The following is a 511,795-nucleotide window of genomic DNA, read 5'->3' on the forward strand; positions in this document are numbered from 1 at the left end:
CTGATTGGTCACATGGACTTCCACTGAAGCCACTGAGGCAGTTTTCTGTTCCTGTTATGGTGTCTTCTCATTACAGCATCTTCCTGGAAAATGCCAAGTTTCGTGTTTCTTTTCTACCCATTGCAACACAAGCTGCTTCCCAGCAGTAAAAGGGAGGGGAACAAGGGCAAGAGGAAAACTTGTTTCACTGTTTTCCAGCTAAATTCCACTCCCTTCATGAAACTTTTTCAGACTATTCCTGTTAACGGGTCCTTGGGCTGCATTCCTCTCCTGCTTTCTAGCTTCTCTGACCTTCTAGAATATTGCTTGTCTCCGCCAGCCATTCACATAATGCCTTGTTTGTTTCATCACTTATTGACATGTGAATGCTGCCTTGTCTCCTTAACCTGATCAAGAATTTCTAGAGGGCTGGGACTGTATTTTAAGATATTTTTATAACTTCCTCCAGGTTAGATATTTTTATATCTTCCTCCAAGTTAGAACATCGTATTATGTGCCTTCTCTGATCACCCTATTTAACACTCCAAATGAATCACTCTTACCCCCCATCTAAAATATAATTTATTTATTTAGTTTAATATTTGGCCCCCATAGAAGCTTAGTCTAGAAAACAAGGATTTTGCCTGCTTTGATTACTGGTTTTTCCCCCAGCATTTAGAACAGTGCCTGCCATACAGTAAGTATTCAGTAAATGTGTGTTGATTAATGGATTAATTAAGGAATGAATAATATGAAAAATTATGAACTGATACACCAATATTTATGGGAAGATTATCTTTTTCCATTTCAACTCTTCAATGAGTATTTTATGTATTGCTTTTTATGAATTTCAGAAGAATTTCTTTAGGCTCTCAAACCACTTTCATTTCTTCACTCTTAGCTCAGGAAATCCTAAGATAAAGAATAACCACCAGTACTTAATTGAGCTTTCACTATACGCCAGCATCTATTTATTTTCTCATTTAATTAACACTCCTCTCCTTCATTGATACTGTTAAAACCATCATTTTACTGATGAGGATCTAAGTCCTCTAGAAGGTAAATAACTTACCTGATTCTCATAACTAGTAAGTGGTGAAGCCAGGACTTGAACCTAGGCCATCCTGGTTGATGATGATCACTCTGTTTCCTGCCCTAACAGAATCCAGGCTTCTAGGATGATCCTTGAGCTTCCTCCCCTAAGATCTTCAGGTCTGGCCAGCCCCGTTAAGCCCTCCAGGGCTAGGGGCTGCCCAGGAGGGGTTGAAAGTCATGACTACTACCCAGAGAGCTAACGTAGGGTAAATCTATGGTAGGAAAAGCAACTGTAAAACAACAACAGTTCCTGATCACCCAGGTTCCTTCATTAGATGCTGATGGATAATATTAGCTGAACCATGAACATTAACCCAAATGGAAATGACTACAGATAAAACAGGTTTCAGGCAGAGAGAGGAATTAAGTTCTGGTCCTCTTCAATTTGAAATATTTGTTCAATATTCAAAGATAGATGTGTAAACAGTAGGATACACAAGTTTGAAGTTCAAGCAAAAGGACTAGAGATAGAAATTTGTGAGTCAACAATATCATGGAACCTTGTCTAAAGCAAACACCAGGGCAGCCCCGGTGGTGCAGCAGTTTAGCGCCAACTGCAGCCCGGGGTTTGATCCTGGGGACCCTGGATCGAGTCCCACATTGGGCTCCCTGCATGGAGCCTGCTTCTCCCTCTGCCTGTGTCTCTGCCTCTCTGTCTCTCTGTGTCTCTATGAATAAATAAATAAAATAAAACAAACACCACAGGGCTACCAAAAGAGCTTTTTAGCTGTCAGAGTCCCAGTCTGAAGATTGTGTCAAATATTTGATGATTGTCATGTACAGTTTTCATTGTTCCCTGCGTTGCTGCAGCTACTACATTATGAAGCTCAAATTTGCCATATTTTCCTTCTCACTGGGTTCACAGTGGGATCCAATGAGTGTGTGTGTGTGTGTGTGTGTGTGTGTATGTGATCATTTGGAATTGTTCAGTGACTGAAATGGTTCATCTTAGAGATTGCCTCTAGGACTCCCTTTTCCTTGGACTTTCTTTTTTTTTTTGAGATTTTATTTATTTATTCTTGAGAGATACAGAGAGAGAGGCAGAGACACAGGCAGAGAGAAAGGCAGAGAGAGAGAAAGAAGCAGGCTTTATGCAGGGAGTCTAATGTGGGACTCGATTCCGGGTCTCCAGGATCACGCCCTGGGCCGAAGGCAGGCGCCAAGCCGCTGAGCCACCCAGGTGTCCCTTCCTTGGACTTTCATGGCTGACCAAGGCACTTGTAAATGGACACATTCTTTTTGGCTATGTTAAAACCATAATTCAGGTCTGGGATCCAACTCATCTCTTTCAGTGGCTTTGTAGATTTCTGATCTGAGGCACAGACACCAATATCATAATGTGGTTTAAGGATCCTCTGGTTTCCTTTCCTTTAATATTCTGGGCATAGCACACACCACCTTCACTAACTACCCATTCAATATGCATCCCATCCCTGCCCCGGCTGTACAGGCAGAAATGACAGAGAGGGAAGGAGAAGGGGGCTCAAGAAGTATGACCAGAGCACAAAGCTGTCAGCATGGGGTATCTGAAAAGTACTGACCAAGAGAGAAATAAAAAGATTTCTCAGCAACACTGAGAACCTGACTGAGGTTGGAAATCGTAAATTTGTTCTGGAACTAGCAGTCTGGCTGTGGGATTTTTCTCTAGCTCAATTCCCACAGAGAAAATGAATAGTGGGCCACTTCTGGGGTTGGGAAATGGCCTAACATGTGCATAGGGAGAGCAAGTGGTAGGCCACTGATGAGAATGTAGCCAGTGGGTCCCAGGCTACAGAAGCGAAGGAGGAAGGCAACAGAAAAACTGACACCCAGAGTGTCCCAGCTCAGATAGGTGGTGGGTGAACTCTCAAAGATCTCAAGTGGACAGAGCATGGGGAAAACCTACGGAAGACAAGACTAGGACAAAGAAGACTAATGCAGCTGGATACTCCCATGACAGGTCTGACTCAGTAACCTCAACTGCCACATCCTCTTCCTCAAGCAAGACAGAGGGAATCCTACACAATCCCTCAGAGTCAATACCATATCCTGCCCCTCAGAGATCCCCAGATATCAGGGCTACATGAAACTTCAGTTTCCTAGAAACAATAGCCTGTCCGGGAGAATCTCTCCAGTTTCACCTTTTATTAAAATGACACTGGAGCACCTCAGAGCATCAAAGACATAGCTGAAGAATTAAGTCTCATGAAAGCAGGAATCACAAAAGTTTGGTCCTTAAGGACTAGAACCAGGGACTCAGACATCATCAGGACCCTCACTCTCTCTTTAGCTTCCTTCTCTTTTTTTGTTCTATATATTAACTTCTTTCTCTCTTAAAGAAACTTAAGAATTTAGACTCTAAAACCAGCTACCTGGCATTCTAATCCTAGCTCTGCTGTCCTGTTTACAGCTAAATGACCTGGAGCAAGTTATTTGTCCTCTCTGTGCCAAGGGAAAACTAGGCATCCTGCCCACTACTCTCTACCCACACTCTCTCCTGGCCCCTTCCCATTAGCTCTGGAATAAGCTCAGGTCACTCCTAATCTGCAGACAACTATATTCTCCTAGACTCTCCATTCCTTAGGTCCTCACTTCCCTTCCCAGCTCACTGACTCCATTTGCCCCCTCTCATTCTCAGCTTTCTGTTCTCTAGCTTCCATTCTCACTTCTCTCCAGCTGCCAAATGCCCAGGCCTCTGCTGCCTTAGACATCATTGTTATTCCCACTTTAAACTCTCTCCTTCCTGGGTTTCCATAGTAACACTCTCCTCAGTAATTCCCCAGCAGCTCCAATGTCTCCTTCTCCATGTCCTTTGAATGTTCCTCCCTCTTCATCCACCCTTCTTTGAACAATCCATCTCCCTCCCCTCCAGGTACTACTCTCTTCACCTCGAAGCCTCCCTAGGTGGTCTTATCTACTGTTATGAGGTTTTGATCACCTCTACACAATCTAATGATTCTCAAATCTATATCCATTAGCTTAGTCTTCTCTTCTGAATGTGAGGTTATCCATCCATCCAACAGCCCATGCAGCATCTTCCCTTGGAGCCTCTTGAAACATTGAAAACTCAGCTCTTAAGGAGACAGCTCTTAAGGAGAATAATGGAGAACAGCTGAAGACATTAGGGGGTGTCTGATCCACAGGAACAACTCAGATGGATTATGGTGGTAAACTGGGCCATAGTGGTCAACTGGGAAAGGAACTGGAGATATTCTGTATGGACCCCAAAGGCCAAATGCAGAATAATGATTAGAAGATTGGAGAAGGGGATGCCTGGGTGGTTCAGCAGTTGAGCATTTGTCTTTGGCTCAGGGTGTGATCCCGGAGTTCCGGGATCGAGTCCCACATCGGGGTCCCTGCATGGAGCCTGCTTCTCCCTCTGTCTGTGTCTCTGCCTCTCTCTGTGTGTGTCTCTCATGAATAAATGAATAAAATCTTAAAGAAGAAGAAGAAGAAGATTGGAGAATACAGGTCTCAGCTGAACACTTTGGAAGTCAGAGTGATAGGTGGACTCAGTTGCCTTAGAAGGTTGTGAGACCTTAGTTATTTAGAGCATTCAAACACCAGATTTTAAATTTCTTCCGACTACAGAATTCTATGAGAAAGCAAAACTGAGCTTATGAAGATTTAACCATGTTCAATAAAACCTGGTAACACTGGTACTCATGCCAACTGGGCGTTGGTTTACTGGCTAGAGTCCCTAATCACGTGAAATGGAAATAACAGCAAAGACAGTTTAGAATAACTGAAGGGACAGAAGAAATTGAATAAACTCCAAGTGGGAAATGATTGATAGTCCAAGAAAACTCACTGCAATGTGACTTTCTTGGAGGTTTTTGTACTTATATTTTTATGCAACTAGTTAGTAGATGCGGATTTTTGCATTACTCATACTGCATAGGGATCTTTGCGTTAAAGTCCTGTTTCAACAAACCTAACCAGGTACTGTTTGAGGCAAGAACCCTGAATCTGGGTGGAACATAATGGCCCGATGACCAGTCTGGGGAGCACTTTTGTGCCTGAGTCTACAGATCTGTCTTTTGCATAAAGGACAGAAGACTTGAATTATTGTAGGAAAAATAATGGTTCCCACTTACAGGCAACTCCATGTACCTTCCCATAAGATAACCCAGCTCTAGGACATCTCCCTCCCTGTCCAACCCTGAGCCACCCCATCCCATAACATTTATTGTACTTGTGCTTTCTTGCTTACTGTGTTCCCACAACCTCTGTCTCCCTAGAGATGCAGATGGGAGTCAAGCCAAGGAAGAGAAGGGGATGACTGGAAGCTGGCATCTTCCATTTGCATGCACTCTTGCCCTGGATCCTGCAAATCCTCAAGGTGATAGATATGAAAGAGAAGGAGGTTCAGTCTCTGGCCCTAAGGAACTTCGGGAATGTAGAAAACCAGATTTTAAAGTAGGACTTTGAACTAAAGATTGTTTCTTTTTTCTCTTTTAAGCCTAGAGCCATCCTTCAATATGCTCCTCTACAGTCCCTCTGCATGACCTGCATCTCCCCAACAGGAGGGAACAAAGTTCTGCTCCCTCAAAATTCTTCCCAGCTCAGCAAGACCTCAATCTTCCATCTGAGTCCCACCCTAAGAGAGGAGGGAGCAGTAAGAGAGTGCTATGTCCCTGCTCTGTGCCTCAGTTTCTATGTCTGTCAAGTGGAAATCATAATAATTACCTCTCCTGTCCCACAGAATCCCTGTGAAGATAAAATTAGAATTGACTACCTGATTGCTCAACATCCAAGGTTATTCCGAGCAATAGCTTCTCAAAGAGAAGTTCAGGGAAGAGCTAATTTGGGGTGAGAGTCACTGATACTCTGGACTATATATCATGCACTGGGTGTGCCAAGTTTTTAAGTCTAAGCTGATTCCCCATGTTACCAGCTTGCCTCAGAACTAATGCCCCTCAGTTGATGCCAACTGGTATTTACTCAAAAGATAAAACATAATTTAATATTAGTCCAAGCAGAATATAATCCAGGAAGACAGATTTCCAATAAGGAGTAACTCTAACTATGGGAAAATTGGCACACTTGTAGTCTACTGATGGGATTGAAAAATGAAAACAGCTCGGTAGAAGGCAATTTAGCAACATCTATCAAAACTCCATGGGCAGTTATCCCTTTATCTCACAAATGTACTTCTGTGAATTTATCCCACAGATACACTTAAATTCCTACAAATAATGTAAGTACAAGGTTAGTTATGGCAGCACAGGTTGTAAAAGTGAAAGACTAGAAATCATCCATGAATAGGGACTAGTTAAACATACCATGGGACATCCTTACATACAATATCTTAGAATAGAACACAGACATTTTCCAAGCATTGATGTGAAGAGATTTCCTCTACAGACTATGTCAGAAAGGGTAGGAAATAAGAATGTGTTTTAATACTTTTAGATTTGCTTGTATTTTCACAAAGAGACTCTAGAAGGATCATGTAGGAAACTAATAAGAGAAGTAGGAAGGAGGCTTTTCTATGTACAACTTTTTATATTGTTACTTGATCCTGGCTGGGCCCCTGGCGGCCCTGAATTTCCTCAGCTGAAAGACAAGAAGGGGTGGCCCTGTCTGCAGTCAGGCCTTCCAGCCCCACTCTTCTATAAACAAGAGCCTTTCCCGGATCATGCCCTGTTTTACATCACTGCTACCTTCTGTGCCCTTTCGTTTGTACGGACAACTGCAAGTTGACTGGGCATGTTTGGCACCACTTTCCAGAGAATTCCCAGACTCTTAAAATCCATATTTACTAACTTCTCATTCTTGCATTATATTTGTCAATTGCCCTCTACCTCTATCTTAGGTTTTATTCAAAGGCCTTTATTTTTTTTTAAGATTTTATTTATTCATGAGATACAGAGAGAGAGAGAGAGAGAGAAAGAGAGAGAGAGAGGCAGAGACACAGGCAGAGGGAGAAGCGGGCTCCATGCAGGGAGCCCAACGTGGGACTCTATCCTGGGACTCCAGGATCATGCCCTGGACTGAAGGCGGCTCTAAACCACTGAGCCACCCAGGCTGCCCTATTCAAAGGCTTTTAAATTTACACTTTAACCTGGATGAATCCTTTTACAAAGCAATTTGGCCATATAAAAGGTAAATCATAAAAGTTTAATATAGCATCGTGTTTCTGGGTAATTACCTTCTATGTGACAAAGTCCAGTTCTTGTTCATTTATTTGGAGTTACTTCAGTTAAGCATTGTAGGAATGAGGGGGCAGGATAACAGAAGCCCACAGGCCTGGGATATGGAAGCTGAGATGAGCTGGGTTGCTCTGTTGCATCACAAGTCAGAGGACAAGAGGGGCCAGAGAAGGCAGTGGCCATGCCTGGAACTTTTCCATGCTACACTGGACCACTGGATCAAAGCCCCGCTGAGCATTGAGGGTTTTCCAGGGAGATAGACGCTCTGCATGAGAGGATGCAGAGAGGGGTGGGCTGAAGGCTAAAAGGGGCTAGAGGAGCTCTATAAGTGTAAGGCACCAGCTAGAGGTTGGGTCTGAGCACAGCTACAGAGGTGGTGGCTCAACTGCCACCACTGGCCCAGTGCCTGATGCTAGTGTAAAGAGTGTCGCTGAGATGCCCAGAGAACCCTCACCCTCTCCCTTCCCCTCTGTCCCTCCCCCCACCGACCCCCATTTGCCCTCCTCTCTCTCTTTCTTTCTCTCAAATAAATACATAGATAGATAGATAGATGATAGATAATCTTCAGGAAAAAATTTTTGTCCAAAACCTAAACATTTATGAATTTAAAAAAATCCATACCATCATCCAAGCATGAATCTTTCCATTTCTCAAGTGTTTACTTGTAGGCCCTAATCGTAAGAACTTACTTTTCCAGAAGTGGACTAGTTGTATAGCCAAACTTCTGCAGTTTTTCATTTAACACTACTTTATAAGTCTGTGGTCTCAAAGTCTTCATTAATGGTCAGATAATACTCTATTGCAAAAACACACTGTGGTTTAGTTTTCCATTTCCCTATTATCATGGAGCTCCCTGTACATTTAGCTTCCCTATCCTTAAAATTTTTCCTTATAATAAATTCTGAAGGGATCCCTGGGTGGCGCAGCGGTTTGGCGCCTGCCTTTGGCCCGGGGCGCGATCCTGGAGACCTGGGATCGAATCCCACGTCGGCCTCCCTGCGTGGAGCCTGCTTCTCCCTCTGCCTGTGTCTCTGCCTCTCTGTCTCTCTCTGTGTATCATGAATATATAAATAAAATCTTTAAAAAATAATAATAATAATAAATTCTGAACAGAGATAAGTAGGTTAAAGGATATGAATGCATTGGATATCTTCATTACTTTCTTACTTTTCTTCCTCTCCTGACTTTATCCTGTCTCCTGCCATGGAGTTAACTAGTAGAATCAGGAAGATTATGTCATTGTGTCTGTCCGTGTCTCTTGGTCAGTATTTGGGGTGGAGGTATTGTTTTCTCACATATTTGAAGAAGCTTTTTTAAACTTGAGTTTAAGTTACCATGACTACTGTTTTTGTTTGAGAAGTAATGCTTGCTCATTGTAAAACTTAGAATGTCTTATAAATTTGTGTATAATCTATCACCCTGACACATTTAATCTTATTTTCTTCTTTACTTAAATTCTTTTAAAATTTTTTCATTATTATCTATTAATCATTCTCTTCATCATTTTTTCTGTAGCTTCAATTCTTATAAAGTTATTCTCCATAATAGAACTGAATATTCTTTGAATATTCTGAATATTCTTCGTTTTTCCAGGACTTGATTTAGATGTTTAATACGCTGTTAGACCTGGAGTTTACTTTAGTGTGTGGTGTGAGGGCCCTGGGAAGGAGCAGAAGCCAGTCTTGATTGACTGTATTTATTTTATAACTACTTTATAATGTACACAGTCCCATTTCTGGGAAGTCAGTTCAGCAAATTATCTGGTGGGAGTAGTTATTTTTAGATTAACCAATCAGCTTATACATTGCTTTCCAAGACTGGGCTTCGATTTGTCCAGGTTTGAGTTCTGATTTACCCTTCTATATTCCCTACAGCAATTAGCCTCATGCCTTCCATGTGGCAGATGTTAATTCAACCTGATTTGACGTCAGAATGAAACTAGCAGCACAAAGTTGTTGTCTAAAAGAATAATCCAGAAACTGAAGGGTACCATTTTAACCATCAGGACCTATCCCCACCAGTCAATCTTTCCCAGGTTATTATTGGGGTAGAATGGAAATGCCAGCAAAGATGGGCAGGGGTGTGGCTAATAGGGCAGGGTTGTGGAGCAGACACACACTCGACCTCGAATTCCGAATTCCGCATCTACCACTTCCTAGCTGGGGTCCTTGAGCAAACTGAGGTCTGTACAAAAGAGCTCCTGCTGTGACTAAAATAAGGATTATTTTATTTTAATATTTTAATATTAATTATTTAATATCAATTAATAATTAATAATATTAAATGTATTATATTTATATAATGTATATTTATATATTATAAATAATATTAAAATAATATTAAATATAAATAAATATAAAATAATAATAATTAATTAATTATTATTTTTTGTGTCTTATTAAAATAAGACACCACAGAGGGCATGGTGCTTGGCCTGGGAAGGGGCTCAATTTGTGGAAGATAATCATCTTCCCTGCTTCCAATATGTTCTGGAAGACCCAAATGCAAAACCCTGGAGGTTGAAGGATGTGCCTGGCAATGAGAAAGCCTGGGTAACAAGAAGGAAGCATGAAAGGATCCAACCACCACTCCACCCCCACCCCTGCCATGGACATACACAGACGTGCAAGAGTCCCAAGCCCAACTAGTTTTGCTACAGATGTTTTACCAGACAGGGTAATAGATCATTGCCAAGTTATCAAAACTCTGGTTATCTGAGTCAGAGTTTATCTACCTAGTTATCTATCTCTAAAAGGCTTCCCCATTCATTCTCACACACACAGCAGTCCTGTTTCTGAGAATTCTTTTAAAGCATACCCACATATCTATGAAATCACATAGTCATGAGGTTACACACTGCAGCAGAAGACTAGAAAACCTCCCCGTGGCAGTGATAGGGAACTGGTTGAATAAACTGTGGCTCAGGCGTACCACAGAACACTCTGTACCTATGAAAAACAATGAGGAAATGCCCTGAGAACTATAGGGGAAAATTTCCAGGATGTATTGTTCATAAAGGAGCAGGTTGAGCACAGGGCATGAAGCATATACTACCTCTTCCACAAGATTTCCAAAAACCTCAATGTTCCCTTCCAAGTTTGCAAAATCACTGACACAGGCAGACCCAGCATTAGAACATTAGCAAGCTAAAGGAGAAAAAATATGCCATCATCTTAATGGATGCTAGAGGGGTATTTGACCAAATTCAACAGCCATCCTGATTCTCTTAGAAGAAAAATATAAAACCCTGTTAGTGCATAAGATATAGAAGGAGAGGGATCCCTGGGTGGCGCAGCGGTTTGGCGCCTGCCTTTGGCCCAGGGCGCGATCCTGGAGACCCGGGATCGAATCCCACATCGGGCTCCCGGTGCATGGAGCCTGCTTCTCCCTCTGCCTGTGTCTCTGCCTCTCTCTCTCTCTCTCTCTCTCTCTCTCTCTCTCTCTCTCTGTGACTATCATAAATAAATAAAAATTAAAAAAAAGATATAGAAGGAGACTCCATTAATACTATGAACAAACCAAGAGGAAGCATGAAAAACAACAGTGAAACCTAAAGACCCCGCTACTAAAAGTAGGTTCAAGTCAAGAATGAGCTGTATCTGGGCTTGTTCTGGAAGTTCTAGCCGATGTGCTGAAACAAGAAAAAGAGGGAAGAAACAATATCACTATTCTCAGCTGATATGATGTTAAGCAACAGGAGACTAGATAAAATAAAAAATATCAGTCAAAAGAATCCTCTGTAGCTACCAAAGATGATAGCATAGAACCACATCTATTATTATGGAAGTTCCAAGATACAGTACCAAAGAGAATGAAGCAGGTTAGAAAACAGAATTAGATCATGATTCTATTTAAAAAATAAATGTGCATAAGCCTATGTTGGATGTGTACATAGAAAAAAGCCTGAAAGGATATTCTCCAAAATATAGAGATTGTATCTCTGGCTTATAGAGTTTTAGGTGATTCTTGTATTTCTTATAGAAATCACTTTTCAGTGTTTTCAGTATTTTCAGTATTTTCTGAATGTTTTATAATATTTATATGACAAAAAAAAAGCCAGGAATTTTTTTTTCCTACAAACACATGTACATGAGAGTGCATGCAAACTCATTTCAAGATGAGCTGTGTTTCTCCAAAAGTGGTCAGTGTTTGTGACTTAGGGCAATTCCCAACTCACCCTCATCTCTCAGAAAAAAACAGACTGATCTGCCCTGCCTGGTCCCTTCCTCTCTGAAGGGAAGCCCCAGATCTGTGGGTTCCAGAAAAGCCTGGAATGGCCTGATTCTCCAGATGACCATGGCTGACCTGGCATCACCACCTACAGCCAGTTCTAGTCCTATCTTAGCTGTTGGCAAAGATTCCCAGCCCCCTGCAGGCTACTCATCTTGCCCAAAGAGGGCTCTTCCTTGCAGACATCCAGTAGAAACTTTTGCCTCCCTGGTGGGTGATTTAGAAATCATTCTGGCAGCCTCAAGCCTCCAAATGCCAGGCTTCTCTGCCCCACTACTGAGCTGAAGGTTATGCACTGAGTATGTCAGATCCAGTAATCTCATCCCCTGGAGACCTTAAATGTCTCTCACTTGTTCTCCATCCCATGGGCCCCCATCTTGTTCTTCACACAGCTGTTAGGTCCATTCTGCTACCTCGTTCCTGCTGGCCATAATTTTGTGTCTGAACCCTGCATCTACCATCACTCACCTTCTAGAAAACAAGGCAACACATTGCCTGGCATAGGCATCTGCTGCTGCTGCTGCTATATGTGGTGCTATATGTGGTGCATCTGGTTCTCATATTGCTTCTCCACTCTGTACCCTGGAGGTTCTAAGAAGGCCCTGACTGGGAAGAGGACTAGGTTTACCACCTCCCTGTTTCAACTTGAGTCATAATCTAGCAGGCCCTCCCTGGAGCCTCTTCTGTCTCATACTCAACTCACACCCCACCAACTTCCCTCCTGGCCCAGAACCCATCGCACCTACAGAGGACAGTCAGGCCAGTTCCATAAGGCTGGACATTCTTGCCCTAGCCTGGAGCATTCTCTTCCAATTGCTACAGTATTGGAGTGAGTGACCAAGTCCCGAGGGGACTCAGTAGACTGAGATCAAGGCTGGCCTTAATTATATTGGGACTTTAAAAGAGATTGGCATAGTCCTTCCCCATCTCTTCAGAGCCAGCTCCCTATCAGTATCACCTTTCATAATCCAGGTACAAACCAGGATGTAAATATACAAATACAAATGCCTTCAAATAGATTGGCTTTGAACCTGATCAACTTTCCCTTATATTCATTTCTGCCTAACTTGGTTATTTGATTTCAACTCTACAACATATGAAGAAAAGCAGACTAGAAAAGGGAAAAGTGGCAGGAATCAGGAAGTGACAGCCTGAGAAAGATCACATCCTATGATTGGGAAAGTGTGAGACCTCAGAAGAAGCAGCACACGGCCCTATGCCCCTGACACCACCAGAGAGGACAATGGTGATGTTTACAATGCTACCCCAAGGTATGCCCAAGCCTGGTTTATACTCAGCATGCTCCTCAAGGATGCCTAGATGTTTGCAAAGAGCCTCCAGGCTTCTGCAGGCTGCCTGCCTTGCCCAAAGTTGAGAGAGCTCCCCTTTGTACAACCACACTGCACAAGCAGCATGGGTTGATTCTCATCATTTGAATGGCAGTTCTTAGAAAGTGGATCCAAATGTATTTTTACGGTTGATACATTCATATACAAATATAAAGCACAAATAGTGTTGTCTTGCTATATATGGGCCAATTTCTAGAACTAGCCAATGAAGGGGAGAGAGAGCTGAACCAATGAACTGTTAATGACTTAATTTCCTGGTTAACTTCACTTTCCTCATCTGTAAAATGCAGTATATAATAGCTGCCTGAGTATTTCAAATTACTGTGGAGATAGGCTGGCTACATGAAAGGAACAAGGAGTGTGCTTTACTGTAGTAATTCCTCTTATCTAGACTGAGTCATGGATTAAAATTACAAGAGGAAGAAAAATTACAGGTACATAGTACTCAAAGGGTAGAGATTAGGTATATCTCGCAGACATAATTGATTTAGAATTGGGTGCCAGTCAGAGGCCTTCCTGCCAACAGTAGCAAGGTCCCATTCTCTGGGAAAGAGCGACACCTACTGCACTCTAACTGTGCTGCAACTGACCTGGACGACCAGGAGGCTTCCAAACTTCAGGACGTGGGTACAATTTTAACCAGGCGTGAGACACCACCGCAAAAATAAAAATTAAACAGTCATACAGTATTGGCCCTTGAAAAAAATCCCAATTTTCTTTCATTTAAAAATAACTTCTGCTATTTTTCATAGTCAAATATAATGCATATTCAGTGTAAAAGATGCAAAGAAAATGAAGATCCTCCAATAGCACCACTCTCAAAACCTAATCAACTTAGTTCAGAACCACTACCAATGCCATCCATATTGTTTTCTCTTCAGTCTTCTCTTTTTTCTTCTTCCTGTTCTCTCTCCATCCATGCATATTGTAAAAATGAAAAACGAAGAACAAAATCACCCCTCTGAGGGATAACCAGTTGCTAACAGTTTAGTGTGTATTATTGCATATATTTTTATGACAATGGAAATTATCTATTACAAACCACAGGGGCTATCCCGGTTGTCATTCCAACCAAAGACCACCAAGAACACACCTACACTTGAGCTTCTCAGTCTGTAGTACAAGAGAACACACACCATAGGAACTATGGGCGTTTCAGTTCAATAAGAGGCTGTTAGAATTTATAGGACTTCGGTTTGAGCTAGGTAATTTGCAGGAAGGTTTAAGGAAGCTGGGCTCTGCTCTGGATAGGATGTTGCCAGGAAGCAGGGTAATTCTATGATGGGCTACCTTAATAAATGTCATCCAGAAGAAGAGACAACCAGTGCGAGGCTAAACCTGGTGAAGAATTGATAAAGGAGCAGCAGTCCCTACTATGAACCAGCACAGGTGGATGCTTGGTTTGGACAATGTTCCTGTTTTGTCTGTGTACAGACGTGATTACAGAGGGGCCTTGTTTTTATCTGCTCCAGCACATCACAAAATGGCCTTATCCACTGTTGCTGTGCTGTGACACAGAACTTTATAGCCTCATGGTGATGCCAGGCCAGCTCCCAGATGTTGGGGGCTGCTCTTCCCTCTCTTAGGGTTTCTTTTTTTCACCTAACAACATTGTAGACATTTCTTCCAAGTCAATATTATGTCTTATTTAACCAAATTTCTCTCGTTAAATAGATTTTTCTAATATTCTAGGCTTACAATACTAAAATGAAATCCTTTAGAAATACATCCTTGAACACTTACACTATTTTTTCCTTAAAATAAATTCCTAGATGTGTAATTACTGGGTCAAACAATATATACACTTTAAAGTTTTTAATAGATATCACTAGAATCCATAGAGCACGTACAACTTTCATTTCCAACAGTGGGCTAGGAGAATACCCAATTCCCTGCCCTCAAATCCTCATCAGTACAAAGCAATTATTATCAATTTTTTTTAATCTTGTCAGTTTCAAAGACGAAGAACATTTTGTTTTTAAAAGTTCTATTGTGTAAAATTGGATATATGACAAAGACCAAATGAGGCTTATGCGTCTCACTAGACTCTGCTACATCAGACTGTCAGTAGCTTCAGGGCAGTCCAGTTAGGGGGCGCAAAAACCTTTTGTTGGTGTCTCGTCTGTTTCTCAAGCTACCACTTAAGAAGAGATGTATACAGAAAGGAGTGTCCTTGGGTTCCTCCAGATTTGGGACACACTTTGACAGCCATGTTTTTCAAAGTGTGTTGCTCTCTGCTCGCTTGTCTGCCTCTCCACTGAATTAGGAGCTTTGAGAGGGCAGGGACTATGTAATCTTTGCTTTCTTTTCAAATTTTTTATTGTCGTAAAATACACATAAAACTTACCATCTTTAAGTGATATAAAGTACGTTCATATTGTTGTGCAACCATTAGCATCATCCATCTCCAGAAATCTTTTCACCTTGTAAAACTGAAACTCTGTCCCCATTAAACAATCATGAACCCCCATCCTCCTCACCTCCAGCCCCCAATCTACTCTAGGTAACTCATAGAACTACTCATGTAAGTACTCTAGGTAACTCATAGAAGTGGAATCAAATGGTATTTGTCTTTTTATCACTGGCTTATTTCACTTCTCATCATTTTCCTCAAGATCCATGCATGTTGTAGCATGTGTCAGAATTCCTTAAAGTACTGTAAGAAATAAACATGCTGGTTTAAGCCACTAAGAGTACCTGGTTGTTTGCTATTACATCATAACAAAGCCTGTCCTGACTAGTACAGCTGTAAATGCCCAAAAGAATAAGAACTTATCTAGCAAAGCTCCTAATGGCAGTTTGTCATAAACCTTTGTAGAAGTAGCATGTGGACATCCTGGTTTCTCAACTACTACCCCATAGGTTCATGTGCCCTTCTTTCGAGAACGTTTACCCAGGAATTACAAGGTGACCACAATTTGTGATGATGCTATAGTATTGCAACAAAACCACAAATTACCCAAATCCACTATATCTAAGAGGTGATGGGTTTTGAGTCTGATAAAAGATTAATTTGGTGGCTATCTATGAGGAGAAGCTTCAAGAGGGAGAATGGTTCCTGCAAATGGTTGGAGGAGGGTCCACCTTCTTCACTTCAGACCCCTAGAGCTCACTCTTTCCACCCCGTCCACAGTCCCTTCTGCTTTCTCATTCTATAGGCCAGTTCATAATGCCAGCTCTCTGCCCTCAGCCAATTTTAGAAATGCTATTAGTTAGAGTGGGCATGAATTCTTCTCCACAGACCTACAGGTACAAAAATAATTTTTTACTTTATTTCTATAAATCAAATTAACTGCTTCTCAGCTCCCAGTCACTTCTGGGGAGAAATATTCTATTTCAGCCATCTTGGGGTGGTGATCCTTCTCTCTAGAACTGAACATGAATTCAGGGAACTTAATGTGGCTCCAAGCAAAGGGCAGTAGAGTCTCTGGTTCCTATGATCAGTGATGAGAAGTTCATCATTTGAGCTGACAGACATAAAAGGTAGGCAGCTCCATCCTACACTAAACATGGGGACACTTGCCCATAACCTCAAGGTCATGTTGGATGACCTTGTTGGATGTCTCCAACATCCACACAATTTGTTTCCAGAGCTTGTGGAGAAGCTGCATGGAAGCAGAGGGCAGATATGTGTCACTAAAGGAATAAAACAGTCATCCCCATCCTCACCTCAGGGAAGGGCCATTCCTGCCTCCTTGCTTCTTCAGGGGGAAAGAATAGGAACTTACCTATCACACACAATGACATGTCTTAAAAGGAGAATGCTGAGAATGGGTGCCAAGTCTTGGCATTCTTGGTCTTGCCAGGAAGAGAATTCCAGCAAATCCATCTGAGGCTGATTAGAACCCCTTAGCTAAATAAATTTTTAAAAGGGGGGGGGGAATCCCTGGGTGGCGCAGCGGTTTAGCGCCTGCCTTTGGCCCAGGGCGCAATCCTGGAGACTCGGGATCGAATCCCACGTCGGGCTCCCGGTGCATGGAGCCTGCTTCTCCCTCTGCCTATGTCTCTGCCTCTCTCTCTTTGTGTGACTATCATAAATAAATTAAAAAAAAAAAGAACCCCTTAGCTGACAGCTATGAAGTATGCCTCCCAGGGCCTCAGGCCTGGACTTTCTACAAAAGTTCTCTGCCTAAACCTCTACCAGAGATGTCTAATCAGCCTCCTCAATTCTTAACTGTCGGAGTGTGCCTGGTGTGAACCCAGTCCTGGGAGGATTTTATTCCAAGCCTCCTCAACTCAAAGTCCTTGCTTGAACTTGACAGTGAGATGTGGGTCTTTGGGTCCAGTATCAGTTCCTGCTCCAACCATGGCTCCAGTTGCAAGTAATGAAAACCCTTCGCTGGTGGTCTGCCAAGCCTCAGAGTTTACAAGAGGGATGCCAACTCTGACATAAATGAGGATTACCACACACACCAGGGGGCAGGTCCAGGATTCACCTGTAGCTCTAAACCCCAGGCCCACTATGTCTAGGGAAAACCTTAGTCCCCTGGCTAGGAGTCTTTGAAAAAGAGAGGCAGAGAGTTCCTGGCTTACACTAATTTCTTCACAGAGGCTAGAACAGCCCCCTGAAAACTGATCTCTTATCTGCACCCTTCCAAACATCCTTGGCCTCACTCGGGGAGCTAGATCATTCTGTCATTTGCCCTTCCCTACCTCAGCCAGGACCTGGTGTTTTATATCAATCCAGCTGGGCCACTCTGGAACCGCTAGTGTTATCTACTGGCTACACAAATTGCCATGTCACAGAGAGGCCTGTCCCCAGACCCCACCAAGGGTCTACATTTTAAAATTGCAGGACTATTTCTTGTTATTCTTATTGCTAGCTTCTCCTTCAGTTGGTGAGGGTGATTTAAAAAAAAAAAATTCCAGCCTTGCCTCTGCTAAAATTGAAAAGGGCACTCTTATCCCCAGACCCTTGAGACATGACCTGTGTGCAGTGAACCAAGAACCTTCAGTTGTCGCCATGACTGCCCTCCTCTGACAGGGACACAGTAGCCAGGAGGGTGGGGACCTAGCAGCAGATACTGAAAGAATCCCTTTCCTGCCATTGCTGAGCCATCAGTGAACTTGTGGGACTGCTGGGGAAAGGGAGGGTGCCTGAGAAAGGAAGTGAGTCAGCCTCCTGCTGGGTTAGGGCCAGTGGTACACTGGAGCTCCTTTGGCTTGTAAGAGTCAACAGTGAGCATCCCTCAGTAAGGTCATGTGGGTAGCCACAGAGCACTGGTTAGGGGCAAGCTGAGAGTCACAATTTATGGACCAGGGACCACAACCAAAAGCAGAGGAGGATTTAAGAGTGAGGGCCAGAAAGTGCGCAGTGTTTGGAGCCAGGGGATAAACACAAACACAAGGTCCAAACCCTCCCTCTCCCCATGGCTGCTTATAATGTGTGAACCCAGAGAGATCTCTGGCCACTGGAATCCTCACAATTCTTGCTGCATGGACCCTGCACCTTTCTTTAGCTCCCTTAGCCACAAACAGATCCTCTCCCTTCCCACATACCCCCTCAGGTAAAAGATCATGCAGTTATTCCCACCATTTCTTTGGGAGTTGGCTTCCCATTCCTGTACTATCACTCATTCTTGGGGCTTGAACATTACACTAATGGGTGGATCTGTTATCTTTGTGCCTATCTCCCTCTTCGTTTTTTTCCTACATATCTCATTTTCCTCCAACCAGAGCCACTGTCCAAGGACCAAATGCTGCAAAGCCACTGTGATCTGGTCCCTCTCCTCAAAGAGACCCCAGGCCCTTCTGACATCTCCTTACCTCTCTTCCTCCCCCCAAATGGAACCCATAACCTCAAGAGAATAAAGTGAGGATAAACACAAGCACACAAAGACTTCCTCCATTCTTCTATAGAACTAGTATGATCACTAAGCTCAGGAACACTTGAGGATTGTAAAAACCACAGGTCCTGCCTCCCAAAACTGGATACTGGCAGCCAAGATCTGGCCAGAGATGACACAGGACAGGATCTCTGTGTGAGGCAATGATCCTCCTCCCACAGAACGGGGCTTACACTGATTGCATGTGTCATGGTTACCATCTGGCTAAGCTATAGAATGATGGCCTCCTAGGTCAATTTTTACAATAACAACATCTACTGGTATAGATAGTGCTTTATTGTTTACATGTTTCCCCATTTCATCCTTGCAGCAACCCTGAGGTAGGTATTATTATCCCCCAATGATGTAAACCGATGTTCCTCCATTAGATTACTTGCTAAAAATCATAACACTCATTAATGGCAAAACCGATGTTCCTCCATTAGATTACTTGCTAAAAATCATAACACTCATTAATGGCAAAACCACTGATAATCCTAAACCCAAGGGGACTCTTTTGAATAGTTCACAGGTTGCTGCCAAGGAAAGTAGAGCTGAAAACTTCAACTGGGAAGGGCTGGATCATTCACTGGAGCTCAAGGGGGTCCCCCAGCAGGGATGAATGAGGCACATACTCGGGCCAAGACCAGAACAGAGCAGAAGCCTAGAGCATCTGGGAGCTGTAAAGCAGGAAGAGGTCTCTATGTTTGGCAGAAGTCGACAATATCTTCAGATACACGCCGAGTCCAGCTTCCAGAGACCGGAGATACAAGGGGGCTTCCGGCGGCTGCAAGTCCAGGGGCTGACCCCAGGGAAGGGACAGCGGGGTGGGAAGAACTGCCACTGAGTGGCTCCCCCTCAGCTTAGCCACTGTGGTGACCTGGAGGCAGGGTCCTTCTACTTTGTTAAGGCCTTGAGAATCTGATGAAAGCCATACCCACCCACCCCCACATCCCATAAAAATAGATTCACGTGTACAGACAATATTTTGCATACGATTTCAGGGAGTCCATGGACCCCAGCTGGAGAACTTCTGACTTAGGGCAAGGGTGTCAACCTGAGTAAAGTCACTGATACAAACCTATTTTTATGCAATTTCTATTTCCTAGGACCGTTCCCTTTTTGTTGTCCCTTAATACTTAAGAATGTTACAAAGTTTTTTTAATGGGAGCCAAAGAAGGGAGTCCAGCCTTTAACTCCAGTCAGAGAAAGGAACAGCTGTGTGTGGCAGTGGTGGCAGCCAGGAGACAAAAACAAAGAGAATGATGGGATCACATGTATCGCTGTCCTTGCCACCCAGAAGGTCACTTTGAGAGTTTTTCCTCTACTCAAGAGAAGGGTTGTGGAAGGTGATGGGGATGGGGTGGTGGTTTGTTTCCTTTTAGAAAGGAAAGGCATTCTTTCACTGGCTACAGGGTCTGGCAAGGCCTCCATTCCAACCTTCTCGCACCTGGTCCCACCTTGAGTACACCTGAGCAATGCCCCAGTGGTTCATGCACGTGGCCAGGCCTCCTATGAACACCTGTGTATTTACACACACTTTCATGGAAGAAGGAAAACTGGGGTTGGGGATATCTCAGGGCAGAGATTTCATGTTGCAACATGGGGATCATGCACTCCCCACAGAGAATCAGGTAAACTAAGAGAATGAATGAAAGGACTTAATGCACACTAGCCCCCCACCACCTTTAGTGCTCTTCCTTCCAGCCAGGCCCCACCAGAAGGCAAAGTCAGAGCTATGTCCTGTTCCCCAACCCCAAACTAATGGGCCCAAGATAGGGGGCCAAGGCTGAATGGGTCACACCGGTTCAGAGGGCAGAGGTGGGGAAAGTCCTGATTCACTGCAGCTAGCAGCTCTGATCTCTCATGGGAATCAGGCAATCAAGCACAGGCTTGGCCCCGAACCCAGCCAGGTCCAGAGAGGGCAGACTGAAGTGTAAGTGATTATGCAAAGACCAAAGAGAGCTCAGAGACCATGACCATCTTCCAGGCCCAGTACCCCCAGCACCTCAATGGTCATTCCCCTCCAGGGGTTACTAGCAGTCATTTGCCCTAGATGGATGTTTCATCACATGTGGCTAGAGGAGCCCCAGTAAGCCTAATGTGGGCTGGGCTTGGGCAAGGATCAAGTAGGAAGGGTGGAGGGAAGCCCCCAAAGCCACTGCCCCTCTTGGCCAGGGCCAGGGGCAGCCGCTCATCTTCAGGAGAAGGAGAGGGAGGGTCCTGGCTATAGCTCGTGGTCCCAGATGGTGGGGCCCCAAGGTCCAAGCCCACCTTGTCTCTAGCCAGAAGTTCTCTCTGTCGCCGTCTCTGCTGACGCCGACCAATCAGAAGGAGAGTCAGGGATGCTGCAAGAACCCCCAGGACAAAGCCAGCCAGTCCAGCCCCCACTGTGTGGGCCTGACTTGCGGGGCCCCGCTGGCTGCCCCACACCAAGCTATAAGCAGCCACCACACGGGCTGCCCCACCCTCCTGACATTCGCAGGCATAAGCACCCATGGCTCCTGGGGTCACCACCACCTCTAGCCCATCCCGCCGGGGGGTAAGTGCAGTCACTCCACCGGGCTGGTGCCAGACACAGGATGCCCATGCTGAACTTGGGGAACATGGTAAGACCACATGTGCAGCTGTAGCCACAGGAACTTCAAACACTACTGGGTGTTCTGCAGAAAGAGAGCAGAGGCATGAAAAGTGGTAATGCTACCAGCTGGAATATAATGCAGTGAAATATGGCATGGTACCAGATACAAGAAGGGGCCATGGGGACAAAGAAAAAAGAGGATTCCCAAAGACAGTAAGACCATGGGTCACCCGCTGCCATATCTTCCAATTTTTAAAGTGGGTACAAAATGGACAACATTCTAGCCCCTTTCACCCACTTCACCCACATTCCCCTAAACCATACAGACCTCCAGGCTCTCTGGGACACAAAGAAGAGACATCTGCTGATTCTATGTCTTGGACCAGCCTGTAGAGAAGAGAACACGCGGTAAATCCAGTGTCAACAGCCCCTTCTGCCTTCTTCAGTACCAATGAACACTCAGTACTGTAGTGGAATTACATCTCCCACTGTCTCACAAATCATTCCTGAAACTATCAATCAACATTCTCTTTACCAATGAAATTTCCCCCAATATCCCTTTTACTCCTCATGACACTTGCCATGTCAAATTCCACACATATTTCCAGCAAACTACAGAGAATTAAATTTGCAGTAGGTCTGCTGGAAAGGTGGTTGGGGCGTACTTTTAAAAAAATGTATACAGGGATGCCTTGATGGCTCAGTCTGCCTTCCGCTCAGGGCATGATCATGGGGTCCTGGGATGGAGTCCTGAGTTGGGCTCCCTGCAGGAAGCCTGCTTCTCCCTCTTCCTCTGCCTATGTGTCTGCCTCTCTCTGTGTGTCTCTCATGAATAAATAAAAACTTTTTAAAAATAAAAAAAATAAAATTTAAAAATAAAATTTAAAAATGCATACACATGTTCCAAGAAATGCATCTGGGTATCCACAACCACAAGATTTCTCTTGGGCAGGGGGGGACACTACAGTTAACCTTTTTTGCTGTTAAGAGGAAAAACTTCTTTTCTATAAAAGTTTATCAAAATTCTGTGAGGGTCAGGAGAGGACTTTTTGTTTCATAAAAGCTGCTCATCTCTATGTAGGAACTTTCTCCAATAACAGTCAATGCCTATTAGCCTCTAACGGATCTGTTTCAAACACCACAATCCTGGTACTTCCAAGGATGTGCATGAACTATGTCTGACACAGGGACAGCAGGATGGAACCACTCACTCTGAACTCCCAAAGGGAGACCTCTACCGAGCTATCGATGGAAACCAAGTTTTATCTGAACACACAAAAGCCTCAATCAAAGACAGACTCCATTTGAGTGTGAACTCCTTCAGCATGAATTAGGGCTCCTAAAATGAGTTCCAAGACTGGTATGAATACATTACAGTCTTCTGGGTAAAACCAAGGTCGCTTAGTCTAGCTGAGAGTGGAGAACTTAGGAAGGCCATATGTGCAGACATAGCCACAGGAACTCCATAGTCAGTCTTTCTCACTTGTATGAGTCGAGATGTGGAGGAGAGAGTACAGAGAAGTAACAATTTGGTGGGGTACATGGGTGGCTCAATCAGTTGGGTGTCTGACTCTTAATATTGGCTCCGGGCATGATCTCAGGGTCTTGGGATGAGCCTCACCTCGCCTCAGGCTCTACACTCAGTGGGGAGTCTACTTCTCTCCTTTTTCCTCTCCCTTTGCCCCTCCCCCTGCTTGCATGGGAGCACTCTTGCTCTCTCTCCCTCAAATTAATTAATTAATTTTAAAAAATACTAACTTGGTAATTTCTTGTATTACCAGGAAATATACTAGCATATACATATAACCCACACCCTGATATATATATATCTTAAGGGGATCCTGAGGTTCAAGTACACAATATACAATGAAATCCTTATTTTAATGGATATCAAAACAATAAAGCACTTGCTTCGTCCTAGACATCTAAGTTATACTTGTCTTGGACATCTAAAAGTTATACCCAAGAGAAACTACTAGATCAAAGTTCTTAATGAAAAGCTGATTCCCAAAACAAGTACTTTTACTTCTAAAATATTATGATAGCCTTATGGTTCAGTAATATATACAAATATACTATAAATTAACAGGGCTCAACATAGGAAATCTCAAAGTCAGTTTGAAAAAAGTACTTTCCGGGGATCCCTGGGTGGCGCAGCGGTTTAGCGCCTGCCTTTGGCCCAGGGCGCGATCCTGGAGACCCGGGATCGAGTCCCACATCGGGCTCCCGGTGCATGGAGCCTGCTTCTCCCTCTGCCTGTGTCTCTGCCTCTTTCTCTCTGTGTCTATCGTACATAAATAAATAAAAACTTAAAAAAAATTTAAAAAAAAAAATAAAAAAAAAGAAAAAAGTACTTTCCAAGCCATCAATTTAAAATGGTTCATTAAGGAATCTCACATAAAACTTAAAAGACTTAAAAAACACATCAATCAACTTCAATTGATGGACATTATTTGGAGCCTAACTTAAGCAACCACCTTATAGTATACTTAATTGAGAAAACTGGAACACTGACTGGATGTTTCAGGACATTAAGTTTATGGTAAGATAATGATACTATGGTTTTGTTTTATTTTTAATTCCTTCTGTGTTAAAAATATATACTGCCGGATTTATAGATAAAGTGATGTTTGAGATTTACTATAAAATAATTGGGAGTGAGAGAGGGTATTGGTGAAGCAAGATTGGCCAGGAGTTGATAGCTGGTGAAGGTGAGCAACAGATGACAGGAATTCATTGTATTCTACTTTTGAATGTTTGAAATTCCTTATAATAAACTGTTTTTTAAAAGAGTCCTTATCTGGGGGCGGGGTGGAGGGCATCTGGGTGGCTCAGTCAGTTAAGTGTCTGCCTTTGGCTCAGTCTTGATCTCAGGGTCCTGGGATTGAGTCCTGTGGCAGGCTCTATGCTCTGTGGGGAGTCTGCTTGTCCTTCTGCCCCTCCCTCCTCTCATGCTCCCCCTCTTCAATAAAAAATAAAATCTTTTTAAAAATTTAAGAAGAAAAAAAGTCCTTACCTGATAGATATACATATCAAAATATTTCAGATGAGTATTATGTCAAGGATTTGCTTCAATGTGACATACAATTTTAAGCTAGCTGCTGAGGGGAAGAGAAATGGCAAGATCCCCCAATGGTCAAAAGGAGACCAATTAAGACATTGCCAGAGTAATCCAGGCAAGAAGTGATGATGGCGTGGACTAGGGTGACAGTGGCAGGGATGGGAAGAAGTGGCTATAGACTGAGCATAGGACAAATGGACCTAGAGTCCGTACACATTGCAATATAGCACGGGCAAGTCTCGCTTGGATGGAGAGCCCATTTTTGTTTTTTTGTTGTTCTGTTTAAATTCAATTTGCCAACATATAGTATAATCCAAAGCTCATCTCATCATGTGAGGGCCTTTTTTTTTTTTTTGTGATGAGAAATACCATAGGAAGAGCACATGAAGGAAAGCAGAAATGACAGTGCATGCTAAGACTGGTTAGAGCAGCTGGAGCTGCTTGTGAAGACTCCCAAGGGAGGTGGGCGGTGAAATACAGAAGTCCGTAGCTCAACTAAAGACACATAGGTGGTGGTGACTGGCACTCAGGTGGTTCATTGAAGTAATGGGAACAAGATCTAGACAGTGCGTGGAAGTGTTAAGAGAGGGACTGAACCCTGAGGACTATCCACATTTAGAAGCATGATGGGAAATGAATCGTAAAGGAGACAGACCGTGGGGGAGGCTGGAAATCCAGGAGGACGCAGAGTCACAGACAGCAAGAGGCAAGAGTACTGCAAAGAAGCTAAGAGAAAGCAGTCAACTGTGCAAATGCTTCCAAGAGCTCTTATAAAATAAAAACCGAGAAGTGTATAGCAAGCTAATGGTGAGACATACGGTCAGAGCAGGTCCCACAGAGAGGCAAAGAGCATCAGTGAGGCAGCATCACATGGATAGACACACAAGTCAGTATGAACTGACAGATGGACACCCAAGTGACACAAGCAGAATACACACAAACACACACAGAGGCAGGGCATCGTTAACAGATGAGAAACATTTTTTTTAGGTAGCTCCACACAGGGCCGCCTGGGTGGCTCTAAGCATCCGACTCTTGATTTGGGCTCAGGTCGGGATCTCAGGGTGGTGAGATGGAGCCCTGCATCAGCTCTGCGCTGAGTGTGGAGCCTGCTTGAGATTCTCTCTCTCCCTCTGCCCTTTCCTCCCATCCCACCTCCCACTCACATGCATGCTCTTTCAAAAAATAAGATAAGATAAAAAATATAAGATAAAAATAAAGTAGGCTCCATGTCCAACATGGGGCTTGAATGCATGACCCTGAGATCAAGGGCTTCATGCTCTATTGAATGGGCCAGCCAGGGACCTCAACAGACGACATACAGACACAAACATGAGGATGGGTCAATGCCCTGGAACAGCAGGTAAGAGACCAATGCAGTAGCACTTACCTGCCATGCTCCCCAGCATGGGCCACACATGCATCCAGCTGGAAGCTCCAGGCACAGACAGGGTCTTGGGCCAGAATGCACTCTGAGCAGCTCTGGAGACGGCCACAGTTGGTTGTGTTCACTTGTGTCACCTCCGTACGGGAGCCCACCAGGAGCCAGTTCTATAGAAAGAGTGAGGAAGAATGTGCTGCATCTCCCAGATCTCAGGGTAACAAACTGGCTCTGGACTCAGATGTACCCCCAGCAGACCCCCCCAAATCTATAACTCACTTGATACAATTTCATACTCTCAACTGGCTGTGGCTCTGGAAATAAGGCCAGATCCTCCAGGACACTGAGCTGGGCTCCAATGCGCACTGCTCGGTGGAGGTGTCCATCCTCTAGGAAGCAGACAAGTGGCAAGACATAACAATTTAACTGTGCCTGGGACTTTGACACCTGTATATATGGGAGCTTCTCTGTGACAGGAGCATGCGTACACTGAATGGGCAACTTGCTTGACCATTAAACATACCTGTCCCCAGGTACAGCACATCATACTCTTTCCCTGAGAGGCTGGTCACCCTGTGGGCCACAACTCTGAGATAGGCTGTATCCGTAGTGACGAGCAGGGGATGGTCATCGGTTGGAAACACTGGCCTGTCCATGAGGGGGTGGTCCCGGATAAAGGTAAGCACACGATCGGGCAGGGAGAGCGATGAGCCAAACTGCTGGAGCTTCATGTTGTTGGTGATGCACTAGAGGAAGCACAGGATGGGTGACAGTTTCCCAGGGGCCAGCAAGTATCCGTGATGCTTAGCTGGGCCCTTTCATTCATGCAGCAATTCAGGTGTGAAGTAAAGAGGTCCCTCACTCCCTCACCTCTCCAGGTCTGGGCTGGGGTACATCATTATCCATGACAGGCAGTCCCCTGTTGCAGTCATGTTTCAGCTCTCTGAAGGGACCATTCAGCACAGTCCGAATGTCTTGTGGTCGGAAGGCACAGACAGCAGAGATAGCTGCTCCCTCCCTGTAAGAGTCACAGGTTGGAGCCAGGTACTTGGGAGGGAACTATGGAGAAGCAACTCATCCCCATCAGATGAGATGACCCATGAGAAATACAAAGGGAGCCACACTGCCTGCTCCAGGAAGAGACCACCCATTCTGGAGCAGACAGCACAGACACTGCATCCGTCCCCATGTATCCCTCACCCTGTAACTCCCCTCCACACCAGGGCCCCCTCACCACTGGGAGGAAAAGATGCCATAAAAGATGGGGGTCTCCGATCTGTGCTCAGGCCGAAGAATGGCCACATCCTGCAGGATACTGGAGGCCCGGCCATGCTCAGGCCCTGGACATAGCAGGTCAGCCTTCAGAAAAGTCGTCCATCTGTGCTGGAGGGTCTTCCGGCCCCCGAGGTCCCCCTGGGGTGACAAGCGCATGGAAGTTCTCTTTAGAAGACCAACATTGTGGGAGGCATGTGGACACCAATATTGATTTCCTCCTGTCTTCAGGGCAGACACAGACAGATGGGAAAACAGATGCACAGAAAGGCAAGGATGGAGATACAGAGCACTGCAAGGGGTAATGAGAGATGGGGCTGGATGGGGTCACAGTAACAATGATGGGGACCAAGGTCATTGAGCACTTATAAAATATTCCCCTACATGCTTCCCATAAGTCACCTCATTTAGTCCTCAAAACAACCCTTCTAGCCAGAGGTCATTTAATAACCTCATCTTACAGAGGAGGTTCAAAGATGCTAAAGAACCCACCCAGAGTCACAGAGGCAGAACAGGTGGAGGCAGGGCTTGAACCAGGAACTAGCTCTCAACAGCTCTTGCTGTTAACCCCCACACTAGTCCACCTCCTGGGGACAGTGTATCTATGGGAGTATAAGGGTATCTATGGGAGTGCAAGGCCAGAGCCCTTCCCCCACACTCCCCAAGCTCCCAGAAAAGAATTCAAGGCAGAGGAAAAAAGGAGACAGAGGAGATACAAAGACAGAGGCCCAGAGAGGAAAAGACAGGACAAGGGAGCAGAAGATGACAGGCAGACAGTTGGGACAGTGGTCTCACCGCACACACACGGGCCACCCGTGGGACTTTAATGCGTTCATATGAGTCAAATGCTCGGGAGGTCTCCGTAAAGAAGAAGTAGATCTCATCATCTCCGTCTTCGTCCCCCCACTCAGCTGGGCTCAAGGCCATGGCAGCAGCAAAGGCTGGGGCTGGGGAGACCAGTGGCCTCAGATACCCCAGACACAGTCTGGGGCCACCCGGTCACGGCAGGCTCTATCCCCCAGAGCACCCCTCTCCCTCTCCCCACCGTTAAGCCAGGACGGCAAGGTCTCTGTCCGAATCCAGTCCTCTGTGCGACCCACAGCCCGGGAGATAATCGGCTCCGTCCCCAGGTAGTTTTTCACAGTGGCAGCATAGAGGACCCCCCCTGCAGGGCGACAGGGAAAAGATGGGCTGTTAGAGATGGCTGAGAGAAGCAAAAGGGGATGCAGGCAGAGCAGGGGATAAAGCAGGGGCAGGAACCCTCAGGAGCTGGGGGCCCACCACATGGCACCCAACAGGCAGGTGGCATCTCACTAACATCAACATAGACGTAGAGTGCTCCAGAATAGAAAAGGCTACCGGTGTTAAGGGAAAACTGTCAGAATATTAACATGCAGGAAGGAAGGATAAGGTCGGCCCTTGTGAAAATTAGGGGGTTTTTTGTTTTTGTTTTTGTTTTTTGTTTTGCCTGTTGGCTTGCTTGTTGTTGCTGTCATTGTTTTAGGGCCACCTCTCCCCCATCATGTGCTAATTATACTGTGACTCCCTAGGAAGGGGGTTTGCTTTGCAGCAGGCCCCAATCTTAATTCTGCTCTCCCACTCTGGTATTTGTGTGAAGGAACCTGTGTTCTTTCTGATTAGGGGGCAGGCACTGCTCTGGAAGAAGTCACAGTTTAAGGCACACCAGCATCAGTTGGGGGAAATGATCAAAACACAAGATTCCTGGGCCCAGGGCCCAGTGATTCTCACTTGGTAGAGTTAGGGGATGGCCCAAGGATGAAGTTTCAAACCAGCAGTGAGAGTTACCCTTACATGGGTGATTCTCGGGACCTCGCTTTGAGGAACAGTAGCCTGGGGAATTAAAGAATGCTTCACACCAGCCAGAGGAAGCAATGAGGAGTCGGATCCTCCCTGTTAGGACAGTGCAAGGGACAGAGGTGCTCTACGGATGGTAGGGACTGGAGAAGAGAGGATCACAGGCACTCAGAAGGGGAGAAATGTAAGACAACTAGAGCCACCCTGTGACACAGCCAAGGGGTCAGACACAACTAGGAGAAAATTACTCAGGGAGCAGTAAAAAGGTCCTGTGCACCCTGGAGGAGTTTTGAGTGTCACAGGTACCCTGGGGAGAACAGAGTGGCATTCCTTCACCACATACTAGGTCCAAGCCACTGTGCCATGTGCTAATAAGCATATCATTGCCTCCAAGAGCTCCCACATGAGTCTGGAAGACAAAAGTATGTTCAGACACCAGGAGGCATGGATGAAGAGATGTGTAGGGAAGCACAGAGGAGAATCCAGCCACATCTAACCAGGGAACAGCATCCAAGAGGTAACATCTGAGCTGGATCTGAGGAATGAGCAATTTGCCAGATGGATGTACTTCAGGGAGGACGACAAGCAGGTGGGGAAGAGGGGAGCCGTGTTCAAGGATGTGGGGTGCTCCCCATGGCTGCAGCTCTCAGGGGGCAGCGGGTGTTGCTGGGCTAGTGAGCAGAGATGAAGCTGGAGGTGAAGAGATGGGCACCCAGTCATGAAGGGTCTGCTCTGCCATGCCAGGGAATGTGGACTTTCTCTTACAGATAAGAGTAAAACCGCAGATTTTCTTGATGAAGAGAATGACATCACCAGTTTTGAGTTTTCAGGAGCTAATGCTAGTTCAAAGGCTATTCACAGAATCCAGGCAAGATTGGAGGGGCTGGAACTAAGGTAGCAGCAGAGGAAATAAAAGGGAAATGGAGAGAAGGGAAAGGGAAAGGGAAAGGGGAAGGGGAAGGGGAAGGGGAAGGGGAAGGGGAAGGGGAAGGGGAAGGGGAAGGGAAGGGAAGGGAAGGGAAGGGAAGGAAAGGAAAGGAAAGGAAAGGAAAGGAAAGGAAAGGAAAGGAAAGGAAAGGAAAGGAAAGGAAAGGAAAGGAAAGGAAAGGAAAGGAAAGGAAAGGAAGCAAGCTAGATTGGGGGGCTATTTCTGAGGCAGAATTGATTAACAAGATTTGAAAATCAACCGAACATGAGATGTGAAAGAATGGAATGAAATAGTGTCTTTAAGGTCTCCAGTTTATAAGATCGATGACAGCAGAGGGTGATATTAGGAGCAAAGTCAGGAAATGATAGGAGAAGGCCCCTAAAGGAGGTAATTGGGACTCTAGATGTGGAATGTGCTACAGCTGATGTCCCTTCAGGATATCTGGTTGGAGACCCTGGAAGGCAATCAGACAGAAGGGTCCAGGCAACAGGGCCAGTCCGGCAACCTAGGAGTCAGGGTTCAGCCATGCCATGAACATGAGAGCCAGGAAGAAAGAGGAAGTGAGAAAAGATCTCTGGGAATACCATCATTTAAGGGGAGAGGCTACTAAAGACAACTAGTTAAATCAAATCAGAGAGACTAGAGGAGCAAGAGACTGGTGTGCTGGAAGCTGGTGCTTGGGAAGCCCAGCCAAAGCCACGGGGACTCACACCCCTTGAAGGAAGTACTGAGAAGGCCACTCTGGTGGGGAGTACAACCATCCTGGGGTCACAGATGCCTGAGTAAAAGTGCACGTCTCAGGTACTAGAAGAATAATCACTATTTTCATACAAAGCAAAAAAGGGTCAAAAAGCCTCTGAGGGCAGCAGCAGAGGGTTAGGACGGGGAGGGGAGACTCTTCTATCATTGGAGATTGTGAAAAAAATTCAAGTGTTCTGAAACTTGGAAGGCCTGGCTTTGGACCCTAAATACTTACAAGTAGTATGATCTTGGGCAAATTAGCTCCAGGTACCTCAAACAGAATGGAGATGATGTCGCCCTCCACTCAGAGCGGTGTTAAGGGTTAAATGTAATACAAACATAGAGTCCACATAAGGCCTAGTGCATGGGTGGCACCCAGCGCATGTAAGTTCAGGTTACACACACACACACAAAGACGCACCCCAAGGAGAAGGAACAGCAGCCACCATGCTCATGAGGACAGGAGGACACAGGATCACCACATGTCCTAGATTCTCCAGGACAGTCTCAATTGTAAATTGATGCTGCATTGCTCATATAATAAAATATCCCTGTATGTGAAATCATTGGCAAGGTGGATCCCATAACAGGTTGATTCAGTAAACATTAAAACACACATTTGCTTTGGCAAAAGATAATGGGCAAAAGAGAGTGAGGCCTACAGTGCTGAATTCAGTGAGCAAGGTGGTAAGAAAAAAAAAAACACCTGGTATAATATAACCCCATTTTTAAAAAATATGTATATGTCTGCCAAACGTAAGACAGATTGGAAGGAGCTACTACTCTACAGTGTTAATATTTATTTCTGATTAATAGAATTACAATGATTTTTATTTCCTCCTTTCTACTTTTTTGTACTCACTGAATGTTTGTTGTAGTTACCATCTTTTTACTTTTATTATCCCCCAAATTAAGATATTTTTCATTTTGGAAATACTGGGGAGGAAAAAAAAAGGACTGAAAGCCACAAAAGATGAAGCATCACAACCAAAGAAAAGTCACAATGATGTGTGGGAGTAGATCTCTCTTTGCTCAAGGTCAAGGCCTGTGACATAGGCCTCCCAGACGTGTCAGCAACCCAACACTGACAGCCTAGGACACTGCCATGGCACTGAATATATCACTACACCCTGGGGTTTCAATTTTTCACTCTGATACCAAAATGGCCACTTCTAAAGAAGATTTACAATAGGAATAATCATTCATTAGCTTAAAAGAAAAGGAATTTTAAACATGCCCTAGCCTTCCTTTCTCCACAACCTTTTCTTCAAAGTCAGAGCTTTGCAGGATAGATAGCTCCTAGCCCAATATTCTTCATCTCCTTATCTAAGGATTAGGCCAGCTGGATACTTGGGTTTTTTATACATAACAGCCTACTATGAAGATATAATTAGGTAGTTGGAGATGTAGTTTTTATTCTACCCTTCCCTCTGTTGGTCACATAGGATTACTAACTGTTGTTTCAGTGTGTGAATGCTAGTCTTGGGGCAAACACACTGAATTTAAGAGGTAGGCTTGACCCCAAAATGCTGGCAGCACCTTATCTGGAACATTTGCAGTGCTTCTTGGCAGATGCAGTAATCGCAAGATGCAATGAGATCAGATATAATAAAACATAGTACAGATTCCCAAAGAGAAAAAGCAAATACTCCCTCCTTCTGCTCTTCTCCATAAAAGTCCTATTCATTATAGGATGTGATAAGCAGAACCAAAGGATGACCGACTGCTGTCTCCAGCTGTGGTACTTGGGAGGGTAACAGTACTCAGAGGAGGGGACGTTGGTGGTGGAACAGGTTTGGGGGAGGTGAGTGAGGATGAACTCAATTTGGGACATGTTTATTTTGAGATCTCTTTGGGACATCTATGTCTGGAAGGCAGTTGCATATGTGGTCTGTAGCTCCAGATAATGTCTGGGAGGTATCAGGATGCAGTGGAAACAGAATCAGGGAGGCTGGTTGAAATCACAACCACATAGGATGAGAAGAGAACAGGACCTTGAGAGGGGGCCCAAGGAACCCCAATGTTGAAAGGATGAGTAGAAGACTAAGACCTTCTGGGATCCCTGGGTGGCTCAGCGGTTTAGCACCTTCCAGGGCGTGATCCTGGAGTTCCAGGATCGAGTCCCACATCGGGCTCCCTCCGTGGAGCCTGCTTCTCCCTCTGCCTGTGTCTCTGCCTCTCTCTGTGTGTGTCTCTCATGAATGAATAAACAAAATCTTAAAAAAAAAAAAAAAGACAACTAAGACCTTCCAAAGGAGACAGACAGAATTGCCAGTGTTCTTAGGCTATTGTGAACATTACTGTCAAAATATTTGCATTTTTCCAGGTTAGAATAAAAACAGACACTGAGAAAATTTTAATTTTATCTATGTGCAACATAAATGTCATATTTGAAAACAAGATTTCTGAGGCTTTTTCCTAAATAAATGCAAGTACCAATAAACACATGGAAAGCTGTTTGACCTCATTAATTGAGATGCAAGCAAAAATATATAATATTGGGCTCTGGAGGTGGTCACTGTCTATTTATTAACTATATTACTTAGGACTGACAAAGGGTGCAATGAAAGAGAGCCTCTGGTCAATACTGGCAAGACTAACTGGAGGGCAATTTGGCGAAATCCACCAAGTACCATAAAAACGTTTACACCCTTTGGCCCAGCGATTCTACTGTCTGGATTGACTCATACGCAATTAATTAGATTTGTGTAAAGGATTTGCATAAACATTTATGTGAAAGGATTTCTTCTGTGGCAGTATTTATGAAAGCAATAATTTATTTTACATTTTGAGTGTATAATTATATGGAAATAGGACTGTGCTACATTCAAGTGATGGAAGAGTATGGAATCACTAAAAATCATGTTTTGAATAATTAATTCTGAGAAAATTTCAGTATATAATATTAAGTGAAATATTCATGATAATTCCAATATGCATGATAATATCACACAGACACAGAAGACAAGACTCAAAAATAAAAACACTGGCTACCTGGTGATTACTGAATTACAATAAGCTTTTCACTTCCTTCATTATATATTTCTATATTTTCTCAATTATCCACAATGCACACTAATTTTTATAATTTAAAACTAGAAATGCTCCTGCTATTACATTCTAATATTATTTTCATTACTAAAAGTTCTTCTTTTTATTTCAACATACCTCTATTATCCTTACGGACATTTTTACAGATCCTAACGGAATTTAGGTCCTAGTTCTTACATAATGTTGTCACTCTTTTCTATGCTGCTATTTTCAAAACAAAGGGGCAGCAGAGTAATCAACATTGAAAACACCAGTGAAACAAAAAAAAAAAAAAAAGAAAGAAAGAAAACACCAGTGAATACTGGCACTTATGTCAAGTGTAAAGAAATTTAAATTATAGCCCTATAAAGTACGAACCTCAGAGGAAAACGTGTAATATTGGTATTGACTATGATTTGGATCGAAGAAACACGGAGAAGCTAGCCATTCTAATCTGTTAGAAAGTGACTTATCATTTCCATCAATTATCAGCTGAAAGGCAACTTGAATTTTATTATCCGAAAAAAAAAACTTGAAACCCTTTTTCCTTTTTGAAAATGTTCTTTGTCATACGATGATCTTATTTATGAAATTTGTGTTCTTAAACCACATGCTAATGTGAATTCACTTGCTGACTGGACCACAGAGAGATTACATCAGAAGGTTGAATGTAAAGATTACTGCTTGAAACAAAGAAAGTGTGTTAATTAATTACCTTAGACTGATATAATTGAGAAGTCATTTTGTTGATAAAAAGTTATAGAGAATCAAGAGACAACTGCTAAAACTGATAAATCTTTCTTAATGACCCAACAACTGGCTCAGAGTTTTGCCAAAGACCTTTGATAAAAAGCCAAGAAAACTACTGACTAAACTGTTTTATGCAAACATATATGACTATAAACAAGATCTTGTCAATTTCAATTGCCGATGGATGATAAAAGGACAAATTATGTATTTACTAGATTTAGACTTATGTTCATTTTCAAAAATTTTGTCATTTTATTACTTTTCAGAAAAGGGGTGTCATTCACTCTATGACTAAGAATGATTTAATTTGTATAGCTAGCTTTTAAGACGTTTCCTATAAAGCCATGCATAAGAAAAAAAAATTTCACTGTTAGAGCTTGTGTCCCAAATTCTGTTTTTCATAAAATGTAGTCCAAAAGAATGGGTAAAAATTAATTTTATGATAAAGCTCAGAACAAATGTCAGTAAAGAAAGGGAAAGCAATACAATGAATGCTACTAAGTCAACTGATTAGTTAATTGGGGAAAATTAATTTAGATCTCCATCTCATGCCATGCATCAAAGTAAGTTCCAAACAGATCAAAGAGTTAAACATTTGGGGGGAAATTTTAAGCTTTTTTTTTTAATTTTCATTTATTTATGATAGTCACAGAGAGAGAGAGAGAAAGCGAGAGAGGCAGAGACATAGGCAGAGGGAGAAGCAGACTCCATGCACCGGGAGCCCGACGTGGGATTCGATCCCGGGTCTCCAGGATCGCGCCCTGGGCCAAAGGCAAGCGCCAAACCGCTGCACCACCCAGGGATCCCTGGGGGGAAATTTTATAAGAAAAATTTTTATCTGCTTTATAACTAAAAAAGGATTTAGTTTAAAAACAAATGTAACCACAAAGGAAAAGATATAGATTGAAACACATAGCCTACCTGATAACTGGCCGAAGAATATGAGAAGATTTACCAAAAAAGAAATAAAAATAAGTACAAAAAATATGGAGAATGTTTAATTCCACTAATATTCACAGAAATGCAAATTAGGGGTGCCTGGGTGGCTCGGTTGGTTAAGTGTCTGCCTTTGGCTCAGGTCATGATCCCAGGGTCCTGGGCTCCCTGCTCAGCGGGGAGTCTGCTTCTCCCTCTTCCTCTGCCCTTGCCCCCAGCTTGTTCTTTCTCTCTCTCTTGCTCTTGCTCTTAAATAAATAAGATCTTTCCATTTTTAGCCTCAAGTTAGCAAAGATCTTTTAAAATGACAATATCATTCTAGTAAAATTTATTTGAGAAGAAAACAAAACACTCTCATTCCAGCTGATTTAGAGTGTAAACTGGAACACTCTTTCTAAAAACTCAATTAGCGACAAATAATGAGCCATAAAAATGTTCACACCCTTTTAAATAGTAATCTATTTCCAGGAATCTTGACACAATCTAAAATCAGAATAAAAATTAATGCACAAAAACATTCATTACAGTGTGATGGGGACTACCAAAAACTTTGAGGTAAATTAAATTTGGAAATCAAATAAACATATCAGTGATTTGGGATTGCTTAATTAAATTATAGTATGCTCACAGGATGGGTAGCAACAGGTTGTTAAAATTTTTCTTCACAAAAAAATTTTAAATCATACAGAAAATGCCTATGATATAAAGTTACATGACAAAATTCAAAACTAAACCCATGTGGCATGACATTTAAAAGTTTTACAATCTATGCACACATAAAATTTCTATTAACCTGTTTTTGTATACTATTGTGAGAAAATGGCAGGATTCTCACTGAATTTGAAGGGTGTGCATGAGGTGGTCTGACCTAGAATATAGGCTACATAGCATACAAAAAATTCACTTTGTGGCCACTAAAGAATTACATAGTCATTCTCCAAAAAAAGATGTAGACATCAACAGTGACTGAACCCTGCACACTTGAACTATATACAGCTTGGTCAAAGGAAGTAACAGCAGGAATTTATTTAAGTCATTACTGATGATGGATTCCTCTGAGCAACAAAGAGCTGCCCAGCAAAATTTATGTGCCTGAATATAAATGCAAATGCACACACACATATAATTAAAAAGCTAGAAAGAAATATCCTGCAATATTGGCAGTTGTTGTCTGATACTCTAGAGCTGTGCAAAGATGGCAGACGTCAGACACTAAAATTCCTCCCTTCTGTCAAACTAGTCACATTATTCAAGGGCTCAAGAGCCACGTGTAGCTAGCAGCTATCGTTTTAGACAGCACAGACATAGCACATTTCTACTGTCCTGCAAAGTACTTTGGACAATGCTATTCTACAGGCTTCTTAGGTTCTTCTTTATACTTCTCCCAAATCTATTACAATATGCACTGTAGTAGATTCCTCTTATAAACAGGGGTTGGGGGGGGAGCACCATGAGAAAAGAAAATGAGGTTAACAGAGCAAACACTCACATTCACAGTGCAGAGGATACGTACTAGAGAGAAAACCAGGGGCAGAATCTGGGAAAAAGCAAGAGGACACAGGCACAGTGGGGAGAAAAGAAAAGGCTAGAAAGAGACATGGGAATGATAGACATTGCAAGGAAAGGAAAGAAAGGACACAGAAATTCTAACAGCAGTGGGGGGGGGGGAGGCAATTACAGCAAGGAGCCACAGGGCTGGGCTCTCCCCACTCACCAGCCATTACAGCTGCTGACCGCTGAGCTGGCTCAAAAGGACATTTCCCCCGGCCATTCTCAAGTCTTTCAACCTGCTGGAAACTGGACACATCCTATAGACCAGAAGGGGGCAATTGGTTTAGGGTCACAGAAAGGCTCATGGTGAGAATTACAAAGATGGTCAGATGAAGGAAAAGCCCAATTTCCATTCATCTCCCACTCACCCACTACCAACCCAAGCTCCCAGTCTGTTATTCCTGATTCCCCCATCCATTCCAGCATTTCCCCTCTCTGCCATCCCCCTTTACATCAGTTTATTCCTCCATTCCCCTGGTACCAATACCCACATGCTCTGGTGACAAAACACCACAGATGGCCCTAGAAGACACTAAGAGGCCGAGAGGCAGATCCTTCCTCTGAAATGCTAGGGTTTGCAACTGACTGGGGACCATGTGACAGGACAAGGACAATGAAGGGAAGAAAGCAGGTCTGCTGAGGACTAGAGCTCTTAGGAAGGATAAAGAAGAGTGCAGGACGATATGAGACCATCTCAAGTCCCGGGGCTGAGAGAGAAGGGCCATCCTCCCCCTACTCCTACCCCAAGGACAAAAGACAGGACCAGAGTCAAGGATACATAGAAAGGAAGAAGGGAATCTGCAGTCAATGAAGACCTGAAAGTCAAGACAGAATTCACTGATTTGGCAAGTAACTGCCTTCTTCATTCAGGGACTATAGCAGACCCAATCTGGACACGAGGCAAGAGATGTAGGAGTTCACCAGGGCCAGCCAGGAGTTATCTTACCTGAGCATCCAGCATGAAGACAGCCTTCAAGATAACATCTAAAAACGAAAACCAGGGTTGACTTCAACCGGAAACTGGCAGGGAAGTTAAGTCTGGCTGGTCAGGAATCAAAGTTATGGCTTAGAAGAACCAGACACAATACCTCTAGTTCACTAGGGAAGGTATGTAGTGTTGCTGGAGCCTGATTACATCAATGGTAGTTGGAATAGCAACATAGATCTATATCCCCTGAGTATAAAAATACTGCAGGCCCATTCTGATGGCTCATCTATTGACTATAGTTAGTAAATAAGGTTTTGTTTTACCAAAAGAGCCTTGCATAAGTCCCATTAAAATTAGATGTGATCTGAGGTTCCCAAAAAGGGAACACTGGGTCAATACAGTCTTCTGGAATGAAAGGCCCCACAAAGGCACAAGCATCTCATCTGTGGCAGTGGGAGCAGTCTAGCTTGAGAAAAGAGATGGATGACAGCTCAGCAAGAGGGTACCAAGATGTCTGGGTACTGTGGACAAAGGTTAATAATACATGCTACGGTGGCTCTTCTTACCTCTCATCTCAACTACAGCAGTAACTGCCTTCTCTCCATACTGCCTAGCCTTGCTCCTAGTTTACTCTCATATCCACAGCAGATTAATATTCCTACAATATCAGTCACTGCGTTGATAAATTTTTAAGAAAATGACAAAATGACTCACCATTGCCTAGAATATAAACCCATTAGCCCAAATTACTTCCTAATACTGCTCAAAATGAATACTTTCCTCTGACCAAACCCAGATGGCCTATTATTTCCAAAAAACAAATCACACTTTCCCATCCCTGTGCCTAAGACTACATTTCAGCTAGGACTCTTTTCTCAGTGCTCATCCTCCTAACCTTTATGCAGCATCTGATATTTTTTACTTACTCCCTCCTTCAAATATCCCGTCTTGATTCTCTTAGAAGTCTACCCTCCTCCCCCTAACAGTTGCTTCTCTATCTCCTTTGGTTGCTTCTATTTTCCTTTCTAGCCCCTAACTGTGTAAGGATCAATCCTTAGTCCTTGTCACATATACTTAAATGACCTCACTCATTCTTATACTTTCAGCTAGACTTTCTATGCAAATTATTCCCCAAATTCTTGAAAGTCTGATGCCTTCCAATCTTTGGTCCATGTCTGCACTTGGCTGCTGGGCTTCCTCACAGAGATGGCCTATCAGCCCCTTAAAACTCAGTATGTCAAAATGAGTCCTCATCTAGTTTCCTCAAATGGCACCATTGTATTATCTAAGTTTATAATATTTAAGCAAGTTAAGCATTAACTAGACAGGTTATGATTACTGTCTTGTCAAAATAACATTTAATTAGGGTCTGAAGGGGGGCAAGGCCACTCCACTACAGCCTCAGTCTGAATGTTGAGAGTCTTCATTGTATCATCAGTTGTAGCAAAGGCAAATCCCTCCAGCTGAAAGACAGAGTTAGGCAGGAAGGCTCTCACTGAGTTGTAGGAGTGGAATCTCCACATCCTTTGGCTTTGGCCAAATAGGGTACAAGACAGATAAAGGACCACCTGGGGAAGGTCCTTTATCTGTCTTGTACTCTTCTTGGCCAAAGAGGGGGGAAAAAAAGAAAAGTAAAGATAGTTCCTGTTACATGAAACAGGACAAATGTCACAGGACATTGAAACCACATAAGGTCTTTCTGTGCTGCATGCTGGGCTAGAGGGACAGGGTAGTGGAGCAGAATCAGACATAGCTAGATTTAAATCTTGGCTCTGCCTCTGCCAGCTATCTATTATTAGACATGGTACCTAAGTTTTTGGAGCTTCCATTTCCTTGCTTATAAAATGGATATAAATAATACTTAATATCACAGTATGATGCTTAGAGCTAAATTCAATCTTGAATGTCAAGTATTTAGTACCACACCTGGGACAGAGTATACCTTCAACTGGGAAGTCTTGTCATTGCTATTGTTAAGTCTAGCATTTTTCTCTGTTAATTGCTAGAATTCCCTCAACAAAGCAAACTAAAATATTCTCCTCCAATGTCCAATGAGCTATCACTGAATGGTAGCACTCCACATTGTCAGAGCTGGTAGGTCCAGTGCTTGAATTTTGTTTTGTAAAAACCTCCATTTCTCTGAGCCATCAACTCTGAGTGAGTTGTTGTGTCTGGATCAGCTAGTCAAAGCTCTTACATAATAGTTATATATGGTGTCAAAGTCAGCAGTCTGAGACATGAGAGGTTTGACACTAAAGCTAAAGCAAGAACTTGCTTAAGCATACAGGAGTTGCCAGGCAGCAGGATAAAACAGTAAAGGTACAAGAGAGCATTCAGGAAGTCTAGAGGGGAGTCTTAATATAATGGCTTGAAGAGTTAACACAGCTGATTTTGGGGTAAGAGGGCTGTGCCCTATAGTCTCCTACAAACAAGCCTTGACCAAAGGATGGTTCTTTGCACAGAAGTAGACCCCTGGCTTCATTCTGGTTGCTGATTTCTCTCAGAAGTGGATGACCATCCAAGTCACACCAATCCTGACAGGATACACAGAATATTTTATGCCCAGATATTTAGAATCTAGCAGCCATTAGGGTCCCCTTAGAGAGCCAAGGAAGAATAGAAGGCCCTAGGAGACTAACTTGAAGTGATCATGTTGTCTACAAGCCATGGCACTGGCATTCACACCCATGGGTTCCCCACGGAACCATTTTCCCTGTAGGAAAAAGACCTACAGGGCAATGGCAGTTCCACCACTACTTTCCAAGCTTTGTGAGAACTCTAAGGAAACTATACCCTCAACATCACTTGATAGGATATAGAGATTTTCAATACCACCCCAAACTGGAAACCTTCCGAAGATGAGGAAGCTATCCACACCCTGGTGGAGAGTCTTCTATCCACATTGTGAAAAGGACTCGACAAAACCCCAACCAACCCCAGGGGCAGCTGGAGGGACTGACCAGGGCAATTAAGCATATACAATTATAGCATTCAAAACCAGATATATGAGGATGGTCTTCAACAAGGAGAACTTTAGACATAGACACACTGATGAGATCCAGGTGGCAAGGACTACTACAGTTTGCAGAAGGATCAAGTCAAAATCTACAGTTAAGGATCAGAGCCAGGACAGGGAGTCATTGCAGTCCTCCTATTGTTCCTTGGAGCAGAAAGGGAAGCCGCTGAATACGAAGAACATGGGAGGCTTTTAACTCATCCTAGGTTCTTGTCACAAGCATGTGCTGGCAGAGGACCAATCACTGGCTATTGGATTGCTGATGGAAAAAGCTGAGGGTTCAAAATCATTAAGACCTTCCTGAGATGCTACCAGCCCCATTAACTCTAGACACCATGATAAACCTAAACATGACTAGGAACATATATGTCCCAAGCCTGCCTGAGTGTGACAGTGGAGATGCCCAGGGCTCCAGCAGCAATGAACAGGACCTAGAAGAAAAGGTGACTGACAAGAGTGCCCACTTCGAAGGCCAAATATGGGGCTGGCAAGTACTATACCGGTAGGCAGTGACCTCAAAAGCCATGACAGCAGAACGTAACAGCCCATACAGAATGAAGTTGGCAGGAGAGGTGGGAGAAGGGGGTAAGAGACAGTCACACACCATGGGAAGAAGAAGCAGGCATGGATTGTGCTGATTAAGAAATGGACCTCAGCTCCCTGGACAAAACATACACAGAGCAAAGGAAACATGAGTTACTGACCTCTAAAGTCTCTCCTGGATTTATCCTCTCTTGAGTCTAGCTAGCATCCCTAATTCCCTTCACCATCCCTCTTCTCTCTTTACTCTGTATACCTCACCTTCTACAGACAACCTCCCTCCTCTCCTCCCTTTCCTACCCCCCTTCCATGGCAGACAAAGGCTCCACCCTGTGAGGACATCCCTCACCCCCAATGTTTATCATGCACAAGTGTTGCCTTAAGCATGCCTCCCATCATGGTCACTCACAGAAAACCCTTCCCATCCTCCCACCCCGTCACTCACAATAACCCCGCACTTCGGATCAAAAGCGAAGGTGCCACAAGTGAGGAGGTGAGAGGCATTGGCAATGGCGAGAATCTGGACAAAATTGTGACATTCGTCCTGGGGGTCAGAGATGATTAGAGAGAATCAGAAGCAGCAGGTACGAGGAAAGGTAGGGTAGTGTCAGGACAGTTAGATGCAGCTCTGGATCAGAGATGACAGGTGATGCCATGGTGTTAGAGTCCCTGCCTGGGCCCACTGGGATGGGAGCACTGCAGGGGACAGACACAGACTTAGAGCTGGAACTAGGTCTCAACTGACACTCAGGACAGGGACGAGATTCACACCTACCTCCTTCTTGCCTTTCTTCCTACAGTTCTGTCTGTGGGCCTCAGGCACCATCCAGTCAATCTGAGAAAGGAGGAGTTAACTGTTTCCCCCAGATTCTTCCCAAATTCCTTCCAAGTCAGGGTAGGTAAAACAGTTCCACAACCTCCATCAATTTGAGAACTTCAGAGCTCCTCCCAGCCTCACCCGACCATCACCACTGGTCAGAGCACTATTTTTTGAACAGAGCACTATTTTTCGAACCGGAGGTCTCCACCCATTAACCAGTAATGAAATAAATTGCTTTTATTTTTAATGAAATAGAATATATCAGAATATATCACATATAGGAGAACAGATACTGTTTGAAGAAAGGGTTCTTTCAATATATACTTCTACTAGGTCAAAATGTGTATTTCTAACTAAGGGGTGGTCAAAAAAGTTTAAAAGCTACTGCCCTAAAGAAATGACCTCCTCCCCAACATGAGCCTCCCTCATGGCCTCCCCAGTCACCATGACCACCCCTTCGATCACCCTTAGCAAATATAATGAAGTTAATATTCTTCATCTGTTCATCTTCACCAACACTCCCCCTCCTACCACCACCACTGGTACATATTTGGTTATTATGAACACCCCCACCACCATCAATCCCATAAAACCATGTATCTAATCCCATGCTGTGGGGTCTGGGGTCCTCCCCACTTTCATCTCTCACCCTGCGAGGTCTCTCCCCTGAGAAGGGCAGGGATAAAGCGAAGACTGTGTCCCGAGTGCCGACATAGAGTGTATGGGAAGCAGGATCCACAAGGAGGACAGAGTAATTGTACGTCTGAGGGACGCTGAACCGGGTGAGATAGGAGTCAGCCTCTGGCAGGAAGAGAGGGTGAGAGAGGAGAGTGATACCAGCCATTGCTTCATAAGGGCTGGGTCCATAAGGGCAAAGCCCAAGGGCTCAATTTCTGTTTTCTCCCAAGTGCCATTTATTTAGCAGCCATGAGGGGGAAAAACAGAGCTTTGACAGGCCAACCACCTAACCTCCACAAAGTGAGAGAACTGATGAGGCCAGAATACTTAGCACACAGGGCAGTCAAATATGCTTTTTCTGTAAAAATAGAACACTTTATTAAAATATCAGCATAAATATTAAGTCTGTAATCTCTATTCATGGCAACATGATACATAACTTGAAAATACTATAGAAGGTACAAGTACTTTCTAAATTTCCTTTTTTTAAATCCCTACTTACTAGTAACTTCTTTTCACTTAGAAAACACTTTAGGAGACTATCTCCTATCTCTCCCACTGCTCTTGTCCTTCCCAATCCCACCCTATTTCCACCCAAAGAGGTAAAGAGTAGGCAAGAGTATGTGCTTTGTAAATGGATCAGCCCAAGTTTAAATGTGGCTATTTCACTTACCAGCTGTATGATCTTGAATAAGTTACTTGCCCTGAGCATCACTTTCCTCATCTTGTAAACACCACCAACCAGGCTTGTTGACAGAATAAAATGAGGTAACATAGGAGGAAGCAACTGACATGGACTATGTGTTCCACAAACGGTTCCTTTCATCCCTACTTAGACTTGTGCTTCATTTGGGCCAAATCTAAACCTCATAGCATCATTCAGAACTCTATTTAAAGATTATAACAAATAAGTTAGCCTGTATTTACCTTCTTAGCTCACTCTGGGGCCCCTACCCCTGCACCAACACAGCTCTACTCTACCTACTTTATCTGCTCAGCTACCGTCAAGTCAGACAGAATGGCTATGAGCCATTCATTCCTAGATGTGCTGATATACAGAGCCCCTCCCACCCCATCATCCCACACCCATGTTCATGTCTATGCTGTGCCTGCCTATTCTCTCATGCTCATCATAAGCCCTAAACACCCAACCACTCTTTATATCCCCAACTCTGTTTCACCTTGCTATCTGGACTTCTCTGCATTTCTGGTTATCAACCCAGCCAGCAACCTCAGTTCTCTTTTGTGGCTATTGCTTCAGCACAAACAAACCCCAGTCTCTGACCACAACTTTGTCTTCTTAATTCATAGCAACCCAATATGTCACTAGTCTGAAGTTTAGCCTCTACATTACTATTACCCACTTGTGAGATTTTGCCAACAGGCTGTCCTCTCAGCTTCACTAGTTTTCTCTGCACAAGGCACTAACACTGTCCACTAAGAAGAAAAGGTCTGTGGCCATGCCCGTGTCCACCTCAGCAGAGAGCCTATTAAGTGTGAATCACTCCAATAACCATTTTTAACCTTGTGGCATCCCCTGGCTTCTTCCACATCTTTTAAAAGGACCAAATCTCCTTTTTCCTTTTTTTCTCCCCCTTCGGAATACTTTAAAAATCATTTAAACAGAATTTTAAGTCAATTCACTGAACAGTTTCCCAACATCCAATGTAGGGAACGGGTAGAGAGAGCAGGGAATGCCAGGGGTTACGATGGATCATGGATCAAGAGAATGGGAGTTGCTGTCAGCTGTGAGAGGCCTGGGAAGTGTGTTAGAGACAGGAGGGCTGCCAGCAGGGCAAAAGGCTTGCAGGGAGGTATAAATGAGGATAAGGAGGGACCGGATTTGAGAAGTGGGCAGATGCAAATGCTGAGATGGAGAAGGATGGATGGCTGGACTAGAATGAAAGACCAATGAGTTTGGAAGAAGAATGGGCGTCAAGCTGGCATGAGGGACACAGGTATATGTTCGGGAAGGGGGAACTCCGAAATGGACGACCTCAGGAAGCCCCTACCCCATCATAGGCCTCAGTGGCCGCGTCTGCACGGTGAGGGGCTTGACCCTTCCGCGGTCAAGGGGCAGCCGGAGCCGCCCGGGCGTGTCTCGGGAGCCGAAGCGCGACGCGGGGGAGCGATGCGGCGGAGCCGCACCGCGTAGGGGGTTCTGCCCCGGCCCCGGCGGGGCGGGGGCGGGACTCGGTGCGCTGCGCCGAGGGGCCCCAGAGCGCCTGCCGGGGTCCGTAGGAGGGCAGCTGGGTACCGGCATCTGCAGGCGGGGCCTGGGCGCCGCAAGAAGGGCTGAGGGCGAGGGCGCCCACGCCTTACCGGAGATAGGAAGCGAGGTCCTGGGCACCGAGCGGGGGACGCGGCCGGATGCCGGGCCGCTCAGCACCGCCAGCAGCAGCAGCGGGAAGGGCGAGGCCGGAGGCGGCTGGGAGCCCGGGAGGGGCGGTGTGGCAGAAGCCAGCATCTTTGGCTCCGCCGGGCCGCTGGGTGGGGCGCGCCCTGCCACGTCCGCTCCGGGCCGCGGCGCTGCCCGCCACGGTCCCACTCGGATCTCCTCGGCCCGGTTCGGCCTGCGTCGGCCAGACCAGAACGGAGCCCGGCTCCGCCCCTTCAAGAAGGGACTACTGGTCGGGCCGATTTCCTCCTCCAGCCAATCGGGGTTGGGTGGAGGCGGAGCTAAGGAGCGGATAAGCCCAACCCAGGTACGGGCGGAGCTAGACCTAGGTAGGTGTAGGTGGGAGTTACATTTCCGAACCGGGCGGACGGTGTGGCTCCAGGTCTTCCAGTGGCGGGTTCGGTCCCCTCCAAAAGCTCGAACGGCCGTACTAAGGGAAAATATGTCATGGATACACACCAAATTTCTCAAAAGTATTATTTTAGCAAGCATCTAACAAACTGAAAATAGATAATTGCAATGCAAAGTGATTTATGTTTGCTGTAATAACGTGAAATAAATGCTCAGATTTAGGTTTTGCCTGAGCAAAACAGGAAGTTTTCAAAGAAGTGACGCGTGAACTGAATATCCAAGGATGAGTACGCCTTCCAGAGTGAGGGGCAAAGACTACCTATGGATATATCCTTTTGGAAATCCTACAGACAAGATGAACACAGGGCCTGAAAATAACTCACAATGTTCCCCCATCCCAATCCCTTACCTGCTCCTTCTTCAAGTATTTCGTACTCCAATTCATAGCCTTGCTGGTAGTCTTTCCATTCTCCTCTTTCATCCCCCATGTTTGGTTATCTAGGCTGCATAACAAATGTAGCAAATTAACATCAAAATTTAGTGGTTTTTAAAAAACAATAAACATTCATTATCTCTCACAGTTTCCTTGTGTCAGGAATTCTGCTTAGCTGAGTTGTCTAGTTCCCAGTGTCTCAGGAGCTTTTGGTCCTGATATTGAATAGGGCTGCCGTCATCTGAATGTTTGACTAGGGCCGGACAATCCATTTCCAGGACGGCTTAATTCCATGCCTGGCAAGTTGATAGTGGCTATTGGCAGTAAATCTCAGTTCCTTTCTACATGGACTTTTCCATGGGGTTGTTGGAATGTCCTCAGAATATAGAGTTACTGTTTCAGAGCAAGGTGAAAGCACCTTTTTTTCACCAAAAAAGCAAGGTGAAAGTCACAATACCTTTTATAATCTAGCCTCAGAAGTAAACTATAATAATTTCCGCCATATTCTGTCCCTCTCACAGGCCAACCCTCATGCACTGTGGGTAGGGACTACACAAGAGTGGAATAAAAAGATTACAGGAGGCCATCCTGGAGGCTGGCTATAACGTTCACATGTAAGCAGTCATCATGACCTGTTAATTCTGCCTCATAAATAACTTAAATTTGTCCTTTTCTTTCCATTATTGTCATAGTTCATGACTTTATTATTGCTCACCTAGACTATGCAATAGTCTCATTAAAAAAAAAAAAAAAAAAACCTGCCTCTAACCTCTCCCTTTCCAGATTGCCATCAGAGTAATCTATCTAAAGTGCACACTGTGGTTTATTCATTCAACAGCTATTGAGGACCTACTATGTGGTAGGCATTTTTTTAAGTACCAGAGATAAGAAAATAATTTAATACATAGTTTCTGGGCTTTGGCAGCACATATACTAAAATAGTAACAATACAGAGAAGATTAGCATGGCCCCTGTGCAGAGACACACAAAACATGGTTCCTGAATTCAAATTGCTTAGTCTAGAAAGGAAAATAGACATTTGAGATTGATACATCAAGTCTTCTCTCTGAAACATTTTTCCTAACACACCAGCCTCAACACAATAGGGCCTCCTCTGAGCTAATTCCTCTGGCACCCATACATGCCTCTCCCTAACTGCTTGTCAGCAATCCAACTTAGACCTTAGTCTCTTCTCCGAACATAGTTTAGATATTGATTTTTTTTGTCTCTTGATTTTTTCAAAAATCTTTTTCAAATTTTTTGACAGCAACATGCAAGTTCTTTTTTATATTGCCACCTAGTCATACTTAAATACATTTGTAATATATTAGTGAAGTAAACTTTCACAAAGTCATATACTATATTTCTTTTAATTCAGAAGCTAAACCCCAGTATTTTCTATTGCATTTTATTCTATCTCATTTTTAAAATGTTTGTTGTGACCACTAAATTGATTTTACTATTAATGGGTTGAGATCCCTACTTTGAAAAAAAATCATTGCTCTAAGCTGTCTCACTCATACTAATTTAATTAATATCTATTTCTTAAATCTACATATCCAGTTCATATTTTTCTCTTCAGGTACTGACACATACATCTAACTGCCTATGGAACATCTCCACTCAGTATCCTACAGGCACTTTGCTTTCAACATGTCCAAAACCAAATTGTCATCCTTACTCCTACACTAGCCTGGGTAACTGGTAGAACCAACGTTTCTTATATCTGTATATAGCACCATTATCTTTCCAGCTATCCAAGCCAGAATATTTGTATTCATTCTTCAATAAATATTCATCGAATGCCTACTATGTTCTAGGCTCTGTTGTTCTGGCTTCCTCCTAATCAATCTAATTATTTACCAATACCTATTAATTTTAACTCCTAAATGTCTCCATCACATCTCTTCAACCCCCTACTAACACCTAACTCAAGCCACCATCATCTCTTGCCTGGGCTACTTCTTACTCCAGTCTTGCTTCCATCACTAGCCACCACCACCCCAACTCCAATCCCTAATCCATTCCTCTCAGGGCAGATAGAATGTTCTCTCCAGTACACAAATCAGATCACTCCTCTGCTTCAAATACTTCAGTCCAGCTCGCCACCATACCTTCATTATGGGATGAAATCCAAAATCCTTAATATAGTCCACAAGACCTTACATATTCTGGCTCCTTGTCTACCTCTTCCATGTACTGTGCTCTGGACTAGCTGAGCTTCTTCATTTCCTCAGAATTCCCTCTGCATAGAATGTTCTCCATTTCCCTTGCTTGGCTAACTCCTATTCACTCTATTGATTAAGCTCATAATGATAATCTCTTTCTCTAGGAAGCATGCCCATATATATATGCAGGTTGCTTTCTTGGCAGTTTGTGATCCTCAGAGTTTAGTAGGGTCTTGAGGAAATTATGTCATAGTTCCCCACATCTAGCACAATCTGTGGCACATTATCCAATAAATGCTACTCCAGATGGATAAAACGATTTATAGAGAAAAAAGAGAAACTTACTGTAGCTGGGAGCAATAGGGATGTGCAAATGGGATATAATTTGCAATTAGAGTGAGGATAGTGTTGGTGTTGAGCCTGCTAAGATAGGTGGGGTCAGTTATAACAGACCTTGTAACCAAATCAAAACAAGAAAGAGAAACAAAAACAAAACAATGTGTAAGCAAAGAATGACATGATCAAATATATTTTTACAAGAATAATTCTAACATGAGTGTATAGGATAAACTGGAGATTAGAGGCAGGGAGACAAATTTGAAGTATGTAAGAAAGAAGATATGTTGACAAGCTACACTTTATATTAAAATACAAGAAGTCTCTTGACCAGATTACACCCAGGAGCCTGGGCTACTTCTTCTTCTTTTCTTTTTTTTTTTTAAGATTTATTTATTTATTTATTTATTTATTTATTTATTTATTCATGAGAAACAGAGAGAGAGAGAGAGAGACAGGCAGAGGAAGAAGCAGACTTCATACAGGAAGCCCGACGTGGGGACTCGATTCCGGGTCTCCAGGTTCAGTCCCTGGGCTGAAGGTGGCTCTAAACCGCTGAGCCACCCGGGCTGCTTCTGATTTTACTCTGAGGAGCAGTTGAAGGAAGCAAAATTGGTTGAGTAGGACTAAAACATCGGCAGGTGGCTCTTTTCCTATTGGTTCTAATTTGTCCTGAATCACTTATTGGTAAACTGATTTCCTCTCCGCCAATCTGCACAGCAGGCAATGAACTGGGTGAGGGATGGGGACAGACGACAATAATAAAGAGGGAGAGGGCAGCCCAGGTGGCTCGGGGGTCTAGCGCCGCCTCCCCCCCCCCCCCCCCCCCCCCCGGGCCTGATCCTGGAGACCCGGGATCGAGTCCCACGTGGGGCTCCCTGCATGGAGCCTGCTTCTCCCTCTGCCTGTGTCTCTGCCTCTCTCTCTGTGTGTGTCTCTCACGAATAAATCAAATAAATAAATAAATAAATAAATAAATAAATAAATAAATAAATAAATAAATAAATAAATAAAAAGAGGGAGAGAGGAGAAAGTGCTTGTCCACTTCTGGTTTGGTATTAGCATTATCTTTTCCTCTCTTTTGGGCTAATTCAGATAATTCCCCTTCATCCAGAGTTGGAGACCTGACCAGCCGACTGGTAAGGACCAGGACATGCCTATGTCAACTGGATTTTGTCAAAGGGAGTATAGGAATCAACAGCTAGCAAATGGGAATGAGCGTGAGTAGAGAGGGGCAAACCCTCTTGGAAGGTAGAGGTTGGAAAACGGGTTTCTTGAAAAGTAGACTAAACTCTAACTTCCATGAGGGCATGTGTGTCCACTGTACCCCAGTCATAGCACAGTGCCTGGCACATAGTGTGCCCTCAACAAATATTTATTGAATAAAAGAGTGACCCGACTCAACAAGTGAATGAATGATGTGGAAGAGAAAGGTTAAAGCTAAGGACACAATGGAGGTGCCGCTGGAAAGTCGGGGGGAGGGGCGTTACAGGAATGTGTGATTGGGGATGGGAGTAGGCTACCGAGGAAGTGTCAAGGTTAGCCCAACAGTCTCCACAGAGACCCAAAACCCTACCTCGGGGCCAAAGTGGGGCCATTTCCCCCCCCCGCGCCTGGGGTCTTGGAGACTGCGGTGCTGAGGCAGACGCTGAGGTGGCCCGGAGGCTGCGCGCGCAGGGAGCAGCCCTGCGCAGACGACCTCCGTCTGACCCCGCGCTTTCCTCGGCGCAGGCGCACTCCGATAGCCAGGAGGCCCAGGTAATGGGGGCTTTGCCTTCCCAACGAAGGAGTAACAACCTCACTTTTCCCTGCCTGGGGGCAGGAGGAGGGCTGATGGCCTTAGCGGGAGGACAGCCCGGAGCGGGTGGAGAGCGCCGCGAAGGGTGGGCTTGAGCCGAGCTGGGGCGGCCCTCAGGTAGGTGTTGGTGGTCCGGGCCGAGGCAGCGCCGACGCACACCAGTCCTCAGCCACCGCCGGCCCGAGCGGCTTCTCCTTGCGAGTGTCTGAAGGGCCGCGACGCCGCGTCCCCTCGGTGGGCGCTCCCAGGCCTCGCGGCTGGGCCGCCAACCCGCCAGGCTGGGGAGGCGCGGAGCCGAGGCCGCTCGACCACGCTTTGGGGGGAAGTGGGCGGAAACCAAGACCATGTTCGAACTTCTTGTAAAGTCAAGAAAACAGTGACTCTTTAAGGCCAAAGAACATGTTTTTGTTTTTGTTTTTGTTTTTGTTTTAACTTAGAAAAGTGAACGTTTTAGGGCCCACGAGAACCTATTAGTTAATTAATTTTTATTATTTTTTTAATGAAGTACCTCACGAAGGCAGAAGTGCTTAGGATCCAAGAAAAAAATTTTTTAAGATTTTATTTATTTATTCATAAGAGAGAGGCAGAGACACAGACAGAGGGAGAAGCAGGCTCCATGCAGGGGGCCCGATGTGGGACTCGATCCCGGGTCTACAGGATTCCACCCTGGGCCAAAGGTGGCGCTAAACCGCTGAGCCACCCAGGGATCCCCAGGATCCAAGATATTTTTAGTGTGACCCTGCAAGAGGGAGAACCCATTGAATCGTTTATCACATACAGTATCCTAGGAGCTTTATATAAAGGCTATAGGAAAGCTTTTGTGAGGGCCTATAAAGGGCCCTAACCTATTAAGACCTAAAGTCTGAGACCTAAAGGACAAGTCCGGTTAAGAAGAGTAATGATGTAAAAGAACTTCCAGCAGCTGCAAGGAGCCACAGTGAGAGGCCCATGGGCTTATGGACCTGAAAGGTGCCTCAGGACCAGGATAGGGTGGAAGGGGGGCAGAGGATGGCATGGCATGAGGTTGGAGACTTGGGAAGGAGGTACGTGCAGCACTTCGGTGCCAGAAAAAGTATTTTGTTCTAGATGTAATTGGAAGCCATTGAAGGGTTTTTGGTAAGGGAGTAACTTGATGGCTTTTGGTGGTTCAAGGCCCAGTTCCAGGTTTAACCAATTTGCAGGGAGACACCAATAAGTGGGTGCTTGAGTAAAAATGAAAAGTTATAGGTTGAAAGATAGCCAGATTCTGCTTAGTATTATGCCCAGATACATCAGCTGCATTAATTGATCATGTTTGAAAGTAGAGGGAAGAGAGCTGCCTCTTACCTCATTTGAGGTACGGTCTTGAAATTGGGCTCAAGTGTGGAATCTAAAAATGACTTGTGCAAGCTGAAACCGTTCAAAGTGATCTTAACCATCAATGGGGAAAAGTTACATTTGTCTCAGAACCTTTCAAAACTGTCAAAATGTTTAAATATGTCATATTATCAGCTATAAGTGGGAAATAAAAAAATAGTAAACTAGTACCTGTTGAGCATTCTATAATGTAAAATGTTAGAAACATTGGATATCAGAATATTCTATTTCTTTGTAAAAAAAATTATCAAAAATAGTTTGAACAGTGCTTGTGCTTGTGTTCTTCTCATGGGATGACTTATGATGGAGCAAGCATCCTTTCTATGCCTTAACTGTCATACTCCTTTCTAATTTTGGATCAGCTTCCAACAGAAGCTGGAGAGGGGGACTAAAAGCACTTTCTACATTAAATAAGACCTCTGTCTGGGGCCCTGTCTGTGTGAATCCATGTGTTGATCTCAAATTCAGCATTACATTGATCTCATCCACTTAATTTAAAAGTAGAGTTAAAAGATATGATATGTGCTTTCTTGCTGAAGACATTAGTCATTGATTTGGATTTCTAGTTCAAGAGTACTTTTAATAGGTTAGCATATTCATTTGCTTATTTGTTCAGCTGTACCCAACACATAATTGGAACTCAATAAAATATTGTTGAATGAACAAATGCTGAGTTCCACTAACCAAAAAGGAAAGTTTGAAGGGAAATAACTTCACAGATTAATTTTGATGAACACATTTATCTGTGTACTCAGATCACTCACTTTCCAAGATCCCAAATTCCAAAGGGTTTCTGAAAATTATCATAAATAATATAATATTTCTCTTGGACCTGGGGAAATGAAATAAGTTTTTCTTTTCCCTGCATTATTTAGCTAACAGACAATTATATAGCGTTATTTTAGTTCCCAGAGATGATTTCTTAATCTAAAAAATATTTTCTTTGGGGCACCTGGGTGGCTCATTTGGTTAAGTATCTGCCTTTGGCTCAGGTCATGATCCCAGGGTCCTGGGATAGAGCCTTGAATAGAGCTCCCTGCTCAGCAGGGAGTCTGCTTCTTCCTCTCCCTCTGCCCCTCCCTCCTCTCCCTCTGTCCCTCTCCCTGCTTGTGCTTTCTGTCTCTCAAATAAATAAAACCTTTAAAAGTAAATAAATAAATAATATTTCCTTTTATGCTTATCCTAATGTTCTTTTTTGAAGTATTTTTATTATTAAATATAACATATATAGAGAACATTTCATAAAATATGAACATACAACTTGATAATTATAAAGTGAGCACCCAGGTAACCACAATAAAGGTCAAGAAATAGAACATTGCCAATACCCAAAAACTCCTCTTCTGTCCCTTCTCATCATGATGCTCCCCTTCTTTTTAGAGAAAATCACTACCCTAATTTTATGATAGTCATTTTCTTGATTTTTAAAAATAGTTTAATCATTATGTACATAATATAACTACTTGTGCTTATTTTTAAAATCTGTGTAGGTGAAATTGTACTATATGTATCCTTTGTGTCTTGCTTATGTTTCTTAGAGTCATCCATGTTGTTGTATATAACTATTTCATTTTTATTGCTAAATGTATAAATATTCCAGAATTTATCTACTCTAATGTTGATTGACATTTGTGTTGTTTGCAATTTACAGTGATTGTGAACAAGATTGGTATGAATAGTCTTTTGCTGGTATGATCTGACTTTGTTCATATATCCTGGTGCATGTCATTATTCACAGCTTATATGATTATGGACAAAAATTCCAAAAGGATTTACATATAAATCATTATAATTAGTAAGAGAGTACAGTAAGCTTGTTAAATACAAAATCAGTATACAAAAATCAGTTTTATTTCTATGTATTAGCAACAAACTAAAAATGAAATTTAAAAAGATTTAATGTAAATTAACATTAAAAAATAAGTTCTCTAAGTATAAAGTTTAACAAAAGATGAGACCTTTTGGGGAAAATTATAAAACTGTAAATTCTTTTAGATTTTCCATATATACAATCATATCATTTACAAACAATAACAGTTTTCTTTCTTCCACTGCAATGCATTATATTTATTTATCTTGCCTTAATGTTGCCTTCACCTCTGTGTTGAATAGAAGTGATGAGAACAGTCTTCTTGTCTTGGATGGAAAGTCTTGAACATCACAATTAAGAATGATATTTGCTCTTAGGATGCCTGGGTGGCTCGGTCAGTTAAGCATATGACTCCTGACTTCTGCCCAGGTCCCGATATCAGGGTTGTGAGATCAAGCCTTGACGTTGGACTCTGCACTGGTTGTGGAGCCTGCTTAAGATTCTCAGGACTCCCGGGTGGCTCAGCAGTTTAGAGCCTGCTTTCAGCCCAGGGTGTGATCCTGGACTCCCGGGATCAGGTCCCACATCGGGCTCCATACATGGAGCCTGCTTCTTCCTCTGCCTATGTCTCTGCCTCTCTCTCTCTCTCTCTCTCTCTCTCTCTCTCTCTCTCTGTGTGTGTGTGTGTGTGTGTCTCATGAATAAATAAATCTTTAAAAAAAATTATCTCTTCTTCTGCCCCTCCTCCCCTCTAAAAAAAGATATTTGTTCTAGATTTTTGTAAACATTTTTTATGAGATTATTTCTTTAAAAATTTTTTTAATTTACTTGAGAGAGAGCAAGAGCTAGAGAGAGTACAGAGGGAGATGGAAAAGCAGATTCCCCGCTGAGCCAAGAGCCTGATGCAGGGCTTGATCCCAGGACCCTGAGATTATGACCTGAGCCGAAAGCAGACACTTAATCACCTGAGCCACCCAGGTCCCCCAAGATTGTTTCTATTATCTGTTCCTAGTTTAAGCGTCTGTCATGCCTGAATGTTGAATTTTAGCAAAAGCTTCTGAATCTAATGAGATGATCATATCATTTTTCTCATTTAATCTTTTAATGCGATGAATTACAGTTGACTGTCTAACTTTATATCACTGTTTTATTCTTGTGATAAACCCAACTTGGTCATGATGTATTACTTGTTTCATATATTGCTGTTTCCTACTCACTTATATTTTGTTCAGGATTTTTACATCTAGATTTGTGGATGAGATTGCCCCATAATTTTCTCTTATAATAAATATTCTTATCTGATTTTGGTATCATAGTTTATGTTAACCTAGTAAAACTAATAGAGCAGTAATTCCTTTTCTATTTTCTGAAAGACTTTATTTAGGATTGAAATTCTTGGTCTTTGAGAATTTGATGGAACTCATCAATGGAATCATCCAGCCCTGTAGTTTACTTTGTGGGAAGATATTTGACTACTAATTAAATTTATTTAATAGCTACAGACTATTTTGGTTTTTTAATTTTCTTTTTTATCTAGTATTGGTTAGATATATTCTAGCGATTTGTCCACTTTATCAAATTTATTGGCATAAAGTTGTTAGTTATAGCCTTCCACAATCCTTCCCATGTTTGAGCATTTATAAGGATCTACAGATGTTCTCATTCCTAATATCGGTTCTGTGTTCTCATTTTTCTCATTTCTGAATCTGAGCCCTGAAATAAGTGTGAATAGCCAGAAAGAAAGAAAACATGGTATTAAAGACAGAGAAAACAGTACAGCAAACACACTGAAGTAAATGGTATATTTGGTTTTATTTCAGTGAAAAACTTGAGGTGGAGAATAACCTCCAATAAGACTGAATATCAAGTCATAAAGGGTCTTGAATAGGTCTTGTGGGAGAAAACTTGGTCATATTTTTATTTTTAAGAATTACTACGTACCAAATAAATACTGTGCTAAACACTCGTAGATAAAATTGACAAAACAAGTTTTCCAGCCTTGGGAAGCTCACAGTGTAGTGAGAGAGACAGTCATAGAAACAAATTATAAGGGATCCCTGGGTGGCGCAGCGGTTTGGCGCTTGCCATTGGCCCAGGGCGCAATCCTGGAGACCTGGGATCGAATCCCACGTCGGGCTCCCGGTGCATGGAGCCTGCTTCTCCCTCTGCCTGTGTCTCTGCCTCTCTCTCTTTCTCTCTGTGACTATCATAAATAAATAAATAAAAAATTTTTAAAGAAATTTAAAAAAAAGAAACAAATTCTAAAATGTAGTAAAATAAATGCTGGTAAAGTTTATGAGGGCAGATAGCTTACTTTGAGACTGAAATTTGGCCTTTCTGTCTCTTTTTTAGTTCCACTCAGCATCTGTAAGCAGTCTCAGCCTTGCATTACAGGTAAACATCTAGATTCCTTGGGAGCTGTTAAGATGGGATAGCCTAGGAATTTGAGTTAGTACCCAGTCTGACTCCTTTCTGGACTTAGTGCTCTAGTCCTGTGTTCATCATTTAAACCAAGCATAATTTCGTTTTTTTTTTTAAATTTAGTTTTATGAAACCCAGTGATTTCTCTTTCCTTCCCTGTAGGTATAGAGAATATCCAGGTAGTGGCTTCAGTTCCACTTCTGGTCTGTTACCATGTATCATGGAAGAAGTAGTGGTAAAGGACCCTCTAATCCCACGCAGCTTTACCAGCAACCTCCAAGGCTTCTCATTGTGCAAATTGCTCTACCTTCCTGGGCTGACATCCGCTCCAACCTCTGTGAGGCTCTGCAGAACTTTTTCTCTCTAGCCTGCAGCTTGATGGGCCCCAGCCGCATGTCCCTCTTCAGCTTATATGTGGTGCAAAATCAGCATGAGTGTATCCTTCCCTTTGTGGTGAGTGTATCTATATTTGATCATTTTATCCTGAAAGCAAATAATGAGGTTTCTGGAGCAGTGATCTCAATTATTATTAACTGTGTCCATTCCTACACCCAGTACTCCACAGGCAACACAAAGAAAGCCAGATGTCATCCTGCACGTAGAGGCCGCTTATAGACAACAGGCTTGAGCAATGGAGGGTTGATGAGGGCAGAAGGGCCCACAGCCTCTCCCTGGCAGAATACAGACAGGCCCATCAGACAACCCACCTCAGAATATCCATAAGCCCTAACTGACCAATGCGCTACTTAGAACCAGGCACAGTTACCAAAAAGGAAAATTCCATACGTCCCCATAACTCCTCACCTTGCTGCACTAAGTACAGCTCCACTCACTACCTCCTTGCAGTTAGTCTCTCCTTTGCTGTCTTACCCACTGTTCCTTGCAGATGGATTCAGTAAACTTCTGTCTTCTTTGTTCTGCGTCACACCAGTTTCTCCTGGATCATTGCCCCACATTTGGGGTCCCCGATCCCATCAAGAGAGACACAACAGTTTATAATGCAGAAGAGGAACTCTCAAATTATTAATCTGAGAGTATAAATAGGTCACATCTTGCCCCACTTCACCCCTGGGCTGGAGAGAAACCTTGACTTTTACAATCCTTTGGAATGTAAGCAACTGACCCTTTTCATCCCTCTTTGAAATGCAAATACAGGGAAACAATCTAAATGCCTTTAGAGGTCTCTGGCTAGTAAATTACCCTTTAATTTCCAAGGTTAATGTCCTTTAAGGGAGGTTCCAGCTTTCTTTGCTCAGAAAGCCAAACTGTTAAGACAAATGAAAATATTTTCTCTACAGTTCCCCTTATGACTCGAGTGAAAGAACCCCTGAGATTTCAGAAGGCAAATACTGGGCCAGGGGCAGTGCTTCTATAAAGCCTTCTCACACATAGACAACTGTCTCTCCTCCTCCTCAAAGAAATGCAAATCTTCACTTTCTCCTCTATATAAAGTTCAGAATTACAGGGATGGGAAAGATTTCAGAGGTTCTAGTGTATTCCTTTCTTTCCAGAAAAGGCCTAGTGGAAAAATCAGGACTTTTATCCCTACCTGGTGGGAATAAGACCTCTTTCTCCTAGACTCTATGGGAACAACAGAGCCTGAACTCCCACCCACCTACCCAACATTAACAGGGTATCTCTGTCCCTCCCTACAGAGATGGTGTCTGAGGAGACAGAGTAGAGGCCATGTGGGAGCTGCAGTGAGGTGTGTGTCTCTCTCAATCAGATGGGAGTCCCCAAATGTGGAGCAAACTGATGGGGTGGAAGTGGGCATGGGGGCGGTGGTGGTGGTGAAAGGTTTATCAGAGGCAGAACAAAGGAGATAGAAATTTATTGAATGCATCCATAAGAGAGGGCAGGGCAGGACAGCAAAGGAGAAACTGTCTGTAAGGAGGCAGTGAGTGGAACTGTATTTAAAGCAGGGAGGTGAGGTATGGGGATGAACGTATGAAATTTTCCCTAGGTGTCTGTACCAAGTTGTAAGTAGCCTGTTGGCTAGTTAGGGCCTATAGACATTTTGAGGTGGATCTCTTGATAGAGCTGTCTGTATTCAGCCAAGGGCTTGGGGTCACTCTGGGCCCTTTTGCCTTGCTGTACATTCCATTGTTCAAACCTGTTGCCCAAAAGTGACCTCTACCTGAGGTACCTTTTTACCTCCAAGGCAGGGTGACATCAGTGAAGGCCTAGTGGAAAGCCAGGACTTCTTTTTTTTTTTTTTATATATATATATATATATATATATATATAAAGAGAGAGAGAGGCAGAGACACAGGAGAAGGGAGAAGCAGGCTCCATGCCAGGAGCCCGACACGGGACTCGATCTCAGGACTCTAGGATCTTGCCCTGGGCCAAAGGCAGGCACTAAACCGCTAAGCCACCCAGGGATCCCCAAAAGCCAGGACTTCTATGCCCGTCTGACAGTAATGAAGCTTCCCTATCCTAGGGTGTCATGTAGAAAGCCTGAACTTCCACTCCCACTCAGAAGTAACAAGGCACTCTCTCTTCTGGGCTATAATCAGAAGCCAGAGTCACACCTAACCTGCCAGTAATTACATGGAAACCTCACTTTCCCTATTAACACAGTACCAGGGGAAGCCTGCTAAGGCAGAAGATTTAAACAAGATCCAGAGTCTTATAATACCCAAAATGTCCAGAATACAATAAAAAGTCACTTGTTATATCAAGTACCAGGAAAATCTGAACTTGAATGAGAAGACAAGGGACACCAACACTGAGATGATACAGATAATCAAATTATCTGAAAAAGACTTTGAAGCAACCATTATAAAAATGCTTCAACAAGCAATTATGAACATGCTTGGAACAAATGGCAAAACAGAAAGTCTCACCAAAGAAAAAGAACTGTAAAGAAGAACCAAATAGATGTTTTAGAACTAAAAAATACAATAACCGAAATTTTAAAAACAAAAATCTTCAAAGGATAGGCTCACCAGCAGAATGGAGAGAACAGAGAAAAGAATCAGTGAACATGAAGATAAAATAGAAATTACCCAATCTGAGTAACAGAAAGAAAATAGACTTTAAAAAATGAACAAAGCCACAGGGACTTGTGAGACTATAACAGAAGATCTAACCTTTGTGTCATCAAAGTTCAAGAGAAAAGGGGAAGAAGGATAGGGCTGAAAAAAATATTCAAAGAAATAACCACTGAAAATTTCCCAATTTTGGCAAAAGTTATAAACTCAAAGATTCAAGTGGCTAGTGAGCCCCAAACAGGATAAATCCAAAGAAATCTGCTCTGTGATACATCATATTCAGACTTCTAAAAACTAAAGACAGACGCGTGGGTGACTCAGTGATTGAGCTTCTGCCTTCGGCTCAGGGCCTGATCTTGGGCATTCTGGATGGACTCCGGAGTACCACATTGGGCTCCCTGCAGGGAGCCTGCTTCTCCCTCTGCCTGTGTCTCTGCCTCTCCCTGTCTCTCATAAATAAATGAAATCTTTTTAAAAAAAATATACAGCCTTACTGATATTAAATAAAAACAAATGAACAAAACAAAAAAACTAAAGGCAAACTCTTGAAAGCAGAGTACTGCCATCTTATTTATAAGGAAAAAGCAATCAAGCAACAATAGCTTTTTTTCACCAGAAATCATGGAAGCCAGAGGAAGTGTCACATGTTTTGCATTCTTCAAATGCTATGAGAAGGGCAGCCTGGATGGCTCAGCAGTTTAGTGCTGCCTTCAGCCTAGGGTGTGATCCTGGAGACGTGGGATTGAGTCCCACATCGGGCTCCTTACTCGGAGCCGGCTTCTCCCTCTGCCTGTATCTGTGCCTCTCTCTCTCTATGTATCTCTCATGAATAAATAAATAAAATCTTTTTTAAAAAAATACTAGGAGAAAAGAACTGTTAACCCAGATCTCTATCTAGTGAAAATATCCTTAAGGAATGAATCAGAAATAAAGGTATTGTTAGATAAAGGAAAAGTAAGAGAATTTGTCATTGGCAAACCTTAACAGAATAGCTAAAGGAAGTTCTCGAAACAGAAAGGAAATTATAAAAGAAAGAAAGAATCTTGGAATATCCAGAAGGAAGAAAGAACAATGGAAAGAATAAAATATAAATAAATATAATAGACTTTCTATTCAGAGCAAAACTTGTAACATTATCTGATGTAGCTGTTAATGTATATAGAGGAAATATTTAAAATAATTGCATTAAAAACAGGGAGGGCAGCCCGGGTGGCTCAGTGGTTTAGCGCTGCCTTCGGCCCAGGGTATGATCCTGGAGACCTGAGATCGAGTCCCACGTCAGGATCCCTACAGGGAACCTGCTTCTCCCTCTGCCTGTGTCTCTGCCTCCCTCTCTCTCTCTCTCTCTCTCTCTCTCTCTCTCTCTCTCTGTGTGTGTGTTTCTCATGAACGAATAAAATCTTTAAAAATAAATAAATACAGAGAAAAGTAAACATTCTACATAAAATATATATATAATGTAACACTTAGAGCAACCACTTAAAAATACCTTAACCACTATAGATAAAACATAATTCTAAAAAATTCTTCAAAAAATGTAAGTAACCATCAGTAAGATAGGTAAAAGAAAAAAGAAACAAAAACTGAGAGAGTAACAGAAAACAATAAGTAAATTGGGAGGCTAACATACCAATAATTAAATGAAAATTGTCTAAATACATCAGTTTAAAGAAATAGGATGGCAGAGTGGGGGAAAGCAACCCAGCTGTATCCTATCTATAAAAAAAAACTAACTTCAAACACAATAGAAGTAGGTTGGAAAGTATAAGAATGGAAAAAGATGTACCCTGATACATTAACCAAAACAAAGCGGAAGTGGCTGTATTAATATACCAGATAAAGTAGACTTCAGAGGAAAGAATATCAGATACAGAAAGGAATAATAAACAATGATAAAAGAGTCAAACCAAGAAGAAGACATACCAATCTTACATGTGTACACACTAAACAAAAGAGCTGCAAAGTATGTGAAGCAAAAACTGATAGAACTGAAAGAAGAAATAGACAAATCCATAATTATAGTTGGAGACTTCACATGTCCTCTTGACAACTGGTAAAACAACTGGAAAGAAAATCTACAAGGGTATAGAAAAGTATTAGCCAATAGGATCTAGTCAACATTTATAGTATGTTCCATTCAGCAAGAGCAAAATACACTCTTTTCAAGCACTCACAGAACACTTATCAAAATAGACCATATCCTGGGCCATAAAAGAAACTTTAACCAATTTGAAAGAATTGAAGTCATACACAGTTTGTTCTCTGACCACAATAGATTCAAACTAGAAATAAGTAACAGACATATAATCATAAAATCTCCGAACATTTGGAAACTGAACAACACATTTCTAGATAACTTACGGATCAAAGAAGAAATGGCAAGAGAAATTTTCAAAATATATTTAATTACATGAACATTTAATACTTCACGTTCAAAATTTATGGAATCCTGCTAAAGCGGTGCTGAGAGGGACATATTTAGCGGTAAATGCTTACATTAGAAATGGAAAAGTTTCAAATCAGTAATATAAGATCCCACCTTAGGAAACTAGAAAAGGAGGAACAAAATAAACCCAGAGCAAGCTGAAGGTAGGAAATAATAAAGAGCGTAAATGAATGAAACTGAAAACAAAAAAAGAAAATTGGTGAAACAAAAAGCTGATTCTTTAATATGATCAATAACATGGACAAACCACTAGCAAGATGTGAATCTTCAGGTGTGATAATATGGTATGAAACTCAATGCAAACATTGTAGGAAGGTCAGCTTCTTGGTTTTAAAATTGTGCTATAATTATATAAGATGTAACCACTGGAAGAAACTGACTGAAGGGTATACAGGACCTCTCTGTACAATTTTGCAACTTTCTGTGGATCTATATTTATTTCAAAATAAAAAGCTAAAGAAAAACAAAAGTGATTTTACACACTCACTAGAATGGCTACAATGAAAAAGGCACTACTGACAGGGAGTACCAAGTGTTGGTGACAATGAGAAGAAACTATAACCCCTATTCATTGCTAACAGGAAGGTAAAATGATACAACCACTGTGGAAAATAGTTTTGTCAGATTCTTAAGAAGTTAAACACACACCGTCCATGTAACCCAACAATTCAACTCCCAGGAGTATAACCAAAAGAAATGAAAACACGTCCATACAAACACATTTACATGAATGTTCATGGGAGCATTATTCATAATAATTGCAAACTGGAAACAGTTAAAGTTAACTGGTTTTGGTTTGTCTATTAACTGGTGAATGGATAAACAAAATGTTAATTCTCACTGTATATAATCCAGTGATTATATATACCTTACTAGTACACCGAGAACACAATGAAAATGATAGTGATATATACAGCCATGTGGCAGGTATGTTCCTCTGTTGTGCCATTTTCCTTGTGAATGTCTGTCCCATAATCACATTTGGCTTTTTCTATCTTCTTTCAGGCAGTAGGGCTAGAGAAAAGTAGAGAATGATCTAGAAAGGCAAATGGAAGATATCCGGCATAGGAGGCTTTTTGAAAGATGAGCTCATGTACCAAAAGGTTAAATGATTTTTTTTCCTCTTTCTCATGTGACTGTGTTATATGCCTCAGGCACTCCTCAGTACATTTAGTGCTAGGCAAATCCCATGATCCTTTAATCATTCCATTAGAGAAGGCAGACATTTCTAGACTAAAAACCACTAACTCAGGAAAATTTGCAAGCCAAAAATCCTTCCAAAAAAATAGTAAGTTCAACCTTGGTTAAAAGCTCAAGAAAATTACTTGGAACAATGTCATTATCTTATGTATAGAACAACCTGATCATTGTCTAAAGAAAGTGTTATCTTAAATCCACTGCCTCTAACCTAAATAAGTATCTAACATTTCCATCTGCAAAGTTACCTCAAAATACAACGGTGAAAGATAGCAGGTGGGAAATCTTGCCCAAGATGAATACCTCAATATAGCTCTTCATATTTAATTTCTGAGTATTTAATTTCTGAGTATAATCCTGAGCTTTTCATAAGGAATAATGACAGAGGAATCATAATTAAAATATTAGAATTCCTTTTATATCCATTGTGGCCTTAATATAAATAAATCTGAGCAAAATGATTAATCTCCTCTCAAAGCAAAATTTCAGAAGAATTTCCGTACAGTGAATATCTTACCAATTATTTTACCTTTTCATGAGAACAAAGGAATTATTTAAATCATATATGACCTACAATGGAATTTTAGGACTAATAATAGTCTAATTTGGCTGTGACATTTACTTCCTCATCTTTAATAGCTGACATTCAAATGAAATTATTTAAAAGTGACAATAGAGATATGTCACATTAAACAGTATAAAAGTAAACTCCAATAAAAATAATATAATAAACTATAATTGAGTGCTAAAGGAGAGGGAAGGGAAGAGTAAGAAAAGGAAATTTATAAATTTTGTCATTGTTTATAATGAAGATTTTTGTTATTCATTAAAGGGAGTAAAGAAGTAACTTAAGGTAATTATATAAACATGTAGTTATAAACACTATAATCTTTCTGATTATGACAGTAAAAGGTTGTATAGCGCAAAAAGTTATGCAGTATAGTGATTTTTCAAAAGCTATGAAAATAGTTCTACCTTCTGCTCAGGTTGTGATTCTGGGTTCTGGGATGAGCCCCCTGTCAGGCTCCCTGCTCAGCAGGGAGTCTGCTTCTTCCTCTCCCTCTGCCCCTCCCCCTGCTCCTGTGCTCACTTGCTCCCTCTCTCAAGTAAATAAATAAAATATTTAAAAAAAAAAAAAAACAACTATGAGGGGCACCTGGATGGCTCAGTCGGTTAAGCATTTGCCTTCAGCTCAGGCATCATCCTGGGACCCTGGGATTGAGCCCTGTATCAGGTTCCCTGCTTGGCGGGGGGCCTCCTTCTCCCTCTCTCTCCTCCTGCCACTCCCCCTACTTGTACTCTATCAAATAAATAAAATATTTTTTAAAAAAGCATGAAAATAGGGCAGCCCGGGTGGCTTGGCGGTTTGGCGCTGCCTTCGGCCTGGGATCTGGAGACCCGGGATCGAGACCCATGTTGGGCTCCCTGCATGGAGCCTGCTTCTCCCTCTTCCTGTGTCTCTGCCTCTCTCTCTCTCCCTCTCTGTGTATCTCATGGATAAATAAATAAAATCTTAAAAAAAAAAACACATGAAAATAGAGTATATGTTAGTATAAAAAGAAATATATGTCATATCAATAAACATAAGTGTGCTAAATTCACCTATTAAAAACTCTGCTGTATTCAAAAGATACAGCTGCAAAAAAGTTATTCAGAAAGGTTGACAATAAAAGAAAGGGCAAAAGCATACTAGGCAAATGAACACTCCACCCAGAAGAGCATGATCTTAATATCAGATAAGTCTGAATTTGGAGCAAAAAGCACTAAATGTTACTAAGAATGTCACTTTAATGCTAGGCACAAAGCAGAGGAGAGTAGAGAATATGGACGCATATGGATGATATTCAGCACAGAAGGTTTACTGGAGGGGGAGCCTATAGAAAATATGTCAGTTTTGAGTGCCTGTGTACCAGATAACATACATCAACATCTTTTTAAAGATTTTTATTTATTGATTCATGAGAGACACAGAGAGAGGCAGAGACATAGACAGTGGAAGGAGAAGCAGGCTCCATGCAGGAGCTCGATGTGGGACTCAATCCCGGAACTCCAGGATCACATACTGCGCCGAAGTTAGATGCTCAACCACTGAGCCACCCAGGTGTCCCAGCATCTACATTTTTAAGACAAATGTGATCGTATATGTATGTGTGAAATCTCTACCCTCCTTAAGTGTTCATGGAATATTCACAAAAGTCAGCCATCTATTAAGCCACAGATAAACCCAAAACTTTAATGAATTCTAGAAGTACAGGTAGTTTATTATGTATTTTCTGAACACACTGCAATAAAACTAGAAATAAATGAGAAAACCAGAGAACAAAAAGTATCTACCTAATGGAAATTTTTAACTGTTAAATAAATTTGCAGTCCAAGAGGAAATCCAAGCTAAAATTGCAATATGTGTAGAAAATAATAATAAAATACTACATATCAGAATCTATGGGTTATAAAAAAGACAATGCTATTGCTTCTCGGTCTTTTGGCTAAGATCAAGTGTAATAAAAAAGACAATACTAAAAGGAAAATTCATATCTTTAAACTATATTAATGTATTTTATATTAGTAAACAAGAAAAACTAAAAATAAATGAAGCATGCAACTTAACAAAAGACAAACCTAAGGTAAGCTGAAGGAAGGAAATAATAAAGATAAAAACAAAAAGTAATATGAAAATTAAAAATGGTGGAACAAATTAATAAATGCAAGTTTCTTCCTTGCAGGGAAAGTAGGAGATAGATAAACTGCTAGTAAATTTAGTTTGAGGAAAAGGGCAGAGGAAGAAAGTGCCTATACACAAATAAGAGAAGGGGAAAATAACCACAGATACACTTGGGTGAAATGCATAATTATTCATGAAAATTTAATTACCAAAATTAAATCCAGAAGTGATAGAAAAATCTAAACTCACCATTTCCCACAAAACAAAGTTGTCAAAGAGCTACCTTCCCCCCAAATAAATTACTGAGACCAAGTGATTTTACAGGAGAATAATACTAAATTTATAAAGAACAGATCATTACTATGTTTTTTAACTGTTTCATACCACAGGGAAAAAAACTCCTTTTTATGAAGATAACACAATATTGGTACTAAAACCCAACAAATATTGGGGATCCCTGGGTGACACAGTGGTTTAGCGCCTGCCTTTGGCCCAGGGTGCGGTCCTGGAGACCCGGGATCGAATCCCACGTCAGGCTCCCGGTGCATGAAGCCTGCTTCTCCCTCTGCCTGTGTCTCTACCTCTCTCTCTCTCTCTCTCTGTGTGACTATCATAAATAAAAAAATAAAAAATAAATCTATAAAACCCAACAAATATTACACAAAAAAAGAAAAACTACAGCAACCTCACTTACGAATATCTATTCAAAATCCCAAATAAAATACTGGCAATACAATCTAGCTTATATATATTTTTTAAAGATTATTTGAGAGGGAGAGCAGGGGCAAGGAAGTGGATGGAGAAGAGAATCTCAAGCAGACTCGCTGCTGAGTGCAGAGCCCAACAGAAGGATCCATCCCACCACCCTGAGATCATGACCTTAGCTGAAATCAAGTGTCTTAAATCAGAGGCTTAACTGAGCCACCAAGGTGCCCCAAGCTTATATTTAAAAAGATCAGGGGATCCCTGGGTGGCGCAGCAGTTTGGCGCCTGCCTTTTTGCCCAGGGCGCGATCCTGGCAACCTGGGATCGAATCCCATGTTGGGCTCCCCGTGCATGGAGCCCGCTTCTCCCTCTGCCTGTGTCTCTGCCTCTCTCTCTCTCTCTCTCTCTCTCTCTCTCTCTGTGTGACTATCATAAATAAATAAATAATTTTAAAAAAAAGATCATATGCCAGGAATTTTTTAAATGGTGCAGTAATGAAGTTTACTGTATTAATACATCTAAGAAAAATACATGATCATGTTTCATCTCCATAAATACTGAAAAAAATTTAATAAAATGCAACATCTAGTCTTATTTTTAAAAAACAGTAAAATAGGTATGGGTAACTATGCCTAAGCACAATATATGTTTATGACAGCTCAAGAATCAAAACATACTTCATGAAAAGACACTAAATATGTTCCTGTGTTATCACTATTATTTAAAAATATTCTGGAGATTTTCACTGCTGCATTTACACAAGGGAAATACATTAGAATATAAAACTAGGAAAGGAGGAGATAAAATGATTGTTATCTGCAGCTTAATGATGTCCAAGAGAATAAAACTAGAAAATTATTTCAAACAGTGAAAGAACTCATTCTGGTACAAGAACTAATACAGATACTAATACCCTTCATATATCCCAAACAAGAAGTTAGAAGTTAAAGTGGCAGAAAAGATCACATACAATAACCAAAATTATCAGATAAATACTTAGGATTAAAATTAGTAATATATGTGTAAGAGTTACATGAATTAAAATCCTATGGAGAAACATTAAAGAAGATTTGCACAAATTAAAAGTCATTAGTTTTAGGGAAGATTCAGGCCGGAAAGATATCCATTATCTCTAAATTAATCTATAAATATAATGGGATTCCCAATAAAATTTCCAACAGGAAAACTGGATATCCGGATAACAAAGTTCAAATTAGAAGCAAAACCCAAAACAAAACAAGCAAAAAATAGCTAGGAACTATTCTTCTCAAATACTAAACATATTCCAAGTGTGATACTGGAGATTGAAAAGATAGGGCAATAGAGGGCAGCTCGGGTAGCTTAGCGGTTCAGTGCCGCTTTCAGCCCAGGGTGTGATCTTGAAGACCTGGGATCAAGTCCCACGTCAGGCTCCCTGCATGGAGCTGCTTCTCCCTCTGCCTGTGTCTCTGCCCCTGTGTCTGTGTGTGTGTGTGTGTGTGTGTGTGTGTGTGTGTCTCATGAGTAAATAAATAAAATCTTTAAAAAAATAAACAAGGAAAGTTCACACGGAGAGTTTTAACATATTTTAACATGTTAAACTATGATAATAAAGCAACTATAATATATGAGAACTTTTTATGGTACCTTAGGGCTGAGGGAGTAATCTCAAGGAAAAACAAACTTGAAAAGTAGACTCCTTTCCCAAGGTTGGAGTTCAGGACTAGTTGGAGAAAGTATAGTTACAGCTCACTGGATGCAGAGAAGTTCACTGGTTTTCCCAAGCCAGAGATGGAAAGCAGGATGCACTCTTCCAGGTGAAAGTGAGCTATAATCAGTGACTGGTGCATAAGTGTGTAGAGTGGAGATACCAATGTGGACAGGATGCTTGGAGCAGACAGGGTCCATGTGGAAAGAGCAGCATCATTGGGAGGGCCACAAGAGACAAACCTCTGAGGTGAGCAGAGGAAGTGAGGCATTAGTGCAGGAAGGAGGCCTGAAGTTTGCAGTGTCTGTGCCAAGATGATTGCTGAAAGGTGATCACCAAGTCAGTGCTCAGAGGTTGCCAGGGTCTTAGCTTAGGCTGCTGTAATAAAATACTATAGACTAGATGGCTTAAACAGTACACATTTATCTTCTCAAAGTCTGGGAGACTATAAGTTCAAAATCAAGGTGTGAGCATGGCCAGGTTCTAGTGAGAGCCCTCTTCTGGCTTACAGACAGTAGATTTCTTGCTGTGTGCTGAGATGGCCTTTCTCGGTACAAGCATGTGAAGAGAGAGAGCAAGCTCTGGTGTCCTTCCTCTTCTTAGAAGGTCACTAATCCCATCATGGAGACTATCCTCATGACCTCATCTAAATCTAATTACCTCTCAAGGCCTCACATAAATGCTACCACATTAGGAGATAGGGCTTAAGTATATGAATTTTAAGGGAACATAAACATTCATTCTGTAACATCAAGGGCCTGCTAGTTTGGGGTACTCTCTGTTAGTGTGGAGCACCATCAGATGTTCTCACACCTCACTGCTTTCAGGAGAAAAGCACGTTCCTCCTGCAGTGTTCCTCCAGTGCTCTCTACTTAAATACTTAACATCATGGTCCATGTAAAGGAAAAATGTTTAAAGGGATTTTGTCCGTTATTGCAGAGATATATTGAAGGGTGACTTGGATCTAAGAGGCAATAAATTGATAACTTGGTCACAGAACATGGGGGAAAATATCAGAGTAAGAAAGGCTTTTCTAACTATAATGCAAAACCCAAACTTCAAAAAATAAAAGATTAATAAATTCAGTTGTATAAAAATAGAAAATAATGTGCTTGGCAAAAGAAAAATACTATATAATCAATAAGGTAAAGACCAATAATCCAATAGGAAGTGAGAAATGATATACATAGATCTCAGAAAAAGTATAAATGAACCTTTAACATATCAAAATATGTTCAATTTCACTTATAAAAGAAATGAAAAAAAAACTTAAAACTACATTGAGATGCTATTATTTTTCACCTGTATGATTGCCAAAGATTTTTTTTTAAGTCTAATACAGTTCATGAGGTTTTAAAGAAACAGGCACACTTACATGCCATCTATGAGTGTTAGAGGAGAACACATCTATGGCATTAACATAATTTCTATGGTGGGCAATTGGGTGACAGTATCACAATTTACATACCCTTTGATCCAGCTGATCTGCTTTTAGGAACTTATCCTACAGCTATATTTTCATTGTGGAAAGATGACTTAAATATTATCATTTCAGCACTGTTTGCAGTAGAAAACATTGGAAGCAATCCCCAATAGGGAATTGGTAAATAAAATTATGTTCTGTCCATTAATGGAATACTCTGTCACTATAAAAATTAAGACACTTTTTATTTATTAAATGAAAGGATTGCTCAAGTACACTATGCAATAAAATCAACAGACAAAAGAGTATCATAGTATCTTTTATTTGGGTAAGATGAAAAAAATTATCTTTTATATTTTCTTTCATGTAAAGAAAAAAATCTCTGGGAAGTTACCCAACAAGCTACCAATATTGATTGCTTACAGGAAACCACTAGTTAGTTGCAGGATGAATGGAAATGTGATTTTTTTCCTTTTTCTTTTTTAAGATTTTATTTATTTATTCATTAGAGACACAGAGACAGGCAGAGACATAGGCAGAGGGAGAATCAGAATCCCTGCAGGGAGCCTGATGTGGGATTCGGTCCCAGGACACCAAGATCACAACTTGAGCCAAAAGTGGATGCTCAACCACTACGCCATCCAGGTGCCCCTGATTTTTTTCCACATATAATTTTATAATCTTTAAATTTTGAATCATGTGCATGTATTATATATTGAAAATAATAAAAATGAAATACTGAAAAAAAGTTTGTGGTGATAAAATGCAATCTGTATATGGAGATTCTATGTAGATTTTTAATTTTTGTTCTTACTGATAAAAATATTTTTGAAAAGCAGTGACCTAAACTATGTTCTAATTTTTTCATCTGGTTTCCAATAAGATATCAATCTGAGTTGTCCTACTAAACTGCCTAGAGCAAGGAGAACACACTGGTACTAGATCTAGGTAGAGAACATCCTCTAGGCATATTTGTACTAGGAGTCTACACAAAAAGCTGAAAGAAATGCAGTGAGAGTCCATCAGTCCTTACCTATTCATCCCAACTTCCACCTCTCTGTGCAAAGTCCATCTAACTGAATCAGGGTCTCCACTCTACACCTTGAAACCCATCCCAAGATATCTAAGACAGAGAACTTGAGTTTGTGGTGTAATGGATAGGAACTCCAAACAATGTTGTAGGCAACTTCAGTATCTGATTCACTGGGCAGTATTTCAACTCAGCAACTTCCTAAAGCACATTTGAATCTTCCACATTGGAAATCCCAAACTTTCCATCCAGGGAAGGAGGAGGAAAAGTTACGACATTTGACTGCTCAGATTGCACATTACAGATAATGGCACAACTCCAGCTGAGAGACACCAAGCCTCATATTCCTACCACCCATTTTCTCCCTCTTTATCTAACAGCTTCCTATAGGTTCCTGACCCCATCTTTTGGATTTGGAACTCAAGTCTGAACTACTTACACTATTACTGTATGAAATGTTGCCTAGGCAATTCATGAGGGAAAAAGCTAGGAATATAAGATTTTCTGTAGCATTCATCAGTCATCAACCTTTGATATATGGAAATTGTTTTCCGGCCAAGCTATATGAGCTCTTCACATTCTAGGCAATTAATGTTTCTGCAAAGTCTGCATTTTAACATCACTTCCAGAATCAAAGTGAATACCTGACAGATCAGATTCCATTTTCCAGGGATATAACACATAGTTATGTTTTAGCCTACTTTCTGTTTAACTTGTTTCTGCATGATGTAATCTTTTAGTTCAATTGGGCACATGGCCTCTTGCTATAAGAGGTTATCAACCAGAAGTGTTCTCAAGCAATAAGTCACTTTATTATTTGATAAATGTAAGAAAGAACCAGCTTAATTTCTAATATTTCCAAAACTATTGAATTTGGCAGAATTTTCCAGTACTCAAATAGGCAGGATTTTCAAACCTTGTTAGATCATTTCCTAAAGGTTATTGTAACCTCCTGGCAGAGACATCAGCAGGTCATCCTATTTTTTTTTATTTTAATTAGAGGAGATAAGCTTTTTGTTTCAGTTTTCATAATAGAAATGCATTTTCTGATTTTAAAAATTATGGTTTCATTTTAGAAAACTTAAATGCAGAATAGTCTTTTGGGGCACCTGAATGACTCAGTCAGTTAGGCATCTGCCTTTACCTCCGGTCATGGTCTCAGGGTTCTGGGATTGAGCCCCATGTCTAGCTCACTGCTTAGCAGGAAGTCTGTTTCTCCTTTTCCCTCTGCCCCTCCCCCTGCTCACTCTCTCTCTCGCTCTCTCTCTCAAATAAAATCTTAAAAAAAAAAAAAAACAAAAAAGAAAGAAAAGTCTTTAGGTTATTGCAAAGTTGACTCTTGGAAACACACTTTTACTGTTGGTTCCTCCCAAAACAGTACCAAAAAGAAAGGTGAGGAATTTTTTTTAATAACATTGAATCAGTTAAGATTAGTTTCAGCTATGAATAATAGAAACCCCAAAATAAAAGTAGCTTAAATAAGATATAAGTTTCTCTCTCAAGTAATTTTAGGCAATCAAGGCCTAGTGTGACAACTCCATAATTAATAAGGAACCATGCTTCTCCTGGCTTGTTCTCTACCATCTTACTACCATCTGCAACACAGCTACTATCTTGTAGGCCAAGTTGACCATTCTTACACTTGTGTTCCAGGAAGCAAGAAAGAGGAAAAGGAGAGCAAAGGGAAGAGGAATAGTAAAGATGAGAGCAGAAATAAATGATATAGAAACTAGGAAAACAATAGAACAGATCCAGGAACTAGTTCCCTGAGAAAATAAAATTGAGAAAACCCTAGCCAGACTTAATCAAAAAGAAAAGAAAAAGGAGGGATCCCTGGGTGGCGCAGCAGTTTGGCGCCTGCCTTTGGCCCAGGGCACAATCCTGGAGACCCGGGATCGAATCCCACATCAGGCTCCCGGTGCATGGAGCCTGCTTCTCCCTCTGCCTATGTCTCTGCCTCACTCTTTCTCTCTGTGTGACTATCATAAATAAATAAAAATTTAAAGAAAATTAAAGAAAAGAAAAAGGACCCAGATAAAATCACAAATGAGAGAGGAAAAATAACCAATACCAAAGATATAAACAATTATAAGAGAATATTATGAAAAATTGTATGCCAGAAAATCGGATAACCTGGCAGAAATGGATAAATTCCCAGACACATATCAACTACCAAAACTGAAACAGGAAGAAATAGAAAACTTGAACAGATCAATAACCAGCAAATAAATGGAAACAGTAACCAAAAATCTCCAAACAAACAAAAGTCCAGGGCCAGATGGCTTCCCAGGGGAATTCTACCAAACATTTAAAGATGAGTTAATACCTATTCTTCTCAAACTGTTCCAAAAAATAAAAATGGAAGGAAAACTTCCAAATTCATCCTATGAGGCCAGCATTATTCTGATACCAAAACCAGGCAAAGACTCAAAAATATAACTGCAGATCAATATATCTGATGAACATGGATGCAAAAATTTTTGATAAAATACTAGCAAATAGAATCCAACTATTCGTTGAAAGAATCATTCACCACAATCAAGTGAGATTTATTCCTGGCCTGCAGGGGTGGTTCAATATTCACAAATCAATCTGTGTGACACACTATGTTAAAAAAGGAAAGGTTAAGAACCATATGATCCTTTCAGTAGATGCAGAAAAGGCATTTGAGGGATCCCTGGGTGGCGCAGCGGTTTGGCGCCTGCCTTTGGCCCAGGGCGTGATCCTGGAGACCCGGGATCGAATCCCACATTGGGCTCCCGGTACATGGAGCCTGCTTCTCTCTCTGCCTCTCTCTCTCTGTGACTATCCTAAGTAAATAAAAATTATAAAAAAAAAAGAAAAGGCATTTGACAAAGTACAACATCCATTCATGATTAAAAAAAAAAAAGTAGGATTAGAGGGAACAAACCTCAATATAATAAAGGCCATATATGAAAAACCTACAGCTAGTATCTTCAATGGGGAAAAACTGAGATCTGTTCCCTTATGGTCAGGAACAAGACAGGAATGTTCACTCTTACTGCTGGTATTTAACATGGTACTGGAAGTCCTGGCCTCAGCAATCAGATAACAGAAAGAAAAGGCATCCAAATTGAGAAGAAAGAAGTCAAGCTCTCATTATTTGCAGATAACAGGATACTCTTTGCAGAAAATCCAAGATTCCACCAAAAAACTGCTGGAACTGATACACAAATTCAGTAAAGTCTCAGGATACAAAATCAACATACAGATTGCATTTCTATACACCAATAATGAAACAGCAAAAAGAGAAATCAAGGAATCGATCCCATTTACAATTGCACCAAAACCTGTAAGATACCTAAGAATAACCTAACCAAAGAGGTAAAAAATCTGTACTCTGAAAACTTTAGAACACTGAAGAAAGTAATTGAAGATGACACAAAGAAATGGAATGATATTCCATGCTCATGGATTGGAAGAACAAAAAAATTTTTTTAAGATTTTACTTATTAGAGAGAGCATAAGTGAGGTGAAGGGCAGAGGAAGAAGCAGACTTCGCTGAGTGGAGTCCAATGTGGGGCCCAATCCCAGGACTCCAGGATCATGACCTGAGCCAAAAGCAGATGCTTAACAGACTGAACCATTCAGGCACCCTAAGAGAACAAATATTGTTAAAATTATATTGGGATGCCTGGGTGACTCAGTGATTGAGTGTCTACCTTTGGTTCAGGGTGTGATCATGGGGTCCAGGATCGAGTCCCACATTGGGCTCCTTGCAGGGAGCCTAATTCTCCCTCTATGTCTCTGTCTCTCTCTCTCTCTCTCTCTCTCTCTCTCTCTCTCTCTCTCATAAATAAAATATTTTTAAAATAATAAAAATTTAAAAAATATCTATATTACCCAAAGCAATCTACACATTTAATGCAATCCCTTACCAAATACCACCAGCATTTTTCACAGAGCTAGAACAAACCATCTTAAAATTTGTATGGAACAACAAAAGACCCTAAATAGCCAAAGCAATCTTGAAAAGCAAATTTGGAGGTATCACAATTCTGGACTTCAAGTTATATTAGAAAGCTATAGTGGTTAAGACAGTATGGTACTGGCACAGAAACAGACACATAGATCAATGGAGCAGAATGGAAAACCCAGAAATGAACTCAGAAATATATGGGCAATTAATCTTCAACAAAGCAGGAAAGAATATCCAATGGAAAAAGTCTCTTCAACAAATAGTTTTGGGAAAACTAGACAGCAACATGCAAAAGAATGAAACCGGACCACTTTCTTATACCATACACAAAAATAAATTCAAAATGAATGAAAGACCTAAATGTGAGACAAGAATCCATCAAAATCCTAGAGGAGGTGGGATGCCTGGGTGGCTCAGTAGTTGAGCAACTGCCTTTGGCTCAGGGCATGTGGTCCTGAGATTGAGTCCTGTGTCAGGCTCCCTACAGGGAGCCTGCTTCTCCTCTGCTTATATCTCTGCCTCTCTCTGTATGTGAATAAATAAATAAAATCCTTTTTTTAAAAAATGGGCAGGGGGATCCTTGGGTGGCTCAGCGGTTTAGCGCCTGCCTTTGGCCCAGGGCGCGATCTTGGAGTCCCAGGATCAAGTCCCGCGTCGGGCTCCCGGCATGGAGCCTGCTTCTCCCTCTGCCTCTCTCTCTCTCTCTCTCTCTCTCTCTCTCTCTCTCTCTCTCTCTCTCTCATGAATAAATAAATAAATCTTTAAAAAAATATTTAAAAATAAAATAAAATAAAAAATAAAGGGCAGAGACATTTTTCCAAAGAAGACATACAGATAATAACAGACACATGAACATCATTCATCATCAGAGAAATACAAATCAAAATTACAATGAGATATCACCTCACACCAGTCAGAATGGGTAAAATTAACACAAGAAATGACAGGTTTTGGGGATCCCTGGGTGGCGCAGCGGTTTAGCGCCTGCCTTTGGCCCAGGGCACAATCCTGGAGACCCGGGATCGAGGCCCACGTCGGGCTCCCGGTGCATGGAGCCTGCTTCTCCCTCTGCCTGTGTCTCTGCCTCTCTCTCACTCTCACTGTGTGCCTATCGTAAATAAATTAAAAAAAAAAAAAAGAAATGACAGGTTTTGGTGAGGACGTGGATAAAGGTAAACCCTATTGCACTGTTGGTCAGAATGCAAACTTGTGTAGCCACTCTGGAAAACAGTATGGAGGTTCCTCAAAAAGTTAAAAATAAGTTAAAATAATTTTTAAAAGTTAAAATAATAAGTAACCAAAGATCCAGCAATTGCACTACTAGGTATTTACCCAAAGGATACAAAAATACAGATTCAAAGGGATACATGTACCCTGATGATTATAGCATCATTATCAATAGCCAAATTATGAAAAGAGCCCAAATGTCCATCAACTGATGAATGAATAAAGAAGATGTAGTATATATATCAATGGAATTAGTAGCCATAAAAAAAAAGAACAGAATCTTGCCATTTGCAACAATATGGATGGAGCTAGGGAGTTATGCTAAGCAAAATAAGTCAGAAAAAGAAGAATACCATATGATTTCACTCATGTGGAATTTAAGAAACAAAACATCTGAACATGGGGGAGGGGAGAAGCAAACCAAAAAACAGACTCTTAACTATAGGGAACAAACTGAGGGTTGCTGGAGGGTAGGTCAGTGGGGTGGTGGGTTGAAAGAGTGATGGGAATTAAGGAAGGCACTTGTGCTGAGCACTGGGTATTGTATATAAATGATAAATCACTAAATTCTAATCTTGAAACTAATATTACACTGTACATTAACTAACTGGAATTTAAGTAAAAACTTGAAATAAATGAGTAAATGAATGTATGAATGAATATATCATTCTTCAGATTCTTTTAGGGAGTGCGTGAAAAGAAATTTTTGAAGGCCTTTGGTCTCATTTTTTTCTCATTTCTTTTTTGAATAGGTTTCTTATCTTCCTATCTAAATTATAAATTCTCTTTGCATAAGAATTACATTCTATTTTTTGTGTTTTTTTCCAGAAACTCAGGGAGAGGAGCATGTTAGTAAAGTAAGCAGCTATAGAGTTGAGTGAGGCAGGGGTTGACTTAAGCAGTCTTTGTACCCTGGCAGTATTGTCACTCATGCTCATGAATTTTATGTGCATTTTGTAAATATTGCTCAGTTCTACTCTTTGTCACCCCAAATATAATTCTTCCCCACCCAACCCCCATCTGCTATTGATGCTTGGAATTCAAATAGTGTCACATATTTTCATTCCAAAATTATTCAAAATGTATACATCCTCAGGAGAGGTAACATTGATCTAAGAATCAGGTTATATTAGATTACTTCCTGATAGCAACTTTTATAAAGGGAGGTGAGGTAGAACTAGGGGTTTATGTATTGGCTCCCTGAGCTGACTGCAGACTAAGTCAAGCACCTCTTCTTTACTGAAGTGATCCTGAGGAGCAGACTGGGTAAGACCTTAGTTCTGAAATGATCAACCACATAAAAATCCTCATTTCTGGGAAGTAAAGAGGTTCCCAGTGCCTAGACTGACTAAGAAATTAAAGACAATATTTAAGAGTGACCCTTCTAAGCCTCCAATTTGCAGACCATCCCATAGTAAAACTCAGCAATCACAACTGGACTTTCCTTTAGGTGAGTGATGAGCTCAAACACTTCTTTTCTATTTCTGGTAACTCCATATAATCAAAGTCCTTTGCGAATTTTCTTTCCTCTGGTATAGGGAAATTTTTAGTGCAGTGCCAAGAGCATAATAGATGTGAATCAAATAGATTTTTGGGAAGGGAAGGGACCCCTGAGGAGTAATTGATAATGAAGTTAGGCTGCCAGTTAATATGGAACCTCAGTCACTAAAGATCTTTGGTTCATTTTTCTCTGCAGCAAGTGAAAGGGAATTTTGCAAGGCTGCACGCCTGCATCTCAGAACTCCGCATGTTGCAGAGAGAAGGCTGTTTCAGACCACATGGCACTTCTCTGCAGCTGGCAGTACAGGATGGGCTCCAGCAGTTCAAACAGTACAGCAGACACGTGACCACAGGTACATCTCTGAGCTATACTTCTCTGGAGGTAAGAGATATTGGCCATAGGACTCTAAGCCCATCTCAGCCCATCTAGATGCTTCATTATTTATCATCCTTATATTGTTCTTTGTTTCATACACTTTGATGGTAATTTTCAAGGCTAGATTGCCATCTCCCTGCAGGCAAGATATATGTTCCCTTTTTTCTATAGCCTGTGCAATTCTTAATACAGAGCTAGACATTGAGGGGGATGCTAAAAATATGGGCTGAAATGAATTATAATGAAAACTGAAATCAAAATAAAATCTGAATATGCCATCTGCTTCTGGATTTTTGGAACTTGTAAAGCAGTTAAACAGCAGTTAAACCGCCTGTATTAGTGTCTATATTTATATTTCCTGGGCACCATTAAGAATTTACAGTTGTTCTTAATCAAATTGAGTAGCTCTTCTTGGACTTAGCAAATGTGCAAATTTAAAGATTGCTATCTGGTACAGACTAAGACAATCTTTAAAAATACAAGTAATCATGCCTGGGGGGTACCCCAGGTGGCTCAGCAGTTTAGCGCCACCTTCAGCGGGATCAAGACCCACATGGGGCTCCCTGCATGGAGCCTGCTTCTCCCTCTGCCTGTGTCTCTGCCTCTCTTTGTGTGTCTCTTGTGAATAAATAAATAAAATCTTTAGAAAAAAAAAAGGTCATGCCTGGGTACTTCACTACGTGCATGAGTGACTGTGAGTTAAAACACATTCAGTCTCTGGAAACCTCAGGCATCAAACAGATGCATTTTAAAAAATAATTGTGCTTTTATCTGTGTCCCTCTTTATTAATCAAAAATGTCCAAGGACAGGGGTGCTTGGGTGGCTCAGTGGGTTAAGCATCTGGTTTTTGATTTCAGCTCGGGTCATGATCTCAGGATTATAAAATTGAGCCCTGGATTGGGTGTCGCACTGGTGGTAGAGCCTGTTTAAGATTCTCTCTTTCTCCCTCTGCACCCGCCACCCCACCATAAACACATGCACATGCACACACACACACTCTCTCTCTCTCTCTTTCTAAAAAAAAAAAAAATCCAAGCACCAAAAAGAAATGTCCAAGTACATAAGAGAATTGCATAAATTTAATATTTGCCTTCCAGATTTTCAAATTTGAGACAAAACTGTTAATGAAAACATATAATGTATTTATTCATTAATAAATGAAATAAAATTTATTGGTGAAATAAAATATTCAGATTATACACAAACACCTTAATATTCTTTTAGGTTAGATATATTGGTCAAAGGGGAATACATTTTAGAGTTAAGAGAGCAAAAGAAACAGCTCACTTGTATACAGGTTGAATAAGGAGAGAAAGAAGCATAGAGGCTTTGATATTTAGTACACACTTAGTGGAATTTAAAGATTTTATTTCCTTTGTCACCTTGTAAAATAAAAGCATTCTGAGCATGAGAGATGCTACCAGTGCTTCAAACAATCTTAAAAAACTAAAACACAGGGATGACTTCTCATTGGTCACTTTCTGGGGTAGGCCTCACCTGTTTGGAAGGGTCCTGTGATGATTTGTCCCATCAAACCTCTCCCACCAGAATCTGTCAAATGAAATTTGGTTGTAAGTTACCATGACATCTTCTTTTTTGCCTTAAAGACAGGAGTCACTGCCACAGACTTCTGCTATATCTATCCTCCAGACGTAAACTGCTGTTTTTCATTCTGTACATTTCACACATTGATTCTTGGATTTATTTCCAGATTACTGTTCTGACTTCTCAGCCTGGAAAAAAGGTGGTGAGACAATTGGAGGAAGGACTGAAAGATACAGACCTAGTCAGGGTCAGGAGACTTCAGGTGGTTGAGATCACAAAGGGAGTCCTAGAGTATATGGACTCAGGATCCCCTGTTGAAGAGCCTAGCAGCGACGGTAAGAATTAAAGGAAGCGATAAAAAGAATTCTCATGACTAGTCAGAAAGACTATTTTCCATGGTCTTTTTTGTTCTTCAATCAAATGAAACCAACAGATTTCACAACAGTTCAGACAGGTGTTTCTAGGTGTATATATAGGCCTAACATATATTAAGTATATATTTACTATTTTAATGGTATCATGATATACATAATATTCTATAACCTTTGTGTGTTGGACAGCTGTGTTAATATCTATAGATCAGTCTTATTTTTGGCTACATGATTTTTTTTACTGTGTAGTTGAACCATAGTTTGTTTAATCATTTATTAATGAACAATTTGGTGTATTACACTTTGCTATTATAACCAATGCTGAATAAATAGACATATGTAGGGCTGGCTTCATGGACTTATGACCAGTACAGTCACATGGGGCCCTGCATTCAGAAACACCCTATGCTTGGGACCTAATGCCCTTTGGTTGCTCTCTTGAGATTCTTAATAATTTTATCTTTGAATTTATGTTTTATAAGTGAAGTGTGATGGAACAATAGAGTGTGTGCCAGGGGATTAGAGTCTCAACTCACACATGCCCTGCCTCTTGCATCCTTCCCACCTCCCCATAACGTTGCCAGCCTCCCAACTATGGTGTCCCCAACCGTACCCCAACCCAGCAACCACTGGTGCCCAGGTCCCTGCCAATAAATCCTACATAAATCACTAAAAATTCTAAATTTCCTAGAACAAAAAAAAAATAAAAATAAAATAAAATAATAAATTTCCTAGAACAGAAAATATCCAAACTGAGTCTTAAGGGACATGTAGAAATTAGTCATCTAGAGGAAGAAGAAAAGGACATTCAAAAGGCATGAGAAAGCAAAATAATCAGCTTTCAGGGAAGTGCCCATAGTTCCCTATGACTAGAGCCAGTCAGGCAGAAGCAGGGAGTAAGTCTGTAAGGGTAGGCAAAGATTAGATCAAGAAAGACCATATATGCCATTCTAAGACATTTAGATTTCATTCTAAGGCAATGGAAATTTATGAAAAGATTTTGATCAGAAGTCAAGGAGAAATGCCCAAATTTTGGAGTTTAAGAAACTTTTAACCAGTTTTAATTTATCCAACACTCAAGTGTTATTCACCCTTCAGCAGCCCTTTCCAGATGTATTGGCCTCCTCCAAGGTTGTGCACATGGGAAGAGCCACTCTTCTAATACCATTATCTCTTCCTGGTCACATTTGAATAACCTGCTAATTAGGTTGGAGAGTTGAAAGCTAAGGGTGTGTTTCCCCTCAAATCCTGACACATGTGGATCTTTCTAGCATCATGAGGCCACTGATATTGTTCTGGTCCAGGAGGGAGGGTAACCAGCCTTAGTTGTGTGTTTATGATCTCTCACCCACTTGGCACACTCTGCTTTTCTCAAGCCAGTCTCCTCACTGAATGTCTTTCTTTCTCTCTCCATCTTCACGTACGGAATTCACTGAATTCCCTCTTCTTTCCTCTGTGTTCCTTCCCTTATCCTCTTCCAGCCAAATCCTCCCCATCCCTTAAGGTCTAATTCATGTTCATAATTACTGTGTTGATTTTCCTCTCCTTAGAACAATGATATCACCTGTGGTCTATACCAAACAATTTAGAACAATTTAGCATGTATGCCGTGGAAAATTGTTCACCATTGTTTTATTGTGTGATAATTTTGTCTTCTCATCTAATCTGTAAACTACTTGATATCTTTTCTCTCTGCATTAAATTCTACATGCCTTGGGATTAGGAATTTGTCTTACTCATTTCTGTGTCTCAGTATGTAGCATATCCTAGATTACAGGAGATATTTGTTGAATGAATTGATGACAGTGATACCTGTGGAGGCAGTTCTTGGTCTTCCCAGCATCTCCTGAATCCCCATTCCCTAGTAACACCCCTATATTCCTGGTCACAGAGTGGGCCATGACCCAGTGAGGCCATCATAGTTCCTTGGGCCTCCAGAGTCCTCCCAAGTAGGTTTTCAAACCGAATCTCTGAGAGAGAAGCTCTTTTTCTTTCTCTTTGGCCATGGGTATATCAGGCATGGACTATGTCCTTTTCTCCCTTCAGTGACTATATCCACTAAGAACTTAATGTATCTCTAGTAGCACAGAGCTCAGAGTACTCTGAGGCCACCTGATGCCTTTATTTAGAATAGTTAGTGGCTAGAGCTGTATAGAAGAGCTTTTACATTCAGGAAGGCAGCTTTCTACCTTGTGTCACTGCTAATGATTCTTCCAGTAACTTCCTATTTCCTTATAAATAATACATCATCCCATATATTGCTTGTGATTCCTCTTTGTGGGTTAAGTAAATGTATGGCTCATAGCTTGAAATCTTCCCAGTTTGCCTGTACTTTCCTCATAATTATTTTATTCCATGATGTTTGCCTCATCTTGGTGTCTTTATGAAGAGATTAGTAAAAGCAACTTCTCTCATTCTCAAAAAGATGAGTGCTCCAGAATCAGGTTGTCTGAGTCTAAACCCCACTTCTATCACTTACTAGCCGTGCAACTTTGGGCAAGGTACTTATTCTGGTCTAAGCCTTAATTCCTGCCCTATGCAGTAGTTGTGGGGATTAAATGAGATTGTGTCTGTTAATTAGTACATAATAAATGTTTAGTAAAAGTCAGCTAATCATGGGGAATCTGAGTGGCTCAGTCAGTTACGTGTCTGCCTTTGGCTCAGGTTATGATCCAGGAGTCCTGGGATTGAGCCCCAGGTTGGGCTAGAGGGGAGTCTGCTTCTCCCTCTCCCTCCTCTCTCTCTCTCTCTCTCTCTCTCTCAAATAAATAAAATATTTTTAAGTCAGCTAATCCTGTTAATATTTCTGAAAATTTTTGTATATGGGTGGTCTAATATTGATGAGATTTGTTTTTTAATGGCCAGGTCCCAAGTGGACTCTAAGTTACCTGAGGCTGTCTAATGAATCTTTGTATCACTCACATATATCATTCAGCATGACACATAGTAGATTTTCAATAAATGTTTCTTGAAAAAAATAACTGAATGTTTGGGAAAAACCAAATTATTTGGGAGAGGTAATGGTCACCTTGTCTTACATCAACTCAGATAGTAGGTTCATATGTCAGACACTCATAGCTTCCCTTTGTAGCCCAAGAATACCATGAATTAATTCAAGCACTTCTTAGTCTATCTATAATTTTAACTCTGGTAACCATGATCATCAATTAAATAATTTTTTTTTTTTTTTTACTTCTAGGCCAGTTACAGGGAAATGTTGATGCAGATTACTTTTTTTTTAAGAGCAAAAACTCTTTATCTGCATCTTATTTTAAATACAGTGCAGGAGTCAGTAGTGCTTATAAACAGTAGAGAGTTCTCTTCTATGGAATCAGAAAAATAGCAAAATAAGGCACAGTCTGTTATTGTTACAGATTTGCGTTAGGCAGTAGTGTTCTTTCTGGAAGGCACAAACTGGAAATCTGATTACCTAAATTTAAGAATGTGGTTCTGAAGATGTCCTATGACAGGGATAGCTAACTTGGAACAAATTCCCTTAACTGGAATTAATGGCAATTAATGAGACAACATCACTTCTAGGTTAACAACACTCGGGAACTTAAGAGATCCTCATCACCAGCCACACAGCAGTCTCGGAAGGCACTGGGCTAGGTATGGGCTGGGCAGCTGCACTTCAAGTTTGGAGTGCTTACAAAAACAAAGGCACATTTCCTAGAAATTGAACTTTACAGTAACAAACAGAAAATAATCAGTTTAGATAGAACAGTAGGCAAGCTTGAGAATATAGCAGGTTCTAAGTCAAATGTCTTGAAGAGATTTCTTGAACAGCAGGCTGGGGCCACACTGGTTGTTCACGGGGAAACATTCCACACGATGATGATGATGATGATGATGACCACGACGACAATCCCTATCATCCACATCTTGCAATTCTTCCACCAATATTTTCTCTTCAACTTGGCAGCACTTGTTTCAAATTGGGATGCTCCTGCCTGTAGCGCGTCTGCACGATCATCTAACTCTGAGAGTTTCTGATCTCTTTCCAACACCTTATCCACATTGACTCTCATGATGTCCACCACCTCATCTACTTGATTTTGTGTCTGCTGAAGTCTTCGGTTGCTGCCAGAGGCAGCACTTGACCCTAGGGTTGCACCTGAAAACATTTTGGCGGCGGCGGGCGACAGTCAGCCGAGCGGCGCAGCGGGACCGAAGGCCGGGTGATGCAGATTATTTTTAAAAAGTAACTATGAGAGAATGTCCTTCAGTCAAATTCTGCCTCCTTTAGTGCAGTCCTGTGCAGTGAGAAGTAATTATAAAGATGATGAGAGACTGCAAGATCCAGAATCATCAAAATAAAAACAAACTTAGAAATGAAGAAGGTAGACTCACATTTTAGGAAGTTTTTTAACAAAATCTAAAATGAAAAGATTATGAGTTCTAAGACTCCACCCCAAGATTGCTAGAACTCATACAGCAATTCGGCAGTGTGGCAGGATACAAAATCAATGCCCAGAAATCAGTGGCATTTCTATATACTAACAATGAGACTGAAGAAAGAGAAATTAAGGAATCAATCCCATTTACAATTGCACCCAAAAGCATAAGATACCTAGGAATAAACCTAACCAAAGAGGTAAAGGATCTATACCCTAAAAACTACAGAACACTTCTGAAAGAAATTGAGGAAGACACAAAGAGATTGGAAAAGTATTCCATGCTCATGGATTGGAAGAATTAATATTGTGAAAATGTCCATGCTACCCAGGGCAATTTACACATTTAATGCAATCCCTATCAAAATACCATGGACTTTCTTCAGAGAGTTGGAACAAATCATCTTAAGATTTGTGTGGAATCAGAAAAGACCCCGACTAGCCAGGGGAATATTAAAAAAGAAAACCATAGCTGGGGGCATCACAATGCCAGATTTCAGGTTGGAATACAAAGCTGTGGTCATCAAGACAGTGTGGTACTGGCACAAAAACAGACACATAGTTCTGTGGAACAGAATCGAGAATCCAGAAGTGGACTCTCAACTTTATGATCAACTAATATTCGATAAAGGAGGAGGAAAGACTATCCACTGCAAAAAAGACAGTCTCTTCAATAAATGGTGCTGGGAAAATTGGACACCCACATGCAGAAGAATGAAACTGGACCATTCTCTTACACCATACACAAAGATGAACTCAAAATGGATGAAAGATCTAAATGTGAGATAAGATTCCATCAAAATCCTAGAGGAGAACACAGGCAACGCCCTTTTTGAACTTGGCCACAGTAACTTCTTGCAAGATACATCCACGAAGGCAAGAGAAATAAAATGACAAATTAACTTTAAATCACATTCATATCAGTAAAGTTTTTCTATAAATATTCAGACTGTATTGCCTATTATATATTTTCTTTTTTTCTAAAGATATTATTTATTTATTCATGAGAGACACACAGAGAGAGAGAGAGGCAGAGGGAGAAGCAGGCTCCATGCAGGGAGCCCGATGCGGAACTCGATCCCAGGACTCGATCCCGGGACTCCAGGCCCACTCCCCGAGCCAAAGGCGGCACTAAACCACTGAGTCACCCAGGGATCCCCTGTATTTTCTCTCAACTGCATAAATGGTACTTCCTTTCATATGTTCCTGCTTGTTCTAACTGGTGCGTTTTTTATTTTAAAATTTAGCTGAAAGATCCAGTCTAGCTCTCTTTGTAGTAGCTTTTGTCTGGTCATTTTAACATTTTTTTTATTACAAGTTGTACAAATTGAAACATTGCAGAAGTATAATATAGACAGTTCAAAATGACCCAAAATTCTGCCCTCCAGAGATATCCACCATCAACAGCAAGGGCACTTTCTGCTGAATCATTTTCCTTAACTATACATGGACATGGACACACATGTAACATTATTATTGTTATCAGTACTTTCACAAAAATGTAACTATAAAGTACTCACTGTTATGTCTGCATTTTTATTTTTTCATTTAGCTAATTATCCTATTTAGCATATTCACACATAGAGATCTAATCTACTCCTTTTAACAGCTGTGAGGCATTTTACTGTATAAATTCATCACTATTTATTCAACCGTCCAGTTGGATTTTTACATTTTACTGAAGAACTATGTGACCTTGAACAGCTTATTTAAACTTTTTATTCCATAATTTTTTCATTTACAAAATAGGAGTAATAAGAGGGTCATAGGGTTTTTATGAGAATTAAATACACCTTGCATGTAAAGCGCTTAGAACAGAGCCTAGCACGTGTGAGCAGTAAATAAATGTTACCTGTTGATACTGATAGTAATAGAACCGTTTTATATATACCTTTTTACTGAGAACATTTCAAGTTCTAATAATTTTGTTATTGAAAAAGAAGATACGACCATAAAATAATTTTTTAATTTAAAACCATTCATAATCTTACCACCCAATTATACTGAGTTTTGCACATTGTTTCTCATTGTTTTGCACATTATATTTAGGTTACATAGTTATAATTCATATATGTGGTATTTTGTTTTCATGTAACATAATATTATAAAACTTTTCCCACAGATTTTGTAGCCTTACTTTCCATTATTTATCCATTTTGTTCCTCTTCTGCTCTTAAAAGAGGACTAGGAAGTTAGTCTATGAAATAGAGATAGGAGGTATAACTCCCACAGAGGAAGCTGGGAGGCTTCTTTACCTTTATATGCCCTCTTACATATATTATGCCAACTCTGCTCATTAGAGCAGATCACTAATGCTGAATCTTGATCATAAATTTAGGGTCTAGGCGAGCCTGCCAATTCTAGCAGCCAAAGTTAACCCCATAAAAGAGCCATTGATGGAGGGAATAATGCTAATAATGCTGTTGGCTTTACTCATTTGTAAGTTTTGAGCCTCAAGGAAAAGATACATGAAATAAAAGCCACAGTCTCTTAATCTACTCTAACTTTTGTTTATGGATCATAATAATAGCAACATTTATTAAACACTGTCCAAATACTTTCTTTCTGTTCTAGTTTCCACAGGGGTGCCTGGGTGGCTCAGTAGGTTAAGCATCTGACTCAGTATCAATCAGTTCAGATCATGATCTCAGGTTTGTGAGATCAAGCCTGGGCTCAAGCACTGGACCTGGAGCCTGCTTGAGATTTTCTCTCTCCCTCCTGCCTCTCCCCTTTATCTAAAATAAACAAATAAATAAATAGATTTAAAAAAAATAAGTGATTTTCATTTATTACCTTATTAATCCTCATGCATCTAGATGAAGAAACTAAGGCATAGTTCTTTATCCAAATTAACTTTCCCAAGGTTTCTCAGAGATAGAACAAGGATTCAAGTCTAAGCAGTTTGATTCCAGATTTCACATACTGAAATGCCCATTCTCTTTACTGCCTTTGTTGAAAAGGGCAATAGAAATAATCCACAATTCAAACATTGGTTCTTTGAAAAAACTGATAAATGGAGAATCCTCTGGTGAAACTACTGAAGGAAAAAGACACAAGAAACTATGTTAGGGTTGGGAAAAGGGACCATAACTGCAGATAGAACTATGAATTCAAACATTTAGAAAAAATGGACACATTCCTTAAAAGATATCAAATTTGACTCAAATAAAAAATCTAAATGTTTCCCGTAATGTACCAATCTTAGGTGGCTTTTCAGCTGAGTTCTATCAAGCTTCCAAGGAAGAAATCAGTCCAATCTTATACAAACTCTTCCAGAAGTGGAAGGAAGGAAGGGAAGGAAGGGAAGGAAGGAAGGAAGGAAGGAAGGAAGGAAGGAAGGAAGGAAGGAAGGAAGGAAAAAACAAATGAATACTCCCCTCCAGAGTCTCAAAAGACACCATAGGAAAGTGATAAGACCAATCATAACTATATATCTAATTCAAATGACCAATAAAGAGCTGGTATCCAGAATAAACAACTTCTTTAAAAAATCCAATTTTGAAACGAGCAAAAGATCTGAATGGTTATTTCACAGAAGAGGAAATTTAGTGACAAATTAATAGAAGAAAATTTATCACCCTCATTAGTAAGCAGGGAAATACAAATTGAAATAATGATATACCATTTTATGCCCACTAGTTAGCAAAAAAATAAGACGTCTCACTGTAGTGTTGATAATAGCAGAGCATTAGAAACTCTTATACACTGATAGCATGTAAACTGATACACAACTTGTCATTTTGTTGTAAAGTAACATTCACAATATCCTATAATCCAGCAATTCCATTCCTAGGAGAATATCCCTGGAAAAACTTCTACAAATATGTACCTAGAAACACATTTTGAATGTGAATATTGACATTATTCAAAAAGCCAAAAAATTAGAAACCACTTAAATGTCCATTAAATGAAACATGAATAAATAAGCTGAATATACAGCTGTTCGTTGAGTTTATCTTTGATAACCACATTAAAGTCATTTCCCTGTGGTGTTAAGACTGAATTAGAACCACTGTTGTATTTATTACCTAAAGAGTTTCAACACAGAGACATCTGCTTATTTCATTAATAGAAGCCATGGTCTCAGAAAATGTTCGTTCTTCCTTATTCTAAACTGAATTAAAGAATTTTTTTAAGCTCTCAACAGAAAATCTAAAGTTATTTGAAAATTGAGATTTTAAAAAATTTCCTCACCAACATTACAAAGGAATAATTTATATGCTGTACATTGCACCCATTCAAAGTATAAATTCAATGAGTTTTGACAGTTGTATATGCCCACAAATCACCACCACAATCAAAATACAGAACATTTCTATCATCTCTAAAAGATTTCCTTTGCCCATTTACACTCCTTCCCTCCCTCATTCCCTAGCATATGCCACTGATGTGCCTTTTGATTAATTTGCATTTTATATAAATGGAATCATACAATACATACTTCTTTTGTGTCTGACTTGCTTCTTTTAGATTTTGAGATTAAACCATGTTGTTTACACCAGTAGTTTCTTATTATTGCTGATTGGTAATATATTGTATGAATATGCCACATTTTGTTTAACCATTCTCCTGTTAATGGATGTTTCCATTGTTTCCAGTTTTTGACTGTTGTGATGAAAACTGCTGCAAATATCCATAAACAAATTTTTGTATGACATGTTTTTATTTTTCTTCGGTCTTACTGTGTTTATGGTTCATCTTTTTTCATCCGTTTGTTTCAAACTATTTGTGTCTTTATACTAAAGTGTATCTCTTATGACAGCATGTAATTGGGTCTTGCTTTTTATCCATTCTGCTAATCTCTGCCTTTTATTTGGAGTATATAGTCCATTAACATTTACCATAAGTATTGATATGGTTGGATTTAGGTATACCATTTTATTTTTTGTCTTCTCTGGTTTTTGTTTACCTTTTCCCTGCTTTCCCATTTTTTTAGATTATTGAAAATTTTTAGAATTCCGTTTTAATTTATATTTTGTCATTTAGCTATATTTCCTTGCATTACTTTCTAGTGGCTTCTCTAGAGATTGTTACAGGTCCTTAATTTTTCACAGTCTACTCAGAGTCAGTATAGTACCACTTCATGTAAAACATAGAAGCCCCAAGATTACAAAATTTTAAGGCACCTAGCTGGCTTAATCAGTGGAACATAAGACTCTTGATCTTAGGATTGTGAGTTTGAGCCCTATGTTGGATGTAGAGGCCACTTAAAAAAAATAAAATAAGGGCACCTGGGTGGTTCAGTAAGTTAAACATGTGCCTTTGGCTCGGGTCATGATCCCGGGGCCCTAGGATGGAGTCCTGCATTGGGCTCCCTGCCTAGCTGGGAATCAGCTTCTCCCTCTACCCTCCTCCCTGCTTGTGATCTCTCTCTCATGCCCATGCTCTCTCTCTCAAATAAATAAATAAAATCTTTTTTAAAAATTAAAATAAAACAAGATTATAATATTTTACATAAAATGTAGAAACCTTATAGAGATTAAAAGATATTTTTAAACTTTTCTGCAACCTGCTTAGAATATAGTACCACTTCATGTAAAATATAGAAACTTTGCAGCCATGTAGGTCCATTTATCCCCTTCATACACACACACACTGTCTTTTATGTTGAGTTTCCATGTGTATTACATCTACAGTATAAATTACACATGACAGTATTATAAATTTTGCTTTAAACAATCATGTGTATTTTAAAGAAACTAAGAGAAAAATAGTCTTTTCATTTCCAGTGCTCTTCATTCATTCCTGAAGGTCCAAGTTTCCTTTGGATATTATGTCCTTCAGCTCAAAGAATTTTTGTATTTCTTGTAGCTAGTTCTGATGGTGACAAATTCTCTTAATTGTTATTTATCTGAAAATGCATATTTCACCTTCATTCTTGAAGAGTATGTTTCTTATATATAAAATTTTAGGTTGACAGAATTTTTTTTTCTTTCAGCATGGTAAAAATGTTTTTCCACTATCTTTTGCACTTCCATGGTTTCTGGTTAAAAATCACAGTTTTTGAATCATTTTCTCCTGTATATAAAGGATCATTTGGCAACTTTTATGAATTTTGCTTTTATGTTTGTTTTTCAGCAGCTTTACAATGATGTGACTAGGCACAGATTTCTTACTTAGGTTTCACTGAGCTTCTTGGATTTATAACCATTCTGTACCCAATTTCAATGTGTGGGGCATTTTCCCACAACAAGCAGTTCTCCTACACCAGCTGGATGTCCTAAAACTTAACTCAATTCTGGCACTATCCAGAGATAGCATCAGATCCACAAATTAAGGGCTCAGTCCCACAGAAAAATCTCACACATGTTCACATGCATCCAAGAACACACCAGATACCAATCACAAGTCCCTATGTCACCTGTGCTTCTGACTGATCAGCTATAGATCAGAAGTTCCAATGACCATCCCCTTGGATTTGATAAATTTGTTAGAGAGGCTTACAGAACTCAGAGAAACATTTTATTTACTAGGTTACCATTTTATTATAGAAAGATAGAATTCAGGAACAGCCCAATAAAAGAAATGAATAGGACACAGTGTGTGAACAGAGGATCAGAGCTTTCATGCCCTCTCCCAGCATGCCAATCTCCCCAAATCTTTATGTGTTCATCAACTCAGAAGCTCTCTGAACCACATCTTTTTAGGGGTTTTATGGGGAATTCATTACATGGGCTCAATTTATTAAATCATTGGCCATTAACTATTTTATTTTATTTAAATTCAATTAACATATAATGTATTATTGCTTTCAGGTGTGGAGGTCAGTGATTCATCAGTCGTATATAATAATGCAGTGCTCATTACATCACGTGCCCTCCTTAATGTCCATCACCCAGTTACCCCATCTCCCAACCCCTCCCCTCTAGTGACCCTCAGTTTGTTTCCCATGATTAAGAGTCTCTTATGGTTTGTCTCCCTCTCTGATTTCATCTTGTTTTATTTTTCCTTCCCTTCCCCTATGTTCATCTGTTTTGTTTCTTAAATTACACATGTAAGTAAGATCATATGATAATTGTCTTTCTCTGATTGATTTATTTCACTTATCATAATATCCTCTAGTTCCATCCACATTATTGCAAATGGCTAGATTTCTTTTTTTGATGGCTAAATAGTATTCCATTGTACCACATCTTCTCTCTCCATTCATTTTTCGATGTACATCTGGTCTCTTTCCATAGTTTGGCTATTGTGGACATTGCTTCTATAAACATTGGGGTACAGATGCCCCTTCAGATCACTACATTTGTATCTTTGGGGTAAATACCCAGTAGTGCAATTGCTGGGTCATAGAGTAACTTTATTTTCAATATTTTTTAGGAATCTCCACAGTTTTCCAGAGTGGCTATACCAGGTTACATTTCCACCAACAGTGTAAGAGGGTTCCCCTTTCTCCACATCCCTGATGCCAACTGATAACAGGGGCATTTTTTCATGTGTCTGTTGGCCATTTGTATGTCTTCTTTAGAGAAATGTCTGTTCATGTCTTCTGCCCATTCTTGTTTGGATTATTTGTTCTTTGGGTGTTGAGTTGGTAAGTTCTATATAGTTTGAGTTGGTAAGAACTTTATAGTTCTTTATCTGACAAGACATTTGCAAATATCTTCTCCCATTCTGCTGGTTGTCTTTTGCTTTTGTTGACTGTTTCCTTTGCTGTGCAAAAGCTTTTTACTTGATGAAGTCCTAATAGTTCATTTTTGCCTGTTTCCCTTGCTTTTGGAGATGTGTTTAGCAAGAAGTTGCTGGGGCCAAGGTAGAGGTTGCTGCCTGTGTTCTCTAGGATTTTGATAGATTCCTCCTGTCTCACGTTTAGGTCTTTCATCCATTTTGAGTATTTTTTGTATGGTGTGAGGAAATGGTCCAGTTTCATTTCTTCTGCATGTGGCTGTCCAATTGCCATTGGCAATTGATTCAGCTTCTGGGTGATTCCTTTCTCCTCCCCAGAGGCCACAGTGTAACCTGAAGGTTGATTGACTCCTCTGGCAACTGACTCTATCCTTAGGTACTTTCCAAAAGTTGCCTCATTAACATGACAAAAGATAACCTTTATTGCTCTTATCACGGAAATTCCAAAGGTTTTATGAGCTCTGCCAGAAACAGGACAAAGACCAAATATTTATTTCTTCTTATAAGCTACAATATCACAACCTATAAATTTATATACTTGCTTCAATTTGGGAAATTTCCTGCCATCATCTCCTCCAATAATTTTTCCATCTCATTCCCTTCTGTCTCTTTTTCTGGGACTCCAAATTATCCTGCATGTTAAACCTTTTAAAATTGTTTTACAGTTTTCTAAGTTTCTGTGGTTGGTTTTGTTTTGTTCAAACTTTTTTCTTTCTCTTTTGTAGATTAAATTATCCCCATTGACCTATTTTTAAGTTCATTGCCTCTCATCTCTCATCTCCATTCTATTAAGCCCATGCAGTGAATTTTCTTGTTCAGATACTGTATTTCTCAGTTCTAAAATTTCCACATTATTCTTTTTTAATATTTTCTATTTCCCTGATATTTCTTTTCATTCATTATGAACCTATTTTCTACTCCTCATTGAGCATAATTATAGTTTATGTGTATAATTATATAATTATACTGCTTTAAAATCTTTGTCTGGTAAGTCTGATACCTTTATCATCTTGGTGTTTGCATCTGTTGATTGTATTTTCTTTTGAAACTGGATCACATTTTCTGACTGTATGCCAAAAACACTTGGGTTGTATTTTGTGAATGTTGTTATAGGGACTCTGGATTCTACTCTATTACCCTGAAAAATGTTTTGGTAGACAGCTAACTTTTTAGATCCAAACTGCAACATGTCATGGCCTGCAGTAGTCAGGGACTCAGATCTCAGTTGCATTCTTTAAGCCTAAACTATGAGCTACTTTCAATTTGTCTCATACATGACTAGTGCAAGGGTCAGCAAGGTGCCTGCATTGAGTTTTAAACATATAATTTAGGGTTCTCAGTCTCCCTCCTTTCTTGAATTTCTTCCTCACTTTCTGGAGGCTGTCTTTGCCCCTAGCTCCTTCCCCTGGTAAGGCCAGTGAAAGATGAAAGCCTTTCTATTGAATCAAGTTCACACTGTTACAACTGAGGCCACCATCAGGGGAACTCATTCTTTACTGATCACTTACTCCCATGTTTCTGTTCCTCTCTGAAGTCTACCTTTGTTCAGTCTCCACAGGCCTGAAGTAGCTGTTTTATTTTTTTTACATATATTATCTCAAGTTTATAAATATTATTTATAAGAAAATTAGAACCCAACCAGACTGGAAGGCCCCCTTCACTGTTGATCAGTTTGATTCTTTCTTTTTACTTCCTTTTCTATATTATATTCACTTCAGTAAGCTCAAGTGCCTTATCATTTCTGTCTTTACGAGACTATGACTTAAAATTCTTTGATTAAATCCCAACTCTTCGGGGATCCCTGGGTGGCGCAGCAGTTTGGCACCTGCCTTTGGCCCAGGGCGCGATCCTGGAGACCCGGGATCGAATCCCACGTCAGGCTCCCAGTGCATGGAGCCTGTTTCTCCCTCTGCCTGTGTCTCTGCCTCTCTCTCTCTCTCTCTGTGACTATCATAAATAAAAAAAAAAAAATCCCAACTCTTCTTTCTTCCTCCTTTCTCCTTTTCATCCCCTAACACTTACAGATACACACATCCCTGCGTTACTTGGCAAATGATCTTTGTTACTCCCACCAACCTTGGATAATCTGGCTACTTTCCCATCTGAAATCAACCCCATGATATACCTAACCACTGGAACACTAGTTAGCACAATACAGGGACTGATTTGGGACAGAAATAGACACAAGTACAGATATAAATTTAGTATAGGATAAAGGCAGCCTCTCAAATTACAAAGGCAAAGATGGACTTGTTCCAAAAGTGGTGCTGGGGCAACTGGTTACCATCTAGAAAGTATTCCAAGTGGACCAGGGACCTAAATGTAAAGAATAATATTTTAAAGAGTAGTAAAAGAAAATGTGGTGAATTTCTTTATAATCTTAGGATAGGGAAAGTTCTCTACCTGTGATTCAAAATCCACATGCAGTAATTTATTTAACTACATAAAATAAAAATATAGCAAAATAAAAATATGGCATGGCAAAAGACACCATAAATAAAATCAAAAGACAACTAAAAAACTATGAGAAAGTATTTGCAATTTATATCTTAGGGGCAGTGGGGATGTGGAGAGGAAGGGCTAATATCTCTAATATAAAAAGGACACTTAAAAACTTCAGGGAAGGACACCTGGATGGCTCAGTCAAAGGTCTGCCTTCGGCTCAGGTCCGGATCCCAGCGTCCTGGGATTGAGCCCTGCATCAGGCTCCCTGCTCAGTGGAGAGCCTTCTTCTTCCTCTCCTTCTGCCCCTTGCCCTCACACCCCCACCTCGTGCTCACACTCTCTCTCTCTCTCTCTCTCTCCCTCTCTTGCTTTCTCAAGATATCTCAAATAAATAAATAAAATCTCTTAAATAAATAAATAATAATAAAAATTAAAAGGGGAGAAAGACCAAAAACCCTACAGAAAAAATGGACAAAAGACATGAATGGATAATTCAAAAGATATTTTTTTTTGTTTTTTTTTTTAATATTTATTTATGATAGTCACAGACAGAAAGAGAGAGAGAGGCAGAGACACAGGCAGAGGGAGAAGCAGGCCCCATGCACCGGGAGCCTGATGTGGGATTCGATCCCGGGTCTCCAGGATCGCGCCCTGGGCCAAAGGCAGGCGCCAAACCGCTGCGCCACCCAGGGATCCCGAAGGCACTAAATAAATAATTATTTGAATGACAAATAAAATGAATGAAAGGATGAATGAATGAATGAATGACATCACTACTCTTCCTGAGAAGAGTTCTGGGAAATAAAGTCTCTCTATTCTCATTACAGTTCTAGTGATGTTTTGCCTCTCTTGAAGATTAGAACCCTAGGAAGATGGTCATGACTTGGTCAGTCTTGCACTCACTTCTCAAAGAGAGTCTGCACCACCATAATCATCACTGCCCTGCTACCTCCTTTCAAGGCTCTTCTCCTTTTTCCTAGGATCCAAGCCTTAGTGAGGCACATGAGCTCAGAAAGACAAGCCAGGCTGAAGGCTGCCCCCAACATTGTGAGCTGTTGGGGATTATCCTCAAGTCATCACTGATTTGAAGACAGTAGTTAGATGACTCTGCACAGTTGTTCCTGAGCAAACTTTGTCCACTCTGATTACTTATCCTAGGTATTAACATCCTGTATTCCTGTATTCAGAAGCTGGACAACACTGATTGCAAACTGGCCCAGGGAGACTAAGATAATTAGCCTCCCTGGGCTAATTATAATTGTGATTCCGTAGTTTTGCAGTGGCTCTTGGCCTTTTTGTAATCACAGCATTCTAGAGACTCTGATAAAAGCTAAGGGCCTGTCCCTCCTCCTCTACTCTATTAGAAAATACATATACACATACAGATGGAATTGTATACAATTTCAAGAGGTTACCAGGACCCCTAGAGCCCATCTTGCTCGAGGACAGGCCATATGAGGGCCATTTGGAAAGGAACAGGCCTGGCCTATAGGTCAGGGCCTTTGTAGGACTGGGGAGGATCTACAGGACTGAGCTAGAGCATCATTTTCCTAGATCTCTAGTTTAGATAGTCTATGTGTGTTGAAGTGTTACATTCTCCTATATTAAACACATTTCCATTTTGTAACCTTGTTTTAGGGTTGAATTCTGAGAAGGACTGCTTTAGGCATTACTTTGTTTTCAATCATTTGGCTCTCTTAGTTTTTCCTATTACTGTGGCTCATCCATAAGAGCTCAGTAAAAGATGTCACTATTTGTGGCCACAGGAGGGCAGAGCAAGTCTAAACACTGAATGCAAATGCTGGCTTTAGCTTGGCTGCAGTGAACCAGTCCTTCCTTGCCCTCGCCACCCAAACACTAAGAGCCACACTCACTCCGGTAACCTTCCTATTTCATATGGTCAGTGGCACCTATCTTATTCTGTGCCCAGTGCCCTGCTTGCCAGTCAAGGTAGGAGCTGCTCTTCAACATCTGAGAAGTGACAAATATATTCCCCATTCCCCAAGTTTGTCATATTTTGTTATATTTGTGAGGAACTCAGTTCTATACCTTAGTGTTCTTACATATGTTAGTGGTAGGGAGAAAGCAGTTGCCAAGAGAAGTGATGAGGAGGAAATGTTAAGAAAAGGAAAGCACATTCTTATCCTATAAGGGTAAATCATTTTGTTGATGAGAGAAAAGGAAGAAAGTGCCATTTGTTGGACCTACACATGCCATACATAATCATCTCACTTCTTATGCCTCACTACAACTATGAAATAGGTTGTACTATTCCCACTTTGTCCAGAGTCACATAACCAGTAACTTTCAAGTTGTGATTCAAACCCTGCTCTAGTAATCTCACTGCTTTTCATAAACTCACGGAAAGAGAAGAAAATCCTTCTGAAGAAACAGATTAGCAAGTGTAGTTAGTATTGCCCAAATGAAGCCCACAGATACCCAAGAGGTGCTGATTAAACCCAAATAACGGAGGATATAATTAAGCATAACTTCTGGGTCAGAGTCAGTTTGGAGTTGAGTTTGGAGGGAGGAGTAAGCCATGGATTGACAGAGTAATAAAAGCACTAAGGAAGGAAGGAAGGAAGTCATGTGGCAAGGAGACTAATTTAGTTGAAGCAGAAGAGTTACAGGAAAAAGTAAGGAGAGCTGAGGAGGGGGAGCAATTGTTGAACGCAACAGGCATTTGCTAAGCTTCAACTCTAAGCTAGCTACTGAGCTAGGGGATTTGAATGGGCATATAGGATCTCAACAGGCAGGGTTGTGGAAGAACCCTATGAGCCATTACAGAAGGGAAGAGTGGGGTGTTTAAGGAATAATGACTAGAACCAACTGAACAGGATGAGTGAGGGGAATAAAGAAAATGACCAAGGAAGGCAGTATGTGCTCTTTAGTAAAGGAGGGAACTGATGAAACCATGTTTTAAAAAAATTAACTGGTAATAGTACCTAAGAAGTACTAGAAGGGGGCGGCTGGGTGGCTCAGTGGTTGAGCATCTGCCTTTGGTTCAGGTCATGATCCTGAGGTCCTGGGATCAAGTCCCATATCAGGCTCCCCACAAGGAGCCTGCTTCTCCCTCTGCCTGTGTCTCTGCCTCTCTCTGTGTGTCTTTCTGATATAAATAAAATCTTAAAAAAAAAAAGTACTAGAGGAGGAATGGAGTTGATAGGACAGCATGATCCAAGCATAAGGAAAGGAATGCCTGAACCAGTGACAGAGAAAAATGAATTAAAAAGTTCTCTCTCTAGTGTGTTCTGGTTTCCACATTAGTCTTTAGTTTGGACAATGTTACTGTCCCTGAGAAGCTGCTGACTTCCTTCTGAGCTTGCAAAACTGTGGACTCAAATCTGAAGCACTGAGTTTCTATGGAAATTACCTGAAAATTTTTGCAAAGGATAAAGCTCTGTGGCTCTCCCAAGAAACTGTAGGTTAAGAAGTTGGAAAAAATTTCAGGAACATTGATGGGGTTTCTACAGGGAAGGCTGGCATTTTCCTTCATAAAGGCATGTTTCAGGCATGGTTCTTCAGCTTTGCAGGATCAGAAAGTTTATTTTCTCAGTAGCATCTCAGAGATAGACTCACCCTACCAAGCTCAAGACCACAGTATAAGCTGGAATGTCTTAGACGAGAACCATAACTACCATAATACCAAGAACAGCAGAGACTTGATAAACACATCCTGCCTTCAGGACATGCCATTAAGCCAGCATGCCCTCTCCTCTGAGCTACACTTGGATGAGTGCAGCCTCTGCATTCTCCTGTTGCTACCCTTATCTGTGCTCCATTTCTGGCCAACCCACTTCCCTGCTAATGGACACATTCATTTTTTGTATAAAGCCAGTCCCATCCATAGGCTATAGCCAAATCTTGCTCTGGTCAGTAAGCCATTCCCTTTTATTAAGATTACTGTTTTTCAGTGACCTTACCACTCTGTGTTGATATTGTAGTTTAACTATCTGAGGAAAGTCCTATTTTTCTATTTCCAAGGTTTTGGTAGGAGATCACTTTGCTGTGATCTCCTTATACTGCCATGCTAGGAGTTTCTAATCTACCCTTTCCCTGGGGAAAAAGAAAAGAAACACTTAGTTCTCTTCTGCAAAAGTCTGTTGTTTGAACTCTAAACCATATTATCCTCTCCACTTCCAGAGATCCTTCACTCAATTCCATTTCTTTCGTTCTTTATCTGCCTTCTTATGCTTTAAGGATGATTTTGCCTCACTGAAGTTCTCTGGATTCAGTTCTTTCCTTACTTGTTACTCAAACTGAAGTCCAGGCCTCAGTCTCAGAAAAATTAAATTACTTCTCCTTTTGCCTGTGACAAAACAAAATTCACATTATTAAAAAGATACTTTCTCTTTGCTCATGAAGACATTTCTTGGGCAGTGACTTTATATTTATCAGTACCTAAAGCATAATGTGGCAGATGACAGTTTGAGGAGGAATGGTCAATAATGTAGCTTTATAAACTCCTTAAAGGAGGGATCCCTGGGTGGCGCAGCGGTTTAGCCCAGGGCGCGATCCTGGAGACCCGGGATCGAATCCCACGTCAGGCTCCTGGGGCATGGAGCCTGCTTCTCCATCTGCCTGTGTCTCTGCCTCTCTCTCTGTCTCTCTGTGACTATCGTAAATAAAAAAAAAAAAACTCCTTAAAGGAAAAGAATATCATATAATCTTTGTACCTTCTGCAATATTTCATTTTTTATATAGTACATAATAAAATTGCTGCTTGATGGAATGAATGAAATACTTTGCTAACGAATCCTCAGTATGTTCATGGAAGATGTCAGAGTTTTAATCATACTGGCCAAAGAGAAATGCGTTTAGAGCCCCTTTTCATCCACAGAATAAGTCATTAAATATGACATGAAGTCATCTGAGTCTCACCACACCTCTCCTATGTGGGTACCAACACGCTGGACTGAAGCCCTTTGTTCCCTGTGGAGAGACTGCCACCTCTGCTGCCTTGTCCTCAGGAATGTCGTTCTAGAAATAAACCAGCCTTCTCCCTGGGGTCTATGAGTCATACACAGAAGTTAATTCATCAATTTTCTTAGGCTCTTTGTAAAAGTATTTCAGAGAGTCCCTCATGGTAAGGCAAAAAAAAAAAAAAAAAATCAGGTTCCTCTTCGGTTTCTTTCCAGCTCTTGGCTCATTTCCTCTCTCTGGGCTTCCTCTACTACCTTATATTTGGCTTTTACTGATAACCTTTACCTGCAGACCCAGACCGCAGTTCCTGAGCAAGTGTTGCCTAAAGTAGGAAGTAGACCAGCAAAACCTCATCCCCTCCACATACCCAGTTCCATTCACTCAGATTTGGAAACAAATCACAGACTATTCCTGTCTTCCTGGCTGCTAATCACACTTGTGAGTTACAGCATGCCAATGACAAATTTGTAGACTCTGTGTCCAAGGTAAAGCCCAGGGATGCACCATTTTTTTCTTTTACTTTTTTAAAAAATTTGTTTTTTTATAGCAGAAGTAATAATTGAATACACTTTTACTGTGAAACAAGAACTGAAGAAGCAGCGCCTGGATGGCTCAGTCGGTTAAGCATTTGCCTTTGACTTGGGTCACAGTCTTGGGGTCCTGGGATCAAGCCCGCATTGGGCTCCATGCTCAGCTTCTCCCTCTCCCTCTGCTGTTCCCCTTGCTTGTGCTCTCTCACTCTCTCAAATAAATGAATAAAGTCTTTAAAAATAAATAAGAGCTGAAGAAGCTAAAGCTCCCCCTTGTTAACAAAATATTTAACTTGCATTGCTGTATTATTTTTGGGCTACTTTTGTATTCCAGAGTGTTTTTAAAATACAATAAAATTCAAACAAAAGAAGTATGAATAATAAAAAAGAAACATATTTCAGAACTCTGTCCTGTTTCCACTCCTGCCCACCATTAACAGTTTGATGGTAGCCTTCCAGACCTTTGTAAAAGGCATTTACATACATATATATGTACTTAGGCCAAGGGTTTCATTTTTATTTATTTTATTTTTATGTAAATGGTTCATAATATACATCTGTTCTATAGCTTTCTTTTTAAAAAAAATATTTTATTTATTTATTCATGAGAGACACACAGAGAGAGAGAGGTAGAGACACAGGCAGAGGGAGGAGAAGCAGGCTCCATGCAGGGAGCCCGATGCGGGACTCAATCCCAGGAATCCAGGATCAGGCCCTGAGCCAAAGGCAGACAATCAAACCCTGAGCCACCCAGGCTTCCCTACAATTTTCTTTATTCATTATCCATTTACTGTCTCTTAACTTTCCCTGCCAGTATATTTTTTATTTTGTTTGTTAACAGCTTCGTAATTCTCCAAAGGTTGAGTGTGCTATAATTTATTTAAACATTCTCCTATTGATGGATATTTGAATTGCTTCCTGTTTGAGGTTTTGATTATTTGTTATTACAATAATGCTGTACTGAACATCTTTGCATATGTGTCCATGTGTACTATCTAAGAATGCCTCTAAGCGAGTTATCTAAGGATAGAATTGATAGGTCAAAAGATAGATGCATTTAAATGTTTACATTTTTCAAGGTGTACAATTAAAGAATTAAAAATTTTACCAACTAATTCCTTTCTTCTGCAGAGAGTTCTATCCTGGGAACTGACATTGACCTTCAGACTATAGACAATGATGTTGTCAGCATGGAGATTTTCTTTAAAGCCTGGCTACATTACAGTGGAACGGACCAAGAACATATCCATCTTCTTCTTCCTTCACGGTGTTTCAGCAACATTTCCAGTGCCAAAGATGATTCAAGTACACACCCTCAAAAGACACATTATATAGGCTATGATTATCCTAGTCTCAGATTAAGACTCTAGATTTGTGAGTCATCAGAATACACTGTAGTTGAGGTTTAGGGACTGGAGGAGGCTGTGCAGTATAAGCACAAGGAGTAAGAAAAGAATTTCTAAAAAGTAACCACAGTAAGAAACTGAACCTAATTAAGCCCAGACTGCAAGGGCCAGTTAGTTTGGGAGCAAAGACTTAGATACCTCAATAATTGGGGAGCACCTAAACTAAAGAAGAGCACAGTGAATCATATGTTTTACTCAAGTTTTTCATTTTGAATTGTAGTATATTGTTGACATAATAACTTGAGGCATGCTGGTATTTAAACAATATCAAGAGGGCCTGTGAGAAAGTAAAGAACCAAGATTAAATGAGGACTTCTGGATAGGAAGACACCAAATTGAGGTAAACTAAAGCAACTACAGAGGCAGGCCCCACAGAGGACAACTAGTAGCCCAGCTAGTAGAGGTGGGAGTTCAATGAGAAAAACAGGGTACAGATTCCCACCCCCAAAGGGGAGGACACATGGTGGTCCTTTCTGCAGATAGCCATCAGATCCTTACCTTCTGACCCTTCTCCATACCCCCATTTCAACCTAAGGCCTGGGATGCCTTTAATGACTTACCTTGATTTCAACCTGTCTTTCACTGGTGTGTAAATCTTCTTCCCTGGACCTTCTTTCCATTCCTTTTGTTCAAGGCTGATGGTGCTGATTCTTCCCTACCCATCTTCTGGAATCCACTCCATATCTATTTTTCCCCCACGCAGTATGTTACCTCCTTTCCTGCATTATCCTATTTCATCTCCCCCCACCACCGTGAAACAGGTACTATTACCATATGTCATTGAATCTGAGATGCTATCAGTTATGAGATACACCATTACTTTATGTACCACTAAGGAAGAAAAAGACTACCAATTAAACATGACTCGGTGCTTTCTATCACTAAGAAATATTGTTTTATCCTTACTGAGAAGTTAAAGTGGTAATTGTTAGGAGTGTGTGCCTGGCCAATGACAATTGTAAGACATATGTAGAGATGTTAGTATGTGTGTGTGGTGGGGGGAGGGGGGAATGTGTCTTAGAATCAATTAAACATATCTCCTTGTTTTACAGATGAGAAAACTGAGACTTAGAGAAATTAAACATTTCCCTAGGACTCCACAGAAAAATTAATAGCAGAATCTGAGGCTAGGCAACTCCAGAGCCCATTAATTCTTAAGATTAGAAATCCATATTTTGGACATTTGATTATAGTAAGCCCAGAAAATGTTCATCAAACCCAGGTCTATCTGCCTCCAGAACCTGGACCCTTACCTACTACACAACCTGCCTCATGCTGGGCATTTATAAACAAAGATGCTGCCTCATGCTGAGCACTTCTCTCATATGGAAGGCTGGGGTTCTCAAAGGCCAGGAACTCCTGCAACCAGCCTTTTTTCAGCTGTTACACAGCACTTGCTCATGGAGTAGTGGAGAACTTCTCTACCTTCCCCCTTCCTCTTTCCATGGCACCAGGGTCAGCCCAGAATGTTTATCTCCATCTGCAGTTATTTTTTTGGAAATTTGCAGGTCTTCAGGGCGTATGGTGGAACTTAGATCCAGACTCATCAGCTCTTCTACTAGGGAGGCCTACACTGGAGTCCAGATGCTCGGGCGCAATTGGAGTGAGATCTGGGGAAAGTAGCCCTTCTCCAGGGTGCATGTGACCCATCTGAGAGTTTATACAACTACAATAAAGACCATACTGTAGTTGTCCATTGTTTAAAAAAAAAAACTGATACATGACTACACTGTATTTCTGGAAATAACGGCTCACTATAAAAAAGGAAACAAAACAATAGAGAACCCTGAGCTTTCCTACTCTAGAATCTTTTGAGGACTGCTCCTCAGATGTTCACTCTGACTCCTTACAAGGTTCTCCACCCACTCCACCTGCTTCTGTAACTGCCCAGGGCCCTTCAGCCTGCTCTTCAGTGCTTCCCTCAGAGGCCTCCTGACAGAGAGCACAGTCAGCTTCAGATGAGTGTCTTTTCTTGTTTCATGGGTTTGGAGTCTGCCACCTCAGCATCTGGGTTCAGGGTGGCGAGAAGCACACCTGATTTTAGATTCTAGTCCTGCTAAGACAGCTTTCGCAGCCTTGGCACACTGTCGAGACTTCAGTTCCAGTAGTTCTCAGCCATGGCTACAGTAAGAATCACACAAGGGACTTTTAAAAATACACCAGGATCTGGCTTCCATCTCCAAAGATCCCAATTTCACTAGTGTGCAGTAGGGCCCAAACATCAGTATCTTTTAAAATATAAAAAGATAAAATTTCCTTAATAAAGAGGTGATTCTTATTGCAACCAGCATGGAGAATCTCAGCCAGATGAACACAGCTCTCCAGCCCTAAAGCCCAGAGATCTAACAATGGAGAAGTCAGGCACCAAGGAAAGGAGGAGAGTTGAGTCCTAGGCCGAGTCACTCCTACTGACTTCCTGGGCTCCAAGACATAGCAGCTAAGACTGTCTCACCCAAAGTTAATGTCTATGTCTAGTTGCTGGGCCAGCTGGATCTGACATCTATTCTGCCATCATATTTATTCTTCTATATTTTTTCTGCTTTCGTTTTTACTTCATGTTCGTTAACAGTATTCAAACCTGTATGTATACCATTTTTATTGAAAAAAAATTGTAGTATCAAGGCTTCAAAAGCCTAGTGCAATAGAACATTGCACACTGTGGCATGTGAATGTACCCACCTCCCAGAGCAGAATCTTAATACAGAAAAACATAATACCTTGATGAATAATTCATACCTAGGTGAAGCCCCCTCAGAATGGTTGTCTGTTGCCACAGTGATGCTCTAGAAGATTCTACATTCAGGTTTCTTTGGGGAATTAAAAAATAAACCATTTCAGGAACTTATTCCTCCCCCTCCCCTGAATGTCCCTACAAGAGCCCACAGAGAAACAATAGCTGTCAGCTGACTCCCTGACTTCTGCTTTCCTACTCTTCCTTCATCTGACCTATAGTCTTGCCAAAGCTTAGCCACAGGGAAGCAGCAGAGGCAAGATTTCCATCTGTGATTGCAAAGGGCTCTGCATATTATAGTGTTAGTTGCCTCCTCCACAGAGGGCCCATATTCCTCTCAGACTGGATCACAAGCCAGATCTCTCACTAAGAGGCTACTGTTCAGCCAGCCCAGATATAAGACAAGTAAAAATCATATCAGACCCAGAAAACAAGTTAGATATAGTATTGAGCAACACTGTAGGTCCAGACCTGCTCTGTCTTTCCAGACCAGTCATACTTTCCCCTTTCCATTCCCTGCCTCCTCCCAAGCCTTACTTGCCTGGTGGATGTGGAATGGGTAGCAGATGTTGTCTCTTACTCACATAGCCTGAGGTAACTTGTGACAAACAATCCCTCCTCCAATGCCATTTTTATTGTAGTGTGCCTGAAATGTGATCTCCAAGAGCGACTCCTCAGCCCGTCCCTACTCCCTGGCACAGCTGATGGCTCCTTGAGAATGGATGACCCCAAAGGAGACTTCAGCACACTCTACCAGATGGCCTCCCAGTCATCAGCCTCTTGTTACAAGCTCCGGGTGATCAAGTATGGGACAAGGGAACTTCCCCAATCTGTGCAAATGCTTGTTCTTACTGGTTCCAGCTAGGAAGTCCAGAGGTAGAGGGCATCTCCAAGTGCCAGGCAGTGGGAGTTAGTTCCAAAGCAGAAACTGCAGGTATGGCAATGAAAGAGCAATATCAGGCTACTCCACATGTGGAGACAAATGGGCATATGGTGGAAGATGTGCCTCAGTAGGACATTCTGAAACCTGGATGAAGATTTGGAAATCCAGAAAGTCTCTGAACACAAAGAAAAACAAGATCAGCAGTGTTAATGCATTCCACAACTGTGTACTGAATACCTTGCCGTGTTTAGGCATCAGGACAGAGATCTGACCTTCAAGGAACAAGGGGATAGATAGGATCTACTCCTGCCTTGCCATTTTTCTAAATACTAGAATTCTGCTTCCAGAGGGACCAGTTCTTGGGTAGAATTAGCAGTGATGGCAAAGACCACCACTTTTACTGCTTCCTAGTTCCTATCAGAGTACCTGTGCACAAGTATATGAGTAAGCTTGACTATGGATGCACTGGGGAACTTTCTTAAATTTTTCCTGTTTTTTTTTCTTTCGGAGAGGAGAGTGAGCGGGTAGTGGGGGAGACAGAGGGAGAGGGAGAGAATGGATCTTAAACAGGCTCCATGCCCAGTGTGGAGCCCAATGCAGGGCTCAATTTCATGACCGTGAGCTCATGACCAAGCCAAAATCAAGAGTCAGACACCTAACCGACCGAGCCACCCAGGCACCCAATTCACCCTTTCTTAAATGCATCTCTCTCATCAGCACCTTGCCACAGGATAGCCAGGACTGGGATGCAGATGGTTAGCATACTGTCATGTTACATGGTTATTGTAGCAGGGGTATTCTGGAAGTGTCCTCAGAGAAGTCACTTAAAATGGAGTGAGCTCAGGAGAAGAAACATCCATCAGAGTCTAGATGGCTCTTCATGGTGATGCTTCATTCATTGATTAACAGATTTTGAGAATCTGCTATGTGCCAGATACCTTGCTAGGTGCTGGCCATGCTAAGGTGAATAATTCAGTCTCTAACCCAAAGGATTTCACAGTAAACTGACATAAACTGAATTTAAGCTGATCTGGTGTCAGGGTTCTAGATATCACTGAGGAGATTTTTGCTGCATTGTCTCTTGCCAGGGCTCTAAATTCCAGTGGAATCTGCGAGTCATTGACATATGGACTGCCCTTCATCCTTAGACCCACAAGCTGTTGGCAGCTGGACTGGGATGAGCTGGAGACAAATCAGCAGCATTTCCATGCTTTGTGTCACAGCCTGCTGGTGAGTATCCATGTCCCCAGGTGAGGAAGAAGAGTGTTAAGGCCTTAACCACAGAAAAGTAGCTAGCTTCATCCTGCTCTGATCCCAAACCTGTCCCAATTCTCAAGAGGACAGGAAAAAACTAGAAATATTCTGAAATGTGTATTAAATATGACTTGCCTTCGTTGGTTTCATGCCATAGAGAATACTTCCTGAACTCAGTTATATGACACTAAACTTGAAAATCCCTAATTTTGTACATTTAAACAGAAATAGGGTATTTTCCATAAGTGGCTATATATTAACACTTCTCTTTCTAACACCGGGCTGGGCATTATGGTTTACTTAAATGAAGGACACCTAGACTGTTCCAGACATCTTGCTAAACTGTAGTCAATGGTAACATGATAGATGTTATCCATGACCTCAAGAGACTTATACTGTTATTAAAAGAGACAGAATTTTATATATACGTAATATATCATTTATAATTTTATATATATAGATATAAATTACATAATTATGAAATGTAATTATATATATATCAATACTTATTGTGGGAAGTTTATGAAGAAGAGGCTGCTGCCAGAAAGCCTCTCTGTGAAAGTGACATTTAGACTGAGACCTGCCAGTTTATGGGAGTGGGAATTAGCCAGGTGAAGGGTGACAGAAAGATCATGCCTAGAAAAGGCATGTGCAAATACCCCAAACAAAGCAGGAAAGAGCTGAGAGAAGAATCAAGAACAGAAAGACCACTGTGACTAAAACAAAGAAAGCAAGGGAGGAGAGCCTAAAGGTGGGCTGGAGAAGTGAGCAGGGGTAAATCATGCGAAACTTTGTAGGCCAAGTTAAGGACCTTAGACTTTAAGTACAAGAAATCATGAGAGACAATTTGAATTTTTAAAAGATTACTTACACCAAACATTGGAAATAACTGGCAGAAGCAAGAATGAGAACAATAAAATTAGGTGGGAGGGTTATTGCTATAGTCTGGGCAAGAGATGTTGATGACTTGGACTAGAATGTTGGAAGTCAAGAAAAGTACACCAGTTAAAGAAATATTTTAGGAGTGCCCAGGTGGCTCAGTCAGTTAAGCATCAGATTCTTGGTTTCAGCTCAGATTGTGGTCTCAGGGTCATGAATGGAGCCCTGAGTCGGGCTCCCCGCTCAGCAGGCAGTCTACTTGAGATTCTTTCCCCCTCTCTTCCTTCCTTCTCTGCTCCTTCCTCTGTTTGTATTCTCATTCTCTCTCTCTCTCTCTCTCTCTCTCTCTCTCTCTGTTCCTCTCTCTCAAATAAACAAACAAATAAATAAATAATATTTAATTTAAAAAAGACATTCTTTTTTTTTTAAAGATTTTATTTATTTATTCATGAGAGACACAGAGAGAAAGGCAGAGATATAGGCAGAGGGAAAACAGGCTCCATGCAGAAGCCCGACATGGGACTCCATCCCAGGTCGCCAGGATCAGGCTCTGGGCCCAAGGCAGGCACTAAGCTGCTGAGCCACCCAGGGATCCCCCCCAAAAAAGACATACTTTAAAGAGAGAGTCAGACTTGGTGAAGGATTGGTTGTAGGGAGTGAGGAAGATGAAGGTATCAACTGCTTGGTTTCTGATTGGAGTAACTAAGTGGATGCCCATTTCCTAAAGTGGAAAAAAATAACTTAGAAACACTTAGAAAAGAGCAGGAAACACTTACAAAGCAAGATAAAACAACTGTAAATATAATCGAGGACAGGTCTGTGAGTGGAAATAGGAGAACAGTTTAACCTAGTAGCATATGGGTGATCAGACCAGCACAGCAATACATCTCTTTCACTATCAGAAGGCTTCTTTTTTCCTGTTTCAAAACCCACTCCCTTTTAGGCCCACCCACAGAGTTCCTGTTTCCTATCTGAAGAACACCCATCCCCTGTCTTTGCAGAGCAGAGACAACAGATACATCCCACAGCTCAGTTGACTATTTACTCCACCTCATTCTTCAGGATCGCAGAAATGCTACATCACTCGGGAGGAATTTCCCTTGAGTGGCCTCCCTACATTCTTATAGTACATGATACTTTAAACAGACATTTGCATCTTAATATGCTGCTAGAAGGAGTGTAAATTTTCTGGAAAGTGAAAGCTATTTCAATACTTTATTTTGCTGGGAGTGTATGTAGCACAGGAACATAAGCAACAAAGGGAATAAAAAAATATATATCAGCATGCTTATCTCAGTGTTATTTACAATAGTCAAAAATTCAAATAACCTAAATGTCCTAAATAGAGAAATGGCTAAATCAAAATAAAGGAAAGGTTATGGGAACGATAATTCAGCCAAACAATGAAGTATTATGCAGCCATTAAAAATAAAAATGGGAAAGAGTATTCTATTTCCTTCTAGCCTACATATATAAATCAGACTCTTCCTCTGAATTGGTGTTTGAGCATCTAATATTTATTTAATTGTTTAACAAATATTTATTAAAATAGTGAAAGGGAATAAAGGGGAAAGGAGAGAAAATGGGAAATATCAGAGAGGGAGACAGAACATGAGAGACTCCTAACTCTGGGAAACGAACAAGGGGTGGTGGAAAGGGAGCTGGGTGGGGGTGACTGGGTGACGGGCACTGAGGAGGGCACTTGATGGGATGAGCACTGGGTGTTATGCTATATGTTGGCAAATTGAACTCCAATAAAAAATAATAATAATAAAATATATTTATTGAGCACTACATGCCAGGTACCATTCTAAGGGCCAAAGAGGATCTTCTGTATCACTCCTCTATCATGGAAACGTACAAGTATGTGGTTGACCCATCACTAATAGATGCCCATGTTTTGGAGCACCTACTAAGTGCTACTCATTTAAGCAAGGGCTTTGCATAGTTTACCTCATTTAATCCTTACAATAATTCTGTGAGATATGGACTGTTGTCACCATTTTTATACATGTAAAAGACTGAAGTCTAAAAAGATCATGTGACTTAGCAAAAGTCACACAACTACCAAAGTGGCCAAGACAGAATTTGAACCTAGTCCACTGACTGCAAAGCCTATGCTTTTAACTTCCTTGCTAAATTCCGTACTCTGGATTTAGCCAGATAAACATAGCCTGCACCCCTGGGGCTGTTTCTCCCTTTACTTAACACCCCAGCCTTCTGTACTTGAATTCACTTAAAGTGAGGGGGTACTTGTAATAGCCTTTCAACCATCTTGTGTTACTGTTGTTCTACATCTCCGAGCAGCAAAAATCCTGAAAGGCAGTGTATTATAGAGGGGAGAATTCCCCACAATCCTCTTCTGATGCATTCAACAAATCTCTTTCCAATGCTTGCTATGTGACAAGAACCTTATTAAAGCTTGAACCTTTCTGATCCTATATTTACAAGTTTTCAACACTTCTCTAACTCCTTGGTTTTCTAGTCTTTCTTGAATCTTTTTCATATGTTCTTTTAAAATCTGATGTCCTCAGCTCCCTGTGTATCTCTCATCTTCTGTTTCTTGCTGTGATGTTCCCCAACCCCACAGCTAACTTCTCATTCTGACTTCTGTCTTTCTGTTAATAGCAGCACCGCCACTCTCTGCTCAGTCAGGCTTGAAACCTCAGTGACCTCCAGCCTTCTCGCCCTTCACACCCCCTTCATCACTAAGTCATATCAGTTTTCTCCTCATGAGTTGTAACTGTCCTTTCCTTCCTGTTCCTACTGTTTATTGTCACCAAGACTTCTTCACTACACTCCTAGCTAGTCTCCCTACCTCCAGTCTCTCCCTCGTCTAACTTACGCTGTTTGTTAGGCCAGATTAATCTTCATGAGGCACTCCCCTGACTGCCACATGTTTTTCGGTCATGCCAGTACCCAGCGACATAAGCTTTGCCTATGCTGTCCCCATAGCATCTGCTGCATGTTTTCTCCTCTCTCTTCTTACCCTCACTGTCCTCCTTCAGAGTCTGTTTCCCTCTTCCCTGTAGTGTTGTAGTCATCCCTTGTCTCCATGCCTTTAGTGCTGCCCTTCCCAGTCCATCTGATACTGCCACCAGATTTATCTTCTGGAAACACAGCACTGATCCTGCCACTCTTCAGCTTAAAGATGGCTTGTGGCTTGCTATTGATTATACTCTAAAGTCCATATTCCTTAGCCAAGTATTCAAACTCCAGTCTACCTCCCCTCATCACCTTTCATGCACCATCGAGTCCAACCAAATTAATATACAAACTTTAAGTTGCCACATCTTTGAGCCCTTGTTCTTATTGCCCCTTCTCCTCTCTCTGTATGTTCAAACCCTGCCCTGTCCTGAAAGACTCAGCTCAAATGGTGCTTCTGCAATGAGGTCTTTCTGGATCCCTTTATTTATCATAAGACCTTTGTGTGCTCTATTTTCTTTTTTAGGGAAAAGCATATTTCTTCTACCTTTTTAAATATATGGTCTTATGACTTGGGTTAAAGTCTATAAGTCAAGTCTGACCACGCAGACTCCAGGATAACACAATTGCCTTTTCCTGGCATTTCTACCACTTTCCCATTTTACCAACTAATTTCTCAGCCTTAGTCAAATTTAGGTTCAGTGTAGAAATTCTCCCTTTGTTACCTCTCTTTCTGGGGAGTCAAAGCAAGGCAGCTTTCTATTGTGGTAAAATGTAGTTTGGTGGGTTTTTGTTTTGTTTTGTTATTAGAGATTTCATTTACTTGAGAGAGCATATGAACAGAGGGGAGAGGGAGAAACAGGCTCCCTACTCAGCTCAATCCTAGACCCTAAGATCATGATCTGAGCCAAAGGCAGATGCTTAACTGACTCAGCCACCCAGGCATCCCAAAATGTAGTTTGTATTGTCCATGAAGCATGGACTTTGGAATCAGATGGCCCTAGGTTCCTGACAGCTTCATTATTTGCCAACTGTGTGAATTCATGTGAAATATTTAACCTCTCTATGCAATAGTATATTCATTTACTTGAAACCATAACAAACCTAGTAGCCCCATTTGGCTAATCTCTGCATAAGCGGTATACAAAGAAGCACTATCTTGAGGCCAAAAAGTGATTTTTAACATTTATTTGTACTTTCAAAGAATACCAAAGAGGAAATAGTTCATTACCCACGACATTTCTTAAATATTCTTCCCCTACTCCTCAATTATATCTAACCAGAAGCTATTCCAAGAGCCTTTCACACATATGCACACTTTAAAAAAAACTAAAACTCTGCCTACATCACCAGCCCCTGTTCCTCTACCTTCTCCCTCCCTCTCTCTCAGCTAATACATATTCTCTAAATTGGCAGCCCCTACTCTGCCTCCCCCTGAGGTCCTGTCTCTCTCTCTCTTCCTATTTAAAATATCCATGGGGATCCCTGGGTGGCGCAGGGGTTTGGCGCCTGCCTTTGGCCCGGGGCGGGATCCTGGAGACCCGGTATTGAATCCCCCTGCACGGAGCCTGCTTCTCCCTCTGCCTGTGTCTCTGCCTCTTTCTCTGTGTGTGTGTGACTATCATGAATAAATAAATAAAATCTTTAAAAAAATAAAATAAAATATCCAGGAATAGGGGCACTTGGGTGGCTCAGTGGTTGAACACCTACCTTTGGCTCAGATTGTGACCCCGGGGTCCTGGGATCAAGTCCCACATTGGGCTCCTTACAGGGAGCCTACTTCTCTCTCTACTTGTGTCTCTGCCTCTCTCTGTGTCTCTCATGAATAAGTAAAATATTTTAATTAATTAATTAATTAATTAATTAATTAAATATCCAGGAATAGGGGCGCCTGGGTGGCTCAGTCAGTAAAGTGTCTGCCTTCAGCTTGGATCATGATCCTGGGGTCCTGGGATCCAGCCCTGAGTCAGGGTCCTCCATGCTCAGCTAGGAATATACTTCTCCCTCTCCTTCTCCCTCTGAGTTCTTTCTCTCTTCCCACCCCCCGCCCCGACACAATAAATAAATAAAATCTTTAAAATATCCAGGAATAGAATTCACAAGACTTGTCCTTTTGTGAGTAGAAATAGAGTGGGGGAGAATGAAAAAAGGGGAGAATGAGCATGACAGACACACATTAGTAACTCTTGTCCCTGTCACATGTTAAATAGACAACAAGATATAACTCATATAGTTTTTAAGATGATTAAATAATATTGCATGTTAAAACACCCAGCATATGTCTGGCCTATGATTTGCATGTGGTTGTAGGTTAGTAGTTCTCTGATTTACATTTGTTTCTTTTTTTTAATAGACTCTAATTCTCTGAAGATATTCTCCATTTTTTCACCTATTTCCTTGAACATACTAATCATAGCTATTTTAAAGTTCTTGTATGCTGCTTCTAATACCTGCATCACCTGTGGCTTTGTTTTAGCTCTTTTTTTCTTCTGATTTTCAGACATGTGATCCTATCTTTTGGTGCACCTGGTACTATTCTAATGAGAGATGCTCAGTGTGTCTAAATAAATTGCAGAGGCTCCAGTTGGTATTTCTCTAGAGAGGGTCCATTCTGACCTGCACTGGGCAGACAGACTAGTGACAAATCATCCTATCTACTCAGGAGCTATATTAAGTCCAGGCTGGACTATAGTCCTGCTAAGGCTCAATCTACCCCTGGTTTGCTCCTGGCCTTCCAGGATTTTCCACTGAAACCTGGTATATTATGTGCATCCCCTTCCCTTGGACAAGCCCAATTCTAATCATTCTATCCCAAGTCTGTTAAAATACTCTGCTTCTAAAGGCTTTTTCCTTGGGTGTTTTTGCCTCCTGCTCTATGCAGCCCCAGTATTTGGTAAATGTGCTAGTGAAAAATTGGTTTGAGCACCCACCCCACCCCTGCCTGGTCTCCACCAAAAGAATCTGCTGGTTTCTTAGTTCCCTTGCAAGTACTTCAGCATGTGAAAATCCTAGATTCTCACCTCTGACCAGCTCTCCCTCCAACTCAGAATAAACATGTGCCCTCAGGGTAAAAGCAGTTGCAGTAATTTCCCCATCTGCCTTGATTCTCCCCTCTCCAGAAACTTAGCTACCATTCATTTTCATTGTCTCAGCACCTCCTCACTGCCTTCAGACAAATGATTTCTGTGTAGTCCAGCTTTTCTAGTTGTTCTAGGCAGGAGAACAAGACTGCCTCTGGCCATTCCATCCCAGAAGGAGATGTTTATTGAATGTTCATTCATCCCTCACTTCACATGTCTTATTCAGCTAGACAGCCTGTATTACACTTTCTGGTTTACTCTTAGCCAGTTGGCTGGCTCTACCAAATTCTCATATTTAGGTTCCTGGGTTTCCTTATAACTATAAGCACAGCTCAGTTCATTCAATGCTGTCTCTTCCTCTGCCTCTTCTTTTAGAGTAGTTTTTTTTTTCAATTTGTTTTATTTACAATGACAACTTTTAAAAGATCATTAAACTAAAGTTAACCAGACAGTAAACTAGGCAGAAATCACTTTCCAAAGAGAGGGAAAGCCCAAAATGCCACCTTCTACAGAGAACCCACAGTTCAGTTTATTGAGAGCAAAGAAAAAAGAAACTTTGATCATACTAGAAGAAACTCAGCCATAACTTTGGAATCTGTACTTAACTACACATTGCAAGGAATACAGTATTCTACTAAAACAACTGATTTGGTGCTGCATTTGTCTACTCTTTGTCTAATATTAACAATTATAAACAGAGCAGTGCAACTAGTATTTGGAACAATCCTTACAGTGTTACAGTGTCGGGCATAACATCTCACTTCTCTTCACACCACTGGTTCTCTTTGCAAACCTCAGCTTCCTCTTCTTCAGTAAAGTCATTTTTGATATTGAAGGTCTCGTGGATCTCCTCAGGAGTTTTTCCCTTGATCATATTGGCAACAGTCTTGCATGTAACATCAAGCAAACCTTTGATGTCTAAGTAGTTCACAGCCAAAATAAGTTCAAAAAGTGTTCCTTGGTCAACTTTCAGGAATTCTTGGTCCCAAACAAGGATATCATCTGTACACTTTTCTTTGTTCTCATCATCCTCAGGAGGGGCATCATCCTTATGGTGGGTGCACCACTGAATGACCTTTCTTAATATTGCTGCATTAACATTTGGTAGAGGAACCGGGTCATCATCTCCTTCATAATCCATTCCCAAATCTTCCAACATGGTTTTGATAGTCACAGACTGTTTGGCAGTTTCAACATCAACTTCAAATATCTCTCCATCAGAACTCTGCAACTTAATTGAAGGCATGGTGCTCACTCTCAAGCAGACTGCAGGCAGGAGGCTGACAAGAGCAGAGCAGCCTCGCCGACCAGAAGAGAAAGGTGGAGAACAAGGCCACTACCTAGAGTAATTCTTTTGAACAAAGTCCATACTGCCATAAATAAATTCTAGTCATTAGTGCCAGTCCACCAGGTCTCATCAACTATAAATGTTGTGTAACCTTTCTAATTACACTCCATGCACACTCTAAACTTTAGTCAACTGCAACCTTAAGTATTATTCCATCCCCCAATTTTCTTTTTTTTTTCATCCCCCAATTTTCTTAAGAATTGACTCACCATCCTCCTAATAGATTATTTTGTTCCATTTGAGTATTTTATTTCTTTTTCCTCAGAAGAATATCACTTCATCAGATAAGCAAGGTTCTTCATAAACCCATTCCCCAGCCCTTCCTGAAAGATATGTGCCATCCATTCATTCCCATAAATTTCACTCTTAGGTCAATTCAGACCACAAGAGAGCAATCTGTCTGTATTTTCTGGAACTTTTATAGATCTAAGAATTATAAATAATTTTTAATTTCACAAAATTTAATAAACATCTAATAATTATGCAATATACTTTAACTTAAAAAAATTAAGACTTCATGGTGCCTATTGTGTGCAGAAGCAGTTCTAAACACTTCACAAATATTAATTTATATAATGTCCATAACTATCCTTTGAGGTAGGACTCACTGTATCTATTTTACAAATGAAGATATTGAGGCCCAGAGAGGTTAAGTAGTTTTCCAAGATCACATAGCTAGTAAATGGTAGAGCCAGGTTGGAATCCAGAAAAGCTAACTCCAAGACCCAAACTCTTAACTACTCTATAGCCATATGAAATTCATTATCATATTAATTGAAGGAGTCCTCTGAAATACATTCACTACTCAATAAGGATCCACAAGATAGTTTCTCAAACACTTTTATCAGGAAAAGCGTGCTAGGCTCCCTCCTAGCAAAAGTGAGTGGTTTGCATTTCTCTGAGCTTACCTAATCTTGGCTTTGTTATTGCCCTACCCTTATTTTTCCTTTACCCAATCCCTTGGGTATTTTATCTTTTTTTGTATTGTTGCATTTTTCTAAACTGGCATAACTGCTTTGTGGAATGTGGTAGGGAATAAATATATTTATAAATAAATAAAATTATTTTTCTAAGTATTTATGAATCTATCCATCACCAGGAAAACATAATTTCAATTACCAAATCCTACTGTGTAGTCCCAGTTATGTAGCTAATGACTCACTTTCCACATCCTCATTTCTCTTACAAAGTCATGTCTGTATGAACTAGAAAAAGAAATGGGAATACCACCTAGGTCTTTCAATTTCCTACTTAAAATGTCAGAGTCTCTGGAGATGCATTCCAGAGCTTTACAGGCCATGTCTGCCCTAATTGGCCACAGAAGTGACAGAATTCAAGCCAAAATATGTCCAGCAGGAGTCTAACTACACAGGCAATGATCTGGTTGAGCTGGAAATGGGTGGAGAAATGGAAAGTCCTTGGTTACATTAGGCAAAGAGTCAAGAACAAGAATCCAAGCTGAGAGTGGGGTGATAGCAGGTCAGGAGGCATTAAAAAAAAAAAAATCAGAATGAAGTTAGAGTGTTGAGCCTGCAAGGGAAACAGATGCTGGAACAAACAGCAGGCCTAGCATGGGATCAGTGGGCTTCTTGGGACCCAGCTTTGTCTGTTTCTCTTGCTTAATCCTTTACCATGCCCCTTCCATCCTTTACTCCAGCCACATTAATAAATTGCTAAATGTCCCCCAAATATACCAAACTGTTCCACACCTCCATATTTTTTTCATGCTGCTCCCTTCTTTTTGCCTCTATCTACCTAACAAATATCTACCCATTTTTTCCAGATTCTGCTTAAATACCTTCACTAGGAAGCTATTCTGTTCCTGCCCCCACCACAGCCTGCTCCCACTCATCTTTTTTGCCCCTTACCCACCCATGTATCTGATTCTCACATCTATCTTTACTTTCACAGCAGTGATTTTTTTTTAATTTTTATTTATGATAGTCACACACACACACACAGAGAGGCAAAGACACAGGCAGAGGGAGAAGCAGGCTCCATGCACCGGGAGCCCGACGTGGGATTCGATCTCGGGTTTCCAGGATCGCGCCCTGGGCCAAAGGCAGGCGCCAAACCACTGCGCCACCCAGGGATCCCCACAGCAGTGATTAAGGGTATGAAGCTGTACCTTACCATTCTAATGTGAGAAATATCATATTATTTTTTTTTCTAACTCAAATTCAGAAAATAGTAATCCCCAGGAACTAGGATGTCGACACACCCAGTATCTTTATGAGTGCCTCTCCCTGGCTCACACCCAGAATCCTAGGGCCCTAATAGTCCAGAAAATGTGGGAAATGGCCCTTTGGTCTTCAGTATACCTCCAGTATAATGTTGAATAGAAGTGGAAAGAGCAGACATCTTTGTCTTGTTCCTGACCTCAGGGGCAAAGCATCCAGTGTCTTATCACTACTTATGGAGCCTTTGTGAGGTTAAGTTCCACTCTGTTTCTAATTTGTTCATGGAAGGGTTTTGGATTTTATCAGATGCTTTTTCTGTATCCATTGAGATGATTATGTACTTTTTATCCTTTATTCTAGAAACAGGTGTATTACATTGGATTACTAAACCAACCTTGCATTCCTGGGATAAATCCCACGTGGTTGTGATATGTACAATTGGTCCTTGAACAATGTAGGGTGTTAGGGGTACCAACTTCCCATTGCAATAAAAAATCCACATATGACTTTTGACTTCCCGAAAACTTTAATTGCTGAATTTGGTCCTAGGACATCATATTGATGACAGACCAAAGAAGTACTGGTTTGGTGAGATTCAAGCTTTTACCTGCTATAATAAATTCCCATCTTCCCTTCTGGCAAAGCCTACACTAGTGCCATTAAACTTGTCCTTTCTAATTCTGTCTCCACATTAGCTATATCCTTTTCCTTTCCTTTGCTACCTGTAAAGGATCCCTTTAGCTGCAACTAAGAGAAAACAAATCCAATTCTAACTTGAGTAATTAAAAGTTATTTTTCTGGGAATCCCTGGGTGGCTCAGCGGTTTAGCCCCTGCCTTCAGCCCAGGGCATGATCCTGGAGCCGCAGGATCGAGTCCCACATTGGGCTCCCTGCATGGAGCCTGCTTCTCCTTCTGCCTGTGTCTCTGCTTCTCTCTTTCTCTCTCTCTGTCTCTCATGAATAAATAAATAACATCTTTTTTTAAAAAAAGGTTTATTTTTCTGATATAACAAGAAGTGTGGGGACAGGGACACCTAGGTGACTCAGTGGTTGAGTCTGCCTTCGGCTCAGGGTATGATCCTGGGGTAACGGGATCTAGTCCCACATCGGGCTCCCTGCATGGAGCCTGCTTCTCCCTCTGCCTGTGTCTCTGCCTCTCTCTCTCTCTCTCTCTCTCTCTCTCTCTCTCATGAATAAATAAAATCTTTTTTTTTAAAAAGAGTATGGGGACAGACAATTCTGAGACTGATACAGTTCATCAGTGATACCATCAAAGACCCTGGATTTTTGCATTTTTCCACTGCAGCATCCATGGCAATGGGCTTCATCCTTATGCCTGTTCCTCATGTGGCTATTGTGCCTTAAGACTAAGTCTTGTCCTAGGGAGAAAGGAGTAAAGAGACAAAAAGCGTGCCAGCATATTACAAAACTTTTCCAGAAGTCTCACACAGCAACTTCTGCTTATGTCTCATTATTTAAATCTAGGTCACGTGTCACCCTAGACCAATCACTGAAAGACTGAAAATGTGTAGAGAGAAGGGAAAAGGGAGAGGGGTAAGAGAGTTGTGGGCAGTCACCCAATAGCAGTTACCACACCTACTTTCACAGTCTTAGAAATTAGAAGTTAGGGCAGAGATGAGGGAGAATGAGTTTGGAGTATGGCATGCCCTTCAGCTCTTGCCCCTGTCCGTATCTGTTCTAAACAGAATGAGTCCCCACCTCCTAAAATCTAAGCTCCCTAGCACCTTTATGGCAAACACAACAAACACAGACACATTTTCACCTGCTTTCTAATAAATTCAGCATCTAACTCATTCTCCTTTCTTTAGAATTAGCAAAGGGGCACCTGGCTGGCTCAGTCAGTAAAGCATGTGACTCTTGATCTCAGGGTTGTGAGTTTAAGCCCCATGCTAGATGTAGAGATTATATAAAAATTATATATAAATTATTTTAAAAATTCTTTTAAAAATAGAATTAGCAAAAGTATTATATTTTGTCATCTGCCATCATTAAGCATTGTTCAATTTGAGGACCACAATAGTTTCTGGGACATCCCTGTCTTTTCTCAGCCTTGCATACCTGCCCTGGCAGTTAACCATTTCCATCACATGTACAACTGCCTATACCTACAAGTCAACCCATGACCTGGGTAATATGTTCAAGCTTGGGTCCTGGACGTCAGGTCTCTAGTGCCATTAACCACTATCTAGGAAGAGGTTAGAATTTCAGAGTCCAAAATAAGGGCCCTAAAGCTCAACTTCCCTATCTCTCGCTTTTCCCAAATGCTCCTGGGAATTACAGATAAATTAATATCTTTATCAAACTCTAATAAGTGCATTTGCCTGTCTTCCTTCCAGAGCCTTCTGCTAACCTCTCTGTAAATCAGCCCAGAGTTCTAAAGCATTATGTAAAATCCTCTCAACTCCATCTCTTGTCAGTCCTCTGATAGTCCACACATCAGGAGTTACTTTTGAGGGGCCTCATTCAATCCTGCATACTATTTCTCTAATAGAATCTTAGCTATTGGCTCAAAATCTAGAGGCTCAAATTCTAGGGATCATAATTTTTCTTTGTGCAACATTCAGAGTTTCTTAGTAGCCCCACAATGTAGCAATCATAAACTTATTCCATAACACTGAGGTGTAAGAAATATGTTGCTTTAAAAAAAAAGTCTAAGAAATATCCATTGCCATAGTTTTAACCCTCCAGTGACTTGCCACAGTGGCAAGATATTCTTTTCCCTGTGGAGTTGTAGAAGGGTAACCAACCACCCCCATTTGCCCAGGATTGGAGGGGTAGGACTTTCAGTGCTAAAAATGGGCAAACCAGAACAGTTGGTCATCCTAAATATTGAACTGACATTAATTTGTATACATTCCCTTTACTATATTATAAGCTCTCAAAGGGCAAGGAACATGTCTAATGAATTTCTATATTCTCATGCCTAGTGCTTGGGACATAACAGGCACTCAGAACATTCTTAATAAACTAATTTGCAAACAATACATAAACTAGCATAAAACATAGAAGAGAAAATGATTGTAGTAATCCAAGCCTGATCCACATCAGAAGTTACTTGAGCCAGTTGAAATGGAATGCCTTACCACTGGCTCCTCATCCCTTCCAGTGAACATCCCTTCCAGGCTTAAAGAGGCTATGTCTTCAGAGGAGGGGCACCCACACAAAAACACACAACATGATTTCTACCTCATCTGTTTACAATTTAATGGATTTGAAAAGGGTCAAGTAGACTTTCCATCGCATTTTGGACCTGTTTTTCAAGAAGACAGCACATGACTAGATATAAGCAAAATGTTAAGAAAGCAGAAACTTCAGAAGGTACCTACCAGGTGCTGCCCAGCCAACCAGACCTCCTCAGAGGTCTGTGCTGCACAAAATGATGACACTGCTTGTAAGTGTCAGCACTTCCACACCACCTCCAGCCTAGCACATTCCCCCTGGGGTATTACAGCAAGGTTTTGTGTGCTTTACCATGTCACTTTCCACTTGTCTTCCACAAGACACTGATATTCCTCTGTCCCCTAAGATCTTTTTTCCCTGTTTGCCTTTCCTCTCATTATTTATTCCAAGTTTCCATATAAGTTAGAAGTGGGTAGAGCTAGTGTGCTTTCTTTCATCTTCTGTAGCGGGGAGGCTGTTATATTTGTGCCAGGTGTTAAGTGATGATCACCTCCAGCAAGAGGGCACAATTACAGATCTTTGTAACAGTTCTGACTCTGTACTTCTTGGAGTTTTATGGTTTTCCTTGAAAAACCACCACAGCAAATTGCCTTATTCCCATGCCTGATTTAAAAGGCACACCTATGAGATCTGCTGATAGGTCTGCAGTATATCTTCTCCTTACCCATGGCACAATGCAGAGTCACCCCTCTGTTCTGAGGTAGCTTTCACTCAGAGTCACTACCCCCAGAATCCCGTGACCAGCTGAGTTGATCTCAAGGGCTCTGTTTCCAATGCACCTCCATATACCTAAGATTTTTTTTTCTCCCTGTTATCCCCTCCTCCCCTCGCTTGGCAGGTGACTTTGACCACCTTCTTAAACCCTTTCTGGGTATTCCAGGGATATTCGCTAACCAGCCCAGTTGTGCAACACAATCAGATTCCTTCACCCTCAAAATAAGACCTGAATTTTCACAACACAAGTCTCTGTTTCAAAACTCTGTTTTTAAGAATTATAATTCATGGGACACCTGGGTGGCTCAGCGGTTTAGCGCCTGCCTTTGGGCGTGATCCTAGAATCCCAGGATCGAGTTGCATATCGGGCAGGTTCCCTGCATAGTCTCCTTCTCCCTTTGCCTGTGTCTCTCTCTGCCCCTCTCATGAATAAATAAATAAGATCTTTAAAAACGTGGATGGAACTGGAGGGTATTATGCTGAGTGAAGTAAGTCAATCGGAGAAGGACAAACAGTGTATGTTCTCATTCATTTGGGGAATATAAATAATAGTGAAAGGGAATATAAGGGAAGGGATAAGAAGTGGGTAGGAAATATCAGAAAGGGAGACAGAACATAAAGACTCCTAACTCTGGGAAACGAACTAGGGGTGGTGGAAGGGGAGGAGGGCAGGGGGTGGGGATGAGTGGGTGATGGGCACTGAGGGGGACACTTGACGGGATGAGCACTGGGTGTTTTTCTGTATGTTGGTAAATTGAACACCAATAAAAAATTTATTTAAAAAAATCTTTAAAAAATTATAATTCAGGGGATCCCTGGGTGGTGCAGCGGTTTAGCGCCTGCCTTTGGCCCAGGGCACGATCCTGGAGACCCGGGATCGAATCCCACGTCGGGCTCCCGGTGCATGGAGCCTGCTTCTCCCTCTGCCTATGTCTCTGTCTCTCTCTCTCTACCTGTGTGACTATCATAAATAAATAAAAACTTAAAAAAAATTCTCTTTAAAAAATTATAATTCATAAAATTCTACATTTACCACCGAGTAATGTGTTAGCCATCTCTGGGATGAACACCTACTTCAGGTTAAAGGGCATCTCATAACCTGTCTCTGTGTTGTTAATTCTTTTGTGTACAATTCCAACTTGGGAGGAAGGGCGGTACCCTGGGGCACTAGCAACTCAGGCAGGAAGTCCCTCTCTCTCAGGCCAGAGTGAAATGGTATGGGCCTTCCTGCTACTCTTGGAGAAACTTGGGGAAGCTTTGATGGGGGTCGATCTTGAAAACATGCCAAAGATTGAAGGTGAACCACCTTTTATATATGTCCTTGTTTCAGAAAAGAGAGTGGCTGCTATTGGCCAAAGGGGAGCCCCTGAGTGGAGGACATAGCCAGAGAGAGCCTACCAGCACCTTCTATGTGATTGTGCCATCGCGCTCACCCACCCTACTGGTGAAGGCAGTGGCCACACGGGAACTGCTACTGCCGAGCCCTTTCCCCCTGCTGCCCGAGGACCCACCGGATGACAGCCTTAAGATTGTGGAGGCAAGTGGAACTCAGATCATATGGGACAGATAGAGGGAGAGAAGACTTGGGAGTTGGAGAAAGAGCTGAGGAAGAGGAACAGCAAGTCTGTGGAGGAGAGGACTGGGGAGCAGAAGTGGTCATGCCAAGAAGGTGGTAGAGAATAATGTGATGTGTGTGTGACAGTGTGCAGTGTGTTTCCACGAGTCTTTCTGTGCACTGTGTGTGTGCAGATGTGTGTACTTGTTTGTGTGCATCTTTTTTTTTTTTTTTTTTTTTTTTTTAAGAATAGTTAGCTAGTGTCGGTGCCCAGGAAGGGAAGGGCTTCCAAATGACACTCCCAGGCAACAGCGGAACTGCGCTGCCCAGCCAATCCCCCACCCCCACTCCCACCGGCCCCTCCCCACCCCACTCCCCTTCATCCTCCTCTCTTCCTCTGATCTGAATTCTGAATTTCCTCTGCCAGCCTTCCCAGGCTGAGGGCAGGAGGAGGGACTCTGGGCAGGGAGAACTGGAACCACATCACTGCTGGATCACTGGGTTACGTGCAGAGAGGACAGAGCCTAGGATTGTGTTCTTGCCTTGGTGGCTGCTGGCATACAAAAAGAGGTGGGCACGAGTGGCCATGGCTCGCTCAGTGTCTCACTTCAGGGCCAGGGGTTCCTGGCACAGGATGTTGTGGCCGGAAAACCTGACTGCTCAGGAATGCTGTGCTTGTGTGTCCTCCGGCTATGCTCACCTCACAAGCCAGGCAGGGAACTCAGTGTACTTGAGGCAGACTGTGAGCACCCCCAGGCCTCCGACACCCCCTCCCTCACAGTTGTGCACACTGGATCTCTTGTAACCTCACGGCACTCCAGCCCCTCTCAGAATCCCATGACACACTTCTCTGGTCCAGATTATTCCTCTTCCTTAACCATTCCAGATTGTACGTACTTGCTGCACTCTGGGCTGGAACTGTACATCCTCACAAACACTCAGACCTGGGGTCCAGGACACCCAAGAGGACCCACAACTATTTCAGTTTTCAGTGAAGTGCTGGGTCTTCACACCTGCTCCAGCCTCTCACACCTCAACATCTCTGCCTGACATCTTGTGTTCTGTGACCTCAAGTTCCCTGGGTAAGGCTCCTCTTCTCTCTTCCTCAGAGCATGCTGGACAGCCTGGAGCTAGAGCCCACCTACAACCCCTTGCAAGTTCGGAGCCACCTGTACTCACACCTGAGCAGCACCTTTACCAAGCCTCAGGGCCGGCTCCACCCAAGCTGGGAGAGCCAGGCCCTGAGAAAGGTACAGCTCCTTCCCTCCTCCCCTTCTCCCCATTACAGGCAGAATCCAGGAGAGGGCCCTGCTCCCAGGCCCCCAACTCTCCCCTCCCCCATCCATTCCCCCCACCAAGGACCATGGGAGTAGCCCTCCTCCCTGGAACCAACCCCCAGGATTCCCCCACCCCACCCCCACCCCTGGGGGGAAAGCCAACAGGGAAGAAGAAAAAGAACAGCCATTTGCCCTAGACAAAGCAAATTACAACCCCTGCCAGGTAGGGAAGCTTTTCTGCCTGGGCAGTGGATATTTACATATGGTAATGTTTAGGTATCTTAAGTGTAGCACTCAGGATAACTCATTAGTCATTTAACAGACCACTGTCCCACTAAGCAAACTGATAGCAGGAAGACCACAGCTTCTGTTCAAAGAAAAGGCTAAATGGAAGGTAGAAAAAGAAATGTTCAAAAGGAAGGCAATTAGCATTTACTGAACACCAGCCATTTGCCAGGTTTTGTGACAAGTGCTTTCACTGAATCTTTACAGCATCCCTTCAAGTTAAGTGTTACGCTTATTGTATAGATGAGGAAAAGGTGGCTGAACAAGGCTAGTCAACTGGAGTCAGGGCTTTAGCAACAAGGGTTAAAGAGAGAAAAGGAATCGAGAGTGGAGTTATTTTTATGAAATTCATATTCTATAGTATTTCCCTTTGTCATTAATCTTTTCCTAATTTCTCAGTAACAGAGCCTCTAGAAACTCTTGCTTTGCCTTAGCTGCAGTTACAAGAGAAAAGATCTAATAGCCTAGAGATGGGAGCGGAGCCTAGCATAAGTTAGCTGGTAAGCAAGCTGACACTCAGCCAGGAGAGTCCAGGAAATCCACTGCCCTGGGCCTTGAGGCTGTCACTCAAGGGATGGGACATGTGAAGGAGTTAGGCCAGGAGGCCCACAGGGAACAGGACAGGAGACCAGGAACTGTGTCTGAGCTTCAGAGAAGTCTGCTCACTTTCTCTGCAGGCCGGGCAGTTGCAGACAAGCCGAGTTCGAGTCACAGTAGCCCCCTTGCCTATGATCCCAACTCCCAGCAGAGCCCCCAAGATGCCAGCAGCCAGCAAGCCTTCCTCAGAAGCCTTCTTCTGGCCTTCCAAGGAGGGAGTGGCAGAGGAGGAGGAGGAGGAGTACCTCTCCGGGCTCTAGGTCCCCAGCACCAGAGCCCAGCTGCCCTGCTCAACCATATCCATACTAAGGCTCACACGACGAATAGCTTTTTGTGGTCAGACTGGCCTTCTGTCCACTTGAGCCTCTGTGACCTCCAGGTGACTGGGAAACAGAGCCTTTCCCTCCTGTCTTCTGTGCCGCTACTGCCCCACTGCTCAGGCCTGGAAGAGACACACCTGAACTTTTTCCTTTTCCAGGCAGGAGCTCATTTTCATTTTCTTTTGGATCATTTGATACCACTAACACAGATGAAGATTAAATACCCAGTAGGTCTCTACCATTGTTAGGAGCATTCCTAACCCCAAATTTCTCCTTGTAATTCCCTGTAAGCAGGTAGATGAGGTTAGGTCACCTTGGGGAAACCAGACCTCAGGAGACAAGGACCAGATTTTCAGAGCTCATGAAAAATAAGTATGACCAAAATCTAAGCCTCCAAAGCCTGTGCTCCTCCCAGTATACCCACCACATGGCAGTTCCCTTCAACCCTCAAACAAAAAAGTGGTTGATGGTTAGTACCTACAGGTAAAGTGTGTGTGTGCTGGGGAAAGTGGTGTCATATGGCTGAGAAAAAGACCTATTGCCTTCCTGTTCCCCTCTGTCCATGCCTGTCTACCTTTCTGTTGGCCTTCTCCATCCATGGAATAACTACCATGTATAAAATGCTTAATCTTGTGCTTCAGACTGCATTAAGTACTTGAGAAACTTAACTCCTTTCACACAAATAGCCCTGTGAAGTAGAGTCTGTTGTTGGGTTTTTCCTATTTTACAGAGGGGCACCGAGGGCAAATGAGAGTTGCAGATGTTTTAGAGCTCGCCCAGCATCACAGAGACAGGCTCAAGCCCAAGTGAGCCTGACTGGACCACCGAGGCTCTCAACAATCACACTGCTCAGCTCACCTCCCTGAGACTCCTTCCTCTTTATGTGGCCCCCAGTACATTCTCCTGACCCCTCCACACCTACCCAGCACACCCTGCCACCATGTCCCATCTGTGACTCTTCACACACATAGACCTTTTAAACCCAAGCTGACTTTAATGAGAATAAACTTCTTAAAATCTGTCTCTGGCAAAGAACAAAACAGGGGTGACAATCCAGGCACAATCCAGCATCACCCTGTAGCCTCCATTCAGCCCCCTCAAACTGTACCAACCCAGACAAAGCCCCCATTGTCATAGACCTGGTCCAGCAGCTGTCCATTCCTTTGGGGAGGATGACTTGGGGGTGCTGGTCTCTCTCAGGCCCCATCCTTCACCTCTGCCATCTGTCCCACTTCCAGGACTTCTTGAGATTGATCATCCTTCCCCTGACTCCCCTGATCCCTCTGGTCCCCTGGGCTGGCTTACACGGGACCCTCCAGCCCTCTAGTTCCTGCAGGTTCTAATATGTTTCTTTGATCCCCAGTGCCACCTCCCTGTGGGGGTCCTATCAGCAACCCCCGCCTCACCCTACCTCTCACGTGGAGCCTTCTGCCTGGACTCCAGTCCTGTTAGCCCCTGCTCTAGACAGCTCACAGTCCCAGCTTCCTGAGGCACTGCTCTTCTGGACCTGGCTGTACAAGGCAGTGTCTGCGCTGTGGCCCTTGCTGCCATTGCCCATTGCAGCTCCAGGTTCAGAGAGGGCTAAGCCCCGGGGCTTGGGACCTGGGAGAGGCTTTGTGCTCCGAGGAGGTGGCACCGCGTAGTCATCAGTGGCAGGGTTGTAGGGGAGCTCATAACCCTCCTCCTTCACCCGAGCCTGGCACCACCATGCATCCTTGGGCTCCTGAGGCAGATCATAAAGGCCCCGGAGAGCAGCTGGGGCCAGGCCCTCAGGTTCGTCATAGATGGGGTCCTCTTTGGGGTCCGTCAGCTTGGCCTTCAGCAACTGCTGCTGCACATGCTGGTACAAGTCCCAATAAAGAGGTTTCTTCAACTGTACTCCCTCCCCTGCCTGAGCAGCAGTACTGTCCAAGGGGTCTGAGTACAGGGAATCCTGGGAAGGGCCTGGAGGAATGCGCAGAGAGTCTAAGGGTTCAGCATACAGGGCGGGAGGGCTGCCCAGGAGCTCCTGAGGGCCAGGCGGGGATGCCAGCGTCCCCTCTGCCACTTCTCCTTCGTGGGAGTCGGCTTTCAGACTCTCCTGCCCTTGACCTTCCTTTCCCTGGACCTTCTGCCGATGAATAGCAGTCTCAACTGCCTGAAAGATGTCATTCCCCTGTGCTGTCTGGAAGGTAAAGGTTCCAGGGCCTGAAGGGCAGCGGCGACCAGCCTCAAAAGAGAACATGACCTGAAGAAGGTGTGGAGGAAAACACATTACCAGGAGCCAGGAGAGGAGATGAGTCACAGGGCCTGTCCTAGTTACAGAGGATCTACAAAGAAAAAACTATTTGGGGGGGAGGGAGGTGGGGGCACAGGCAGAGGTCACAGGCTAGGCAAGGAAGGGTTACCCGGAGGACAGAACTCGCCATCTTCTTGTCCTGCCCCACCCCACCCACCCATCCCACAGTTATCCCGACCTGGGATGCCCATTCTCCCTGACAGCCCCCTGCACCTTGTCCCGGCCATAGCGGCGCAACAGAGTGTAAGGCCAGAAAAGGAGTGGCTCCAGTATCTGAGTCTGCGCCCCGATGGTCAGGAGAGTCAGCTTCTCAGCCTCCACTCTCAGCACATAGGAGCCATGCAGGCCACAGCGCTCAGCGGCTTCTGTCCTCTGCACTGTTACCCAGAACTGGGATCCTGGAAAGAATACACAATTAGATGGGCACCCAAGAGACTGCTGGGTGAGAGCGCTGGGGAGGTGGGGACGGGTTGTCCAAGCACTCACTTGGAAACCAGCTTCAGGGGCTTCCTATTCCCCATGGGTCCCTGACCCTTTAACCACTCTCTTCTCAAGGGCACCCGTCCTTTCCACCCCATCCCTCCGCAGGCTTCTCAGGCATCTACCTTCCCAGGTGGGACTATACAGCGAGTTCTCCAGCATCTCCAGGGCAGAAAGCTTGGGTGGGTTTTCCGCAGGCGCCAGAGCCCAGCTGCCTTTCTGGGGTAAAGAGAGGGAGTATCGAGGTCCCTGCAATTCCCTCACCGCTGTTCCCGGGGTCCGAGCCAGCCGCGGCGCTCGGCTCCTGTAACCGCCCCCACCCCGCGTCGCCTCTTGGGTCCACGGCGTTTCGCCCCAGCCCCCTCACCGGAAAGGCGTTTCGGCACAGGGTCTGCACCCAGGCGGCGCTGGACGGCGCGTCGGCCGCCAGCAGGTGGGAGCGCTGCGCGGTGTCCAGGCGAAAAGCCGCGGCGCCAGGCTCGGGGGGGCTGTCCACGGCCACAGGGACCACGCTCACACACTCCGCCAGGCGGATCACCTTGCAGTCCAGGCGGCGCGAGCCCCCTCGGCCCCCTCCATTGTTCGACCCCTTGTGGTCAAAAAACTCGAGGCGCGCCACGCCGTGGGGACTGGCAGGATAGAGCACAGCCCAGGTCTTCCTCCACCTCTGGGAAGAGAGAGCGAGAGACGCTGGCGAGGGAGCGGGCGAGCACCGGCGGCCCGGCCCCGACGGGACAGGAGAGACCCGCGCAGGCCGACTGCAGGTCTGCAGCTTTCCCACCGGGGCGCAGTTTCCCGAGAAGGAAGCCGCTCCGTCCGCCCAGAACCGGGGGCGGGGGTACCCCGAGGCCAGCGGACGCTTCTCCCGGGTGGGAAATCAACTCCGCGGGAACGTCACGGGGTCTACAGCTCCCGCCCCGCGCTCCAACCCGCTGCCGCCCCCCGCGGGCTCCACAGCCCCCTCCTAGGTCTGCAGGCGCGCGGCGACCCCTGCCCCGGGCTACCTTGGTACCGAAACGCTGACTTTGCAAAAACAGCGGCCCTTCCATCACGGCCCCGTCCATGGCCCCCGGCGGTTCCTTCCGCGCTTCCTGGCCCCGCGGGCTAGAGGCGGGGCGGGGCGGGGCGGGGCCGGGCCTCCCGGGGCGTTCCGCCCCTCCCCCGGCCTCAGCCGACCGCCGAGGGGGAGCGAGCAGAGCAGCACCATGGAAGGCGCGGGGGTCCGTAGACAGGTTGGGCCGCGCACCACCTTCAGACCCCTGCCCACGGCCCCGAGGCCCGCACAAGTGGCTCCGCCAAGGGAAACCTCGAGGCTTCGGCCAGGGGGCTCTGGCGCCCAGGCTTACGGGCTGGGTAGGATGTCATATGCTCAACGTGACATCAGAGTGAAGGCCGTGACGTCACCCCGAAAATACCAGTGGGCACCCTGGGGCACCGAAGGGCCCAGGCGGGCCTTCTTCGCCTCAGTTCGCCTGACCGGATCCGCCCCCAGCCCGGCTGGAGTCCGGCTGTTTACACTCCGCGGAGCCCGGGACGTGGGGGAAGGGCTGGGGACTGGGGACTGGGGACTGGAAGGCTTCCCGGAGCCGGGAGCTGAGCCGCGGCCTCCCGCCGCCCCAGGGGCCGCCGCCCGGGCCGGTCCGCGGCCCCGTGGCCTCTTGCGTGTCCAGCTCCGTGACCGCAGCCGCCCGGCCTCCAGCCCGCGGGAAAAGAAAGCTTCATTGAGCAGGCAGGGAGGAGGGGCGGGGGCGGGGGCGGGGGGAGGTGGAGCGGCCGCGGCCAGCTCCACGGGGGAGGGGAGGACCAAAAGGAGAAGAGGAGGGAACTGGCCGGGGAGGAATCGTGGAGGAAGGCGGAATGTGGGAGGGCTCAAGGAGACGTGGGAGGGACAAAAGGAGAGGGGGGAGGAAGGGGGGGTCCAGTCTCCCCTGGCCGAGCACTTTTTTTGGGAAGTCCTAGGACTGATCTCCAGGACCTGGAGTCTTCTCCCAGCACCTAGGGCCCCGCTCAGCCAAAGGTAGGGGGAGTCACGCTGCTGCGGCAGAAAGGGGAGTTTCGGATGGCGAGGATGGTGAAGGGACCACGGAAAAGGGGTGATGCAGGATGGGGTCGAAGGGAAACCAACCAACAGAGGGCTTTTAGCATTGTTAGAGTGAGACACAGTAGAGTGGAGAGAGGAGGCAGATATTTGGCAGGTGGGGGGGCTGCAGGGTGTTCCAAATAGGGCTGCTGCCAGGGCCCTAAGGCTAGAGGCTCCTCTGTGAGGCCCTACCCCTGGGCCCCCAAGCCAACATGTCCCCAGAACAAAGCTGTCCTGTTGTGTTGTTTGTCTGAGTTGGGGAAAGCATGTTCCAGGGGCCCCTTGCTGGAGAGGGGCTGTTCTCAGCCCCAGACAGAGGGAAGGCCTTGGCTGAGGAGCTCATTGGCACCCTGGCCTCCGGTTGCCCTGAGACAACACTGTTGGCAGGAGGTCTGGACAACCCCACCCCGCTCTCCCTCCCAGCTTGAGGCCTGGCCCTCCTGGGCCCCTTGACCCTGCAGGGTATGTGAGAGCCTGTGTGCTGGTAGGGTGTGCAGGGGGTTCTCCATGCATCCTGGTCTCTGCCCTCTGCGGTGGAATCTACCCACACAGGACTCTGAGCTTGACTTCCCATCAGGGAACCGAAGATCTGAGGGTCTCCTAAGCCCCCTCGCCTGCTTCTCTCCACAACCAGTAGCTATCTGCCCTCTGACTGGCTGAATGGAGTCGTCTGGGTCCCTCCCACAACCCCTCCTTGGCTCCAGCCAGTCCCTCTCCTCACCTGTTGCCTGCGTCTGACCATTGCTCTGTGCCACTGGCCATGTCACGGTCACCTTCTGTCCATCTTCCACACTGTCGCTCTCTGCCATCTCTATCTGTTCAGTCCTCTTTTGTTCCCACAGTAGTTTCCTTTCCTCTCACATCCTGTCTGGGTCTCCCTCTTGCCCAGTCTTCATCTCTTTCTCTCAACCATTCTCTGCTTCTTGGTCTCTAATCACTGTCTTTTGATTTCTGGGTCCCTTAGACTAGTGGGTGGGGTAATGGAGGTGATGGGGAAGGGCCTTGTAAGACAGAACCAACTGCTGGTGAGGGAGAGCTGCTCTATCTCTGTGTCTGTGCCTCTCTCTCCTCCCTGCCCTGCTTTCCAGTCTGAGCTCTCGGACTCTGTGTTTCTGCTCTTATGTAGTTTGTATTTCTTTCTCACTTAGTTCCTGGGTCCCTGTCTTTCTCTCACACTGTCTCTGTCTCTGTCCTTTGGTGTCTCTTCCCCTTTTGATCTCTCTGTGGGACCCACGCCTGGCTTGATCTCGGTTTCTCTTACACACTCTCTCTCTGGGGCACCCAGGCCTTCCCTGCCATGCGACCTGTCAGTATCCGGCAGTGGAGCCCATGGGGGCTGCTGCTGTGCCTGCTGTGCAGCTCCTGCCTGGGATCTCCATCCCCAACCACTGCCCCCGAGAAGAGGGCTGGGAGCCAGGGGCTGCGGTTCCGGCTGGCCGGCTTCCCTAGGAAGCCCTTCGAGGGCCGCGTGGAGATCCAGCGAGCTGGCGAGTGGGGCACCATCTGTGATGACGACTTCACGCTTCAGGCTGCCCATGTCCTCTGCCGGGAGCTGGGCTTCACAGAGGCCACAGGCTGGACCCACAGTGCCAAATATGGCCCTGGAACAGGTGAGCAACACTCCATGCATCCTGTACCAGGATGGTACAGGCGCAGGGACCCAGGGCACCCAAAACAGCTAGTGTCAAGTAAACCCGTGGTTGACAGACCAACAAACACCATCCCTTCTCAGACCTGCATGACCTTAGACTGGTCGGTGCCTTCTCTGAACTTCAGATGCCCTATATGCAAAATGACTAGATGACCTCTAAGTTCCTTTCTTTTGCAAACGTTGTCTGTGGCAGCACAGACAGGGCGGGCCCATGGGAGAAATCAAGGCATGTAGCCACCAAGACACATGCAAGGACAGCCCTGATGCAGGGGAGCCCTGTACAAGCACAGTTGGCTTGATGTAAAGCTGGGAGCAGATAAATGAGGTCTAGATATCCCAAAACAGAAGGGATCATGGACACCACAGCTGACAAAATCAGTTTATAGGCAAGACCTGAAACAAACAAGCTGGAACTAAGAACAAGTATAAACTCTAAAGATGAGAATGAATGTGGATAGTAGGGGCTTAGGAGGAATTCTGAGACCTGAAAGCGCGTACATTATATGGGCTCACAGTAGGGCCGATGGACAGAAGCTGGTGCAGTCTGCCGTTCATTCCCCCCTTCTCACTGGCTGGACCACTTCTGGAATAGAATGTCACTTGTAGGTGCCACATTTAAAGAGAGACAGTAGAAAACGGAAATACTTTCAGAGGAGAGCTGCCCAGATGTGACAAGCTGGAAGCCAAGTTTCAAGAGGGAATAGCTGAAGAAACCAGGGACATTTGGTATGAAAGAAAAAGGCGTGGGATAGCATTTACCTGAAGGTTGTCCTCAAACATGAGGACAGTCATTTGACTGAGGGATTTTTCTGGATGGCATGAAAGGACAGAATCAGACCTGGTGGGGGATAGTCATAGTCACAAGGACTTTGTGATGATGGACTTTGTGATGGTTCCAGTGGCTTGGTGGGGCAGGGAGTAGGCATCCCAGCAGAAGCTGGGTAAGTCCTGTCAGGACATACATGATGCGTCCCTATAAGTGGCTGGGACAGATGAGTTACATTGGATAGAATCCCAGGGCCATTGGATGGAACTGGGTCCATCCAACTCTGAGAAGTCAGTGATACTCATCTCAGTATGGTCCAGGCAGAGAGAAAAACCAAGGGGCAATGTGGTAGTGCAGACAGAGCGGGCCCATGGGAGAAATGGGGGCTGAGGTGAAAAGATCTTAGATTTTGAAGTCTCACAAGTGGCTGAAACCCCTAAGCCCCATGTATTGGCTGTGTGGTCTTAGGCAACTTACTTAACTTCTCTGAACGCCAATTTCTTTATGTAAAATAGTGGCAGCTCTAAGAATAATCATATATATATATACACATACACATGGCAGATTGCCTAACACACAGCAGGTACTTGATTAATTGTAGCTATCAATGACCGGGTCAGGACTGATGAGAAATTCAGTGTTGACTCTTGATTTTTTATTCACCCTCCCCACTTGTTGAGGATCCTCCAGATCAACACTGACCCGCCATCAATCCTGTGCTCCCTTTCCTCCCAAGGTGTTCCCTCTCTTTCACAGCCATTATCCTACCAGAAAAATGGAATCGTCGTGGCCAGGTGTGAGGTGTCTAGGCTCACTCTCCCCAGCAGCCCCATCATTTGCCCCCCACCTCCTTTGTCCTGCCTCCTCAAGCCTCTCCACCCACCCACCCCCATCTCTCCCTCTACAGGCCGCATCTGGCTGGACAACCTGAGCTGCAGTGGGACGGAGCAGAGTGTGAGTGAATGTGCCTCCCGGGGCTGGGGGAACAGCGACTGTACCCACGATGAGGACGCAGGAGTCATCTGCAAGGACCAGCGCCTCCCTGGCTTCTCAGATTCTAACGTCATTGAGGTCTGCCGTTCACACACACACACACACACACACACACACACACACACCCCACACACCCATGATGGCGAGAGAGGGCTGTAGGATGGTTATATGTGGTTAGAGGGGATACTGGAAGGTAGGGCATGGCATATGCCCTGAAGGCTAATTTGGGGTGATGGGAGGCTTTGGGGGTGGGGGCAAACCATAGAGCTCCTGGATATATTAGAGCCCACGTTTGTCTTAGCATGAACATTCCAGTTACTAAAGCTGGCATGAGTCTCCCCAGCTTCATCCCGGGTCCCCAGGGCATCCCTTGCTTCAGATGTCCCTGCTTCCCTGGAACATCTCCCTTCCCAATCTCTCCCACTGCTCCCATGCCTCCTCCTCTGTGAACTGCTCCCGCAGGCTCCGGTGGGCCTCGGGCGCGCCTTCCCCAGCTTCCTCAGCACCCTGCACCGCCTGTCCGAGCGCTAGCCGCCCTTCCCCTGCCGGGTGGCGGAGGCTCAGCTCCCCGCAGGAGCAGGCACGCCTCTCCGCCCCGCGGCAGCCCCTCCTCGCCGCGGGCTCTACAGCAAGCACACTAGCTGGGCTCCGTGGGGGCGGGAGGACATGAAAAGGGCGCCCTGACACTCCTTCCTCCGCTTGTGGCTGCATCCCAGGTAGAACAGCACCTGCAGGTGGAAGAGGTGCGACTCCGACCGGCCGTGGGGCGGGGCAGGCGGCCGCTGCCCGTGACCGAGGGACTGGTGGAAGTAAGGCTTCCCGACGGCTGGTCCCAAGTGTGTGACAACGGCTGGAGCGCCCAGAACAGCCACGTGGTCTGCGGGATGCTGGGCTTCCCCGGCGAGAAGAGGGTCAACACGGCCTTCTACAGGTGAAGGGACGTGGGCGCTGCGTGGAGTGGACTGGCATTGCGGGGTGGCGCCTCGACCTCCGGGGGGTCTCTGCAATTGTGGGGAATACGGAGGCCCCTTCGAATCCGGAAAGTTGAGAAATCTAGCGGGACCACGGAGGGCTCCCCAGGGCGAGCCTCAACTGGGGCCCGCAAGGCTTCCTGCTCTCTCCCGGCCGCAGCCTGGGCGGGGCGAGCGGCGCCGGACGCGGGTCGGTGCCAGTGACGCCAGCGGTCGGCAGGCAGAGTCTCGGCGCCCCGGGGCGCGCGCCCAGGCCGGCGAGGCCACGCCCAGCGGCCGGCCGGCCCGCGGGCGGTTAGGGTTGCGGCGCGGGCGCGGCCCCCGGGACCCGCCGTCCGAACTCGGGGAGCGCGCGGCCGCGCCCTGCGGAGGCGGTGCCTGGCGCGCGTGTCCTAGCCAGGGGCGACTCCCCGAGGCCCTGCCCTGGACCGGTCCAGGCCGCCCTCGAGCGTGTCTGTGGGCTCGGGAGCCCTTGCCCTGGGCAAGTTTTCCAGAATATCCTTTGGCCCAGGCGCGCCCAGCCCTCCTGGGGGGCACACGGTGTGCGCGCGGCTTCCCGAGTGACCAGTCACGGAGCACACCGGTGAACGGCTCTGTGCTTACAGGGCCTCGCCACCCTGGAGCATCTAATGTGGTCCTTTGGAGGAGTTTAGAAATCTTTACAGTCTCTCTGTAATCTATTTTGCAGGCTAAAATGCGTTTTTTTTTTTTTTTCCAGCCCTTCCTTAGTTGAGTTTTGCACAGAGACCTCTCTTGACATCTAGGTGACCTTCCATTGGGCACACAACTTCAGATATGGTCTGATCAGGGCAGGGTACAGTAGAAATGCTCAACTTTAGGTGGAACACGCCGAGACCTTGTATTGACTTTCTGTTGAGGAAACATCTCACTTTTCTTACTGAACTGGTAATCCTCTAAAACCAATTCAGATCTCCCCTTCTCCTTGATACTAACAGAAAAGCCTATTTGAACCTAAATCTATGTTGACTTTACCCTATTAAATTAGTTTGATACATCATTTAAAAACCATTAAAAGCCACAATGCACCCATGAGATTATCTTGAATCCTAACATTATTTCCCATTTGTCATCCCTCCCAGCTTCTTCTGGAGGTTATATACATGACAGCTTTGCCTTCCAGCTTCATCATAGTGACTGTTAAAATTGTTGACATGTTCAAAACCAAAGTCTAACTCTTCCTTACTCATCAAGTCTTCACTCATTAGTTGTGAAATGTTTTTTCCACTAACTGGGAACAAACTGAACACTACAATGATGTAGCCAACATTTCACTATTTTATCTATAGTAAAATCATGGAAGATTTTGTTAGTCTCCCTTAAAGCCCAGATATATTATATTCATGGCCATTCTCCAACCTTCCAATTAGGAATCTTATCAAAAAAGGAAATCATGGTGGTTTGAGCTAATTTTTTACTGAAATCCTTCCAGATCTCTAAGGATCTCCATATATTTTCCTTACTGTTCACAAACTTTCCATTTAATAACTTATTCTAGAATGTTATTCTTTAAAGAATCCTTTTTCTTTTTGAAAGGTCAATACATTACCAACCTCTAGTCTTCTCCATACTTGCTCAAATTTTCCTTGCCTTGGCTCTCAGACACATCTGAAAGTTCTTTCAGCCCAAAGGAATATACTTTATCTGGTCTAGAGGCTCAAATTGTTTTAAAACAGCTGTGTGCTGTGCTCCTTTACTATTATCTGTCTTGGAGCTGTATTTCTTTCTCTGTGCTGTTCTTTACCTTCCCCAGCCCAAACATCAGGTTCTGAAAGACCAGCACAATTTAAAACACAGGGGTTTTAAGTGAAGAGGATAGCATGAACAAAGGTGAAGAGATCCATTCATTCAGGATTTATTTATTGAGTGTCTAGGGTGTGCCAGGGACTTTTGTTAACACTAAGGATTCAACTGTAGACAAAACAGACAAAAATCCCTGATCTCATGGACTAGGGAAGAATTGGAAAATAGTAAAATTTTAAAATGCAGGGATGACAAAGAGTGTAATCAATACAAATAAAGCAGAGAAGAAGTTAGGAAGTCGAAGTGGGATTGCAGTTTTAAATAGAGCAGTCAGAGAAGGCCTCTATGAAAAAGCATCATTTCAGGTAAGATTTAAAAGGGTGAGGGCACAAACTGTGTAGAAATTTAGACAAGCATTTACAGGAAGAGGAATCATAAATGAAAAGATCCTACGGAGTGGGGGAGGGTTGGAGGCCACTGGGGCTACAGCTGAGCGAACAAGAGAGAGAGAGAGAAAGAGAGAGAGAGAACAATAGAAAGGTGATATAGGAGGAGTTTTGAAAGAATGGGGAGCCCAATCGCATAGGACCATTTGGGAGACTGGCTTGTTCTCTGTGTGAGATAAGGTTTTGAACAGAGATATGACATCTGACTTCCATTTTTAAAGTATTATTTTGGCTGCTTTAAGAATAGACTGTAAGGGATGCAGTAGAGTCAAAGAGGCAGAGAAATTAGTTAGGAGGTTATGGTCTCCTGAAAGCCAAGTAAAGAAAGTGAGAGGTGATGATGACCAATGAGAGTGGTGAAAAAGGATCAAATTCTGGTTGAAGGTAGAGCAACAGGATTTGCAGGTGGATTTAATGTGTAAGAGGAGAGGAATTAAGGTTCATTCCAATGTTTTGAGTCTGAGCTAAGCATGGTGTTGGCCTTATCTGATAAGGAAGACAGTGCGTGGGGACTCGGGGGAGAGGCATTGTACATTAAATTTTTGTTTTGGACCTGTTAAATGTGAGATTCTCTAAGACATTGAAATGGTGAACCTGAGTAGGTAGCTGGGTATGTGACTCTAGAGTTCAGATGAATTAAAAGTCCTGAAACTGGACAATGTCACCAAGGGAATCAGCATAGACAGGAAAAAAAGAGGTCCAAGGACTGAACCGAGAGCTTAAATGTTACGAGATCAGGAAGATAAAGTGAAGGTACAAACAGTGAAGTGGGGCAGAAAGAAAACCAGCTGAGTGTGGTGGCCTGCAAGCCAAGTTAAGGGCTTCAGGGAGGAGAGGAAGGGAGCAAGTGATCACCTGACTCAGTGCTGCTGGTGGGTGTAAAAGCACAAGGACTGAGAAACGAATGCTAGTTTTAACAAAATGGGAGTCATTGCTGACCTGGACAGAGACAACAGTAACTAGGATATTTCTCAAAAGACAGTTGACTAGAGTAGAAGGTTTTGCTGAAAAATAATGGAAGATCTGAATACATAAAAGCCAGAAAACAGAATGCTTTTTGTGCCAGATTAGAGAGTTTGATCTTTATCTTATGGCAAAATTAAAAATAAAAGTAATTGTATGGGCCACTGATAAAATAAGGCCAGTGTTGTTAAAGTTTACCTAATAGTAGTGAACTGGAAGGAGGAGGTTCTAGATGCAGTAAGGCTAGTTAGAATTTTGTTATAAAAGTAAGGTTGATTCAGACGGTGACAACCAAGAGGGAGGGGAATGAGAGCTGTAGGATGACTGGTAAAGGAAAATAAGAGAAGACTTTCAGGAAATGACCCTGAAGCTGCTGGAGAGGAAGATGGTGTCTGCCATCAGGTATTTCTGGGCGTTAAGTTCACATGAACTAGCTTTCCAAGTGAGCTGTCCTTGGCAAGTTTGAGACCCAGCAATTTTCCCTAGGTATGTATGGTCTGAAATAATTTTGAAAGATCAGGAGTATTTGTGTAGATATTGGAATCTGCTTCTGAGTCTGGGATATGAAGACTGGAGATGTATGAAGAAGAGAGATCATTCGTAGGGAGGAAAGGGGTTACAGGAGTCCTGGGACAATCTATGTTGGGGATATGATCTAGATTTCCTTTCACAGGTCACATCAGACAGAGGGAGCCTTCTCATAGATAATGCCATCATAAAGGGTAAGCAAGGCCATTACGAAGAACACCTTCCTTAGAGAAAGAATATACATCTGCTAGCTTTTAAAGGCAGCTGGTAAGATTTAGGGAATGAGAAAATCAGAAAATCATGCATTTATCATTTTTCAACTTGGTTTTATAGTTCTGCCCTAGAACATGTGAAAGTGATAGCATTTTAGAAGAGGAAAAGAATGTAAAGATAAATGAATCATTTACTGTCCTTCTGCAGGCAAAGGAATTGAGGTTCTAAGAGCTTAAGTGCTGAAAGCTATTTATTAAACTGCTATTTGCAAAGCACTGTGCAAAGTGCTGAGAACAAAGAGGTGATGAGAGATCACGGAAGACCTCACAGACTACATTAAGGATTTGGGTCTTTATAATAAAAGCACTGGGAAACAACTGAGTGTTTTTTGAGAGGAGGGCTGTGAGAGGCCATGATGAGATTTCTGGCTCCAAAAGATCACTCTGACGGCATTTCAGTGAATGGTTTGGAGAAGAACAAGAGTGAATGGACTAGACAGGTGGTTAGGAAGTACCATTGACATGACTTGGTTACAGACCAACCCTGAGAGCCGAGAAGTATCAAGGTGGACTCCTAGGGTTCTGGAGTGGGTTTTACTGAATTATGGGTTGACTTTATTGGACCTACATTACATTTTAGAAAACTTTGAGACATCTAAGTAGAAACATCAAGAAGGCAATGGAATGTACAAGGTTAGGTATAAAAGAGAAGATATAAAGAGAGGCTATGGAATTAGTAGAATGCCTCAGACAGGGCTCCAAAAATGTAAGTGACGAGCCAGAGGAGGAGCCTGTGAAGACCAAGAGAGAGCAACCAGAATTAGGAATCAAACCAGACTAGTAGTGTTAGGGCCCCCATGCAAGGAGAGCAGAAGAGAACAGCAAGGTCAGATGCTACCAAAAGTAAATAAGATGAAGGCTGAAACTGTCCACTAGATTTATTATCACAGAGTGATGGGGAAAACCAGAAAAGAGCAGGCTAAGGAATGAATGGGAAGAGAGGAGAGGATGTAGAAGAGGAGTGTTTACAAGTCTTGACAGTGTTTTCTATGAAGTGGGGGTTTATGGGGTGGAAAGTGTGTGGGGGAGGGAGAGATCTGAACATATTTAACACGATTCGGTTGAGGAGAAATTGTATGCGACTTCTCAACTGAGGAGGAAAAAAGATCCTAAGGGATGGAATTCAGAAACATTGGGGGCAGTGGCCTTAAAGAATAGAGATGGCTGGAATGAAAAGAGGACATGCAGATATGGGGAGGTTTCTCTGTTTGATGGTTGAAGAAACAAATGACAGGGGGAAACAGGCACATTTGTGAGTGAAGGAATGTAAGTAAAGTATCAGCAGTGTAAAGCAAGGTATCAATACTGGTCCTAAATGAGTACCAGATCCTTAATATAATCTATACCACACCTTATAATATACATAACTATGTATGCTGTATGATATTTAATATTAAAAACCTTATAAATATCTAAGAGAAGTACTTCTAAATCATCTAGAAATTTCTAAATTTAGGAACACCTGGGTGGCTCAGTGGTTGAGCATCTGCCTTTGGCTCAGGTTGCGATCCTGGGGTCCTAGGATCCAGTCCAAGTCCCGCATTGGGCTCCCCGCAGGGAGCCTGCTTTTCCCTCTGCCTATATCTCTGCCTCTCTCTGTGTGTCTCTCATGAATAAACAAAATCTTTAGAAAAAAGATATTTCTAAATTCCTAGATAATACATTTTTTCTGAGTACTAGTTGGAGGGCCAAGATAATCTCAAAAGAAAACACAAAATCTATTTCATTTTAGACAGGTCCATGAAAAAGACATTTGGAGAAAAAGTTTCACATTATTCTTGTATGATGAAAGGTTCTAAATTCTTAGTCCTATCTCAGGAAAAGAACCTGAGAGTTAGTATACACTCTTTCCTAGGAATGTTGGACATACTGGATATTTAGACAAAAAGACCAACTAAATACATCCTCAGGAAGAAGCCAGGGCAGGAAATACCAAGCAACTCAAAGCCCTGTTTCAAATCTATATATTGACATCCTAGTACATGTGCCCACAGCATACTGTGTCCAGATAGGACTCCGCAAGAGAAAACAGCAGAGTAAGAGCACGTTTAAGATGATAACAGGGAGTCCCATAAACTTGGAAGGACAGGAAAGACCTGCGTTCATCTGTACATAGTGGGACAGGACAGAGAGGGGGCAAAATTAAAGTCTTTGAAATCAAAGGGAGAATGAGAGGAGAAACAGACCTGGTTTCCAGACACTTGACCTAAGGCAACCTCTTGAAGAATAAAATAGGTTAAATATTTAGGCCAATTAAAAAGAGAGTTTTAGGGCAGCCCGGGTGGCTCAGCGGTTTAGCGCCGCCTTCAGCCCAGGACCTGATCCTGGAGACCCGGGATCAAGTCCCACATCGGGCTCCCTGCATGGAGCCTGCTTCTCCCTCTGCCTGTGTCTCTGCCTCTCTTTCTCTGTGTCTCTCGTGAATAAATAAATAAAATCTAAAAAAAAAAAAAAACTATTAAAAATTTAAAAAAAATAAAAAGAAAGTTTTAGTACTTAGTTGTCTGGGAGCTGAGCTCGCTTTGTGAATGACTAAAGCATATGGGATTTAATCAAAGTAGGAAGGATGCTGTCATCCTAACCCGCCTGGCCTCATGCTCCCCTGTCAAACCAAGTTAATGTCCTTGGACATCCAGCCTTGGTCCTTGTCCTGCTCCACAGGCCTCAGACCTGGAAATGCCGGAAGTCAGAGAGTGTCTAAGAATAAAAGACAGCCTCCCTATAATCCGGCCAGTTCTCTCTCCTTGCCCTGTCAGTCTGCCAATCTTAACAATCCTAACACCCTCCTACTTACACCCTCCTCATGGCCCTCCCCTGAGGTTTAGATCAACCCTGATATTGACCCTCATCCTCATTACCCATCTGTCCCAGCCTAAATTCTGTGGGTGCGGGTATAGGGACTCTATCAGCCTGAGTCCATGTGCTTCACTGATGTTCATCAGCCTGGTCATGTGCATGGGAGGCCAAACAGCTGTGAAGGGTAGAACCTTGAAAGTGTCTCATGTTATAACATCCTGATGATTTTCCAACTTTGCTGTTGGAAAAGAAATTTACCCTTATCCCCAGCTGCCTAGCCTTTCCCTTGGTTCTAGGCTGATCTTGACTCTGCTGTTGTCTTATCCTCACAGAAAGTTGAGGAAGAGAGCAGCCAAAGCCTCGGCCCGACGCCCCAAACCCCTTGGAAGGTAATGGGGCAAGAGCCCCGGGACCTCCTGCCTGCCTCTGTGGCCCCAGGAGGTGGATGGATGGAAGGCAACCTATCCATGTCCATCCCAGAACCCAAACTGATGAATTAGGGATGCAACTGCAAAATGGCCATTCCGGGAGGGGAGGCAGGCATGGGGACATGCAAGCTTTGATCTTAGGTTTCACAAGGGAGGAAATAATGTAGGAATGGCTGAGGAGAAGCCTCCTCATGCTTCTACTTCCCCCAAATAGCTTGGACTCCAGCCTTAGCCACCTGCATGCTTCCCACCCACCTTCCCTAATTCACCCACATTCCCATTCTCTCTCCTCCCTTTACCTCTTATCCCCTCTCCCCTCACCACTCCCCCACCCTGCCCCACCCCTGGACTGACTAGATTTCTCATCACTGGTTGAACCCAGAGAGCAACATGGGTTCCTAAAATGGAGTTCAGTGGTGTGCAGCAGTCAGTGTACATGGAAAATCTGGCCCCCTTCTCTTTACTCCTTCCCACACTCTGCATTAAGGGGTCCTTCCCGGAAATAGGAAAAACAAAACAAAACCCTCTAAGTTTCCTGGGCCATGTACCTAACCACTACCTCCACTAACTTCTTTCTCCTTTTTTCAGACCAATCACCAAGCTTAAAGTCAAACCCAAACCCCGAGTGAGCAGGGGATCAATCAAGAGGTAAATGAAGCTCAGGCTGGGTGTGAGGAGATGAAGAGCGCAGTGATGACGAGTCAGGGCAGTAGGCTGTGGTCAGGGAGGGGTCCAGGAGGCCCCCACCAAGATGTAGCTCTTACAAACCACCTTCCAGATGATTCACTGAAGCATAAAGTGATGCTGGCCCTTACATTGGTTTCTGAGGAATTATGCTCATCACAGGATTTTTGCAAATCTTGAGAGAAGCTCATCCATGTGTTTATTAATCGTCCCCTGGTGAATTCTAGCAGATACTCTGGCACTTTTGTCCTGATGCCACACTTGCCCCTCCCTCAAGAAGTTAAGTTTGCCTAAGGGATCAATGTTCCCAGCTTACCTTTATTTGATTAGTTTTTAAAAAATAGGTGCTACCAGCTTAGAGTTAAGACTTGGGGTCCCCTCTGGAAATTTTGCCAGGGATTGGCTCAGATTATAGTCCCTATGTAACTGGCTCAGTTGACACAATTAGGCTCCCAGTTCCATAATTTTCTCGTGGGTTCTTTCAGAATTCAAGAGAGTATATATAAAGCTTCCAACCCCAGTGATTATCTCTCACTAGGCTTCCAAAGACCATTTGCACATGAGAAGTCTCCCTGATAACTTCTTCAGCAGTAACCGAAGCCACAGAGAATTCATCCCTTTCTTCCATCCCCCCCCTCCATCTTCTGCACATTCTAAGATCACCCAGTGGTCCCTTACCCAGCTCCTCCTTTTGGTGGCTTCAAAGAAGCTCGGAATCTGGGGGTGTTCTTGTGCTGCCTTCTAGCTAACGGTCATCTGTGCCAACATGGCCATGTTCTGGCCTTCCCTGAACCCCAAATTCAAGTGCACACTGCTGTTTTTACTGTGTTCCTTGTGGGGAAAGGGGAGGCGGAAGTTTAGAAGAGCGCTATCTTTTTCTTGTGATGGCCTCTTTGACTTTTATTTTTAGCCAAACAGGACTTTGGGAGAGTACCTGATCTGTTTGAGCTTCAGAATCCACTCATCCTGAGCCTCCAAAGGTATTCTGTAAAGTCTCCAGGCTTCCTCTGTCTGTTGTGTTTATAAACTTTTCCTCCTCTCTGTGTCTTCTAGCCAATGACTTCAAATCGTCAGATCCCTTCCTTCCTCTGACATTAAGTGATGGGCATGTTACTACAATAATTCTTTGCCACGCCAACCTCATAGGCCCACTCCACCAACACCAGCCCTCCTCTCTGGACACTGCTGTCATCATGTGCCTCACTGTCCTCCCTTATCCCACTAGCGTCGATAAACAAGTCCCCTCGTTTTCACAAGGCATCTCTCCCAAGTGTCTCCTAGTGTTACCATCTCTAGTCCCATTTTCATGCTCAGAGGCTACAAAACATTCTTTCTGTTATGTTTCAGTCACAGAAGTACAGACTACTTATTAAAGCTTAGCTTGAGTCTGGAGAGCTCTCTACCATTCTACTGGGCCTATTCATTCTCCTTCTCTGGTCACGTGGTCTCTAACTTTTGTCTGTCTCGCATTTATACATCTTCGTTCCCACATGTGCCAGCCCCAGTCCTTTCCTGTGTCCAACCTTCTGGTATATTCTTCACATAACCACCCATCATATTCTGGCCTGGAAAACCCTCCGGCCTCTGAGAAGCCATTTAGATCCCAGACTTACTCACTCCTCTGCATCCTGACCCATTCAGTTATCTCAGCAACAGCACAGAAGGCCGTGCTCACTCTGGCTCTCCAGGCTTTCCACTGGTGGCAGCCGCTCCCTCCTGCCTGTCTCTTCCAGCTGGGCAGTCCTGGCTTCCTGCTGTCTTTGCACAGCAGCCCCAACCTCAGCCTCCATTAGGGCCAGCAGCCTGAATCCATTTGGAGCAAGCTTTCTGTCAGGCAAGTCAAGGCTAGCTGTCCTAAAGCCAGAGGGGTCTTCAGCTGCAGGTCCCCAAGGACCATCCTGTTTGGATAATCTGGACTTTTTCAGTCTGGAAACTTGCCATTCCCTTCGTCTCTATGGAGGGAAATGCAGCAGAGGGGAAGAAGAAGGGATGAAATGGTCATGAAAGGTTGGGGGATGGCAGAGGCATGGAAGGGAGGAGGGTTGTGGGCAGAGAGGTAGGAGCATTGTTTTACCCTACTGCACCCCACTCCTGTCCCCCCAGGCTGCTGGCCCAGAGGCAGCAACACTCCTTTGGTCTGCATGGGGTGGCGTGTGTGGGCACCGAGGCCCACCTCTCCCTCTGCTCCCTGGAGTTCTATCGTGCCAATGACACCACCAGGTGCCCTGGGGGGGCCCCTGCGGTGGTGAGCTGTGTGCCAGGCCCTCTCTACGCAGTGTCCAGTGACCAGAAGAAGCAACAACAGTCAAAGCCTCAGGGGGAGGTGTGTGAGACAGCGACCATAACCTTCCCCACCCCAGGTGGAGAACCCCATAGCCTAGCCACTCCCTGACTAAGCACAGCCCTGACCTGTGAGGGCAGAGGAACCTCTCTCCAGGGGGTGGGCCACAGACCTGAGACCACCCCCTCCCTCCTTTGTCCCCTAGGTCTGCTTAGCCCTTTCTGTGTTGACATCTCCATTCACTGCTTTTGGGCAAATCTCTCTCCTTTATAGACCCGAGTGCGTCTAAAGGGTGGGGCCCACCCTGGAGAGGGCCGGGTGGAAGTCCTGAAGGCCAGCACGTGGGGCACAGTCTGTGACCGCAAGTGGGACCTGCAGGCAGCCAGCGTGGTGTGTCGGGAGCTGGGCTTCGGGAGTGCTCGAGAGGCTCTGAGTGGTGCCCGCATGGGGCAGGGTGAGGGGGATGAAGATGGGAGGAAGAGGGAAGAAGCTATACACTCTCCTGGGGGGGTACATTCCTGGGGAAGGAGACCCCAAGGCAGACAATAAAGGTCCAGTTATAACCTCCTGATCTTTGGCCTCTGACCCTAGGCATGGGTGCCATCCACTTAAGTGAAGTTCAATGCTCTGGACAGGAACCCTCCCTCTGGAAATGCCCCCACAAGAACATCACAGCTGAGGACTGCTCCCATAGCCAGGATGCTGGAGTCCGATGCAACCTGCCCTACACTGGGGTAGAGACCAAGGTCAGTTACCTTTCTGGTTTAGTTCAGGGATCTTTTTTTTTTTTTTTTTTGGATTTTTTTTTTTAAGATTTTATTTATTTATTCATGAGTATACACAGAGAGGAGAGAGAGAGAGGCAGAGACACAGGCAGAGGGAGAAGCAGGCTTCACACAGGGAGCCTGATGTGAGACTCGATCCAGGGTCTCCAGGATCACACCCCGGGCTGCAGGCAGCGCTAAACCACTGAGCCACCGGGGCTGCCCTAGTTCAGGGATCTTACATCCTCTCCAGTCCTGGCCATGATCTGCAGTCTGACAGCTTCCCAGATCTACTGTCCCAGGCCCCTGCCATCCTGCAGTTCCCACCTGATGTGCCTACTTGTCAGCCTCTGAATCCTCCTTCAGCCACAAGCCTGCTACAGACTCCCACTGCTCCTTCCCAAAAGCTTACCCAGGACTTCCCTTCTGTGTCACTACAGATCCGACTCAGTGGGGGCCGCAGCCCACACGAGGGGCGAGTGGAGGTGCAAATAGGGGGACTCGGGCCTCTTCGTTGGGGCCTCATTTGTGGGGATGACTGGGGGACACTGGAGGCTATGGTGGTCTGCAGGCAACTTGGACTGGGCTATGCCAACCATGGCCTACAGGTGAGTGAGAGGGGAACCAAGGCCATTGCCTCCAATACCTGTGTTTGGGGCAGAGGACTGTGGAAATGAGTCCATTGGCCCAAAAGGCTAGTGGTGGGGCCTCAGAAACATCAACTTATGTTCCCAGGAGACCTGGTACTGGGACTCAGGGAATACCACAGAAGTGGTGATGAGTGGAGTGCGCTGCACAGGGTCTGAACTGTCCCTGGACCAATGTGCTCATCATGGCACCCATGTTGCCTGCAAGAGAACAGGAACCCGCTTCACTGCTGGAGTCATCTGTTCTGAGAGTGAGTGAAGCCAGGGAAGGGAGGCTCTGGACCACCGCCTTGGAGGGAAAAAGAGAGCTGTAAGCTGGAGGGGTACTCCTTTCCTGTGACAACTAGCCTCTCCCCCTCTGCAGGGGGAGGAGGAGCACCCCCATCCAGCCCCACCCCTCAGCAGTGACTTCCCACACTCTGCTTCCTTCCTTGGGGCAGCTGCGTCAGACCTACTGCTGCACTCGGCCTTGGTACAGGAGACTGCCTACATCGAGGACCGGCCCCTGCACATGCTGTACTGTGCCGCAGAAGAAAACTGTCTGGCCCGCTCGGCCCGCTCAGCCAACTGGCCTTATGGCCACAGGCGTCTCCTCCGATTCTCCTCTCAGATCCACAACCTGGGACGAGCTGACTTCAGGCCCAAGGCTGGGCGCCACTCCTGGGTGTGGCATGAGTGTCACGGGTGAGAGGGTCAAGTAGAAGGGCAAGATCGCTGGAGATGGGGCAAAGCCTGCTGGGGGTAGGGAAGGAAACAGGGGTTCCCTTGTCCCCACAGGCATTACCACAGTATGGACATCTTCACTCACTATGATATCTTGACTCCCAATGGCACCAAGGTGGCTGAGGGCCACAAAGCTAGTTTCTGTCTGGAAGACACTGAATGTCAGGAGGGTGAGTTGGGCTTCAAAAGGACTCCGGTATCTCCGTCCCACCAGTCTTGCCTCACACTGACATGTGCCAATCCCTCTCAGATGTCTCCAAGAGGTATGAGTGTGCCAACTTTGGAGAGCAAGGCATTACCGTGGGTTGCTGGGACCTCTACCGGCATGACATCGACTGCCAGTGGATTGACATCACAGATGTGAAGCCAGGAAACTACATTCTGCAGGTGCTGGGAGACTGACATCCAGCTAGCAAGTGGGAGGAAGGTTTGTTAAGGGCACCTCTGGATCTGAGGAGTACAACTGGTCACATTGCCTTTCTCCCACTCACAGGTGGTCATCAACCCCAATTTTGAAGTAGCAGAAAGTGACTTCACCAACAACGCAATGAAGTGTAACTGCAAATATGACGGGCACCGCATCTGGGTGCACAACTGCCACATTGGTGTGTGGGGGAGGGCAGCCCAGAGAGACCAGGGTGGGAGGAAAAGGCCTTCATTCGCTCACTCTCTTCCTCCTACATTGGTTCTGTGTCCTCCCACCTGCCTCTGCATCTCCCAGCCCCTCAGCTTCTCACCACCCTTCCCCACAATGGGTCTGCTCCCCCACCTAACCCGCCTATTCACCTCGCAGGTGACGCCTTCAGTGAAGAGGCCAACAGGAGGTTTGAGCGCTACCCTGGCCAGACCAGCAACCAGATCATCTGAGGCACTGCCACCCTCTTCTGCAAACCACCACTGGCCCCTGAGGGCAGGAGTCTGAGGCTGCCATTACCTCAGGAGCTTACCAAGGGACCCCTGACATCGGTGGGCCGGCTACTCATCCAGTGCACACTATGGATGTGGAACTGTCAGGTCGAGGTTATCGCCCTCCTTCTCAGGCCAGCTGCCAAGCATGGGGAATTTCTGCTCCCGGGCCCAGCACCGAGCCAAGCACACTGCAAAGAGCAGCACCCAATGAACTGCCAAGGACAGACAACAGCAGCTGGTTTTCTTGAATAGGGAGGTCAGAATGGTCAGCTCCAGTATCTCCCCTCAGTTCAGGGGGATACAGCTTTACCTCTAGCCTTTTTGTGGGGGGAAAGATTGGTACCCCCTCCCCCCTTATTTTTGATTATAACATGATGCTAGGTATAATTTTATTTTATATAAAAAGCATTTTTATGATTCCTCAGAGCCCAGGGATTGGTGCTGGTGGTTGGAGGGACCTGCCCCCCACTGGTTCATTTAATCCTCTGTCCAGGTACCCTCAGAGCCTAGGCCAGGAAAGCAAGGTGGAAATCAGAGCAAGAGCCTCATACTCCTGCTGACCCACTCATTCTGTGACTTCAGGGGTCACATATAAGGTCAATGTTTCTGGTCCTCGCCGGATGCGCACTGCCAGCTGCGATTGGGTCCGAACAGCTTCGTAAATATCTTCAGCGTTTTGTACCAGCTGCTCCCCAATGGCCAAGATCACATCACCTGGCCGTAGACCAGCCCTATGGTGAAAGACAGACAGAAAGAGAAAGGAGGGGATAGACAGCCCAGTTCAAGGGCACATGCATACGTCACCCATCCCCACCTCACAATGCAGTCTCTCCCTCACCGATGTGCAGGGGAGTCCAGGATGACCTTATGGATGAGTACACCATGCTGAACATCAGGAAAGCTTGGTTCTCGAAGCTGTAGTTCAGCAAGGATGCTAAAAGGACACAGATCACTCTGTTAACAGCACCAAGGCACTCTCCCCATCTTGGGTTCACCTCAAATCTCTCATCAACACACTGACAACTGCATGGACAAGGGCATGCACTAGATACTCCGGATACAAAGGCAATTCACTTTCTGCCTTTTCAAAGTTAGGAAGTGGGACATGTATATAAAAGGTAACTCATTCCGAGTGATACATCATATTAAATTAATAGCACTAATGTCATTCTAGAATTCTAAGAGAAACTTTGAGAGAGTAGAACATAAGCTGAGCATAAAATGGTTCTGGTATTTAACTATATAAAACAAGAGCAATATAAATAAAACCATAGGAGTAGGAAATCCAGGTTAGCTGGAACAGAATATATTCTTGTAAGAAGCCAGATCTAAAAGGTTAAATTGGAGACATATGGAAAATGGCCTCTAAACACCGGGCTAATGGATTGAAGTTTTTAAACCAAAGCAGTAACAGGATGAAATCAATCTGGTAGCAGGCGTACAAGAGGGATTGGAGTGAGAAAGTCAAGATCATGAGAATAGCTGTTCTGATAGCTCCTAGTGTGGGCAACTTATCTTAGATAAAGATAAAACTGAGAACAAAGCCCAACAGAAGTGCCACTTGCCCACCACTGAATATACTGGTGGTCCTACAGGTCACTACCCCCAAAGCTCGTACCTGGGAGTCAGGGTCAGCATCATCACTCCAATGTAGCGGCGCTGGGACCCACTGATTCCAAACCAGGAATCTGTGATAGAGGGACAAATGAGCCCCACCCAGTTACATCCTTCCTTCCCCTCCCTTTCCTCCCAGTAGACAACCCCTCTCCAGCAAAGCACAAATGAATGCCCTTCCCACCACTCAAAGTAATTTCTTCCCCGCTAAGCCAGGCTCACTCTTCTTTTCCCCACGATGCAGAAACTCTCGAAGGCGATCAGAAGGGATGGCAAAGGAGATTCCAGCTGTGACCTTCATAGTATTCACTCCAATCACCTCCCCATCCTGCAGGAACAGAGCCCACTAATCCCTAGCCCTGAACAAGAGTAGCAGGGAGAATGAGGGAACTGGGGAGACCTGGTTGGATTTTGGGAGATAGCCAACAGGAGGCTGCTTAGAAACTTGACCAAACATCGTTGAATTAGAGGAAGCACACCCATTCTCACACTGACCTGGGGCAGGGATTCTTGGAAAGAAGGATGTCCCACTCACCAGGTTAACCAGAGGACCTCCAGAGTTTCCAAACTGCAGGACAAGGAGAAAATATGGAAGAGATCCAGGAACTCTATGCCTGGAGGCATGACCAGGATGTAGGCACTTTTTCCAAATTCTCTCCTTTCCCAGCCCAACCTGAGTAGTCACATATTTGCAGCCCAACCTCTGTATACAGGCTCATCCGCCATCTATCACAGTTGGTGCCTGTACCACACAGCCTTTCCCCCAACCCCCAACCTAGTTTGTCATTTCTCTTATATCAGAACGCACATCAATAGCTGCATCAGTCTGGATGTATTCCACATTGGTTTGGGGGAGGCCCAGGTCTCTGGCTGGACGCTGAGCAGAGCTGACAATGCCAGAAGTGATCGTGTTCTGCAGTGCAAAGGGACTTCCCATGGCAACAACAAACTCCCCTTGCCGGACATCAGCTGAGCGTCCCAGGGGTAGTGTGGGGAGAGGCTCCTGAGAGAGAATGGGTGTAAGAGACCTGTCATCTGAAGATGTGAGCAAATTCACAGCCCCAACCAGACCCAGCCTGCTCAGCCCCCACCTTAGTCTGAATCCTTAGCGTCGCAATGTCTGCCACAGGATCCACAGCTGTGACCACGGCCTCATATGTGTCGCCGCTGAGCAGCCTCACACGGACCCGGCGCCGATCTGCCACCACATGAGCGTTGGTTACGATGAGCCCGTCGGCAGCCACCACGAATCCTGAGCCATTCGAGATAGGGACTTCGCGGCCAGAGAAAGGGTGCCTGGAGGGGGTGGGGGTGAGAAGCAAGGATGCAGGGAGGCTCACACCCCGGCTCCTCCGCCCTCTAGCCCGCGGCTTGGTGCCTCCTGCCTTCCCCACCGTTACCGGCCCAAGATCTCGATATAAACCACGGCAGGTGCTGTCTTCTCCACCACGTCTGCGATGAAGTTGTACTGGCTCCGGGGAGAGCTGGGCGGCGAGCCAAGGACCGAGGCGAGGACCGCTGGGGGACCCCGCCCCCCGCCCCACAATAACAACAGCACTGCCCCCCCAGCGCCCAGCGCCACCGCCAGCCATATACGCGGACGGGTTCCAGGGGTCCCTGAGCCCTCCTGGGTCCTGGGATCTGGGGTCCCTACAGCCAGCCATGCTCGGGAATCCGAAGTCCTCGACGTCAGACACGTCCGTGGTTCAGGGACCCCCACAGACCACCGGGCCCGGAGGCTGGGGGTCCCATAAGTCACTCGGGCCCGAGGGTCAGGAATTCCTGACGTCAGCAAGGCCCGGAGGTCAGGGGTCAGCAGGGGTCCCTTCCCCGAGTGAACCCCCCCCAAAGCCCGCCATCCCCGGAGGTTCCAGGCTGCACCCCGCCCCGCCCTCAGTGCAGCCATCAGCTCCGCCTCGACTGCCTCCTCGCCCGCCCTACACAGAGGCGGCGCCCTGGACGCGAGGTGGCGGATGGAGGGACGCGGGGCACGCCGGTACCTGAAGTCCTCCAGAAGTGCATGCCGGGACCCAGGATTCCGGGAGGCCGACTCCGCCCCCGCCCCATGAATGCCGGGAATTGTGGTCCCCGCGGGACGCGAGTTCCTAGGTGGCCCAAGGGCCCGCGAGGCATGCTGGGACCGCTAGCCCTTCCGGGGCGCTTCAAGATTTCGAGTGCCCGCACCCTGGGCGGATGCCCGAAGACTCCGCCTTCCCAGGAGCCCCTGCGGCCGGGCGCGAAGATGGCGGCGGCGTCCGGAGAGCTCTAAAGCACCCGCGATGGATCCTTCCCCGGCGCTGGGGCCGGAGCGGCTCTTTGACTCTCACCGGTAAGAGCCCTGGCGGAAAGAGGCCGGCTCCCGCGTCCACTCGGCCTCCGGCGCCCGATCACCCCGCCTTTCGCCCCCAGGCTCCCGGGTGACGGCTTCCTGCTCCTCGCGCTGCTGCTCTATGCTCCCGTCGGGTTCTGCCTCCTTGTCCTGCGCCTCTTTCTTGGGATCCACGTCTTCCTGGTCAGCTGCGCTCTACCGGACAGTGTCCTTCGCAGGTAACGACCTGGGGGTCCCGGGAAGGTCTGGGCTGGGCCCGGCCGGAGGCCGTGGAGTCACCACCGCCCGCGTCCCCAGGTTCGTGGTGCGGACCATGTGTGCGGTGCTGGGGCTCGTGGCCCGGCAGGAGAACTCCGGACTCCGGGATCACCGCGTCAGGGTCCTCATTTCCAACCACGTGACACCTTTCGACCATAACATAGTCAACTTGCTCACCAGCTGTAGCACCGTGAGTGGGGGACAAAGCCGAGAGCTCTACGGGGCGGTTCCCTGGGGCCCAGCTGGAGGCTCCCCTTAGCCCGCCCGGGTTTCCCTTGGGGACCACGAAATACTGAGGCTTACCCCTAATCCCGCTTCTGTACCATAGATGTCAGTTTTTCTCACTTCCCAATATTCTTTTCTTGCTTTCTCTCTTCTCGATTCCCAGCCTCTACTCAATAGTCCCCCAAGTTTTGTGTGCTGGTCTCGGGGCTTCATGGAGATGGATGGGCGGGGGGAGTTGGTGGAGTCACTCAAGAGATTCTGTGCTTCCACGAGGCTTCCCCCCACCCCTCTGCTGCTATTCCCTGAGGAAGAGGCCACCAATGGCCGGGAGGGGCTCCTGCGCTTCAGGTGGGTGAGCACAGGTATCGGTCTCCAGCTGGGTAGGTGGTCAGGCTTGGGGGCCCTTGATTTTTCACAATTTTCAGCCCTACTTTCTCCGTCCTAGTTGATATCTTTTCTGTTTGCTCTTAGTTCTTTACCCCTTATATCTCTTTATTCTTTATTTACCTCCTCGTGCAGTTTAACAGTTTTCTGTTCTGAGTCAGGTGCTGACAGGCTGGCTAGAATCCCATCCTACTGTCTCTTCCGTCTTCCAGTTCCTGGCCATTTTCTATTCAGGATGTGGTACAACCTCTTACCCTGCGAGTCCAGAGACCCCTAGTCTCTGTGGTGAGTGTGTGTTGAACAGGGAATCTCTGGGGCTTGGAGGGTAAGTTTCTCACTGCTGGCCTAGGCTTAGACCTCACTTCATGCCCTCCCTCTAGACGGTGTCCGATGCCTCCTGGGTCTCAGAACTGCTGTGGTCACTCTTCGTCCCTTTCACGGTGTATCAAGTAAGGTATTAACTGCCTTTACTTTTTGGTGCCTGGGAGGAACTCACCTCAGGGTCAGGGAAGTTGCCTCTTCCCTGTTCATTTGTAGATCTTTTAGTATCACGGTTCTATAACAGAAGCTATACAAAGTGTTTACTATCTCCCCACTGTGATCACAACTGTTCCATGAATAAGTATCAAAGTGGGGGAGAGGGTGAAAGCCTCTAACCCAGGCACACTCAACATGGTCCTGGAATTTCTTTTTTTTCAGGTGGCTCCCGCCTGTTCATCGCCAGCTTGGAGAGGGGAATGAGGAGTTTGCTGTCCGTGTACAACAGGTGGTAGGGTACACAGGCAGGGTGAGGTGGGTTTTTTCCTTAAGGGTAGGAGGAGGAAGTCTTGAGACCTTGACAGTTCCAACCTTCTAATTCTCCCTAGCTGGTGGCCAAAGAATTAGGCCAGACAGGGACACGACTCACTCCAGCAGACAAAGCAGAGCACATGAAACGACAAAGACACCCCAGGTTGCGCCCTCAGTCAGGTATGTGGTCTCTGTACACAAAGTTTTTTGGGTTTTCTCAGCCTATTGTGATTCCCTTCCTATTCCTGTGCTAGTCAGCTTCTCCTTCCTCCCAGTTCTCCACTCACCATGTTTCGGATTTCTTTTTTGCAGCCCAGTCTTCTTTCCCTCCCTCCCCTGGCCCTTCTCCTGATGTGCAGCTGGCAGCTCTGGCTCAGAGAGTCAAGGAGGTTTTACCCCATGTGCCACTGGGCGTCATCCAGAGAGACCTGGGTATGGGAAAGGGTAGCCTCACACAGGAGACAGGCACAGAGAGGAAAAGTGGGTGGTGAGGGGAGAAGGTGAGCAGGGAAACAGACTCCGTTCTTCTCTCTTCCCTTTTCCCCAGCCAGAACTGGCTGTGTAGACTTGACCATCACTAATCTGCTTGAGGGAGCTGTAGCGTTCATGCCTGAAGATATCACTGAAGGGACCCAGTCCCTTCCCACAGTCTCCGCCCCCAAGGTGAGACAGAGGAAATGGTTAGGTCTAGGACTAGTGCTGGGATGGGCAGTCTGCATACTCCCTATTCTTGATGTCTCTTTTTTGATCCTGAGACCCTAGCACAGTGCCTCTCTTGCAAAGTAGGCATTCGATGCGTGTTTAATGATGATGACTTCGCAAGCCCTCTGACATTGTGATCACCTCAGTTCCCCAGCTCTGGCCCGGTGACCCCTCAGCCCACAGCCCTCACATTTGCCAAGTCCTCTTGGGCCCGGCAGGAGAGCCTACAGGAGCGAAAGCAGGCACTCTATGAATATGCAAGAAGGTGAGGGGCCTAGAGGACAGTGGGTAGGAAGGGGCAGGCTGGAGAAGAGAGCTAATTAAAGGGCTAATAGGGCAAAGCCCATACACCGTCTTCTTCCTATGTCTCACAGGAGATTCAGAGAGAGACAGGCCCAGGAGGCTGACTGAGCACAGGATGGCACCCAGAGCCGCAGGACGGAGACTGGGGGCAGCCCTCACCCCACTTACAACTGGCTGGAAGGGTGGGTGGTAAAAAGGGAGGGATGGGGCTCCCCCCAAAATCACATTAAATTCAGGGTTTTCACTCAAGGTCTCTGTTCCCTCTCTGGGTCTCAAAAACCCACCGAGCAGGTTCCTTTTCCCTTGGATGGGGGGAACAGGGTTGGGAGCCTCCTTGTGGGTTTGTGAGAAGTGGTTGAAATCATGCCTTCGTGTCAAGAGATAAGTGATATCATGGAAGTGTAACTGAACCGAAGACCAGCGGCACCAGTGTTCAGCCCAGCTTTGTTGAAGAAACAGCTGCAAAACTACAAGTCCCAAAATGCCTTTCACTAACAAGCGCTATGTACTTTGTGTGTAGAGTACACATGCTCCTTGGGATGTCTGGAACCTGTTTTCCATAGGCTTCTGGCCGATTAAATAAGGTGGAGCGAATGGCCCCACCCCCAAACCAGTCTTGAGAATTCCTGTTTCAGCCAAGGCCCGTAGTGGAGGGGTGGAGCCGGAATTTACCTTTGTACTTTTCTTGGGTCTGGGTGTGTCTGGGTCCGTGGTGACTGGCTGGATAGGTCTGGACCTGGCTGCCATCCTGACACGTCTCAGAGCTGCAAGCAGGTTTGACTCCAGGATCCGTGTGGCCCTGCTCTCAGGTTCCTGCTGCTTTCCTCGTAGTCTTTATCTTTTTATCCTTTTCCCCTCGGGACCTTTCCATGGGTTACCGTAATTCCTGCTGCCCCAGATGCCCCCTGTGTTAGCCATTGGATTTTTACTACCTGACTACAGGTTAATAGTCCACTTTTGATAGTCCCTTACCTTCAGATTCATGTCTCCACTGTTTCCTGCAGCCAAGAAATGCTGGGAAGGATGGACCCCAGCGCATTACCACCTGAGGGTACAAGTTAGGGATTGAGGGTGGGAAGTTGGTGTCAGTCATTTAATACGAGGCCTTAATCACTGCCCTGCCTTCTGTAGGTACTGCCAGTCAGCTACCATGGCCTCTCAGCTTCTTGGGCTGGCAGAGGAGTCTGGCCCAAGCCCCGGGGAGTCTGAATTGGCTGTGAACCCCTTTGATGGGCTCCCCTTCTCTTCCCGCTACTACAAGCTGCTTGAACAGCGCCGAGCCTTACCCATCTGGGCTGCTCGCTTTATCTTCTTGGAGCAATTGGAGAGTAGCCCCAGTGGAGTGGTGCTGGTGTCTGGAGAGCCTGGTTCTGGCAAGAGCACCCAGGTGGGGGAGATTCTGGGAGTAGACAAAGGGAGGGACCAGAGAACTGGTCCTTCCAAGGGCAAGGTGGGGATTGGGCTGCATGGGGTTATAGGGGAGTGGTCAAAGGGTGACCGGTTAGACTGACCCCAGGGTGGCTGGTGAAGGACCAGGGGACTCCCCACATGAGAATGGCCACAGCTCCCCCTGCACTTCTGACTGAAGTCCTGCATCTCGCTGACTGTCCTTTCCTATTCCTATCCCAGATTCCTCAGTGGTGTGCAGAGTTTGCACTGGCCAGGGGGTTCAAGGAAGGCCGAGTAACTGTCACTCAGCCCTACCCTCTGGCAGCCCTGAGCCTGGCCGTGCGGGTTGCTGATGAGATGGACCTAACCCTGGGTCAAGAGGTTGGATATAGCATTCCCCAGGAGGACTGCACTGGGCCAGACACCCTGCTCAGGTGAGGCCTCTTGCAGGCCTGACCCAAGTCTAATTTCCCTTACCCAATAGAAAACAAGCCCAGTCCTCTGACATCTCACCAAACCCTCCCTCAGCCCAGCTTTAGATCACACATGACACAGGCTGAATTAAGCCCTTAAACCCAGCCAGGGACCTTAGATAGTCCACCCCACCCTCATCATGAGTCTCACTTTCCCAGCTGGAGTATAGCTTGTGAAAAAGTGTCATCATTAAGGTCGTGGGTCTCAATATGGGTTCACAGTCTTTTTCTGACCCCAAATCAGAAAAATCTAAAATCTAGGCCCTATGAGAAGATGTTCCCCTGGACTTCTAGAGATGTTCAGTGTCCACACTGACTCCTCTACCCACTGCCAATGTCAACAGGTTTTGCTGGGACAGGCTGCTTCTACAGGAGGTGGCCTCAACCCGGGGCACTGGAGCCTGGGGTGTGCTGGTCCTGGATGAGGCTCAAGAGCGGTCAGTGGCCTCAGATCTGCTCCAGGGGCTACTGCGAAATGCCAAGCTGGGAAATCTTCCAGGAGACTCCAGAGTGGTTGTGGTTACTGACCCTGCCCTTGAACCTAAGCTCCAAGCCTTCTGGGGCAATCCAACTATCGTGCATGTACCCAGAGGGCCTGGCGCATGTCCCACTCCTGTATACAGGGACATTGTCCCTACTGATCGAGTGGAAGCTGCCTGCCAAGCTGTGCTTGAATTGTGTGCGAAGGAGGCTCCAGGAGATGTGCTAGTATACCTGCCCAGTGAGGAGGTAAAAATGGGCTGCAGAAGGAGGTTCTCATGTATTCCACCTTCCTTTCCTGGGGGAGTTGGAGCAATGCTTGTTCAGAACATTGGAGTTGTAGTATTTACTATGCTGGAATCCTTAGGAAAAACTCAAAGATTTCAGGGTAAAGAGGTCTACCCTTTTTTGAATCCATCTAATGCAGAGACTGTGGCTCAGTCAATTCCTGAAATTATAATAACTTTATGGGAGTATGTGCATTTTTTCAGAGTGAAAAGCCCTAGCTCTCATCAGTTTTTCAAAGGGGTTTGTCACCAAAAAAAGGTGAGAATTGCCATAATGCCCCACCCCTCTCTTCAGGAAATTTTGCAGTGCTGTGAATCCTTGTCCAGAGAGGTGGAGCCCTTGGCTCTCAGAGGGCCTCCACCACGAGTGCTGCCCCTTCACCCAGGACATGGTCCAGCTGTTCAGGCTGCATACGAGGACATAGACTTGGGTGCCCGAAAGGTCGTGGTCACTCACTGGCTGGCTGACTTCTCCTTCTCCCTCCCTTCTATCCGACATGTCATTGACTCAGGACTGGAGCTTCGAAGTGTGAGTGAGAGAGATGGGGGGGATAAGTGGGCTAAAGATAGAAGTGGCCCACTCTGATCTGTCTTGGCCTTGGTTGGGGGGTGGTGACAGGTGTACAATCCTCAGATCCGAGCAGAATCCCAAGTGTTGAGACCAATCAGCAGGTGTCAGGGAGAGGCAAGAAGACTACGGGCAAGAGGAATCCCACCAGGTAAGAGCATTTGGCCTTACTGAGATCAAACAGGAAGAGTCACCACACGCAAACCCTAAGAAATCTACAAGATCTTTCTCAGCTCTTTCTCCCCTCAGGGTCCTGCATCTGCCTATATCCTGAGTCCTTCCTAGAACTAGAGGCACCCCCACTGCCCCCACCCAGGGTATGTGAAGAGAATCTGAGCACCATGGTGTTACTTTTAAAGAGGAGACAGATTGCAGAGCCAGGGGAGTGTCACTTCTTGGACCGCCCTGGTGAGCCCCTGTCCTGCCCAAGTCCTGCCTCCTGACCTCCAGTCTCTGAGACTTCCTGTCCTAGCAGCTCTATTTCCTGTCCTAGCAGCTCTATTTCCTCACCAGCTCCAGAAGCACTGATGCAGGCCCTGGAAGACTTAGACTATCTGGCAGCTCTGGATGATGATGGGAACCTGTCAGACCTGGGAGTCATCCTATCAGAGTTCCCCCTGCCCCCTGAGTTGGCCAAAGCCCTGCTGGCCTCCTGCGAGTTTGACTGTGTGGATGAGATGCTCACCCTTGCCGCCATGCTCACTGGTATTAATCACTCCTCTCTCTGTATCTACATGTGGCTACTTCAGTCCTTCCCAGCCCTTTCAGGTGTTCTGGCCTCCAAAGGCTAGCTCTTTCCCTAAAGAGCCCTTACAGTTCCCCAAAAAACAGCTTTACGCTGTTACCCCTCTCCTGTCCTGATAGCCTTTTCCCAACGCCGGTTCTTGCCTCCAACATGCCCAAATCTCTCCTGTTATTACTAAAGCTCTACAGCCCTCTCCCTCCACCCCTCTACTCCCCTACAGCTCGACAGAATCACCTCTATCCCAGTCTGTCCAGTGTGTTCCCACCCACTCCTTACCAGCCTCGGGCCCGCAACAACACTGACAAATCTCCCAGCTCCGTAGTGACCTCCCCCCACCATTATGCCCACCCTGACCGACTGACCTACCGGACCAATAGACCCAAGGCTGAACCTGCTGAACACTTCTGAGTCCTTATTCTTTATGACCTTCTGACACTTGAAAATGCCAACCACTCCCACCTTGAAACCATCCCCTCCCTAAACCTCTCTGACTCCCTCCTCCAGGTTTTCATCCCACTTCCCTGGCTGTTCTTCTGTTCTCTTCATCTCTCGCCTGGCACTGTGTCCTCCACTCATCCACTGTAAATCAGACCTCTGAGTTCCATCCTTGCCCCTTTTGACTTCTCATTCCTTGAACTTTCTGAGCAAATTCATGCACACCCACCCATAGCCTCAAGTACCATCTTTACACTTAAAATTTCCAAGCCTTGTATCCCTTGCCAATACCATTCTTCTGAATCTTAGATTTATATATCTGATTCCTGATGGACATTATCAGAATTGTCTTCAGGACCCCAGTCCAGAACAGAACTCAAGCACTTGCTTAAACTATTTCCTTACCACCATCACAAAATCATACAATCGTCTCTGCAGCTCCACTACCATCATTCTAGACTGATCTTTCTCCAGGTTCTTTCTTTTATCTCCTAAATGTTTTTTTAATTCATCTGTTTGTTTCCATACTTGCTCTCCATGCCAACGTTAGACCCTCACCACCACTCACCCTGGATTCCTTTAGCCTCCTAACTTGTCAAGTAAGCTTCTTTAAACATTTGGACTCTCTTTCTTCAACAGCTATCCTTTATCTTCTAGACAGAATGTGAACTCCTTGGCACAACACATCCAGCCTTACTACATGCTTGCAGTTCTCCAAACAGGCTATGCTACTAATTTTTGTTCCTTGCCATGTCCACAGTTCAGATTCTCCCTGCCCCTTCTCTACTGAGAAGTAATTCCTAATAAAACTTCAAATATTGGCCCACACACCTGTTGTGCTGATCAAGTTTGCTTATGTCTCCCACCAGACTCTAAGCTACTTGAGGGCAGAGACTATCTTTCATTTATTTATCTTCAAAGTCTAATAAAGTGCAAAGCACCTAGAAGTTATCCATGGCTTTTGAATAAATTTCCCAGAGTGACACTTCCTGCCTTTTCACCCTCTCTTCTGTACTGCTATCATTTCTCATTCCCCAAAATGACCTTCCTCTCTTCTGCTTCCAGCTGCTCCTGGATTTACCCATCCTCCACTCTCTGCAGAAGAAGCTGCCTTGCGTCGGGCCCTGGAACACGCAGATGGCGACCACAGTTCTCTGATTCAGGTGTATGAAGCCTTTATACAGAGTGAGTAACCCACTCTGCATCTTCTTATAAAATCCCAGATTTTCAAAGAGGGGAAATAGTGTGCAACCAGCTGGCAGATCTCTATGCCCAGGAGGAGTCCCTTTGGCTAAGGACTGAGTTCTCTTGGAGGTCTCTCTGTAGCTGCAGCTGTTCCCTTTCCTCTTTTAGGTGGAGCAGAAGAGGCTTGGTGCCAGGCTCGGGGGTTAAACTGGGCAGCACTGTGCCAAGCCCAGAAACTTCGAGGCGAACTCCTAGAACTCATGCAACAAATTGAGCTTCCCTTGTCCCAGCCAGCCTTTGGCTCTGAGCAGAATCGCAGAGACCTTCAGAAAGCACTGGTGTCAGGATACTTCCTTAAGGTTAGGGGAAAGAGTTGGGGTGAAGGTCATAAAAGGAGCAGAAAGCAGAAGGATCAAAAATTGATATGCCACCTCTGAAATTATGGTCCAAGGTGATCCTTCAAAGGATTTTTTTAGAACCAGAAGAAACTTTTCCTTTGAGGTGTTGGGGTGCAGGCCAAATGATAGGGGTTCTAACCTAGAGATGATTCTTTACTTTTAATACTCACACCACCCTTCCTAATTCTTTCTCAGATCCCTTTTTCTCTTTTCTACTATCTTTCTCTTCTCCTTTACTTACTCTTTCACTATATTTTTCAATGAGGTGGCCCGAGACACAGATGGAACTGGAAATTACCTGCTCCTGACACATAAGCATGTGGCCCAGCTCTCCCCGTACTGCTGCTACCGAAGCCGCAGGTCTCCGGCCAGATCTCCGCCCTGGGTGCTTTACCACAGTTTCTCCATTTCCAAAGACAACTGCCTTTCCATTGTTTCTGAGATTCAACCACAGATGTGAGTTCCCTGACACCCCCTCTTAGACTGCCCATTCCTCCTCTTGGGGCTATAATTATAGATGGGGAGTTAGAGAGCCTTGAGGAGAAGAGGATTATCTTAGTGCTTTGTAGTGACAAGTGATTTGAGGGGACAGGTTTTGTGGAAGGGATGGGAAGAAGTTTAAAAATCTGCATTAGGCTCCCTGGGTGGCACAGCGGTTTAGCGCCTGCCTTTGGCCCAGGGCGCGATCCCGGAGACCCGGGATTGAATCCCACGTCGGGCTCCCCGTGCATGGAGCCTGCTTCTCCCTCTGCCTGTGTCTCTGCCTCTCTCTCTCTCTCTCTGTGTGACTATCATAAAAATTTTTAAAAAAATTTAAAAATCTGCATTATAAGAGAGGATGCAGAAATCATCTAACTGTGACTCTCTCTGTCAGGCTGGTAGAGTTGGCCCCTCCCTACTTCCTGAGTAACTTGCCTCCCAGTGAGAGCAGAGACCTCTTGAATGAGCTGAGAGAAGAAATGACAGATTCTTCAATAGAGAGTGAATCACCCTCCACCCAAGAGTTTGGAGATGCCTGTGTCCTGCAGTGACCTGCCTAAGGAATGGAACTGAGCTCATCTCAAGGCATTAGATCCTCCCTCAGGCTAGCACCAAGGCAGCCAGCCAGATTTAGAAGGCCAAAGGTTAGGATCCAATGTAAATCCTGGAACCTGAGTCTCAAGAAATGGTGGACTGAAAATAGAGGAAATTGGATAAGCCACAGGATACATAAGGTTGTACCCTTTCCTTAGCCTTGTTCTATTTATTAGAGAATGACTGATATGCCCCCTAAACCCCCAGCTCATACCAAACCCGACTCTGTGTGCTTCGTTTTGATTTATAAAAGGTCTTTCCCTATGGTGCCAAATTTGAGTTTGGTTCTGCAGCAGCATATACAACATCCAGGAATTAGACATGACACAGTATCTACCAGCTCCTCTAGCAAAACGCTCTTGCCTGGTTCCCATCTGTGGTCGAGCCTTTGCAGTATGACTAACCTAGGTGACACTAACCCAGAAAAATGTGTAGTTTGACTATAGTTGGTCTCTGACCCTGCCCAAAGATCACTTCCCTCTATCTTACTCCCGCCAACGGAGGAGGAAGAATGAGAATGCTATAAGAAATCAGACAAAATCTTCCCTTTTTTCCCCCACATACAACTTAGATCCACTCCTTAAACCTCAAGGCTATTGCAGCCATCCCCAAACTCTCAACTTTCCACCAACAAGCTTCCCAGCAGCCCCTGGCCCACCAGCATGCTGAAGCTTTTCTAATAACCTTGGGGACATCATGCTTTCCTTTCTTTCCAGCTGGGTACTCCTTTCCCTTTTCTTCCTTTAAAATACTAATTTTGGGGGCACCTGGGTGGCTCAGCAGCTGAGTGTCTGCCTTCAGGTCCTGTAGTGATCCCAGGGTCCTGTGGTGGAGTCCCACATCAGGCTGATCCTGAAGACCCAGGATCCAGTCCCATGTCGGGCTCCCTACATGGAGCCTGCTTCTTCCTCTGCCTGTGTCTCTGCCTGTGTGTGTGTGTGTGTGTGTCTCATGAGTAAATAAATAAAATCTTAAAAGAAAAAAAAAAGAAATTGGTGGAAAGAAAGATTTAATCCTTAGAATGCTGCTTTCCTTCTCAGAGTTTCTTTCCTTGGAGAGTCTATCTGTTCTCATCATTCCATCTACACTTTTTTTTTAAAGATTTTATCTATTTATTTATTCATAGAGACACAGAGAGAAAGAAAGGCAGAGACACAGACAGAGGGAAAAGCAGGCTCCATGCCAGGAGCCCCATACGGGACCTGATACGGGATTTGATACGGGACTCCAGGATCACACCCTGGACCAAAGGCAGGCACCAAACCGCTGAGCCACCCAGGGATGCCCTCTATCTCCACTTCTATACAGATGTCAACCAACCTCCCCCGAAAGCACTTTTCCAAAATGTATTCTCTTTAGATCTAGCATTCAGTTTTGCCTGTAGTGATCTTGCCCCGATCTTTCAATTTTCCCTTCATTATCCACAACACCATTGATCTCCTGATCCTCTACATTTCCAACCTTGGAATTATCTTTGATTCTTCTTAAATATTCCTAGTTATTTGCCATATTCTGCTAGCCCTAACTCCATTGGGCCCATTAATTTTATCCACTGTTTCCCCCTTTCCCCTCTCTGTCCCCAGGGGAGACCAGAGCCAGATTAGTGTTCCTAGATTCTCTCTTTCATCAGGCGTATAAATATCCGTCTTGCCTGCCGCCCAAGTGCGTTGTGCGACTCAAGGAGTTAGCGGGTTGAACACACACGTCAACATGAGGTTGAAAGTCAGAAAGGTGTCCTTAGCGATTATTTTACAATTGAAGAAAGAGATGCCCAGTGTGGATAACTCTCTGGTTCCTGTCACAGTCAGACTCTTGCCCTCCAGCACCTCTTCCATTATTCCGCTCTCACTGGTGTCTTCCTTCCGTCCCACGTTTGGTGCAGACCCCGGCAGCGGGAGCTGCCGCCATCCCATCCCAGCACCACCTTTAGCCCGCTCTGTGGGTCCAGAACCCCGGCTCCAACCCACCCTCCGAAGAATCCAGAGTCCTCAGGAGAGCAGCTCCCATTGGCCAGTCCGCCCCCTCCCCTCACCTCATTGGCTACCATACTGCTAGTCCCGCCTCCTCGGCTCCGCAGGTTCCAGCCGCCGTGCGACCGCAGTTTAGTGGGAAATGGCGGGAAAGGCCACGTCTAAAGGCGCGGCGCAACCTCGCAACGCCAGCCTGGGGGCCCGCGGTGGCCGAGAAACCCTCGACGACAGCCTCAAAGCCGGCTCCTCCTCACAAGCGCTACCACGGAACCGCGGCGTGGTCAGCCGCGCGCTCCGTGGTCCTGGGCCCGGCGCTGCGCGTGGCGCCTCGGTCCGCTAAAGAGCTCTCGGCCGGTCGGGCAGCAGCCGCTCACACCACCGAGGCGAGCCCGGACACGGAAGCCACCTTGTTGTCCTCGGCCCAGGGCTGCAGGTTCTGCAGCGCGAAGAGCGACGAGTTGTGCAGGCAGAGCGGGTCTGGGGGCAGCGGCGGCCGCAGAGGCCGCGGTAGCGCATCCTGCTGCAGGTGCAGGAGCAGCCGGCCCGCGCGGTGCCGCTCCGCCTCGCGCTCCTCGGCCGTCTGGCGCCTGGGCGAGCGGAGACTCGGGGTCAGCGAGGCCGGCCCTCGCCCGGCCCTCGCCCGCCCCGCGCCTCGTCGTCCCCCGCCCGGCCCGCCGTTCCTCGCCCGCCCGCCCGCGCCGCGCCGCGCCACCCCTCGACGCCGTCCGCGAACCCTCGCGCGCCCCGAGCCTCACCGCCACTTGGTGCGCCGGTTCTGGAACCAAGTCTTGACTTGAGCGTCGGTCATGCGCAGGGCCTTGGCCAGCGCTGCCCTCTCGGCGGAGGCCAAGTACTTCTGGCGCAGGAAGCGCCGCTCCAGCTCCAGCACCTGCGAGCGGGAGAAGGACGTGCGCGGCTTCTTCCGCTTCGGGGGGGTCCGGTTTTGGTAGGGGTGGCCTATGCGGCGTGTCCCGGAGAAGGGCGAGAGGGCGGCTAAAGGAAGAAAGAACAGGGCAGGGCTTTCAGGGCGGCCCTTTTAGGTGCCCCAAGCTCGGCCCGGCCCCGCATCGGCAAAGGCCTCCCGACAAGAAAGGGCCTCGGAAGATATGGCCCAACCCCTTGGGTGAGGAAGAGACGGCCCCCGGAACTTCACCCTGCCCTACCCGCAATGTGGACAGTAGACTGCAAAGGAGGGCGCGGACCTCGACGGCAGCTCTCTCCCCATTGCCTCTCTCAGCATCAGGACCAAGAGATGCATGTTGGGGGAGCATCCCCTGGGATGATCCCGGCGGGGAGCGTACGGGGAACTTGAGTTGGAGCAGAAGGATCAACATGAGGAAAAGGGGTCAATGTGGGGCAGGACGCTGGAGGGTCGGGCAACCTCACCCGTGAGTCGGTCCTTGGCAAAGCGGCGGCCGCTGTCCATCCAAGGGAAGGTGAGTCCCGCTAGGCCCCCGGCTCCGCCCAAGCCCGAGGGTCCAGGCACCGCTGGCGCGCCTCCCGCGGGAGGCGGCACCGGCATCGGGCGATGCGCCGGGACGCGGATCACGCCGCCGGGGCCCATGCCGGAGCTGCCAGGTAGCGGGGCCAGCGAACCCGCGGGACCGTAGCTTGAGGTTCCGTGAAATCCACCCGAGAACGCCGCACTCTCCCCATGGCCCTGGCCTGGGCGACCCGGGCCTAGGCCGCTCCCGGGGGGTTCCGGGCAGCTCAGGATCTGATCGATGCCAAAGCTGATTGGCTCGTGGTGCGGGAGGTTGTGCGAGGCCAGGACCGCCGGCTCCATGGGTCCGGGACTAAGGAGGACCACTGGAGGTTTGGCGGTTGGGAAGGGCGCCCCAGGCAACTCTGGGAGCCCAGTAGCGGAGCGCTCGGGGCGGCGGCCTCAGGGGCCCGCGGAGCTGGCCGCTGCGGGTCGCCGGGGCCCCCGGGACAGCTTCATCCCTGTGCACGGGGAGTAGCCGCGCCCGTGCCGGCCTCTGCCGGACGTCGGCGCAGGGACTCGCATCCCGGGGGAGCGCGACCGGCGGGGACCCCAGGAGCGCCCTTGCTGTCGCTGAGGCGCAGATGGACGCTGGGCTGCCGGGGCCTCTGCCCGAGTCCGAGGTGGAGAGGGTTGGCCGGCTGGGGATGGGGCAGTGACTGACAGATCAGCACTGGGTGGGCAGTGGGGGGTGGGGGTAGGGCAGGGGCGGGGCCGGACCCGTTAAAGGGAAAGAGACGCCTGTTTGCGCCAAACGCGGGGACGACTGGCGGGCGGGGACGGTGGGGGTAAGGGGGGAGGTGGCAAGGGTGTTAGAAACCGGGCTCCGCACGGGAGGGGCCAGAGCCTGGGCCGCTGCGCGCTGAGTCAGGCGAGATGCGCACAGCAACTCCATCCTCGCCGGCCTCCGCCTTTGGGCTTCCTCGGCCTCACCGGCTTCCTCACAGGTGCCTCCTCCCAGAGCCCCCACTTTTCGCCTCGCGATGGGTCCTGCCTGCCGACTCCCAGATTCGTTGTGGCCCCTGCCTGAGTGTCCTCGAAGACCAAATCTCGTTGTGGCTTCCTGGCTGCGATGGGAAGCGGTTGGGAACGGCGCCGGCGAGCTGGAGGCCCGGGAAGAGGACAGGTGTGGGAAGGGGGTAGCAGGGCGCGTCTGGTGGGCTAGGGCGGGGAACAAACGGCTCTGGGCCGACTCTGGGCCGGCGGTCCTGGTGCACCTCCCGGCCTCTCCCCGGGGTCCCTACCTCCTCCTTCCGGGAACGCCAGTACTTGTATTTCTTAGAATTTTGATTTTCTGAAATCGGTGTGAACGCGGAGCCCTGGCTCAACCCAGACTAAGACTAAGACTAAGGCGGATGAGAGCTCGGGGCTGGCGTTGCGCTCCCCACGGGGGGCCACCAGCGCGGGACTCTGCGCCTCCACTCTACGCCTCGAAAGTCAGTTCTCACACATTTCCCCCCTCAACGGCGGGAGGACAAAATCGCCTCCGGCGACACGTGGGTCCTCAATGAAGCCTCCGGCGGTCTCAGCCGCCTCATTTTCCCGCAGACGCTTCTCACCACCCAAACCCCAGAAACTGTGCCTGGAGTGTGTCAGGGATGGGAGGTGGGGCAAGACTGGAGGCGCTCTATGACCCTGTGACCTCCGGCCGGGGACCCTGGAGCTGGGAGTGTGTGAACTCCGCGTCCTTCGCGGGATGGGACCCGGACCCGGCGGGCCCCTGCGCCTTAGACCCGCCCCCGCCGCCGCCCGGCCCGGTGCAGGCCGCCATAATCGGGTTAGCTGGGTCGGAATTACATTACCTTCCCCGGCCCGCCCCGGCCCCGGGGGGGCCCTGGCGCCTCGGAGCCGGTGAGACTGGGCGCAGGGAGGGGGGTGTTCCTACCATTCTGAGGCGGGTGGGCACGGATGAGCCGCTCAGCCTGTCTTGGACACGTGGTAGCCAAAGGACCCCGCCCTGCTGTGCCAGCCCTCGCCCCTAGACCCCAGCCCACTCTGGTGCTCAGCTCCAGTCTGCCTGATACCCGTGTAAACCGAAATGCCTTCTAAGTCTAGTAGATGGGTCTTCCTGGGAGCACCGGGTCTTCCAGATGAATCTCCAGGATCTCCTGGGAAAGACTCTGCCTCTCCTTCCTCCCCAGCAGATGGGCGGCAGCCCTGCGCCTCGGGCAGGGTGAGGGGTCTTTTCTCTCCAGGGAACTAGGAATGATATTTGGGCATCTGGGCAGGAAGATAAAGAAAAGAAATGGACTCTCCCCACTAAAGGCGCCAGGCCCTCCCTCAGTATTCTCAGAGGCCTCAATCTGAAGAGGGTGAACCATGGAGGAGGGAGGCAGCTGGCATCAATGATATGTGACATCCCCCCCCCAATTTCATGTCCATTTTTCCACTATCCAATTTCTCCAGCCCTTTCCCCACCCTGCTGACAGTCCCTCTGAAAGGGGAGCAGGAGGCCTCCCGCCAATTTGGCAGCTGTGTTGTTATCTTTGGAGGGAAAGTCAGACATTATCACCTCCCCTAGCCCTTCCCAGAAGCCTAAGCACCCTTTCTCAGCAGAGAAAGGTGGGGGTGCTGGGGACATGAAACTTCTGCCGTTCAGGGAAAACCTCCAGAGGCAGTTTGGGCTGGACCCCTGAATGAGAACAGAGAGCCTAGGGAGAGGGCAAAGTAAATAAAGACTCTGAAGGGGACTGGCCTGTGGGTTAGGAATCTGTCAGTTCTTTTCCCCACTCTAGTGAGTGGGCCTCTGAGGAAAGGGTGGGCACTAGTGTGTCTCCAATTGGGCTGAATACGTCCTTCTTAAATGAATCAGTGAGGGAGGAAGAGGCAGCATCATGCAGACCTATATACCTGCTGACTGTTCATCCTGCCTTTTGAGATCAGCATAGATGGCACTGCCACCCAGAGATTGCCCAGCTGACCCTTGGAGGAGAATGGTCACAAACCCAGTAATGTATACACATCTACTGGGGAATCAAAAAAAAAAAATAGTGCCCTACTTCAAGAACAGAGGGTATGGAATTCCGTCAGCCACAGCCCTAGGAATTCCTCTGGTCTCTACCTCTCTGATGCCATACACGTTCCTTTGCATCTGTCTCACCATGTCCTGTGTGCATATGGTCCCCAACTCTTCAACATTTCAGAACTTCAAGCTTGCAGCTTCACAGAAAGAGGCATATTCCCAGCCTGTGCTCCTGTGCTGTCCCTTCCTTCCTGCATTTTGTGCAGTATCTTTCCCACACACAGTCCCCATTCCTCTCATTAGCTTAGTACTTCCTATCCCCAACTGTCTTAGGTCTCTTTTACCTGGATGAAAATCTTTGCCTGACTCTTCAAGAGAGATTATGCTTTTCCTTTCCCTGGTACTCTGCACAACCACTGCCTCTACTTCCTGAATATTTATTCTTTTAATTTTAAAGTAATATCTAGGGACCTCTGGGTGGCTCAGCGGTTAAGCCTCTGCATTCAGCCCAGGGAGTAATCCTGGAGTCCCGGGATCAAGTCCCACATTGGGCTCCCTGCATGGAGCCTGCTTTTCTCTCTGCCTATGTCTCTGCCTCTGTGTGTGTGTGTCTCTCATGAATAAATAAATAAAATCTTTTTTTTTAAAAAAAAAGTAATATCAGGGATCCCTGGGTGGCTCAGCAGTTGAGCGCCTGCTTTTAGCCCAGGGCGTGATTCTGGAGTCCTGGGATTGAGTCCCATGGTCGGGCTCCCTGCATGGAGCCTGCTTCTCCCTCTGCCTGTGTCTCTACCTCTCTCTCTCTCTCTCTCTCTCTCTCTCATTTTCTCTCTGTGTCCCTCATGAATAAATAAATAAAATGTTTTTTTAAAAGTAATATCTACACCCAGTGTGGGGCTCAAACTCACAACCCCAAGATTAAGAGTAGCAGGCTCTACCAACTGAGCCAGCCAGGCGTCCCTCATCATTTATTCTTTTAACCCACTACAACTTGGCTTCACTATACTCTTTTTCAAAGAGCTCCAGTGTCCATTATTGAAGACTTCTATGACATGTTTTGCTTTGTTGATCACCAACTATTTCTTGAACTATCCCTGTTGGTTTCTTTCATAGTCAATGGTTATATTTTTTCTCTACTGACTTTGCTTTTTCCACTGGAGACTGAGCATTCTCAGTGCCCTGACTTTAGCTTTCCCTGTCCGTTCAAGGTTTTAGCCGTTCTAATAGTCCCATCTATTATAGCCACTCAGAAAACTCTGAGACCTCCATCCTTGGCTCTGACACTTGTGTTCCAGAGTCTTCTGTCCTAACCTTCTGGCCAGCTCCACCCACCTTTGCTGCAGTCACCTTAAAGTCCAACACGTTGGAGGACATGCTCCTCTCCCAAGCTCCTCGTTCATTTCCTCCTATGCTTTTCTTTGAAATGTTTCATATGCAGCCCTTTCTTTCCATTTCCACTGATAATACCCAATCTAGGCCAACACTACCACCTACATTCATTTGTTTGTTCATCCAGAAAATTTTGATTGAACATCTACCATGCACTAGGCACTGGAGATAGAGCTGCAGACACAACAGAAAAAAAAAATCCTTGCTATAGAAAGCTTATATTCTAGTGGGGGAGACAGGTAAAACACAAGACAATATATACTAAATAATAACAAATGCTATGAAGGAAAAAAAAAAAAGGTGACCACAGAAGGCCTCCCAGAGTAAAGACCTGGAGGAAGAAAGGAGCCATTTGGATATCTGAGCATTTCAATTGGTGATAATGCAAGTATATCTTGGTGTTATACCGTAACCAATGGTATGGGTTCCAGCATGGCTGGAAAGACTAAGTGACTTGGAGAACCACACAAAACCTTGAAATATTGTAAGGATTTGGGCTTTTATTCTGAAAAGGGAAGCTACTGGAAGGTTAAGGAAAAGATGCCTGATCTTAAAATTTTATGCTTCTTAGGGTAAAACATACAATAAACTGTACGTAATTGGAGTATATAAAAGTGTATGTGTACACGCATGAAGCCATCACAATCAAGATAATAAACACATCCATCAACTCAAAAAACTTTCCTTATATCCTTTTTTATTCATATGGAAACGTGGAAGCAAGGAAAGCAGACAAGAAGCCACTGCAATCAATCATCCAGAGGACAGATGATGGTATCTTGGACCAGGGAGGTAAGCAGTGGCTGTAGTGAGAAGGGGTTGATTAAAAAAAATCACTAACCGGGATCCCTGGGTGGCGCAGCGGTTTGGCGCCTGCCTTTGGCCCAGGGCGCGATCCTGGAGACCCAGGATCGAGTCCCACATTGGGCTCCCGGTGCATGGAGCCTGCTTCTCCCTCTGCCTGTGTCTCTGCCTTTCTCTCTCTCTGTGACTATCATAAATAATAAAAAAAAAATTTTAAGAAAAATCACTAACCTCATAACTTCTTGCTGCTTATCCCCCCAACAACTCAAAGACAAATGAGCAAAAAATGTTTCTTTCATAGGGTAACGTTCTCCCTTCAAAGAAGTCAGCTAGCTCCGGATTGCCCTCAGGCTAGAGTCCCGGCTCCATTAGGCCCTGCTTTTATCACTACTCTCAAATCCACACCTTGGCCCTTTTCCTGTTCCTCTGGTCATTCCCCTCCACTCTGCCTTTCTTTTTTCTTTTTTTTGTTTTAAGATTTTATTTATTTATTCATGATAGTCAGAGAGAGAGAGAGGCAGAGACACAGGCAGAGGGAGAAGCAGGCTCCATGCACCGGGAGCCCGACGTGGGATTCCATCCGGGGTCTCCAGGATCGCGCCCCCGGCCAAAGGCAGGCGCCAAACCGCTGCGCCACCCAGGGATCCCTGCCGTTCGTTTCTATGTCCACCACTCTTCTTATCCACCCATCCCACCTTCCATTCTCTAAATTGTGCCCACACAAAGTCCCACTTCGTCCAGAAAGCCTTTGGTGGTCTCCGTTGGGATCTGTCCTTCGAGTCTCCCACTGTACTTGATGTTAATACTTCACAGTAAACTTATCCTTGGTTTTTAATCGCACTGGAAGTACCTAGGGGTAGCGGTGTACAAGGTCTAGAGCTCCTGAGACCTTCTCAAGTACGGGGAGGGCCTATGCTACTGCAGGCACTGGCTGCTTCGGCGTGGCTCCGTGCGGCGGTGTCTCAGTCCTCCTCCCCTCCTCCTTCGGCATCTGCTCTGCATTAGTCTGTCCCAGGCCTCCGCAGGCGCCGATGATTGAATCATCATCATTAACTAGGGTCTGCCCCCCCCAAGCCCCGGCGGCAGGGGAGGATGGGAGGGGGGGCCGAATAAGATCACTACCAAGTCCCTGGGGGTCCCTCCCTCCCCGCCACCCTCTCCGAGACTCCGCAAAGCCCCGAGAAACTCCCGCCGCGGAGCGGGGAGAAGGCCTGCCATCTGGATGAAGCTCCGTATCGCGAACGCGTCAGCCGACGAGGGCGACATTACGAGGAAAGGACCCGGGAGGGGCTTCTTCAGCGGGGTCGTGGTCACCGGAGATCGACGACCCAGAGTCGCAGCGGGCGGAGACCGCTGGGCCCTTTGGGGTAGAAGGGGGCAGTCTTCCGCAGGCGCCAAAAGTTAGTCCTGCGGTAGGGTAGGGTCTATTGTGATGATTACTACAAGACGTCAATGAGATAGGACACTCTCTCCACAACCCCCCTCTCTAATTACGGATTGAGGAGGGGGAGGGGCCAGTGGGACTCAGGTGAGCACACGGGGAGAAAGGCACGTGGGCGGGGCCTTACAAAGGGTCAGCGAATCCGAAAAGACCTAAGCCCTCGTTACTGGGCGACAAGTCCCGCCCCGCAGGCGGCACCGGAAGTGGCAGGCCGGGATCAGCCTTTAAGATGGCGTCTCCTCAGGGGGGCCAGATTGCGATCGCGATGAGGCTTCGGAACCAGCTCCAGTCAGTGTACAAGATGGACCCACTACGGAACGAGGTGCAGGGGCGGCAGGGTTACTGCTGTGGTCGGCTAGCGGTGCGAACTGGGGCCGGAGAGAGGACGGGCGGTGGCTGGCCCGCCGCCCAGTGCGCCTGCGCAGAGACAGGGTGCCCAATGCGCCTGCGCGATTGCGGTCGGGTTGCCAAACTCCGAGCTAGGACGCTTGCGCATTGTGCCGCCCACGTCGTGTAGTCTCCCCTGGGAAAGGAAGGTCTGGGTAGTCGGTGTGAAGGGAGCCCCAGCTGTGTGCGGAGCCCCCTGCTGGGCGGAGGGGAAGTTCCAGCTCCGGGGAGCAGATCCCCTGTGGATCGCGCTGGGTGCGAGGCTTGCCGTGGGGTATGATGAAAGGCATCTCCCCAGCTGGGAAGGCGTATGATTTGGGATTGGAGGGGGTAATCGCTGACGGAGAGTGGGTCCGCAGGAGGAGGTCCGAGTAAAGATCAAAGACCTGAATGAGCACATCGTCTGCTGCCTGTGCGCTGGCTACTTCGTGGATGCTACCACCATCACAGAGTGTCTTCATACTTGTGAGTGCCCTGGACCCTGGCTGGTTCTTCCAGGCCCTAGTCCTCACCAACCTGGTTGCCAGACTGTTGGCTGCCTGCTCCAACCATCCAGGCACCCCACTCAGCCCATGAACCTGATTTCCAGAGGGCCTAAGAGTCTGCTTTTTTTTTTTTTTTCCCCTGCAGTCTGCAAGAGTTGTATTGTGAAGTACCTCCAAACCAGTAAGTACTGCCCCATGTGCAACATCAAGATCCACGAGACACAGCCACTGCTCAACCTCAAACTAGACCGGGTCATGCAGGATATCGTGTACAAGCTAGTGCCTGGCTTACAAGACAGTGAGTGACCAACCCAACTCTGAGGGGCCTCTAGAGGACTGATGCTGGGTGGCAACCTGAGGTGACAAGGGCTTTGGTGGGAATCGTGTGGGTAAAGAGGTTGACAGTCACCAGGGCCAAGTATGAGGGAGGGCTAATACTTCATTTCCCACTCGTTCCCTTCTAGGTGAAGAGAAACGGATTCGAGAATTCTACCAGTCCCGAGGCTTGGACCGGGTCACCCAACCCAGTGGGGAAGGTATGTCCGTCCCTTGGCAGCAGGAGGGTAAGGTAAAGCCCCTCGAGCATTCCTTTTGCCCACTTTTGCTCTCTGGGGAGAAAGGAATATGGGATCTGTGCCACTTTTCCTCACTACTCTTTCTTAGAGCCAGCCCTGAGCAACCTCGGCCTCCCTTTCAGCAGCTTCGACCACTCTAAAGCCCACTACTACCGCTATGATGAGCAGCTGAGCCTTTGCCTGGAGCGGCTGAGGTAAGAGGCAGGTCATGAGCTGTCAGAGTCACATGAGTCACATGAGTCACAGTGTCAGTGACTCAGAGCCAGGGTGGGGCTTGGTGAGAGAGTGAGAAGTGAGGGAGCATCTGTTCCCTTGAAGAGAGTATACCTTAGCTCCGGGTGGGGGATGGGAGAAGATCAGACTCACTAACCTGTGTCTGTTTCCCCCAGTTCTGGCAAAGACAAGAATAAAAGCATCCTGCAGGTGAGAGGGGCTGAGGGGAGGGCCTCTCTAAGGAGACTCACCTCCCTGTGGCCCTTCCCTCACACACCCTTGTCCACTTCCCTTCCCTCCCTATCCCCAGAACAAATATGTCCGATGTTCTGTTAGAGCCGAAGTTCGTCATCTCCGGAGGGTCCTATGTCACCGCTTAATGCTAAATCCCCAGCATGTGAGTATTCCCACGGGAGGTTTTTGGGGGAACAGGGGGGCTCAAAGGGAGGGACAGAGTCTGTAGCGGACCAAGGTAGCTCTTGACCCGCATGAAAGAGGAGTTCCTAAAGCCATGCCTTCATCTCCCTCCTAGGTACAGCTCCTTTTTGACAATGAAGTTCTCCCAGATCACATGACCATGAAGCAGATATGGCTCTCCCGCTGGTTCGGCAAGGTAAGCCAGGGCCACAGTGGTCCCCAGGGCAGTGATGGGCTGAGGGGGCACCTGAGGTAAGAACACTTCCACTGACTGCTTCTTCTGCTTGTTCTCTCCTTAGCCATCCCCTTTGCTTTTACAATACAGTGTGAAAGAGAAGAGGAGGTAGGGGCCAAGCCCCCACCACATCCCTGTCCCCTTCCCTCCCCAGATATTTATGTGAAATTAACTGCGGCTTTATTTTTTGAAATAAAAACTCTAAAAAAGCATCTGTTTTCTTCCTGCCTGCCTGCCTTCCACATACTCATGCTTTGTTCTGTGTTCTGCTTCCCTCAGAAATCCTCTGAGTTTCATCATGAAGGAGGGCCTCTCTATGTCCGTGGTCCCTCAGTGAATTGCCAAAGGAGAGGGGTAGAGGACCCTACACATGTAAAACTCAGAAGGTGAGCTAAGTGGAACCAGGTTACCCATACCAACTCTTTTTTTTTTTTTTTTTTTTTTTTTTTTTTTGGTGAAGGGAAGGCTTTTTGCAGGGGAGATCTCACTGTACTTGAGTGTTGTAGCATAGGACTACAGGCTTGAGTGGAGGTGTCCTAATTTAGGAGTGGTGAGGGTAGGCCTAGGGTTGGATAGTGGCCACTGCGGGACTGAAGGAAAGTGATATTTTAAAGAAAATTTCAAAGAATTGCACTGTGGGAGGAATCTAAAGCACAAAAACAATTGAGGGGTGGGACACAGGGAGCACAAGGGTGTTGAGTTGGAGATACTGGATTCAGTAGGCTTTCAGGTCCCTGGAAAAGGTGAAGCCAGGGTGAGAAGAGGGAACTAGTGTCCAGGAGAGTAAAAGTAGCTTCAAGTAGCAAGAGGGAAGCAGGTGGACTGTTAATTCCCTTGATTATTAATTCAGCAAACATTCCGTGTCTGTAGGAGCCCAGCCATGAGCCTTGGGCTCTGGAAATAAACTCGCCAGTCTCCCTGTTGTATGGCTTCTCAGTAGGATATTCAGAAGCTTGCCCAACTGGGACAGTGACAGATGGAGGAGGAAGCAAGGAGTTCCTGAAGGAAATTAAGGGGCTGTGGCTGAATCTGGGACAAGAGGGATGGAGAAGGCAGCATAAATGTTGCCAAAACTCAAGTTTGTGATTTATTTATTTATTTACATAAGATCTATTTATTTATTCACGAGAGAGAGAGACAGAGGCAGAGGGAGAAGCAGGCTCCATGCAGGCAACCCGATGTGGGACTCGATCCCGTGACTCCAGGATCATGCCCTGGGCCAAAGGCAGACATTCAACCGCTGAGCCACCCAGGCGTCCCTACTAGAACTCAGGTTTAAAGCCTACGTCTTATACTATAAGTCTGACTCCATGAATTCCAAGGGGTCATTGTGCCTGGTGAGGGCTGAAAGCATGGAGCTTCCGGGGATAGAGACGTGATGGCAGAAGACCTAGGGGAGGAGGACTGTGAAGATGATGTGAGCTGCCTAAGAGAGCCTGAGAGGGGCCAGGGGTGTGGGGGGGGCGCGGTTTGAGGGGCCTGAGCATGGTAACCAGTGTGCCCTGGACCTGGCCTTCCCTCCACACAGATGAAGCTTGGAGACAATGAGAAAAGCACAATGTGGGGAGACTGCAGAGAGCAGGGAGCAGCCCTCAGGTGATGGACAGGCAGTGAGGACCAGGGTGGGGACACTACAGAACAGTCAGCCTGGCCGAATCCAGGATTCCCAGGGTCCCATGTGTGGGCCTCAGAATGAAGTGGGCCTCTCCCCCACCCCGTATTCGGCTGTTCTCTCAAGGCCCAAGTGTCATTTCCTCCAGGAAACCCACTCTCCAGGAAGCCAGAACCCAAGCTTTTCCCACCTCTTTGTGCCTGCCTCTACACCAGTATATATCTTGATGTTTGGGATTAATTTTATCTATCTCAGGGCCCCCCCCCATCTCTTCTGGGACTCCATCACCCACTCAGGCTTGCCATGTGAGGCTGTTCTGAAGGGGTTAGTGCCTGAAAGGGCATTTTTAAGGAATGATGTGTGAGCTGAGGGGGAAATAGAGTAGAAATGCTCCTGAGGGCCTTTAGGGTCCCCAAGGAGCTGCAGGAGTTAGGGAGTAGTCTGATTGCGGCTTGGGAGCAGCTTGGCATCAAGAGGTCCAAGTCAGAAGATAAGGCTGACCTGGGGACCAGGCCTCAGGATGAGGCTTTTAACGGTGCATGGCTTGAGGCCAAGGACCAGCAGAAGGTGCTCAGGCCTGGATCTGGGGTGCAGCGGTGGCCTCCCTTCACCCCCAGCTCAGCAGAATCTTCTTTTCGTCTGTCAGCAGCGGGGGCAGAGGCAGCTATGGTGCGTCTCCATCTCTGTTTCCTGAGGTGGCTGATGCAGGCCAGCTGCGCTGAGCTGAGCACTGCTTTTCCTCTGTTTATGGGTTCGTTGCCACTCTGCCTGGCCTGCACTGCGCAGACCCTCTCCCCCACCGTCACTCAGGTTACTATCTGCTATCTGCACCACGGGGGAGAATCAAGCCCAGGGTTCTCTTTGAGCTGTGTGACTCAGAATGCACAGGTCGCATTCAAAGAGGCAGCCATGGGGCAGTCCCAGGGTGCAGCTGGGCTGGCCTTCCCTGGGGCGCCCTGGGGCGCCCTTGACTTCACAGCACTTCCGGGTAGAGGCATCAGTCCTCACCCACTGGGTCAAGCTGGCCCTTGCCCCTGCTGTCCTTTCTCATTTAGCCCTTTTCCACACTCCACCCTCACCTGGGGGGAGGTAGCACTGATGAGATTTGCACCCGCCTTTGGCACAGGGGAGACCAGTTCCTCTCAGCCTTGCCAGTCTCTGCCAACATCAGGGGTGGGCAAAAGGAAGGAAAAGGGACTTCAATGGCAGTGGGGCAGTAGTGGGTCTTGGGGTGTGTGTGTGTGGTGTGTGTGTGTGTGTGTGTGTGTTTGTGACAAGGATGGGGGTCTGAGTATCCTGCTGCTCCCCCAGCATGGCACACACGCAACTGCAGCAGGCGCACCGAGTTCTTTGTTGAGCTGGCAGGGGCTCACAGGGCGGCCCTAGAAGAAAGGAAACTAAAATGTTAAGTGTCTGAGTCGGTTCACTCCATAACAAAGTTTTATGAAAGAGAAAACAACCTCAGAAGTGGCCAAGACGGGCGGCTGCCCCGCCCCGCACCCTGCTGCCTGGAGTTTCCTCCCTAAACTCCACTCCCCTCCCCCTGGCTAACGGACCTCCCTGATGGTGGGGAGGGCTGGCTGAGCACCTCTCTGTGACTCTCCACCTGAGGGGGTTCTTTGGAGGATCCCCAGTTGCCCCTCCACACTCACAGAATTCAAAGGAATGCACAGGGAGGGAAACTCGAAACTAAAGGTGGTTTATTGAGCATATCTCCATGCCAGCAGTCTGGTGGGCCTGGGTCAAGGAACCTACCAGATGGAAAGCTGAGGCAGTCAAGGTGGTGGAAAAGTGTGGTATCAAGGAATGACAGAGAAAGTGGGGGCCGCAAGAAAGGGGAAATCTGAAAGGGTGAGGAGCAGAAGTGTGAGAAGGCATCCTTAAATTGGAATGGAGGCGTCTTCCTGGGGGAGTGAAAGTTGGAATGTGGGGAGCTCCACAACCGGGAGGAGCGGAAGACCCTGGATGTCTGAAAGGATTGTGAGGGGAATTGAGGAGGTGGGAGATGAGGATGGGTTGCTTGGGAATGCTGAGAGAGAAAAAACGCTCACCCGCGGGGAGGGGGTGGAGAGGTGAGTATCTAGGAATCACTCTGAAATGCCCAGGACAAGAAGGGTTGGACCCTGGGGTGGGAGGTATGGGTGGGAGAGCCTACAAGGCAGCTGAGCACTGCAAACCACTCCCTCACCCCACCCGCCCCCAAGCCCAGATCCCAGGTTTCATCTCTTAATCTCCCTCATTAATCATTCACCTTTCTCCTACCCCCATCGGTGGATCTGGTTTCTTCCCAGCTCAGGTTCCAGAGACTTTGCTGGGAGAAGTCCCCTCCTGTGGCCCCACCGTTGTCTGGACACGTCCCTGGCTCCCTGGCCACTGGGCTGATCTTAGTGGGCTCTGCTGTGGCCTCCTCCCTTTACTACTCTCTCCTTCCCTTTTGTCCCCCAAATGGGGGTCACCCAACCCTTTTGTCCAACCCCATTACCTGAGCCTGGTTACTGGGGGGAGAAGATAGGCGGGAGAGAGAGAAGGGCAGGAAGGCAAAGGCCCCTCAGGAGAGAGGGCGCTCCCCACAAACACACTAGGAATTGAAAGCAGAGGAAGAGATGACCTAAAAGCTTTTTAGAAGATGCATGAGTGAAGGTCGCGTAAGTAAAGGTCTGAGGTGTCTAACAAGCCTGGGACCTGAGTTCCGCAGTTCCTGCAGCCTTCTGGGACCCTCTTTAAATGGAGATTAAATCACCAGGATGGTTCTGAGGACTGAGGCCTCCAGCAGAGAGGATCACTCTTGGCCCCCCTCCACCTCCCGCCATTAATAACCAATTTACAAGATCCTGAGGCAGCTCAGCTTTCTGCTGTGGTGTGGCTCTGCTCTCTGCCCCAGCGGTGGCCTACTGGGCTAGAGTGTGTTGTTCAGGCTGCCAGGAGGGTACTCTGCGAGTGTCTGGGTGTGTCAGGGGGAGGGTAGAGGGCTGACCAACAAGGAGTCCTTGTGTTTCTTCATCTTTGTTTGGTGGGCCAGGCCAGTGCCTCAGGCCACATGAGGTTCCCTCACCCTCACTATCAAAGTGCCTTCTTCTCCTTGTTAAGGAGTCTTTGGCCCGGGTGCCTTCCATCTCCCGGACTCTAGGGTGCCTCTATTGCAGGCTCCACTTGCCCCAGGGAACAGGCACAGAGGCTCACTGCACGAATGGTGGGAGGTGCAGAGATCTACCGAGGTGAGTGACATGACACAGTCTAGGAGGGATGGCTTCTTGGCACTATTGGAAAAAAAAAAAATAGAAGAATCCTGTGGAGGTGAGTTCCTTAGGAATGGTGAACTCAAGAGTGGTGGGACTTCACTGCCTCGGGGCTGTGAATCCCCTAGCTGTTGGGGTGTTTGTGTGAACAGAACTCTTGCCTTGTTGGGCCTCCACTGATGAAGCAGCACTCCCAGAGCTGCCTTCTTCCTACAAAGGAGTGTTGCAGGGTGCTCACCCAGGTGTGAGCACTCAGGACTAGAGTAGGTGTAGAAGAAAAGCAAAAGGACACAGATAAAATAGGAATGAATATCCCAGACCTTACAGTTTGTCGCTGAGTTGGCAGGGGTTTCTGTCTCATGATCTGGCTGGGTCCATGAAGTCTGCGCTTCAAGTCACTTTTCTCTGGGGAGGACCAGTGGCCCTTCCCCTTGCTGCTCCTACATGGTGGTTTCTGGGCTTCTCAGGCTGGAGAACCCTTATTTGAAGGACAGGAGCTTAACAAGGAGGCAAAGATGGACTGTGACTGTGGAGGCCAGTCTTCCCTGGCAAAGACCCAGCCCAGGCAGGAGCGCTAATTTGCTGTGTCCTCTCTCCTGAGGTCCAGGTGTCCTCCGTTTCTTCATGTGTTTTGACTTTCTCAGGGCCTCTGAGCCTTGGTGGACCTGTCTGGGTCCAGAGAGCAGGAGGAGTCCACTCACCTGCCTTTGCTTCCACATCGCATCCTCATTACCCCGGGGTTGCAGACGCTCTGCCAGGTCCTTCCAAGTCTCGAGTTCCCCCAGCCCCCTCGCGCCGCACTAATAACTTCCAGCCGCCCGGACCTCTTTAAGAGCGTTCCGCAGGGGTGGGGCGGGGACGCGGGGGCTAGGTCGGGAGACTGAGGTCCTTCCTAGGAGGGATCGGAGATCCTAGAACAGTCAGCTCTGATTCTCCCTCCTTGGGATTTTGCAAATCCCCATCCGCTGGGGCCAGGGGAAGCAATTTTATTGCCGGCTAGTTTATGAGCCAGAGCAGCGGCTTGACGGGGAGTCAGTGGCACGCAGAATCTCGGGGGCCGTCCAGGGAGAGTCCAGCCAGGATGTGCACCGGAGCAGGTCGGCAGCCCGCTACAGCAGGTTGTTTCGGGACTCTCCGAGCCTCCCCACCCTGTAGAAATACTGCTGCTGTGACATCTACCGGCTCCACCGGCCCCGAGCGGGGGGGGGGGGGGGGGGGGTTGGGGGCTCAGGAGGAGGGGCACCCGGGGCTCGGGCCCAGCGCGGGGGGCGGGTCCGAGGCGGGGGGCCCAGATCGGGAGCCGCGCGCTGGGGCCCAGGCAGCTGCGGAGCCGAGCGCAGCCGGCGGCGGGACCGCCACAGCCCGACCGGCCATGAGCTCGGGACCCGAGCCCCGGCCACCCCGGACACTATTCAGCATCGCAGACATCCTGGGCCCGCGCATGGTCGCCCGAGGACCTTCTACGTCTCAGCTTCCAGAGTGGAACCCTGGGCCCCCGTCGCCTCTGTGTGCGCTGGAGGAGCTGACTAGTAAAACTTTCCGCGGACTTGACGGGCACGCACCGGAGTCCTCTGAAGGTATAGCGCCGGCAAGGTCGCGCACTTGGACTTGGCCTTCTCCCCATCTCTCTCCTCCAGGTCCCGGTCTCGAACCTTCGTTCACCCTGGCTGCCACCCTAATCTGCCCCCTGCCCTCAACCCACGTGCTGGGACTTGCGTCTCCGCTCCTCCCCTCCCCTCCATTAGTTCCCAGGCTTCGTGGCCGCTCCTGGAGACCGCCAACGCCGAGGGGCAGGGCCGGTCTGTCGAAAGCTGAGTGACCCGGGCGTCGGTTCGCTGTAGGCGGGGCAATCACGGCAGAGAGACCTGTGAGAAGGGGACAAAAGGCCTGAGCCGGAGGCTGTAAACGAGTGAGCTAGGGCAAGGGCGGTGCAGAAAGGTCTGGGAGGCGAGGCCCGGGCCTCTCCGGTGACCTCGCGCCGCTCCACGCCGCTCTCTTCCGGAGAGGGCACAGGAGCAGAAGGTCCCTGGGGCGGCAAGGGTGGGGGAACTACAGACTTCGCCCCTCCTTACCCTTTGATCCCCTATACCTCCGTTTGGGGCTCGAGGAGGAGGTGCCGGGTCATTAAAGAAGTGTAAACCGAGAGTGCCCATCACGACCCAGACCCATGAGTCTTGAGAACGGTATGGTCCAGGTCCTATTGCACTCATCATGCCCCTCTTTTGACCACGGTCGGGCCCGCCTAGGGTGCCGGCCCCAGCCTACAGGCAGCTTCCCTGGGGCTCCGGAAGGCCTCAAAGGTTCCGCTCCAGATGGCCTGACCCTGCGCCAGCTCTTCTCTGGCCTGTCTCGCTCTGCTCCCATTCCCTGACCTCCGCAGGATGCCCTCAAGCCTGCTGCCTTCCATACCCAAGTGGCCCGTTCCACTTTATGTCCCCCACTCCCACCTCCGCCTGACACCCGGTTGGGTAAGGGACCACGGCTCTGGGTCGCGTCCACCTTCTCCCTCCACCTCCCCCGCCCGGGCTTGAGCACCCACCCCTAGGCTGTCCTCCGGGCCGAAGCCTGATTCCCGCCCTATCCCCGCAGGCCGCTCCGCCCCCGGTGCGCTGGGCCCTGGCCGCGCCGGCCGCAGACGGCGAAAGTCACGCACGGCGTTCACGGCGCAGCAGGTGCTGGAGCTGGAGCGACGCTTCCTCTTCCAGAAGTACCTGGCGCCTTCCGAGCGCGACGGGCTGGCGGCGAGGCTCGGTTTGGCCAACGCACAGGTTGTCACATGGTTCCAGAACCGGCGCGCCAAGCTCAAGCGCGACGTGGAGGAGATGCGCGCAGACGTGGCCTCGCTGAGCGCGCTGTCCCCCGACGTCCAGGGCCGCCTCGCGCTGCCCCGGGGCGCCCCAGCCCCCGGCCGGCCTGACCCCGGGCCCCACCTGGCAGAAGAGGAGATTGAGGTGGACGCCTGAAGGCAGAGCCGCCGCCGGCCGCGGACTCTGGGGCCCCGCCTCCGAGCCCCGCGCCCTGTCCGGGTTCCGGGGTGGAGGGAGGGTGTGGAGCGTCCGCCTCCTCTGGCTCACAGTCCAGACGCTAACTTTAACCAATTGTTGAGAATAAAATTGAGACTCAGTCGTCTGAGGCCTCAATCCCCGGTGCCCGGCGCCCGCAGCAGGAAGAGCAAAATCTGCTGAACATCTTGCAGATTCCGCGTTTGGCCGAGCGCTTTAAACGCAAGGTCTCCTTTAACCCGCATAGCAACTCTATAAGGTAGGTGATGTGGTTATGCCCATTTCACAAAGGAAGAACCACTAGGTAGGGATTTGGATCTACGCCAGCCTTCAAAGCCGGTGCTTGTCAGCCCAGACAGTGCTCTGCAAACTTTGAGCTGAGGGGTAAGAGATGGGACTCTACTAGCTGTGGGTGATCCACCCCTACTCACCGCCGTAGGCGGCAGGACTCCACCAGGCCTTTGATCCCCCCTCACCTTGGGGACCTGGCTCCTAACCGCTAGGCAGCCCCAGAGTGACAATGATGTGCCTAATTCTACCCTTTCCCCACCCTTCCCGCCCTGATGAGGTTGCTTGTTAGTGAGGTCTCTACCCTCCTCCTGCCTCCTCTGAAAGAACCCTATACTGAGACACAGCCTGAGTGAAACCGGCAGGGAGAAAGGGCACAACCCTACTGTCCAGGACCTCTGCCCTGCACTTGGGTAGGAAATGTCCCCACCAGGATGGTGGCCGTGACAGGATGGGGAGGCCCAGCCCAGCCAGCTGAGGTGAAGCTTAGTGCAGCAGAGGCAGTTTTGTAGTGGCATGGGGCCTGCCACCACTGGTGGACATTTCCGAGATTAATTTATTCCACAGGTAATTATTTACCGTCTGGCAGTCTGGTGGGGAGGGAAGAGGCCTACCACTGTGCAGGGCCATCCCTGCTGATCTTCAGAAGACCATGCTTAGGCTCTTTCCTGATTCCTCCCTCTCCGTGTCCATCCTTCCTTGCTCCCTCAGACCTTTCCATGCTTCTGCCCAGATGCCACAATCTCATTCTCAAGAATGCTCTGAGAGTAGCACTTCCAGGATTCAAAGGGAGTCAGCTAGGGCCTCAGTTCCAGGTGGAGGTCCTAGGAGAGGATTTTTCAGGGAGAGTAAACAAGGCTGGAAGGCAGAAGGGAACCTGGCAGTTAGTAGCTACCACTTATTGAGCACAATTCAAGTGTTTTGCATGGATTAACCTTCACAGTTATCCCAGGAGATCATGAGGCTTTCTAAGTGTAAAGAGACTGAGTCAGAAACTCAAGAAGACTTGGTCATGTCATGAAGCTTGTAAATGGTGGGGATGGCACTAACCTGCTTGCTTGCCTGCCTCAGGGACTCATTCTTTTGGCCACTACGGTTCTGTCCCTGTAACTCTAACTGGGCTTGAGAGAAGAAAATGGTTTATAAAGAAAGCAGGGGAGAAAGGGCCAAAGGTAGGAATTTAGGCATTGTACTGTACATTGACTGTGGTCCTTGGAGGTTTTAGAGGGGAGAGCCATGCCAGCAGCGTTAGAGCAGGCCAGTCTGGCTGCAAGTGTAAGGTGGACTGGGGACTGCAGGGACCTGAGAAAGGATTGTATCTCTGGGCGCTGCAGAAAGTCAGAGCTGAGAGAATCCAGGGCCAGACTTGGCAGGTGGGGGAGGCTGTAACAAAAGAGGAATCTGTGTGATTATCCCGGTGACTGAAAATTTCATCAATCAGTGACAACCTCACGAACCTGAGCAACCAGAAGAAAAATGGCATCATGGACTGAAATAAGGACTACTGGCCTAGGGCTAAGACTTTGTCAGCCATCATACGAAAAGTATTCTTTGCACCTGTGTTGTCCTTTGTATACATATAGACGACACACACGCACCCTGGTTCTGGTTTAGGGCCCCTTCTCATTTCCTTCATCCCCTTCCTAAGGCTGCCTCTCTGGAACCTTTAGAGTGACAGACTCATTCCTGCTGGCCAAGGACTTTCCCAGGTTCAGCACTGAAAATCTCACACTCCAGGAAATCCCTCAGTCCCAGGAAAACCGGGATGATTGGTCACTGTGCATTTCAACCCTAGGGACTCAGAACTCAGGCTGCTGGGTTGGAACCCTACCAGTCAGCAGTGTGTAGGGGGCAAAATGGGGACAAGATGTCAGGAGTCCTGTGGCTCTCAGAGAAGATTCAAGTCCAGGATAGGTCACAAGCTACTGGGGAGGGGACATTTCTCTGAGTGGCTGGAAGAGCAAGGAGCCAACTTAGTCTGAAAGCAAAGTAGTGATGGGTGCCCATTCTTTGAGGAACCCTAGTGGAGTCCCCAAAGTAGGGAAGTACCTCCTTGCTGCCTAGAACAAGAAGGCCACATGAACAGGCCTCTAATGGAGTCACCATAATATAATCATCCCCCAAACAAACACAACCACCTCTCCCCAACTAGGCATGAACAAAGAATTCCCAGAGCAAAGAATTCTTGTTAGGAAGGTATATTGAGGCAAATTAATTGGCTCTAGGCCATACTCCCCCTCTACTTGAGGCCTCCTAAATTCTAGCCCAGTGCTTCCACTTCTCATAATCAAGCCGGAGGTGAACAAAACTCAAATCTCTCCCACCAATAGCCTCCAGATCCTAAAACAAGTGGTTGGGCATTAGGATCACCTGGAGGGATTCACGAAACAAATTGCTGGGCCCCTGATTTAGAAGGTCTAGGGTAGGGCCTGACAATGTGCATTTGCAACAATTTCCCAGGTTGCTGCAGATCCAATGCCTATGCTTGGAGAGCTGCAGCCCCAGGGTCTGTATTTTGTGAAATAAGCAACAACTTAACTCATCTCTTCTCACTGTAGGAATCATAAATATGTAGCACCCTTGCAGACAAAATCCAGTTTATTTAGCATCCATAATGTACCAGGCACTTGGTAGGTATTTCCTCACACTCTTTCAGTAATCACAACAGCCCTGAGAAGTAGAACTGCCCCATTTTACAGTGGAGGGACCTGAGGCACAGATGTTATGAGACCTGCTCAAGATGACCCAACCAGCAATGGCAGATTTCAGTCTGCTACACAGTATCTAAGGAGCCTGCTCCATAAAAGGAATTTGGGAAAGCCCTATGTAAAGGAGGTGTTTCAACACCTCCTATACAGGTGTGAATGGTGTTGTCAAGACCTTAAGGCAGAAAGGATCATTTTATCCTGATGAACGATTCCTCTAGGCGAAGCATTCTGGGAGACCTAAAAGTCCTCTGCAGATCCACATTTCAATGAGCTGGGAGAGTCCCAGGCAGGGGTAGAGAGGAAGCTGCCAGGATCTTAGAGAACCCAAAAGACCGTGATTATTACACAGGCAGTAGGGAATGACAGCCTTCTTTGGGGGGGGCAGTGACCCTTGGTGGAAATGCTCATTACAATGCCCAGTCCTGGGGGCGGCCGGGGTGGCTGGGTGGTTTAGCGCCGCCTTGGCCCAGGGTGTGACCCTGGAGACCCAGGATCAAGTCCCACGCTGGGCTCCCTGCATGGAGCCTGCTTCTCCCTCTGCCTGTGTCTCTGCCTCTTTCTCTGTGTCTCTTGTGGATAAATAAGTAAAATATTTAAAAAACAAAACAAACAAAAACAATGCCCAGTGCTGGAGTGAAGAAAGAGCATGGCCACAGTAGTAGCAGCCTGGGTGCCTGCTGAGGTCCCATCAGCAGAAGAGCCAGCAGTGGGGAGGTGGAGATTTGTGAACCCTGCCTATTCCAGGCAGGAGCTGGTAAGGGACTTCCCAAATGCAAACCCCAGTGAATCTTCTAGTAGTTGGAGGAAGTGAGGCTACTGGACAAAGGAGAGGTCAGAATATGCACCAAATGACAGGAAATGAGGCATGCAGGGCTCAGGCTACAAGAAACCAGGTGAGAGCTGGGTTCAGGAAAGTGAAGGGGGTGGGGGGACTCAGGCCTCACTCATCCCCTAACCCCATTCCTGAGCAGAGTTCTGGCTGGTGAATGAATCCCTCAGGGCCAAGACGCAGAGCGAACTCAGAGCAAACCCGTATGCTTCCTGCTGGGTCTGTTGGGAGTCTGAAGACCTGAACTTTCGTGCAGTGCCCTCCTGAGCCTTGGTGGATTTTCTTTCTCCTTACTGCCCCCAGAGGAAGCCATCTGCTTCAGAATCAAAGAAAGGTTGTTTCAGTGGACATGGGGCTCCTTTCTTTCATCAGGTCTCCGTGGCAAGAGGAGTGACCACCGGGGGAATCTTTAATTATGGTTTTAGACTACAAGGTCTCAAGATATGCAGGGAGCTATGGGATACACACATAGCCCTGTCCTATGAGGTACTGATCCTCCATCATCTGGCCTGAGGTAGATGCTGGGGCCACGGTCTTGATACCAGAGCCCTTTGAGGGGCCCTGGAGATGGAGAGTCTGGGGGATGGGCGAGTTGGAGTGGCTCGGGTGACAAGGGAGATGACGCCAGGGTGCAGACAGGACAGAGGCTCTTGGAGCAGCGCTTGGAGGGCGGCTGACAGGCAGGAGGTTTGAGACACTGGGCCCAGCACGGCAAAATGGTTGCGGGAAGCCAGGTGGTTCCCGGATTCCTCTTTGCCGATCCTGCTGTGGAGAGAGAAGGAGCCGCACTTATTTCTCCTTCTCGGCAGCACAGGCAGCACAGCTCACGCCCCTCATCCCACCTGTTCCTGCCCTCACTACCGGCCTGAGGTGGAAGGGAGCAGAGCTCACTGTGGAAACTGCAGCCAGTTTTCCTGCTGCCCCCGTGGTCTGCCAATGGGCCCAGCTCCCTTACCAGAGCGAGGTGCAGAAGGCAAGAGTGGAGCTCCCGGGCTGCGTCAGGCTGGCAGCCACCTCTCAGAGTCTCCTGGAACACAGCAGCTGCCTCCTCAAAACGCTTTTGTCCCAGAGGGATTAGAAAGAGGAAAGTGTAGGAGGTATCAAGGGGATGAGGGAAATTAAAACTGCCCCCTCCTCAAACCCACATCAGCTCCTAGTGCTGCTAACACTGTGACACTGTGATACTAGGAGCTTTACTACAAAATGGCAATATAGACCCAAACCCTATACCACACTACCCAAATTCTGCTTCCAGTCTCAGACCCAATACCTGCAGTCCCATCAAGGCCTTGCCCAGGCGGAAGAGGCCCCGGGGCCAGCCAGGTCGCAGGGTAAGGGCTACCTGGGCATCGGCCAGGGCCCATGTTGGCTGACCCAGCCGCTCATGGCAGAAAGAACGGTTTCCAAACAACCTGATAAAGACAAAGTAGCCAAAAGTCTGGATCTTCAACACTTTGCCTTGCCCTGACCTCCCAGCACAGTGGCCAAGCCCCTACTCACCGATGATCCCGGGGGTTGAGCTTCAGAGCCTGGGTGAAGAGAACCACAGCCTTGTGGTAGAAACCATTTTGGGCAAAGCTGGTACCCAACACTAGGGAAGAGAGAAGGTGGGGGGGCTCAGATGGGCCTATTCCAGGGAGAGTAGGGTGAGGAGGGAGGGTGAGGGAGGGAGGGCAGGGTGGGGAGGTGTGGAGAGAGTCTCACTTGCCAGCTCCTGGCTCTGCTGTAAGGCAGCTGCCAGCAGTCCCGGACATGCCTAGGGATGGGGAGCAAAGTCAAACAGGACTCTGAACAAAGGAGAAGGATTTGGGGAGGCTGAGACAATGAATATTGCAGTCAGCCTTATCCAACTTATGTAATTCTTATGACAGTTCTGCAAGATGGTACCAGCCCTACCTTCCTGCAGAAGAAACGACCCAGGGTCAGGATGTCCGTGATGGAGCCTGACCCCAGATCTCTTAATCCTAGAGCCAGAAAACTCCTTCTACTGGTCACCTCACCTCTGCCTTAGGACTCTGCCTGGGGCTCTCTTCTATCCGAGAGCTCCCTTCCTCCTGGCGCATCTTCTGATGGGGGCCCCGGGTTTTGCCTCGAGGTTCCGGGTTCAGTCCCTTCTCTCTGCGGGCACCAGGAGGCCAATCCTCCTTGCGCCCAACCTTGCGCAAAGCCAGAGACACAAAAGTGCTAGACAGATCCAGTGAGTCCTGCGAACAAAAAGGAAAGTCAGGAGGGGGTGGGGATAAAGTATGTTCTGCAGGAGGGGGAGGGAAGGTGGACAGAGACCAAGAAGTGAAGGAAGCAGGGTGGGGCGCTCTCACCTCTTCCTCATCACACTGTCCCTGAGCAAGGTTCCTGGGGCTGGATGGAGGGCTCCCATCCCCATTTGGGGTGGCCTCAACCTGGAGGGAAGGCAGGTGGGGATCACCTTGAGCTGCCTGCCTTCTCAGCTCCCACCCTCCAGCACTTAGTGTTCTTCATATCTGCCTGTAGACACTCACTTTGGGCTCCCCGCCCTCCTGCTCCAAGCGCTCCTGTCGCTTGCGATCCTTTTGACGCTGCAATGATAACGGCAATGATGCTGATGACATATTTTGAACACTATATGTAAACATACAAACAATTTGTATCTTGAAGCCAATTCTTTATGCGTACAATACAGACTATACATCGTGTACCACGTTAAGAGCTTTGCGTACACTATCTCAAATAAACCCCTAAAACTCCATGAGGTAGATTTTGTTATTATCCTTATGCTGCAGGTGAAAAAGCAGACAGGAGAGTCACCAGGCAGAGGTCTCACAGTAAGAAAGAGCCAGATTCCAACCCAGGCAGCATAGTATGACTCCAGAACCACCATACCATATGGCTTCCACAAGACCCTCTCTGTCCAAGCTCTGAGCCCCTTGGCCCCCTCTGGCAAGAGGGTCCACAATGGGCCACCTTGAGTTCTCTCCTGTGCTCACAAAGCATCCCTCTCCTAGATATCTCTGGGTTCCCATCCTTCTGCCCTCCAGCTACCTTCTTTTTGAGTCGTTTCTTCTCTGCTTTCTGTTTCATGCGCTCCTCTTCAGCCACCAGCTCCTCAGCCAGATGGTTCGCTTCCTGGAGAAGGAAAACCAGATGACAGAGAGGCAGAGAATAAGAAAGCCAAAGAGAGGCCAGAAGTATGGAAAGACCCTGAAAGGCTGGGCCCAGCTGAGGGGACAATACAGATGTATTACATGGAATATGGCAGTTGTAAGAGCACTGGGAGAGCTGGAAGCCCCTTGCTGGCAGTCTCACCTCTTCAGTCAGCAGGAGCTTCTGGGGCATGGCCACCTGCAGGAGGCTGTCTGAACTGGCAGAGGAAGAGGGGCTAGGAGCACAGGGCTCAGGCCCTTGGGGAGGATACAGAAAGGACTTCTGGAGACTACAGTAGGTCCCCAGTCCCTTGGCCCCCTTGGTCCTTTCACTCTGTCCAGGCATTTTCCCCTCATCACAGAAATGGTCTAGGAGGTAATCTGTCAGGAGGGATAAGGAGAAGGGAAAGAAAAAGGAACATGAGAGAAAGGAGCATCTAAGGGCTAGCCTTCCCCAGAGCCCGATCTCAGAGCCCAGCCTCCATCCTTGGGCCCAGCCCCCGGCACCCCCCACCATGGTGCCACAGCTGTAGCCGCCCGCTGCTCCTATCCACATGGATCTGGTGCAGGTGCTGGGGATCACTCTCCACAAGCCGTCGAAGAAAATCCACTGTGTCCTGGAAGGGGGAAGGGAAGGGAGGCTGATGTTGGGGGTAGTTCTAGGGGCTTGGCTGGGTTGATCCCTCCACCATGGCAACCACAAACCAGCCACCTAGCCTGGAGAATCTTACAGGTTGATTTCTCTCCACTCAGTGTCCTTAAGACACACTGCTTTGGCTTTCCTGGTATATTACCTCCTTCACTACTCTCCTGCTTCCCAAGGGTTGTGTGTGGCCTTCAGCCCAGCCTTTTCCATCATATAAGATCTTCCTTTGACCTGCCACCAAGTCAGCTACACTGATGTCCCTGAAAGAGCCCTCTTACCTGTTCTTCCAGCTATGTCTCCCACCATATCCTTCATTATGAGCAACCCCACATAACCCACACTGGAACTACCTCATGCCTAAATGTATACAGCAGTTCCTGGTTGGCCTCTCCCCTGTATTCCATCTGTTTCCCCCTCAAACCAAGCTCTCAACAGATACATCCCTACTCAGGAACGTCCAGTAATCCCCCACTGCCAGGGCCATAGGCAAAACTGAGTCTAGCTCCTCAGCTTGGGATTTGAAGTCTTCCAAAAAACCCCCTGGCTGACCTTCCCAATCTTCCTTTGTAATTTGCTCCTGCCTGGCTGCCATCATCCCTCTGCTATCAGGTTCCTTCCAGTGTTGGGATCTTCCCCCCAACTGTCCCCGAATCCCTCCTGGCTCCGAGCTTCTCCCCACACTTTGTCTCACCTTCAAAGTCCAATTCCACCTTCCCTCAAACCTCTTTATCTCCGATGATCTCTGCCCTCACTCACAAGCTGTACTCACATAGTCTGTGTCATATAATTTAGAACCTTATTATTCACTGCTTTTTATTGCTCTCTCAATTGGTGAGAAGCATAGAACTGGAAAGAGCACTTTGCTATTCACATCTTAGTTCTGGCTTTGCCACTGCCTGGCTGTTTGACTTTGGACAAGTCATTTAACCTCTCTGAACCTTGGCTTCATCATTCACAAAATGAGATGAGACTCTTCAAATCTTTCCCTGTCATTCTGTGATTCTTATAAGAATCATTTCCTCAGTGTCAGCTTTGGAGGAGGACAGGAGTCATCTTGTCCCCGTGTGGCATCTTCGGGCCTGAACAGGGCACCATACCTGACTAGGTGGTGGCCCACTGACTGAGAAACTTAGAAGCTACATGAAACGGCAGAGTGCTAAACTAATACATGGGAAGGACTTCAGATCACTGAGGGATAGTCAACTTTCTAAACAGTTTCAGAGCCAGAATATCCTTCAGGAGACAGTCCTGACTCAACAGCATCTTCATTTACACTGCTGTGTGCTTCCATCAAGTCTTACTCTCAAATTCAATTTCCTGGTGGGTTTAATTCAACTTCCTAACTGGCCCAGTCTAGCCATTTCTAAAAATAAACAAAAAAGGGATTACCTTGACCTTCTACCTCTCCCCAGAGCACAGTCTGTGCTATTCTCTTAATTCACCACATGGCCCAACACAATCTGGCTCCTCAGTACTCCATGAATCATCTCCTACCCTCTGGTCCTATCTCTAACTACAGTGGTGAGTGGTCTCCTCTGAAGTTCCTACACACATCAAGTGTGCTCCCATCTCAAGGCTTTTGTCTGTGTTACTTCCTCTCCCTGGAATGCTCTTTCCCCCATGAATGACTCACCCCTTCAGATCTCTGCTTAAACCTTCTCCAAGAGGCCATTTCTGACTATTACCTTTATTTTATTTTTTATTTTATTTTTTAAAAATTTATTTATGATAGTCACACATACACACAGAGAGAGAGAGAGAGAGGCAGAGACACAGGCAGAGGGAGAAGCAGGCTCCATGCACCGGGAGCCCGACGTGGGATTCGATCCCGGGTCTCCAGGATCTCGCCCTGGGCCAAAGGCAGGCGCCAAACCGCTGCGCCACCCAGGGATCCCTTCCCTTTATTTTTCATAAACATTTTATTTATTTGAGAGAGAGTGACGAGAGAACAAGTGGTGGGAGAGGCAGAGGGAGGTGCAGATTTCCTACTGAACAGGGAGCCTGATGTGGGGCTCTGGGATCATGACCTGAGCTGAAAGCAGATGCTTAACCAACTGAGCCACTGGGGCGCCCTATTCCCTTGAAAAAAAAGAAACTCAATTCCACTCAGCACTCCCCATTTTTGTTATACTTTCCCTTGTACTTTTCATATTTGGTATACTATATTTGTTTACTTGTTGACTGGCTGCCTCCACTAGATGCTTCTAATTCATTGACTAAAAGGATTTTTGCGGGATGCCCGGGTGGCTCAGTGGTTAAACGTCTGCCTTTGGCTCAGGGCCTGATCCAGGATTCCTGGGATTGAGTCCCATGTCAGGCTCTTTGCACGGACCCTGCTTCTCCCTCTGCCTGTGTCTCTGCCTCTCTTTCTGTGTCTCTTATGAATAAATAAATAAAAATCTTTAAAAAAATAAATAAAAGGATTTTTGTGTTGGTTTACTGCTGTCTTCCAAGTGCCTAAAAACAGTGCCTGGTACATTGTTGGTGCTCAGTAAGAGTGTTGAATGAGCAAAAGCAGAGAGACTGGTGAGGATACCATTCTATTAGAGATGCAGCCAAGAGCTGGGTCTGAAGAACCCTGTGTGATCCAATGAGTTTGGGCTTTGACTTGTCAGTGATGGGAGTGGGACTGATCTGGGGAGTGAAGCACTCAAGTGAAATAGCACTGGGGAAGGAGATGATTCTAGGGGTGGAGTGTTTAGTTAGCAAGCCACAGTGACTCTTCAGGCCAGAAAGAATGAATTCTTGAACTAAGCCAGTGGCAGCAGGGGCAGTAATAGAAATGAGGGGCTTGAGTCAAGGGACATTTCTGAAGTGGATTTTAGTGACTGACTCAATGTGTGAGGTAAGGGAAAGGGAGGATCATATACAATGATTTTTAGAATTCTGCATTAAGCAACTGGATGTCAGTTTGTGTTATCAGACAAAATTTAGATTAGAGAAAAACATCCAACTTGCAAAGATGATGAATTAACTTCTGGACTTGGTGAGTTTGAGGTTTTGGAGATACCCAGGAAGCAGCTGGAAATACACCTTCTCAGTGCTTCCAAATCTGATCGCCTTCCTCCTTCAATACACCATCACCTAGCTGAGGACATCCAAGCCCTTGTGCCAGACAAAAAGCATTTCAAGCCACTTGCTGCCTTCTTTCCCACTTCATCCCCCCGCCCCCACTTCATTTCTAACAGTTCCAACCAAACCACTCAAATCTGACTTCAGTGTTCTCTAAACTTTTCCTTGCCTTGGCGACTTTGCTCACACTGTTCCCTCTGTTCGTAATATCTTGCCCTATGCAGCTCCCGCCCACTCCGCAATCCTCGCCTCGGAGACCCTCGTCCGCCCAATCCTGCCCACGTCCACCACCCTCCATTTGCCAGGCGCCCCTCCGCGGAGCCCTGGGAGTCCAGGGTGGCGCCCAGCCGTGGCGGGGCTCAGCACAGCTGACTGGAAAGAGGCGTGGCCGAGATAAACAGGGCTAGGGGGAGCGAGGAGTCCTTTTTACCTCGGCGCCATAGTCCTCAGGGCGGAATTCCTTGCACAGTTTGGGGACAGCAGCGGCCCCCAGCGGGCAGCCAGGCAGCAGAGGACAGTCTGTAACAGTAAAGGAAGGCGGCGACGCGTCAAGGGACTCGGGCAGCAGGGGCCGGAGCCTTCCGCCCACCGCGTGAAGCGCAAGACCCTACTGAAGACAGACCCACGTGGGGCTGTCCCTACCCTCCTGGACCCCCTCCCGTCTTGCCACACCTGCTTACCTAGCTTTATCCGCCCCACTGTCTTCGGAACCGGCGCCATCTCCTATCAACAGTGACCCGAAAGTGAAAGACGGCCGGCTGTCCGACACCGCCGACGGGCGGCGTAGGACGGGGAAGGCCGCCATCTTTGTTAGGGGCAGAGCCTCCGATTACGGAGCGCGAGAGAGGCCACGTCGGTCCCGGCGGCGCGCCGGCTAGAGATGACGGCTCCCGGGACCAGGCGGAGTCCCGCCGGCCGCGGGCGTTGGGCGGGGCGGGCAAGTAGGAATCGTTAGGTTCGTTCGGGCGCCCCATGGCCCAGGCGTCTCGCTCCGGTGGCCTTCTGCCTCCGCTCGCTACGGTGCCGCCGTTGAGGGCGCAACCCGGAGGCGCTGTGGAGGAGCGGGGGCAGAGAAGGCAGGCGGGGCCTCTTCGCGGGGACTCTCGTGGCTGGCAGGGGCTGCCGGTTGCCGGGAGCATTCCCGGCCAGGACCCGCGGCCCGGCGGAGCTCCAGGAGGGCAGCCGTGGTGGGCGGCGCCGGCGGACGCGGGAGAGCACCACGAGGCGGGCGCCGCGGGCTGGTGGCGGGAGGCTGCAGACGGCCGCCCAAGCCCTCCCGCGCTGCAGCGTCTCCGGGCCGTGTTGCTGCGGCTGCTTCGCGAGCGGGAGCAGCTCCTCCAAGCCCGCGACTGCGCCCGCCACCTACAGGCGGCTGTGCGCCTCCTGAGGATCCTGAGCCCCAGCGCGCCGGCCCCCGGGCCCTTGCCTCAGCTGTGCCGCGACCTGCTCCTGCACCCTTCCCGAGGGGCCGTCCTGCGAATCGGCCCGCTGGAGACTCGCCTGCCGCTACTCCTGGCGCGGCCCGCCGGACTGGCCGCCCAGTGCCTGGATGCTGCCATCCAGATGCAGCTTCGGGCTCTGGGTCGGGAGCCAGCCAGCCCCGGCTGGTCGTCCCAACTTGCCGACGTGCTGCTGGCGCTTCCCGCCTACCACCAGCTGCAGGGAAAAGCCTTGAGCCCCGTCCCAGGGGCTGCGCGCCCTTTCCCGCCTTCCCGTGTGCTCCGCCTCCTGACGGGGGAGCGGGGTTGCCAGGTGGCAGGGCAGCTAGATGAGGCGCTCAAGGGATCAGGCTTGCGGGATCAGCTCCGCAGTCGGTGCCAAGAGGAGCGGGAGCTGCTGCCCGGGCTGCTGAGGCTGCTGGGGGGCGTGACGGATCCAGACAACAGCAGACTGGGGCTTGGAGGGGCTGGAGCCCTGTGGAGCCAGTACTGGACCCTGCTGTGGGCAGCTTGTGCTCAGAGTCTGGACCTAAGTCTAGGACCCTGGAGGGACCGCAGGACAGTGGTACAACAGCTGAGTCAGGCACTGGGTCAGGGTGAGTGATGGGCCTGGGTGGGCATTTGGGCAGTCTGGGGTCTCATTCTTCTCCCTAGCCACCTCATTCCCCGGCCAGCCAGACTGCAAAAGCAGGCCCTTTAGAATGAACACTACAACCCCCACTCCTTACGCCCCTCCCCAACGCCCCTCCCCACCTGACAGGCTAAAGCTTCTGGGATTTCTAGGCCAGTCTTGTTTTCTACTCAAGTCTTGAGTCTTGGTGGGAGCCTCTCCTCTTCCGCTGTCATTGAGTGGGCAGTGGTTCTGGAAAAGAGAGGCCCTTCTTTTCAGGCTCCAGAGCCATTTCTCCCACTAGCATCCCTGCCTCAGGAGTGTGAGAAGGAGTTGGCTTCTTTGTGTCGCAGCCTATTTCATCAGTCTCTTATCTGGAGCTGGGACCAAGGTGAGAAGGAAGGGGCATTGGGAATGACACAGCCCCAGATTGCCCCTTCCGCATCAAACCGTATCCCTCATCCTCAGGCTTCTGCCAGGCCTTGGGATCTGCTAGTGAAGATCAGAGCAGCCCTACCTCATCCTCTCATACCGCTGAACTTTTGCAACAGCTCTTTCCTCCTCTCTTGGATGCCCTTCGAGAACCCAGGTCAGGGCTGCTCTTCTGTCAGCCTCCAGGTGAGACAAGGTGCTGGGGATGGAGGAAACAGAACAGTTGAAGATGTCCCCTTCATGCCTTTACTCTGTCCTGAAGCCTGCCTCCTCCCAGAGGGGTTCTGGATCTCTCAGATACTCCATCCTCCTCTCCCCAGGTCCTGCACTGTTTGCTCTGGGGCTCTGTACCCTGCAGACCACCTTGGTCTGGTTTTTGGGCAGAACTCAGCAGCATCTGGCAGCATGGGCCCCAGGTTCCTTCCTGCTTCTGATCCAGAAGAACTTACCTGTGAGTAGTTAGGGAGTGGGAAGGGGAGCAGCCTGGGCTGGGCTCAAATCTCACTTCCTGTTTCTGCCAAAGCCTCTATTGCAGGAGGCAGCAGCTCTGTCTAGACTGGCCTCAGAGGAAAGTTTGGCCCTTGAACTGGAGCAGCAGCTGGCCCTAGAGATCCAGAAGCTAACTGCACAGATCCAGGTGAGAAGTGCAGGAGTCCTGACAGTGGCAGTTTAAGAGTCAGTTCTGTGCCCAGCTTTGGGGTTGGGGTGGTGGTGGTGAAACATCCCAGTGACTTGGAATGTCCTTGGAGTCTGCTGAATTTATCTTTTCTTGCTCTGTTCATTTTTTGTTCTCTCTTTCACTTGTTGTTATGGAAAACTTCAAACATATACAAAAGTAGAAAAGCATAATGGATCTCCATATTTCTACCCCGAGGCTTTAACAATTATCAACTCATGGTCAATTTTGTTTCATGTTTATGTCAGGCTCTCATTTTGTGATGTTAACAGCCACTGATCATTACTGCCTAGATCCATTATTTCTTAAGATTTTTTTTATTTATTCATGAGGGGCACAGAGGGAGAGAGGCAGAGACATAGGCAGAGGGAGAAGCAGGCTCCATGGAGGGATCCCGATGTGAGGCTCCATGGAGGGATCCCGCTGTGGGACTCCATCCTAGGACTCTGGGATCATGCCCTGACCCAAAGGCAGATGCCCAACCGTTGAGCCACCTAGGCATCCCCAGATCCATTATTTCATTAGGGGGTGCAAAGTGACGATATTCCAATTCTATCATTTCTTCTTCATTTATTAGTTGACTTACTCCTATAAAGTGAAATTTGTCCTCATTAATTTTTTAATTTTTTAAATTTTTTTATTGCAGTTCAATTTGCCAACATATAGCATAACACCCAGTGCTCATTCTGCCAAGTGCCCCGCTCAGTGCCCATCACCCAGTAACCCCAACCCCCCACCCACTTCCCCTTCCCCTACCCCTTGTTCATTTCCCAGAGTTAGGTGTCTCTCATGTTTTGTCATCCTCACTGATATTTTCACTCACTTTCTCTCCTTTCCCTTTATTCCCTTTCACTAATTTTTATATTCCCCAAATGAATGAGACCATATAATGTTTGTCCTTTTCCAATTGACTTATTTCACTCAGCACAATACCCTCCAGGTCCCTCCACGTCGAAGCAAATAGTGGGTATTTGTCATTTCTAATGGCTGAGTAATATTCCATTGTATACATAAACCACATCTTCTTTATCCATTCATCTTTCGATGGACACCGAGGCTCCTTCCACAGTTTGGCTATTGTTTGTCCTCATTAGTTACTTGGTTACTCTGAAGTATATTTTGTAGAAAAAAGGTAAGATAAACGATTGAATCTTTCCTTTTACTTACTAGCTTTTTTAAAGCTTTTATTTATTTATTTGGGAGAGAGAGTGGGAGAGCACTTAGAAGCAGGTGGAGGGGCAGAGGGAGAGCACTTACGCACAGGGGGAGGAGCAGAGGAAGGTGCCAGGCAGACTCCCTGCTAAGCACATGGGTGGGGGTGGGGTGGCTGGATCCCAGGACCTAAGATCATAACTTAGCTGAAGTCAGCCATTTAACTACTGAGCTACCCAGACACTCCTTTTATTTACTAGTTTTGAGATGATGTCCCTTCTCTTTTCTAAATATATCACTTATATTTTTATTAAAGTAATACACGTCCATAGTTTAAAAGAGAAATAGGATATTATTTTAGAAGGCTTCTGATGAAAAAAACCCAGCACTTTAATTGCCCCCACCCCACTTCTGGTTCCTGTTCCACAGTGGTAACCTTCATCCACTTGTCTGCCTTCTCATATTTTTCTTCTAAACTTATGAATAAAATTATTAAACTTCTGTTTTAATTTTTCCCCATATTGCAGAGTATCTGTTCCTCCTATGGAAGATGTTTCTCTGTCTTTTTGTTTTCTCTTCCTGCCCAAGTTCCCCTCTGCCCTGAATAGGGACAAGACTATGGAGTTCAGACTTTGTCCCCCTGCTCCTTTTCTCTCTGCATTCCTACTTACTCACACTGCCTTGGTGCTATGCACTGAACTATCCCTCCTAACAGTTTAGCCCTAACATACCATCTACATCTGCCTGTTCTACCTCAATTTATTGCTACCTTCTTCAACTCAACATACCCCAGAGCAGGCTCCTCATGAGGATGTTGGACAATGATGGCCATGGAAACTCTGAAGAAGGAAGACTGTGGCAGGCATATTGTTACAGAAGCTCCGTACAGGGTCTGTGGCTGGAGCTGGTGGTTAGGCAGCCTCAGAGGAATGGCAAGGGTTACTGGAGGTGGTCAGTTCATAGTTCCTTGAGGGAGTAGTGGGGAGATGACCTGACCAAAGCAGAAGCTCCCTGTGTGTATGTGTGTGCATGTGTGCATGAGTGTGTGCACATACACACACATACTTCTGTTTAGGGTTCGGTGGGGGACTGTGGTGGAGAAGTTAGGTTGGCATAATATTGTGAAGGGCACTAAACACCAGCCCACAGAATCTGGGCTTTGTCTCATGAGTAATAGCCATGGGAAGAGCAGGAGGGGAACAGTGGAGACTATGATAGAGTCTGATACAGCTACAGTGGTCAGGTTGGGAGGTGAGGAGACCTAAGAACAGAGATAGGGAAAGTGTGCTTACCATGTGAACTGATCATCGTGCAAAGGACTCTTCATGCCTTGTTTCTCTGCCTGGTAATTGCAGTGTTGGGAGTCTGCTCTGGGCATTCTACTGCATAGGGCACTGGCATGGAAAAGAAGAATCAGATGTGATTTCTTCCCAGCTGGACTGTAACATCCCAGACAGAAAAATCATTTCATAGTGTGACCTTGTGTCTTCTGAGAGTGTTGAGTGCAGGGAGATTCCTAACAAATATCAGTTGACAAAAGGGTAATTTCCTTGGCATAAATAAGGAGTTTTGGTTTTCAGGAGAAGAGAGGTAGAATTTAGATTTAGGATAGGCTGTAGTCAGGATATGTACCAGGAGCTACATGAGCTCTACTTCTCCCAGTCCAGCCCCCAGGCCCCTTTCTCTAATCAGGCTAATAGGCATCTAATCACGTTTTCTTTACAGAGCTGCCACCACATTACCCATTTCTTAGGGTTCCTTTCCAAGATGGACTGTAGAGACCCCTCTTTTTTGCTCTCTCATTACAAAAAGATAACCTATCAAAGCACAGAAGCCAAACCAGCACCTAGGCCGTTTCTTGCTTTACTATTACTCTGGGTAAATGGAAGTAGGGTGTAAAAAAATTTCAGCGCAAGGACATTGCAAAGGTTCCTGAATCTCAGAAAGTTACAGTCATCACTCCTGGTCTGCATATAGTTCCTGCTTTCCTTTCATAGATGATGGAAGATCGTACAATTCCCCCTTTCTTTCTTCAGCTTCTGCCTGTCTGTAGATCATGCAGACCCCTCTCTCTACCATTTGCTTTGGAACATTCGTAGTATTGAGGATGTCTCCCTCTTTTTTTCCTATTAATGTTCCTATAGAGTAAAATTAACCTGGAGGATTTTTAGACAACCAAGTTGAGGAGAACAGGGTAATCCTATGACAATTGTCTATTTTAGGTTATAGACAATCTTTTATAATCTATAAAAGATTATAGACCTGGGTCCAGGCCTTTAGTAAAACCCAATAAAAGGGCATCTCTCTTCAGAACTGTCCAAGCCCATCGAATTATGCATACACACTTCTGTTCTGGGGCTTTATGGAAGCAAGATTAAACACCTCAGATTTATTCATTCATTCATTCATTCATTCATTCATTCGAGACACACAGAGAGAGGCAGAGACACAGGCAGAGGGAGAAGCAGGCTCCGTGCACGGAACCTGATGTGGGACTAGATCCTGGGGCTCCAGGATCACGCCCTGAGCCAAAGACAGATGCTCAACTGCTGAGCCACCCAGGCATCCTGAACACCTCAGATTTAGAAGAGCATCGTAATTTGGCAAGTCCCTAGCAGATAAGCCCTTTTTACTTTCTCCATATCTCCACAGCTCCTGCCTGAAGAATCACTAAGTCTCTTTTTTCAAACATGTCATAAACAAGCCACACAGGGCTTTGAACTCTACATGCCACGGGGTCGGTACTGGCGGCATCGGCTCTCTCCTGGTAACTCCTCTTCCTAGCATTCCCTTTCACAGTTCCCATGGGTAACAGTCTCCTGACCCTTCCAAATCCTAGCTCCACTCCTCTGTCTCCATCCTTGCCCTCACCTTCTGTGCCCCCACAAATCCTACCATTTTCCCCCAAGCACTCTGTTAGGGCCTCAAAGGATCTCCTATAGCCTCATATCCTGTCCTTTCTCTTCTCTCACTCCAGAACTGCCCAGCATTCCTAGTGAGTATGCTGGGTTGGTGGTTCGTACTGTACTGGAGCCTGTGTTGCAAGGATTGCAGGGATTGCCACCCCAAGCCCAGGCCCCTGCCCTTGGCCAGGCACTGACAGCCATCCTGGGTGCCTGGCTTGACCACATCCTCACACATGGGATCCGGTTCAGGTGAGGAGAAAAGGAGGCAATGGCAGAGGGCTGAACGGAACTGGAAAAAGGGAGGGGATAGGTGGGGGCAGAGCAGTTAGAGGCAAGTGGCCACATTGTACCTTGGCCTTCTTTCAGCCTGCAGGGGGCGCTGCAGCTCAGACAAGACTTCGGAGTGGTCCGGGAGTTGCTGGAGGAGGAGCAGTGGGGCCTGTCCCCTGAACTTCGCCAGACTCTGCTCATGCTCAACATCTTCCAGAGGGTGGATGGGGCCCTGCTGTGTCTATTCCAGCAGCCCTTGCCCAAGCCTGAAGCCCAAAGGAGGCCTCCCTGTTGCTGTGAGTCACTCTTCCCCCAACTCTAGGTTCTCTTTGCTCTGCCCCTTGCTACTTTTGTGCCCTACTTCCCATCCTCATCACTGTCCTCCTGTAGTTGTCAATAGTGGTCATACCTCCTCCTCCGCACTGCCTGTCTTCCATTCCTGCCTTACCAGGTACATGCAGTGAGATCCAGACCATGGAATTGCCCAGCAGCAGCCTCAACAGCCTGGAAAGTTTGGAGCCCCCTCTTCGGCTTGGAGCACCCTCAGCCCAGACAGCTCAGCTACTAAGCACACTATGGGGTGGGGGACCTAGCCCAGAGGCTTACCTGGTGGGAAATCAGCAGGCCTGGCTTGCCCTGAGGCAGCACCAGCGCCGCCGTTGGCACTTGCCTTTTCCTTCCTGCCTGGGGACCAGTCCTGAATCCTAAGGATCCTGGGACCAGGAGCCAGAAAGAGCTATCCAGAAGCCCAGACATTTAGAACTGCCTATTAAGCCTACAATTGGGAGCTTGGAGGAAAGGATACCTGAGAAACCACAAGCTACATAGAGCCTGGACCTAGAAGTGAAGAATCCGAGATCCCTCCAGTGCCTGCAATCCAGAGTAAAGGGCCATACCTAGAGGTCAGCATCCATGGGAGGCTCAGGTCTAGTTCTCTGACAGTGAACACCTCTCAGGGCTAGGCCCTGGGAGAAGAACCATCAGATTGGAGCCCAGGGGGAAGGGAGAGAAAAAAAGCAATACAAAACAGTGAGCCTGGGATACCACTTCCTTTTAAGTCCCAGGAACCAGGTTGACCATAAAGTTCTTCAGGAACCAGAGGTGGAACAGGCATTTCTGCACTTGGATCAGTCCGGAGAGATGTATTACCCTGTACTCCCCGACTCGTAACTCAGTCACTTAAAGATGCTGGGCTAAAGGGACCTTAACGTTTAAACTTTGGTTACTCAGAGTTCAACGTGTCTAATCTTCAGTTACCTGAGCAGGGTTTACCCGCTGGCAGCTGTATAACCCCTGCCAGGGTAGCGTCCTCACGGAAGGGGCCAGCGCTGAAGATGGTGCTAACCTAGATCTGGTACAGCAGCGTACGCAAGGGGTAAAGGCCGCCCAAGGCGGACGTGTTTTCCGAACCAGGCGCGACGGCTTCTGCACTATGTATTGTTCTCTCCGTGGTACCAGAGGACTATTAATGATAGGTATTTACCGACCGCTTACTTTGGGGCCCTTCATACCCCGTATAGAAACCACCTCCCTCCCTGCTGGCCTTTCTACTCCTCTCCCCGGGCGGCGGAGGGAGGGCAAGCACCACGGAACGCTAGCGCCGGAGTCGGAGGGCGGGAGAACCGGAGGGCCAGAGAGCAGCACGCCGCAGCGGCCCGGTCAGGGAGGAGAGCGATGTGGGAAGAGACGCTTCCGCCCGAGCGAGGCCTTCCGGGGCGGAGGTCACCATGGCGGCATCCTTGGCTCGGCTCGGCCTCCGGTCTGTGAAGCAGGTTCGGGTTCAATTCTGCCCCTTCGAGAAGAATGTGGAATCCACGAGGTACAAGGCGGAAGGACTGGGGACGGGAAGGGGACGCGTCTTCCTCCCGCCGGGGGTCTAGCCCCCTCGGCCGGGCGCTCAAGCAGTTTTCGCACCGCAGGACCTTCCTCCAGGCGGTGAGCAGCGAGAAGGTCCGTTCTACCAACCTTAACTGCTCGGTGATTGCGGACGTGAGGCACGACGGCTCCGAGCCCTGCGTGGACGTGCTGTTCGGTGGGCTCGGGTAGGGAGGCGGGCGGGAGGGGTGCCAGGAAGCCCGCGCGCCCTCAGCCCCGGCCCCGCCGTCCTCCCGGTGCCTGACTCGCTTGTTTCTTCTCCAGGAGACGGGCATCGCCTGATTATGCGCGGCGCCCACCTCACCGCCCAGGAAATGCTCACAGCCTTTGCCTCCCACATCCAGGCGAGGGCTACCGCGGGGAGCGGGGACAAGCCCGGACCTGGTACCGGGCGCTGACAGCGCAGAAGAGCCCAACAAGCAGATTTTAGCTTTGGATTGCTAGGATAACTACCTAAAAAGAGCTCGAGAGACTTCATCACCAAGATCACCATCTGCAGAGGAAAAGAGCGCCAAAAAAACAAAACAAAACAGCGAGAGCGAGCCCTGTGATTACTAATCTAACCCAACGTTTCTGGAACGAGACACGGATCAGATAGGGGTCTGGACAAACCTGAATTTATTTCTATTACCATCACTCCCTGCTTAACCGTTTTGAATTTGGCTTTTCCCATCACTCACTCAAGGTACCTCTTACTTTTATCAGCCAAATCCAGTGCTGTTTTTCTTCGTCCTCATCTTACCATCTCAGTAGCGCCTGCCACTTTTAATTCACTCCATTGTGGAACTTCTCTTCCTCTTGGGTCTTTTTTTTTTTTTTTTCCTAAACCATAAAAGTGTACTATTCTCATCCTTCATTTTCTTTTCTATTCCTGGGGAATATTCCATACTCTTCTCTTTTCTATTCTCTGTCATAATTCAAACTACTCTTGGGTTAAATCCTACATCTCTGTTTAGCTCTAATCCCAACTGCTGTTATATTATGTACTACGGATTTCCTCCAAATCCCACAACACTGTCCAAAATAAAATTGTTAATCTTACATACACATATACTTGCCTCTTCTCCTGACGTTCCCATTTCTTTTAAAGGCACTTCATTCACTCAGCCTTCGAGGTGGGAAACCAGAGCATTATCTCTGGTTCTGCCCTCTCCTTTCCCTGCATATCCAGTCAGTAAGTTCAGAATATTCTGTCTTAAAAGCTTCCAAAATGTTTTCTCTGTTCCCATTCACTTTCCTGTATCATTGTATTTTCCCACCCAGTCTCCTTTTTTGCTGAACATTTTTCCTCTGCTAAATTTTATCTTTTTTTTTTTTTAATTTTTTATTTATTTATGATAGGCACACAGTGAGAGAGAGAGAGAGGCAGAGACACAGGCAGAGGGAGAAGCAGGCTCTATGTACCGGGAGCCCGACGTGGGATTCGATCCGGGGTCTCCAGGATCAGGCCCCGGGCCAAAGGCAGGCGCCAAACCGCTGCGCCACCCAGGGATCCCTAAATTTTATCTTTTAAAGCACATCACTGTATTTATGTCACACTACTACTTGCTTCACACTATACCTAATATGTTTTTCTTACCAGGTTACCACCCATTGGTATGGATCATCAAATTAATTTAGGGGGATAAACCAGCCTTTAAAAAACAAAGTAAAATAGAATAAAAAGTATCAGAGTGCGTGGCACAGGGAATGAGAAGTATTCTTTTTAGAAATTTAAGTTTTCAGGGATCCCTGGGTGGCGCAGCGGTTTGGCGCCTGCCTTTGGCCCAGGGCGCGATCCTGGAGACCCGGGATCGAATCCCACGTCAGGCTCCCGGTGCATGGAGCCTGCTTCTCCCTCTGCCTGTGTCTCTGCCTCTCTCTCTCTCTCTCTGTGTGACTACCATAAATTAAAAAAAAAAAAAAAAAAAAAAAAAAGAAATTTAAGTTTTCAGCTTATAATCATGAATATATATATAATAGAAAATATGTATATATGTGTGTATCTGTGTATACTTGGTTGCAGTGTAGTATTATTTCTTACCAAGACAGGGTTGTAGAAAAAAGATGGAGGTCTACTGGTTTAGACAACTTCAGAGTGCTCAGCTAGGCAATCAAGGATCTCTCAACACTGGCTACTGTATCTTCTGTCAGATACATTTTTCATGATTTTGCTACAGCATTACTATATTGCTGCTCTGCTTAAAAAGGGTGCTATCTTCAAGAGTGGTTTTATTCCCATCCCACCCCCTTTAAAAAAGAAACTACCAAAAAACACCCTACCAGGAGGCAGTATGGTATAGTAAAGAGCCAAGAGCCAGAATTCCTGAGGTTGAAATCCTAACTTTGCCCCTAAGTAGCTCTGTGACCGTGGAACAATTAAGTCTCTCAGTGCCTGTTTCCTCATTAGTAAAATGGGAATAATAGTACCTATCTCTTAAAACTGCTGAGGATTACATGAGTTGGAATCTGTAAGGTGCCTAGGACATTACTAGGAGCATAAGTGTTACCTAAGAGGCCTTATGCTATAGATGAAAGGATACTTGCAACCTGGATTTTAGTTTACCATCTCGATGGTTAACTGGCTATTTTTTGTGGCCAGATTTTACCACTCTCTTTATCTGCAAAAATGTTGATGGTTCAAACGTTGCTGTAAATGTAGACTGAATGCTGGCACTGTGAACTTGAGTTTGGGGCCATTTTCTCTGTGTCCTCAGCACTTTGCAGAGTGCCTGATACCTAGCGTGCAATAAACATTTGTTGAGTTTACAAATATTTACTACCTACCTTTTACCTGTAACTGTGATTGCTCCTGGCATACAACGATGAATAATGAAACCCAGGTATAAGTGCTACAATAGAGATGTGAACTAGATGCAATGGTAGCAGAAAGATAAAGACAGGATTGACCATTGGGATTGGTCAGGTGATTAGTGAAAGAGCAAAAAGTCTACCAGTGAAGGAGGGGCCAGATATCAGATTATAGCAAAATAGAAAGTGGACAGGCAACATGCAGTATTGGCTTTATATAATGAGTTTGGACGGGAAGTGTGGTAATAGCTAGAGTAGCATAATAGTGTTGAGTAGGGTTTTTTAAAGGAGGATAGGGACTTGTACTTTATAAAAATAACTTTTGTGCCAAGCTGTTGGTGAGAAATAATTAACTGAATCTAAGATGTTTTTCTGAGCCACCATCAAGTGTAATGTAAATTCTTCTAGATCCACCTGAGGTCCAGATGTTGCCTCCTTCCCACAGCTTTCCCTGACCTGGATATAATTGATCCTTCCCCTAAGCTTCTTTGCTTGGGTTGTAGAAAAGGAGAGAAAATGCATTCTTAAAATGCGTGCACCACCTTATGGCCTTTTAGGGTTCATCTAGATAAGGAATCCTAGGCTGAGATCTGACTTGTCTAAAGTCAGAGGGTTGCTTAAAGACACTTGGAACAGATCTCAGGCTTCCTCTTGGGTCCACTCTGGCACACTCCACTTAACTAGGAAAGAAGGCATGGGCGTGGGCAAAATGATCCAGATACACTTGGGCTCCAAGCTAGCCATTTTCTGGCTCTGGCCTGGGCCAAGTTGAATTTTCTAGGCCAGTTTTCAACTACTTGATTGGGGCGATTGACTGTAAAATACTCGGGATGGCGTGTCACGTTCTTAATACATAGTCATTTGAAAAACAGAACAAGCCAATGTGAGATTACTTTACTAGCCTGAGAAATCCGCGAGGGTGCCAAAGAAACGTTAACCCAGGAGACAGCCTTTTGCCACGCAGGTGGCGGCGGTTCCGTACTCGGAGACATAATCTGACGTGGCGGGGCGGGACTTCCGACAGGAGGCGGAAGCGGAGCGGGAGGCACCGGCCGGCGGGTGAGGCCAGGCAGGACCCTGCAACACATACCTCGGTGCTAGGATGGCTCGGGGCGAGCGGCGGCGCCGCGGAGCTCCTGTAGACGGAGCGCGGACAGCTGAAAGGGCGGCTCGGGGCGGCCCGGCACGACGGGGCGGTGAGGCCCGTGGCTTTGCCTGGAGAGCGGCTTTGGGCGTCGTGGTCCTGTCTCTGGCCCTGGGCTTGTCAGGATGCTGGCTGCTGGAGTGGCACCGTGCACGGCGGGCGGTCACACTGCACTCTGCGCCCCCATCACTGCCTCCCGACTCTTCAAGCCCCGCGGTGGCCCCGGACCTCTTCTGGGGCACCTACCGCCCTCACGTCTACTTCGGCATGAAGACCCGCAGCCCGAAGCCCCTTCTCACCGGTAACTGGGCCTCGGGGAGGGAGGGCAGGCAGGCGAACTCTTAATCTGGGCGCCCCAGCTTCACGCCAGAGCAAGAGTGGGGAGGGGCGTGGTTCAGGAGAGTTATGAGGAGGGTTGACCCTGAAGTTCTCGGAGACCCAGAGGGACAGATCCCCTGCCCTCTCATTGACTTACGTGGCCGTTCTACCCCCAGGACTGATGTGGGCACAGCAAGGCGCCACCCCAGGGACCCCTAAGCTCAGGCACACGTGTGAGCAGGGGGACGGCGTGGGTCCCTATGGCTGGGAGTTCCACGACGGTCTCTCCTTCGGGCGGCAACACATCCAGGATGGGGCCTTAAGGCTCACCACTGAGTTCGTCAAGAGGCCTGGGGGTCAGCACGGAGGGGACTGGAGCTGGAGAGTGACTGTAGAGCCTCAGGTCAGGGCCTCAGGACACCCTTCCCCCCCTAGCCCAGACTCCCTCCACCCTTTCTTTGCTGCTAGCAAACCGCAGTATGATGAGGCAGTTAATGGCAGGGGCTGAGTCTGGCTGCCTGGTCTGAATCTGGCTGCCTGCCTTAAACACTCGTGTATATGACCATCTCTGTTTATTATCATAAGCCATGGTTTCCTAGTCTGCAAGATGGAGATACAAATAGCACTTAAGTCATAGGATTGTAAGAATGAAAGAAAATGATGTGTAGAGTTCTTAGGATAGTACATGACACAAAAGCACTCTGTTAATTCCCAGAGAACCCTACATGCAAAGCTCTGTACCTCATCTCACTGACCCTCAACACTATAGATGTATGTTTACCATGTTGCTCCTGCATGGTGCCCCTTTCAGTAAGGCTGAATTTTCAGGAGAGACTGCTAATCTAATGCTGTGTTTTTCTGTCCTCCTTGGTCACCCAGGCCTCAGGTACCTCTGCCCTCCCTTTGGTGTCCCTGTTCTTCTATGTGGTGACAGATGGCAAGGAGGTCCTAGTGCCAGAGGTTGGGGCCAAAGGGCAGTTGAAATTCATCAGTGGGCACTCCAGTGAACTTGGTGACTTCCGCTTTACACTTATGGCGCCAACCAATCCAGGGGATCTTGCCCCCAAGTATAGCAGGTAACTGGGGGAAGAGAGTGTGGGGTGATGGTTGGGGTAGTATGGATGCTGATGTAGCCTGATTTCTATCTCCCCCACTCTACCCTCTTTCTACCAGTTATTTCCCTTCTCACTAGGCTCCATGTCCCCTACATTGTCAAACCCTTCCATCCCGACTCCTGGTCTCCTCTTACTTCTCTTTATAATGCTCACCATCCTCTCCTGAGTAATGTTTCCTATTTATCTTCTTCCCTTCAAGCTACAATGTCTTCTGGTCCTCCAACCCAGGACTTCCCTTGCTGACAGAGATGGTGAAGAGTCGCCTAAATAGCTGGTTTCAGCACCGGCCCCCAGGGGCTTCCCCTGAACGATACCTCGGCTTGCCAGGATCTCTGAAATGGGAGGACAAAGGCCCAAGTGGGCAAGGACAGGGACAAGGGCAATTCTTGATACAACAGGTGACACTGAAAACCCCCTTTTCTGTGGAGTTGGTGTTTGAATCAGGCAGTGCCCGGGCAGGCAGAAGCCAAGCCCTGGAGCAGCTGGCAGGCAGCCTACTGACCCAAGCCCTGGAGAGCCATGCTGAAGCCTTTAGAGAACACTTTGAGAAGACTTTTCAACTGAAGGAGAAGGGCCTGAGCCTTGAGGAGCAGGCTTTGGGTCAGGTTGCCCTCAGTGGCCTCCTTGGTGGGATTGGCTACTTTTACGGACAAGGTCTGGTGTTGGCAGACATGGGGGTTGAGGGGTCTGAGCAGAAGGTGGACCCAGCTCTCTTTCCACCTGTCCCTCTTTTCACAGCAGTGCCCTCCCGGTCATTCTTCCCACGAGGCTTCCTTTGGGATGAGGGCTTTCACCAGTTGGTGGTCCAGAGGTGGGATCCCCGCCTTACCCGGGAGGTCCTAGGCCACTGGCTGGGGTTGCTCAATGCTGATGGCTGGATTGGACGGGAGCAGGTGCTAGGGGATGAGGCTCGAGCCCGGGTGCCCCCAGAATTCCTGGTGCAGAAGGCAGCCCACGCCAACCCCCCAACCCTGCTTTTGCCTGTAGCCCACATGCTAGAGGTTGGTGACCCTGCAGACTTTGCCTTCCTCCGCAGGGCCTTCCCCCGTCTGTGTGCCTGGTTCTCCTGGCTCCATAAGAGCCAGGCAGGCCCAGTGCCACTATCTTACCGCTGGCGGGGCCGGGACCCAGTCTTGCCAACCTTATTGAACCCTAAGACGCTGCCTTCGGGGCTGGATGACTATCCCCGGGCTTCACACCCTTCAGTCAGTGAGCGGCACTTGGACCTGCGATGCTGGATGGCACTGGGTGCCCGTGTGCTGCTGCGGCTGGCAGAGCAGCTAGGAGAGGCTGAGGCAGCTGCGGAGCTGGGTCCACTGGCTGCATCACTGGAGGCAGAAGAGAACCTGGATGAGCTGCACTGGGCCCCAGAGCTAGGAGTCTTTGCAGACTTTGGGAACCACACAAAAGCGGTGCAGCTGAAGCCTCGGCCCCCTCAGGGGTTGGTGCGGGTAGTGGGCCGGCCCCACCCTCGCTTACAGTATGTGGATGCCTTGGGCTATGTCAGTCTTTTTCCCCTGCTCCTGAGGCTGCTGGACCCTAATTCCCCCCGCCTTGGGCCTCTGCTGGATGTTCTAGCTGACAGCCACCATCTCTGGAGCCCGTTTGGCTTGCGCTCCCTTGCAGCCTCCAGCCCCTTTTATGGCCAGCGCAATTCAGAGCATGATCCTCCCTACTGGCGGGGTGCTGTGTGGCTCAATATCAACTACTTGGCCTTAGGGGCCCTCTACCACTATGGTCATCTGGAGGGTCCCCACCAGGCCCAGGCTGCCAAGCTCCACCGTGAGCTTCGTACCAATGTGGTGGGCAATGTCTGGCGGCAGTATCAGGCCACAGGTTTCCTTTGGGAACAGTATAGTGACCGGGATGGGCGGGGAATGGGGTGCCGCCCTTTCCAAGGCTGGACCAGCCTTGTCCTACTGGCCATGGCTGAAGACTACTAAAGAGGGAGGATGAGAGGGGTGCCAGGCCCCCAGTCTGGATTAGAGGAACAAGGTCTCTAGCTTCTACCCCCCCAGCCCTCAGATACTAGTGCTTCAAATCCTTCTCAGCTCATCTCAGGTGTCTCCTTCCTGTCATCCCACATAGCCCGGGGGTGAATGTAAATTCAGAGTCTATTTTTTCTAAATAAATTGGAAAACCATGCCAGACTCTATTCTTTTGCCAGCTCTGCCTCACCAAGAAGTTCCAGCTTAGTCCAGACCTTAGGGCTGCCTCCTGTTTTTCAGAGGAGGGTGGGAAAAGTGGCATTACATGTCCCCTCCAAATCCAGTTAGGTCAAGTTGAGCAATGCAGCAAGCTGAGCACTAGTCCATTGAGCACCAGTCCACCCAAATTCACAAGCAGCTGGTTCACATCTCTTTAATGAGATCAAAGGCTCCTGTGTGTTTTTTGGGGGTAGAGCTAGCACAGTCCCCCAAACACTGCCATTCTTTTCAAGACTCCACCCCTTTCAGGCAGATTAGAAGTGGCAGGGAGAGGCCAAAGAGAACTTGGGCCCAGGGCAGTTTCTGGTGGGCAAGTAATCCACCCACCCTCCCAAAACTGTTTATGGGATGTCCCCTTCACTGGAAGCTAGCTCCACAGGGGAGGCCTGGGGTACAGGATTGAGGGGCAGCACACAAGGGTCCTCCAGATCTGGTGGGGTGGCACCAGCCCTAGCCTCCTTGACTGGCTTGCCCTCGCTAGAGTCAGGACAAGGGCAGAGCTCAATACCTGAGTCACCAGTCAGGCGGCGATAGCGGCAGGAAGGGGGTGTGGGGGTAGGGCTCATCCCAGCCCCTGGCTCACCCTCCTGATGAGGGGGTGCACTCTGGTGGGAGGAACCACCTTCCACATTTGTTCCCTCGCAGGGGGCAGGGCAGCTAGAAGCAGAGGAGCGGCAGGTGCGTTCACTGGAAGCAGTCAAGGGGCAGCCTGAGGCTGCAGTGTAAGGAGGTGGTGGTGTGCCCGGCCGGTGAACCACATCCTCATAGGCTGGGGGTTTGAAGGTGCTGAGGAGGCCTGCGGGAAAGAATGGCATGGTTGGTGGGGCACCCAGAGGTGGGGTAGTGGTATCTCTAGTATTAGGAAAAGTTTGCTTTGAAATTTCTGAAAAGGGAATGTGTGGATGATTCCAGGTTCTGGGTTGGGAGAGGCTGCTGGCAGTGTGCCCAGAGCCTCCAGCCACTCACGAAGGTCAAGCAGCGAACCGGTGGGGACAGGGCCAACTCCATGGCATGCCCCATGGTAGGCTAACAAGTTGATCTCACGCTGCCGCTGCTGTTGCTGCAGCCGGAGCTTAGCTCGTCGATGACGGAAGGCGCAACAGCAGCTAAAGAGGATGAGGACAGTCCAGAGCAGCCAGAACCCTGCAAGGGGTGAGGAGGGAGGGTCTTAGCTACCTCCCAGGCACAGAAAGGTCCATGAAGGCAGGAATTTTGAGGCCCAAGGGAGGGTGGGCAGAAGGACCCAAGAACAGCCCCCTTGGAGACTCACACCAGAGCTCATAGTAGTAGGTGCAGCAGCCCGTCTCCCCGCAGCAGTGACCACTCTCACAGAGGTAGGGCTGGTTGTTCACTCCTGGGCACAGCTCTCGAAGCTGGGAGCAAGGAGGCACTTAGAACCAAGGGAGATTCCAACTCCAGCCCCAGGCATTGTCCACCCCCACCCCACTGCATGCAAGGGCACAGTCCCACTCGCTGAGCCAAGTTGAGCTCAGAGAGATTTGTGGGGAGGGAAAGAGTGATGGTGAGAGGAGTGTTGGAACATCTGAAGGGCTGTTGATGTGGAAGAGGATTTGGAACATTAAGAATCTGTCTAGAGAACAAGATGGAAGGTGTGGACATACAAAGAGACAGATTTCAGTTCTGCATATGGAGACTTCTCTCACACTCAGGCTGGTTCCCCAGGGTGTTTTCTGTTAAGGGAGTGTTTGGGCAGAAGCCAGAGGGCAATCTGAGCTATCTCAAAGTCTTAAACAATGGGTAAAGGGTTTAAGGTAATTACCAATGCTAAAATGCTTTCATTACCCGCCCCCCACCCAATACCTCCCCACCCCCAAGCCAGATCTTTCCACCCGAGGGTCTCAGGCTTCCTAGGGTAGAGGAAGGGCCATATGAGTCCCAGAGCAGTGCTCCCAACCAGATGGGATTGCTGTGGATGATAAAGGATGGCATCCAGGGCGCGAGTCTGGGTTCCAGCTCTTCTCCAAATTGCTCCCTCAAGAGAAGACGCTGCCGGACTCTGTTGTGACAATAGGCACACAGAAAAACATCACAAATAACTGTTGTAAGACAGAGGGAGCTTCCCTGGGCCTCACTATGTCTTTGGTCACTGGAGAGCCACTGCAAGCTTCCACTGCAGCCATGGGATGGGAGTCTAAGGAGTTGCAGGCAAAGTCAACTGCATCTACGTTACAAAGTTTAGACAAAGAGTAGAAGGGACATATTTAGGAACTTCACAGTATCTTTGGCTACGTGAGTTCCTCCCCAACCCCCCAAAAGGTAGGGACAAGGAGAGGGGATAGAGAAATAAATGGCTGTCGTGATAGGCTTTTGGAGCAGTTGGGATACCTGCTGTTGCGGCACGCGAAGTGCCCCCCAGGCCTCCTCGCTGCCGTTCCCGCTGCTGGCCTGAGCCATGCCTCCACCTACAGCCCCTTGTAGACCACAGCCTCCTCTATCGCCAGGCGCCCCGCCCCTGCCACCTCTGCCGCCACCGCCATGGCCCCTGCCCGGCCCATCTTCGCTGCCGCCACCATCACTCCGCGGCTGGAGCTTCCATCCGCGGCGAGCTCTGCCAACTAGGACCCAGATTGCTCGGCCCTACCAATCGGCAACGCCCGCCGGCGGACGGGCCAATAGGAACGGACCGGAGTGCTCTCCCGGCGACCAATCCACAGCCGCGCCTCCGCCACTCGCCCAGACAACAAGAGCTCACACAGACAAAGAGTGGGGCAAGGTTCGACCCTGCCCCTGACTGACAGGGACAACAGCCAATACGGACAACAGAACGGGCTCCGCGTTATCAGCCAATGAACGGCCGTCCAGGAAAGCAAATTTTCCACTGATTGGCTTGAGCGTTATTTCCGAGGATGACGACGGAGGCCCAACCAAGCCAGGTGACCCCACTGGAAGAGGCGAGGCGAGGCGAGGCGAGGCGGGGCGGGGCGGGGCGGGGCGAGGCGAGGCGGCGTCCCTAAAAGTCCGCCCAAGTCTTCTCGGTGCCTGGAGGCCATATTCCCCGGGGTTGACGCAATCTCCCGAGGGGGCAAAATGTGTGTACGGGGCATTGGCCTGCCCATAGCCCATTTCCCCAGCTCTGTACAAGTCGAGGCACCGGATTAAATTTAATAGGGTGGGGAAACGAATGGAAACCCGGCAGGGGAGAGGGCGCAGAGTCCGGGTTGGGTAAGGACCTTAAGTAGCCAAAAGGGGGGACCCGGGGCCCTCGGGCCCTCCAAGCCGCATCTGCAGGTTGATGCGGTAGCACTGAAGGCTGCAGAGCGCCTGGCCGGTGCGCGAGCAGGCGTAGCGGCGTGGGTGCGGGCAGCCGGGGACGGAGCACCGAGGGGGAGGGCCAGATGGGGACGGCCGCTGACACACTGGCGCGGGGGCGGGGATGCCTGGTGGGAAGGAAAGGGTGGAACCCTGGGCCCCGCTGCTGTAGCGCACCATCGGGGCCGGGGCCGCCGTCCGCCCTCCCCGTCGCTCGCCCCGCGCTGCCCCTCGGCCTCCCCGCCCGCTGGGCGCCGCGGTCTTGGTGAGGCGCTCGATAGTCTGGTTCTTGTGCTCCTCCGCCCGCCGAGCCGCCTGCAGCCGTCTCTTTCGCGCCCTCTCCTCCCGCTTCAGCAGCATCTCCTCGGTGAGGGCCGGGGCCGGGCAGCCCCCAGCCACAGGTAGCGGCAACATCGGGGAAGGCTGACTCCGCGCCTTCTGGAGTAGAGCTCGCTGGGGAGAGACAGACCGAGTGGTGTCAGGGAGGCGAGGTCGGCCCAAGCGGGGGAAGGGAAGTGGGGGTCTGGGAAGCAAGGTGTTGTGGAGCGCTGGCCTTGAGAGAAGGGGTGGAATTAGCACCCCTCTCCAGGTGCCTTACTGCTGCCTCCTCCCAGATCTCCAGACTGTCATCTTTAGGTCCCTGACTCTAAAGAAGAAAAGCATTAACGTTTCCTACCTGCCCTGAGTACCAAAACTCTGTTTACCAACTCTCCAGAGGTTTTTTTGCTGTTTTGTTTTGTTTTGTTTTAAATCTTTTCATCTCAGTGAATAGCATCAATTAGATAACTGGTCAAGCCCCAAACTCAGGGTTACCCTTGATTCTTCTTTTCTCCCTGCTCCCTGACTCCCAACAAGTATCTATGTCCAAAATATATCGAGAATCCATCCGATTTCCTCCATTTCCACAACTTCACCTTGGTTTGATCCATGACCATCTCACCTGACCCCTTCAACAGCTTCCTGGCAGGTCTTGCTTTTCTACTCCTTATCTCCACTGAGAAGCCAAAGTAATCTACTGAAATATGAATCAAATCTATCATTTCCTGCATATACCCCTTTCATGCTTTAGTCACACTTTTCTCCTTGACCACTACTGGCCATGTTTCACTCTCAAGGTCTTTACAGCTGCTGGTCTCTGCCTGAAAAGCTCCAGTATTGTCAATGTAATCTCATCAGAGAGGTCTTCCCTGACTTCCCTACCTAATGTTGTCTCTTACCACCACTTTCTATTTCATTACCCTATTTCTGTTATAAACTGTGCTTTTCAAAATTATTTACTTACCCCTCTCCCTCCAACACACACACACACAAGAACAGCAGCTCCATGAGAACAGAAACCTCTTTTTTTCACCAATGATATCCCCATTGCCCAGCAACATTCTTGGGACATAGGAGGTTCTCAATATATATTCAACTAGTGAACAAAGAATGAACTGACTTACCTGTCGAGCAGTGAGCAACCGTTCATTGATTTCCTTCTTGAGATCTCCATTGTCATCTAGCTCCCCCTTCTCCAAGGCATCCAGCCACCTCTGTTCCTCCTCTTCCTCTTGACCCCCTAAGCCCCCTGACAAGTCCCGAAGTGGGGAGGGGGACAGATTACTGTCTTCATCTGGAAAGTAAAGTTAGAGAGCTAAAAGTAAAATTGTTCAAGTGGAGAACCCTAATTTGGCCAAGTTAATACTGAGACACTCAAAAGTCTCACGCTCCTCAGAACCAACCCTCTTCCTTTAACCAGGTATAATGAGAAACCCAGTTTCCCCACCTCCAGATCCTTCTCACCCAGCCAGGCACGGTACTGCTCAAGGGGGACTCCTTCCATAGGTTCCTCTTCATTGTCCACAACCATAAGGGGAGAGGGTGAACGAGGACCCTCAGGGATCACAGTGAAAGTAGGAACACTGCAGAGAAGCAAAGCTGTGTAAGTTGAACAGTTCTGTCCTCCTGCTTGGCAGCTACAACTAGCATTCCCCTATACCCTCTTGGGTCTGCCCTGAAGTCAGTACCCATACTCTGTCTACCGGAAAGCCCAGCCAGTTCCTCCTACTACCTCTGCCTGCTCCTAAAGTTCCCCAAGTAAAACTTTGGCTTTCTTGGCCTCACCTCTTGGTGCCCAGGATCTGCCCACCCAGTTTAATTTTGAGTTTAAGCTGGGGCTTGGCAGGTGACGGCTGCGTCGGCCCAGCCTCTTCTTCCTGGTGGTGTTTCTTCTTGTGTTTTTTCTTGTGCTTCTTGTGCTTTTTCTTGTGCACTCCATGGCTGTGGGCACCCGCCAGACTCAATTCCAGCGCTTCCCCTGCGTAAGGAGAGCCTGTCAACGGTGTACGACAAGAGCGGGGCAGCGAGAGCCCTGAAGAACCCCATCCCCCCAGGGGCCTCACTTGTCCAGCGGTACACGCAGTTACCATAACAACACCCCGCCTTTCTCCTTCCCACCTGTGGCGAAATACCCAGGAGGCTCGGAAGAGCAAAAAAAAAACGGGGGCTCCTTTTCTACGAACGTCCACCTTGCTTTATCCACCCGCGCTTACCCGGTTCAGGGGCTTCCATAGCCCCGGAGGTGCTCCCGCGCCGCCACAGCTTACTCATAGGGTCTTGCAAGGAAAAGGGGACTGGAAATGGTAGGGACACATGCTGACATGCCTTTTCCGCCCCGCGGAAGAACCGACTCCAGCCAAACAACAGGCTACTTCCGGTGCATCGCAACCATGCTTGTGCGGGGCACGCGCTGTGGCTAAAAATCCTCCCTGAGAAACAATGAGGGTTCTGATAAAGGTTCCGGGCCCTCTGAGGCCGGGACTGCTCAAAGGGGCGCTAGGCTTTCCGCTCGCTCCACCTCTGCACGCTCGATTCCAGAACCCAACGCGGGCGATTCAGTTATGATTGCTCTCAAACGTGGTGAGCACATACTCCGGGCCAAATTCAGGGTTTAAGCAACGAGGCTACAAAGATGAATATGAACACTTTCCCCTGCTTTTGAGGAGCTCACAGTGCCCTGGAGGAGTACCGGAGAAACTACACTGCGAGCAAAATGGCAGTAGGGCTTCATAGTGCAAGTGCCCTAGGAGCAAAGCAAACGATATTTAAGCCTAATTTCTCATCAGTAGAGAAATGGATAAATGAATTATGGTGAATTTATACAATCTGGAACTCTCTATTGGTAACAAAAGTTAGCATCAGAAACAATCTAAGTGTCCTTCTAATGAAATACCAAAATAATTTGGTGCGTGGATTTGGTATATCCATACAACTGCAGCTATGCTGCTCTTCAAAGGAATGCTACCCGAACTAGTGACATCAATTCTGATGGGTGACTGGGGAACAAAGGTGAAGGGAGACTTTCTTTTTCTTTTTTAAGATTTTATTTACTTATTCATGAGAAACAGAGAGACAGAGATTTTAAAAAAATATTTATTTATTTGACACAGAGAGAGAGAGAGAGAGAGAGAGAGCACAAGCAGGTGCAGTGGCAGAGGGAGAAGAAGCAGGCTCTCTGCTAAGCAGGGAGCCTGACGCAGGCTCTATACCAAGACCCTGGGATCATGACCTGAGCGGAAGGAGGCAACACTCAACCGACTGAGCCACCCAGGTGCCCCTTCTTCCTGCCTTTTAAAATAATCTTATTCTTAATTTTTTTTTGAGAGAGAGAGAGAAAGCACGCATGAGAGAGAGAGAGAGAGAGAGAGGAAAGGTGAGTTTCAATATGATGTGATCCCATTTTAAAAATGTGATATGCTTCTATATACACAGGAAAAAATTGAGGAATATATACTACACCTTAATGTGGTTATCTTTAGAGCTGGGGTTGGGGAGGGGTCCTTGGCTGGATCAGTCTTTGGAGCATGTCACTTGATCTTGGGGTCCTGAGTTTGAACCCCATGTTGGGTGTGGATCCTACTTTAAGAAAATGAAGAAGTTGGGGTTGGAGAACTTCCATTGTCTAGGTCTATAATGCATTTTCTTAATACATTATATTATAGAATATAATGCATATTCTTAATGCAGTCAGTATATATCACATTTATAATTAGAAAAATATACCACCTAAATACATATTTAAATATGTACAAGATGTATGTCTAAGTAAGGTAGCATCAGTGAACAAAGAACTGATTCAAGAGACATTTCAGTGACAAAATTAAAAGGAACCAATGAAATTATATATGGGAATTCAGGAAGAAGTCAATGTTGTATAATGATTAAGATTAACAGAATGGACTTTGGAATCAGACAAGCCTATTATAATAAACCCAGTTCCACTATTAGCTGTATTATCTTGAACTCAAAAGTTATTTAAGCTCTCTGAACCCTAGATTTCAGCCTTATAAGATGGAATGAAGGAGGATCTACTTTAGAGGGTTCTTTCAAGGAAAAAAGCAAATCAAGAATGCAAAGCACCTAATATCTGAGAAACAGTGGATGTTCAGTAAGCAAATGACAACAATAATAAATGACTTCTGCATTTCTAGCCCAAGTATTTAGAGGGAGCATGGTGTTTAAGGTAAGAAAGAGAACTCAGGAAGAGAAGCAAGTAAGAGAATCGGTGTTGCCCATGGTGAATTTGAAGTGCCTGAGGTATTGCCCAGATAGAGATGGAATACTGCCAGGAGAAGCCAGTGCAAAAGGTGTGAGTGGGAATATAACAGCATAGTAACAGAGGTACCCCCAAAGGTATTGGGGAGAGATGAGACATTCCAGAATGAACAAACAGATGAAGAGGAAAGGATCAGGAACAGACTTGAGTGAGCACCTGTCCTGGACAGGTAGGCAGAGCAGCCAGGCAGAGTTGACAATAGAAGTCAGGAGAGGTAAGAAAGGCACCCCAGGGCAGACAGTATCAGTAGACCAAGGCTACATCAGTTGTGTATTGTCCTGCAGAGGACTGGCTGAACTTCTAGGAGAGGATGCTTTCTAGTAGGGTGTGAAGGCAATAGTGTTGTATCATCAGGAGTTCAAGTGAGAGATCACCTGCAGTTAGTGTTTGTCAAACACATTATAGTCTGTAACCTGTTTGCATTGCCCTCTGTCCCTTGATCCCCATGGCAGCTCCATAAGAGAGATACTATTCCCTAATAAAGAAACTGAGGCTCAGAGCAGTTAAATGATTTGGCCAAAGTCACATTGTTAGGGAGTGGTAGAGCCAGCCTCCAACAGAGGCTTCCCAACACCAGCCCCAGAGGTGTTTCCTCAACATCCTGATGCCCAGCAGGGAGGAAGTGGCGACAGCCAGTAGCCCCTGGCTGCATTATTTTGTTTTGGTTTGGTTTTGCTTTGTTTAGAGTAGAAGAGATTTGAGCATGTTTGTAGGCTAAAAGGAAAAGCTTTACTCTTCTGAAAGAGTTCTTAGCCTTATTTTTTAAATATAATGTATTTCAAAATAATTGCAAACATACAGAAAAGTTCCAGGAAGAATACAAAGTTTCTTACTTCCTAAAATCAGATTCTCCAATTGTTAACGGTTCCTATTACCCCTCCCCCTCATTATCCTTATTCTTTTTTGGATCAATCCGAGAAACAGTTGCAGACATGAAGTCACTTTACCCCTAAATATATCACTATGTATTTCCTCAAAACAAATACTTTCTTCTATAACCTTTGTGCAACCCTCCCAATCTGGAAATTAACATTGACAGAGCATGACCATCCAATTCCCAGGCCCCCTACAGGTCTCTCCAGCAGCCTAATGTCTCCTTTTCCTTTCTAGTCCAGGATCCAGATCCAGAATCATGCAGTTCATTTCCATGGTATGTCTCTCTCTCTCTCTCTCTCTCTCTCTTTTTTTTTCATGGTATGTCTCTTTGATGTGCTTTAATATGGAACATTTACTCACCCTTTCCCTAGCTGTCATGACAATGACAGTTTTAAGAATTACAGGTCTTGGGGGCACCTGGCTGGCTCAGTCGGTGGAGCATGCTACTCTTGATCTCAGGATTGGAAGTACGAGCTCTATGTTGGGTGTAGAGATTACTTAAAAATAAAATCTTAAAAAAAAAAAAAAGTATAGGTCTTCAATCCTTAGGATGTCCCTCAACCTGGATCCATCTGATGTTTCCTCACGTCTTGACTCATAATTGTTGGCAGGAATACTACACACACACACACACAAAAAAAAAAAAAAAAAAAAAAAAAAAAAAAAAACAACGATGCTGTGTTCTCCTTGGTGTATCACACACCAGGAGGCACATGGTGTCAGCCTGTCTCACCACTGATGATGCTAATGTTTATCACCTGGTCAGGGTGGTGTCTGCCAGGTTTCTCCACTCTAAAGTCACCATTTTCACTTTTGTAATTAATTAGCTATTTTCTGGGGAAATACTCTGAAACTACTCTGATATTCTCTCCCCATCAAACTTCCACCCACCTGGCTTAGTATCCATTGATGAATACTGTATGAATCAACAGTGCTGTAATAATTGCCAAATGTAATCCTTCTACTTCCATTATTCTATCTACATGTATTAGATGGCATGCTACTGTGAAAGGAGGTTTCCCTTCTTACATTCCTTTACAGATGTATTTATTGATATCATTATGGTTTCCTATTTCAGTCAATGGGTTATAGTCCATTATTATCATTATTTATGTTGATGCTGAACTATGTCCCAGGTTTGGTCAGTGAGCATTTCTTTAAGATGATTTCTGTTCACATGTCTCCACCATGCTTTGAGCACTTTTTTACTTCGTAGCACTTCAAAATGTTTTGGGCTCATCTTGTACTTTGCTTTGATAAGGGGTAGGAACCAAGAAAGGCCAGGAAGTAGGAACATGTGGCTGCCATTACACAAAGGCTACACCAGTCACACAGGGGCTACACCAGTCACACCACAATAACTTGCTGATGAGGATTTCCCTGTTGGCACAGCTACCTGCCCCTCGTGGACTGCAGGTGCAATGGTTGTATCACGAACTCTCCCTAGGTCTTGTTTTCACTTGTTTAAGATTCAAAGTCCAGTTGGGAGCATTGCAGTGACTTGGCTTACCCCTGGGCTGTGAAGAAGTGGTAGACAGGATGAATGACCTAGAAGGTCATAAAGAGGATGTAGCCTCAGCCAACCAATATTACCTACAGTAGGGAAACATACAGAAACAGGAAGATGATTTGAACACTGGGTGGCCAAAAACCCCTTCTCCAAATATCCACTTCATAGTTGGAAAGATAGCAATACAGACATAAGCAAAGGAAAACATTGGAAGGATTTTGCACCAAACCAGCAGTATGCTGGTAAATTTTTAACAAAAGCTCCCCAGGGGAAAAGAAAAAAAAAAAAAAACAGCCCTGATTTACAGTGTTCACCTGTTTCTGTTGTCTACTCCCACCATGCCCAATTTCAAATACGACATGATGGAACCCAGGAATTAGGAAGAGACATGCCATAGCTTACTGTTACATAGCCTTTCCACTATACAGACCCTATCGATGCAAATAACCTCAAGAGATAATAGGAAAACGCAGTGAAATAATTGGAAAGTGATGAGTTTGAGTATCACCTTTGCTTTAGTATAATTTGTGAGTTTTTTTTTTTAAAGATTTTATTTATTTATTCATGAAAGACAGAAAGAGAGACGCAGAGATATAGGCAGAGGGAGAAGCAGGCTCCCCATAAGAAGCCTGACACAGGACTTGATACCGTATCCCAGGATCACACCCTGAGCCAAAGGCAGACCCTTAACCGCTGAGCCACCCGGGCATCCCTAATTTGTGAGTTTTTAGATTTAATTTTTAACTAAAGCTGCGTTTATTATTTATTTATTTATTTATTTAAATTCACTTAATTAACTTATAATGTATTATTGGTTTCAGAGGTAGAGATCAGTGATTCATCAGTCTTATATAATCACCCAGTGAAATAATCACCCAGTTAAGCTGTGCTTAACACCTGGAATGCACAGATCTGGGAAATTCAACAGTTGTCTCTTATGAGCCCATGTGGGGCTTCCGTCTACCACAGTACCAAATGTCTCAGTTTTTCTTTGATGGTGGGGAAGGCATGGCTTTATTCTTATTTTTTACTTCATATTATTTTTAAATGGTACAATTAGGAGTGTTTTTTTAAAAAACTGTATGTGTGTTTTCAAATAGGAATTGAATTTAAAAAATAAAAAAATCCATGGAACTATTGACCTTGTTTCTCCACTCTCGTCATGAACAGTGTCAGCTGGCTTCCCTGACCTCAGTCACAACCTTCTCCAAGTGATTTATGCAAAAGCCTGCCAGACTATGATCTCTAAAATACAACTATATTGTGCCGCTTCTTTTGCAAAATCTTCAGTCACATGGACTCCAAATTCTCAGGCAGGATTTGAACACTATTTCCTTTCCAAACATCTTCCATTCTTCTGCCTCTTGTCAGGAGCTTTCACACCCTTCACAAGAGCCTATGGGCCACTGGGTGGGGGTGAGACAGCTGAGGGCCTGGTAAGAGGATAGTGCTTGAGGCTCCAGACCTTCCATCACAGCAGCTGATTCTATTTCACATATTCCAGGTACGATTGCAGTTGGGGAAAACAAAATCCACATTCTGTTGCTAAAAAAAAAAAAAAAAAAAAGTTTTTGAAATGAACCCTTTTAGTCCAAACAGCACAACTCATCCCAGTCAGGTGCTCTGGAATCTGAATGTTTCCTTGAGGCATTTCCTGTGTTCATTTACTCCACTGATGGTTGACTGAGTACTTCCTATGTACCAGACACTGGGCATAAAGCAGTGGACAAGACAGACTGTTCCTCCCTGGGGAGCTTACAGTGAACTGACAATAGATATTTGAAGAATTAAATAATTCCAGGGCGCCTGGCTGGCTCAGTCAGTAGAGCCTGTGACTCTTGATCTTGGGGTTGTGAGTTTGAGCCCCATTTTGGTGGTAGAGTTTACTAAAAAAGAGAGAGAAAGAAAATAAAAGAAACAATGCCTTTCCCCTTTCTCCTCCTCACCCATCCTTTGAGGTTTATCTCAGAGGCCACAGATTTTATAAAATCTTTTGATCTGCCTTTCGTACAGACCAGAACAACTCTTTTCTCCGTATACATTTTGTATGTCAAGGCTGTTTGCTGTTCTTCCTGCCCAGTGTCCATTCCCTTAGTGGTAGTACGCAAACAGTCTCTTGGGGAAAACACCTCTCCCTTCACTCCTCTCCCAGTTCAGTAAGTTCCTGTTGGTCTCCAGGAGTGGGCAAGTGACCCAGGCCTGGTTGACTGGCACACAGAGTCTCCCCCAGCCATAGTGATTGGTCCAGGATAGGCCATCCCTCTGGCTACAAAAGTTGGATAAAAGATCCCAAATGGCCCATAGTGAATCCAAGACATGTGTAGGAGGTTCAGGGAAAAAATGCTGATATTAAGCCTGAAAAGATACACACCCAGAATTTTTGGCAATGATGTTGTGCTGTGGAGGGTGAAGCCAACATGGAGCCAAGTGGAACTAAATGAAGGGAGGAGATGGCTCCTGTGACACTGAATGCCAGGGTCTAGCCACATCTAAAGCCCGACTTCTGAACATATTAGTTCCTTAAGACAATAAATTTCCCCTTCTGCTATAGTAATTTAAGACATCTCTAAAGCTAAAAGCTAGTATTTCTCGGGCTGCAGCCATCTGCAATGAAGGAACTTCACTCCCTCTCAAGTTCTCTCCAGTAAGTTCTTGAGTCCCCAGAAGACTCCCCAGTGTGGTCAGCAAGTTGATTCTCTGCCATTTTCTTCTCTCTCATTAGGCTCTGTATTGGTGAGGAGAGCCCCCTTTCTGCACACACAGAGAGTGGTACTTCCTGTCTTGGCCATCCAGCAAGGCAGCTGAAAAATAGTCAATATTGAGGTCAAGGATCAACTCTCACCCTCTTAAGGCTTGAGTCCAGGGAGCTGAGGTCACCTGTGCCCCATTCAAGGGCACGAGGAGCTGCATCTGCTTCTTTATCTTCATAGCTCTGCATCTGCTTCTTTATCTTCATAGCTCTGCATCTGCTTCTTTATCTTCATAGCTCCACTTATAGGGCCCTTGTTTTATTTCAGGCGTTATGCTGGGCATTTTACACCCATTCTCATATGTAATCCTCACAGCAACCTGAGGAATGGAGATGGTCACCATATCCCCATTGAACAGATGAGAAAACTGAAGCTCAGAAAGTTCAATGACTGGGTCAAGGCTCCACGGTTACTATGTGACAACAGGATTCCAAGACGTGCTTAAAGCACTGCCCATGAATTTGGTGGATGGACAAGTTAACAGGAGGGGGACGAAGAAGGGACATTTGGGACTATAGGACGTTGAAACGATCACTTCGGAAGCTGCTCCGGGGTACAACTGGGCGCGGTCCCAGGTGGCGGAGCCGGAACCGCCGTGTGCCAGGCGGCGATCCCTGCGGCCACGGGATTTTCCGCGCAGGGACCGGGGCTTGCCAGGTGGGGGCGGCTGGTGGGGCGGGGCTTCCCCGGGCCCACCCCTCGCCCAGGTGAGGCGGGAGACCGGCGCGACCGGATGATGCGCCCCCGCAGTGCTCCAGGGGTGTAGGGTGCCTGGCTGTCGGGTTGTCGGGCCGGGCCTGCTTGGCGCCCCGGGACTGGCCCGGCCGGCTGGGCCTTCGGTGGGGGTGGAGGAGGAGGGTGCCGCGCCCTGCCCGGCCCAGGTGTCGTCTCCGGGGGTGGAGTTTGGGAACCGGGCTGCGGGAGAGTCTCGGCCAGACCGGCTGGCTGGCGGGCGTCGAGGGACGCGGGAGCGGAGGGACCAGGCACAGGCAGCGGCTCAGGAAACGGAGCGAGCAGGTGAGGGCGCGGGGCCGTCGGCATGTTCTCGCGAAACCACCGGAGCCGGGTCACCGTGGCCAGGGGCTCCGCCCTGGAGATGGAGTTCAAACGCGGCCGCTTCCGACTCAGCCTCTTCAGCGACCCGCCGGAGGTGAGACCCGCGCCCCTGCCTTCCGCGTCCCCAGGCCCGCAGTCCCGGCCGCCCGCCCCCGCCCCCGCCCCCGCAGGCGCCCACGCCGGGGCGCGCAGAAGCAGCGGTGCAGGGGGCGGCCCGCCCCGTCGCTGCCGACTTCAGGAGGGAGGCGCGGACCGTCTGAAAGTTAACCGGACCCGTGCCACCGCAGACACTCCCTGACCAGTTGGCATGACTTGCCTCTGCCCGGAAAAACTCCGGGTTGGCTTCAGTTTAAGGGTCCGTGGGCTTGATTCCCCAAATATGCCCGGCCCCGGCCCCTCCTGAGCATCCCCGGCAAACGGCGGTGGGCAGGTAGGCGCGCCCCAAGCCTCTCGGGCTAGGTTTGGGCGCTCGCTTCATCCCCGGCCGCCAGCCCCATCCCACAACCTGTCTCCACCGCCTGGGACAGCCTTCATCACCAACTCGACTTCTAGGCCACGTCTGACCACTTCGCCGAAGCCTCCCCAATGGCTCGTCTGTGCCCCTGAGGGCTGGGAGAGTGTGGGGGGGCGGGGGGGCTTTTGATGATTTGGGTTATTTACCACACGAAACTGTAGTGCAGCCTCTGGTCTGACAACTTCCTCCCGCGGCGCCCCGCTCAAGCCCTGGCGCGGGTCCGAGCCCTACCTGTTACCCGAGCTGCTGAAAGGCCTGGGCCTGAGCTAGGAGTGAGAGGGCGAGCAGCGACCGCAAAGAGGCTGTCCCCGAGGTCAGGTCTCCTTCCCTGTTGGGTCTGGAAAGGGTTAAGTGAGGGGGCCTCCCCCCGCCCACCCCGTCCCTCCGGGCTGGGATTCCAGGCCTGGCTTCTGCCCTTTCCCCCCAGCCTGCGCAGAACAAAGGCCCTTTCACAGCCACGTCCCAGTGTCCCGGGCCTTTTCTGACTCCGAAGCTAGTGGACCTGGGGGAGAGGGGCTTAGTCGGGGCCCTTACGGGCCACCCCGCGTGGGGCCAGCGTGGGGAAGGGAGCCGCGAGGCCCGGGGACCGGGAGGAGGGGCCTGTGGGCTGGGGCCGCCCCCGGGATAAGTCGGGCCTTCGGGGCCGGGCCGGAGCGGAGGAACCGGGGCGGAGTCGCAGGGCCCGCCGGCCGCCGAGGGGAGTGTGACTCTGTGGGCCCGGGTTGGAGGGGGGGGGCGGGGGTGGCGAAGCTGCAGCTGACTGGGAATCGGGGCTGGTTTCCTGTCTGGAAGGGAAGGGGCCCGCATAGGGGAGCGGGGGCAGCAGCAGACAGGCACACCCCAGCCTTTCTCCCTCCCACCGCTCCCTTCTGCTGGAAAAGCGAGGTAATTGTGAACCCAGGGTGGGGCGGGCTGGATACGGGCCCCAAGTTGTAAGAGGTGGCCCTGGGGGTTGGGCTGAATTTACCCCTTTGTCCCGCTCCCTGGGCTCACTCTCCCCCCTGGTCCCCACCTACACCCCTCTTTCTGAGAGTGAGAACCCCTCCGAAAGCGCCGACCTCCTGCCAAACCCCACAACTCTGTAAAACCTGCAAGAGGCGGCCCCTCCCTGCCCCCTTCCAGCTGTGCCTGCCCCTCACGCCCTACCGGCACACAGATTCTCTGTCCTCCAGGCCAGGGGTGTGGGCGGGGGCTGGGGAGGGGCCAGAGTCGGAATGAAAGGGCCTTTTTCTTCCACAGCTGGGAGAACAGCTGCCACCAAAGCAAGACTGGACACTCTGTGCCCAGAGCCCCCTCTGCAGCTGGCCTCCCTTCCTGGGACCCTGCTCCTTCTCACCTCGCTTTCCTTTCCTCCCATGCCCGGCTCCCACCAGGGCCCCGGAACAGTGGTAGGCAAGGAAGGTTTGTCACAGCAGCCAGAGGGGTGTAACAAGAGTGCAGAGGGACAGGGGCACCTCTGTCCTCTGCCCACCTCTGTCAAGACCAGGGGAGCAGCGGGAGGAGGAACTGTGGAGCAGCGAGGTGCCTGTCCAGCACCCCCCCTTCTGGAGGGGTCCACAAGGGAAGGGGCTCTGGGGGCACAAAGATGCAGGACAGATTGCACATCCTGGAGGACCTGAATATGCTCTACATTCGGCAGATGGCACTCAGCCTGGAGGTAACGCCCCCAACCCCAGAGTGTACCTCCTCTGCATGCAACCCAGCCTCAGTTCATGCCCTGTGCATCCCTGCCTCAGCTGAGGAGGGGGAGGGAGGGGGCTGCTCCACACCAGTAGAGGGACAGGTGGTTCAGTATGCTTTGCGCTAAATGCCCTGTGTGGATCTACGCTCAATTCTGCCAATCAGAGCATTGTGTTGTCAAAAGGGTCTTTACACCTATTTCTGAAAGCTCTGTGGCTGGGTGTGGATGTGTGTTTTGGGCCCAAGAGGTACTTTTAGGTGTGGGAAGAGAGGACTTCACTGTAAGAGAGGTTTGCAGGAAGGATGTGGCTTTGCTAGAAAAGGGGAATGGGACTCTGTGACAGGATGGAAGGATCTGATGGTCCTGGAGATGGCAGGGAGCTGTTTATTCATCCATTTATTTATTTATTTTAAGATTTTATTTATTTACTCATGGGAGACACAGAGAGGCAGAGACATAGGCAGAGGGAGAAGTAGGGTCCCCGTGGGGAGCCTGATGCAGAACTCAATCCCGGGATCACGCCCTGAGCCAAAGGCAGATGCTCAACTACTGAGCCACCTGGGTGCTCCTCATCTATTTACTCTTAAACACTTTCACTGGACAGCCTCCATATGCCAGGCTCCTTTCCAGACCATGGGATACCTCAGTGAACCAGACAGGAAAGGCCCGTTCAACTGGGGGTCACCATAAACACAAAAACACAGAAATCATCTCATAGGGAAATATGATAAGAACAGGTATCTAATATGCACTGGGTCAGGAAGGCAGGATTCAGCGTGGAGGTCAAAGAAGGTCACTGGGATGAGATCATTAGCTGAGACCAGAAAGATATGAAGATATGTGAAGACTGGAGGAAGGGCTTTCCAGCTGGAGGGCACAGCAAGGGCAGAGACTCTTGAGGGAAGATGTGTCCCAGTGCCAGTGTGGCTGGAGCATAGGCGTTGGGGCAGAGATCATGAGCAGAGTTCAGATTAAGGCCCCACAAAGGCCTTTTACTGTAGGTGTGATGTTGGCCCATGCAAGGCTTTTAAGCAGGGGCCTGACTCCTCTAGTGTTTTAACATACTGGCTTTTGTGGGGAATAGGCTAGGCAGGGGTGGGGCGGGGGTAGGAGAGTTGACCTGAGAAATGCCAGAAGACCACCAGATGGGAAGTTGTTACAGCCTTAGGGGACTGAGCCTGGTGATGTGGGTGAAAGTGCTCTTGGTGGAAACAGAGAAGGGTGGGTTTCAAATGATGGTGGGAGATCTGGCCTGGCTTGGTAATGGATTGGATGAGTGGACTGGACACAGATGGATTTGCCTCCTGGCAAAGAGGGAGCTCTGGGATGATTCCCAGGTGCATGGTTAAGCAGCTGGGTATTGTGGCCATTTACTGAGATGGGGGAGGTGAAGGAAGCTATGGAAGTGACCACCTGGACAAGGCAAGAGTTTGCTGCTGAGGAAGGTCAGAGGCAGGACTGTAAAGAGTCTAGAACAGGAATGGCAGTTAATTACAGGTGTTGCTCCTCTTAGTGCTGGCCCCCACTCCCTGCACCATAGCAGACACTGCTCATCAATCAGGGCCCCCCTGACCAGAAAGCCCAGAGGTGGTCTCACAATCTTTCTCAGCACATCTTTGGCACAAATTGTGAGGGCTGTTTCCTTCACAGGGGTGCCAGGCAGAGGCAGGAGTCCCAGCCTGGTTTTGGACTCCATCAGGAGGAGACACCTTTATCTAAATTTACCTGGAGGGGGATCCCTGGGTGGTGCAGCGGTTTAGCGCCTGCCTTTGGCCCAGGGCGCGATCCTAGAGACCCGGGATTGAATCCCACGTCGGGCTCCCGGTACATGGAGCCTGCTTCTCCCTCTGCCTGTGTCTCTGCCTCTCTCTCTCTGTGACTATCATAAATAATTTAAAAATATAATAAATAAATAAATAAATAAATAAATAAATAAATAAATAAATAATAAATTTACCTGGAGGGGGTTACCTTTTTCTAATATCCAGAAAGGTGCTCAATCAGCCTGTTGGGACTCTTGATACTAGCTATTGTCCTCTATTTGCACACGGGATAAAACCTAACTCCTTTGCACTGTCCATGTTACCAGTTACATGTGGCTACTTAAATGTATAATTTAGTTAATTAAAATGAAATAAACATTTCCTTGGTTGCTCTAGTCACATTTCAAGATTGCTACATAACATTTTTCTCATTGCAGGAGATATTATTGAACAGAGCTAGGTATTTATTTTTTTGTTTTGTAAATATTTTATTTATTTATTCATGAGAGACACACAGAGAGGCAGAGACAGAGACATAGGCAGAGGGAGGAGCAGTCTCCATGCAGGGAGCCCAATGCGGGACTCGATCCCATGACCCTGGGATCATGCCCTGAGCCAAAGGCAGACGCTTGGCAGTTGGGTTGAATGTCTGCCTTTGGGGTCCTGGAATAGAGTCCTGCATCAGGCTCCCTTCATGGAGCCTGCTTCTCCCTCTGCCTATGTCTCTGCCTCTCTGTGTGTGTGTCTCTCATGAATAAATAAATAAATTCTTTAAAAAAAATTTTTAATTTTGCATCCTCTCTGCTCTCTTGTGCCCCCTCCCCCTGCCCCATGTAGTCTTTCTTCATGAGAGGTCTTTCTAAGTTCTGGGACAGAGGACGGGGCTTAGATTTCACTTTGGTCATTCTCCTTCAGCTAAGGCTGAGGGTGCTGTGTTCTTTCTCCACCAAACTCAGCATTCCCATCCCCCCCCCCCACTCCCCACTCAAAAGAGAGATCTCTTGATATTTCAGAGATTGGCAAGAGAGGGGGTTGTGGCAGAGTAAATCCACAAAGACTTTGTGGAGGAAGCAACTTAAACTGCAAGTGAAGGGAAGGTAGGAGTGAGAGAAAGGTTGTTTTTAAATATGCTGGGCCAAGGTAGGGAATTAGACTTTCTCACTTAATTCTCAAACAATACTATGAAGGAGGTGGGACACTCCCCAGTTTACAAATAGTCACCAGAGGCTAAGTTCTCACAGCTATTCAAATTCCCAAACCAGGATTTAGATTTAGCCCCAGTGGAGATTCTGAAGGGAACAGAGGTGATGAGAAGCAGGGCAGTAAGTCAGGGACAGAAAAAAATAGGAAGGAGGGACAGGAAAAGATGTCCACAGAGGGCCTAATGTGTGCTGGACTTCTGCCCATGACTCATCCTCCTTCAGCCCCTTGGGCCTTGACCCAGGTCCTGCTGAAATCCAACTTTGGGCTCTTTCCCAAGAGAGCCTGGTGAAAACGCTGCTTCCTTGGGGAGAAAGGATGTGTGAGTGGGGAGAGGGGGACAAGAAGCTTTCCCTGGGGTGACAAGATGGGGACAAAGCACAGGGATGTAGAAACAGCACCAAGATTCCTGAGATGCTCTGCCCAAGGGGTGGGAGCCAGGATTTCTAGGGCCCTCTCCTCCTTGAAGCTTTGGGAGAGTGGATTTGGGGCCAGAGTGGGTGAGGGGCGGTAGCAGGGGTGTCAGGCTCATTCAGGCCGAATCCAGACTTTTCTACTGCCCCAGTTTTTCCAATTTACATACTATCCTTCCTCCCCCATGCTCCTGGGCAAAGGGTCACCTTGGAGGGCAACAGCAGCGCAGAAGGAGCCTCTGGCCTCTGCAGCTCTAGCAGCACCAAGGCCAAAACCCTTTCCAGGCCGATGTGGGAGCTCCAGGCGGCAATGTTGCACATGGCTGGGTGGCTGGGTCTCCTCTCATGGTTGCGCTGCCCCCAGCTGGAGCGGGAGCCCAGAGCCTAGCCCCGCCAGGCACAGGGAGGGACCGCCTGCACCCGGGAGCCGGGAGCCGGGAGCCCCTCGACTGCTCTCGCGGCAGTTGGGAGCTGATGTCACTAGCGCCCAGAGCGCCACGGGCGGGGACACTTGCAACTCCCGGACCCAGCGCGCTGCCAGCGTTGGTACCTCAAGAGCAATGGACAGGGCTAGGGAAAGATCTGTGAGTGCTGGGGCCCGGAGAGAGACTAGCCAGGAGGGGGCTTAGGCACGCTTCTGTCCCCACCGTCCCCACCTTCTCTCCTCTGTGGTGTTTGTGGCAGAAACTGGATGCAGAACGGGATGGGGGTTGGCAAGCAGGAAAGCTTAGCAAAGGTGGAATCCTGATGTAGACAGACATAGAGTGGCTGGGGGGGGGCGGTTTGCTGTGGGAGCTATGTAGTCTGGGAGGGCTTCCTAGAGGGGGGGCATTAGGACCTGGATGGCCTATTTTTGAAGGGTTAGGAAGGGAAACTGTGGGAGAGGGGTAAAGAAAGTCAGTCCTAGCCCAGTGGTGGCCCAGGAAATAAATTGTGAATGGAGAATGTGCAGGGAGGCTGGAAAAAGCTTTTGAAAGCAGGAATATGGGATGTTCAGATCTTGGAGACTTGAAGGCTGGAGTCACCAGGGACAGAAGCAAGTGCACAATGTGAGAGCTGGTGTGAGGGAGAAGACGGGTTTTGGGTGATCACATTCACTCCCCTCTTCCAGCTTGGTGCCATCACTTGGCTTCCTCTCAGATTAATCTTATACTGTAATGCAGCTTGTCTTCCACCTTCTTTCTGAAGCCTTCCCCATCATGTTAGCCAGAAGCAAAAAGGGTCTGTCTCCTGGAGTGTGTTTATGCCATGACATGGCACTTATGATACAGCCATTGATGTCTGCATCTCTCACTGTCCAGCTGGATTTTAAATCCCTTGAGCAGCACAGAGGTGCTCCAGAGTTTGTTGGGTGAATGCTATTTTCTGCCAAAGTGGCATCATTTAAAAAGCATTCTCACCATTCATGTATACTGTGTGCTGGGCATTGTGCTAGGTGCTTTTTACATTCCTGACTTACTGAATGAATCCTCACAACCCTGGGATGTGGGGGCTATTTCCAACTGCATTTTATAGATGATGAATCCAAGTCTTAGGAAGGTTGAGCTCATTTTAAATCAGTTCTTTCCAGCTTCTCAAGACTGACAGGACTAACGCAGACCCGGGTTTGTCTTATGTCAAACTGATGCTCTTCCCCTCCACTGTCTGCCAAGACCTCCAGGGCTCTTTCTGAGTAAATGTTCCTCAGAATCCTGGTGCCTCTCTCAGTGCCTAAACCACCGCCCCATCCTTATGCACAGCCTATTTAGCCCCTCACTCCTGACCTGCTTTACCTGCCTTCCCATCCCTAATCCTTGCCACTGTCCTCAACCTCCCAAGATCAGAGAGCCAGTAGGTGGTGGATCCCCTAATTTGGAGTGTGTACAGGGTTCTGAGAAGCATGGGTGAATGCTATAGGTGGTATGCTCCTTCTCCATAGATCTCTTGCCAGCTAGATGTCCCCCCCATCATATGAGTCTTTGGAGTAAACTAGGATGGTCTTTACTATCTTGTTCATTTTCTTTAGTTGGTAGTTCTCAGCCCTGCCTACACCTCAGAAGCACTTGGGGAATTTTCAAAAAACCACCCACGTTCCACTCTTAGAGATTCTTACTCTGCAAGTCTGAAGTAGAGCCTGGTAATGTGTGTGTGTGTCTGTGTGTGTTTAACTGAAAAGATTTAATATTTTAAAAAGGTAACACAAGAGGTGCCTGAGTGGCTCAGTTGGTTAAGCGTCTGACTTTTGATTCTGCCTCGGGTCATGCTCTCAGGGTTGTAAGATTAATCTTACATTTTACAGATTAAGATTAAGCTCCACATCAGTCCTGTTGGGCATGAGCCTGCTTGAGATTCTCCCCTTCTTCCTCATAAAACAAAACAAAATCACAATTTCCAATTGTACAGTAGTAAAGAAGGATATATATTTTTTTAAAAAAGTAGCATAAATCTATTTTCCATTCCTGGCACCCAGGCCCATATATATATATATATATATATATATCACTTGATTTTCTGACCGACCTAGTACTATATATATATATATATATATATATATATATATATATATATATGAGAGTAGAACAGTATTACAGCATGCTACGATTTGTACACTATATATATATTTTTTTTTTTTTTGAGGGAGAGTAAGTATGCATGCATGTGTAAGCATGAGCAGGGGGAGGGGCAAAGGGAGAAGGATAATCCTAAGCAGACTCCTTGGGGAGTGCAGAGCCTGATTCGGGGCTCGGTCTCAGAACCCTGAGATCATGACCTGAGCCGGAATCAAGATTTGGATGCTTAACTGAATGAAACACCCAGGCACCCCTCATTTCATATATTTTGAAGATTATTTCATATCTGCATATATATGTCTACCTCACTCTTTAATGTTTGCAATATTCCATATTCCATGGAAATGCTGGAACTTGTTTAACCAATGCTTGAGTGAACTTTTAATGTTGGTGTTTTAAAACAATGTTGCAATGAATATGGCTTTGCTCACATGTTTAACTGTATTTGTGGGATAAACTCCTAGATATTTAATAGCTGGACCAGAGGATATGTGAATTTCTAGTTTTCATAGATTTTTCCAAATTGTGCTCCAAAGAGGCTGAAGGAATTTAAGCTCCTACCATCAACTGCACGAGGACAAAGCTTCTCTGGTTATTGGGCAGCTGAGGTTGAGTTGCCTGAAATATAAGTTTCTTGTCAGTTTCTCCTGGGCCACAGCCCACTGGGGACTGGAGGGTGCTTCAGCCTGTCCCCAACTGACATTTCCTTCTTATCCTTTTCCCCACTCTGTCTAGGACACAGAGTTGCAGAGAAAGCTAGACCATGAGATCCGGATGAGGGAAGGGGCCTGCAAGCTGCTGGCGGCCTGCTCCCAGCGAGAACAGGCCCTAGAGGCCACCAAGAGCCTGCTGGTGTGCAATAGCCGCATCCTTAGCTACATGGGCGAGCTGCAGCGGCGGAAAGAAGCACAGGTGCTGGAGAAGACAGGCCGGCGGTGAGCAAGGGGGACACAAGGCCTTATGGCGGGTAGTGGTGCAGGGTGTGTATGTTCTTTGTATGGGTCACCCTGAAGGTGAATTCCCCGTGAAGCCCTGTCAAATGCCTGGGAGACCCATTGGCATTTTATTACCACAGTGTGCTGCCCACAGGTGCACTAGTGAGTAGCTAGGACTGGACTCAGGAGAGCCAGGTATCTGGTAAAAGGCTGTGAGGCTGAGGGGTTATAATATAAAAGTGCTAATTTGCTACACTCAGCTTGTGATCTGATGAGGCTGCCTGGCTGGCTTCTGGAAAGCTAATCTTCTAAAAGTCAGTTCACCAGATGGCCAATTTACCACCAACTGACAATAGTGTACCTGAGGCTCACTTCACACATGAGCAGTGCTTGAGAGAGGAAATAATTAAAAATATTTAAGGGAATGCCTACCCATTCACATAAATTAGATTATGTATTTTAAAAGGGGTCAGCTTCTGGATATGAAACACCAGCTACACTGACATTTGATGCTGCCAATCTGACAGCTGCAGGGAAATGGTTGAGGTGATGCTCTGGTGAAACTAAAATGTTGGAGAGAATGAATACCAGGCAAGTTGATCATTCTGAGAATTGGCCACTTTTGGTAAACTGGTCATTTCGAAAACTGGCTTCTGGCAAAACAAGCCTGCTTGGCCCCACAAAGCTGGATGGAAAGAAGGTTCTAGCTACTCACTGGTATGATCCCCTCCCAGCTGAGCCATGAAGGCTGCCACCAGAAGTTGCCAGGAGCCCTCCAGAGCTCACTCATGAAGCCCCCAGGGGACGATAGATAAGCAACTCTGTGGCTTCCCCGTAAAGCAAATGGGCAGGCAGACAAGGGGCAGTTCCTAATGTGAATTTGCTGTCTCCCAAGAGGCAGCCATCATCAAGCTTTACCCTGTCCAAGTCCCCGCACAGCCTAGGCAGTGTGATTTGAGATACACCCCAAATCACTGACAACTAAATGCATTGCCAAAAGTGTTGCATCATTTTTAAGGCCCTACTAAGTTGCTAATGGCTAAACTGGCTGTCACCTTAGGAGAGATGCATGCTCAGTGAGTCCTGCTGGTGGGTGGGGAGGGGGGAAAGGCCCCGGTGTGGGGGCTGAGGAACTTGGCTACTGGGAAGGCTCAACCTATCTGGGGATGGTAGAGGAGAAATCAGAACTGAGGGGGAGGAAGAGAGAGGTGTGTGGCAAATGGAATATATATTTTTTACTTAGCTTCTTGATTTTCTGACTGACCTAGTACCCTCCTATATCAAAGAAGTGATAGGATGGTGAAGAACAGCCTTTCCTATTGTTAGAAAGAATGCCTGCAAACTCCTCCAAGCCTGGGGTTTAATGGAGAAGAGCCCTTGAAAAGGAGTCTCTCTGTAGGCACCTGTTCCCTCAAGCCTTGCTGTGTGCCTGGCAGGAGTCTGGGGGAGATGGTCAGAGAGGGTGCTTGGTGGGGGAGGGGGCTGGAGTTTGTGCTGCATGTGAGCTAATGTGCCTCTAGTGTCTCCAAGCCCAGCGGACCCCTGGGTCCAATTGACCGCTCTAACTGCCCTCCAGCCCTGCTGTCAGCCTGGCTGGGGACCTGGGGGGCTAGGTCCTGGGCTGGAGGCATCCTAGAGCCCCTGGGAACCAGACTGGTGGGGGAGAAACAAGGTCTAAAGGTCAGGCCAGGATGCTGTGATTTGCCCACAGGCCTTCTGACAGTGGGCCGCCTGCTGAACGCTCGCCTTGCCGAGGCCGGGTCTGCATCTCTGGTAAGAAGCATTCCGCCCTCACCCCCTCAAGCTGCTGGCACTCCTTGCCCCATCACAAGATCTCCTGCCCTGTCTCAACATCTCTTCCTGCCCCTCTGCCCCTCAGACCTCCGGATTCCACTCATGTGGAAGGACACAGAATATTTCAAGAACAAAGGCGGTGAGTTCCACACATGCTGGAACAGAGAGGCTGGAGGTTCTTGTGGGGCACTGCCCTGAGGTTGGAGGTTCTTGTGAGGCACGGTCTTTACCAGCTTGGGCCTCTGTCCCCAGACTTGCACCGCTGGGCTGTGTTCCTGCTGCTGCAGCTAGGGGAACACATTCAGGACACAGAAATGATCCTGGTGGACAGAACCCTTACAGACATCTCCTTTCAGAACAACGTGATCTTGTGAGTACCTTGTCCCTGTGGCTCCCTCCATTTTCCTCTCTGCTCCAATCCTTGGATGCCAGCTGCAGGGAAGGAAGGTGGGCCTCACCTGGCGCGGAGCTGTCCTGTGCTTGCATCCATTGCAGCTGTCCTGTGCTTGGACCACATCCATCCTCCACCCCTGCCCACCCTCTCACGCCTCCCTGGGCTTCCCCAGGACCATCGTCCTCTCTTCCTCCCACACTCCTATAGCACCGAGGCAGGGCCAGACTTTGAACTGCGACTGGAGCTGTATGGGGCCTGCATGGAAGAGGAGGGGGCCCTGGCTGGAGCCCCCAAGAGGCTTGCCACCAAACTCAGCAGCTCCCTAGGCCGCTCCTCAGGGAGGCGTGTCCGGGCATCGCTGGAGAGTGCTGGAGGTTCAGGAAGCAGTCCCATTTTGCTTCCCACCCCAGCTGTGGGGTAAGGTCCTACACCCCCCCACTGCCCTTAGCTGCATATATCCTGGCCAAGGGGGAATGGGCTCTGAGCTGTGCTGAGCATGCAGAACCTATTTTGCATTGCTACCACAGTGCACAGACCTACATGATCAAGCAGTAGCCCACACAGCTGGGAAGCACTCTGGCCTATGCCCTGGAGCTGGGCCCAAGTCAACTGAGAAGACCAGTGGGAATGCAGGGAGAGCTAAGCTCCGGGGTTTTCAGTTTTTTTGCAGTGGCAAATGCATCTTATGTGGAGAGAACAGAGTGCTCTGGTTGGACCAAAGTAGCCCCGGTCCTGCAGGGTTGCCTACTGGTGCCTGGAAGCACCGATGGAAACACTGGGTCTCTGAGCAGCAGTTTCAGAAGCTCTAGGGCAGTGATTTTGCTGCCTTTGGAGACAGCTATAGGTCAAATTCTGGCTGTACCACTTACCAGCTATAAAATACGAGCAAATTTCTTAACTTCTCCAAGCCTCAAGCTGTCTCATCTGTGAAGGAAACAATGCCACCAACATCCCAAGGTTGTTGTGGGAATACAGTGGGATAACATATCTAAAGTACAGGACGTGACACTTAGCAGGAGCTCGGTAAATGTTCTCAGCCTTGTGGGGGAGGCAAGCTAGTTTTCTGGGGGACAGCCTGAACAATGGGGGCAGATTTGCTCTGCCCTCAGAGCTTCTGCTGCCTGAGACAGCCATCACTGGGCTGAGGCCCATTTCTGTATCTGTCCTACAGTGGTCCTCGTTACCACCTGTTGGCTCACACCACACTCACCCTGGCAGCAGTGCAGGATGGGTTCCGCACGCACGACCTTACCCTCGCCAGCCATGGTGAGTATGTGTTGTTGAGGGCAGGGGACGCCAGACAGTGAGAATAGGGGCTACTGGATAGTCCCCTCTTGTTCCCCACCCTTACCCTGCACTTTCTGTCCCCCAGAGGAGAATCCCGCCTGGCTTCCCCTTTATGGTAGCGTGTGTTGTCGCCTGGTGGCTCAGCCTTTCTGCATGACTCAGCCTACCGCAAATGGTACCCTCAGGGTACAGGTGAGGGGCCCTGAGGTGTAGAAGGGAACATGGAGAAGGCAGAGGAGAGTTGGATCATCTGGGCACCGAAGGACTACAGAGAATTCAAGATCTGGGCGGAGGAAGGAGGGTTATGGCAAGAAGACAGGAGGATCAGACATGAGGGTGGGCAGAAAGGAGCAGATGCTCAATGGGGGAATGGGAAGAAGGGTGTTGGAGGGTGTGATTCCCCCAGGAAACCTTGAGTCATTTACGCAGCAAGCTGGGGAGCTGCAGGACTGGGCGCGAGTGCATGGAGTCCTGAAAGGCACAAACCTCTTCTGTTACCGGCAACCTGAAGACGCAGACACTGGGGAAGAGCCGTTGTTTACTATTGCCATCAACAAGGTGATGGGTCCCTTGGTGGTGAAACTACCAGGTGCCCAGGCCCAGGAGCATCTTCTTCAGGCCCCAGGAGGGTGGGTGCAGAGATGGAAGTCTAGCCTGCTGCTGCTCCTAACAGCACCACACCCAGCTTCAGGGCCAGGAATGTTCTCGCTGGCATCACTGGAAAAGGCTCTCCTACTCACCAGCGACAGCCCCACCAAGTCCCCGAGGGTCCCATGGCCAGTTTAGGATTTTCATCCCCTTTCTGTCCTTTCCCTCAGATTGCAGTCTGCACCTTCTCCCTTTCCTGGCTTTCTCTCCCAACCCAAATCCAGTGATCCCTCTTGATTTCTGACCTCTTCTGCTGGCTCTCCTGCCAACTTTTATGGAAGTACTGAGGGCCATTAGGCCTCAGCACTCCTGCTCATCTCTGTGCCTTCCCTGTCTCACTTAATCCCTCTGTTCCTGTCTCCTTCTGCTCCTCTTTCCTGAAGACGCTCTGTTTCATCCCAGTCCTTTCCTGCCATTCCTTCCTGCTCTGCTCAGTAGGAGGCAAATGAGAGACCCAACAAGCTCCTCCTTCTAAGGCAGGGATGACCAAACCTGCTTCAGGTCACTGCTGACTTCTGTGATCAGGATGAAGGTGGAAGCAGAGCCCTTTTTTCTCCTGCAGGAGACTCGAGTGCGGGCAGGGGAGCTGGAGCAGGCTGCAGGCCGGCCCTTCACCCTGAGCATCAGTAACCGGTATGGGGAGGACGAGGTGACACACACCCTTCAGACAGAGAGTCGGGGAGCCCTGCACAGCTGGATGGAAGCTCTGTGGCAGCTTTTCTTTGACATGAGTAAGAGGAGGGGGATGGTCTGAACCTTTGTGAGGGATGGGGTTTATTTTTAGCAAAGGCCTCTGTTTTCAGAAAGCATGGAAGGGAAATGTTGCAGGGGAGAGGAGGGCCTGGCCCTCTCGGTCTTCCTCCTCCCTCCCCAATCATTGCTCTCCCTTCAGGCCAGTGGAAGCAGTGCTGTGATGAGATCATGAAGATTGAAACCCCTGTTCCCCGGAAACCATCCCAAGTACTGGCCAAGCAGGGATCCTTGTACCATGAGATGGGTGAGTGAAAGAACACTTCAGGAACCTGATGGGAAGTGGGGTGGGGGCTTCAAGGTAGCCCAGATAATGGAAACAGAGAGAAAGCAATAGGCTGAGGCAGAGCTCTGGGGACCCAAGGCCCACTCAGTCCTGTTGCATTGGTTTCTCTTCTCCAGCTCTTCTTAGAGCTATCGCCACCACAGTTCCAGACAAACCCCCAAAGAGCCAGATTCATTTCATGGGTTTCTTTCCTAATTTCTTCTTCTCTGTTTCCCTTTCTGCATGCGGATTCCTGTCTCTTCCTCTGACCCTTCACTTGCCTGGCACTGCTTTCATTTTCCTCCTTTTCTTAATTTTTTTCATTCACTTCTGCCCACCCCTTCATCTCCATCCCCCTGCATCCCGGATCCTGTAGTCTTATCAGAGACTGTGGCCCCAGGGGGCCCAGGTGAGGGGCTTCTCCTGCAGGATAATACGATCTCAGCTGAGATCCGGGCTTTGCTTTCCTCCTATTACAGTGACAGGTGATGATCAGGGCTGGGTAGGCCTGGGGCCTAAGCTCTGACTAGCCCCCTCCCCTCAACCCCTTCCTGGTGTCACAGCTATTGAGCCGCTGGATGACATCGCAGCGGTGACAGACATCTTGGCCCAGCGGGAGGGCACAAGGCTGGAGACACCCCCACCCTGGCTAGCAATGTTTACAGAACAGCCTGCCCTGCCTAGCCCCTGCTCACCTGCCTCAGTGGCCCCAGCCCCAGCTCGGACCTACCCCATGCCCTGGGGGCGACCCCGAACATTCTCCCTGGACGCTGTCCCCCCAGACCACTCCCCTAGGGCTTCCCACGCGGTTGCCCCTCTCCCCCAGCAGCGATCCCCAAGGTCCAGAGGCCTCTTCAGCAAAGGCCCACCCCGCACTTGGCTCCAGTCACCAGTATGAGACAGAAAGGTGCTTGCAACAGGATCTGGCCAGAGGAAGAGAGGACCTACATGCAGTTGGGCTCTGGATGCGGCGCTGTCAGTAGCAGGTTGGCCAGCTTGGCCTCCCCTTCCTCTGCTGGACTGGGGGAGCAGAAGCCCCTCTTCAGCTGTGGTTGCCAAGGTGCTGAGGGGCTCATTCCGACTGGCTGGGACCCCCCCTTAAACCCTTCCTGGGAGAAAACTGGAACCAATCCTGCCCTACCTCCCTGCACTAACCAGCTTTGAGGATGGCACTGAAGAGCCTTGGGAGTCACCTCCCTTGTGACTCTCACAACAACCATTAAAAGTTATTTAACGGCAGCCCTCACCTGGTTCTTGAGGACAGACTGCCTCTTTGCTTGGTCTGGACCTGCCCCATACCCTCATCCCTGGAGCTGAGCTGACTGATCGTCGCCTGTGATACTGAGTAAACAGACAAGGGCTGGGTGGAGGGTTCCTTTATAAATACGGCAGGGAGAAAGGAGGGCTGCTCTTCTCACGCGCTGCTGAATCTCAGGATCTCAGCAAGGTCATAGCCAGTCACAGCAAAGGAGCTGCCTGAGGGGTCACAGAATCGGGCACCACAGACCTGGGTGTCAGGTACACACTCACCATGACAGTGTTCCACCTGGGGGAGAAGAGGGCTGCTCAGGGCCTGCTGCCTTATGCTTGGACCCCACTTTCCACTCCTCCCACAACACACACCTCAGTGTGGCCACTCTCCGGGCTTCTGCTCAGCTTCCAGATGTGTATAAAGGTGTCCTCGGCTGCAGAGAGAAGCTATAAAAAAAAAAAAGGTTGTAGGAAAAGTGGGCACTAGCACATGCTGACAGGGGACTAGCATTGGCTGTAGTGCCTGGTCCGGGTATCCAGGGACAGGGCTAGACTGAGGAGCAGACAAGCCTGTGCAGTTCCTCTCAACATCCCTGTACCAGGAACACGGGGATGGAGGGATGGAGAAGGAGACTGACCTTGCCCACCTCGGGAGCCAAGTCCAGGGCACAGATGGCCCGGGCATGGGCGCTGATCTGGACGTGCAGAGTTCCTGTACTGGCCTCATACAGACGCACTTGCCCATCCCCGTAGCCTGCTGCGACCATCCCGTGCCATAGCTGCACAGAAGGGCACGGGACCCTGCAAGGGTGATAATCCACTTAAATTTGCTCTGACCACTCAGGAAGGTATCAGCCCCCTTCCACCTCACCTACCCAAATCCTGGAATTCGGGTCATTAATTTGAATTCGGGCCCTGACTGCCAGACACATAGCAAGCCTGAGTCATCTGCTGTCACCATGTCAGCCACGCAGTCCTGAGAAGAAAAGTAAGATCAGTCCTTCCCTTCCTCCCCTGCTGGGTGCTGTATACAGGCCAGAAGGGAAAGGGAGGCCTCACTTGCATCTTTGCCTCTCCAAGGAAAGGGCAAAATGTGGAGCCCTCACCAGCTGGATATGGGGTTTCCTCAGGATGCATACAATGCCTCCCTTGCATTCCTTTTTTAAAGATGTTATTTATTTGAGAGGAGAGAGAGAGGAGAGAGACAAAGAGATCACCAGCAAGGGGGCGGGGAGAGGAAGAAGTAGGCTCTCCTCTGAGCAGGAAGCCCGATGTGGGGCTCGATCCCAGGACCCCAAGATCACAACACAAGCTGAAGGCTGTTACTTAACTGACTAAGCCACTCAGGGTCCCCCCGCCCCCGTGCCCACCCGCCTTGCATTCCTTAGTCTGACTCTCACTGACCTGACAAACCATGTGTGAGGAGTGGGGTATATCATTGTCCTCACTGGATGGATGAGGAAGCTGAGAACATAGTGTTATGATCTTTTGGAGGTCTTGCAGTGAGCTGGTCACAGTCATGACTAGTCTAGGCCTCTTGACAACCCCCAACCCCAGGTAAACAACATAGCTCATGGGCTCAGCTCTGGGTCAGGTGCAGTGGAGAATATGAATTAGAACATACATACCCTGTTCTCAACAGGTTTGTAATCCAATTAGGGAGACAAGAGTTGTCTTTGAGGGTAGTAATAATTCAGGGTCCAGCCAAAGGAGATTAGTGGGAGCAGGAATAGGGGGATGGCTTCCTGAAGAGAGTGGCACTAGAGGTGGGCCTAAATAAGTAGGGCATGCCCAAGTCCAGAAAAGGAAGCTGCACATGTCAGAGTTAGAAAGCATCTTAGACACCATCTGTCCCAACTCCTCAATTCACACCAGTACTGAAAAGGAGTCGTGAACTATTAAATGCCACATAAATGGAATGTAGGGCTTCATCACTGGACTTGAGGTTGCTGAAGCCTGGGAAAGAGCTGCAATATGCCCAAAGTGATCCAGCTGCTTAGTGTTGGAATCAAGACTTAAACCCAGGTCTGCTATCTGCCAAAGTGGGAGAGCTCTCAGGCTCACTGGAATTGGTAGGGGGAATCCACTCACCTGTCCCTGGGCAGGCTCAGTTGCAATGTCTGTGACTGATGTCTGGTGTCCAGCCAGCTCTTCACTCAGTACAATGTTGGGACCCTTGGCTGGGATGTCAAATACCAGTATCCGGCCTGACCATGTTCCTGTAGAAAACAGTGCCCACTGATGACTTCCTGATCCTCCAACCACCACACACAGCACTCTCTCCATCCTTCCTCCCTTCATAACAAACCCACCACTCACTGCTCCAACAGCTCTGCTCCTCCATTGACTGCTGTTATTCTAGCCTGTCCTGCCCCTCTGAAGCCCTCTTTTGCTTTTTTGGAGTCTCTGTAAGAGTCCCCTTCACTCCTACCCTTCCCTCTAACCCTAAAAATTCCCCTCAAACCTTCAGCATCCTCCTAGCCACAGCCCACACCCTTCTACCTCAGGACCTCCCCAATGCCCTCCCTTTGGCCCCCTCACCCACACAGATGAAGTGGCCACTGGAAGCAATTCCTCGGGCAAACACACCCTGTACTGAGTATGAAAGGTGAATACTATTAGAAATAGCACCTCCTCCAGCCCCACCAAACACTCCCTACCCTCACCCCAACTCAGTCCTGCAGGTACCTGGAGACACGTCTCCAGAGTCCAGGGCGTGCCAATAAACCATGACAGAGCCATCTGACTCGTACATCTGGAAGACAAGAGCAAGGATGGGAGCACAATCCAGCTGACCTTTGCTGAGCTATGCTGAATACTTCACATACTCACATTAGCTTTAGCCCATTTCATCCTCAAACGACTCTGGGAGGCAGGCACTACTTTTATTCCCATTTTACAGAGGACACTGAAGCTCTGAGAAGTTAACTGCCTGAGGTCAGACAGCTAGTAAAGAGGCAGGTAGTGGAGATGGCACGTGGGAATTGGAAAAGATGGAAAGAACGAAAATGAGAAATAAGAGTAGGGTAAACATGTGAAGAATTTGTGTTTAGAAGCAAGTGGGGGGGATCCCTGGGTGGCGCAGCGGTTTGGCGCCTGCCTTTGGCCCAGGGCGCGATCCTGGAGACCCGGGATCGAATCCCACGTCGGGCTCCCGGTGCATGGAGCCTGCTTCTCCCTCTGCCTATGTCTCTGCCTCTCTCTCTCTCTCTGTGACTATCATAAATAAATAAATAAATAAATAAATAAATAAATAAATAAATAAAATTAAAAAAAAAAAAAAAAAAGAAGCAAGTGGGGTAGGGTCTAGGGTCCTGGGGGAAAAGTTGAGAAAACTCTAGTCGGGGAGGGTAGGAAGCTCTTCTTACCTGTATTCCTCGATGTGAGGTGAGTACCAGCAACACCCGGAAAGGGAGGACACACCAATGGACCTAAAGGGAAGTGGCCCAGGGTAGGAAAAAGTGGTCAGAGTGGAGGATAGGACTCAAAAGACTGGGAAATTAAAAAAAAAAAAAAAAAAAAAAAGACTGGGAAATTAGAGGGTTGGGAAAGGCAGATTCCTTGAGACTTGTAGAGGAAGGACACAGATGAGGACTGGGTTCAGTAACACCACTCTCAACGCCACGCCTTACCTGGGTGATAAGTGGAGGGCTCACTCCAGCTCCTTCCTTAGCGTGGAGCTGGCGCTGGGCCAACGGCACACCCTCAGGAGCAGCGCTGAGAAGCTGGGCGCTGGGTCCATGGACCACCCCAAAATGTGTGAGGTTGCGGGCGGGTACGTGCAGCACACTGAGGTTGTTGCACAGGGCTGCAGCCGAACCTCGCAGCGGAATAGAGCGCTCCCGGCGGAACATCCTAGCGGAGACGGGGCCGAATCGCAGGCGCGCAGGAAACAGACGACAGCGGTGATTCCTGCAGGAGGAATGGGGGGGGGGTGCTGTCACGAGGCACTGAAGGAGACCACCGAGGGTGGGTCAGGAGGTGATGGGGACCCCGAGGACGGCGATGCGGAGTCTGGCGTGGGGAGGTCTTGGGTAGCAGGAAAGGGGAGCCTCAGGGCTGAGTCATGGGGCGGTGGGGGAATCCCAGAGTGGGGATGGCGATGGCACAGGACCCGGGGGCGCCAAGCGCCCGAGCGAAGGCGGCCTGAGGCAGGGCAGCCCTCGGACCCTCCCTCTCTCAGCTGGCTCCCCGAAGCCCCCGGCCGGGGCCAGAGGTCACAGCCGCAGCCTCGGGATCACTTGCCTGAGTCCCGGGATCGTTCGGTCGCTGCGAATCCGCCGCCACCATAGAGACGACGCACGTACGCACGGCCATTGGGCGGGGCCAAGCGACCCAAACCTGCGGAGCGCGGCGCGGTTGCCAGAGCAACTGTGGGCGGGGCGAGCCTCTGGAGGCCGGGCCTGCAGCTCCGTGCTGGGCGCCGTTGCTAGGGCGACGCTTAGGCGGCAGCGGCGGCGCGGCGGCGGCGGCGGCGGCGGCGGCGGCGCGGCGAAGCTGCCGAATCCCCGGGGTTGGTGCGACAGCTGCGGCCATGGCTCACGAAGGCTCGGTTAGCTTCAGCTGGGCTCGGGGTGCGCCGGAGCTGGGATCTGCCTTTATTTTTTATTTTATTTTTTTAAATATTTTTTATTATTTATTCATGATAGTCAGAGAGAGAGGAGAGAGAGGCAGAGACACAGGCAGAGGGAGAAGCGGGCTCCATGCCGGGGGCCCGACGCGGGACTCTATCCTGGGACTCCGGGATCGTGCCCTGGGCCAAAGGCAGGTGCTAAACCGCTGAGCCACCCAAGGATCCCCTGGGATCTGCCTTTAAAGTCGGTGTGGGGGAACCGTGGGCCGGGCCCATGCCAGCCGTGGCTCGCCCACCATACGGGCGTTCCTGATGACCGAGGAGGAAGCCACGTGGGTCTCAGGTAGAAAATCTACACCTGCACCACGCACACTAACACACTTGGTCACACTCCGAACCTGAGGCAAAAAGTCAGATGTGTGGTGCAGAGCGCAAGAGCAGGAACTGACGACTTTGGAAGCAGCTAATGCGAGTAATAAGTGCCTCAATTTTGAGGTACCCATTCAAATAGATAAACCAGACACTTTGGTCAGGCACTGGGGAGAGGTGTTGCTGAATAAACTTCATTTCAAGGATTTTAAGAGAAGGAAATGGATTTAAAAAACCACTCTGGGGCATCTGGGTGGCTCAGTGGATCCTTTGGCTCGGATCATGATCCTGGGGTCCTGGGATCGATTTCCGTCCGGGTTCCATATCAGGCACCCCACAGGGGTCCTGCTTCTCCCTCTGCCTTTGTCTCTGCCTCTCTCTGTGCCTCTCATGAATAAATAAACAAAGTCTTTAAAAAGAAAAAAAAAAACTGTGAGGCTGCACTTGAAAGTCAAATTGTTTAAGAGCCAAGAAATTTCTTTAAAAGATTGATTCATGAGAGTCCACGTGAGAAGGAGGTGGGGAAAGGGCAAAGGAAGAAGAAGAGAGAAAATCTCAAGCAGTCTTCCGGATGACTGGGAGCTCCACGACTGTGAGATCATGACCTGAGCCAAAATCAAGAGCGGAGGCTTAACCTACTGAGCCACCCAAGTGCTGCAAAAGCCAAGATATTTTTAAATAAAACATATTTGAGGAGATTTTATGCAATAGTATCTCTGGCCTCTCTGGTCAGGCCAGCGTCTAGGTACAATCACTATCACTGTTGGCTCATGAGAGGCTAGGAGAGTAAGTCTAAGGAACCCACTATCCTCTCCCAGCACTACCTGCCCTGTTCTGGCCAAGCCTGGGCTGGGCTGTGGGCTACTCCCTGGGTTTGTCACTAGGGCTGTTTTCATTACAGAGAAGAGAAATGAGACTTAAGGGGTTTTGAGTTCAGTGTAAGGTTTAAGAAACATCAGATTTGGGGAAGAATGAATTTGGGGTCTATCTGGTATGAAGCAATAAGGTTGGGGTTAAGAAGGTAAAGATTTGGGAAGATTACATTTAGAAGTAAATTTTGGAAGGAGCCAGGTTCAGGGAAACTTGTAGGAGAGTGAGGAGGCTCCCAAGAATCTGCTAGTAGATTTCCAATGTCCCTAAAATGAATTTATAGAACTACTTTTTTTCTTTTTATGTGGATTTTTCTTGATTATAAAAGGATACAGACTCATTGTTGAGAACTTGTAAATTAGAGAAGAGCACAAGAAAGAAACATGTCCACTGTTAAAATTTTGGTGTTTTCCTTTTCTTTAACACATACATCTGAGATGATACTTGATATGTAATTTTGTATCCTGTTTCTTTCATTTGTCATTACATCATTAAGTATTTTCCTATGCTATTACAAATCCTTCCTAAAGATTATCTTTAATCATTGCATAATATTTCCTGATAAAGAGGGCACACAATAAGCTATATATTCTCTTTTTGTTAGATATATGTTTTCTTTTTTTTTTTTTTAAGATTTTATTTATTCATGAGAGACACAGAGAGAGAGGCAGAGACATGGGCAGAGGGAGAAGCCGGTTCCCTGAAGGAGCCTGACTCAGGACTTGATCCCAGTACCCCAGAATCGCACCCTGAACTGAAGGCAAATAAATGCTCAACCACCGAGCCACCCAGGCACCCCTGGACTTACGTTTTCAGTATTCTGCTATTGTAAATGACAGCACAGGAAATATGTTGGAGAATATATTTTTTATTTTCTTTTTTAAATTATTTTTTTTCATGAGAGACAGAGAAGGCAGAGACATAGGCAGAAGGAGAAGCAAACTCCCTGTGGGAAGCCCGATGCAGGACTCGATCCCAGGACCCCAGGATCACACCCTGAGCCAAAGGCGGAAGCTCAACCACTGAGCCACCTGGGTGCTCCTATATTTTTTTATTTTCATTTTAGGATATGCCTTTGGATGTGTTCATAAAACTGGAATTGATATTTTTGAACGTTGGACATCTTTTCAAATGTTTATCATTTATATCATCAGTCTTTTACATTTGTGAAATGTTATGTCCTTTGCTTATTATCCTTGGGGTATTATGATTATTTATTATTTTATTATTATGATTTTTAATATACTTGGGGATATTTATTGCATTTTTTTTTGTTTTGGAAAGCAGGGTAAAGTCAGACATACCTGTGTATGAATTATGACTCCACTACTTCCTTGCTGTGTGATCTGGAAAAATTCTGTAAAATGAGGACAAAATAGCATGTAGTCTAAAAATGTAGGACTTGAGTCAATGTTTGTAACTGATACACTTAAGTGCCAGTGAATGGTAACTACTGTCCACTTGTAATTAGGAGTGTTTTAAAAATAAGTATAGGAAAATTTTGCCTATGTGTACACACCTCTCTAGCTATTTCTTTATGATTTCTTACATAATTTTTAACGCTTAGGCAGTTTTTTCTCACAGATTGTCATATGACAATCCGACCTACTTTTTTCCTACATTTTATTTTTTTGTTTATATTTTTGTGGGGTTTGTGTGTGTGTGTGTGTGTGTGTGTATCCTTTAATACATCTGGAATTCATTTATTTTTAAATATTTTATGTACTTATTTACTTGAGAGAGACAGAGAGCAGAAGCTGCGGGGAGAGGGAGAGGGAAAGGGAGAAGCATACTCCCTGCCCCTGAGCAGGGAGCCCAATGTGGGGCTTGATCCCAGGACCCTGAGATCATGACTGTAGCTGAGGGGTAGACACTTAACCGACTGGCCACTCAGGTGTCCCTGGAATTTATTTAGATGTATATTGTAAAATGAGGATCTAAGCTGATTTGGGGGAGAGAAGGAGACTCTAAAAGAGCCCTAACCACTTATTGACTCTCTTAATTTCTTTGAACTCTCAAGAACTTTGAACCTTTTGAACTAGTGCCAATAGCAGGGTGTACTCTGTAATCTCAAACAAGCGATGGTTATCTTGTGTCTTTTCAGTGTTTTTGATTTGTTTTTGTTTTTTTTTTTTAAATGGGTTTAGGGAGCTGTTATGAAAAATAAATTAGCTAGGTCAAGGGCACCTGGGTGGCTAATTTGGTTAAGCCTCCCACCCTTGGTTTCAGCTCAGGTCATGATCTCCAAGTCGGGAGATCAAGCCCCATGTCAGGTTCCCTGCTCAGTGAGAATCTGCTTGAAAGAATCTCTCCCTCTGCCCCTCCCCACTCTCTCTCAAATGAATAGTCTTTTATTATTATTATTATTATTATTATTATTATTATTATTATTATTCATGAGAGACACAGAGAGAGAGAGAGAGGCAGAGACACAGGCAGAGGGAGAAGCAGGCTCCATGCAGGCAGCCTGAAGCGGGACTAGATCCCGGGTCTCCAGGATCATGCCCTGGGCTGAAGGCAGCGCTAAACCGCTGAGCCACCCAGGCTGCCCAATAATCTTTTTTTTTTTTTTTAAGATTTTAAAATTTATTCATTTGAGAGCAAGAAGGAGACAGAGCACAAGCAGGGGGAGAGGTAGAGGGAAAGGGGGAGGGAGAACAGACTCCCCACCAAGCAGGGAGCCCTATGTGGGGCTCCATCCCAGAGCCTGCAGATCATGACCTGAACCTGAGGCAGATGCTTAATCAGCTGAGCCACCCAGGTGCCCCAAATAAATAAATGTTAAAAAATAAATTAACTAGGTCAAACATCTAAAATGCATCTGACATGGTAGGCTCTTAGTACATTGTTCTTTTCAAAAGGCTTTTCCTTCTTACTTCATAGCTTGAGAAAGCTTCCTCCTAGCCTACATAGCTGCTTCTCCATTCCACTTCTCTGTTTCCTGCCCTGATTGTCCTGTTCTTTCATCACAGAGGCAGGAGAGACAGATCCGGGACCGTGGGGCGACCCGATCCAAGGCAGAAAAGGTGCGGCCTCCTACAGTGCAGGTGCCACAGGTGGACATCGTACCTGGGCGGCTCACGGAGGCTGAATGGTTGGCGCTCATGGCTCTCCAGGAGGGAGAGGATGTTGTAGGGGACATCTTGGCTGATCTGCTGGCCCGAGTCATGGACTCTGCCTTCAAAGTCTACTTGACCCAGCAGGTGGGCCTGGATCCGGGTTCTCCAGACCCATCTCCACCCACCCTTCTGGTCCACATTGGACTGAGACCCCCTCTCACCTCTGCAGTGCATTCCATTCACCATTAGTCAGGCCCGGGAGGCCATGCTGCAGATCACTGAGTGGCGCTTCCTGGCCAGGGATGAGGGGGAATCAGCCGTGGTGGAGGACCCCATGTGGCACGAGGACGAGGAGCCCTTGGCATGCACTACGGATGCCTGGGCTCAGGGATCGGTGCCTGTGCTGCATGCACCCACCTCCATGGGGCTGGAGGAGACCTTCCAAGGCGAAGTAAGTGCAGCCCCCAGCTCCCTCTGACCCCCACTCCCCTACCCTGAGCCCTGCCTGTGTCTTCTTTCTCCTCAGGCTCCCTGGACTCCTTTACCCTTAGTTCCTCTCTCCCCTTTATGACATCTCACTACTCACTCTCCACCCCTATCCTCCATGCATTTCCCTAGGACCAAGGGAGCGTGGACCAGATCTCCTTAGGAAGACCATGGATGGAGAGAGGCTCTCAGAAGCAGATGGAATCTTGGGAGCCTTCTCCAGAGCTGGGAGTCACTTCTGGCCCCCCGCCTACCCCAGAGCTGTTTCAGGAGACAGGGTCCGGGAGTCTTTTAGGGGACTCAGCTGTCCAGTCCAGAGACCACCAGGCTTTGGTGGAGTCCTTGAATGTAAGCCGCCAACCATTGGTGGAGATGGCTCCTGATGACAGTCCCCACGCTTCTCTGGAGCTGTCTCAGGTAGCCAGCACCCAGGTCTTGGCCCAGAGGGCACAGCCCCGCAGCTCGCAGTTGTCACTGGAGGGCCTCTATTATTGCACGTCCCAGCCACACGTAGCTGGGGACAGGCTGAAGCTCAAGAAGGAGGACGTGCCCCACATCGACTCGGGCGTGTCGGTGGCCAGCCTCTCCGCCGGTGTCCCCACAACGCTCGGCCCCTCTGCCCAATTAGAGCCACTGCAGCCTCGGTTCCCGGATGTTCCCCTGAGCAAGCTTCCCTACAGGATGGGCCGCAAGGCTGGGGCTCGTCTGGACCCCATGCGCCTGCCATGCCATTGGGTGCGCCCGTTGGCCGAGGTTCTGGTTCCAGACTCGGAGGCACGATCCCTGGAAGCCTACCGTGGGCGCCAGAGGGGTGCGAGGACCGAAGCTCCCGAGGCTCCTGCCAGGCCTCTAACACCAGGACCCCGTATTGGTGTCTCCCCGAAAATTTTCTTCTCTTTCCCACCTAGCGCTCCTTTCCGTGCCTTGGGCCCGGGCCCTGGCCTCCAATCCCCCCCTTTTAGCTTAGGCCTACCATCGCCAGGCTTTGGGTCAAAGTTGCCCTTTCCCAGACCTGGCCTTGGCTTTCTTGCCTCGCATCCAGCCCTCCCTGATCTGGCCCAGAGCCCCAGCCCCAAACTGTGGCCGGGTGCCAAATGGCCCTGTGGCTGGGAGGGGGAGGCTGAGTTGCTGAGGGACATGTGGGCCGGCCGCAGCCGCTTAGATCCGCAGGGCCTGGATCCCGGGGACCAGGAGGGTCAGGGTCCTCACAGGTGGCCACATTCGGCACCCCAAGTCCTTGAGGCCACGTCGCAGGTGATGTGGAAGCCCATGTTGCTGCCAGACGCGATGAAACTGGCTCCTGGTGTGAGCATGTGGAACCCAAACACCCAGGTGCTCCTCAGATCTGCAGTACCCCAGCAGGAGGACAAAGAAAGTGGCACGTCTCCTCCCGTTGAGCAGCACCCCATCCCGACAGGTGCCCCAAAGCCTCAGGTGACCATGAGACAACTAATGAAGAACCCAACCCCCAAAGTGTGGTCATTCCTCCCCAAGCACCTGCCCTATTCTGGGCTGTGAAGCTCAGGCAGTACTTTCTGCTTGCCAGAATAAACACCTGAATTGCCTTAAGAGTTGGTCTGATGTCTCTGTCAGTTTCTTCCAAGGATACTTACTCAGGAGCAGTTGTCCTGCAGTCCTAGAAGAATACAGAACACTGGTCCCAAGGAATAACCCCATTTCCACCCTTAGGAGACCCTGCATTAGGGTAGCTGTTGCTCCCCAGCAGAGGCGTTCTGGAGAACCGCCCCCCACTCCACAAAGGAGTAGACAAAAAGGCTGCAAGTGGGGTCTGCTTCAGTTAGAATCAGAGTCTCCTTGCAGTAGAGGAGTAAGGGGATGTCCCTGCTTAAGAACACGTTGATTAAAGACAAAATTTGATATCCTGCTTCTCCAATTCCTGGAGTTTATCAATTCACCTTAGGGCGCAAATCCAAGTTTCACTTGGAGACAACTATGAGCCTACACAGGGCTCAGGGAAGCACTGACTTTGAGCCAGAGATAGCAGTGAGGCAATCAAGTGTCCAAGGCATGCAATTTAAGGTGGAATTCCCTCCCAAGCTCAAATAGGGTGCTTCAAAAAATCTGAGAGTGAGTAGCCTCTTTAAAATTTGTGTCCCTAGGCACCACACCAGCCTGATTGCTAATCTCCACTTAGCTTTGGCTAGCTCCTCCCTAACTTACCTGCACTGTAGCCCAGCTCTTCTGGTGGCAGACCAGCAAGTCTTTGCTATGTTGCAGTGGTCTCTACTTGGCACCCTGGTCTGGAGCCCTGGCTCTGTTCTGCTTATTCTAGTCCTGCTTAGACTAAGTGTGCGGCTCTGGCATGAATCTTATCTTTGGGACCTCCGACAGTGCTCCACAGACCTAACTGGGAAGACAGCAGTCGTGACTGGAGCCAATAGTGGTGAGTGCTCTTCCCATCTTGCTACCTCAATAGGTACCTCAGTCTCTAACAGAGCCAGTGGAGAGGGTGGGGATGAGGACCGGCACCTCTAGTCATTCCCCAGACTAGTGTACTCAAGCTGCCCTCCTACAGGCATCGGAAAGGCTGTATGCCAGGAACTAGCTCGTCGTGGGGCCCGTGTGATCCTCGCCTGCCGTAACTGGGAGCGTGGACAGAAAGCCCTTGCCGAGATCCAAGTAGCCTCAAAGGGGACCTGCCTCCTGCTTGGCCAGGTGGACTTGAGCTCTATGGCCTCCATCCGGAGCTTTGCCCGGTGGCTTCTGCAGGAGTACCCCGAGATACATCTGCTGGTTAACAATGCTGCAATCTCTGGTATGTTTCCCCCAGACATGTCTCAGGGTCCTCCTTTCTGGTTCAGGGACCCTAAAACAGGCATCCACCAAACCTAACCTGTGCATCCTGCTGAAAACCTTGAATTCATACATGACCCTAAAAAGCCTGTTTTAAGTCATTGCCTCCATCCTTGTACATTCATGTTCCTGTGAAGTTTCTACTGAATACCAGTATATCTCCCAGAGCTTGTCTCCTTCCATTACCCATTACCTATGTTCTCATCTCCTCCCAGGATTCCCCAAGACACTTACCCCAGAGGGCCTTGATCTCACCTTTGCCACCAACTATGTTGGGCCCTTTCTGCTTACAAATCTACTCCAAGGTAAGGGAGAACGGGTGCTTCCCTTCTGTGCCACTCTTTGCTTCTCCATTCCCTGGCATTTTTCGTGGCTGTCTCCATGGCCACTTCCTTTCTCTTGACCCCAGCTTTTCACTGAGTGATAACCCAGTATGCTCCCCCTCCCACACACACAGCAGGGAAACCCACCTGACACAAATCAGGATTAGGAGGCTGGAAATGAAACCAGTCCAAAATATAATCAGCAGGGAGATTTATGATCACACCTCTCCTCCCCCCAGCTCTGAGTTCTAGCTAGACCAGAAGAGTCAGTCATCACAACGAAAGCTTAAGGGTGGCACCAGACCACTAGGAACACAGACACCAAGAAGGCCTACTTCCTGTTCTCAAATAGCTTAAGATCCACTAGGAACCTAGACAGAACACTTCTCTCTGTCTTAGGCCGGAGTCCTTTGACTTTCTGATTTTTAAATCTTTTCTGATTAAGGAAGTCTGGGTTCTTCCTGGGGAGGCTGGAGAGGCAGAGTGAGCGGCAGGCACTGTTTTCCTAACATGTTCTCCTGGATTGTGTAATAGACTCTTTAAAATAAAATCAATTGTTTGGGTTAGGTAATATGTGTCCAAAACACAAAACTGGAACTGTACAAAAGGGATTATATTTAAAAAAAGTCTCCTCTTCTTGAAAATCAGCTACTCATTCTCCTCTCGGGAGACAATTCGTGTTGCTGGGATCTCATGTGTTCTTTATTTTATTTATTTATTTTTAACGATTTTATTTATTTAATTCATGAGAGACACAGAGAGAGGCAGAAACATAGAGGGAGAAGCGGTCTCCTCACAGGGAGCTGGATGTGGGACTCAATCCCCAGATCTGGGATCATGCCCTGAGCCAAAGGCAAATGCTCAACTGTTGAGCCACCCAGGTGTCCCATCTCATGTGCTCTTTAGCTGCTGATTAAATTAGTCCAACTGGAGGGTGACCAGAGTGAGGCAAAACTCTGCAAGTAGTAATGTTTCTTCCCCCTTCCTCAAATTGTAATGCCCTGTCTGCACCTTGCCTAGTCATATTTTCTTAAACTGTCTTCTCTCCTCCCCTTCTCTAATCTATTCTTCCTCCTGCCACTTCTAGAAACCACATTTCACCATATCACTTGCTTTACATCCTTGGAAGGTACTCTATCCTTTAGAGGAGAGACTCTAAGCCCCTTTTCTCCATTTATAGACTCCCTGCAGACTGAGAGCCTCACCTTTTGCCCTTGCTAAATCCACAGGCTCCTTTCCAGGAGACTATGTGTGGCCATGATAAGACTTTGGACCATGCTTTTTCCCCCTCTGGCTGTGCTTTTGCACACATGCTTGCCTCTATATGGGCTATTCTTTCCCACTCATTTAGTGACTGGCTGACTTTAGTTCATCTGCCAAGACTCAGCACAGATATCACCTGTGCTGTGGGTCCTGCCCTTGGCCTCCCCAAGCGGCCTCCCCAAGCAGCCTCCCATTTCCAGGGCTCCCTTAGCACTTGTACACATTCCTGCTCCCACATTGACATTGTTCTATGAGGTTCGGGCTTCAACTAGGCTGTGAGCCCCTTTGAGCTTTATTTATGTCACTCTGCCTGCAAGTCTGGGGTCTGTTCTCTTTAAAAATAATTTTCTTCCCAGCACACTTTGGCTAAATACCACCTGTTCAATTTTTCATTTGTGATTTTTAAAGGTTTTATTTATTATTCATGAGAGGCAGAGACATAGGCAGAGATATAGGTAGAGGGAGAAGCAGGTTCCCTGTGGGGAGCTCTATTCGGGACTGGTTCCCGGACCCTGGGATTACACCCTGAGCCCCAGGCAGATGCTCTCAACCGCTGAGCCACCCAGGCGTCCCTCATTTGTGATTCTTAATTTAAATGTAGGGCTCAAAATAGTTTTGGCGTTTTGAACACTGTAAACTCATGACAATCACTATTTTTCATATTTTATATAATTCAGACTTTTTAAACTATATATAGTAGGATACTTCTTTTTTTAAGACGTTAAGTGTACTATTGATTGTAATTTTTTGTTACTTTGGAAGATAGCTGATTTAACATTTTATTTATTTGAGAGAGAGGGAGAACAAGAGAGTAAGAGAGAGCATGAGCAGGCAGGATGGGTAGAGGGAGAAGCAGACTCCCCACTGAGCAGGGAGCCTGATGCTATACGAGATATTCAGGACTCATTCCTAGGACCCTGGGATCATGTGACCTGAGTCGAAGGGAGACCCTTAACAAACTGAAACACCCAGGTGCTGGATAGCTGGATTAAAAAAAAAAAATAAAAACACTTTTTCAAGTATCTCTACACACATTTCTTTCTCCCCTCAATCTAGCACCCTTATGTCCTTAGCATCTGTCTTGGGGTCTGCCATAGTCCAGAGATCTAATGAACATTTGTGTGACAAATACACAAAAGACAACTTTCACAGTGTCTCCAACCTCTGCTTTTCTCTTTTAGCCGCCAGTGAGGTAAAACATAAACAGGGATGGGATCCCTGGGTGGCGCAGCGGTTTGGCGCCTGCCTTTGGCCCGGGGCGCGATCCTGGAGACCCGGGATCGAATCCCACGTTGGGTTCCCTACATGGAGCCTGCTTCTCCCTCTGCCTGTGTCTCTGCCTCTTTGTCTCTCTCTGTGTGACTATCATGAATAAATAAATAAAATCTTAAAAAAAAAAACATAAACAGGGATCAATTAAAGTAGCTCCACCTGACAAGTGGAAGAAGAACAAGGCAAAAATCCACACACTACCATAAAAGAAGAGGAAAAATGTTAGGAAAGTAGCTAAGTCTCTGTTGAAGTCTCTGTTCACATGAAGCTGTCTTGTGCCTAGCCCAGAGAACATGGGTGGGGGGGCCCACTGACCCTATCCTGAAAGCCCTGGATGGTCTCTGCTCTCTTGGAGTCTCCTGGAGAGGCACGCTGGGGAGTGGGCATGGGTATTCACTCTAGAGCTTGGATTGAAGGATTGTGGTTCTCTTTCCACCCAGGGGCCCTACAACAGGCAGGGTCAGCTCGGGTAGTGAATGTGTCTTCCTTTCGGCATGCACATGGGTATGTTGATGAGAAACATCTGACAGGGGCTGGCAAACCTTTGACCTTAACCCAGAGCTATGACTGCAGCAAACTGCTCTTGACCTCCTTCACTGGGGAGCTTGCCCGGAGACTTCAAGGGACAGGTAATTGCCTCTGACACCCCCTACTCCTTCATTCCCAGTACCGCTGCCCTTCACATCTCATCCCAACATGTCCTGGCCTAAACACTCCCAGTGTCCCCCAAGCCAACTGTTAATTCCCTCCACTTATCATCTGTGAAGCTGATATCTCCCTCACATCTCCTTTTTAATCTTTCCAACTCTCTTCACATCTCCTTTTTAATCTTTCCAACTCTCTTGTCATTCACAACATTCCTCTCCTCTCAGTAGTCTCCAATACCAACACCATCCATTGTGTTCCTCCTAAAGTTCACCCAGCATTCTCAAATGCTTATGTCTCCGTACTGGTTTGAATACCAATTTATGTAAGTTCCAAGGGACTGACTTTCCTGGCACCACCCCCAAGTGTCTGGTTGCCCAACAGACCTGGTAGGATCCTCCCATCATTGCACACTGGAGAACCCCCACTAAGCCCCTTTTTACCAATATCCTCCTCTTATTTCACTTTGCACTATACTTGTGTCTCATCCTTTCAGGTGTGACTGTGAACTCTGTTGACCCAGGTGTGGTATACACAAAGATCATGAAGCCTTACCCTTGGTTGTACCGCTTCCTTTTCTGGCTCTTCAGCTTCTTCTGTAAGGTGGGTAGAGGAGGAGCAAGTGTGGCAGGGTGATGCTTCTGGGTGTCCCCAGCAGGGTAAAGTCAGCTGGGCGTGACTCTCTCTTCCCCTCTACAGGATGTCAAACAAGGTGCAATCCCAGTCCTCTACCTGAGCTTGGCAAAGGAGCTGGATGGTGTTTCTGGAAAATATTTTAGCAGTTCCTGTATGATAACTCTCCCCACTGAAGCTGCTCAGGATCCTCAAGTGGCCCAAAGCCTCTGGAATGCCTCAGTCCAGCTAACGAACCTAGACAAGATGGACTGATCCTCTGTGACCCCTACCCTAATTTACCATCCTCTCTGATTCCCAGCCCTTTCTCTGATCATGCCTTTTGTTTACTAGCTTCAAGCATCAATCATCTTGTCTGGTATAACAAACACTTCCTCTTCCTGTTGGTTCACTGGCATGAGAGCTCAGATTTTCCGGAGGATAGTTTTAGCTCCTACTTTACTGCCAGTTCTCTGATGGAACTCTTTATCCCTTGGCTACTAGGATCTCCAAACCTACAGAGTTCCACGCTGTGATGACAGGGAGAAAATTCCTTCCAGTGGGAATTAGGGGTACCAGTAAGAAGGGAGACCTCCACCTGTACCTGTTGGTTTCTGCATGTGTGCTTCCTGGTTTGGGGCGAGACAGCACCACAGAGTGCTCTCTTGATTAAAGCATATACCACATCACATAGGATAGCATTCAGACCTCACAGGGTGTGGTCTCCCAACTGATACTGTGCTTGAGCCTGCAGATGATCATTCCACCTTCCCATCAAATCAGCTGCTCCTGGGGGATGAGCCAAGCAATAAGATCAGTGAATTCCAGTTCTGGGAGCCCATCGTTTTTCTCCCAAGGTCTTTGTTCATCTATATATATGTTGGGATCAGCTTTTCAAATTTCACACACACATGAACCCTTCTCTGGTTCCATGACATCTACTTGTGAGGATTGACATTTTTATGATATTGAGTTTTCCTAACCTCAAACAAGGTTGCTCCTATCTAACTCTTTTTAATATCTTTGCAGAATTTTTATGATTTTATCTGTAAATATCTTATACTAGTTTTACTATATTTAATTCAGGTACCTTCATTTTGATGCTATTATAAGTGGTGCTTTAACCTTCGTGTGCTGATTGTTTATTAAATGACTATTATAAGTTATCTAATTTTAATGAATTATCTGTAGGTACTTTTGGTTTTTCTACATAGAAAAATCACACTAAGAAAAATAACAGTTTTAATTCTTCCTTTTCCACTATTCTTTTATTTCTTTTTCTAGAAGACCTTTATAGATTTTCTAGTACCTTGCATTTCTGAAATAAACCCAACAAACCACCTTGCATTTTTGGTCACATTATTGTGTAGACATTGCTAAATTGAGCATACTCATGTTTTTGTTTAGCACTTTGTACTGTGTTCATAAATGAGATTGGTCTGTCCTTTTTTTATAAGTTTTGTTTTTATTTAAGCCATCTGTACACCCTGTGCAGGGCTCCAACTCATCTCCCCAAGATGAAGAGTCCCACCCTCTTCTGACTGGGTGAGCCAGGCGCCCCTGGCCTGTGCTTTTCTTTACCCATATTGCCATTGTCCCATTCCACTGTCATGGATTTATTCAATTTACAAAATGCATTGGGGATTTGTGTTCGTCCAGGGGCATAATCTGAGAAGGAAATGTGAAGTTGGGATTGAATGTTCAAGAAACTTGTTAGGGGAAATGGCTGCGAGAGAAAACGGGGAGGAATCTGGAAGAAGCTGAGAGGGCCACTAGACTGTGATCCTAGTCTGACCCTGAGTGGGTGAGGGAAAGAAGGCTGGTTGGGAGCCTCTTAGAGTGTAGTGGAAGGATTTTTTTCCATTTTAAACTCTCTCTCTTATTTTGAAAGTATATAATCTATTTCTGTTTCTCTAGTGTTATCTAAAAAATATATCTATTTTTTAGTAAAAAAATTTCTACCTGCATATTTGACTTAACAGTCTCTCTCTCTCTCTCTCTCTCTCTCTCTCTCTCTCCCTCTTTTTTTAAAGATTTGGTTTATTTTAGAGAGAGAGCTTGCAGCCAGATGTGGGGTGGAGGGACAGAGGCAGAATCTCAAGGTGACTCCTCACTGGGTGCAGAGCCCAGGAGAGGCTCAGAGGCTCCACTCACAACCCTGAGACCATGACCTGAGCTGAAACCAAGAGTCGGGCCGCTTAACCCACTGAGACACCCAGGTCTCTTTAATCAATATCTTTATACTTTCAAACAATACATAGACATTAGAATTCTTCAACATTTATTATTCTCTTTGAATTTATATGCTTCTGTAACCTGGTATTTTGATGATATTGCTGTTTTGTTAATTGTACAAATATATTGTTATTATTTTCAATAGTTCATATTTGTGTAGATTTACCCCTATGTTTAACATTTTTTTTTGCTTGCTCTTCTTTCTTGCGTCTCACATCTTCCACCTGGGATTATTTTCCTTTTGCTGAAGTACATCCTTTTAAATTCCTGTAATGAGCATTTAAGGTACACAGAATTTTACTAAAATAGTTCCCAATATTTCTACCCTCTGTGTACACATTCTCTATTATCTCCTCCCCTCGAGTGTGAGCAGAACTCATGTGATGGAATTTCACTCCTGTGATTACCTTACCTACTGACAAATGGGATTTGCTGATGTAATTAAATTCTGTAATCATCTGACTTTAAATTCATCAAAGAGGAGATTATTTGGGGTGGACTTGACCTAATCAGGTGAGCCCTTTAAAAGTGTTTAGTTCGGGACACCTTGGTGGTTCAGCAGTTGAGCGTCAGCCTTCGGCTCAGGGGCTCAGGTCATGATCCTGGGGTCCTGGGATCGAGTCCCACATTGGGCTCCCTGTGGGGAGACCGCTTCTCCCTTTGCCTATGTCTCCGCCTCTCTCTGTGTGTCTCTCATGAATAAATAAATACAATCTTTAAAAAATAAAAAGTGTTCAGGTTTTCCCAGAGTCAGAAATATCCTCCTGTTCACCATGAGGAAATAAACTGCCACACTGTGAGGAGGACCACCTGGCCTCCAGGAGCTGGAGCTTCAGTTCTCCAGCCATAGGGAACGGGTTTCTTCTAATACCTGGTAAGTCTGGGAGAGGACCTGGAGCCCAGATGAGACTGCAGCTCTGGTGACACCCCGAGCAAATGACCCAGCTAATCTGTACCCAGACTCCTGATGCACAGAAACTGTAAGACAATACATGGGTTCTTTCAAGCATGGAGTGTAGTAATTGGTTATGAAGCAATAGAAAACTCATATGGAATCTAATGATAATAAACCTCAGTTTTATTGGCTTGAAAATATCTTTAAGGGATCCCTGGATGGCTCAGCGGTTTAGTGCCTGCCTTCTGCTCAGGGTGTGATCCTGGTGTCCCGGGATCGAGTCCCACATCGGGCTTCCTGCATAGAGCCTGCTTCTCTCTCTGTGTATCTCTCATGAATAAATAAAGAAATAAAATATCTTTATTTCACCATTTTTGAGGGATCATCTTGCTGGTGAAGGAATTATAGGCTGGCAGGTATTGTCTTTTATTCCATTGGAGATTATTCCTTCATCTTCTGGCTTTCATTTTTGCTATGAGAGATCAGATGTTAAACAGTGCTTTGTAGGGAATCTGCCTTTTCTCCCTTGTTCCCTTTATGATGTTATCCTTGTCATTCCTTTCCTGCAGTTTCACTACTGTTAATCCAGATGTGTTTTTGTTTTTTTAAAAAAGATTTTATTTATTTATTTATTCATGAGAGAGACAGACATAGGCAGAGGGAAAAGCAGGCTCCATACAGGGAGCCCGATGTGGAACTCGATCCTGGGACTCCAGGGTCATGCCCTGAGCCAAAGACAGACACTCAATGGCTGAGCCACCCAGGCGTCCCTCTTTGTGTTTATTCCGGTGGAAATTCCTTGGGTTTCCTGAATCTGAGGCTCTGTGTCTCCTGTATTTTTATTATTTATTTATCTTTGTTTATTTATTTATTTATTTTATTTATTTATTTATTTATTTGATAGATTTGACATGCTACATTTTGTAAATTAAAGGTATAGGGTGTGTTACTTTGATACCTTTATATATTGTAATATGAATGCCATAGAAGCAATGTTTATCACATCACGCTATTACAGTACAATATTATCTATATCCATCGTACTGTGCATCAGACCTCTATGGCTTATTTACTACTTGTTACAGGTTTATACCCTTAAACACCATTAATCTTATCCTTTCCATCCCCCTTCTCCCAATAATCACCATTTTACTTTGTGTTTTTTCATAGGTTTGACTGTTTTAGATTGCACATATAAGTAGTATCTTACAATATTTGTCATTCTTTGTCTGACTTATCTCAATGAGTATAATGTGCTCAAGGTCTATCCATGTTGTCCCAAATGGCAAGAGATCCTTTTTCTCATGGCTGAATAATATACACACACACACATGTATATGTATACTTGTATGTGTATATATATGTGTGTATATATGCTTTCTCTATATCTTTATCTATATCCGTTTTTATCCACTCATCCATTGATGGGTGTTTGGGTGTTTCCATATTATTTTGGCTATTGTAAATAATGTTGAGATAAGCATGGGTGTGCACGTGTCCTGTTGAAAACCTGTTTTCATTTCCTTTGCGTATATACCCAGAGATAGAATTGCTGGATCATACAGTAGACCCATTTTTAATTTTTTGAGTAAAGTCCATATTGTTTTCATAGTGGTTGGACTAATTTACATTTCCACCAACAGTGTATACGGTTCCATTTTCACCAGCCTTACCAGCACCTGTTGTCTCTTAATGATAGCCATTTTAACAGGTGTAAAGTGATACCTCACCGTGGTTTTTATTTGCATTTCACTAATTATTAGTGACGTTGATCATCTTTTCATGTGCCTATTGGTCATTTTGATGGTCCTCTCTGGAAGGTCTATTTAGTTCTTCTGCCCTCTTCAATCAGATTGTTTTTGTTGTTAGATTGTGTTAATTCTTCATTTTGGATATTAATCCTTTATCTGATATACGGTTTGCAAACTTTTTCTCCCATTCTGTAGGCTGTCACTTTGTTCATTGTTTCTTTTGCTGTGCAGAAGCTTTTGAGTTTGACGTAGTTCTGTTTGTTGATTTTAACTTTTGAGTTTTGCATTTGGCGTCATGTCCAAAAAATCATTGCCAAGATCAACACTGATAAGCTTCTTCTGTATTTCTCCTTAGAGCAAGAAAGTATGAATGGAGGAGGAGGGGTGGGGGGAGAAGCAGACTCCCCGCTAAGCAGGGGGGCTCTATCCCAGGACTCATGACATGAGCTGAAAGTACACACAACCAACTAAGCTACCCAGGTATTTCCTTTTAAACACAGCCTCTCTCTATTATCTTTCTTCTCTCTTTATGGAATTACAGTTAGACAAAGGTTAGACCTTCTCATTTATCCTTCATGCCTCTTGATCTTTCTCCCATATTTTCCTTCTTGTGTTAAAGCTGCATTTTGGTTCGTTTTTATTTTTGTATTATTTTATTTTATTTAAGATTTTACTTTTTTTAGAAAACATAAGTGTGAGCATGGGTGGGGAAGAGAGAGGAGTGGAGGAGGAGGAAGCAGGAGGGGGAAAGAATCTCAAGCAGACTCTGGTGCTGAGTGCAGAGCCAAATGAAGGGCTTGATCTCATCACCCTGGGATCATGATGAGAATTACAACCAAGAATTGGATGCTTAACCAACTGAGTCACCCAGGTGCTCCTGATTTATCTTTTTTAGATATATTTTCCAGTTTACTAATTTTCCCTTCAACTATGGTTAAATATTTTGTTTATTCCACCCAATAACTTTATATTACAATTATTATAGTTTTATTACTGTATTTTATAATTATTTTCTTTGCCGATCTACCTAGTCAATTTTTTAAACTGTATTTGACAGAAACAGAAGGTGCAAGTATGAGTGGGAGGCGGGTAGAGGGATTTAGAATCCTCAAGCCGACTCCCTTCTGAGCAGGGAGCCCAACTTGGGCCTGGATTCCATGACCCATGAGATCATGACCTGAGCTGAAACCAAGAGTTGGCCGCCCAATGGACTGAGCCCCCCAGGTGCCTCTACCTGGTCAATTTTTATAATCTCTTTTTCCCTATGTTTTAAATCTCCCTTTATGTTTTTAAAAACATATTAAACATCTTCCTTTTGTATACTATTACTGAAAATTCCCATGTCAATAATCTTTGCAGGCTTGAACAGTTTGTGGTACTTTGTTTCTTTGTGTGTTTGGTAACTTTGTATACTCATGGTTCTTGGAATTGTAGCTATAGGAATTATTGGGGGCCTGGGATTAAAGTGCACACTTAGGGGCACGTGGGTGGCTCAGTGGTTGAGCATCTGCCTTCCGCTCAGGTTGTGATCCCAGGGTCCTGGGATCGAGTCCTACATCGGGTTCCCCGCAGGAAGTCTGCTTCTTCTTCTGCCTGTGTCTCTACCTCTCTCTCTATATCATGAATAAATAAAAAATAAATAAAAATAAAAATTAAAAATTAAAGTGCACATTTAGTTTGGCCAAGTACCCAGGTGTACTATACTAACTCAGAACCATTTTATTTTATTTTATTTTTTTAAAATTTATGATAGTCACAGAGAGAGAGAGAGAGAGAGAGGCAGAGACACAGGCAGAGGGAGAAGCAGGCTCCATGCACCGGGAGCCCGACGTGGGATTCGATTCCGGGTCTCCAGGATCGCGCCCTGGGCCAAAGGCAGGCGCTAAACCGCTGCGCCACCCAGGGATCCCATCAGGACCATTTTAAAATAAATTTTGTCTTGGAAATTTTTGGCCATTCGTGTGATATACATTCTGGTCCCAAACTTACGTGAATACAGTCTTATTATTTTGAATTACTAGAGAGGATTTTTACTCCATCAACACCTAGAACTAAGGATGAGAAAATTTTATCTTTACTGTTTCCTTCTGTGGGGCAATTTTTTTTTTTTTTTTGAGGTTTACTGTCCTGGGTGTTACTCTTTGATTCTCCTGGCTTTATGTGCGTGTGTGCGCGCGCGCGCGGAGTAGGGCGGGTGGGGGGGCGGTTAGTTTTCTATTCCAATCTTCTCTGCTCAACCCAGATTTGGTCTTCAGGCCCTTTAAACCCCAGTTCCAAGCCATTAAGGGTTTGTTAAGCCAACACTAGCTCCAGTGATCATTGGTGCCTTTTGGGATTTATTATTTCACAGCATGTCTAGCTTCTGAGGAATGCCCTTATTTTCCCACCAGTTCATTTAGGCAATAAGGACAGGTGCATGTGCCTGGGTATGCGCCCTCCTGTGTGAATTGTTGCATTCCAGAATTTTTAGTTGCACTGTATTAGGTGGAATTTCCATGATATTTAGTCCTCTATTGCCAGAAATTGAAGCACCCATTTATTTCTTCCCTCTCTTCTTTCCTTCCTTTCTTTCCTTCTTTCGAGTTTGGATAGCCAATTATTCCAGCACCATTTGTTGAATAGTGTGTCACTCTCTCACTCAGAGGCAGGACTCTAGCTCAAAAAAATGTACACTTAAAATTTTTTTCAAAAGAGACCAATATGTACTAATATAGACAACCTCCAAGAGATAGTGTCCACTGGAGATAAAAACAAGGTTCAGAACAGTGTGTATAGGAAGCTGCTGTTTGCATCTAAGTTTTTGGAGCCTGACTCTGGAATAGCAAAACAAATGAACAGAACACTGGCATTGAGATGCTTTAGGTAGAGATCTTGGGGGATGCAATGAGTGGGATATATATATATATATATATATATATATATATATATAATATTTATTTATATATATTTTATATATTTATGTTTTATATTTATATTTATATATATATATATATAATATGTGGATATTCACAATAGCTAAAAGCTAGAAACAACCCAAATGGTCATTGATGGGAGAATGGATGAACAAAATGTAACATACACACAAAAGGCAATATGATTCAGGCTTAAAAAGGAAGGAAATGCTGACATATGCTACAACATGAATGGAACTTGAAAATATAAGCCAGGCACAAAACAACAAATATTATATGATTCCTCTTATATAAAGTATGTAGTCGAATTCATAAAAACAGGTAGTAGAATACTTATTACCAGGGTCTGGGGGAGGGGAGAAAAAGGAATTCATGTTTATTGGGTATAAGAGTTTCAGAAAGGAAAGACGAGAAAGTTCTAGAGATAGATAGTGGTAATGGTTGTTCTGGGGAGGAAAACTTCCCTTATTCTCCAAAATCCTTCTTGCTGGTCTAAGAATTGAATTGACATGAGACAGATTCACAGGAGAAAATCAAATTAAATTCCATACATATGAGAAGTCCACACAGACATGAGATTCCAAAGCAGTCAGGCAAACCGAAGTATGTGTGTCATCTTGAACTAAGGAGAAGGGGGCAGAAGTGTAATTTACAGGCAGATGAAGAGTAAACGTTTGGTAAACAGTTGCTGGGACATCCAGAAACAAGGGACACAGAGGGAACTTTGATCAAACAGGCCTTGCTAGGTTCCTTCCTTTTTCTTCCTTCTTTTCTTTCTTTTCTTTTCTTTTTTCTTTTCTTTTCTTTCTTTTCTTTTTCTTTTCTTTCTTTCTCCTTTCTTTCTTTCTTTCTTTCTTTCTTTCTTTCTTTCTTTCTTTCTTTCTTTCTTTCTTTCTTTCTTTCTTTCTTTCTTTCTTTCTTTCTTTCTTTCTTTCTTTTTTAGATTTTATTTATTCATGAGAGGCACAGAGAGGTAGGCAGAGGGAGAAGTGGGCTCCGTGCAGGGAGCTGATGCAAGACTCATCTCAGGACCCTGGGATCATGACCTGAGCCTAAGGCAGATGCTCAACCACTGAGCCACCCAAGTGCCGGTTCTTCCCTTTTCACCACCCCTAGTTCATAGTATAATGTGGTTATCTATGATGAGAGCTCTCTTCCTGAAGCAGGTCCTCCATCTAAATTCTTCTATACAGTTAGGTTAGAGGTCAAAATTTCTTCCTCTTTTGGTCCTTGATTGTTCTTAGCTTGAAATAATCTGCATGTCAAAGTGGCACATTTTGGGGCAGACTGACCTTGTCCCTACAGTTGCAGAATAATGTAAGTGTACTTAGTTCCACTGAACTGTATGCTTAAAGATGGTTAAAATGAGAAGTTTTTTTTAAAGATTTTATTTATTTATTCATGAGAGAGAGAGAGAGAGAGAGAGAGAGAGAGAGAGAGGGAGAGAGAGAGAGGCACAGACACAGGCAGAGAGAGAAGCAGGCTCCATGCCAGGAGCCTGACATGGGACTTGATCCTGGGACTCCAGGATCACGCCCTGGGCCAAAGGCAGGCACTAAACCACTTAGCCACCCAGGGATCCCCAAAATGAGAAGTTTTATTCATGTGTTACCACAACAAAAAGTATGTGCATGTAGTACTTTCAGGTTTATTTATTTATTTATGCTTGAGAGACACACACACACACACAGGCAGGGATACAGGTAGAGGGAGAAGCAGGCTCCATGCAGGGAGCCCGATGCGGGCAGGACCCCATCCCAAACCCCGGGATCACCCCCTGAGGCGAAGGCAGATGCTCAACCGCTGAGCCACCCAGGCGTCCCACCAGATTTATTTTTATATGCCGCTTCTCTTCAACTGAAGGAGATGGAGGCCATTTCTACTAAAATTACAGATGCATTTATTATTTGACCTAGATGTATCCTACCTGTATATACCTGCTCACATATGGAGTGTCATACCTACAAGATGATTCATTGTAGCCTTGATTGCAGCAACGAAAGATTGGAAACAAAGTGCCCCACTAGAAGAGGCTGGCTCATAAATTATGTATATCCAGGCAATATGCCCCTGAAAAAAAAAGTAAGGGGTGGCACCTGGGTGGGTCATTTGGTTAAGCATCTAACTTCTGATTTCTGCTCAGGTCATGATCTCAGGGTTATGGGATTGACCCCAGCATGGAGCCTGCTTGAGATTTCCTCTCTCCCTCTGCCTCCTCCACTCGTCCCATACCCCCATCATGTGCGCGCTCTCTCTCTCTAAGAAAAAAAAAAAAAAAAGGAATACTTACTGATTTAGAAAGCTATCCAGGAGGATATATTAAGTGAAGAAACTAAGATGCAAGTGTATATAGCATGCCTCTTTTTGCATAAGATATGAGAGGAGTAAGACTATATATTCATATTTGCTTGCATTTGCATAAAAAGTTGAGAGGATAAACAAGAAACTAAAAATAAAGATTAGCTGTAGTGGGCAGAGGGAAGGAGTGGATGGAAACAAAGTTTGAAAGAACGTTTTTCGGTGTATACTTTTTATATTGTTTTGATTTTTGAATTATGCAAATGCATTATCCGTTCAATATATTAGAAATATTTCTAAGATGGAATCGGGGTGGGGGGGACGGGGGCCATTTACACCTCCACCCCCACCTTTACCTCACCATCAATTTTATGGACTTCTCAGGTTGTTTTCAATCTTAGATTAACTGAAATAAACATTACAATGGTTATTATTCAGGCTCTTTATATGGATTCATTTTATTTTCCCTAACAACCCAGTAATATAGGTATCATTAACATTCCCATTTTACAAATGAGGAAACAGGGCCGTGGAAGGGTTGAGTAACCCACCGGAGATCCGACACAGCCTGGAAGTCTCAGGTTAGAATTCAAACCCCTCATCTATCAAATCCTGGCTCTCCCAACAACCTTGTACAAGTACCTTTGAACGCTTGCCCTATTATTTCGTTTCTGTTAGAAGTGGGTACATTCTACCAAGTGGGCCAAGGAGTTTGTCTTTTTCATGTTTTCTTTTTCAATTAAAAAAGCCAAAATGCCATTACGTACATTTGTGTTATTTTACACTCCCATCGTAAGGGCATGAGAATGCTTGCATCCCCCTATGTATAGCACCGAGTAGCAGCAAAATCTAAGTTTTTCCTCAAGCTAACATAACGAGATATGGGTTATCTCTAATATCTCATAACGAGATATCACTAATGTTGTAATTCGCAGCTTAGCGCTCGAAGGCTAAATGGGTGACCCCGCACACCCGTTTGCCCAGAGCAGTCCTCCAGTCCCGGAGCGCTGCCTCCCTCGGCCGGCAGGGGGCGCAGGCCTGGAGGCGCCCCTCTCCCGTGGTCCTAATTGGCTTCTCAGGCGCAGTGCGCACGCGCGGATTTCGCTGCAGGCGTCCAGCTTTGTGCCTGACCGAGGTCTCCTCGGCTGAAGTCGGAGCGCAGTTCTTAACCCGGGCTGGTCTTCGGGGGGGAGTAGCGTGTTCCCTGGAGCCCGAGCGCCACTGGGCCTCTGGGGCGAGAGGGCGTGGGGCGGGCCTCAAGGGGTCGGGCGGCGCGTCGGGCAGCCCCCGCGGGCGGGGCGCAACCGGCAGGAGCTTGGGCGTCGGTCGCTAGCGGTGGGGCCGGAGCCGGGCGCGGAGCCCCTGACAGGACAGGTACGGAGGCGGCCGCCCGGCCCACCGTGTCCTCCGCCGCCGCCCGCGTGTTCGCCTGGTTCCCGGCGGAGCTGGGCTGGGGCGCGGCGTGGAGCCGGGTGTGCGGGGCGGGGCGGGGCGGGGCGGGCGGGGCGGGGGGGCCGCGGCGGGGGGGCCGCGGCGGGGGGCGACCGCCGGAGTCTGGGCCTGTCCCGCCCACCTGCGCGCCTCAGCCCGGCGCGCCTCAGCCCGGCCCTGTTCTCCTGGGGGCGGAGTGGTTGCGCCTCCGGATTCCTCGGCAGCGGCGAGGGGCTGCCTCCTTGCCGGGGAGCGCCTGAGGCACCCCTGGACCCCTTCCGAGCCACAGGTTTCCTGTGGGCACGTGGCTGAGAAGTTTGTGTCAAACGAAAAACAGACAAGAACCCCTGCCCACCCCACGCCCACCCCCAAATCATAGAGGATTCAAGCGTGGGGGCCTGGATGTAGGTTTGGTGCGTCCGTGACTCCCACTCCCGGGGGCAGCCTTAACTGGCAGAATGACCCTTGAGAAGTCCTCTTGCACATTCCTCCGATCCTTAGGCAGGACCGCGGGTAAATCACACAGATGAGAACGCCGCGGTTTTTAAAGAGCAAGGTTTAGAAGCTTCCCCTCAGGTATTGCGGCGATGAAAACGGCAAACCCATATTGACCCCTTGCTAGTCCAGTGCGCTTGAGGTCCCGAGAGCCAAACAGCTGTGAGATGGAGCCTCACGTCCTTTGCTTGCTGTACTGCCGAAGCCTGAGCTGCGGGGATGTGAAAGGACATTGATTGCCGTAACTTTTTTTTTTTCCCCCTTAAGGCATTTCGTGCTCCAGTATGTTTAGAGACTTCATGGTTTTCTCTTCTGCAGAATGCTTCAGAGCCTTCATTATGCCAAAGATATTTACCATGAGTCTCACGCTGAAAGTATGGTGTGCAGAGTTTCCCAGATTTGGATGGGAAATGCTGCTTTTTGGGGGGTGCTGACTCAATTTTAACATTTGAAATAGCTTGGGAAATGCAATTTCAGAATTAGAAAACCAAGGTTGGGAAGGGACAGTGTAGGTCCGTGTTTTTCGAATTTTAATGGCACATACACTTGCTGGTTTTGTTTAAAAAACAGACAAGCAGATTCCAATTGGTTCTGCATTTCTAACAAGCTACTCCTCAGACCACACTTTGAACAGCAAGGGGGTAGATCACTGGATTGAGATTTGGAGACCATGGTCTTCTTCCTGCACTCTAATACAAACTTTGCTGCCTTGAGTGAGCCACTTCCCCTGTCCAGGCCTGTAAAATAGGAGTCTGGACTAGAAGAGCCCTAAGATTACCCTTAGATCTAAAATGCTGCGATTCAAGTTCAGTTACCCTTGTGGTAGTTGAAGTCCAACTAAAATGTCCTTTCTAAATAGCCACTTTGGGCTGGAACATTTCTAATAATGGGGAATTTACAACATTTCATCTTGAGACAGCTTAATAAAGAAGTTTTTCAGTTTGCTGAACTACGTCTCTGCAGCTTCCATCCTATCCTGTTGGTCCTGGGTTCTCTTTTACAATTGAACAGTATAGTCTCCCTTCAAAAGGTGACTCTTAAAGTATTAGACGATAGCTGCTCCCACTAAGTGTTCTCTGCTGAATTATCCTTAATTCTTCCATGACATTTCAAATCCCTCTCAAGTTTAGTTTTTCTGCATGGAGCGTAGTGGGGCTTTGGCTGGCCTTTGAAGGATGGGTGGGGCTTGCAAAACTAGGGAAGGCATCCTAACCAGCTGACAGTGGTGCAGAGATGACACTGCATATGTCAGAGCCAAGACTGTTTGATTAAAGTAAGAAATGGTACGTCAGCAAAAGATTTGGGGCAGGTGAGTGTATGGGAGAAACAATTTTTAGAGTGTGTCATTGTCTTACTGTGGTATATAATGTGGTTGGAAATGGAGAGAGAGGAAGGGAGCCAGATATGCCTCATGTATCAGGAATAGAGAACTTAGGTCAATGATAATAAGAATGCCTTTTATATATGTATAAAATTTTACAGATTGCAGAAGGCATGATCTCATCTAAGAATCCTGTGGAGTAGGCAGAGCACCTGTTACCCTGTTTTATAGATGAGGCGCCAAAGAGGGAAAATAGTTTGCCTCATGTCTCAAAGCTATTACAGGGCCAACTAAAGAGATGACAGTGGTAATTGAGACAAGAAGGATGCGGGAGGCAATACTAAGAATTGGTAAGTCAGGCCTGACTGACATGAGGATACAGAGGAGAAGAACTCATTAGGGAGGATTCAGAAGACTTGGGAGAATCGTAATACTGTTGACAACTGCCACTGTAGGTTTTACTCTACCATCTCTGTCATTGCTGGTGGCTGCCTGGAGTTCTGGATTGGGGGGGTATTGTAGTAGAGGATTCCCAGGTTGCCTGGCCTGTCTGTAGCTACTGGTGGTACTGTGGAGACTTGGGTTGTCTGCCTCAAACCAAGGGAAATGAGAACTGAATCCTTAGTGTCCCCTTGAGGAGGTAAGTGCTAAGCAGTTGACTGATTCAAATCTGTCTTAGGGCCCTTGCCATTCTGGAGACTCTGGATTAGTACATTTTTTCTTTTGAAGTTCAGGCTAGTACCAGTAGCATTTGGCTGATGGACAAATTGAGTGTCCCCAAGCTCCCACATATTCTCTGAGGGCTTCACTTAAGCAAAGACTAGGCCTTTGTCACCTCCTAAACCCCACTCAAGCCATTTTCTCAGATCTGCACTTGCCCTAGAGGTCTCTTTATGGTCCTTTTACCATAGAAGCATATGAGATTGAGAATTAGTGTCATTACTGAATTCTGCAGGACGTGGGGCTGCCTATACATTTTTAGTTTCTTAGGCTCCTATTGGGAGAGGAAAGAGCTACATCTCCTGGGATTCGTGTGTGCATGACTGCTAATTTCCTCATAGTGGGGACCTTTAAGGGTGGAGCTGCCCTCAGAAAGTTGTCAGAGCCAGCTTATATCTCTAGAGCCTGGTGTTGGTGCAGGCTTGTATTTAACATTGAATGTTTTCTGTGTTCGGTGGTTAGGATACTGAAATGAATAAAAATTCTCTTTCCTGAAGGAGTTCATGATGGAATAAGGGAGACTATTTTAATAAAAATGTGGTGTCATAATAGAGATATGTCCAAAGTGATGTGTGAAGGCACAGGAGGGAATGACTAGCTCCACATGGGGACATTGGGAATCTTCAGGAAAGAGGTTAGTTGAGCTGAGTCTTGATAAAGAGAAAAGAGAATGGCTTTGGTGATTTTTGCGACATTATAGAGGCATAAGGGGGACTGTAAGTAGATCCATGTAGCTGGAATATAAGAATTTTGGAATCAAAGGAGAGGTGATTGATGAGACTAGATAATCATAATGAGGCCAGGTTTTTAATGACCCGTAGTGCTGTGCTAAGATTCCATTCTGGGGGCAGAGAGGTGATGTGATTTTATTTTGGGGCGCTAACTGTGGAAGTAGACTGAAAGGGGAGAATTTAGATCAGGAAGTATTATCATGTAATAACATAGGCATAAGGATTAGGTCAGTGGGGATAGAAAGGAGATGAAGCCCAGTGAGACTGTAGAGACAGTCAACCTGATGTAATGATTAACTGGTTGTTGAGAACAAGCAAGGGAGTTGTTAAGGATGATTTCATCTTCTGTTTTGGGTTGGTGATGGTGCCAGTAGTAGAGAGGGAATATAGAAAAGGCATATTTTTTGAGGGGGAAGAACCAAGTGTGTTTTGAGTTATATTGAACTTGGCCAAGGGTCTATGGCACTTAGCAGACAGGTAGAAGTGTGGGTCTGAGGTCCCGAAGAGAGTCTGTGCCTGGGCAGTAGGTGTACCTGGGGGCTGGTGCTGTGGGAATGGATGAACTCGGCCATTTATATAGGAGGCTGAAGATTATAGATGAGTCAAGAAGGATTGGTGTGCAAGACATGAGACAATGTTGGGTCAAGAAGATTAGTGTGCAAGGCAAGAGAGAATGCCTGGAACTAGAGGGAAAAAGCTCCAGGAAGAGGATTAGTAGGTTTAGTTGCTGCTACAGGGAAGTCAAGTAGGATGAGCTTGGAAAATGCACCTTGAGACTGGACAGTTAGGAGATTGTGGTCACCAGTGCTCTTTTACTTTTGTAGTGTGAGCAGCAGCTGCTGCTTTTTTGTTTTTTTAAGATTAAAAAAAAATTATTTGAGAGAGAGAGAGCCCAAGGAATACACAAGCAGCGAGAGTGACAGAGGGAGAGGGAAAAGCAGACTCCTTGCTGAGCGAGGAGCTCTATGCAGGGGCTTGATCCCAGGACTCTGGGATCATGACCTGATTGAGCCACCCAGGTGCCCCAGTGTGAGCACCTTCTAAGGAGTGGTAGGGACAGAAGCGAGGTTAAGCCAGATTGAGGAGTAGATGGGAAAGGATGATAGAGCAGGTGTACTCACTTTGGGTAGTCTGATAGGGAAGGAAGGACGAAAAATGGTAGCATCTTGTGGAGGAAGTAGCAGAGACCAGAGACAGTTTTTCCTAGAACAGAAGTCTTGAGCATGGGTTACCTGATAATGTGTAAGAGCTAGTAGAGAGGGTGCAGTTGAAGTCACAAGAGACAAAGATTATTGTTTAATCAGGTCCTCGGAGGGTGGAGGGGTTGGCCCTGAAAAGAAAGGGACATCATTTTCTTTGAAAGAGGAATGACAGAAGAAAGAAAGAATGTAGGAAGAAAGAGGCAGTGATGGTTGCAGATATATCTAAATTTGCAAAGGCATTCTTATTAGGTTCAGTTTTCTTTCTCTTCGACCTTATCTGCTGAGGGGAGGTGGTGCTGGTATGTGTGCAGATGGGAATAGGGACTTAAAGTAGTAAGGAAAGGGACAGAGATCAGACCTGAGATTCTCTCCAAGAGTGTTGAGTACCCTCAGAACTTAAACCTCACACCATAGACCCCTCCTTCCTCTTTCTCTTGATAATAATGACTGATGTTTATTGAGTCCTTCATACCAGGCACTCTTCTGAGTGCTTTTCAGGCATTTTCACAACTCTGTTAGAAAGTTATTGTTACTGTCTCTTTTACACAAGAGGTAATGGAAGCGTGGAGGATGACTTAGTAGTGTTTGTGTTTGATGAGTCTCTTACCTCTGCAGAAATGGCATTCCTTCCTCTGAGGCATCAGAGGAGGCAGAGATTGAATCTCAGCTCCCAGTTTCTGGACCCTGAGAGGCTGGAGTCCAGGGCTGCTAAGAAGCAGGTCTTACCCAGCCAGTGTGTGGGCATGCTCGTGGCATGGGTGGGCAGGGCAGTGGGCTCATTATGGCTGCTGGCCTTTTACAACTACTTAGGGAACTCTGAAATCCTTGAATGAGACTAGCATCCTGGCAAGAAAGGCAAGTGACTGATAGTGCTCTGTCAGATATTGCAGGCTGAGACTGTGTCACCTGAGACAGAAAGAGAATTATCCCCATTGAACCAGAAAAAGAATTTTTTCTGCCAAATATGGAAGTAGGCAGATTTGTAACTTTACATAATAGCATAGACTATCAACACTCACCTTTTGTGTTTTCTCCTTTAGTGTGATGGAATTTGCAGGTAAGGTGCACTTGAGTGAAGGGGGAGAATGGTGAGATAGCATGGATGGAAGAGAAGCAGGCTTACCTTTTGCTGCTGCAGCTACTTGAGCATCATTTCTGTGTCCTTCTTGTGGTTGCTATGGATACGCCTTTGCGTGGTGACTTGAGGAAATTGATTTCCATTATGATCAAACGATGACGTGGATTTAAAAAGAGAAAGGACAGAATGCTCTGCTTCTGGGGAGTGGCCGGTGAGCTGCCCAAAAGGCAGAGTCCAAGCACAGCCAAGGTTGCTGTGGCTTTGTTGGCTGCCTTGGCTTTTGCTGAAGTTGTGAAATGGTGCATCTCTCTCTTTAGAGCGCAGGCTCAGGGTTTCCTGTCTGCAGGGTCCTAGTGCCAGAGAACTGCTGGTTGATTCATGGGGAACCAGCAGGAACTTCAAACAGGCTATCAAGTAGGGGACTCCTGCTAGCACTGGGAAGGTTGCAGTTCTTGAGTATGGGGCTGGGGGCTGCACTCACATGCCTGTTGCCTTCCTGCAGAAGTTCCTTTATTGAGGATAAAGTGAGACGTATTGTATAGATTTCGTTCCTGGCTCTCCAAGATCTGAGCCTTTGGAGGTGGGCTGGGCCATAAGTGGATTCTTGGGGGGAAGGGGTTGCTTGAGAGGAGGTCAAGTGGCATTCAGATTGAGAGTGGGCTGCAGGATATTATCTGGGGATAATAAGGAGCTGGAAAGGTAAAGAAAGTCCGTTTAGGATTTAGGTCCTATCTGTGTGAGATCTAGAAGGCAGATACCAGAGTAGGACTTTGGAGCAATGGGCTCTGTACGTGTCTTCTTTCTGAGTTCCTATGTGTATCTGAAATCTAGCCTTCCACACTTCTAGTTCCACAGCCTCTGTTCCCCACTCCATGAGTAGACAGCTCTTTTTTCCTGATTCCTGAGGGACTTACATCCTCACCTATCCCTTCCTTGCTAGTGCTTTCAGAGATGTACAGTTCTGTCATAGTCTGAAGAAAATCTGAGTCTTGCTAATTACTGTTGTGTTTCTTTTATGTTTGTAACCAAACTTCTCTATACCTAGTACCTGATACAATTTAGTTGAAGTTGTGTGGATCCTGCTCTCAGACTGCCTGGGATTTAAACTAGTTCCTCTATGAGAGAGATGAAGGAAATCAGATAGCTGGGTAAGTCCAGGATCAAGGTTAGGTGAGATGAGGCAAGAGGAGGTCAAGGGCTCAAAGGATGCTGGGGTGCTAGTAAAAGCAATGGTGTAGGCTGGGCGCCAAGGAGACTTTTGCTTCTTACTTGTTCTTACTTGTCCCTTCTTTTTTTTTTTTATGGTGAAAAAATTTAGATTTATAGCCAGCTGGACTCAGTTTAGATGATCCCAGTGTGATCAAGGTGTTGACCTTGGCCACATCCATGTCATAGAGCTTCTTCACAGCCTGTTTGATCTGGTGCTTTATTGGCCTTGACATCCACAATGAACACACAAGTGTGTTGTTGTCTTCTGTTTTCTTCATGGCTGACTCAGTAGTCAGGGGGAACTTGATGATGGCATAGGGATCAAGCTTGTTTCTCCTGGGGGTGCTCTTTCAAGAATATTTGGGCTGCCTTCGAAGATGCAGGGTCTTGGGTTGTTGGAGTGTAGGTGACATGTAGGTGACGTACGGATCTTCTTTTTTTTTTTGTGGCTGTGCACGCCTTTCAGCACCGCTTTCTTAGCTTTCAAAGCCTCTGTTTTGGCTTCGGCTTTGGGAGGGGCAGGGGCTTCCTTCAACTTCTGGGCCATCTTCATGAAAGGTACTTGTTCCTTCTTAATTCTTAACAATCTACATACTTTCCTGTCATTTTCTGAAATAATCTCCAAGGCCATTGGTTACCGATTTATCAGACAGAGATTTGAGATTTTTCCCTCCTCTCTTCCCATTTTCTTAGATATTTCAACAGTATTTAATACCACTGGGGAGAAAAATGGATTTGAAATCCAGGGCATATCTGTCTTATTTCTGGCTGAGGGAATGTGTAACTCAGAATTGTCCTGTGTCACATGGGATGGGGCCCAGTGGTGCTGTGGAAGGATCTCCTGTCTGCACAGCTAGTCAAATGTCCCCTCCTGCTGTCTTCTGACCATGAGACTCAGGAGAGTCATTTAACTTCTGAGACTCAGCTCCATCATCTGTAGGATAGAGATAATATAATCTGTTTTGGCTGCATCACGGGTCCATTTTGGAAGGAGAGAGTGAAATATATGTGTTAGTGTACACAGTTAAATTTGCTCCAGAGAAGTCCCTAAGAACAAGACTTGTTTTCTCCTAACATGTTCAGTTTGCCTTCCCATTTCCTCCCAATTCTCTTAATGTTTTCAGTCATCGTTCTTCCATTACTCATGCTTGAAAGCTCCTGAGTTCATTCATTTATTCATGCATTCATTCATCCATCCATTTATTTGTGCAACATCTAAGTTCCTACTGTGTGTCAGTCATCATTGGTGTATCTTCTCAATTATGACAGAGATGATTTCTACATTTTGTTGAGCATGTCTTCGGTGCCGGGCACTGTGTTAAATGCTTTCTTCAATCTTAATTTAATCCTCACAACATCCTTGTGAGGTAGGTATTATCTCCCCATTTTTTTCAGATGAGGCGGCTGGACTCAGAAAGTTAAGTACCTTGAGCAGAGTCATACAGGTGAGGAAATAGGAGAACCAAAGCTGTATCCAGGTCCGTCTCTGGAGCCCATGCAGACCCTCTCCCTCTTTCCCCATGTGTGCTCTGTTCTATGGCCTTGTCAGGGCATTCTTGTACACATTCTCTGAATTAGTTCCTGTCCTTTCCTGCTTCCTTCCCTGGTTCAGATCCTCCTCACCCCTTGATCTTTATGCAGCAGCCTCCTTGCTGTTTTCCTGTCTTTACTAAGTTGCTCCTGCCTCCACTCTAATCTGCTCTGCCATCAGTTTGATCCTTCTAAGATGGTTTTTGTTCTACCAGTCTCCTGCTTAGGAGGAGACACCCTTGTTGTTACTAGGTTATGTAGATGGACTTATCTCTCTCTAACTGAATGTTGAATTCCCTGACTATCCATACTTACTTTCCAGTACATCTCAATATTGATGTGCTTATTTACTCAATAAATATTTGACTCCGTGAGCTAGGGGTGATGGGATCACAAAGAGGAAAAGTTATGGGCTATGCTTTAAAAAGCTTATAAAGTTTAATAGAAGAACTCACCTAGAATTCCTTACTTCAGCCAAATAAGTCATCTTGAATATTCTCTAGTCATGCAAAATTATTCTGTCTCTACTTATAGTGTGTTCACAACTTAACACTGTAGGCCTTTCCGCATATCCAAAGAAACAGCCCATAATTCAAGGCATAGTCAGGTATCCCTTTTCTATTTATTTATTTATTTATTTTTATTTTTATTTTTATTTTTATTTTTATTTTTATTTATGATAGAGAGAAAGAGAGAGAGGCAGAGACACAGGCAGAGGGAGAAGCAGGCTCCATGCACCGGGAGCCCGATGTGGGATTCGATTCTGGGTCTCCAGGATTGCGCCCTGGGCCAAAGGCAGGTGCCAAACCGCTGCGCCACCCAGGGATCCCTATTTTTTATTTTTGTAAAACCCCCTTTAAAAGATTTTATTTATTTATTAGAGAGAGAGAGAGAGAGAGAGAGAGAGAGAAAACAGCATGGGGAATAGCAGAGGGAGAGAGAGGGAGAAGTAGGCTCCCGCTGAGCAGGAAGCCCGGCTCCTGGGACTATGACCAGAGCTGAAGGCACTTAACTGAGCTACCCAGGTGCTCCTTAACCCCTTTTCTTTTTAGTTCACCTTTTTTTTTTTTTTGTAGTCCCCCCCCCCCTTTTTAAGATTATTTATTCATGAGAGACATGGAGGCAGAGACATAGGGAGACAGAGGGAGAAGCAGGCTCCTTGTGAGGAGCCTGATTTGGGACTGGATACCTGGACCCTGGGATCACACCCTGAGCCAAAGCAGATGCTCAACCACTGAGCTACCTAGGTGCCCCTCTGTAGTTCCTTATAACACTTGTTGTTTAGATATTTTATTTTTAGACATATGTCATCTCTTAATCATGTCAACTAATTTTTTGCACTTCTATAGCTTCTGTATTTTTTTGCAAAGCACTTTTATATGCTTTATCTTATTCTAGCCTAGTAACATTAATGGAGGGATAGCAGATGGTAGTCCCATTTTATAGGAGAACAGCCTCCAAGAATTTAGGTGAATATATAAAACTGTATGGCTGGGAGTTGTGAAGTGGTTCTTAGATATGAATACTCCTGAATCCCTGAAGACAGTGTGGTCTAGAGGAGGAGCACAGCTTGGGAAGAAGCCTAGAGATATGTGTGGTCAACAGTGAGGGTAGTGGAAAGTGCAGAGAGTTTCTGGCCAGGCTTTGGTTCCAGTTTTGGCTCCACTTCTCACCTTCCGTGTAACTAGGGAAGTTACTCAGTTCTCTAAGCCTCAGTTTCCTTGTCAGCACTGTCCCTGAGCTGACTCTCTATGAGGTTATTTTGATATCCAAATATGAGGGTAACAGCATTGTTATTAGCTGACTTTTGTTGAGTACTTACTAAATACCAGGCAATGTCTTAAATGTTTTACATGAATTATTTTGGCTAATCCTTACAACACCTCTCTGTTCTTTGTTCCCAAATGACAGATAAGGAAATTGAAGCACAGAGATGTTAAGTAACTGGACCGAGTTTACGTAGTTCCCAGGTGGTAAAATCAGGAATTGAACATAAACAGCCTGAGTCTAGAAACGGCACGCTTAACCATGGTACTATAAAATTATGTTTTTCAAGGTGCTCTGTAGACTGTAAAGTGCTTTGAACATGTGGAGTCCAGGCTGCAAGGAGCTGCATGGCCCTGCCTACCTGGGTAAATGTGAAAAGGGAAGGGAGGGGGTAGACATGGAGATTCTCGCAGGGGACCAGATAAATGGTTCCCTAGGGGGTCTGGCCGGGATTGAAGATGTGGAGAGATGTTTTGGGGCCATTTATCTGGCTGTTGGCCATCATTGTACTGTTGAGCTATCTGGTCTGCCTTAGAAGGGTGGAATGGAGGAAGATTTTGTTTGGCTGATAAGTCCAGTGCAGATAAGACTGGTATTCCCAAATCCACACCGTACCTAGTAGAGCTATATGGGTCAGACCCCAGGCAAACTTTGTGGAGTACTTAGGGCCAGGGTGCCTGGTGTGTTGGCTCCTAGCCCCTGTTAAACTGGTACATGAATGCTGTGGCATCATGACGTAGCCCTCTGGAGACCTCTCACTAGAATGTTTAATCTTATTTATTTATTTTTAGATTTTATTTACTTATTCATGAGAGACACAGAGAGAGGGGCAGAGACACAGGCAGAGGGAGAATAGGCTCCATGCAGGGAGCCCGATGTGGGACACGTTCTTGGGTCTCCAGGATCACTCCCTGGGCCGAAGGCAGACACCCAGCCGCTGAGCCACCTAGGTGTCCCTTAAGTATTTTTTTTTTATCTTTTTTTTAAAGATTTTATTTATTCATGAGAGAGAGAGAGAGAGAGGCAGAGGCACAGGCAGAGGGAGAAGCAGGCTCCATGCAGGGAGCCCAATGTGGGACTCGAAGGGGGGGGCTGTCTCCAGGATCAGGCCCTGGGCTGAAGGCAGCGCTAAACCGCTGAGGTACCTGGGCTGCCCAGTCCCTTAAGTATTTTTAATTATAAAATTAATATGTGGTTAAAGAAATTTGGTGAAATACAGAAAATAAACCATCTTGTTTTTTTTGTTTTTTTTTTTTTTTTTTTCTGTGGAGGAGATGCCTAGGAAGCAGAGTGTAAGGGGCAGGTAGTTGAGGTGGACTGGGCCTTGTACTATATGGGGCCTTTGGACTTCCCTGCTCTTGGTCATCCAGTTGAACCTGATAGCCTTGGGGTTTGAGCCTGGCTCTTTTAACAACCAGAAGGGAGAAAGGAAGCATCTGGCAACCTTTGCCAGTGTGGGGGGAAGGGAGGTACTTGACTTGTTTTGCTCTATGAAGTTACTTCCATTCCTGCCCTTGCTTTGCTGTATGGTGGGTAGGGCTTGGCTGCTCTGGCCCAGTGTGAAATTGAAATCCAGACTCTAATTATATGGGTTTGGGCCCTGATTCTAGTGTTTAGGAAGATGAGGGAGAAAGAAGATCCCCAGAAAGGGGGAGTAAGAGACCCTTATTTTGGCTGCTTGGAGGCTGATAGGTAACTGATTTTTTTGAAGTGTCACTTGATGCTTGTGGTCCTGCTGAGGCAATTGTCTGGGGGAAATGTTAGGGGAAGCAGCAGTGATGCTGAGGGGTACAGACTAGGAGGATCAGTCAGGGCTGTGCTCCCAGCTCTCAATAGTAACAGTTTACTCTAGAGGTGACTGCTGAGGGTCTGTGCTAAAGGCCGAGCCCCTGAGTACCCCCCTGCCTTGCTTGTCTGGCCCAGGTGAAGCAGGGGGGCACTAGGACCCAGAGGCTAACACGGTTCCTGACAAGTCTAGAGCAGCACTAGCGCAGAGTGAGACTCATCAGCTGGCAAGCAGGATTCGGTGTCTCTGGGTTCAGGAATCATCGGGCAGCAGAGAGGACTTGCTCCTCAGCCCCCATCTCTGCCCCCATCCCTACCCCGGTAGGCCACCGAGTGAGGTCCATGGACTGGGGAGGGCCGCGCCTGACGGCTTCTGTGTCTGCCCATGAGGGCCTGGAGCCCTGACCCTCCTGCCTAGGTTTCTGCCTTTTCTCTCTGTCTTTGCCGCTGGGGGAGGGGGTAGAGGCCGGGTGAGCAACATGGCCCAGAGCAAGAGGCATGTGTACAGCCGGGTAAGTGGTCCTTATCTGGGATGGCCCTGGGAGGGCTGCTGGAGAAGGCCTGGGTGCTTGTGGACACTGCTGTGGGGGCTGGGGAGACAGGCTGGAGCTAGGCTGGGGCCACTTGCAGCAGGGAGTAATGGTGTTAGGCTGGACAAGCTCTCCCTCCTAGAGTTGGGCCCTCAGTAGGGACTGGGAAGGCCTGACCTTTGACTCTGATTGGACCTCTGGCTAGAGGATCCTGAGGCGATTGGACTATGTTGGGGACTCTCAATGGGGTTAGTGGGTTGGAATGGCCTTACAGTGACGCCTTTCTTTAGAGCTGCTTTGTTGTTTGTTACTTGCTTTCTCTCTCCTGGTTGAGATCGAATCTGTACCCACTATTGTGTCCACCTGGTTCAGAGAGGCTTATTAGGCTTGGGAGGTTGAGGGAATCACTTGAGTTTGAGGCTAGCCCTGGTATCACTGTCAGTTCTTTTTATCATCAGACCCATGAGAGCAACCCTGCTGTCCCAGGTACAATTTGGGGTCCTGGAGTCCCTGGGAGCTATATCTTTATCTTCCTAGATGAGCTCTTTGGGGAAAGGATTCTGGGAGTGACAGGCTGGCAGGGCTCATTTCTGAAGCCAAGTGGGAGCATCAGAGGGAGCCCTGTGGAATCTTTCAAACCAGGGAGTCACTTTCTTATGCCTCATTCATCTGTTTGCTGCAAATCCCTTGGTTCATGTTGCTGCTATCGCTAAAAATGGCTTAGGTGTGATTTTCTTCTAAACCATGGCCCTCTTTGGAAACCTAATTTCATGTTGTGTCCTGTCATCACGGGTGTGTCAGAAGCTGAGAAGTTCCGAAGGACAATGTTTAGTCTGTTCCTTTGCCTTGTCCATCCATGGGGTGATAAGCCATCCATTTGGACCACTGGGCAGAGTTTAGGGGATAGTGCAGGTCAGGTCTGAGATACCTGATTTACCTGGCCTTTGTTTTTCTTTTTATAGCAATACAGTGTGGGGGAAGGATCTCCAGAGCTTGGGGTAGAGTTGATAGGACAGGGCTCAGGCCAGGAAGAAGGGAATTATATGGTTGAACCGGCTGCAGAGAGGCATCTAAGAATGTCATGGTGGGTGTGTGGCTGAGGTAGGGGCAGTCAGGTCTGGAAGGAGACACCATTGTGTGCCTTTGAAAGGGAGAAGCCTAAGAGAGCTATTTGACCACAGGGAAGACAGCAGTGGGGAGTGGAATAAGATCTATGGGGTCACCCATGAATCACCTGTCTTCTCAGCTTAGGCACCTGAGTCAAGGCACTGGGTTTTGAAGATCCTGGTCTCAATTGAGTTATTCCCTTGAGCTTCATTCCCCTCCTTAGGAGCAGTGCTCCGGAGGAAGAAGCCATGTGGTGACATTCACAGGTCTATCATTGAATTCTGATTTATTATAAAATTTAAATATAAACTCTTAAAAAATTCTAGCAGATTCCAGAGGAGTTCAGAAAAGTCTTAGAACATATCACTGGTATTTTTCAAAAGGGAATTTGGGGGTCCACTTTACCCTGAAAAAGGGGTTCAGGGAAGTGACTTCTTATCCTTTTTCAGTCCAGGATGCTGGCTGGGGCCTTTCTGGTGCGTGAGGATGACACCCTTGACCTGAGGCCTTTAACTGCGTATGTTTGCACGTGTCTTTCTTTCAGACACCCAGTGGCAGCAGAATGAGCGCAGAGACGAGCGCTCGGCCTTTGCGAGTGGGCTCCCGTGTGGAGGTGATTGGAAAAGGCCACCGAGGCACTGTGGCCTATGTTGGAGCCACACTCTTTGCCACTGGCAAATGGGTCGGTGTGATCCTGGATGAAGCAAAGGGCAAGAATGATGGAACTGTCCAAGGCAGGAAGTACTTCACTTGTGATGAAGGGCATGGCATCTTTGTGCGCCAATCCCAGGTACACACACACTGCTCTTGAGTGTGTGCATGTACTCATGCTCTGTTGCTTGTGCAGCTTTTGTGTGGGGCTCCCTTTTTCTGGGCATGAGTATACGTCTCCGGTTGAGAGAGTGGGAGATACCGGGGGCGGGGGCTGGGGGAGGAAAGATTGGAGATCATCCTTATGGAAGCTGCCCTGTACACCAGGCTTGCTTGGGGCATGGGGAGAGGCCCATATTATAGCCATCCTTGATCTGGCTATACTGAGTCGGTTCTTTGGCCTCAGATCCAGGTATTTGAGGATGGAGCAGATACTACTTCCCCAGAGACACCCGATTCTTCTGCCTCAAAGGTCCTTAAAAGAGGTAACAGCCACCCAGTTAACTTGCCTTCCCATATCCAGGAGTCCCTAGGACTTCTCCCCAGAATACAGGGCCACAGTGGTTCTTGAGATTTTTCCATCACTGCCATATTCCCTTGTCACATCTCTTCTACCCCACCATCGTGGCCTTTGCCCCTACCCCTCTATACAAACACACTCCTTGTTTCTGCTTGCTTTCTGCAGAGGGAACGGACTCAACTGCAAAGACCAGCAAACTGGTGAGTGGTTGGGGGTGGGAGTGGGGAGTAAGAGAGAGAAAGGGGAAGGAGAAAGAAGAGGGAGATCAGTCCTAGGCAGGTGGAAATAGTAGGTGAGTAAAAGGAGTTAGCCTTCCAGTCTCCAGCCTCCCTGAGAAGGAAGCTTTCTGGGTATGAGTTGCTGCTTTAGGGGTAAAGGCAGTAGCAGGAAGAACTGTTAAGACCCAGAAGTTTAGGGTCAAATTGGGCTGATGCTAGGGGTGATAGGAAAGACAGGTCTGATCCTAGTAGTATTGTTGCCAACTTCCTACCTTTGGTACCCAAGGGTACTGGGACCTAAAAGGTCAGAGGGTAGGGGTAAGGTGAGAGCTAGAAGAAGAAGGAGCTCTCTTGTTTACAAATGAATGGTAAGGAGCCAGGCCTGCTGTGGCCTGTTTTAGGCTGTATGTAGAGGGCCTGTCTAAATCTCTATTGCTGTGCGCAGGATGAGGGAGGTGTGGATTCAGATTTGCCAGCTTCTCTGGGCCAGGGTGGGGACATCCTGGAAGCTGGTCCTTGAGGGACCCTTCATCTCACTTACCCAGGAGTTGGCAGTGACCTGACTCACCTCTTTACCTGTGTGTGCCTGGGTTGGTCTTAACACCTCCACTCAGGATGTCTGGCCAGCTAACACACTGTGGTGTCTGTTCTCTAACTCTGCCCTTTCCTACTCCTCATGCAGCGGGGACTGAAGCCTAAGAAGGTGGTGTGTTTACTATTTGTGCCTGGGTGGGTGAGGGCTATGAGCCCCTCCCCAGCTGTCCTGCATGTCCTTGGGCTGCTGCATGCATGTTTGTGTGACCTTGGGGCTGGGATGGCAAGAGGAAATGGTGGCCTTGGCTTTCAGGGTTCCTTTGAGGGATGCAGGGACATCAGGCTGTGTCCAGGCTCAGGTGGCACTCATTAGAGATTACCTCTACACCTCCTTGTCTCCCTCCCTGCTACCTTAGGATTCGGAGTCAGAGACTCCAAACCCTTGACTATAAATGTAAAGCAGCAGCATGGAGTAGGGCACTTGCTGAGTTATATTGAGTTTTCAGTCTGAGTTTTGAGGGCGGTGGGAGGAAACACTGGGAGGTTGAGAGTGGAGAAAATGCCAAATGAGAAGATTGGGTGGGAGGCAGGAGGCCAGGGAGCGGAGCATGGGAACAACAGTCCTGAGTTGGAAAGCCTGAGAATCTGTGTGCCTGACTCTGGGCGGGCGCTGCCATGGATACCCACTCTCACTCTGCTCCATCAGTCTTTCCCTGCCTCTTCCTGCCTCTGGTGTTGTGCTCGAGGCCCACCTCCCACCCTTTGCAGCCTTCCATCAGCCATCATGGAGTGGGGCTCAACTGTGCCACCCCCAGACTCTTAAACTCTTAAGTCACTGCCATGACCACTTCCTCACACCAGCCCCTGCCTTGGGCCTGTGCCCAAGCTATCTCTGACCTGCATGTGCGTGTCTGACCTGTATGTACTGTGCTGTCTGTGTGGTTCTGTGATTTCCTTGTGGCCGGTTGTCTCAGGCCTTTCTGACCTGCATGGAAAGCTACTGGATTGGGGCAGTGGGTGGGCAGAGGAAAACATCTTTTGGACCCCTGGTTGTTGATGGGTCCTCACTTTGGAGTCTTGCCATGGAAGAGACCACATTCTGGTACTTGCTTTGAGGTCCTGGCTGGGGTGGGAGTGGGGATCAAAGAAGGAAAACAATGCTTGAAGGGATGCTAAACCCATTACAAGGGTATAGAAACTTGGTTTCTTTCCTCGATTATTGTCTCCTGGTTGGGGCACCCCTCTTGCCTCAGGCCCCTGAATAGAGAAGAGCATGGACCTGCAGTCTGATCTCCATGGAGGAGTTCCTGCCACAGGCTGACCTGACCTTGAGTTGGGCCTGAGTTACGTCCAAATGCTGGGGTTTTGGCAACTGCCTGGGGAGATGTGGCAAAGCCCGCCCCGGCGGCCTGGGTTGGGGATACAGGGCCTCCTTTGCTCCTGGTGCAAAGTGCCAGTCAAGTAGTCAAATCCCCAGCCAGGTCTTCCTCTCCTAGTGGTTCTCTCACAGCAGCCCAGGGCCCTGAACTCACCCTGTGGGGGAACAGGGAGCTAAAACCAGAACAACAAAAAAGAAGGAACTTTGAAGGGCTGGGCAGAAGAGAACCCAGATGTCCCTGCAGGGTGCCCAGTCCCTTCTGGAAGGTCTTTAGAGACAGGCTTTAACCTGCCTGCAACCAGGGGAGGTTTGGGAGAGGAGCCAAACACTGTCATTAGAGCTGCTGCTGAATGTTTCCCAGGGTTTTCTTTGTGTGCCCCTCAGAGCGGATGGTGTCACAGGAAGTGTGTTCTGAGTGTGTGTGTGTGTGTGTGTGTGTGTGCGCGCGTGTGTGTGCGCGCGTGCGCGCGCGCCTGATAGAGACCAGCTATAAGGGCGTTGTCCCTGTATATAAGAGACAATTGGAGTTGATAGGGCTGTCGGCAGAGGGGATGTATGAGAGGCTGGAGCAGTGTGGCTCCATGGCCCTGCCCAGTCATGCCCTGGCCCCAGAGAGTACCATTTCTGGGGTGGCCCCAGCCCAGTTTCTAGGAGCAGACCCTTGGGGATGGTGGGCGAAGGGATGGAAGGGAAGGGAGGAGTCAGACCTCTTCTATAGAGGAAGAAGCAGGGCGGGTTCTGCGTAGGACTTTGTCCAGTCATGTGGAGGAGGAGGAGCCAGCAGAGCCTGGCAGTTGCTAGGTGATCGAGGAGCAGTGGCTCCACCCCCAAGGATCAGAGGAGGGTGGGTGCATGACGTCAGGTGGAGCTGGTGCTGCGGCCACTGAGGCTGCCATCAGCCTTAGCTGGTGAACTGGGCCGGGCGCCTCTCCGGTGCTTGCCGGAGCCTGGCTGTCCCACTGCGCACCTGCAGGGCCTTCTGCGTCTGAGCTGCAGCCATTTGCGGGCGGGAAGCCTGCCGACCGGGAAGCTGAGGCTGCGTTGTTGGGATTTGATGCACTAATCTCCTGTCTCCGCCGCCTTTCCCTCTGTTCGGTCTCTTTCCCTCCCTCCCTTCGTCTGTCCTTCCTCTGTGTGTTTGTCCATCCTCCTCTGTCCCTCCTTCTTTCCTCTCCTGGCTTTCTTTGGTTTTCTGCAATGATGAGACAGGCACCGACAGCCCGAAAGGTACTCTTGCTTGCTCTGGTCCTGCTGCCGGGTTGCCAGGGCGATGGTGGCAGCAGGCTGCTGGGGTGGGGGTGGGGGCTGATTGACTTCATCTGTCTACCTGGTTGGGGGAGGAGGGTGGAGATGAAGGTAGGGGGCAGGGAGAGGTGTGTGTCACTGTCATGCCCCACACCCTGGGCATTTGCTCCCTGCTCTGGGCTCTGACTGAGTATATGTTCTGAGCCTTGTACCCAGTGGCCCCACCGTCTTGGGCTTCAGGCAGCTTTTGCTGCAAACTGACTCCAGGAGTTTCCTGTGAGAGGATGGGGGGAAAGCAGGTCCCAGTGTCTTCATGCCTCTACTAGGCCTACCTCACCCTTACCCTTTGCTAGGATGCCTCTTGGTTTACTCCCTGCATCACTTTTTCACGAGGGTTTGTATTAAGGGGCTTTTCCAGAGTGGGATGGGGGACCCTAGAATAGTTTTTGACCCACAGCTATAGAGGCTTAGCTCAGGGTAGGAGGGGTGGGGGTTGGTCTCCTCGACTCCTAGAAGTAGGGTCCGACCCAAATCTGTTTTTGTCAGAGTTGTAAGATACTGGATAGCAGAAACGTAATTTGGAACTTGGGATTAATCATCTATTTGGGTTAGGGCACTAGTTTCTCTGTGCTTCTGCCCACCCCCATGTCCTTTCTTGCAGCTGGGTGGGGTTGCTTTGCTGGGTGGGGTTACTTTGCTGAGCTCTGGCCTTCTGGTTAATGCAGTATTCATGGTCCTGACACCTGAGCCCTCTGCCCTAGGGATGAGAACTGCTGCAGGATCTGGTTCTGGGGAAGGGGGTAGGGTAGGGAGGATGGCAGTACTATTTTGCTTAGGGGGCCCGATCCCCTCTGCTGGGGTCATATCACTCACTTCTGGGCTTCTAGCATCGTTCTGGTCACATGGTATTTCTTGGGGGTCTTGTGTGGAGTGGCACTTGAAGGAGGGGGCTGACCTGGGGAAGTCCTTGGGAGTGGTGGGTGGGCGGAGCCTTTGGCTCTGGGCTGGAGCGCTAGAGGGACCTGTCTCTGGGGACCTCCACCAGCTGCTGCCTTTGGTCTCCTGTGGTTCAACCTAGGAGATGGGGATTTCTGGGATTTCCAGGGTGTTTGAAGAGGTGAGGTCTGCAAGGCTTGGGCATAAATGGGACAAGGAACTGATGGGAAATAGGAGTTCTGAGCTCCTGGAGTAGAAACAAGGTGATTCATGGGAGGGAAAGGGGATGGGGTGGGAATGGGAGTGGGGGGGGGGTGCAGCTGACTGTAGCTCCATTCCTGGTACTTCTTCTGCTCTCATTGCTGTCCCTTCTGCTGTCTGTCTTTCTGCCATTATCCTTTCTTTCCTGACTACTTCTCCTCCTCTGGCTCCTGTTGCCTGTCCAGACCACAACTCGGCGGCCCAAGGTGAGAAAAAAAAAAAAAAGGCCTTTGTACAAGCCACTGCTGTGTGTAGAAACACATTTCAGGCATGTGCATGTGTGTGGGCATGTTATGAGCAAGTTACAGTTGGTCACAGTGCATCCTGGGTTCTCTTTTTCAGAGGAGTGAGGGGACTGAGGGTAGTGACAGGCCTGGGAAAATGACTTCTGGCCCTTAGGAGGTTGTCTGAGCCCGTAGCCTGAGTGCAGAAGAGAAATGAGAGTGGTTATGGTTAATCAGGGCTGGCTTTCTTGAAGAAGGGCATTTTGACTAGTTTTATGATGTGAGAGTGGGGGTGGAAGTTGGAAGAAAGGTGAAGAAGAACTTGGCAGTGTCAGTGTCAGGGCATAAGGACTTGGGGGTATCTGTGGGTAGCATGTGATATCTGAGTGTCAGCCCATGAGGAGAGCTTCAGGGCTTGGTACTACTCCAAGCTCTGGGGCTTCAGGAGCTCCTGTGCTCCAGCCCCATGGGGGCCTGGGTAAATGTTGCCTGGTTAGAGACCCTTTGTCTTGGGGGAGGGAGATGACAGAAGGTTGGTTGTGCTGACCATGTTTCAAGGAGGAGCCTAGGAATACAACTTTTACTCTATCTCCTTGACCTGAAGGGTCCCTTAAAGCAGACCAAGGGAGGGAGAATCAGTTCAACTCCCAAGGAGTGCGATACAGTGCTTGGCACCCACACTTGTACCCCAGCCTTCCCTGGGAACATGAAAGTTAGAGAACAAACTCCAGTTTGTTCTTTTGCTTTGGGAATGACACTGAGGCACTTTTTCCTCCTGGGGAGGAGGGTACAGGCCCAGAACAACGATAGGACTGGGAATATCAAGAAATTGCTAGAATGATCACAACTGGGTCACCAAGAGGAGGTCTGGGGAGTAAGAGATTCTGCTCTGGGGGGATAGTGCCAGAGCTGGGAGGAATGTGGGGTCAATGCCAAGGGAGAAGCATTATAATCTTATGTCTCCTTCTATCACTTCCTCCCTCTCTTCTCTACCCGCCTCCTGCCTCCCCTCTCCTTTGTCACTATCTGTGATTGTGTCATTTTCTCTCTCCCCGTTACTCTGCTTTTTTGTTCTCACTGTACTTTGATAACTTTCTCACTGCCCTTTTCCTTCTCTGTCTCCTTCCCTTGGCCTATTCTCATATTCTTTCTCAACATCCCTATTCTTTTTCTGGCCTGCTTACCCTCGGAATAGCCCACCCGCCCAGCCAGTACTGGGGTACCTGGAGCCAGTAGCTCCTTGGCCCCTCTGGCTCAGCATCAGCAGGTGAGCTGAGCAGCAGTGAGCCCAGCACCCCGGCTCAGACTCCACTGGCAGCACCTATCATCCCCACACCAGCTCTCACCTCTCCTGGAGCAGCACCCCCACTGCCTTCTCCCTCCAAGGTAAGGACTAGGGTTGGAGTGAAGGAGATCCAAGAGGGGTGGCAGAGGGTGGGCGGCAGAGCTGTGACCCCAGGCAGGATCTTAGAAATTTTCCAGGGTTGGAGGAGACTCAGAACTTGGATCCAAAGGGTGGGGAATAGCATTATGGTTCTGCCTTTTACTGAGCTACCCTTTTCTGCCCTTCTTCCACATTTTCCCCTTATGTACTGGTCCTTTCTCAGATGTTTGTATGCCTCTTGCTTTTGACCCTGGGGTTGGAATGATGTTTGCATACATTCCTGTCCCTGCACTCAGGCTCAGCCTTGGTGGGGAGGAAGGGGGAGGCTGTGTACCTATCCAGGGGTCTGTCCTTTGCAGGAGGAGGAGGGGCTGAGAGCCCAGGTGCGGGACCTAGAGGAGAAACTGGAGACCCTGCGGTTGAAACGGGCAGAAGACAAGGCAAAGCTAAAAGAGCTGGAGAAACATAAGATCCAGCTGGAGCAGGTGCAGGAATGGAAGAGCAAAATGCAAGAACAGCAGGCGGACCTGCAGCGGCGCCTCAAAGAGGCGCGGAAGGTGGGACTTGGGGTGGAGAGGGGAGCTTGGGACCCAAGTCAGCACACCAGACACCAGAGGCTGGGGCTTGGGACATTCTGTGAGAAGGAGTGTATGAGGCACCTCTCTGCTTGCACTCCCACCAACCTCCACCCCTCTTCAGGAAGCCAAGGAGGCACTAGAGGCAAAAGAACGCTACATGGAGGAGATGGCTGACACCGCTGATGCCATCGAGATGGCCACTCTGGACAAGGAGATGGCTGAAGAGCGGGCTGAGTCCCTGCAGCAGGAGGTGGAGGCGTTGAAGGAACGTGTGGATGAGCTCACCACTGACTTAGAGATCCTCAAGGCTGAGATTGAGGAGAAGGGTAAGGGGCCAGGAGCTGCTGGGGGCCACATGGTGGGATTGGAACCATGTCTGAGTGTTTATGGTCTTCCCCAGGCTCAGACGGGGCAGCGTCCAGTTACCAGCTCAAGCAGCTTGAGGAACAGAATGCTCGCCTGAAGGATGCCCTGGTGAGGTAGGGTCCCCTCCCTGCTTGGCTCTGAGGCTCACTCTCCTGTGTCTAGATGTATTAAAGCGCCCATCGCCAGTGACTTGGACACTTCCTCTCTTCTCCCCCAGGATGCGGGATCTGTCTTCCTCAGAGAAGCAGGAGCATGTGAAACTCCAGAAGCTTATGGAAAAGAAGAACCAAGAGCTGGAGGTTGTGAGGCAGCAGCGGGAGCGTCTGCAGGAGGAGCTGAGCCAGGCAGAGAGCACCATCGATGAGCTCAAGGAGCAGGTCTGGGGAGTGTAGCCCTGGCTCAGAGGACCTCTCTTCCAAGGTTGGTGTCTTCTCTTTCTAGGTACTTTTGAGTAGCCCTTCTTCTTCCCTCCCTGTAACACAGGTGGATGCTGCTCTGGGTGCTGAGGAGATGGTAGAGATGCTAACAGACCGGAACCTGAATCTAGAAGAGAAAGTGCGAGAGTTGAGAGAGACCGTGGGGGACTTGGTAAGAGAATAGACCCTTGACTTTCCACCCTGATGGAGGGTATTTGGAAGCCACTTGCTGAAAGAGGGACCGACATGAACCCTAACCCTTGAGCAGGGTGTGTGGTGAATGGCCCCACCTGACCTGCTACCTTGACTGCCTTTCCTTTGCCCCTACTGCCTTGTGGCCTCCCAGGAAGCGATGAATGAGATGAATGATGAGCTGCAGGAGAATGCACGCGAGACAGAACTGGAGCTGCGGGAACAGCTGGACATGGCGGGCGCACGGGTCCGGGAGGCCCAGAAGCGTGTGGAGGCGGCCCAGGAGACAGTCGCAGATTATCAGCAAACTATTAAGAAGTACCGCCAGCTGACCGCCCACCTTCAGGTACCATTGTGCCCCCTGCTGTCCAGTCATGATAACTGAGGGCTCCCTCATGACCCAGCTGTGCCTCATTGTCTTTGCTCACAGGATGTGAATCGGGAACTGACAAACCAGCAAGAAGCGTCTGTGGAGAGGCAGCAGCAGCCACCCCCAGAGACTTTTGACTTCAAAATCAAGTTTGCTGAGACTAAAGCTCATGCCAAGGTCAGAAAAGTGGATAGGCCAGAGTGGGGAGTGTTGGGGCACCCAGCTTGGGTGTGGCTGTAGGCTGATCTGGCATGGGGTTCTGGACTTCAGGTTGCTGGAGGAGGGGATGCTTTGCATGGTGATCTGGAAGACTCCTGGCCTAGGCTTATCCCAGAAGCAAGGGACCTGGTAGAACAAGGCATGATAGTTCTGAGGTGCTATCCCGCCTGGCTGAGAGCCCACCTACGTGTCCATCTCACAGGCAATTGAGATGGAATTGAGGCAGATGGAGGTGGCCCAGGCCAACCGGCACATGTCCCTGCTGACAGCCTTCATGCCCGATAGCTTCCTTCGGCCAGGTGGGGACCATGACTGCGTCCTGGTGCTGCTGCTCATGCCTCGTCTCATTTGCAAGGTATGGCCATCAATCTAATCACATGTTCAACAGGAATCTGTTGAACTTGCTGTGTACCAGGCCTGGAGGATGCTGAGTGAGAACAGTCAGCATCCTTGCTCGCAAAGTTTATGATGCAGTGGAGGAATATAGTCAACAAAGTTGGAGATGGATGTGTATTACAGATGGTGGGTTGTGAAGGGGAGGTGGCTTCTCAGAGACAGCACTGTGGAGGTTCTGATTTAGATGGAAGGGTAGCACTGAAGGATAACATTTGAACTGAGACCTAGAAGATGATTAGGAGCTAGTGGGGGATAACTGGCAGGATAGAATTCAGGTAAAAGAATAGATGGAGCAGTAGCTTTAAGGCAGGAAAGAGCTTGCTCCACTGGTTTACTACCCTTTTATCTCCACATTCTAAATCCTCACAACTGCCAGTAATCACATCATTATCCTTTCCCTAGGTGAGACCCTGTGCCCATCTAAGCTGTTGCTGCTTTCCTCCTCCATGTGTGTCCATGTGCCACTCCCCCCTTCCCGCTGCCACTGCCACGTAGTTGCTCAGTTTTGTGCTCTGTGTTCCCAAGTTTGTGTTCTCCATCCTCTTCTCTGAGCCCCAGAGGGGTGCTGGTGCTTCTTCCCACAGGCAGAGCTGATCCGGAAGCAGGCCCAGGAGAAGTTTGAACTAAGTGAAAACTGTTCAGAGCGGCCCGGGCTCCGAGGAGCTGCAGGGGAGCAGCTCAGCTTTGCTGCTGGGCTGGTGTACTCACTGAGTCTGTTGCAGGCCACACTCCACCGCTATGAGCAGTAAGTGATCCCTTGGCCCCATGCTCTAGGGCCACAGGGCCAAGAGTGGACAGATTGAGATTGCCTGGCAGGCCTTGGCCTCAGAGGACCCTTCTCTGGTCTCTAGTGCCCTGTCTCAGTGCAACGTGGACGTGTATAAGAAGGTCGGCAGCCTCTACCCTGAGATGAGTGCCCATGAGCGCTCCTTGGATTTCCTCATTGAGCTGCTACATAAGGATCAGCTGGACGAGACTGTCAATGTAGAGCCTCTCACCAAGGCCATCAAGTACTACCAGGTCTGGGGCGAGAATTCAGGCTTGCAGCAGGGAGGGAAGGTTTCTCCTGCTGGGGCTGTTGCCAGAGTGGCCGAGGTTATATGTCCTAGGTTGGCTGCTTAAGGTGTGGCTCGCTCCTAAAGGAACTTGCATGAGGATGCAGCTCCTTGGGGTCTCAGATTCTCCTTAAACCTCTGGAATCCTATGATGACTGGGGCTCAAAATGCAGTTTGGGAAGAATCCTCCATCTTTCCAAGGCCTAAAGGCTCTCTCTTTGTCATTTCTCCTCAGCATCTGTATAGTATCCATCTTGCCGAACAGCCTGAAGACAGTACCATGCAGCTGGCTGACCACATTAAGGTGAGCTGTCTGGGCCAGTGGTTGAGCCTCCTGGAGAGATCAGAAATGGAGGACATCAGATCAAGAGATCTGGCCCTCATGGGGTCACATAAGACTGGAACGGGGTCAGACCAAGGAAGCCAGTTGGCAGAAGGTGGGGACTTATTAGAAATGGTGATGGGGCAGAAGGGCTCCCGCTGGGGGCTCAAAACTACATGCATTCGTGCTTACAGTTTACTCAGAGTGCCCTGGACTGCATGAGCGTGGAGGTGGGGCGGCTGCGTGCCTTCTTGCAGGTGAGAGCACAGCCAGATCTCTTTTACCTCCTTTTCCGCATTAGTCCCCAGCTCCTCATTTCTGGCCCCAATGCTGTATTGTTCCTTGTTTCCTGTTACATGAGTAGGGTGGCCAGGAGGCTTCAGATATTGCTCTCCTGCTCCGGGACTTGGAAACATCGTGCAGTGACATCCGCCAGTTCTGCAAGAAGATCCGAAGGCGAATGCCAGGGACAGATGCTCCTGGAATCCCAGCTGCACTAGCCTTTGGACCACAGGTTTAGGGCAGCGAAGGGGGAAGGAGAGGAAGCTGAGTAGAACCAGGAGGGGCCTAGAGTGTTGAGATCTGGATCTGGTCAGGGAACAAGAATAGTTTTAAGGTAGCTGGGAGCTGTGGCCTTGGACACAGGGTGGGCTCCTGACTCTGGGCTGTCGCATAGGTGTCGGACACACTCCTTGACTGCAGGAAACACCTGACGTGGGTGGTGGCCGTGCTGCAGGAGGTGGCAGCTGCTGCTGCCCAGCTCATTGCCCCGCTGGCAGAGAATGAGGGACTGCCTGTGGCTGCCCTAGAGGAGTTGGCTTTCAAAGCAAGCGAGCAGGTGGGCCTGGACGGCTGGGCAGAGGTGGCAGTGGAGTTACGTAGCCAATGTGGGATTTTCACTGCTGCCCTTGCTCCTGCAGATCTATGGGACCCCCTCCAGCAGCCCCTATGAGTGTCTGCGCCAGTCAAGCAACATCCTCATCAGTACCATGAACAAATTGGCCACAGCCATGCAGGAGGGAGAGTATGATGCAGAGCGGCCCCCCAGCAAGGTAGGTAGGGAGCTCTTCAGAGGGGCTTGGGGATCCCAGAAGAGCAGGACTTACAGAGCTGTTGCTGGGAAGGGCTGGGAGGTGGGAGAACGGAATCTGGAGAGCACCATCCTGCTTGGAAGGCAAAGCTTTCCCTATGCCTAGCTTTCTCTGGAAGGAACACATTGGTGACCTCCTCTCCCCACCCCTGCTTTCTACTCCCACCTGACCCCCTAGCCTCCCCCAGTTGAGCTGAGGGCTGCAGCCCTTCGTGCAGAGATCACCGATGCTGAAGGCCTGGGCTTGAAGCTTGAAGATCGAGAGACAGTTATCAAGGAATTGAAGAAGTCACTGAAAATCAAGGTGAGGCTGTAGGGTAGGCTCAGGATCTGGGGTGGGGGGAATAGGCAGTACTGCTGACGTACAGGACAGCGTCGAGTGTTGGGGATCTCCTGGGACTGAGACTGGTCGGGGGTTGAGGAGAAATGTGGCACCTGTGATCAGTGAGGGGAGCACTCATGGGCCTGTAGGAGCTTTCTAGCATCTGAGCTGTCCTGTGTCCCTGGGGCCCTTGAGAGGATATGAGGGAACTAGACACTCTCTGTCCTTGTCCAGGGGGAGGAGCTGAGTGAGGCCAATGTGCGGCTAAGCCTCCTGGAGAAAAAGCTGGACAGTGCTGCCAAGGATGCAGACGAGCGCATCGAGAAAGTCCAGACTCGGCTGGAGGAGACCCAGGCACTGCTGCGGAAGAAGGAGAAGTCAGGCACCTTCACTGGGCTCCTGCTTATTCCACCCCTCCTTCCTGCCAGCTGCTCTCCCTCCTAACCCCTCCCCCTACACTCTCCCCAGGGGAACAGATACCATTTTCCTTCCCGACTGCCAGCCCCATTGTGTCACCCCAGCCAGAGCATGTGCTGCTCCTGGCTCCTCACCAAGCAGGGCCACTCCGAGGACCTGTCAGGATGAGAAGTGGAGTGGGGCCCTAGGGAAGGAACACTGCTCAAGCCCAGATTCTCTTCCGCAGAGAGTTTGAGGAGACGATGGATGCACTCCAGGCTGACATTGACCAGCTAGAGGCAGAGAAGGCAGAGCTGAAGCAGCGGCTGAACAGCCAGTCAAAGCGCACGATAGAGGGGCTCCGGGGGCCCCCTCCCTCGGGGATCGCTACCCTGGTCTCTGGCATTGCTGGTGGTGAGTGCCGTGGGACAAGGCTTCCCTCCTGTCCTTGGCCCCTGTTGGACTTTTGCCCCCCTCTTAGTAGATGTTCAGCCAGGAATATATTTGTGCAGTTTTGCTCTATGGCAGCTTTTTACCAAGTTTTTACTTTTGAAGATATGCGCAGAGTCCCCCTGATCAAGATGGGGCATTACGAACTTGTCAATGGAGTTCAGAATTATGAAAGACTCTAGTAGATGTCCCTTTTGGGTCTGCAGTCTGGCCTTCTTGTGCCATCCCTCTATCCCAGAGGGTCATCAGCCTGCAGCAGCTTGGGCTAAGCTGCTGTGTCCAGCCATGCCTGATGCCTGCTCTTGATTGCTGTTCTGCTTGTACTTTGTATTTCTCCCTGTTGAGTTCATGTGGCTTTACCATCTGGTGTGGTTGTCTCTCCCATTGTTGAATTCTCCCAGTTCCACTTGGGGCTTGTGTTCTCACCTCTGCTTGGTCTCTAGTGTGGTCAGGGCTCCCTTCCTGGAGTTTTTCTGGTTCTGAGGCCGTCTTCCCAGTTTTCCTGGACCAAGAAGGTGGCTACTGCCATGTTAGTTCTTGTCTGCTTTATAGTCTTCTAGTTTCTTTCTTAGGTCCAGAAGACAGACTTCTTGCCCTGAAGCCTTCAGGATCTCTAGAGTTCCCCTGCTATGCTTGTCAGTTGGCCTTACCTAGGATCTTATTCTCATCAGAGCCCCCCTTACTGGTGCCTCTTAATCTTGGGAGGTGACCAAGTACCTTGTTGGCTTTGGACTCCTGTGGTCCAGCTGGCTCCTGTTCCTTGGGGAAGATACTGGTTCTGATTCACAAAATCTTGCACCAAAAAAGAGCGAACACTCCTCAGAATGATGGGGAGCCTGAGGAACAGGCTGAACTTCCAGCTTCAGATTTGCTATTGCAGACCACTAAGGGTGTAGACATCTCGGGGTCTCAGGAGCATTCCTTTGGCCTTTTCTTTCTTGGAGATGGAGTGTGAGTCGGGGAGCAGGAACGCCTCCTGCCCCAAATGCTTCTTCCAGTGCACACCCCTGCTGCCAGCCACTCTTCCTTGCATTTCGCCCAGTCTCATGGCCTCGTTCCCCTTCCTTATCTTTCTTTCACTCATATATGCTCTTCCCCCAGGCGCAGGGGACAAGGGCAGGGGGGCAGGGGCTTGTTAGAGAGAGGGGAAGCAATAATTTGAAAGGGTTTTCCTGTAGGTCATCTCCAGGTTTCCTCTGGTGTGGCACCTTGACACCCAAATTGTCTAACTCCTCTCTCCTCTTTTCCTGCTCCCCCATGGGCTATCCCGAGCACAGAAGAACAGCAGCGAGGTAGAGACTCGCCCTGGGGAGGGCATACCAGGGCTGTGGGGGGTGGGTCTGGGGGAGCAGGTTAAGACTCACCCCTTGGGAGCAACCAGGACCGGAGGTGGGAGTGGCTAACGAAAGGGATGAGCAAGGATGGGGCCTATCTTCCACCCTCTCCACCTGGGGTTGATGACATTTGTTTTGGTACACACAGGAGGTGCCCCTGGGCAAGCTCCAGGATCTGTGCCAGGCCCTGGGCTGGTGAAGGACTCACCACTGCTGCTTCAGCAGATCTCTGCCATGAGGCTGCACATCTCCCAGCTCCAGCATGAGAATAGCATCCTCAAGGTGAGGGGGTCATAAGAAGGAGTGGGGTGAAGGTGGAGCCCATTAGGGTAGATGGCAGGGCCTTCTGTTACCTCTTACCACCATTCCTCTTCTTCCCCCTCCACAGGGAGCCCAGATGAAGGCATCTTTAGCAGCCCTGCCACCTCTGCATGTGGCAAAGCTCTCCCCCTCACCTCATGAAGGCCCTGACAGTGAGCTAGCAGCTGGTGCGCTGTATCGTAAGACCAGCCAACTGTTGGAGACTTTGAATCAACTGAGCACACACACCCACGTAGTAGATATCACTCGTACCAGCCCTGGTATGGACCCACCAACCCCTGAGATGAATAATGTATCCCCTCCCTTTGGCCCAGGGCTGTGACCCTTACCCAGGCAGCTGCCATATGGTAGAGGCTCTTTCTAGCATTGCTTTCTGGCCTTGGTGTTTAGTTTGCTTGATTCACCCACCAGAGGATCTAGTATCTGCACTCCTGACTCTTAATCCAGTACAGCTGCCTGCCTTGGCCTTGGTGGGCCTCACCAGCCTTCCTTTTCCACAGCTGCCAAGAGCCCATCGGCCCAACTCCTGGAGCAAGTGGCTCAGCTCAAGTCCTTAAGTGACACCATCGAGAAGCTCAAGGTTAGATCAGTCCCTGCCCTTCGTCAGTCTACAGAGTTTGCTTCATAACATTCCCTGCTGGAGCCTTTAGCGCACTCATTTCCACAGACACTCCCAGAGTTTCTCTGGCCCCAGCCCTGTGCTAAACAGCACACTGGGGAGGAGGTGGAAGGCAAGGCAGGGTTCCTGCTTCAGAAGTTCACTGTTTTGGTGCAAACAGAAGACCGATTCTCACCAACAAAATAGGTGGAGCTAGGGTCGTCTTTAGAGTGTAGGGTTCGGTTACAACTTCTTCAGTGCTGAGATCACTGTGGGGTGGAATGGTTGGGGGTGGCTTCCCAGAGGCCATAGAGTCTGAGTTGGGCTTTAAGGGGTAAGTATCTAAAGTAAGGATGTGTGCTCACTTCAGCAGCACATATACTAAAATTGTAAAGTAAGGATGTGGGATATGGATGGGGTTGGAGGTGACAGCAAAAGTATGGTGACAGGACCAGGTTCCTGTTTCCCCTTGATCTTAGTGTCCTTGTGGAACCAGAAAGATTCTGGTCTTAGCTTGTGGAGGTCCGCTAAATGAACCCTTCTTCTACTCCTTGCCAGGATGAGGTCCTTAAGGAGACTGTATCTCAGCGCCCTGGAGCCACAGTCCCCACCGACTTTGCCACCTTCCCCTCATCAGCTTTCCTTAGGGTAAGAGGGAGCATGGGGAGGAGGATGGGCAGCATTGAAACCTCTGGTGGGTCCTTCCCCCCTCCCCCAGGATATGAAGAGGCCTTTGGGGTCTCAGGTCCAACAACTGCACATGCTGAGTTAACTGGCCAAGTCTTACTTGTCAGCAACTCAAGAGTACTGCCCGTGTTTCCAGAAATTTCAGTATTTTAGCAGTTAAACATCTATGACCTTTGACACCAGGGGAGGCTCAAAACTCCCTTGTCAGACTATGTACCCCAATTCTGGTTTGGAATACGTGGTCACCATAGTCTGCAGGCCCCAAAGTCTGTCTTGCAGGGGGTGCCTTGGTCTCAGTGTGCAGGATCCCTGTCAGTGGCACACAGCTCAGGTGAGCCTCTGACCCGGGGACTTCTTCCCCTTGCTAACTCCCAGGCCAAGGAGGAGCAGCAAGATGACACTGTCTACATGGGCAAAGTGACCTTCTCGTGTGCAGCTGGCCTTGGACAGCGACACCGGCTGGTGCTGACTCAGGAGCAGCTGCACCAGCTTCATGGTCGCCTCATCTCCTAAGTGCTCGTCCCACCCACTTCTACCCTCAGCCCTGCTGGTGCCACTCTGCCTGCTGCACAGCCTTGTCAGCTAGTCCCCATGGTAGAGCTGTGTGTGAACAGCTGTTCTTGCCCTGTTCAGCTTCGCCTCCACCTGTCATGCCCTGTTCCTGCCCCATTCACTTGGGTTCCCCTGTTTCCATTCCTTGGCCTCCAGAATTTGCTGTTCAGCTGCTCCCTCCTTCCTGGGGGGCCTCAGGGCATGTGGGGGGTAGGCTGAGACCCACCACCAAAGGTTCAGTGAGGTCCCCCTGATAGAGGACTTCACCCCTTGATTAAAGCAACTTCTGCTTCAGTGGTTTCTGTGTGGTGTTGGGAGTGGGACTTGGGCCTTTTGGCTCAGAGCAGGAGTGCAGGAGAAGGGATGCTGAGGAGGCTTTGGCTGTGCCAAATTTGAGGGACTCTCTCTGTAGAGAGTAGTAGAATGGTGTGCCCCACACATTCACGTGCAATAAGTTAGTGTGAACAAGAGGGAAAGGGCTAGACCAGGGGCCTGTCACCTAAATTCATTTATGGAATTAGGTGAGATAGGACTTGGGTTCAGCCACCCTACCTCCATGTGTTTGTCAACCAATTCCCACTGACAGTAGAAGGACCACTCCAGAATGTACAGTGGGCCATGTTATTCCTCGCTTTAAATCCTGAAATGGTTCTTCCAACTAAAATTTAACATTTGGTTGAGGTGTACAGTCTTAATTCAGGTTACTTAGAACACTGAACCTGAGGCCATGCTGAAGTGCTGGTGCTTTATGGTAGTTGCAGTCCCAAAGCATGGCAAGTGAGGGAAAGGAAGGAGGGAAACTAGGCAGGGAAGGAGAAACAAAGTTGGTTTTAATGAGTTGCCCACTGCTTCACCAAGACACAGCTAGCCACCTGCCTATGTGTGCCATCCCTGGATAGGAAACCAGAACACCATACCTAGCTGTAATGTTACACTGGGGTCGGTGGAGGGACAGAGACCAGATTGCCCTGCTCTCCCTCCTGTCTTCTGTCTCTGGTTGCTCCAGGTTTGCCCTCCCTCACTTGCTGGGATTTATTTCTTGGCTATTGGGAAAGCCAGATCCCATGCCCTGCAGTGCCCCAAGGCCTGAAGTAGTACAGTGAACAGAAGGGTACTGGCCTACAGGACTTGGTCAAGGCAGAGCAAGCAACTGAGGGCCTGGAAATCAGGTGAGGCCACAAGTCACCTGAGGAAAGTGTCCAGGCAGTGGGGAGGCCAGAGCCCTGGGCAGTACTGAGTGTTAAAGAGCCCAAGGGAGCATCTATTGGAGCAGAGGCCTCCAGAGGAAGTGTCAGGCCGAGGAAGAGAGATTCAGGGGAGATAGCAGCCTTCAATACAGCTCAGAGGCAATGTGGCTGTGTTGTAGAAATGCCTGATTCTCAAATGCCTTGTGAGCTGACCAGAGCAGTCTCAGTGGGATAGAAGGAGCAGAAACTGGGTCATGGTGGCAAGAAAGGGGAGAGAGCAGCATGTGTGCACTGTGTCCCAGTGTTCAATCATGGAAGCTGGGTGGCCAGTGGATGGCAGACAGCTGATGAAAGCAGCCTTGCCTGCAGATGAAGTGGGAGCTGCACATGAGGTCCAAGAGGTTTCTGGAAACTTGGATATGATAAGGGGAGAGAGCCCTAGTGAGGCACTCTACCAAGGATGGGGCATAGCATGGGAATAGCCTCCTTTGATCCATCCACTCAATTGCCAGTTGTGACATGAAAACCAAGCAGACTGGCTGGCAATTGGCATGCTCATGGTATGAGCAGTCCCAATCTTATCAGCTAGTAACCCCTCTCTTCTGGGGGTTCTTGGGCAGATTGCCAGAGTCAACAGCACCTTCCCCAACTTGGCAGCAGCTTTGTGAAGTAAGAATAGGGCTCATATCCTGCTTCTTCTGCTTTAAGCTTGTGAATTTGGGCAAGTTGCTTAATCTCTGGTCTTCAGTTTTGGTATTTGTACCCAGGTCAATAGCACCTTCCCCAGGTGGTATTCCTTTCACAGGTAATCTTCAGGGGAAGAGTAAATGAGCTAACATGCTTGACACAGGCACTCAATCAGAAAGGGTACTTGGGAGAGGCTGATACTGAATAAATGAAATGACACACAAGCAGCCATATTCCCAAGACGTATGTTTATGATGCAAATAATTCTATTTTGGGTCCCAAAGGAGATGCAGTCCTTGGTGCTCCAGCTTTCAGCTTGTTTTTGTAGGCAGTTACCATCTGACTTCCTATCATCCAGGTACTGTTTCCTCTGCCTCCTAGCAGGCCAAGGCTGAGGGAGAGTCCAAGCTTTGTAGCATTCTGAATCTGCTTGCTTAGTTCCCATTTCCTGTGCTACCCCATAGTGGGGAGCAGGAGTGGAGGCAGGCCAGAGAACTGAGTCTCTGCTGGCTAATCCTGGGAAGCAATTGTGTCCTCCCCAGCCTTGGGGCTGCAAGTGAAACAAGCATAAGCACGTGTGTGCAACAGCTCCAGGTGCTCAGTCCAGGAAGCTTTGCAGGATGGAATACCTTGACCTTTGTCCAATGGGCCCAGGGCACCTGGGGAACATGGATTTGAAGGTGAGGGCTCCTCCTGCCTCCCTGTGCTGTTATGCTCCTTTGCTCTGTGTATGTTGAGAACCATGTTCGCTCTGGTTTCTTTCATCTCTACCATGTGTGCCAGCTGAAATAGGCACGGCTGCTCCCAGGGACACATGGCCACTATAGCTGAGGCACTCAGGGGCGGCCTGGGATGTTTGACCTCCATTCCTCTCCAGAAGCCTGGGGAGTTTGGGAGTGAGGCCTGGACTCCTCTTGCTCAAATAATCAGTATCAGAGTAAATATATATCTGTCATCCTGTGTTTTGTTACTTTTTATCCTGGGAAATTTCAGCATTCAAAAGAAGAGAGTAGGGTGTAATGAATCTTCATTTGCCTATATTTACCATTTCATGACTTACCTGATTTCCTCTACCCCTTTGCTCTCCTTTCCCTCCAGATTATTTTGAAGCAGATCCTAGGCATCATCATTTCATTTCAAAGTATTTTAGTATCTCTAAAAGATAGTACTTTTAAACTATAATACCAGTATCGCACCTAAAAAAATTTAATTAATCAAATATCCAGTGTTCAGAGTTCCCTGATTGTCTCATAAATATTTTGTTTTACAGCTTGGGTATTTGTAGTCCCTTATTCTAAATTATCATTATTGCATGAATACAACATGTGTTTTATATGTATATGCCTTAAACTTTATTTTTAATGCCAGCAATTTATATATGATTTATTTATATATATTATCTATAAATATATAATCATCTTGAAAATACAAAAAACAACAACATGGAGGAAGATTGAGAGCATAGGTTCCCAATACTTAGTCACTAATGATTGTAGAAATTTTCCTTTTAGTGTTTTTTTTTTTTTAAAGATTTTCTTTATTTATTCATGAGAGACACACACAGAGAGGCAGAGACACAGGCAGAGGGAGAAGTAGGCTCCCCGTGGGGAGCCCGATGCAGGGTTTGATCCCAGGACCCCTGGGCATGATCCGATCCTAAGGCAGACACTCAACCACTGAGCCACCCAGTGTCCGCTTTTAGTGTTTTCTATTTAAAACTTTAAAAATGCCCTGCTGCCACTCTGCAAGCATAGAGCTGCCGGATGGGGAGTACAATGAAAACAAAAAATGGGCCCAAAGTTAGGAAGAGATAAAGGAGGGAAATCAAGAGAGAATATATTTTGAAACTAAATGTAAGCATTTCCTTCATTCAGATTGCAAGCATCAGTCTTCACTTGGGCTGCTATAGCAAAATACCATAAACTGGGTGACCTATCAACAACAAAAATTTGTGTCTCACAGTTCTGAAGCTGGAAGTCTGAGAGCAGGGTGCCAGCATGGTCATGTTCTGGAGAGGGTGCTCTTCTGGTCTTAGGCAGCTGACATGTTGGATCCTCACATGGCAGAGAGAGAGTAAGTGACCTCTCTGGCCTCCTAGAAATGGACTAATTCTCTTGGGCAGCCCAGGTGGCTCAGCGGTTTAGCACCGCCTTCAGCCCAGGGTGTGATCCTGGAGACCCGGAACGAGTCCCACGTTGGGCTCCCTGTGTGGAGCCTGCTCCTCAGTCTGCCTGTGTCTCTGTCTCTGTCTCTGCCTCTCTGTGTGTCTCTCATGAATAAATAAAATCTTAAAAAAGAAAAAAAATGTTCACAGAAAGGGGCCAGATACCCAGGCAGCATGGCAACATGGGTATTCATCATGAGCTAAGTGGTTTCAACCTCTTTGCTCCACAGGTCAGGTTAGAAACTCTAAACCTGCCAGTGATTAAACGATGGGGCAAATACCAAGTAAAGCTTTGCTTCACATATAGCAACAGGATGGAGTTACAAGAAAACACTAGTTCAAGGGCAGCCCCTTGAACTTCCTTTATCTAAGCCATACCTACAAGTCAAAGATGTGCTTCTCAACAAATAGAAAATAGTGGAGACATCACTGACACAGCCTTTTCCCATAGGAAGGGACATGTGAATGCACGAGAGGGTGATGGAGCTGCAGTCAGCACTAGATGAGGTGAAGAAGGGTAGAGAAGAGCGCAGAGGGAAGACAGCTTTCTCCATCCCTATCCCTGCCCAAATTTTGGCTTTATAAACAGGCTAATCTATCCATTTTCAGAGAATTGGCTTAGGGGAGAAGGAACTGCAAGGATTTCTTGTCCCCTGAAATTGCTAAATAAGACTTCACAAAGATGTGCACAAGGATCATGAGATAAATAAATCAAATTTAAAAGGTGGAGAAGAATTTTACAGACTTTAGAGGTCATTTCTCTCTGGCCTGCTGAGTCTTCACAGTAAGCCTCACTATTCCTGCCTTGTCAATAAGCAGGAGACATAGCAAGTAACATTAAAGGAAATGACATAAACCAGCTTGCACACCATGGGAAAGTTAAGAAAAAGACTGTCCAGGAGTTTTAGTTGTGCGACAGAAGGGATTTTCAATTTAGTGATTTGTGTCCCCAGGGTCATGGGGCATTGTTTTTAATTTTTCACATTTTATTCCTGGTATTAGTAGCTTAAGAAAGTAGAGTTTTCCTAATTACTGATTTATAATGCTTATAAACAGCACACGAAACACTCAGTTTCACAATAGTAACATTCACTGATCTCTTTAAATGCAATTTCAATCCTTATTTTAAGCAAGTGCAATAATAATATATAGTATAGCTAAAAACACACAAAATATATATCTTGAGCTACAGGAAGGTGAGGAAGTGGTTTCCATAGCCATATTTGATTTTAATCAAGTACACATTTCCACAATGAACAAGTACCAACAAATATGTTGATAAAATACTACCCCAAATGTTTATTCTGCCATCAATTTTTTAAGCAGTTCCATTCCAACTACCACTAAAAATACATGTTTTAGAAGCTTTAATCTGATTTGGGAAAATTATTCTACAACTTAACAAATAGTATGTATAAGCCCCAAAGCTTTAAAGTCAAAAAAGCCTTGGAAGACAAGCATTCATGAGAAGTTAAGTTTCTCCAAAAAAATCACTAAAGAAGAAAGCAAATTATCTTTTAAGACCTAAACATTCTTACAAAAAACTATATTCCTTTTATTTTTTAAAGATTTTTATTTATTCATGAGAGACACACACGGGGCTGTGGGGGGCAGAGACACAGGCAGAGGGAGAAGTAGGCTCCATGCAGGGAACCCGATGTGGGACTCAATCCCAGAACTTCAGTAGCACACCCTGAGACAAAGGCAGACGCTCAACCGCTGAGCCACCCAGGCGTCCCAAAAAACTATATTCCAATATCATCTTCGACTTGACAGAAACAAAACCAGCTCATTATATAATTTTTTAAAATTTCAGTTAAGATACAGTGTGATATTAGTTTCAGGTGTACAATACAGTGATTCGAAAGTATACTCTTTAATAATCTTAGATTACTGTTGTCTAGAAACTTGAAAATACATGAAACACTATTTCAGGTATCACAGGGTCAAAAGTGACATTTAGATTTCACATATTAAACAGCTATCATATAGCTTACAATGGTACAAAGACACCTAATACAAGTACTACTACATCATTTAGAGTCCAAAGTCAGAAGGCACTGTGTGGTTAGCAAAATAACTTTTGTGTGGTCATTGATACCCAATAAGTAATTCAAGTATAGTAATATCAAAGCAGGCAATTAAAATCTCAACTATCACTCTACAATTGAAGACATGAAAATTTTGTTCTCCATCTTTCAATTACATGGACTTTATTGTAGAAAATATTCAGTTGTTATAGATGGCTGCCCCACAAGATAATGAAGCTTAAGAAATTACAAAAAGTGTCAAGATCCATAGTAGGCTTCATCAAATTCTTTTCCAGACTGTTTCAATTCTTCATTCAGAGTTATCACAAGTAACCTTCACAAAATTCCCTGAGTCCTTTCAAATTGAGAAGATGAAACTTCAACTTGTACTTGGCCTTGTCTTTCAATTTTCATTGCTTTGTGCATTTTTTCAGTGATGAACTCTATGACAAGGTCTTCAAGAATTCCACTGGCTCTGTGTAAGTATTCTGATCATCCCCCAAACAAATACATTATATATATATATATATATATATATATATATATATATATATATATATATTGCAATGGTCTAGAAAAAGTCTTTTCTGTACCTCATTCATTTTCTTCATCAAACATGAGGTTTTCTTCCTTAACTTCTCAAGGTCATTTTTATTCTTCAAATCCATTCTTGCTGTTCTGCCAAGGCTATTCAGTTCTGGGCTTAGTTGGATGGCTATGGTGCCAGGTTTGGAACAGAGCTGAATGCAGTGCCAAAGTCTCTCCAAGTCAGAGACTGGAGGTGGTGTCATGACAGGAGTAGGAGAAGCCCACCCTAGAAGGATATCTGTGTCATTGCCTCCTTGGTTAGATTTGGAATGGGTGGTGGGGGCAACATGATTGCTCATGGCATCCTCTGAGGATGGGGGAGAGGATAGGGGCTTTTCCTCCAAATGGGGCTGGGAGTAAACTTGGGCCCGCAGTCTCCTGCAGTCCTGGGCTTAGAAAACCATCATCTCTTGGTTGCAATGTTCCTATTACTCAATATGATGATCTGACTTCCTTGAAGCCCAGATCCAACTTGGGATGAGTGTCCAGTTGTTGAGATTCATTGGACATCTTAGATACTTGCTTTACTCACTTGAAGTGGTTTTGTAGAAGGATATTAAAGTCAAAGGCATCACCTACTCTATGAAGTAAATGCCAATGAAAGCATTATGTCCAGTGTCATTCTGGAACCAGATTACACAGTAGAAGCTGGAATCTGTCACTATCTCCTCAGCAATTATAGGATATTGTTTCTACTGGTGCCCAAAGAGCTCCTGTGATGTTTTATACTCAAGTTGATAGACAACCTTCCCTTTCAAAATGATTGGAGGTGACCAGTATAAGTAGGCTGGCCTGAATTCCAGCCTGTAGCTGCTATTGGAGGTACTGGGCAGAATCTGGTAGATGCTGACATCCAGCTTCATACAGAGGTCAAAGCTTGTATTTTGACTGTGCTGCTTTCTTGGCCCTGCTCTCCATGCCTACTAAGTATCTTTTAATCTCTAGGTTCTTTCTTACTTTCTTTTTCCTTATAATTTATTTGTTTAAGGAAGTATTTCTCAGAGCCTGGATTTAAAATATATCCTCATGGTGTTAATAGATTCCTCTGCCTTCCACATTTTCCATAAATTTTTAGATTTACAGCTATGATTCTCAAACTGTAGTTCCCTAATCCCCAGCATCAGAACCACCTGGAACCTTGTAAGATGTGTTAATTCCTACCCCACCAGAGGACCTGAACATCCAGGTCACCATCTTGGTGAGGCTTAGCATCCCATTTTTGAAGTCATCCATTGAAGAATAAAGGTCAAAAAAACTGGGGTAGGGAGGGGTAAAATACTGGGTGAGGTAGCGGTTGTCTCTTATTGGGATGGCATGCAAGTACTTCTAGGTTTTATTCAATAAAAAATTAAAAATTTTTTGCATTATGTTGGAACAAATGTAATGGTGGACTTATGGTTAAATAGTTAACTTAGCTGATTTCATGTACTTTGAAAACTATATGACTACTAAGGGTCCAAGTTTCCCTGCCTTTCTTGGAGAAGGATAGGGATAAGTGTTCACTCTCCCTCAATGCTTAGGCTATCAAATATTGACACTTTCGAGGCAACGAAGTAGCTCAGAAATGGCAGACCCTCTCCTGGAGTTTTAGGTTGCTTATGTACTTGGCATAGAAAATCCTTAGTTGGGCCCTTCACCTGCAGCAATAGCTTGCCAAATTTCCATAAAGAGTTGAAATCCAAGCCTGTTTTCCCTTCTGATCTTAGTGGAAGGGGTCAGCTCATGACTGGCTATTCTAGAAGATAATCAGAACCTATGCAAACAATTGAGCAAGGACCAACAGGTGAACCTGAACTTTTGTGAACTCGTGGAGTAACCACAACTTGCCTACCAAATTGTGAAATCAAACTTTGTTTTCCCAAGTCTCAGGTGTCAGTGGACAAAATCTAAGATAAATTACGTGAGACCTATGTTGATACTCCTTTGTTAAAAAAAAAGAAAGGAAAGGATAAGCTGTATGCATTTTTTAACACTCATAGAATTGAATGCCAAGAAAGAATGGATTTTGCTGTATGTAAACTTTTAAAAGTGGATTGAAAAAGAAAAAGAGCACTTAGATGAACACAACGATAAAACAAGTAGTTGACCACAACTTGTTAGAGTTTTCCTACATATTTGCAATGATATAGGAAATTCATTTTTCAGTAGAAAAAAAATCTATTTTGTAAAGTAGGTAGTTGGACTCCTGTTTTAAATGAAGATATGTTGTCTGAAAAAGAAATATCCCCACTGATGCTAGGTCAGTGGGGGTCAGAGTGAGGAAGGGTACGGAGACTGTAACTTACTTATCCATTATGCTTTTGATGGACATTTGGGTTGCTTCCAAGTTTGAGCACCTACAAACCATTCTATATAAATATGCTTGTTTACATGCCCTGGCCTGGTACACATGTACATGTTGATTTTCTTGGTCATTTGGTGTGTGTATTTTCATCCTTATTTGATATTGCTACATTGTTTAGCAGAATGGTTGTACTGGTTTACACCCCCAGCATAAGGATGGGTCCCCTTGCCTGGATTCAAGTGCCTTCCCACAGAGAGTGGGGGGGGGGGATTAAGTCTTGGAAAGAATGAGGAAGTGGGGCAGAGGAAGACCTTGGGTGTGAGTCCAAGGAGATCAGACTTTATTTGACTGCCCTGGAAAGCTTCTAGTGATTTTGGGACAGAGGACAAAATGCAAGAACGAGGTTTTATTGAGCCTTTAAAGCTCTCAATCGGTTTGTGTTGTGGGGAGAGTGGGGATGGTCATAGGGTTGGTTTAGGCTGGCAGCAGGATTCAAGTTCACAAGAGAGAGATTTGTGGGGAGAATGTGCAAAGGAGAAGCTGAGCAAATGCTGTGTGGCAGAGATCCAGAGCATCCCAGCTCTGCCCATTCTTGTCCTTAAATAATCCTGTTAGACTATGGCACACTACTTGTAGCGGGTGTGAAGTACTGTGGTCTGCCTGGAGAACACTGTAGCAGGCAGTATCCAGCAATGATGAAGACGCATATACCTAAAGATCCAAAAGTCTCCCAATATACCAAAACAAAACAAACAAGCAAGCAAAATCACCCCAAAAGAAGGGATTTCAAGAAGGAAATATTGTCAACCATGTCAAATATAACAAAGAGGTCCATCAAGAAAAGCCTGAAAAGCATTCACAGGCTTTGGCTATTCAGAGTCTGATGATGAGCTTTGCCGAAAAAATGTTTGGAACACAGTGGGAGCAAAAATCAGAACACAGGGATTTGAGGGGAGAGCGAGTAGTAGCAAAAGGTAACGGAGTGTGTAACATGCCGTCAACATGGTTGAGTGAGCACAGACCCAGCACATGGAAACATTTAGGATATGATAAAAGCACATTCTAAATATGCTAAATTAAAATACCATTTGAAACGATTGGATAGAAGATACCTAATTTGACAAATGATGATGTAACATGGGAGAAAAATAATAAAGTTAAATCCTTATATCATATGCTAAATTCAAGTCAGATGATTTTTAGAACTAGATGAAAATATAGGTGTACATAAACTTGGGGATGATTAAAGTGTTTCTGAGATTGGCAACAAAGCTAGAAGCCTTAACAGAAAAATATGGATAAACTGGACTTCATTAAAACTGACACACATGTACTAAGCTTTTTAGTAAGGAAAATAAAAGGCCATTAAAACTGAATAACAAATGACAAACATAGAAAAATAATTATGATATATGATAAATAATTCTTATAAATAAGAGAAACCAGTATCAACATAAATGTGAATAGCAATTCACAAATAATCCAACTGTTCAATACCAGCTGAAAAAATTCAATTTTTAAAAAAGATTTTATTTATTTATTCATGAGAGACACACACACACAGAGAGAGGCAGAGACATAGGCAGAGGGAGAAGCAGGCTCCATGCAGGGAGCCTGACATGGGACTCAATCCCAAGACTCCAGGATCACGCCCTGGGCTGAAGGCGGTGCTAAACCATTGAGCCACCCAGGGATCCCCAAAATTCAATCTTAATAGGAATCAAAAACTCTAGTTCAAGATGAAATGAACTCTTACATTTACTTCTCTTTCCTCCCTAAGTTCAACTGAAACTACATTTTTTTTTTAAATGAAAGGAAAGGTAAGAAAAGGATAAAATTCCAAAGCAGTACTGGAAAACAAGTATGATAGTTCTCCCTTGCCTATAGGAGATATGTTCCTAGACCCCCAGGGGAGGCCTGACATATACTGTTTTTTCTTATACACACATACCTATGATAAAGTTTAATTTATGAATGAGGCACAGTAGGACATTAACAGCAATGGTAATAAAATGGAACAATTATAACAATATACTGTAATAAAAGTTATGTGAATGTGCTTTCTCTCTCCAAATTAGCTTATTGTACAGTACTCACCCTTCTTCTTGTGATGCTGTGAGATCATAAAACGTCCACATGATGGGATGAAGTGAGGAGAATGACGGAGGCCTGGACATAGCCTTAGGCTCCTGCTGATAGAGGAGCACCTGCTTCTGGACCATAGTGGGCCGCAGGTAACTGAAACCACAGACTGAAACTACAGGTACTTTCCTTTGGCCGGAAAATTCCCCAGCCTCACTCCACTCACATGGTTCATATAGGACTGCCATGTTCCTGCAGAGCCGGTTTCCTAGCCACGGCTGATGGTTCAAACTTGGGCACAGTTAGCTGAAGGGATGCCTCTCACCACCACCCCTGCCCCCCACCAATCCTCACTTTGGGTTCTATCTTATGGAACAGATATATGATGGTCGATCAGAAAGCCAAATATAGGGGATCCCTGGGTGGCGCAGCGGTTTGGCACCTGCCTTTGGCCCAGAGCGTGATCCTGGAGACCTGGGATCGAATCCCACGTCGGGCTCCCGGTGCATGGAGCCTGCTTCTCCCTCTGCCTGTGTCTCTGCCTCTCTCTCTCTCTCTGTGTGTGACTATCATAAAAAAAAAAAGAAAAGAAAAGAAAGCCAAATATAGCTTTATCATTGGTCAAGACTTAGAAACCTTGTAGGTCATTCTTGGATAGGCTCTCTTAAGGTCCTTTTCACCCTCCAAATTGGAGAGATTGGAAACCCCAAAACTTTATTTCTCAGTGTCCCTTGCTGCTAGAGTTCTGGATGTAAACTGACCTTGCATCTCATTTGCTGAGGAAACCTGCCTCCTAAACACAGAGAAAAGAAGGATCACCTGAAAGTTAGGTACAGTGGGAAAGCCCTGTGGTCCTGAGATACCAGGCATGGTGGCGTCAGTGGCAGTGGAGGTTCTTCAGGACGTGTGACCCAGCCTCTGCCCCGCCCATCCCTTCACTCACACGCAGCAAATGAATGGTTGTTCTTCTACAGCAAGGCGGAAAGGCTCTCTAAGAATTCTTGGAATTATGTTTTTGTTTTAAGCCACACACATACACACACACATGCAAGTAGATAAGAATGTGCATTGGTTGACAGCAAAGGCATCATTAGAGCTGGACAGAGAAGTAGGTGAGCGCTCCAGTGAATCCTCAGTGGACACTGGACACAAGCAGGAAAGCACTTTGCTGCCAGGGCAGTCCCCCTCCCTATTTCCTGTATCAGGAAGGATCCTCAGGCTGCAGACCTGTTCCCTTTGTGCATCCGGGAGGGAAAACCTTCTGTCCCCTCACTAACCCACGGTGAACCTCACCCTCTAATTCCTGCATGAAGTGAAAAAAACAAAAATCAAAAACTAAAATATCTGAACCAAATAGCCACATGATTTAAACAGATCCTGGGTGGGTATAAACCAAAGGGTGGACTACTTGGCAGTAATGGCCCAACAAGTCTTAACCACCTGTGCTACGATCCACTCTGAAGCCAATTATTCCATTCTTGTACAAAGTTCCATTCCACATTCATTTGAGCTCAGACACATTTGCTGAGATTTGTCTCTCTCCCTAAAATGGCCCCATCCTTTTCCTCCCCAAGCTTGCCCTGTACCAGGGAAACTGCCTGCCCTGTTCCTGGGGTACACTGCATTCTTTGACCACTTAGGTCTTTGTTTTTATGGCTGCTTCCCTTTGCCTCAAATGCACCCTTGTTAGTTTTGCTATTCTGAATCCCACCCCATATCCTTTCTCTTCATGTCTTACTGAAGGCCATTTTCTCCATGAAGTCTTTCTTTCTTTTTCTTCTTTCTTTCTTTCTTTCTTTCTTTCTTTCTTTCTTTCTTTCTTTCTTTCTTTCTTTCTTTCTTCTTTCTGTAGAGAGTGCATGCATGCCTGTGAATGTGCATGCAAGGGCAGGGGCAGAGGGAGAGGGAAAGGGAGAGAGAATCTTAAGCAGGCTCCATACCCAGCACAGAGCCTGACATGGAATTCCATGCCAGGCCCCATGTGGGGACCTCTGCAGGCTGGGACTCATGCCCCTGAGATCATGACTGGAGCAGAAATCAAGAGGTGCATACTCAACTATGCCACCCAGGCCCTCCATGAATTGTTTCTTTAACACATAGGGTCTAAACTACAGCCTGGGACTTTAAAGGTAAGCAATGACTATTTGTGAATTGAATCAGTCCTCCCAACACATATGGTTTTTCTTTTACTGTGCCTCTCCCTCCCTTTGTGCTTTTCTATGGGGCTTTGCACTCTTCTGCTAATGTATTTGTCGAATCCTCAACTGGCTGGAAATTCCCTGAGGCTGGAGACTATGTCTTCTGGGTCCAGGCTATCCTGATCTGTTCCAGACTGAGGCATTTCCTAGGTTGCAGTTCTTTCAGAGCTTAAACCAGGAAAGTGTCAGGCAGACCAAAGTGAGTCAGTCATCTTAGCCTTGCTAGTCTTTGATTCCATGGATTGTGGGAAGAAAATAGGATGTAAGGTTAAAGTTATGGCTCAGCCATGGCCTCCAAAACACACCTTCCCATATGTCTGCTGCATGCATGGGTTTTCCACTGGGGAAACCCAGTGAGCTAGGAATAGTGAGGACTTATTTTTTTTAATATATTTTATTTATTTATTTATTCATGAGAGAGAAAGAGAGAGAGAGAGAGAGAGGCAGAGACCTAGGCAAAGGGAGAAGCAGGGTCCATGCAGGGAGCCCAATGTGGGACTTGATCCTGGGACACTAGGATCATGCCCTGAGCTGAAGGCAGACACTAAACCCCTGAGCCACCTAGGCGTCCCTAGAGTGAAGACTTTATACCAGAAGATAAATTTCCTATCTGAGAGAGAAGGTAAATCCTGAAATATGGGTCTAAAAACACTCAACAGATCTATAATAGGGCCTGTGTAAGCAAAGGGCTGGAGTTCATTTTTCTCTATTTTCTCTTATTTAAATTCAATTTGCCAACATACAGTATAACACGCAGTGCTCATCTCATCATGTGTCCTCATTAGTCCCCGTCACCCAGTTACCCCACCTCTCCCACCTCCCTTTCTGCAAACCTTTGTTTCTCAGAGATGGGAGTCTCTCATGGTTTGTCTTCCTCTCTAATTGGAGTTCATTTTTTGATGGAGCTTCCAACCCCTGCTCTTCCTTCTACCTCTATGAGTCCACGGTATGTATTACTCTCTGAGCCTCAATTTCCATATCTGCAAGGTTTCATCTGGGGATGAAAATCCTCTCCTGCCAGTTCTGTTGAGAGTTAAATCAGAGAAGGTGTGTGTGTCACTGAGCCCAATACTTGGTGTCCAGAGATGCCTAGGTTATCAGAGATTTCAGCATGCTCTTCTTCCTTGTCCCTCCTACTCTGTGTGCCCACAACCAAACACTGTGTGCCCACCCCCAACACTATGCTCACAGACCAACCCTGTGTGTCCATATCCCCAGCCCTGTGTGCCCACATCCCCAACACTCTGTGCTTGCCCCCCAAGACTGTATGCCTTACCCTCCACACTCTGTGCCCACACATCCAAGACTATGTGCCCACATCCTCCACACTCTGAGCCCACACCCTCACACTGTGAGTCCACACCCCCCACACTGTGTCCCTCCCTCACTAGCACTTCTTTTCGCCTCATTTCCTATCCACTGTCTGCCTTCTCCCTGCCCTCTTCTCACTGATCACTCTTTATATCTTTCCTACTTACAAAGCAGTTAAAACGAGGACAAAAATCAGCACAAAACTTAGAAAAATCACAAAGTATGCAACATTTTGCTTGTAGGGTTTGATTTGTTCAAACACCTTCATTTCTCTTGTCCATATCCTTCTCTGAAGAGTTAGGAGCTGAGGTTTGCTGAGCTAGAGGGGCTGTGAGATATGGAATGTGCTCCTTAATCTCAGGCCTCTGAAGAGAAGAGGCAAAAGGCCTGACATCTTTCCTGAGGATTGTGTCTTAAAGGAGTTAATTCTCTTTGGGGAATGCCTCTGCTGGCTCCATTGTGCTTGGACGAGCTAAAGCTGCAAGTAATAAACCTCCCTAGGACATACTGATTAGATAAACCAATAGGAATTGTGGAAGACACAGACATTAGATTAAAAAAAATTTTAAATGAATGTTACTTTTACAGTGTCTGTGAATAGACAAAGACTTTTTGGTTCTGAAATAGTTCGTAGGTGAGGTAACAGAGGAGGGGCTATGTTAATAGCAGAGGTAGGAAAAAAGGAGAGGTGGGTGGATTCCAACTTCAGGGCCCACCTTAAAGGATTAGATTCAAGGGCCTGGAGCAACCAGCCACTGTGCAGGGTGAGTAGAGTGGATTTTAAATATACAGAGTTGGGATCCCTCAACTGCGCCAGAGTTGGGTGGCGCAGCGGTTTGGCGCCTGCTTTTGGCCCAGGGCGCGATCCTGGAGATCCGGGATCGAATCCCACGTCGGGCTCCCGGTGCATGGAGCCTGCTTCTCCCTCTGCCTGTGTCTCTGCCTCTCTCTCTCTCTCTCTCTCTCTCTCTCTCTCTCTGTGACTATCATAAATAAAAAATAAAATAAAAGACCCTTTAATAAAAAAAATATACAGAGTTAATAGCTTGGTTGTGGGTTCTGGTTTGGGGATGTAAAAGAATGAACCCAATAGGTAGGAACCTTCAGCCCACAGAGGCTCAGGTGAGAATTTTGTTGCTTTTTACTAAAGTTCGGTGCAAGATTTAGAGAGCAAAGATAAAGGACAGTCTGTTGTTTAAATTAATTTTTAACTATTTCAACATAGTGAAGGACAAGTAAGATTGACTGGGTTGTCCTGTTGCTATTTGGTGTTCCCCTACTTGCACTCTATGAGCATGTGCCTCTGTGCAATGTCTGCTGTGCACCGAGGGGCTGAGATTTAGATCTAGTTATATTCTCTGCACAGAGTTCTAACTAACTGCCTTTCTTAAATCCATGTTCTTCAGCCATGAAAGTCATGGTGGTTGGTTCTTTGCTTACTTTGAGCTTCTTCCAATATAGTAAGGGTTATTTCCAGCATCTTCTTGGAGGCTTCTAAGAGTCCAGGAAACATGAGACTTATATAAAAATCCTCACTTCAATTAAGCTTTCCCACAGGAAGGAGGTGGCCTTTCCCACTTACTTCTTGGGCTCTAGGGAATGGGAGGGAGGTGATACCTGAGAAGCCAGGGAGCTAGTCCTCATCTCTCTTCCTAGATATGACAGACTGTGTAGTTCTTACAAATTAGGACTCCTGGGGATCAGCTGTCTATCCAAGAAAGGGTCACTCAGCCCTTGATGAAATTCTAACTTAGAAATCCAGAACCCTGGCAGCCCTGGTGGCGCAGCGGTTTAGTGCCACCTGCAGCCCGGGTGTGATCCTGGAGACCCAGGATAGAGTCCCACGACAGGCTCCCTGAATGGAGCCTGCTTCTTCCTCTGCCTGTGTCTCTGCTTCTCTGTTTCTCTCATGAATAAATAAATAAGATCTTAAAAAAAAAAATCCAGAGCCCTTTAGCTCTGTGGGCTTCTCTGAGAAAGATTTTTTATTGTTGTTTGCTTGTTTTTATTTTTATTTATTTATTTTTTTCACTTTACTGCGATTTGGGCCTGAGCTGAGGAATGTTCTCAGTAGTATCTTATAAGCCCACCAAATATGTCCTTTCTCCCCCGCAACCCCCTAGCTCATTTTGGGCTGCCCAGTCTGAGGAGAGCCATCTTTCTCCATCTGTTGAAGAAGCTCAGTAAGTGGCTTGTTGCATGACTGAATGCCTGCACACCCTCCCCTGAGTTAATCTAATCTTCTCAGAGAGGCAATAATCAAGCACTGAGACGAATTGATGGAGATGCTCAAATATCTTCTCTTTCACCTCCCTGTTCTGTGACCACTGATGGAGGCCAATGTCAATAAAGGAGATACTTCAGCACAGGTGATGTAGTCACATGAAATAGATGGCAGAGTGTGTTCACCAATGTTAATATTCCCAAAACAGAATCAACTGGTCTTGGGTTTTCATAACCTTCATCTGTAGAAAACTTTGCTTCTTGAGCTACTTGAGATATACTTCTCTATCTAAGGAACTGGCCTCTGTGTGTCTTCACCTAATTTATTATCTCAGAATTACATAATTTGGATCATTTTATATAATCTTAAAGACAGGGGCCCTTTATGATTCCTTACTAAAAAATGGGTTCAGCTTTGTTTGAAGCCTAATGGGGCACTGCAGTGTCCACTTGTGGTATCATAGGGCATGAGCTGGGTCTGATCACAGCTCTAACAGAGAAACAGAACATGGTAATCCATACCTACTTCGCCTCTGTGCCTTTTACCCTAAATATGGGCAAACTGCAACCTCATTTTATATCAGAATTCCTTGAACACAGGCTCTGTCTTTTTTTTTTTAAGATTTATTTATTTATTTATTTATTTATTTATTTATTTATTTATTTATTTGAGAGAGAGAGAGAGAGAGAGAGAGAATGAGCAGGGGGAGGGGCAGAAGGAAAGGAGATTCCCTGCTGAGTTTCCAAAGTACTGCCTGCCTGGCTTCTTCTAGCTGCCTAGCCAGTTTTTACCATATGTACATGTGTACACTAGTCATGTTGTCAGAGACTCTGTCCTCATGCACCGATTCACACACCCTGTGGCTTACTGTGTACATGCAAGGCACTTTTCTGGGCTGCAATATGTGGGTAATTTATACATGGGCCCTGCCCTCAGAGAGCTTACAAATCTAGTGGGAGGTGCAAGATATATGAATGTTAAGTAACAGTTGATAGTATTGTGTAACTGTTCCATTAAACAAGCATGACTCAAGGGGTAAAATCAGAAAGCAACTGGATTTTTACCTCTGATTGCTCTTTTAAATTTATTCTGTGGGGTTGGATCTTGTTCTGCCCCTGAATGAAATTTAGACAAGTCACATGGTTGTTGTGGTCACCTTTGGTCTCAGTCAGAGACCAAATAAATTTCAGAAATTATGTCGATCCCAATGAAAATCCAAACTTCAATCTCAATTTAAAATTGAGGCCTCGGGATCCCTGGGTGGCGCAGCGGTTTAGCGCCTGCCTTTGGCCCAGGGCGCGATCCTGGAGACCCGGGATCGAATCCCATATCGGGCTCCCGGTGCATGGAGCCTGCTTCTCCCTCTGCCTGTGTCTCTGCCTCTCTCTCTCTCTCTCTGTGTGTGACTATCATAAATAAATAAAAAAATTAAAAAAAAACTTAAAAAAAATAAAATAAAATTGAGGCCTCTTCCCATCCCAACCTTGTGTTACTGAAGAAGAGAGGCCTATGGTAGTTGGTGGTCTGGATGGAAAGTCCTAGTTTCTACTCTTCCTCATTTATTTAGCTAGCAGGGGTCTATGGATGCTTCTGGATTGTTGCCTGGGGAGGGAAAAGAGGTGAGAGGAGTGGGAGAGTTCTCTCTACACATGTCTGATCTCCAGCCTCAATGGAGTCCTCAGTAGGGACATGGGAATTCTTTTACACATCCCTGGTCTGACCCCTAAAAGGTCAATCTTTCCGCTACCCTCAAAATCCACCCAAAGGCACACACTCCCACCCCTCACTTCCTTCCTCACAGAAGAAGTATATACAGTCAAGTGGGAATTTCCTCTGCTTCTGTCCTCCTGTCATCTCTTCTTCTTTTTTCTTCCATCTTGGATGAAGTTGCCATTTTCCCCTGGTCCTGCTTCAGCCTTTCACCTTTGCTGTGTATCAGGAATCCCCCAGAAGCCAGTCAGCACAGTAGGTTCACGTGGCATGGAGAATGCCAGGGTTTGGTGACCAAGGGTCCTTTTTTTAGGGCTTCTTCTTTGTTGTAGCCCATACCTTATGGCTCCCTGAAATCAATCTCTACATCTAGCATAACTCTAGTCAAAGTAAAAAACGATTATTTTTTTTTTTTTTTTTTTTTTTTTTTTTTTTTTTTTTTTGAGCACTCCACCGTCCTTTATTAGCGCCCCGCCGAGCACCCTGCTGGCTGGGGGTGCAGGACTCAGGGGACCCGGGGAGGCAAAAACGATTATTTTTAAAAAGCATTTAAAGTGATATATTACCTTATTTAAAATTAAATTAAAATTATTTAATTTTTGTAGTAAAATATATATAACAAAATTGACCATTTTAACTACTTAATAGCATTAAGTACATTCACATAAACTGTACAATTCTCACCATCATCCATTTCCAGAACTTTGTCATCTTCCCCAACTGAAACTCTATATCCATGAAACAGTGACTCCTCACTCCCCCTTCCTGCTGCCCCAGATCTATTGTTCTGTTTTCTGTCTCTATGAATTTGGCTATTCTAGATACCCATATAAGTGGAATCCTACAGTATTTGTCTTTCTGTGTCTGACTTATTTAACTTAACATGATGTCTTCATGGTTCAGTGTGTATTAGAATTTCCTTTTAATTTAAAAAATTTTAAGAAACTTTATTTTTAAGTAATCTCTACACCCAATGCAGGACTTGAACTTAAAACCCCAAGCTTAAGAGTTGCATGCTTTACCGACTGAGCCAGCCAGGTGCCCCTCCTTCTTTTTATCTTTTTTTAAATTATTATTATTTTTTTAATAAGATGATTTATTTATTTTTTAAACTTTTTTAAAAAGATTTTATTTATTTGTTCTTGATAGACATAGAGAGAGAGAGAGAGAGAGAGAGAGAAAAGCAGAGACACAGGCAGAGGGAGAAGCAGGCTCCATGCAGGGAGCCTGACGTGGGACTTGATCCCAGGACTCCAGGATCACGCCCTGGGCCGAAGGCAGGCGCTGAACCGCTGAGCCACTCAGGGATTCCCCCCTCCTTCTTTTTTTTTTCCCCCTCCTTCTTTTTAAAGGCTAATATTGAATTGCACGGATATCACATTTTCTTTATCCATTCATCTACAGATGAACATTTGGGTTGTTTCCACCTTTTGCCTGTTGTGAGTAATGAACATTGGTGTACAATACAAGAACCTGTTTGAGCCACTGCCTTTTAACTCTTTAGGGCATATATCTAGAAATCGAATTTATTTGTTTTTGAATAGAAAATACATCCCTATGTGGACAATATAAAAGGGACAAAGGGTTCTACTAGCAGCCCCTGAGCACCTGCCCCCCAGTTCTGCTCCCAGGAATCTTCACTGAAACCAGACTCTTGTGACTTCTTCCTTGAAGAGATTATGCCCCCATAGGCACGCCTGCCGCCCCTCCCCAAATGGTGGCACACCATAAGCACTTTTCTACACTTTGCTTTCCCCCCCTATTTAACAATACTTCTTAAGATCATTCCATAGCACTATTTAGAGTATTCACTCTATTTAAAAGCTTCATAGTTTTCCAATATATAGATAAAACTTTTTTTAATCAGTCTCCTATTGATGGACATTTAGGTTGTTTCCAGTGCTTTGCTGCCACAAACAATGCTGTAGTAATAACAGAATTTAGTGAGTACTTCCTATGTGTCATCCTTAAATCCTTTAAAATCTTTTCCATGTATTATATCACTTAATTCCTATGATAATCCCCTGATATAAATGCAGGGAGGTGGGTAACTGCCCCAAACCACACATATGTCCTTACACAGGTGGGAGTATTCTGTAAGATAAATTTCTAGATAAAGAATGCTACTACCCAAAAGTATGTGCATTTGTAAAGTTTTTTTTATTTTTATTTTTATTTTTTTTCATTTTTAAAGTTTTATAAATATTGCCAAAGTGGCCCCAAAGGGTCTGTGCTCAACTGCAGGGCCACCGGCCATTGTGTGAAGCGGGCCCATTTCCTTCCACTGTCATGGTTATGAAACCTTTTGATATTTGCTGATTTGAAAGTTAAAAAGTGGTATTTCACTGTGGCTCTAATTTTCTTCTTCTTCTTCTTCTTCTTCTTTCTATTTATGTATTTGAGAGAGTGCACAAGCAGAGAGGGAGGGCCAGAGAGAGAAGCAGACTCTCCACTGAGCAGGAAGCCTGACTCAGGGCTCAATCCCAGGACCCTGCGATCGTGACCTGAGCCGAAGGCAGACACTTAACCAATTGAGCCACCTAGACAACTCCCACCACCTTTTTAAATGAGGTTGATTATCTTTTCAAATGTTTAAAGGCCATTTGGTTTACTGATGGCATTTTAAAAACTTGACAAAATGATTCCACAGTTTGTGTAGAGAATCTATGAGCAAGGTAGCCTGGGTTCTTTAAAATTTCCATTTTGCTTCTATATGTTTCTGAATAGTTTATATAGTCACAAGATTCAAGATACAATAGGAGTAAAAGGGTATAGAGTAGACATCTCCTCTTTCCAAGTCTGTCACTAGCTGTCTAGTCCCTAACCCCAAATGCAATCTCGGTTCCATTTCTTGCCTGCTTGTATGGGCATAGCTTGGGCCACACTGTCACCCTGAGCTGTTTCATGTGTGTGAAAGATTAAGTTCAGACATTCCACTCTAACCCCAGCAGTGTCCTCTTAACTCCAGCACCTGACCTTCAACCTTACCAACCCTTTCTCATCCAGGTGAGATTTTTCAGCTCTCTGGGGGCTTCACTTTATTGCCCCAATGGCCTCCAGCTGCCCCTGCCTGGAAATCCTTACTTTCTGTTTCATAGAGCTTAGCTAAGAGTTGCTCACCCACAGGATTGCTTGAATTTTAAAATCTTAACAGAGTAACCATTACTATACTAAAAGGTTTTTGAGAATGAAAGGGGGTACTACCAACAATGAAGGTGGGACAAATGGGCACACGGTGGCTGTCCAAGGCAAACTGGTATGCAGGTTCAACCTCAGTCTTAAGGACAATCACATTTAGTGTGCTGCGTCCAACAAATGAATATATTGTTGCCTTTGTCCACTGCCCAAGCTGCTCCTCTAAATGGAAAAATTTTTAATAGTGCATTTCTCCAATGCTATTGTCTTTAAAAATCTATCATTTGGAATACCAGTTTCAGCCTCTAAACTGACATGTATAAGAAACATTAGTTTATTTTCTAACACTCTCCATCTGTATTCTGAGCCCCCATTTAAAAAAGATGGTGACACTTAAATCCATTTCGGGGTCAGAGTGAGTGAGGTGCTGGACTCTTAGGGACATATAAAGGCCTCCTACATTTGACATCATCTGTTCTTGTCCCATCTAGTCCTTGTTTGTTGGTACCTGCAGGTCCCTGTGGAGCACCAAGTCTCTCTTGATATCTTTGTGCCACCTTGGATGAGGGGGAGGGGACAGCCTTGATCATCATGACCATCTTCTCCCATACTTTAGTCTAGTTTGGTTAGGAGTCTTTCCTATTACCCTAAGGGAAGACGCTCCTTTTATCTCTTTTTTTCTGCTTTCACATACTGAGGCAAAGATTGGAATGATCTGGCTGTTTGGATGGTTAAAAGGAAGGGAAGTAAAGAAACCAGCGGGCTGGCCATTCATTCATTCATTCATTCATCCCTTCATTCATTCATTCATCAATAGGAGGCACTGCCTAATTATTCACAACATTATTTTGCAAGACTTATATAAATGCCTTATATAAGGTGTGCTTCCTGTTTTAACTATTATGATATTATAAATTTCTGTATCTTTTAGGAAAGCCTCCCTAAGCCCATCCCTCAGGCCAGATCAGTTATTTACCAGCTATGTGAATGTGGGCAAGTTCCTTTACCCTCTCAGAGCTTTAATTTCCTATCTGTAAATGTGGATAACAGTAGTTCATATTAATTAAGTGCTTAGCACTTGCCAGGCACTATTCCAAATTATCTCATTTAATCCTAAACAGAAACACATTATTCCTGTTTTATAGATGAGGAAACCAAGTCTCAGGGGTCATAAGTAAGTGCCCAATGTCATGTGATCTCCTGCTCTTAACTACTGCCCAGCTCTTTCCTTCATAAATGATAATAATCACATAGGGTTGCTGTAGGATTAACTGAGGTAATTTTGTAAAGCTCTCAGTCCAGATCCTGGCACATAGTAAAAGCTCCATAAATTCTAAGCTAATATTTTAACCGTTATTTTTTGTCATTTTTTATCCAAAATGTCATTGGAATGGTATTTAAAATTTATATAAATTTATGGATATTTAACATATTTACCCTATTCAATTTTCCCATTCAGGAATATGTTACCTTATTTTATATTTCTTACATTCTCATATGAAATATGCATTTCTAGGCAAGTTTATTTCCAGATGTTTTAGGAGTTTTGTCACTATTGAAAATGAAATCTTTTCCCCCATTATATCTTTTCCTCAGTGTGTGTGTCCCCAGATTCTTGTTAATGAATCACCACCACCCCAGAGAAGTGGCTTTTTCTCTCATTTTAGGCTGACAATACGAAGATCACTTGACCCACATGGTTACACAGTTCAAGAGGGAGTGAGGCACAGGGTGAGGGATGGCTTTACAGGGTGGCTCATGTTGGCTGACAGATCACTGTCTCTGGGCTCAAGAAGTACAGCCTAGGGGAAAGAAGAAGTGGGTTTGTTCTCAGTCCCTCCTGGAGCCTGTCTGAAGAATGAATTCCCAGGTACCTGCAGGTCCTCTGTGGCTTCAGTGATCCCTAACTGAATTTGTCAAGTGATGGCTCCAGTGGCAGGCTTGTCAAGGGCCAAGCTTGCCACCTGGGGAGTGTGGCTTGCTTAAGAAAAGGGATGGCTCATTTTTCTTTGGGAAATGCCTCATCTGTGGAGTCCCTAACAGTTCTTTTGCCAGCCTCTACTCAGGGCCTTCAGAGGGCAGCAGAGAGCAGATGCAAAGGAGAGAAAGGGGTCCCAGGTCTGGGCCTGCAGAAGGATTTTGGTTCCCAGAGAAGTAACAATGACCGTTCCTTTCCAGCAAACTGCCAGGAATACCACTCCCCACCTCCTCAGTATAGACATGGTGTGAACTTCCTGGGAGTATAATAATTATAATATTACTAGTTGATACTAATCATTTTCTGCATGCCAGACATTGACCTAAGATTTTATATACATTGATTCAATCAGTTCTCATAACAACCATGGAGATAGGTATGATTAATATTTCCATTTTTCAGTTGAGGCAATTGAAGAAGAAAATAGATAGGTGATTTGCTCAGCATCCCATAGTTTGTGGAGCTAGGATTCGAACCAACCATCTTATAGGTGTCAGGGATACCTCAGTGAACAAGACAAAGTCCCTGCCATATTAAAGAGAGAGAAAATAATGAACAAAGAAATAAACACATATAGGCCAATAAGGCAGAGTTAAAGACGAGAAAGGAGCATTTTAGATAGACTGGTCAGGGACGACCTTCTTGGATAGATGACATTTGACCAGAAAGCTGAGCACATGAGAGAGCTGAAAGTGGGGAAAGCAGTAAGTGCAAAGGTCCTGAGGTGGGACTGAGCTTGGAATGTTAGAGGAACAGCAGGATGTGGAGTGTGGTTGGTACAGAGTGAGCCAAGGTCTGTGCTATTGCTGGCCACAGGCCACAGCAGTGATTGGGGGTAAATGGAGATGGAAGAAGGAGAGAACCCATCCATTGCATAACCTGAGCCTGGCCTCTTCAGGTTTTTCAGCTTCCCTTTAAGATATCTCTCAGATTTTCTTGTCTTTCTCTACAGTCTTGACATGCCACAGTATGTTCCCTCTTCAACCCTGGATACAGTTCAAAAGCAGCTAAAGCGGACAAGAATCTGGGGCAGCCAGGCTTGTACCACCTCCCAAAGCTTGGCATAAATAATCTGAGATCCCCAAATTGCACATACTGGCATGAGGCTTGCCCAGCTTGTGGAAGACCTCTTGTGGGCAAAAGCTCTAGATAAGCCTGCTTGGGCCCCAGATGAATCCCTGTTCCCACCAACACAGGGATAGAAAGCTCATTTTGTCTTCATGAGACTTCACCCCCTATGCCAGGACCCGATGTCAAACCCGCCTAAGCCCTACCATATGTTAAACCTAGATGGGGTTCAGATAGCATCTAGCCAGAAGATGGAAGGGAATCTGTCCCTGTGAAATAACCACCCCTGTCTGCCAGGTCTCCAAAGGAAATGGAAGCCCAGAGGTCAAAAGCTGCAAATACTAAGAATCTTTGCCCTTCCTCCCTCCTTGTAGCATCCTGGTGATTGAAGTGGGCCCATGTAGAGTACTCTTTTGGCCTGGATTAAAGGCATCCTGGTTTCTAGAATCAGCGGTGGCTGAGCAGTCTAATCCAGGATTCTCGACCTTGGCACTATTGACAGTCTAGGCCAGCTAATTCTTTGTTGTGGGAATATCTTGTGCATTGTGGAAAGCTAGCAGCTAACAACTAGAAATGTGTCTAGTTATTACTAAACATGCCCTGGCAGCAGAGTGTTGGGGGTGGGGTGGGAGGGAAATACTTCTAAGAACCCACTGGGTCCAATCTTTTCCCTTCCTCCTAAGCCAATGCATGGGTCTCAGCCATTACCACTTTGGTAATGAAGAAGAACTGAAAGCCATCAAACATTTGTCCCAGTGCGTAATGCCCTATGGGGAAAACAGTCTCCTTGGCAGTAATATGAAAGAGGCCAGAGGTAAGGGAGAGGAGAGAAATGGGATAGCCAGATTTTCCTTCAACATTTTTCACTCACAAAACTAAACCATGGGGAAGGGCAGGGGTAGAGTTGGCCATAGGTACTATTAGACTAGGTCTGTCTTTCTCCATTCTGTCTCTTAGTCACACACACACACACACACACACACACACACACACTTCTACCACTCTGTCTTGGCTCTCCTCTCCCTCTGAACATAGACTTTCTCCAGAGATGAGAGAAAGCTCAGTACAGGAAAAGAAGGGTAACAGTGGGGCTGATTTATACCAAAAGATTGGCAGGGCAGGAACAAGAGGTTGTGGGTATCAATGAGGGAAGAGTGAAGTGATTCATTATGGGGTCCAGAGCAGAATAGGGGTAAATGAAACCATGTAGGGCTGGTGGAGGGGGAGAAGAGGAAGATGTCTTCATTGGGTTGAAAAGCAGGAAAGAAGAGAGAAAGAGATTAGGAAGTTGTCCACTAAGAGTCTCAACATTCTGCCCAACTTCACAAATATTAGTTCTGCTCCAGAGACTTGTAGAATCACAGGATGTTAGAGCTTGAAGGAAATTTAGAGATCATTTAGTCAAATCAACTCTATGCCAGCTCTTTCATTAATTCTTCAGCATGGGGATTTGAAGATGAAACTTGTTTACAATTTTTCCCTCTCTGCTTGGAATCAAATGAGAAATAGGATACAGAAGTCACATAGGTAGAAGTCAAAATAACTTTGTAATATGTAAAGCTGATTGGAGAATTTGGATTAGAATGTACAACCACAATGAGGCTTCCGAATTTTTCCTCCAGAATTAACCTCGTTTACCCAATACGCGAAGACTCCCTACCTGCAGGGTAAAAACCTGCCCTGGAAGTTTACTGTGAAGAGAGGAGGAGAGGAGCACAGCTTGGACTTTCTCTGAAGCAGGCAGTTCTCAGAAGGATCTGAGTCATGGCACATGCCCATTTTATTCTCCCCAATTTGCCAATTCCCTGAGTCACTCATCCTCAGGGAGGTAGAGAGGTAAGTGAAGAGTACTCTTTTTGGGACTTCAAAAGGACAGAAGCTACTGGGCATCCCGGGTGGCTCAGTGGTTTAGCGCCTGCCTTCAGCCCAGGGCGTGATCCTGGAGACCTGGGATCGAGTCCCACATCAGGCTCCCTGCATGGAGCCTGCTTCTCCCTCTGTCTGTGTTTCTGCCTCTCTCTCTGTGTGTGTGTGTGTCTCTCATCAATAAATAAATAAAATCTTAAAAAAAATTAAAAAACACAAAAGGACAGAAGCTACTACTTTATAGGGAAGGGTAAAGGGCTTAGAAGGAGAGGGATGAATTTCCCCTAACAGTATACCATTTAGTGCAAATTCTATTTCAGGAAAACTGGAGTCCAGAGAGGTAACGTGATTATCTTAAGACTATACAGCTCTGAGAACATAATGAGATCTTTCAAGCTTCTAATGCCACGGCTTTACCATTTCACACTTGAAATCACAGCAGGTCAGCTTCATCCAGGATCATCAGCATAATAATCAGTAACAAGAATCTCCTACTCTGTCACTCAGGGCATCTTCTTGCCCCTTCCTCCACTACCTCCATCAACCCCTCATCACCTCCAGCTATGCCTCATCACCTCCATCCTTACCTCCACCATCTCCATTTGTGATGTCCATTTATGCCCAACTACCATATTGCCACTGCTACCATTCCACCTACCACTGCTCCCTCTACCATTTCCACCACCATTACCACTATCGCTCTTTTGGTTAGCAGGCAACCAGCACAGACCATTTTGGTGGAGAAGCAGATGTGAACTAGAAGCCTACTCATGTGGCTCTGGCCTTAAGAAGTCTCAGCATCTTTAAGATCAAATATCTCTTCAGCTCCTGACGTCCCCTAATCCCTCCAAAAAGATCATCTCAGAGTGTCTTAAGGAGATTATGATAGATACATAAACATAAGTACAAGTGTTTATATAAACTCCTTTTTAAAAAAGATTCATTTATTGAGAGAGAGAGTATGCAAGAGTAAGGGGGCAGGGAAAGGGTAGAGAGGGAGGGAGAGGGACAAGCAGATTCCACGCTGATCCAGGAGTCCCATGTGGGACTCAATCCCAGGACCCTGAGATCACACCCTGAGCTGAAATCAAGAGTCAGATACTCAACTGACTAAGCCACCCAGGAGCCCCTATATAAACTCTTTGACCACAAGTACAGCCAGTCAGCAAGCCAGGGTCTTCCAATATACAATACCAAACCCAGGCCTCTGCAGGCCCCTGGAAGTGCTGAGACCCATCTGTAAAATGGGTGAGCCTGGGGTGGGGGGTAGTGCTGGATCATCTGTAAGGTCTCTTCCAGCTCTAATATCCCTCTAAGACAGAATCCAAAAAGGATGTAGGATAGAAATCATGTAGGGAGATAAACAAGCATTTAAAAACCAAGGCTGGGGACTCCTGGGTGGCTCAGCAGTTTAGTGCCGCCTTCAGCCCAGGGCGTGATCCTGGAGTCCCGGGGTCGAGTCCCACACTGGGCTCCCTGCATGGAGCCTGCTTCTCCCTCTGCCTGTGTCTCTGCCTCTCTCTCTCTCTCTTTCTCTCTCTCTCTCTGTCTTTGTCAACTTATGAATAAATAAATAAAATCTTAAAAATAAATAAAAAATAAAAACCAAGGCTAAAACACAACATTGCCATAGTAAGATCACTAAGCTAATATCCAAGAAGAAATTTAGAGCAAAGTTGTCTGTCTCTAATCATGGCCAGCTCTGTTCAGAGCCTGCTCTACCCTGGTCTGTCAGCCGAGTAGGCATGGGTCCCTTGCCCTGCAGGAGTGTCCCTTCCCCCACCCTGGTCACATGGCTGGCCGCCACTGAGCCCCACAAGTCAATCTCCAATGCCCCAAATACTATTCTGGAAATCACAGAGCGTCCTTCTTACCACCTAACAGCAACAAAGCAAGTGACTCTGGTCTTCCTGAGATTTGGATCCTGGTTTCCAGTGCTAAGAGCGTGAAGGTAAGTTTGCAGCTTGGAGTTTCAGAGATAGTAGACAAAACTATGCAGATAGGAAAAATGTCCTTGACAATATGAACACAGAGTATTTGAGAGTGAGCTTCACACACACTGAGGAGAATACCATGAAAACTAATAAGTCCTCCAAACAAGCATTAGATATTTGCCTTTTCTTTCAAAGATTATACTGTATTAGTCACCTTGACGTCTTGAGTTTTGGGCATAAAACCTCATGGCAATTTAACCGAAATGACATGAAATTCACTCTCTGATACCCTGGCAAGTGAGTTCATTTTTCTGCTCAACTGATGGAACTGAGAATCTTTTTCTCCTAGGCAATGCAAATTTCTGTGGCCTTTGTTAAATTTACAAGACTGGCTGAAATTTTAATGGGAAGTAATCAAAAACCCCGAGACTCGCTTCTTCCCCAGAAAATTATGGGAAAATAGATTATGTCTGTTGATATAATATCTCAGGATAGAAACTAAATATTGGCTAGTCTCCTTCATTACACATTTCTGTTGTTATGTTTGGATACTGTGCACCTGGTTTGGTTACTGGTGGTTTGCTTGGGAATATTTTGTTCGCTTGTTTTCTCTTCCTCTTCTGGGGCATGCATGGGTGAGGTCCTCAGGGCCCAGAGGCAATGAATAAGCTATCAGTTGGGAAGGTGGCCTTTCTCTAGTTTCCAGGCTTAGTCTTTAAAGCCCAGCATGAATGACCCCATGTCATTTTGTCAACTCAGCTCACAAAATCATCCCAGATGAGCTCTCCGGGAGGTCCTTTTTTTTTTATTATTTTTATTTATTTATGATGGTCACAGAGAGAGAGAGAGAGAGAGAGAGAGAGAGAGGCAGAGACATAAGCAGGATCCATGCACCGGGAGCCCGACGTGGGATTTGATCCCGGGTCTCCAGAATAGCGCCCTGGGCCAAAGGCAGGCGCCAAACTGCTGCGCCACCCAGGGATCCCTCCAGGAGGTCCTTTTTTGAAATACTTTGAGCTCTCACAAAAGTTCACTGGATACTACATTGGGCTGGTCTCTGTTCTTAGGCATAATAAGGTCAAATGGTTAAAGGATAGGATGGGAGGAAAACCTGACTGATGCATGTGGCCCAACCTTTTTCTAGCTAGTTTTTTCCCCAGACATATGGATGTCTAATCCTAAGGATTTATTATCATATTTTGCCCTTCTTCCTTAATAAACTATTTTATTCTGTTTGTTTCCAGTCTCTAGAGCAAATATCTGGAACAAAGTGGATTTGTGTCTGTGTGGCCGGGGAGGTGGCAGGGTCAAATGGCCCAGGATTCAATCACCAGGGTTTGGATAGTCAAAACATGTTGTATGCCCATAAGGTTGGCTGTATCATCACCTCCTTGCTGCAGTGGGCATGTAGGCTGCTTAGGGCAGGGACCCTGAGTGTCTGTTCCCTGGTGTGGCTTAGCCTTACAGGCTGAGGGCATTGATTTTGTCAGCAGGGTTTTTACTCTGAGGGATCCAAGATGGGATTCCAGGCTGGTGGCAGGGGCAGTAAAGTGGAATCGATCCCTTAAGTGACTCAGGACTGATGAGAATTTGGTCTGATCCCTCACTGTAAAGCCATACTTCCCCCCAGGGTCTAAAGATGGATGGGAGAATAATGATGAGGGAGTTAAGCAGTGGAGGTGCTGGTATAGGAAAAACTGCTGTTAGAAGTTCTTTCATTTGCTGCGTGCCAGGAGCTGCTATGTTGCTAACAAATTTCTCTGGCAACATACTGTAGTGGATAGCTGTACTGGTTAATATTCTTGGGATGCAAATAACAAATCAACTGAAGCTAGCTAAAGAGAAACGAAGAGATTATTTTAAGGCATTGAGAAGGTCTTGGAGATGGGAATTCAGCTAGACCTCAGGAAGGGCCGAGAACTAAGTCTGTGGCTTCTTCCCAACCTCTCTCTCAAGTCTTCACTTCTTTATTTCCTCTTCTAGCCCCCCTACCTCCCTTCATTTTCTCCCTCCCTTTCTCTTTCCCTGCCTTCCTTTCTTCCTTGGCTTGGGGAATCAAAGAGAATCCAATTTCAATCTTAGTTCCGCCATGGCCGGCCCTGTGACATGGGAAAAATTACTTAATTCTCTGAATCTCCATTTCATCATCTGTAAAATGGGGGTGAAAATTATGCACCTCACTGAATTTTAATCAGGATTAAATGAGATTGTGAAAGCAAGATACCTGACATTCAATTAACATATATTATACAAAATGGTGGAGATAGAAATTCTGTTTCAAGGGTTAGGTCACTTTTGGACATTTTTGTGATGAGCTGTGCAGCTGCTGATTACAGCAGTAGTTAACCTAAACACTTTGCGTACAGTCAGCACTCACTTGAGTGGTTTCAAATGAATGGTTTCTGCTGAAGATGATATGGGGCAGCCTGAGTTTTTCTCCTACTTCTGCATACTCCTGGAAGGGAGCTTCTCTCAAGTTGTGAGGAGGTAGGCTCCAGTACAGAGTAAGTGTGGAAGGAATGGTCTGAACTGGTGCAGAACTGGGAGGTATGCATTTACCTGAATATGGACTACATTACATCTCTATGCCTCTATAGTTTCATTAAGTCTTCATCTGTTTGCATCTGTTTGTCATTTTGCACTCACTTCTGTTTGGCTTCCAATCTGAAAATCCATAGTACTTCAAATATGAAAGAATATGTTTTTAAAACATGCTGGAAAATTATATTTCATTTGTATTAGCCAGGCCAGTTCAGAATTAACTGACTCAGGGAGTTACAGTGTTACCAGTACTCTGTTTCTCTACTTTTTTGGATGCTTCCCTCCCTGGGGCAAGCAACATAGTGGCACCCAAGCTAATCAGCTTCACAGTGCCAAAGCCAGAGCCAGAGCAGACAGGTTTTGGATGGATCAAATGGAAACATTCTAGGGAAAATTCTGATTGCCCAGGTTTGGGCTTGGGATCAGCGAGGAACCAATCTCTGTGATGGGGGGGATGAGGAGTATTTGATTGGCCAGGCTGGGTCGCATGGCCTTTCCTGTTTATGGTTGGGGAGAGGTGGAGTGAACCCCACCTGGGTGGTGGTTTTATACGGGAAAGAGGGTCTGTTACTCAGCTTATCTTTACTCCACATGCTATGAGGGTTGAGGAAGATAGCAACTCTCAAAAAAAAAAAAAAAATCACCAAGCAGTTGGAGCTACCAGTGTGTCCTTCCTAAGCTTACCAATTCACAATGCCCAGTTTGAAAGCAAAGACGTGATATTGTTATGTATGTAAGCTTGTGTGAAGTAAACTCCGTGTATGGTGATTCAGTTTCATAGAAAATATAAATCGGAGTTATTTCCTTAAAACAGCAGTTCTTTTGGGGATCCCTGGGTGGCTTGGCGGTTTAGCACCAGCCTTCGGCCCAGGGCGTGATCCTGGAGTCCTGGGATCAAGTCCCACGTCACACTCCCTGCATGGAGCCTGCAGCCTCTGCCTGTGTCTCTGCCCCTCTCTCTCTCTCTCTGTGTGTGTGTCTCTCTCTTGAATAAATAAATAAAATCTTTAAAAAAAAAAGGAAAAAGAAAAAAAACAGCGCCTCTCAATGTGTGGCCCCTGGATCATCAGCAGCTTCAGCATCAAGTGGAAACTTGTTGGAAATGCAAACTTTTAGTCTACACCCCAGACCCACAGAATCAGTAACTCTGGGGTGGAATCCAGAAATCTAGGTTTTAACCAGCCCTCCAGAAATGCTTGTTAGGCATGCTTATGTTTGAGAACTCCTGTGAACCAGTTTCTTAAAGGTTCTTTGTTTTGTAGTTCTCCTGAATATTTAAACATGATTCACTTTGAACAAACAGATTTAACCATGAATTTTCGGGAGGATATAATTATCACATAATGAGAGTATATGTGTCAAATTATTTGCCTTAAAATGTTTAAAATAGAAATAATAAATGACCATAATTAAAAATCAAGTTAACACATGTAAGAGCTTATTTTTTTTTATTTTTATTTATTTATGATAGTCACAGAGAGAGAGAGAGAGAGAGAGAGACAGAGACAGAGACACAGGCTCCATGCACCGGGAGCCCGATGTGGGATTCGATCCCGGGTCTCCAGGATTGCGCCCTGGGCCAAAGGCAGGCGCTAAACCGCTGCGCCACCCAGGGATCCCCCATGTAAGAGCTTATAATAAAAAATAAAAAAACTCCATTCCAGCTTTCTAAACATTCCACTGTTTCATTTCCTAAAGATGATCACCTGAAGTTCTTTTAGCTTTTTCTATTAGCTACTGACACCCCCTCTAATAATATATACAGATTATATATCCTGCTGTTTATCAGAGTTAGATATTAGCCACCTATGGGTAAATAATTTTCTTATACCACACCCATCTCTTCTTTGTTCGCCCAATGTAGATATATCATTGTTGCTTTGTTTTTTTTTAAGATTTTATTTATTTATTCGAGAGAGAGAGAGAGAGAGAGAGAGGCAGAGACATAGGCAGAGGGAGAAGCAGGCTCTCCGTGGGGATCCCAATGCAGGACTTGATCCCAGGACCCTAGGATCACAACCCGAGCTGAAGGCAGATAGATGCTCAACCACTGAGCCACCAGGCGTCCCTATCATCATTCAAAAATCAATGTTTAGGGATGCTTGAGTGGCCCAGTGGTTGAGCATCTGCCTTCGTTCAGCTCAGGGCGTGTCCTGGAGTCCCCGGACTGAGTCCCACATTGGGCTCTGCCTCTCTCTCTGTGTGTCTCTTATGAATAAATAAGTAAAATCTTAAAAAAAAATCAATGTTTTACAACTGTGTACCACAATCACATTTAATTTCTTGCAATTTTAATCCCTCCCCCACTCCGGTATTTCTAATTGCCTTTCTTTCTATCATTTTCTGTCTTTGTCACTGTCTTAAATTGTTCCAAATTCTCAAGGAATGTATCAGATCTCTAGCATTTTGTCTTTTCCTTGGTGGCTCCTTCTGAAACCTCATTTTTAGCACTTCTGAAGAGGGACTGGGATTGTGGCACAGCCACCATCTGGGGACCTCCTCCCTTCATTATTCTTCAGCTTGGAGCCCTTTCCTGGATCCCATTATCTTCCCCTTCTTCACTCATCATGGTAACATACTTAAATAACTTCCTAGGAAGTTATGAGAGAGAAGTAAAAATGATTTCTTACATGTCTGTAATATCTTCTACCCTCTCTCTTGCCTGGTAGTTTGGCTGAGAAGAGAATGCTAGGTTGGGAATTATTCTCCCTCAGAATTTTGGATGCACTGTTCCATCATCTTTTGTTATTCAAGTTGCTGATGAGAAATAAGTCTGATTTTTATTCATTTGTAGGTGACCTGTTCTTGTTTCTTTCACTCTAGAAGTTTTTAGGGTTTCTTTTTTCTTCATCTTCATTTAGTGCTCTAAAATTTCATAATGATATATCAAAGTGTGAGGATTTTTCCTACCAGTCATTCTTTGTCAGGGTATTCAATTGGCCCATTTTATTTGAGACTGGTATGTCATGGTGTTGGGGAGTTCTCTTATTTAAAAACAAAACAAAACAAAACAAAAACTCGGGATGCCTGCCTGGGTGGCTCAGCAGTTGAGCATCTGCCTTTAGCCCAGGATGTGATCCCGGGATCCAGGATCAAGTCCCACATCAGGCTCCTTGCAGGGAGCCTGCTTCTCCCTCAGCCTATGTCTCTGCCTCTCTCTCTTACTATATCTCTCATGAATAAATAAATAAAACTCTTTAAAAGAACTCATTTAAAAATGTTAGTAATAAAATATTTCGAACTTGTAAATGTAAGACATTCATTACCACTGTCCAGAATTAGCAGATATTAACATTTTATCATATTTGCTTCATATCCATCTATCTCTATCCAAAATATTAAAGAGGGGCACCTGGGTGGTTCAGCTAGTTAAGTGTCTACTTTTTACTCAAGTCGTGATCACAGGGTCCTGGGATAAAGCCCCACATCAGGTTCCAAACAGGGAGCCTGCTTCTCCCTCTCCCTTTGCTGTTTCCCCTGCTAGTGCTCTCTGGCTCTCTCTCTCTCTCTTAAAGAAATAAATAAATAAAATCTTTTAAAAAGCCAACAACTAACCCCCCCCCCCCAAATATCAAAGATGCAGCTAAAACAGCAGCATTAAACCTTACCTTTCCCCAGAAGTAAACTGAGTTAGTGTGTCTCATTCCTCTGGGTGATTTTCTGCTATTGCTTATAAATGAAGCAACAAACAATACAATTTAAAACAATGTTTTAAAGTTTTATATAAATAGTGTCATTTTGTTTTTGAAATTTATATATGTGAGCACACAGAAATCTAGTTCATTCATTTGAACTCCCCATAGTATTCCATTAAATCTCAGTTAAGGTCTTTATTTTTAAAATTAAAAAATAAATAAATAATAACATTATTATTATTATTATTTCTTTCTTTTTTAAAAAATATTTATTCATGAGAGACACAGAAAGAGAGGCAGCGACACAGGCAGAGGGAGGAGAAGCAGGCTCCATGCAAGGAGCCCTATGTAGGACTTGATCCCAGGAATCCGGAATCACGCCCTGAGCCGAAGGCTCAACTGTTGAGCCATCCAGGCATCCCTATTATTATTATTTCTAAGTAGGCTTCACACCCATTGTGGAGCCCAACACAGGGCTTGAATTTACTACTTCAAGATCAAGACCTGAGGGGATCTTGGATGCTGAACTGGCTGAGCCACCAGGCACCCAGGGAAGGTCTTCAGCTAAAAGTAACATAAAACTTGGCTAGCAATTTAAATATACAAAGTAGATTTCTTTTCATGTAACAGGAAGCCCAGAGATAAGCAGTCTGGAGCTCAGTGACATTATCAGGAACCAAGATTTGTTCTAGCCTTCTGCTTTGTCCTCAGCCTGAGCCTTTGCTCTTCATACCTGTCACATCATTGTTGCAAGAAGGCTGCTTCATCTAGAAGTCTCATGACCGAGGTCTGTGCAGGAAAATAGGGAGGGTAATTGGCCAAACGTGCATTCCAGAAGCATCAGTCACTATTTATTAGGAAAATAAAAGTTTTCCTGGAAGTCTTACCCAAGGGACTTCCATTTAAATCTCACTAGCTTAATAGGGTTACATGACTACTCCTAAGATTGGTTAGGACAAAGGCCATACGATTGCCACAAATAATTTACGCAGATCACAATTCGTGCCTGAAGTTGGGGAAGGTGAATACAGCTGTGAAGGGCCCTGTGTCTCTATCTGAACAGAACAGGCAACACAGGAGGGATTGGATGTTGGAAAATGTAGCAGACACTGTTACATGACCACTCAGGGCCCATTCTCCCTGTTTTTCTTATTAACAGAACCTAATTTTATTTTTCCAGTAAATACTGCCTCAGAGTCTTTTGTCCTATGACCGACCTAGGTGTGGTTTTGAGTAACAGAAAAGTTAACTATAGTATTTGAACAAGTAAGTGTCCTAATTTTCTCCATAACAAGAAAACCAGTGGGGGCTGTCTAGTGCTGTGAAGACATTAAGCTTCAGAATCCTTCCTCCCCTTGTTTCCACAATTAGCATTGGCCTTCATTTCCATGATGACAAGATGGCTGATGCACTTCCATGTATAATGTCCATGCTCCAGATACAGAGGTGAAATAGTTTGCCAGGTAAAGTACAGTTTGCTGAGTTAAATTTGAATTTTGTATAAATAATAAGTAATCTTTTTGGTATAAGTATGTCCCCAATACTGCAATACTTATACTAAAAATATTTTTTTAATTTTATTTATTTATGATAGTCACAGAGAGAGAGAGAGAAAGAGAGGCAGAGACACAGGCAGAGGGAGAAGCAGGCTCCATGCACCGGGAGCCCGATATGGGATTCGATCCCGGGTCTCCAGGATCGCGCCCTGGGCCAAAGGCAGGCGCTAAACCGCTGCGCCACCCAGGGATCCCTATACTAAAAATATTAATTGTGCATATTAAACTCAGATTTAACTGGGAAAACTCTATTTTTATTTGCTAAATCTGACAATCTTATCCAGGGAGGAAGAAGAAAAAATGGAGGAGCTTTCTTCTGCAGAAGCTTCACCCAGGAAGAGAATCTTTTCCTAGGTTCTTTCTCTTATATCTCTTTAGAGATTGTTGAAGGGCATTAGGGGGAAGTGATTATTTTTAGTCAGCCACATTGCTGCCCTGAATAAAATCAGAGCAGAAAGAGGAATGGACATCAGGCAAGTAACTAGCACTGTCCTCTACAGGTGTCTTACAACTCCCATCCCCCTGACAAATCCTTATCTCTCCAAATACTTATATCCAATGTAGATATTAAAAATATTTAATAGCCCATATGACATTGGCACTGACCAATCAGAATAGATACCTGAACATCAGCCACAAGCAACAACACATGCATAATACTACACACTGGTGGAATACCAACCCTGCTTATGTCAGTTTTTGGTTAAATTAATATTTTTATTTATTATGACTATATAAATATTGCTTGCATTTGAGTTACATAGTGTTCAGTAATCACTCCTCCTTTCCATGACTCTTTATTCTTGAAAAAAATTTTTCTTGGAGAACCTGTGGAGAGCCTGATCTAGATGGACCCACTGCTCTCTGGACTGCTACACGGCTTCTTTGCAGGGCCTCCTGTGCCAATCTTATGTGGTAAATCCCATTTTCTAGATGCTATATCCCTTTCTTAGATGCTCTTCTATCTTGCTGGAGTTCTTCCTTCAACCACTTCCTGAAAAAAGTGCATAAATGGTATAGTTTTATGACATTTCTTGTTCAAAAAATGTCCCTTTTTTACCCTCACATTTGGTATTTTGGTTAGGACTGGAATTTTAGGTTGGAAATAATTTTCTCATTTTTGAAGGCCTAACTGCATTGTCTTATAGCTTCTGTTGTGTCTAATGCTGGTTTTCAAGTCTGATTCTTTGTTAGGTGACTTATTTTCTTCTTCTGGAAGGTTTTTAAGGTCTTCTCTTTATATGTAATATTCTAACACTTTGTAATATACTTAGAGGGGATTTTGTTTTCAATTCATTTTCCTGGGCTCTCAATAAATTCTTTCCACCATGAAATTAAAATCCATCAGTTTTGGGAAATATTCTCATGTCCTTGATAATTTCCTCTTCATTATTTTTTTCTGATCTCTTTGAGAACTTCTGTTGCTTTGATGTTAGACCCCGGGATCAATCCTCTGATTTCTTTGTCCTTTTCCTACAATTTAAAAAACTATTTGTGTTTGTGCTCAATTATCTCACATAATTTTTCAACTTTCTGTTCCAACTCTTTTACTGAAATTTTTCTTCTAGCATATCTTTAATTTTCAGGAGTTCTTCTTTATTCTTTAAAAGTTCCAGGTTTATAGCATTCTACTTTTCTTTTTGTTATGGAGATGATGTCTTTTCTAGGCTACTTTCAAGTATCTTCAGATATGAATTATATGCTTTTTAAATGGTTCTTTAGGTGCCTACACTGCTCCTGTTTCCCTGGACTTCTTTTCCTGTTTGTTTTGGTTTCTGTCATTCAATGATTCTTGGCTGGCTATCATTTTGGAGTGGAGCTGCCAAACAACTGTTTGGCAGGCTGGACTTACTGAGTGATAGACTCCTGGTGGGCAATTGGGTGGAGCCCTCACCATTTGTTAGAGGTCCCCCAAATGTCAGAATCTGTAAGTCCTCCAACCTCCCACCTGGAAGTGTAAGCTTCTTTAGTGTTGTTCCAGTCAAGTAGGCAGAGAGCTGGGTTGCTAACTCCTTTGCTTATATCCACCCCCCACCCACATCTCAATGAAATGACTCCTTCTTGCCCTTAGTTACCCAAAGATGTTCTGATTTAATTCCTCCTTATTCTAGAAGGGGGCACATTTTAGGAGCCTAGGAAGGAGAGATCTGAGTGTTTAACTGACTCCTTATGAAGATTGTTAACCAACTCTCTGGCTTTTTTTTTTTAAACTCTCTGGCTTTTAATTCTTCCCTGTATTCTAGTCTTTAGATGTATCTACTACCTCCAATTTCCTTTTTTTCTACTTTTGAAAACCACTTTGAATCAGTTAGAGACTCTCTAATCCTTGGAGGTTCAGATAAAACATTTTTAAAAACCTATCTGCTCCTGGTGTTTTTCTTTTCACTATAGAAAAAAACTCAGACATAACAAAAATAGGAAAAAATATAATGATCTTTTTGTACTTATAATCCAGTTTCAATAATTATCCATGGAATATGGGGGAGGCTGTTTGTAATGACTTTCCCATAAACATTTCAGTTAATGGTTATTGGTTATTGAGGTTTTCTAAGTCAATTTTGATCACTTCTATTATTTTCTAATAAAATATCCATTTATCAGCTTTGTGGCTAAGAGCTTTAATTCCAGAAACAGATTGTCTGGGTTTGAACCTCTGTTCCTCCATTTGGGCAGTCACTTAAGCTCTCTGTGCCTCCATTTCCTCACCTGTAAAATGGGAATAATAATGTTAGTTATTTCATAAAGTTGTTGAGAAGACTCAATTAAGTCATACTTCCAGAGCATTTAAAATAGTTCCTGGCACATTGAAATGGTAATTATTATTTTATTATTATTATCATCAAAGTTAAAATGTATTGGCATGAGGTCTTTCATGGCATTCACTTTTAATTTTTAAATTTTCCACTATATTTTTAGTTATGTCTCTTTCATTCCTAATATTGTTTATTTATGAATCTTCTTTTTTCTTCTTGATTAGTTTTGCATAGTTTGCCCATTCTAATAATCTTTTCAAATAATTACCTTTGGGTTTACTAACCATCTCTATTCTTGTTTCTGTTTCATTATATTTTGGTTTTATATTTTATATTTACATTTTTCTACTTTCTTTGAGTTTTCTCATGTTTTTTTTTTTCTAGGTTCTTCAGCTGAATGCTTATCACATTTATTTTCCTTCCTTCCTCTCTTGCTCTTTCCCTCTTTCCTCCCTCCCTTCTTTCCTTCCTTCCCTGTTTCCTCTAAATATGTTACATCCCATAAGTTTCAATATTTAGTAGATGTAATTGTTATTAAGTTCTAATTATTTAATAATTTTCATTGTGGTTCCCTATTAAACCCATGAGTAGAAATTACCTTTAGTTTGTAAACTTATATATATGTGTATACATATATATTCTTAATGTAGAACTATGATACAGATTCTTTGAAATTTACTAAGGCTTTCCTGTGAACTAGATATATGCTTTCTATAAATGTTCCATTTGTACTTGAAAAAGAGATCTGTTCTCTATTTGTTAGAGACAGATACTTGAGCTTCTTCAATTTGTTTATACCTTCTGTTGCCTTAAGTTTTTCATCTGCCTTAAGGTCTCCACTATGGATGAGGATTTGATCATTTCTCCTTGAAATCCTACCTTTGTGTTTTATATATTTTGAGGCTATTTTCATCTTTTACTTTATAGTTATGAAGGTGGAAGAAGAGAAGGCTGGGGTTGGGAAGCTGGATCCTGCTAACTACAGGAGGAGATGTCAGGATCCAGAAGGTAAGGTCATCTTGAGAATTTCATGCAGATCCTAGAAGGGTCTGATAATTTCTTAAATATCCTTATAATACCCATCTAGCGGGGGAATCTAAAGAGCTAATCCCTTTCCCTGACCCATCCACAGTATCTTCTCTGGATCCAATGGGACCAGGTTTCACTGTCTTAAAGAGATCACATAGTGGGGAGACAGGAAACTACTACTTTGTTTCTATGGATTAGGGCATAGCATCCCCAACACAGAATTAAACTTACATATTTTTACAAGATCTACAAACCATACAAGATGCCAGCATTATATAGATTCTAAAGCTTAGTTAAAACTAGTACGAGAGGATATTGAGTGGGGCTATCTGTTGCTCCAAAATTGCTAACTCAGAGACCCTAAGTTCTTACATTCTACAGAGAAGCAACCACAGGACTTATGAAGACGAAACCAGACAGGCTACTGCCCTGTCACTGCCCCAGCCCCACTTGGAGGGAAACACTAATCTCCCTACTCACTGCCCCGCTGGATGCTTGCTGAGCTGCAGAATGTTAAGAGCCATTCTGGGGATGTCATTGAAGAATACAGTGGAAGAGTTCCTAGAAGAACTTGACATTGTCCTGAGCCAAACTGCAAGATGTTCACAGTGAGTGGAGAGGTCCCATAGAGCAAAGGACAAAGCTTGAGAGAGGGCTAGCCATTTTCCACAATTTACCAGCTACACAATAACACTCTGATGATTATGATGGGAGCCACGAGAAATGGGACAAGTTAGATCCAAGGCAGAAAGTAAAATATTTTCCTGACAGCTATCTCCCCTGATTTCTTTAATAATCATATTTTTCGTGGTATAGTCCTTACAGTGTTCATAATCATGTTCCCATATACCATCTTATTCTATCTTCTCAAAAACCTTGCCCAGAGAGTAGAGAAAGGATTTTATTACCACATTAGAGGTGAGGACGCTGAATCCTAGAGAGGCAGATGTTCATGGCCACAGAGCAAGTGAAGAACAAGCCAAGGAGCATCCAGGGCATGTGACTCTTGGATAGAGGCCTTTGTGATATATCAGCTACTTCTCATTTCTGTTCCTAGCCTCAGTGGTGGAGAATAAGAACTCATCTGCTAAGCTCTTAGATTAAAACTACTTATCTCTAAATTTTGGTGTCCATGGCTTACTCAAATTTCAGCTTGCTTAAGAAATGGTAGACTTAAGCAAGGAAAGTCCCACCATATTGGAGGGAGAAGAGGGAAAGGAGGAGCCCCAGTCATTCTGATATTGGTGTACTAGAAAGCAAGGTTTTATTTTAAAAAACATCTCCACCTCACATTCCTGGTTACACTCAAGAAAGACTGGAAGTTCGTAGGAGTGAACAATGAGGTAAGTTCAAGTGAGCTGGGCTCTGAAGAGTTTTAGATGCTAATGTCCAGGTAACCTCACTTTCCAATGCCTAGGAATGACAGTCTTTTCACCAGAGTAGACACTTGACATATCTCTAAAGGACTTAGTTAGATATGCTTCTCCAAGGTCCAGCTTGATGTGGTTTCTGTGTGATATGTCCAGTCAATAAATGCCCAGACATTAGCATCTGCATTTTAGGAGTTTGAGCCAAGAGGCACACCTCTCCTCCAAGGAAAGTAAAATCAAGTTAAGATAGATCTTGAGGAAAAACACAGAGTCTAATTTTCCATTCTGAAGCAGCTTTCAACTCTCAGTTGCCATCTTTGGGCTTCATAAATACATCAGTCCCCCCTTCTCTGTGATTTCACTTTCTTCAGTTCAGTTACCCATGTTCAACCATGGTCTGGAAACAGATCAGTTCTCTTTCTGAAATATCATTACTTCTATCAATAGTAGCCCAACCCTGCATCACAGTGCTGATGTCATTTATCTCACTTCATCTAATCACATAGGCATTTTGTCATCTCACATCATCACAAGAAGAAAGGTGAATATAGTACAATGGGATAGCTTGAGAGAGAGAGAGAGAGAGATCTCATTCACATAACTTTTATTATAAAATATTGTTACAGTTATTCTATTTTACTATTACTTATTGTTAATCTCTTACTGTGTGTAACTTATAAATTAAACTTTATCATAGGTATGTATGTGTAGGACAAAGCATGGCATATACAGGGTTCAGTGCTATCTGCAGTTTCAGACATCCACTAGGGATCTTGGAACATATCCCCTGTGGAAAAGGGGAAATACTTTAGTTACAATAATATTTCTTGGCCAGTCTGCTCTTTGGAAAATTGTCACCATGGAATGCCAGACTCAAACTTATCCTAAACTAGTGGTTCTTAAACATTTTTGCTGCAGTTCACATAAGCAGAGAAAAAGATCTTCCCATTCATTTACTCCACCCATTTTCATTTCTTTTTAGAAAGAAAAGAGAACAAAGTGTAAAGGCCCAAAAGAGGAAAGTAGTTTTGGTATTCAGGAAGAGAGGGATGAATAGGTGGAACATGGGGAATTTTTTGGGTGGTGAAACTATTCTGTATGATACTGTAATGGTAGATGCATGTCTTTATGCATTTGTCAAAACCCATAAAGCTATCCAATACTAAGAGTGAAACTTAATGTAAACTATAGACTATTGTTAATCATAATGTATCAATATTGGTTATTAATTGTAACAAATGTGCGACACTAATGCAAGTTGTTAATAATAGGGGAATCTATTCATAGCAATAGATGCCTACATTAAGAAAAAGGAAAGGTCCCAAGTAAATAACCTAACTTTACACCTCAAGGAACTAGAAAAAGAAGAACAAACTAAGCCCAAAGTTAGTAGAGGGAGGAAATAACAAAGATCTAAGAAGAAATAAGTAAAATAGAGACCAAAAAGATAATATAAAAGATCAAAGAGGATAAGCTGGTTTTTGAAAAGACAAACAAAATAGACAAATCTTTAGCTGACTTATCAAGGGGGGAAAAGTTTCAAATAAATAAAATTAGAAATTAAAGAAAATATATTACAAGTGAAAGCACACACATACAAAAAATCAGAAGAGAGTACTGTGAACAATTATATGCAAACAATTTGGACAACTTAGAAGAAATGGATGAATTCCTAAAGATACAATTTACCAAAACTAAATAATGAAAAAAAAAAGAAAACCTGAACAGACCAATTACTAGTAAGGAGATTGAATCAGTAATGAAAAACCTCCCAACAAACAAGAGTTCAGGAACAGATGGCTTTACCAATGAATTCTACCAAATATTTAAATACGAATTAATACTAATCCTTCTCAAACTCTTCCGAAAAATAGAAGAAAAGGGAATACTTATTACTCTGATATCAAAACCAGACTAGGACACTACAAGAAAACAAAATTACATGCCAATATCTCTGATGACCATAGGTGCAAAAGTTCTCAACAAAATATTGGGAAACCAAGTTCAATAATACATTAAAAGGATCTTGCACCTTGATCAAATAGGATTTATTTCAGGAGTGCAAGGATGGTTCAATACCTACAAATCAATCAGTGTGATATACCTCTCTAACAAAATGAAGGATAAAGATCATATGATCATTTCAATAGATGCAGAAAGCGTATTTTGTGAAATTTAGTGTGTACTCATTATCAGGATGCCTGGGTGTCTCAGTGGTTGAGCGTCTGCCTTTGGCTCGGGTCGTGATCCTGCGGTCCAGGGATCAAGTCCCATATTGGGCTCCCTGCAAGGAACCTGCTTCTCCCTCTTCCTGTGTCTCTGCCTCTCTCTGTGTGTGCCTCTTATGAATAAATAAATAAAATTTAACATCTACTCATTATCAAAAATCTCAATGAGCTGACTAGAGAGAGAATGCACCTCAACATAACAAAGACCATATATGACAAGCCCATAGCTAACATCATACACGGTAATGACAAGTTGAAATCTATTCCCCTAACATCAGGAACAAGCCAACTCTTACTATTTTTATTCAACATTGTACTGGAAGCCCTAGCCAGAGCAGTTAGTCGAGAAAAAGAAATAAAAGGCATTCAAATTAGAAAGGAAGAAATAAAAGTGTCTCTAATTGCAGATGATATAATATTATATATGGAAAACCCTAAAGATTCTACCAAAAAACTGTTAGAACTAATAAACAAATTCAGTAAAGCTACAGGGTATAACATCAATATAAAAAAATCAATACAAAGAGGTACATTTCTATGTACTAATAATGAACTATCAGAAGGAAAAATTAAGAAAACAATTCTATTTACAATGGTAAAAAGAATAAAATACATAGGAATAAATAAATTTAACAAGGGAGGTAAAAGACTTACTTGTACACTGAAAACTATAAGACTGATGAAAGAAATTGAAGAAGACACAAATAAATGGAAAGATATTCCATGTTCATGGATTGTATAAATTAATATTTTTAAAGTGTCTATGCTACCCAAAGCAATCTACAGAGTCAATGCAATCCCTATCAAAATTTCAATGGCATTGGCGTTTTTCACAGAAAAAGAAGAAATAATTATAAAATTTGTATTAAACCATGAAGGAGCCTGAATAGTCAAAGTGATCTTGCAAAAGAACAAAGCTAGAGATATCATGCTTCCTGATTAAAAAGATATTACAAAGTTATAGCAATCAAGACAGTATGGTGCTGGCATAAAAACAAACACATAGATCAATGGAAAATAGAGAGCCCAGAAATACACTCACACTTATCTAAGTTCAATTAATTTATGACAAAGGAGCCAAGAATATACAGTGGGAATGATACTCTCTCTGATGAGAAAACTGGATAGGCACACACATTAGAATAAAATCAGACCACTATCTAACGCTATCACACACACACACACACAATTCAAAATGGATAAAAGACTGATGTAAGGCCTGAAACAACAAAATTCCAAGAAGAAAACACAGAGGGTTATCTCCTTGGCAGTCTTTGACAGAAAAAGACAAATATTGTGTGGTATCATTTATATGTGGAATCTAAAGAACCAAACTCATAGAAAACAGATTACTGGTTGCTAGAGGTAGGAGTTTGGGGGTGGGCAAAAGGGGTGAAAGTAGTTAAAGGTACAAACTTCCAGATATAAGATAAATGCATTCTGGGAATGGAATGTACAGCATGGTAACTATAGTTAGCAATCTGTATTGTGTATTTGAAAGTTGCCAAGAGAGTAGATTCTAGAAGTTTTCATCACAAGAAAAAAAATACTACTATGTGGGGTGATAGATGTTAACTAGACTTCTTATGGCGATCATTTTGCAATATGTATACATCTATCAAATTAGTATGTTGCACATCTTGCACTAGTACAATGTTATATGTCAATTATACCTCAATAATAGGAGAAACTGTTTGCGGAGTGGGTAGGAGGAAGTCTAAGTTCCTACGTACTATCTGCAGAATTATTCTGTAAATATAAAACCGAATCTGTTGATTATTTTAAAACCTGTTGACCAATTCAAGCTAACGCTGATGACATACTGATTGCAGAATGTCCATCCCGAGAGCTGAGAGAATTCCGGCTGCTTTTGTGTGCACGGACCCAGTGAGGGCTTTACAGAGTAGCCAGGCTTAGTGGAATTCAAAATTAAGGTTCTTGGTGATTCCTGTTCTTGAAAATCTAGTATACAAAACCAGCTTTGAGAAATTCTTAGTAACTCACTTTCCTGATAAATAGTTTATGTAGTCTTTGGTTATTAATAAAGGTGGCCCTCAGTGAAAATACATATGGCTTTCCCAAAGAAGGGCGTTGGCATTCTGGACAAAAACTGACTCAGTGAGGGACCCTCGCCCAGGCCATGTGTCATAAACCTTATGTGGTTACTGCCATTCTGGACAAGCAAGAACAGAGTGATGGGAATTCTGCTCATTCTGAGTTCTAACTACAGCACCAAGGTTATCGTTTCCAGCAACTGTTGAGTTGCTCAGAAATGGAATTCTGTAAAACCCAAGACTCAGGGCAGTGGCCCTGGCCAAGGATCCCTTGTCTTCCATTTTGCTTTGGTGACCTCAGTGCTTTGTAACTGAAGAATATTAAGGAGAAATACCAATTTTCAGTAATTCTTGCCTCTCCCTCTTTTGTGCTATGCCCACAGACTGCCGTTCTATCCACATTGGGCTTTCAGTCCCCAGTTACCCTCAAAGGAAAAGAGACCAGCAGGGACGACTTTCAGGCCTTCAAAAGGTCTGCTGGGGTTTGCAGCCAGACAAGCCACAGCAGGAACTGCCTGGAGTGGGGAGAAGGGGAAGCAGCCGCGACAGCCATGTGGATCACGTCAGCAGGATCCGTGAGTTTTTGAGGGGTGTATTTGGGGGAGCCATCTGCTGGTGAGCCTAGATGGGGCGACAGGCCTGGGAGATTGTCTGGAGACTCAGTGATGTCCTGCTGAGGTCAGGGCTCTCAGCACCCCTGCTCAGCTGCCACTGCAGACCAACCTCCCTGCTCAGGAACACCTTGAGTCACGCTGAGCCCCATCTTTCTCTGGTGACTTTGAGACTTCTGCTCTGATCTGTCCCAAGTTGATTTCATGCTTTAATTATTTCTCTCATTTTCAAATTCCTAGGGGCCACACAGTCATTGTCCTAACCACAAACATGACTATTTAGCATGAGGCACTGTGCTCAGTAAACTGAATTCCTCACCACATTACCTCTATCCTTTTTCCTCACCTGAACTCCAAGGAATGGTACAGAATGGTCTAGACACCTGCATGATAGCTTGCAGACCCCTGGGAAGCTCTCTCCTAGGCTGACAAATCCCCTGGGGTCTGCTGCTGCCACTGCAAAAATGAGTTCTGGGTTGATTAAAAAATCAGTCTTTTTGTTCCTTTGGTAGAAAGAAAAGTATCAATCTTAAGAGAAATGAAAAGACTGGAATCCTTAGAGCATAGCTTTGACTTTTTATTCTTTTGAGACTTCACTGATTCCAAGGACATGCTTTCACCCCAGCATATTCTAAATCTGCCTGATAAATGGTATTTCATTGATCTCTATTATATATTTCCATTATCTTGAATAAGGCAAAATTAGTTATTTTACCATGAAACCTTCAAATTGGGGCACCTGGGTGGCTCAGTCGGTTAAGTATCTGCCTTCAGCTCAGGTCATGATCCCAGGGTCTTAGGGTGGAGCCCCAAGAGTCAGGCTCCCTGCTCAGTGGGGAGCCTGCTTCTCCCTCCCGCTTGTGCTCTCTCTCCCTTGTGCTCTCTTTTGCTATCTCTCTCAAATAAATAAATAATTAAAACCTGTAAAAAAACAAAACAACTTTCAAATGAATGTTAGAGGCAGTAATTGTCTCAGCATCTGTAGGAAGAGATCTGACATACATGTTCCCAAAGGCTAACCGAGCCACCCCCAACCTTGCAGCTGCCCTGAACAACTGCTCTCCTAGGCAACACATCTACCAAGGCCTGTGGCTTTTCCAGAGTAGACATGTCTAATGTGGGAGATGGGTTAAGGGAAGTCCTTTGGAGCTGTCTAGCATAAGAGATGAGCTCTGATGAAAACATGTATATGCACACATATACATGCACATGCAGGTGCACAAGTGCCAGCTCAGAGGTGGGAACATCAGAGACCCAGAGGAGAGCAAGCCTGTTGGGAAGACCTGCTCCCCATGTTGGCTCTGGATGCCTCACCCTCACTTTCTGGGGCATTCTCCTATATAACTCCACCGCCTCCTCCACATTTAGGGATGAGATTCCCCCCCACTTTTTAAAAGATTTTATTGATTTATTCATGAGAGACACACACACAGAGAGAGGCAGAGACCCAGGCAGAGGGAGAAGCAGGCTCCATGCAGGGAGCCGGACGTGGGACTTGATCCTGGGTCCCCAGGATCACACACCCTGGGCCGAAGGCAGGCGCCAAACCACTGAGCCACCCAGGGATCCCAGAGATCCCCTTTTAAAATTGAGTTTGCTGGGTCCCTCCTGAGGCAGGAAGGACATAAATAACATGGTAGGTGTGTGGTATACGCTTAGTATATGTTAGTTCAACTAATACACATTAACCCAATCTAAAAGCAAGGACCCCAAATATTTTCCCTCTACATGTGGATATTGATTTGGTTTGGCTGTCTTTATTGGTACTGAAGGCTTAAGAGATCTTTCTGGTGGGAGGGTTGTGAAAAATTATCAAGGTCTTCTACTTGAGTGTTAACTCTGGGGTCACTAAAAGATTAAAACCATCCCAAGATGTGCAGTAAAGGAGGGAAAGGCTGTTTTTCAGCTAGGCATTTGAGCCTCATATTGTGCCTCATTCCAGTGCCTTAGGATCAAGGATATATTTCATGTGGTCTTCAGTTCACATTTCTAATAAGGAAGGAGCAAGTGTTGGGACAGAACACGTATTTTGTCTCTAAAGCGTGTCCTCCATGAATAGTTCCTGAAACAGGCGATTTCCAACATAGGTGCAAAGACAGGATTCTTTTAGACTTCGAAGCTTTGAAACAGGGTCATTTTCTTGCCTTTGCGTACCTTACAAATTTGTGTCTTGGAAGGATATAACTTGGAGAGAGACTTGGGGAAAGGAAGATGGAAAAGCAGAAAGAATGAGGATCATTCTAGACCTTTCATGCCCCTTGGAGGTAGGGGACATGCAGGAAAGCAAATTAAAATGGATTTCCCAAAGGAAGCCTGTATTTTCTCTCTCTCTCTCTCTCTTTTTTTTTTATTATAGTCACAGATTGAGAGAGAGAGAGAGAGAGAGAGAGGCAGAGACACAGGCAGAGGGAGAAACAGGCTCCATGCACCGGGAGCCAGATGTGGGACTTGATCCCGGGTCTCCAGGATTGCGCCCTGGGCCAAAGGCAGGCGCTAAACTGCTGCACCACCCAGGGATCCCCTTTTCTCTCTCTTCTTGTCCTTTGACATCTTAAAACCTGGGTCTCCTGGAATTATCAACATATATAGCATTCCCTCCCCAGCCGTAAGGACTATTCTAAAAACAAACAAAAAAATCCTATTAGAAGAGAATCCTGAGTTAGTGACCTTAAGATCTTGAGGGGAAATTAGATTTGAGAATCCAGGTTTGCTAGCAAACCAATGAAAGTCCTAATAAATAGGAAGTTTTTATAAACCATATGTTAGCCGGGTGTCCTTATTTGAGTATTAGCTAAAATGGACTCTGGTCTCCCTGGCCTCATCCCGGAGGAGATCCATGTCTTTGCCTAATTGCTGTGTATTCCCAGGGGCTGCTGGTCTCAGTGTCACCTGTCACCCTGTCATCCAAGTCCCTCCCTGGTGGGCTTGTCATCTCCATAAGTTTCACCTCCTAGACCTATTCTCTGCTTTCACCTCCAGGCCAGCTCATGCATGGAGTTCAGACCTTCTTTGGTTTTCCCAGAATTGGCCACGTATGGCATACATGTGAATGGCAGGCTTTGATGGAGGGTCAGAACCAAGTTTAACATTGCAGAGATACACAATTTTTGAAATGAGATACTAGATATCCCCGTTCTTAAAAATCCTCTGGCCACTTGAAATTTCACACTGGGCATTTTTCTCTACAGTTCCAGCCTCCTATCATATTTTGCAGGGACTCCTGCCACCCTCTGCCCCCTCCCGAGTGCCCTTGCACCTCCTTGCTCTCAGCTCAGAGCCCCCTCCATGTGCATACACTCAGTCCCCTCACTTTCCAATCACATCAATTCTCTTTCCACCCCTCCTTGGCTCCCAGCACATTTTTGCACAGCTGAGGCCACATAATGGGTTACACCAAACACACAGACCATCGCCTCTGCGTCTAGCCTGTCTAGGCTTTCGGTGGCCTCGAGGATCTGAAAGGGGCTTGAGGCTTCCTTCTCCCCCTTCTCCCTCTGCAGACTATGTCAGGATTCTGTGTGTGAATTGGGCCCCCATGTCCCTGATGGCTCGGGCAGGAGAAGCAGCCACTGTCTTTGTTGATTTTAAATAACAATTTCTTTACTGTGTTTATACTCACTAAAACAAAGCAATAAAAAAACACATGCTAATTGAAAACTATCTCTAACATTGTCCCACATCTAAAATGATAAATAATCGATATGCTACAATCAATTGCCTTTTACTATTTTGGCTCCCCAGAAGTGTCAGAAGCTCCTCCTCCAGGGCTTCAGTGTCATTGTTCTCTTTTCTCTGTGGGGTCTCCTGCAAATGCTCGAGGTCTCTCTGATCTCATATTGAGATTGATGCCCTTCCTGGGGAAGGCTGAGGGATCTTTTATTTGAATCTGGTTGAATCTCCCTATTTGCCCAACACATCAAGATCCTCCAGCCTTGGTTCCATCCATAAGCCTGTAGGGGAGCTGGCAGTGCCCTTGCCAGGCTCTTCCGGTCCTCTGATGCAGCAACTCCCTCAGGCAGAGTGAGGGCCCAGGCCAAGGTTTCTTTTCCTTGGCCTTCCTTCTTTTCTTGCTTTTGGCCTGTTCTTCTATTGTTTCACTCCCCTCTTTTACTGATTCCCCATTCTTTCTTATTCTAACTATTTTCCCTTCAGTGACTCAACATTCTTTATAACTCTTACACTTGTGGTTCTTAAGAAGGTACACAGAAGAAAATTTCCATACCCTAGAATTTCATATAAGAGGCACTCATGATTAAGAAGGTAATTTGATCACAAGTATCAAAAACCTATCTGAGCTGGCTTGGGCAAGGAGGGTGTGTGTGTGTGTGTGTGTGTGTGTGTGTGTGTGTGTGTGTGTGTGTTTATGTTATTACAAGCCCAAAGAAGTCTCTCACAATCCCAAAGCAAAATAAACAGCCAGGATCAGCAAGTGGACACCCTACCTCTCAATCCCCTCTCCAGGACTGATGGCCTCTTCCCCTGCCTTTCCTGAGGGTCTACTCCATTCCCCTCTTTCTATAGCCTTTTCTGCATCTCTGTGCCCTTGCCTTCCAGTTTACATGCTCTCTCTTCCAGAGACCATTGAGAAAAGTCCCAGTTATCTTAGAGACTCAATTCAAAATTTTCGGGCTTGGGTCAGATGTCCCATGAACTGTTTGTGGTCTAATTAGCTATAGCCAAGAGGCATAGGTCATACATTCCACAAACACAGTTGCCTTTGGGGGTGTGTGTGGCTGGTCTGATACCCCCTAAAACTACCAATGACGGGAAGGATTCCTGTTAACACCAAAGGAGGTATATTCTCTTCTTCTTCTCTCAGAGGGTACATTTGGAGTTTTAGGACAGATTCCTAGGAAAAAAACTTTACTGTCCATGAAATGAGGACTTGGGGCCTTCACATGGCCTCTCAAGACCACCCCCCTCACACAGTTGCAAGATTGATTTTAGAACCCTAGGTCAGTTCCCATTTCCCAATATTCAGTGACCTTCAGCTACCCAAAGTCTCCACTCGGCTCTACCCACAGCAGCATTTCCTTGTCCTTGGCTGCTTTCTTGCCAAGCCTAATCCAGCTGATACACTCATGAGTGTTAATCAGTGAAATTCATTCACCCAGCAAATATTTATTGAGTGCCCATGCTGGTGAGCTCTGTGCTGACTCCAACCTTGCAAAGCTGGCTATCTAGAGATTTGTGTGGAGCCCAAGAGAGGGAGGGAACTTCTGAAAGGGCTCACCCAAAGCCCAGTGCCCCAGGACCCAGTCCTCAGCTTGACTTCTAGACTATCCTCATAGCCTTCTCAGTCTTTACTAGGAATTAAAGGCTTGCTGGTGTATAGTACACTAGATCATTTTGTGCTTTGCTAATCCAATGACTGGACAGTTCCCACTCAGTAAAAGCACAATTCTACTTGCTTCTTTTATTGTGCTTCTTGATGCTTGCTCCAGCACTGTTATGCTTCTCCCAGCAACTGCTGGCACAGTCCAGTCCTACAGCCGTCACTATGTGACTCTCAGCTGTGTGCTATCAACCACAGTGGCTATTACCTGTGGCATTTCTCATTATGCGGATTAACTTCTGATGTGCTGCATGTGCATGGGGCCCACAGTGCATTAGAGTCACCCTGACCTGGGAGCCCAACATGTGGTGTGCTAAACCCTCTATGGGCAGGAGGGAGGGGAAGACAGGGTAGAAGGGCCTCAGAGTAGCGGGAGCAGCATGGGCATTTAGAGGTTGAAAAGGATTGAACCCTTAGAATATTTAAAAGAATGTGGGGTCTCATGTTTCAAAGTAACCATGCTTGGTCAATAATGTTCCATGAAGCTGGTTTCTCTCTGTCCCCAACCTCAAACCCAAATTCCTGATCCTCTACCTCTTCAGCTACTTCTGCAATGGAAGTGCCAGATACCATCACTCAGTGGGTGTTTCTGAGAGCCTGTGGACAGTGAGGACTGGCAATAGTGGACTTGATGACTGGTAATAATGGAGGAAGGTATCAGACCTGTTGGCAACAACAATAATAGCGATAGCATTTATTGTGTGACTGGTGTATACCAAGTACTGCGCCAACTACATCACATATATTATCTCACTTAATGGCCACCACAATCTAATGAGATAAGTGTGATTAGCCCCACTTTATAGATGGGGAAACCAAGGCTCAGAGAGCTTAATGCTTTGCCAACATCTTAGTGCTAATAATTAGCAGAGTCAGGTGTTAAATCCAGGTATGGGCTCTTAGAGCACCACACAAATAAAGAGAATCCTTTGGCAAGCTTGGTGATCTCTCTTTGGGTGTTTCTGTGGTGTTTCTGGGCAGTCCACAGCTCCTGACCCAGTATTGCATGTAGTAGCTGCCCAGTGGCACTCAGGAGGAGATGGGGTGACTTCAGCCACATGGCAGTGTGACCTGGAGATCCTGGGACCCTGGAGGAGGTGCCTACATCCTCAGTATCCTCTCCTGTTGAGAAGCCCACCATGGCAGAAACTCCTGGATGGTGATGTTTGCTTGTATCCTAGCACCTTAACAGATACCTCTGATCTGTTGCTGCTGTTTTCTCAACTTTAAAGTGGGCATTCTAGATCCTTGAGCCTCATGTATGAAAATGTGGTGAGTGGGGCCAGCTGCGGGTGGGCAGTGTTGGGTGGAGGATGTTAGCAAACTTTGCTTTCTTCTGGGATCCCCTAATTTGGGGCCTGGTGGGGACATCTATGATGTAAACTGGGTTTCCCATTTTTCATCTGTGAAGTAAATGGCTTGGATTCAACAGTGGCTAAGCTCCCTCCTAACCCTGAGACTTAGAGAATTCAGGGCTCAGTGCCCCTTGGAGCAGCAGCCGCCTAGTGACCTCTAATCAACCTTGGCACATTCTAAGTACTCAGTAAGCACTTGTTGAAATGAACCCAGGAGATTAGGAGTGTCTCAGCAGAGCAAAATAATTCCCTGTGGGGTTCACCACACACCCTCGAGTAACCAGTCCTCACTGTCCACGGGCTCTCAGGAAACACCTACTGAGTGATGGTATCTGGCACTTTCGTTGCAGAAGTAGCTGAAGAGTTAGAGGATCAGGAGTTGGGGTTTGAAGTTGGGGACAGAGAGAAACCAGCTCCATGAAATATTATTGACCAAGCATGGTTGCTTTGAAACACGAGACCCCACAGCAACCCTCCCTAACTACCCCACCTCCTCTGGGGCTGTGTAGCCAGAGAACTCTGCCTTGGCAGCCACTCTCCAGCCAGCTCACCTGCAGCCAAGTCTCTTAAGGAGGCCCCAGGGAGTCTCCTGGCAAATCCTACTTCTGCCTTTATAAAGGGGCCTGAGGAGAGGTGCTTGGGCTCTCCTGGAGCCCTCATAGTGGAGGGGGGACGGAGCAGTTGCACCAGCACTCTCACAGGACTGCTGCTGCTACTGCCCTTGCTGCAGTGAAGAGCTGGCTGCCTGCTCCAGCCTCTGAGGCACCACTAAGCCCTTCTCTCCTCTCTCTTCTCTCTCTGGTGCCCTTGGGACCCCCGCCCCTCACATTGCTCTCTCACATTCTCTCTCTCTCTCTCTCTCTCTCTCTCTCTCTCTCTCACACACACACACACACACACACACACACACACACACTTCTCTCATACCTCCGGTACTTTAATTCACCCTCAATACAGTATTTCTTTCTACTCACAATCTCTCTCACACTTACTACATCTCTTTTCTCTCCCACATACAGCCCTCCCTCCACCTCTGCAGTCTTTCCCATATTCCCCCCTCCCCTCCCGTCTCTGGTCTCTGTCTCTTGTCTTCTCTCCTCCACACCACCCCTGGCGCTTAACTGGAAACAAAAGTGAGTTTGTTGTGACCTGGTGGGGAAGAGGACGTTTGGAGGCTGTGGCCAGGGGGCAGCAGCAGAAACAGACTGGGGCCAGAGGCAGTGCCAACAGCCGGAGACCCCAGCACTCAGCCATTCCAGGGAGCAGGTAATGTCCCAGACAGAGCTACTTCAGGCATCCTGCTCTCTGCCCTGTCTCCTCTTTCTGTGATTGTTTCATTTACTTGTCTTCTTATTTGGCCTTGAAGGGGAAAGGGAATTCCAAGCTTAGGGAGCAGTAGGTACCAGGATCCAAGGAGTGAGGTGCCCTCCTCTTCAGAGAATTGTGTATGGTCTGATGTGGCTGGGGTCCAGGCTATCTGGGATTGAGGGTGGCTGGGGTCTGGAGTGTCTGAGGTCAGGGATGGCTGGGGTCAGGGGTATCTGGGGTTAAGGGTGACTGGGTTCCAGGGCAACTGGCTGAGGAACATGATAGAACCTAAGTAGGCAGGTAAGGGCCAGATCACAAAGGATGTTTTAAACCATGTCATAGACCTTCGGCTCTAGGTAATACAGAGCCTATTAAGGGTTTTTCATATAGAGAGTAACATGATCAAACCTACATTTTTGAAAGAGGAGTTCTTGAACTGTGATTTCATGGAGAACTGGTGTGTCTCTCAGAATCAAAAAGTCATAGTCTTCTCCCAATTTAAAGAAAAAATAAGGTTATTTGTTCAATTAGTTTTTCTTCTGTAAAATTTCCTTAACCTTTGATGTCTGCTAACAAGTATTAGCAACCAATAACCCAGTGAAAGGACTATGTTTAAAGTAATGGAAAAATTCAGAAATAACATTCATCTAAATAAATGTGGTAGATTGAGCTACATACAGATAAATTAATAGTATTTTCTGCTAGTAAAATTATTTATTACTCCTATGCAAAAGCTTTTACAGTGCTGCCCAAAGAGCACCATGACTCCCAGGAGTGTGTCACGTGTACATGTTTGAAATGTTTTAAAAGCAAACTTTGCTGCCACATAGGGAATAGAGGTGGATTATGCAACCAGAGACAGTGGGAGCAGTAAGAGGCTCTCACAGTGTTAGGAACAGGAAATAATGAGAACCTGAAATAAGATAGTGGCATTGGGTAGGAATAAAATGGAGAGAGCTGAAAAATATTTAGGAAGCAAGAGAAAGAAGTTAGTATTTGATTGGACATGAATGGTGAGTAAGAGGCTTCAGGAGGGAGTCCAATATTTCTTATCTCGATGGCTGGGTAGTTAGCAGTGCTATATCATTCAAAACAGAGAAGGGCAGAGTTAGGGTATTGGAATAAGGGAACCATTATGAATATATTGAAGTTGACTTGTGAAGGCTACCAGAACTCCCAGATGGAGTAATCCAGTTGACAGTTGGAAATGCTCAATATAGGCAGGTCTGGAGGCATGAGTGACCTCATCTATAGGGTGACACCATGAAGAACACAAGATGGTGTAGGGTGTACAAAGAGAAAAGAGAAGGCCAAGGAGAAATCTCAGAAAAGATGAAGATTTATGTAAGACAGGAAAGAGGGGCCAGGGAAAGATATTGAGGAGTCCTTGAAGAGATAGGAAAAAATATCAAGAAAGTACTGCATTATGAGAGCCAAGAGTAGCATGTCGGTTCAGAGGGAACAGTCAGCACCACTGATGACCCAAAGAGATAGGCCAGACCTGCTGGTTTGCTTGGTTTTATTAATTTACTGGTTTGAGAATAAGATAACAAGATCAATCTGAAGACAGGGTTGTATGCTCAGGTGCATAGCATAAATGAGATGAGCAGGGTATAGCAGGGAGTAGTGGGGGTTGTGGCAAACTAAGATACATATGCCCATTACACTGTGTGTCAACTATACTCAAAAGGACTTTTAAAAAATGGATATGCCCATCTAAAGGAAGCAGCCATCACTCAGTCCTAGTTGATTGTTGCCAGGAAGGAATGTAGGCACAGTCATCAGAGCATCTGAATTTTCAAGAAAAATCAGAAATCTGGATTGTTAAATGAAATATCATACTTCTTTATGTTAGCAATAATTTCAAAAAAACTTTTATACTCTGTGAGAACTAAATTAAGCATATCTTTGAGTTGCCAGTTTGAAATCTCTGTCCCTTAGAGTGATGGGGCTGAACCAGTTGCATCAGGTTGGAAAGTGACTGGGTAAGGAGAAGGTGGAGACCACTCCTTCAAGAAATTGGAGGGAAAGGAGAGCTTGGGTGGCAGGCAGAGTCAGGGAAGAGTGTTCCAGAGTAGGAAGGACTGTTTCTAGGCTGGGAGAAAAATAGTGGAGGGATGAAGTTGAAGACCAAGGTAAGGAAAGACTAGTTGATAAAATTATGACCCAGCAGAAGGGAATAAATGTGGCCAGAGATTAAGCTGGAGGAAGGACTCCTTTGTTCAAAAACCAACTACAAAGTGGTAAGGATACAGAAGAACTAGATGTGATCGATTTCACATCTAGAGGCCTTTAGTTCCTTGGTGGAGTAAATAGGAGATGGATCAAGAGGCTTGAAGAGAGGAGCAAAGGTTAAGAATGGCATCAAGGGGCATGCTGACAAGGATGAGTGGGAAGTGGCTGCACTTCTAAGACCTGTATTGTAGGATGGTTGTTTCCAGCAAGGCCCATGAGCCTGGGTGCTGGGGTTGGTGGTGAAGGGGATTAGTACCTGTTACACTCCAGGCCCATGTCATGTGTCTTATACTCCTTATCCGATTTATTTCCTTGTTCTTCCCAACAATGCTGCTCGCTCAGACTGAATTCACTCCTAAGCAGTGGCAACTCTTGGATTCACACTTATGTCTAGTTGGATTGCAAGCCCATTGTGCACCTCCTCTCTACCAGACCACAGTACCACACTGCCTCTCTCTGTGCCCCCAGGACAATCTTTCAGAAGTGACTGAGTCAATGAATTCTTGTTTGGGCATTGGCTGCCTGGTTTTACTGGGTAGTCAAGGAGTAAGAGTGGGGAGTACAATGACAGAGTAGTTGAAATTATTGACCATTGAGTATCCATGGGGAAATAAGTGAGGGTCAGTGGGTATGATAAATTGCAGGGATGCAGGGCCTTGGAGGAAGGGGAAGATTTGATGAAGCCCAGGAGACAGTCAATGAAAGACTGAACCAGGACAGGGGCAAAGGGATTGGTGAGGAGGGAAATATTCTTAAAAACTTTCAAATGGGGGTGGAGGTGAGAGAAAATAGTTGAGGTGAAGATGACTCCAGGGTGTCTAGCCTGTACAGTTGGGTAGACAGCCATGCTTTTAACCAAGGCTTTCCTCATCATGTCCTGCCCCTCTCTTGCTCACCATGCTCTAGGCACAATGGCTAGCACACTCTCACTTCAGGGTCTTTGAAACACATGGAGCACTCTTTTTTTTTTTTTCCAGAGGTGCAGAAATGGCTCATTCTCTTCCAAGTCACAATTCAAACACACATTCCCCACAGAGGTCTTCCTTAACCAATCTAATATAGTTCTCTGGTTGTTTTGTTTTCTTTTTCTAAGATTTTATTTATTTATTTGACAGAGTGACCACAAGCAAGGGGAGAGGCAGACAGAGGGAGAGGGAGAAGCAGACTCCCCGCTGAGCAAGGAGCCTGATGTGGGGCTCAATCCTAGGACTCTGGGATCATGACCTGAGCCAAAGGCAGATGCTTAACCCACTGAGCCACCCAAGCGCCCCTCCGGTTGCTTTATCTTTTTTTTTTTTTTTTTTCAGAATGATTATCACTACCTGAAATGATCATTTATACTTTTGTTTACCTGTTGATTATTTGTTTCTGCCACTAGAACAGACATTTGAGACAGCAAGGATGTATGGGCCTTCATCCCAGCTTTGTTTCCCAACACCTGGAACAATGGCATATAGTAGACTTTCATGAAATACTGAATGAGGGGAAGGAAGGAAGGGAGGCAGGAAGGGGAAGCATGTTGGGGAAAGGCACATGTTCATGTTGGAATGCTAACTTTTGAGGTGCCTGAGATACACCCAGGAGGTGACATCCCTGGGCAGTCAGAAAGCAGGCCAGGATCTCAGGAATAGGTTGTCACCTACCCATGAAGAAGGTGGGCTCTTGTGGCACACCGGTACAAGCATGTCCTTTCACAGATTGACTGCTTCTTCAAGGCCAACACTGGGAGTTGACTGGTTTGGGGCCCAGTGGGAAAAGGGGTCCCACTGGGTTTGGTATGCTGAAATTGGGTCAGAGTTTTTCTCACTTCTCACTTTTCTGTTTCCCATCCTTGCTGTCACCCAGCTTTGGCCATTTTCTATCCTTCTTCATTGTCAGCTACAAGACCCTGGAGTCTGAATCCAAACTAAAACCTTTTATACCTTTATCTCAAAGAATATCTCACTCACATCCAACTCCGAGTCCTGAGTCTAGCTTCACCCAGAAGCTGGACTTAGTTTTACTAAATTAGGAAATACTTTTCCCTTGAGCTTGGCTCTGGCTCCATTGTAATTGGCCTTGCAGCCCTTGTCCTCCTCCAGGCCATTCAGCAGATCCTGCTGCCCTTTTTTTTTTTTTTTTTTTTTTTTGCAGGGTCTCCAGCTGCTGAGCAGCTCCAGGACATCCTGGGGGAGGAAGATGAGGCTCCCAACCCCACCCTCTTCACAGAAATGGACACTCTGCAGCACGACGGAGACCAGATGGAGTGGAAGGAGTCAGCCAGGTGAGGTGCAGTCCTGGGGGAGGGGAGGTGGGGGCTCCCCCCTGTGGTCTGCCTGGGACCCAGGCTGAGCTGACCCTCCTGGTGGGAAGGACCAGTAACCAGTGGCATCTTGCACCTTGAGTTCTGCTGGGGCACTCTTTGGCCCCTAAAGACCTCCACATCTGCCTTCCTTGGTGTCCAGAACTAGACTGGACACTAAGGAGCAAACAGATACTTATCATTTTGTCTTTATTCTCAAATTAAAATCCAAGTGGGAAAGTAGAACAAACATACATGACACCATGAGAGAATAATAACAAGGACATATATTCTTTCTTGTCAAATGGTTCAAACTAAATGTGATAGAAGGGAAAGCACCAAGGAGCTAGGGTAGGCAAGGAGGGCTTCCTGGAAGAAAGAAATGTAGTCATGAAAAATCCAGGTGGAATGGTCTAGTGGGCCTCTGAAGCAGAGTTTGAAGTGGGACAAGCAGAGTGGAGCTCTGGAGGCACATGTGGGGTGGGGATGGGGGGACAGAGGAACTGTGTATATAGAATCAGTAGAAGGAAAAAAAAGAGTCGAAGACTGTTGAGGAACCACACGGTGAAGACATGGAGCCAAGGGAGGATTGGAGTGAGGAGCAGCGTTGGCCGTACCCAGTGGCTGGGACAGAGTGGCCTTCTACCTGAACTGGCCTGATCAGCAACACCAACTGCTGCTGAGAGTCTAAGGAAAAGGAAGGATATGGTAGGAGGTAGAAGGGCTGGTGAGAGAGAAGGGACCCTGGCAAGGATGTTGAGAAAGTCCGGAAGATGGACCATACCAATGTTTCTTGACCCTTTTTTTTGTATTAGTGTGCCCCTTACCCCTGAGAAATTTTAATTTAACTTTATTAAATTATTATTTGATTTATGTCTAATGAGAGGAATAAAATACTAAGGAACATGATTCTGTCAGATTGGCTTGAACTTTGGAGTACCATAAATCATGGTGATTGATATTTGAAATTTTTGCTCCCCCAAGACACCTTTGGGGCTATTGTTGCCCTAGTTGAGAATGCCTGGACTGTCACCTGTATCTAGGACTGGCTCTTCCCAGGCTGCTCCAACCATGGCCTGGGCTCTTCCCTTACCCATTAACCTCCCTCACCTGGGCAGTGACTCTGTAGAGTGGGGAAGAGCAGGTTTGGACATCCCCAAGCCTCTCCCCTACTAATCTCTCCCAGAAGAAAGGCCACTGAGTGGACTACCAAATCCCTGCTGGCCTTGGGGAAGGAATGAATTCCTAGCCTCCTGGCCTGCCAGAAGCCCTTGAGCCTTGACCTATCAGCCATTCACTGAGCCCTTACTATATGCTAGATAATTTCCAGGCTCCTCTCACTCAAGCTGCACATTGCCCCTAAGGAGGTGGGAGCTATTATGATCCCCATTTTATAGATGAGGATACTGAGGTTTAGAGGGCCATATAGCTTGCAAAGGTCAGTGTGCTGGCTGCTGAGCCTGGGATCTAGCCCAGGCCTGTCTGACCCTAGCCTAAGGGCTTCTGCACTTTGTGTGCTTTCCCTATTTTCTCAGCTACCTCCCTCCCCATTCCTCTAACTTCTAGAGACTCTGTTTGGGTTTCCATGGGAATACATGAGCCTGGAGGCAATTCCACTGGAATGGGACATAAATGGAGAAAGTCACAGAGACCAGAGCATCTATTCAGGACTGAGAAGAGAGGGGTAGGGCATTTTATTTTATTTTATTTTATTTTATTAAGATTTTATTTACTTATTCAAGAGAGACACAGAGAGAGGCAGAGACATAGGCAGAGCAAGAAGCAGGTTTCCTGCAGGGAGCCCAGTGTGGGACTCGATCCCAGGACCCTGGGATCACGACCTGAGCTGAAAGCAAACGCTCAACCATTGAGCCACCCACGCATCCCGAGTAGGACATTTTAAATGACCAGGGCCCGGTCTGGACTCCTGTGGCTTAATGTCTCTGAGGAGATCGTACTTCTCTTCCCTTCCTTGTCTAAGATGGGCAAATAGAAGGAATGTTGTGAAGGGCCTTCTCAGAGACCCAGGAAGAAGAGTGTGTTTTCCCCACTGGGCGAGGTCTGTATCTGGACCTGTAACAAGTGCCAGGACCAGACCTTCCATGAGGGCTTATCATGTACTCCCACAGAGCCTCAGGGCCCCCAGAGACCTGATTGTCTGTCATCCTAGGCAAAATACTATTTCTGATCTCTGAGAATGGATCCATAGAGCCTTCTGCACTATAGACCCTGTAATGAAGTTTATAAACTGTAGGAGATGATGTTTCTAGAAGGAGGCTCTTCCTGAAATATAAAGGGGTCTGATCTGAGTTACCATCTGCAAGCTGGTAGGTTTCCCTGCAAGGCTTTCTGAGGACAGCATCTGAGGTGATTATGGAAGGGTCCTGAGTAGACCTCAAACCAATAGTGAGAGGAAAGTTACGGCTCAGAGAAGTTGAAATGGCTGAATGCAATTCCAGGCAGATGTGAGGGAGAAGCAGCTTGGAGGCCAACTTGGGGATAGGAAGCCATGGGAGGAGAGGAGCTCTGACCTCCCTACCTTGAGTCCCCCCCCCCCCCGCCGCCCCTTTCTCTACCTAGCCTCCTTTAATCTTTTGTCCAGCTAACCTCATCAGGTCTCCAGCTCATTGCTGGAGGTATGACCAGCAAGCCTATAGAAAGGTCAGAGAGAAGGGCATGACCATTGACCAACATGTCCACCTTGGCCTGGACAGTTGTACTAAGAACTCCTCCAGACAAACCACAACAGTAAAGGTACCTGGGGACAGCTATATCCTCCCACAGAAGATCAGGAAGTATTTCCCTCGCCTGACAGGCTGGGAGATCTACTCCGGGAAGCTAGAGGTCTTAGAAGTCTCCAGAATCCAAGAATCTGCAAATCCTAGTGGGTTCTGGGCCTCCTTGGGGGTAACAGGAGAAAATGATGGTGGTGTGGGGAAGTGGACAACCCCTTACACAGACACTTAGGCCCTGGGAGAGTTGCAGGCCTATACCACATCAAAGGGAATGCAGGAAGGGACCCTTTAATAAAAGTATTTAATTTGCTGCAGGAGTGTTTGCTTTATTGAGTTAGGAGATTAACAGAGTGAAAATCTCAAATCCGCAAGGAATTTTCTCTGGTGGTACTTTGTCGGGGGTTATTAGTTTGGAGGATGTTTTGAGCCCTTGACGGATTTAAATGGCTTTTTGCGCTCCACTGAAGCCTTGCCCCTGTGCACATGATGGGGACTGTGTGTGCAGGCGTCACTTCTAGTGTGATCAATGCTAGTAGGTCAGGCTGTTAATAAGATAGATTTTTACTAACTCAGCCTCTTTAGCATTCCCGGGAGGAAAATGCAGCTGGCTGTTTGCAGATACTGACCTTGCCTGAAGAGAGGGCTGGGTCAGGTGGGAGTGGGCACACAACCCCCTCACTTCCAGCAAATAATTCACCCAGCATTCTGTCTTCTCTCAAGCCCAAGTCAGCCTGGCTGCGAGGACAGGAAGAGAATGACCTGGGCTGGAACCCACCCAAGTGTGGAGGGCCCTTTGGGGTTACTCAGAGACAGCCAAAGCTCAGAATCTTCCAAGAGTTCTCAGAGCAAATTCCAAATCCAAGCTGCCTCTGATCCTCCACTCAGAGTGGACCAAGTGAGTGAACTTTCCAGAGGTTCTTATGAGACATACCTGCTTTGAGGATGTCTGTGTGATAACCAGGAGAAGGGCAGAAAGAAAGGCAGGAAAAATGGGTCGCTTAATTGGGTCAAACCAGATCCATATATTTTCAAAAGCATCTTACTTGTGGAGATGCTTGCATACTTCCTATGTGATAGAGGGGGAAAGCCTGAGCTTTGTCTCAGCTTTGAAATTTCTCCCACTTAAGATCTTGTAAAATGCCCCCCTAGTATCATTTCCCTGCTTAGTCTGGGGCAGAAGGCACCCCCAGCCCTCTGCTCACTACTCACCTGTGATCACACGGATAAGTCCAGAGCGGCCTACTTTGTGGATTAAAGCAGAATAGGAAGCTGAGAACTCTTAGCACAGAAGTCAGCAAGCCTCAATCATGAATTTAACTATGTTTTTAAAAGATTTTTATTTACTTAGTTGAGAGAGCACGCATGTGCACATGCGAGCAGGGAGAGAGGCAGAGGGAGAAGCAGACTCCCTGCTGAGCAGGGATTCCTGACACGGGGCTCCACCCCAAGACTGACCTGAGCCACCTAGGCACCCCCATTCATTGAACTGTTATTTACAAAGTGTTCACTGTCTGTAAGCCTGAGCCAGCTGCTGGAGATACCAAAATGAACACAGCAGATACTGTCCCTGCTCACTTGGGCTTTCAGTTGAATGGGGCATAGAAGTGGATAAAAAGGCATTTGAGGATGGGGTGCTGTGAAAGCATAGTGTAGGGGCACCTAGCCCAGACAGCAGGGGTGAAGGAAAACAACCGGGAGCAAGAGGTATTCACCCTGAGACCTGAAAGATAGGTCAGAATTAGTGAGGAGAGGGTATGGAAGGGGGGAAAGGAGAGGTCCTTGGAGCAAGGAGGATGGACACACAAAGGAAAGGGCAGAAATACTCTGTGGCTGGGCTGCAGAGTGAGTGGCCAGAGTTTACACTAGGCTCCACTCTTGGTGTTGGACCTACTGTGGGTCTGGACATGTATAAGGACATGCATCCACTGTTATGGTATCATATACAGTAATTTCACTGCCCTAAATAACTTCTGTGCTCTGCTTATTTGTATCTCTCTCTCCCTTAATCCCTGGAAGCCACTGATCTTTTTACAGGATTTGAGACCTATCTTAACAGGGAGAATTGGCAGGGTTTAGTGACAGGTGGCATGTTGAGGATCAGGACAATCAGGGAGATGCCCAGCTTTCCAGCTCGAGCAAGCAGGTTACTCGGGATAGCAATTTAGGAAACACAAGAGGAATAGCAAGGTTTCATTTTGTTGGGTATTTTGTTTTGTTCTGGTGGATCTTGATGATGAGTTCCCTCTGGGGCATGTTCTGTTTGAGGAAACTGCAATGGGAAGTGTCCAGCAGGTCGGCATGTAGAGATAGAGGTCTGGAGCTCGGTATAGAAGCACAGATTTGTCAGTGATCAAACCCATTAGAAAAGGGTAAAGTTGGGGCACCTGGGTGGCTCAGTGGTTGAGTATCTGCCTTTGGCTCAGGTCATGATCCCCGGGGTCCCAGGGTTGAGTCCTGCATTGGGCTCCCTGTGGAGAGCCTGCTTCTCCCTCTACGTTGCTGCCTCTCTCTGTGTGTCTCTCATGAATTTAAAAAAAAAATTTTTTTTTAAAGGGTAAGGCCCTTGAGGTCTGTGAAGTGAGGAGAGTTGCCAGGGAAGAACCTCCAGATCACTAACATTTTGAGGGATGGGCAGAGGGAGTGGAGCCCACCATAGAGACTGAGGAAGAGCAACCAGAGAGGCAGGAGGGAAACAAGAGGAGTGCTGTGTCCTGGAAACCAGGGGCAGGGAGACATTCAAGATGGAATGAGTGGCCAGGGGCACCTGGGTGGCTCAGTGGTTGAGCATCCGCCTTTGGCTCAGGTCGTGATCCCAGGGTCCTGGGATCAAGTCCCACATTGGGCTCCCACAGGAAGCCTGCTTCTCCCTCTGCCTATGTCTCTGCCTCTCTCTCTCTGTCTCTCATGAATAAATTAATAAAATCTTCAAAAAATTAAAAGGAAGGAGTGGCCAACAAAGGAGGAAAGAAATGAAGAGTATCCATAAGATGGAGAAATGAGAGCAGTCCCGGGTGGCATGGGGTAGAGGGTGGAGAAATCAGAATGGAGGGTGGGTTCAGTGGAACAATTCTTCTAAGATGCTTGTCTGTGGAAGGTGGTAGTTAGGACTCTCAAGGGAGGCTTTTGTTCTGTGTCTGTAAGCATAAGAAATCTGAGCATACTGAATGCTGATGGAAAAAAGCCAGATGAAGGAGAATGGTTTAGGAGCTGCTAGGGGGCAGGGGGGTGGCGGGGGGAGAGGGGAAGGGGGGTTAGGGTGTAGAGCCCTGAGCCCCTAGCTAGGAAGGCCATATCCCTTCTATGTGACAGGCCTGAGGGAGCAGGGCAGCTGCAGTGAGAGGCTTGGGGGTTCCTCGCAGGAGTGGAAGGGCTGGTGACTGCCAGTGCCATTTCTTGTTGGAGGAGGTGAGGAGCCCACGAGCTGAGTATGGGAGCTGCAGGTAGCCAGGTGGTCCTGAGGCAGGTGAGCTGCTGGCAGGCCTGGGGCCTCCTGTTTTCCTGCAGTGGAGTCATGTGTGGAGATTTGTGGCCAGATGAAAGTTTTTTTTGTTGTTTTTTTGTTTTGTTTTTCTTTTTTTTTTTTTTTTTTTTTTGTTCTTTTTTTCTTTTTTTCAGATGAAAGTTTTTAAAGTTGTTTGACTGGCTACTTACTTCCTGGTCTGAATAGTTACACTGTCTTTATCAAGCCGCTTGCACATCCAATAGCTAACATTGTCCTTCCCTCTCCCTCCACTAGTCAAACACTGATATCTGACACTTATGCTGAGAAAGTGGGCAAAAGCGATTTTATGAGAATCAGAACCTGGATCAAGGCCCAGGTAGAAGTAGGCAAGTTCCCCCAGGCCTCAGGGGCCCTGCTTGCAGCCAGCACTCTCCCCTGCGAGCTGTGTGTCTATCCCCAGGGACTTAGTGATCACTTATAGTAGCACAGCTCAGGGTAGGAGATGCATGAGGCCCAACACCCCTAGAGGGGTCACCTTCAAAGCACCTGCCATCAGGTTGGGGAAGCACCAGTCTGCACCTGTGGGGACAGCCAGGCAGTGACACAACACCATCACCTGGTGGGCTCAGGATGGTAAAATAGGATTACCTGGCTAGTGATTGGGATAGGAAGGCTAGCTAAGTGAGGAGAGAGGGCAGGCCTCCACCTGGATGTGACTTGACTAGCTGGTAGTTCCTCAGAATCCCTAGAAGCTAGTCAGCAGGAAGATCACCTCTCTACAACCAACAAAATCCTTGGTTGGCTCCCACAGATGCAGTTGTCAAGAGGGAAGAAACCCCACCGTCAGACTACCTTGCATGCCAAGACACCAGTTGATTCATCCACCTACATATATATAAGTATATAAATACATATTTGTCTAAATCCAAATATATATTTTTAACTTTTAAATATCTAAATAGCTATCTACTTACAATTTTTTATTAAGGAAAGTTTCAGACACCATAAGTAAAACATTTTGAGCCCCCATGTATCTATTACCCAGCTTTATCAATGATTAATACTGATCTATCTTCACTACTTTTTTGGTCTGCTTTTAGGAATTTTGTTTCTGCTGCAATGTTTTAAAGAAAATTCCACTTGTTGTAAACATTTTAGTATACAACTTTATGAAATTAGGCTTCTTTTATAAACATAACCACAATGTCATTATATCTCCTAACAAAATTGAGAACAATTCCTTAATATGATAGTCTACATTCAAATTTCCCTGTCTCAAAAACATCCATTTATTGTTGGTTTATACAACTTCAAATCAAAACAAGGTCCACAAATTGATTTTGGTGGTTATGTCTCCTGTGTTGTCAGGATCAGAACTGTTAGACTCCAGAGATGCTGAAGGAATAGACCTCCCTGAAAACCCTTTGCCAGGTGTTCTTTATGCTAAAGTCAAGAGCTTCCCTGTCTGATATGTCCAGTTCCACAACCATAGCCTAAGTTCAAGTGAGCTGTCAGAGCCTGTGTACGATGGCCAAAGGAGAGAGAAATGCCCCTGTCTTTGTTAGGGCATGTTAGGCCACAAGTAACAGAAGCCCACTCAAACTAACTTATGCAAAAGGAAGGAGCATCAACAGAATGTAGGATGACCTCATAGTACTCAGGGATGGTCAGATATCTCAAGGCCTGGGTGCAGGAAGCCAGGCTGTCCTCTTTCTCTGCTTCTGGTTTCTGCTTCTCTCTGGGCAGCTTCTTCACTCTTCTGTAGCTGGCTTCCCCAATTTGTCCCCATCCTTGGCTATTCCTTAGCTTCCACATTTGCATCTACTCTAGTCAAGTGACCATCTCTCTTTTTTTTAAAGATTTTATTTATTTATTCATGAGAGACACAGAGAGAGAGAAAGATGCAGAGACACAGGCAGAGGGAGAAGCAGGCTCCATACAGGGAGCCTGATGTGGGATTCGATCCTGGGACTCCCGGACCAGGCCCTGGGCTGAAGGCAGCGCTCAACTGCTGAACCACCCGGGCTGTCCTCAAGTGACCATCTCATACTGTGTAGCTATTTATCCATCCTGATTCCTAATTCTTCAATGACACCTGATTTGCCCAACTTTGGTTGTCCTATCACTGTGACCTAAATCAGAGTTATGGGAAGGTTCAGGAAAGGCTGGTCATGGTTTGGAGAACATACCCCCACGAATGGCAGCAGAGCAGACACACATCCGAAGTATGTGTTTTTCACATATGTAGTAGTGAAGATATGCACTTTATGTAATCTATTCTTTGGCTGCAGTTGTGCTTCTACTGCCAACCAGAATTTGCAGAATTCTTCAGGCCACTGTGAGAGGTGGTAGTTTTGTAACCTATCCCCCTCTTGGATGAGCACTTCAGAGATCACATCCAATCTTTGTACATTGACATTTATTGTCACTATCAATTCCTAGGGCGGTGGAAAAGTGGAAGCTTTAATCTGTGGATCTAGGAGAACTTTGGAAAGTTTATCTTATCTACACTTTTTCCCTTTCATTCTAAAAATATTTTAGGGGATGTTGTATGAGGTTCTGTGGGAGAATTGAAGTGGGCCATCATGCATGGATCTGTCCTCAAGATGCTTATGACCTGGTGCAGGTGTCAACAAAATTCTTCTAAGGGACTAATAGTATTTTAGGTTTTCTGACCACATATGATCTTTTTCTTCTTCTCCTTTTCCTCCTCCTTTCTCACTACTTTTTAAAAATGTAAACACCATTCTTAGCTAGCTGGCCATACAAAAGCAAGCTGTGAGGCACTTTTAACCCATGGGATGGGGTTTTTGACCCCTGATCTAGTGTAAAAGGCAGGTGTGTTTTCATATACGTGGATAACTAAAACCCAGGGATATATTGTGGAGTGATGAGGACAGAGCTCTAGAGTCCAAAGGCTTACTCTTATAAGCTGCATGACCTTGAGCAGGTTCCTTCCTCTGAGTCTCTGGCCTCCTAACCTGGACAGTAATAGTAACAGATCTTCCTCAAGGGGCTGATTTGAGGATTCAGTGAGATAATGTAAAATACTTAATATAACACTTGGCACATAATATGTGCTCAGTATGATTTAGCCACTGTTGTTATATTGAGTGCCATGTGATAAATGACACAGGATGGAATGGGAGTCAGAGGAAGGAGCAATATCTTCAAGATGGGTCCCTGGGGAGGCTTTGCAGGGATGACTTAAATGACCTTTGAACTAGGGCCTGAACAGCAGAGGTGGGAGAGAGAGCATCCAGGTAGAGAAGAGGGCCTTTCCTGAGAGGCAGTACGGAGCAGGTGTTAGCAGACTCTGAGGGAGAATGACAAGTCTATAAATGACAGTCCTTTGGAAATAATTACAAAAGCCTCCTGGACACACAGAAAAGTGGCCTTCAGAGAGATTTGATTGAAACCTTTTCCTGAAGGAACCAGTTAGGAATTTGCCAGTAGCTGTGTCTGATGGTACTCACTTAGCTGTGGGCTCCCCCTTACCCATGAATGAAGACATGATATGCAACAGGAAATACCCTTCACCGAATGCATGAGCTTGGGGGCAGAGTGCCCACACCTATTCCATTGACCACAGCTCCTGGAATGACACACCTCGGCCTCCTCCCTGCCAGCTCACTGCTGAGTGCACTTTTTTGAGAAGTTATTCTCCAGTAATACCCGAATTGCACTGCATAACTAAAGGCCCTGAGAGGAGACTCCTATGCTAGCAAAAGGAGAGACTTTCAATCACAGGGAGTTAGTCAGCCATGAAAGCACATGGGGTTTGTTCCAGAACAGTCTAGGACAGAGGTGTCCACGTGTCTGGTCCCAGGTAAATTTCATTTGCAGAGATAGAAGATTCCAGACATTTTATCCTATTAAATATTTGAGTCACTTAAACCTCAATCATGATTCTATATCTTTCTAATAATAGTCTGGCTTTCCTGGTGCATCTGCCTGTAAGGAGAGAAAGCAAAGATTGCAAGATGACAGTATCTAACTCTGTAACTGTTGTAAATCTCATTGTAAATTTAGGTTTATACATCAGTCCTTGTGAATTTGATTGACATTAGTCAGTATCCTTGGACCTAGTCATCTCTGGGACTATAAAAAGACAAATTTCTGAGTCTGTTCTGAGGTGGATACCACAAGAGACTTGTGATGCTTTTGTCTTACTGATACCTTCTAAACTTCCACATATACATGATGACCCTTGATTCATGCCTTCCCACTCAGTCTTTTATACTTTATAATCTTTCAAATTCACTGGCAAGTTTGGTTTGTGAACATACATACCATATGTATAATTTTAATCAGTTGTAGAAATAACTTTTTGTATTACTTCACATACATATTTTAATGCATGTGTTTATCATTATGTAGTAAAAATTTGCCAAATAAGTTGTAGGAATAGGAAAGAATTAGCTTTGGAGTTCCCCTTTTATCATCTCTTGGTGCCTCTTTCAAAAACTGAACTAGGGAATATCTAATGATATCTCTTAGACATCTCCAGGAAAATTCTTCAATGGCCCATAAGAGAATGAACACTGGACTTTGGTTTCTGCTGAAAATTTCAGGGCATTGATATGACTCAAATTAAGTTAAACAGCTTTGCTGGATAATGGGAGGAAACTCATATTCATGTTACTTTTAAGAAAAGAATCTTTAAAGTCTCAAAATTTATTACCAGCTGGCCCTAGCAGTAAGCAAAAAACACCATGTCTTGATGCTTTGTAACTGATACATGGAAGTCAAGTCTTTGGACAATGGGTAATGGGATAGGGATGGGAGAGTTACAGAATAAAGTCTGAGGCCATGGAGATGGAGAATCATCACAGTGTAAGTGTGTACTTCTCAACTTTTATGTGAGTCAGCATAACTTCATCTAAGCAATAAACTCACACAAATAGAAGTCTTACAACAAATGTTTAGAGGCAACATAACCTTAATATTAAAGGTTGCATTCTATACATATTTTTTATCTTTATTTTTAGTGTAAGAAATCTTTGTACTCCACATAGGGCTTGAACTCACAACCCCAAGATCAAGAGTCATGTGCTCTTCTGACTGAACCAGCCAGATGCCCCTATATTTTTTTAATCTTTAAATTTAGGATATTCTAAGGGGAATTTTTTAAATATATTTTTTAAGATATATATATATATATATTTTTTTTGAGATAGAGAGAGAGAGAGGCAGAGACACAGGAAGAGGGAGAAGCAAGCTCCATGCAGGGAGCCTGACATAGGACTCGATCCCAGGTGTCCAGGATCAGGCCCTGGGCTGAAGGCAGCACTAAACCGCTGAGCCACCCGGGCTGCCCTCTAAGGGCAGTTTTTACAAACAAATTAACCAGGACACAATTTAATAATAATGATATGCAAAATAAGCACAGAAAGAAATGACCTTCACTCCAATCAAAATGTTTATCTATATTCTCCAGATTTTACTCTTAGCTGACTGCCCACATGGCCTGCTCAGTGTCCCCTTAAAGACCTGTGTCTTCTTTTTAAAAGTACTGATGTCTACTTCTCAGGCCCCTGAGATTCTGGTGTCATTAGCCTGGGGTTTAGCCCTCAGTGTTGGAATTTGTAACAAGCTCCCAGATGCCATGAATGCATATGAGGTCAAGAACCACTGATATGCTAGCCAGGGTAGGGCAAGCGGGGTTATAATTTAAATCTCTATCTGAGGATAGAGCTACAATTCAGGTCTCCTAGTTTTCAGCTTTTTTCAGGGCCTAAAAGGAGAACCCCCTCTTCTTCTCACAACCTGGGTTTAAGTGTTGGAAAGCCTCAGCGGTACCTGGTAGTATGATCTGTGACACTTTCTACTACTGTTGGTATTAACTCCACAGCAGCTTCTGTGCAGCTTCTGTGCAACTGTGCAGCAGTTGTATCTGTGGCCAAGTTACAAGTCACAGAAAAGGCCTTGGTTTCAGATTCCCTTTGCATGACAGGGAACTGCTTTCTGTGACATGTGACTCTTGAAGGTTCTGTCCAGCTCCACCCCAGCCAGAAGAAGGGTACCTGGTGCCTGCCCCCCGCCTGGACAAAATCCCTGCAAGTTCTTTTCCAGCCAGAGATTTTCTTTCCACTTGACCTGCTTCCCCAACTCTAATTCCCTACTTTCTGAAGCCAATCATGGTATAAAGGTCATTTTGTAATGAGTTGCTTGGGATTACACATTAACCATTTTATCAGGCTTCTGAGAATTTTTAAGCAAGGTTCTGGTCAGAGGCTTTTTAAAGCCTTTGTTCCTTTATTCATTCCTTTATTCATTCTGAAAAGTGGTTAAACCCCAGTCATTTCTTCAAAGCAAGACTTCACCCACTACATCAAGATTTTAAAAGCATCTGAGGTATTTTTCTGTGCAACCAGGTTTAAGAATCATTATCCTAGGATAGTGGTTCTTAAAGTGTGGTCCCTAGATCACAGCATCAGCATCACCTGGGAACTTGTTAGAAATGTCCAAATCCTTGGTGCAGTCTCCCCTCTACCCGACACCTATGACATCAGAAACTTTAGGATTGAGGCCCAGTAATCCATATTTTCCTAAGCCTAAACCAGTGATACTGATGTGTGTGTAAGTTTGAGAACCCTGTCCTCAGTGTTTACTATTGGAGAAATAGGAAGACTGGGAGAGGTTTGAGAGGAAGTGACCCTCTTGATGGGCAGTGGAAAATGAAGGGGTCATATCTGGAAAACAGGAAAAAGGGCATTTTACTATATAGATCCACAACCCTTAAAAGTAATCCGAAGACCAGCAGTGTAGGCGTGCCTGGGAACTTATTAGAAATGCAGAATCTGAGATCATACCCCAAATCTGAATCAGAATCTGTATTTTAACAGTATCTCTGTGTGATTTGTATGTACATTAAAATTTAAGACGCACTGATAGAGTATGTACTCCAGTTATAAAAATTAGGGAAACAAAATTTAGAAATGGCCATGCTAGGAAGGAGACTCTGGAGATACAGTTCTGCCTTTCAGCTGGTGTTCTCAAAGCCATTCTAAGGGAAAGAGAACATGTTTCCTCTTGTATAAGGAGGGTGGGACCCATGTGCACAGAGCTACTTGTCTGCATTGGGACCCCAGACAAGTCCAACTTCCCTAAGTGACACAGTTCTATATGATTCCAGAGTAAGGGCTCCTCAGTCCTCACGGCACTGTTATATAAACTGGGAGTTTCCATGGCCAGGCCACCCTTCTGAAGGAGTGACCATCTAGGCATCTGATACCTATTTTACAAAATCTCCCCAGGCAAGGCAATTCTAATAGGCAGCCAAAATTGAAAACCATCACTGCAAATCTTGGGTCCTCTGTGTTTCCATGTTCCACTCAAGGTAAAAGTGAGCTCAAAGTCTAGTAGTTACCATTAAAAATATAAAATTAGGGATCCCTGGGTGGCGCAGCGGTTTGGCGCCTGCCTTTGGCCCAGGGCGCGATCCTGGAGACCTGGGATCGAATCCCACATCGGGCTCCCGGTGCATGGAGCCTGCTTCTCCCTCTGCCTGTATCTCTGCTTCTCTCTCTCTCTCTCTGTGTGACTATCATGAATAAATTTAAAAAATATATATAAAATTAAGTTTCAGGGCACAGGCTAGCTGTTTCAACATCTAGATTCCCAAAATAGTTGCAAGGAGGACCTGGAGAGGTGTTTCTAGTAAAGTTGTTGAGCATCCTGGAATTTTTTTGAAATCAAGTTCTCAAGGGATGTTGGTAGTAGGAGACTAGATCTGATGTTGTCCTGAACCTGAAAATAGGTAACTTTGCTTTTCTGCAGACTATGTTCAGGTAGGTTGATGTCTTTGTCTGTTTGTATATATAACTAATGTTTTATGAGACCTAACACAGTATAAATAGCAGAAATTCTGGGAGGCAGAGAGAACCTATTGTCTGTGCCACCTGGAGTTAATAGAGGATGTTTCAAAGTGAAACCTCAAAGTTTCACCTACTCCTTCCAGGTAGAGTTGCATTAGTATAGGCAGAAAACTGAAGAATGGATGTCATGGCAGAGAAATGCCTGAGAATGTTCACCCAGGATGTTTATGAGACAGTATAGAAAACAGGCAACCCAAGTGGCCCCATGTACTGGGATATGTCACACCTTTGGGTGGATAGGGCAAGACCGTGGACTAGCAAAGGGTCTTCAGTGGCAAGGTGACAGTATAATTTATCTTGCATATTAAAAAAAAAAAACAATGTGATTGCTTGCATGGGAGAAAGACTCTCAAGGAGAAGGTAAGCATCTTCTCAGTCAGAACATTTGGACTGATCCTTTGATCTCTTCCTTACAAACCCTTATATATATATTTTAAAGATTTTATTTATTTATTCATGATAGACAGAGAGAGAGAGAGAGAGAGAGAGAGAGAGAGAGAGAGAGAGGCAGAGACAATCGCAGAGGGAGAAGCAGGCTCCATACAGGAAGCCTGACATGGGACTCGATCCCGGGACTCCAGGATCACGCCCTGGGCCAAAGGCAGGCACTAAACCGCTGAGCCACCCAGGGATCCCCAACAAACCCTTATATTAATACAACTTTTAGGAAACCTTTGTACTGACTTCATACAGACTTGGATCTACCAGAATTTAGCTGATGTTCCCCCAAAACAGATTTTCCCATTTAAAAAAGCTGCACTTTGGTAAATATGAGGCAAGTGTATGTGTGGCATCCACTCCAGTTTCCATAGTGAAGTTCTAAACCTTCCACCTTATGTCCATTTGAGCCCCCAAGGCCCTGCCAGGCACCTGGTTAACTGATCTCAAATAAATGTAGTAAGTCAGGATGTCAAACATTCGTAATGCAAAGTTCTCACACAATTGTGTAAAGAGGAAATCTGATAAAGGAAAAAATGTCCAACCTCATTTGTAATTCAAAGAATGCAAATGTGATGTAAATTTTCAATTACCAAAGGAACAGAAGTGAAAAAAGATAATATCAGGATTTGAGAGACTTCAGGGTAATGTGAGGTTTCCTGTACATTGACAGAGATGTAAATTGGCAGAAGCTTTCTGGAGAACAGTTTGGGGATGTATATCACACACTTAAAAATATGCAGACACAGCAATTCCACTTCTGAGAGTTTATCCTAAGGAAATTATTGAGCAGGACCAAGGATATTCAAGCCAGCCTTGTTTGTAATAAAGATTAATTAGAAATAACCTAAATGTCACTAAGGAAATTATTGAGCAGAGCCAAGGATATTCAAGCCAGCCGTGTTTGTAATAAAGATTAATTAGAAATAACCTAAATGTCATCAAGAAATAACCTAAATTCATATCAACTGTGGTCCATTCATATAATAAAATAATACTAAAGAGCCTTTAAGATGGGGGCACATGGGTGGCTCAGTGGTTGAGCATCTGCCTTTGGCTCAGGGCATGATCCTGGGGTCCTGGAATTGAGTCCCACATCGGGCTCCCTGCAGGGAGCCTGCTTCTCCTTCTCCCTATGTCTCTGCCTTCCTTGCTCTCTGTGCTTTTCATTAATAAATGAATAAAATCTTTTTTAAAAAACCTTTAAGATGATATAAATATTTATAGACATTTGTGGACGTGAAATAATGTCCAACAGATATTAGGTCCTTATGGTATTTTTTTTCTTATGGTATCTTTAATGTAAAACTCTGTGTGTACATGTACACATGTGCTTTCATAACCATGATAGACATGGAGGGGTGCTTGGGTGCCTCAATTGGTTAAGTGTCAGACTCTTGATTTCAGCTCAGGTTATGATCTCAGGGTGGTAGGATCGAGCTCCACGTTGGGCTCTGCTCTGGGAATGGAGCCTGCTTAAGATTCTCTCTCTGTCTCCCCCCCCCCCCCCGCTCCTTTTACCCCTTTACCCCTCCCCTCCCCCTCAAGTGCATGCTCTTTCTCTCTCAAAAATAAGTAAATAAAACAATAATGATAGTCCTTGAAATATCAACCATGGTGTCCCCTGGTTGCAAGATCTTTGAATGCCTCTACTTTATTTTTTATTGTTTCTAAAATTACAACAGCAATGTTATTTTACATTAGTTACTGACACAGTATGTGCATTATATGCTGGGCTCTGCTCTAATTGCTACACACTATTATTATTCCTGAAGAAAAAAAATGACAAGTTCCACAGCTAATGAGGGAGCTGGGACTCACAACCCGGTTGTCTAGCTCCACAGGCCTCCCTGTTACTATACCAATTAATCCAAACTGACTAAGAGTCTCTTAACCCCTCCCCCACCAGCAAATCCTCTCCTCTCCCAGACTCATTGTTAACCATTTGATGGGTAGCCTTCCAAAGCTTCTGCCAGGAACTTTTAGATACATGTGGCCTTACACACAGATCTGTGTGTGTTTGTTTGTTTCTTTTTTTTTTTTTAATAAAATAGGATGGTATTGTCTATCATGTCAGTATGCATAGTTCACCGTCACACTTTTTACCTCTGAGGCGTATTCTGCAGCAGGAGTGTAGGGAACAGATATGACCATGCCCCTACCACAAACTGGCAGTTTCCAGTTCTTCACCATAATGAACAGGTGAATGAATCCTTGTATACATATTATGGTGTGCAAATGTGTAAGGATATTTCTGCGATAATTTCCTGGAAATAGAACCACTGAATCAAAAGATGTGCACACTACATATTGAAAGCAGCTGCGCAATTCCCCATACCAAGACCGTGCTGCTATGCTATATACATACACCCAGGGTATACATGCAAACTTACACTATGTACACACATCCAGTAAGACAACACCCACAACCCCGTGTTTTCACCAACACAGGAAGTCACCAGTCTTTTTCATTTTTGCCAATGTGAGAAGTGAAGAATGCCATTCCATTTGCAGTAATTTAAATGTCCTTGATTCCTAAATAAATAAAAATTAAAAAAAAAAAAAAAGGGAACCCTGGGTGGCGCAGCGGTTTGGCGCCTGCCTTTGGCCCAGGGCGCGATCCTGGAGACCTGGGATCGAATCCCACATCGGGCTCCCGGTGCATGGAGCCTGCTTCTCCCTCTGCCTATGTCTCTGCCTCTCTCTCTCTCTGTGTGACTATCATAAATAAATAAAAATTTAAAATAAATAAATAAATAAATAAATAAATAAATAAATAAATAAATGTCCTTGATTCCTAGTAAAGTTGAAAATATTTTGGCCATCTTCATTTCTTTCCAGAATTGTTCACTATTCAATTGGGTAATGTGAGTTTTTCTTTGATGTGAAGGAGTTGTGTTATATTATGAACACCAGTTTTTTGATGCCCTGTATGTTATAAATATTTTCCCCACTATGTTGCATTTTTTGGAACTTTGTCTTATTTTATAATACAGAAGTTTTAGTTTTGTTTACTTTTATGTAACAAAATCTGCCCATTTTTTACCCTAGTGGTTTTATATCTTGTTTAGCAATTCTTTCTATACAACCAAGAATATAAGAAGATTCTCCTATACTCTCTTCTAGTATATTTGTATTGTTGTTTATGTATTTTTATTTATTTATTTTAATTATGGTAAAATATACATAACATGAATTTTACCATTTCAACCATTGTTAAGTGTACAGTTCTGTGGACTTAGGTATATTCACCTAGGGTAATGGAGTAACCAACACCACCATCCGTCTCCAGAACTTTTCTCATCTTGCAAAACTGAAACTCTACCCATCAAACAGTAACTCCCACTCTCTGCACCTCTCATCCCCTGGTAGCTGCCATTCTACTTCCTGTCTCTATGAATTTAACTACTCTGGGTCTCCACATAAGTGGAATCACAGTGTTCATCCTCTGTGCCTGGCTTATCTCACATAGTGTAAAGTCTTCGAGGCTCATCCATGTTGTAGCATGTGTCAGAGTTTCTTCTCTTTTTATTAGCTAATAATATTTCATCATAGATTTAACTTTATGTTTAGATTTTAATCTATGTTGAATTTAATATTGTGCTTGGTGAGAAATAAGAGACAGGTAAGTTTTTTTATTCTTATTTTTAAATTAGTCATCTTTTAAAAACCTCCTCTATCAAAACCCAAATTCCCATGGCGGCCTGGTCTGCTTCTGGACCATTGTTCATTGATCTCTTTGTCTATATCTTGATGGGAATCACACTGTTAATTACTCCAGCTTTTAGGCCAATTTCTGTATCTGCTAAAAGCATGGCAGTCCCCATCCTTCTTTTTTAGACTTTCCCCAACCATTTTCAGACATTGACTTTTCAGAAAACTTCAGAATTAGTCATGGTCCAAAAATACTCTTTTGGGATTTTGATTGGACTAGCTTGAAGCTACCCACTAACTTGGGGTTGACATCATGCAAAGCAGAGCCTGCTGACTGCACTGTCTAGGCTTTCTGGTGCTGCCCTCTGCTGGGCTGTTCCACGCCTTCCCTCTCAGCTCCACCCAGCCTCTGATTCTGTCTTCTAGAAAGAACAAATTCCTACATATCCTTGGTTTAATTTCTTTCCTTCCCCAGATGACATGGATTTTTAATATGAACTTTGAGAACCAAAACCCAGGGTTGACGTGTAGAATCTCCAGGCCCTTCAGCAGAAGCTGTGGGGAAATACTTTTTTGTCAGGAATGCTTTCTTTGCTACTGGCAAACTACACCCCCGTAAGGCAGACACTGGACACATGTGTGACCAACCCTGGGTAACCAGGTTCCAAGTGATACTTTTTATTTAACAGCTTTATTATTTTAAGTTATGGTCAACTTCTTTCATTTTAAATGTTCAAGTAAATGATTTTTAGTAAATGTACAGAGTTGCACAACCATCACCAAGTCCAGTTTTGGAACATTTCTGCCACCCTCAAAAAGATCCCTCATGCCCATTTATGGTCATCCTCTGGATGTCACATTGCCTTGAGCACAACAGCATCAGGAGAAGTGGGGGGGGTAGAATGAGGGGGTTCCCAAGATCCTCTGCCTTCCCAACAACATGCATGCGCATGACTTCCAGGCCAACACTCCTTGCCCTGAGGAAATCCAATGGGGGCTCCTCCTGAGGGCACTGGCCATCCTGAACCCTATCCTGACCCCTTCCAGGTGGATAAAGTTTGAAGAAAAGGTAGAGGAAGGAGGCGAACGCTGGAGCAAGCCCCATGTGTCCACACTGTCTCTGCACAGCCTCTTCGAGCTGCGGACATGCTTGCAGACGGGAACGGTGCTGCTGGATTTGGATGGTGGCTCCTTACCACAGATCATAGGTGAGGCAGGGACCACCGGGGTCCCCTAAAGCCATGGCAGCCTCATGCCTGCCTCAGACCTGTGTGACGCCCACCTGATCTGCAGACACCAGGCTCTAGGTCTGATGCTCCCAAGATAGCATTACAGTGGCCCCAGGCGTCAGTTCCCAGTGGAGCTCTGACCAGGAAAAGACCATCCTCTGAAGTGCCACCCAGCAATGAAGCAAATCAGAGGAGCTTCCTAGTGTTGTCAGAGATTCCTATTGCCATGGCAACCTGTTTGTTACCAGAGTAAATGGATCATCACTCATCTTTAGGAAATTAACTCTTATTAAGTGGAACAGTGAAGCTTACCTTACTGTCCCTAAAACTTTGTGAATTTTGTTTTACCATATTCAAATCTGCCACAGGTATTTTGCCCCAAATACTTTTCTAGAAGGAATTGATGCTAGGACTAAAACTATTGATCACAGAACTCTTGTGCTTCTTAGGGTACTTCACTGACTTTCCACAATAGCGTTGATAGAGCATAGAATTGTATGCACACACACACACACACACACACACACACACACACACACATGCATGCACATACCCAGAGCTGTGTGACCTGCCCATGTTTCCACAGTTTGTAGCAAAACCGGAACTATTTCCACATCTCCTATCTCCTTTAGTCACTTTTAATCCCACTTAGAACAGATGAAACTGAAGACCCCACATGCCTGGTCATTCTGTCCCACATGGATGAGGCGTGTCTGTTCCCCACTTAGATGATGTCATCGAGAAGCAAATTGAGGACGGCCTTCTGCGGCCTGAGCTCCGGGAGAGGGTCAGCTATGTCCTCCTGAGAAAACACCGTCACCAAACCAAGAAGCCCATCCACCGCTCCTTGGTTGACATTGGAAAATCCGTCTCCTCCACCACCAGTGAGTTGGGCCATGTACTGGTGGGCGATGGGCATGTGGGGGCTGGTGCCAGATCCCTGGGTCAGGTGAGCCCACCTTGGTGGCTGGAGAGCCTTGGCAACTTGGAGGCTTCCTGGACCTCTTGATCCTGGAGAAATTCTGAAGTTCTGGGGGGTCTCTCTGCCCCCTTCTCTGGCAGGTCTGCAGAGACCCCAGCTATACCCCAATGTTGTCCCCACCAAGAACAGAACCATTCCTAGAAGAAAGCTGGTTCTCAGCCTATGCTGCACATGGCAATCACCTGGGGGTATGAAACGTGTCCCTGTGCCTTGGCCTCACCCTGAGAGTTGGATTTGGTTGGTCTAGGGTATGGCCTAGGAGTTTAGAAAGCTCCCCAAGAGATTCTCATATGCAGTCAGGATTGCAAAATGCTGGTAGCGATGGCATATGTGTGTGGAAAGAGCTTGAAAGTCTTCCACTAAACCCCCAAGAAGAACCCATGAAACTTGGCAGAAAATGAAACACATCAAGGTGGTAGAAGGTTCTGGGTTCCTCTCAGGTGTGCTTACAAATCTGGCAGCTGTGTCACTCTGATTGCCAGAGCCTGGAGCCATTAGGGAGAATGGATTGTTCTACACACACATCTCAAACCTGCAGTCCTCCACCCCTAATATTGTAGAGTAGAGATGCCCAGCCTGTAGCCTTGCTGAACCTGCCAGATAAATGCAGTGATCAGAACACAGTTGATAAGATTGCTAAATAAAATCATTAAGAAATCTCTTTAGACAAATTGTTTTCAAATGGAAAGTGTTTAGCATATGATAATAATAGCAGGTGCATGGTCAGCACTTAGTGTGTTCTAGGTACCTTTCTTGTCATCTCCATTTCACACATGAGGAGCCTGAGGCACCAAGAGGTTAAGTTACTTGACTAATGTCACACAGCCAGTAAGTGGTGGAGTCACGGATGAACCCAGGCAGTCTACAACCCTTGCTGCCGATTTAATGATTGTGTATCTGTCTCACTCTGTACACTCAAGAGTACAGATATTTTCTCTGTAATCTTGTTCAGGCTCTTAATTTACTTCCAGAGCAAAACACAAAACAACTTGTAAAGTTGTAAAAATACACTTTCTTCCTGAAAGGGGAGGAGACATGCCTCACAACCCAGCTTTGTTTAGGTGGAAGGTCCATGAATGTAAACCATGCTGACAGTAAGGCTGCTGAAGCCAAATCCTTTCCGTTTCTCCCCCCAGATCGCAGCCCGGCCCGCAGCCCAGCTGCTGGCCCCAGCCTCCACCACTCCACTGAGGACCTGAGGATGCGACAAAATGCCAGTTATGGCCGGCTGTGTAAGTGTGTTCTCGGCTGCTGCATGACAGCATGACAGAGACCATAGGCTCTCACAGGTGAAGGAGATCAAGGCCAGGACCTGTGTAAAATTCTCAGGACAGGCATCAGGAGAGATCTAGCCTTCACCCCAAACTCGGGCTGTCCTGGGGGCCTAACCTACTACCCTAAGTTTCTAGGTAATTACTCTGAAAAATGCAACTCTAAGTCAAGTGCTGGCATAACCAGGATCCAGTCCTATGTACTAGGCATTTTGATCTTGGTCTGTACCTCTGCTTCCACCAAAACTGATCGTCGGCCCTATTTTTGGTAAGAAGTCTTCCTCAAAACTGGATTAGAAACAGGTGAAGTACTTTCCCTTGGGACAGTCCGAGAACACCACCACCACTGGATGACAGCCTCATGCACCACAACCAGGGGATGCTGGCTGTCACAGCCCCCCTGGGCCTGGGGGTGGGTGAGGGGGCTTGTGAGATGCATGGTCACAGACAGGGCTCTTTGGGCAATTCATCAGGGGGTGTGGGGAGGAACAGACTGGTGAGCTGTGAAGCAGAGCAAAGAGAGAACTTGCAAAATGGAAAGAAAATGGCATGAGTATGTTCCTTTAGATACTTTTACTAAAATGCCAAGATATGAACAAGTTATGACAGCTGTGCCCTGACCAGGCCTGAGGAATGATTTGGAGGGTAGTGTGGGCCCTGGCGGAGGCCTCAGCTACAGTCTTTCCTCTGTTTGCTGGTGAGCTGAGTCATCCCGGGCTTGGTTATTTCACATAGGGACACCAGGAGGCGGCCGGCAGCCAAGGGCTTTCACAGCTGTTCACTGTGTATGAAGTCACCGTCTTGCGGGAAGGAGACCCAGATAAAAGGCTCTGTGTGCATGCCGTCCCACCCCGGGGGGTGGGGGGTGGGGCCCTGAAGGTTCAAAGAGGAGCCATGCCTGAGTCTTGGAGAATCAATAGGGTTTTTTCAGGCACATGTGGTAGGGTGGGGGTGAGGGAGGGGAGAAGGTTGCAAACAAAAGAAGAAGGCACTGTGAAGGGAGTTGTCCACCTCACCAGGAGGACAGAGCCTGAGGGCCAGGGGGTCAAACTGAAGGGGACCCATGTGCCCTGCCAGAGGATCCTCCCTACCTCTATCTGGAAGGTAATGGAGACCTAAGCAGAAGCACACCATAATCAGATTCTTACTTGAGAAAGAATAAACTAGAAGGGGACAAGACTGGAAGTAAGAGACTGTTGTCAGAGCAGGACCAGAGAGGAAAGGGCCAAGGTGGGATGTGAGGACAAGGGGAGGTGGGAAGGGAGCCGAGAGGCAAGGATGTGGAGGCGACGAGGCTGGAATTCAGCTGGTGGATGGGAGGCAGGGGTGCAGAACCAAAGAAGGTATGGCATCGGAGTGGTTTGTTGGAAGTCAGTGAGTTCTATTTCCTGGTGTGTTGAGTTGAAGGTGGGGCTGCACAGTGGATTCCAGGGCTCAGGAGATAGATGTGGAGTGGAGACTCCATCTGGGCCTCAGCCCAGTATGGGCCTGAAGCAATGGAGCTGGATCCCATTGAACAAGGTTGGAGAGGATGAAGCCTCTGCAGGGAATGCAGGCAAAGCAAGGCCCTGAGCCCAGCAGGAGAGGATTCTGGATGTAAATAAGAGTAAGGGAGCCAAGGGAAGGCAGAGTTCTGGAAACCAGGAGGTGCCACAGGCCACAGAAAGCCAAGAAATAAGAGGGCTGAGAGTGCTTATTGGATGTGACTGCTGCTGGGGAATGAGAGCTGACTTTCTCCTGCCTCGCCGAGTTGGGAGGACCATCGGGCAGGGCAGTTCAAATCACTTGCTATCACTCTTCCCCCCATGGAGAGCCCCATCTTCCTTCCCTCTTCCAGCCAGATCCCTGACCATCTTGAAACACTCACATGGGTTGTGGAGGACAAAGGGGAAACTGGTCTTCTCTCTCTAATAAGTCCAAGACTCAGTGACATCTGGCACCTCACCTGATAATGTGTCTGTGTCCCCCACTCCTCCAGGGCCTGGCGCAGAGCAGACATCTCCATCTCTGCCCAAGGAGGTTGGGCAGAGAGCAGCAGGCTGAGGAGTGAGAAGGGAAAAGGAGAACCTTCAGTAGAAGGGAAGAAAGAAGAAATGGGAGCAGAGGCTAGCTCCAGTCTTGCTTTGGTTATGAAGCTGGGAGAAGCATGTGTAGGGACCAAGGGAAAAGGACCTGCAAGAGTCTGACTTCCCCTGATGGACCTTCTTTTCCTTCTTTCCTAGGTCACGCCCAGAGCAGAAGCATGAGTGACATTTCTCGCACCCCAAACACAGACCAGGTAGTAAAGGCCCTGCACTGGGCTGCTGTGAAGGCGCAGGGCAGGAACATGCCTTTGGTTGCAGGGGCAGGGAGCCCCGAGGGGCAGAACTCCACTCCTAGGAAGGAGTCAGAGTCCCCAGGAAGGACCCGGGTGGGGGCTCTGGGCTGCCTTGGTGACTGCCCAGCCCATTGGCCAGGTACTGACCAAGCTCCATGTGCTACCTCTGTGCCAGGCTCTGGGAGGAGTGGGGGACAGAGAAGCATGATCAGATGAGGTGCCAGCCATCCCTGAGCTTGGGATTTGTTGGATGGAGAAGACCAGCACATAGAGTCTCACCTCCTCCTTGACCCTCAAGCACCTTTAAAGATGGAGTGGGGATTTGGGCTGGCAGAAAAGAACAGTGGGGCCTCCCTGAGGAGATCCACTAGACTACCTACTAGTGTGTCTTCTCCCAGGCCAGGGCAGGATGACATCATTTCTCGTCTCCCACCAGCTTGCCTGAAACCCCCTGAGAAGATCAGGATTCTACAACAGGTTGAGTCCAAGTCTAAGGCCCCCAGCCCAGGTACCCCATACTATGTCCTCCTGGGAACCCCAGTGGGGGACCCCTTCACCCACAATCCCCACACATCTTGAGGGCAGCAGTCTCATGGTCCCCATGCCTGAGCCCCCAGGAGGAGGAATAAAGGTGATGAAGGAAACCTGAAATTTGGTAAGGACCCCTCAGGCGCTTGGGGGATCTCCAGGCTTTCAAAGCACCCCCAAGTTTGGTGGAAAGCAAAACAAAAACAGTCCCTCCCGTCAGAGTTCCAAGGGCCCTTTGGTGGCTAAAATAGTAAGAACAGCATCAACCAACATTTAAGATCCAAATACTGCATGCACTACAATGACCTGAGCTTTTTTCTTAACATCTCCATTCAGCTGGTGAGGACACTGAGGTTTAACGCAGTTAAATAATGTGCCCCAGTCCATGTGACTAAAAGCAACAGAACTATGATTTGACCCAGGCAGTCTGATATTAGAGCCCTTACTTTGGGAGTGCCTTAGGAAGGAATATTCTAGAATATTATTTAGAGAAGAAACTCACTTTACTATAGTCATACACATTGATGGTAAAGCCATGCTAAGAAAGCATTGCCTAGTAAATGTCTTTGAGGGACAATTTTAATAAACATCTAAATAGCAATGAGAATACTAGCTGTCACTTTCACCGGGCAGTGCTGCCTTGATTTAGGGGTTGGAGCCCAGCGTCCAGCTCTCCTGACAGAGTGGTGCTGCTTCTCAGTTCCTGCAGGAGTATGGCTTGTTGTGGGCACAATGGCTTGTCAGTCAGTGGGTATGCCATAGGTGCATCTTTCTTTAAAACTCCACACCCACCCTAGGTAGGCCAGTGGGTTCCCAGTAAGCAGAACGTGGATTCACTGTGTGCAGAGACTCAGCAGAGGTGGACCAGAGTCCCCATGGGGTTCAGGAAGAGGGGTCAACAGGTCCCTGATTGGACAAATCTAGGTTCAGATTGTGGCCAAGCCAGGAGGACCAGAATGCCCCCGTGGCTCATATCTGGGATGCCACCAGGGCAGGCTCCTTACCAAACATGTCACAATCTGCAAGAGAGGACCCAGGTCCTTCTTCTCTTCTGGATTATGCTTCTCCAAAGCATTGTTGTTTTCAAAGCCTTGTTCTTCAGGGCACTCCTATTACCCCTCCTCCTCCTGTCCTGTGGATCCCCTCCCTGCCAGATGCTCAGGGGCATGATGCTGGAAGTGGGACAACAGCTCTCCTGGCACACCCAGTCCTTCATCCTGAAGAACCTGCTTATGAATCAGCTAACTCATCTGCTACAGAAGGACTTTTTGAGCCTTTGGGACTCTGGTTCCCATTTAACTCCTGGCCATGCTTATTTGTCCTTGGGACTGTTGCATGGGTGGCTGTGAAGAGTTTTATTTATTGGTTGGTTGGTTTGAATTTAAAAGATTATAAGGGTGCAGCTGTCACTCACGTGCTTTTTCTTGCGCTGGTAGTCCACCCAGCCCAGTGTGTACCCCACCCCCCATGAATGCATCAGGGAACAGCTGTGAGCCATTCCCCTGCCTAGGGCCAGGAAAAGACACAAGGAATCTATGAGAAAAAGGAAAGACTCTGGCCAAGGAGGAAAGGGTGGCAAAACTGTGGTGTCCACAAGATCTCTTTAGGACTTGCCTCCCCCTCTGGCCTTTCTTCCTTTGTTGGCCATCATGGACTTCCACCAGCCCTGCCCCCACAAAAGCCTTCCTCCCCTTCCTCTCTGTACAAATTTATCTCTGTCCCTTGCTCATCCCCTTGCTGCTGAGGGGAAGCAATCCGAAAAAGCAATGCACCCTATGATGTTAAAGACTAAGAAAAACTTGTACATGACTGTCCCTGGGGCATTTTCATTGTACAGTAGGACTCAGGAGGAGTCTGTGTCTTAACCTTAGGAATGAAGTCATACATGTAGAGAGTGAGAATAAGTTTGGGATGAGGGCCTGTTTCTGGTACCTCTCCTATTGGACCCCACTCGCTCTGCCTATTTGACCTTTCTGCCTTGAACAGACACTAGCCCCTAGCATCCTGATAGTCTATAGTTGGAAAGTCTGAGAAGCCATGAGTTTCATAGGACTTCCCCTCGGGATGACCTGTGGACATGGAAGTCTCCCACGGACTTGGAGATGGGGCCCAAGGGCTCCTGTCAGCCAGGAAGCTGATGGCAAGGGAAGACAAACATGTCTGCCCTGGTCACCAGAATGGGCCTCATCCTTTCCACAGCCACTCAAGGTGAAGGCAGAGAGGGAGGGTTGGGTGCTTGGTGTGGAAGAGCCGACTCCCACCTGCTTGGGCCTCAGGGGGTTGGGGGATGAGGCCTGATGTCTGGCAAGCCTTGGCTTTGTTGTATGATCCCTCAGCTCATACTTCATTTGAGCAAAGTTTCTACTCATCAAGGAATGTCTTAGGGGTTAAGTCACTGCCTGTTCCTTCCTATCTCCTAAGGCTGGCTTGGTCCTGGGGTTGACGGATTTTGAGTCTCCTCATCTACAGAATAGAGGAAAGTGTTTGGTTATTTCAGTCTTCTGAGAAATACTTGGAGAATTTTTTAAAGTCAGGTCTTCACAGCAATCTAAAGGGGGTTGGGGATACTGAATGCTGAAACCACTGATGAGAATATCCATGGGCATCTTGTTTCCCCCTCCCTGCCAGCGGAAAAACAAGTTTATGAAGAAGATCCCCAAGGACTCAGAAGCCTCCAATGTGCTTGTCGGTGAGGTGGACTTCCTTGACCAGCCATTCATCGCCTTCGTGCGTCTCATCCAGTCGGCCATGTTGGGAGGAGTGACCGAGGTGCCTGTCCCCACCAGGTGAGGACCACTGAAATCTGCCCCTACACCCGGTTGAAGGAAGCCAGCTGTCCATGCAGTTGGCATAAAGAGCTGTTGGAGACACCCCTAAAACAGAAGGAAACTTAGGGAATTGTTGGGGAGGGAAATCTTTTGACTAAGGGGTGGGGTTTAGAGCTTATTTAAAATAATCATTTAAAAGAAGGAGCTGAGACAGATACCGTTGACTGGGCTTGGGCCATAAGACAATGGTGAGGATACTCCAGGGGGAGCGGGTGGGGGTGAAGAAGAGACGTCCTTCCAGAGCAACTATGAGATTCAAAGGAGGGAAGGGACAAGTGTATGGTCAATTCATGAGTTAAGAAAGAATAATGTCCAGGGCCAGAGAATCCCTGTCTTTACCTGCTTCTATTTTTCCTTCTCAATTTCTTCTTCCTCCTTTATCTTCTTTGCAGATTTCTGTTCATACTGCTTGGACCTTCTGGGAGAGCAAAATCCTACAATGAAATTGGCCGTGCCATTGCAACCCTCATGGTAGATGATGTAAGTAGCAACGAAAAGCGTGTACTCCTGAATGCCACGGCTCCTGCATCAAGCACTGTGCTTTCATTCCCTCACTTATCCAACAGGCACATTTGAGCACCTACTGTGTGCCAGGCTTATGCAGGGAACTGAAGATTATGAGAATCAGTTCAGTCACTGCCCTTTAGGAGCGCTGATCAAGAGGGAGAGACAGACCTGTAATTCTAAAAGTGAACCATATGCTAACAGTCCGGGCAGCCAGGAGAGGCTTCACATAAGAGAGGGCTGTAAGCTAAGGATGAGCAGGAATTGGGTAGATCCTGCACAAGCCTAAGAGGCAGGCATTCCAGACAAAGAGAATAGGAACCAAAGCTTAGAGATAGAGAAGCTGGGTAAAAGTGGTTCGACTTAGGCTCATTGTAAGATCCTCAAGAGCAGGAGGTGACCCAGAGACAACAGAGCCGATTGGCATAGCTGAGAGCTCTCTCTGTCCCAGGAGTGGTGGGGAGCCTAGAAGACTTCAAACACAGGGAAGATCTGTACATCAGAAAGAACGTCCTGGAGACAGCCTGGAATGATGCAGTCTGACCCTCCAAGGATGAGGGGCGAGGAAGTTATAATCAGATCTAAAATAGCTGAGCTGCTAGGACTGGGTTCTGTACAGGTTTTCTAATAAACTTGTTCCCTGCCAAACTGAAAGCAGAACAGTTAAGTAACTCCGCCAAAGTCCTTCAGTGAGGACAGGGAGACCTGGCCTCCAGGTCTTCCCCCAAGACCTGCTGCTCCCCACTGTGTGTAATTTCACCTGCTGGGCTCTGTCCTCACCTAAAGACAGAGTGAGCTGGCAGGAGCAAAGGTTCAAAGGGATTTTCTCCAAAGCTATATGTGATGTGCTCCCAGGAGGTGGAGGAGAAGCAAGACATCCCCTTACTCTTTCCTTGCCAGCTCTTCAGTGATGTGGCCTATAAAGCCAGGAATCGGGAAGATCTGATAGCAGGAATTGATGAGTTTCTGGATGAGGTCATTGTCCTTCCCCCTGGAGAATGGGACCCAAATATCCGGATTGAGCCTCCCAAGAAAGTGCCCTCTGCTGATAAGAGGTATGTTTGTGGATGGAGGGGTGGTGAGGAGGGAAGTGGTTCAAAGGGAGCTCCATGACTGTCTGTCCAAGTCTGTCCATGACTTTTCTGGTCAGCGTGGATGGGGCTATACTATATTTTGGAGGATATAGTATATCCTTGGACCTGGTGTCATTTTATTTCTCAAAAAAAAAAAATTAGCAAGCAACATGCTGCATTGTGAACATCTGTAAAATCTGGGTGACCTGTGCAGGGGTACTGTGAGGCCATTTTCTGCATTTGTCTCTATTTTATTTCATGATTTTTGTTAGAGAGGTAAGAGGCATTCTCAGGACTGTTCTAGAGGAGCTAAGTTCATCCCAGGATTGGGAGCCCCACTGTCCCCTGCCCCCTGGCTCCTTACAGGAAATCCGTGTTTTCGCTGATGGAGCTCAGACAGATGAACGGCTCTGCAGGGGGAGGCAGCGGAGCAGCTGCAGGAGGCAGCGCCGGTGGCGGCGGCAGTGGTGGCGGGGCTGGCGGAGGGAGCAGCGGGGATGAAGGAGAGATGCCAGCCATGCACGAAATCGGGGAAGAACTTATCTGGACCGGAAGGTGCCCACCCCAGGCCTGACGGGAATGCCAGACAACCTTTAGGCTTGTCTCCTTCTCACCCACCTGTGCGAACCTTTCCCACCTCTGCCTTGCAGCTCCCACTCTCGGCCATGGGGTCCGGACACTGCACTCTTTTCCTGCCCATCCCCTCAAACCCCTCTGGATCTGGCAAAAGAGGCAACTATTGTGGCAGGAGAAGGGAAGTGAGGTCCAGCACGGGAGTGCAGGAACACACACTTTCCTCTAGATACTCTGTTCCTGTGTGAGTCTTCTAGGGTTGCCATAACAAAATGTCCTGTTCTAGGTGGCTTAAACAATAGAAGTTTTCTCTCACAGTCCTGGAGGGTAGAAGATCCAAATCAAGGTGTGGGCAGGGCCAGCTCCCTCTGAGACTCTGGGTGGCATCCTCCCTTCCCTCTCCCCAGATTCTGGTGGTGGCCAGCAGTCCTCGGTGTCCTTGACGTCCTTGGCTTCAGCTGCAGGGCTCTGATCTATGTGTCTGTCCTCATGTGGTGTTCTCCCTGCATGTGTCTTCCAATGCACTTTTCTCCTGAGGACACTAGTCATATTGGATTAGGGCCCACTGCCATGACCTCCTCTGAACCTGATTATATCTGCAAAGACCCTATGTCCCTTAGGACATCAATATGTCTTTTGGGATGACACTATTTAATCCATAACAGCACCATTTGAAATTTTTCTCTTTTTTCTTTCTTTAAAAGAGAGAGAGAGATTGAGATTTCCTGGCTTGGGTTTCCTTGCTGTCTCTTAGAATAATTTGGGTTGCTCTGAATTTAGGAAAGGACATGGCCCTGCAAAGCTATATGTAAATTATGACTTTGAGAATGGAGTCATGTTTTATAGGTCTTTGGCTCTATGTCAGTCAGTGCTTCCAAATTGGGGATAATTTTGCCTGTACCCCCATCTTCCCCCAGGAGACATTTGGCAATGTCCAGAGACATTTTTGTTTGCCACAACTAGAGGGGGGTTGCTGCTGGCATCTAGTGGACAGAGGCCAGAGTTGCTGCTCAGCATGCTACAAGGCCCAGTACAGCCCCATGACAAAGGATTACGCAGCCTGACATGTCAATAGTTCCAAGGCTGAGAAACCCTGCTCCATGCCAAGCATTGCATTAGGAGCTGTGGGGAATACTATATCCAATAGCACAGTCCCTAAACCTAAAATTCCTACTTGATTGTTCCAGAGAATAAAGAAACCAGTTCTAAGACTGAGAACCTGCCCTTGATGAATCTGGGCTGTCTTTCTCTCTCTCCTAAAGTTGGACACATCTCTGTTTACCAAGCACAGGCAGATGCCCTGAAGATGATCAGGGACATCACTGAAGAGGACGGCAGGATTTCTGTGCACCCCACAATCTCCTTTCCCCATACGATGTTAGGTCTACTCTAGGACATGTTCCCATCAGGCCTTCCCTTGCCCATCCAGGCTGTTTCTGACCACCTTTCCAGTCAGGATGATGCTAACCACAGACTTTCAGTCCTGCAAAAATCCTCTCTGCCTTTATATGTGCTAGTAGAAAGACCCCTGTCCCCTTCCACCTCTAGTCAAGGTCCTTTTCTTGCCCCAAATTCTGCAGGCTCCTATAAATAGCCCTACCCCTTCACTGGTGTTTGTAGTGAGAAAGCAGCCCCTGGGCCTGTCTTGAGCAGGTTCTTCGGTGGCCTGCGTCTGGATATCAAGAGGAAGCTGCCCTGGTTCCCGAGTGACTTCTATGACGGTTTTCACATTCAGTCCATCTCTGCCATCCTGTTCATCTACCTCGGCTGTATCACCAACGCAATCACCTTTGGTGGGCTTCTGGGGGATGCCACTGACAATTATCAGGTGTGTGTGAGCTGGGGCTGTGAGTGCTAAGTTTGCGCAGTGGCAGTATCATAGCCAATGGTGTTTATCAGAGGCACAACTATTGCTAATTGGGGACATCTGTGCAAACCTCCATAAAATCTTCTGCCACCAGGCAGTGGTAAGGAGTTTCATACCATAATCCCAAAACCAGGGCTTGAGTTTCACCCACCATGGGGCTCAGAACATCACTTTTAGTGATCTTTTACCCTTCCAAAAAAATAGTGAGTCTACAGTATTAAAAGATCTAAAGTTAAATTGTGTTACTAAAGTCCAAATGTAAGGATGACATAAATAGATCAAACTTTTTTAACATTTATAAAGTTGTGTTAATTGCACTCTATTTTTTGTCAATTTTTATTATTGAAGTATAGGTGACATACAATGCTATATTAGTGTCCAGGTATAACATAGTGATTCAACAATTCTATACATTATGCAGTGCTCAGACTTTTAAGGGGAATGATCCTCTTTGTTATTTGATACTTTCCCCACTGATGTGTGAATGAGCAATCAGAATTAATTAAGTTATTAATTAGAGACTTCTTTGCACATTTTTAAAATCAATCTTAAATTCTTTGCCTAGAATTAAGACATCTTTAGAAAGATGGTAATCTGTTACCATGACAATACAGGCCTCCCTTGGAAAAACATCAGTCACCAGAGACACCAGCCCATATCCCAGTCAAAGGTCTTCTCCCATGGGGCCTTCAGGGTAGAACCATTGGAAAGCTTAGATGCCAAGGTGAAGACTTATTACTCCAGATAAATTGAGATGAATACTTATCTTCAGACCATACCACTCTCCTGAACTGCAGGTCCAATATCCAAATATCGCCTGGGCATGTTCATATGGGATCCCTCAACTCAGAGAGTCAACATTGCATCCATTGTCTTGCAACCCTAGACCTGCTGCTATCCCAACATAGCAAGTGACACCATGGTTTATCCAGCTATCCATGCATCATCCTTGACTTCTAAATCCCAGCTTCCCCACATTGTCTTCATGACATGACTCTACTTGCTTCTCAAGACTCATCTCCAAAGATCCTTTTCTCAGATTCCTGTCTTCCTTACCCATTATGTTTTCCATCAATCTTCATCATCTTTCCATTATTCAAAGGCATGCTCCCTTTCAGCTCCAGCCTTTGTGAACAAGAGTTGCTATTCCTGGAACCATCTTTTTTTGTCACTCTGCTTACCTGGTCTCCTGGTCTCCTGGTCAATTCCTTGCTCATTTTGGGGAGGTCTCAGCTTCTATATATATACCTCCTGGGAAGCCTTTCTGACCACTCTCTTAAACCTATTATGTTCTCCTATGGCGCCTTGAACTTATCCCAGCTTATCACACTCCAAGGCAGTGATTCTCAACAAGGAATGATTTGGTTCCCCAGGAGACATAGAGACAGTTTTGGTTGTCATAACTGGGTAACAGAGTGCTACTGGCATCTGATGGGTGGAGACCAGGCATGCTGCTAAACATCCTGTAATGCACAGGACATCCCTCTACAACAAAGAATTGTCTAGCCTAAAATGTCAATAATACAAAGGTTGAAAAACTGCTGTATGGAAATTGTCTGGTGGTTACTTGTTTGTATTTCCCATTAGACTGAAGATGCATTATCTCATTCACTGATGGGTCCCCAGTACCTAACAAAATGCCTGGTACACAGTAGGCACTTAATGGATTTTGAATGAATGAGTCGTCTGACCTCTAAAAGCACCTAACAGATTTTTGAATGAATAAATGACTGGATGGACAAATAGGCTGTCCTCTGGGAGTAGTGTGGGCATGAGATCAAGCACATCAACCGGCAGCCCTGTTTTCTAAGTTGTAGGGGTGCCAAAAAGAAGTTACATGGGACCTTAGTCCAAATATAAATAGAGAGTGATACTGGTGATTGGGAGGAGGGTGTGGAATAGGAGATAGGAGGCAGAATTTGGGGAGGAGAGGGCCCGGAATAAAGGATGAGCACTGTGGCCTGGGCCCTTGGCTGGGTTCTAGCCTATGCCAAGATGCCCCTTCTCCTGCTTCCACTAAGCCTCATACTCCTCATGCCCCCAGGGAGTGATGGAGAGCTTCCTGGGCACTGCTATGGCCGGCTCCTTGTTCTGCCTCTTCTCGGGACAGCCTCTCATCATCCTCAGCAGCACAGGGCCCATCCTCATCTTTGAGAAGCTCCTCTTTGACTTCAGCAAGTAGGTGCCGTTGGTAGCCCCCGGTGCCTACTCTCACACCTGCACCTGCTCTCACCACTCTGAGCTTAATTGCCTCATCTACAACATGAGACCATTTTAAGGCCTCCCCCAGCTCTGTTACTCTGATATTCCTTGTTTTTCATTCACCCTGGTGTTTGTTACCAAATGTGTGATAATTGAGATGTCTTAGCACCTTCCTGCCATCCCCCATGAGATCTTTGCCAGAATTTGCAAAGATGAAACAATCCCACCCAGGAATTGTCCCTGTCCCTGGTCCTCTCACAGCTCCTAGAAGAGCATTTGTGCCACAGAAGGGATGGATGAGCCACTCAGGTTGGGTTGGGGAGCCAAGTACTGTGAAGAGCCCTGGGCTGGAGACCCCTTCCTTCCCTCTATCTTCCAGAGGCAATGGCCTGGACTACATGGAGTTCCGCCTCTGGATTGGTCTCCACTCAGCCATCCAGTGCCTTATCCTGGTGGCCACAGATGCCAGCTTTATCATTAAGTATATCACCCGCTTCACCGAAGAGGGCTTCTCCACCCTCATCAGCTTCATTTTCATCTATGATGCCATCAAGAAGATGATTGGTGCCTTCAAGTACTATCCCATCAACATGGACTTTAAGCCTGACTCCATCACCACCTACAAATGCGAGTGTGTTGCCCCCGACACAGGTGACCGGTAATCCCAGATGTGTCCTGGGCCTTCACCCACTCACTCTCCCCTCACCACAGCTCTCTACTCAAGGAGGTACCATCCTGAGAGGTATCAGGCCCCTTGAGTGGTAGCAAGCTACCTGAACACCTGGATGTCCATCTGCCAATGGTGATATAAACAGAATTCCTGAGGGAGCTGGGGGGCTCAGTCAGTTAAGCGCTGGCTTGGTTTTGTCTCAGGTCATGATCTCAGGGTCATGAAATTGAGCCCCATGTTGGGCTCCCTCTCCTTCTGCTCCCCCCAGCACTCTTTGCTCTCTTTCTCTCTCTCTCAAAAAAAAAAGATAGATTTCTGGCATTGGGTGGGAGGTTGAGTCAACCAACTGGTCAACCTGATAATACATAGTGCCTTTTCTGTGGAATTCCTTACTAACCAAAAAAATGTCATCTGTACAGTTAGGGCTTCCTATAGTCTCAACCACTGGCCTCCCTTCACAGTCCTAGTCATGCCCTCAGAGCCTTCAGTGGGCCTTGTCTGGGGTGACCAGGATGCTGTGGAGCAGGGACACCCATAAATACATAGATCTAGATCAAGAGAGAGAAAGAGATCTATCCATATATCTCTAAGCACTACCAAGCTGGACTCACAGAGAGAAGAGTGAGGCCCAGAGACAACCCAAGGTCACATTGAAGCTCAGTTTCCCTAGCTATGAAAGAGGAATATCAATGCTGGCCCTGATGGTCTCATAGAACTCTTGTGAGGCTTCCAGATCTATACCCAGATTGGATTGGAGTTTGACACAAGTAGATTTTGTGTTGTTTAGTACTCCACATGTTATTGATAAAAGATTGATCATAAGTCGGGATCCCTGGGTGGCGCAGCGGTTTGGCGCCTGTCTTTGGCCTGGGGCGCGATCCTGGAGACCCGGGATCGAATCCCACATCGGGCTCCCGGTGCATGGAGCCTGCTTCTCCCTCTGCCTGTGTCTCCGCCTCTCTCTCTCTGTGACTATCATAAGTAAATTAAAAAAAAATTTAAAAAAAAAGATTGATCATAAGTCAATCAAAAATATTTACTGTACAGTCACTGTGCACCCTGCTTTAGACTAGGCCTCATGGAGAGGAAGATGTCCTGACCTCGGGGTGTATAGTTCTGGTTATACCCTCTCTCCCTCTGTCACTGCACTGGTTTTGTAAACAAGTCTAGACTTAATTTTTTTCTATCATTAATTTAGAGTTATTTCATTAAAATTCAGCATAGATTAAGCTATTGTTTGTCCTGAGCCAGAACATGCTGCTTGCCCAGGCAATGGAGGAGATCCTACCTGCAGGCCTTTTTCATTCTGCCCTGGAGTGAATCTCTCCTCTGTGGCCCAGGCCCCATCAGGATACTCCCATTTGCTGCTTGTGCCCACTGGATGGTGGCTTCATTGCACTGACTGAACACAAATGTTCCCACAAACATGGCTTTTGGAAGTACATGGCCTTGATCTCTTTGAGAAACTGTCCAAATTCTGGGGTCATATGTGGCATTTTGGTCATTCTGAGAATCATCTGTCCACAGGAGAAACCAAACATAGACATACCCTAAGAACAGGAGATGTAGGAGCATAGAAGGCTGGATTTGAGGGCCATAATAAAATCTACTTGCTTTCAAAGAGTATCCCCTTTGGCCTTTCCCAGGTGCCTGATAACACCTCTTTTTTTTTTTTTTTAACCTCTTCATTTTGGATCACTCTATTGCCATGGTTCTCAAAGTGTGGTCTCCAGAAGCAGCATTAGTACCTCTGGAAACTTTTTAGAAATACAAATTATTGGGCTTCACCCAACACCTGCTGATCAGAAACTCTGGAGGTAGGGCCAGCTGTATAGTAACAAGCCTTCCAGGTGATTCTGATTCATGCTTAAGTTTGAGAACCATTGCTATATTCAGCTGTTAACTAGTAATTTGGAGCCCTCATTAGCCACTAACCCTTATAAGATTAGATTTTCAGTTTCTTCACCAAGAGTAAAGGAACTGGGATTAGGACAAGTTAGTTTTGACTAGAATATGAAAAGGAAAATTCTAGACCTTAGGGGAACTAAGTGAGGAGGGTTTCTTTCCCAGTCCATGGTCCACTTGCTTGCAAAATGTTCCATGTTCCTAGCTTTACTGCAAAACCCAGTCTGGACAAGGCACCCTATTGGTCTTTGCCACTCTTCATCCTAAGAGCTTGTTGTGTGGGGGAGCTCTCTTTTTAAATTTAATCTTGTTTCTATTGTAACTGATTTGTATTCTGTTTATGGATGCTGCACAACTGATTTGGCTGCTTTCAATCCCAAGTGAGTACCACTTTGTAAAAACTAGTATTTAAAAATATTTGATATTTGGAATCAAATATTTGAAATATTATATTTCATCCTCTTTACCTCAAAGTGACTTTCAGATAAACCCTACCCAATATAAAAGAATGGCTAAGTCTAAGAAGAAGACATCAAAGGTGTGTCTGGTCTGACAAGCTTGGGCAATGGAAAAGCACCTGAGCTCTTGAGGCTCAAGCATTAGCTGGGAGTCCTCTAGTGTTTGTGTGGGTAGCCCTGAGTTACCCACTTCTAGCCCACTTCCCCTGCTCTGTGGTTAACTGCACATCATGTTCTCTTGGTCTGTTGTGTGAGGTAAAGTAGCAGATGTCCTGATTTCTATTAGTAAAGATTTCTTCAGAATAATCGTAACAAAACTCTGGTTGTAGAACTTTTAGGAATATTCTGCCCTGGGTCAAGACTGAATTCCTTAGTCATTCCAGCCCCCCACTGCTCCAGAAGTGGGCAACATAGAGGGGCCCTGTGATTACATCCACCCCGTGACAGCTTATTGGAGGTTGAAGAAGCTTCAAGAATAGCTTCAACTTCACTCTGGGTTCCTAACCAACCATGGACAGTCAGCAGGAGCCAAATGGCTTGCAGCGCATTTCAGATTTATTGCCAGCAAACTGGCTAGCTGGCCTCCTGCCTCTCTCCCCAAACCTGCTGCATTGGAACTACTTAATGAGCCTTCGCTTAGAGAAGAAAGGCAAGGAGGACCTGGCCCTTCTTTACCCATGCAGCACAGGAGCACACGTGAGAGAGAAGGCAAACAGCAGCCTCCAAAGCCTGCCTTTTTAATGAATGGCTACATCCCACAGGAAGGGAATTACAGTTCTCAGTTCTTCTCATGGCCTGTGATGGGAACCCTTATATGCTCTACCTACAGTTCAGAACCCTGAGGCTGGGGAGGGGAGTGGTAAACAGCTAAGGACAGTACCTCTGGGTTATGATTCACCTTCAGGCTTGGACTTGGGTTTAATTTTCCTCAGCATGCATTCAAGGGGTAGGTTAGAAAATTTAATATCAAAGCCAATGTGTTCTTACGGTTGACCTAAAAAAAACACACACACATCTGGACAGGGGCAGGAGAGCAGGGCAATGTGCATGGAGAGCAGTACAGGAAGGGATTCTTGCTGTGTAGACCTTGGAGGTATCTAGGCTGGGCCTGGGATGGATCATGACTCCTTGCAAGTACGAGTTGCGTGACTGTGGGGAAATGAGCAGGTTACTTAACCTGTGTGGGCTTTGGTGAGCCTCATCTTTCAAAAGGGGATAGTAGGAATTTAGGAACTTGGCAAGATGATGCTTCTAAGGCTTGGCATTGTGCAAAGCAGAGACAGAATAAGTCCTCTGAAAGTGTCTGAGAGCACAGACATGGATCCAGTTGCTGGTAGGGACAAGGCACGTCATTCCCCAGCTCGTGTCAGCACTGGGTCTTGGTAGCAGATTCCTTACTTTGGCTTTTAAAGCGAGCCCTTCGTGGTCAGATAGGAGCTGTCATAGACTGGCCCAGTGGGACAGTCAGAGCTATAACCCAGGCTCCTCTACCACCCCTGTCCTCACTGTGCAGAGTGAGGAGAGCAGAGTGGAGCCAGGGCGTGATGAGGCGCCCTCACAAGGGAAGCCACTCCTGGGCTCTGAGGAATGGTGGGAGATGGAGAAGGTGGGGGCCTGGTGGGGATTGCAGGCTCTCCCCGCCAGCAGCCACTGACCTGGCCCATGTCCTGTGCTCATCCACAGCGAATACAACCGTGTTCAATGCTTCAGCCCTGCTGGCACCAAACACCAACACTTCTCTGGTAAGTCCTCTCCTCTTACTCAGACACTTGAGGGCGTTTGTTTGTGGGAATAGTGGGAGAAGCTGGGAAACAGAGACCATCTTCTGGCAAGCCAGACTTGCAGAAGCCAGTCCCAGCTGCACCCCAGGGTGGCCCATGGAGCTGTGTCAATGCATACTTTTATCCTAAGTATATACTGTCAAAACCCCCCTTTAAAACACATCTCTTCCTATGAAATTTGTGTGCCTAAATATCACACATGCACGTGCTCACACACATGAATGGGAGGTAGAGGTAAGGGATGGTAAATAGGGCTGCACAAAGAACAGTATAAACACAGTTTCCCAGCCATCTTTCTATTTCCTTCCTTGCCTTTCTACCCAGCGCCTCCAACTCCCACCCAACAACCCCAGGAAGGTCGTTAGTGCTATGACCCTCCCTAAGTCTGATCTGTCCTGTGTACTCACAAGTCCCCTGTCCAGCAGGTCTGGTCTGCCTCTGCCAGGAACTATGAGCGGTGGCCCTTAGGAGAGGCACCCAGCCTGAGTGGCACCAATGGTGGGAAAGTCCAAAACCAGGACAAGGGTGGCTCCTGGTGGGCTTTGGGGAAGATCTTTGGACCTTTTGCGGGTCACTGAGGTTGCTGCTTTAGTCACCCCTGAAGAGGCAGCTGGCTGTTCAGCTGGCAATTTCACCTAAGATTTTCAAATATCTGATTTTGAGGAAAGAAGGGAATCCGTCGATGCCTGTGCCTGGATATTTACTATGTTCAACGTGCCATGTGTACTCTGAGGGCTAAAGGGACGTTAAAAAGAAAAGAAAAGAAAAGAAAACACCAGATGTGGCCCCTGTCCTCAAACTTGCTGGTAGTATACATGTAGAGATGAATATGAACAGTGGTGGGACAGCAAAAGCAGAACATGCCATGTGTCAAATCTGGGCCACATGTGTCCTTCCAGCCATGGGGACAAGCTGGAGAAGAAAGCCTCAGAGAGAAAGTGGAATGTAATCTGGTCTTGAAGGTTGAGAAAGTTGGTTCCCTAGAGAGAAGCACATGCCAGACCCAGGGCCAGCACAGACAGAAGGGCAAACAAAGAAGACACAAAACCTGTTCTGAGGACAGTGAGGGGACCAGTCCACCTGAGACAGCACACAGGGTGGCATTGCACAGGGAAAGCACAGGAGATGAACTAGGAGAGAGATGTGGGGCCGGACCAGTGGGGCAGTAGAGGCATGCGACCCGGAAATAGGGCATTTTTAATAGCTTCAGTGATTGGGGGAGGCCCTGACACTCAGCAGATGTCTTGCAAATCTGGATTTCTCTCTTCACGTGGTATTTCCTGATCCTGAGCTTTCCCACAGTATGCCAGTCTCACATTTCCAAGAGGGTAAGAATGGATCCTGCAAGTCCCCTCAAGGCCACAACTCCAGAGCCTACTCAGAGCCACTTCCTCCCCCATTCCACTGGTCTAAGCAGAACAAGGCCAGGCCAGATTCAAAAGGGTGGAGAAATAGACTTCATTTGTTGATGGGAGGATTATTGGTGTCACATGGCAAAGGAGTGTGGACACAGAGAGGCATGATTCACTGGAAAACACCGTTATAGCAAAGTACCACATTTATAAGCCAAACATTAATTACAGGTGGTTACAAATACCTGCTGGCTTCATTTTGCAGGTTGTTGAATATTTACACAGTAATTGTTTGAAGTATATATTAACTTTTATTATAAATTACTCTGCTTTTATTACACTTAAAAACATATGTGTATGAACATGTGTGTACACACATATATGTATGTATATATGCACTCATATACATACACTTAGAGAAGTGTATGTGTCTATATACGTACTTATGTGTACACTGGATTTTAAGCATCTAAACATGAAAAGGGGAAGTGCTTGAAGTGACTGACTCAAGAGAGATCTGACAAGGGTGGGGCATATGCCCCAATATGTGAAAAGGTGTGCATAAGAGAAGGAAAAGAAAGAATAAATGTGATATGCTCTGGGAGAGAGATCCATAGTTGACTGAACTAGTAGCTGAGCCTACTGTAGAAGAAGGCATCCCACCATCTGAGCTTTTTCTCCTCGCTAACTCTGCAGTACATCCTAGAACTGAAGAAACACATGCCAGCTTGTAAGCTTCCTGGGGGTCCTGCTGTTTGCTGTTCCTTGACACGGCCTGTATCCCGGGACATCATTCTGTTATTGGGCCTCATGGAGGAGGGGAGGGATGTGTGGAATGCCTGAGGGACTGCAGGGGCAAGGAAACATCTGCCTTCCCAGGAAGGCCCTGACTCTTTCTCTCCTGTGCTTGGTCTTCCAAGTACAACCCCCTTAACCTCACAGCACTGGACTGGTCTCTGCTGAGCAAGAAGGAGTGTCTGAACTATGGTGGGCAGCTGCTTGGGAATTCCTGCCAATTCATCCCAGACCTGGCACTCATGTCCTTCATCCTTTTCTTTGGGACGTACTCCATGACCTTGACCCTGAAGAAGTTCAAATTCAGCCGCTATTTCCCTACCAAGGTAAGCTTACTCTGCGGTTAGGAAGGGGCCTACAGTTAGGCAGTTCACAAGGAAGCCCCAGTGGGGTCTCCCTGTGAGGGTTCTGGCCCACTGACAGGATGGACACCCACCACATCAGCACTGGCTCACTGGGATTTTTCAGGTTACAGACTTATCAGAGAGAAGTGAGTTCCCTTGTTGCCAAGTCCTGTTGGCAATACTCAACATTATAAGACTTTTACCTTTAGTCTTTCTGTGTAGTACTATCTCACTATGTTTTTAAATTTTTCACTTCCCCAATGAAGAAGTTGAAAATCTTGTGCATTTATTGGCCACATAACCATTTAACTTTCTTCTTGGAAGTGCCTATTCAAATCTTTCACACATTTTCTATTGGGAAGTCTGTCTTTTTTCTTTCTGGTTTGCAAGATTTCTTTACATATTCTGGATAGAAAGCTTTTTGTGATCATCTGTGTTGCAAATATCTTCTCCTATGTGACTGGCCTTTTTTACTTACTTAGTGGTATCTATTGACTAATAGAAATTATTAGTTTTATTATAATCAAATATATCAGAATTTTCCTCAAGGAAAATATTGGACAGAAGATATTCTCCTGTTATCTTCTAAAAACTTCATTGTTTTTCCTTTCATGTTATATCAGAATTACTTTTGACATGTAGTATGAGATTGTGTTTCTTTTTATATGTATATAAATAGCACTTTTTAAAAAAGACTCTCCTTTCTCACTGCTCTGCAATATTTCTTTTGCCAGGTATCAAATATTCACATATGATGGGGTCTGTTTCTAGGTTCTTTACTCTGTTTCACTGATTTATTTATCTGCCAGTATCACAGTCTTCATTTGTATGGCTCATAATAAGTCTGTATGTCTTACAGACCAAACTTTCCCTCTTTGTCCTTCTTTTCCAAGATTAATCTTAAATTTTACTAAAATAAAAACTTGTTAGAATTTTTCTTAAAGATTTTATTTATTTATTCATGAGAGACAGAGAGAGAGGCAAAGACATAGGCAGACGGAGAAGCAGGCTCCCCACAAGGACCCCAATGCAGGACTCAATCCTGGACCCCAGGATCACACCCTGAGCTGAAGGCAGAGGCTCAACTGCTGAGCCACCCAGGTGTCTCAAAAACTTGTTAGAATTTTGATAGGATTGTATTGAACCTAAATGTAAACTGGGGAGGATTGACACCTTTGAAATTGGAGTCTACTGATCCATGAATATTGTATGCTTCACCATTTGCTTGGCTCTGTCTTCTCTCCATATTTTTTTTTTTTCGGTTTTGGCCTTAAGCTCTTGCATACTTTTTATTAGACTTATTCCTAAGTACTTGATTTTTTATGCTATTGAAATGCTAAATACTAATTTGAATTGCATTTTCTGGTCAAAATAAAACATTAGTTAATCAAAACAGCACTTGCGTATATGTAAGAAGCAATGGGAGGGAAGCTCAGAAGAATTTTAGCAACACTCTTCCACTATAAATCCCAGGGGCATTCTCCTAAAGCCATCTTTTTTTTTTTATATAAATTAATTTTTATTGGTGTTCAATTTACCAACATACAGAATAACACCCAGTGCTCATCCCGTCAAGTGTCCCCCTCTGTGCCCGTCACCCATTCACCCCCACCCCCCGCCCTCCTCCCCTTCCACCACCCCTAGTTCATTTCCCAGAGTTAGAAGTCTTTATGTTCTGTGTCCCTTTCTGATATCTCCCACACATTTCTTCTCCCTTCCCTTATATTCCCCTTCACAATTAGAAACGACAAATACCCACCATTTGCTTCAACGTGGATGGAACTGGAGGGTATTATGCTGAGTGAAGTAAGTCAATCGGAGAAGGACAAACAGTGTATGTTCTCACTCATTTGGGGAATATGAATAATAGTGAAGGGGAATATAAAGCCATCTTTTTTTTAATGCTTCTTTGTTTTTAGTAATCTCTACACCCAGTATGGGGCTTGAACTCATGATCCCAAGATCAAGAGTCACATGCTCTACTGAGCCAGCCAGGCACCCCTCTCCTAAAGTCATCTTAAATAAATATTACTGTTACTGCTACTACGACTACGACTGATGATGATGATAAAATTGATATGAATAATTGAATTTTTTTCAGTATTCCATAAAAACTAAAAGGCTCTTTAGGAAGTTTGTAATATGCAAACTGAGGGGAAAAATAGTGTGCTTGCAACACAAATGCATCCTCAAGGCAAATTCCCACCCTACCTCCCTACTCTCCAATCAGATTATATCCAAGTCACCTTTTATGTAAAAGATCTAGAACAGCAATTGCATCTGAGAATATCTATTTCCTGGAGGATTAAATATAATTCACATAGTAGGAAATTCTTTTATCACCAACTTTCCCCCCCTTAAGTTTCTTACAAATTCCTCTGTTGCCTACTGGAATTTAGCATTGCAGAGAGGAACTGAGACTGTACCATTTCATACCCATAAGATTGGTAAAGATATGAAGATCTTGGGATATCAGGTGTTGGAGGTGAAAAGTGGGTAGAAGTGTAAATAGGCACAAGCATTTGAGAGAGCCATTGGCCCTCTTAGATAGAGTTAAAGATGGATATGATTTTCCAATGAGCATTTCCACTCCCAGGTATACACCCCAGAGAAACTCTCACGTGTGCAAGAATGTTCACAGAAGCATTGATTCTTAGAGGAAAGCAATGAAAATAATCTGAGTTGATCAATCAACAGGAGAATGAAGAAGTAAATGGCAATCATACAAATATTAAACTGCAATGCATATACACGTAGACTAAAACTACATCTATCCACAAGGAAAAACAGCACCAACATAATGTTGAGCAAATAAAGCAAACTGCAGAAGACTACAAAAATATGAAAACATTTATGTAAATTTTTTTAAATTTTTATTTACTTATGATAGTCACACAGAGAGAGAGAGAGAGAGAGAGAGAGAGGCAGAGACACAGGCAGAGGGAGATGCAGGCTCCATGCACCGGGAGCCCGACGTGGGATTCGATCCTGGGTCTCCAGGATCACGCCCTGGGCCAAAGGCAGGCGCCAAACTGCTGCGCCACTCAGGGATCCCTATGTAAAATTTTTAAATGTGCAAAACAATATCATATTTTGTTTAGAGCTATCTACATATTTAGTAAAAGTATTTAGACATTCATGGGAATAGGGACACCTATTCCCTCTCCCTCTGCCTATGTCTCTGCCTGTCTCTCTGTGTATCTCTCATGAATAAATAAATCATATTTGTTTAGAGCTATCTACATATTTAGTAAAAGTATTTAGACATTCATGGGAATAGGGACACCTATGCCCTTCTCCCTCTGCCTATGTCTCTGCCTGTCTCTCTGTGTATCTCTCATGAATAAATAAATGAAAATGTTAATAAAAAAAGAGAGAGATTCCTGGGAATAATAAAGTCTAAATTCAGAGCAGTGGATCTCTCTAGAGAGCAGTGACAGGGAAGCCACTGGATCACAGAGAGGTATTGACTGAATGGGTATATTTTCATTTCTTAAGGATTGAGGAGTTCACAACTATTTATTACATCCATCTTTATGCTAGGTTGGACCATGTGAAATGGAGTGCATTTGACTGTTTTGTTCTACAAAAAAGTGGCAAATTCATATGGTTTAACTTTTGATCTGGATGCTAGGAATATTGCAGAAAAACAATTGTAAATCTGCACACTGCTTGGTTTACATGATCATAGTAACATAAAGCAGTTATTGACTTCCAACTTTTAGAATCAACTTACAGATAAAACACAAAAGACATGTGTTTATGGAACACAATGTGAGTGTTCTCAGCTTTGACAATGTAAAGATCCACTTGGAAGAGTCACAGATGGAACAGGATGGGGAGGGAGGTGGTGGGAAGGGAAGCAGCTAGCCTCCCATGATGGAGCACGAGAGCAACTAGTAAAGTCAGCAGAAAGAGAGGGTTAGTTATAAAACTTGAAAGTATAAAGGAAACCCATAGAAAGAGTTTGAAAATAACTCTCAATTATTGGGACTGAGGAAAGGGCAGAAGGGACAGTGCAGGTAAGCTAAATCTTTATCAGTAGATTTTGCTTTAAATTAGTAAATCAAAATATGAAAGTATAGCATATTAATGACATGGAGGAAACCACCAGAACAACTAAAATCAAGCAGACTTATTGGGTACATCTGGAGTGAAGAAAAGTGAGGTAGGGGACTTTGCTTTCTACACTATGTGGGTTTTTAACTATATATATATTATTTTAATAACAGTTTTCAAGGTGAGTATGGATACAGAGAATGCATTCAATATGCCATTACCTACCCCTACCCTTCCTAACTTCTTTTCCTCTTGTTCTCTGGAAACTGCTATCCCTGAAGAGAGATAGAAAAGGTGGCAATATAGACGTTGGTCAGAAGGTAGGGGGTAGTGGGAGGAGGTCAGGAACCTGGCCTAGGATGGGCATTCTGAGACACAGGAGCAAGAGGCAAAGGACTCCTAGTGGACAGAAGGTCTGCAGGCAGACAGGGGTCCCCCGTGGAACTGGAGACCTCCCTCCCAGCCCAGGTGGCAGTGCAGCAATCTGCCACATATTATCAGAAGCTAAAATTTTCTTTGGAGTTCAGCTTTGCTCTCACTACCCCTTACAGTGACTCAGTTCAGTCATACCAGGAAATGCTTTCAGCAATGACTACATGCCATGTGTCTAATAACAATTCCCATGCTCACTAACATATGCCAAGCCCTCTGAATATGTCCTAGCTCACTCAGGTCTATGAGGTAGGTGCTACTGTTATGTTCATTTTACAAATGAAGAAACTGAGGCTCCAAGAGATGACCTGCTTCCCCCAGGTCACACAGCCGGCAAGGGCAGAGTCAGGATTTGAACATAAGTCTGCTGACACTCAAACCCAAGTACTTAGCCGTGGTCCTCCTGCTGCCAGGGGACTGAGTCCTCCAGGAGGAGGGCAGGTGCTTCATTCATGCGTCTCCTTTCTGCAGGTCCGGGCCCTGGTAGCCGACTTTTCCATTATCTTCTCCATCCTGCTGTTCTGCGGAATTGATGCCTGTTTCGGCCTGGCAACCCCTAAGTTGCACGTGCCCAGTGTCATCAAGGTTTGCCCCTGGTCCCTGCTCTGGACATTAGCTCTTCCCACCCACCAGCTGTAGTTCCTTTCCCCTCTCTGCTCATCAGACTTTCATAGACTCTCAGCTGTGGGGGTTCTCTGGGTATGCTCCACCTTTCCTCCACACAGGCTACCAGGGGATGGTCCCTTGAGATGGTAGGCTGGGGAAATATTCACAGTGAAGTCCTGCTGTGGAGTCACAGAGTGGGGAAGGTACTGGAACCCACCCTTCAGCCCAGCAGAAGCCCCCTGATTTCCACTGACAGGTTGGTCTGCGATCCCCTGGCTCCAGCAATCTTCAAGTGGGGTCACCTGGGGTCTGTTGAAAATGATCCCTGAGAACACTGATGCTCCAAGTGTGGTCCCCAGACTAACATCACATCATCACCTGACAATTTGTTAGAAATACATATTCTTGGCCCCGCCCCAGACCTGTGGAATCAGAAAGTCTGGGGATAGGGCACAGAGTTCTGCATTTTAATAAGCGCCCCCAGAAAGCCAGCGCCAAGCTTGAGAACTGGTGCAGAAGTCCCAGTAAGTCCTGACTTGGTGCCATTTGCTTGAAGCTCAGCTCAGGCCCTGCTCCCTTATTAGGAGCATCAGCCACCTACACTGGGCTTGGAGGTTCTAGAACTGACCTTCCCTGTCTTCAAGGGCTTGATCTCCTTGCTATGACTCCAGGGTTCTCTTTGATAGCTTACATGCAAAAAAGTACCTCTTTCTCTTAAATAAAAGAGAGATTTCAGCCCAGCTTCTGCAGAGATAATCCCATATTCTTAAGGTACAAGTCTGAATTAACATCTGATGTTTTACAGACCTTCCTGTAAGGCTCCCCAGACAGGGAACTCAGAGGAGAGGCAGAAGCCTTAGGCACTGGGCGCATCAGATTCCTTACTCTTGCCTGTTGGGCCTCATTCCTGCTTCCTGCTACCTTGCAGTTAGGTCCTCGAGCTGTCTCCCAGCTCTCCGCCCCTCCTCGTTCCCAACCAATCCCAGGGATCTCAGTTCAGCAGACACCATGCCCTTCCCAAATCTGTCTGTGTCTGTGGTCTCTTTAAAGTTGCAGGTGCCTAAGGTCTTGGAAGGAAAAGATTAGGCTCAAAAGGCACCCTGGGACAGGCAGGGGGAGTGGTGGGAGGTCAGGGAGAGTGGGGCCCCCAGGCAGCAAATGCACTGGCACAGTGGAGAGGAAAGGGCCATTTCCATTTGTTCTGCTCAGCCCACTCGGCCTGACCGAGGCTGGTTCGTGGCTCCCTTCGGGAAGAACCCATGGTGGGTATACCTGGCGAGCATCCTGCCCGCCCTGCTGGTGACCATCCTGATCTTCATGGACCAGCAGATCACCGCTGTCATAGTCAACCGGAAGGAGAACAAGCTGAGGGTAAGGCAGCTACCAGGGGCAGGAGCACAACCTCTTTCTTCCCACAAAGTTGGAAGGAAAAAAGAAGGGAGATGGTGCTTTTGTCAAAATGTGGGGCCATTTATAAAGCAAGGCAGGAGGTCAGAAGCCTGGAGTTCTGGTGCATGTGTGGGGAAATGTGACCCCCAGATGTGGGTAAGGTCAACCAGGGCCAGGGTGATATGATCCAAGGACCAGGACCAAACCCAGTAGGGGCCACTAGGTATGGGCTGCTTGCTTCTCCCAAAGTGACTTTCCAGCTTCTTGACTGGGAGCTTGAGAGTCTGAACAGATCTGGAATTTTGACCCAGAACCCTGAGGCAGAGGAGAATCTTTCACCCCCACCATCACCCGTGTCCCCAGTCCCTACAACTCCCCTCCCTGTCTCGGGTTTGAAGAGATTCGGGCTACCTTCTCCCCATCCCAATCTAGACCACTCATAGCTTGGTCTAATGCCTGCCCCTGCCAAGACCCCTTGTTCAAGAATTGCAGAGACATCGTGACCACTGGTAGGAGCCCTTCTTCCCAAGGACCCAATCCCAGGGCCTCTCAAGCCTAAATACCTCTCCTCCCTTTCCTGAGTCCCTTCCCTGGTTCAACAAACCCTGGGGTTGGTGATGCCTGAGCACCTCAGGGTAGGGACACCCCAAGAGTACCTAATGAAGGCTGAAGGGAGCTTTGAGCCATGTTCCACAAAATGGCTGCTCTAGGGAGATTTCTATCTCCCTCACCTCCTACCCTCAGGGGGCCTGGTGCAGACTCCCTAGACAGCTTCTCTGTCTCCCACTGCCTCATGCAGAAGGCTGCTGGCTACCATCTGGACCTGTTCTGGGTGGGCATCCTCATGGCCGTGTGCTCCTTCATGGGGCTCCCCTGGTATGTGGCGGCCACTGTCATCTCCATCGCCCACATCGACAGCCTCAAGATGGAGACGGAGACCAGCGCCCCTGGGGAGCAGCCCCAGTTCCTGGGGGTCAGGTAGGTGGGGAGCAGTGACTGGGGCCCACCTAAGCAAGGATGTTTGGATTGGTAGAAGGGAAGCAGGTTTTTCTTACCATCAAGGTATTTGGGCAAAAGGGACCCCTGCTCTGACAGCCCAGGACCTACAGGGATAGGAGTGATATTTCTAGGGGGGAGAAGAAGGAGACAAAGATTCAGTTCTAAGTGGTGCTTTTTTTGTAATGGATTGCAAGCAGTACACCACCCCTGCCCATTGCGCACTGACCTCTCACCTGCATGGGCCTGTCTTTTTGCCTCTTCTTCAAGCCCCCTCCCATGGGTGCAGATCCTACCCAATCTCCATTCTTTCAGAGTGTCTTCCCAGGACTGCTCCCACTCCCTAGCCTGTGGCCCATGGCCTATCACTTCCATCTCCTCACTCCTCCTTCCCTAGTGTCCATGTCAGGTCCCTTACCTGTTACCAGCAGCCATGTGCATCTCCCACCTCTTAGGGCCTCTGGGGTGAGCTCACACCAGAACTGGCTGTCCAAAGAATTTCTCCTCACTGCCTTGGAATACCTAGGCTACCCAGCCTGCCCCGGTGAGCCTTGTCTGGTCAGGGCAGGGTCCCCTCCTGGACTCCTGAGCCACAGATGACTGGGCCTGAGCAGTCGACCCCGAACCCCCCAACCCCCACCTGAGTTGTGCCTGGGCGCGGGCACTCGGGGACACATGCCTGCTCTGCCAGCAGCCGGGCCCCCTTCCTCCAATTCCCCTTAGTCATGGCCCATGGGGATCTTCTTGCAGTCAGAGGGCAGGGATAATAATCAGTGCATGTTCCTATTTCATCCTCACAACTCCCAAGGCAGTTTCCATTATCTTTCTTCCTCTGAGTCTAAAGACATTTAGGGCCTTGTCTGATGCCACACGACAGTGGCAGAGCCACACCCAGGTCAGTCTGGCTCAAGTACCTCTACTATTAGTCACGGCACTGGATAGCCCCCCAGACGACCCTACAACTGCCTCAGTCAGGGCTCACTCTCGTCCCATGTGCTGGTCAGCTGGGCCTCAGGCAGCAGGTTTACTCTCTGGAATGGGGAGGTCAGGGTATGGCCACAATCTTTAGGTGCACGCAGAGGGCTGGAGGGCTAGAGTGGTCATGGAGCATCTTCCAGTTCACCCTGATCCTGTGTCTCTGTCTGCCAGGGAACAAAGAGTGACCGGCACCATCGTCTTCATCCTGACTGGCATCTCCGTCTTCCTGGCTCCTATCCTGAAGGTGAGGCTCTGCTCCCTCCACCAGGGCCCCATCTGCCTTAGAAAGCCCTGGCCTGGTGCCTAGAGGTTCCACCTGGACCCTAAAGAGGCAGGACCCAAATACATGTTCCATCACCATCTTTGTTTTCTGGAATGTTGCATTCCTTATCAGCATCAGGCAATCCTCACCACTATTTTCACTCGTCCCAGGGTCCATCCTCCCCTTTCTGGAGGACACTCTTTCCTTAGAAAGTTTGGCCAAGTACCATTCTTGCTTAGATCAGGAGCTTCCCAAACTGGTTTTGTCTCCACGTTGTGCTTTCAGCTCACTAGACACTTGTTTGCTCACCCATTTTCTGAAGTTTAAAACTTACAAGGGGAAGGCTTCTGCAGATTTTCCTGTGGCCTTGTCTGCTCCTCTGTCTTGTGTGTCTTGAGCACATACCTGATTTTTTTCCCCACACTGTTTGAAGCTCCTTTTGCCCATGTCCCCCTAGACCAGCTGGAAGAGACCAAATCAAATGGGAGTACATTCACAGCAGGCATCTGTGGGACCCTCTCTCTCTGCACAGGTTTCTCTGTTTCTCCAGTTCAGCCACTCCCCCCGTTGAGTTCATCTGCTGCATTAATACAGTACCACAGACCAGGCACTTTAAACAACACTTATTTTCTTACATTTCTGAAGGCTAGAAGTCCATGATCAAAGTGTCACCAGTCTGGTCTCTTCTGAAGCCAGATACGGGGGAAATGTGAATTATTACTCTGGCCATGATGGAAAAATTTCCACGAGCCACATAACTCTAAAGGCTCTGATATTGTCTTAGTGTTCAGTGACAAAAACAGTTTGAAAAATCCTACCCCCACCTCCCAAAAAATCCTACTGGAGGTTCTTTTATAAAAAGAGTAGAAAAAATACAATATCATTTTATTCACCACCAATTAATTTATTTGATATATTTTATAACTGAGAAGACCTATCTAGATTTTTAAAAAGATTTATTTGTTTGTTTGTTTATTTCACAGAAAGTGAGCAAGGGCACAAGTAGGCAGAGCTGCAGGCAGAGGGAGAGGGAGAAGCAGACCACCCCCCCACAACCCCCCCACTCCCGAGCAGAGACCCAGGACCATGACCCAAGCTGAAGGCAGCCACTGCCACTTAACCAACTGAGCCACCCAGGCACTATATAGATTTTTATTAATCATAAGATTTGGGATTTCTCATTTGCTTGTATTAAAATATATACCTTTTCACTTTTTTTTTACTTATTTCTATTTTTATACCTTTTTATAAAGATAAGCTTTCAGAAGAAGCCAACAACTTTGCACATGCTTTTTCAGAGACTGATCCTACCCAAAACTACTTCTGGGAATAAGAGTTCAAGAGTATCTTTGAGGCAGACCTTCCCCATCACAACCTGACAATTATCCAAATGTCTTCCATCTTAACCAAGCAAAATAAAATCATTTCCTACAACAACAGAAAAAGATTGGCTTTCAAAACTGTTTAAATGCCTAAAGCATTATCACTAGCTGACATCAGTACTAAATACTGGGCTAATTTTAGGTTAAAGGAAAGATGTTTTGTATAGCCAGTTTAAGAAAAATATAATTAATCCAGATCTGAGGTCCTCATTTTAATCCCAGCATTTATTTCCAACAAGAAAAATTTTCCAGGACGCCTGGGTGGCTTAGTCAGTTAAGTGTCTGCCTTCAACTCAGAGCATGATCCCGGGGTCCTGGAATCAAGCACACCCCCACCTCCCCCCCACACTCCTTGCTCAGTGAGAAATCTGCTTCTCCCTTTCCCCTTGCCCCTTCCCCTCCACTTGTGTTCTCTCTCTCTCTCTCTCTCTCTCTCTCTCTCTCTCAGGCTGTTTCTCTCAAATAGTCAACAATTTTTTTTCCATAAAGCTTACTTAACTTTTTGCAACTGTATGTTTGCCCATGTCTGTCAAATTAGGCACAGCTGACTATATACAAGATTCAGAGAACTTACATTGGGAGAGCTATCTACCCAAGATGTACTTTAGTTGAGATTTTTTTTTTTTTTGAGAGAGAGAGAACAGGAGGAGGGGCAGAGGGAGAGGGAAAGAGAATCCTCAAGCAGACTCCCTGGTAGGCATAGAACCCATCAAAGGGCTCAATCTCAGGGCCTTAAGATCACGACCTGATCCAAAATTAAGAGTTAGACACTTAACTGACTGAGCCACCCAGGAGCCCTTGGACTTTTAATTCTTGTTTATGTAGCCAACAGGGGATCCTGAGATCAAGACCTGAACTGTGATCAAAATCAGTTATTAAAAAAATCAGTTATTAACTATACCTTTGTACCAATTTCTCCAGTAGAATTTTGCTCTAGAGCTTCTCAAATTTTATTTATTTTTTAAAAGATTTTATTTATTTATTCATGAGAGACAGAGAGAGAGAGAGAGAGGCAGAGACACAGGCAGAGGGAGAAGCAGGCTCCATGCAGGGAGCCCGACATGGGACTCGATCCCGGGACTCCAGGATCACGCCCTGGGCTGAAGGCGGCGCTAAACCGCTAAGCCAATTAGGCTTATTAGGCTGCCCAATTTCAGCATTCTGCTGCAGAGGTACCCCTGACCATATCAGAAGCTTCTCCTCTGAGCCCCTTGAGTTGTTCAAATGGTCTCAGCTTCAAATTATATGGAAAGGCTGCAATGTCCTTATGTTTGTGGGACTGTGACATTTTTGACTCTTCCAACAGAGGGGTAGAAAGCTGACACTAGAGGCGCCTTTTTTGCCATTTGACTGTTTCATTAATGTTTGAAAAGGGCCTTTCTTTGGGGATTCAAGGAAGATTTGTGTGGATCAATCTATAATTCTACATCACAGCCCCAACACTTGTCAGTCTGATGTCATAGGCCTTGGGATTTGCCAAGAAAGCTGTTTGATCCTGCAAATGACAGGACAGGTGATAATTTCCTAGGGTTGATGGGTCAGACACTGGTAACTGCAAATTCTCTAAGACTTAGCCCAGTTCTCCTCATTAGGTCAAAAGGAAGTTTTAAGCCGCCTGAAATTAGTGTTATTATAGACTAATACTAAGTCTTTTTTCTTAAAAAAAAAAACGGATGTTATTTATTTATTTGAGAGAGAGCAATAGAGAAAGCACAAACAGAGGGAGAGGCAGAGGCAAGCAGGGACCCTGATGGGGGCTTGATCCCGGAAACCCAGAATTGTGACCTGAGCCAAAGGCAAACCCTTAACCAGCTGAGCCACCCAGGTGCCCCAACTAAGTCTTTTATTTAAGATTTTTATTTCTCTCTCAATTGCTCCCACGATTTGAGAATGATTAGGACAGTGTTGTTCAGTGGAAATTTTAACTTTGTTTCATAATTAGGCAAACAATCTCATAAGCCACATACAAATGTAATGGTGCAGTGGCCCATATTTCCCTTCTTTGCTTTAAGATCAAATGTCTTGGGTTGAGGTTTCCAGCACATAGGTTCAAATCATGGTTTGTGTTTAAAAAATGAACCCAGTCTAACTTATTTTTATTTATTTATTTATTTATTTATTTTTAAAGATTTTATTTATTTATTCATGAGAGACACACAGAGACAGAGACACAGGCAGAGGGAGGAGCAGGCTCCATGCAGGGAGCCCAATGCGGGACTTGATCCCGGGACCCCAGGATCGTACCCCGGGCCGAAGGCAGGCGCTAAACCACTGAGCCACCCAGGGATCCTCTCTAACTGATTTTAATAAAGAGGTTATTTATTTGGTTGGGTTTATGGACATCCTAAATGGCATCTAAAAGTTGAGCACAGGACTTTATATTTGGCCACATGTTCTAACATGACAACCCTGGAGTCAAGGCAGAGCCTTATTCAGAGTGGCAAGTCAAAGAGGCAGATAAAGGGAAAGATGAGGGGTGCTGGGTAGCTTAGTCGGATGAGCTTCCAACCCTTGATTTTGGCTCAGATCATGATCTCAGGGTCATGAGATCAAGTCTCCAGTTGGGCTCCATGGTGGGCATGGAATTGGCTTAAGATTCTCTTTCCCTTACTCTCTGCCCTTTCACCACCAACACCCCCCCCACACACACACTGCTCACAAACATACTCTTTAAAAAAAAAGGGATGGGGGGGCAAGGATGAAAGAAGCAGAAACGCCGCTTAGAGAGACAGTGGAGAAATACCTCAAATGGTTTATAAAGAATCATAACTATGATTGTAGAACAGTATAAATGATGTCCCACTTTTGAAAAAGCTAACAAACTACCTATGAGCATGATCAGAAGAAAATATGTCCACCAAACCATTAGTGATTAGTTAGCAATTAGTGGGGGTTGGTTTATATATACATATGTTTTACTTCTTTTTAAAATCCAATTATGTATGGTGTATAATTTTTGTTAATCAGCACGTACTCTCTGCCAATGGTGGTCAGCTCAATAAAAGTCCCCAGAGCAATGCAGGTTTGTGGGGTGTCCCCAGCTGGGGCTGGGAGAAGGAGCTGACAAGAATAAGCAGGGGGCTTTCTAGGGAGCTTTCCCATGTTCCAGAAGGTGCGTCTTCAGTTAAGCCACAAGGCTTCTGCAGGGTTGGAAGAAAGGTGGCAGGGTGACCAGGCTGGGACAGCAGCTGCACAGAAAGAAGGGGGAGGGTCAGCCCCCCCACAACACTGGCTGTAGATCTGCTCTCAGAGGCTCAGTTCCCCCTAAATATCCAGCTCCCTCATGGCGTGGGAAAAGCCAAGGCAGACCAGGCAGCCTCTGCGACTTAGCAGACACTGTCATAGGGAACAAGGCAGCCAACAGCCAGCCCAGGGCAGAGGCCCAGGCCAAAGCTCTGCTTCCGTCTCCCATTTCAGTACATCCCCTTGCCAGTGCTGTACGGAGTCTTCCTCTACATGGGCGTGGCCTCCCTGAATGGCATCCAGGTAAGGTTCTCCGCACCCCACCCCCCACCGGGCTCCAGGCGACCTGTGGGGAGGCAGCACTCCCTGTCTGCTGCCTGATGACCCAAACCCCAAGCGCTTGCTATTCCGGTTCAGGGGAAGAATAATGGTGCCAAAGATTCTACCATTTACTGTGTGCGCAGTGGGATAACCTTACCAGGCACTTCCTAGGTGTTCTGTAATGAAATCTGCGTAAGTAGGTGATGTGATACCTATTTTACCAATGAGGAAACAGGCTCAGGATTTGAAAGTGCGGACTCCAGTGAGCATTTCACTGCATCTCTTCTTGCCTGAGGCGACTGGCTGAAGAAAACATTTTCTTTTGTTTTGTTCCTTATTTACCAGGATTCACCAGGTGTCTTGGATATCTTTGTGTTGCAATTGGTTGCACTCTTTTTTTCTTTTTAAAGATTTTATTTATTCATGAGACACACACACACACACACACACACACACACACACACACACACACACACGCAGGCTCCATGGAGGGAGCCCGATGCAGGACTCGCTCCCGAGACTCCAGGATCAGGCCCTGGGCCAAAGGCAGGCGCTAAACCACTGAGCCACCCAGGGATCCCCTGGTTGCACTCTTCTTGAACGCAGTGTTCACCTGCGGCGGCTCCAGGGCTGGAGCCCCGGGTAGGGCTCAGGCCTGCTCCCCTCAGAGCTCCCCACGTGTGCTCCTAGATCTCTAGTCCCCTCCTGTGCGCGCTTAGGCGGGACGGGGGGCGGGCCCCCTGGCTCACCGGGCCCCCACGGCTAGTGACCTCACGCTCTCCGCCAGTTCTGGGAGCGCTGCAAGCTCTTCCTAATGCCGGCCAAGCACCAGCCGGACCACGCCTTCTTGCGTCATGTGCCCCTGCGCCGGATCCACCTGTTCACCTTGGTGCAGATCCTCTGCCTGGCAGTGCTCTGGATCCTCAAGTCCACGGTGGCTGCCATCATCTTCCCAGTCATGGTAAGGTGGGCGCGGGCTCCCCATCCTGCTCGGAGGATTGGGCCGGGCAGGTGTCCGCGGAGAGGCCCGCCAGTGCGCGGCCTGACTCTCAGGGTCACAGAGGCAAGCCCAGAGCAAGATGCAGGTGCCCCCCCCCCCAGGGGTAGGCGGGCCCTAGAGCCACAGCCGGCTTGCCCACCTCCACCCAGCTCGGGTCCCAGCGCTCAGAGGTGATGGAAAAGCCATCCAGCCTCCCCGCTCTGGGGCAGGAAGGAGACCAAGTCCCCACTGCCAAATTCAAACACCTATACGAAGTATAACTCTTTTCACCACTCAAAAGAACTGAATTTGAAAAGATAAATGGGGAGGGGGGGCGGTGTGTGTGTGGAAGAGAACTAGAATCAGAGAGTAAAAACTTCCTAGTCTGAGGTCATGAACATGAGGTTTGGTGAAGCTGGGAAAAGTATAGGGTGGGGTTTTTTGTCTATTCTTGAAATTTTATGGAAGTTTGAAATTATTCCAAAATAAAAAGGGAAAAGAAAAACAGCCAACATGTTGCATCTGGCCTCTAGATAATCCCTCTTAAGGGAAGTGGTCCCGGACCCCTGCTGGTGGCCGGTGAGGGGCAGTGTCAGAGCCTGTGGGCTCATGGGATGGGGAAGCCCTGAGTGGCCCCCAAAGCCTGAGGGGCTGGACTAGGGGCCAAAGTGAGAACACAGAGGTAGGATTTGAAATGCGCCCACCTAGGATTCTCAAGCCTGGGTGACCACAGAATCACTTGGGAGCTTTTTAAAACTGTGCCCAGGCCTCACCCCAGATCAGTTAAACCAGTATCTCTTCGGGGAAACGCAGGCATTGCTGTTTGTAATAAGTCTGCAGGTGAGCCTACATGTGCAGTCAAGAGTGAGGACCACCTCTCCAGGGAAGGAGAAATAGATCTTCCAACAGGGCCCTCATGGGGTTTAGTGGTAACAAGGGGGAAGGAAATTATAGTCGTGATTAGCATATGTGGGGTGCTGTTTCATTTAGTCCACAGCAGCCTTAAAGTACTCCTCCTAACCCCATTTTACAGGTGAGAAAACAGGCTCAGCAAGCATGAGTGACCCAGCCCACACAACCAGGGGGAGCTGAGCCAAGATCTATACCCTTCCCCTATTAATTTTTTAAAATTTATTCATTCATGAGAAACACACACACACAGAGAAAGAGAGAGGGGGGCAGAGACACAGGCAGAGGGAGAAGCAGGCTCCATGCGGGGAGCCCGACGCGGGACTCGATCCCGGATCTCTAGGATTACACCCTGGGCTAAAGGCAGCGCTAAACCGCTGCGCCACCAGGGCTGCCCTAATTTTTTTTTTTTTAATTTACATGCAGTAAAATTCACTCTGTGGTTCTGCAACTTTTGACAAATGCACAGATCAGTGGTTCTACAACCACAGTCATGATACAGAACAGTTCCGTCATGCCTAAAATCCCCTCGTGCCATTTCTTTTCTTTTTTTAGAGAGTGCCAGAGCACACACATGTGCATGGCATGGCAGTGGGGGCAAGTGGCGGAGGGGCAGAGAGAGAATCTTAGGCAGGCTCCCTGCCCTGTGCAAAGCCTGATGGGGGGGCTCGATCTCACGACTTGGGCCGAAATCAGGAGTTGGACACTTAACCCACTGAGCCACCCAGGCACCCCTCACCCCATGCCATTTCTATGCAGGCAGTGCCTCTTTCCACCTCTGCCCCTAGCAACCACTAATTTGTTTTCAGAGCCATGATTTTTAAAACCTGGGTCTGTCCAACTCTGAAGCTCTACTTGCTTCTAAGAAGCAGAGTCAGTGAGGAACCAGAGTTAAATCCAGCTGGCTGGTTTTCTCCTTGACCTCATTTAGTGGCGGGTTCTTGGTAGTGAAGGAGCAATATTTATAACTAGCTACCCTGGGCCCATTGAGTTTATTAAAAGGCCAGTATTTAATCCTTCCCCAAAGCACACACGTTGTTTCCCTTTAATTTGTGTATGCTGAACAGAACCAAACTTTCTAGACTTTGCAGTTAGAATTCCTGATATCCCAGTACACTGTATTCAGTGTACTTTTCTTTTTATACGTGCTTTTTAAAAAAGATTTTTATTTATTCATGAGAGACAGAGAGAGAGAGGGGCAGGCAGAGACACAGGCAGAGGGAGAAGCAGGCTCCATGCGGTGAGCCTGACGTGGAACCCGATCCTGGGACTCCAGGATGACGCCCTGGGCTGAAGGTGGCGCTAAACTGCTGAGCCACCCAGGCTGCCCTACTTTATACTTGTTAACAAAGAGATTGGCAGCTCTCAGAAATGGGGCAGAGGGATATTGGGGCTCAAAGCTTGATCTCCAATCTAGTCTGGAAGTATCAATGTCTCCAGGGAAGCTTTTTAAGGGTGCAGATTCTCAGGCCCAGACCTGCTGACTTGGAATCTCTGAGGGTAGCTCCCAGCAGTGTGTGTTAACAAGCTCTTCAGGTGTTTTGATGGAAGCTCAAGTTAGAGGCTCACTGATTTAAAGAATAACTCTAGTTCTGTGGCCTCTGGTCTCTGCCCGACTCCTTACCTCAGCTGTCACAGTCCCTGTCCCCTGGGTCACTGATAGGCTTTGCCACTCAGCTGAGGAAAGGCCAGATGAGAGGAACCAAGCTGGGAAAGTGGTAAATGATGCTTTTTGTGGGAGCTCTGAGATGACTCCAAAGACACCAGAAAAAGTCCCTAAACATAGTTGAGGGAGAAAAAACAATGTCTGAGTTTGGGACCTTGAGGCCATGGTTTTCTCTGAACTCTCACCACAGATTCTGGGCCTCATCATCGTTCGAAGACTTCTGGATCTCATCTTCTCCCAGCATGATCTGGCCTGGATTGACAACATCCTCCCAGAGAAGGAGAAGAAGGAGACAGATAAGAAGAAGAGAAGGAAAGGGGCCCATGAGGACGGTGATGAGGAGGTGGGGAGGATGTGAGGCTGAGCTGAGGAAAGAGATCAGAAGACCCTCCCTCTGCTTCTGCCAAGGCCAGGGGGAGGATGGGCTCTTGGGTGACCAACCGTGATCACCTGGGTCTACTCCAGGATGAGCTGAGGCTTCTGTGTTGTTGGGGGTTGCTGAGAGCTTATCTGCTTATGTGAATATCCTCAGGGTGGGTCACAGTGAATGAGCCACACCCACTCTTTCCCATTTCTGTGAGCTTCTGGGGTTGTTTCAACAGCAGTGCAGATCCTTGATGAATTGGCGCAGAAGGCTCGGCTCCATCATGGGGGAGGTTATGAGGACTGGCCTCCAAAGAATGGAGCAGGCCTTGGAGGAAGACTCTAATGGGCACCAGTTAGTAGATTGGACTCCTGGACAGGAGGAAGGACTGGGAACAAGGTTTGCTTGGCCTGCCCTTGGGGTATTAAGGAAGAAGGCAGGGGAGAGGAATATGTCCTCCCTGAAAGGAGAGTGGCTATATCCCCCCAGATGTTAGGGATGACATGCTTGCCCCATCTACCCTTCTTCTCTTATGCTTCCTCCCCATCCCACCCCCAAAACACTCAGGGAGTCAACAGGCAGGAAGCCAGTCCAGAACTTAAAATAAATTACAAAATATTAAGCAGAAAGATCTAGTTCAAATGTTCATTACAGATGATCAAACAGTCCTCCAAAAGGGAAGTGGTTCACCCAAGATGGACATATGGCTAAATGTCTAAAAGGGAATTAAGAGAAGCATTGCTGACTTTGAATCTGATCATTCTCAATATACTAAGCTGCCCTTGCCATCTAACAACATGCCTGGCTCCCATTTTCCTGGTCTGACCTGAACCCACATCCCTGTATCCACCCTGAACTGTTCTAGTTGATTGTGCCTTTTGCAGATAAAAGCTGTTTATAGGCAAATCCTTGCTGATTGGTGGCAATCAGACCATCTTCTGATGGTAGGGATAGACCAAACCTCCCCTAGTCCTTAATTGCTTTCCTCTTCCAGGTAGGAAGAGGACCATCACTCATTCACATGTTTTTCATTAATAATTTAGATGGTTTGCAAAGACAGGCCTTGAGAACAAAGAAACTGAGAGTCTGCCTTTTAAAGAGAAATACTTATTCTTTCATTGATTTATTCAATAAATATTTGAGTGGCTACCATGTGCCAAGAACTATTCCAGGGATGGGGAAAAGCATGATATATTCAGTGGGAAAATGGGATTCAATTTTGCGCAAATTCATTTTACACACGTCTTTACAGCAACACCAGCTATTGTGTGAGATTCATTCCCAAGAGATTGGTTACTAGGACATTTGAAACTGTTCTGATCAAGAATGTTCCTGGAAGAGTTCTGTCTTGGACAGCAGGCTAACTGTGATTGTCCCTCAGTGAGTCCCAGAGTATTTGCAGCAGCCCCTAACTGTTTAGACTTGATATAGAGAGGATGGTGGTTGGCACATCGTGGATATGTGTATTTTCCATCTTGGCAAAAAAGTCAAAGCTGTTGTATTGGTGTTTATCAGCTTTTCCCACTGTTTCTCTCCAGCCCCAGTTCCCTCCTCCCTCAGTTATAAAGATTCCCATGGAAAGTGTCCAATCAGACCCCCAAAATGGTATCCACTGCATTGCCAGTAAGTAAAACACATGGTGTCTCTCCCTTCCTACTTACTACTAATTCTCCACCTCTTCCTCCAAGGAACTTCCATCTTAAACTCAGGGGAACCTAATGGTCTTAGATGCTAGAGGACTCCTGAGGTAGGCAGACTTCAGTGAGAACTGGGCCACAAGGATTCAGATTTCAACTGATGGAATCCCCAAATCAAACCCTGCAGATGCCAGTGATCAAGCTTCACTTCCATTTAGGCAAAGCCCCTCATTCCTTCCTTGCCCCTGGTGCCTCCTGATGCCTGTGGCACACCACCTGGCCCTCTCTTGAATTGTTTCAGACCACATTGATGCAAACATGACACACTGAGCCTCCCATGCTTTCCAGGGGTGGTTGAAAATGTTTGAGGGTTCAAATCCAAGCTGAGTTGTCCCCTTTAGAGACACAGGTAGCACAGCATTTGGATCATAAATTAGTCAGAAGGGAAGGCCTAGTGGTTGGGCTGTGATTCTGTATGAATCACTAGCACATTCCTCCTGCTGAGAGGGATCGGGCATTGCTTAGGAAGATCCTGGGGGGATTCTTGGCTGTCTTTACTCCATCCAGCTTCAGCACCCTAGCAGAGGACAGTCCTGTCATCAAGACCATAGCCTATCCTGGGAGTAATCAGAAAGATCCCACCTGAGTCCCAGTGTTCCTAATACAGGGCTTGCCACTTTCCTAAAAGACCCAGATTAGGATCCTGCCAGGGCCCTTGAAGGGCTTCTTCCCAGCACACTGTCCATCAGAAGTACCTTTTTTTTTTTTTTTTTTTTTTTTTGGTTGCTAACTCTCCTTCCCCCTTCCCATTTGTACACTGCCATCAGCCTTTCTCACTCTTCCCTGGCCCTGTCCATGCCCCACTCCCACCTAACCCAGCTAAGAGCCCTCTGGTGAAGGACTAACTGAACCGGAAGCCATCCCTGTGAGTCCCTGATGTCCTCTTGTGTAGTGTTGGCCGTGGGGATTAGAGAACAGGAAGAAGAGGAAAGCACTGGAGAAAAGTCTTCTCCAGTATCATCCTCAAACCTGCTCTACAACTGACATTTTAATTTTCCTGCCAGGAAAAAGATCTTCCAGTTGGAGTTACTCATTCTGATTCTTCCTTCAGTGACTCAGAACTCGACCGAAGGTAATGGCCATGAGGTAGACCCCTTGTGTATGAAATAAGAGACTAAGTAGTGGCCAGGAAGGCAGAGGGACGAAGATTTCCCAGGTTAGCCAATGTTCAAGAAAAGGCCTTTGCCGGTCCACCTTGGGAGACAGAAGTGGTCAGATCTGATTATTGGTGTCAAGTAACAAATCTGTCCTCTCATGGACATAACATGATTACAATACACAAAGGTATTCTACTTTAGAAAAGGAAATTACAAAATACTACGTAAAATTGAAAATACGGGAAAAAACATAGAATAAAGTAACAGCATGGTTAATTAGCAAAGGTCAGAAAAATATCAAAGATTAAGTGGAATGTGTGACTCTTGATCTCGGAGTCATGAATTCAAGCCCCAGCTTGAGCACAGAGATTACTTAAAAAAAAAAAAAGAATCAAGAAAGGATTCCAGGCCATTTCCAGGAGCCTTCATGCCAACTGTGATACTTTAGGGTTCTTAATGAGAGGCAGTGAAAAAAGTGGAACAACCTGATAATTGAAAATAAGGACCGCTCAAAATGGAAGAGAAATCCAGGTGCAAGAAAGTCAGCCTCAGTTATTACTGGTGAAGATGGTAGGGTGTTCCTACCTGGTACCCTGAATTAGACAGGAAATACTGTACTACATCGCATGTGAGTAAAAGCATAGGCTATCCCAAGTCTACAGGCAAGTAAGCCTCCAGACTTAGATGCACTCATCCAAGAGATTTTAGAAAACATGCCTGAGATCGTCTGAGTTAGAAGTCTTTGCCAGGATGAGAAGAGGGACATCACCATAATAAGCCTCCCTAAGCAGCAGACCCAAGGCCACTCTAGCCCAGAAATGTCATGTGTTCACATTACATCTCAGCCTGCCTTGTCATTCCACCTCCCCAGTCAGGATTCCTACAAATTACATTGTCACTGATTTTTATTGAAAGGTGTTAGGAGAAAAGCAATCTATCCTGATGTATTTTCATTTTTAAGTAGGCTATACCAAATTGAATCTCTAATTGCCCCAATTTCAGTGCAGAGAGAGAAAATTTGGGCCAGGATAGGGCATTTCCATATACAAACATGGGACAAGATCAGAAATAAAGAAAAGTTGGTAATTAGTGATGGCATCTCCCAGCTACATTTGGTAAAACTACCAAATCTATGAAAAGTAGGTAGAAGCAGAGGCCACTGAACAGGGTCCCGTTTCAGTGAAGGAAAAGGCTCAGCAACATGATCTAGTTTAACAAAGATTAAGCATCCATGACCTATCAGGCATGACATTCAATTCCTGGGGATATAGAAAGACGGGTCTATGAACAGAGACCTACAGCACTGTGAACCGGAACAATGGAGCACACGTAAGAGAAAGGGCAGTGTCTAAGGGAGGGAGCTGCCTTATCTGGAGAGTCCAAGAACAATAAATAGGAGCCTCCCAGGTATACAGAGTAAAGACAAAAAGAGATAAAAGGTGGCATTTCAGGCAGTGGGAACACACCTGAAATACCATTTGAAAATGTACACACAGTGAAGACTGCCGGGATGGCTGGCAGTCCAACTAGGGGTAATCAAGAGTCCAAACAGAATTAGGAGCTTGGATCCTCTCTTTCAAACAGTGGGAATCACAGACAGATCTGTGGTCTAGAAAGTTCGCCTTGGCAGCAAGGTGAAGACCAGGCTGAGACTCCTGGCAAACCTAGCTCAGTAAGCGCAGCTGAAGGCCAAGCGCTTAGCCAAGCAGAGGATGCTGCTCATTGCCACGGTGTGTGGAGACTTCAGAAGCAAAGACAGAAGTACTTGCATTAGAGCCCTGCTCTGGGAGATAGCGTGGAAAACACCACGTGCTAGATAAATCACTCTTCCTTCCTTCTCTTTCTCACACAGCATCACACTGCACTTCAGAATTTCCTGTCCGGCTTCACCTGCTTTCAACTACTCACAAAGCCCAGTGTTCATGGTGCCACAGGTGAAGATAGAAATGGAGTCAGACTGTGACTTCACAGACGTGGACAGATATGGAAGAGAAACGGATGGCGAGACCACCCTCTGATGCAGCTGGCCCCGGACCCAGCTTCCTCTTTGTGGGGGAGGACATGGCTGCATCTCACTGTGAGGTCTGGGCCATCTCCCTGAACTCCTCTGAGCCGCTTTCCTTATTTGCCAAACAGACGGAGTCATTCCACTTGATAGAAAACTGATCTGTGTGGATGAAATGTACTACTTACATGCAGAGCTGTCTCCTTTCCGGAGTTTGGAAAATAGAAATATTTTACTAACAGAAACGTTATACCTTATTTTAAAATGCAGTCCAGGATAGAAATTCTGTTTCTTGAAATGAAAACAATGCTTGCCTCCCAAAACATAGCTAAGATAAAGGAGGCAATAGTAAATTTTTATTGAAATAAATATCAGTTAGATTTTTCTTTAAAAGCTTAGATTTTAAAGTATCTAGTCTTGAAAAAAACCATTAAAATGCGCATACTTCAGTAGACAAAAGCTGGAGAATTTGTTTTGCAACTTGACATGGTAAAAAATGCTTACAAGGCCCTGTCTTCTCTTCCCGTGTTGTGCAGTTTTCCAAGGCTCCCATGTCAAGTCTGCGCCATCTGCGGGCGCTGTGGGCCCTGTGCCAGCACAGAAGCATGACTGGAGCTTCCCCAGACTGAAAAGCCAGTTCCCAAAGTCTGCTAGTGAAAGAACCAACACATGAGAGTGGGCAAATGTTTTCAAAATAAAATTGTTCTTGCTAAAATGAAACTTCAAGCACATTACATCAACAAACTGATCTCTTAATATCACTGGTTTTTCACATCTTTCACAGAGTAAGACTTCTTTCTACCTTTGGATAGGTCCTTCTTCTAAGTTTTCAATGGTCTTGCTCCCAAAGTCAAACTCCCATCCACATGACCCCTGCATGTTAGGCAGAGCTAATGTAAAATATCAGATTATAACTTTGTAGTATTAGATTAGTTCTTTAAAGGAATGATTGGAAGCAAGCCGGGTAGATTAATGACTTAATAAAGAGGCAAACTCTGTTCTCATGAAACTTAATATCAGTCTATCTTCTATCCCCACTGAATGCCAACTTTGTTTGTTTAACACCTACTCTGTGTCTGACAGCCACAACGCATCTGACATTTACTTTGTCTCCGGAACAACTATGGATTTGAATCTTGAGTAAATCACTTTGGTTAGTTACTATATTTACTCAAAATGACCAATGTAGGTGCTTTTTTCTTTATTCTTTACTAATTTTTAAAGACAAATGACATGAGATCATTAACACTTTGGGTACTAGGACACCTAATTGCCTCTGCGATTCTCAGTGCTTCATACAGTGCCTGGTGCATAGAAAACTCTCGTAAGTGTTTATTAAATTCAATTTCAGGGCTCCCTTCCAAGGGATACTGCCAAGAGGTAAAGCTCTAAACCTCTCCCACCTGTACTGATCGCAACAAAAGGACTTAGCTACTCAACTAATCCAGAACCATCACCTGAACTTAAATATAAATTCTGTATCTTTGGCTATACCAATCCTGGGAAATCTAACAATCTACCCTTAACATTTCAGGTGTAGAACTTGGCTGATTTTCAATAGCACTTTGTCCAAATTAAATGGTAGGAACATTATGGATTCTGGAGTAAATGTGCTTGATTAATCAAACAAGTTGGAAACTCTGATGTTAATTTTTTGTTGTTATAAATTGATCACTAATTTTCACCCGATATGTCACATTTTGTGTATACGTGAACATTTTAATTTTGACAGCTTTTAACAAGTTGACCTATTGTTACTTCTCCATGAAGTAAGGTCAGACCTTCTTTCTACTTGTAACTATAACTTGATAAAACTTAATCCTGTCTGCTCATCTTGCTCCATGTTTAATAATTTTGGTTAAGTCAGCAAACGTGGCATATGGACATGAGCTAGTCTCACTTACAAAAACATCACCAGCAAACTATCATCTTCTTTCATCTTCAGTAAACTATCAAAAGGCAGCTGGTAGAACAAGGAGGAAATCTACTCCCCATTGTTTTTTCTACCTCATGCTGCCTGGAGCAGGAACAGAGGATCTGTCTGCCTGGAAGCCAAATTGCTCAACCCTGGTAGAGAATCGAGAATACACAGGGACCTATCCCAGCCTCAAAATGTGCACAGCAAATACCTTCCAATCTGTCAAATCAAACACACACACATTGAAAAAATAACTATATAGAGAGAAGGGAGCGGGGAGCCTGATGTGGGGGTGTCAGCAAGCACATCAAGAAGTCCTTTGTAAATCCAACAATGTGTAAATTGAACTGCATGGTTTAGAGAACACCTAGAATAAACCTAAGAAATTTAAATGAATCTTACAGATTAAGCTTCTGGCTTGGCACAGCCTATTAGGACGTCACATTGAAAGGACTGGGCTGGTTTCTCCACAGCACTTTGCATCAGTCTGTTTAAGGCACAGGATTAGTTAGGTATTACCAAATACAGGAATATCGACATCAATTACATCCAATGAGAAAGATTAACTGTAATTAGGTCTCAACTAGGACAGTAGCAGGAAGATCTAGTATTTGGAAACTCATTCCACACCAGAGTGTTTTTATTAAAAAAAAAAAAAAATAGTGAAACAAACACACACAAAAAAACCCCTTTTAATCAGAAAGTCTGATTAAATTCAATATGAACTCAAGTTCTCAAAAACCGATTGGACAAAGCCAACAGGTACATCAGAGAAAACCAGGCAGCTGCTGACAAGTCTTTGGTGGAAAAGTTAAGTTGCATACTTATACAAGCTGCCCTAATCCTAATGATTATCAAGCCCAAATTTTGTTTTTCAAAAATAGGTTTCAAGATATTCCAAGGAAACCATACAGACACCCCCCAAGGAATACAAAGATATAGCAATGGAGTTTAAGGGTAGAGGAAAAGCCAAATATGACAATATACACAAATCATCTATAAAATAAAATAAGTCTTTCAATCCTAGAGAAAAATGGGGAAGCTTCATGAATGTAACACACATGGAACTACCCTAAATATTTTCCCTACAACTGACTAAGCCACGAAATGACAGCTCAGGACACTATTAACATGTAGTTTTACATACAATATGTATGTAACTTACAGTAAGGTTTTTTTCCCTACTCAATTACCATTTTTTCTTTTTTCTTTTTGCCCTAATTTTCTCTAGCAACATTTTTCCTTTGGTTTGACCAGTTGAACTCAAAAGGTTTGGAACCTAAAGTGAGTATCAACTCTTATTGGAATAGCACTTGGGAAATGCAATCCTAGAAAAGGCAAATTTTAACTGAAGTGGCTTGACAAATTTAAGCATCTGCTCTCAATGGGACAATGTCCTCCACATTAATCACTAGGTTAATGGCTTCTCTTGGCTGGATCACACAACCCAGCGTGATACTGGTGGGCTCCATGGTGAGGTACTACAGAGCTATGTGCACAAACACCCACCCATTTGAGCTTTCAATAAATACAAGGCATTTTAAACCATTTCAGTAAAATAAATAAAAAATATTGCATTTCTATTAGCCTGTTTTGCCTCTTGAACTGGCTTGGAGTGTTGTTTGTGATAAAAGACACAACAGTTAATTACTTGCTACTCCACGCTCCTTAGACTTTACTACTTCCCGCTCTTCAAGCCTCAGCACCTTTTTTGCAGCAATAATGGTATTCTTCATCAGCATTGCCACTGTCATGGGACCAACACCCCCAGGGACTGGAGTGATGTAACCAGCTTTCTTTCGGACTCCTACATAGGAACAAGATGGGTAGATTGCCTTAATTATGGCAAAGGAAACATATGCATCTTAACATACCATGGAAGAAGCATTCAAAGAACAAGCAAGAATATATATATATATATATATATATATATATATATATGCACCTTTATAAGCTTCAAATTCATAAAAAAAGTCATTATATTTGCTCAGGAGTAAAGGCTTTTGAACATACTAAAAAAAGAGCATGCATATAGTAAGAGTTGTTCAACGAGTGTTTATACATCTAAATAGCTTATAATTTACCATCCATACTTTTCTTCCATATTAAATCAGTTCAAAAAGAAAAACCTCAATGGATTAATTTTATGTAAGCTATAATTATAATAATTATTAATATTAATATATTACCAATTAATACCACTTACATATTTTCTTAATTTTACTCTACCTTACTTACGATTTATTTATTATATTTATCTAACTATACTGTTTGCTCAAAGCACCGAGCAAAGTAATTTTCTGGAAAGTGAGAAGTGAGATTTTTTTCTAACCCAGTCTTTTTTTTTTTTTAATATTTTTATTTATTTATTCATGAGAGACACACACACTTAGAGAGGCAGAGACACAGGCAGAGGGAGAAGCAGGCTCCATGCAGGTAGCCCAATGTGGGACTTGATCTGGGTCTCCAGGATCATGCCTTGGGCTGAAGGCGGCACTTCAACCGCTGAGCCACCAGGGCAGCCCATCTAACCCAATCTTAAGGAAAAATACTTAGACACCTAGGCTTGTGTCTGATTGCTTTATTAGAAATAGAAAGCTAGAAATAGGTTTACCAGCACAAAATTGAGATAAACATGATAGCTTAGGAACTCAAAGGAGAAATCTACTACTATATTTCAAAATTCAGGAATGTGGCTTATTCCTGGACCATTTTTAACATTTGAGGTTTGTGATCTCTCCTCTTAATGTGAAAAGGATAAATCTATAACACCTTCTAGGAAACTCAATGGTTTTGGAAAGTAACTTCATTAAATTTTCAGACTTATTAAGTGATAAAGTTGTTTTAATTATGAAGTAACCCTAAGAACACCTCTCTGAAAAGTTTAGACCTGGTCCCCATAGTTTTATAATATAAACAATTAAAATAATTCTAAAAGGACTATAACTTAAGATTTCTCTAAATTCATGTGAAATGTATTTTGAATTACCCGAGTAACAGAGCTGATTTTGTTTTGTTTCTTTAAAGTAATTTCTAGGGATGCCTCGGTGGCTCGGTGGTTGAGTGTCTGCCTTTGGCTCAGGGCGTGATCCTGGGATCCCGGGATCAAGTCCCACATCAGGCTCCCTGTGTGGAACCTGCTTCTCCCTCTGCCTGTGTCTCTGCCTCTCTCTCTCTCTCTCTCTCTCTGTGTGTCTCATAAATAAATAAATAAATAAATAAATAAATAAATAAATAAATAAATAAAATCTTAAAAATAAAATTCTAGTCATATTTAAAAAGAAAGAAAGAAAGAAAGAAAGAAAGAAAGAAAGAAAGAAAGAAAAAGGAAAATAAATTTCTACCCACAATGTAGAGCTCAAACTCACAACCCTGAGATCAAGAGTCACAGCTCCACCAACTGAGCCAGCCAGGTGCCCTCAGAGCAATATAAGTTAAAAGTAAATAAGCCGTTCTAAATATCCATTAAAGGTAGTATTTACTGATTTTATATTTTAAGAAAATCATACCATTTACCTTCAAAATCCACATCTCCAACTAACTTGGGTTTAGCAGTGATGGGATCTTGAACTCTATTTATTCCCACATCGATGACTGCAGCTCCCTCCTTGATCATATCTGCAGTGATCAGATTTGGAATGCCTGCAAATGAGAGAGGAATGATCACTAGTCCTAAAAGGAAGATTCTCCTGTCCATTTTGTAGGATTTCAATTTTTAAGAGACCTGGAAGAACTAATTAGCTTGCCTGATGAAAACCTGTAAAAACCATTAGCCAAGGAACCACTGAAACTTCATACAGTAAACAGACATGCTGGGAGGCTTTTGAAATAACATTCACCCATCAAGGCGATAGCGGAAAGCCAGAAACCAACGCTGCACGCACCATTCCCGCCTCATCTTTGTGGGCTACTCACAGCATCACTGCCGGAAGAAAGGTGAATGGGTAGCAGTGAGGCAGGCAAGTTCTAAGTTAAGAGATCTATCCTCACCCTTCTGCGGCGAGGCTCTGCCATCCCCTCCCTAGGGTTCTTACCTGCAGCAGAGATCACAATGTCTGCAAGAACTGTATGTTTCTTCAGTTGTTCTTTGGGAGTATATCGATGAGATATCGTAACAGTGGCATCGCCTAGGAGGTAAAAAATACATGTCTTAATTTCTGAATCAAAGCTGAGATTGTTTTAGGTCTCATTTTAGAAATTCATGGTCTCTGAAGAAGTAATTGACTTAATTCATGTACCATATCTTCTGAACAGCTAAGTATTATTTACTTTTCAGCAAATAATACCCAGTTTCTTTTTTAATTTAAATTCAATTAATTAACATTGAGTATATTATTAGTTTCAGAGGTAGGGTTTAGTGATTCATCAGTTGCATATAACACCATACCCATTCCCTCTTCCCCTCCAGTAACCCTGTTTGTTTCCTATAGTTAAGGAGATTCATCAGTTGCATATAACACCATACCCATTCCCTCTTCCCCTCCAGTAACCCTGTTTGTTTCCTATAGTTAAGGAACTTCCATTTTGCCTCCCTCTATGATTTTGTCTTATTTTATTTTTCCCTCTCCTCCCCTATGATCCTCTGTTTTCTTTTTTTAATAATAAATTTATTTCTGTTTTGTTTCTTAAATTTCACGTGAGTGAAATCATATAATTGTCTTTCTCTGATTGACTTGTTTGCTTAGTATAATACCCTCCAGTGCCATCCACATTGTTGCAAATGGTAAGATTTCTTTTTTTTTTTTTGATGGCTGAGTAATATTCCATTGTATGTGTGTATGCATAAAATCACATCTTCTGGGCAGCCCGGGTGGCTCAGTGGTTTAGCATCACCTTCAGCCCAGGGCCTGATCCTGGAGACCCAGGATCGAGTCCCACGTCGGGCTCCCTGCATGGAGCCTGCTTCTCCCTCTGCCTGTGTCTCTGCCTCTCTCTCTCTTTCTCACTCTCTCTCTCTCTGTATCTCATGAATAAATAAAATCTTAAAAAAAAAAAAAAAACAACCCACATCTTCTTTATCCATTCATTTGTTGATGGACATCTGGACTCTTTCCATAGTTTAGCTATTGTGGACATTGCTGCTATAGACATTGGGGTGCAGGTGCCCCTTTGGATTACTATGTTTGTATCTTTTGGGTAGATACTCAGTTTCTTATTCTTTTTCTCAGACAAATTATCAGAACCTGACGTAATGATACACTACAGTCTTATCAAGTCAATTCTTTTCAATGGCCTAAGATTATTTTCTATCAAATGGCACAGAATGGGATACTTACTTTGAACTGTTTCTTAGTTCAAATTCTCAAAGCCATAATTGAAAATGTCTAATTGCCTCTAACCATGCTTACACTCAAAACTCAAATATATTTCTAAGGCACATCCATTTCTGTACTAGTTCCCCAATAAATGAATATAAATAAAGTCTCAGGTGACAGGAGTTCAGCTTCTCCTACAGAAGATTATTCCCCATATATCTGTTAACAAAATTACAACAAACGTGAATACAAAGTTTAACAAACACAGGATACTCTGAAGGTTCGCACATAAGGGAGAAGGAAACACTCCTATGAAAGCCATTTCCTTACCTCCAGGGCGTTCATGTGCCCCATCTGTGTGGAGCAGCATTGCAATGGGCATTCCAACATTTTTTGACCTCCCAGCCACAACCACATTCTTCCCTAGGGTTGGAATGCCTATAAAGAAACATATATTTGTATGAAAAGGAAGGCTAGACTATGTTAGAATGAGCACCGAACAAGGAAGGCAGAGGGCCTAGAATGTCAATCTAACCGTGATAAGGAAGGGAGTTTCTAAGCTTGTTGCCTCATCAGTCAAGGGGGCCCATCACTTGCTACACATCCTGAAGGCTAAAAGAACAAGAGACAAAGCACCCTGGAAGCTACAAAGTTTTATGAGTGTGCACTATCGACACAATGAAACCATGAGTTTCCTTTACAGAGGCTTCTAGATTAAATAGCAACAAAGTCAATATAGGCAAATAGTCAAAACAGGCAACTGCTGGGAGAGGCAGGCTCTGTGGGCAGGACTGGGGGACGTGTGGGCAGGACTGGGGGACGTGTGGCCACAGTGTACACTCTGGGACCAAATATGGTCTATTACCACTTGAGAGTACTAACTGCAAGTTAGTACTTTTCATGATACTAACACAGACATACAATTACGGGATATACCTACCAGTTCGCTTAATTATTTCCCAGACACCCCATGGGGTAGCTGGTAACATGGAATACTGGTCCAGACACATTCGCCCTACATTAATTACATGAAAACCATCAACATCCTTGTCAGGAGAAACAGCGTTGCAGACCTTTCTCTCATCGATGTGCTCTGAAAAAGAAATCAGAGCAGCAGCTTGAAGTCACTGTTACGTAGTTAGCGCTGCTTGACACCAGCTTATCTGATTTATCTTGCAAACCCATTCCCCTTCTACCTCCATAATTTACCTCTTGGTCTGCACAGAAGGAACATACACCAGGCAAAGCCAAATGCCAATATCAAAGGCAGTGTCTTCTTATACAACTGCTTTCCTCTGCTGCTATTTTGTATCAATTCCAAATCAAAGAGTAATTAGTATTTTAAGTAGGTCTGTGCATACCTAATAAGATATTCACTCTCTTGAGCTTACCTCCCCTTTAAGTCAAATCCACATGAGGCGCTAGGTGTATAAAGTAGCTAAGAATCCTCTCCTCAGAAATCATTCTAAGTGGCAGAGTCCAAAACTCACCTGGAAGAGGCAGCTGAACAAGGAGGCCATCTACATTATCATCATTATTTAGTTTATTGATTAAATTCAATAGTTCATCCTCTGAAATTGAAGCTGGTTTCACAATTGTCTCACTGTTGATTCCTGTAAGAAAATTCCAACGTTAATATATATATGTGTGTGTGTGTGTGTGTGTGTGTGTGTGTGTATATATATATATATATATATATATATATGTCAAGGCATTTACTGAGCAACGCTATGTTGCCTGCCATGGCATTCTAACATAGAGGTTCTTCATCACACCAACGCTGGTAGCTAAAAAGTTCCCAAATCACCTAAAAAAGTAACTTCACAAATATACATGCTAGAGGATATTGGCTTGACAATTCTCTACATTATTCTACACTATCCTCATGAACCTCTATTTATAGACGAGGAGACTGAGGCTCAGCAAAATTGTAACACAAGCGAGCCAGTGATGAAGGCAATCCTTCCAGTTCCAGAGCCCCTGTTGTTGCTACTGCATAGTGTTTCTGCCCAGCATCTTAAGAAACCACAGCTTGCTATTTTCTAGAGGTCCCAAAGGTTTTTTGATGAAAAGAGCAGGAGGCCTCAATCCTCAGTGATAAAGAACAGAGTATACCAAGGACTCACAGCCCAGGCACATGGCCCAGCCACACCAGTGATTTCACAACCTCTCAGGAAAGGACACCCAGGGCTCACACCACTGACCCACAGAGGAGGAGGAAGAGGCAGAGCCAAGCCTACACCCCTGATCTACCATCACACAGAGTCAGTGGTATAGTGAGACCTAGAACACAAACCTCCCATCACCCAGACCCTCAGCTTCTGCATTCAAAACTCTAACACCGCATGATTTAATTGGCTTTGGACTAAGTTGGTACAGAAGCTGAATGCTACTTCCCAGCAGTCAGAGTCTTTTCCTTCAAACCCTAGGACTGTGTTCTAGGCCACATCACTGAGGCCTCCTTAACCAAGTGCTCAAACATCTCAGCCAGACTCTCCTTATTGCTCAAGAAAAGCAGATGTAAACTGTGTTCAAGGTCACTTGTCAGACAGAATTTAGCTTACAATCCAGGAGACACTGAGAATACCAACCATTTTCTTTCCATCCTAGTTTATAAGCCTCCCAGGCAGAAAGGCCTAACTTCTTTATGACAACATTCTGGATACAGTTCAATCACATCAGCTTCCTCTGCTTGAATCTTCTAATCAGAAAAACGAATCATGAATGACAATGGAGTTTGCCTCAGATAAGCCACAATTTAACAGCAGTCAGGGTCTGAGAGTGACACATACCCACTTCAGCAGCTGCCCTGGTTTTGTTGAGGACATAGGAGTGACTTGCAGGATTCTCACCAACCAGAACCACACTCAGGTGTGGCCGCTTGTTGCCTGATGCCACCCATTCTTCCACCTCCTGCCGCACTTCCTGCTTGATTTGCTGGGCAAGTTTCCTTCCAGAGATGATGACAGCTTCATCTCTGCAGAATGCAACAACAGTCACAAAACCAAATAGCTTAAATTTCTGGGAAAACTAAAAAAGATCAGATTACAAAAAAAAAAAAAAAAGTTATTAACTACCCCAAACTTAAAGAGTAGATTCAAACACATGGTCCCTAATCTGAGGGACAACAGAAATCTGAAGGGCAGTCTCAAAGTGACAAATGTGTGTCCAGCTACTTGTTCAGAAAGATAACGTTGACTGACATAGTTACTAGCATTACCCTGAAGCTTGAAGAGTTTACGTGAGTGAAGGCTAGTACTTGGCAAAGCTGGGTCTCATATCCAGCTCTCTCTGAATCCAGAGTCCAGGCTCTCACCACTATACCATCCTGCCCCCTGCCCCCTGACAAAATGATAGACGCCGCCCCCCCCCCAAGTTTCCCACTGTTTTAATTTGCACTGTTTTATTTGACCCGTCACCACTAAGAGGTTAATGGTGTTTCCTATATGCTTATATACCATTTTGTAGTCTGTGTTTTGCAGATGTTATTAGCATCCAGTCATATGTTTCAAACCATTTCCCAGTTAAGTCAATTGGCTTTGAGTTTCTGTGATGCTTTCACATATATAAATTATGTCATGCAATTAAACCAATAAACAAGGGGATCCCTGGATGGCTCAGCGGTTTAGCACCTGCCTTTGGTCCGGGGCGTGATCCTGGAGACCCCGGATCAAGTCCCACATCGGGCTCCCTGTATGGAACCTGCTTCTCCCTCTGCCAGTGTCTCTGCCTCCCGCTCTGTGTCACTCATGAATAAATAAATAAAAGTCTTAAAAAAAATTAAAAAAATAAATAAATAAACCAATAAACAATATTCTGGACAGGCCAAACCTCAAAATTACCATTGCTCCCCATAGCCCTCCTAGAGAAGACTTTCCCAGTGAGAATAAGGGCTGGCAGGGGACTAGAGGAGGTTCTATGCCATTGGTGGCAGTGTGCTCTACCCTGGGGCCCTGGTGGCCACAGACCAGGAGTATCTGACACCAGGGATGACAATTTCTAGGCAGGCCACTGGTCCAGCTGGTGCAAAAGCTCACTGCAACAGCAGCAGTGGTAGGTAACTAGACTGGTAAGAGCTTCTCCCCAAAAGCTCTTCGCATTCACACACTCAAACCGGAGGACTTGTTGGTAGGAGAAGCTGAAGAAAGACATAGAAAAAAGTAGAAACTGGGGATCCCTGGGTGGCTCAGCGGTTTGGTGCCTGCCTTTGGCCCAGGGCACAATCCTGGAGTCCCGGGATTGAGACCCGCGTCAGGCTCCCGGCATGGAGCCTGCTTCTCCCTCCTCCTGTGTCTCTGCCTCTCTCTCTCTCCCTATGTCTATCATAAAATAAATAAATAAATCTTTAAAAAAAAAAGAGAGAGAAAAAGAAAAAGAAAAAAGTAGAAACAGAACAGCGATCACGCTCATAGTAGATGGAGCAAGAGAGGTGGAAACTGCTATTGGAGGGGCAACGAGAAAAGTCAGGGTCTGAAAGAACCTCCAGTTCCCAAAACCATGTTCAGACCTCTGAGAGGCCACTGCTTCCCAACAGGAACTGTTTATGCAGCTCTTCCTGGGTTCTAATGTGGAAGATTCCTGCCTTTCTTATTTCCATACATGTCCTTACAATAAAGTTCCCAATACTTCATGTGCGCTAAGTACCTGCTCCTTAAGCATAAAGGTCTCAGTGGAAACAAGTCCTTTCTCTTTAGTTTTCAGTCTCAGTATCAGTGAAGGATGCTTCAACCTCAAGACCAATGAGACAGATGATTGTCTGAAATATTAAGAAAATTTCCCCTTATAGCACATATCCAATTCTCAGGGATAACACCAAGGTACTGGTTATCTTGTATGGTCAGATAGAATTCTTTTTTTTTTTTTTAAGATTTTATTTTTAAGTAATCTTTACACCAAGCATGGAGCTCAAGCTGACAACTTTGAGATCAAGAGTAGCACACTCCACCCATTGAGCCAGCCAGGCACCCCACGTATGATTCATTTTTAAGACCACTGTTATTTAAAATGGAATTTTAAAGCTTCAACAGTCTTTAAACCTTCCATGCTTCTTTCCATTAAGATTAAATACCTATTTTAAACCAGATTGAAATGTCTTAGATATAAAGGGGTAATTTCATATCTAAACCTTATATTAATTTGTATTTATATCTTGGGGGGGTAGTAAAAAGATAAGATTTTATAGCAAACCAAGTACTATTACCCAAATTTTATGTAATAACACAAGCATAGCACAAAATAGATAATAGCATTTCACATATACACATGGTATATAAAGAACTGAAAACATGTTAACATTCGCAGATCTATTTTAGATTTAGAGTTGAAGTGGCTTCATTCAAAGGGCTTTGGATACAAACACCTCTAGCAACATTCCTGGGGAACAGCCCCAGTCCAGAAATGCATTCCCAACCCTGGAATGCTGTAGAATGAAAGATTATTTTAAAAGAGCTTACGACAGGGGATCCCGGGGTGGCTCAGCGGTTTAGCGCCTGTCTTCGGCCCAGGTTTGATCCTGGAGTCCTGGGATCGAGTCCCACATCGGGCTCCCTGTGTGGAGCCTGCTTCTCCCTCTGCCTGTGTCTCTCCTTCTCTCTCTCTCTCTCTGTGTGTGTGTGTGTGTGTCTCTCAAGAATAAATAAAATCTTTTAAAAATATAAAAAAAAATAAAAGAGCTTACGACAGTGATTTATACTGAATGAAATAACATAAAGTACAAGGCACATATATTCAAGAAACATTAATTTCTTACTCTCTTTCCTTGGTTAGATTTACACACATGCATATCCTTAATATAATATATATATTTACTTACACACTCATAAGGATATGTGTGTCTTTAATAGCATTTTCTTAAAAAGTTCCTTTTAAGGGGTGCCTGAGTGGTTCAGTTAGTTAAGTGTCTGCCTTGGGCTCAAGTCATGATCTCAGGGTTGTGGGATAGACACTACTCACCCCCCCATATGGCTACAAGTGGTTCCCTCTCCCTCTGCTCCCACCCTCCCCACCCCAGCACTCTCTTTCTCTCAAATAAATAATTAAAATCTTTTTAAAAAAATCTGAAAGCAATACACTTAGACAAAATGGTAGCAGCACATTTGAGCTAAGAATGATATACTAAAATTAAGAACACAGGGTTCTGGGAGAACCCAGTGTTCCAAGTGCCAAAGGCAGGTTCTGGATGTTATGCCAATTAGCTTTTAAAAAGCTGTTAGAGAGCAACAAGAACCAAAAACAAAGCCACAACACAATGAGTATCTTCTCTACTATAAGGTGTTTTAGCCCTCCTCTACATATACAACTCTGCAAAATGTGAAACACAGTCCTGCCAGTGAGTCATTACCTAATTTCCCATCATCTCTTTTGCCAAAGGGCAGATAAAGCAACTGCTACCCCAAAAGAAACAGAAAAAGAGGCTCAGCACAGTCCCACAGAAAATCCAAAATGTATTAACTATACTAGCTAACACTTATGTAGGAATTAAACGCGTTTCACGGATATGTTTAATAATTGATTAAAATTATGAGTGAGAATAAAATAAAATGAATGAATAGACTAGAAAGAAGTTGCAAGGACTGTTCAAATAAAATTAAATCCAACTCAGTAGCATCTTCACTTTTTTAATTCAATAGCTTTTCAAAGCACTGTAATCTTCCATAAAAAATTAATTATCAGGAGTGATAATTAACTGAGCCTGGGTGGCTCAGTCAGTTAAGTGTCTGCTTTTGGTTCAGGTCATGATCTCAGGGTCTTGGGAACGAATCCTGCATCAGGCTCCCTACTCAGGGAGGAGTCTGCTTCTTCCTCTGCCCCTCCCCCTGTATGTGCTCTTTCTCTCTCTGGTCTCTCTCTCTCTCTCTCTCTGTCTCTGGCTCTGAAATAAATAAAATATTTTTAAAAAATTAATTACCAGGTGCAATTTACAATTCATGAACAGGTTATTCTAGAGAGAGTTCAGTTATCTACTAATTAATGGAACCAGTAATAAGTAAAGAAAGATACAAAGGGGGATGCAACCGATATCTATTAAACACTAGGTATTTTGCTAAGAACTTTACACACATTAGTCTCACTTACCTTAGGCTGTTATACTAACTCTGGCATACAAAAGGGGAAAGTGAGGACGGTAGAAAATAAGATTCAAACACAAACAACCCTCTGTCTCCAAAGTTCCATTTTCCCCTATACCCCAGTCTACTATAGCACTAGCTCTCCAACCAGGAGTCTATGTTCCTGAAACCCTCCACCACCACCCCCAAAAGGAATACATGCAGACTCATAAAAGATATTATTGTTTTACATTTCCTAGCCATCAGTGATCAAAGCAATACAAGGAAACCATAAAACCATAATATTGCCTTCAGACATGAGCAAGCCTACTAGTTCATTCAGAAACACAAGTGAAAGGAAGGCATTTGTTACTGGAGAGTGAACAAACTGGTCCAGTTTTCTAGGTGATGAATTAGAGGATCTTTAGAAATCTCTTCAATCATGAAAGCCGCAGGCACACGAGGCCAGAACTCAGGAAGGGAGCTTCGGGGAGGAGAACAGACAGTAACGGGAGACGGGGCCAGGAAGACAGGTCAGGGTCGGAACAAAAGCCCGGGTCTTCTTTCAAGGACACATTAATCCGCATGCTGTGCTACAACAGCACAGTGGCAATGCTTCTTGTAACATTTTTTTTTTTTTACACTGAATGGAAAGTACACACGTGTTCTAAAGGGAGTTCCACTAGGAGAAAAGACTTACGATGATCCCTGAATTCACACAGCCTAGCGCAGCGCCTGGACGAAAGAAGCGGCTGCTGTTACAAGGCTCAGCCCACTGGCAATGCAAAGGCTCTAAAGATGCGCGAGAGTGCGCAGATTTAGGGAGAGAAATCACAGGCCCCCAGAAGGCTCTTCAACCTAGGTTTAAGAATGGGAGTTTGAGGTCTGGAAAAATGAGAAAGGAAAAAAAAAAAAAAAAAGGACCAACAACCTATGACCTCGCTGAGAAAAGGCAATCAGAGCTCTTTCTCTCCTCCTCTCGGGTATTTTTCCCTTCAATTTACTCAGCCCGGCGGGGACTAGCTCCGGGTGGACCGCATCTCCAAAGCCCTGGAGACCACAGCTCATTTATTCTCTTGGGAGGGAAAGGGGCCGCTTGAAGAGCAGCGGGGGCTACATCCACCTCCCGAAGGAGGAGGGTAGCGCGCGGCGGGTACCGGGCGAGCAAGCCGGCTCGGGGATTTCATCAGACTGCACCGACTGCCCCCGCCGCTAGGATCCCGGCGCGCGCTCGGGGCTGCTCCGAGAGCCCTTCGCGGCGCTCGCCCAAGCGGCCAGGCATCGCGGCCACGGGCGGCCGGCGGGTTCTGGCCGGTCCCCTCCGCACGCCGCCGCGTTAGTCTGGGCGTTACCGCGCCCGCCCGCGCCTTCGCCGGCTCGGGGGCCCCGTCCCGCCCACGGACTGGCCCCGGGAGAGGGCGACGCCCCGGGGTGGCGGGGACCCCTCCCCTCGGAAAGGACGGCTCCGGGCATCCGCCCGCCCGACGGAGCGAGCGCCCGGGTCGCAGGCTGCGGCCGCGCTCGGCTGCCACGTCGCCCCGTCGCCGCCCGGGACGGAGACGCTCCGCCGAACGTCCCTCGGCGCCCCCGGGGAGCCGGGGCGGCCCCCCACCCGCGGCTCCGCTCGGCTTTCGGCGCCGACCCAGCTCCCGCACCCTCTTACCGAACTACCGAGAGGTGGAAGGGGCGATGGCGGAGGCGGCAGCTCCGCGCCGGCCGGAGGAGCCGGGTGGCCAACGTGGACGCGATGGAAACAGCGGCCATCACCCGCGCCGACGTCTGCTCCGGGAGAGAAGCGCGCGCGCGGGCCGCGCGGTGATACCGCTGCCGCGTGGCAGGCCCCGCCTCCCACCGGCACCCATTGGCCCCTCCCAGCAAGGCCCGGCTTGTGATTGGAGCAAGAGGAGCCAGCCGCGGGGCCCGGGGAGGCTCGGAAGCTTCGGCAGCCCGCAGTGGTTGGCTGAGCAAGGCAAGCCCCTGCCCGACACAGCCCGAGTCACCCAAGCCCCGCCAGCGCCGGCGAGAGTTTGTTCATTCATTGCTGGAACGAGTGTCGGGGCGCCTGCCGCGAGCCAGGCACCGTAAAACAGGGGATAGAAACACAGGCAGATGGAAGAATGATGGAGTTAGAAAGAAACTGTTTGGCAAAATCATAGTGACGTCCACCATCGATGGGTGTCAAAACAACCGGATCAAACCGGATGAGGAACAAGGTGATGAACTTACTGGGTTATGCCAGATCTTGCAAGCAAAAATGCAAGACACTCAATTAAATCTGAATTTTAGATAAATAATTTAGGAGGAAGGGTCATACTTGTATTAGGGTAGCACTGGCTGTATTAGGGCACCTGGGTGGCTCAGGTCGCCATCTCCTGGTCCTGGGATGGAGGGATCTGGATTGAGCCCCACTGCGGGCTCCCTGCCCAGCGAGGAGCCTGCTTCTCCCTCTCCCTCTCCCTCTGCCCCTGCTCGGGCTGTCTCGCGCGCTCACTCTCTCTCTCAAGTAAATTTTTTTTGAAAAGACAAAGGATGGTATTCGATGGTCATCTGCAATTAAAAGTAAACTGGGCTTCCTGTATTTTATCTGGTTGTCCTTTTTGCAGAAGGCCTTCCAAATAACATGAACAGTCAATTAACATATTTTATATGTATTATATCATATATATTTTTACAATAAAGTAAAAATAAAGTGTTGAAGAATCTCTCCCACAAAATACTTATTAATAGTAAGGGGGGGGGGAAATAATAAACTTACAACAGGGAAACCTGAAAGTCATAACCTTTTCTTTTTTTTTTTTTTAAGATTTTATTTATTCACTCATCAGAGAGAGAGAGAGAGAGAGGCAGAGACTCTGGCAGAGGGAGAAGCAGGCTCCAATGCAGGACTGGATCTTGGGACTCCAGGATCATGCCCTGGGCCAAAGGCAGACAGATGCTTAACCGCTGAGCCACCCACACGGCCCTGAAAGTCATGACCTTAAACAAGAGGTGCAAATTACACCATCATTAAGGAGACAAACACAAAATATGGTGCATTAAGGAGGACACATCAATTCATAACTCTTTACAAGTCTGAAAATTGAACGAAGTGGTTTTTCTAAACCATTAAGTTCCCTAAAAAATGTTATAAATTTTTCATTTACACATTGAGAGGGGAGAACACAGACCTGGAATATTAAAACAGTCCAGGAGGGGATCCCTGGGTGGCGCAGCGGTTTGGCGCCTGCCTTTGGCCCAGGGCGCGATCCTGGAGACCCGGGATCGAATCCCACATCGGGCTCCCGGTGCATGGAGCCTGCTTCTCCCTCTGCCTATGTCTCTGCCTCTCTCTCTCTCTCTTTCTCACTGTGTGCCTATCATAAAAAATTAAAAAATTAAAAAAAAATTAAAAAAATAAGACAGTCCAGGAAAAAGCCATATTCCTGAAATTTTGGAATATATTATTAGATCTTAATCTAATCCCAAGGAAATATCCAACAAATCCAAACTGAAAGATGTACTACAAGAAAAGCGGCCTGTACTCTTTGAAAAAATGTCAAAGTCATGAAAAACAAAGAACGATGTACCGTTTTAGATGACTCTAGACATGACAAATGTAATGTGTGATTTGGGACCAAAAAATTATTTTTCTTTTCTTTATTTCATTTTCCTTTTTCCTTTCTCTTTGCTTAAGGGATATTACAGGGCAATTAGCAAATATTAGTAAATCTGTAGATCAGCTAATAGCATGATATCAGTGTTAATTTCCTGCTTTAGCTAATTATATTGTGATTACATAAAAGAAAGTACTTGCCTTTAGAAATAAAGGGACATCATGTCTTCAAATGGTTCAGGAAATGCGTATATATATTCTATATATATCCTACTAGTATCCTACTGTTGACCAAAGGCCTTCCAAATAACATGAACAGTCAATTAACATATTTTATATGTATTATACCATATATTTTTTTACAATAAAGTAAGCTAGAGAAAAGAAAACATTACCAAGAAAACCACGAGGAAGAGAAAAATACATTATAGTCCTGAATTTATCGAAAAAATTCTACATGGTAACTCAAGCAGTTCAAACTTATGTGGTTCAAGGGTCACCCATATAAATATTAGTTTTTTAAGGGTGTCACTACAGAATATCACAGACTGGGTAGCTTAAACAACAGAAATTTTTTTAAAAAATTATTCATGAGAGACACAGAGAGAAAGGCAGAAACATAGGCAGAGGGAGAAGCAGGTTCCATGCAGGGAGTCCCACGTGGGACTCGATCCCAGGTCTCCAGGATCATGCCCTGAGCCAAAGGCAGATGCTTAACCGCTGAGCCGCCCAGGTGTCCTAAACAACAGAAAATTATTTTGTCCCAGTTCTAGAGGCTGGAAATACATGATCAAGGTGTTGGCAGGGTTTGTTTGTTTTTTTCCCTTGAGGCCTCTCTCCTTGCCTTGCATATGGCTGCCTTCTCAGTGTCTTCACATGGCCTTTTCTTTATGGCAGTACACTTCAGCTATCTCTCTCCGGATGTCTTAACCACCTCTTCTTATAAGGACACCAATCAGATTGGATTTGGAGCTACTCTAACCATCTCATTTTAACTTCATTATGTTTTTGAAGGCTCTATTTCCAAATACAGTCACATTCTAAGGTACTGGGAATTAGGGATTCAACAAATGAATTTGGGGGAAGGCACAGTGCAGTCCATAATGATGTATATATATAAAGAGAGAAACCGAGAAAGCATATGGCAAATGTAACATATTAAAACCAGGAAGAAAAAAAAAAAAACAAAAAACAAAAAAAAACCAGGAAGTAGGTGAAGAGCATACAAGCGTTCTCTGAACTTTTCCTGCAACCTTTCTATGTGTCTGAAATTTTTTCGAAATTAAAAAAAAGAAAAAGACCAGTGGAGGCACGTGGGTGGCTTAGTTGGTGAAGCTACCAATTCTTGGTTTCAGCTCAGGTCATGATGTCGGGGGGGCCTGGGATCAAGCACACTTCTGGCTCCATGCTCAGTGGGGAGTCCACTTCAGGATTCTTTCTCCCCCTGCCCCTCCCCACCACTTACCACTTGGTTACTCTCTCTCTTTCTCTCATAAATAAATAAATAAATAAATAAATAAATAAATAAATAAATAAATAAATAAATAAGAAAAGAAAAGAACAAGTGAAAAAAGAAAAAGACCAGTAAGATTTCTACCCTCATGGCACTGAGGGATAAGGTAGACATACAATGAACAAGAAAAGAAGGTAAGAAAAAAAATGTGGTACTGAGAACCCTCAAGAGGGCAGATGTGAAGGACTGTGTAGGTCAGAGAGATACGGGAGAGCTTGATTCTTGTTTCACAGAGTCGAAGAATGAATCTCATGGACAACAGAGAGTGAGTAAAGCGATAGAAGTTTATTAAGCAAAGATAGAGAGAAAGCTCTCAGAAGTGAGAGGAGTCCTGACAGGGTTGCCACTGAGGGCTTTTAGTGGCAGTCTTGGATTGAGAACTGATTACGAAGCTTGCGGCCTTGAGATTCTTGTGCAGTCTTGGTTTGAGGAAGGACTATTTGATAACACCTTTAATGACTTACTTCTTTGTGGTCTGGTGAGTTTCTATGATTACTTGGTAACCATCAAGGGGAGATACTCCCTAAAATTTTGGAGCTAGGGAGCCAGATTTATTTTTAATTTTTTTTCTCTGTTTTTGCTGCCTTATCTCTGTTTCATTGGGATGGGTAAGAGCCTGACTCTGGGCCTTTTGGTGTCCTTGGGATTTATGGGAGCCCAGAGATTTATGGGATCCCGACTTTGGGCCTTTCCCTTATCTTTCTCTGCCTAGCCCCATCTGTCTCTAACTCAAGAGCGTGTCCTACAGATTTTAAGACTGAGCATGATGACTTGTAGAACCTGTGCCCAGACAGCTATGATGAGGAGAGCCTTCTAGTTGCTTTGACCTTTCAGCAGAGGCTGTGAGGAGGGAAAGGAACCAAGCGTGTCAGGATACCTAACCCTCTCTCAACACTTGGAAAATTTTGGAGATTTTGGAATTTCCCAAAATTTGAACTCTTAAGAGTGAAGCTAGAGAACATTATGATATTTTTAATACACTTAACACAAGGATTTACTTCTATGCTCCCAAGAAGTAAATGATATTGAAAGGACATTCCAATGATATTGAAATACCATTCATTTGACAAAAATACTTTATGCCCTGATCTTTAGTCCAATTCTGTGGGGTGCAAGTGCTCAGGGCTTTCTACCAGTTGGGCTCAACTAGCTTTTCTGCTCTACTCTTCCTTTGCCCTGCTCTCCACTGAGTACTTTCTGTACTTCTACCCAGTGTTAGACCAGCCTCTTCTCTCTGCTCCCAAGAACTGCTACTGTTCATCCCTCAAGGCTGTACCCTCAGACTCCCTGACTTAAAAGCTGTGCCTGTGGGTCTTCACTTTACATGGCCCCAAATGTATCACTGACACATAAGGAAGACTCAGGACCACACACAGGTAAAATCACATTTTTGCGCCAACACAACATGGATTGGCAGAATTAATTGCCCTCTCCTCTGGACTATCACAGCATTCAGGACTACTCCAATCCTATTTCAGCCCTAGGAATGACATCTTGATATTATCTGTGCACCTATCTCCCCCAATACAATCTGGGCTCATTTATAATTCCTATCTTATGACTCATCTCATTCATGCAAACACAAAGCATAGGAATGACCAAACATCTATTAATAATCATTCTAAAAATAGCTCTCTTTACTGAATACTGGCAATGTGTCAGGCACTGTTTTAAGCACTTTGTGTACATTATCCCGTGCAATTCTCACACTTATCCCATGAAGTAAGTGCTATTACTATCTCCATCTTACAGATGGGGGAAATGAGACACAGGAGGTTTAAGAAATACATCCAAGGTCACAGAGCTAGTAAGGAAAGGGGCAGGGATTGAACAGGCTGCCTCCAGAGCTCCTGCTCTAATGTTAGCTACCACTTCTTAAGCACTTATTCTGTGCCTGGCATGAGATTCAACACCATCTTCTTTAATCCCAACACCCTTACTTATGATTCCCATTTGAAATAAGAGAACTGAGACTCAGAGGACTTGACCACGCCATGAAGTCACTCATCCAGCAAGCCCAGGCAGGCTCTACACCCTCCGGGCCTGACCTGCCTCTGGCCCTCCACTTCATGCGGGCCTGAGTGTTTCACAGATACTTCAGGAGGAAACCAGACTGCACACAGGCAAAATCCTTCAAGAGTAGAAATGGGTAAGAGGGAACAGTTGGGCAGAGGCGGTCATAGTGGTGAAACCCAGTGAGCCGGCAGCTCAACTTCCATAGTGTTCCATATCTAGAAGGAACCACAGAGCTCACAAACTCCAGTTCATTCCACCATTGGTCAAACTTCCACTTTAACTAACTGATCTGAAGCAATCAAGAAACCTTTATCATTCCAGAGCACTCTTTAGGTAAGAATTATGTCAGACACTGAAGTTTCACTCCTTGTAATCTGGAGCCATAATTAGTATACATGCACCAGGCTGGTCATTGCAATTGTAAAAATATTGGGAATATTCCTGTCCCAACGGATAAAACTGGTTCTCCCAACTCCCTTGATTGTCTATCATTCCCTAGGAGCCCTCCCTAAGGAAATTAATATTGACAAGTGGACCATGACCCTGCTTCTACACTAGGCCAGTTTAGCCCATTTCTATCCATTACATATACCCTGAATTTCTCTCATCTCAGGACTTACTGATTCTTGGCCAATGTGTTTTCTATTTTAATACCACTGAAGTAAACAGCACTAAAGTAGGGACAGTCCAGTCCCTGGAACACCCAGCCAGAGACAGGTAGCTATGCCTTTTCTCTTGATGTAAAAGCAATTAATATTCTTTGTTTAAAACACACACACAGGGATCCCTGGGTGGCGCAGCGGTTTAGTGCCTGCCTTTGGCCCAGGGCGCGATCCTGGAGACCCGGGATCGAATCCCACGTCGGGCTCCCGGTGCATGGAGCCTGCTTCTCCCTCTGCCTGTGTCTCTGCCTCTCTCTCTCTCTCTCTGTGACTATCATAAATAAATAAAAATAAAAAATAAAAACACACACACACACACACACACACACACACACACACACGGCTGCCTGGATGGCTCAGTCAGTTAATTGTTGGACTCTTGGGATCCCTGGGTGGCGCAGCGGTTTAGCGCCTGCCTTTGGCCCAGGGCGCGATCCTGGAGACCCGGGATCGAATCCCACGTCGGGCTCCCGGTGCATGGAGCCTGCTTCTCCCTCTGCCTGTGTCTCTGCCTCTCTCTCTCTCTCTCTGTGTGTGACTATCATAAATAAATAAAAATATATATATAAGCTGTTTAAAAAAAATTGTTGGACTCTGATTTCCACTCAGGTCATGATCTCAGGGTCATGAGATCGAGCCCGGCATTAGGCTCCTTAGGCTCCGCATGTACTCCCTCTCTCTCTCAAAAAAAAAAAAAAAAATCAAATAAATAAATAAAACATACACATTGGAAACTACAAAAAAAGACTAAGGATCAAAGTCAAAGTAACACATGCTGCATCACCAGTCAGAAATATTTGGGATTAGATGAGTGGTATTGTGCTTAGAAGTAAGAATAAAAATGTCATGGGCAGCCCAGGTGGCTCAGCGGTTAAGCGTCTGCCTTCAGCCCAGGGTGTGATCCTGAAGACCTGGGATCAGGTCCCACATCAGGCTCCCTGCATGGGGCCTGCTTTTCCCTGTGCCTGTCTCTCTGCCTCTCTCTCTCTCTCTCTCTGTCTCTCATGAATAAATAAATAAAATCTAAAAAATAAAAAAAAAATTTTAAATGTCAAGTACGGTGCAAACTCAGACTAATGAGATTTCTAGCCCAGTGGGATGGAAGACAAATCATGCTTGCAGTTGAGTGGATAAGTGATAAAGGTATGCCCAAGAGGGCTCTGGTTGCTTAGTGGAGGGGTCCATAATTTATGGCAAATTCCTCTTCTTGCCTTTATTTTTTTTAAAGGTTTTATTTATTCATTCATGAGAGACACAGAAAGGCAGAGACATAGGCAGAGGGAGAAGCAGGCTCCCTACAGGGAGCCTGGTGTGAGACTTGATCCCAGGACCCCAAGGATCATGACTTGAGCCAAAGGCAGATGCTCAACCACTGAGCCACCCAGGTGTCCCCCTCTTCTTGCCTTTAGATTGGAATTGCCTCAATGGCCATAGTGAAAGTGTAGGTTGGAAGAAAGAAGCCAAGGAGTACATCCAGCCTTTTTTGGCAGGGCCTTTGTCAGGGAAAAAGAGCTCTGGAAGTTCACAGGCAGAACATCCTAGCTCATAAAAAGCTGAGAATGGGGTACCTCGGTGGCTCAGTTGGTTAAGCATCCAACTCTTGGTTTCAGCTCAGGTCATGATCTCATGGGTTGTGGAATCCAGCTCAGGTCGTGATCTCATGGGTTGTGGGATCCAGCCCCGTGTGGAGAGAATTAAAAGATTCTCTCCCTCTGCCTCTCTCCCCTGCTTGTGTTCTCTCTGTCAAATGAATAAATAAAATCTTTTAAAAATTTAGAAAAAAACTGAGTTGCATCACTTCAGGGTACCATACTAGCTCCTCCAGATACAGAGGAACCCCTTAAACTGAGGGACCCCCAGTTCAGAAGACAAGAAAGAGAACTGAAGAAAGAACCTAAATCTTGGAAATTATGAGGCCAGTATTCTCCAAACATAAGATCCTTAACCAGTTGCCCCCTCCATTGGTTCATGAAGGAGCTATGTAATGGGGCCCTGTAAATCACTGAAGGTTCTAGCGCAGCCTTCTGTACAAAGTTCCAAGCTTTTTTTTTTTTTTAGATTTATTCATTTATTTAGAGAGAGAGAGGGAGAGAAAGAGAGAGAACGAGCTGGGGAGAAAATCCGACTCAGGGCTTGATCCCAGGATCCAGAGACCATGACCTGAGCTGAGGGCACATATTTAACCATCTGAGCCACTCAGGTGCTCCTATAATTTCAAAGAGAAGTAAGGAGAAGTAAGTAAACCTGACTCTATTTGACAGGAAAGGAAAGGGGACAGGGGGTAAGAGTTTGGGGAAGAGAGGAACTAAATTCATAGACCATTAACCACATGCAAGGAACTGTGCTAGATACTTCCCCTACATTCGCTCGCATGGTCCTATCATTCCTATAACGTCATTCTATTTTTATCTCCATATTATAGAAGAATGGACAAATTCACAAATTTGAAGTGATTTGCCCAGGATCACCAGCTAATAATGGCAGTGCCAGGATCAAACATAGGTGTGTCTTCATCCAGAGCCAATGCTCTTCCACAAAACATGTCTATCGCTGTTGTATTAGGTCAGATGGAAGACCGGGTATTTGGCAAAATATAGTGGTCAGAATGTAGAACAAGGAATCCTGACAAGGTCACAGAACATTTAAGGACACGATTCTCCCAGAAGCTTATATTCTAACAATCCCTCCTTTGTTTCCCTTTCTTCTTTGTCTTCTTCCTCCTCCTTCTTTTTTTCTTTCTTTCTTTCTTTCTTTCTTTCTTTCTTTCGGCGGGCTAAAAAGAACTCATTAAATTTTTATCATTTACATGGTTTAAAAAAAGAGAGAGAGATGATGCTCTACCAGAGTGTTTAAAATTACATGATTCTGAGAGCAGCACCAAGACTTGTTATAGAAAATACTGCCTGTCTCCCAAGTGTCAGTACTTGGATGCCAATCCAGCATGTTCCTATTTATTATTTCCTTACAATTAATTATAAATCAATTACATCATGCATTTTTGTGAAAATAATTCTACGCACTTTCTATTTGTCCTGATTTTATTTCATTTAAGATGAAAGGTGGTAGTAATATTGAGGGGAATGATTTGCTGTGAGAACAACATAATTAACAGGTAGCACTTACTGTGTGCCATGCTTTATGTTCTAAATGCCGTATGATTAATAATTCATTTAGTCCTCGCAATAACCCTATAAAGTAGTATACTACAATATTCCTCTTTTACAGATCAGGAAACTGAGGCACAGAGAGGTTAGTAACTTCCCCAAAATCACATGGCTAGTAATTAGCAGATCTAATTTTCAAATTCATTTCCTTTCTTTTAAAAAAAATTTATTTATTTGAGAGAAAGAGAGCTGGGCAAGGGGGAGAGGGAGAGAGAGAATCCACAAGCACACCCCCCACTGAGCACTGAGCACAGAGCACCCACCACCACCACCATAGGGCTCCATCCCAGGACCATGAGATCACCACCTGAGCCCAAACCAAGAGTCAGCCACTCAACTGACTGAGCCACCCAGGTGCCCCTCCTTTCCTTTTGGAAGACACAAGAAAATTCAGTTTCTCTGAACATTAGAAGAAAAGGAAAGGTGTCAACAACCCAAACTTTGAATGCCAACATATACTTGGCACAGTTTTAAGTGTTCTACCTGTAGGATCCAATCCTCATACATCTGCTATTTTTATTCTAATTTTACCCATAGAGAAAGTAAGACACAAAGAGGTGAAATAACTTGCCCTGGGTGCACAGCTGGTAAGTGCCAGAATTAATAAAGCAGAGTAAAATGTTGAAAAAAATATGAGAGAAAAGGCATTAAAAACCAAGGTCATTGGAGTCTCCATGGCAGAAGGCAACCTGACCCGAAATTCGTCACCATTTCTCACACGAGAGAGAGAGAAAGCTACTCTTGAGTAAGTCCTGCAGGCCAGGCCTGGGTGATAGAGGTTTTCATCAGTACATCTGGTTCCTGCCAGGGTCCCTCCCCCCGACATCGATGGCGGTTACAAGACTTCTGTCCTCGATCACTAAAGTGGAACCCGAAGATGAGAAAGCCGTCAGATTGCCCCCGGGTCAGTGCTTTCATAGGCTTTCCCCTTTAGTTCTCATCTTACCGGAGACTTCAAGATCATTCAACGGAGTCGACCCTCTCTCTGATCCTTCAACACTCTTCGCCCGCTTTCACAACATCCCCTCCTGCTTTCCCTTCTGTCTCTGCATCTTCCTCTCAAAGTCCTTTGTCAATTTCTTCTCCTCTATGTGGCTTTTTTTTTTTAAGATTTTATTTATTTATTCATGAGAGAGGCAGAGACACAGGTAGAGGGAGAAGCAGGCTCCATGGAGGGAACCCGACGCGGGGCTCGATCCCGGGTCTCCAGGATCACACCCTGGGCTGAAGGTGGCGCTAAACCGGTGAGCCCCCCCGGGCTGCCCTCTATGTGGCCTTTAAATATCAGGTTCCAACCTGGTACCCTCTCTCCCCTGGCTCTTCTATCCTCCACCATGGCTGTAAATATCTGTATGCTATTGATTCCCATGCTTAGCTCTGTCTGTCCTGGTCTCTTCTCTGGGCTCCACATCTGTGTATATCTGTATTGTCAACATTTCAGAGTTAAGACGTTCAAAACAGGGATCCCTGGGTGGCACAGCGGTTTGGCGCCTGCCTTTGGCCCAGGGGCGATCCTGGAGACGTGGGATCGAATCCCATGTCAGGCTCCCAGTGCATGGAGCCTGCTTCTCCCTCTGCCTGTGTCTCTGCCTCTCTCTCTCTCTCTCTCCCTGTGTGACTACCATAAATTTAAAAAAATAAAAAGACGTTCAAAACAGAACTCCTGATCTACTTCAAAGCTGCTTTTCCTCCCAATCTTTTCCATCTTAGTAATTGAGAAAAACCAGCTACCAGGTAGGGGTTTGTGCCAGAAACACAGGACTCAGCCTTGACCACATCCAGCTTTTCACTGAGGCCTGCAGATTTTTTTTCCAGAATAGATCTCAGTCCCATCTATCTCTTTCTATTGTTTCAGCCCAGGTCAACTCCATCTCCCACCCAGTCGATGGCAATAGCCTCTTAACTGCTTCAGCGTTTTACAGTGTAGCTGGCATCATCCTTCTCCTGAAAACCTCCAGTGACTGGCCATCTTGCTTCAAATAAGATCCAAGATTCTCAGTGACTGCCTTTGGCCCCCTTCACCTCTCCCCTCGCCTGCCACCTTTGCTGGCTTCTTTCAGGGCCTTGATCAGAGCAAACTCTTACCTGCTTCAAAGCCTTTGCTAATGCTGCTGACCCTGAGAGGACTAGACCCTGTCTCCTCTCTCTTTAGTTGGCTAATTCATTTTCTGAGGGCTCGGCTTCAATGGCATCTCCTAAGACTCCCCGTCTCTCTTTATGTCTCTCATTATGCTCTCTGAAAGCTCTTAATGCATCCTGTGCTTTTCCTCCTAAGAGTGATTATTTGATTAATATCTATCTTCTCTGAATGTAAGCCTCAGGAGGGCAAGGACCTTGTATTTTATTCACCAGTCTATGTGACTGACAGAGGTCTGACCTTAGACTTAAGATATATTTTTTTAAAGATTTTATTTATTTATTTATGAGAGACACAGAGAGGCAGAGACACAGGCAGGCAGAGGGAGAAGCAGGCTCCCTGCGGGGAGCCTGATAGGGGACTCAATCCCAGGACCCTGGGATCATGACCTGAGCCAAAGGGAGACGCTCAACCGCTGAGCCACCCAGGTGTCCCAGACTTAAGATATTTTCAAAGTGAAAGCTTTCATCTGGCTTCTTTGTTGAGTGTTTTCAGTGTCTAACAAATTGGGATTTCTCTTTCACAATCTCCCACCTGAGTCCTGAGATAATGGACAAGGATGGCTTAGCAACTTTACTGACTGTCTTTTTTCACTCGTGACAGGACTAAAAACACATGTTGCTGCTGAGAGACGTGGCTAGCTGGGAGGGGCGGGAACTGGGCAGTGAGCCACGTGGGAAGAGGCCCTGCGTGTGGATGAGGTTGTTTAGGCAAAGCTGGAGTTTCTCGAATGATGAGACAGGACACTTACACAGAATGAAAATGCAAGGTTGCAAATTCTGTCTGAGAGCTGGAAAGGGGAACTGAGTGATGAATGGGGTTGGGGGTAGGGGGCTGGGAGAGGTTCAGAAAAGGCAGTACTGGCTACTTCATAATTTACTGCATCACTTCTGCTTTCAGCATCTGCTGTGAACAGATGGTGGGCAATGATCTCTTTAGCCAACTGAACCAAGGAGGGAGTAAACCTCCCCAGTCTTTGTCAACTATAGACTGCCTGTGTGTTGGCCCAGGAAGGGGGCTATTGCCCTGCAACAATTGATAATTAGCTCGAGATCTCCCTCCCCCAGCTCAGAAATCTTATCTTTGATTCCTAAGTGAACTATATTGATAACTTGGTCAAATATTGACCTAGGTTTTCCTCCAAATCCCTGAGACTCCTTACTTCCCCCAGCCCCAAATCTAGCTATCCTCAAAGATTTTTTAATAAATAGGTGGCCTTTCATATCCTTGGGGGATATGCCCAAATTAAAGAACAATCCTATTAAAAGGGAGAGGAACTTTCATGAATCCCTTTTTCCCAGTGGTGTTTGGAAATATTTTTATGGTAATTACATTATTTAAATAATACAAAGTATTATAAAAGCATAAATCCATAAATGTTGTTAGGCTTATAGCTCTTTACAGCTATCAAAAAACAGTTACAAATTAAACACCAACGAAACTACATGAAGTTAAAAAAAATCAAAATACCATCATCACTTAATGTGACAGGTTACACTTGGGTAAAATGAAATCACCTGCAACATGAATATAGTGGTGACAGGTACAGGGCAAATTCTTTTGTGCTGGGCATCCTGCACCACTATTTACTGAGCTATGACTCTATTCTCCCATAATGTTCCCTTCCTTGGTTTCTTCATTCTATCGTGGCGTCAAGTAGCTGTCACTTGGTGCTAATGCATTGTTTTCATATTATTTGCTTCTGTTAACGTTTCATTAGATTATGGCACTTTGGCACTTTGGTACCAACAAGAACAAGCACAAATGGACCTGCAATACTGAAATTGTATTATCGGAGGATCATACAGATCATCTAGAACTGCACACCATCCCATATGGCAGCCACTAGCCATATGTGGCTGCTGAGCACTTGAAATATGGGTAGTCTGAATTAAGGGGCACATAGATGTAAACTACACTCATATCATACTCTGATGACTTAGAATAAAAAAAGCAACAAAGTTCATTCAATATTTTAAAATTGACTTCATGTTAAAAATCACATTATGGGGATCCCTGGGTGGCGCAGCGGTTTGGCGCCTGCCTTTGGCCCAGGGCGCGATCCTGGAGACCGAGGATCGAATCCCACATTGGGCTCCTGGTGCATGGAGCCTGCTTCTCCCTCTGCCTTCTCTCTCTCTGTGTGGCTATCATAAATAAATTTAAAAAAAAAAAATCACATTATGTGGGGTACATTGGATTAAATAAAATACATTGTCAAGATTAATCCCATCTGGGTTTTTTTTTTAAGATTTTATTTATTCATTCATGAGAGACAGAGAGAGAGAGAGAGGCAGAGACACAGGCAGAGGGAGAAGCAGGCTCTATGCAGGGAGCCCGACGTGGGACTCGATTCCTGGTCTCCAGGATCAGGCCCTGGGCCGAAGGCAGGCACTAAACCGCTGAGCCACCCGGGCTGCCCCCCACCTGGGTTTTTTGTTTGTGTTTATTTTTTCTTTTTAAAATATGGATCCTAGAAGGGCACCTGGGTAGCTCAGTTGGTTAAGCATCTGCCTTCAGCTCAGGTCATGGTCCCGGGGTCCTGGGATTGAACCCCATGTCTGGGACTCCCTGCTCAGTGGGGAGTCTGCTTCTCCTTCTCCCCATCCACCCCCCCAGCTCATGCTCTTTCTCTCACTCTCTCTCAAATAAATATAATCTTTAAAATATATATATATATATCATTTAAATTATACACAATGTATTTCTGAGACTACATGGTCTAGAATAATTGTGTGTGAGAGAGAAAACGTGTACAACAAACTGAAAATACTGTATAAAAAATTCTCATAGAAAACGTGGGGGTATCCAAAACACATAGATTTGGTTTCTAGTTTACTACTGCTCTAGCATTTAATGGCTGCATTCTTTCTCAGAAGCTAAGGGTACAAAATCAGCATAGGACTTTTCTCTGCTTTCCCTCCAGTATCCTAGCGATATATTCCTGTGGTTTTCCCACATGGCTTCCTTGTAAAAGTGTCTGGGGAAGGCACTTCCATCCTTCCCAGAACATATGTACTGCCATATATGGTCATTTCACAATCATTTGATCAAAAATTGTTGTCTCCTGGGGAAACTCATGGTAGATAAAAGACCAAAAAAAAAGTGAGAATGTACTTTCTGGGCAGATTCAACAACTACTTCCCAAGCTACACACAACTACTGAAAATCAGGGACTACATTAGTTAAGGAATTGGTCTAAAACAATGTATAGAGGGCAGCCCAGCTGGCTCAGCAGTTTAGCACTGCCTTTGGCCCAGGACGTGATCCTGGAGGCACAGGATCAAGTTCCACGTCCAGCTCCCTGTGTGGAGCCTGCTTCTCCCTCTGCCTGTGTCTCTGCTGCTCGCGCTCTCTCTTTGTCTTAAATAAATAAATAAATAAATAAATAAATAAATAAATAAATAAATAAATAAATAAAATGTATAGGAGTGCCTAGGTGGCTCAGTCAGTTGCATATCCTACCCTTGATTTTGTCTCAGGTCATGGTCTCAGGGTCCTGGAATTGGGCCTCAAGTCAGGTTCCACGCTCAGCATGGAGTCTGCTTGAGACTCCCTCCCTCCCCTTCTGCCCGCTCCTCCTCCCTGCTCTGTCTCTAAAATAAATAAATAAATCTTTAAAAAATAATAAATAAAATAAATAAATAAATAATAAATATAATATATAGCCAGCTACCCAATCACATTCACATAGCAATTTATCTATTTATTTATCTATTTATTAGAGACACAGAGAGAGAGAGAGAGAGGCAGAGACACAGGCAGAGGGAGAAGCAGGCTCCATGCAGGGAGCGCGATGCGGGACTTGATCCCAGGTCTCCAGGATCAGGCCCTGGCCCAAAGGCGGCGCTAAACCGCTGAGTCACCCGGGCTGCCCCACAAGTATTTTCTGAATATCTACAGACATAAGGCCCTGCAGTAGACACATGTAAAACAGAAAAGCAAATAAATCAGGGATTTGCTGTCAGGAAGCATCCAATAGAAGTGATAATGATGTGGGTAGGCCTGGTCCGAGGACCTAAAGAGGGTCCCACAGGACTAGTGAAGAGGGTCCGTGGCTTCCTGCAGGATGGAAATCAAACATGAGCCAGCAGTAGGTGAAGTCAGAATTTATTGAAGATATATATACAGAAAGAGTGAGAGAAATACAGTATCCAGGAGATTCAGAAAGGAAAAGAGCATGAGTCTCATCTTTGCTTGGGGCCTGGGGTTTTCTTAGTGATTGTGGTCTGGTATAGTGCACGTGTCCTCTTAGACATCCAGGAACTGGTCAGAACAAGGACAGGATCCAGGTGTCCATAGGTCACTCACTCCCCGAAGCCAGGGGTTTAGGCATCAAGGTATTTGGAGTCAGTGTCTTAGAGAACACTTATGGTGACCCCACCCGGTCACTCCTTAGATGTTATCTATTGTGCTGGAAGACTCCAAAAGACATCGTATCTTTTTGTCCCTTACAAGGAGGACATGTGCTATTGCGTTACAAGATGTGTGTACAATGGGGTGGGTGTGCAGGTCCTAGTAAGAATAGAAGCAGGAAGAGAAGCAAAGGGGAAAAAAACTCCAGCTTTTTTTTATGGGGTCCCTCCAGTTTCTCTGTCTCAATAAAACATATCAAGTTTTCTTCCTTTTTAAATAGTGAAAAGTTAATCCAATATATGTTCTAAGAATAGTCTAAGTGAGTTCTATATCTGAACTCCTTTATTTTTTTTTTTATGATAGTCACACAGAGAGAGAGAGGCAGAGACACAGGCAGAGGGAGAAGCAGGCTCCATGCACCGGGAGCCCAATGTGGGATTCGATCCCGGGTCTCCAGGATCACGCCCTGAGCCAAAGGCAGGCGCCAAACCGCTGCGCCACCAAGGGATCCCTCTGAACTCCTCTAATCCCCACAAGCCTATGAGGTTGCTCTCCATTTTATAGATAGGAAAACCAAGGCAAAGGGTTAAGAAATACTTAAGGTTCTATGATTATTAAGTAGCACTGGCAGATTTCAAACACAGTCATATGAGCTTTTTAGTCACTATTCTATCTTGCTTCACTTTATTTTTTTAAGGTTTTATTTATTTATTTTTTAAGATTTTATTTATTTATTCATGACAGAGAAAGAGAGAGAGAGAGAGAGAGAGAGGCAGAGACGCAGGCAGAGGGAGATGCAGGCTTCACGCAAGGAGCCTGATGCAGAACTCGATCCCAGGACCCTGGGATCATGCCCTGAGCCAAAGGTAGATGCTCAACCGCTGAGCCACTCAGGCATCCCTTACGAGTTTGTTTGTTGTTGTTGTTGTTGTTGTTTTTGAGATTTTATTTATTTATTCATGAGAGACACACAGAGAGAGGCAGAAACACAGGCAGAGGGAGAAGCAGGCTCCATGCAGGAGCCAATGTGGGGCTTGCTCCCTGGACTCCAGGATCATGCCCTGCGCCAAAGGCAGGTGTTAAACTGCTGAGCCACCCAAAGATTCCCCTAAGGTTTTATTTTTAAGTAATCTCACAGTCTAGTGGCAAAGAAAATATAAGATAGGCCAGATGGAAATATGAACAGTATGGATTTCTGTCACTTGCTCTACCAAAAAAGGTGTGACTAAAGTAAACTATTACAACATTCTGGCCATGGTCTCTCCTTTTCTGTGCTCCCCTCCCCCCATTTCACCTCATGGGAACCGGATCACAGGGAGTATGGAAGAGGCTTTTTCTGTTTGTGTTTTCTTTTTTTTTATTTTTTATTTTTTTATTTTTTAATTTTTTTATTTTTTTTTTGTTTGTGTTTTCTAGGAAAGGGTTCTTGAAAAATGAAATTACTGTGATCAAATGAGGAGTCTGGTAGGATGGGCCAGATAGAACTAAGTGGCAAGTAATATAAGAACTGAAAAATGCCCATGGAATTTAGAAGCTAAGACACTGGAGAGCTCAATGAGACAGTTTTTCCAGGAGGTCAGGTGGGGTTCAGAATGCCGACTGACAAGTGTGGAGAAACAAAGGGATGGTGATGTCATGGAGACAGTGAACTATGTTACTGAACTGGAACCCCTTTTAGGTTGTTGTATCATCCTTTGAGGGGCTGGGATAACTTTAAAAGAAGATAAAAATAAATTTCTCTCAAAAGGCCAATAAGCAGATGAAAAGATTCTCAACAGGATATGTAAACCAAAGTGACCATGAGATCATCACTTCACACCCACTAAAATAGCTGCAATAAAAAAGGGGATCCCTGGGTGGCTCAGCGGTTTCACCCTGCCTTTGGCCCAGGGCGCAATCCTGGAGTCCCGGGATCGAGTCCGGAGTCAGGCTCCCGGCATGGAGCCTGCCTATCTCTCTGCCTCTCTCTCTCTCTCTCTCTCTCTCTCTCTGTGTGTGTGTGTGTGTGTCTATCATGAATAAATAAAAAAATAAATCTTTAAAAAAAAAAGGACAGTAGTAGTGCGCCTGGGTGGTTCAGTCAATTGTACGTCAACTCTTGATTTCCTCTCAGGTTATGATCTTGGGGTCATGGGATTAAACCCCACATTGAGCCCCATTTGAAGCCCCTCAGTGGGATTCTCTCCCTCTGCCCTTCTCCCTGCTCACACATGCTCTCTCTCTAAAATAAATAAATGGCGTGATATAATGAACACTGAGTATTATGAGACTGGTGAATCACTGGGAAATAAAATAAATAAAATAAAATAAAATAAAATAATCTTTAAAATAAGGTAAATGCACCTGAAACACTTAAAGAAGAAAACAATAGCAAATGTCATCAAGAATATGGAAATATTAGAACCTTCAGACGTGCCATTGTGAACATAAAGTGGTCCTGCCAATTCGGAAAACAGTTTGGGAGCTCCTCAAAAAGTTAGACGTATAGTAACCATAGGACCCAGCCACTCCTGGGTATAATACCTAAGAGAAACGAACACATTTGTCCGTGCAAAAACCAGTACAGGAGTGTTTGTAGCAGCATTACTTGTAATAGCCAAAATGTAGAAAGAACTCCAATGTCCATCGACGGATGAACAGGTAAACAAAACAGGTATACTCATACAACGGAATATCATTCAAGCCGTAAAAAGGAATGAAGTATTGATACAGTGCTACAATGTGGATGAACCTTGCAAACATCATACTTGGTGAAAGAAGCCAGTCACAAGACCATCTGTGGTATAATTCCATTTATGTAAAATGTCCGGGTGAGGCAAGTCCATATAAAAAAGGTAGACTGTTGTCAGGGGATGCCAGGAGTGAGGAAGGAGAATGACTGCTAATGGGCTGCTTTTCAGGGTGATGAAAACACTCTAGAGTTAGAGGTGATGGTTGCATAACTCTGAATAGAGGAAAAATATCACTGGAGTATACATTTTTAAAGGGCGAATTTCATGCTGTGTGAATTACATCTCAACTTAAAAATCAAAAAAAAATTTTAAGACCTGCAGCGCTTTTAGAAACCCCTTGCCATATAGAGAGGATGCCCACAAACCAACAGCAAACACCCAGACCAAGCAGAAGGCGAGCCACTCCCCCAAGCCAGGGACCGCGACCTGGCCGTGCCTCCAGGAGAGGAAGTCCCGGCTGGGAGGCCGCTGATTGGCTGAGCTTTGGGGGAGGGCGGGACGAAGAGGGGTGCGCCGAGGCCCTTTCGCAGGGGCGGGGCGGGCAGAAGCCTTCGCTCGCGAGATTTTGCTGGTTCCGCATTTCGGGTCGGCAAGGTGGGGGAGGCGACGCCGCAACTTGCACCGGCTCGACCCCCGGTTTAGAGCTGCGGCGCCCGGTGCTTCCGCTGGCCGCGAGCTGAGGACTGACCGCTTCCTCGTGGTTCCCGCGCGGGCTCCGAATCCAGACCGCGGCGGGGGCCAGCGGCCCCTCCCCTCCGAGGATAGAAGATGAGCTTCCTCTTGTGAGTGTGGCCGGGCTGAGGGTCCCCGGGCTGAAGGCCGAGAGCCAGGGCGAGGAAGGGGGCTACGGAGCCAGAGGCGAGGGCCGGGCCCCGGGGGCGGGGGCGGAGTGGCGGACGCCTGCCTCCCCCTCCCACCTCCTCCCTCCGCGGGCCGCGCGGGAGGCCCGGACGTGGGCCCTGGCAGACTGAGGTGAAGGTCGAGGCAAGGGAAGCGGAGCGAGTGGGTTGCGGAGTCGAGAGGCCCCGAGGCCGCCAGTGCCTCCAAAGTTTTCCGCCCCAGCGCCGCTGAGGGCGGAGGGACGACCTGGGGGCGGAGCCCGGAGCCCCGCAGCTGGGCTCCCGATTCCTCCTAAGTCTGGAGCTTTCCAGTACCGATCCCTGCTGACTTAGCTTTTTACTCCACCGTTATTATGTCACGTTTTAATATCTTCGGTATTAAGTTACCCCCGCGGAAAAACGCTGCCCCAGGAAAACGTGGAGTGCCACAGCTTGAGAAGCTTCAAGTTGAGCTGCCGCCTTGCTTGCAGACTTCCGTCCAATTCGGATTCAGTCAGTCCACTTTGTGATTTTGTGTGGATTTTAGTTAATAATCTGCACCCATCGTGGGGCTCAAATTTACGATCCCAAGACCAAGAGTCGCATGCTCTACTGACTGAGCCAGCCAGGCACCGTTGTGACTTTGTGTAATTAAATTTTCTGGGTAGAATCCTGTTTTAGAGATACGGCCTGGGGCCCAAATGAGTCTTAAACGGAAACTTTTGTAAATTCTCTGATGATTCTTAAGCATGTTAAAGGTTTGGGAAGCATCTCTGCAGCACCTCATTATTTTCAGAAGGCTCTTTCTACCTGATACATTACTTAAATACATGTTGTGTGATTGAGGACACATCCATCACACACATACTTGACATTTTTGTTAAATTTTATTAAAGTACATAGTGTTCTTTAACGAGAATTTATCTAGTTCCTTAACGTGAGAATGTTTTGCTTTGGGAGGCAGATTATGCTGAGAGACTGAGTTTGTCTTTGCCAGCAGTTTATTTAACAAAGGTTTGCTGTAGGATTTTCACAGGCCAGTAGCATACCGGATCGTGTCTCAACAAACTAATGAACTACTCCCAAGTCATTGATAGATTAAGCACACTGTTTTTCCGGGCAAGGAGAGATAAAAGAAAGCAAGCCCAAGTTTAGTTGAGGTGTACCTTTCTAGGAGTTGGTACTGAGGAGAGGGGTTGGGCTTAGCCTACCCAGAGCTGAGGTACAGCTGCCAGCACTAAAGTAAAAGTCCCTTGTTGCCAGGCAACCATGGCGCTGGTGTTGACCAGCAAGTGGATTTTCCTTCTGGACTGCGCATTTGCCTGGCAGGGGCCAGTTGCCCCAAGGTTTAAGAAAGCTGTTTAGATCAGCCAAGTGTCACCTCGTCCAGACCCAGACCGAACACTCTCAACTACTCCTCACAAATTCTTGGTATTCATAGTCAAAGTGTCTCCTTGTCATGCTTGCTTCTTCGTAAGTTTTCACTGATAAGCCCCAGCAGGGCCGCTTCAGCTGCCAAACTACTGAGTTATGGGTGAGAACAGATGGAGATGATGACATCTTGACACTATTTACCTCATATTTACCTCATTCTTATATGAAAACGACTTTTTTTTTGGTCTTTGTCATAAACAAGTGGATTCAAACAAATTTCACTTAAGTCATAAACAAGTGGATTTGAAATCTTATCAAACCAATACACAAAGAAATTTGGATTCTATCTAGTATTTTGTTATTATAAAATAGCACTACTGAGAGTATCTTTGTTCAAATCCTTTTTTCCCACCTTTCGATTATTTTTTAGGAGTATGATCAACACAGTGTGATTACCATGTCTGAAAGTTTGTATGATTTAGATGTAATTGTAAATCTCTATATTACTGGAACAAACTTTCCCTCCACCCCAAGGTCTTTTTTTTAATGAGTTAATGTTTAGTTAGGGGTTTGTTTGTGGGTGCTCACCTGCTTAGTTACTTTTAGGATTAAAACCTGAGGCTGTTTTTAAAAAAAACTTTGTTTTGTTGACAGGCATTTGAGTTTCCACTTTTTGGCTATTACGAATAATGTAGTTATGAACTTTTGTGTTCAGATTTTTGTATTGGATGTGTATGTTCACCTCTCTTGGATATATACCTAGAAGTGGAATTGCTGAGTTATATGGTAACTGGTTTAATCTTTTGAGGAACTGCCAAACTTTTTCAAAGCACTGCACCATTTTGCATTCCCACCAGCACTGTGTGAGAGTTTCAGTTTACGCACACTGTAGGTAGCACTTGTCTTTCTGATTATAGTAATCCCAAGTCGATGTGAAATGTTACCTAATTGTGATTTTACTTTGCATTTTCCTAATGATTAATGAAGGTCAGCATCTTTTTGTATGCTATTGGCCATTTGTAAATCTTCTTTAGAATGTCTATTCAAATTCTGTGATCATTTTTTTTGAAGATTTTATTCATTTATTCATAGAAAGATAGAGGGAGAGAGAGGCAGGGACACAGGCAGAGGGAGAAGCAGGCTCCATGCAGGGAGCCTGACATGGGACTCGATCCCGAGTCTCCAGGGTTACGCCTTGGGCTGAAGGCAGGTGCCAAACCGCTGAGCCACCCAGGGATCCCCTGTGTGATCATTTTTAAATTGTTTGTTTTTGTTTTTGTTTTTGAGTTGTAAGGATTCTTTATCTTAGATACAAGTCCTTTATCACATCTATGAATTGCAAACATTTTTTCCCATTCTGTGGATCATTTACACTGTTTTGATGGAGTCACTTGAAGACAAAAGTATTAATTTAGATGATCATATTAAATCTTGAGAAATCATTTCATGTTTTGTTTTTGTTTTTGTTTTTTTTAAGATTTTAATTTATTTATTCATGATAGAGAGAGAGAGAGGCAGAGGGAGAAGCAGGCTCCATGCTGGGAGCCCGATGTGGGACTCGATCCCTGGACTCCAGGAGCGCGCCCTGGGCCAAAGGCAGGTGCTAAACCGCTGAGCCACCCAGGGATCCCCTGTTTTGTTTTGTTTAAAAAAAAAACACATAATAATTTTTACACCCAGTGTGGGGCTTAACAACCCCAAGATAAAGAGTTGCATGCTTTACTGACTGAGCCAGCCAGGTGCCCCCTTTTGGACACTTTTTGTATATTTACAAAATGGGCTTCCGCTGTACATTTGTCCTTTAATAGGATCTCAAATGACTTTAGATCTTGGCATGTGAATACATGTAGCTTTAACTTGTTCTTAACTAACATTCCAGGCAGCCCAGGTGGATATCAGCGGTTTAGTGCTGTCTTCAGCCCGGGGTGTGATCCTGGAGACCCGGGATCGAGTCCCACGTCAGGCTCCCTGCATGGAGCCTGCTTCTCCCTCTGTCTGTGTCTCTGCCTCTCCCTCTCTCCTGTGTGTGTGTGTGTGTGTGTGTGTGTGTGTGTGTGTCGTGAATAAATGAATAAAATCTATAAAAAAATAAAACATTAAAAAAACTAGTATTCCATGTTATGGATATATCAAACTTATTATTCCTCTTCTAATAAGTGTTAGGATTCTTTCCAGATTTTTCACTGTTAAAACCAATCTTGAGAAACACATCCTTATTCTTTTTTTTTTTTTTTTCACATCCTTATTCATATCTAGGAGAGATACTTAGAAGTAGAAGGGACGAATTGGGAGCATTTCCTTGTTTATAGATACTATTTATAGATACTGCCTTCCCAAAATATTATACCCTTTACACTTTCACCAAGTATATTATTACTTTTTTAAAAAAAGATTTTATTTATTTATTCATGAGAGACATAGAAAGAGAGGCAGAGACACAGGCAGAGGGAGAAGCAGGCTCCTCACAGGGAGCCTGATGTGGGGCTCCATCCCGGGTCTCCAGGGTCACGCCCTGGGCTAAAGGCGGTGCTAAACCACTGAACCACCGGGACTGCCCTCACCAAGTATATTAAAATATTAATTTCCCTGTACTTAGCTCACACTTAATATAGTTGTCACTTAATCTGACACTCACATTAAAGAAATACAATTTTAATTGAATAGTTTTTCAAATGTTCACTGGCCATTGTATTTTTATTTCTGAATTCCCTATTGATCTCTAGCCCATTTTTCCTTTTTTAAAAGATATTTATTTATTCATTTATTTATTTAAAGATTTATTTATTTATTTATTTATTCATTCATTCATTCATGAGAGGCAGAGAGGGAGGCAGAGACACAGGCAGAGGGAGAAGCAGGTTCCCTACAGGGAGCACAATAAGGGACTCTATCCCAGGAGCCCAGGATCATGCCCAAAGACATGCTCAACCACTGAGCCACCCACGTGTCCCTAGCCCATTTTTCTAAAGGGTCCTTTTCCTTTTTCTTAACAAATTATAGAAGCCTTTTAATATGTAGTTAATACCTTTTTTTTTTTTTTTTGCTACTTTGTAATATATGTTGTGAGTACTTTTTTTGTCCCTTGTCTCTTTGTTACGGAAATTTTAATTCTTACGATTAGAAATCCCTCCATTTTTTCTGGGTTTCATATTCTGTTAGCTTCCTTGCAGATGGTGTGAGATGAGTAAAAATGTTTTTCCCCAGTAACCAGTTGTCTCTCATTTATTTTCCCTGCTAATAACTTGATGAAAATGTTAGTGTCATGGGACACCTGAGTAGCCCAGTGGTTGGGCTTATGCCTTTGGCTCAGGTCGTGATCCCAGGGTCGTGGGATTGAGTCCGGCATCTGGTTCCCCACCGGGAGCCTGCTTCTCCCTCTGCCTCTCTGTGTCTCTCATGAATGAATAAATGAAATGTTTAAAATAAATAAAAATAAAATGTTAGTGTCACTTCTGTGGTTTGCTTTGATGGCATCACAGATATTTTGATACAGAAAACTGGATTTTTGAGCTATTCAAAACTTAGGGCTACCTTCCTCCCCCACCATTTTCTATAGGTAGAAATTGAGGCCAAAAGGAGGTTCGTTTTCTCAGACAGTCAGAACTAGTGGCAGATCAAAGACTAGAATCTTATTACACCAGACTACTTCATGAGACATAGTAAAATTGCATTCTATATGAAGTTGTATTGCTAATCCTGATTCTGTGTGAGGAAAAAAATTTAAAGCATTCTTTTTTTGTGATCATTACCCCTTCCTCATACTGGCACTTTTCAGGAAGTTTTTTTTTTTTAATTTTCAGAACAATTTATATGCCTAAATTTATGCCATTCTGCCTTCAGCCCTAAAAATTAATATATTTTTACTTTCAATCTAATAGCAGCAGCCGCTCTTCTAAAACATTCAAACCAAAGAAGAATATCCCTGAGGGCTCTCATCAGTATGAACTCCTAAAACATGCAGAAGCGACTCTAGGAAGCGGGAATCTGAGACAAGCTGTTATGTTGCCAGAGGGAGAGGACCTCAATGAATGGATTGCTGTTAACAGTAAGTTTTTAATAACATTCAGTTTTGCTGATTTATAGGAACATTTTGCTACAATCTTTTTGTTATTTTTTACAGGTATAAATAACTGTTGTAGTATAATGGATTACCTATAAGAAATTCATAAACACAAATACATCCAAAACTGTTTTTGTTCTCTTCAGAATACTTGGTTGTATAGCTTGTGTGGTTGGATAGAGACACTGAGGAGAAATGTTGAGTAGTAGGGTCAAATAAAAGATTGGAATACAAAATTCTGCCTCTGGTGGACCATGACTTGGTAGGGAGCCCATCGTCACAATCATACCCACCACCCCCAGCAGCTCTCATCTGCCTGCCCATACACAGAAGTCATTTGGAGTTCTATGGGCAGTCACTTGATTGTTGTGTCTTAGGAGTAGTCAGAAGGAAATTGAGAGAAAATGGGTGGGACCCACGAGCTGTAAGTCACTCAAGTACAAGAAAATGCAGGCATGACATGGAAAGTTATATATACTGAGGCTAGAGATTTGACTATTTGAGCCAATCATTTCTGAGGTGAGATCAGTGCTGGGTGATAAGGTTTAAATCTGTTAGGAACTTTCAGATGTTCCAGGAATTTTTAAACTTCTTTTTTTTTTTAATATTTTATTTATTTATTCATGAGAGACAGCGGGAGAGAGGCAGAGACAGGCAGAGGGAGAAGCAGGCTCCATGCAGGGAGCCCGACGTGGGACTCGATCCCAGGTCTCCAGGATCAGGCTCTGGGCCAAAGGCAGCACTAAACTGCTGAGCCACCAGGGCTGCCCAATTTTTAAACTTCTTAATGGAAAACTTCAAACATACAAAAGTAGAGAAACTAGAACAGTGAATTCTTGGGCATCCATTTTAGCAGTTGGTTTGCGGCCAATTCATGCTTCTATATGTCACCCTGATTATTTTTTTTTTCTTTTCATATTTTAATTTCTCCCTTTCCACCTCCATCCCCTCCTCACCTCTCTCCACTCCTCCTATCTCTCCCTTAGCTTATTCCACACTGGCAGCGAGACACAGCCAGCCCACCTCACCCTGATTGTTTTGAGGTGAATGCCAAATATATTATTTCATCTATGAATATTCCATATCTCTAAAAGACAACAACTCCCCCTTTTAAATGACAGTACTGCCATTTCTTTATGTTAACAAATATCTAGTCAGTGTTCACATTTTCCCTGATTGTCTTCTAAATGTTTCTTTTTTTAAAAAATTTATGGTTGGTTTAAATCTGGACTAATAAGCCATATATGCAGTGTTTCTTGAATCTCTTAATTCACAGGTTCCTCCTCATTGCAGTCTTTTTTCCTTGCTATTTTGTTGCTATTGTTGAAGAAAAACCAGTTCATTTGTTTACCATAGTATGAATTTTGTTGATTGTATCCCCAGGGCGTCCATTTTCATGTTCTGCTCTTCCTTTTATTTCCTTGTAAATGTTAGCTCTAGAGTAGCACTGTCCAATAGAACTTCTGCAATGATGCAAATGTTCTGTATCTGTACTGTGGCCATTTAGCTTTTGAAATGTGGCTAGTGTGACTGGAACTGAATTTTAATGTAAGTAGCCATATGTGGCTAGTGGCTCCCACATTAGCACAGATTTGGAGCTTTGCTCAAATTCAGGTTTGATTTTATTTGTTTGTAAGACTACCTTATAAGTGGTGGCATATACTTCCAACAGTGTCCATAGTGTCTTCCCTGGTGTCCACCTGTTTTTATGTGGTGTTATTCAGCTATTGATAATCACTCCTTTGATTAACACTGTCCAATAGAAATATAATGTGAGCTACAAATGTAATTTAAAACTTTTTAGTAGCCATATTAAGAAAAATTTTAGGTTTTCTTCAGCACATTAAAAAGCTATTATTCATATTACAAGAGAAAAAACAAGGGATGTCTGGGTGGTTCAGTGGTTGAGTGTCTGCCTTCGTCTCAGGGCGTGATCCCAGGGTCCTGGGATTAAGTCCCACATTGGGCTCCCCACAAGGAGCCTGAGTCTCCCTCTGCCTATGTCTCTGCCTCTCTGTGTCTCTCATGAATAAATAAAAAGATAATCTTTAAAAAAAGAGAGAGAGAGAGAAAAAAAAAACAAGTGCAGAACTATGTGATATCTTTTGTATAAGGATAGGTGCTTGGGTCAGGAGACAAAAAAAGTAATGTGGTTATATATATGTAGGGGGAAGCTAGAGTGGTTGGGATTAAGATTAATCTCTATATGTTTTTATAGGTCTTTTGATATGTGAACCATGCAAAACATTATATATTCAGGAAAGACCTTCCTCTGTTCTTTTAACCTAACTCATATTATCATCTGTTACTCTGAAAGCATCATTGGCCTTCTCTAGCCTTTGATTTTTCTTTGAGACTTTTTGCTGTAGATAGGTTGTTCTCAAACCTTTTAGCCTCAGGATCCCTATATTCTCTAAAAAATTACCGAGAACCCCAAAGAGCATTTAATTATGTAGGTTGTATCTAGTGATACTGGGTTAGAAATTAAAACTGAGAAACTTTAAATACCTATTTTTTAATTCATCTAAAAATAACAATAAACCCACTGCATGTTAACATAAATATATTTTTATGAAAAATGACCATTTTCCAAAATGAATTTTAGTGTTCTGTGTGGCATTGTCGTACATGTTTGGAAATTTGTTTTCATGTTTGGCTTCATAGGAGACAACTGGATTGTCCTGTCCACTTCCACATTCAGTCTTATAATGTCCCACATCAGGAGCTTCTGGACAACTCCACCGTGCCTCCTGGGGAGAACCAGAGTGGAAAGAGCAGTTGAAATGCTCTGACCTCACAGATGTCCCCCTGAAACCGGGGAATCCTGGGACCACATTTTGAGAATAGCTGCTTTAGACCAATAAACCAGCACACCATCTGAGCACACTCTTTGTTTTGACTGAATATTGAATGCCTAAGTATTACTTTCTTAGAAATGTGACTAAATAAGAGGAAGATTTATAAATGGGGGAGTTTTATATAAAATTCTTTTTGGAAGATGGAGCTTTTTTATCTATTTGTTTTTTAAGAAACATGGAAAAACCCTAGTTGTTTTTAGGTACTCCTTTAGACGGGGAACTAGAACGTTTTTTAAAACTTTCCAAGGCTTATGTGGGTGTCTTTGCAGAGGAACATTTAACTCAGATAGGCTCATTACTTACCCCCTTCCTCATATTTTCCTTCGTATCTAGCTGAAGCTCCTACAGGAAGTGTTCCCTGACTGCCACAGCCCCTCAGGATGCTGCCTTTTCTCTGAACTCATATGTGTTGTGTTTATGATTCTTTTCAGTTTTGTCCCTCTAGTCAGCTGGAGTCTCCAAGGCAAGGGACATTATTCCATGTCCCTTTTTTCCCCCATATCCTTTTTATATCTTCAATATGCGTTAGACTTCAGGTTTTTTACGAAAATATTTTTTTTAATTTAATTTAATTTTTTTTATGATAGTCACAGAGAGAGAGAGAGAGAGGCAGAGACATAGGCAGAGGGAGAAGCAGGCTCCGTGCACCAGGAGCCCGATGTGGGATTCGATCCCGGGTCTCCAGGATCGCGCCCTGGGCCAAAGGCAGGCGCTAAACCTCTGCGCCACCCAGGGATCCCTGAAAAGATATTTTAAATGCCTGTTGATACAGCTGATACACCTTCTCCTTCACAGTATATTCTACAATATTCTCTGCTTTTTTCTGACACAAATGGTATAGTCTGGTTCAGATCAATAGGAAGTGATGGATAGGGCAGCCTGGGTGGCTCAGCGGTTTAGTGCCGCCTTCTGCCCAGGGCATGATCCTGGAGACCCTGGATTGAGTCCCATGTTGGGCTTTGTGCATGGAGCCTGCTTCTCCCTATGCCTGTATCTCTGCTTCTCTTTCTTTCTGTGTCTCTCATGAATGAATAAATAAAATCTTTAAAAAAAAAAAAAAAGGAAGTGATGGATATTTTCATTCCCTTGGATATAATCAAATTATATATTCTAATAATATAATAGTCACTATTAAGTTAGAATTACTGCCAAGATTTTATTTTCCTGCTGTTCTATGCTGGCTAAAAGCTTACTGTATTAAAATGAATATATATTAAAAGTTAAGTGTGACAACTTAAAAAGAAGGGAATTTGTACTACCCCTGTATTATCGAATCTTTTGAGGATTTTACAAGAACTTGAAGGCATTGTCCATTTTTCTTTCAACTGAGAGGTCTGATGTTTTATTGTGGTGGCATAAACATTTTAACACAATTCTGCTATTACCTTTCCAGCTGTGGATTTCTTCAACCAGATCAACATGCTATATGGAACTATTACAGAATTCTGCACTGAAGCAAGCTGTCCAGTCATGTCTGCAGGTCCCAGGTACATATACTGCCTTTTATATAGGTATTTGAAATGCTAAATAAAGCTAATCAGTAATTGATATAAATTAAGTAATAAAGCCTTTATATTTTTTTTTATCTATTTGTGTACAAGCAGTTCAATTTTATGAGTTCCTGAATACTTCCCTTATAAGCTTTTACTTATTAAATACTTTGGTATGTGGTACTTAGTATTTAATTGCATTATAGTAAGTAATGAACGTTCAGGTTTTTTCCTTGTGCTTATTTAGTGTTAATTATTTCTACGTTGTGCTGCTTTAATTATCTGGCTTAAAAATGCTAGACTGAAAAAAATTGACTATAGGGGCACCTGGGTGGGTCAATTGGTTAAGTGGCTGACTCTTGATTTTGGCTAAGGTCATGAACTCAGGGTCATGGGATTGAGCCCCACATCTGACTCTGTGCTCAACGAGGAGTCTGCTTGAGGATTCCTTTCCCTCTACCCCCCACCCCCGCCCCGCTCATGCATGCACTTGAGCCTTCTCTCTCTCTCTCTCTCAAATAAATAAGAAATTTGATTATAATAAATTTTAAGAAATATTAAGAAACATGGAACACTTTATCACCCATAATGTTAATGGGTGTTATCACACACATCAAGGTGTGATAGGATTAATGTTTTAGTGTTTCTTCTTTCCAGTCTCTTTTTCTGATAATAAATGACTAATTTTATATGGGGATACATGGTATTAAGACATTTACCCCTTGGGAAAAAATTGTCTTCCCTGAATATGCTGCAGGTATAAAGGAAAGAAAAGGTCTCCAATGAGTTTCTAGTTTTAATTACAGTATTTTGAAGGGATGTTTTTATTTTGTGTTGTTATTCCTGAACCTTCCTTAGAAGAAATTTAAATAAAGTAAATAAGACAAACTTATTAACGGCTTAAATGCTTCACACAGTGAAGTTTTGCAGAAGTCTTATTATGCATTCTAGCTCAGCAAACGAAAGGTGAAAAAGATGTGTGCCTAACGGTATTTCTTTAGTACCCTCTCCAGGAAACAATCTTATAATCTTTTTTTTTTTTTTTCAATCTTATAATCTTGACTGTATTACTGATACCTTGATGGCCAGCTGTTGTAGGATATGAGGCATATCCCATCAGTCTCTCACCAGCCCTTAGCACCCTCTGCCAGGAATGTGTGTTCCTTTATTATTCCCAGGGCTGTGTTAAAACATCCATTTTGGCACTGTCAGCTGCCACATTATCCTCCCTTTCTCTTCTAATTATACCTATCCTATTTCAGAATAATTCTGTAGGGGAAAAAAATAAAATAGGGCAGCCCCTATTGCCCAGGGGTTTAGCAACAGCCTTTGGCCCAAGGTGTGATCCTGGAGATCCAGGATCCAGTCTTGCGTTGGGCTCCCTGCATGGAGCCTGCTTCTCCCTCAGCCTCTCTCTCTTTCTCTCTCTCTCTCTGTCATGAATAAATAAATAAATAAATCTTTAAAAAAAAAGAATTCTATAGGGAAATCCGAGTGTTATTCAGTAGAACTTGAGGTAATTTACTAAAGTTATATGTAACTTCTATTGACAAAATGTAGACCTACTTTGATTACAAGTTGTACATTTGTTACTGTTTTTGAAAACTATCAGTAAAACCTTTTTCTCTCCAGATACGAATATCACTGGGCAGATGGTACTAATATTAAAAAGCCAATCAAATGTTCTGCACCAAAATACATTGACTATTTGATGACTTGGGTTCAGGATCAGCTTGATGATGAAACTCTTTTTCCTTCCAAGATTGGTGAGTTAATGTTGAATTGTTTTCCTTTTTAACTGATAAATATGTTGCATTCTTCTTAATACTATTACTTAAAAAAAAAAATTGTAATGAAGACTGCCAAATTCCTCTCCAGAAAGATTGTAACCAGTATCTGCCCATGTTTCTTCACTAATACTGTGGTTGGCTACTCATTTTTTACTCATTTTTTTCTGTTCCTATCCTTTGGTAAGATTAGCTCTGACATAAATGTCACAGGTGTTTTTTCCTTGATTGCCATATGTCTTATTCTGTTCATGAGGTATTCTTGCTTGTATATAACTTTCTTATTTTGTTCTATTAATTTTTCCTTTACCTTGTGTGGATTTTAATACAATGATTAGAAAGATTTTCCCTACTTCAAGATTATAAAAATATTTGTCCTTATTTTCATTTAGTACTTTTGTGGTTTTATTTTTACATTTAAATCTTTATTCTTGGGCAGCCTGGGTGGCTCAGCAGTTTAGCTATATGTTAATCCTTCAAGTTTCTTAAGTTTGTTCCTAGACTTTTTGTGTATATTATATATATAATATCAATAAAAATGATATCTGGCTTCCAAATGGTTATTGTTTAGTATGTAGAAAAGCTATTGATTTTTTATATAAAATTTCCAAATAAATTAGCCATCAGATTCTTATTGTTTCAGTTGTTTTCGGTTGGTTTTCTTGAGTTTTTAAGTATTCAATCACATCATATTAAGCTAATATTAATTTTGCCTCTTCCTTTCTGATTGGGATGCTTCTTGTGTAACTCGTACCTACTTGCCCCAGAGTAGTGCTGAGTAATGGAGATGATGTGGCAGGACGTCCTTTTCTTGTTTCCTTACTTTTATGCAGGTGCTTCTAGTACTTCAGCGTTAAGCAGGAATCTTACTTTTGGTAGACGTATGTGAATCTTTTAAAAATCAGGTGTGGTTGTTGAGTTTTATGATACTTTCCCAGTGTCTGTTGTTGGTTACCATAAAGTTTTCTCTGTGTTGTTTGTTTTTTAATGTTTTACTGGAAGAGTATTTTTTATTTGCTGATATTTTGATTAAGATTTTGTCATCGGTATTTATGGAGGAGTTCAATCTTTTCATTTTCATTTTGAGTGTGTCTTACAAATGACATGTTGGATTGTCTTTTCTGTTCGTGCTGCTATAATAACAAAACTACCAGAGATTGGATGGCTCGTGCAGAGAAACTTCTCAGTTCTGAAGGCTGGAAGTCCAAGATCAAGGTGCCAGCACAGTCAGGTCTTGTGAAAACCCACTTTTGGGTTGCAGACTGCTGATTTCTCACTTCGTCCTCACTTGATAGAAGGAGCCCGCACAAGTTCTCTGGGGCCTCTTTTATAAGGGCATTAATCCCACTCATGAGGGCTCTGCCCTTGTGACTGAATCACCTCTGAGCCCCACCTCCTAATAGCATCACCTAGGTGGTTAGGCTTTCAACATGGGAATTTTGAGGGGATGCACATATTCAGACGATAGCAGATTCCTTTTTGTGGCCTAATCAGTGGCTCTCTTGGGAGAAAAACTTGTATCATGTTACACCAGGTCTCTTTGCTGTTCGTCGGGTTTTCTGTTTTATTATTAAATCTTTTATTTCCTTTTTATGGATTCTTTATTGTATATTGACTGCTTGAATATTTCTGTTCAGTTCAGCTTGGAAAGTGCTTGATTTAAGACAAATTACTTCTATCCTTTTATTCATTAAAATCTCCCACTTATGAAAGACAAAGAATACTTAAAATTTTATTATTTTCTCAGCTTTCCATTCTTCAGTAATCTAGCCTATGTTCTGGAATCCTTTCCCCCCTCAATTAGGCTATTAACCACATCTTATTTCTGCCAGTTATTTATTCTTACTAGTTAGAACTGTTAATTACTCATTTTGAACTAACAAAATTATTACTGTTCCTTTTGTTAACAAGATGCATATTTGTAAATTCTGAGAGGAGTTTGACTTAAAAATCCATGTTCAGGGCAGCCCAGGTGGCTCAGTGGTTTAGCGCCTGCCTTTGGCCCAGGGCATGATCCTGGAGACCTGAGATCGAGTCCATTGGGCTCCCTGCATGGGGCCTGCTTCTCCCTCTGCCTGTGTCTGTCTCTCTTGCTCTCTCAAGAATAAATAAATAAAATCTTAAAAAAAAAAAAAATCCATGTTCAATATGCGAGCGTAAGACCCTACTCCAGAAAAACATGCCTACAGGTTCCAGAATAATGTTTGAAATGCTAGTTGTTGGGGGCATCTGGTTGGCTCCGTTGGTAGAGCATGCAACTCTTAATCTTGGGAGATCATGAGTTCAAGCCTCATGTTAGGTGTAGAGCTTACCATAAATAAAGAAATAGAAAGAAATAGAAATAAGGAAAGGAAAGGAAAGGAAGAAAGTTTTTAAAAATGTAAATATCAGTTGTTAGCCAAGATTGGGGACCAGAAAAATTAGCTTGCAAGAGCAAAATACACTAAATTCCAGGCTTTTAAGGACTAGTTAAGAAATAAATTTAAATACAGGAAAGGAGAAAGTGTTTTAACCCTTGTTTTCTGAAAGATTGAGGAAAAAAATGTTTCTTTTTTTTTTATTTTTTTATTTATTTATGATAGTCACACAGAATGAGAGAGAGAGGCAGAGACATAGGCAGAGGGAGAAGCAGGCTCCATGCACCGGGAGCCTGACGTGGGATTCGATCCTGGGTCTCCAGGATCGCGCCCTGGGCCAAAGGCAGGCGCTAAACCGCTGTGCCACCCAGGGATCCCGAAAAAAATGTTTCTTGAGTAGTGTTGTGGAATAACCTTTAAGGCTATCTGATCTGGGTTATTTTGGAAGCTGATGCCCTCATATGTTCATATACTGTACTCCATGCCAGTTGTATTGTCTTTCTCCTGTCCCTTTTTCCCAAGACTTTGATCATGTCAGCTGGAATTCTCAGGAATATGAAGAGTCATATCCCCAGTGAACCACTGGAGAGAGATTACCAAACCCTTTCCTGGTTCTTTCCTAAGGAAGCGTTTATTTTCTTTGCAAAATACATTTTCCTGTAATACAAGATAATGAAAATAGCACTTTGAAAAGATAAAAAGTTGCAGACTCCTAATTTAAGAAAGAAAAGTGGTTTTCAGAGTAATTCAGAAGATAAAATACTTTTTATCCATAGTCAGTAGTTTATAATGTCTTTTCCTTTTGCTTAGTTTTCATTCCTTGTTGAATGTGTGTGTGTAAAATTTATTTTAGAATTAAGCATTACAAAAATTTTTATTTATAGTCAAAATACTTGTTGCATTTAATCTTAAGAAACTCTCAAGTATTAAACAGCTAAAATTATGTTTAACTTGGATCCAGCAGCATCTTATAAACCTAATGCCTGTGCCTGTTCTTCTAAGGCAGTCAAAAATAGTGTGCTATGTGAGAATACCTCTATACTTATGTTTGTTTGTTTTAAAGATTTTATTTATTTATTCATGAGAGACACACAGAGAGAGAGAGAGAGGCAGAGACACAGGCAGAGGGAGAAGCAAGCTCCATGCAGGGAGCCCAATATGGGACTCGATCCCAGGGCTCCAGGATCACACCCTGAGCCAAAGGCAGATGCTCAACTGCTGAGCCACCCAGGCATCCTTATGTTTGGGGTTTTTTCTCTCTTTTAAAAAATGTATATGGAAATAGGTTTATATTTGTAAATGTGTGCATTGTGTCACACATGCATACATGCATGTGTTGCTTATGGCAGCTTCTAAACTTTCTGCTGTTCAATTAGATAAAAGACCAATTGATAGATATGTGTGTTTGATTACAGGTGTCCCATTTCCCAAAAACTTTATGTCTGTGGCAAAGACCATTCTGAAGCGTCTCTTCCGGGTTTATGCCCATATTTATCACCAGCACTTTGATTCTGTGATGCAGCTGCAAGAGGAGGCCCACCTCAACACCTCCTTTAAGCACTTTATTTTCTTTGTTCAGGTAAGTTGAACCATGTTCACTTCTTTGTCCTTTGACTTGGTCTCATTTGGTAATTTTAATTTAGAGCAATTTATAGAGTTGTCTAATTTATAGATGTAGAGCAAAGTATGAGCAGAGGTCTCTCTTTTCTCTTTTCCATGTTATATTTCATTAGTGGGCATCACAACAGAGAAAGCATCACCCCCATTTTAGGCCGTCTGCCTCTGGCTGCCCTGCCAGTTCTCTGGTTAGGATAGGACAGGGAGCACCAAAACCCCAGGATAGCTTGTCCATTTCCTCCTGCTCCATGAAGGGACACTATGGGAAAATGTCTGCAGTTGGGTTATTTATAAGATGTCTATGTGTAGGAGAGAAACTTTTGGAAAAACTTGTTAGCTGCTGTCTTGGTTTAAGTTTCCAGAAGTCTCATTTCAGGTCAAGTCTTATGAAGTCAGCAGCTAGAAACTTAAAAAGGACCATCTCCTTCAAAGATGTGGCTTTTTACCTTATGGGCCCTTTATTGGAATTGGAACTCTTTAAAATCAAAATAATTGGCATTGTTTGAAAAAGATATTAAAGAATTGGTACTTCTTTAGCAACTTTAGAGATATATGCCTACCCAGATAGCTGTTTTTTTTTTTGACAGAAAAGCCAGTAGTTTTATAGTAGATACTGTGTATTTCAATTATATTGTGCCACACAGAGGAAAATGTACTGTGCTCTTCTCTGTCTGCCTTCTGAGGTTGTTGCATGGCATGGATGTAGATAGAGTATAGGTGCTGATGCAGGTATATAGATACAGATACACAGTGGATCTAGATACAGATAAAGGACAGAGTTGTAGTAGGGCTATAGTATAGATGTAGACATAGATGTAGGTATAGTATAGACCTATGAAAGGCAAAGGTCCACTGCCCAGGAAGGTGGCCACTCTCAAGTTCATTGTGTTAGGTTAAGATAATTTCCATGTAAATGCAAACATATATACAATTTTAATTTTAATGTTTTACACAGTGAGGATCATGGTAATACATACAGTTGCTTATTTGGTAAGTCTCTTGTATTTTAAAAAATGTGTAAAAATGATCCGATTTTAGAATGTTCAGAGAGATCATGTCATCTTTTTTTTTTTTTTTTTTTTTGGGTTGGGAATCCCTTCTCTGAAGACACTTATGGAATTTTAATTTTAGGCCTATTTTAAAATTTTGCTTTTCTTCTCTTTTTAGGAGTTTAATCTGATTGATAGGCGTGAGTTGGCACCTCTTCAGGAATTAATTGAGAAGCTTGGATCGAAAGACAGATAAATGTTTCTTCTAGAATACAGTTGCCCTCTTGCTTCATCTGCTAGAGCTATCTTATTGCTATCTGTGATAAACTAGTGATACAGACTTTAAGAAAATAGGAAAAAAGACACCTGTAGTTTGTGTCTACTGATAAAATTGTCCCAAGGTAGATTGGCCTAATCACTTCAGTGAGAAATTCAAGATACAGCTAAATCTGAGGCACTGTGTGACCACTCTTGTTATTGTCAGAGTTATACTTGGTTATCATATGTGATGACTAACATGTAGTCTATTAGTTTACTTATTTTACTGAAGAAAATGATTGTGTCACATGACAGCATATAATGGTTATTGAGACTTTCCACCAATACTTTATTAACAAGTTTCCAGAACAAATTACCTAATAACACAATCAGATCAGTTCTATTCTGCTTTTATTTACAAATAGAAGAGGTTTTTTTTAAGTTTCCTTAAGATTTAGAACATTTGTGTGTTACTTTGGATAATGTTTTAAAGTTTGTATGCTAGTGTTTTTATAGATAAGAATATATATATATATGTTTATTTTTTCAAAATCCATGATTACAGTTTAAATCCTCATATGACCCATATGGTATGGGAGTAACCAGAGTTATTTCTAAAATGACTTTATTTTTTAATCTTTATTTGGGATTTTATTCACATAAAACTAAAGTTTTAGAAGTATGTATATCAGAAATAATTTTCTTAAGGCATGTAAGGTAATCTTGTACATTTTTATTTTGAAATGCTTCATTTAGATTAATTTTAATAGGTAGCTTTTGTCTGAGAAAAAGAAAACTCAAAAAAATTATGACAAATTTAGGTCTCAGAACCACTATTCTCATTCATGTTGTTTTTCAGAGCCCTTGAAATCCCGGAGAAGAAAATGGGAGAAAGTACTCAGAGTACTTGATTATTTTGAGTGTCCTTTAAAACAAAAACAAGAATTACTTCTTTTTGTTTTTATCATGATTTGAGACTTAGTTAAGAGTAGTGTAGAAATGCCCAAACTTCATTGATAAAACTTAAGGAAGACCATAATAAAAAACCTTGAAGGTATATACATTTTATAACACAATTTAAAGTTTGGTGTGCTAGTGTGTGTGTGTGTGTGTGTGTGTGTGTGTGTGTAAAGGAAACAAAATGGGAGAAATAAGTATAAATTCTTACTTCATTCTGTGAGTAGTCAAAGGTTGTACTTAATCCTGTTATAATTGTTTTTGTATCAAAACTTGAAATTCTTCTATTTCTATTGGGGTTAAAAAAAAAAAAGTCTTCCCTGTTAGTGAAATAAAAGGTCTAATTTTTATTAGGTTTCTAAGATTTAGTAAACGCCAGCTACCTGTCAAGAATGTACTGGGCACAGGTATACCGCCAAATTGCCCAGCTGGTATTGCTTGAAGTCCATCAGCATTCTGTATGATTTCATACCTGGGATTTTTGCAGAGTGCTCACCAACTCCCTTGGTGGCTTTAATAAAAGGTTAGATTGGTTAGGTTTTTAAATTTATTTTTATTAGTCCACTTAAGTATAAAGAAAAGAATTGCTTAGGAACTCCATTTTTATAATAACTCAATTTCATACCGAGATACACAGAATTTTGCAGGAAACAAAATTTTCATCTATTTTATTTAGGTTGAAACCATACATCATTGTCCAGGAATTAAAAAGTGGGATAGGGACAGCCCGGGTGGCTCAGCAGTTTAGCGCTGCCTTCAGCCCAGGGTGTGGTCCTGGAGACCCAGGATCCAGTGCCACGTCAGGCTCCCTGCATGGTAATAGAGCCTGTTTTTTTTTAAAAAAAAAAAAGTGTGATAACCCCTTGTAAAAAAAAGAAAAGCCCTCTGAAACATCCCACACTCCATGGTTTAAGCTTATCCACACTCCATGTTTTAAGCTTATCCACACTCCAGGTACCTGTCAGGAGTTCTGTGTGTTTGTGTTGATCATTTATGAACAAGAAAGCAGGTTTCTCTAGACTTTGGCTTTAATTAAGTCTTCAAGGAATGAAATCTTCTTTTTTAACTAGGGTTGTACTTTCCATCATTACTCATATTTCACATGATTCTTATAGGAGTTCTCACTTTTCTCCATTTATTTTCAGTGATAGAAATCCTCTCTCTTTGTGACTCCCTCCCAAAATAAACCAAAGATGGTCACATGCTAGACATAAATAAAAAGTTTTTGGTAATTTGAGACTCAGAATATCCTTTTTAAAAAATAATAATAACACATTACCAGGCTCCCAGGCTAATCAGGCTTAACTAACAATGCACCTAACCATTACGTTAACACTACTTGTTAACATCTAAAGCCAGAGAGTAGAGAGCAAGAAAACTAGAGGAAGGGGAGAGGATGAGGCCCTCCTGACCAGGCTAGAGAGCAGCCTTTGAGAAGAGTTGGAAGAAATCCAACTGTCTTGGGCTCTTCTTCCTTGTGACTTATCTCTCTGTGCCTGAGGTCTGCCTGTATACCACATTCCCTGCCCCTCTAAGTCAGCCCCACTGACCTCCTGTCAATGTCTGACCACTGCTCCTCACCCCTGGGTACAGTCATGGAGAGTGCTTGCTAAATTATGCAGGTAGTCCTATGGTGCCTAGTTGCTGGGCCATTAAAAAACTATTGGACCACGATGTGCAGATTTTTGTTTAAATATTGAAACTTACTCATAACTATGGTTTTTGTTTTGATAGCCAAATGTCTCCTTTATTCTCCAGACTGTGAATAAAGTGGTTTTTAGAGGGCTGCCAGCAACAAATAGTTCCATCTTAGACTTGTATAGCCCTAGCTTCGGTAGCTGCCTATTTGAGAAATGCAAATCTGTACTCATGACTTTGACAGCAAAAGGAAAGCCTTCCTAGCAGTGCAGTGGCAAGGGGAGCAATCCACTGGTGATTTTAACTTTTGCAAACATTGTTGAGGTTTTCTGATGATACCATTGGCTTTCTCTCTGAACAGTGAGATTATACTAGAAGTGGAGCTTCTGAACGTCATATCATTATCTCATCAGCATAAACAAATCAGCCCCAAAGAGCACAAGTCTTAGAAATCTATTTCTGAGCAGCAGTAGTCCTGGTGTTTGTGTTACCTTCCTGGCCACAGGAGATGGTCTCCTGCCAGAGAACCCTGCCCTGACAAATGCTGGCTGAGCCCTTTCAACGGGGATGTTATTTTTTCCTGATACCAGTTCAGTGTGTGGATTTGATTCTTACTATTGTAGAATTCTGGCAAAGAGGGAAAATAGTCTGTCAGTCATCCTGTGTGTTCACATTATATTTTGATATTTCAGACTATAAAAGGCTTAGAGGGATGATATTATCTGTGATAACAGTGACTTTATTGAAGCAACTGCATTGAAATCCACTAGGGTTTTCTCTCATTCTCAAATTCCATTCCAAACAAGTATTCTGTAAATCCAAATGGATTACCAGTGTGCTATAGGTTTTTTGTAGAACATTTTTGTTTGGTCTACATCAAAAATAGTTTGCATAAGTTAGTCCTGGTTACCATCTAAAATATTTTTAAGTGTTCTTTACATGAAATTTTATGTTGTATTTTTAAACCTTTAGGAGCTTTATCTATTTTTCTAAGTCAGTTAATTGTACTTTTAAAGAAAGTATTTTGTATCTACTTTTGTAACTTCATCAGAATAAAATATTCTGAAAAGAAATGACTGATTAAAGTTTGTCTCAACACACTTTTTTTTTTTTTTAAGTTTTTACTCATTTGAAAGGGGGAGAGTACTCATGTAAGTACCCCTGAGCGAGGGGAAGGGCAGAGGGGTATGGAAAGAGACAAGCAGACTGGACACTGGCTGGATCTCGTGACCCTGAGACCATGACCAGAGTCAAGCACAAAGCCTACTGAGGCACTCAGGTACCCTTCAGCACACTTATTTCTATTTAAATGTAAAACAAGATTTTTGCTTCTCTAGAAGATGGTCTTTGCTTATTTAGTAGCTAAAATGTTTCCTCAACTCTTAAAGGGAAGTCTCTAAATATTCTGTAATACCAGGTCCTGACCCCCAAGAAACAAACTACGCCTATGACTATAGTGGCTAAAACCCATCCCAGACAAATTCATAATCTCTTCCTGCACTAACCAAGCTGACCTCTTTTGCATATTCCTAGTTGTGAGATTGAGAAAAGGGAAGAGGGGAGAATGGACTCAAGATTTTCTGACCTTGAACTGAGCGCTCAGCATATCTAGAAGACATCACCCACCCCAATCAGCCAGTTTTTATTACAGTAGGAGAAATACTAATTTTAGAGGCCCAAATCACAGGTGCCCCATTTTAATTCAAAATAGCAATGCTAGGGGTCCCTGGGTGGCTCAGGGGGTTTGGCGCCTGCCTTCAGGCCCAGGACGTGATCCTGGAGTCCTGGGATGGAGTCCCGCATCGGTCTTCCTGCATGAAGCCTGCTTCTCCCTCTGCCTGTGTCTCTTATGAATAAACAAGATAGCAATGCTAGAATTGTTTTGACCTTTTGATTAAAGTTTAGAAGTTAATGTGGCTAAATAATGTGGGTTAATACTCCTGTTTTGTATAAGATACAAATAAACTCTTGATCAGTTTTGGATTTTGGTAATATTTCGATAGGATTAAAGTCACTCACAAAAACATAAGGTTGTCCAATGGCTAAGTTTGAAAGTTATTTTTTTATATATTTTTTAAAAGATTTTATTTATTCATGAGACACACATACAGAGAGAGAGAGTCAGAGATAGAGGCAGAGGGAGAAGCAGGCTCCATGCAGGGAGCCTGACATGGGACTTGATCCTGAGTCTCCAGGATCACACCCTGGGCTGAAGTCAGTGCTAAACCGCTGAGCCACCGAGGCTGCCCTGAAAGTTATTTTAAACTTTATAAATGAGTAGTAGAATAGCCCAAATAATCTTTGGGAGTGCGAGAGTCAGGCTTCAAAGCTACACAGCCAGAACGATGCCTAAACCGTGTCTCGGGCCCTCTAGCTAATAACTCCTTGCTGAAGGGCTTGGAATGGACACTACAGCCTGCACCATTATTGCTGGCCACTAGATGTCAGTCTCTGGGCCAGGGCCTCAAAACTAGATGCATCAGTCCTGACTAGAATTTAAAAATTTACCTAAAACTGTCTTCCTTTGCTGTGTCTTCCTAATAAAAACTGAACATGGGTGCCAAATTTTTAAAAAGAAACAAAACATGGGCGCCTCAAATTTGGTAGATCCTTGGTCATATACCTCTGTCCTGGCTGCCAGAGAGGCTGGGGTTTTCTGGATTTTACTTGGAGGTTTAGAGTTCACAGCAAAATTGATGCTGGATGTGCCAAAAGTTTGGACTGGCTCCTGCTCTGACTTTTTTGTTCCTGCTCTGTGAAAAGATAAGGGAGTTTTCATTAGCATGTAAGATTCTGGGCACACTGTTTTAACCCAACTGACATTTTTTGTAGCATATTTGCAAAGTGAAGGAAGTCGATTATTGATTCAGATTCTGGCCCACCTCTTTTCTTGTGCCTGATGAGCGCTTTGAATACCCTTCTTTAGGGAAACCTACCTGTTAGCGGAGTCTTCAGCAGGTTAATCCTTACAGCCACCTAGGAAGGGGGCAGGAACTGAGAGGTATGTTAAGAATTTTTCAGTGTTTTTCAGAAGGTGGCACAAATGCTCTGACTTCACATAGCGAGTTCATAGTGAGACCAGTTAGTTCCTCGGGGATGCATCTGTAAAAATTCCATGTGCTCAGGTGTGCTAGGAGGGTCTAGAAAAATGACTATAAGCATACCTATGAGGTAAAAAAAAAAAAAAAAAAAGTATCCAAAAAGATCCTCCTAAAGGAGTTTTTCTGTGATTAGCTCAGATGTAAATATAAGTATGAAAGCTGGGAGTGACTATGAACCAATATAAGATAAAAGATAAGAGAATCTCAAGTTTAGGGCAAAAAGGATAAAATGCAGAATAGACCCATATCCTGGGACTAAAGCTATGACACTTTTAATCATAAAGTAAAATTGGCCTTTTAAAAAATAATAATAAAAAAGTAAAATTGGCCCTTTATTTGCTTCTATCATCTAAGGGTAACTTGAGGTAACTTTTTATGTTAAGTTAGAATAAATATGGAAGCCCAAGATTGGTGAGACTATTCTGCAAATCCTTTCCTAAAAAGGTTCAAATTCACACTACGGAGCTAGGGTGGCTAAATCACTGTCAGCTCTGTTTGGTAATCCTAGTGTGTGCACTCTTTGTTCATGCCACGCTGGGCAGCTGACAAAGCGGACAGAATCAAGACCCTGTGGTGGAACTATGGAACCACTGGGAAAAACACTCCTACATAAATTGGTAGCTCTGAAGGGCCACATGTGCAATAAATGTAATGCACAAGTTGTGAGCTCTTGTGTTTACTGTGGGGCAATCAGAGGTGGCTGCCTGGAGAAGACAAGGCTTGAAGTTTCTTATAAGACGGGTCATGGCATAAGCAAGCTTGTAGCATAGCTTGTACAGGGAGGGACCAGCTGTCCAGTATTACTGAAGGGTGGATTTCAGTTGGACAGGGAGGTAGGGGTTAAATCATATCAAAGAACTTAGGTTTTTGCCAGTGGGTGATGGAGGGTCAGAAGGATTTTAGATAAGCAAGCAATGGACAGGTTTTCACCTCAGACGGCTCTGACAGCAGTGTAGAGATGCAAAGGGGACGATCCTAGGGCAAGACCAATGGTCCAAAATACCCCTAACAATGTGAGCAATAGTGAAATTAGGAGGAAGAGGAAGGTTGAGGATAAGCAAAAGTACTGATTTTCAATAAAGGGGAATTCTTGCAAATACAAATCAGTGAGCCTAACGTAGGTCTCTTACAAGTGACAAACCCAACCAACTGAAACGACTTTAGTGCTCGTTTCTGGCACCACTTGACACACAGTGTCAAACATCTGTCTCTAGCTCCTTCTCCTGTATCTACTCCATTTACAAACTGGGTGCCATGCACGATTGTAAAGACGGCAGCCAGCAGTAGGCTCTCTAACAGTTTAGCAGCTCGGAGGTAAAGGGCCATCTCTAGTTTTGTCTCTAGACCAGCTCTCAATGGGTTGGCTCGGATCATGTGACCAACCCAAACCAATCCGTGTCTGATTGGCCAGCCCCGGGTCATGTGACCACTCCTGAAGCTGGGGATAGGTCGACCTCATCTGAGCCACGTGGTCTGAGGAGCAAAGGGGGTTCGCTACACAACCCGGGGGAAAAAATATTTGTGGTAGTTTTAATTGCAACAGTGAAGAAAAATTTAAAGTCAGCAAGTTACCTCTAATCCCACACCAACTCTGATGTTTAAGAAATCAAGCAAAAGATGTAAGAGAAGTCGTTGGAGTAATCCAAAGGAGAAATTATGAGACCCCAAACACAAGTCACTCCATTAATACTGGAATGAATTAAGCATGGATTCAGGTGATCACTTTCAAGAGCAACTGTCGGTCTGTCCCACTTCTCCAAATGCAACGCCGTGAACTTGGGCGTAGGCTGGACAAGTACTGGTGAGGCCTGCGTGGCATACCCGACCCCATGCCGCAAAAATACACTGCTAGTGAGAGAAAGGGCTTGGTCCGGTTTTGGCTCTGACGTCTGTCTGAATTACTCTAGAGGTGGGGCAGGTTTGCTGGATAATCTTACCCGTCCTGAAGGAGGCAGCTTCCACTACATTGGCAAGGACTCCAAGGTGGGTGGCTCCAGCCTACTTTTCTGCTGGGCCATGTCCTCCTGCAGGGACCTTAAACCCAGGCACATCCAAACCTGAGTCTGTCGGGGCACCTGGGTGGCTCAGCGGTTGAGCATCTGCCTTCCACTCAGGCCTTGATCCCGGGGTCCTGGGATCGAGTCCCACATCGGGCCTGCTTCTCCCTCTGCCTGTGTCTCTGCCTCTCTCTGTGTCTCTCGTGAATAAATATATAAAATCTTAACAACAACAACAACAACAAACCCCCCACCAAAAACCAAAATCTGAGTTTGTCGGTCCCCTTCACCCACCGCACTGTCCAAGCCAGGCTCCTTTCTCACCCTGGCCACCCGATCCATTCACTCCAGTCCCTTCCCCTCCCAAGTATCCAACCCCAGTCCCCCATCCTGCTGCCCCAGCTCTCTGGAGGCTTCAGATCTCACCCAGACCTTCGTGGTAGCCTCAGAACTTCTGTCCCCGTCTCCAATGTCAGTCCCCCCCACAGCCCCTCCTCTTCGCAGGAGCCCGTTCGATCTTTCTAAAACGCAAACCTGAGAACGACGCCGCTGCTTCCTGTCCCTCCACGCCTCCCCTGTTCTGGAGGGAGAAACCCACACTCCCCAGTTCGGAAGCCAGGTTGCGGGCGGTGGGGATGGGAAGGGAGCTTCCTACCTCGGGCGCGAGGGGCAGTGCGAGAACCTCGGCGTCTGCGGGCTGGGCAAGAAGGGCGGGCTGCTGGAGCGGCCGCCCGGCGTCCGGAGGGTCTCCGCGCCGGGAAGGGCCTGGAGCTCGCCGAGCAGCAGGTTCCGCGCAGGCACCCCCGCGGCGAGGGCCGGGCCGGGCCCGGGCGGCTCGCGGCCTCCGGGCGGCAGGGGGCGGCCTCGCCCGCGGCGGCTCCCGGGCCCCGGCCCCGCGCCTCTCGGGGGACGCGGCGACCTCGGGCGGCGGGCCGCGTCGGCCGGGCATGGCGGCGTGGAGCCCGGCCGCGGCGGCGCCGCTGCTCCGCGGGATCCGCGGGGTGAGCGCGGGCGGGCCGGGCTGCAGCTCCCGGGCGGGAGGCGCGGCGGGGCCTCGGGGCCGGGCTCCCGGAGAGCGCGGCGCAGGGCCCGGGGCCGGCCCTCCCTCCCGTCCACTCCTGGTCGGTTCGGCCCTGCAGGGGAGGGGGCCCGGGCCCGGGCAGCGGAGAAACGTCAGGGCCCTGCGCGCGCTGGCGGAGCTCCGAGCCGGGGCGGGGGGGGGGGGGTCGGGGGTCGGGGTCTGGGGGGGCGAGGGGGACGGACAGAAACCGTCGCGGTCCGGCGGGCGCGGAGCAAGCGGTGTCGACGCACGGCGCCGGAGACCCCGCGGTCACCCCGAGTCCTGGCGTGGGAGCCGCGGCGGGCGGGGGCTCCGGGCTTCGGGCAAGTCCTCCCGGCCTCTGCGACCTTAACCTTCTCGGAGTCCCACTCGCCCGGCGTCGACGCCCAGCAGAGGGCACTCACCGCGCGCTCTCCTCGTTTTCTCTCCGTCTCTGACTCCCCCTCTCCTCACTTCTTCCACTTGCTCTCACCTTCTTACTTCTCTCCGGCTGCTCTTGAACCTGCCTCCGCCAAGTATAAAGAGCTGACAACTTTCAGAGTGGACAGTCAGCATTTAGGAGTTTGGCAGTAGCTTCCTCGGGTAAAGGCCGCTGCCTCCAAATTAGCACAAACGGAGGGACGACCTCCCAAGGAGTCAGCAGCGCTAAGCACCCTCGCCCCTTAGTGGTTACTGCTCCTGCTACCTGGTTACCCTCCGCCCTTGCTCCTCCCCCAAGTCTCTGTCCTCCAGAGAGGCTCCATCCCCTCCTCCTCCTCCAGCCCAATCTTAGCCAGGCCCACAACATCAAGTTACTGTCCTTCCACACAGCATTCAGTCTCAGTCTCATTCCAGATCTTTCTTCTGACCTGCACTGCAACCGCCTGCTAGACCTGAGACTTCTTTGCAGGTGCCAGGGGGCGTGGCTGAATGAGGTGCACATTCTGCTCATTCATTCGTTCATTCTTTCATCCATCCTTCACCCAAGTCTCCTGGAGGGCCTGTCCTGGCCCAGCTTTGGGAGGCTGCAGTAAGAGGATAGATGCAGTCTGAACCTTCGAAACCAGCTGGTGAATAAGCCAGTGCACAAATCATTTTAAAGATGGCGCTTCGAGGGGCACCTGGGTTGCTCAGTCAGTTAAGAGCCTGACTCTTGATCTCAGGGTGATGAGTTCAAGCCCTGTGTTAGGCTCTGCGGTGGGTGTGGAGCCTACTTAAAAGAAGAAGAAAAAGGTCCTTTGAGATCTAACACAGGACCCTGCTGTGTTTCCATCAGGAAAGGCCCGAGGACGGGACTGAAGGGTGAAGGGATGGTGCTTTCAGGACCAGCATCAGATATATAGCACTTGTGTCTCCCACCTGCCATCCCCCTCCAGTCTCAGGCCCTGTGCTGCTCCCTTTGTAATACCTGGGCATCTTTCCTGACTAGCTTCTAAAGACACTGTTTTGTGCAGGTTACTTTGGCACCAAGAGGCCTCAAACTCCATAACCTTTAGCCTGGCATTCAAGACCTGCCATGCTCTCTGTTCAGTCTCCCTTTCAGCATCTGCTCAACCCAGCCAAGGGGCTGCAGGCCCGGTTTTTTGTTCTTTCTACCATAAGAGTTGAGACATGTTCCCATCGGAAGCACTGGCTCCCTGTGGTATCCCCCAAGGGGCAGGGTGAGTGCTGTTGCCAAAGGTAAATAACCTAAAAATGTTTCTCCTTTAGGTCATTTAATAGCATTTTGTTGCTTCTTCCCAATAAGAGTTAGTACAGATCGCAAAGTGCACCTGGCTTAGTGAGCAACAGGCCACAAGGCCACATCCCACTGGAGGGTGTGAAATGTTCATCAGGCTGACAGGATAGGCCGCATTTGGTCTCAGCCAGGTGTGGGCTTGGTCACGCTGGCCTGGGGAGATGCGTCTGAGGCGCCCTGGCCAGCCTCTAGCTCTGCATCTCACTGATGGACCCATCCTAGCACTTGCCTTCATGCCCCCCTCCCTCGTTTCTTCACCTCTAAAGCTGACGTCATGGTGTATCTCTCACAGCAGTATCCTGAGGAGTTCAAGGTCTCTTAAGTTTGTCTTGTCTCTGGAGTCAAAGTTGAGTCATTTACAGAAGTCATTGCACTTCTCGGCTCCATTTACTCCCCAAAACGTTTGTTCTGTGTCCTGGGGAGCTTCAGCAGACATTCGATGCCACGCAGTCCCTCTGATACAGCCCATGGTCACGCTGGAGGCGCGGGCTGGGCCCTGGGGGGGGAGGGGGGCAAAGGCAGGTGGGGCCTGGGGGCGCCATCATCTTGCCCCGCCATGACTCTTCTCTGTTCTGTGGCAGCCTCCTCTTGTCCACTGTGCCCAGCGGATGTTTGCCTCGCAGACTGAGGGGGAGCTCAAAGTGACCCGGATTCTCAAAGAAAAGTTTCCTGGGGCTGCAGCTATCAAAGTCACTGACATTTCAGGTGAGGTTTTTCTCTCCTTCCCACGGAGTTTGGTGGGATTGGGCCCTCTGCTGGGGGAGAGGGCAGGGGGCTAGACAGAGCCAACTCGCCATCAGCGACTTCTCAGTACGTGTGGCTTTTGGACAGATGGAATATGGCCTCTCCCAGCTGATGGCAGGGAGGTGGATGTGGAAGCATTAGAGGGAAACTGTGTGTGGGGATATGGCCCGGCTGGGAGGACTTATGGTCGCTAGCCCGGCGCAATTCCGATGATCCCTCTCACCCTGAGGTTCAGGTCCCGAGTCTTTAATTTGACTTGGAGATGAACATTAGTTTCTCCACATTCTTCTGACACCCTAGAATGTTAGAGCTGGAGCTGACCCCAGAAGGATTTTATCCTTTTGAAAGTAACTTTCTTCCTTTCCTCACGAGAAGCTGAGCCCAAAAAGGCCAAAGAACCCAGCCCCTCACAGGGAGGAGGTAGCAGAAGTGGAACCAGCACCAGGACACAGGGGGACGCAGGCAGACTCTGCTGAGTCCAGTTACCAGCCCCAGGCACCTCAGAAGTCCATGGGGGGGCTGCGTGTTAGGAAGAGGCTGGGGAGGCGAGTTCTGCACCCAGGCCAGGAGGACAAGGCCTTTGTCCAGACACACATGTAGAACAGCTTAGCAGGAAGGTGGGCATCTAACTGCATCTCTCCAGACCCAGACATGTCTTTGCCACGAGGGCTCCCTGGCTTCTCTGAGAACATAACATCTACAAGCATCAGGAGAAAGTCTAAAAAAGTACTTTTTATTTGAAACTACAGACAAGGGCAGCCCCGGTGGCACAGCGGTTTAGCCCTGTCTGCAGCCCAGGGCATGATCCTGGAGACCCTGGATCGAGTCCCATGTCAGGCTCCCTGCATGGAGCCTGCTTCTCCCTCTGCCTGTGTCTCTGCCTCTCTCTCTCTCTCTCTCTCTCTCTCTCTCTCTGCATCTCTATGAATAAATAAATTTAAAAAAAAAATTGAAACTACAGACAAATTAATCCATCCAAAGATCCACTGGTATGGGAGGTCAGGCAAGCCCTCTGGGGTGTTCTAGGGTGGTGCTAAGGCCTTGACGTTAGGAGTCCTATAGCTGCCCCAGGCCCAGGTCAGCCAGAGCTAGAACGTGGCCTTCGGGCTGCCCCTGCCTCGCCCTGAATGGAGTGTGGAAAGGGAATCAAGGCCAGGAAGCTTGGTTAACCAAAGCTCGGATCCCTAGTGCACATAAAACCTGCTGAGTAAATTGCACATCTCAGAAACTAGCTGGGTGCTACCAGCCCTGGGGACATGTTCCTTCTTGCCCACACTGCTTCACGCTAGGGCAGCACCCTTCCATCAGTCATCAGCACTAGCTTTCCAGCCACGTGGAGACAAAGTTTGGGCAGGGGGTGGATGTGTCCACCATAGGCTCTGCCTGGACAACTTGGCCAAAAAGCTGCTCCCTCCCCGAGGAAACCCAAGATGAGACCCTGAGGGCTGCTCCCAGACCAGGAAGGGCTAAGGAGAGCTTGATGACTACAGCTCAGTGACCAGCATGTCTGCAGCTGCCACCATACTGCTGTGTCCCTGTCTCTCTCATGCGCCCATTCTTTTCTCTTCTTTCCATTAGTATTATGCAGTTTTTTTTTAAACCAAGCTTTGTTGTATTTTTCATTTTTATTTTATTTTATTTTTAAAGATGTTATTTATTTATTCATAATAGAGCGAGAGAGAGACAGAGACAGAGGGAGAAGCAGGCTCCATGCAGAGAGCCCGATGTGGGACCCGACTGGGACCACAACCTGAGCCAAAGGCAAGCCAACCGCTGAGCCACCCAGGCATCCCAATTTTTGCATTTTTAAAAATATTGATCGCTGGTCCTTTGGCAGGTTGAACCCTAAAACTCGGCCTCTCCCATTCCTCTTCCATGGAATTCCATAGTTTGTTGGCCTACTAAACAAATATGAGGCAAACCTACATTTCCTAGGCTTTCCATGCCTTGTGCCTTATGTTACATAGTCCACAAGTAATACTCCTGGGTAGGGCAACTGCCTTGGAAAAGGAAGAGCACATTTTGGATCAAGACAGCCTGTAGGGGGTGTGTGGTCGGATTGCAAGCCTTGAGAGTTTTAGCAACTTTCCCAAATAAGAATATTTAAAAAATAAATAAATAAATAAGAATATTCATACCTACTTTGGATTGTATGATACTTTGAGGATCTATGGGATTGTGGCCGCTGTAAGTTAATAACTGAAAGACTTTCAAGTCCTGTTATTTCAGGAGGCTGTGGGGCGATGTATGAAATCCAGATCGAGTCAGAAGAGTTTAAGGAGAAAAGAACCGTCCAACAGCATCAAATGGTCAATCAGGTCAGTAGAAGCTGCTGCTGGGCTCCAGTATCTTGAGAGGGCCTGAGGAGCAGGGAGGGCTTTTAATTGTCAGTCCTAGGAAAGAGTAATGCAATACCACACTCATGCAGACAGCATTCAGGACGTGAGCAAAATGTAATCTGGAACTATCTGGAATCAGATGGTGGGCAAATAGGAATTTTATTCAGAACTGAAAACAAACTACCCAATGGTTATTTTACATTTCCTTATATATTTCTTTATGTAATGCTACCAATGTTTGCCTTACATATTTGTAAACATACACGTACTAAAAAATAGATGTTTTTGTAGATTTAAAGATTTTTTTTTAGCATCTCTTTGGACTGCTTTGCAGCTGGGTATGGCATGATTGAAAATTCCTCCAGCTGCCCCAGACCCAGTGACAGGACATTTGGGGCCCAGAACATCAGATTTAACCAGGCTAGGTCCAGCTTATTCATGATCTATGCTTATTTTACTTGGAATTTATACCAGCCTTGACCCCTGGCCTGCATCTGCAGAGCCACCCCCTGCAGCAGGGGCATCTGACACCATTCTGGAAAGTCTTGCACATTGTGAACTAGTTTAATTTTTGTGCAACACAGCTCTGGTCATGAGAACCCCTCTGTGGCCCTGTGTATATCCGGTTCCAGTGTCCCAGAGCTATTCCAGGCCTCCACCCTTCTCTGAATGAACCCTCCTTTGGCCCCTGCTTGTTTTTCTGTCTGTGCATCTGGACCTTTGTCCAGATCAGACCTCCTGCCTGGGTTCCCTTCCTCTTTTTCAGCACCCAGCTCAAACGCTGCCCCGCCCCCCACCTGCCTGGCAGGGATTGAATGTCCCTGCACCCTCTGACTGCAGCATTTTCTGCCTTGCGTCCCAAATAGTTATGTCCCTGCTGTCTGTCCCTTGGCCCTGTCATCCCTTTGTGGGCTGTTCCCTTTTGAATCCATCTTTGGATTCTTCACAGAGCCCAGTCTTTGGCTTGGATGTGGACATCTATGGCCATATGGTGTGCTGCTGGTCTGCCGGGAGGTCTGGGGTGGAATGGCTACTTTGCTTTCCCAAAAGTGCTTGTAGTCCCACGTGATCTCAGAGGTAGGAGCCAAGGCAAGACAGGGAAGACCTGACTGGCCTCAAAATTACTCAGGCTGTCTGGTGTGCCTGGACTCCTAGGGGCACTGTTATTTTGAGTGCATCCCTTGGCCTGAAGCCACTGTTACAAGTGGGGAAGGAGGCAGGTTCTAGAGTCTGTCTGCCCACATCACACACGTGGACTCTGCTACTTTCTAGCCGTAGAAACTTGGGCAACTTAATCAACCCTGTGTGCCTGTGCCTCAGTTTTTTAATCTGTCACTGGGGAGAGAAACAGGACTCACCTCAGAGGGCTGTTTTGAAAATTAGTGGTAAAGTACACATGTGGCACTGAGAACACGGCCTGCCACCTTGTAAGCTGTCAGTAAACATCAGCGGCCATCACCATCATCATCTTTGTCCACAGCATTGGGTGGAGCCCATGCCGTGTCTGAGGGGGAACGCAGCTGTTCCCTCGGTTTGAGGGAATGTCCCCTATATCATCATGGGCTCAAGGCTTCCTCTGGACCCCCGTAGAATATGGACTTTCCTGGTACCATCCTAGTGGGAGAGCCCTGCACGCTGGTCTGCACTGTGCTAGGAAGCTAGCTCCATGCAGGCCAGCCCTGGGTGTGTTTTGTACACTGCTGTGTTGCCTACACCTCACAAGGGAGCTGGCACATACAGAAGCCCAACCAGTCTTTGAGAGTTTGTAGACAGTAAGGAGAACTGGCCTCGTTTGATTATTGGCTCACAGATAAAGGAAATGTTTGGTAGCTGAAAGCCCTCCCATTTCAGAGAATTCACCTGCTGGCACTGGTGTCCTTTTAAAACTCAGGTCACTATAGTAGCCGCTTTGCCCACCCAAGCACTGCTTATTGCTCACTCAAGCTGTTAGCAGGCCATGTGGTTCCACAGCCAGATGCCCACTGAGCCAGAGCCTGACCCTCAGCCTGTGCGGAGGCCCTGGGCAGCCACAGCAAGCTGCTAGGGCTCCAGTGCACACATATCAAGGTACTCTTGGACTCCTGGGCATTTTCAGATGATCACATTTGCAGGTGTTGGCTGTGTGGGAATCTGTGGGAGGAACAGAATGAAATGTCTTTGAAAGCAAGTCAGTTGGCCAGCAGGGGGCTAAGCTCGACCTGGAGTTAGCCGCCCATCTATTAGAGGTGTTAGAAATGAGGGTTTTGATGGGCACTCAGGGAGGAGGAGTCTGACCTAAAAGTGGAGTGGAAGAGAGGTGAGCAGACTCCGCACTCCCCAGCTTCTGTTCCATGGGTGCTGAGTCAGCAGCTTATTCGGGAGGAAGTGATGGTGGCACTGGAGGATCTGCTGGGATGCTCTGGATGCCCCAGCTATTGGGTGGGGGGCCTGGTGGTCCTGGGCTGGGGTGAAGCTTTCCCCGTTGGTCTTGCTTTGTCACCCTAATAGAATCAAGACTCTCAGGCCCAAAATGCCCTTGAGAGGCCACGTGGTCCATCTGATCCCAGAATCCACTTACGATCTCCCTGCCTGATTCCCTGGGGACAAGGTGTCCCTGCTATCACGACTCACACCTGCCCCACCCTCAGCAGAAATGTGCCATTCTTCAGGGACCCTGCCGACCTGTGGCCTAGACTCTTTCAGCATCTGGGGCTCATCAGCCTTCTCCTCTGGAATAGTCACCAGTATTGACTTTGGGCCAGGCCCCAGGGATGCCACCCAGCCTTTTCCTGCCCTGGGAAACAGCCACAGGGAGAGAAATGAGCACTGAGTTCCCTTTTGTGTTAGACGAGGCCTGTTCCTTCTTGGCTGTCTGCTGCACAGTGGGATCCAAGCCTCCGTGTCCTTATTGGCAAAGATCGCATGAGATGTCTGGCCACACGTGTCTGGCCTTGTGATGCATGTGGAAGGCATTTTGGCCACAGCAGGTGCCCTCTCCCCTTCTCAGCCTCCTTCTTGTGTGTTGCCCATTCACCTGTCCCTGAAGGTGCCTCCACCCATATCTCCCCTGCCTGGAGCCCCACAGCAGATGCCCTGGTGCCTGGGGGAGTCCAGACCCACCCTCTTCTCTGTGGCCTGCTCCTGATTCACAGCCAGGCTTCCCCTGGTGAATTGGGCCAGGTTCCCGGACTTCCCTCCTGGACCCACTTCTTGGTCCCTCTGCCTGTCCCACTCCCAACTGTCCAGCTCCTGGTTTGCCTCCTCCATGAAGGGCCAGTGTCAATGCAATCTCCCTCCCGTGAACATGCACAGCAACATCTGCGTGCTTGTGGACTGGCAGCGCCTATCACTATCTCCCTTGCCCATTTTGGGGGCCCTTGTTTTACTTCCCTTTACCTCTTCCATCCTTTTCCCATGCCTTTTGTATCTGTGACCCCAGCACAGTAGCAGGCACTGAGAAATGTTTACCCAAACTACATCTTACAAACTGTGGGGCTATGGCCCAGTCACTTCCCTACCAGGATGTCAGCTGTGAAATTACCTGCTTGCCTGCTTGATCTTTTTTTTTCTTTTAAAGATTTTTATTTATTTATTTATTTATTTATTTATTTATTTATTTATTTATTTATTTATTTATATTTGACAGAGAGAGAGAGAGAGAGAGAGAGAGAGAGACAGCGAGCACAAGCAGGGGGAGCAGCAGGCAGAGGGAGAGGGAGAAGCAGGCTCCTCTCTGAGCAGAGAGCCTGACGTGGGGCTCAATCCCAGGACCTGGGGATCATGACCTGAGCTGAAGACAGATGCTTAACCAACCGAGCTACCCAAGTGCCCCTAGTCCAGTGATCTGTAAGGCCCTCTGTAGCGGGGAGATATGTTGACCTCGTCTCAGAAGCCTGCAAGAGAGCTGCTAGAAGGCATTGGGAGGTCTCAGTGCCCAGGGCATGAGGGCTCAAGGCCTTCCATGTGAAGGTGTGCCTGGGCCCACGCTAGCCAAGGAGGCTTTAAGGATTGTGCCCCAGGTGACAGCCTAAACATGGGGACAGGGACAGCCTTTAGGGGGCATTCTGTGCCTGCAGAAAGCAGAGAGCTTGTGGCCCAGCTACGTTCCCTCCCCAAGGTGAGGACAGGAGTCTTCCCCCATGCCCCTCGGGGCATTTCTGTTGTCTGCAGAGTTGAGGGGCGTTGGTGAGTTGGTGAGTGTGGAAGGGGGTGGTGCATGTCATTGGCTCCCAGCACACAGCAGCTCCTGCTTCGGGGCTGGACAGGAGCCCAAGGGAAACGAGAAGTAGCCACAATATCAGGTTCAGGTCCTAATTCTGTTCCTCGCTTGCTGAGTTTGGACACAGGACAAATTCTATTTCTTTTTATCAAAGAAAGGGATAGGACTAGATTTTCTCTAGGGATTCTTCTCCCTATAAACCTGACCACACGTTAGGGATATTTTTTGTTGTAAAGTAGCAAATGCAAACAGAATAAATCGCCAGAATTATCTGGTTTCTGGTATATCTAGATTCAGGGTTGTTTTTTGGTTTTGTTTTTTTTTTAAGATTTTATTTATTCATGAGAGACACAGAGGCAGAGGCAAAGGCAGAAGGAAAAGTAGGCTCCCTGTAGGGAGCTCAATGCAGAACTTGATTCCAGGAGCCTGGGATAACCACTGAGCCATCCAGACAGACGTCCCTAGGGTCTTAAACAAGTTCATCTGCTTGCTCTTTTTCATGCTCTCTCTCTCCACCTCTCTGAGCTTTTAGTTTCTGTGTGTTGGCCTTACTATCTCCTACTGGAGATGGGCTTTCTCTTTTTATTGGAAAATATGGCCCTCAGCCACCTCCAACTGACATTGTTCAAGTAAAATAACCCGAGACAAGGCTCCACCCAGAAAAATCCCAATCGAGATTCTGATTGGCCCAGTTTGGGTCCCATGTCACCCCTGGACCAATCAGGCTGCACCAGACAGACACAGCTACCTAAATATCAGGCAAATTGGTAAGTCCAAGAGCAGTACACAATGAAGATATCCAGTGGCTAGTGGACAAGGGGGAGTATAGAACAGTGTGTTTAAAAATACTACCATTTGTGTTCCTAAAAGGTAGCAGGGTGGGACACCTGGGTGGCTCAGTGGTTGAGCGTCTGCCTTCAGCTCAGGTTGTGATCCCCGGGTCCTAGGATCAAGCCATCATTGAGCTCCCTGCAGGGAGCCTGCTTCTGCCTCTGCCTCTCCCTCTGCCTCTCTCACTCTCTCTCTAGGTCTCTCATAAATAAAGAAAATCTTAAATAAAAAAAAAGGTACCAGGGTGGAGCTATATTCATATTAGCTTAAAAATGCATTTTTCAATCATTGCAAAGACACACAGGAAATTGACACCATTTCTCTATTTGTGGATGGTGGTGGGAATGAGGGGTGGTGGAGGACAGGTTTGGGGGCGGGGGGAGGGAAACTTCAGTGCACACCTTTCTTTTTTTTTTTTCTAATAAATTAATTTTTATTGGTGTTCAATTTACCAACATACAGAATAACACCCAGCAGTGCACACCTTTCTATAACTTTTGGTTTTTGAGCCTCATTAGACACTAATTAAAAAAAAAAAAAAAGGAAAAACTGCTTAGCCAAAGCACGTGTTGAGCCTCCTGTGGAGCCAAACACAGTCACAGAGACTTACTGTAATCCATGTCAAATGCAAAACAGTGATGCTCTTCTACTTACTTAGGCACTAAAAGAAGAAATCAAAGGGATGCACGGATTGCGGATATTTACCTCTGTCCCCAAACACTGACCACGGCCTGGCTACATAGATGCTGCTACTTACCGCCTTTGGATGAACTTGGCTGACACCATCCTTTCCTAGGCATTTATCAAAAAAGTTATGTATTTTGTTCATAGACATTTCTGTATTATAATCATAGAAGGATATGTTCTCTGTTTAGAGATTAATTAAAGGCAACAGACAACTGAAACCTTTGAAGAGCCACTGTTGATGCATCCAGTTCCTTGGTTTCAGAGGCACTGTCCTTTTGCCCAGAGTGCTCTTGTCCTCAGACACTGCTGTCTTGCTGCTACACATGCGGATTGGAGTGCCAGCTAGTTGTCATATCAAGAGACTTTCTTGTTTCTTCTCCTCTAGGGAACTATTAAGGCCCCTTAATCTTACCAAAAAGAAAAGAAAAAAAGGAAAGAGGAAAAAAAATATCGTTTGGTTTTACTGTTCCCTCAGTTTAATGCCTGTCTTTCCCTTCCTCCAAACTTCTTACCAGAATGATGTTAGACCTTCAATTTCTTACTACCTGGCGTGGACTCTAAGGAGTCTGTGACGCCAGGATCAAGGTCTTCTTCCTGCTTGAAGATCTGCCACACTCTGCATCTCGGAAGGAGGTGCAGCCCACCTCCCACAGCAGAAGCGGAAAAGGTTTGCTTTCCCAGCTCCCTCGCCAATGGGCACAGGTTGGTGGTCTAGACCCAGCCCATCAGACGGATCTGGACTTTGAATTGGGGAGCTGAGACGGAGGGGTAGTGGCATGTCCATCCCAGCAGCTGCGGCAGCAGGGTCCGGCGCTCCGCCTCTGCGAGACTCTGTGGGAGAGTTTGTGTAACAAGCTGCCGTCTCTGGAGTCTGCCGTGGCCGTCGCGGTGTCTGGGTCTGTGGCATGATTTTTAGGCTCTGGTAACAGAGCCTTCCCTGTTCCTGCCCAAAGCAGAAGCTGGTTCGCCATTGTTCCCACAAATCTGTGACTGTTCCATGTCCTTTCACTAAATTCTTTATTGTTCACACCAGTCTGGTCAGTGCTGCTTGCAACTGAGAGCCCTAATGGGTTCTCCTGTTCCCGTGTGGCTCCTGCCCTCCCACCTCCGCTTCCCTGCTGGACAGCCTCCTGAGCCACTATGTCCACTGCCCGTCTTGGTCCCCAGCACCCCAGTCACCGTGGTGAGGGCGGGCTGACCATCTGCTTCTTTCTCAAATGTGTCCTTTGTCTTTCATGGAGCTGCTCATCAGGGAAAGCCGTGGTCACTAGCATTTCCGAGGCTCCCCAGTACCTCCCTAAGAAATGAAAGTATGTCGTTAGAACAACCTGGGGCCTGAGTTTGGGAGCAGCACAAATTTTGAATGTTCTGTTCCCATACCATGCCCCCATTTTGGGGTTTAAAAATATTCTCTGTCTCCGCAGTATGGGGGAGGGATTGGTGTCCTGCCAAGGCAGACCCGCCTTTTACATGGAATAAGAGCTGAGTTGTGTAAGAGCTGAGGAGCCAGGATAAAACAGAACTGAGGATCAGAGGCGCCTCTGAAAGAGCAGCGCCGAGGACAGCTTTTAGGTGGTGGAGGGAGGAAACGCCTCGGAAAAGTCCCGAGGCCAGGAGAAGGTAGCGGCCAGTGAGAACGGGATTCGGCTCGGGTTGGTTACCTGTGTGGAGCCTAGCTGTCCTCCTGAGGCCTTCTAAAGCACAGAATAAAGTAGAAATGACAAGGTGCCGCTTCAGAGACTATGTCGTAGAAGGCACTGCGGCTTCCTGCTCTTCCGCAGGTAGCTGACTCGGGGGGAAGGTAGCCACCATGTTGTGAGGGCACCCAAGCAGCCCGTGGAGAGGTCCTCGCGAGGAACTGAGGCCTCTTAGCCACAGCCAATGAAACAGGCCTGCCGACGGCCAGCAGGGAACTAAACCTTCTGCCCAAACCGGAGCCATTTGGGTAAGCCATCTCAGAAGTGTGTCCTCCCGAGACACAGTCACAGCTAAGCCTTCAGACAGCTGTCGCCCCAGCTGGGATCTTGACTGCAGCTTGCCAGAACCACTCAGCTAAGCTACTCCCAATTCTTGACCAACAGAAATAGGGAGATAATAAATATTTGTTGTTTGAAGCCACTAAGTTTTGGGGGAAGCTCTAGAAGGAAGGATAACTGTACACTGGCTCTTGTGCACTACGGGCAGGACACTGGGGCGGTTCACCTATTGAAGGAGACGCTGAAGAGCCAAGCTGCCGAAAGGATGGGGTATAGCTAAGTGTCCCACAGTGTCCCTGGGGCTCCGCATCTTCTGTCTATTTCTCTCTGCAGATCGACTTTATTACAGATACATTTCTTGTAGATGGGCATTCACCATATACTGCCCGTGTATGACTCACTGTACTGCCCAGAGTTCTGAATTTTTATACTTAATGTCCAAGGCGCGAGAAGGGCAGAACTTTCTTCCAAGTTCCAGTCCAAAGAATGCCAGGGAAGGCCTCTGATGGGCCCACCTTGAATCAGGTGCCACCCAGGAGTCCTATGACGCGGCAGTCTTTCTCTGGACTCTGGTTTAGAGTGGAGAGAAGAGCAATTGGCAAAAAAAAGTGAGGGTTCTGTGCCAAGAAGAGGCTGAGGCAAACAACAGGCTCTTTTTTTTTTTTTTTTAATTTTAAGATTGTATTTATTTTAGAGAGAGACAGAAAGAGCATGTGCAGGGGGAGCAGCAGGTAGAGGGAGAAGGTGAAGCAGACTCCCCACCGAGCAGGGAGCACGACGCTGGGCTCCATCCCAGGACCTGGAGATCGGACTGGAGCTGAAGTCAGACACTTAACTGACTGGGCTACCCAGGCCCCCCAACAATAGGTATTCTTGACTGGAGGGAAAGATGATGTGGCCTGGCAGGCCTCCTAGGAGTCGGGGGACACCAGGGAAACTCGGACTCTTGCCTGGCTTCACCCCACTCCCACTCCAGGTGACTCTTCAGGCCCAGAGAAACGTGTCAGCCCTACCACTTCCACATGTCTGTTCCCAAATCTGGCAACAACGTTTCAAGGAGTTCCCTGCCCCCCTCTGCAGTTATTCTTCCTCCAAAACTAAAAAGAAAGTTGAGAGAGGAATCAGAGCTTCTTTTTAGTTGATTAAACAAGAAGAAATTGTTTACTCTGAGTGGCCAGAGTATAACATTGTATCTGATACGGCCAACTCTTAGCTTTTTGATTAAGTGCTACTTGTGGAAATTGCTGAATCGATTTGGTACATTTTCTGAGTCAAGTGTCCTTTTAAAAACAATGTACTCTTCTCCAGCAGAAAATCCAAAGCACCTTGAGATAGGTGCTTGCTGACCAGATAAATCAACCTAAGGGACACTGCCCTGCCCATAGCCCTCCCCCAGGCTGGTTGGGTCCCAAGGGTTCATGTAGTGCCCCTCTCTCCCCTGATTAGACCACCCAGCTAGCAGCTAGCCCACGGGCTGGCCAGCAGCCTGGGAGGGGCCCTGGGGCCACCAAACCCCAGCCATGTGCTTGAAGTGGCAAAGAGCAGAGGAATCCAAGTCTCTTTCTGGCGAATCCAAACTGTAAAGGGTGAGAGTAAATGACCCAAGGACCAAGGACAGCTCATGGCTGGTGGAAAGCTCTGGGCGAACAAATAAGGGCATTCCAATCAGAAACTATGGAGAGAATCCATCCAGGAGAAACGGAAGTTGGAAAAATGGCCTGGCAGATGCCCTGCGAGGCATTTGCAAATCTGAGTTAAGAGGAAGCGGACACACCGGAAATAAAGTAGACAATGATTCTCACTCCTGCTGCAAATGAGAACCACCTGGGGTGTTTAAAAATACTCACACCTGGGGCGCTTCCAGGTCCAGAGGCAGAGACCAGGCAGTGAAAGACACGCGAACCGCCCTGCGTGCCTTAGAGCCTCCTGAGTCAGGACAGACCCCCTACCTCTGTCCCCAAAACTGGATGAGGCTTGCCCTGCCCACCCCCTTTCCTTCCATGGGGCGGCTGCGCCTGTGTGTTTGCCAGCTCGCCTCCATCCCCTACCCACCTTGGTGAGGGGGGCCTGCAGGGGCTGCCCCCACCCCCTGATTCCACCGGGGGAACGGGGACGGTGGGAGAGTGTCCCGGCCACCGGAGCTGGAGGTGGGCCCCGGTCCCCCACCTGCCCCAGGCGGGCCAGGCCTCTGCCATCTGGGAGTTTCCCGAGTTTTCTGGAGCACCCTCCGGCTGGCAAGGTAAGACACCCCCCCACCCCCACCTCGCAGATGCCAGGTGCATGTCAGAAACCTTTGGCTTGAGTCAACAGAGTTGTTTCTTGCTTGCAACCCAGGAAGCCTGAAGCCACATCATCCCTATCTTACCATTCTCCCCTTGCCCGAGTGAGCCCGACTTTTGACATCTTTTACATTTGCATTCGCTCTAATAATGCTGATAGGATTAAGTCTGTCATTAGGTGCTGTCAGGAAACTGATCTCATTTCCTAGGTCATGGTAAGATACCCTGACACTGAATTTCAAAGAACACTTAGGCACTTTAATTTTATTTTGTTTTGTTCTAGAAAAATATAATGCTTATTAGAGAGGCAGATAGAAGGGTCTCTTCAATCACGTTGACCTTTATTCAAGCATCATATATTTATTCAGAACCTGAACATCTGTCATCGTCCCTGACCTCGGCCAGCAGGCCACCTCCCCAGCAGTTATAAAAACCCACAGGTCCTCAGGGAGCAGAATAGCCAGCTAAACAAATGGATGAAAGAGTAAAAAAAAAATGAGAACAACTAAGGTTCAAGTAATAATGTTAGCTTTTTTAAAATAAATGGTTTTTAGGACAGTTATATAACTGTTTTTAGAACTATTTTAGATTTACAGAAAAATGGAGAAGATAGTACAGAGTGCCTGTGTATCCCACACCATTTCCCCTACTCTCAGCAGTTTAGATTAGCGTGGTACATTTGTTACAATTAATGAACCAATATTGATACGGTATTACAAATTAAAGCCCATAGTTTATTCAGATTTCCTTACTTTTCCCTTAATATCTTTTCCCTGGTGCCCCTCCACGACACCACATTACATGTCGTTGTCATGTCCCCTTTGGCTTCTTCTGGGCCATGACAGTTTCTCAAAATTTCCTTGCTTTTAATGATCCTTTAGTTTTTAAATAGTGCATACCGATACATCCTGTGAGGAAATTATGGATGTGTTTGACAGAAAGCAATTTTTTTTTTTTAGAAAGCAATTTTTTTGTCATTAAAAATGAGCTTCTGCTTGGGGCAACTGGCTGGCTCAGTGGGTGGACCATACAACTCTTAATCTCTGGATCATGAGTTCGAGCCCCACATTGGGTGTAGAGTTACTTAACATAAATAAATAAAATTTTAAAAAAAGAGAGACAAGCCTCTACTTATTTTAGATTTAAAAAGAACTGTGCCTTAGACACCAAAGGCATATTCCTCAACCACATATGGTCACAGGAAACCTTTTTTGTGAGGGCACCTTGGAACTGTACCCATATTTGTAAATACTTGGGTGTTTAGGGATTTCAGATTTACAGTGTGTTTCCCCTTCTTGGGAAAAAATGTTTGGAGTTGAATGTAAATAATAGTTTAGTTTTTAAAGCTTAAAACAATTTGCATAATATTCATATTCCTGATTACATTTGATCATTAAAAAAACATTTAATCCCAGTATAATTAACTTACAGTGTTATCTTGGTTTCGGGTATATAATATAGTGATTCAGTAATTCTACATATTACTCAGTGCTCATCGAAGTGTACTCTTTAATCCCCATCACCCATTTTGTGATTCTCCCACCTACCTCCTCTCTGGTAACCATCAGCTTATTCTCTATAGTTAAGAGTCTATTTTTTGGTTTGTCTTTTTCCCCTTTGTTCATCTATTTTGTTTTTTAAATTCACATATGAGTGAAATCATATAGTATTTGTCTTTCTCCAACTTTTTAAAAAAATTTTTTTCAACTTTTTTTGAAGTTTTTTTTTTAATTGGAGTTCAATTTGCCAACATATAACATAACACCCAGTGCTCATCCCGTCAAGTGCCCCCCTCAGCGCCCATCACCCAGTCACCCCAACCCCCCGCCCACCTCCCTTTCCACTACCCCTTGTTCATTTCCCAGAGTTAGAGGAGTCTCTCATGTTCTGTCTTCCTCACTGATATTTCCCACTCATTTTCTCTCCTTTCCCTTTATTCCCTTTTACTATTTTTTATATTCCCCAAATGAATGAGACCATATAATGTTTGTCCCTCTCCAATTGACTTACTTCACTCAGCATAATACCCTCCAGGTCCCTCCACGACAAAGCAAATGGTGGGTATTCGTTGTTTCTAATGGCTGAGGAATATTCCATTGTATACATAGACCACATCTTCTTTATCCATTCATCTTTCGATGGACACCGAGGTTCCTTCCACAGTTTGGCTATTGTGGACATTGCTGCTAGAAACATCGGGGTACAGGTGTCCTGCCGTTTCACTGCGTCTGCATCTTTGGGGTAAATCCCCAGCAGTGCAATTGCTGGGTCGTAGGGCAGATCTATTTTTAACCCTTTGAGGAAGCTCCACACAGTTTTCCAGAGTGGCTGCACCAGTTCACATTCCCACCAACAGTGCAAGAGGGTTCCCTTTTCTCCGCATCCTCTCCAACATTTGTTGTTTCCTGCCTTGTTAATTTTCCCCATTCTCACTGGTGTGAGGTGGTATCTCATTGTGGTTTTGATTTGCATTTCCCTGATGGCAAGTGATGCGGAGCATTTTCTCATGTGCATGTTGGCCATGTCTATGTCTTCCTCTGTGAGATTTCTCTTCATGTCTTTTGCCCATTTCATGATTGCATTGTTTGTTTCTTTGGTGTTGAGTTTAATAAGTTCTTTATGGATCTTGGAAACTAGCCCTTTATCTGATACGTCATTTGCAACTATCTTCTCCCATTCTGTAAGTTGTCTTTTAGTTCTGTTGACAGTTTCTTTTGCTGTGCAGAAGCTTTTTATCTTGATGAAGTCCCAATAATCCATTTTTGCTTTTGTTTCCCTTGCCTTCATGGATGTATCTTGCAAGAAGTTGCTGTGGCCAAGTTCAAAAAGGGTGTTGCCTGTGTTCTCCTCTAGGATTTTGATGGATTCTTGTCTCACATTTAGATCTTTCATCCATTTTGAGTGTATCTTTGTGTCTGGTGTAAGAGAATGGTCTAGTTTCATTCTTCTGCACGTGACTGTCCAATGTCTTTCTCCAACTTACTTCACTTAGCATTATATTCTCTAGATTCATTCACATAGATTCTAGGTATCTATCATATAATTCACATTATATTCTCTAGATTCATTCACATTCTCTAGATTTCATCCTTTTTCATGGCTAAGCAATACTCCATGGTGGGTGGTGTGTGCACATGCACGCACATGTGCACATGTGCATATACACACCACATCTTTATCCATTCATCTATCTGTGGACACTTGAATTGCTTCCATAATTTGGCTACTGTAAATAATGCTGCAATAAACACAGGGGGGGCATATATCTTTTCAGACTAGTATTTTCCGGGATCCCTGGGTGGCGCAGAGGTTTGGCGCCTGCCTTTGGCCCAGGGCGCGATCCTGGAGACCTGGGATCGAATCCCATGTCTGGCTCCCGGTGCATGGAGCCTGCTTCTCCTTCTGCCTGTGTCTCTGCCTCTCTCTCTCTCTCTCTGTGTGACTATCATAAATAAATAAAAAATTAAAAAAAACAGACTAGTATTTTCCTATTCATTGGGTAAATACCCAGTAGTGGAATTACTGGATCATTTTAAATTTAATGTATCTGTTTCTGTGCCAGTGCCATACTGTTTTGCTCATCATACCTTTGTAGTATATCTTAAAATCTGGATTGCGATTCCACCAGTTTTGCTCTTTTTTCAGGATTGCTTTGGCTGTTTGGGTTTTTTTTTTAAGATTTTATTTATTTATTCATGAGAGACAGAGAGAGAGAGAGAGAGAGAGAGAGGCAGAGGGAGAAGCAGGATACCAGCAGGGAGCCAGATGCGGGACTTCATCCCAGCATCTTGGGATCATGACCTGAGCCAAAGGCAGACAGTCAACCATTGAGCCACCCAGGTGCCCCTTCATAATATCCTCTTATAATTCTTTTTTTTTAAAGATTTTTTATTTATTTATTCATAGAAACGCAGAGAGAGAGAGGCAGAGACACAGGCAGAGGGAGAAGCAGGCTCCATGCAGAGAGCCCGACACGGGACTCAATCCAGGGTGTCCAGGATCATGCTCCGGGCTGCAGGCAGCGCCAAACCGCTGCGCCACCGGGGCTTCCCTATCCTCTTATAATTCTTTGTATTTTTGTTGTGTCGATTGTTATTTCTCCTCTTTCATTCTGATTTTGTTTGAGTTTTCTCTCTCTCTCTCTCTCTCTATGAGTCTGGTTAAATTAGATTTAACTGATTTAATCATTATCAGTTTTGTTGATCTTTTCAAAGAACCAACTTCTGGTTTCATTGATCTGTTCTATTGTATTTTAGTTTCTACTTTTTTTTAAGATTTTATTTATTTATTCATGAGAGATACAGAGAGAGAGAGACAGAGAGACAGAGAGACAGAGAGAGGCAGAGACACATGTAGAGGGAGAAGCAGGCTCCATGCAGGGAGCCCGAATGCAGGACTCGATCACGGGTCTCCAGGATCACACCCTGGGCTGAAGGTGGCGCTAAACCGGTAAGCCACCTGGGCCGCCCAATCTGCAGGTGTTTTTTTTTTTTTTTTTTTTTTTTTTTTTTAATGATAGTCACAGAGAGAGAGAGACAGGCAGAGACATAGGCAGAGGGAGGAGCAGGCTCCATGCACCGGGAGCCAGACATGGGATTCGATCCCGGGTCTCCAGGATCGCGCCCTGGGCCAAAGGCAGGCGCTAAACCGCTGCGCCACCCAGGGATCCCCCTGCAGGTGTTTTTAGGTCTGACATGAGTCTCTGGTAGACAGCATATAGATGGGTCTTGCTTTTTTATCCATTCTGTCACTTTATGTCTTTCAATTGGAGTGTTTATTTCATTTACATTCAAAATAATTATCGATAAGAATGTAGGTATTGCCATTTTGTTGCTTGTTTTATGGTTGTTTTTGTAGTTCCTCTTTTCCTTTATTCTCTTGCCCTCTTCTCTCACAGTTTGCTGGCTTTTTTAGTGATATACTTGGATTCCTTTCTCTTAATTGTTTGCATATCTATTTACCATTTTTTTGCTATAGAAAGCAATTTTTATAACAAAAACAAAACTGCAAGAGAAGTCATCATCTGGTTGGCCAATTGAAAGTTACTCTAGGGGTGCCTGAGTGGCTCAGTCAGTTAAATGTCTGCCTTCTGCTCAGGTCATGATCCCAGGGTCCTGAGATGGAGCTCCCCATCAGGACCCCTGCTCAGTGGGGAGTCTGCTTCTCCCTCTCCCACTGCCCCTCCCTGGATCATGCTTTCTCTTTTTCTCTCTCTCTCAAGTAAATAAAATAAAAAGAAAAGAAAAAAAGAATATTACTTTGTTCTAAACATTTTGGCAAACATTAAATAGTCACACCTTAAGACACCACACCAAGAAAATACACTGGCATTATTAAAAATCAAACAAGTACCCTGAGTTAGAGGCATCAGAAAGTAGCAGCTTAACCTGGACAGGATGGGTTTAAAGGAGGGCATTGTCTTGGGTGAGGTTTGGTAGATTTATAAACAAGGTTAGGTAGGAAAGGCTTTTCCAGGGCTGCCCGGGTGGCTCAGTGATTTAGCGCCACCTTTGGCTCAGGGTGTGATCCTGGAGACCCAGGATCAAGTCCCACATTGGGCTCCCTGTGTGGAGCCTGCTTCTCCCTCTGCTTGTGTCTCTGCTTCTCTCTCTCTCTCTCTCTCTCTCTCTCTCTCTCTCTCTGTCTCTGTGTGTGTCTCTCATGAATAAATAAATAAAATCTTAAAAAAAGGCTTTTCCACACACATCATTAACCTATAAAGCGTATAATTACTAACCTATGAAACAAAGGGAGAAAACTATAAACAAGCTGAGATTGTCCGTCTTTTATTTAACAGAGAACTGTTGGCAGAAAAATATTTTGGGTGGAAGTCGAAAGTTATGATGCCTTGGAAATTGTTTCAGTACTTTTTCTACTACTTCAGGCACCAATTAGTGGAACTGAAAATACAAACTGTCTTGAGCTGCTCCATCCTTGCCCCACATCTTCCTCTGTTCTTGGAGCTGAGGCTTACAGCATAAATTAATGATCATAGGTGTATGCACACAGCCAACTGCCCTGCCCTGTCCAAACCAACTGAGCTATTTTCTGAATCAGATTTGCACAACTCAAAAGAAAAAAAAGTTCAAAGACCAGGATGTTTTCAAGGCAGCTTTTTAGAAGCTTATGTTGACTTGCCCCATTTTAGGCTTTTTCAGTGTTTATTTTGCTTCCTCTCATAGCTAACAGTTTGAAAATGAGCTTATCATCTGGTATAGGAAGGTCAGATTTCTTATATCTTCGGTCTCCCCTTCATTTGGTTTAATGTCTGAAACTAGGAATCTTCTAGTGCTGTGTGAGGACAAGCATTTGTTTCATTAAAACAAATACTCATGATTTGAGGATCAGCTGATTTTCTTGATACAATACATGAAAAAAGAGAACTTGGGGATCCCTGGGTGGCTCAGCAGTTCAGCGCCTGCCTTTGGCCCACGGCGTGATCCTGGAGTCCTGGGATCGAGTCCCACATTGGGCTCCCTGCATGGAGCCTGCTTCTCCCTCTGCCTGTGTCTCTGCTTCTCTCTCTCTCTCTCTCTCTATCTCTCTCTCTCTGTGTGTGTGTCTCATGAATAAATAAATAAATCTTTAAAAAATAAAAATAAATAAAAGTAGGAAGGACATGAATAAATATTTCTCCAGAGAGAGAGAAGAACATCTCAACCTGACACCTTTCTTCTGACCCGTTGAATTTAATAGCTGGTTCTCCATGATCTCTGGGTAGATCTCATTCCTGAACATGGTAAAACACTGGACTTGGTAGCTATCTAAGCATGGACTCATTTCACTCTCCATCCTCCTGCTTCAGTACCAATTTAAGAATGCAAATCCTATGTGGGCAGGTTTTTAAAGTTGGTGAGAAAATTTTATTTTATTCTGGCTGAAGTTAATCATATTATTTTCTAAAGTGAGCCTTTACATGTTTTACATTTTAAAAATCCCAGTCAACTTGAAACTGAAGTTTTAAAGACGCCAATGATTTATCTGACCTTTGAGAAGCAATATGCTGAGTGTCCATGTGTGACAATAGTTACTGCCACACTGCACTCTTGTATAGGCCAGACTAGGGAAGTGGGAGCTGAACACACCTACTCTTGCCACAAAACCTGCTAAAACAGAAACAAGGTGGTTGAGAAGTAGACAAGCACTGTTTGCATATAAACCTGTCTAGATCAGAGAACATCTGATCTATTGTGTTAGTTCTGTTGAGGGAGGTCAACTGATGTCATGTGTAAAAATCAACAGGTTAATTGTCCAAACTTTTCCAGATTTCAATTGGTTATGTGGGATCAGATAGACATGCTGGCATAATCACAATGAATTGACCATGATCTTAACCACATTTAAGGAAAAATACAAATGTTTATTGCCAGCATAAGTATTTTCTCATTCTTTACTCAAGAAAGGTGAGGCTTTATTTTGTTCATGATTTCCCCTAAGTAAATGACGGGAAAATTTAACAAACTAGCTTAGGTCAATTTATTAAATTACAAAATGTAACATTCTGATGTAGTCTAATTCATGGTAGACACTGTATATAAATAAGAGAGCTGAGGTCTTCTGCACCTGCATGAGGCTATCCTTCTTGGTTCAGAAACAATGGTTAGGAGGTGGAATCCAACTTTTTTGTTGTATACAGATACTGCCAGGAAAAAAAAAGGTTTATCAGATTTCGAATGGCACAGTTGTAAATTGGCAGTTGACAGCTTTCAGTGTAAAACTTCTTAGCAAGAGAGACTGGATTAGAATTCAAAGTAACTGGGATTTTTTTCTCCCGTGTGAGAGCCACTGTCATGGGTCACATGCACGTTCCTGGGCAATTGGTGTGATCTGGAGGGACTTGTGTGGTGTTGTACAAGCACATTTTTGCGACAGGCAATAAGATCTTGAGAGTTTTTAGGGCTAAAGGACTTGCTCCTGATCCTCCTGAGGACCTCTACCATTTGATTAAGAAAGCTGTTGCCAATTGAAAGCATTTTGAGAAGAACAGAAAGGATAAGGATGCTAAATTCAGACTAATTCTGATCAAGAGCCGTATTCACCAGTTGGCTTGATATTGTAAGGCCAGATGAGTCCTCCCCCTGCCCCGCCAAATGGAAATTTGAGTCATTCACAGCTTCTGCCCTGGTTGCATAAATGCGTCTGTGTATTCAAGCAATAAAATCCTTGTCTAACTAGAAAAAAAGGTAGCAGAGGGAACCTCAGGTGTACAGTGCCTAAAAGCCTACTATGTGAGTCTGTAAAAACATATACTGTGGCGGTATCCATCCATCCTGTCTTTTGAAGAACTGCTTGTAACAATCACAGTTGTGGGGAGAAACAATTTCAGTTTTGTTTTGTTTTGTTTTACAAAGTTTTAAAAATGATACTAAATATACATCTTGGCACCTTTAGCATTTTTGTGCAAACAGACTTTGACAAAGAGAGTAGGAATGTAACCCTGTTCCTTTCCTTTCTCCCAGTGCAGATGCGCCTTTATTTTCCTCTGAGCCGTACAGTGTTTCTGCTTCAGCTGCTGGGATGACTGCTTCATTCTGCCCTTCACTATGCAGAGAGCTTTATAAGTTATGCGGTGGGCAGGGGTTCCTCGTCATCAGACTCACTGAAAATCCATGCCCAGAACCGGCCCCTCACTCTCCTGACTTGGCTCTTCTCTGTAACTGCCACCTGTGCCCCCACAAGGCTTGCACACCATTATTGGAGGTTTGGGGGTTTTGTACAGTTTATTCTGTTGTCAGGCCCATTCTTTGGCTGTTGGGAGCCTGCCTTCAACCTCAGCCAGCCAGGTTTAGTTATGGTTCTTCTATATCTGGGGCAACTTCTGTTAATCTGTGACCCAAAATGGCTGAGTCTCCTATCTGAGGAGTCTTTAGAGAATCATTCTTCTATGATCATCTTCATGCCATCTTTTTTTATATAATAAATTTATTTTTTATTGATGTTCAATTTGCCAACATACAGAATAACACCCAGTGCTCATCCTGTCAAGTGCCCCACTCAGTGCCCATCACCCATTCACCCCCACCCCCCACCCTCCTCCCCTTCCACCACCCCTAGTTCGTTTCCCAGAGTTAGGAGTCTCTATGTTCTGTCTCCCTTTCTGATATTTCCCACACATTTCTTCTCCCTTCCCTTATATTCCCTTTCACTATTATTTATATTCCCCAAATGAATGAGACCAGATAATGTTTGTCCTTCTCCGATTGACTTACTTCACTCAGCATAATACCCTCCAGTTCCATCCACGTTGAAGCAAATGGTGGGTATTTGTCGTTTCTAATGGCTGAGGAATATTCCATTGTATACACAGACCACAGCTTCTTTATCCATTCATCTTTCGATGGACACCGAGGCTCCTTCCACAGTTTGGCTATTGTGGACATTGCTGCTAGAAACATCGGGGTGCAGGTGTCCCGGCGTTTCACTGCATCTGTATCTTTGGGGTAAATCCCCAGCAGTGCAATTTCTGGGTCGTAGGGCAGGTCTATTTTTAACTCTTTGAGGAACCTCCACACAGTTTTCCAGAGTGGCTGCACCAGTTCACATTCCCACCAACAGTGTAAGAGCGTTCTCCTTTCTCCACATCCTCTCCAACTTTTGTGATCCATCTCCATCTGGATTTCTTTATTTAATTCATTGACTTTCTTTTATAGCTTCTTCCTTCTTTGTTGAGGTGGAAGATTATTGAAATCCTCTGGCATTGCATCACCTGTACTTGAGGCTTTTTGAAGCAGTGAATTTGGAATTTGAAGATCGTGAAACACTGAGTTCCTTTTTCTGTTTGGGAGACTTATTTATTGTTATGAATAGCCATAACTCCTTTTTGGATATGCTAACAGATTTGACCTCTGGGTTGCCTTTCTGGAATTTGAAAGACTGTTCTCAGACACAGTACACTTCTTTGCCTGAGTGTCATCCTCAGATATCTCTGTGAGGCTCAAACTCTGATCTGACATTTCTATTACCAGCTGTGACATTTTCCCGATCACTGATTCAGCGGCCTTTCCTGTTACGTCTGAGAACTTTTCATTGATTGCTATTGCCCATCAGTCAATCTCTGTACATCTTCATTGATTCTCTTGTTCTCACTCTCCCCCTTGCCTCCATCTTTTGTATTTTCTGCAAGATGTTGGAACTCTGAAGATGGTAATAGTCACACAGTTCATGGTGGTATTTCTTGGAGAATTGATGCCTATTCTGCTTTGCTGTCCTCTGTCATTGGCAACATGTTCAAGCTTATTGGTGTGCCTTTTCACCATCTTTTCTTAAAGATTATTTCTTTGTTTATTTGAGAGAGAGGCAGAGACACAGGCAGAGGGAGAAGCAGGCACCCTGCAGGGATCCCAATGCGGGGACTCGACCCCAGGACTCCAGAATCACGACCTGAGCTGAAGGCAGATGCTCAACCGCTGGGCCACCCATGTGCCCCTCACCATCTACTTTGTAAAACATTCCTGTCGGCATCATTTTCTCAGAACACTGCTGTGCTTGGCCAGTCTTTTTGCAGTCTTGCTGACGTTGTCTTTTACCTGATTTAAGTTGCTTCCAGGGAGCATCTGTCTTCCGTGTATCATGACAGTGTGATTTGCACTCCTGCGCAGGTCCTGACCATAGGCCGCTCACTCCACGGTGATCTGTGAGGTCAAGTTCGGGCAGGTCAGTTAGGGCTGCCCTGCGGGGTCACTCACTCAGCTCACAGGGCAGAAGGGAAAGCTTTCCGTGATGTGTACGCATACTCTTCTTCCTCCTCCAACTTCTTTTTTAGGTTGGTATTTCTTCAAAAGATCCTGAGTTGCTCTGCATAGCTGAGTTCAATCTCTGTCTCTTCCCTGACAAATGGGGTGTATTTTTCAAGAATACCAATTTCCCACTTTGTGTGGTTTAAGGTCAAACTGATGCCTCGGTGGGTGCTTCCCAGGGGGCAGGGTCCTTGTGAGTTGCTCCTCTGCCAACCCCAGAGAACCCCATCCCTTTGTCATGCATCCTGCAGCACTGCCTCCTGGGTCTTCTCCAATCTCGTCCCCATGACTCCTCACCTATACTCTGCCCTGCATCCTGTGTGCTTTAATTTGCAAATGACCAGCAAGCAGACTTGGACAAATGGAAAATGTAAACTTGTTCTTGTATAGAAGTACTCAACCACATAAAAACGTCAGTTCTAAGTAACTTATAAATTTAATATGAATCAAATAAAAGTGTCAATAGTATTTTTTCCTGACACTAGGCAAGTTCATTCCAAAGTTCGTATAGAAAAATAAATACACAAGAACGCTAGGAAACTCCTGAAAAAAGAGCAATGAGGGTACACTAGCTGTTAACAAGTGGTAACTAGATATTAAATTACATGATAAACATTGATATTAAAATATGTTTAGGGGATCCCTGGGTGGCTCAGAGGTTTAGCGCCTGCCTTAGGCCCAGGGCATGATCCTGGAGTCCCAGGATCGAGTCCCACTTTGGGCTCCCTGCATGGAGCCTGCTTCTTCCTCTGCCTGTGTCTCTGCCTCTCTCTCTCTCTCTCTGTGTCTCTCATAAATAAATAAATAAATAAAATCTTTATATATATGTTTTACATGTAACTGCTTGGTTGTGTGGGCCTGGGCACATGTGCTCGGCACCCAGCACAGCAGCTGCTAGGAGTCAGGTGTTCAGCAGCAGCTGTGGAATGAGTGGGTCCTGGATGTGGGGCAGCAGCTTTTGCTCCAGGTTCCAAATGTGAACATGCTGAAGAGTCAAAATGTCTTTGCAGAAATGTGTCTTCAGGTCATTAGGAGGAAGTTAATTTCCAGGACGCTCACTTCTCAGTGGAATGAGCCACCGCCTGTAGTGCCTTGGAGCAGCGTTGGAGGTATGTGTTCTCATCTGACCTCATTCGGAATATTTCTGACCGTTGATTACTGATTCAGAACCATTTATTCTGTGTCCTTTATGAGGACTCTCAGGATTCTCAGGAGGCTCTTTGGCATCTATTCTTATGGTCTTTTATGGCCTCGTGCATCCTCCTGGATGTTCCTTCCTGTTAAATAGCTGTTTGCTAATCTGCTTTGATTATTCTGTTCTCTGCACATCAATTATGCTTTCAGCATAGATACTATTTGGTCTGTTATCTAGTAATCTTGATTTTGTTGAGTAGGTGAGATATTCTTTTTAATCTTTTTTTTAAAGATTTTATTTATTTATTCATAGACACATAGAGAGAGGCAGAGACACAGGCAGAGGGAGAGGGAGAAGCAGGCTCCATGCAGGGAGCCCGATGTGGGACTCGATCCCAGGTCTCCAGGATCACACCCCAGGCTGCAGGCGGCACCAAACCACTGCGCCACCGGGGCTGCCCATCTTTTTGAAAATAGATTGCAGTCACTGTCTACCCTTGTGTCTTGCTTGCAAGGACTCATTGCTGTCTTTGAATTCTTTTTTTTTTATTTTTTTTATTTACGATAGTCATACAGAGAGAGAGAGAGAGAGAGAGAGAGGCAGAGACACAGGCAGAGGGAGAAGCAGGCTCCATGCACCGGGAGCCCGACGTGGGATTCGATTCCGGGTCTCTAGGATCGCACCCTGGGCCAAAGGCAGGCGCCAAACCGCTGCGCCACCCAGGGATCCCCTGTCTTTGAATTCTTAATTAACGTTTGTTCTTTGTGCAATAAAAGGTTTTTTTTTTTTGGTTTCAGATAATTGGTCTTCCTGTTTATTCATACTTTTTTGAGTAAAATCTTGTTGATCTTTTTGTTCTTACAATTTATTTAGAAAAGTTTTAAGTTTATGTAAATATTTTAAGAGGTTTTTTTTTAAGATTTTATTATTTATTTATTTATTTATTTATTTGTTTGTTTATTTATTTATTTATTTGAGACACACACAGGCAGAGACACAGGCAGAGGGAGAAGCAGGCTCAAAGCAGGGAGCCCATTACGGGACTTGATCCAGGGACTCCAGGATCATGCCCTGGGCCAAAGCCAGGTGCTATACTGCTGAGCCACCCAGGCATCCCAGTCTTTATTTTTTTTTTTTTTAAAGATTTTATGTATTTATTCATGAGAGACACACAGAGAGAGGCAGAGACATAGGCAGAGGGAGAAACAGGCTCCATGCAGGGAGCTGATGGGGGACTCGATCACAGGACCCTGGGATTATGACCTGAGCCAAAGGCAGAGGCTCAACCACTGAGCTACGCAGGTGCCCCCAAAGTACAGGTCTTTCACCTCCTTGCTTATGTTTATTCCTAGTTATTTTATTGTTTTTTGGTATAGTTCTAAATGGGATTGTTTTCTTAATTTCTCTTCATTATTAGTGTATAGGAACACAACAGACTTCTGTACACTGATATTGTATTCTGTAATTTTACTGAATTCATTTATCAATTTTAGTAGTTTTTTGGTGGAATCTTTAGGCTTTGCTACATAGAGTATCATGTCACCTGCAAACAGTGGACGTTTTACTTCTTCTTTACCAGTCTGGTTGCCTTTTATTTCTTTATGTTATCTGACTGCTTGCTTCTAGGACTTCCAGTACTATGTTGAATAAATGTGGTGGGAGGGGACATCTTGTCTTATTCCTGATCTTAGGACAAGAACTCAGTTTTTCCCCATCGAGTATGATGTTAGCTATGGGTTTTCATAAATGGCTTTTATTATGGTGAGGTATGTTTCCCGTTAACCTGCAGAAGGTTTTTTTTATCATGAATGGATATTGTCCTTTGTCAAATGCTTTTTCAGCATCAGTTTAAATAATCATATGGTTTTTTATCCCTTCCCTTGTTGATATATCATGTTGATTGTTTTGCAAATATTGAACCATCCTTACATCCTGGGAATAAATCCCACTTGATCATGGTGAAAGATTTTTTAAAGATGTATTGTTGGATTTAGTTTGCTAATACTTTGTTGAAAATTTTTGCATCTATGTTCATTGGAAGTATTGGCCTGTGGTTCTTTTCTTTTTTTTTTTTTTTCCTTTTTTCTTTTTTTTTTTTTTTTTTTTTTTTAGTAGTATCTTTCTCTGGTTTGGGTATCAGAGTAATGCTAGCCTCACAGAATGAATTCAGAAGCTTTCCTTTTGGAGTGCCCCACTTAGATGACTACTTTTTGACCTCATCACAGTGATTCCTTTGTTTTACAAAAGCTGTGTGTTAAGGTCCAGATAGGGGCAGAGAATAGCTGTGTAATGTGTGGCTCATCCACCTGCCTGATGCCCACTGTCAGTAAGTTACCTTGAATAAAACTCCATGTAAAAGGTGCGGAAGGGGCTTGCTTTGTTATTTGGGCTCGTGCCTTCTCAGTCTGGAAAATACCTTACTGACCCTTCTCCACTTTCTGCCAGCAGCTCTTTAAAAAGATGTAGTTCTGTATTATTGGATACTTAAAGATCCATTAAGTAAAAAAAGATTACAACAATACTGCATGATTTCATCAGAATTTTGTATATATGTTTATATTTACACACTCAGAAAATGTTTGCAACCAATATGTGGTGGGATTTCAGATAATTTTTAAAAACTTCTGTCATCTAGTTTTTCTATATTTAACATGGCATTATATAACAAGAGATGAAAGCATAATTATAGTTACCCAGGAGTGAGTCAGCCAGCCCTGCTGAGGCAGGAATCTCCCCGCCCTCTCCTCAAGCCCTGAAATGTGGCTGTTAGGACAGTGGCTCTGGCTCAGGAGGGGACAGGACTAGGTCTCCTTCAATCCAAAGATGTCAAATGGAAAGAAGCATGTTACCAAACACAGGGTGATCCTACTTTTGTAAAACATGTGAATGAGTATGAAGATCCCAGGAGTGTCTTGTGTGCCCAGATATTTCCAGAGGGTTCATTTGCAAGTGAAAGAAAATGGAGAAGAAAATCTATGAGCCTATCATTTGGCAGCCCTTTTATGATTATGGGGTTTTCACTCAGATGCCATCAGAGATTAGCTTTCCTGTCTAGTGACCTAACAGGACGCTGGCATCCATTAGAAAGAATGCTGAAGTCTTTATGGACTGCTGGCTTTGTGGTCAGCCTGAGATATCGAATCAATTTCAGTCAGATGTTTCAAGTAGGAAGGGACTCTCTTCCACTGTCCCTTCTGTCTTTTCCTCCATTCAGTTCCCCCTTTTTCACAGATCAGCCACCACCAGGATTGGCAATATATATACTGCCAACATAAGTGCACTCCTTAATCCCCATCACCTATTTCACTCCCCCTCCTCCCACTTCCTCTCTGGCAATCATCTGTTTGTTCTTTATAGTTAAGGCTGCTTTGGTTTCTTTTTCTTCTTTTTTAAAAAAATATTTTATTTATTCATGAGAGAGAGAGACAGAAACACACACAGAGAGAGAAAGAGATGCAGGCTCCCTGCAGGGAGCCCGATACAGGACTCAATCCCAGGACCCCGGGATCACGCCCTGAGCCAAAGGCAGACGCTCAACTGCTGAGCCACCCAGGCCTCCCTGGTTTCCTTTTTTTTTTTTCTTTTTTTGCTTGTTTGGTTTCTTAAATTCCATGTGTGAGTGAGATCATACAGTAATTGTCTTCCTCTGACTTACTTCACTTCGCATTCCACTCCTTAGCTCCACCAGTGTTGCAAATGGCAAGATTTTATTCGTTTTTATGGCTGAATAATATTCCGTTGTGCATATGTACCATGTCTTCTTTATCCATTCATCTATCCGTGGACGCTTAAGCTACTTTCATAATTTGGCTATTGTAAAAAAAATGGTGTAATAAACATAGGTGCATATATCCTTTCAAATTAGTGGCTTCCTATTCTTTGGGTAAATACCCAGTAGTATGATTACTGGATCACATGGTAATTCCGTTTTTTATTTTTTGAGGAGCCTCCATACTGTTTTCCACAGTGGCTGCACCACTTTGCATTACCCCCAACAGTGCATGAGGGTTCCTTTTTCTCTGCATCCTTGCCAACACTTGTTTCTTGTGTTTTTTATTTTATACATTCTGACAGATGTGAGGTGATATCTCATTGTGGTTTTGATATGCATTTACCTGATGTAAGTGATGTCGAGCATCTTTTCATGTGTCTGTTAGCTATCTGTATGTCTTTTTTGGAGAAATGTCTGTTCATGTATTCTGCCCATTTTAATTGGATTATTTTTTGGTGTATAAAATTTTTTTAAAGTTTTGTTTATTTATTAATGAGAGACAGAGAGGCAGAGGGAGAAGCAGGCTCCATGCGGGGAGCCCGACGTGGGACTCGATCCCAGGTCTCCAGGATCAGGCCCTGGGCTGAAGGCAGTGCTAAACCGCTAAGCCAGCCGGGCTTTCCTAAAATTCTTTATATATTTTGGATACTAACTGCTTATAGGATATATCATTTGCAAATATCTTCTCCATTCAGTACATTGTCTTTTTGTTTTGTTGATTTTTTGTTGTCTGGAAGCTCTTTATTTTGACATAGTTCCAATAGTTTTTTTCCCCCCCGTAGTTCCAATAGTTTATCTTTACTTTTATTTCCCTTGCCTCAGGAGACCTATCTAGAAAAAACATATGGCCAATGTCAGAGAAATTATCACCTGTGCTCTCTTCTAGGATTTTTATGATTTCAGGTCTCACACTTAGGTCCTTAATCCATTTTGGGTTTTTCTTTAAGTATAAGGCTCCATTTCCAGCGAGGAGTTTATTTTTGTGTATGGTCTAAGAAAGTGGTCCAGTTTCATTCTTTTGCATGTAGCTGTCCAGTTTTCCCAACACCATTTGTTGAAAAGACTTTTTCCCACTGCATATGTTTTGCCTTTGTCAAAGATTGACCATATAGTCATGGACTTATTTCTCTTTTGTTGTAGTTGTTGTATTCCAGTGATCTATTTTTTTTCCAGTGATCTATTTTTATGCCAGTACCATACTGTTTTGATTACTCTAGTTTTGTAATATAACTTGAAACCTGGATTTGTGATGCCTCCAATTTTTTCAAGATTGCTTTGGCTATTCGAGGTCTTTTGTGGTTCCATACAAATTTTAGGATTGCTCTAGTTTGGTGAAAAATGCTGTTGGGGGCAGCCCGGGTGGCTCAGTGGTTTAGTGCTGCCTTTAGTCCAGGGCATGATCCTGGAGATGTGGGATCGAGTCCCACGTTGGGCTCCCTGCATGGAGCCTGCTTCTCCCTCTGCCTGTGTCTCTGCCCCGCCCCCCCGTGTGTGTGTGTGTGTGTGTGTGTTTCTCTCATGAGTAAAGATTTAAAAAAAAAAGAAAGAAAAATGCTATTGGTATTTTGTTAGGGTTTGCATTAAATCTGAAAATTGCTTTGGATCCTATAGACAGTATTTGCTCTTCCAATCCATAAGCATGGAATATCTTTCCATTTCTTTGTGTTCTCCTGACTTTCATTAGTATTTGCAGTTTTCAGAGTAGAAGTCTTTTACCTGTTTGGTTAAGTTTATTCCTAGATATTTTATTGTTTTTGGTGTAATTATACATGGGATTATTTTCTTAATCTCTTTCTGTTATTAGTGTATAGGAACGCAATAGATTTCTGTACACTGATTTTGTATCCTGTGACTTTACTGAATTCATTTATCAGTTCTAGTTAATATTAATATTAATATTAATAATAATAAACACATAGTCTTTAGGGTTTGCTATGTAGAGTGTCATGTCATCTGCAAACAGTGAAAGTTTTGCTTCTTTACCAGTTTGGATGCTCTTTATGTTGTCTGATTTCTTGTGGCTAGGACTTCCAGTACTATGTTGAATAAAAGTGGTGAGAGTGGATATCCTTGTTTCTGACCTTTGGGGGAAAAACTCTTTTTTTTTTTTTTTAAGATTTTATTTATTTTTTCTTGAGAGACACAGTGAGAGAGGCAGAGATGTAGGCAGAGGAAGAAGCAGGCTCCACGCAGGGAGCCTGATGTGGGGCTCCATCCCGGGACTCCAGAATCATGCCCTGAGTCAAAGGCAGATGCTCAACCGCTGAGCCACCCAGGTGCCCCAAGAAACTTTTTTTCCCCATTGAGGATGATGTTTGCTGTGGGGTTTTGACATAAGGGCTTTATTATGTTGAGGCATATTCCCCCTAGACCTACTCTGCAGTGTTTCTATCATGAATGGATGTACTTTGTCAGCATCAATTGAAATGGCCATATAGTTTTTATCCTTTCTTTTATTAATGTGATGTATCATGTTGTTTTGCAAATATTGAACCACCCTTGCATCCTAGGAGTAATTCCCACTTGATTGTGGTTTACGATTTTTTAAATGTATTGTTGGTTTCCTAATATTTGATGAGGAATTTTACTTCTGTATTCAAGAGATATTGGCCTGTATTTATTCTTTTTGTAGTGTCTTTAGTGTTGGTTGGTATCAGGGTAATGCTGGCCTCATAGAATGAATTTGGAAGTTTTCCTTCCTCTTCTATTTTTTAGAATAGTTTGAGAAGGAATAGATATTACTCTTCTTTAAGTGTTTCGTAGAGTTCTATGAAGCCATCTGGTCCTGGACTTTTGTTTGTTGGGAGTTTTTGGATTACTGATTCAATTTCATTTTTGGTAATTGCTCTGTTCAAATCTATTTCTCCTTTAGTTTTGGTGAGTTGTGTTTCTAGGAATTTATCCATTTCTTCTAAGTTGTCATAATCGTGTTACAACTGTATTTCTGTGGCTGTTGGTTTTTTTTTTTTTTAAGATTTTATTTATTTATTCATGAGAGAGAGGCAGAGACACAACACAGGCAGAGGAAGAAGCCGGCTCCATGCGGGGAGCCTGACATGGGACTCAATCCCAGGTCTCCAGGATCAGGCCCTGGGCTGAAGGTGGTGCCAAACTGCTGAGCCACCCGGGCTGCCCTATTTCTCCTTTCATTAGTGAGTTGTGTGTGTGTGTTTTTTTTTAATGAGTCTGTCTAGAGGTTTATCAATTTTGTTCATCTTTTCAAATGATCAGCTCTTGGTTTCATTGATCTGTTCCTTTTGTTTCTATATAACTTCTTCTCTAATCTGTTATTATTTCCTTCCTTCTGATGGTTTTGGCTTTTGTTCTTTTTCTAGCTCCTTTACTTGTAAGATCAGTTTGAGATTTTTCTTGCTTCTTGAGGCAGGCCTGTATTGCTATTATCTTCCCTCTTAGAACCACTTTTGCTGCAGCAGCCCTGGCAATCTAAACTAAAAGGGGGCCTCATATGCACCTCTTCCCAAGGACAGCAAAGTCTAGGGCTCTCTATGTGGCTCTCCCTACTAGACCTGGTGTTCAGGTCATCAGAATGAAGCTGAATTCAGCCATTCTTTAGCAAATATTACATCAGAAGTGAACATTAATTGGGGGATGGGTGGGAGGAGCGAAGTCTCCAAACTGAGTGAAAAAAGGGGGAAAAAAAAACAAAAGCAGAAACATAGATGAGAAAAAGGCCATCTCTTT

At 45.8% G+C, this 511,795-nt stretch overlaps 26 protein-coding genes and 1 non-coding gene across 55 annotated transcripts; 17 read left to right on the forward strand and 10 right to left on the reverse strand.

The window, feature by feature from the left end:
• Positions 1-18,891: 18,891 nt before the first annotated feature.
• SEMA4F (ssemaphorin 4F) lies at positions 18,892-45,237 on the reverse strand. Of its 5 annotated transcripts, XM_055312359.1 has the most exons (14): positions 44,963-45,237; positions 42,612-42,763; positions 41,918-41,977; positions 41,588-41,686; positions 36,822-36,915; positions 27,953-28,072; positions 27,703-27,854; positions 26,870-27,048; positions 26,506-26,653; positions 26,159-26,381; positions 25,915-26,024; positions 25,645-25,805; positions 21,522-21,580; positions 18,892-21,275 (listed from the first exon to the last, which is right to left on the reverse strand). In XM_055312359.1, the coding sequence occupies exons 1-14, from the start codon at positions 45,105-45,107 to the stop codon at positions 20,665-20,667; spliced, it is 2,313 nt and encodes a 770-aa protein (XP_055168334.1). In that variant the 5' UTR covers positions 45,108-45,237; the 3' UTR covers positions 18,892-20,664. The 5 variants fall into 5 exon arrangements, with proteins under 5 accessions (XP_055168334.1, XP_055168335.1, XP_055168338.1 ...); XM_055312360.1 differs by lacking the exon at positions 41,588-41,686; XM_055312363.1 differs by lacking the exons at positions 41,588-41,686; positions 42,612-42,763; positions 44,963-45,237 and adding an exon at positions 37,605-37,642 and having other exon boundaries at positions 41,918-41,967.
• On the forward strand, positions 44,581-124,008 carry M1AP (meiosis 1 associated protein). The gene is made up of 10 exons (XM_055312364.1): positions 44,581-44,598; positions 55,874-56,164; positions 76,721-76,906; positions 78,613-78,781; positions 99,870-100,043; positions 103,517-103,679; positions 104,847-104,988; positions 120,670-120,876; positions 122,004-122,144; positions 123,134-124,008. The coding sequence occupies exons 2-10, from the start codon at positions 55,925-55,927 to the stop codon at positions 123,311-123,313; spliced, it is 1,602 nt and encodes a 533-aa protein (XP_055168339.1). The 5' UTR covers positions 44,581-44,598; positions 55,874-55,924; the 3' UTR covers positions 123,314-124,008.
• On the forward strand, positions 46,736-46,838 carry LOC129501573 (U6 spliceosomal RNA). Its single transcript, XR_008662765.1, has one exon. It is a non-coding gene; the product is annotated as a U6 spliceosomal RNA (small nuclear RNA).
• On the reverse strand, positions 82,128-82,954 carry LOC129501329 (vesicle-associated membrane protein 3-like). Its single transcript, XM_055312367.1, has one exon. It carries the CDS (start codon positions 82,942-82,944, stop codon positions 82,630-82,632), a length of 315 nt encoding a protein of 104 aa, XP_055168342.1. The 5' UTR covers positions 82,945-82,954; the 3' UTR covers positions 82,128-82,629.
• LOC129501328 (S-phase kinase-associated protein 1-like) lies at positions 112,586-113,153 on the reverse strand. Its single transcript, XM_055312366.1, has one exon. It carries the CDS (start codon positions 113,140-113,142, stop codon positions 112,654-112,656), a length of 489 nt encoding a protein of 162 aa, XP_055168341.1. The 5' UTR covers positions 113,143-113,153; the 3' UTR covers positions 112,586-112,653.
• Positions 124,009-124,343: 335 nt separating the features above from the next.
• Positions 124,344-129,479, reverse strand: DOK1 (docking protein 1). 2 transcript variants are annotated; one of them, XM_055312219.1, is made up of 5 exons: positions 128,933-129,479; positions 126,499-126,798; positions 126,257-126,350; positions 125,865-126,049; positions 124,344-125,600 (listed from the first exon to the last, which is right to left on the reverse strand). In XM_055312219.1, the coding sequence occupies exons 1-5, from the start codon at positions 128,951-128,953 to the stop codon at positions 124,788-124,790; spliced, it is 1,413 nt and encodes a 470-aa protein (XP_055168194.1). In that variant the 5' UTR covers positions 128,954-129,479; the 3' UTR covers positions 124,344-124,787. The 2 variants fall into 2 exon arrangements, with proteins under 2 accessions (XP_055168194.1, XP_055168193.1); XM_055312218.1 differs by lacking the exon at positions 128,933-129,479 and adding an exon at positions 127,136-127,842.
• On the forward strand, positions 128,059-146,186 carry LOXL3 (lysyl oxidase like 3). 4 transcript variants are annotated; one of them, XM_055312214.1, is made up of 16 exons: positions 128,059-128,148; positions 129,497-129,821; positions 131,536-131,699; positions 132,338-132,552; positions 139,691-139,747; positions 140,375-140,434; positions 142,574-142,793; positions 143,025-143,205; positions 143,343-143,497; positions 143,956-144,123; positions 144,251-144,413; positions 144,603-144,846; positions 144,940-145,055; positions 145,136-145,272; positions 145,379-145,490; positions 145,679-146,186. In XM_055312214.1, the coding sequence occupies exons 2-16, from the start codon at positions 129,509-129,511 to the stop codon at positions 145,750-145,752; spliced, it is 2,379 nt and encodes a 792-aa protein (XP_055168189.1). In that variant the 5' UTR covers positions 128,059-128,148; positions 129,497-129,508; the 3' UTR covers positions 145,753-146,186. The 4 variants fall into 4 exon arrangements, with proteins under 4 accessions (XP_055168189.1, XP_055168190.1, XP_055168192.1 ...); XM_055312215.1 differs by lacking the exons at positions 139,691-139,747; positions 140,375-140,434; XM_055312217.1 differs by lacking the exons at positions 128,059-128,148; positions 129,497-129,821; positions 131,536-131,699; ... (1 more) ...; positions 140,375-140,434; positions 142,574-142,793 and having other exon boundaries at positions 132,466-132,552.
• On the reverse strand, positions 146,186-149,328 carry HTRA2 (HtrA serine peptidase 2). Its single transcript, XM_055312220.1, has 8 exons — positions 148,809-149,328; positions 148,500-148,704; positions 148,217-148,411; positions 147,944-147,976; positions 147,631-147,736; positions 147,413-147,482; positions 146,633-146,728; positions 146,186-146,525 (listed from the first exon to the last, which is right to left on the reverse strand). Exons 1-8 carry the CDS (start codon positions 149,312-149,314, stop codon positions 146,360-146,362), a joined length of 1,377 nt encoding a protein of 458 aa, XP_055168195.1. The 5' UTR covers positions 149,315-149,328; the 3' UTR covers positions 146,186-146,359.
• A 258-nt stretch (positions 149,329-149,586) lies between these two features.
• On the forward strand, positions 149,587-152,647 carry AUP1 (AUP1 lipid droplet regulating VLDL assembly factor). The gene is given in 13 exon segments (XM_055312227.1): positions 149,587-149,640; positions 149,643-149,737; positions 149,818-149,955; positions 150,035-150,185; positions 150,384-150,568; positions 150,817-150,889; positions 150,985-151,058; positions 151,304-151,370; positions 151,471-151,573; positions 151,706-151,825; positions 151,941-152,056; positions 152,242-152,360; positions 152,470-152,647. Coding segments are annotated over 13 exon segments (1,317 nt in total). The 5' UTR covers positions 149,587-149,601; the 3' UTR covers positions 152,507-152,647.
• Positions 152,648-152,795: 148 nt separating this feature from the next.
• DQX1 (DEAQ-box RNA dependent ATPase 1) lies at positions 152,796-160,625 on the forward strand. Of its 6 annotated transcripts, none has more exons than XR_008662698.1 (11): positions 152,796-153,785; positions 154,028-154,221; positions 154,605-155,556; positions 155,647-155,746; positions 155,845-156,003; positions 156,109-156,300; positions 157,841-157,960; positions 158,129-158,319; positions 158,624-158,814; positions 159,233-159,572; positions 160,559-160,625. XR_008662698.1 is itself a non-coding variant. In XM_055312224.1 (11 exons), exons 1-11 carry the CDS (start codon positions 153,549-153,551, stop codon positions 159,387-159,389), a joined length of 2,160 nt encoding a protein of 719 aa, XP_055168199.1. In that variant the 5' UTR covers positions 152,796-153,548; the 3' UTR covers positions 159,390-160,369. The 6 variants fall into 6 exon arrangements, 5 of the variants coding, with proteins under 5 accessions (XP_055168199.1, XP_055168196.1, XP_055168197.1 ...); XM_055312224.1 differs by lacking the exon at positions 160,559-160,625 and having other exon boundaries at positions 154,605-154,989; positions 155,323-155,556; positions 159,233-160,369; XM_055312221.1 differs by lacking the exon at positions 160,559-160,625 and having other exon boundaries at positions 152,796-153,207; positions 153,530-153,785; positions 159,233-160,369.
• A 1,048-nt stretch (positions 160,626-161,673) lies between these two features.
• On the reverse strand, positions 161,674-163,188 carry TLX2 (T cell leukemia homeobox 2). The gene is made up of 3 exons (XM_055312144.1): positions 162,789-163,188; positions 162,158-162,395; positions 161,674-161,989 (listed from the first exon to the last, which is right to left on the reverse strand). Exons 1-3 carry the CDS (start codon positions 163,186-163,188, stop codon positions 161,773-161,775), a joined length of 855 nt encoding a protein of 284 aa, XP_055168119.1. The 3' UTR covers positions 161,674-161,772.
• Positions 163,189-169,657: 6,469 nt separating this feature from the next.
• On the forward strand, positions 169,658-177,833 carry PCGF1 (polycomb group ring finger 1). 3 transcript variants are annotated; one of them, XM_055312640.1, is made up of 11 exons: positions 169,658-169,803; positions 170,228-170,333; positions 170,499-170,651; positions 170,818-170,889; positions 171,017-171,122; positions 171,318-171,351; positions 171,452-171,538; positions 171,674-171,754; positions 171,858-171,901; positions 172,073-172,179; positions 176,549-176,638. In XM_055312640.1, the coding sequence occupies exons 1-10, from the start codon at positions 169,711-169,713 to the stop codon at positions 172,128-172,130; spliced, it is 834 nt and encodes a 277-aa protein (XP_055168615.1). In that variant the 5' UTR covers positions 169,658-169,710; the 3' UTR covers positions 172,131-172,179; positions 176,549-176,638. The 3 variants fall into 3 exon arrangements, with proteins under 3 accessions (XP_055168615.1, XP_055168614.1, XP_055168616.1); XM_055312639.1 differs by lacking the exon at positions 171,858-171,901 and having other exon boundaries at positions 176,549-177,833; XM_055312641.1 differs by lacking the exons at positions 172,073-172,179; positions 176,549-176,638 and having other exon boundaries at positions 169,659-169,803; positions 171,858-172,005.
• A 56-nt stretch (positions 177,834-177,889) lies between these two features.
• Positions 177,890-179,765, forward strand: LBX2 (ladybird homeobox 2). Its single transcript, XM_055312642.1, has 2 exons — positions 177,890-178,218; positions 179,231-179,765. Exons 1-2 carry the CDS (start codon positions 178,014-178,016, stop codon positions 179,602-179,604), a joined length of 579 nt encoding a protein of 192 aa, XP_055168617.1. The 5' UTR covers positions 177,890-178,013; the 3' UTR covers positions 179,605-179,765.
• A 4,094-nt stretch (positions 179,766-183,859) lies between these two features.
• On the reverse strand, positions 183,860-191,114 carry TTC31 (tetratricopeptide repeat domain 31). Of its 3 annotated transcripts, XM_055312396.1 has the most exons (13): positions 190,986-191,114; positions 190,736-190,824; positions 187,102-187,204; positions 186,751-186,968; positions 186,487-186,570; positions 185,967-186,023; positions 185,787-185,867; positions 185,469-185,672; positions 185,173-185,224; positions 184,969-185,059; positions 184,739-184,880; positions 184,424-184,525; positions 183,860-184,233 (listed from the first exon to the last, which is right to left on the reverse strand). In XM_055312396.1, exons 1-13 carry the CDS (start codon positions 191,023-191,025, stop codon positions 183,922-183,924), a joined length of 1,575 nt encoding a protein of 524 aa, XP_055168371.1. In that variant the 5' UTR covers positions 191,026-191,114; the 3' UTR covers positions 183,860-183,921. The 3 variants fall into 3 exon arrangements, with proteins under 3 accessions (XP_055168371.1, XP_055168370.1, XP_055168369.1); XM_055312395.1 differs by having other exon boundaries at positions 183,860-184,230; positions 186,751-187,204; positions 190,986-191,043; XM_055312394.1 differs by having other exon boundaries at positions 186,751-187,204; positions 190,986-191,043.
• Positions 191,115-191,271: 157 nt separating this feature from the next.
• CCDC142 (coiled-coil domain containing 142) lies at positions 191,272-199,054 on the forward strand. Its single transcript, XM_055312393.1, has 9 exons — positions 191,272-192,340; positions 192,659-192,745; positions 192,823-192,972; positions 193,107-193,237; positions 193,310-193,423; positions 197,267-197,381; positions 197,592-197,769; positions 197,887-198,086; positions 198,242-199,054. The coding sequence occupies exons 1-9, from the start codon at positions 191,278-191,280 to the stop codon at positions 198,496-198,498; spliced, it is 2,295 nt and encodes a 764-aa protein (XP_055168368.1). The 5' UTR covers positions 191,272-191,277; the 3' UTR covers positions 198,499-199,054.
• Positions 199,055-199,388: 334 nt separating this feature from the next.
• Positions 199,389-200,712, forward strand: MRPL53 (mitochondrial ribosomal protein L53). Its single transcript, XM_055312397.1, has 3 exons — positions 199,389-199,609; positions 199,710-199,822; positions 199,930-200,712. The coding sequence occupies exons 1-3, from the start codon at positions 199,518-199,520 to the stop codon at positions 200,061-200,063; spliced, it is 339 nt and encodes a 112-aa protein (XP_055168372.1). The 5' UTR covers positions 199,389-199,517; the 3' UTR covers positions 200,064-200,712.
• Positions 200,713-201,587: 875 nt separating this feature from the next.
• Positions 201,588-207,175, forward strand: MOGS (mannosyl-oligosaccharide glucosidase). Its single transcript, XM_055312721.1, has 4 exons — positions 201,588-203,900; positions 204,094-204,320; positions 204,797-204,993; positions 205,232-207,175. The coding sequence occupies exons 1-4, from the start codon at positions 203,558-203,560 to the stop codon at positions 206,973-206,975; spliced, it is 2,511 nt and encodes an 836-aa protein (XP_055168696.1). The 5' UTR covers positions 201,588-203,557; the 3' UTR covers positions 206,976-207,175.
• A 204-nt stretch (positions 207,176-207,379) lies between these two features.
• On the reverse strand, positions 207,380-213,148 carry LOC129501545 (INO80 complex subunit B). 3 transcript variants are annotated; one of them, XM_055312735.1, is made up of 7 exons: positions 213,041-213,148; positions 212,613-212,805; positions 212,292-212,410; positions 211,952-212,121; positions 209,586-210,962; positions 209,155-209,421; positions 208,567-208,612 (listed from the first exon to the last, which is right to left on the reverse strand). In XM_055312735.1, exons 1-5 carry the CDS (start codon positions 213,096-213,098, stop codon positions 210,432-210,434), a joined length of 1,071 nt encoding a protein of 356 aa, XP_055168710.1. In that variant the 5' UTR covers positions 213,099-213,148; the 3' UTR covers positions 208,567-208,612; positions 209,155-209,421; positions 209,586-210,431. The 3 variants fall into 3 exon arrangements, with proteins under 3 accessions (XP_055168711.1, XP_055168712.1, XP_055168710.1); XM_055312736.1 differs by lacking the exons at positions 211,952-212,121; positions 212,292-212,410; positions 212,613-212,805; positions 213,041-213,148 and adding exons at positions 207,380-208,035; positions 208,206-208,382 and having other exon boundaries at positions 208,510-208,612; positions 209,155-209,256; positions 209,586-210,392; XM_055312737.1 differs by lacking the exons at positions 209,155-209,421; positions 211,952-212,121; positions 212,292-212,410; positions 212,613-212,805; positions 213,041-213,148 and adding exons at positions 207,380-208,035; positions 208,206-208,382 and having other exon boundaries at positions 208,510-208,612; positions 209,586-210,392.
• A 7,833-nt stretch (positions 213,149-220,981) lies between these two features.
• Positions 220,982-236,727, forward strand: RTKN (rhotekin). Of its 5 annotated transcripts, XM_055312341.1 has the most exons (13): positions 222,558-222,694; positions 223,049-223,466; positions 230,151-230,350; positions 232,062-232,123; positions 232,230-232,283; positions 232,397-232,514; positions 232,746-232,955; positions 233,710-233,804; positions 233,911-234,017; positions 234,255-234,383; positions 235,036-235,204; positions 235,366-235,470; positions 236,052-236,532. In XM_055312341.1, the coding sequence occupies exons 2-13, from the start codon at positions 223,395-223,397 to the stop codon at positions 236,384-236,386; spliced, it is 1,656 nt and encodes a 551-aa protein (XP_055168316.1). In that variant the 5' UTR covers positions 222,558-222,694; positions 223,049-223,394; the 3' UTR covers positions 236,387-236,532. The 5 variants fall into 5 exon arrangements, with proteins under 5 accessions (XP_055168315.1, XP_055168318.1, XP_055168314.1 ...); XM_055312340.1 differs by lacking the exons at positions 222,558-222,694; positions 223,049-223,466 and adding an exon at positions 220,982-221,389 and having other exon boundaries at positions 236,318-236,727; XM_055312339.1 differs by lacking the exons at positions 222,558-222,694; positions 223,049-223,466 and adding an exon at positions 220,983-221,389.
• Positions 236,728-236,784: 57 nt separating this feature from the next.
• On the reverse strand, positions 236,785-241,036 carry WDR54 (WD repeat domain 54). The gene is made up of 10 exons (XM_055312344.1): positions 240,985-241,036; positions 240,372-240,651; positions 240,108-240,170; positions 239,428-239,494; positions 239,281-239,334; positions 238,831-238,958; positions 237,615-237,715; positions 237,378-237,540; positions 237,112-237,186; positions 236,785-237,034 (listed from the first exon to the last, which is right to left on the reverse strand). Exons 2-10 carry the CDS (start codon positions 240,591-240,593, stop codon positions 236,903-236,905), a joined length of 1,005 nt encoding a protein of 334 aa, XP_055168319.1. The 5' UTR covers positions 240,594-240,651; positions 240,985-241,036; the 3' UTR covers positions 236,785-236,902.
• Positions 241,037-241,203: 167 nt separating this feature from the next.
• On the forward strand, positions 241,204-247,650 carry CUNH2orf81 (chromosome unknown C2orf81 homolog). Its single transcript, XM_055312147.1, has 4 exons — positions 241,204-241,291; positions 245,524-245,754; positions 245,840-246,061; positions 246,229-247,650. The coding sequence occupies exons 1-4, from the start codon at positions 241,274-241,276 to the stop codon at positions 247,612-247,614; spliced, it is 1,857 nt and encodes a 618-aa protein (XP_055168122.1). The 5' UTR covers positions 241,204-241,273; the 3' UTR covers positions 247,615-247,650.
• A 595-nt stretch (positions 247,651-248,245) lies between these two features.
• On the forward strand, positions 248,246-254,372 carry LOC129501195 (retinol dehydrogenase 12-like). Its single transcript, XM_055312149.1, has 6 exons — positions 248,246-248,500; positions 248,633-248,872; positions 249,126-249,215; positions 252,209-252,397; positions 252,910-253,016; positions 253,113-254,372. The coding sequence occupies exons 1-6, from the start codon at positions 248,326-248,328 to the stop codon at positions 253,299-253,301; spliced, it is 990 nt and encodes a 329-aa protein (XP_055168124.1). The 5' UTR covers positions 248,246-248,325; the 3' UTR covers positions 253,302-254,372.
• A 22,419-nt stretch (positions 254,373-276,791) lies between these two features.
• DCTN1 (dynactin subunit 1) lies at positions 276,792-295,331 on the forward strand. Its single transcript, XM_055312377.1, is given in 31 exon segments — positions 276,792-276,897; positions 278,567-278,812; positions 279,080-279,158; positions 279,359-279,393; positions 283,951-283,971; positions 285,185-285,224; positions 285,227-285,375; positions 285,733-285,930; positions 286,073-286,277; positions 286,352-286,430; positions 286,535-286,694; positions 286,801-286,905; positions 287,080-287,271; positions 287,356-287,472; positions 287,717-287,869; positions 288,495-288,655; positions 288,762-288,930; positions 289,201-289,269; positions 289,482-289,544; positions 289,652-289,801; positions 289,964-290,125; positions 290,208-290,339; positions 290,556-290,681; positions 290,934-291,076; positions 291,343-291,509; positions 292,823-292,837; positions 293,028-293,161; positions 293,268-293,460; positions 293,701-293,780; positions 294,357-294,446; positions 294,861-295,331. Coding segments are annotated over 31 exon segments (3,804 nt in total). The 5' UTR covers positions 276,792-276,864; the 3' UTR covers positions 294,999-295,331.
• A 10,690-nt stretch (positions 295,332-306,021) lies between these two features.
• Positions 306,022-419,430, forward strand: SLC4A5 (solute carrier family 4 member 5). Of its 5 annotated transcripts, none has more exons than XR_008662718.1 (29): positions 306,022-306,211; positions 321,306-321,519; positions 323,434-323,500; positions 334,896-334,976; positions 341,033-341,224; positions 353,627-353,756; positions 372,971-373,131; positions 373,881-374,036; positions 375,271-375,366; positions 377,628-377,683; positions 380,879-381,036; positions 381,471-381,558; positions 382,483-382,637; positions 383,022-383,210; positions 384,882-385,056; positions 387,140-387,273; positions 387,677-387,948; positions 392,014-392,072; positions 394,384-394,584; positions 399,565-399,678; positions 400,909-401,070; positions 401,888-402,066; positions 403,234-403,306; positions 408,124-408,192; positions 408,998-409,171; positions 411,955-412,107; positions 412,370-414,897; positions 416,775-417,004; positions 417,464-419,430. XR_008662718.1 is itself a non-coding variant. In XM_055312378.1 (29 exons), the coding sequence occupies exons 4-28, from the start codon at positions 334,898-334,900 to the stop codon at positions 414,862-414,864; spliced, it is 3,345 nt and encodes a 1,114-aa protein (XP_055168353.1). In that variant the 5' UTR covers positions 306,022-306,211; positions 321,306-321,519; positions 323,434-323,500; positions 334,896-334,897; the 3' UTR covers positions 414,865-414,897; positions 416,775-419,430. The 5 variants fall into 5 exon arrangements, 1 of the variants encoding a protein (XP_055168353.1); XM_055312378.1 differs by having other exon boundaries at positions 413,667-413,751; positions 414,830-414,897; positions 416,775-419,430; XR_008662716.1 differs by having other exon boundaries at positions 416,775-419,430.
• Positions 419,431-419,519: 89 nt separating this feature from the next.
• Positions 419,520-432,947, reverse strand: MTHFD2 (methylenetetrahydrofolate dehydrogenase (NADP+ dependent) 2, methenyltetrahydrofolate cyclohydrolase). Its single transcript, XM_055312379.1, has 8 exons — positions 432,810-432,947; positions 426,893-427,077; positions 425,591-425,713; positions 425,041-425,193; positions 424,431-424,538; positions 422,880-422,972; positions 422,362-422,487; positions 419,520-420,652 (listed from the first exon to the last, which is right to left on the reverse strand). The coding sequence occupies exons 1-8, from the start codon at positions 432,908-432,910 to the stop codon at positions 420,489-420,491; spliced, it is 1,053 nt and encodes a 350-aa protein (XP_055168354.1). The 5' UTR covers positions 432,911-432,947; the 3' UTR covers positions 419,520-420,488.
• An 18,916-nt stretch (positions 432,948-451,863) lies between these two features.
• Positions 451,864-472,594, forward strand: MOB1A (MOB kinase activator 1A). Of its 2 annotated transcripts, none has more exons than XM_055312609.1 (6): positions 451,864-452,100; positions 457,389-457,555; positions 461,822-461,915; positions 463,551-463,684; positions 467,478-467,641; positions 468,847-472,594. In XM_055312609.1, the coding sequence occupies exons 1-6, from the start codon at positions 452,087-452,089 to the stop codon at positions 468,922-468,924; spliced, it is 651 nt and encodes a 216-aa protein (XP_055168584.1). In that variant the 5' UTR covers positions 451,864-452,086; the 3' UTR covers positions 468,925-472,594. The 2 variants fall into 2 exon arrangements, with proteins under 2 accessions (XP_055168584.1, XP_055168585.1); XM_055312610.1 differs by having other exon boundaries at positions 457,392-457,555.
• A 4,905-nt stretch (positions 472,595-477,499) lies between these two features.
• BOLA3 (bolA family member 3) lies at positions 477,500-488,427 on the forward strand. The gene is made up of 4 exons (XM_055312656.1): positions 477,500-477,620; positions 479,978-480,101; positions 482,370-482,458; positions 488,167-488,427. The coding sequence occupies exons 1-4, from the start codon at positions 477,567-477,569 to the stop codon at positions 488,230-488,232; spliced, it is 333 nt and encodes a 110-aa protein (XP_055168631.1). The 5' UTR covers positions 477,500-477,566; the 3' UTR covers positions 488,233-488,427.
• Positions 488,428-511,795: the final 23,368 nt, after the last annotated feature.

The sequence above is a fragment of the Nyctereutes procyonoides genome, unplaced genomic scaffold (genome assembly GCF_905146905.1).
Source record: "Nyctereutes procyonoides isolate TBG_1078 unplaced genomic scaffold, NYPRO_anot_genome, whole genome shotgun sequence".
NCBI classification, from domain to species: Eukaryota; Metazoa; Chordata; class Mammalia; order Carnivora; family Canidae; genus Nyctereutes; species Nyctereutes procyonoides.

Excerpts from the sequence above, each read along its gene's own strand:
- BOLA3 (XM_055312656.1), top strand. The coding sequence starts at position 477,567 with ATGGCGGCGTGGAGCCCGGCCGCGGCGGCGCCGCTGCTCCGCGGGATC. Across the intron at positions 477,621-479,977 it reads TGCTCCGCGGGATCCGCGGG|CCTCCTCTTGTCCACTGTGC; the intron begins GTGAGCGCGGGC and ends GTTCTGTGGCAG. Across the intron at positions 480,102-482,369 it reads CAAAGTCACTGACATTTCAG|GAGGCTGTGGGGCGATGTAT; the intron begins GTGAGGTTTTTC and ends CTGTTATTTCAG.
- CUNH2orf81 (XM_055312147.1), top strand. Across the intron at positions 245,755-245,839 it reads AAGTCTACTTGACCCAGCAG|TGCATTCCATTCACCATTAG; the intron begins GTGGGCCTGGAT and ends TCACCTCTGCAG. Across the intron at positions 246,062-246,228 it reads AGGAGACCTTCCAAGGCGAA|GACCAAGGGAGCGTGGACCA; the intron begins GTAAGTGCAGCC and ends GCATTTCCCTAG.
- MOGS (XM_055312721.1), top strand. The coding sequence starts at position 203,558 with ATGGCTCGGGGCGAGCGGCGGCGCCGCGGAGCTCCTGTAGACGGAGCG. Across the intron at positions 204,321-204,796 it reads GAGTGACTGTAGAGCCTCAG|GCCTCAGGTACCTCTGCCCT; the intron begins GTCAGGGCCTCA and ends TTGGTCACCCAG. Across the intron at positions 204,994-205,231 it reads CTTGCCCCCAAGTATAGCAG|CTACAATGTCTTCTGGTCCT; the intron begins GTAACTGGGGGA and ends CTTCCCTTCAAG.
- TTC31 (XM_055312394.1), bottom strand. Across the intron at positions 185,060-185,172 it reads GCAGAGCCAGGAGCTGGCAA|TGTTGGGTACCAGCTTTGCC; the intron begins GTGAGACTCTCT and ends TCTCTTCCCTAG. Across the intron at positions 184,526-184,738 it reads AGGCCTTGATGGGACTGCAG|CGTTTTGAGGAGGCAGCTGC; the intron begins GTATTGGGTCTG and ends CTGGGACAAAAG.
- SEMA4F (XM_055312359.1), bottom strand. The coding sequence starts at position 45,107 with ATGCTGGCTTCTGCCACACCGCCCCTCCCGGGCTCCCAGCCGCCTCCG. Across the intron at positions 42,764-44,962 it reads GACCTCGCTTCCTATCTCCG|AGGCTGACTCCTATCTCACC; the intron begins GTAAGGCGTGGG and ends TCTTCCTGCCAG. Across the intron at positions 28,073-36,821 it reads GTCAGCAGCTGTAATGGCTG|GGGGGGTCCTCTATGCTGCC; the intron begins GTGAGTGGGGAG and ends GTCGCCCTGCAG.
- SLC4A5 (XM_055312378.1), top strand. The coding sequence starts at position 334,898 with ATGAAGGTGGAAGAAGAGAAGGCTGGGGTTGGGAAGCTGGATCCTGCT. Across the intron at positions 353,757-372,970 it reads GAGTGGAAGGAGTCAGCCAG|GTGGATAAAGTTTGAAGAAA; the intron begins GTGAGGTGCAGT and ends GACCCCTTCCAG. Across the intron at positions 387,274-387,676 it reads CTCCTCTTTGACTTCAGCAA|AGGCAATGGCCTGGACTACA; the intron begins GTAGGTGCCGTT and ends TCTATCTTCCAG.
- MOB1A (XM_055312609.1), top strand. Across the intron at positions 463,685-467,477 it reads TCTTTTTCCTTCCAAGATTG|GTGTCCCATTTCCCAAAAAC; the intron begins GTGAGTTAATGT and ends GTTTGATTACAG. Across the intron at positions 467,642-468,846 it reads ACTTTATTTTCTTTGTTCAG|GAGTTTAATCTGATTGATAG; the intron begins GTAAGTTGAACC and ends TTCTCTTTTTAG.
- LOXL3 (XM_055312214.1), top strand. The coding sequence starts at position 129,509 with ATGCGACCTGTCAGTATCCGGCAGTGGAGCCCATGGGGGCTGCTGCTG. Across the intron at positions 143,498-143,955 it reads ACACTGGGGTAGAGACCAAG|ATCCGACTCAGTGGGGGCCG; the intron begins GTCAGTTACCTT and ends GTGTCACTACAG. Across the intron at positions 145,056-145,135 it reads AGACACTGAATGTCAGGAGG|ATGTCTCCAAGAGGTATGAG; the intron begins GTGAGTTGGGCT and ends AATCCCTCTCAG.
- LBX2 (XM_055312642.1), top strand. The coding sequence starts at position 178,014 with ATGAGCTCGGGACCCGAGCCCCGGCCACCCCGGACACTATTCAGCATC. Across the intron at positions 178,219-179,230 it reads CGCACCGGAGTCCTCTGAAG|GCCGCTCCGCCCCCGGTGCG; the intron begins GTATAGCGCCGG and ends CTATCCCCGCAG.
- WDR54 (XM_055312344.1), bottom strand. The coding sequence starts at position 240,593 with ATGTTCCGCCGGGAGCGCTCTATTCCGCTGCGAGGTTCGGCTGCAGCC. Across the intron at positions 239,495-240,107 it reads CCTCACATCGAGGAATACAG|ATGTACGAGTCAGATGGCTC; the intron begins GTAAGAAGAGCT and ends CTTGTCTTCCAG. Across the intron at positions 237,187-237,377 it reads TGGCTCCCGAGGTGGGCAAG|CTTCTCTCTGCAGCCGAGGA; the intron begins GTCAGTCTCCTT and ends TTTTTTTTATAG.
- HTRA2 (XM_055312220.1), bottom strand. The coding sequence starts at position 149,314 with ATGGCTGCACTGAGGGCGGGGCGGGGTGCAGCCTGGAACCTCCGGGGA. Across the intron at positions 148,705-148,808 it reads TATATCGAGATCTTGGGCCG|GCACCCTTTCTCTGGCCGCG; the intron begins GTAACGGTGGGG and ends CACCCCCTCCAG. Across the intron at positions 146,526-146,632 it reads CTGGACTCCCCTGCACATCG|GGCTGGTCTACGGCCAGGTG; the intron begins GTGAGGGAGAGA and ends CTTTCACCATAG.
- MRPL53 (XM_055312397.1), top strand. The coding sequence starts at position 199,518 with ATGGCGGCATCCTTGGCTCGGCTCGGCCTCCGGTCTGTGAAGCAGGTT. Across the intron at positions 199,610-199,709 it reads AAGAATGTGGAATCCACGAG|GACCTTCCTCCAGGCGGTGA; the intron begins GTACAAGGCGGA and ends TTCGCACCGCAG. Across the intron at positions 199,823-199,929 it reads CTGCGTGGACGTGCTGTTCG|GAGACGGGCATCGCCTGATT; the intron begins GTGGGCTCGGGT and ends TTTCTTCTCCAG.
- DOK1 (XM_055312218.1), bottom strand. The coding sequence starts at position 127,195 with ATGGACGGGGCCGTGATGGAAGGGCCGCTGTTTTTGCAAAGTCAGCGT. Across the intron at positions 126,799-127,135 it reads GTCAGCGTTTCGGTACCAAG|AGGTGGAGGAAGACCTGGGC; the intron begins GTAGCCCGGGGC and ends CTCTCTTCCCAG. Across the intron at positions 126,351-126,498 it reads TGTGCCGAAACGCCTTTCCG|AAAGGCAGCTGGGCTCTGGC; the intron begins GTGAGGGGGCTG and ends TCTTTACCCCAG.
- TLX2 (XM_055312144.1), bottom strand. The coding sequence starts at position 163,188 with ATGGAGCCGGCGGTCCTGGCCTCGCACAACCTCCCGCACCACGAGCCA. Across the intron at positions 162,396-162,788 it reads TGCCAAGGACCGACTCACGG|CCGCCCTCTCGCCCTTCTCC; the intron begins GTGAGGTTGCCC and ends TTCTTCCTTTAG. Across the intron at positions 161,990-162,157 it reads AACCGGCGCACCAAGTGGCG|GCGCCAGACGGCCGAGGAGC; the intron begins GTGAGGCTCGGG and ends CCGCTCGCCCAG.
- LOC129501195 (XM_055312149.1), top strand. The coding sequence starts at position 248,326 with ATGTTGCAGTGGTCTCTACTTGGCACCCTGGTCTGGAGCCCTGGCTCT. Across the intron at positions 248,873-249,125 it reads TAACAATGCTGCAATCTCTG|GATTCCCCAAGACACTTACC; the intron begins GTATGTTTCCCC and ends ATCTCCTCCCAG. Across the intron at positions 252,398-252,909 it reads CCGGAGACTTCAAGGGACAG|GTGTGACTGTGAACTCTGTT; the intron begins GTAATTGCCTCT and ends TCATCCTTTCAG.
- CCDC142 (XM_055312393.1), top strand. The coding sequence starts at position 191,278 with ATGGCCCAGGCGTCTCGCTCCGGTGGCCTTCTGCCTCCGCTCGCTACG. Across the intron at positions 193,238-193,309 it reads TGATCCAGAAGAACTTACCT|CCTCTATTGCAGGAGGCAGC; the intron begins GTGAGTAGTTAG and ends TTTCTGCCAAAG. Across the intron at positions 197,382-197,591 it reads GCGGCATCGGCTCTCTCCTG|AACTGCCCAGCATTCCTAGT; the intron begins GTAACTCCTCTT and ends CTCTCACTCCAG.
- LOC129501328 (XM_055312366.1), bottom strand. The coding sequence starts at position 113,142 with ATGCCTTCAATTAAGTTGCAGAGTTCTGATGGAGAGATATTTGAAGTT.
- LOC129501545 (XM_055312735.1), bottom strand. The coding sequence starts at position 213,098 with ATGAGTAAGCTGTGGCGGCGCGGGAGCACCTCCGGGGCTATGGAAGCC. Across the intron at positions 212,806-213,040 it reads TATGGAAGCCCCTGAACCGG|GGGAAGCGCTGGAATTGAGT; the intron begins GTAAGCGCGGGT and ends CTCCTTACGCAG. Across the intron at positions 210,963-211,951 it reads GGTTGCTCACTGCTCGACAG|CGAGCTCTACTCCAGAAGGC; the intron begins GTAAGTCAGTTC and ends GTCTCTCCCCAG.
- LOC129501329 (XM_055312367.1), bottom strand. The coding sequence starts at position 82,944 with ATGTTTTCAGGTGCAACCCTAGGGTCAAGTGCTGCCTCTGGCAGCAAC.
- M1AP (XM_055312364.1), top strand. The coding sequence starts at position 55,925 with ATGTATCATGGAAGAAGTAGTGGTAAAGGACCCTCTAATCCCACGCAG. Across the intron at positions 100,044-103,516 it reads CAGTGCCAAAGATGATTCAA|TGTGCCTGAAATGTGATCTC; the intron begins GTACACACCCTC and ends TTTTTATTGTAG. Across the intron at positions 103,680-104,846 it reads TACAAGCTCCGGGTGATCAA|GGCTCTAAATTCCAGTGGAA; the intron begins GTATGGGACAAG and ends GTCTCTTGCCAG.
- MTHFD2 (XM_055312379.1), bottom strand. The coding sequence starts at position 432,910 with ATGGCCGCTGTTTCCATCGCGTCCACGTTGGCCACCCGGCTCCTCCGG. Across the intron at positions 425,714-426,892 it reads CAGGGCAGCTGCTGAAGTGG|GAATCAACAGTGAGACAATT; the intron begins GTATGTGTCACT and ends ATTTTCTTACAG. Across the intron at positions 425,194-425,590 it reads TGTTCAGCTGCCTCTTCCAG|AGCACATCGATGAGAGAAAG; the intron begins GTGAGTTTTGGA and ends TTTCTTTTTCAG.
- PCGF1 (XM_055312639.1), top strand. The coding sequence starts at position 169,711 with ATGGCGTCTCCTCAGGGGGGCCAGATTGCGATCGCGATGAGGCTTCGG. Across the intron at positions 170,652-170,817 it reads AGTGCCTGGCTTACAAGACA|GTGAAGAGAAACGGATTCGA; the intron begins GTGAGTGACCAA and ends GTTCCCTTCTAG. Across the intron at positions 171,123-171,317 it reads CTTTGCCTGGAGCGGCTGAG|TTCTGGCAAAGACAAGAATA; the intron begins GTAAGAGGCAGG and ends TGTTTCCCCCAG.
- DQX1 (XM_055312221.1), top strand. The coding sequence starts at position 153,549 with ATGGCCTCTCAGCTTCTTGGGCTGGCAGAGGAGTCTGGCCCAAGCCCC. Across the intron at positions 155,557-155,646 it reads CAGGACTGGAGCTTCGAAGT|GTGTACAATCCTCAGATCCG; the intron begins GTGAGTGAGAGA and ends GGGTGGTGACAG. Across the intron at positions 155,747-155,844 it reads GGCAAGAGGAATCCCACCAG|GGTCCTGCATCTGCCTATAT; the intron begins GTAAGAGCATTT and ends TTCTCCCCTCAG.
- RTKN (XM_055312340.1), top strand. The coding sequence starts at position 221,279 with ATGTTCTCGCGAAACCACCGGAGCCGGGTCACCGTGGCCAGGGGCTCC. Across the intron at positions 230,351-232,061 it reads CTGGAGAAGACAGGCCGGCG|GCCTTCTGACAGTGGGCCGC; the intron begins GTGAGCAAGGGG and ends ATTTGCCCACAG. Across the intron at positions 234,018-234,254 it reads ATGGTACCCTCAGGGTACAG|CAAGCTGGGGAGCTGCAGGA; the intron begins GTGAGGGGCCCT and ends TCATTTACGCAG.